The sequence below is a fragment of the Spermophilus citellus genome (assembly GCF_964194105.1).
Source record: "Spermophilus citellus genome assembly, chromosome: 14".
NCBI classification, from domain to species: Eukaryota; Metazoa; Chordata; class Mammalia; order Rodentia; family Sciuridae; genus Spermophilus; species Spermophilus citellus.
The window spans coordinates 95,749,275-96,227,966 of NC_138194.1; the positions used below are offsets into that span (position 1 = coordinate 95,749,275).

At 47.1% G+C, this 478,692-nt stretch overlaps 3 protein-coding genes across 3 annotated transcripts; all 3 read right to left on the bottom strand.

Annotated features, from left to right (window-relative positions):
* Positions 1 to 1,647: 1,647 nt before the first annotated feature.
* OC90 (otoconin 90) lies at positions 1,648 to 31,745 on the bottom strand (the record flags this gene model as incomplete). The annotated part of the gene is made up of 14 exons (XM_081266373.1): positions 1,648 to 1,946; positions 4,038 to 4,144; positions 5,703 to 5,874; positions 6,769 to 6,882; positions 7,922 to 7,975; positions 11,044 to 11,094; positions 12,438 to 12,479; positions 12,585 to 12,713; positions 14,479 to 14,591; positions 21,846 to 22,020; positions 23,726 to 23,782; positions 24,869 to 24,934; positions 31,217 to 31,305; positions 31,660 to 31,745. The coding sequence occupies 14 exons, from the start codon at positions 31,743 to 31,745 to the stop codon at positions 1,648 to 1,650; spliced, it is 1,554 nt and encodes a 517-aa protein (XP_081122499.1).
* Positions 31,746 to 38,637: 6,892 nt separating this feature from the next.
* HHLA1 (HHLA1 neighbor of OC90) lies at positions 38,638 to 76,908 on the bottom strand (the record flags this gene model as incomplete). Its single annotated transcript, XM_081266374.1, has 14 exons — positions 38,638 to 38,765; positions 40,014 to 40,096; positions 44,810 to 44,963; positions 46,703 to 46,777; positions 47,107 to 47,175; positions 54,529 to 54,615; positions 54,715 to 54,771; positions 56,425 to 56,508; positions 69,074 to 69,157; positions 69,245 to 69,328; positions 71,320 to 71,400; positions 72,182 to 72,241; positions 75,947 to 76,036; positions 76,830 to 76,908. 14 exons carry the CDS (start codon positions 76,906 to 76,908, stop codon positions 38,722 to 38,724), a joined length of 1,131 nt encoding a protein of 376 aa, XP_081122500.1. The 3' UTR covers positions 38,638 to 38,721.
* Positions 76,909 to 100,382: 23,474 nt separating this feature from the next.
* Positions 100,383 to 415,933, bottom strand: KCNQ3 (potassium voltage-gated channel subfamily Q member 3; the record flags this gene model as incomplete). Its single annotated transcript, XM_081266634.1, has 15 exons — positions 415,051 to 415,933; positions 142,212 to 142,302; positions 141,267 to 141,393; positions 135,669 to 135,841; positions 131,473 to 131,628; positions 128,720 to 128,830; positions 126,737 to 126,832; positions 125,335 to 125,429; positions 119,755 to 119,781; positions 109,466 to 109,668; positions 108,477 to 108,579; positions 106,356 to 106,487; positions 104,333 to 104,431; positions 102,841 to 102,925; positions 100,383 to 101,117 (listed from the first exon to the last, which is right to left on the bottom strand). Exons 1-15 carry the CDS (start codon positions 415,434 to 415,436, stop codon positions 100,383 to 100,385), a joined length of 2,619 nt encoding a protein of 872 aa, XP_081122760.1. The 5' UTR covers positions 415,437 to 415,933.
* Positions 415,934 to 478,692: the final 62,759 nt, after the last annotated feature.

Consider the following 478,692-nt stretch of genomic DNA (forward strand, 5'->3'; position numbering starts at 1 on the left):
GCAAAAATATTTATGATTGTTATGTCTTGATGTATAATTCCCTTAAGCAGTATGAATTGCCCTTCTGATTAACTTTGGCTTGAAGACTACTTTATCTGATATGAGGATAGAACCCCTGCTTATAAAGTCAAATTTATCTAATGTAAGGATAGAACCTCCTGCTTTTTATAAGATCTGTTAGAATGATATGTTTTTTCTATCCTTTTACCTTCAGTCTGTGGATGTCTTTGTCTATGAGAGGAATCTCTTAGAGAATATTGTTGGGTCTTGTTTTTTAATTCAATTTGCCAGTCTATGTCTTTTGATTGATGAGTTTAGGCCATTTATATTTTATATTATTAAGAAATGATTTTTATTCCCTGTCATTTTCATGTATTTCTGATTTTTAGTTTGAATTAGTTTCTCCTTTGATTGATTTGACTTTTGTAAAGCAATATGGAGATTCCTCAAAAATTTTGAATGGAATCAACATTTGATTAGTTATCCCACTCTCATTATATACCCAAAAGACTTAAAATCAGCATACTACAGTGATTCGGTCACATCAATGCTTATAGTAGCTCAATTCACAGTAGTTAAGCTGTGGAACCAACTGAGGTACCCTTCACCAGATGAATGGATAAAAAAATATGGTATATATACACAATGGAGTATTACTGAGCCATAAAGAAGAATAAAATAGCATTTGCTGGTAAATGGATGGAACTGGAGACCATCATGCTAAGTGAAATAAGCTAGTCCCAAAAAAACAAGGGCTGAATGTTTTCTCTGATACATAGATGCTAACACACAATAAAAGGGCGAGAAGAATAGAAGTTCATTGGACTAGACAAAGAGGAATGAAGGGAAGCAGGGATAGGAATAGGAAAGAGTAGAATGAATTAGATATATATAAATTTCCTCCGTTCATATATGAATACATATATTTCATGCCAGCCCAGTTTACCTGGAGTGACCCTGACTGGTTTAGTCATGTGCTGCAATACCCATCCTGATTTCCAAGACGGGTTTCAGCAGGCACTTTAGGGCACATACCAGAAGAGCTGTCATTGCCTGTCCTTGGCCTACATCACTCGTAGCTTGTTGGTAATTCACAGGTGATTAAATAGACCCACCTGTCTTTTTGTGGTACTGTGGATTGACCTCAGGGCCCATGAATGTTGGACACTCCACCTCTGAGCTATACCCCCAGCCCTCTACTTTTTTTTTTTTTTTTTTTGATAAAAGAAAAAAGTAGCTTTCAGTGATTCCGGAGTTGAGATACTGATGCCTGAGTGGATCGGAAGGTGGGGTGACGGAGACAACGGAGGAAATAATATGGTTTTGGTCATCTTACTTCACACTCCACTCATGCGCCTCTATCTCCAACTAAACAGTCCTTAAAACAAATAAGCAGAACATGGGTTGGCATATTTATTGAACTTCCAAAGTACACTACGGGAAACTCAGAAGTTGTGCCGCTGCCTCCTCCGGCGCACGCTCTTGTGTGAGCTGGCAGATGTGGGGATGCTCGCGGGCCAGGCGCTCTGCCTCTGTCCCCTTTGCATCTCTGCTAAGGCTCCAGTGGATGCAGAGGGGTCTGAGGGCCAAGAAGTTAAGGCAGGCAGGAGCAGAGCTACAGGGCACCCTTGTCCTGCCCACTGGAATCTATCTGCTGTGGCGTGGCCTGGTCCCCAAGGGACCGAGTACCTTCCCCAGAAATCTTCTGGTTCTTTTGAGGCTCTCTGTGCCAGGTGCTGCCTCCTTGCTGTTCTCCTCGGAGCTAGAGCTGACAGAAGAGGTGGAGCACCCTCCGAGCGTGCTGTCCTCACAGGACATCTGCCTGCCCTGGCACTCCTGTCCGCTTGGAGACTTGAGGCTCTGGTTGAAGGAGGCGGAGGCCATGCACTCAGCTGCCGTCTGGTCACAGGCACATAGAAGCTTCTGGCACAGGCTCTGCCCCACACCTAGAGGGCAAAAGCAGAGCAGCAGACATGAGAGATAATGAGACAGCACCCAGGGCCTCCCTGGCCTCCTGGCTGCTCCTTCAGCCTGTCCCCTCCAGTCCCCTCCCAGGCCCCCTCTTGGCTTCTGGTCTTGCTCCAGCTGGTAAGGGACCCTCTGCAGGGGCTGCTCAGCCTTCTACCTGGTGGACTCATGCTTGTCTGTCTGGACTCAGCTTGGCATCCCCTCCTCCAGACAGCCTCCGGGAAGGAAGTCTCTTTCCTGGGGCTCCAGTTGAACCCACCAGATGGTTCTTCCCATCCTAGCAGGCTCTGAGATGATCACATCACTCAGCAATTGTGTATGTTTTCACTCTTCCCTCTTGCTGGACAGCACCGTGAGGACCAATCCATATGTCTGAGCACGTAACTCACTCCTCAATTTGTATTTTCCAAGTAATATTCGCTGGACTCAACTAGCATGTCCTCCCTCCCTGACCAGCATTTCTCCATTTGTCAAATGGAGATTCTTGTCTACCCTATTTTAATAGTAATGGAAAAATACAGGATGACCTCTTAAATTTGAATTTCAGAAAATATGTCTGAAAGTTTGATCACTTAAGACATATATTTAAAAAGTTATCCCTGTATATTTGAAATTTGAATTTTCCTAGGCTTCATGTAGTTTTTCTTGCAGGCTCTGGAAAGCCTACTCTTGCTTCAATGCATAAGTCCCATCCAGGGGGTGGTGTGACTCAGATGAGTTGGCATATCTGAAGGTGCTAGACTTAGATAAGATTTCTGCAAATATTATCTGTGTCATCTGTAGTTTTTAGTGGGCTAAAGTTCTCAGTTTTGTGTGTGTGTGTGTGTGTGTGTGTGTGTGTGTGTGTTTTCCTGTCTAAACTTACTTGAAGCATTAAACTATTTTTTTCCACCCTGTACCACACAAACCTTCTAAACTTCCCGAACTGGCCCCTACATGGGCCACAGACAGCAGCAGGAATCAGGAGGAGAGGGAGGAGCCAGTGCAGAGAGGAGATCACCCAGGCTCTGCTCTGGAGGAGCTCTGACTTTTCACGCTGCACTTAGGATCCAAACAGCCCAGATCAGGCTCCGAGATGCCTTCAATTCCCATGATCCACCATGGAGCACATGGTGCAGGACATGAGCTCATGTGTCACAGAGGGCTGGACTGGAGCTGCACAGGGGTCCCCTGCAGATGCCGCTCTCCTGGACTCTGATCCTGGGAGAGGGAGTGAGCCTCCGGCAGCAGTAGGACATGATATCTACCTAATCCTGCCACTCCAAGGTACAAAACCCACCCCTGGCTCCTGTCCCCTGCAGGAAAAATATGTGTTTGAGTCTTGCTCCTGGCTCCTTCAGGTTCATGATCTGGTGACTATCTAGCTCTCTTCACATTGTGCCACTCAAGGCCCCCACTCCACTTTCTCTTCCAGAATATAGACCCTTGTGTTGTTCTGAAGCCTCAGGGCATTACAGAATACCATGGTTTTTCTCCTTCCCCATGCCTATGCCCAGCATGACAGTATGGGAACCGGAGAGCCTCCTGCCGTCTCCCCTCACCACCCCTTCTGATTCCTTCCAGGCCCCCTGTGCCCACGCCCAGTACCCCTGTTAGCACATGCTGCATGAGATCCTGGTATCTTCCCTGCAGGCTGAGGGACTGGAGGCAAGGATCAGGCAGCTTCACTACTCTGCTGGTTCCTGATGAGGGTTTGTTGGCCAGGTGGATAAAAGAGCAGGTGGGTGAGGGACACGTGAGCACACAGCACCAGGGACCCATGATCCATAAATGACAATGGTCCCACACCACCCAGAGCTCCATGCGCTGTGCTTAGGGAGTGGAGAGGCAGGAGCGGGAAGAAGGCCCAGCCCGTGGCTCCCCTCCTAAGACTGAGGAGGAACAAAACCTTGTCAGGGAGTTCTCAGGGCAGCATTTCCTTTCTGGCTACAAAGCCTGAGAGATGTGCACCTGCTGATGGGCAGGGGGACAGGGCACCAGGAGGACAGAGAAACCTCTTCTGAAGGGGCTGGGAAAGCCTCCGGAAGCGGAGCTGAGCTGAGAACTCACTGTGCAGCAGCAGCACTTACACTTGACTGTGTGGTCCTCGCACACCACCGGTGACGGAGGAAGCCTCTCCAGCACGCAGCCCAGTCGCCTCACGCGCCCCAGGCAGTAGTGGTGGGACACACAGCACCTAAGACCAAGAAAGCCCTTTACTCCTTGGAGCTCCCCACGGACCCAGGACCCTCCTGCCCTGTGCACATGGGGCTGACTCATACACACCCTGTGTGTGGTTGTTCAGGGCACCTGCAGGGCAGCATCAATCACATTATATGTACCCTATTATTTAAAAATTTTATCATATTTTTATTGTGACTCTGTTGATGGCAAATATGGGTGATTTGCATATTTATTATGGTAATTTTCAAAAGATGGAAATAGGAATCTTCAAGAAGGGGTACTTATTTTTAGTTTGCACAAAGGACCCATATAGACTAGCAGTGACCCCCTTCATCAACCCTCTTAATCCTGCATTCTTAGGGCACTCACCCTCAGCTGAAAGAGAGCACAGTGAGTATCTGAAGCATAAAGAGGGCCTAGATCTAGAACAGCGTCCAGTGTACAGCAGGACTTCGTAAACACCTGAGAATAGTGAATCTGTTTCTTGTTTCTGGACCTGCCTTTCTGAGCGGATGTAGCCTTATAATCTCCAGTTTGCCCCTAGTCAGATGGATATCCTAGGACAGCAGTGATGGAAGTAGCCAATAGGGAGCTACAGTTGCTGCCCCAAACCTTCCTTTCCATAACTTCCCTGCCCTTTCATGACTCTGGCTCCCTTTGAAGACCACAGACCAAGCAGGGATAAGTCATAGATTTAGAGATTTTTTTTTTTTTATGGTATCAGGGATTGAACTCAGGGGCACTCAACAACTCACAACTTTTTGACAGGGACAAGCACCCTAGAAAGTAGACGGCTCCACTGGTCATGGGCGGGGTGATTTCCAAATACAATTATCTTTAAACATTATCAGCTCCCCTTTTGGAATGTTGCTGAAACTCAGATGGAGTCTTCCATAATTTCCTGTTGCTTCTATGTTTATGGTATCATGTGGTTTTTTGCTTAATTTTCCATCTCTCACTAGGCAAACTTCTATTGGCCATAAGTGGTATTGCTTTACTGAGCTGCAGTCACTTTTGTATCCCCACCACCCAGCACAGCCTGGCACAGAGCAAAACCTCAAGAAATGTGGGTCAACTGCATACATCAATGAATGAACATCAATCAATGTATGCGTAAAATCAGAATTCTTCCAAAGGTGGTGGGAATAAAATTTAACAGTTAAAAGTTTCGGAGAAGATCATTTCAATGGGACCTTCTGTAGGGCAAACCAAGTGAAGATCCCAATTCTGTATGTTGGCCATTGCATCATAGATAGGTTTAGGGTCTTCTGAAGTGTCTTTGCAGACCAGCCTTCTCATGGTAGCTGAGCAGTACTTGTGGTGTTGCTAGATTCCCAAATCAAAAGATCTGGACTAGTCTGACTTGGCCCTTTCAACTAGGGGAGGAATCGCAGACAAGTCAGCCTTTGCACCCCAGCTGCTCATTAGGAGATTGGCCCACATGCTGCCCAATTGCCTGCAGAAACTCTTTGTGATGCCAAAGGCAAAATGCAGCACAGCCGTGGCCTCTTGGCTCTCGCCGCTGTGGATGGCCTCGGCCTCCCTCGCCTGCCACCCTCTACCTGCCATACCTGTCCAGGGCATCCTTCGGCTCGCCTCTTCCTTCTCGTCCACAGTAACAGCCATAAGATTCAAATTCCTCTGGACACCGGGACGTCAGACAGAAGAGCATCTCTCCAAGTGGCAGCATCACCTGCGTGTTGTCCTTGCTCCCCAGGTGCAGGAAGGTGAGTCTGTCACAGACTGATTGGGAACAGAGACTCTCAGGAGATCAAGGAATGTCAGCAGAGTTGCCAAGAGCAGGGCAGGGTTCCAGGCTGCACGAGGACAGCCCTGGGTGGCACGAGGAAACCTCTGACAGAGTGGGACTGTGGCTTGTCCTCTCTTTGGGATATACTGTGTCACAGATACACTGTCCCCTGGCTTCTAATACTCTACCAGACTCTCCATGAGATCCTAAGGGAAGGGGACTTGCTGGGACCAAGGATGGTCTTTATAACTGGACAGAGCTGAGCATCGTAGACAGTCTTGTCTGTCCTTCTGGACTTCTGGGCCCAGTTAAGCTAGCACACTTGGCAGCCATGTCTTTCTGAGCCCTTGGTTTTCTTTTACTGTGTTTGTTCCTTAGTCTCTACCCTCCTACCCTCTCCTCTGCCTACAACTTTCAAATGCAACTTTCTCCACGTCTGTGCACTGCCCTCCAGACATCAATCAGGCTTCCTCTGGACCCAGCTGACCGTGGTTCCTTGCAGGTACAGGGCCTTTGATAGGACATCAGTGGGAAGAGGGACAAGGGAAGGATGATTAGGACCCAAGCGCTTCATTCTTTACAGTAAACCCTGGTGTGGACCAAGGCAGGCTGTTCCCATCTGGGCCAGCAAAGGCAGAGCTGTGGCAGCAGCAGGCCAAGGGTGGAAAGGCCCTGGCTCCATCCCGGGGTCAGCCTCACAACAGCCAGTGACAACAGACAAGTCACATGCCCTGGAGCCTCACTCTGCTGATCATTACGGGGAGGATACCCCACAACGTCAGAAGCCGGCAATCAGATGAGGTGGCCCCAGGTTCCCTGTCAACAGCCTAACCCCAGGATCTCAGGGTGGGAGGACGGTCATCCTCCAGCTTCCAGCCTCTGCCTACCTTTCCTAGTTGCCTCCTCAGGTCCACTTGCAGAGGATGGCACCGCCAATCCCAAAGATTTAAGGCCCGCAGGGATGAGGGTGACCTCTTTGGCTGTAGCAACCTCCGCAGATCCTAAAATGCACACCTTGAGGGTTAAGGTTCAAAAAGCAGCTCAAGGACAGGTTTGCAGATGGACAAGGCATCTCAGAGCACAAGAGCTTTGGGAGAGTGTGCCTCCACCTGGGTCTGCAGACATGGCAGCAGGTCCTGGGGGTCTTTGAGTTCTATGTGAGGATTTCCAAGTGTTTACAGAGGTCCTAGCATTGATGGGAGCCTACACTCGGCCACAGGGGTGGCAGCTCATGCCCAGAACAGTGGTGGCACCTCAGGCCTCTTGTGGATGGTCAGGACACCCACAGCGAGTGACGAGGCAAAGGGAATGGAGGAAAAGGCCACCTCGTGGTACAAGGATGAAGCCAACCTCCAACTTCCTCGTCCTGTGCAGCACCACAGGCTTCTCCTCATAATTTAGCATCAGATGACCAGCAAGGCTGCCGGCTTCTGCCCTTGGTCCATCTATCCTCCCTCTCCCTATTTACCCAAACAAGTTAATCAGAAGCAGATGGGCATAAAGTATGTATCTACCATTCATAATAACAAATGTTGGAAGTGATTGGTTAAATAAGTCATTTCCATATAAGGAGATATTGTACAGGCGCTACAACTCATGTTACAGAAATGTGATGTCTACTGCCATGTCCAATGACAGGGTGCTGCCCCACACTGCTTCAGACACACCTCGACTACAAAGCAAGGACATCAAGCAGTCGCAAGTTATGCTCATAGATATGCTAGAGGAAGGTTGGGAAAAAAATCTTCAAATATTAAAAGTGTCTTTGTCTTGTCGAATTATGAGTGACTTAGATGGAACTAAAAGTAATTTTCTGTATTTATCTGAATGCATCTTTTTACCAGATATCTCCCATTTCTTCCTAAAGAATCTTTTGATTTTATTTGTGTCCTTTTTGGATGGACAGGAATGTAAAAGTACATTGGCTTCCATGACACCTTCCATTTGGGGTTTGGCCTCAAGCCTCATCTGGAATTCTTTGAATTCATAAATGTTTGGGGATGATTACATATACAGGAAGAAGGAGCCAGGTGTGCTTACCTGGAGGGGGTGTGGCCCTAGTGGCCTCCGTGCCTTCCCGATCTTGGCCTGGCTCTGGAAAAGGAGAGAGAGGAGAAACAGGGTAAGCACTGACCTGGCCTATTCCACCTGGGGGCCAGATGCCTCCCCTGCTCCAGGTGCAGGAGGTCAAGTGCTCTTCCTGCTGCCCTTTCTCTGTCTTCCGTGGTGAGGGTTTGTGGGAGAGCAGAAGAGAGGTCAGAGGACCCCGGCCTCAACATAGGCTCACTGGTCAATTCAGCTGCAGCACGTGGGCTGGAAGCAGGGGAGTTTGTTGCAATACCTGGGAATGTGGCTTCTCCAGAATTTGGAGGACAGAAAGACTAAAAGAAAAATTGCATTTTTGACCAGAGAGCATGCAGTACAGAGACAGCAGGATGCATGGTGGACGGTGCTGGCTGCTGCTCTGTAAAGTGAATGAGTATGGTAGCTATTAAGCACTTACTGCCTCTGACCTGGCAATAGGACTCTCTTACTCTAACTCTGGGACAACCCATGAGCTGGCAGTAGCATGCTCATGCTCCTTTAGAGGGGGACAGGCAGGAGAGTCAGTCACTCTCCAGGCCACCGAGCTAGGAAGGGGCAGGCGCAAGCCAGGCTGCCTGGATGAAGCTGGGTTAGGGTTAGGGTTGTTCAGCTACCACGCCACGTCCTGCTGGACCACAAAGAGCCAGAAATGCCCAGGAAAAATTCTGTGGAAATGAGAAACCGCCTTCCCTCTCACATTCTCACAGAGATGGCAGCACTGTGTGAACACCAGGCTGGAAGTTCTCAGCCAGGGCACTGTGCTCTGGGGAAGAGAAGGCACTGGGCAGACTGATCTTTTCAAAAACAAAATCTACAGACCCAGAGCAAGGACTTGAGCTGAGCCACCTGGGCAACCCTACCACCCTCTGGGCTTCTGCATCTGTAACGTGGGGACAGCAACGGGCTCCTAGGACCAGCCTAGGACCAGCCAGGACTCCCTCAGAGACGGACAGCAGGAAGGGACTCAGAAATACACCAGCACATTGGAGGCACCCGGCAAAGCCACTACCCGGGGTCCATTTGCTTTCTTGTTCATTCTGAGTGACTAGCAGGTCACTATTTTCAGTTCCTTGTACTTTTTAAATAAAGGCTCCTTCGTTTTTAGTCACCACAAGCAAAGCAAATGGCCAGGTTAATTCCACCAAGAAATTTTGGCCTAGATATTTTTAGGTAAGACAGTGTGTTCTGTATCACCATAGAATAATGAAAGAAAATAGTCACACAGCCTCAAGTTGGGCTCAGAGACCAGGCTGCCAGGTCACTTGCTGAGTGACTTAGAACTGTTAGCTCCTTGAGCCTCAGTGTCCTGCATATTCTGTGAAATGATTAAAATAGTCCCTCTGGGCCCTATTAAGAGGTCACTAGTCATTGAGACAGAGCACATGTTTGGTGGCACCTCTCCACCGGACCCTGCCTGCCTCCTTCAGGATCTGTCTGCTTACTTATCCTCAAGAGAGTGACAGTCTGCCACCTCTGGTGTCAGGAACCACTGTGGAAAGAAGCCGCCCAGCTTCAGTTATGGATCCAGGTGTGCCCTGAGCCCAGAGAGGTCACCTGCCAGGGGTGAGAAGTGAAAGCCATGACCACATGTCAGGGCTGTGGCTGCACACGGTGCCTTAGGAGGTTCCAGTCCTGTGGCTCAGGGCCAGGACTTGTTTAGGCAGAAAGACCAGCAGGAAACCTCTTTAGGAGTGAGAGGCCATTACTTCCCCAGGTTGGAGCCATCCTTATGGAAGGCAACTGCAGAAGGAAGCTGGTCTAGGGGTAATGACAGGACCTTCCTCCTGTCCCAGCCCTGCCACTTGGCTATGTGCTGAGGACACTGCATCTGCACCTCAATTTGTTATCTTAAAATGGACATTATGACCATTTTTCCTAGAGTCGTTTGAGCATTAAATGCAATTATACACTACAAGCAGGTCATCCAGGGTTCAGCTTGATTGGTGGAATGTGCTTAGGGACAGGTACAACCTGTCCTTAACAACCTGTCCAACACAGCTGAAAAATGGAGAGGCCAGGATCTGACCCTGAATGTACCCTGAATTAACCCATGGTATGGTGATAGGATGGTGAAGACAGTGACAATCTGTTTCTTTTTTTTCACAAACTCCCCCACCTGCACAGTGTGACATGTTTTCTTGACCCCACAACAGGTGGCCTCTGCCTGGAGGGATGCCTGTCCCCGTGTGTGAGTGCGTGTGCAGGCAGCCACCTCCATCTGGGCCTTAGACACCTCAAGGAACCTCATTTCCTTTCCATCTTTCCCAGAGATAAACCCTGTGCTTCCTTCTTGCCTCAAGGAGAGGACAGTTAAAGCATAAGAACTCAGACTTTGGAGAATGTGCCAGTTGAGGGTTATTTCATGGTGGTCTCATGGGGCCAGGATTACACAGTTCTCAAGTTTGGAGAATTTGCCCTGAAGAGAATGCAAATCGCCCCTGTCAATCATGCTTGGCTGGTTGTTGGGTAGGATATAGAGTGGGGCGTTACTTGGGTGATATTTTCTCTTCTCTCTAAACATGGACCTAAGGGCAGGCTGTCTGGGAGCAATTGGATGAGATGCCCTTGGCCACTTTGGGGATGGCCAGGAGGGAAGAGCAGCATGGCCTCTGCTCCAAGCCTCTTGGCCCAGCGTCAGCAGCTCTGGAGGAGGGAAAGAGCCAACTCTGGGAAGGTGGTGTGCAGAGTGACCTTCTGAGGGGCAGGCTGGCCTGACTTAGAAAGCAAAACTATGGGATGCCCAGCAAACTCTGGATTTCAGATGAACAAGAAATAAGTTTTTGGTGTTGTTTCATGCAATCCCTGAAACACACATATCTCATAAAGGTGCTCCTCTGAAATTGAGCTCTACCAGGGTGGACATGCTGCCCTTTACTTGGTAGTCGTCCAGCAATGGGGACAGGAGAGTGAGGGAGGAGATTTGGGGTCAGGAAGAACCAGGGGCTCTGGAATGCACTTGGTCAGTTCCATAACCGAGCAAGCAGGGTAAATTTTAAGGAAGCAGGTGCCAGCAGGTGGGGGGGGGTGGCTCAATTGAGATGAGGATACTGGGGTCCACACCAGCCCTCTTTGCTCACCTTCTCCTGAGACAGCTGTCAGGCTGGCATCTGTGGGTTCTGCAGGAGCCACTGGGGAAAAAGAGGCCCAGACAGCACTGACCATGCAACACAGTGTCAGGACCAAGCACAGAGTGTAGAAGGAGAATCATCTGGGGACCGAGGGACCATGGAGCTGGGGCGGGGGGAGGGCTGAGCACAGGTTGCCAAGGGGGAGCTGTCCATCCTGCATGAGGGTGTCCTTGATCTCCAACTCCCTCCAAAGCAGGGGCCGCCCAGCTAGTGACAAGGTGATCTTGTCACCAGCTCAGGAGGAACTGCAGAAATGGCGGGGTTCTGATGGGGAAGGTAGGCCCTATCAGACATGGGCAGAAGGGAGTGAGAAGATTGCAAATGCTCAGCACCTCCTACAGTATGTCAACTGTTCAAGAGGCAGCACAGATGGCAGAGGACTCAAGCCCTCTGTGATGGATGTGGACTCAGAAGACACAGAAATATAGCATGCATACAGCCCTGTGTGTACACCCTTAAATACCCAAGCATCTACCCACATACATATCCCCCACACACACCTACACACATACTCATGTGCATGTGCACACACACACACACACACACACACACGTTTGCTCTTTAGCAAACACTGCACAGCTAGTTCTGGAAGAGGCCCCTGCCCCAGGAGAGGAGGGATGCTCTGCCAAAGTGCACCTGGGACCTCCCATCCTCCCATCCCCAGGTGCCCAAAGGTGCCAGGACTGAGAGCTGATGGAGATTTTGGTGAGCTAGGACTGGCAGGCATAAACTTGGCTCCCGTCTTTTCCTAAGATCCACATTTTACAGTAAGAATTATCATTAGCTTGGTTCGGTGGACCGTGATGAAGAATCAAACCTGTCCAGAAAAGACACATGAAAACAGCTTCCCCTTAAAGTGCCTGGGCTGGATCCAGGCTGCCCCTTCTGCCCAGCTCTGGTCAGCACAAGGAAGGAGGGGAAGGAGGACAGGGGAGGCCTGGGTCTGTCCCCAGGAGTCCATGCAGCTGGGAAGGGCCTTGCTCCTCTGAGCACCGGGTCCTGTCCTAGACATGCCTCAAGCCAGGGCTCGGACTGGAGACGGAGAGGGGGAGAGACAGAACTGGGATCTACGTCCTCACTGGGTTAAGCTGACACCTTGGTCCGAATCATAGACAGTCCATTTGGGGAGCCAACCATTAGCAAGGGACAGAGTTTGCTGTGGGCCCATTTGATGTTGGTTATCTGCACAGAAATATCACATCTCCTAGGTGGGGACAAGTCAGATGTCACGGGGTGCTCCAGCTTCTGTGAGGCGGGCTTAGTAAAGGAGGGGTGTCCACCAGCTATCCTCACCCCAGGGCCTGGTATTCCCAGTAAGAGCCAGCTTCCCCGGGTGGCCTCACCTCCAGGCAGCAGAGCCGTGGTGTCTTTCCTGCTGCTCGTCTCTGGAAGGGAAGTGCACAGGAGTGTTTAGGGAGCGGGTAAGACTTGGCTGAAGGTGCTGTGTGTGGACCCCACGCCAGCTCTGACACAGGCCCCGTGCTTCCTACCTGGAGTCTGAGCCAGGCACGAGGAGGTGTCCACAAGGTTCAGGGAGGAGTTGACGCCAGACTGAGCCAGGCACTCAAGGGCAGCCTTGTCACAGGTGCACAGCAGGTGACTGCAAGGGTCTGCAGACTCTGGCCACAGAGCAAGGGCAGGGCAGGTGGAGAGAGCCCAATGGGCCTCAGAGATCACAGGAGTCCCACAGCAGAGCCCCCAATGTGCCCCATGAGGCCACCACCCCTGCCACCTTCCTCCTGTCACTCACATCAATGCCACTGCCTCAGAGGACCCGCCTGGGAGTCACAGCAGCCTCACACTCAGGCATCCACAAGCAGCTCCATGGGCTCCGCCTTCCTTGGACTTAGTCTGGCCCTATCTCCACATCTCCATGCCACCACCCCCACGGAGCCACTGTCATCTCCTGCCTGATGGCATTGGTGGCCTCCCAGCTTGTCCCCATCCCTGCCCACTGTGTCCTCTGTGTGCTCATCAGGAAGACAGAATACACTTCAGAATTCAGTAAGCATGACTCTTCACTCAGAACACTGCAATGACTTCCTGACGTGGCCTAGGGAACGTCGCAGGATTGTCCCCCTCTCCCACACCCCTCCTCACCTGTCTTTCTGTCCCCCTTGTTTCTCAAGTGCTCCAGGCACCTGGAGCCTCCGGCCACCCTAGTGCCCTGCCTGGTTGCCTCTCTCCTGCCCTGGGAGCTGCTGGTTCGGCTCCCGCCTCTCCTTGCCCAGCCACATCTCTCCAGGAGGCTCCTCCTTCCTAACAGAGCCCGGCCCAGCCCTGCCTTTCCCTGACTCTTCGTCCTCCACAGCTCTTGTCACCACCTGACACGTCACTTGTCTTTTGGACTACCAGGGTCTGACAGTTGTGAAGACAGTCTGGCAGGTCAGGAGGTCCCCACACTGAGGTGACTGTCCCTGCTGGTGTAGGCGCTCACCCAGGGCTGGCTGTCAATGGATGGGTCCTGCTCTCTGCTCATGGGTCCCTCGCCCGCTGGTTCACACCCAGCGTCTCCCTCCATCCTCCCTGATGCTCCATGCACCACCCTGTCCTTGTGACCTGGACTTGAGAGTTGGCTGACCCTGGGTCCAGACCCTGTGGTCCTGCCACTCGGCAGCTATGTGACTCTGGGCAGATTATTTAATTTCTCTGGGTTTTCCCTCCTTTGTCTGAAAACTGAACAAAGGTCCCCATCCCATGGGTCTGTCAGGGGGGTCAGAGCAGCTGTGCATAAAGACCGTCCACCAGGCTCTCGTCAAGATGGCCTTAACCTGGTCCAGCAGGCCTTGCCTCTGTGCCCTTGCCTACTCTACTTGCACCAGGATTGCCAAAGACTTGGAATGTGAGTCCTGGACAAGATGGAGAGCTGAGACCCGACCCTGTGTGTGGTGACTCTTACAGACGGCAGCCACCGTGGGCCTCATGCCCTTATCCCCAGTTCCACTTCCAGGGATGTCACTGAGTTAGTGTACACGGTGACTGCAGAGGTCACGTTACCAGCATTGCTTACTTCATAATGCAACCCTGAAGTAGGTTTTCTCCTCCCCGTAGTGAGCTTCAGAGAAGTTTAGTTTGGCCCACCCAATGTTCACAATGCAAAAGCAGCAAACTAATTGCCCCTCACAAGCCCCAGGGTTGATACAATTACAAAATTACAAATCAGATAATCTGCTGATTGACTATGGCTTCAATTTAAAGAAACATTTGTTGCACATCTACTCTGTGCCAGCTACAGATGCCACCGACCCAGGCCTCGGGTATCTAACCATTACCAATGACGTTGCCAATGGCAACAATGATGCAGAGACCCCAGGACCCCTCAGCCACACCCAGGCCTGGGTCTCTGGGTCTCCACCCAGCCCCAGGACACCTGCAGATGCTCACCACATGTGACCTTCTTGCTGATGCAGTCGACATTTGCGCTGAGCCTGGAGGGGTCCTGGTGGCAGTCCTGCTCCGAGGCTTCCTCATAGCACCTGCGGTGCTGGAAGCAGCAGCTGTGGCAGCGGCAGGGTAGGGTGGCGGGGTTAGGACTGGGGAGAGGCAGGCAGCCCAGGGTCACCCTGCGTCTCTGGATGACCTCAGAAGCTGGCTGTTTCAAATACTCTGTGTGTGTATATGCGTACGCGCGCGCGCGCACATACACACACACGCACACACACACACACACACACACATACACACCATCTGCTAACTCTCAAGCATCAGAGGGCAGGTCTGCATTGCCCCTGCCTGGCATTCAGGCTTCCATAACCAGCAGGATGGGCTGGATCTCAGCCTCAGGACTGAGTGTGAAGTGTTTTGGAGAAGGTAAGGATCAGGCAGGTAGCATCCTCACCTAGATGCTAAGCCTCTGAATGTGCTTCAGTCACCACTCCCTGCTACTGTCCACTTCCTTCTGGGAAGCCATCACATCTCATAAACAGCAGCAGTTTGGCTCCAACTCTACCTGGCATCGTGCAGTGGTCAACTGCCCTATCTCCTGCCTGCTTGTGGGTGGTGGCAGATGTAGCCTTATTGGGTGCTTGAACTGACCACTGGAGACAAGGCCAAGGACACAGACCCCAGGAGCTCTGCAGCAATGGGAAGAGGAGTCTTCGCACCATTCTGCATAGAAGTCCCTGCCTGAGATACACAGAGCAGCTTAGTGGGCAGGTGGCTTCTTTATTAAAACCCTCTGTCTCCTCTTGTATCTGCAAAAGGTGTTTGAGATCCCATTAAGAGCAGGAAGATGGAGAGGAAAGAGCAACTTTCATATTCTAGAGGTGAGGTGATTGATTAAATACTAAGACCTGGGCTGGACCCAATGTCTCAGCAGTCAGACACAGAACAGCTCTCTCAGCCAGAAGAGCTTGGGTTGTGCCAGATGGTATTAAAAAATGTAAAGGGCAACGCTTTGCTCTGGATGTGTAGCTTCTCACACCACTGTGTAGACCTGGACTTTGGGACCAAGAGAGGAGAAATGACTTCTCTGAGGACACACTGCAATTTAGTGGTGGAGTCGGGGACAGGCACAGAGCAAGGTGTGGACATAGGATGCTGTCGGGCAACACAGGGCGATCCGCTGCTTAAACATAGAACAACTTAAAAATAAGAACCATATGATCATCTCGATAGATGCAGAAAAGGCATTCGACAAAGTACAGCATCCCTTTATGTTCAAAACTCTAGAAAAATTAGAGATAACAGGATCATACCTCAACATTGTAAAAGCAATCTATGATAAGCCACAGGCCAGCATCATTCTGAATGGAGAAAAATTGAAGGCATTCCCTCTAAGATCTGGTACAAGACAGGGATGCCCTCTCTCACCACTTCTGTTCAACATAGTCCTCAAAACACTGGCCAGAGCAATTAGACAGACGAAAGAAATTAAAGGCATAAAAATAGGAAAAGAAGAACTTAAATTATCACTATTTGCAGACGATATGATTCTATACCTAACAGACCCAAAAGGGTCTACAAAGAAACTATTAGAGTTAATAAATGAATTCAGCAAAGTGGCGGGATATAAAATCAACACGCATAAATCAAATGCATTCCTGTATATCATCGACAAATCCTCTGAAACGGAAATGAGGACAACTACTCCATTCACAATATCCCCCCCAAAAATAAAATACCTGGGAATCAACCTAACAAAAGAGGTGAAAGACCTATACAATGAAAACTACAGAACCCTAAAAAGAGACATAGAAGAAGACCTCAGAAGATGGAAAAATATACCCTGCTCATGGATAGGCAGAACTAACATCATCAAAATGGCGATATTACCAAAAGTTCTCTATAAGTTCAATGCTATCCCAATCAAAATCCCAACAGCATTTCTTGTTGAAATAGATAAAACAATCAGGAAATTCATATGGAATAATAAAAGACCCAGAATAGCAAAAACAATGCTAAGCAGGAAACAGCATGGTACTGGTACCAAAACAGGCGAGTGGACCAATGGTACAGAATAGAAGACACAGTAACCAATCCGCAAAACTACAACTATCTTATATTTGATAAAGGGGCTAAAAGCATGCAATGGAGGAAGGATAGCATCTTCAACAAATGGTGCTGGGAAAACTGGAAATCCATTTGCATCAAAATGAAACTGAATCCCTTTCTCTCGCCATGCACAAAAGTTAACTCAAAATGGATCAAGGAGCTCGATATTAAATCAGAGACACGGCGTCTGATAGAAGAAAAAGTCGGCTATGATCTACATACTGTGGGGTCAGGCCCCAAATTCCTCAATAGGACACCCATAGCGCAAGAGTTAACAACCAGAATCAACAAATGGGACTTACTCAAACTAAAAAGTTTTCTCTCAACAAAAGAAACAATAAGAGAGATAAACAGGGAGCCTACATCCTGGGAACAAATCTTTACCCCACACACTTCAGATAGAGCCCTAATATCCAGAGTATACAAAGAACTCAAAATATTAGATAATAAGATAACAAATAACCCAATCAACAAATGGGCCAAGGACCTGAACAGACACTTCTCAGAGGAGGACATACAATCAATCAATAAGTACATGAAAAAATGCTCACCATCACTAGCAGTCAGAGAAATGCAAATCAAAACCACCCTAAGATACCATCTCACTCCAGTAAGTTTGGCAGCCATTAAGAAGTCCAACAACAACAAGTGCTGGAGAGGATGCGGGGAAATGGGTACACTTGTTCATTGTTGGTGGGACTGCAAAATGGTGCAGCCAATTTGGAAAGCAGTATGGAGATTTCTTGGAAAGCTGGGAATGGAACCACCATTTGACCCAGCTATTCCCCTTCTCGGTCTATTCCCTAAAGACCTAACAAGAGCATGCTAGAGGGACACTGCTACATCGATGTTCATAGCAGCACAATTCACAATAGCAAGATTGTGGAACCAACCTAGAAGCCCTTCAATAGATGAATGGATTAAAAAAATGTGGCATTTATACACAATGGAGTATTACTCTGCAATAAGAAATGACAAAATCATAGAATTTGGAGGGAAATGGATGGCATTAGAGCAGATTATGCTAAGTGAAGCTAGCCAATCCTTAAAAAACAAATGTCAAATGTCTTCTTTGATATAAGGGGAGTAACCAAGGACAGGGTAGAGACGAAGAGCTGGAGAAGAAGAATAACATTAAACAGGGATGATAGGCGGGAGGGAAAGTGAGAGTTAAGGGAAATTGCATGGAATTGGAAGGTGAGCCTCAGAGTTATACACAATTACATATAAGAGGAAAGGAGGAGTAGGAGAAAAATTATATAAGTGGAAGAAACGATTTATAGTAGAGGGGATGGAGAGAGAGAAGGGGAGGGGAGGGGAGGGGAGGGGTGAGGGGAGGGGGAATAGTGGAGAATGGGATAGACAGCAGAATACATCAGTCACTAGAAAGGCAATTTGTAAATCAATGGAAATGTAACTGATGTGACACAGCAATCTGTATGCGGGGTAAAAATGGGAGTTCATAACCCACTTGAATCAATCTGTGAAATATGGTATATTAAGAACTATGTAATGTTTTGAACAACCAACAATAAAATAATAATAAAAAAAAAACATAGAACAAAATCTGATCTAGACAAAACGAGAACCAGGGAAGGCCCCATTCTCTGCCAAACATTGTAAATAGAGAGCTCTGCTGGCTTGAAGAGAGCGTGGGAGGCTCCCAGGTTCCAGAAGACTCTTTTAGAGCTCAGCAGTATCTGAAAACCAGCAAGTGGAAGGGCTGAGGCGGAGGTGATCCATGGCACTCAGATGACACCCCACACTGGGAACCTGTCTCTCCCTCTGGTGCCATGGAGCAGCACTGTTTGGGAGGATGCAGTCCCAGCCCTGCCACCAGCCCTGCCACTCTGGCTCTTGGGACAGGCTGAGTGGGGCTCTGCAGCAGGTCTGAATCTACTTGCACTGATGACCTGTGGTCTGTCTTGGGCAACTTACCCCTTTTTCAAATTTACAGTATTTGCTGGGAGGAAACCGAGTCTCAGAGAGGCTCACTATTTTTTTTTTTTTTGGCAAGTTTTCTTTTTTTTTTATTGTTGGTCGTTCAAAACATTACATAGTTCTTAATATATCATATTTCACAGTTTGATTCAACTGGGTTATGAACTCCCATTTTTACCCCGTATACAGATTGCTGTATCACATCAGTTACACTTCCATTGATTTACATATTGCCATACTAGTGTCTGATGTATTCTGCTGTCTATCCTATTCTATACTATCCCCCCTCCCCTCCCCTCCCCTCCCCTCCCCATTTCTCTCTCTACCCCCTCTACTGTAAATCGGACAGGGTAGGGACGAAGAGCCTGAGAAGAAGATTAACATTAAACAGGGATGAGAGGGGGAGGGAAAGGGAGTGAGAAGGGAAATCGCATGGAAATGGAAGGTGATCCTCAGGGTTTTACAAAATTACATATAAGAGGAAATGAGGGGTAAGAGAAGAATAATACAAGTGGAGGCTCACTATTAACAGTTACCATTTTTGAGCATTCCAGGGACTGCTCTAAGCACTTTACATTTAATGAGCCTGTTGTGAATGAAGAATCTCAGGTTCAGGGCCCAGCAGGACTCCAATCCTGTGCCTGGGGCAGAAGGGTGGGGCTAGAAAAGGATCCTGGGAACTGCATGGCAGAGCAGGGACGGGAATGAAGCTGGCAAAGGAGCTCCTGCAATCAGACACCTCTTCCTCAACAGGAATAAGGACAATGATTACTGCTGCTTGTTACAGCAGCTAACATTTGCTGAGTGCCTACCATGCAGTGGCCCCCTGCTCCTAAAGCTTGACAAGGGTTAATTCATCTATCCCTCAAGTGGATCCCAGGCACCAGCTGTGATTATTACTATGGTCCTTTACATATGTGGGTGCTGAGACACACAAGCTGTGACTTGCCCAAGGTCCAGCTTGTTCACAACACATGCTGATGCTGGAGCTGGGTGGCTCTTGCAGTGTAGACAGATCAGTGAGCATTGTAAGGAAGAAAAATCACATAGACAAATGATGACCTTGGACAACTCACAAGGATTTCTAGGAATCAAGTAAAGATCTATCTAGATCCTATTATGTATCAGCCACTCAATCAATAACAGCAATGATTTTTGGTGTCTAGTAGTAAGTTCAAGATGGAAATAACCTGCACTGTGGAATTTGGAAGTTCCCACCCACCCATTGAACTGTATAAAGCAATTGAAATTGGGTGCAGCCCACTATTCCACTTTGATCTTTCATCTGGGATGGGAGACAGTGATGAATTATTGCTTCATTTCTCCGACTGCTAGGTTTACAAGGTCTTATAACAATTAAATGAAGGGGTAAGGGTGGACCTGAAATGAAAGCGGGTTCCAAGAAATGGCCCTGGCCCATACCCCATGCAGAGCCAACCTCTTCAGGAGTCAGTTTGCTCCTGGTCCTTAAGGTGGGAGACTGCCCCTTTGATCCACTGGAAACCTACACACTCTCGAAGGTTTGGAGGTGGGATGGATTTGTTAATTCCAAAACCATTGTTCTTTGTCATTCAAGTATTGTTATTTATTTATTTGAAGCTTTTACCACTTTTTATTTATTTGTTTAGTTCTTTGAATCTTGGAGAATCAATTGGAGGCTGATTACCTAGACAATAGTTACCTCATTGAGTTGCTACTCCATGCCAGGTATTATTATCAGTGCCAGAAACACAGAGAAAGAACAGGGTGCAGACCCTCTGTAGAGAGTGTGGAGTGGAGCGGGGAGACAGGCCCTGTGCCCACACTCTCACCTGTGTAGGAGCAGGTGTCTGGGGAGCAGAAAGGTTTCCCTGGTGCTTAGGGGTCAAGATATCTGAAGAGGGTGTCCTGGAGGAGAAACAGCAGGCCAGGCAGGAGCTGCCCAGCATATCACCTAGGGGACCCCTTCCCACCTTCTATGAGCTCACATGGGCTCACAGGCTCCACTGCACTGGATTTGGGCACAAGGGTAAAAGCTGCGAGTGAGGGGCATGGTTCATGGAGGGGTTGAGGCCTGGGGACTCCATTTACCATTTCCACATGGCTACTGCTGCCGATGCTGCTGCTACTATGACTACAGCCACTGTTATTATTACCACCACTTCACTAGTGCTATGCTACTGCACGACTGGGACTACCACAGTCCCCACTGCAGCTGCCTGGCTCCTGCTGCTGCTAGAGCTCTTTCCACTGTGGCTACCAGTCACTAGTGCTCTTGGGGTACCTTCTTCATAAGCCAGGCAGAGGCCCGGCCGCCTTAACTTGAATTTGAAGATTTAATACTAAATTATAACCCTATGAAGTAGGTGTTCTTAATAGCGACTTTTAAAGATAAAGGATTGGAGAGCAAACAACTTAACTTGCCTAAGATGGCAAAGTCAGAAAGGACAAGAGGCTTAGAATCATGGGTCATAGGCAACAGGCCTTAAAATTTTAACAGAGAGCACTTCATTCCCATAACTCAAGGGCCCTCCTGCTTCCTGTACCTGTTGGCATATCCCTGCTTTTAGGTTTCAGGTTTCGTTGACAATCTTGGTGTCTCACCTCAGTGGGCGCTTCCCTTGTACATGTGGATGAGTGCATCTTTACTGGACACTTCGATTCTCTTATTTTCCACAGTAGACATTTTCCTCTTTAAAGCAGGGGTGGTTTTCTCTTTTCTTTAGCACATTGCTCATATATCATCATATTTTGGTTTTTATTTGTTAAAAAATGAATAGAAACCTTCATAGTTGTCTCACCTCTGGTGGCCAGAACCGCTCCAAATAATAAACTATTCTTAAATTTCATTATGCAGAAGAGTCAAAGGGAGCTTGTTTAAATGTAGACCTCCACATTCCACCTAAAGATAGCCTGAGTAATAGGTCTGGGATGGATCCCAGGAATCTGCATTTTCTTAAATACTTTCGTTTTTATTTATTTATATGCAGTGCTGAGAATCGAACCCAGTGCCTCACACATGATAAGTCAAACGCTCTACCACTGAGCCACAACCCCAGCCCCAGAATCTGCATTTTTAACAACCACACAGGAGGTTCTGATGCAGGTGACCAAACTCTGAGCAACACCACAATGCAGCTTTGCCATTTGGCCATCACATGGGCTCTTGGTATGTGCCCACCACCTACAGCAGGTCACAGGTCACATGGCAATGTAAAGAGGAGAAAGCATCACCCTGCTGGTAGCTAACAGGATGGAGACCTCTCCCAAGTGAGTGCCTAGTCCAGGGCCCTTCCCATCCATCAGGCCCCCAGGGTCCACCCATGGGTCCTGCTCACCTGTCCGTCTCATCCATGGGGAGTCCATCCATCTCGAACCTGCAGGCGCAGCCATAGTCTTCAAAGTCCCGAGGACAGAGATCAGCGACGCACTTCATTCCATGCACAAATTGGAGCAGCAGAGGGAAGTTGGTGAAGACGGCCTGCAGCCAGGTGAAGCGGGGGCCCAGGCAATCTGTGGAGGAGCAGTGCAGGGGCTGGTGGGCACTGGGAGCCAGGCCCAGGAGGAGCCTGTTCCCTGGACTCCCTATCCCTTGGGCTGCTGGGATCTCGTTAGCATAGTGAGGCCCACTGTGTCCTCATCAGCATAGTGAGCGCCCACTGTGTCCTCGTCACATAGTGAGGGCCCACTGTGTCCTCTACTGCTCTGAACAGCTCAAGGGAAGCAGGCGTATAAGCCATGGTCCTTGCCAGCTGCCACCAACAGCCATCTGTTTCTCCTTCCTTCCTAATGAAATTGACATTTCTTAGAGAAGCCAGCCTTTGCCTCAGTTTCTGAGACTGTTTCATGTCAAGCACGGTGACCCCATGCTTCTGTGCCAGTGATTGATCTAGGGATGAGCTTCCAACCCAGATCTGCCAGAAGCACTTAAGAGGAAGTCTGTGTGAGGCTTCTTCTGGGACTCCTTCTCTCCTGAGAAAGAGTGTGGGCATGTAAGGACATCTTTTGATCTACACCTTTCCCTTGTTCAATGCAGGTGAGGACATGTGGGTTGTGACCACGTTTCAACCATGAGGCCCCAAACCTAAAGCTAATACCCTGCATGCTCGGGGAAGAGGTAGAGTAAGACAGAGTGGGCCTGCAGGGTCTCTGACACCTGCCCTGAGCCAGTTCATCCATTCTGGTGCCTCAGACCTCTGTCGTGTGAGATAATGAAATATCTATATGATTTGTTTCTTTTATGGTTGGTTTGTTGAATGGATCTCACAAATAGCACAGTAAAATCATACAAGTAACACTATAGAATTATAAGCCAGGGTAGCAAGGAAAGGTGTTCTGACACACAGTTTCTGAGCACCTATGTGCCAGACACAGTACCAGGTGCTATTAAAAGTTTAGATCAACAGAGTACATAAGATGTTGGGCAGCATTTATTTCATCTATTAGTCCATAAATTTCATATTAATCTGAAAGGTTAATAATCTTGAGAACTGTTTGCTAATCTTGTTCCCAGAATGTGCTGTCCCCAACTGCCAAACTGCAGAATGTATTCCCTTACCCGGTTGCACGCAAACCGCCCACTTGCCCTGTCCCGTCAATGAACTTCCCTCCCTGCCCTCTCCAAGGAAAGTATATAAGCTCTGCTTAAACTGTTCTCAGGGCTCTTTGCTCTATTCAAGTGAGCTCTGAGCCCCAGCATGCTGGACCCCCAATAAACCCCTTGCTGTTGCATGAGACAGTCTCTTGGTGGTCTCTTCCTCCGACGCTCGCCCGACCTTTACAAATCTTTCTAGGTGTATGTTGTTCTGTTATCACCGTTTCACAGGTTAGGGACACTGATGGTCAGAGCCATGCCCAATACCAACCAAGAATAATGATTTTCTCTGAAGTAGGCAGCAACCAAATAGGTAGGAAAACAGGACTGACTGTTTCTGTCTCTGTAACTCATTGCTGCCCTCCTTGTTCTCTGTCTCTGACTGTGGGGTCACTGGGTGCTAAAGGAGATGACCCACTCTACTGTATGGATCAGCAGGGGGGTGACTCACCTGAACCAAAAAGCCATCACTACCCTCATCAGACCTGGGGGACATTGAAGCTGGCTGGGGAGGCTGTAGACACTCAGAGGCAGACACCAAGGCCCAGGTCATTGCCTCAGATTTCCTAAACACATTTCATGTCTGACACTTGGTGGATAAAAGCAATTTCAGATTTAACTTACCAAACATTTCAGCCACACTTTCCTCATTTTTAAACATTCCATTGATGAATGTGGTATCTAAGTGGAAGAAAGAGAACACAAAGAGTCTCAGTTTCTTCTCCTTTCCCCCTCCCCATCTGGGGAAGGTCAAACTTTTTCTAAGAACAAATTTGACCTTGGGCTAACTTTCTAGTAATGTGGGTTGCCACGGAAACCTGATAAAAATGAAATGTGAACTGGGTTACTAGGCAACATCACTAGATGGCACAAATGACCCTTAAATGGCAGGGGGCATGAGATGAGAAGTCTTTGTCTCAGGGGCTCTTCCAGTGTGTGGCTTTTGTACCTGGGCATGTCCCCACTTGACATCCTAGATATACCTGTGAATGGTCACTAGAGTTACTGATCCTCGGGGAGAATGAAGCTTCTAGGTCAGTGCTGGCTCTGTGGCTGCTCCACCTGAGTCCCACTCCTTTGTACCCAAGCTGATCCTAGGGTCCCCTGGACCACTGTGCAGATTGCCTCGAGAGCTCCTCCTGCTGGAGAGAAATGCCTGCCGGGGCCCTGGCAAGCTGTGCTTCCCAGCCTGACCTTCTAAGTGCCAGCGTGGCCTGGTCTAAATGTCCACTTAGAGACATTTGGAGGACATTGTACTTCCTTCGAGAGTGCTGTCATTGGGAGAGAGGCCACTTGTCATGAAGGTCTGAGTGGACTCAACACTTCGTAAGGGCTCATTCAACCTTCCCCTCTGAAGGCTCACGTCACCAACTGGCTCACTGGATTGATGCTCCAGCTGCTCTGTCCTCACGAGGACCCTCCTAAGAAGTCTTTGTGACCAACCACTGTGACAATTTTCCCTTCCCCAAAGACAAATGTGGATCCTCCTTTCTCATAATCAGAGCACTGCAGTGCACACACGCCCCTCTTTCCCGACTGCGGGACCCTCGGGGACTCTCCGTCTGTTTCATTTGCTGCTCTCCCTTCCCAGCTGCCTTTGTCTTCTGATGAAACTTGAACTTTGTTTCAAACTAGAGACCACTGTCGGTTCAGACACCAGAGGGGTCACCACAGTCACTGGCTCTAGGGCATGTTCAGAGGGACATTCTCTCTGCCAATGTCCTAGCTGGTGTTCTGTCTCCTAGGAAACGTTCAAAGAATCCTTACTGATATGTTTCGAGAGTCCTGGAGGCAACGCCTGGGGAAAGTGTGGGGTGTCCAGAGCATGGGCCCCTGTAAATAAAAGGAAACAGTGTTAGCACAAACTCTGTCCCCACCCCTTGCTGGGCTGAGACTGGGAGGTGACAGCCAGGAAGACAGTGAGGATGCCCCAAACTCAGTTCCCAGCACGCTTTCCAGCACCTGCCTTTGTGCCTGGTCTGTGTGGTGGGTCAGGAGGGGCTGGAGTTGTCCTGGGGTTGGCTTGGACCAAGGTATTCTGGCTGGAGATGAAGAGATTTGGGGACTTACTGGAAGCTCTCTTTGCATATGAAGCCTACAGCTTTATTTAGATTGTGTGCTGGCTTTGGAGTTTCTTAAGATAAAGCAGGGGTGGGAAGAAGTAAAGACATGCAAGAGACCTCAACCCCAAGGAGTTTGTATTGGAGGACAGGGTTTCCTCCAGACTGAGCATCAGAATCACTGGGGTCACGGGCTCAGTAAACATTCTGACTCCACGGTCTCAGGTCTGACCCTGACAGTCTGGAACAGACATTTTAAACAAGTGTCTCTGCTAGTTTTGAAGCTGCTGATTTAGAACTTCACCTTGAACCATGCTGCTTGGAGGTACAGGGACGATGGGTATAGGACCACACCAGTGTTTGAGATAACTCCACCAGCAGCCAGCTCAGCACCCTGGTGGAGCACAGGGTGAAGCCTGGTCATGGGGACAAGCAGACTCTTCCCTAAAGACTCAGGCTCCCATTCCCCCAGTGATGGAAAGCACGTGGTCATCTGAAACAGTAGAAGGACTTTAGTCTTTCTCATCAAGTGGACAGTTCTGTAGCCAGGCCTGTCAGCTTGGAGACCTTCTCCAACTGAAAGCCCAAGAGCCGACCATCGTAGAAACACATGGTGGTTCCATCTGCTCAGGATGATGCCCCAGAGGATGCCTGACCAGGCCCTGCTTGGCTCAGAGCAGTTTTCTCAGCCTGGTGTTTTGGGTAGAAAATGTTCGACTGCAGGAAACTTTCTAGTGCATTAGAGGGTTCTGGGCAACACCTCTGGCCTCTACCCACTAGATGCCAGTAGAACTGCCCTGACCAGTGATGCTGGGTGAGGCTGTGTGTGTGTGTGTGTGTGTGTGTGCGCGCGCGCTCGCACATGTGTGCATGCACACCTCCATGTGTGCACATGTGCTTGTGTATAAATCACCACCAGGTGAGATTCACCAGCTGAAAGACAAGGACCTGGGCAGAGGTGGGATTCTAATGACCAGGGTCAGCAGCCAGCCGGCTGGACTTCACCTCTTGCTATCCCTTGACTAACATTCAGAAGCTACCACTTTCACTGTCTCCTGAGAAAATTCATTCATTTGGAGATTTTCCCGAAGCTTTGCTGAGGAAGTCATCGGCCCTCACCCCCAGCCCGCTGTGTTCTGGGACCTGGGTGGCAGCAGCCTCTCTGACTTTTCACCTGGGAAACAGGAGGGAGAGAGGGCTCAAGAGTCGCCTTGGCCCTTGCAGTCAAAGGACGAGGATTCTCGAGTTCTCTGCCCATTCCCGTGGTGATACCTACTGATACTGGAAGAAGAAGAGCCAAGGTATGGAGTGTGGCTAATGGGGTCCCAAGGGAAGTTTCCCTGCGTTGGCAGAGGGAGTCTGGAGACACTTCAGAACAATAGAGTATTCAGGCAAGAAAAATGGGATGAGATGCAAGCCAGGCCACGGTGGTGCACCTGTATGCTGCATTTGGGGCCAGTGGGTTGGTACTATGGCTCCTCTTTGCTCCAGCCATTCTGGATGGTTCTGTTCTCACCAGGTGCCCTGGGTCTTTGCATGGCCTGTGACTTCTGTGGAAAGCTTTGTCCATGGCTCAGCCCAGCAGCCCCTGCTCACTACATAAGGCTTACTTAGCACAATACCATGTGGAAGTCTTTCTTCACTCCTCCTCTGACCTGGGGGATTCTTGGTTTTTTGCCCATCCTCTGGCCTCCTGTCCCCTGTTTCTAGTGACCTCCACCATGCATACCTTTCATTCTGGTTCCCAGGTCTCCTTACTTACCAGCCTTTTGCATTAGACTGACTCTGGAGAGCAGGAGCCTCCTGGTTGCTGTAGCTCCAGGGCTGATGCCTCACTTAGAAATTTAACCAACGGTCACTGAGTGCACAGAGGAACTGTGAAGACTGGCTGGGGAGGGTGCGATAGGAGCTGGGAACCCAATGTGCTTGGCTGGCTGCACTTGTCCAGGGCAGAGAGAGCGAGGTCCAGGTTAGGACCCAAGACTGCAAATCCACGCCTCTCCAGGGCCAGACAGACGTTATAGTAAGCGGAGCAAGCCCAGTGCTGGGCATCAGCAGGAAACAGTGGGGACATGGAGAAGTAGAGGTCCAGGCCACAGGCAGAGGGACAGCTGGGACTCATCCCCAGGCCTTGGGGAAGGAGAACCACATTTGAGATTTTCACAAATTTGTTGGAAATCTGAATTCTTGGTGACATCTTTCAATTTTAAACTCTTGGCTCCAATGTAAAATAAAATATTTTGCAAACTGAACAACACAGGCGTGTCAGTTACCTTTGGTTTGCAGAGGGAAGAAAGGCTCATGCTGGAGCGCAGGGTGGCTGGGGCCAGTTCTTCACGTGCCAGTGGAGAAGAGGGCTCCTGGCATCAGGTCAGGGCCAGCCTCTCCCCGTGTGCCACAGTGTCCACATGGGGAGGGAATTCCCTCCTTCCTGGGAACTGTGGAGACCTCCTGCCTCAAGCCCTCAGACCAGGACAGACAGACCTGGCACCAGTTCCAACCGAGCCCTAGGCACAGAGCCCCTGGGATTGCCGTGGCATACTTCACACTTGGCATCATTGCCTGGGAAATCATTTCATCAGCCTAACAGCCCACAGCTGAGTACCTGCTGCCCACTTCTGCAGCGATTGCAAGATCTTGCTGCTCCTGGGTAATTACCTCACTCGTATTCCTTAGTGCAACTGATAATTAAATTCCTCTTCTGGAGGGCGGGAGGTGAGCTTGTCACCCCTGCATGTTAATAAGGCATGCTCTCCCCCACACTCTGCTTGCTTGCAGGAGATCCACACCCACACATTTTCATTAGCAACTAGAAAAGTTATCCAGGATTTTAGATTGTTTGTCCCAGAGGACTGGGTTGGTTCATTCCTAAAGTCTAGCCAAGGGTGTGTGTTGGGAGAAGAGAGGACAAACTGGAAGATCACAGGAAGTATGAGGACAAAATTCACCTCAATAAAACTGGTGCCACATCAGTGAACTGTGTCGCTACTGGCGAGAGGATGATAGCTCCATCCTGCTGCAGGGCAGAGCTGGTGCAGGGTTTTTCAGGCATTGCTGTGTCTAAGTCCCCCGGGGAATGCAAGACGCAGGTTACTATTGCCATATTACAGACCACAACCTGAGACCCTGCGGAGCAGCACAGAGTCTTCTGGCCCTGCGTGGCTGGCTTCCTCAGCCCCATGCCTCTGCAGTCACTCCTTCCGGGACCTCATGCCCCGCCACCTTGCAAGGCTCTGGCTTTCCAGACACCAGACTCTTTCCTGCCATCCTGCCTTTGCCTGTGCTGTGCCCGGGGCCTGATGCTCCCCTGGGCTCACTCCCCGAGTCTCCTACCAACATCTTATCACTCCTCTCAAAGTTCAAGAAGCCCCTCCTGGCCCCTAAACTGGGCTGTGTGAGCGACACCCCCCGCCCCCCCCGTGCTAGCATAATGTCACAGATGGGCATCTCTCACTGTACTTGTCCCTCCCATGTTGCAATGATCTATTTTTGTAACTGTGTCCCTACTGCACTAGGGACTGAGTGAGGTAAGCTCTGTGAGGGTGCATATGTGTGTATTCACATCCTGTATAGGAGAGAGGGTGGGGGGAGGGGACAAGTTCTGTTGGCATCATCGGGAGGGTGAATGAACTACACCACTGAAGGGCCAGTGAGTGACTGCTGGTGAACTAGAAGTGGATGTGGAAGATGCCCTCTCTAGGATGAGGGGTGACCAGGTCCACCAGCAGGTTTAAGTGGGAGTTCATGGTGGAGTGTTGCACCCAGCTCAGCAGGGAATGCCCAGCCCACCTTTCTGCCCTGCCCTTCCTCGGGCTTCTGGGAGATGAGCACCCAGAGGACATGGAGCGGGAACCCACACACACTGCGTGGTGTGGGGCTGCCCAGTAAACTCCAGGGCAGAGCTCTTGGATGGAGGGAACATCTGGTCTTGGTGTCACATCTAAGGCACTTCTCTCTTCATGCCAGCTGACTGCCATTCACACTGCCACCCACCCTCGGGAGTGGGAGTGAGGCAGCTTGGAGTGAAGCAGGGTAGGGGACAGCACCTGCCCGCTCTGTGGACAGAGCAGACACAGAGGCTCCTCCTTGTCCTGCTACAGGGCCTGAGCACCAGGACAGACCTTGTCATGACAAAGACCCTCCTGGCCATCAACACGCCCCTACGGTTTTCTTGAAGTCTGACTCAGATCACCACTGGGACAGGTGTTCCCAGGGCTCCAACCATGGAAACTCCCTGGTGAGGGCCCCGCAGCTGAGCTGGGGAGTCCAAAGCAGCCCCTTGGGTGGACTCTGCCTAGAAGTCCTGGCCAGACCGTCCTTAGGCCCAACCGAAGTCTAGGACACGTCCCCCTCCCCCCTTGCTACCTCACTGCAGAATTGCCCGATGGCCCCCGCCTTGCCTGGTGGCTGCAACATTTCTCCTCACAGCTGTTTCCGCAAGCCATGCGCCTCCATCTGGCCTTGGCATCTGTCTTTAGACTCAGAAACAGACTTTCCTCACAGTCTGCACCCAGACTTGGTGAGTGGGTGGGTGGACAGTCCCACGTGGCAATGGGCACACCCTCACCCCTATGGAACTGGGGCTGCAGGTACAGGACACTCAAGTCCCTGCACTTGTCCTTTCTGTGATTGTCCTTGAACCAGGTGTTTGTGTTTTGGAGTAAAACTTCTCTGGGCATACCAAAAAGTGTTCATCAAACACTTTATAACAATTGTTTGAAGATACTATTATCATTTTTACTATCATAATATAGTGGCAAATTAATAAAAGAGGAAAAAGAGAAAAAATAAGAATAGGGAGGAAGATGTTTAATAGTCTCAATTTTATAAAAATCTTTTAAAAATTTAAAAGATGCATGTAAAAGGTGGGGGTGATGTCATCGAAGGAGTTTTGATCAAAGGGAAATGTATTCTTTTGAAAGAGGAAGATGTTAGTTACCAAAGAAAATAAGCAAAAAAAAAAAAAAGTTGGAAAACGAAATTTTGTGGGTAAGATCTCATTTAAGAGAAAAAATAGATAAGAGACTGAAAAACTGTAGAATAGACTGAAAAACTGTAAAATATAGTTTTACACATTTTTGTCACCCCAAATGAGGCAAATTAGGATTGTAGTTTGAATTTGTGACAAATGTCTCAATCAGGAAAGAACACAGTCAGGAAGGAAGTAGGCAACCGAGGCCCAGCAACAGGTGGGTGGTCTGCAGTGCCCAGGAGGGCAGGGCTGGGAAGGGGCTGCAAGAATCTGGGCCTACAGGGAAGACTTTTAGTCTCATGTCAAGTGGGTAGAGTAACTGTCAACCTGCAAACCTCTTGTGCTGTCCACTAACTTGGTCACGAGCAGTGGGTTCCCGTGGCCTCACTCCTCGCTGCCGTGTGCAGGTGGCCCCGGGAAGGGCAGAGTGTACCCGAATACAGGACGGGCAGGAGGAAGCCCCTGATGGATGAGTGGTGCTGACTATGTGGACCCCCCCACCCAGGTGGAGGGAGGAGAGTGTAAGCCCAGGTGTTTGTGAGCCCGACGGAGACACGAATGAGAACACAAGCAGGAGAGCCCCAGACTCCAGCGGGACCCCACGCGGACTTGAAACCGCCACCCCAGCTGCCAAGGAGCTGCTGAGGTGGCCTCAGGCTTGGCTGGTGTGGGCGACTCTGGGATGAGGAGGGAAGGGTGGTCCTCCCACGGCACCTGCCTGGAAGGGGACAGGGAAGTCCCTGCTGCTCCAGGAAATCAGCCACACCAGGGGCAGTCGTATGTGACTGAAGGGTGTGGAGTGGACCCTTGGGGGAAAGGAGGTTTCCAAAGGGTCTCTTTGCATACCATCCACCCTGTTCTCCACTCCATCTCCCACCCCACATCCCATGCACATTCCATTCAACCACTGAACTGAATCTACGGCTCACTGTTGATGTCTGATGTCTGTCACTCACTAGGCAGAGTTCTCCTAAGTACTCAAAAGTACTCCTGAGCAGGTCAGATGATGTTCCACAGTGCTCCAGCGTCAGAGCAAGTGATTACATGCCAACTGGAAACATGGCGTCAAACAGCGTCACTCACCAACACGGGGGACCATCAGCGCAGTCAGCAGGAGCACAATCATAGCAGGAGAGCAGGGGCAGGGCTCAGGCAGGGACTGGAACGGCCTCCTGGGGGAGAGGTCAGCAGAATGTGACGAGGACACCTTCAGCGATCCACAAGAGAACACGGGAGTTTTGTCCTCTTTGTGCCCCAAGGTGTGTGGCCAAAGGACAAAGTCCTGACTGGTTTCTGTCCCAGCTTTGCAACACTGACTGGCATTTTGACAATAAGGAGGCCCCCTTCCCTCTCTGAGCTTCCTTCTGCCATCTGTAAAGTGGAAACAGCCGTGAGCTCCTTGAGGATGCTGCTCGGGTCCCACTTGTTCACTCACTTATTACATAATCATTTATTCCAGGCCGGCCATGAGCCAGGCATCAAGGTTCACAGTCCAGGGACCCCAGTGAGGACAGCACCACTCCCACCTGGTGGTCGCCAGCATTCCAAAGATGCCCTGGGCAGGCTGGCTTTGAACTTGCATACCAATGTCACTCAGCTCATGACCACGCATGGCCACGTGGTGGCGCTGCTGGCTAGCAAACGTTTTCCAGCAGTGTCTCCACCTTCCCTCTCCTCTGGGCTTTACAGCATTTGGAATACCTCTTGCAGTCCTAGGGGCTCTGTATATGTGCCTCCAGGGCTGCTCTGGGGACAGAGGGATGAGGCAGGCAGAATCCAGGAACCCTACTGCACTTCAGCTATAGCTGCCTGTACTCAGATCACCATTTCACTTCAAAGGGCACTCTAAAGCTGGTCAACCATGTATTTAATAAGGATGAAAAAATATAAAGTGAAATAAAACAGAAGGATTTTAAAATACTTTTAGCTTCTTGAGAATATGACACCCTAAAGATTGTAAGAGGTTTGGATGATTTGTGTGTGTTCTGCTTTAGATCTTATATTTTAGGACCAAATATGAGAGATAACACAGCATGATGCATGCTACCCAGGGCTGCCAGATAGGGTTGTACATGGTGAATACTGCACAAAGAGTGCTTGACCTAGGGGTAAACAGGTAAAAAATCCAAGCAGCGCTCAACTCCCAATTGTGTCCTTCTCAAGACTGCATCAACCCACAGGAAGGAAACTTTCTGCAGTGTGTTCTCTCAGGGGCACGGGTTGCCCCATGTCTTAGTGGCCCTGTACATGCAGCTAGGGCCACAGTGAGTCATTCTGCTTATGAGCAGGGCTCAGTATTGGGAAAGGTGTATGAAGGGAGAGGACACGTGGGCTGTAGGATCACTATTGAGATCCCCTCTGGAGGGGGCACAATCACTGCTGGATATACCCAGAAAGCAGCAGTGTGAGTGCCTGGAGTGTCACTTGGTGCAGGCTCTAGCCGTCTGGCTGCTGTCGGGGCACAATGCTCTGCTTTATGAACTTGGGCTACACAAAGTCCTAGGGCCGGTTGATTTTCAAGGTTCAACCTGCTCTCTGGTGGTTCTGAAGAGAAGTAGTTCTGAATGATTCCTTCCCGGGCTAACACCACACTGAAAATGATGGGTGAGACTTGAGAAGTCTTCTGACAGACAGCAGAGTCTGATGGTGAGCGGCAAAAGGTGTTTCAGAGGAGCCCAGAGACCCCTTTGAAGTCATGCCCACGTGACATGACGGGCCGACATGACTTGAGCAATTGAGTCACTACCTGGCACCTGCTGTGTTGGGTCTTCTATTATTCCTATCACACCATGTGAGATAGCTGGGTGTCTGAGCTGGGAAGGGACCTAGGCATTATCTCATCCAAACATTCATTTTCAGAAGGCTGTAAAACTCACAGAGGCTAGGAGGCTGACAATTTATGGCAAAAATGTCCTGCTTCCCAGGACTCCTGACTCCCAGTCCAGTGCTAATACGTAACAGTCCCCACGAAGGCCATCGCAGGGCCTGAATAGGTCAGTCCACAGGAGGCAGAGGAGCACCTGAGGTTCAAGTTGCGCGAGTGCATTAGGAACTGCACCGACAGCATCCAGCCTTCATGAAATGCTCGACACACAGCTGCAGGATGGTAACAGGCTCTCGGCCACCAGCTCATGCCCTGCCTGCACAGGAGTCCCCATCTGGGAATAAAGGAGGGGTTGGTGTAGTGCCAGCAACCTCTGTCCCTCTCTTCTTGTGACACTTACTTCAGGGGTGAGCTCACCCAGGTTGTCCTGCAGCTCAGAAAAGATACGGGGCTTTCCCCACCTTTTTATTCAAATGCAATTGAACAAAGAAACCAGATTATAGATACAACCTCCACCCACTCTAGTTCATTCCTGAAAGTAATTTAAGGGAGGAGGGTAGGGAGTACTGGCTTAATGGGCTCAGAGTTTTGGTTGAGGAAGATCAGAAAGTTCTGGATGTTGGAGACGGCTGCACAGAAATGCTAATGTGCTCCATGCTATTAAACTGCGCACTGAAAGTAGCCAGAATGGTAAATTTTATGCTCCATGTATTTTATTACAATTTTCTAAAAAGGAACTTATCAGCTTTAGGACCTTATTTTTTTAATTTATTGAGTCATTCTTTGTTTCAGGCACCCCACCTAGTATGCTCCTTATACTGTCTGAGAACAACTCTGGGACTCTTTCCATCACATGCCTCACTTTCTAGAAAAGGGGCCGGGAGCTGGGAACTTGTCCACCTGCCTTCACCAAGAGGCAAAACTGCCAGAGGGCGCCCGGCCACTGCTGGGCCCAGGCTTCAACCTGAGTGGTCCGATCTGTCTTGGGCTCTGCCTGGGGTTTGACAGATGGCAACTTGCAGATCACAACTCCCTGATGAGAACCAAGAAAGGGGAGTCCTGAGGCCAGCTAGAAGGTGGCAGTGTGCAGCCAGCCCCGGGCAGAGTGGGGGCACTAATGTCAGAACATGCACCTGGGGAGGGGGTGGGAGCCTGAGGACTGCGGCTTACAGCTGCATCCTTCAGTTGTTGGTCCAGGCAGGTGGGCTGATGTGGTGTCATGGAGGTTTTCCCAGGGAAAGCCACCAGCGGTGGTCACCTGGCCTTGAGTCTCCTCACACAAGGACTCGGGGCGGCTTTGGGTTTCCAGCTACAACCAGGAGTGACGTTGGGGCCTCAGCCCTTGATGCACCCCTCCCTCCCCCTCTCCCTGCATCCCCTTCTCCCTCCACCCTCCTCTCCTCACCTCTTTCCTTCCTCCTTCCCTCCCTCTTTCCCATCCTCCTCTTCCTTTCCCATTATCCTTCCCTTTCTCCCTCCCATCCAGTCTTTCTCCCGCCCTCCTCCTCCTCCTGCCTTCAGCTGCTCACACTATCCAGGGAAGCAGGGGCCTACCGTGCTGCGCCCCTCGAAGGCCAAGCTGTTGGACAAGCGATGTTTGGCTCTGAGCCGATGCAGCAGAGCCCTTTATATCCCAGAAAAGACCCCCGGTCGTGGGCCCCCTCCCCTGCCCACATGCAGAAGACAGGCTTTCATGAGTCTCGGCAGGTGGGCTCCTCCGAGGGGGTCATCTAATACTATGGCTTGGCACAGGCGAAGGCCCGCCCCAGCCTCGAGGAGACCTGGGCTCTAATTAGAGAACAATGGCCTCCCTGTTTCCTGCACCAGCCTCACCTCAAAGGTTGGGTCATCAGGGGAACCCTGGGGCTGAAAGAGATGAAAGCCTCTCCACTCTCCCACAAGGAAAGAGCTGCCTTTGTCTGTTCTCCCTGTTTCTTCAGCAAGAGGATGGGGGGCGACTCTTCTTGCCCTGGCTCTGGGTTCTCTGTGCAAGCTGAGGGCTGAGTGAAATGGGGCTTTCTAAGCAGATACCTTGGGTTGCCGGTCCTGCTTCCGAGTAGTAGCATGGCCTTGAGCTTGCAGCAGCTGAGCCATGGCTTGCTTCCACATTCACTAAATGGATCTTATCCCATCAGAACGGGAGGAGGGACCCTGTGTGGTCTGTCTTGCAACCCCAGCTCCTTCCCCTCCTCCCCAGCCCTTTTGTGAGGGTCCTATTTCCTGATTTTTAACAAGGAGAACAAGCATATTGAGTGTCTAGGATGCACCAGAGCGTTCCACAGGCCTTGGCCCTGTCGCCCTATAGCCCTGCTGCTCTGTGGTCCCTGGAGGGAGAGGCCACTGGCTCCTTTTCACAGACAGGAAACGTGATGTCATCAGCCTGAGGCATTTGTCCACGCTCACATGTGACAGATCGTTCTTGGGGATAGCTTAGCCTGGTCAGGACCTTGTGAGCAGCTCATTCTGCCACTAATGCCTGTAGAAGGTGAAGCCAGGGCTCAGCAGCGCATTTACCAAAGACCACAGAGGGGCTTCTTCAAATAAGTAGCTCTCCTGGCACAGGGGAGCTTCTGTTTCTAGGTCACTACTGGTGTGCAGCCACTCAGGGGCATCGAGGGATGAGACTGCAGTGGCCCTAATCCTCCCTCACTAGCACAGAGGAGTGCCACTCCCGAACTACTAAGTCGATGGGGATACAGGGCTCAGTGTAGCCAAACCCAAGCTTTCTACAATCAAGAGCCCAGCTTCCCACATGATGCTAAAACGCAGTCACAACCTGCTTAGGCTCGCTGTTCTAGACATCTCTCGGGAATTTGAGTTTTCTTCCCATAACCTGTAACAGGTATCTGAGCACTGGGCATTTGGGCAAGATCATTCCTTTCTTCGAGAGCTGTCCTGTGCATTGTGGCGTCATAGGTCACCACCCACTAGATGCCAGTAGCCCTCTCCTCCCTCATCTCCATGAGTTTTGACAACCCAGATGTCTCAGGACGTTGCCAAACACTCCTGAGGTTGAAGGCAAATCACCTGATTGACAGTCACTGGTCTCCAACATCCCTGGAACCGTGACTTGACATTCTGTGTTGATGGAATAGGTCAAGATTAAAATTTTCACAAGAACCCAGGCGTAAGAGTAAAAGCAGAGTTCTAAATGAGAGTTCAAGGTTACAGGTTTCATCATGATGGCAGCTGAGTTTCTCACTCACACGGACCAAACCCACAACCAGCTCACCTGTTTAGACACAGGGACACTCGCTCAAACTCAGGCAGAGCCACAGCCTGCGGCCAAGAGACACAAGTTCTCCCCACCCCCTCTCCTCCTCCTCCCGCCCTTCCTCTCTCCTACCCTTTCCAAATCAGCTTGGGCATGAATGAAGCAGGAACATGAGCCCTTCCACAGCTAGGAAGGGCTCAGTTTGCTGGCATGTGCAATTGGTGCATGGTCCCCTCCACCAGCAGAGGCATGGACCGACATCTCTTTGTCTCACAGTTAAGCTCTGGTGGCCAGAAACGCACAGATTGGATCTGTGGTTCAGTCTCACCCCTGAGACTTCCATGTCACCTGTCCATCACTTAAGCCAGGATGAATTCAGCTCTGGAGTGCTCAAGCCACTCTTAATCTCCAGACCAGTGAACTGTGCCACTGGTTCACTCTTGGGTCCTGTTTCCTCCAGTATCGCCGTTACTGTGGCAGATGGTATGACAGTAGAAACCCTCCACCTTCCCCCTCCGCCTCCCCCCACCTCTCCCTCTCCCCCCACATGGTCCACTGAGCCTCTGTCCTTGATGCTAGGTCAGATTCCTGCACAGGCCTCGGAGGGACTCCATATTCAGGGTTTTTAAAGGTTATGGTCATGCTCAGTCATTTCCAAAGAGTAGGGCAGACAAGTCCACCCCAGCTCTCCCACTAGTGGAGAACACTGTTCCTGGGCTCAGACCATCCATCCATCCTTCATCTCCCTGGTGCTGAGTTACTCTGTGGGGAACTGTGGAGTCCTGACAGACAAAGATCCTTAACTTCAGCTTCATCCATCAGAAAATATCTAATCAAAGTAACCCACACCTGGTGAAAGGGACTGAGTCTTGGTTTACCCAGGTGGGTGTTCCTTTGACCCTTCAAAATTTGTCATGTCCAACATCATCTTTACAAATCATAAGGCCATTTGCAGCCCCCAAAGTCATGACAATAGGTATGTATGAGCTCAACACATGCATCAATATGAGGGTCTCTCAACTGTTCTGGAGATTTAAAAGGAAGATTTCCATGTGATGGTCAGGGACATTTCTGACTGCTTCTCTCCCCACAGTTACAGTTCTACACCCCCAGATATTTTGGTCCACAGGCTGCTAGGCACCCAAGAGTCTTCCATGGGGAAACTGCTTTGTATTTGTATTGTGACGGTGACTTTTGTCACCAGGGAGCACCAAGGGAAGTGTGTATGCAAGTGGGAAGAAGGGGAAGGGAGGAGGGGTGCCGAGCACCCCAGGAGGCACACTGTCCTCAGCCATGAGGGGTGAAGGGTCCCTGCAGAGCCACTGAGAGAGCAAACCTGCTCGGTAATGCCCTGCAGAGTCTGGCATCTATCAGGGAGTTGGATGATGGAAACAATGAAAAGGGACCCGATACAATAAAGGGGCCCTTGGTGTGCGGGTGTGCTGCAGGCTGGCTCAGCAGGTGCAGGGACTCACACCTGTACCTTTCACAGGAAGGCCCAGCCCTTGAACAGATCCTGGGCAATCACTGCTAGACCCTTGGACTATCCTGACACTGTGACTTCACCTGTGGCCACACCAGACAGCTTATGTGAGCATGTGCTATATAGTGGGGGTCTTCTGGAGAGGCCGGAGACAGCATGACAGTCCATGCCCACTGACTGACCTCAGCCAAATCCCTGGATGCCAAGCTCCCGGCCTCCCTGTTGGGCCATCCTCCATGTGGGCCTCCCTTATGGGCAGTCAAGTACTGGCTGCACAGCCTACCTGGGCAGGAGAACCAGAAGCCCGTACCTGGGCTCCCGTGGAACTGGCTTTACCTGCCTTGTACCTTGGCTGATTTTTATCTGAATCCTTTTGCTGTACAAATGGTATGTGTGAATCTAAGGGTTTTTCTGAGTTCCATGGTCTTACTAGTAAACCACTGAGCCTGTGGGTGCTCTTGGGAACTCCCAGATACAGAGGGGCACACAGAGGAGGAATCAGGATAAGATACCAATTAAAACAATGCCCGACAGCGCCTCCTTTTGTAGGTTCTCATCATCTCCTATTTAGGAACGTGGAGATCATGTAGATTCCACAGTACTGCAAGCCTGCTTAGTTATATGTAACTAAATTTTAGTTAACAATTTAGCAGTCTTTCTCAGTTTGGTAATTTCTCAGTTTCAGTCTTTCTCAGTTTGGTAATTTCTCTATCTTCCCAATGTCCTCCATTTAGGTCAGCTCAGGCGTGGTGTCAGCTCAGGCCGGGCCCGTGTGCTCAGACCCTCTCTGTCAGCTTTCCAGCTGTCAGGGTGGTTGAGAGCATCATAGGAGCTTGTGGGGCACAGACATTAAGTCTCCATCCCTTGGAGGCAGGCAGGTGGGTCTGTCATGACAGCATTAGTCACGAAGCCTCCACCTTTACTACCTGACACCAGTTTGCAGGGGAGAAAAAGTGTCACTTCTCCAAAGAACCACATTCAATGCATGGGTGATCTTGCTGGAGCCTGAGAGCTCTGCAGACGTGGCCAGGCTGGGTGAAGGTCTCGGCCTGAAGACAGGCAGGTTCTCACACTGACTCGCAGATACTCTCGAGGCACTTTTGCTTTAAGGCTGAAAGAACAAGAGTGAGGAACTGGGCACCGAGGTGGGAACACTGCAGAGACATGGGGAAACTCTGACAGCCCCGGTGACCATTTGGGATCTTCCAGAGGGCAAGCATGGGACAGTGTGCTACGGGGAGGGGGTCCATGTCAGCATGCAGAGGACCCAGGTGAGACCCCGGCTAGTCAGCAGCCGAGTGGAGGGAGGAGGGGTCTGAGCTGCCCCACATCTGCTCAGGGCTCCTTTCCCAGCACCCAGTTGTTATCTCCCTGGGTTGCCTGACTGTAAACTCATCAATACATTGCTCAGTAAATGTGATATGTTATGTGCATAGACACTTCAATGTGGCAAGGACAAAAGAAGAGCCACTGAACTATGCATTTCTAAGATATGTCTCTTTCAGAACCCCTCCCTTCCAGGGTTTGGCTTCTGCTATGCCACATGAAGGTGGTGGTAGAGGGCTTGTGAGACCAAGAGACACTGCGAGGCCAAAGGAATGAGGACAGTTTCTAAGAAGTGTTGGCATGGGACACTGTTTGATGATGTTATTTAAGGGACACAGGGAAAGTCTGAGAGGCTGAACTCTTTGTTAAAGGTAACCCCTGTTAAGACTGGGCCATGTGAGCACCCAGCTTATACCTGGGTTACATTAAAGAGGGATTTCCCAAAGAGTCTAACACAGCTCCATGATTTTCAGGAAGCCAGAGGCCCTTGACCAGATAGATAGCCTATTAGATGGTGTGATATGACACCAAATCTGTGGTTTGGGAATCGAACCTACCAGACCAGCCACTTTTGTCTGTAGAAGTGGGAGAAAAAAACCCACGTGAGTTCTGTGGGTAATGAGGCTTTGAAGCCATCAGGACAGGGAGAGGAGTTCCACTTTCAGGACGTCATGCAGCCTTCTTTTCCCGTCTTCATTGGTTGGGAATTTCAGTGTTTATCTTTCCTTCCAGTTTTTGTTTGACTTTTGAGCTTACTTACTCAGAGGCTAAGAAACTTGCCTGAGTTCACACACAGGGTAACAGTGCATGTCAGGCTGACTCGGCTTTTGTTTTCTATACTTTATGACAAACATTAAGCTCTTTGTTGGAAAATCAGAAATAGCTTAGACTCTGTTTTCTAGACCTAATGGATACCATGTAAGCTATAGCACACCTTTGGCTCTAGGCGACAAGAAGACCTCTCAGGTTCACAGAAGCCTTCCATAGGGTGCAGTGACTGCAAATGTACAGCCTCCTCAAGCTGGGTACTTACTGTGTGAGGATGACACTCTTTTCACCCTCTGGCAGATAAATGTTGCATTCTTCAGAAACCAGGAGTAATATTCCAGACAGTACCTAAAGATTTAAGTCAGAGTTGGGAGCAATCACTATCCTGCCTGGCTACGAGAAGACAGAATCCAAAGAGCAATTACGTTACCATGAATGTGTGGCCAACTATTCACAGCAAGGAATCCTCCATCCATCTTTAGAGGATATGAAAGGAAAGGAAGGGAATGGGACAGGGTAGGAAAAAGCTCAGACTTATGGGCCAGCCAGACTTACTTTAAGTCCTGACTTTCCGATATATAGATGTAAGGCAATAATGAAACCTACACTCACAGGTTTAAGGATTAGATGAGATAGCATATGTAAGGTTCCCAAGCAGTACCTAGTAGGTGCTCAATAAATGACTATGTTTTCTTGTTTGTTTCTGTGGCAGGTGGAGAGGGCAGAGTGCTGCTATTGCTAACAATGCCGTTGTGTCAGCAGGGGCTGTGGTGAAGAGGCCATTGACTGACATTAGGAAGCAGACCTCCGTGCAGCCTGTGTCCGTAGCTCACCCTAGGACCATGGGGTCTACATCTCCTTCAACCCACATCTGACATCTGATGAGCTCGCCCTAACCGTGCTCTGATTTCTCCTCCGCCGCTCTCATTCTGCAACTCTACCGTACTCTTGGGCGCTCAGCAACTAACTCCCCAAGCAAAGTTCACTGTGAGGATTCCCCAGGTGATACCATCCTCCGTTTACAGGAAATGGTAGAAGTGAGCAAATGGAGGCACACAGAGTTACTGGGTTGCCTAGGGTCACTGCGTTCAAGTGCTAGTGTTGACTCCAGCCTCACAGTCCAATCCAGGACAGAACCCACTGCATTCTCAGGGGACAGCCAATAGGTGAGTCCAGGGGGCAGAATCCAGGTGGCTCTCTAGAGGCCTTTAACACTGGGGACTGGGCATAAAAGGAGTAGAAAGAGCCAACAGGAGAAGGTGAGGCTGCCCCACCTTCCAGGTGTGAAGGGACAGGAGGAAGCATGCAGCTAGAGCAGGAAGGAAGGGTTCTGCGGCAGCTGGGACCACGGAGCTGGGCTGTAGGGAGAGTGCTTCTCCAAAACTGGAACCACGAGGAGACCACGCCATTCTAGAAACACTCCCCAAAGCAGAAAGGGCCCAGGGAGAAATTCCATGGCTTCTCCTCGCTCCTGCCCTCCATCTCCTGCCAGTCTCTTCCATTGCCTTAGCCAACGGGAAGCTGGTGGGCAAGGCATTTTGGAAAATGCAGTCTGCACATGCCGGGACCTTCAGTACAAAGCAGGGCAGAGAAGAGGCAGGGCCGAGCACAGAGGCACATGTCGAACACCACAGGGCTCCCTCTTCTCTGAGCATGGGCTCCACACACTCAAGGTGACATTTCAAAAGCAGAAGAGGCAGGATGTCAAGTCTGATCAACCCCACAGGCATTTGGTTACCACAGCTGCAACATGTCCGAGGCGCCAGAGGCGGGATCAGAGTGGCTGCAGAGCAGGAAGAGCAGTGAACCAACAGCCACGGCCACATCCACGCCAGCTACGTCCAGGGGCTGGGCAGGGACAGCTTGAGCCATCGTTTCATTTCAATCCATTCTCACAGTCCTCGGTCGGTAGGGCAAGAGGGCTGCTGCCCTTCTCCGTGAATGGTGCTCTTGAACTTGTGTGACGTTGTGTGGAACACGGGCAGCTTGGCCCAAACAAGATAAGCCAAGGTTCAGAGGAATTAAGTGACAATTCCAAGGCCACATAACTTAGAAGTGGTAGAAAGTAAATTTAAACCAGGCCTCCTGGCTTCAACCCGACCTTCCACACAGCACATGAAACTGTGTGGAAGCTTCTAGCATGGGGGCATTTCTGTGGCCTCATCTCACTCCCCCTTGGCTTGTGTGACAATGTGCACAGCAGCAAAACCCTCTAGAAAACTCCCTCCACACTGAGGACACCCAATGACCCTGGGGAGCAGCTGCTTTAGAATCGATGCTACTATGTGGACAGCGAGGGGCTGACCGAGGGGGTCCCTGAAGCGTCACACCACGAGGTGGGGACTTCAGTGGTCACAGCTGCAGAGACATGGCCCTCTCTGAGAAGCCCCAAAGCTGCCGTCCAGGCCTTAGTTCACTGTGGCAGAGGAGGCGGCTGGCAAGGAATGGAGGTTTCTTTCCTGGCATTATTTAGACATGACACAGAGCCTTCCTGAGTCCTCAGGGAAAGCATCCCCCAGGTAGCAAACAAGGCAAGGCAACAATGGCTGCTGCTGCATAAAGAATGAGGTCAGCGTGGCCTTCATGACAAGATGAGTGCTCCTCACGGAGGCTAGAGCCGCGTTTCTCCCGTAGAAAAGGCTGGACGTTCTTCCAAGAAAACCCGCTGTGGAGGAGTCCTCTGGTGTCTGTCTCCAGCGGCATTGCCAGGAGCAGAACGAGCTGGGACCATGTTGAAGCCCCTGCTGTGTACACTTCCTCACATCAGACCAGACCCTGGCTCCATGTGGAGGTGGCCGCAGCCTGGAAAGGGCAGGAGCCCCAGAATCCCGCCTGGCACCCCAGGCACCAGAGTTCATAGGCATCAGGAGGGAAAGGAACCGGAGCTTTGTCACCCTCGAAGGGGAACAGTGTGTCCCCAGGAAGGTGCTAGGGACTCTAAATAGGAAACATTTCAAAAGAGGACTAGGAAAGGGAGATGATGTGGGAGGAGGGACGTTTAGGGAACCAGAGCTCAAGGATGGACAGAATGAAGGGCTGGACTTGAACCTTGGCCCAATTTGCGTTGGATGTTCTGTATGTTTGGATGTTCTGTATGTTTGGATGTTCTGTATGTTTGGATGTTCTGTATGTTTGGATGTTCTGTATGTTTGGATGTTCTGTATGTTTGGATGTTCTGTATGTTTGGATGTTCTGTATGTTTCTGAATGGTGTGTGGAGGGGCATCTGGAGCTCTGTGACAGGCAAAGGGAACTTGTTAGTGAAAGGCCATCCAGGTGCCTGCAAGGCAAGGCCACCTGAGTGGAGGCATGTGGGACACAGTGGCTGCCATTGCTGCTGCAGCACTGTCGATCACCCCAGTGCCCCCAGAGGGCACCGCTGCCTTCCACCCCGTCTTCGCACAGCCCACGCATTTTCCTTCTAGTGGCCTCTCCCATTTTTGGCGTGGAAAACTCCTACTCCTCCATTGAATCCTGTCACTTATCTCCTGGGGGCTCCCCAGCATGTGATTCAGGGTCTGCCACGCACTTGTCACTCTGGTGTGGAACTTGTCTCTTTCTACTGCCAACTTCTTCACCAGTTGTGCTGTTTCTTAATCTCAGAGGCTCTTATTGTGCCAACATACTGATTGACACCCCTTGCTCTGGTGATTGACACCCCTCGATCTGCCACATGGTGTTCTTGTCCCACCTTCCACACTCCATGTGGGTCTATGGAACAACTCACACTTCAGGGAAAAGAGGGAAGAGCTCAGGTTAACAGTGGCTTCATGGCTGTGAGTTTAAACTCAAAACTTCTGACTTCCCCACCTGTTCTTTCAGCCAATCTCTGGGTGTTTCCAAGTGCGATGTTTTCCAAGGAGATATGACTGCAGGGTTTTGCTTGGACACATGACTTGGTTCTATACCAACTATCTTGTAATTTGTGTTTATGACCATTTCTTTCTCCTAACCCTGCGATCTTCAGGTTCTGGGCCTATTTCTGACCCACAGCCATAGCCTGGGCTTAGCCCATTGCACGGTGGATACGTTGTAGAGATGCAAAATGCGTTATTGATTTAAAAAGAGCAACTGAGAAGGACCCAATAGAGAGCAGATCCCAGGTGATACAGAATGCTCTGCTTTGTAGTTTCCCTCTTCCTGAGGCTTGGCCTTGGCTGTGGAGAAGTACCCACCTTCGAACACTCCCACCCTTGAGCCTCCGGGTCTTCCTCATTACTTTCTCTGGATGGAGGAAGCAGCCAACCAATGAGGGATCCAAGTTCAAGGCCAGAAAGGGGTGACAGGAAAAGACTAAAAACATGGACTTGGGACTTGGTCCTAGCAGATGATGGAGATCTGAAAACCTGGAGGATCTTGTGAGCAGACTTGGAACATAACATTAAAGATCCGAGAAGCTGGTCCCCAGGCCCCTGGAGCAGGAGTATCCATCTCTGTAACTGGTTCTGAATGTATAGTCAAAAATAAGTCCCAAATGACAGGACAGTAGGTCATTATTGAAGGGCAGGGAAGTGTCCATGCCTGAAGCTACTTAACTTAAAATGTAGTTTGAATTCTAATTTTATTTTTACAAGCTTCTAATTCCACTGGCAGGTGACTGCTAGGGATTTGTGGGAGTGGCTAGATAGACCTGTGCTTTGGTTACTCTCTCCTAGAAAGTTTCCTTAGGCTGAGAACATTGGGTTCAAGGACCACTCAAAATCCTCAGTGGTAATGTTGCTGGGTACACGGCACCTCTCTCAGCTCACCTCAGCCCAGCCCAGCTCATCTCGTCGCAGCTCAATCCCGCTCAGCTCACGTGCACTTACTCTGTCCAATAAGTACAGCCCTGAATCTGTCCAGCCCTGGACCTGGTTCTGGGGACCCAGAAATTAATGAGGTCCCATCATGGCTCCCAAGGAAGTGACAGTCTAGTAGAGGACACATAAAAGATCCCATTCCTGAGGTCCCCTCGTCACCTGTCTTTGGGTTATTTAATGCCTGGCTACCTTGTGGCCTGCAGAGAAGCCACACAGAATAAGCAGCTGATAAATATTAAATATGTAAAGAAGCCACTGGTTACCTCATGGTCTCTGTCCTGGGGTTCCTCTGGCTCACACAGAGGCATTGCTGGAAGAAGCGGCACAATTCCATCAGGCAAGGGTTGAGCTTCTGGGTGGCCAGGGTGAGAGGGGCAGCCGTCATGGCCCCCTGTTTGAGGAGCGGCTGCGGACACCCTAGAAGATGAATCTCAGACCAGTCAAGTCAACAAGAGTTTAGCCAGCACCTTCCCCTGGTGGGGACCTGTGTCAGGAGAACACAATTCTGCCCTGATCTCCTGTGGCTCAGAGACAGGCAGTAACCACGGTACGGATTCACACCACCCAGTAAAGCTACTGTGAAAATATCAAGGTATAGGTAGAGAGAAGGTGGTGACCGACCTCCTGGAGGAGATTAGAGAGGGTTTAGCTGAGGAGCAAATGTTTAAGAGGCATGCATCACAGGGAGGGCATTCCTGGGCAGGGGATGAGGTCCATGATGGTTGAGCAGCCGGTAAGGGGGTGACTTGCTCAGGGGAGATGGAGAGTCCTTTGAGGACGGGGGCTTAGGGTGTGTGTACCTGTGCCTGCCTGTGTGCAAGGAGGATGAAAAGCCAGGCTGAAAGGTGAATGAGGCAACCTGGATCCCCGAGAACAGGGCTCTGGGTCGTGAGTTCTCTTCCTCCAGAGGCTGAAGATTAATTATGTTTAGTGATCCAGATTTTCACTGTTACTTAACATGTGGCTTTTATAAAGAGTCAAATAATAACAGGATAAGAAAATAGATTTTTTTAGATGGATGGCTATAGATAGATGGATAAATGATGGATAGAGTGATATCGATCAGATATATAGCTCAGACATAGAAAATTGCTGAATATAGATAATTCAGAAATTACTGGATACAGATAGATGACTACCGAGGGGCGGGTGGGTGGGTGAGTGGAGGGGTAGATGGGTGGCCACGTAGAGATTGCTATGTGGTTCCACGCACAGACATGGATGTAGAGGCGGCTTGTGTCCTAGAACTTGATCTGATGAGCAGCCCTGTCTGCACCACCAGTGAGCTTCTTTAGAACTCCTGGGGGAAGGGGAGGTCACTTCCTGTGGTGGCAACCACACCTTTGTCTGAAAGGCCCATTCACCGCCCATTGCAGGTAGGAGGGGCTGAGGCAGAGCTGGGGAGATAGGAAACAGAGACCATTCAGGTCCCAAGGATTTAATGGCCTTCTGTTGACATACAAGTGAAGGGTGCCAGAATGCTTGCAGAACTAGGGTAGAAAGGTATCTGGGAGTGAGAGGCGCCTGATCCATCTAGCTTTCAAGGGCTCATTCTATACCAGTTTCTCCCAGAAACCAGCACAACAGAGGAGAGGGAGACATCTAGCAAAAGCTGGACGAATCAACAAAACCACTGAAAATCAGTCTTTGGAATTCTGGAAACTACTTCAGGTCCAGTGAACAGTTCTTTCCTCACCCCATGAGAACCAAGTATGCTGGGGGTGGGGGTGGGGGGTGGGCAGGGTGTCCTTCAGAACAGAGAAGTAAATGGCCACCCAGTGAATGGCACTCCCCTCTCTGTCAACACCACACTTATTATAAGAGCACCTTCCCTTTGCAAGGTACCCAGCTCACTGCTCCACAGATGTTCCCTCAAAGACAGTTAACTAACCTAAGTCACTCAGCACTCTAGGGTTCCAACACACTGTCACACACATTATCTCAATGCAAAATCTTGTAGGAAAGAAAAACCAGACACAATCATTGGAACTTTTTTTATGCTAAATAGTGGAGGAAACTGAATCCTGGAAGTTGAGCTTGGGTTTGAATGCCAGCACTCTAGGTCTAAAGTTATCCAACAAACCTCCTTTTATTATACTTCCCAACTCTGTCTGAAAGAAACACAAGCCTAGCAAGCAGGGGGTGCTGCTACTCACTTGAGACTTGATGGGGTACTGGGATTAGGGCTGGTTCCTCTCCAGGAGCAAATGGCCACTCTGCAGGGACATCACCTGCATGGGGCAAGAATAGTCTTCCAAAAATGAAAACGAAGTTGCCTTGGGTTATACCACAACCAGAGAATCAAAGTGCCTTCAGGATAAAGAGTTCTGGAAACCCACAGAAAATCATAGCCAAGGGGAAGTGATTTATTCAGGATCACCTGGCAACTTAGCAGCACGCAAGACTTACAAATCAGTTCTCCTGCCTCTTTCCTGTGAGAACCAGTGAAGTACCATAACTGGCATCCTCTGAGTACTGGCACCCTATCCCTGGGGTTCTGCCCCATGCAGTTCTTCTCGGCCTTGGTACAGGGTTTCTTTTCCCACCTGTGTGTTCTCACCTGTCTGTGGGTCTTTGGGGGCTGGTGCCTTGGTTGGCCTTGGCGTCTGTGTGCCAGGGGTGACCGTTCCTGGGATGAGAGGAGAGAGGGTGAGCCTGCATCTTTTCAAGGGGACCTGATTTGGAGAAGACGCCCCATGCCACCAGTCCTGCCCTATCCAACCAACACTGGTTATTAAGCCAGGTATACCAAGCAGGATATTGAGGCTGCAGAAGTGAGTCAAGAAATGGAGCCCTCCATGGTGGTGCTCCAGATACTTACAAGGGAACAGGCAAGTGCTGTCAGTAACTGTGGTACCATGTGATGGGGGCCCTTGGGAAAAAGTTAATAGTGGTAAGATCAGGTGACACTGCTTGGGGAATGATGGTGTTGAACAGGAAGTGTGCAAGTGTGGGAGCTCTGGGCAAACAGGAAATGGTATGCTTCTCATTCACCTGCGCCTTGGCGTACTCCATCCGCACCCCAATAAACTGCCTGTCAATCATTGTCATGATGGAGCATGGGCTCAGTTCAACAGTTCTTTTCATCATGTCCTTGGTTTAAGGACTGCTACAGGACCTGGTTCTTGCTGCCTGGAGCTGGCCTCTGGCACAAGAAGCACAGCAGCCTCCTTCTAAGGGAAGAAGAAGATGCAACAGAAAATTTCACTCATGCATGAAGGGGAAGAAGGGGGAGGTTCCAGCACAGTCAGTGGGCCCCCAATTCAGCTGGGGCAGGTGACGTGGACCAAGACCACAGGCACAAGGCTAGTGAGAAGCACAGGCTTCCCGGGTAGAGCAGGGAGCTTGTGCAAAGACCTCGAGGAGTAGGTAGCAAGCAGTTCTCTGTGGCTGATCCAGAGGGAGGAGGTGGAGGGGAGATGAGGCTATGAAGCAGGCAGGCGCAGAGCCCAGCTCTTACCACAGAGTGGCACAGCTGCTGTGCTCTGTCATGCTCCTTGGCAAGGACAGAACACTTCAGGGTGGGATTCCACAGGACTGTGTTCATGCCAGAGATGAGTGCTGTGATCCATTCACACACAGATGATTGCGGGAAGGAGCCCCAACTCTACAGGGCCATCCTGCCAGTTTCTAAGGTGGGTGAGAATCTGCTCCTGATTTTGTGTAGGCATCAGACTGTAACCCCTAACACAGAGGGTGTCCGTTAGCTGCCTGGATGGCTTCTATGTAGTTCTAGATTAGCCTTAGCTATACCACTGCTTGCAGTGTGACTGACTGGTTGCAGAATCGTGGAGAATTGGAGTAAAGTGGACCTGGGGCAGAAGCAAACACAAACGCATGCTCCCCTCTGGAGGGCTAGTGTCTCCTATAGCTGCCCTCAGTGCCCTGCTGCAGGAGGGCTCAGGCAGAGCAGTGGCATCGACTGAGTGCTTCCTAGGTGCCATTCACTGAACTGAACACCCTGCAGACATCACTTAAGTGAACCCACACAAGAGCTCTTACAGCTCCTGTTTCATCAGTGGGGAACAAGGACTCAGATGGTGAAGGAAGGTGCCAGGACACAGTGTGAGTGTGAGGTCCACTCCAGCCCAGGCCGTCTGAAGCTGAGAGCCTTGTGCAGAGCTCCACAGCACCACGTCCAGCTGAGTAGACCAGAGTGTGTCAGCTTCCAACTTCCCCTGAAATAGCACAATGCTTGAATAGACTAAGATGGTGCCCTGGTGTCAGGTGGTCATAAGATTAAAGCCATTGAAAGGGCATCTCTCGACCTGTTAGTGCAATTGTGATTTTGAGCTTGCAGTTGAGATATTGAATCTATATGTCTGTGAAAACTCGTTTCTCCTCTTCCTGCATTCCTTCACAAATTCAGTAGTTTGACAAACTGACTGAGTGGCTGTTGCGCTTCACAGGAGCCTTCACAGCCCCCCAGGAGGCAGAGCCCAGAGGGAGGAAAGTCAAGCTGATGGACCCCAGGATCATAGCCTCCATGTGTGTTATGATCCACTGACTGTGGGAGCCCGGGGGGGGGGGCGGGCTCTCAGCCATGCTGCAAGCAGCAGAGGCAGTTATTTTTAAGGGAATTATTTTTTGTCTGACTATAGGAGTATAAAGTATGGAAAATTCATGAAACTGGAGTGAAGGAAACAAAAATCAGAGGGACTCTACTTCCCAGCTCTAATCTGGGAACACTAAAGTTAGGTTCAAGGTTAACAAGTTGTGAATTTCTTTTTAGTTTTAGCTTTGCTTTCTATTCTCTGTGTCTCCTTATTACACATCTACACTACACTGTCACACTTGACAATGTTTCTCCTGCATTTTAGAGTTCAAATGTTCCTCATTACATGATTATACATTAATGCATACATTTACACGTGCAATTAATAGGCATGTTACATTACATTGCATATACATGATATATAAGTAATTAATGTAATAATGATCATATTATGCCAAAAAGTCAGTTCATCCCTGTCCTGAGTGAACAGTGTCAATTTCTAGTGGTTACTTGTTTAGTAGTGAAACAAGAAAAAAATAGAAAGTGATTTTACATAAATGAGAGAGGAGAGGGGGATCCCCATGAAGAGTGAGAATTCATTCATTCATTCATTCAAAGATGAGAAGGAGAGTGGGGTAAGGCGAAGAAGGAGAAAGAAGAATCGGCCTCATGGTCAAACCAAGTATTGCTCCCCTGGGTTTGACTTTTTCTGTATGTGTTATAGTTCAAAAACTTAAAAAGGTTTTCAAGACAGACAATGCTGAGTGTCACTGGAAAGGGGAGGGGTGGAGTGAGTCTCTCTTACCTGAGGTGGGGCTGGGCTGGGCTGGGCTGCTGGGTGTGGACATTGCCCCAGTAGGACCCGGGAGGCTCTCTGTGTCAGCGGCCCCTGCAGCTTCGGCAGATGTGGGTGTGGAGGAGGGTGTCTCCCAGGGGGGACCCCCAGGTGTTGTCTCATCCTTGGTCTGAGCCCTGGGCGTGGACAGTGTGGGATCCCAAGTCTGTCTGTTGGTTGTCACCCATTGTGTTCCAGCCACTGTCCTGGTAGCTGCACATTCAAAGTGACTGTCACAGGGGATGGATGCATTCGACCTCTTTGATTTATATAAAATTGCAGAGGCGTGGGGTTGCTGTCAGCGGGCAAACACAGGCGTGGGCATAACATGGACATTCTAGGCGTCCCGCACCCTGCGCTGAAGCCCATGGACCAGAGGGAACTTTGTTTGCCCAAGCAGAGAACTCCTCCAGGTCCCCTGGGCACTCAGCCAGCAAGAGTGTGTTTGGGGGTCGGTGGGCTCTGTCTCTAGTTTAAGGAGCTTATTTCTCATCCTGTGACCTGGCGAGAGACTGAAGGACTTGAGGCTAAGGGACCTGGAGGCAAGATTGAGCCCCTGCCTCCTCCAGGCTGTGAATTGGGGTAACTTCCTTAACTCTTTAGCCTTATCTTTATGATGGGGATGAGAAGAATAATAACAATAACAATCGTGGTCATAATTCCTGTCCTCAACATCACAGGATCATCATTAGATTTGTTCAGACAAATCTTCCCTAACCGACCTTTGAAAAAATTGTTAGATGTTCTCACCTGCTCATTCCTATGGTAAAAATTCAAGATTTTTCTTTCCAGTTATGCAAAACTAATCTTATTAAAGAATTTGATATCTATGAGTTAAATTGGGAACAGATGACATCTTTGAAATATTCAGATTTCCACCTGAAATGTGGGACATCCCTCTATGTATTTAAATATCTCTTTATTACTTTCATTAAAGTTTGTAGTTTTTCTTATATAAGGCCAGCATTTTTTCTTTAAGGGTTATGACTTTTCTTGCCTCTAGAAACCACAGTTTTTCATATTATACTGGAAACATTTCTAATTTGGAGTCATTGTCATGATGATGCCAGGTATTGCATGAACCATTTACGGTAAATCTAGACACTATCTAGTTGGTGGGATTGGTTCCTGCTCCTCTCCAATTCCAGTCCTCCCCGTTTCCTTATCTGCCTGCCACCTGTCCATCCCCTCCTCCCTGGGCAGCCTGTGTCTCCTGCTGCGCGGGGTGGTGGCACAGCCTCACTGGCTTGGTGACTGTCATTTCGCTGCCCGAGTCTCCCTCCCTGGCCTGGGTGCTCAGGGAGAAACAGGAACACAGGTGGAGCCTCTGTCAACACCTGGAAGATGCGTGTTTTGATGAGGGAGCGAGTGGATGCTGAGGGCTCGGGGCCATTGGTGGACAGACAACAGTGACTCTTAATGAAAGAGAAGACTCAGCTCAGAATTATTTCCAAATAGGACATGATGGGGAAGCAGGCACTTTGAGTGGCCGGTGACAACACTGCTGACTGTGTGCTCCATAGGTGGGGAGGGCGGGGTCCTGGCGAGCCCCTGGGAGCAGCTTTCCATGCTGCTGTGTGGTCACTAACGTGTTGGGCAGCCAGTGGCCGACTGACCCCCGTGGCATAAGATGCTGACTCGTTTCACTTCCTGTGACTTGCCAGAGACAGCACTAGGTGCTGGGCTGAAGTGATAACGCTGTGCCACAGTGAGCCACGAGCGTGGGAGACATGGCCCTGGGGAGGCTGGGTGAAGGGTGTCAGGAAACTCGTGGACCTTTTTCGCAACTTCCTGTTAGAAGCGTCCATGTTAGCGGTCCACTGGGCCACTGACATGGCTGCCTCTGCTTGTCCTCATGGGCCCTCCACTGGCTCATAGACATCTCTTATTTCAAGGAAGCTGGAGCCTGGTGGCAGGGGGCAGACAGGGACAAAGGTGTGGCTCATTCCTATGAGCCTGGAGGGGCCAGGAGGGAGACTCAGCAAAGCAGAGCACAGGGTGAGATCACATCTTACCTGAGCCTGGGTGGCTGGCAGAGGCCCTGCTGGCTGTGGCCGTGGTCCCTGCAGGAGGCCCAGGAAGCCTGCCTGTGCTCTCTGTTGCCTCTCCCTCTGAAGGAGCAGTTGTCTCCCTGGGCGGGGAGGCGCTCAGGGCAGAAGCTGGGTGTGTGCTGTGGGCCCAGCGCAGGGGGCCTGTCCTTGGCAGGCCTCGCTGGCTTTGGGTGGTGGGCTCTGAAATCCCAGCTGCTTCCCTGGTAGCTGCAGCACCTTTGGGGAGAAGGTCAATGGCAGCTTTGATAACTTTGATCCTTTGGACACAAAGAATTGCTGAATCACTGAAAGATCATCAGACAGCAGATATGTAGAAAGAATAAAGATCTCAAGCTCATTCCCAACAGTACCACGTGAAAGGTCAGTCTCCAAAAAAGCTGCATGATGAATCACTGCAGTGCACATGCCTCAGACCACAAAGGTCTTGACATTTAACCCGTCTCTTGAGCAGACACCAAATCTATTCAGTGTCCTCAGTTACCCCGTGGTTCCAGGACTTGTCCTGGATGAGGGATTGGTCTCCTTGACATGCTCTATGCGTATAACTAGGAACCAGAGGTGGAATTTGGGAAAATCAGGGGCCTTCTGGCAGAAATAGCTGGAAAAATGAGCCCCCCCAAAAGACAGACGTTGATAGAAAAATGAGCCCCCCAAAAGGCAGATTTTGGAGAGAAATTTACTCAGTGCTGCTGTTTGTCCCATGAGGAAAAGGTGAAAGAGCCTCCGGAGTTAATTCCACCTGACCTCCCTAGGAAGGCTTGCTTGTGCAAGTGGGCGTATGGCCTGGGATGGGCATATAGGCCAGTGACTCCCACTGGCCTATAGAGTCACCTGCTCTGGGTGGACAAAGACTGGTGTTGGATTTTGGTCCCCTCTTGTCCCTTTGGCAGGTAGCTGTGTGTAGGGAACAACTGACCCAACAGCAGGAGTTATGCCTGTAGTCTCATGACCTCTCTCTGCTTTGCTCTGGGCCCACAGACACCCCACAGGAAACGCCAGCCTAAACCTTGCTCCATGTTGGACATGGGCTAAGTGCACCCCAGCCAAACTATCACCTGGACAGACCACCAGCCACCAGGCACATCAACCTTAGTGTCCAGTTGTAAGTATGTTCCTTCTTCCTGGGCACATGTCCTTAAAGCAACACCAAAGGGGAGACATCATTGAGATTGGAGGTGGGAAGGTCATGGAAAGACTGAATAAATGAGATTCACTCAGTCCTCTGATCTGTCCTCAGAATTGGATGGGTAAAGCCAACCCACTAAATGCCCATTTTAACTTCTTACCAACAGTCTTGTCCCATTAACAAATGAAGCCCCTCCACAGGATAATCAAGAGATGCCCCACGATAAACACAAGTCACAGTAGCCACTGAAATAGAATTGGGGAACTGAATTGCTGGGTCCTTCATTTGACTCCACGAGACACTGATGAAGGACCTGCTTTGTGCAAGCATCTCTGCGAGGAACAGAAGGGGAAGGCAGACAAAGGAGACTCTCTCTGCCCTGGAGTGTCACCATGGAGGAGGCACACCTGTCAATGGCACTGTGATGCCACCTGGTGTATCAGTCCAGATGATGTGCAGAATGGTGTTCTAGGGCCACGGGATGCAGAAGACTGATTTTGACTGGGGATCCTTGGGCAAGAGGAGGCAAGTGCTAGCAGTTGACAGACACACAGGGTTCTACAGCACGGTGAAATAGGGAGGAGCTGTGACACATCGCAGCATGAGCCAAAGGCACAGAAGGCATGAGCTGCTCGCCGCCTGCAAGAAGGGCAGTGGTTCCAATGTGTGGTAGCAGAGGACTTATGGGAAAGGGAGGAGGAGACGAGGGTGGGCATGAGGGCAGAGGACGCTTCTCCAGGCTAAGGACTTGGACCCTCTGGGGCTGACTGGAGTTCTGACTTCAAGGGGACCTCATCCACATTGTGTTGGAAGACCATTGCCCTTGGCAGGAATGGGTATTTAGAGACACAGGGGATACGACAAGGAGCACTTGTTCAGAGGCTATTCGGTTTGAAGGTAGACGACGACGAGGACTTGAGCCCAGATTCTCATGCAACAGCAGGGAATCTCAGAGGCCGGGGGAGGTTTCAGGAACTTCATTCAGCTAGAAATGCCAGTTACATGGAGGGGAGAGAGAGGAGACTTAAAGGCGGTTCCAAAAGTGCCACCTGGTGACAGGGAATGGACAGGAAGGTGGGCACGTGGGGGTGCAGAGGATGGGTGGCTGGAGGATGTGCATTAGAGAGTGACAATGTCTCTAGATCTGGGCCCCAAACTAAAACATCTTAAAAGCCAAATAGTTGATGTAAGAAAACTTGTGCAAGGCAATAGAGGGCAGAGGGAACTCTGGGAAATGGGAGAACAGTCCCCTCCTAAAGGGGCATGGGTACAGCTGCCACTCAGCTCTGGTTGCTTTTTGCCATGGGAAGAATCCACAGCTGCCAGAACATCTTTTGCAACATATTCCAGAAAAGTATTTTCAGTGGTGAAATCATCTGATTTTTAACACAGGAGCTAAATAAAATGCCCCAGGACTGCATTTGTTCTCCAGTTCGGCGGTGGTCTCCACGGTAGGCATTTGGGGGTGTACTCACCCAGAACTCCAGACAGGCTGCTGGTAAATGTGTAGTTGATCACGGGGGATTTCTCTACCATCTCCCAGAAGTCAGAGAGATTCCGCCCTGCAAAGGTCACACCCATAGGAGGAAATCCTGGGCTGTCCTCTGGAGACCTGTGCTTATTGCCCAGTCCAGAGAGCTGGCAAGGGCACCGCGGCTCACCTGACTCTCCGGCCATCACGCAGATGAAGAGGCAGTCGGATTCATTGGTCTGACTCACTGTAAAATGAACCAGCACAGGACAGGTCAGCAAGGGGTCTGCAGCTGTACGTCTAGTTGAAATAAAATTTGAGCTGGAAGTACCTAGCTCAGGACGAGATAAGGGAGTAAAACTAACTCCTTATAAGGCAGCTCTGATTTTCTGATTTACTTTTGTTTGTTTGCTTGGTGGGGCTGGGGAGGCAGGAGATCGTGCAGTACAATGTAGTGGCGAAGAGCACAGTTGGGTGGCAGGGGTCAGCTTCCAGGGCTACAGTATCAACTCGGCCACTTACTAGCTATGCACTCTACAAATGACTGAACTTCTTGACTTCTCCAGGACTCAGTTCACTCACCTTTACAAGGGAAAAAATTCAAATTCCATAATCTTTTTTTTTTTTTTTTTTGTAATTCCCCAATCCCCAGATCTCGTAAGGTAGAAAGTTTTGTATGACCTTGATGGTAAAACCTGACTTGACAGATGTGAGATTGTATAGTCTTTACCTATTCCACTTGGTGCAAGGGTCAAACATTTTGCTGAATGAACATTGATGTGTTTGATCACCACAGGCTTTCCTGGATAGAGGTATTATGGATCAGTATGGTGTAGTCTCTCCATTAGACCTTCAAAATCTGAAAACTTCTGAATTCCTAAGTATACTTGTTCCTGGGGACGCTGCTTAAGGGACAGAGGACATGTGGTTGCATGCTGCTTAGAGGATTGTTGTGAAGACCCAACGAGGTGATGTGTGAAGTCCTGACTATGGCGCCTGGCAGAGAGAGGAGGCTTGTTCTTAGCCAGGGTGACGACTACAGCTGTGTTGATGTGTTACTAGCATCATGTGCAACGGCATAGTGACCAAAACACAGGCCAAGAGCCAGATTGCCTGGGTAGAATTCTGTCTCCGTAGAGTGATCCTGGGCAAACTGCTCAGCCTCTGTACGCCACAGCACAGTTTCCTTGATAAAGTGGGGTTAAATGCAGTAGCTACCCCATGAGGTTGTAGTGAGGATCCAGTGAGAGGAGGATCTAGAAGGCGCTGGGAGAGCCGCTGGCACCTAATGACATCTACTGAGATTTCCCCTTCCCCCTCCCTCCTGCCTGCACAGCTGCAGCTGCCCTGTAGATCACCATATCATCAGGCTGCTGAGACCAGCTGCTGGGCTGACATCCAGATCTGTGCCTTTCAAAGTGGATTCCAGTGGAGTGTGATTTGCTTGGGGGATTCATGAAGCCACCTCATAAATGAGGCATGTCTTTCTTAATTGCTTTTAAAACATGGACTTAGGCTCCATGTGGATCTAAATCTGAACTCTGGCATCAACATTAAGCAAGATATTCAACCTCCTTGGGTCTCAGCTTTTTCTCATCTTTGAAAGTGGAGGACAGCTGTCAACCAGAAGCTGTTTTCTGGAATCTGCCGAGATTCTCCTAACTTTGAGCCTTGAATTTGTTTTCCAATTTCTGGGCCCCAAGAACAGTTCTGATTGAAGAAGGAGCTGCTGAGTGCTGGTATCAGAAATCAGAATGTGAGGATGATCTCAATGAGGCTCACATGAAGGTTCACAGCAGCCAGACCCATGGCAGGGGAGCACGGGAGACCTGTGAAGCCTGTTTATGCCCCAGGATGGGTGCCAACCTTGTGCTTGCCAGGAACCATCAAATAAACCCACCTGAGAGGATGGAGGTTGACTTAAAGATCTCTGTGAGGTAGCTGGTAGAATTTCCAATGATGTCCACCAGGAGTGCTGTGAAATCTGAAAAATGGGTTTAGGAGGCTTAAATTTAATCATTCAAAGATTTAGGGGAGAGAGGGAAGATGGCGGCGAAGGGAGTGCATCACCCCCGTGTACCGCGTCACTGTTCAGGAGAATGATGAGTTATAACAGCTAAAAACTATCTTGTTAGGAATTTCTAGCAAAACTGGGGTGCTCCAAAACCTAGTGGAAGGATTTTCATCGCACGAGGATCAGCTACAGGGGCTCAAACGCGAGCGATTTGTCCGCACGGAGGGTCACGCTGCTTATTCAGCAAATCACCCCGCGGCTAGAATCTGCGGCTCGCGCTGGGAAGCAAGAGATAGCAACGCAAAGATACAGCGCTGCGGATTCTGTGGGCTCCTGCCAGCTGTGCAATCACTGTACACAGTGCTGAATTCTGGGTTTGAGACGGGGGAAGGAAGCGGTCCAGTGCAGTTCTCCACCGGTCAGACCACAGAGGAAGCCAGCGGCCACCATCTTGGAGAGCTGACGTAATCATCCCTGTTTTCGACTGATCGCAGCTCATTCAACCATAGAACAGGTAATTTCAGGCTGCCATTCACCTGCGTCTCGCAGACAAAGTACTCAGGCTCAGGGCTAAAGAACCCGTGGAAACTGCTTCTTGGGGCCTGCTCCTATCAGAACATACACCGAGCCCAGAGCAGCCGAATTCTGGCTCCGGGAACTGCTCTGGCCCAGGGCTAAAGAACCCGCGGAAACTGCTTCTCAGTCCGGATCCTGCTGAATACTGTGGAAGCCAGAGGGGCAGAGCAGAGACGCCGCCCGCGCCCGGAGCAGCCCCAGCGACCCGCCAGCGTGGTATCACTTCACCCCAACTGCAGTAGGGGCCGAGCAGAGCCGCTGCCCGAGCCCGCAAGGTAGGCAGGCCTGCGACCGACCGGCGGAACAGGCCCAGCGGTCCGCAGGATGGTAGACATGTCACCCCAATTGGAGTAGGGGCACAGCAGAGCTTCGCCCGCGCCCGGAACAGGCCCAGCGGCCCGATGGTGTGGTAGTCACGTCACCCCAATTGGAGTAGGGGCAGAGCAGAGCCGCCACCCATGCCCACAAGGTAGGCAGACCTGCGACCGACCAGCGGATCAGGCCCAGCGGCCTGCTGGCGTGGTAGACACGTCACCCCAATTGGAGTAGGGGCACAGCACAGCCTTCGCCCACGCCCGGAACAGGCCCAGCGGCCTGCCGGCGTGGCAGACACGTCACCCCATTTGGACTAGGGGCAGAGCAGAGCCGCCACCCATGCCCACAAGGTAGGCAGACCTGCGACTGACCAGAGGAACAGGCCCAGTGGCCTACTGGCATGGTAGACACGTCACCCCAATTGGAGTAGGGGCAGAGCAGAGCTGCCACCCGCGCCTGGGACAGGCCCAGAGGCCTGCCGGCGTGGTAGTCACGTCACCCCAATTGGAGTAGGGGGAGAACAGAGCCGTCGCCCACATCCGGAACAGGCCCAGCGACCCACCGGCGTGATAGACACGTCACCACAATTGGAGTAAGGGCAAAGCAGAGCCGCAGCCCGCGCCTGCAAGGTATGCAGACCTGCGACTGACCAGGAGAACAGACCCAGCGGCCCGCCAGCGTGGTAGACATTTCACCCCAATTGGAGGAGGAGCAAAGCCGCTGCCCGCCCTGCAAGGGAGACTTGTCAACTATACAAGAGCAATATAAATATATAGGGGGAAAATTTCAAAAACACAACAGTTTCACCAAGCAGAAAGAAACGTGAGCAGTATGAAACGACAAGGAAAGAAAGGACCACAAGCAATGCAGGTCAACTCAACTTTAGAACAGGTAATAGCTGCAGCAGATGGAATGTCAGATAAAGAATTCAGGATATACATGCTTCAGATGATCTGGAGACTCAAGGAAGACATTAGACAGCAAAATCAGACAATAAAAGATCACTTCGACAATGAATTACATAAACAAATCCAAGAAGCAAAAGATCAACTATACAGGGAGATAGAGGTAATAAAAAACAAACAAACAGAAATCCTAGAAATGCAGGAAGCAATAAACCAACTTAAAAACTCAATTGAGAATACTACCAGCAGAGTAGATCACTTAGAAGATAGAACATCAGACAATGAAGACAAAGTATTTCAACTTGAAAAGAACATAGACAGCTCAGCAAGACTGTTAAGAAACCATGAGCAGAACATCCAAGAAATATGGGATAACATAAAGAGACCAAACTTAAGAGTCATTGGGATATAGGAAGGCACAGAGCTCCAAACCAAAGGAATAAACAATCTATTCAATGAAATAATATGAGAAAACTTCCCAGACTTGAAGAATGAGACAGAATCCCAAATCCTAGAAGCCTACAGGACGCCAAATGTGCAAAATCATAAGAGATCCACACCTAGACACATTATAATGAAGATGCCCAGCATACAGAATAAGGAGAGAATTTTAAAAAGCTACAAGAGAAAGGAAGCAGATCACATTTAGCGGTAAACCAATCAGGATAACAGCTGATCTTTCAACACAGACTTTGAAAGCTAGAAGATCCTGGAATAACATATTTCAAACACTGATAGAAAATGGGTTCCAACCAAGAATCGTGTATCCAGCGAAATTAAGCTCAGGATGGAAGATGAAATTAAAACCTTCCACGATAAACAAAAGTTAAAAGAATTTGCAGCTAGAAAACCATCTCTTCAAAACATCCTTGGCAAAACATTTCAGAAAGAGGAAATGGAAAATAACAATGAAAACCAACAGTGGGAGGTAGGACACTAAAGGGGGGAAAATAATCAAAGAGAAAAACAAACCATGTTTAGTAACATAAATAAACAAATATGGCTGGAAGAACAAACCATATCTCAAAAATAACCCTAAATGTTAATGGCTTAAACTCACCAATTAAGAGACACAGGCTAGTAGAATGGATCACAAAACAAGACCCAACAATATGCTGCCTACAGGAGATGCATTTAATAGGAAAAGATATACATAGACTGAAGGTGAAAGGTTGGGAAAAATCATATCACTCATATGGACTTCGGAAACAAGCAGGAGTGTCCATACTCATATCAAATAAAATAGATTTAAAGCCAAAGTTAATCAAAAGGGATAAAGAGGGACACTACATACTGCTGAAGGGAACCATAAACCAACAAGACATAACAATCATAAATATATATGCCCCAAACAACGGTGCAGCTATGTTCATCAAGCAAACTCTTCTCAAGTTCAAGAGTCTAATAGACCACCATACAATAATCATGGGAGACTTCAACACACCTCTCTCACCACTGGACAGATCTTCCAAACAAAAGCTGAATAAGGAAACTATAGAACTCAATAACACAATTAACAACCTAGACTTAATTGACATATATAGAATATACCACCCAACATCAAGCAGTTACACTTTTTTCTCAGCAGCACATGGATCCTTCTCAAAAATAGATCATATATTATGTCACAGGGCAACTCTTAGACAATATAAAGGAGTAGAGATAATACCATGCATCTTATCTGATCATAATGGAATGAAACTGAAAATCAACGATAAAAGAAGGAAGGAAAAATCATGCATCACTTGGAGAATGAACAATAGGTTACTGAATGATCAATGGGTTATAGAAGACATTAAGAGGAAATTAAAAATTCTTAGAGATAAATGAAAACACAGACACAACATATCGGAATCTATGGGACACATTGAAAGCAGTTCTAAGAGGAAAATTCATTGCTTGGAGTTCATTCCTTAAAAAAAGAAAAAACCAACAAATAAATGATCTCATACTTCATCTCAAAATCCTAGAAAAAGAAGAGCAAAACAACAGCAAAAGAAGTAGAAGGCAAGAAATAATTAAAATCAGAGCTGAATCATGAATTCGAAACAAAAGAAACAATTGAAAAAATTGACAAAACTAAAAGTTGGTTCTTTGAAAAAATAAATAAAATCGACAGACCCTTAGCCATGCTAACAAAGAGAAGAAGAGAGAGAACTCAAATTACTAGCATACGGGATGAAAAAGGCAACATCACAACAGACACTTCAGAAATACAGAAGATAATCAGAAATTATTTTGAATCCTTATATTCCAATAAAATAGAAAATAGTGAAGGCATCGATAAATTTCTTAAGTCATATGATCTGCCCAGATTGAGTCAGGAGGATATAGACAACCTAAACAGACCAATATCAATTGAGGAAATAGAAGAAACCATCAAAAGACTACTAACTAAGAAAAGCCCAGGACTGGATGGGTATACAGCAGAGTTTTACAAAACCTTTAAAGAGGAACTAATACCAATACTTTTCAAGCTATTTCAGGAAATAGAAAAAGAGGGAGAACTTCCAAATTCATTCTATGAGGCCAACATCACCCTGATTCCTAAACCAGACAAAGACACTTCAAAGAAAGAAAACTACAGACCAATATCTCTAATGAACCTAGATGCAAAAATCCTCAATAAAATTCTGGCGAATCAGATTCAAAAACATATCAAAAAAATTGTGCACCATGATCAAGTAGGATTCATCCCTGGGATGCAAGGATGGTTCAATATACGGAAATCAATAAATGTTATCCACCACATCAATAGACTTAAAATTAAGAACCATATGATCATCTCGATAGATGCAGAAAAAGCATTTGACAAAGTACAGCATCCCTTTATGTTCAAAACTCTAGAGAAACTAGGGATAACAGGAACATACCTCAACATTGTAAAAGCCATCTATGCTAAGCCTCAGGGTAGCATCATTCTGAATGGAGGAAAATTGAAGGTATTCCCTCTAAAATCTGGAACAAGACAGGGATGCCCTCTCTCACCACTTCTGTTCAACATAGTTCTTGAAACACTGGCCAGAGCAATTAGACAGACAAAAGAAATTAAAGGCATAAAAATAGGAAAAGAAGAACTTAAATTATCACTATTTGCAGATGATTGTATACCTAGCAGACCCAAAAGGGTCTACAAAGAAACTATTAGAGCTAATAAATGAATTTAGCAAAGTGGCAGGATATAAAATCAACACGCATAAATAAAAGGCATTCCTGTATATCAGCGACAAATCCTCTGAAATGGAAATGAGGAAAAACACTCCATTCACAATATCCTCAAAAAAAAAAATAAAATACTTGGTAATCAACCTAACAAAAGAGGTGAAAGACTTATACAATGAAAACTACAGAACCCTAAAGAGAGAAATAGAAGAAGATCTTAGAAGATGGAAAAATATACCCTGTTCATGGATAGGCAGAACTAACATCATCAAAATGGCGATATTACCAAAAGTTCTCTATAGGTTTAATGCAATGCCAATCAAAATCCCAATAGCATTTCTGGTAGAAATAGAGAAAGCAATCATGAAATTCATATGGAAAATAAAAGACCCAGAATAGCAAAAACAATGCTAAGCAGGAAGTGTGAATCAGGCGGTATAGCAATACCAGACTTCAAACTATACTACAGAGCAATAGTAACAAAAACAGCATGGTACTGGTACCAAAACAGGTGGGTGGATCAATGGTACAGAATAGAGGACACAGAAACCAATCCACAAAACTACAACTATCTTATATTTGATAAAGGGGCTAAAAGCATGCAATGGAGGAAGGATAGCACCTTCAACAAATGGTGCTGGGAAAACTGGAAATCCATATGCAACAAAATGAAACTGAATCCCTTTCTCTCGCCATGCACAAAAGTTAACTCAAAATGGATCAAGGAGCTTGATATCAAATCAGAGACACAGCGTCTGATAGAAGAAAAAGTTGGCTATGATCTACATACTGTGGGGTCGGGCTCCAAATTCCTCAATAGGACACCCATAGCACAAGAGTTAATAACTAGAATCAACAAATGGGACTTACTCAAACTAAAAAGTTTTTTCTCAGCAAAAGAAACAATAAGAGAGGTAAATAGGGAACCTACATCCTGGGAACAAATTTTTACTCCTCACACTTCAGATAGAGCCCTAATATCCAGAGTATACAAAGAACTCAAAAAATTAGACAATAAGATAACAAATAACCCAATCAACAAATGGGCCAAGGACCTGAACAGACACTTCTCAGAGGAGGACATACAATCAATCAACAAGTACATGAAAAAATGCTCACCATCGCTAGCAGTCAGAGAAATGCAAATCAAAACCACCCTAAGATACCATCTCACTCCAGTAAGATTGGCAGCCATTATGAAGTCAAACAACAACAAGTGCTGGAGAGGATGCGGGGAAAAGGGTACACTTGTTCATTGTTGGTGGGACTGCAAATTGGTGCAGCCAATTTGGAAAGCAGTATGGAGATTTCTTGGAAAGCTGGGAATGGAACCACCATTTGACCCAGCTATTCCCCTTCTCAGTCTATTCCCTAAAGACCTAAAAAGAGCATGCTACAGGGACACTGCTACATCGATGTTCATAGCAGCACAATTCACAATAGCAAGACTGTGGAAGCAACCTATATGCCCTTCAATAGATGAATGGATAAAAAAATGTGGCATTTATACACAATGGAGTATTACTCTGCATTAAAAAATGACAAAATCATAGAATTTGGAGGGAAATGGATGGCATTAGAGCAGATTATGCTAAGTGAAGCCAGCCAATCCCTAAAAAACAAATGCCAAATGTCTTCTTTTTTTTTTTTTTTTAATAATATTTTATTGTTGGTTGTTCAAAACATTACATAGTTCTTAATATACCATATTTCACAGATTGATTCAAGTGGGTTATGAACTCCCATTTTTACCCCGTATACAGATTGCCGTGTCACATCAGTTACATTTCCATTGATTTATAAATTGCCTTTCTAGTGACTGATGTATTCTGCTGTCTATCCCATTCTCCACTATCCCCCCTCCCCTCCCCTCCCCTCCCCTCCCCTTCTCTCTCTCCACCCCCTCTACTAAAAATCGTTTCTTCCACTTATATAATTTTTATCCTACTCCTCCTTTCCTCTTATATGTAATTGTGTATAACCCTGAGGCTCACCTTCCAATTCCATGCAATTTCCCTTAACTCTCCCTTTCCCTCCCGCCTATCATCCCTGTTTAATGTTAATCTTCTTCTCCAGCTCTTCCTCTCTACCCTGTCCTTGGTTACTCCCCTTATATCAAAGAAGACATTTGGCATTTGTTTTTTAAATGTCTTCTTTGATATAAAGAGAGTAACCAAGAACAGAGTAGGGACTAAGAGCATGAGAAGAAGATTAACATTAAACAGGGATGAGAGGTGGGAGGGAAAGGGAGAGAGAAGGGAAATTGCATGGAAATGGAAGGAGACCCTCAGGGTTATACAAAATTACATACAAGAGGAAGTGAGGGGAAAAGGAAAAATAATACAAGGGGGAGAAATGAATTACAGTAGAGGGGGTAGAGAGAGAAGAGGGGAGGGGAGGGGACGGGGGATAGTAGAGGATAGGAAAGGCAGCAGAATACAACAGACACTAGTATAGCAATATGTAAATCAATGGAAGTGTAACTGATGTGATTCTGCAATCTGTATACGGGGTAAAAATGGGAGTTCATAACCCACTTGAATCAAAGTCTGAAATATGATATATCAAGAACTATGTAATGTTTTGAACAACCAACAATAAAAATTAAAAAAAAGTTATGCATGGAAATATTGTAGATAAAAGTGTAAACTTATGCACAATTTCTAGAAGAAATTTCAGCAATTTAGATCACCATAAAATTGTTTCCCTGTCAGCCAACAACTCTGTTTCAAGGGCTATCTCCTACAGGGATAATTGGGCAAATAGTCCAGCGAGTTTACCCAGGTGCGTTATGGTATTGCTTAAAATTGTAAAAATATCAGGAATCAGCAGTTTATATTAAGAGGAGATAAATTGAGTAAATTATGTAACTTCTTTCCATGAATACCATGAATTCATACAAGGTGAGGAACACATACATCTTGAAAATGGAGTTGTTTTAAAGAAATCCTCTCCCAAATTCTTTTAGTAAGAGAACATCTAATTTCAGCTGGAGAAATGCTGGGTTAGTGTAATGACTACACTTTCAAACTTGCTTTTCAGGTGGGTATGGTCATGGCACTAAATTCTGGGCAATATAAAGTGAGAGAGAGAATTTAAAATGTGTCTAAGCTATGCACAAATAGTACTGCCTTCCAACATATCTCTCCCCATCCTTTTAACTGGAGGGTGGGGTAGCCACAGCTACCTTGCACTTTGACAAGGACAGTAACATTTGGGAGGCAGAACAACAAGCTAGAAGGACCTGGGCCACAGTGCAGCTCTGGCATGCCCACTCACATGGTCATGCATGAAGGCAATTCTCTATTGCTTCTTTATGCCACCCTATTTGGGGGCCATTTGTTGTAGTAGCCCAGCCTGTATTCTAAATAATGCAGAGAGTGGGTTCCTATATATAGGGTGGAATGGCTTGATAGATGGGTAGGTATTTGGAATGCGTAAACATATTAGATGACTGGTGGAAGGTGGTTAGGCAGATAGATTAGGTAGCCTTAGAAAGAGTCCATCAGAATATTAATAGTGACCACCTATGGATGTTGTGCTCTCAGCTATTCCTGGTTTCTTGGTTATGTTTGTCCATATTGCATGACATCTTGACATCATAGTATGTTGAAAATCTAAACTATTTCATATGGGGGGAAAAAGAGAATATGTGAATCTACCTTCAAAGAGGGCTCTATGTTAGAGTTGAGAATACTAAAAAGAAAATGATCCAATCTGAAGATTATCCAGAGAGACATCCCCCCTAAAGGCTTTGAGCAACGGCACAATGTTGGCCCAGAAGCACAGGTCCTCACGGCAGCTGTCCAAGGGGGAGAAGTGTCGGGCTCCTTGCTCCTTTTCACACCCTGGGGAAATTGCTGTGGCTTACACAGCAACAACACAATATGCTATTTTATCAGTAGACAGCAATCTATAAATCAAATTATTTTCAAATAATTATTTTAAGTTTATGGAAGTATGCTTTGGTTCATGAAGTACAACTAAAACTGTCTCTAGGCAGGTGTGACTTCAAATATTCTTTCCTTCTTTCACACATCAGGGTAAAGATTCACCCAGCACAAACCTTGAATTGCAAGGCTAATGAAATGGTGGGAAAGATATGATTATGAAGAACTCTCTTCCTCTTCAAATGTATTTTGTTAGATCCTAAAGATTCAAAACAACCTTGAACCAAAAGAGCAATGCTAGAGATATCACAATGCCTGATTTCAAATATGCTACAGAGCCATCGTAACAAAAGCAGCATGGCACTGCCCCAGAAACAGACACATTGACCAGTGGAATGGAACAGAAGACACAGGACAAACCCAGGCAGCCACAATCATCTGGATCCTGACGAAGGTGCAAAAAACATACATTGGAAGGAGATAGCCTCTTCAACAAATAGTGTTAGACACTGGTCATCCATGTGGAGGTGACTAAAATTAAATCCTATCTCTCACTGCACAAAAGTCAACTATATATGGACTGAAGACCTAAACATAAGACCCCAAACTAGGAAACTGCTAGAAGAAAACACAGGAGAAGCACTTCAAGAGGTAGGCACAGGCAATGACTTCCAGAGCAGGGCTCCAGTAGCTCAGGAAATGACAGCAAGCACCAACTAATGGGGCGGCATCAGATTTAAAAACTTTGGCACAGCACAACACAGTGAAGACAGAGCCTGCAGAATGGGCTGCAGTTCTTCTTCTGACAGCGGACTCACATCCAAAATACACAAAGATCTCAGAAAGCCTCATACCAAAAAAACAAAACAAAACTAAGCAAAACAAACAACCCAATGAATATCAGTAGGCAAATGAACTAAGCAAACACTTCTCAAAAAAAAAAAAAAAAAAGAACTACAAATGGCCAATAATTATATGAAAAAAAGCTCAACATCTTTAGCCATTGGGTAAATGCATATCAAAATTACATTGAGATGCCATCTCAACTGTCAGAAGAGCTGTCATCAAGATACAATAAACGATGCACATGCTGGCAAGGACATGGGGGAAAGGGACCCTTATACACTGCCGGAGCAAGGTGTAGTTAGTTCAGCTACTACAGAAATCAGTATGGAGGTTCCTCAGAAAACTAAAAATAAAACCATCCTATGATCCAGCTACTCCTCGGCACATACCTGAAGGAATTAAAGTCCCAGACGCTAGATAACTGCATTCCCATAGCCATTGCAACACAATTCACAGCAGCCAAGTTGCAGAAGGAACATGGATGCCCATCAATGGATAAACGGATAAAGAAAATGTGGTGTCTATATACTCAGTGGTGCGTTCTCAGCCATAGAGAAGAAACCAGATCATTTGCAGGAAAATGGATGTAACAGGAGATCATAAGACAACTCAGAGTGGCAAGTGCCACATTTTTCCTAACTGTGGGGTCCAGGAGGGAAGTAAAACATAAGATCTCTGGGAAGACTATCACGGAAGAGGAAGGGTGACAGTACAACAGGGTCCCTTCAGGCTCCGATACACACCTTGCTGCTCCACGAGGCTTATTTTAAAACTCGTGCCAGTTTTTGCTTTCCTTCCCTAACAGGGTGAAAGTAGACTAACACTTGTCCATCCAGGTTCATCTGTCATGTCCCCCACTGCATGGAAGAGTGTCCCTGCCCACAAGAGTAAAGAAGCCCCCATCCCGGGCCCTGGAGCAAGGGCTCCCCCGTGGACACCTGATGGACACTGATTAATTATATCTGCTGATAAGGTGTGGACCCAGGCCCTTGTCTTCCTCTTTTAAAAGCCCCAGGGTGTCCTGACAATTAGAATCACAGCCTCTGGGACAGGAGTGCCCAATGTTTCTCCTTTGTTAGCAAATCACTGAACTTTTTCCTTTTTCCCAAACCTTGTCCTCACTATTGGATCAGCAATGGAGACACGGACTGAGTTTCTGTATCAGGGTAGGGTAGGTGATGGGGGTGGATATCATCAAAGGATGTCATTTGCAGGTACCAATATGCCACAATGAAACCCATTATTCTATGTAGTTTCTTGAAATTTGCAAGGTGAGTTTAATAAGACATATTAAGTACTCTGTGCAGGGTCTGGCACATAGTGCTGATATTATAGTAAATCTTAATAATTATTATCTTTAAAACTTTCAGTGTTGGTTTAGAAATTCCACTTTGGGGAGTCTACGTTCCTAAAATAATCTGAAACAGGGAGAAACTTTATACACAAAGATGTTCAGGGCAGGATGGTTTATATTGGGACCAATCTAAAATCTACCCAAAAGTCCAAACACCGCTAAGGAAATGCACAGATCGCACAGCCAGTGCTAATGCCTGCCAGAGTTTGTCGTTCCATGGAAAGCATTTTATATTCAGTTAAATGGGAAAGGAGAGAAGGTTTTAGCAGCTTTCTGTCCTCGATTCCTTCACCATCTCTTCTTCAGCAGATGGATCCCTTATGGTGCCGTTCCCACCTTGCTGCTTCTCTGTTCAAGACTACAGCTTCCTTTTTATTCAGAGGGAAACTTGGAAATCCTTGAGCAGGCTATAAACTCCCACGTGACCTGCAGCATCCTCTGCACCCCACCCTCGCCTATTGAGTTCATTCCCCATGACTCTTGACCTGGATCACCTGCTCCAGACACACTGGACCTTTGCCCTCCACCACCTGAACATCGGCCCTTGTTTCCTTGGAGATTCTCCTGCTACCCTGCACACAGCAGCAGCTCTGCCCCATGGCTCTCTTGCCCTTCCTCTGCTTCTTTGTCCTCATGGTCAGGCAGTCAGTCCTGTGCATTTCCAAATTATTCACTTACTCTCTGTCCCCGCCTCTTAGCTCTGGAGAGCAGGGATGGGTCTACTTTGGGGTCCTGAACACCTGCAAAAGTGCTTGGGTCATAGTATGTGCTCAATAAAGAATTTGTTGAATGCATGAAGTAGTGGGAATAATTTTACTTCTATTTTTCAAAATTCTGTAAATATAAGGATCATGGATACACTCTTAATGAAAAAAAATCAAGATAAAACAAGTCTCCATTTAATAGCAGTCTCTACTCCAAACTACAGACTCCAGAAATTGCTGAAATGGTGTCCAGATACATACAATGTTTTCATCAATAATGCTGTATTCTATGTGTCACTTTGTAATTTTTTCCCTTTTCTCTTCTTTTTGTTTCTTGCAGTGCCAGGGAGCAAACAGGGCTTCACATAGGCAAGGCAAGTGCCCTACCAGGGAACTACGTTCCCAGCCCCTGTGACCTTCTTTTTCTAACTCAAAGTTTCTGGGACATTTTTCGATGCAGAGGAAACATCTGGCCACACCCACTCATCTGTGGGTTGTCTGTGGCTGTTTTCCAAAGCTTGATCACACATAGCCCATCTTCCTAATGACAGATGGTCACGCTGTTCCCTGATGGTGCTGTGTGAACCTTGTCTTTGCCCCTTTGTGCACACACAGCCATTCCTCTACAGTAAAACCAAGCAAGAAACTTTCTGGGACAATGAATGTGAATATATTTAAACACAAAAGATCTCACTGTATTTTCCAACAAAGGGCGGGGGACATGTTTAAAAGGGCACAAGAGAAACTGGAAATACGGTGAGTCTTGCAGCCGGCTCCACCCACCTGATAAGTCGTTGGTGCGGTTGTTTAAGCAGTAGCAGTACCTTGTGGGGAATCTGGCCGGGTCCACTGTCTTCAGGTTAGAAACTGTGAAGAGAAGCCATCACACAGTGGTCTGACACCGGCTGGCCTTCCCCACTGGGAGCACCACAGGGAAGGGCCAGAGGCACTCACTGTTGTAAATGGCCACTGAAAACTTGTGGAAGGCGAAGGAGCTGTAGGAGGTGATGCTCAGCAAGGAGAAGAACTTCTTGCTATCTGTCCAGAGGTGGAGATGAAAACACAGAACATAATAGTATATAAACACTATACTCGAGCAAATAGACAGTAAAACTAATGCATAATAAGCCAATGATGAAAGTGAACACAAATAATAAAACAACAAAGACCAAACGACCCGCTGCTGCCCGCCTTCCCCTGGCTCTGCTGTCTTTCTGAAGCCATGGTGACTCTTTGAGTAGGAATCCCAAGCATAGTTCCCTGAGGCTGCTGTCACCAATTCCCACAAACTTGGTGGCTTTGAACAGCAGAAATTTGTGCTGCCACAGTTCTGGAAGACTAGGGAGGTGGGTGTGCCCAGGATTCTGAATGTTAACAAGTGCCTGAAGTAAACTTTTATTGGTGACTGTGACCCACCAGGGTAGTGGCGGGGACAGTAAAACTGAGGCCCATTCTGCCTCAGTTCCTGGGCCTGATTCCATACACTAGGTGGGAAGCCCTGACCGTGTTCTGTGAGCTCCTTGGGATATGGGTTCTGCAATAGAGTCTGAATACGCAGGCACTCAGTTCCTCAAGGTTTTCTGATGGTAAGAATTACCAAAGGCATGTGCTAAAAATGTACTTTCAGAGTCACAGCTAAGACTAAATGAACCAGAATCTCCAGGCTAAGGGTCTGGGAGCCACATATTTAATAGATCCTCCAGGTGTTTCTGATCATGCAGCAAGTTTGGAAAACCTTGGGTGAGCTCATGGGCTTGGGTTAAACTGACCTGAATTCCAGTCTGAATGGCAGGAGTGTGCCTGGGTTTCTGTGTCTGTGAAATGGGAGAGGGGGCACCTTCTCGTGGGCTATGCGGGTTAGATTAGGCATTGAAGAGGCTGAGCTCCTGAAGGTGCCAGTCACAGCTTTTGATTCTGCAACATTCTGCAGAGCCTGGTGCAGGGCCTTGCAGGGGACAGGATGGGGTTAACAGGAGCTCCGGAGTGCAGCCTGTCCTGCTGTCTGCTGCTTCAGTCTCTCCAGAGTTGGCACGATGATCCATCACTCCCTGCTATCGTACATGTCCCCAGGCAGCTCTATCGATGGCAGCTCTGATGTGAGCAGCATGAGGGCGGGCCATATCTTTGCGGCTAGAGCTTCATACATTGAGATGGGAATGGAATAAGCCCTCAAATAACGTTGGATAAGTAAATGACTAAGTGGACAGGCATAAAGCCACCGCATACAGTTGTGTAGTGTGTGCACTGCACCATCCTAGGGAATGCCATGAACACAGACCTCAGTATTTGAATGAGGCTCTTCAGCTCTCTGGCCCTGCAGGGCTTCTCATTCTCTGCTTGTCATGGTCGCTGCTTACTTTACCTCTTCACCTCCCGGAATATGAGTCCTTCAGGACAGGGATCTTCGCTGGATTTGTTCACTGTTTTGCCACCGATACTTAGAATAGGGAGCACCTGGTACATGACAGGTGCTTCACAAATATTTATTGAATGAAGTGTAATATAGATAATGAAGTAAAGACTGGGCTTTGCTTTCATGCTTTGCTTCATTTTAGCAGGTCCTACTTCTAATTCTTATAATAGTATAATAGTCCTAATCTACTTCCTAATTCTTATAATAGTAGATTCATATATTCCCATTTATTAAGTATATACTATCTAAAAGAACATAGAAAGGAAGTTGATTGCAATGGTATTATACGCACTCAGTAGGACTCATTATGCTTTAAGGAGAGAAATTCTGGACCATACTAACTTATCTAATGGATAATTTTTGCTATTTCATGGCTATAAGAGTTCTGTTTATGACTCCTGCCCATACAGTGTGTCTGGGGTGTAGTTTGCTTTCAGAATGCTGGCAGACTCCTACCTCTCACTGGTATTTTCAGTCTCCTTGTGGGTTAGACAGCACACTGTATTCTCCCCACCCCTAGCATGGAGAGGCCGAGGCGCAGTAGAGGGGTGTATTTGGCCCAGGTGGCAGACGGGTCCAGAAGAGAGGTGTAGAGGGTGTGGACAGCAGTCCTTACCTTTTAAAGCTCTGCTCAGCATCTCGTTCACGAGCTCCGTCAGGTTCAGCGCCGACAGATCCACAGACCTTGCAGGGACCTCTGGAAGAGGTGAAAAGGCAAGGCTGCCCGCCGGCTGTCCTCCACAGAGGCAGCCTCTCCTTTCTAAAGGGCAGGCAGATGAACTTTCACTCTGGCTGGGGGCTGCACACGTGCCCAGTGCCAGGCACAGGGGGCTTGAAGACAAGGGGAGGTTTATACCAGGAACTAAAGAGGCAGCAGTCAACCACATACATGGTGACCAACATGGTGACCAAATGAAGCCCCCAGACCCTCAGGATTGTTTCACTTCTGCCTTGGAGGGGCTCGGGGTTGGTGGGACACTTGTCACCTGCAACGGGAAGCCCAAAGGATATCACATGAGGTCTAGGTGGCTCTGAATTTGGAAATAAGTGCTCTGTGTGAAAGAGAGGTATAAATCCTGATGGGCCACTGACACCACCGGAGACGATTTGGTTTCAAAGTCCATGATTGTGATGCTTGGACTCCCTTCTCAGAGCTCCAGGTTTCATAGGTCATCAGTATGAAAAAGGAAAACCCCCAGGTATCAATGTGTGCAGCCACATGGACAGACACTGCCAGGGGAAACCCCTCCTCTCCCAAGTGTTGCTTGAAACTGAGTGGACCTGGCAGCCACGGTGCTCCATGCTCCTCTTAATATTGCTGCAAGCTTTGTCTTCAAATTATACTAAATGCTCAAAGGAACAATTAACAATTAACAATTAGAGATGCTGCTACCCCTACTGTGGGGGGGGGGGGTTCAGAGAGGTGGTAGAATTTGCAGCAGCCCATATCTGTGTGAAGTGGTAGTGGGGAGACTCACCGGTGTTAGCAAGAAACGCCACCCCCTTTTCCTTTCTCTCTTCTCTTCTAAGGACAGACACTAGGAAGGAAAAAGTTTTCATGACGGAAATGCAAGTCCCCATTCCCAGCCTCAGGGAGCTGGAGAAGTTGGAGCCCTGCTGTAGCTGCCCTCAGGCTCAGCAGTACAATAAGGTCCCTGGGGGAAACTGAGAAAGGCAGGTCCAGAGTCCTCTTGCAGGCACCCTCACCTCCAAATCTTAATTTCCCAGGGATGGGTGTGGCCTGCAAATCTACATCTTAATAAATATAAAAGATGATTACAATACAGAGAGTCTAATCTACCCAACTCCTTAACTGGGTCAGGAAACTGAGCACAGCAAGAACTTGCCTTCACTGTGCCAACTGAGCAATGGTAACAAAGGGCTTAGAATCGACTTCCTAGAACTGCAGAGAAGAGGTCCCTCCAAAGCATCAGGTTGCTTGTCTACTTGGCAAAGTTTGTGATGTCCAAGAAGATATCAAAGGAAATTTTGAAATGTCAAAAACATTCATTCATTTATTCAACAGATACTCATGGAGGGCCTAGCAAGATGCTAGGTGTTGGGTATAATGAGGTAAACTGGAAATAAACGTCTCTAGCTCCAGGAAGCTTCCTGCCTGTGGCTTGGGCAGCAGGAGATTCACCTGTAATGACAGGTGAGAGATGTCAATACAGGGAACAGAAGGTGCTCTCAGCACTCTTCTGAGCTCACTGAGCTGGGGATGGAGAAGGCCTCCTGAGGAAATGACTGACCTGGAGGATCAGTTAGCTTGCATTAGAGGAGTTACTGCCACACTATATCTGCTACTGTCCTTGCTGCAGCCATAATTAAACGTTAATGCTGGGCTGCAGTTGTGGCTCAGCAGCAGAGCATTCAAGGCCCCAAGTTGGATCCTCAGCACCACATAAAAATAAATAAATAAAGGTAGTGTGTCCAACTACAACTAAAAAATAAAAAGTTGATGCTTATTTTCCACGTACATTTAGATGGAGAGGGTGATTTATGTCCATTTTATAGATGGAAGAACCAAAGGCCCAGAGAGTCTGAGAGAGGTACCCAGTGCTCCAGAGAAGCCAGGGTTAGCCTAGTTACCTGTTGCTCCTGGGAGAGCCCCATCTTTCTCCTTATTAATGCCTCTGTTTCCAGACACTGAAATAAAAATTTTTATCAGGAAAATAGTATCCTGGAAGTGCAGCTTCATGTAATTTATCCATCTGAAGGAGGAGACAATTGAGATGCATAAAAGTTAAGACCACAGCCAGCCAGAGGCTAAGATAAAACCCTCTGCTTGTCCGTGCTGCTTCCACCTGCTTTTTAATTTAAATTTCATTTTAGTGTGATAAGAACAAATAATATGAAGTGTACCCCCAACCACATTTTTCAGGCACAGTATGGTATCGTTAGCCATAGGCACTGTGTTGTACGGCAGAGCTCTAGAACTTCTTCATCTTGTAGATCTGAAACTTTATACGTGTTGAACGACAAACTCTGCGTCCTTCCTCCTCCATTCCCTGTGACCGCCTTTCTCCTCTCTGGGCCCGTGAGCCTCCCTCTTCCAGAGTCCTCTTGTAAGTGCCCTGCTGTGACTGGCTTATTCCATGGAACACTGTGTCCTCAGAATTCATCTGTGTTGTTGCAAAAGGAAGAATTTTCTTCTCTCAAAATTGAATCACATTCCATTCCACAGGCCATAAGTTCTTATCCATCCATCCACCGATGGCTAGGTAGCCTGTGCCCTCCTGCTTTTCAAGTATCCCACTGAAGCTGAGGTCAGGTTAACTTTTGCCTGCTTACACCATTGTGGCTTTTTAACAGTTATCAAAGTTTTTTTGGTTAAATACCAGATATTCTGGGGTTAGAGACACATGGAGGCTATGAATTCCCTTTCTCATAACGTGGCTGCCAGAGATAGAGGGGCTATGTTACAACAAAAGGAACTTTGAGACAAACATAAATTATTAAGCAGGTCAAGTTGTCAAATGACTTGTTCACTGGCTTGGAAGAGTCCAGCTCTGTCTCCTCAGGTGCTCTGAGTAGCACTGTACCTGCACAGTCTGCCCTGGAGCAGCCCCTGAGATCTGGGGGGCCACCCCCAGACCTGCTGGCTACTCACCCAGCAGCAGTAGCCTCTGTGCAGGGTACAGGGCTGCTGAGGGCTGCTGCCTGGCATGATGCCCACACCTTTCTGCCACCATGGTCAGCCTGGTTCAGTCTTTCTGACCATAATTCATTCTCTCTCTCTTTCTCTCTTTCTCTTTTATCATTAGTTTGCTATTTTAAGTAAATAAATCTACTCACATTGTTTTTACTTCCATAAATTTAGGTGTATTCTCACTGATTTGATAGTAATAATTTTAGATTTAATAGAATCTAATAAAGCATACATGATTCCTGCAAAATAATCTCTCAGAAATAAATGGAATGGCTTCAAGGAGTCCATCCCATCTTCTTGAATTCATACTTATGGACTATGCATATGAAAAATAAATATTAAATTAAAATTATGCCATAATTATTATATTTTCTGGCCATAATTCTTGAATAGACTCCTTTTACTTAAGAAAATTATGCCTAGCACTCCTTTTTCTAACTGCAAATCCTTGGGTGGATTTTAGTAACACTATTTGAAGTGTGAACTAAATACCCCTGAAGCATAAATTATGGAATAAGATGTTATACAGAAGCATTTTTCAAATAAATTTCTGGATATATTATATAAATTCATTATTCGATTCTATTTTTGGATAAAAAAGTAACCTTGGGTAATGGGTAGCTCAGTGGTGGAGTGCTTGGTTAGCATGTGGGAGACCTTGGGCTCCATCCCCAGCACCTCCAAAACACAAGCAGACAGTGGTATCTTTACAACGGAAGGTACCTGACACATCTCATGCTTCTTCACACTGAGTATTTTATCACCTCTCATCCTTTATGATTACCTACAGAACAGGAACTGTGTTCTCATTTGAGGAAGAAAAAATTGGAAGTTCAATAGGGTTAACATTCATGAAAAATGATCCTGCTTGTTCACATATTGGTGCCTCTGGCATCCTTAGGGAAAGGGGAGGAGTGGGCTGGGGAAGCGTCTTATCTTTATATACCTTTGTACCTTGTGTAATTGAATTATGTGAGTGTTCTAACTAATTAAAGATAAAAATTTAGAAAATTAAAAGTAACTTTCATGACTCTCCCACAAAAAAAGCATGTAAAATTATTTGCTTATTTATCAAAAATTTAGGTCAGGCTTGGTGGCTCACGCCTGTAACCCCAGTAAGTCTGGATGCTGAGACAGGAGGATCAGAAGTTCAGGGTCAGCCTGTCAACTTAGAGACACTCTGTGTCAAAATAAGAAAAAATAGGAAGAGAGCATTGCTCACTGACTCTGTTCCGTACAGTGCCAGGTATTCGTCATGTCTGCATGGCCAATTTCATACCATCACAAAGAAAAGGCAAAGAGAGATGAAACTATTACGAAGGTGATGATGGCCAATGACAATACTTCCCATTATAAAACCCTCTGTCGCTGGTGGAATGTCGGATTGGTCTTTGTGATTTAATAAGATTGTGAGAGAATCCAAGTATCCAACAAGCCATAAGGTCAGCTGCCGCCCATGGGAATGATGACGGTGACTGTCAGAGGGTTAGCTGCAGACTCAGTCTCCGGCCATGGAGAGAGAAGGGAGGCACAGAGGGTCATAGAATTTGCCCAAGAATGGTGAGCGCAGGAGGAGACCCTGCCCATTTACCTGTTATAGGTAGGAAGGTCATTCCCTTTTCTTTCATAGGTAGGAAGGTCATTCCGTTTTCTTTCTTGGATTCTCCCTTAATGCCAGACACTAAAGTAAAAAATGTTTCATGAGAGAAATTATTACCCAGAGGTAACATCAGAGAGAATTTAAATTGAATTTCCCATTTTATAGATGAGAAAATTGTGATTTGCTTAAAATCCCACATGTAGTCTGCTCATTCATCCAATCATTAGCCATCAAATACTTAGTGACGAACTCTTAGAACACTAGAACTTGATGACACCATCGAGCCCCAGGGTCTGCTCAGTGTTGTGAGTGTGGACTGTGAGTGGGGACAGCAGGAGCCTGATCTCATGTCAGTGACCCGGAGGCCTTCCTGTGTGTGTGTGTGTGTGTGTGTGTGTGTGTGTGTGTGTGTGTTGGGGATGGGGTATTAAGCCTTGACTTGAAGGATGAGTCGTGTTCAGGTAGGATTTAGCTGGCCGAGAGGGCCTTCCATGGGCAGGGTAGCATAGCCAAAGGCCTGCAGTGGGCACATCACTTTGAAGAACTGACAGAAGGCCAAGGTGATGGAGACCGTGGGAAAAAAGAGGCGGGGATTTGTAGGAATGGGTAAAGGTAAGAAAAGAAGGGCCTGTGGAGCACCTGGGGCTCAGGACAGTCCCCTGAAGTAGGGCGTCATTGAGTGATGTTTGGGGAGTGAAGGAGAGAAATGGGCGGAGGAAACAAAACATAAAAACCAAAATGGACTTACAGTGGCCATTTTGATCAGATTCATTTAGGGTTAGGGTTGAAACATTGGCTGCTGAGATTCTCAAAGCACAATGAATACCCAAATTTCCTATATAGAGCAGATACTTATGGAACTGACCAGACCTACCTGTGTTCCCAAGGGACAGGACACAGACAAGTCCCATGCACAGCCTTAGTGGGGGCCCATGCAGCAGGAAGCTTGGCATGTTGTGATCCTCTGGCCACTGGAAGCAGACAAGTTGGCACTTAGAGGGAATAGGGTTGAATATTAAAAACATGGATGCAGAAAGTACTTTGAGATCAGCACATGGGGAGTCATTAGAATAACAATCTGAAAAAGGCTTTGAAGTAGTTAGTATAGGTTGGGTTAAGTTGAGATAACAATATTCACCCCATTATTGTCTCAGCTTAATTCAACAACAAAACTGATTTCTTGTATATAATCCACACTTGACTAAAAACAATTTGATAGTGAGCATGGACTCACTGGGCACAGGCTGGGGTGGGGGGGGCCTAGTTGGTGGTTCTCCCTCTTCGTGGAAAATTGCATTTTGAAAGGTTTTGCTTACATTAGGAATGAAAAATTCCTGTGGAGTTTTCTGGAGATTTCCCAGAAAACATTTTAATTGCTTTTTTATTCTTGGTAGGTGCCTGACTGGTGTTTCTTCTAAGTGCCACTCTAAACAAAGACAGACCTTACAAAGAATCAAAAGGCTGGGGTTTCTTGGAGTTCTTTTTGGAGTTCTCTTATCCCTGCTCCACCCCAACACTGAAGCACCTGGGATCAAGTTCCTCACACACAGATTTCGAGGGTCGTATTGAGAACATCACACCAGGCATCAGGCCCAGGCTGCAACAGAGGGATGGGTTAGTCATGCCTTTCTCCTCAAGCTGTAAGCCACTGGGAGGAAATAGACACATGGCCAGCTCATTCACACTGGAGGCCACCTGTGCTAAGACCTCCAAAGGGAGAGAGAGGGAGAAGGGAAGAGGCTGGGGAGGCCAAGACTCAGCACTCTCCTCAGCAAAGGGCTGTGGCTGTGAAGGCCAGGAAATGTGGAGAACTAGGTGAAGACTCTTCCTAGTGCCTCTGCTGCTGGGGAAGCTTTGCCCACCGGCCTCTCTGAGTGTCACTCACAGAATGGACAGTCACGGCTCTCTCTGTGTTTCCTGAGTGAGATGGTGAAATACAGTGCCCAGTGCAGGCTCTGGGATGTGGTAGCTACGTGGGAATCTGAATTCCTATCTTGTTATCTTTTCTCTTTTTCCTCTTCCTCTTCTGCGTCTGTGCTGGAGCTCAGGATCACAGCAGACACAAACTTACAGTAGAAAGAGTGGCTGTCTAGCAAAATAGCTATATAAATCTACATTTAGATTTCATATAGAGATTGCATATCTAGACGTCATATTTTCTCATAAATATACTATAGATTTACATAATCTATATGATAACTATATTTAGATACAAATTTCTTTTCCTTTTTGACTCATTGCTTGCTTCATTGTTACCTTTTTCTTCCACTTACTAAGCGTGAATATGCTAACATCTATTACTTTAAGACTGAAATTCCTGATGGTTTTGTTCATGTGGAAAGAAAACCCCCTCCCTTCACTTTCGGCTTTCTGTGTGCCCTTGGCCACATCACTATGTGGAACGAGGCTGGTGGATGTAGCAAAGAGAAACAGGGGATACACAGGAAATATAAATATAAATATAAATAAATATATATTTATATATAAATTTGAGATTAAAAAAATATTTTAGTATGTCTTGTTTGGTATTTGAAACGAGCCTGGTTTGGAGATTCAGGGGGTTTTGTTAAGGAACTTCACTGCTTACCCAAGTTGACCAGCTGGGCATCACTCTGTGGTGACAGCGAGATCATTCAGCCTCCCCAGCCTCTCCTGGCAAGCCTGGAGGGACAGGCTGGGGCACCAGGAGGAGCCCGGGCTTAAGGTTGGACAGACTTAATTTGCTTCCTGGGTTGGTCACTGTGATCTGGGCCACGCTGGACCTTGACCCACTCAGAACACGATGGGAGGGCTTGGGGTAGTTGCTGCCACATGGACCCAGGAGTCAGAATGGCTAGGTCTCCTTCCTGACTCAGCCACCCGCTAGCTGTCCAGGTTACTAAGACTCTCTGTGCCTCATTTCCCTCACTCCAGGCTGACACGAGGACGAAGCACTTGTTATGTATAAAATGCACTGGGAAGTGTCTGGCGCAGGGCAGGTGCTGCATAGCTGTTCAACAAATCATCCAAAGTGATGGTGCTCAGTCAAACATGTCAGTACTCCAGTAGGCAAGGTGATGTCCCCGTGGAATGGAATGACAACCCTCAAAGTCATATATTACAAAGACTAGCCAGCTGTCCAAAAAATTGCCCTGAAACAGAGTTATCTTTATTTTCCTGCATTCCTCATGGTTATTATTGGATAATTTTTTGCAAATCATGGCTTCTTCAGGGTCACCTGCAGAGAAGTGAGCCATGTAACCATGGGACAAGAGCAGTGTACTGGAGGGGATCAGAATAAGCCACCCCCAAACAAACTGCTTTAGCACATGGATTATTTGGAGCTGAAGGTCATTGAGAATTGAACATAAAGATGCTTCCCCAAAGCTCTCCCTCTCTGACTATGTGCATAAATTTATAAGAAACACGGACAATTTAAATCCTCTTTCCCAGGAGAGTCTCATAGCCATGAAGAAGATGGGAAATTGGCGCTAAGCAGGCCCTGCACGAGCAGGTCACTAAAATAACCCTTCTCTTCCATTAGTGTCCCCAGCATTTTCCTCCCCACAATCTACCACCTCCAGAGGCTTGAAATGTTTTTTCTTTGACTTGTCTCTTCTCCCCATTTTACTGATCTCTCATTGAAATGGTATATAAGCCTCTGGGTGTTTTTTTTGGGATTTTCATCTGATCTCTGTGAGGCCTGCCCTAAGCACATGAAATAAACCTTTTATTCCTGTTAGTTTATCTTTTTCTCAGTTCAATTTGCAAGGCCCGAGCCACTAAATCTAAAAGAATAGAGAAAATTTTGTTGTTATTGTTGTTTTTTTTTTTTCCTCCCCAATAGTACAATTTATTGAGCCTCCACTCTGGGGACAAGATCTTTATTGTTTTACCCTGCCAAGTATGCTGCGCCAGAGAGATGTCGATTAATCTGTTACACAAGAGAAAGATCTGAGGATCAGAGTGGAGCCCCTCCAGCCAAAGGCCACATGGCTCCAAATGGGAGAACTGGGATTTGAACTTGGTCTCGGATTCTGAAGACAGTGTCACTTTCCAGCTGATTCAGTTCTACTCTCCCACCTGCAAAATATCCTAGAGTGTCGCTAAAGGATCCATTGTTGAAACAAACAAAATTGATTACTTCCAAGCATTGTGGTGGGCAGAGGGTTAGAAACCAGTCACATTCCCAGGTGAAGGGCTAAGAAGTGTCACTGAGACTGAGGATCCAAGAATCTGCCCTTGAGTCTTGTGAAATTAGTCTAGGACATGGACATGTCTGTGTTCTATCAGTAACAGCCCTGTGGCTGGGAATGAGGGTGCTAGGGACAACACCTCTCAAGTCTCAATGGAACATTGAGTTACTTCCAGGTAACAAGGACCACAAGTCAACTACTCTGTTCAGCTGGACCAGCAAATCTGCCTTTCCCAGTGTCTTTACAGCTGAAAGTCACCCAGTTAGATACAGAATAATCACAATGCGCAACATGAACACGGTGAAGCGCATGCTGAAGCACCTCCCGGTGCGGGTGGCCTCCTTGAGTGCTGGAAGGTCTGGATGATACATCCTGAAGGCAGCCATAGCACCCTTCCACGTCAGTATCAGCTCCCTCTCCTTGAGGTGGAACCAGAGGCTTGGGGATTCTAGAGAGTGGCCTGAGATCACTAAGCTGGTTGGACAGTTCTGGGTTTTAATTTCAAGCTGTCACCCAGAGAACACTGAAGAGTGAGTGTCTGCCTTCAAAAAAGATTCAAGGAAGAAAAACAAGGGAGGCATCTAACACTCGTTGACTGTCCATGGGAGTGTCCCAGTGGTGACCCTGTGGTAGCCTCTGGGTCCTTAAGCAACCTACTCAATACCAGCTATCATCTTTAGTTTTTAGTTTGAGGAAACCAAGGCTCAGCTGAGAGTTGGTGGCAGGAAGTGCAGCTAGGAGAGCCAGGCTTGGAACTTGTCTGTTTACCTCCAGGTCCTCGGTGGGCGGACCACTGACTCAGAGAGCAACTTTTTAGCGGCTGCCTTGCTGCCAGCCATGCTTTAGGGGATTCTTTTGTTCTCATTCCAATTCTTTGAATTAAAGATCATGTTTCCTCTATCACAGATGTGAGGACAAGTCCTCCTCCTGGCTGACGACTGCATTAAGATCCTAATCGATAGCTTAAGAAGAAAAATGGAAAACAACCGACAGCCATCAAGGGATGGAGTCTTAGCCCGGTGCAGATAACTGGTTGATGGAAACCGCTCGTATCACTCAGCATCCGGAGCCCAGCTCAGGAATTAGAGCAGATGCATTTCTTAGCTGGCTTTAGCTAAGGAGGCTTAAAATATCTACAGTATAGGACTTACCTGTCTGCTGAGCAGGACGAGTGACTTCAAAGAACTTAAACAGCCTGAAAGATTAACTGCTAGGTCTGTGCCTTGGGATTTATATGAGTTCTTAGTGAAAGATACAGGGGGTGGGGAGAGGCTTGATAACTTTGCTTTAAATCCTTTGCAAAAAAGGGGGGAAAAAGCAGCAATAATCCTACCCAAAACTCTGGGCAGTGAAAGGGGATCAGCTCCATTGGAGAAAAATGCCCATGATAAGCTGAATAGAATCCAGGAAGGGTCTGACAATGCTGTGATTCAGCAAGGGCTGGGAAAGCTTTCCCAACTGTAATGACCACATTGAAGGAGCCACACGGGAGGTAGCAGGTGGTGACTCTCCCTTCCTGTCACGAAGGTCTGTGGGCTCAGCATCACCTGGCACACAGCCAGCGGGAATCTTCTGAAGCAGCTGGGGCTGCTGAGCTGGATTGGGCTGGCAGGAGCCGGGAGCAGGAGCACCATGCCGGCTACCTATGTGAAGAGAACCCTAAGCTCAGGAGAACTTTATAGCTTCAAATGGATGGGAAAAAAGATGAAGAATATTTTGTTGACATGTAAAAATGGCGAGATGAATTTCAGTGTTCTTCGGCAAACTTCCATTGGAACATTGTATGGTCATTCATTGATGCCTCCCTCACTGCAGCCCAGAGCTGAGTTAGCTGTGACAGAGATGGTGACCTGCAATACCTAAAATATTTGCAATCTGGTCCTTTATAGAAAAAGTAACAATCCCTGGCTTAGAGGAAACCACATAGCCAAGTTCATTTTATCTCTAGGATCTGAGCTCAAGATTCATCAAGCTTGTCTGGGCTACAGGAATTGCCTGCTAACCTGCCACTCTTGCTTCCCTGAATCAGTTTCCCTTATGTCAGCCACAGGGATCTATTTTTAAACCAGTTTGGTGAGGCAGAGTTGACATATTATTAAATTCACCCATTTCAAGTGTGAAATCCAACAGTTTTTAGTAAATATACCAAGTCACGCAACCACCACCAAATTCTACTATTTGACCATTTGTGTCACCCCAGTAAGAGTCCACACATTCAGTTACTCCACAGCTCCTGCCAAGCAGTCCCTGGAGACCACTCATCTACTTTTAATCTTTATAGATTTTCTGGATGTCTGAAGTAAAAGGGATCATGCAATATGAAGTTAAGTAAATTGCTTTAAAGCATAACCTGGCTTCAAATCCATCCATGGCTGTCCCCAGCACCTAGAATAAACTCCCAATTCTTTGGCTCATGAGGACTGACACAGGTGCTGTCTTCCAAAGTCTTCAGCCACATTTCAAGATGCTATTTTCCTTGTGCACATTCTTCCAGTGACAGGCTTCCAGTGACAGCCCCAAGACCTTTCCATGACTGTTCCTTCTGGTTGGAGTGTTCAGTGTTTCACATGACTGACTCCTTCATACCCTTCAGTTATCAGTATAAATGTTACCTCCTACGGGATATTCTTATAATGATTGCACATGATTATAACTCTATTGTGTTTGTTAATTGTCTTGCTTAATTATGATCTGTTTTCCTGCCAAAGATAAGAGATCAATGAGAGCAGTGCTCTCATTTGCCATATCCATTCACCATCATATCCCAGGATCTAATGCAATGCCTGACATTTTGAATAAGTGGGTGAATCAATCAGTCATTATTCAACCAGGCTTTAGATAACATTTCCTAATGCTTTCTCCTCTTGAATTCATTCTCTGTACCAGTGACATTCAGTAGAAATACTGTGCAAACTCCATTTGTGTCACCCCAGTAAGGATCTGCAAATTCACAGTTACTCCACAGCTCCTGCCAAGCAGTCTCTGGAGACCATTCACCTAATTTTTACATATTTACATATTTTTACATCTTTACATATTTTCATTTTCTGGATATTTGAGATAAAAGGAATCATGAGTCACAGAAAACAAAATACGGACTTGTCCAAGAAATCAGAAAGGGGTGGGAGCTGAAGATATAGTGTATGATCCTCACAGGGATCATGGAGTCCAGGCGGGGGAAAAAGGAAGAAAGGGCCAGATAAGGTGCTCAGACTTAGGAGCTTTAACTAGAGTCCCAGTGATATTAACAGATTGTCTGTAGATAATCAGTGCTCTCATTTTCCATATCCATTCACCATCATGTCCCAGGATCTAATGCAATGCCTGACATTTTGAATGAGTGGGGTCTTTTAAATTGTTTAAATCTTCTAATAGCCCTATTTAAAAGTAAAAAAGAAAAGCAGCTGAAATTAACTTTAAGAATATATTTTATTTAATATAAGAGATCAAAAATATTATCATTTCAATATGTAACCAATTTCATCATTTCAATATGTAACCAAAATCCTCAATATCAATAGTTTCTTTTTTATTTGTACTATCTTCAAAAGATGGCATGCATTTTGCACAGACAAAACATCTCAGGAGGAGTAGTCGCATTTCAAATGCTCAATAGCTACACAAGGCCAATGGCTGACATATTGGATGACACCATTGTACATGGTCGGTGATTTTCCTTGATTGTAAAACTGACTGCATAAGCAGGCCAAGTTCCCTGCCTTCCAGGCATGTGCCTTTCAGTTTGGGGCGATTATGAGTTACCTCAAAGTCACTTTTCTCATATGTAAAACAGAAACCATGATTGTGGCCCCTGGATAGGTTTGTCATGAGGATATAGTAGTCATCCAGAGCTGGGTTATGATAAACACTTGATAATCACAGCCCATTACCTGTCAAAAAGTCTGTGTTTCTGAACTTTGTTGTTTTCTGTGAAATTTACCTATTGTTCTAGCAATAGTATTTCTGGAAAAGGCAGCAGTAACAAAAGCAATAGTCCTGGTCCTGCTTCGGGGGGGGGGCGGGGGGGCTCTGTGGTTGTGAGGCCTTGAATAAGCTGTTAAATTTCTCTGAATCTCATTTTCCTGATACTTGAAAATGCAAGTAATGGTTCCTCAAAGTAATCAAACTCTCTTGGAACATGAAAATCACTTACAAATGTAAAGTATTAGCATTGTAGCAAACTCTAGTATCTAGAGACAATCTATTGGTTTCACTGGGACTCTAGTCCAAGCTCCTAAATCTGAGCACCCTTCTCTGGTCCTTCCTTCCCTTCTTCCTCATCCTGGACTCCATGGTCCCTGTGAGGATCACACACTATATCCTCAGCTCCCACCTCTTTCTGATTCCTTGTACAAGTCCATATTTTGTTTTCTGTGACTCTAAAACCAGAAAGATCTGAAATGCAGGGCAATTTGATCCTGTTATTTGGTAGTGCAATGTAACCAATATCATCAATGGATATTTTCCTTTTTATTTGTACTGTCTTCAAAAGCTGGAATTCATTTTGCATAGACAAAACATTCTCAGTAGGAGTAGCCACATTACAAATGCTCAATAGCTACACAAGGCCTGCATTTTCAAGTATCAGGAAAATGAGACTCAGAGAAGTTAAACAGCTTATTCAAAGCCACACAGCTCAAATTGCACTGCAAACTACCACCCGAACTGACATTATGCTATTTATTATCTATTGATCCTACTTAGTGTGAGCAATCATAGGTTTTGCTGCAGAAATATTATATTTTGATCGTAAGGAGCAACCCCAGAATGTAATAGGTCTACCATGCAGGATATGCATGCAAACAGATTTTTACAATCTGAAAAATTCTGAATTCAGAAATCTCACTGGCTTGAGGGATTCAGGAAAGACCCTGCCGTTCTTCAGCAGACCCCAGTCCTGCCCAGTTTTGCATCTCTGCCCACTCTTACTGGGGCCCGAGCTGCTGACCTGGCTGAAAAAAGACACAGCATTGTGTGGACTGAGCTCTCCTTAGAATCCTGAGTCTAATGCCCAGGGGCCCTTGGTGCTACTGTGAACACTATTTCCAGGGCCCATTCACCCAGGCATCGCCATGAATCTCAGTCTCTGTGTTTGATGATCTGGCACCTCCTGTGGTGCTGAGCTGGAGGGACTACTCCTCTTAGGCCAATTCCTGTTATTTGCCCTTGAGCATTTCTTTCCTATGCAAGCAAATTCACCCAAAGCCCACTCCCCCAACCAGCTTCTTTATTTGGGTCTTATCCTCAGGGCCACTAGTCTCCTACCTCAATCACCTTAGGGCCAGCACCAGACAAATAAGCACAGCTCCTGCACTACAGAGATTATTCAAAGGAAATTCTAAGCCTGTTTTCTATGCCTTCCCTCTTCCTTCCCAAGAAAACCCTGGTAAAAGCTCTTGACAAATTTCTCCTGTTCCCTCTACCTCTTGACTGGCTCTGGTATTTCTCCTGTGACCTCCTGTGGGTCTTCCCTGTCCTGTTCCCAGGGAACTCTGAGTGCCTTTCTTCCTTCATGACAGTGGTTTCTGTGTCTGCATGTCCTGCCATACCTCATTAACACTGAGCCCAGAGCCCTTGAAACAACCCACCCACTCTCCTGTCTCCAAGACCTCCTCTGCCCAATGTACTCCCCACTAATGACCTGCCTTGAGAAAATACAATTTGGAGGGGTTCCCAGGGCTTCATCCCATGCCCTCCCTCTGCAGAGGGGCCATCTCTGCTGCATTCTTTCCTGTTCCTAAGGATGAGATTACTGGCTCCTAACTCTTTTTTTAATATTTATTTTTTAGTTTTAAGTGGACACAATATCTTTATTTAATATTTATGTGGTGCTGAAAATCGAACCTAGTGCCTCATGCATGCTGGGAGAGCACTCTACTGCTGAGCCACAACCTCAGCCCCTCCTAACTCTTGCCTTCACAATTTCCCTTGCTACAAGCTCATTCTCATTGGCTTACATATAAGCTGTTATTTTCTCCATTAAAGCAAAAGCTAGATCTGCGTGTCCTTATATCCCTGTGGCTCCTTTTCCGTTTCTCTCTCTTCCATTGTACTGAAATTTCTCAGGTGAGTGGTCTCTTTGAAGTGCACCAATTCCTCTCCTTCTCCTCTCTCTCAAGCTCAGTGCAATTGGTTATATCACCAACACCACCAGAACTGCTCTTGTCATGGTCTCCAGGCTTCCATGTGGCTAACCTCTCCCTCACACACCATCTCAGCAGTCCTTGGCGCCTTGAGCCAGTCACTCCCTCCTTGGGACACTCTGAGCTTGGCTCCCCTGACATTCCCCTCTCCAGATTTTCTTCCTGTTCTTTGGCTGCTCTTGCTCAGACTTCTTTGCTGGTTCCTTATCAAGCCCCTGATCTCTTGACCTTGTACGGCTCAGTCCTTGGATATTTTTTTTTTCTCTCAATGCTGGTTCTCTAGGTGATCTCATCCTCTTTCATGGCTTTAGATGTTGTGTTAAAGAGTGTGAATAGACAGATATAGACACAGGGACAGGGACAGGTATATCTTTGGCCCTGAATAGCATCCTTAACTCCATACCCACCTGCCTACTAGACATTTCCACCAACTGTCTCATATGCATTTAAAATTCAACAAGTACAAAACCGGGTTCAAGCTCTTATTGCAGAAACTGTTCCATACCCAATCTACCCTATCTCAATTAATGATATCTTCACCATCCAGGAACTCAAATAAAAGACAATTCACCATTATCCTAGATTCTTCTTCTCTCACACTTCATATCCATGTCAATCACAAATTCTGCCACCTCTGCTCTTGAAATGTACCCAGATTCCAAACATTCCTCACGACTTCCTCTATTATCCCTCTGGGGCAAGCCACTTCCTCATTTGGATCATTGCTAATATGATACTGCTCCTGAAAAAATCTCCCTCTTCTGCTCTTTTACCTTTTAGCATTATATATTTAGCAGCAGAGAAACTATTTTTAATATAAATAAATTGTTGTTGCTTCTCTACTCAAAGCCCTATGGTGAATTTCCTTCTGAATCAGAATAAAAACAAAACTTTTACAATGGCCGGGGAAGCCCTGTGATTGAACCCCTGCATCTTCTCTAACTTCATCTCCTGCTGACTCCTCTGCTAACTCCCTTTGCCTGCCCTGGCCTAAGGCTGACCTCCCCAGAACCAGAAGGTAGTCTTCTGGGAAGGTTTTCATCTGATGTGGGGCTGGAACCAGGACAACTGGACTTCTCAGGAGATACCTTTCACAAACTCAGTCCTTGGTGTAGGCAAGTAACTGAGTTCCTGGTCCACTGGACGCTCATGCTCATTGTTGTAAGCTGACCTTATTAGGAACAATAACTGGTTCCCAGGAGTATCTGAAATGTGAGGTTATGAATGGGCTTTTGCTGCTTTTGTGCAGATGAAGGGATTTTCTCAGGGATATAATTTTTAGGCTCTCTTTCTTTCATGCATTAGACTGAGACTGAGAATGAATACATTTTTGAAAGGGAGGAATATATGGCCACAAGTTTCCTATATCTGCAACATCAGCCAGAGATCTTTGCCACACGGCTATAGCCCTTGCAGCTGGAAGATGCCTTCTAGCAGAAGGGCACTGGCCATCCTGGTTCCAAGAGGCTACAGGGCCTATCTCTGCAGTGAATCATGTCCATGGTCATTGTAACCAGTGTGTCCATCAAGAGCCAATTTTGTTACTTAATTCTCAGAATGAACCATGGCAACCTGGCTGGAGTTTTGCTTACCTTTGTTCATGTAGGATTTTAAAGTGACACCCTAACCCCATATCCCTTCTGCTGGCCTTAGAGTTCACCTGCAGTTGCAGCCAACTGTTCCAGCATGCTGACAGCTCTCCACCTTCATTGGCCACGTCTCTTTGCTTTTTGACCTAAGGGCATGATCATCTTAGAGCTTGCCCAGCTGCTGCAAAAGGAACCCTGCCTGTGTAGGGAATTTGACATCCCAGGGGCAATCCTCAGCCAACCAAGAGCAGAAGCCTGTGTCCAGTTGGGTTATTCTTTGATGTATTTTACATGTTCTCACAGGGATTTCGGTAGAATTGAGCCCATTTGTTCCCAAGGATCAGTTCCTGGGGTTCTGGCTCTGGTGGCCAGCATGTGCTGAAGTCTCTATGCTGTGGCTAGCTCTGGGATATGATACCATCTCAAGCTGACTTACCTAAAGCCTGATCAAATCTTTGAAAGCAATCCCTATGTAGTCTCCTCAACTTCTTTGGTGTGAGAATGGCTTTTTTTTTTTCTGATTTGATCTCTGACTGATATAACGCCACTGTGCAGTTGCTGGAGATGCAGGTGGGCAGGAAGCAGACTCACATTAAGTGTCTGTTGACATATCCATCCCCTGCTTAATAAGTGGGGCATCTTGTTCTAAGTAAAAGGTCCTAATGCATTAGCAGTTATGAATCAAGGCTCTGGAGTCAGACTTCGAGCTTGAATTCTGCTTCAACCACTTACTAGCTATGTGATTTGGGGCAAGTACCAACTTCCCTAAGCCTCAGTGTTCCAGTCTACAAAAATAGGGATCAGGATAGCACCAAACCCAAAGAGATTTACTGCAAAGATTAATGAGACAATTCATGGAATACATTAGTAAAATGTTTCTCATATGTAAGTGTTCAATAAACATAGCTACTTTTCCTATATCTAATAGAATGGAGCTTGGGATTTTATAAAGTCTATTTCAGGGAGGAGGCAAATAACCTTGTTAGCTGGAGGAGGTTTCTGAGTACTAATTTCCCCAGCTCCTAAGACAGTACCAAGTCCATGCGGATGCTGGGAATTTCTTAATTACCTAGTGTGGTCAGGCTCTAAGATGGCACCATTTTTTTCCCCTCCTGGAATCCACACCTTCATGTTATTCCCCTTCTTTTGAAGCAAGATCTATGATATTTTAATGACAAAAATGTGGCAAAGGTGATGGGGTGCCAGTTCCGATCATGCTACGTTAGACGGCAGCCTCTGTCTGTCCTGTGGCTCTCCCGGCTGCCTCCCTATAGCAAGCCTTTGGGCTGCGGGTAGTCATACGGCAAGGAACCAAGGCAGCCTCTGTCCAGCAACTCTCCCAGAACCGAGTCATCACTGAAGTGTACTGGAAGAGCATTCTTCCCCAGTGGAGTTGAGAGAAGACCACAGCTCCATCTGTGCCCTTGATTGTCCCCTAGTGAGAGCCAAAGCAGAGCAGTCAGTGAAGCTGAGCTGGAGTCCTGGTCCTCAGAAGCAGTGAGATAAGTAAGAAATTTGTGTTGTTTTTAGCTTCTAAGTTTGTGGCCATCTTGTTATGCTGAGGTACATAACTAAAACGTCTATGAAGTGGCTCTGTTCACTTGCTTCCTTCTAGCACTGGGTGGCACTCTCTGAGGTCCTGAGGGCAAAGACTCAGTTTCTACCCTCAAGCAAGTAGTGGTGGGGAAAGGCTGGCACTGAAACCACCGAGGATATCACAGAAACACAGAAATTTGGATGTCTGGCTGGGACACGGCCAAAGCCATAAGTAAAGGATGTTCTGGAAGATGGGGGATTCAGGAAAGATGTGACCTTGCTGGTGGATTTTAGCAAGGTCATGGTGCTTCCTTGGCCAAAGGAACGGTGTGACCCAGGAAGAACATTATTAGTTAGTTAACAGCCTGGTGTGTTCAGGGGCAGGGGCAGGTCTTTATGGAGTTGGAGAGCACAGAGTGTGTTGACATAGAAGGCATGCTGGTGGGGACGGGAGGACGGGACCCCTGTGTAGACAGGGGTGGTGGCAGTGGGGTGGGCTAACCATCAAGGATTATGTGTTCGAAAGAAAATTCTAAGAATTTCAACCATATATGATGTAGAAGAGAGACTGGAAGGTTTAAATAGTGAAGCAACATAATTGAATTTCTGTTTCTTAAAGACACTATGTCATTATAAGGGATGAACCAGAAGAGGAGAACCTAGAGTCAAAGGGACCAACTGGGAGACTAGTCAGGAAACAAGTGTGTCTGGAAGATGACCATGGAGAAACAGCAAGGTAGACGCCATGTGTCACCATCACAATGGGGGTGGAGGGTCAAGGTTGACTCTGAGGCATCTAGGACTAGGGTCCTGCATGGGGTTGGGGGGAGGAGCAGGGTTGTACAGGGTAAGAAAGGAGGGTAGTGGGTGGGCGCCTTGGGCCATGACATTGGTTGTTGGAAAGAGACCATAAATCTTTTTGCTGATGAGAGGAACTGGACCAGGGCTGGGAGAATCTCTCCACCCTCTATGGGAAGGGAGCTGCTCCTCTGAAGGGAAAAGCCCAAACAAAGCATCCTAAGGATGGTGCTGGTGTTGGGAGGCAAAGGTCAGAGGAAGCATGAAGTGCATTGATGTAGGAAGAGATTTCCTCCCTGCTACAGGATCTCCTACTCTTAAGGAAAGAAAGTTCCAAGAACTCTAATGCACCTTGAAGCCCCCATCTTCCCGGACCATTCTCTTTCACCTTTTCTTCCCTCTAAGCATACTAGCTTCCTTACAGTCCCAGGGATGCCCCCTGGGGTGTAACTACCATTGAATTATCCTGCCCACCCCCAGTGGATGCCATGACAACTAGAATGTCTGACAGGCCTCTCTTCCTTCTTCACAGTGGCTTTGCAAAATCACACTTAAATATTTCATTCAGTACCCATTTCCTCTAATAAGCCTTCTCTGCTCCCTCTCCTATGAGCTAGGAACTCTCTTTGTGTTTCCATAGTACTCTTGATTGTCTCCACCATCACGCTTCTCAGAGAATTGAAATGATCTCAGGCCAATATATTCCTACCATTAAATTGTGAAAATGGGCACCTCCCAAAGTTGGCACATGGTAGCCATTCAATCAACATTTCTTAAATAAATAACCAATGTTTCTTGAACTGAAATGAATAGTTTTGGTAGGAAAAAGCAAGAATTACAAACAACATCCAAATGTTCAAGGAGACAGAGTTGAAAAAGCGCCTATGAAGGTAATATATTCCCTATGGGTCCAATTCATAATAGAGAAGTGTTTGGATGCATTTGAAGTGTACATCACTAATGGGGAACTAGCTTTTGCCAACAGTTTGAAATTAAATTTATACCACATGTATATTTATTACTCCAATGGCACTCAGGAGAACTTTCTGGCTTCTTGATGCCTACGATTTGCATAGGGCTGGGGGGAATAATGCCTACACTTTGTTACATCTTGCCATCATTTACTACTAACAATGAAAGATATGAGATCAATGGTGACATCCTTGTGGTGAGCAAAGCTATAGGTTTAACCCATTTCCTCATACACTCAGGAAGACTACATTTCCTAGCACTCCTTTCGGGGTTGTCATGGAATGAGTTTGGCCAATGAGAATATGAGTAGAAATGATGAGTCACTGTGATTCCAAGGCAGAAATTGGTATGGATTTTCCATATTCCTCCATCTCTGTGCTTAGAAGTGAAGGACTCCAACATGTCGGATCCCATGGAAGTAACCTACATCTTTGCATCACTCTTTCCCACTGAGACAACCTACACTGGTCTGTGATTTGATCAAGAAATAAATCTTTTTTTGTGTTAGGTCACTGATACTTATAGGTTTTTCTGTTGCAGCAACCAGAGTTGTTTATTATAAATAATACAACCTCACAGAGCTGTTTTAAAGTAAATAACATTCCTCTACATAACCGTTGAAATGTCTATTTATTAATAACTGGTGCAGTGTTTATTTTTAGATAGAACATAAAAAATCAGGTAAGAATTGTTTGCATAATATATATATTTATATGGAAATCAACTTATTAAAGTTGTTCAAATATTGGACAGAGCCAGAATATAAATTACACATACAGTTTAAAAATTACAGGAAATCATATTATAAAGAGCACTAAAGGCCACTTGTGGAATAGTTGTGTTCCCGTGTAAGCCAGAACGTGAAGAGAGCCTATTCGTAGCACGGAGGAGACAAGTCCAGGGAGCAAGGCACCAGAATTCTATGCCAGAAGAAGGGGGTAAAAGAAGATATGACCCAAATCAAATACAATGGGTTTGCATCATTGGAAACCTCAATTGTTCTTCGATGACTGATATTTTTGATCCCTGCTATGTAGAAAAAGGTGGGGGGAAATAATCCTATCCCATCTGAAGCAAAGTAGAGATCATTTTTTCCTTTAAGTCTAGGAAGGGTCACCAAATGTGATGAGGCTCATCTGTCTTTCTTAGGGATTTTCCAGAATAAGGCAGAGCCTACTTTACCTCTCTATCAGCAAATGCCTGAGGCTAGACAGAAAGGCTGTCCCAAATTTTGGAACTTGGCCCACAGCTGGGTTTCCAATCCTCAGGGAAACACTGAAGAGTAAAGCTGATTCTCTCTCCCTTGGAAATGTATTCAGAGGGGTAAAGAAGGGCGCCATTGGCAGATCTGGTTGGCTTCCATGCAGAACCTTGATCTTTTCATATTGAGAAAGAGAGAGTCACAACTGTTCTGAGCTTTTGGCCTCCAAAGAATGTTTTTAAAGATTAGCCTGTTTCTACAGGAATCCAAAGCCCTGAAATAAAGGTGCAGTTTAGAGACAAAAGACCAGCGTTGGAGTCAGCGGAGATTTAGAGACATTTGAACTCCCTTAATTAAAAACAATGACAGAAGATCCTTGGGGACAGAGAACAAAGGGCGCTTGTGGGATTAGCTGCAGCCACCAAACCCCAAGAGCTAATGGATTCCAGCATGAACCAGGTGAATAATTTATGTGGCCTTAGTTTCTGTCATTAACAGCTGGATTGTGAAACCAAAGGACTGAATAGTCCAGGCATCCCTGCTCTCCCCAGGGAGTCTGTGGGTCTGTGATCATTTTTCTGTAAAGCTGACCAGACAGAGGAAGACAAGGCCTCATGGGGGGACACAGGGCCTGAACTGGGAACATTTATATGACACAGGAGACTTGGAATGCAGGTGAGGGCAGAATTTGAGTGGGAGAACCATGGGATTTGGCTACAATCTCAGCTCTTCCTCCTATAATATTTGAATTTGGGCAAGGTCATTTCTGTTTCCCTCCCATTTTCAGTTTCCTCATCTCTGAGACTGAGACAGGAATGTCTCCCTCGTGGGCTTGGGATGAGGATGGCATGGTCCATAGAGAACGTTGTGTTTTCTGATATTCATGAAGAGAACTTAGGTTAAGCTTCTCTCTCCTTCCTTGACCTCAGTCTTATGGGCAGAGAAAGAGAAGGGAACACTGAAATTAAATAAAACATGCTCTCATTTTTCATTACTCTTAGGCTTCACATTTCAGTCTTTTTGACAAGTAAAAGAGCAATTACAAATACATTTCTAAACAGTAGGCCAGGTTTTTGATGGATTGTTAGCCATTCTAAGATTATTCTCATAAAGTCACCATTTTGACTGTTAAAATCTAGTAATTTTTTTCCTGAAACTTATTTTAATCCCAGAACAGTGCTATTGGGAGGAACAAGTCTTGGGTACAATTATAATTTTTCAATTACTCCCATCCAAGAACTTGACCACCTTTCTCCTTGATTCTCTTAGTAGCATTTGGTTCAGCCTGATTCAGGAGAGCCAAACTCCTTCCATGGAGTTTAAGAGTAACTAAACATGGTTACTCTTCATCAAAATGCAGAAAGCCCAGATTCTGGAAGATCTGTCCCAAGTGCAACCCAAGTGGAAACCAATTACAGAGATCTTTATGAGAGTCAATAAAGGCCTGGTGATTTCTTAAAATAATACCTTACTTACACAAACATAAAATGTCTTAAGTTGAATCCCATTTGGTTCTTGTAGCTTTTGATGAAGGCCCTAGAATACCTGGTTAGGACCTGGTGGAATGGGGGTTTTCTGGGACAAGGTTTGAGGAACCAGGCTGTGCTCAGGTGAGACCAGATCCCAGTATAAAGGGACACCTTTGGTAGAACTGGCAATTTGGGGTAATATAGATCCCCAAAGAAATCATATCTCATTGTCTTAAACCAGACCCATAGAAAAATCCATTTGCTTGTCCCATAGAAGGGGATACAAGCTGAGTTGTGACTCTGGGGCTGAAATGAGTTCAAGCTGGGCCAAATGGATGAACCAGTTCAAGTTTGTCAGGATGAAGAGGGACAAAGCAGGAATAGCCAGATAAGTGGCCAAGGGTTGTTCTTTATATTTTCTCAACTGCATCTGGTAGCAGGAGGCCTTTGGAAGATACAAGGAGTTTGGAAGGAGGAACATTTTCATCTTTGAATACATGGGAACATCGATCATGTTTCAGAGACGGGAGGAAGTCTCAGGAAGTATGTCTGGTTTAGGACTTTATTGAGTGGGCCAGGAAATTTTCATTCATTTTCTGGGCTCCACAGTCACACTTCTTTGTCTCCAACATCTGGACCAGGATTCAAGAGACTTGCATTCTAGGTTCACTCTGCTACTCCACCCCTTACTTAATCAGAGACCTGGTGTGATTCCCCACACTCTGAGCCTCTGCTTTCCCATCTAAAAAGAGAGGTAGTTCTTCTGGATGGTCAGGTTTCCCCATGCTCTGAGTATCTCAGAATTTATGAAATTTTGTCTCCATGCATCTGTATAATAAGTCAAAGCCAGTCACGATTTTCCTACAGGGGTGCCAAAGCTGAGGCTGATAAAGTCTGGGACAAAGTCCCCAGGAAGGATTTGACATGCTCTTTCTTCTGCAAGTTTCCCAACTTGCTGCTAGGGTGGGTCTGACAGCCATCACGTCTTGAACCAGGAGTCCTTTCACATTTAATCATTCCTCTTTGACTTTACCTCCTGTAAACCCTCTTTTGAGAGAACAGTGCAGCATCTGGATCTAGGGGAACGTCCCAGCCCCGCCTCTGGGATCAAACTTTTCTCCTCTCTTCATCCTGACATTCCTTCTCTTCTGCATTTTGTTGAAGAGTAACCATGTTTGGTTATAGAGTGGTACTTATATAAAAAGTAATTGTAACAGGGTCTGATTTTGTCATGTAATGATTGGGATTATATCTCTAGCATCATTTTTTTTTCCTGAAAAAAAATTTCTGGTGTAAAATTAGAAGTCATAAGTAACATCGAAGAGTTAGGCAAATAATCTACATGTACTGTTAAAAGGAACCTGAATAACAGTTCCACACATGGGTCTCTCACTGTACTAGGGGTTTTTCATATAGACTGATTGCCTTATTTGCAATTGACAAAATAAGACAAATAATAGTTGATGTCAAATACTTTTGAATGTTCTAAAACACAAACTTTCATCCAGGTCAGCTCTATATCCTTCTTATCTCTTTGAATTACTATTACTAGTTCTCAAAACCTTGAAAACTATGCAGACTGCCTATCTTCTAACCTGTTCTAACCTGAGTGTCTAAGAAGTGCTATCTGCTACTTTGTTTAGAGGGCAATTAGTTCAGTTTTAAATGGTAAAATATCAGTAATACAAGGATGTTGGGTTAATTTAGATGTGAAGAAAAGATACCCTTTTTAAAAGTTCATTCTGAAATGAGTGAATTTTCAAGAATAAGTAAAGGCAAATTCCTAAGAATTTTCAGAAGGAGTTTCCTAACTCCTTTCCTAAGAAGTTTCGGAAAGCAAAGAAAATCTTTGTAATCCCAGGTGCCTTGAAAAACAATTCATGGAGACCAAAGGGCAGCTACATGCATCTACTGGAGAAGCACAGGGTTGGGGAATCAGAGGTGTGTCAGCAGCACTGTTGGAAGTGTAGGCGATTTCCAAAGACCTGGACAAATTTCTTCTCTTGCTCCTAAAGACTTTGACCTGCCGGTTCCCATAGACTAAGTGGCCCCATTATCTTCAAATGGATGGGACCATGACCGTAGCCTCTCTTGGTTAGCATGGTAAAAACCAAGTAGCTCAGCTTCTTGTCTGGCCTCTATCTAGGCAGGGATTTAGAGAGGAGGGAGAAGCTGGCTTCTTCAGATGCCACCTTCTTGTACAGCTTATCTGGAGCCATAAAGTCCCAAACACAAATCCAAACTCCCATTCAGCCCACTCAGGCTTCGCTGGTGTGACAGCTCACACAATCTTGATGCCAGGTTTGTGCTCTCACTTTCTTCCTGGTTGAACTTTCAACCGTTTCCAAGCTGGGAAGCATTCTTCATGCCACAGAGTTGTCTGCAGCAATGAAATCAGATATTTTCCATTCTTCATAAATAGATTGAAGGGACTTCTGACATTCGAGGCCCCCAGATTCCTAACTTTCTCAAGGCAAAAACTGTGGCTTTCTAATCTTTGAATTTTGATTGCACAGTTCCTGGCACAGAGTGATGCTTAATAAATTTTTGTCAAATGAATAAACAAATGAAATTTTCTTTATTACACTCTCATTACAGTAGCATAGAATTATAAAAATAGTTTTGGCAAATCATGAGTGGATTCTGTTATGTTAGGTTTTCTATAGCTAATTACTCTTTCAACTCAAAGTACAAAGTGCCTGAATCGGATAGACATAGATGTGTAACAGTTGACCAATTAGTTTGTGTTGACCTCTACAGTTTGGGGTTTTCCTGTTTTTGTTGTTGTTGTTGTTGTTGTTGTAGTGGTGGTGGTGGTGGTAGTGGTAGTGGTTTGTTTTTAATGAAAACTAGAGCTTAATAATATCAGTGTCATATCTAATAACTCTGAAGTCTCAGTTCTAAGAACGAATACAGTCATTGAAAAGATTTTTCTCAATTTAGTGGTTCTCTCTTTGTCTCCCACTTTAAAAACAATCTTTTGGTGCTTGCTTGTGTGCTAGTGTTTTATAGTCAAACTTACGCTTCATCTCAAGTGTTTTTTCTCACCCCAATAGAATCTCATTTTGTCTAACATTTGTAAAGTTAATTCATTTCATTCATTTTGATCTTCCTAAAATTTGACCTCTTTAAAAATTTGTGTGCATGCGTGGGTGTGTGGTACAGGGGACTGAACCAAGGACCTTGTGAACAGTGCGAATGTGTGCTATCAGTGAACTTAATCCCTGGTTCCAAATTATTTGCTTTCTTGTACTTATTGAATTTACTCTTTTTGTTGTTGTTCTGAAGATTAAGCCTGGGATATCACCTGCTGGGCAAGTGCTTTACACACTTAGTCTCACCTCTTACCTTTTCTATACATCATATTATAACACACAGAGGACAAACAAATAAAATGAGATCATGGTTTTACTTGAGAAGATAATTCCTAGTTTTATGATGTAATTGATTTGTCACTATTTCAAGGGATTTGGCCCAAACCCCTGTGATCCTGGAAAATTGGAAACCCATTGGTGCATATTATAATCTTGGGGCATATTATTAGCCAATTCTTGTGCGTAATTCTTTTGTCCAACAGAAGGACCTTTGTGGAAGCACACACTGTTTCTCCCCATCACTTAAATATTCCATCTTGGTCCTTAAACTCCTGCTTCCTCAATACCAGCTCTGTTGTAATGTTGTCTGTGGGCACACAACTTGAACAGGTTTGGTTTGCTTTCCTAGAATGTATTTTTTGGGGGACAAAAAGGAATATCAAACCAGAATTATTGAAGATCAATTTTCTTCTTCTTTTTTTTTCTTAGGTGGGAAAAACAGTTTTAAGATTCTTATTAATTCATGAAATGCATATTTTTCTGTGTCCACACTGATAGCTAATAAGAAAACTTACTAGATGTTGGTGACATATGGCAATCAACAAAAATTCAGTTCTTGGACTTAGGAGCCCATGCAGAAGCTAGACGCCCACCCTTGGTTTGGGAAATGATACAGGTTCCACTTCTCAGTAGGGTACTAAAAGAACATTAAGAAAGTTTCTCTAACTTTAACTTAGAAAAGACAATTTCTGCATACCCTTTCTAACTTTGAGTCCATGGTAAATATTTCCCACTTAGAGCTAAAAAGATTTCACTCTTTTGACCAAGAACTCTATCAAATTCTTGAAAAACATATCTGCTTATAATATATTGATGTTAATAGATTCTGCAGGAATATTGACATATTAGAAAAATAATTTATGCATATGTGGAGAATTTGATTCATTCTCCATCTTTTTTTTTCTTTCAATAACTCAAATACATAAAGACCAGCAGAGTTACTTGTTAGATGGTAGGCAGCACAGTCAGTTCTGGCAAAAGATTCCAGGAGGATGAGAATGAAGAGCTAAACCCTTAGGAAGGAGCATAAAGTTTCTTGGGTTTGGGCCCCGGTGGCATTACTGAAGCCATGTTGAAGGGAGTGGAAGAAGGGATGAAATGGTCCATACCCTTTGCCTCCCAGAATGCCACGAAGCCCAATGGAAAGCCACAGGGGAGGGCTTCATGTCTGATGCGTGTGATCATTCTTGTGTTCTTCCTGCCTCAATTTCAAGGTCAATACCCATCCATTCATGGGACCCTCCATGTACAACTCCCTTCTACCATTCACAATGTCTGCCTTTGTTCGGGCTTTGGTTTTAAGTGCTTAAAGTCAGGAGCCAAGCTTTAAGCACTGCTATATTTTTAGCCTTTTGTACATGACCCATTGGCATATGTGTTGAAAAGAACCAACCTCTAAGCAATTTCTTTCCAACTCAGGGCAGGGTACCTGGATGAGGTCTTCATGAAACCATCGACCAAATGTCTGCCATAGCAACTATGGCTCCTGTCAAGGAGGAGAACATTGGTAGCAGTTGCATGTAGACATTGGTTTAGGTCATTTCCATCATCTTGGTGGTCCCCATGGCAACTACCCACACAACCAGTGCTTAGATGGGTGAGCAGAGTAAGACAATAGATACTATGGTGTGGCCCTTTAGCTAGTGTAGCCCATGCCTAACAGAAGCCTTTTCTATCAGTCTTTGAGAGAGTTGTAACATCTCTGAAGAGGCCACAGGTGACTTGTGCTGAATATTAAAGCTTTTACAATAGTGCTCTTCAGGCCATACGCTTACCCTCAGTGAGTTATGGCTATGTGCAGTTCTAGTATTTTCACTGAAAAAGTCTGTAGGAGTAAAATTGTATGGTTCTGGAGATTTTGCCTACTTACTTAATAATAGATCAAGCTTGTTTGTATAATTTTTTTCTGAATCCCAAATGCAATGTATTGAGTAAGCATATTTTGCAATAAAAGCAGACAGCCTCTTCCCCTGGATAAACTATGGCAATTGCTTCCCACATGACACAGAGTACTGGTGTCTTGGCATGATTTCTGGGTCCTAATGATAGAGAGGAGGGAAGAGTCCAGGGTAGGGAGGGAGTCCGCAGATGGGGCTTTGAGTCCTGGTTCTCCATGGGACAAGAGAGTGATCCCAGCCATGGGGTCACTATTATACCTGTCATTATACCTGAGCCTAAGATTTCTCATTTCTAAAAAGAATAATTTAGAAAATATAATTAGTGAATCCCCTCTTGATTGTAATTTCTGCTTTGGATATGGAGAAGAATGTGAATTGGAACCTTATTTAGAAGATACTGAACTTAGCTCCTGCCTAGAGGGGCTCTTCACTTCTGGCAAATTTCATTATCTTTGCCTACATAATTTGGGAACTACTTTAGTTTGTGTGCTTGTGTCTGTCGGGTGTGTATGTGCTGTGTCTCTGTGTGTGTGTGTGTGTGTGTGTGTGTGGTGTAATTTCTCCCCTCTGATTCGTAACACATGTGAAATTTTACACTTGGGGTCACCAACACCTTTTTACAGATGAGGAAAGAGGCAGACCAAAGGAGGTCCCTTTGAGAGCTTTGAAATGATTTTGTGGACTTTCCCTTAACAAAATCCTTTCTAAAATTCTTGGTTTGGGAGATTGGATGACTATCTTTCTTTGTGTCTGCTCAGTAGGAAGCCTCTTGGCATGCCATGTGTTTTCGTGGAGAAAATTATTTTCTTGCTTTAGAAAACTGTTAATTACCAGAGTATTTTACACAAAGGGGCAGTGATCCAAAAAAAAAAAAAGAAAAAAAGAAAGAAATTCTATTCTCTGCTTACCAAAACAAAACCCAAACCAGCCAACCAAACCAACAAACAGCACGGCTTATCAATAATTTCTCCCGGTACTGGTCCAGTCATGATTAAAAGGAAGAAGAGCAGATAAATGTGTGTCCTAGAAGAGATTAGCGGTACCATTTATATAGTGTCAAGTCATGCAAACCATGCTGAAAGGAAGCAGCTTCGTTGTGGCGACATGGGAGGAAGAAGGTCGTGAGAAGCCCCTGCTCGTGGGGGGCCACCACGCACGCGCATGCACTTGATGCAGCCATTGGTGTCCCCGCTGGTAAGCGCTGGATGTGAGAGTAAGTGAACTATACAGAGTCTGTCTACATTACAAGGAGGAGTCAGCCAGTGACCCCTTTTAAGAGGGCTTGTTGGAAGGGGTCCATATTGAATCCGAAATCCCGTCCCCTGTGGACGACAGAGGCATGGAGCCACTGGGCGTGAAGGGGTCCGTGTCGGTGTCCGTCTCACCCTCGGCGAGGTACCGCTTCTCCCTCATCCAGCTCGACCCCGCACTGGGGCCAAACATATAATCATCTCTGTCCTGGGAGATGCTGAAGCCACTCGGAGACCGCTCCAGCTCTTCATGATTGACAGACATCAGGGACAGAGGTGTGTCGCTGTCCCGCGTGATGCTACGCCTCTGCCGGGGCGAGATGTGGTCCGAGTAGGGGCCGTGCAGTTCAGCCTGGGAGTGGTAACTCACTCGGGAGTCGAGAAGAGTCAAGATCGGCAGGACGGTGGGCCTCTCTGCATATGTGGACGCCGAGGAAGGCAGAGTGGCCTGAGCCTTTGCGGAACTGGGTCCCCCTCGGGGTGGGTTCACCGGGTCATGTGCAAAAAACCTATAGGGGCCGACTTTGTCGATGGGCACCTGGTGGAAGCTGTTGGGGGGATCAGGGGCACCTGTCTCAGAATAGTTGCAGATGATGGTTTTCAAATCAGAATACCTGTTGTCCTCTTTCTTCTCCCCTTCAGCTGGCGAGGAGGTCCCCTTGGTCGGGTAGTACTCGGTGACATGCACCTGCAGCCGCTCCATATGCTGCATATGCATGTCCACAAGGAAATCCAGCTTCTTCCCCATGTCATGAACCTGGAAAATACAAGGGACTGGGCATGACTGCTCCCTCTGGCGTGGGCATCATGGTTATTGGTTGGGGGGGACATAGCATGAATAAACTTTCCAGAAGGGAAGAGAATTCATGCAAGTCTTAATAATAACAGCAACTAGTCGTTTATTTTGTGCCTCCTAGCAAGCTCTGCATGAGTGTTAATCTGTAAATAGCCTAGGCAGGGCCTTTCTGGGAGGCAGAGGCTGGAAGCAGAGAGATGTTTTGAGGAAAGTGTTATAGGCCTTCATGGTCCCCCAGTGGAAGAGGTGGCCTTGCTCTTTGTTGCTACTCCTAGCAAGGAGTGGGAGTTCATGGTTTGCAAACAGTGTTTACCCAGAATCCTGTGGATTCTTAGAGTGTGTTTCACCACAGGCTGATGTGAACCCTGGAGGTGCAGGGGCAGGTGCAGGACTTTGTGGAGCTGGAGACCCACCCAGAGCCTTAGGGGTACAGTGGAAGCCACCTCTGCTTCTGTCTGCCTAAATGGGAAATGTATTTGAATTTTTGGGAGGGTGTATACACAAGCCACGTGCACATGTATGTGATATTCTCAGTTCCCTGGGAGATGCTGCAGTTGGCATGTGAACAATATCATCCGGGGATATGAAGCACAGTGTAAGCAGAGGGTTGAAATGACATCCAAGCCTTCATGACGTCTGACCCACAGAACAACTGGTGTATGACTCTATTTCACACACTCTGTGACTCAAAGGTCATAGACCTGGTAAATGAAAGAACTGAGAATACACATTAAAGTTTTAAAATAAGAAACAATGTGGGGCTGGGGTTGTGGCTCAGTGGTAGAGCGCTCAGGAAGTACATGCGAGACCTGGGGTTTAATCCTCAGCACCACATAAAAATAAATAAATAAAATAAAGGCATTGTGTCCAATTACAACTAAAAAATAAATATTAAAAAAAACAATGTGTGTGTGGTCCTGGGGATGGAACCCAGGTACATTCTACCACTGAGCTACATCCCCAGCCCTTTCTATTTTTTTTTTTTAAATTTGAGACAGGGTTTCAGTAAGTTGCCAAGGCTGGCCTCAAACTTGCAATCCTCCTGCCTCTGCCTCTGGAAGAAGCAGCGTTCTTGATGGGTCAAAATACAGAATAATTATTCAAATTTTCTCTCATTTCTTCTGCATAGATCCAATGTGGATTATGAACAAAATAAAAGGATGGATATGTGTGTAGAGGAAACCTTAAGTGCAAAATTAGGCAAATGATGCTAGAATATGAGCTGTTTGGCTGTGGACGTTAAGAGGTACGCCACGTGAGTGCTGGGGGTGGGCAGGTTTCTCTTTTCACACCCACAGCCTGCCCTGGCCACTCCACAGGCCAAGCCCTGAGAGGGACTTAGAAAAAAGGAGGGGAGAGGCGGTGAGAGATGGGACAGGGCACATCTCTGAGGGACCACCGTGGAGTGCATGGGGTGGTGGTGAGCTATATCCAGGCAGTTCGCCTGTGTCAGCTCACTCAATCCTCCCAACCACTACATGAGGATTACAATGGGGAAACTGAGGCTCAGAACAATAGATTACCTTGTATGTGGTCAGCCAGACAATAAAGGCCAACCCAGGGATGAGGCTCCACCTCCTTTTCTGAGTGGTAGTCAATATTGCTCAAGTATCATGTGCCCCTATGAAAAGTGCCATTTGGAAGTCAGTCCCCATGTTGGCTTTCTGCTGAGGGAAAGACCTACCTGTCTTTCGACTTTGACAAACTTCCCCATCATACTTTGGTCTTCCATTTCCGATGTGGATGCTCTGGCTACATATGGTTCATTCCTAGGAAAAGGCCAATGATTCTTTAAGATCATTATATACAGTTTTGCTTTGCAAGGTCATTCCTGCTAGGGAGGCCATGGCCCCGGAGATCAGCATTCTCATTCTTCTGCTCACCAAGGCTGGAGAGCTCAAGTCTCCAGACTCATGAGAGAAGCTGGTGTTCTCCAGGCTTCCCCACTGATGGTTTCATGCTTACCTTACTGCAGAAAAACTTGAAGGCACTTTGTATTGAAGTTACTAAAGCACCTGGTAGTGCTGATGTTTCATCCCTTGCCTTTCAGCCTCTGACTGGAGAGAGCGATGTGTGTGTGTGAAGGTGGGGAGGGGTTATCTGATCTCTGAAATTCTATACAGTGGGTCTACATATATTGCATGTGGCCCATTTTACTGAGAATTGAAGCAAAAACTGCTTCTGGAAAATTTTGCAAAACAAAGGATGCTGGTAGAAATGGGACTAAGATGCATGGTGTGTTTGCTGTTAGCTTCAATATTTTTATACTTTATATGGATGAGAGGAGTCTCACTATTGCTCAGAACTGCTCATATGAAGTCCCTTCTTGTTTTTTCTCTCTCCTAAGCTTTTTCCCTTTAAATCTCTGGACTCTCTTTAGCTGAGCAACTGTGAATTAAAGCAGATGTCATAAGTCATGTGCTGCATCTGGCCCCCAGTGTTTTCTTTGTGCTGCCCAGATTTGAAAATACATAAAAATGGGGAATTACTAAAAAAAAATCTGGATATCAGTCTTTCTTTATAAAAAATTTGGACTACTTGGCAGCAGAGGGCTGTCATTTTTAGGATCAGCAGCAACAGAATAGAGTGACAGTCACCTCCTGTAGACAGGGCATACTTTCTGGGTCTATGGTCCCCTCACTCCATCCCCCAGGCTGTGGCTGAGGAGCAGCTGCCTTTGATCACCACCCTGAGCTCTCCTTATAAAAGGAAGGTGCATGATGTCCCTAAGGGGGACTCCTTACTTGACTCAAACACATTTGAGAATAAAGAGATGAAAGACAAGCTGTGGGCCTTCTACAGGACTCTTCCTTGTTTAAACTTTCAAATATTTCAGAGGGAGGACCGCTCTCCAATTGCAGTGTGTCAGGGACCTGATGTGCAATTGCCTTCTCTGCCTTTGTCCTGGGAGAGACAGCAGTCAAGGGTGGAAGATGCAGGAAAAGGAACTGGGCTCCTAACAGGAAGTGTTCTTCCTTCCTGCTTCAACAAACTTATGTGTCTCCTCTTGCTTCATAACAAGGTGGTTATTTTTTTTTTCTCCCAAAACCGTGAAAAGAAGCATCATCTACATGGTCTGGGAAGAGAGGTGGGAAGGACCCAGCTGAAGGATTGGGGGAGGGGATGCTCCACAGGCTTGGGCCACAGGTCCACCAGTCAGTGCACACAAGTCTCACCTGGGAGATTGCTGGGATGGATAGGTGAAAGTTGTCCCTTTCTGAGACTTCTTATGTTTCGGCGTGGATGGAGGTCCAGGGGTGAAAATCATGTCTATTCTGAAAAAGGCAAAAAATAAAGGGGGGGGATATTAAATTACACAAAGCTTTGTTTTGGAAGGAAAGCAAGTCAGAATGACTTGTGGGTTTGGAATATGTAAGAGAAGGGAAAAGAGACAGAGGAGAAGAGAAACAGAAAGAAAAAGAACTTAGCACATAGTACATTACCATCTTTTTCTGTCTGATGGCACTGAGAGCATTTTCCTGTCCCCAGGGAGAGGGAGGGAGGCAGACAAACCACTGAGACAGGGTGAGGACTGCATCTTGTTATTTGTTACAGGAAATGGCATATGTGTGTGGCAAGCCTGTGTATCTCCCAGCTCTTTTATCCCTCCCCAAACCATTTAATTAGGGAGTTTTACAGAGGAGTCCTAGACTCCATCTTTCAGTGTGTAGATGCCTGTTGATCTGCAGACACCTCTGGCTATGACCAGGACGGGACCAATCTTGGCTCTGCACCCCACTTCTACTTGTGAGACACCAGCTTTCTCTGTGAGCTGGGATGAACGAGAGAGAAATGTATCCCTTCATGCTGCAGAGTTGGGGTGGAAGCAGGACCATTAAGACCATGCATCTGGAAGTACCCATCTCTGTCTCCCCATTGGAAACCCAGCGCATCTCTGTGGACAGGCCATATCTCATACTAAATCAGCTTTTCTGTCCATCTAGCCCCCTGCAGTATCAGCATGGCTGGGGAAACACAGGTGGTCATCCAGGTGTTCAAGCTCTGGCCACAACTCCTAGGAGTACACTTTCCTGATGAATATTAAAAACTATGACACTGTCACCATCTAGTCTGTGCTTATTAAAATTGGCTGATATTTGTGGAGTTGGGTCTGTCTTAGCCATCATGCTCCCTTCCTTGGTCTCTAAGAGAGCCACACTTGCATAAAGAATAGAATATCACACTCAGAACTCGCTCACACATCCGTTTGTTCAACAGACACTGAGCTCTGACTGCCTGAAACTGTGTGAGGCAAAGTAAGCTTACCTTCAACTTGATGGCATCATTCACTTCCAACCCCTGCAGAGTGGTCTCTCTGTTAACTCCGCAGGAGCCTCGAGTGGGGAGACATTATTTGGACAAGCCCAGAAAGGACTCACATTCATCTGAGTTGTCTCAATTTCTCTATAGGTCCCCTACAAGGGAGAGTGTGTGCATGTCATGTGTATTTCTCAGTGTGTGTGCATGCGTGTGTGTGTGTGTGTCTGTGTTTGTGATCATGTCATTCATACACAGTATATCAGTTAAGATCATCACAAGATCTAGGCAGATCTTAGATAGACCTTGTGACAATAGCATATGTGATACCTACAGGCCACCATACTCACTGGGTAATTTAGGTAAATCTTTGGCTCTTTCAGCTTTCATTTCCACATCAGAAATATGGCACCTGTTATGCAATAAACACCTTGAAGATTCTAAGGGACTGGGCACATATGCACAGTATCCAGGTGCTGAATTAAGATGGTTGCAATTAATAGTGGGACACTGATGCTATTTGCATATTTTCACTTTTATAAATAACACTTAAAATTTTTAATATGGTCAAAAAATACACATATAGAATTAGCCAGCTGGACTTAATGGGGTTTTGTATTTATTTTTTGCAGCATGCAAAGCAACACAGGGAGAGCCAGTGGAATATATGCCGCCTCCTCTCCATCAGCCATGATTGGGTGCTGACCTCGGCTGGGCCGTGGCAATGACACACAGTATCTTCACAGCCCATTTGGTCTGGTACTTGTTGGCTTTGACATCCACAATACTTGATGAGAGTTTTTGTCCTTAAATTTTCTCTCCTGCGTTTTCCATTACTTCTGAATGTCTTTCATGGTAAGCTCTAAGGTTTCACCTGACTTTTATTCCTGAGTGGCAGGGAGAATGTAGTCCCACCAGTCCATTAGGGGGGGACTCTCTTACCTGGTCTGGAGGTACTTTATCCTGGAAAGCATGTCGAGGTGGCCTGCGGAATACTGCTCAATCACATCCTTCACGTCATAAGGCCTCAACGTCTCCTTGAACTTTTTTTTATAGAGACGGAATTGCAGAATTCTACAAGGCAAAGAAGGGGCATTTGTGCATCATGCTGGGGGTGAAGGGAACTGTAACAGGAGGCTAGCAAAGTCAGGGCAGGGGAGAGAGAGCAGAGAAAACCACCTAGGGACAGTCTCTGGCCTTTTGTTGCAGTTCTATCCCTTTGAACCACTCGTAATTAGGCCGGCTGGCATCTTTCCTGCAGGATTACCTCACTTTGATCATTTGAATAATGAGACAATAGTAGTAAGTACAGAGCTGAGATGCATTGAGCATTCATTACATGCCAGATGCTGAGCATCACACTTATGAACAATCTGCTAATACATCAGTTTAGTATGATTTGACTATGGCTCAGAAAGCTTCTGCACCTGCCCAGGGCTATCTAGCTCATGAGCACAGAGTTGATCCTGTGCACTTATGAGGCCCATGCTCTTAGTCATTGTCACAATGCTTTCTATTTGAGGACAGCTGGTGTATCTTCTCCTCAATAGACTCTTTAATTCTTTTGCTCTGGGCACCTAGAAAAAGTTAATTTCTGGTCTCTGGATTTTCTAAGTCTCCTTGTTACCTAGAGAACCTAGAACAGTAGATGAAGTCAAACCCTCACTCCATCTTCCTGGGAAGCAGTAAGGTCAGGCATGATGGGCTGCTGAGGTCCTTGAGCGTCTCCTCTTGAGGGTAACTCCTGCTGAGCAGTGTCAGTGTACTCTCTAACAGTCGGTGTCAGAGGGCCCAGCCCCTCCCATTCCCTCTCAACTTGTGTTTGCACAGATCTTTGACATGGTGCATTGGAAGTCCTTTCTGTTTGTCGTGACCCATGGCTCCAGCATGAAACCACCATTTATTTCTACCTGTTGATTATAGCATCCCAATTACTTGCCCTCTTTCCCAAATTATTGCCATTTTATAAGCCTGACCTTTTCCTAGTTTCACTTAAGGTGAGAGTCAGAATTCTAAGGCTCACAGGATAAACCTGCCCCCTGCCTGCTTTTGGAAGTAAAGCTATCCTGGAACTCAGCACGACCACTGCTTCTGTACTATGGTGGCAGAGCTGAACACTCGCAACAGAGACCTAGGGACCCTGAAGCCTAAAACACTTACTGTCTGGCACCTTACAGAAGAAGTTTGCCAACCCTTGAACTAAGGCATCGGGGAAAATGCTAAAAATTAGAGGGCACAATCCAGAACATGAAGCAATCCTGCAGAGCCCTCCCTTTAGGTCAACACAGTCATTAACTAGTTTTCTCTGAATAAGATCCTTCGTCTGGTTATGAATCCAGGTACTGTGTTCTCGTCCAGCCTTTTCATTCTGTCCATGATGGTGCCATGAGAAACAAGACCAAGACTTTGCTGAAGTCTACAGCTTATTACACCCTTGTGCTTCCCTGATCTATAGGACCAGGAAACTTGCTGAAAATATCATGACTGGTTCTTGGACAATCAAATGAGTTCCCAGGATTCACCCTTATGAAGCTTGCGTTCTTGTTGATTTTTTTGAAGAATTCTAAAGCAAACCAGAAATCACCAGGGTTGATTATAGAATCCTCTAACACAGAATCCAAAAGATCTCCTCTAACACAGAATCCAAAGGTCTCCAATTTATTATCTTGTTTCAATGTTAATGAAGATGGGAAGAAGAAAAGCCATTCTGAGTAAAATGCTGATAAAGGAAGAAAACCCCCTATCAGTATACCCTCTGTTCTGACACCCTTTTGAATAAATGCTGGTTAAACCCATAGAACAGTGTGGCAGTGGGAAGAACTGTCAGGAGGGCAGTGAGGACACGTTTTTAGCAAGGTGAGCAGGAGTCACCAGACCACTGGCCAAGGAGAGCCACTGTTCCTGAGGCAGGGTCCCCCTCAGAGTTTTAATACCCTTGGTTGTTGGCCAGAAGTGACTGGAAGCTTCTTGCCCCTGCCCAAAGCCCATGGGTACCTTACAAGCCATGTCCTGGGGATCTGAGCTGGGCCAGGGAGGCACAAAGGGGATGGGGGTGGTCATTACCTGACGGCTCGGATGGCGGCCTTGAGGGTGGGGATCATGTCTTCGATGAGGAAGTCATTTCCGTAGCCCCTGTCTTCTGCCATGGGATCACCTGTCCCAGCATCTGGGAGGAAGACACAGGAGTCAATGGCAGGCCTCCACACGTGGGGAGGCTCTGAGACCCTCCCTGGAGTAGGCGCTTCCAGGCCTCAGGCTTTGTCGGGCCACACTGTGGCCTCCAGCTGCCACAGCACCCACCCTTCCTTGCACCCCCCCCTTTTTTGTCCAGAAGTTTGAGTTTAGAGGCCCGAGGACTGGGGAGGGCATGTGAAGTGGGCAAAGTATGTCCCACAGGACCCAAGAGGTCCCATGAGACAGCAGTGGACACCTGTGTGAGCCTCAGAGTCTGACAGATCTGAAGTGGGATTCTTTCTCTGTCGGTCTGTCCTGGAGACCTGGGGAAATCACTATCTGTGCCATTCACACTTCACAGGTCCCAGAGAGTACCCAGCAATATGGTGAGAGTCAAGGACCCATGGCCTCAGACACGGGAGTCACTGCTTTCCTGCTGGCCCTCCCTCTTCATGAGCAGAAGATGCACACGAGGCCATTGTTCCTATGGCTCCTCAACCTGAGAGGGCTTTTCTGACCCCTCTTCCCCCTCCCAGACCTGGGTACTCAGGCGTCTTTCTGCAGATGGCTGTGCAACCGGTCTCTGCCTTCAAGTTGACCCGCACAGCTGTTTGCCCTTCAGGGCCACCTCAGAAACCATGGCAACCTGCCCCCAGCTCCCCGGAGAAGGCCAGGAAAGCAGCTAACTGGGGAGCCTCCTGTCCTATGAGCCCTGATGCCTGGAGGGACATGAATGAGATGAGGGAGAAGGAGGGAAGGGAGAGGCACTTTGGGGACTCAAGAGTTCTTCAAAGGAGAAGGGGGGGAGGGAGGAGGTGGGCTCAGGAGAGCAGAAGTCCGGGAGACAGGCGGAGGACTGGAGGACAGGAGGCCGTTACCTTCGGAGCTCTGCCAGAAAGCGTAGGCTTTCATGCGGAAGGCGGTGCGGAAGCGCTCTTTATTGTTTAAGCCAGCAGGCTTTGGCTCTTTAGAAGGACTTTCTTCTATGGCATCTACATTCAGAGGGGTAAATAGCTTTCCTTTAGTATTGCTACCACGAGGATTAGAAAGGCGAACCCGATCCAAGAGACCCAGCTTTTGGCTACAAAATAAGCAAAAGTGAACAATTTTCCTCCTTAAGTGCAGGCTCTTGTAACTTCCCATCCCTCCATAAAGACTCAACGTCCTCCTCCAAGGCTGATGGGGAGCGGTGCCCAGTGTAGGACAGGGTGGGGCTCACACGCTGGGCACCAGTGCCCAGCCTCACATCTTGGGCGAGCTCCTCAACTCTCTGGACCCAGCTTCCTCCTATGCTAAAGTGGGGCGCACATAAGATACAGTAAGGGCGGAGACCCCCTCCACGGTTTCCCTTTCTGTAGTTTCAGCTATCTGCTGTCTACCACTATCTGAAAATGTAACTAGAGTGCAATGAAGGATTAAGATATTTTGACAGAATGCATGCACATTGCATAGCTTTTATTTTATCCTATTATTATAAATATTTATTATTTGTTCTTGCTGTTTATTTCTTACTGTGTCTAATTTGTAAATTTAATTTCATCTTAGGTGTGGGTGTATATGTAAAAAAAAAAAACAAAAAACAAAAAAACCAAACAAACAAACAAAAAAACACCCAGTGTATGTCAGGCTCTGCACCACCCTGTTTCAGGATCCATAGGGATCTTGGATGCATCCCCTGTGGATGAGAGGGGCTACTGGGAGGTGCCTGTCTCATAGTTCATGCTGCAAAGATTCATTCCTTCTTCATGTCTCTCTCCTCTATATCAATAACTTTCTGTCTTTCCTTTTTACCACATTGTGGTGCAAAATATGACTTACACAGGCAGATCCTTATCAAATGCCCCTTGAACAGAACTAAATAACATAAAGCCATAAAGTGGCACCTTTAACCTGCCATCCAAAGACAGAATCTAGGGGGTACAGAAACTTGGGTGGAAAATGACACCTTTAAGTTTCTAGCCTTTAACTAAAATTTAGCATCTCTTTCAATTAACAAATACAGGTAACAAACTCCACCAATATCCCCAATTCCTATAACTGCCCACAAAAGAAATTATAGATAATTGTATGTCCTATTAGTTCAAGGTATTGTTTATGCTCATGGCAGCTTCAAGGTTATCACACTATTCAACTTGCCACTAGGTCTTGTCCTTTAGTTCAACACAATGGAGCATGTATTTGACAGCTCAAACTTTTAAGTATTTAACTCTATTTAATACTTAACCAGTTTCTTTCATAACTGCATATTATATTTTATTTATGGATTGAAATAAGTATTCTAAGAAAGAGTCCATGGATTTTGCCAGACTGCCACAAAAGTTCTTGGCACAAAAAGTAGTTGATAACAAATATACAGTTGTTCTGGTACAAAATATCAGCTCCTGGTACAAAATAACACCTCCACTTGAGGCCACCCTTCCCATCTGGCTGACATTGGCCAAGCCATGCTGTTCCTGACCCTCAGGAGCCCCATCTGTAAAATAAAGGTAAGCATTCCCTGCTCCACTAGTTTGCAATGAGACGATGTTGGTCAAAGATTTGACAAAGAACTTGATACATGGTAGGTGCTCTTTAAATATGAATTTCTTGTGGTGCACAATTGTAATCCCAGCAGCTTGGGAGGCTGAGGCAGGAGGATCATGAGTTCAAAGCCAGCCTCAGCAAAAGCAAGGTACTAAGCATCTCAGTGAGACCCTGTCTATAAATAAAATACAAAATAAGGATGGGGATATGGCTCAGTGGTGGAGCGCCCCTGAGTTCAATCCCCAATACATCCCTCCCCCAAAATAAATAGATATGAATTTCTTCCCTCTATTTCCCACCCTCTGTGCTGTTGCACTAGTTGGCATGAGAAATAGTGATTTCTGTGTGAAGATTTCTGGAGAGTCATATTGCATGTTTTCCCACATACATAGGCTCCAGTCATTGGCTTCCTCTCCACCACTCCACATGGGGCTTAGCACAAAATGGGCTCTCATGAGAGGCTGAATGCATATGGGGGTCCCATCAGTTCCCTGTGGGCCCAGGACCATTCTGTGTTCTGAGAAGCCAGTCTCACTGACAGCTGTGGGCTTCAGCCTTTGCAGCCTAGGGTTGTGTGGAGGGAGGTCCTGGGGTTGGGGCTGCAGGGCTCAGGTGGGAATGCCACCCCTGCCAAGAACTCCTGAACTCCCTGAGCACCAGGTCCTCATCTGGTACAGGGGCCTGACAACACTGCTTCATAGAGGCTTGGGGACTATTACACATGATGTTATCTGTGACACTTCCTGCCTGCAGCCTGGTATAGAGAAGTCACTAAGGAATATTGTATAAATAAATAAATAAACAGATGACTATGAGAATAAGCAATGGGAACCCCTTATTTCTTGCTCCCTTGGGGGCTATTCTCTCTCATCCCGCACTGCTCACGGCAGTTTGGTTGAAGGACTCCATGAAGAACCAGCCCAGGGTACATTTAGATAAACTCCAATATTCAACCAGCTCCATCTTCCCTGAGCTGAAGTCAAGATTTTTGGAGCTGCCTTCCTGACCAATATTTGGTGAATAGCAGATAGGACAGAGAAGATGTCAATGGTGGATGAGGCAGGAAGTGAACTGAACACATAGAGAAGGTAAACCTCCCACCAAGGAAGAAGAGGCTTTGGCAGGCCATCTTCCTTCTTGGCCCAGGCCTACCTGTCCTGCCAAACCTCCAAGTGGCTCCATCTTTCTATCTGCACCAAGCCCTTTGTCCTTCCCAAAGGGACCTCCCACACACAGGTCCACCTGCCTGCAGTTCCCTTTCTCACCTCCTCAGATAATCTCATTCCTATCTGCAAATCTATGTCCAAGTGTCCCCCCTTGGAAATTAGATACTCCTCATCTGTTCCAAAGTCATGTTGTATTTCTCTTTGTCACATATTAACACACTGTGTGGAGAAACCATTTCCACATCTGCTAGGCAGAGCCTCTGCCTAGTTATTTTGGGCCTAGCACACTCCCCTGCCCAGTACATCGGGATGCTCAGCATGGCACCTCAGATCATGGGCTTTGGGAAGAGACATCCTGGTGAATCATGTGACCCAGGACACATAACTTGTGCTCTTTGGTCTCCAGCTTCCTCACAAGCAGAATAAAGACAGTGAGCCCATGCTTCACACAGCTGACAAAGAGTTAAATGCAGTAATGTTTGTAAAGTGCTTTGCCCACTGTCTGGGATGCAGGAAGCATTCAATAAATGCTGGCTATCATCATTATCTTGGTAAATAATCCTCTTCTCACAGAAGCAGTGGAAAGCTTACCACATTTGTGAAAATAGTGGATATAATTTCCTGGGTCACAAAAAAAGGTTTGTGTGGGTTTTTTAAATTTTATTTTATTCTTTTTCATGAACTGAGCTTTGGGGATTTATATATTATTTTCCAGGGCTTCTTAATGCTAATCTCAAAACACTCAACATTGCACTTTTACCCCTACTGGCAGGAACTAAGTACGGGAGGAGCTTAATTCCAAATGAATTAAGCAAGACAAAATGAATGGCAGCCGCTTTATCCTGATTTGAAATTTCAGCATAATTTTGGAAAGATAATGAGCAGGCCCTCTTGATTCTATCTGTGTTGGGACCTAATTCTTTGTCAGTTAAATGCTTTAGTCCAAACTCTTAGAGTCTGAATTGCTTTGGCCATGTTCACTTAATACTGTGTTGGTCACAGACAATACTCAGACTGTGTTAAGATCCAGATGTGTAGGGCCAAAGTCAGAAATCTTGGCTCTGCATTACTCACAGCCCTTGTGCCTAAGAGGCTTACAGAATTCTTCTTCCAGCAAAGTGTATGATCAGCTTACTTCTTAATTGTGTTGCCTGAAATCCAAGACCCCACAGGATAATCAGATGCAAGCAAAGTTCACCACTGAAACGTGAGGCCCAATACTGCCCTTCTCTGTACAGATTTCCAGTGTACAATCCAGGACTTGTTCACAGGGTACTGCAGGTCTTGCAAGCAAAGCCCTTCTTGGAGCTGACACCAGATTTCCTTGGAAAGCCTGGATCCCATCTCTGTTAGGTACAGACAGTTTCCAAATATGATCTAGATGGACTGGAGACAGAGGATGAAATCTAGGTGGCTCTGTCCTGGCAGTCACAGCCCTTGTCTTGGGCCCTGGCTTGAGGTCTCACCACCCAGGAAACTCCAGCCACATTCAACTCCACAAAGTTCCCTGGCATTCAGCACTAGGTACATGCTGTGACCTCAGCCGGAGAGAACCTTCAGCCTTTCTTTCATCTAAATGACTCTTATTCTTATCTAAAACCTGGCCTGAGTACCAGCCTCAAGTCTCAGTTATCAGCACGTCTAGGTGCTCAGGATAATGAGCAGGATGAGTGAAATCTCATGCATCGTGCCTTGGCACACTTTATGATTTCCCATCCACGGCACTTGGCCGTCATCATCAAACCTTTGACTCACAAGGGACCCTTCCACTAAATCAATGGTTTTTGCCTGGGGGTGGCTTCAATCCCTCAGAGAACCTTTGGCAATGCCTAGAGACGCATTTGTTTGATCCAACTTGGGGAGCTCAACCGGCTTTTAGTGGACGGATGCCAGAGGTGCTGTTAAGCACCCTGAGATGCACAGGATAGACCCCATAACAAAGAATCACCCCTTCTAACTATCCACAGCACTGAGGCTGAGCATCCAAAATAAAAGCTTTGGGGCCCACTGGCTCTTCCAGTCTGTACGTCCATCTAGCGCAGTGGCTGGCACAGGTGAGCACTGAAGGCATTATAATGATGCTGAAGGAAGGAAGAAAACATTTGATATTCTGATTAATAAAATGCATCCCACCTTAACTGAGCAAGGTAGTGCTGTATAGTAGAAATAATGTGGGCTTTGGAGTAAGAGAGATGGATTCATGTCTGTGCTCTGCAGTTATTATTTTAGATTGGGTAAGTCATAAGCTCTTTCTGATTCAGTTTCTTCATCCAAAAATGAAGCTCATATTAATTTACCCAACAGGAGATGTGTTTGACACCTTGTGAGTGCTAGGCTCTGATAGCGACCTGAGTAGATGGTGTAGTTCTCGGCCTCCTGTGAGCTCATGACAAAGTCAGGACAACACGGTCAGCAAATGGATGCATGCACTGCTAGAGAGCTGGTGAGAAGGCAAAGGGAGAGCCATGAGGGAGAGCCAGAGGTAACTGATGCAGGTAGGACGGCCAGGGAAGCCCTCTGGAGTGCACAGGAAATCAACTAGAAAGCCAGTCTCCATTGTCCAGATGAAGGTGATGGTGATACTGAAACTGAGACCTGATGGATAAGAAGGAGCCAGACAGCAAAGAAGCAGGTAAGAGCTCTGGATCCAGGACTGAGTGAGGGTTCAAGGCTGTGAGGACCAGGCTCATGGCCCTGAGGGGAGGATATGAGGCCAGGGTATCCCAGGTGAGGGGCAGAGAGGCCCCACCTGGCCATTCCTATGTGTCACTCAAGTGAGGTCGATTTCCTTGGTAAGTAAAAAGGAGGTAGGGTACTTTCTTTCAACAGATCATTTATACATTTACTTGGCAAGTATTTATAGGTACATCCTGTATCTCAGGCAAAGCATTAGTGCCAAGGAGCTCATGGCCTAGAGAGGAAAAGACAATTATAAAAGGATTTATTCATATATACATATATGTGAACATATAATATATATGTATATAACATGTATATATGTTTGTGTGTATTTATGCTCATATGTGTATACATGTATATGTACACATACACACACGTATGCTTTATCAGGGAAGCTTTGAGTCCGACCCAAGCACATGATGAGTAAGACATCTGAACCAGGTGAGAAGCAGTGGGCATTCTCCACTGTCTGCATTCTCATGAGGACCAAGTAGGACGACATGTGAAGTGTCAGCATCTATCAAAGCCACAGTGAAGGCAGTTCTTTTCCTTATGATTAACCTTAGAATCACTGATCCTAAGAAAGAAGCATAAAATGGTCAGGGCCAACCTCCCTATCATTGTAAGGATTTGGCTGAACTTTTATTCCTCAAGTCCACATAAATCAGAACAGTCAAGGAAGGCAGCCCTCATAAAGTGGCAGCTTGAGTCCCCACCAAGAAGCTGGCGCAGCACCGAGACCTGTTAAATCAGAGAGCATAGCTCTTTCCCTCAGGTTGACAAACAAGTGTGTGGCTACTTATATAAGAAGGAAGCGATAAGATAAAATTAAAACCTGATTGGCAATGTAGATAGTAATAAGGCAAGGTCACAGTGCCCAATGGGGGCAGCAGCCATGTGAAGCAAATGATGGACAGGGAGGATCCATTGCTTGTCTGTGCACATTACTGACCATTTTTGCAGTAACCTTGCACGCTGCCTTCTTGGGTAAAGAAATTGAGTTCTTTGTTGATGATCTCCCTCCTTCCTCCAGATCTCATCCTCCTCCAGGTTGTGTTCCTGCACTCCACCTGGCACCTTACTGGTCAACTGGTCACCCAGCCAGGCACCTGTTCAGATCCTGCATGAGTGGTACTGATTGGCTTATATAACTGATCCTCTGAACAGGAAAAGCTAGCAAACCCCTAACTCTAACCTTGAGAAATCGTGGAATGGCACCTGTAGGCAAGTAGAGGACTTTTGAAGGTGGCATGAGCAAATTGACAGCCAGTTTTCAGAGGACCCTTTCCTATAACTGTAGAAGCCCCCCTAACCCCCGGAAAGCTTCAAAATTCATCTATGTGATCCTTAGCTTAACCAGAAGTGCCAAATCCAATCCACAGTGATGTTTTCCATGTATAATAGTCCTCCTTATCTGTGAGCTTATTTTCTGTGGTTTCAGTTACCTGTAGTCAACCATGGCCTAAAATTATTGAATGGAAAATTACAGAAATACACAATTTGCAGGTTTTAAATCGTGTACTGTTCTGAGTAATGTGATGAAATCTTGTATCTCCTACCCTGTTCTAACTGGTAAGTGGATCATCCCTCTGTCTAGCATATCCATGGTGCATATGCTACTCACCCAGTTGTTAGTAGCCATCTCAGATATCAGACTGACTGGTAAAGTATTACAGTGTTTGTGTTCAAGAAATACTTATTTTATTTCATAATATCTCTATATAGCAGGAGGAGTGATCTTGGCAATTTGGACATGCCCATGGGAAGCTGCAAAGTGCTTCCTCTAAGTGAAAAGGTGAAAAGCAAAGTAGGATTTTTACACACTCACACTCCCCCCACACACACATAGCACATCCATGTAACTTTTATTATAGTGTATTCTATAATATATCCATTTTATTATTAGCTATCATTGCTAACCTCTTACTGTATCTAATTCATAAATTGAACTTTGACCTGGGTATGTAAGTAAAAGAAAAAAAAATCATACTAGTGCTTGGTACTATCTGATGTTACAATTATCTAGCGGGGTCTTGGAATGTGTTCTTTTTCCCATATTTTTTGCTGGTGTGTTATGGTTGTACACATTGGTGGGACTTATTGTTACACATTCATACATATGCACATAATATAATAACATAATTTGGCCAATATTGTTCCCCGGTATTTATCCCTCCCTTCTTTCCTCCTTCCCCCTGGTAACTTTCCTCTGTTCTACTCGTCTCCCTTTGATTTTGATGAGATTCCCTCTTACTGCTCTTTTCTTTTTCCTCTTGAACTTCCATATATGAAAGAAAACATGTGGCCCTTGACCTTCTGAGTTTGGCTTCTTTTGCTTAACTTATATTCCCCAGTGCTATCCATTTTCCTAAAAATGTCATAATTTCATTCTTCTTTGTAGCTGAATAAGATTTCATTGTGTTTATACACCACATTTTCTTAATCTATTCATCACTGATGAACACCTAGGCTAGTTCCGTAGTTTGACTATTGTGTATTGTCTTGCTATAAACATGAGAGTGCATGTATCACTGTGGTGAGATGACTTTAATTCTTTAAGATGAATAGTGAGGAGTGATATAGATGGTCATATGGTGGTTCCCTGCCTAGCCTTTTGAGGATCCTGGATTCTGATTTCCATAATGGTTGTACTAATTTACAGTCCCACCAACAGTGTAAAAAGTGTTCCTTTTTCTTCACATCCTCTCCAGAATTTATTATTTTTTGTACTATTGATGGCTGCCACTCTGACTAGAGTGAGAGGAATTCTCAGAGTAGTTTTGATTTGCATTTCCCTGATTGCCAATGATGTTGAACATTTTTAAAAATATTTTAGCCATTTCCACTTTTTATGAGAAGTATCTATTTAGTTAATTTGCCTATTTATTAATTGAGTCATTTGATTTTTGGCATTAAGTTTTTGGGTTCTTTATACATTCTGAATATTACTCCTCTGTCAGAAGAGTAGCTAACAAAGATTTTATTCCATTCTGTAGGTTCTCTCTTCATATTCCCAATTGTTTCTTTTGCTGTGCAGAAGCCTTTTAATTTGAGGCTATCCCATTTATTACTCAAAGCGTTATTTCCTGAGCTTTAGGGGTCCTATTGGGGAAGTCATTGCTGGAGTGTTGACCCTATGTTTTCTTCTAGGAGTTGCATAGTTTCTGGTCCAATCCCTTGATCCATTTTAAGTGGATTTTGCGCAGTGTGAGAGATGAGGGTCTGGTCTCATTCTTCTATATATGGATAATCAGTTTGGGGAATGTGCTCTTTATGTCTATATGGAAAAGACTCCAAAGGCAGATTAAATAATTTACTAGCATTGTGAACTGATGCATGACTGAAGACCTCATTGGTCTGGAGGGAATGAAAATAAAGAATACGCTGGAGAGAGTCTTGAGACCTGGATCATATAACCTCTGCTGCTCATGGGCTGTGTGATATAAGGTGAGCCTGTCTCCTCGAGGGTTCTCAGTTTGTATAAATCTATCTAGATGAGTACTCTGGTTGTCTTCCCACTCTGCCTCTGTGAGTCATGAGCTGCTGCAGTTTCTCTAGAAAATGTCCTCTGACCTTGTCATCAAAATTCATCTAGCCCTCTTCTACAGTCCACCCCTGATGGCCTCTACAGTCCAAGCTAGGTGCAGGCAAGAAACTCTCCATTCACTATACATACACATTCATGGAAAGCCTGACATGTATTTCTGCAGGGAAATTGATGGTTCTGACTGCAATGGTTTCTTCCAAGCAGGATGATGTATGGGGAGAGCACCATGCAGATCACTCAAGGGGACAAGGTTGTCCAATCACAGGTTCCCAAAGGCCAGTGTTCTCAAATGGTTCCCTGCAAGCAGTCCAGGCTCCTGGCACCTCCTCTGCCCAAATTCTGTCAACTCTAGGAGCATAGCATTGGCTTAAGATACAAGAATATATTTCATGCTTGTATAACTATGTCAAAATGGATTCTACTGTCATACATAGCTAAAACGAACAGTAAAATAACAATTTTCTAAAAGTCTACATGAGGCCTTGTAAGTGGTTTTCCAACAAATAAGAATGTGTGTGTAATTATTTATATTTATAAATACATAAGCAGTTTGCAGTGGTATTTACAAGGTGGCCTTTCTTTACAGTCTGTAGCAGGGTCCACGGTTTCCCTGTCACTGGGGCCTCTTCTGAGAGGGAAAAGGAGGAGGGATAGAGAGATGCTTAGAACCCAGCAGCTCCTGCAGTCTCTGTAGCAGCCTGCAGTGAGGACTGTTTGCTGGGAAGCATCTGCAGGTGTGGGGACAATGAATTATGGTCTTGATTCATTTTCTGAAGTACCATGTGTGAGACCAAGAAGCAAATGAAACTCCATGGAATGGAAATAACTTCTTAATATTCAGACCTGCCAGACTTTGGATTTTAGTCTTGCCACTCATCCACTGTGTAAACCAGGGGGAATGATTCAACCTCTGTGAACCCCACTCCCCTCACCCACCAGGGAGGATATCAAAGCTTATTTTATACTGGGGTTGTATGGACCAAAGGAGGCAACACAGAGAGAATTCCTGGCACAAAACCTGGCCCAGAGGACAGTAAGTGGCTGCTGCTGTGATTCCCATTAAGTTTCCCTGATTATGTCTGCATGAAAATGGAGGAGAATGCCATCAGCAGCAAGAGTGACCCCAGAGACTCTATGTTGTGACAAGCATGGCCACACGGGGGCCACCCACCTACCAAAGCATACTGGGAGAACTGGACCCTCTACCCTGACCCAGTGGTGGGGAGAAGGGAATTTATAATCAGAAACTCACCTGGCGGCTGCCTCCAGCTGTTCTTTCCTGTAAGGAGAAGAGGGAGAAAAGACAAAGTGTGAATTACATGGAACACGCCCCCCCCCCCCAAAGTTTGCTCCACAGATTCCCTTTGAAGGTGCTGGAGCAGAGTGTTGCTCTGGGACAAGATGGAATATGTGGAGGGGAAGCCACGAGGGAGGAGGTCCCAGCTGGACCCCAGGCCCCTGCTGCTGTGTGCTGTCAGGTTCTTCTCAGCCACTCCTATATGCCTTTACTCATCCAGAAAACAGCTGCTGAACACCCTCTCTGGCCCTGTCTGTAGTGGAGCTCAGAGGATTTGTTCAAGAGGAGACAGATCAGGCTGCAGCTGCCACACACCCCACTGTCTGTCACCCCCATCATCATTATAGTCAACACTGGCATCTTTCATGCCTTCTTGGGCATCTTTCATGCCTCTGCTCAGTCATCAGACACTACCATAGGTGCTTTTATACATCAGCTCATTTCATCCTCATTACAACCCTGTAAGGTAAGTACTAGGATCAGTCATTTTCCTGATGAGGTGCAGAGAAGTAAAAAAATATTGCTCAAGGTCACAATTAGGAAGCTGCAAGGTCAGGATCCCAAGTTGGGCCATCTGGCTTCAGAGTCCACGCTGTCCTGAGGGGCACCGCAGGTGCTGTGCAAATAGTCCTGGTCCTGAGCCTTTGCCCAGCCTCTGCATAGATTTCCCTTCCTCTTTTTCTTCTGCCTGGAACCATCTTATTCATCTAACCTATCTGAACCCAGGCCTGACAGGGTGTTCCAGCCCTGGGCACTAACAGTGGCTCCCAGGACTATACCTTGGGAGCCCAGCATCTTCCTATCCCCCTCCATCTCCTCTGTGCCAAAGCATCAGTACTTCTCCCAGCCCAGACTCATCCAGCAGAGACTGAACTCCTGCAGTGGCCCAGGTACTTAGTTTGCTTTCACACATTTTATTCCAGTTGACCCTTACCAAAATAATCTTCAGAAATGGTTATTATCCAAATAACCCTGTCTCATCGTTTACCCAGTTTTCCTCCCTCAATAACTGTGTCTTCACTGAGTTGAATGGAAAGAGCATGGACTTTGGAATAAACACTGGGCTGCAGTCTCTGTTCCACCCCATGTCGGCTGGTTGCACTGGGCAGCTAATTAATCTGACACTCTCGTGTTATGTCTTGGGTCTGGAGTGTCCCCCAGCCTCACACGTGGAAGACTTGGTCCTTAATGCAGCAATGTTCAGAGGTGAGTTCTCAGGAAGTGACTAAACCACGGGGGCTCTGACCTCATCAATGGGTTCACCCATTAACAGAGTCATAGCTGATGGCATTACTGGGAAGTGGTGGAAACTGTAGGAGGCGGCCTACTTATAGGAAGTTGGTGTGCCCTGGAAGGGCATTTACCACCCCAGACCCTTCCTCTCTCTGCCTTTCTCTCTCTCTCTGTTTCACGGTCATTATGAGCTGAGCAACTTTCCTCCATCACGCTCTTTTCCTTCTGCTCTGACGTTCTGCTCTGCCTCAGGCCTGGAGCCATGGAATCAGTTGACCATGGACTGAAACTTGTAAAACCATGAGCCAAGATCAATCTTTCCTCCTGTAAGTTGATTTTCTCAGTTATTTTGGCACAACAGAAAGCTGAATAACACACTCTGATTCTTTATCTATAAAAATCGAGTTACTCCTTCTACTTACCTTTTAGAACATTTTAAATGTAAAATAAGATAGTATGTATAAAGTCAGGTTCAATGTTTGGCCACACTGTCTATGGCTCTCCTTCTCCATTTCTAAGTACTCTGATAGTCTTGACTGGTCACAGAAGGAACAAGTCCGGTTTCCACAGTAAACTAGCTGTTCTTGGTCAAGTAACTTCTACTTCCTGAGCCTGAGTCTCCACATCTCCATTTCAGTTGTTATCTAACAATTTCATGGCCATGCTGGTCACACATGGCTTTTTACATTAAAGTTAAATAAATTAAAAATTGAATTCCTCATTGCACTAAGAATAGTCCAATGCTCAACAGCCACATATGGCCAATGGCTGCCATATTGGGTAGTACTGCTGTAGAACATGTGAAACTCTCTGATGTCCTTTGTAATTCAAAAACAACAAGTTTATAATTATAGGTGGTAATAAAAGAAAACTAAAAATGGAACTCCATTGCCCATCATGGCTGGACCCAAACACATATCTGCAAATTGATAAAGGACTACACTGAGCAGAAAATGGATAGGCTACACAACTTCATTCTTCAAAACCTTTGTCAAGAAAGTAAAATGGTCTAACCACTGTGGAAAACAGTCTGGCAGTTCCATAAGAAGTTAAACATAGAGCTACCATTTCTACTCACAAGTACATACTCAAAGTAATTGAAAAGGTGACCATAAAATGACATGGATCTGAATATTCACAGCTGTGGTCCTCCTATTATCTAAAATCTAGAAACAACACTGAATTCTGTCAAGTGATGAATGGGTAAGCATAATGTGGTGTATGTCACTGGATATTATTCAACTCACAGTAAGGAACAAAGTTCTGATAAGCACTGCAGCATGGATGGAACCTGAAGCCACCATGTTAGTGAAAGAAAACATACACAAAAGGCAATGTATAATATGATTTTGTTACTACATGAAATGTTCAGAATAGGCAGAAGAGAGACAGAAGCAGATTAGTGGTTGCAGTGTTGGGAAGAAAGAAGGAACAAGGAATAACTGATAATGGATATAGAGTTTCTTTCTGGGGTAAGGAAAATTTTCTGGAGTTATATAGTGGTGGTCAGTGCCTAACATCACAAATATACCGAAAGCTACCACATTGTCTACTTTAATAGGATACCTTTTGTGGTAGGTGAAATCCTCTCATGGACTGTGAAATGTATCTCAATAAAATTGTTATTTAAAAAATTAAGCATATGGCAAAAGAATCCTCCAGGAGGTAGGTGAGGACATGTCAGTGTATTGTCAGCTACTCCTCGCCATTAACATGAAGTAGGCTGAAACTCAGGGACATTGTTTCCCCAAGGGACTGCCTTGTTAGTGAATTTCTCTAGTGACTCTATACTTTCGTCCTTGAGAGAAAAAAGAAATGTTCTCTCTTAGTTTAAAAGCCATTCCCATATCACAGTAGCTGTCTGCGGCACAATGTAGTCCTCCAAGTCTCTGACAGCTAGGACAAAGCCTTATTTATAATAAATTAACCCCAAAGAAAAAGACCATTGCCAAGGCCTTGGGATGCATAGAAAATGAAAATCCTCTTGGTTCTGCACCCAATGTGGTTGCACAGGTTCTTGTTTTTGAGTTCAAGGTCACACTTAGGGGGAAGTCAGCCACCTGTCTGTTCTAGGGAGCCTGATTTATGCTACCTAAGCTCTAAATTAAGATTACAGGAATAATAGAATTTCAGAAACAAAAGGAACTGTATAGGTTATATTCTGAGTGACTAAGTCTAAGAACAAGTCAGGGAACCCAGTGAGTAAGCCCAAGTACATCATTATTCCCTGAAGACTCGTACTGAAGGTACCTCTCACCTCCCCAACCCTTCCGCAGGCATTGGTCCCTCTTGCTTATTCTTTTTCAGATCCTTCCTCTCCTCTCCCTTCTTACTGCTTTTACCTTGGGCCCTCATTGCCCTGACCCTGAACCCCACAGTCATTTGCTAGCTGATCTCCTTCGATCTTGAGCCTGTGGAATCACCCTCTGTCTTCTTTCTGAAACAGATCAGATGGTGTCATTCTCTGGCTCCTAGGGCTTCTTGCTGCCTTCAGTATTAAAATTAGATTCACTCGCAAGTCATTGAGGACCCTCCCTGGTCTGGCCCAGTGCTTAGCACATAGCACTCAAATATATTGGTGGATTGGATGCCCTGAGTGGAAAGGTGCTCATGCCCCGGGAATCTCTTGAGGAAGAGAGACATGACAGGATTGCAAGGGAGAAGTTAGCAGGGTCTGGTCTTGCAGGATCTGAAGTTCATGTAAAATTTTCGATTTTCATTTTCATCTTTTTGTCATGTTTACTCACTGAAAGGTTCTATGCAGGGAAATGAGTCAATAGAACCCAAATTCCTTGTCTTTTCTTAAATCTTGACCATGGTCTGGTTTTGAGAGTAGAAAGATAAACTGAAGCAGCCTTCAGAGACTGGCCACTGAGCGAGTCACTCGTCCACTACTGGCTTATACTATGGCCCTAAAATGTCAGACCCATGGGGAAAACATGTTTGAGAGTGTCTTAATGAAGTGGCAAATCCTTCCTAAGATTTTTCTTTTTATCTTTGTTAATAACTGCAACCCGCTTGTTTCTGCTTCTGTAATCATGCTTGCTCAGCAGCTGTGGCCAGAACCAGAGCTGCCTGGAAAGAGGGAAAGGAAATCAAGGCTACTTGCATGAGAAACTCTTGAAATCCAGAAGATTGTACTGTATAAAAGATACCAAAAACAAAGGGCTGTGCTCAGCCTTTGGGAAAGATTTTGCTGAACCTACTCTCCTGCATCTCCAAGTGCCATGTGTCTCTTTCCAGTGCCATAATTTTCTGTATTTTCTATAACAATAAACCCCAGGAACAAGCTCATCTAGGTTTCCTTCCAAGTCAAGGGTTCTAGGAGTCAACTTTCTACTCACAGACTTCAAGGCATGAGCTCAGAACTCCAGTACCTGAAACGTGGGAAGGAGCAGTCTCCTTCAGAAGCCCAGGGAGATAAAAGGCCATGGGCTTCGGAAACCTCTAGATTTTAACATTAGTCAGTGTCTGAAGTTCAGAGCCTCAGCTGGCTTATCTGCAAGTAGATCTTGCTGACACTCAGCCCGTCTCCAGGTGTGCACTATGTGCGTATGCATGTGGCCATGTGTGGATCTCCTAGGCTCCTGTTCCATGTGGTTTTCCCCCAGTCCTCCATCAGTATCACTGAAGCTGGGTCTGCATTTCCAAAATGCTCCTCCACTCTAATACACCTTAACGTTTGAGAACCCCCGACTTATCTCCTAGGGTACCCGTGAGGATTAAGTCAAATAAGCACTTGGAAACCTGGAACACAGTGGACATCAATGCACAGTAATTTCCCTCTTCCTACATGCTGGCCATAGGAAAAGTCTATTTTTTCTTCTTTTCAACCTTGAGAACACAAAACAGCATCATTGAGTTTCCAGAGGACTCTTTTGTCCTCTTTCACCTTCCCTTTTCCACAGTCCAGGGTGGTGTGCATTCTAAGGAGGACACTCAGCATTGCCAAGGCAGCTGTGGGTGCAGGCTTTCACTTTCTCAATCCTGTCCTCTGCTCATACATAGATAGGAACTTTCCCTATCAGCCACTTCACACTGTCCAGCTGCTAACCTCTGGCGGCACACTGGAGTCACCTGGGGAGCTTTTGGAAACATGGATACCCAAGCATAGTCCTGAAGATTCTGATTTTAATACCCTGAGTGTGTCCTGCTCCCAGTTGATGCTAATGTGCAGCCCATGATGGGAAGCCCCTTTGCCCTAGCAGATGTCCTCCAGGAAACTGTAGGGGCCATAACACAAATAGACCACTGGAGGGATAGTCAACCATGGCCTAAGCACTCAGATAAGTGGTCACTTGCCTGAAGAATGGAAAAGAGACGACTGATTCATAAAATCTCCACGTTGCCACAAGGTCAATCCTGTTTGGGTTGGTAGCATAATACCTCCAGGCAGCCTGGGGAGGAGAACAGAGGGGCAGGAATGAAAGTATCACTGAAACTGTCACACACAGTCCCACTACATTATGACACTACAAAGCCCTTAGGTTTGAATTTGCATAGAACTGACTTTCAGAGAAACTGAGGTTCTCAGCTTTCTATAACCCCTCCGGGAAAAAAACTTCCTTGACTTTCTCAGAGTTGTAACTGGTGTCTTGGTGGGTAGGGGTATGGGGAGAGATGAATGGGAATAAAGAGGAACTACACTTTCCAGAAGGTTCCAGGAATCTTCTCAGTCAAATAGATAGGAAAACAAACTGTCTTTTGTGGCCACTTCAGGGTGCAAGGCAGAGAGCCTGGGACATGAGGTTTGCCCCTGGGATGCTCTGATGGCTTGGGGTTTCAGGGATAATGCACCAGACTTGGAAGTTGGGACCCACCTCAGAACTACAGTCTGTAGGATGCCATCATGTACCATGCTGGGTCAGCCCCAGAGACCCACAGAGACAACCACTACAACCTGGCACAAATCCAAAGTGGGCATCCAGGTCCTGAGCACTTAGATGGCCACAGCTGGGACACCCCTTTGTCCTTCTCACTGCACTGCCACGCTCCCCACAGCCCACATCAGCATGAAGCAGGACTCCCCCTGAAGTCTAAGAGGAGGGTTTCTGCCTTTCTAACCTCTGCTAATGTCTCTCTCAAGCCCAGCCTCTGGTGAGGGGATTGCTGGTGACAAGCGGGCAGGGGTCATACACAGGTGCAGTGGCTCAATAGTTTGCACATGTAAGGAATCACTTTCTCTCTTGGCTTATGGGCCCTCTCTCTCTTTGGCAGATGTGAGGGCCCACAGTCCTTGTGGTTCACTGGCTAAGTACTTGACTATAGGCTATTGACTCTTCCTTTTGGGTCCCAAGGTGAAACCTGGAATGAGAAGCAGGCCTAGTGGGCTCAGAGGTCTAAGCCAAATTTTCTACTCCAACATTATCAGTAAAATGGCTGATGGTTTCAAAAGAGTCCCGCATCTACATGGTTCGTTTAGAATTTGGATAGGAGGTACTAGACTGTCACCTTCAGAACAGGTATAGACAGGTCAAATGGATATCCATGGCAATGCCCATAGCCACCCACAGCGAGCATATGCAAGCAGGCCCACTCCTGTGTGTATGTGTGGCTGCATGTCTGTGTGTGCGCTCTCTCTCTCTCTCTCTCTCTCTATCTCACACACATACACACACACACACACACACACACACACACACACACACACACACACAGTGTATGTTCCGGGTCACCATTCCAGTTCATTCTCAGGTAGACAGACCTGGATGAGCTCAGCAGCTGGCTTCCTCCTTTTCTCAAAGTGCTTCTGACGGTGCTGCTCCTGTACCTTGAGGGCCAACCCTGACCCCAGGATGCCCTGCAGAAAGAGTAGGGCCCATAGTCAGGCCCCAAGACTCTCCTGGTATCTCAGGCCTACTGCCAGGGTAGCAGGTATTGTAGGGCTTAATGACTCCACAATAACATCATTGCATGAAGCGGAGGAGGGGGAAAGACACCATTCTTCCCCTTGAGAGAGCTGGGAGCTTGATTAAGGTCAGAGGTTAGGAGGGCCTGGCTTCTATACTCACTGCCGCTGTCCAGCTATGAGACCTGGTCAAGCCTCTTATCCGTCCTGCATCTCAGTTTCTTCCACAGGGTATTTGGGTCATAGTACCCACCTGATGATTGTGTTAAGACAAAAGTGAGATGACATATAGGAACTGTCTAGAAAAGGGTCTGGCACAGATTGGAGACCCAGGAAATGTTAGTGGAATTTTTAAAATATTCTAGCTGCTTGAATTGTCCCTAGAGACATGTACTGTAGCCTTAATTTCTCAGAACTGTGATCTGTTTTGACTTCCAGGTCAGATGTGCATGTGGATTTAGTGGATAGAATCATATACATTTCAAAATAAAAGAGAACTTAGGTGCCATGCACCTAAGTTCCCTGCTCTGTTTTGCCTGATTCACCAAGAAGAAGACTAAGATGCAGGAAGGTCAGATACTCAAGGTCAAACAGCCTAGGAAAAAATAGGCAAAGTGAGAGAAAGAACCAGGTGATGGAGAAGAACTTCACCACCAAAAGAATGGAGGGTGAAGGGGGCCACAGAGAGATTGTTATCTGAGAAAGTTCTTTCCAAGCTTCATGATTAAGAGCTGGGCTTCAGGACTGGCCAGGTTTGGGATTCTTGTCTCCACAACCCAGGAATATTAGTATCCTAATTAAGCCTTACTTTTGTCATCTGGAAATTGGAGATGAATACAGTATCAAACTCCTAGTGTTGTCATGAAGATCAAGTGAGTTGATATAGGTAAAGCATTTGGCATGATTTAGGACACACTGGATGTGGGATTGGAGATGTTATTCTATCACCTACCAAGACTTCCTCTTGAGGGGAATGGATTTTTATATAAGGAAGTGTTATGGCTTGGATATGAGGTAACCCCCAAAGCTCCTGTGTTAATGCAGGAATATCAGATGTGAAATGATCAGATTGTGAAAGCTGTGATGTAATCAGTTCGTCCTAGTTTGGACAGTCTGCCTGGGTGGTAACTAAAGGCAGGTGGGGTGTGGCTGAAGGAGGTGGGTCAGTGGGGTGTGCCCAGGAAGGGTGCATCTTCCCTGTGGTTCCTTCTCCTTTTACTCTCTCTCTCTCTGCTTCTGGAGAGAGCAATGTCCCCACTCCCCAACACACACCCTTCCACCATGATGTTCTGCCCCATCTTGGGCCCAGAGGAATGAAGTTGGCCCACTATGGACTAAACCTCTGAAACCATGAACCAAAATAACCTGTCCCCATTGAAAGTGTCCTTGTCCGGTATTTTGACTACAGCAATGAAAAGCTGTCTAGCATAGGAAGGGAGTTCACATGCATGAAAAACCTCCCCAGTGCGAGGCTCTGGGATACAGGTTTGAAAGACAGAATGTCAGCCCCCAGGCATCACCATCCTCTAGAGAGACAGGTGTGGTAATGTGCAAGCCCAGCATGGAGGTATGCCCTAAGAGGAACCAGCTAGCCCAGCCAAGAAGGCAGCATTGAAACTGGGTCTTGGAAGAGGAGTGGATGTTTGGAGGGATCACTCACTCTTGGCAAAGGGAAGTGGCACGGGCTATGGAAGGGGAGTGGACAACCATGCTTACAGGAGTAGCCAGTGAACCAACAGGGCTTGGAATTTCGGGTGCAAAAGGTTGGGAACTGGGCTGGGATTTGAGCTGGGACCAGACAGTGAGTGGTCCTGCCTATCCCAAGTCCAAGATACTTACCGCTGGAAGGGCAAAGAAGGAGACACCAATTAAGGAAAAGGTGGCAGCAATCAGACGGCCTTCCCACGTTTTGGGAGTTTTGTCTCCATAGCCAATAGTGGCCAGTGTGATCTGAAGAGAGAAGAGTTCAGACATGGACTCCCTAGGAAGGGGAACTCAGTGACATGCGAGCTGAGCTCTGCCCAAGTCCCAGCTCTGCCCACTCCCATTTATAACAAGGTTCCCATGCAAGAAAAGGCACCAGTACTGAGTAACTTATATGAAAGTCTTGAGACCACACCCTGTTTTGAAGGTAGGGCTTTCCTATCAAGCAGTCAGCAGATATTTCAATAATTTCAAACAAGTGTGTCTGTGTGTGTGTGTGTGTGTGTGTGTGTGTATTCTACATATACAGGTGGCCCTCTGTATCCACAATTCCACATCCTTGGATTCAACAACTGTAGATCAATAATGTTTGGAAAATAAAACAATAAAAATAACAATACAGCATAAAATAAGACAAATAAGAAATACTAATAGCTATTTACTCAATACTGACATTGTATGAGATGTTGTAAGTCATCTAGATGTGATTTAAGTACACAGGAAAATGTGTAAAGGTTGTGTGCATATCTATATCACAGTATTAAGCCTCTGTAGATTTTGATATGCTCAAGGGGGTCAGGGAGTTTGGAACCGGTGGATACTGAGGGGCCTACGGATCTGTGAATGTGTGAGTTTATACAAAGCCAGGTAAGTGATCTGTATTTGTGAGTATATTTGTGAGTATATTTGCACTCAGTGTGTATATGTGTGCATGTGTCTGTTCTTCGTGTGTGGTATATTCCAGGTGTGTTTATATGAATGCATGTACATGTATCTGCAGGTGGAGAAGGATACAGAGCAGGCAACACATGGCTGCTGGAGTCCAATGCCTCATATGATTTCAAGTTCAACTCTCTAGTGGCTGAGGGACCTTAAATTTGTCACTTAATCTTTTTATGCTTCAATCTCCCCATTTTTTCAAAAGGAGTTAATAATAGGAGTTCAAGCTTAAAGTTCATTAGTAAATGCAATCTACCTGGAGTGAAAATCTGAAACAGGACTTCGATAAATGCCAGCTCTAATATCTTGGTGGCTTGGGGCTGTGCATCTCCATGCATGTCTTCAGGTCTGGGTGCTCTTGTGTGTATCTGCCATGTGTCTGTTTGCACATGCCTGGCCTGGCTAATACCACCAACCTGACACTCATAAGGTGAGGTCCCAGGTGGCCGTGTGATCAGACTGTCATGCACCCTGGCTTCTTATAGAAATATGACCCATGAAGTTCCCCACGCCAGGCATCTCCCCCAGCTACTCTGAGGAGAAGGGAACTCCAGGCATCCCTAGAGACATGACCCACAGGGTCCCTAAGAAAGGCATCTGCCTGAGGCTCCTCTGAGAAAGGACCTCCAGGTGTCCCTAGAGATGTGACCCAGGAGGGTTCCCAAGCTGGGCTTCTCCCTCAGGTTGCTTTGAGGAAAAGGGAGCTCTGAGTGTCCCCAGAGATGTGACCCAGATGGGTCCTCAAGCTAGGCATCTGCCCCAGGCTGCTCTGAGAAGGGAACTCCAGGCTTCATTAGAGAAACAACCGAGGAGGGTCCCTAAGTGAAACATCGCCCTCGGGTTGCTCTGAGGAGAAGGGAACCCTTCACTGGAGACATGACCCACAAGGGTCCCCAAGCATGGCATCTCCCTCAGGCTGCTCTGCAAAGGGAAACCCCAGCATCCCTAGAGACATGACTCAGGAGATCGTCATGCCAGGGCATCTTCTCCCTCAGGCTGCTCTGAGAAGGGAACCCCAAGTGTCCCTAGAGACGTGACCCAGGAGGGTCCCCACACTGGCATCTCCCCCAGGCCACTCTGAGAAGGGAGCCCTGGGAATCCCTAGAAACATGACCCACGGGGGTCCCCACACCAGGCTTCTCCCCCAGGCCACTGTGAAGAGAAGGGAGCCCCCTGGCATCCCTAGAGACGTGGCTCAGAGGGTCCCCACACCAGGCGTCTCCCTCAGGCTGCTCTAAGGAGGAGCCCCCTGGCATCCCTAGAGACGTGGCTCAGAAGGTCCCCACACCAGGCGTCTCCCTCAGGCCACTCTGAAGAGAAGGGAGCCCCCTGGCATCCCTAGAGACGTGGCTCAGAGGGTCCCCACACCAGGCGTCTCCCTCAGGCTGCTCTAAGGAGGAGCCCCCTGGCATCCCTAGAGACGTGGCTTACTAAAGGCCCTAAGCCAAGAGTCCGCTGAGGCTGCTCTGAGGAGAAGGGAACCCCGGGAGTCCCTAGAGACACAACCCACAAGCGTCCCCACACCAGGCGTCTCCCTCAGGCCACTCTGAGGAGAAGGGAGCCCCGGGCGTCCCTAGAGACGTGAACCAGGAGGGTCCAGACAATGGCGTCTCCCCCAGGCTGCTCTGAGGAGAAGGGAACTCCGGGCCTACTTAGAGACGTGACCCACGAGGGTCCCCAGGCCTGGCATCTCCTTCAGGCTGCTGTAAGGAGGAGTGAGTCCCCCAGTGTCCCTAGAATGTGACCCACGGGGTCTCCACACCACCCTGGCTTCTTATAAATACTGCAGGGAAGTCCTCGGAGTGTGGCGAGAGAGGTGGAGGGGGCCTGGCTCTCACCTCCCACCATAGCGTGTAGCTGCCTAACTGTGGGGGCCAATGCCATGCCCTCGGTCTCTCTGCCTCTACCAGTCAAGCCCCACTGGGCTGGTCTTCAAGGGGGTCACTCACCAGACCCCACCAGAGGGCATCTGCATAGGTCTCAAACTCCTCCTTCATCTCCTCTCCTTGCGCGTCCACTTCTGGCACATCCTTCTCAACCAGGTAGACAAGAAATGAAGACAGGATGAGGGTCAGGAAGCCGATGTACCAGGCGGTGATGAGTTCCTGCAAGAGTCACAACGGACGAGGGAAGTAGCCATTAGAAAGTCCTTGGATGAACATTTGAGCCAGACACACTGGAGTTATGGATTTATCAGCTCCCTGACTGGGAAAACCAGTCATTCACCTGCTCTGACCTTCACTTCCCATCACTGTAGAAGGAGATCAGGAATATGGACATCATTCCCATCATTCATTAATGGAATGGGTGTGTGGTTCCAGTAGGAGAGGACGACTTCTGTTCATAGTCACCTTGATATCATGGCTCATGGGACAGTGAGAGGGCAGGACGGACTGGCCACTCCTTCAGAGAGAAGGCTCAGGACTGAATTCCATGCAGGACTGACAAAACCAGCATAAATCTCAATACTGTGAGGAAATCTGTGGCCAGGAAGAGCTAGTGTGGCACAGTGGACAGCCCTCTGAACAGACCTGCCACCCAGTTACCAGGTGACCCTGGGCAAATATCCCCCACTGCCTAACTTTAGAATTCTCACTTTTAACTTGAAGATACTGGACCATAGGGACCCTGACAGTGACATGTGTACCACTGGTAAATCCAGACAAGTGGATTTTATGTGAAGTAGTTCTGCATTGATTTAGAACATATGAAAAATGAGCATAAATAATATATAAACTCGTGACCCGCGAGGGTCCCCAGGCCTGGCATCACGGTTCTTGTCACATGACAGACCAGGTAAATGGGGAAGGAGACAAGGAGTCAATTGGTTTGAAGGGAAATGTTGAGTGACAGAGAAAACAGCACAGAGAGGTGGAGGAGACCAGCACCGCACTGGAGACCGTCCTGAGTGCTCCTCCAGCTTCAGCCTCCTTTATTTCTCTCATCCCCTCCCAAGGCCAAGGCTTAACATGGGAGGCTGGATGGGAGGAAGGCCAAGGTGACTGGCAAATGCAGTCTGGAGGGAAGCCTACTTCTGCTGAGTCAGGGCAAGTCACCCTCTTGATGTCCTCCCACGTTAGCTGCTTTCTGCTGCCTGACCTCCCCACCCCCACCCCGGAGGTGGGGCCAAATGACAAGCCTCACATCATCTTCAACGCCTGTCACCTCCACCATGAAATGTTCTGGGAGGCTTGCTCCCCCAGCTGGAGCTCCTTCCCCCTCCACTGTACCCTCAGCAGCCTGCATCTCTGATGCGCAGCACGCTCTCTGGAGCATCACTGCTCACTGCACCCCCTGAGCTCAGCCGAGAGCAAGAGGGGATGGGGGTCAGCCCGGCAGTGAACTCCTGATGGGAGTTCTAGAAGGCAAGGGTTAGGTGGACGCTGCCTCCTTGGGAGCTGTCTGAACGTGGCCTCTTGCCTTGTAGAATGCAGTTCTGGTGTTTATGTGTTTTCTTACTCCCTGGCTCCCAAATGCAAGTCAGAAGTTTCATCTGCGCCTGACTAAAGAAACAGCTGTCTGCTCACGGGGGCTCAGATAAGCTGGAGGTGCAGGATATTAAGAGATGGTACAATGGCTGCCAATGAGGAGTGAAATGGGTCCCCATTCTGTGCTTTGCAGCCATTTACAACACTATTTGAGGCAATCCTGACTTGACACAATTTTTGCCAGCAGCTTTGTGGCAGAACCATTCCTTCCACGTGCCGAGGCTCCCCGCAGTCAGGCTGGGAGTAAGGACTGGTGTCCAGCCAATGTGGGGAATTGAAGGGGGCAAGTCCCTTCTTATTATTATTAATTATCTTATTATTATTAATCATTATGCAGAATGCACCAGACCTTTCCCCCCTGCCTCAGTTTCTCAAGGCTTCATTCTCACGATAGATCAGATCTACCCAATGTATGGCAGACACTGAAAAAACAAGATGTAGGTGTCTTTTGCTGGACAACAGTGACCTCAGGACTTATTTGTTCTGGGAACACGTCCTGGCCTATCCTAACTAGTGAGAGCATCACCTTTAAAGGTTTTGACCTGTGGAACATAGTCCTCCCACCTTTCATCTCTGAGTGTCCAGAGGAGTCAAGCCCAGAGCTAACGGATGGATGAGGAAACCAGATTGGCATGTTCTTATCCCCTTAGAAAGAGCTTCCTCTCTGCTCTGACAGCCCAGGCCTTCACCAGTACTCACAACACACACTTTGGGGCATGGGAAGAGCTTGGTAAACCAAGGTCTGTGAGCAGGCAGCTCCACTCCAGAGCCTTTGCCCACCCCGGGAAGGAGATCCTGCTTTAGAGGAGGGGTCTGGCTTCAGGGTGGGCTCACCTTCTTCAGGAATCATATCACAAACATCCAAGGTTGCTGGTAATCACACGGTAAATAGTCAGCAGACGCTGGGCATCTATCCTAGTCTTAAGGAAAGCAGGGCCAGGACCCCAAGCCAGAAATTTTTATCACCAATTTCCACCAGAACTGTCAATCAAATGGGCCCCATGGGTACTAGGTTATGACTGAGCCCAGGAGGGTGGAGTGAACATGTCCTCTGAGAAAGATAAACTGGCAGGTCAGGAGGAAGACAGAAAAATCTGTAAAGAAAACTGTCACCTCACCAACTCTTATGGACAGAGGTGGCACAGACAGGGAATAAAAAACACTTATGGCAAGAAATGGCGTTCTAAGGTGGAGAGTCCCGTGTTTTACATTTTTATTTAACACAGTGCAAACAGTTGTTTGTTGCATAATGATGCTTCATTCAACAAGGGACCCAGTTGTATTTGCTCTAAGCTTGTATTTGGTCTACTATAAGATACCATCTCGTGGGAAACCATGCCCCAGTGTATCTGGGTGCATATCTGAGATGTAGGACCCAGGAGCTGTGTGTTGTGGAGTCTTGAAGTTGGAGGCAGCTTGGTCATGGTGATGTAAGAAAAGCTCTGAGTTCCTTTAGTATTGAATTGCCCAGGTTCACTGCCTCAGGACCAGTTTCCCAGAAACACAACCTAAGACAGGGATTTGGGTTCATGTGATTTATCTGCATGTGATTACTGACTGGGAGACTGTAGGGTCCCTTGGAAAGGGGTGCCCACTATGGTTGGCACAAAAGATTCAGTGAAGGAGGAGGCTTTGAATTTATGTCCTTAAAGAATGCGTGTCCTAGGGTCCCTCCCTCTGCTCTCTCCTGCACTAGCTGAGACAGAGGCTTTCTCTCATTCCCCCAGGGTCAGCTCAGCAGCCAGATTAAAGCAGAGTGGTTCTGGGGCTTGGGTTAACGATAGGAAGAACACCCAGGGATTGCCATGAAGCCAGAGAATTGCTTGGCTTCCAAGCCTGAGCAGCTTGGAAGCCTAGGCACGTGGCACTCTGGAAGGAGACCACACTGAGTCCACCCCGCCCATTTTCTGGCCTCTCAGAGATGTGAGCTCACCAGAGACAGCAGTCAATTCTTGGATATGGCTCAGGAAAGGCACTATCTGGGATTGTGTCCCACTGTGTGATCCTTGAGCAAGTTGCTTCTTTTTTCTGCATCTGCTTCCTCACTGGTGAAATGGGGGAACGAGAGGGCCAGGCTCATGGGGTGGCTAGTCCATGTCCAACACTGTGTTATGGGCACTGTGCTTTGGGCTTTATGTAGTGAGAGAAGCTGCATGACTTCTCTGGCTGGGTATGTTTTAAATGCTCCTCCTGTTGATTCACGTCATCCTCACATCAACCACATGGGGAATTATCATTCCTGCTTTATAAATGCAGGACCCAAGACCTAAAATGGTTACAAAAACATCCCCCAAGTCCCACAGGTAGACTTGGTTTCCAGACCATCCTGTGTGACTTCCGACCTTTCCCTCCCACCACATCTGCCCTGTGTGAGTTCATCTCTCCTTCTCGAACGTCTGGAGCACAAGCATTAGAAATGAGGAAACTGAGGGCCAAAGGGGGGTGAGTCGTGAAGCCAATGGAGGAGCTGAGAGCTAAGCCCAGGTCTCCCTGCTTCTCTGGACCACATCTGCACATATCCCTGGTGCTCCCGGTCATCATCATCCACGGTGGCAGAAGGACCCGACCCTGAGAACACTCTAAGGGAGAGGATGTCGTGGAAAGGCAGAGGTGGGTGAGAAGCCCATGGAATCCTGTGGCTTCTCTCTGGCACTTACTTTGCTGTGGGCGCAGATGGCCGAGCCCAGGAGCTTCCAGGTGCCACCCCTTCGGTCCATCCGCAGCATGCGCAGGATCTGCAGGAAGCGCAGGCTTCGCAGGGAGGTGGCCAGGACATTGCCCTGGTTTCCCACAGCAACCACCGGCACAGAGGCGATCAGCACGAAGATGTCTAGGGAAGAGGACAGCGAGAGTGGCAGAGAACAGGGAAGGAAGGTGGGGTAAAGGCACAGCCATCTCCTGATGCTGCCTGCTGGGGCAGATGCACATGTGCCCCACAGGGCTGGGCTCAGAGCTGCTGCATTCAGTCTGGCCTTCAAGCACACATGGAAAATAGTATTCTGTGATGCATGATCAAGCAGATGCCCCGTGCATGAGCCGGCCCAAGACCACACTGCTAGACTAGTCGAGTCGGGATTGGAAACAGGCCTGCCACACTGTTCTAGATCCCGGAGCGGTGACTTACCAAGGCCTGCAGGGTGGCAGTTGAAACTCACTCTCAGGTGAACTGGGGAGAAGAGGGGATCAGGGACACTCAGGCTACTGAGGTGAAGCCTGAAGCTCAGCCACTGCTCCCCCAAAATATCCCTGAGACAGGAACTTGGGTGCAAGTAATCTGTTGGGAGATGATCCCAGGAAGCCTCAGTGATAGGAGAGGGAGATGGGGGAAGGAGAAATGTACAAGTGGGGGGTACTATCAGGGTCCCTGCTGGGTCCTTGGAGCTGTAGGAAGAGCACCTTGCAACTTCATCCATCTGGACAGTGGGAAGCTGGCACATTAGTCCTTTGACTCTGTCCCTGCTGGTGAAGGGTCAACCCCCGGGGTTTGTCAGCACCTGCACACTTCTGAGCTGCATTAGTCCACTGATCTCCCGGTGTTTCAGGGTATATTGTGGAAATTGAGGCCCACCCAGGGGGCAGATGTTTGTATCATGGAAATGTCCACCACAGGCCTTGCCAGAATTAGAGGTGGGCCAAGGGGACGAAGCACTTGTAAAAAGGCCCCTAGCTCCTGGAATCAGACAGTCCAGCACAAAAGACAGGGGCCTGATCCCTCTCTATTTCCTTCAGGGACACCCAACACTCCCACCAACAATCTCCCCACCATCCTGCAGAGGGTTGGCAAGCTAAGGGGGCCTCATGGTCAAGTACATTTGGGAAAGACTCTTTGGAAGTCAAGTTGTTACTGAAGGATTCTCAGGGTCTTTAGTACGCTAATATGCACTGTGGGATTTTAACTATACAAACGAAGCTCAGCCTTTCCAAAAGGTGCTTTTCCCCAGTAAGCTTGGTGATAAGTTTAATGGGTCTCAAAATTCTGTGACAGATGTTTCGTCAAGTTGTTTCCTCTTACAAGTACTGATGTTAAAAAAACTAATACCTTAAAACTGCCACACATACACAAAACCCCAATCGTCTGCAAATATCCTCCTTTCCTTTGAAAGTTTTGCGTTGTTTTAACCAATCTTCTACTAAGAAGCTTAAATGACCAACTGAGACACACAGTTCTGGGACCTCTGATCAAGCCTGAGGTGCTGCAGATATTCGAACTTCTGAGCTTTCTGGGCAGACTTGGTGACATCGCCACTTCCGGTAGCCTTCTCTGATGCCACTTCAGCAGCTGCCTTGTGACTAGAACAGCAAACATAACTTATAAGAGGATAATCAGAGACACTCTCAACATGCATGAGCTTATTGATGGTGTCATTCTGAGATTTTAAGAATTTAGGACCATCTTCCAGCTTCTTTCCAGAACAGTGACCAACCTTCTCTTTCAGCTCAGCAAACTTGCAAGCAGAGGGTTGTCTGGCAGCCCAGGGCAGGACACAGCCAGTGCTGATGTGTCCTGGATGGCTTGGGATAATCATCTGGGCAGTGAAGACAACTGCTTCCACTGGTGGGTCATCTTTGCTATCACCAGCAACATTGCCGTGACAAATGTGTGACAGACACGTACTTGACGCTGAAGCCCACCCTGGTCCCAGGAGGAGCTTCCCTCAAAGCTTCATGGTCATTCAACACACTTTATTTCAGTTGTGACACTGATAGGAGAAAGGGGACTACCATGCTGGGTTTGAGAACACCAGTCTCTGCCCAGGCCCCTGGGACAGTGCTAATCCCACCAATCTAGTAGACATTCTGGAGGGTGGGGGCAAGGGCTCCTCAGTTGGATGAGTTGCTGCTGGTGGATGTAATCCAGAACTTCCCCCCAGTGGGGTTCCACTAGCTTTGCCACCTTTATGGGTGGCTTTCCATCCGTTCACTGTGCTCCAGGAAGACATCACCATTCCAACCAGAAATGGGCATGAGTGCCACTGTGTGTCAGCTTGTAGCCAGTTTTCTTAAGGTAGGTGTGGCCTCCTTAGCAATTTCCTCACCTCTCTTCTGGCTGCAGGTGGCTATTGGAAACCATTTTGCTAACACCAACAGTTCGTTCTTTCTCACCTGGTGTGCAAGCCAGACGAGCTTGATCGCAGGTCAGCCCACTCTTGGAGATTCGAGCTTCAAATTCACCTACTCCATAAGCAACAACCTGGACAGCACTGTCAGCCCAAGATGTGCTTGCAACCTGGTCTTTGATGGGCTCCGTGTCCTGGGGTATCGATGACAGTTACCTAGCTGCTCTTCAGTTTCCACAGGGAGATGCCAATGGTGGTACCACACTCATGCTCAGCTTTCAGCTTCTCTACAACCCAGGCACACTTGCAGGCGCTCTTTCCCATTCACAGCCTCCTTCCCAGACTTTTCAATGGTTCTACTGAGGATCCTACCCTATTTATAGATGAAATGGCCAGTAGCAGTGGTCTTGCCATACTCCATGCATGAATCCAATAGTGACGGTGTTGAGAGGAGTCATTTCCTTTCTTTTTTTAACTTTGATTTAAGAGTGGTTTTCATGAAACATGATCTGGTAGAAAACTTAGTGCAGGAAGAAAAACTCCCAAAGGATTTTGACTACAGAGCTATTTTTCACAAGAGCATTCAAGGAACACACAGGATTTCAAGGAACACACTCAAAGAAATGCTTGTCCACTGAAGTCTGAGCTCCTTAAGCTGCTGGCTCCTGAGAATCTTCTGGAAGCATGCATGGTTTGCTGAGTACACTGCACTCTTTCATACCTCTACAAGTTTATATGTTCTGGTCTCAGTTTGTGACATGATCAATTCTCAATTCAAATCTGATGCACTTTTTTACTGTATCCAGGGAACCCCTAGACACACCTGTCATCTGGGAAAACTGAGAGGGCAAGCATCTGGGTTCTGATACGTCTGCATAACTGGTTAGGCTTCTCAGTTTACCTGCACAAAAAATCCACTTATAGTATTCAAAGAAAAACAAAATAAGTTATGTTATGTGCATGTACGAATATGGCATTAAGAATCCCACTACATGACCAATGTAATTCTGCAACCTGTATACTCAGAAAAATGAGAAATATATCCCATCTGATTCAAATGTATGATATGTTAAGATCATTGTACTGTCATGTGTAACTAATTAAAATAAATTAAAAAAGAAAGCTCTTTCTGAGAAGAAATGTAAAAAAAAAAAAAAGAATCCCACTACAATGTACAATTATGATGCACCAGTAAAAAACAAATTTAAAAAAAAAGAAAGAAAGAAAAACAAAACCCACACCTGCAGTAAATGCTGCAGTCTGTGATGCTTGGTGAGGAGGGAATATCTGACCCAGAAGGAGTATCTACACCCAAAGTGACCAGCTCTGAGGCTTCCTTGATTATGAAGGCCACCATGTCCCTAGACATAACCACACTCTTGTCAAGCACACAGAGAAAAGCAACATTTGCTACCAGGGCCACATTGTGGAAGTAGCTGAGATGAGTCAGGTGGAAAAGAGGCCAGCAAGGACAATAGTGCTGAGGCCCAGCCGTGTGTCTCCATGGAGATGGAGCGGGCAGGGTGGCCTGGATCCCTGTGTGTGCAGCCCACCTCAAGGCAGTGGAGATAGCTGCATGGGAAGTCACCTGTTCTGGAAGTTTCTGGGTTCCCTGTGCCAGGGTATCTTGAACTTGGCAGGAATTTGAATTTGAGCATGGTCACAAAGCTGCCCACCACACAATGCAGACATGCAGGACTCCAGCCAGCACTGCCAGTCACTGCACAGAGGAGAGTCAGCTAAACTCTGCTGCACTCACAGAAGACGCAGAAGGAAGAAGAGACGGAAGAAGGGAAGGCAAGTGGGAGGAGATATGGAAAGAGGGCAAAGAGGGAGAAGAAAAAAATACAGAAAGCAGAGTAGCTAAAGAGCCTCCAAAACTGTGCTCACACACAGACACACCTACTTATGCTCAAAATTCTGCAAAACAAAACAAAACAAGAAAAAACAACCAAACTTTCCTCAGCAGCAGGTCGGCATAAGGCGAGTGGCTGAGAAGACCCTGCATGCAGCAGGAGAGATCTGGCCCCTAGGGCAAAGGAACAGCCAGCTCTTCTCTGGGCGGCCATGGTGCCTGGGGGTTTGGGTACAGTCCTGAAGTCACTGTTCGAAGAGGAGGTGGGGAAGGAGCCACATGCTCAGAAGATGTCACAGACTATGAGACTGAGAACACCAGTGTCCAGTGCTGCCAGGGTCACTCAGCACACCTGTCCTGGATGGGACAAGACTGAGGGACAGGAGCAGCATAGGAGGCTGGACCCAAATAACTGGACAAAGTCAGAGGAGCTAAGAGGGGGTGAAAGCTCTGATAGGTGAGGAGCACCTTGTCACTGGGATGGGCAAGCAGGGTTTGGGGGACTACTTCAAGGCTGCTGCAGGGGCCTGAGGGCCTCTGGGTGGATTCCTTGGAGTCCCTTCCATTGCTAACCCCCAATGATGCTGTCTCTTTAGCCCCCACCCTACCCCAGGGACAGGAAGCTCTACCACTCCTGGCTTTATACAGGGGGATTTTGCCGTATCATGACGCGGCTCCTAGCAGCATTTTCAGATGAAAACAAAGGTCATTGAGCTGCTCCAATATAAAAATAGTGCACCCAGTAGGAAGGATCCTAGTGACAAGGCCTCTCAGAAGCAGCATTTGGATCCAGACACAAGCAACATGGTGGTGGGGAGGGCAAGCAGATGCTAGAGTCTTCTAGTCTTGTTGAGATGGAATCTGATGCTTACCACCTGTGAGACTGGAACATGCCTGGGATCTGTGAGCCTGTTCCCTCTGTGAGGTGGGGATAAGGTGGTCCTGCACATTCTCAGCCAGCAATGGTGTCCCTCCCCATTCCACCCAGACAGTCCGGAAGGTCCAGGCAATTTTCATTGTCATAGCAGGAGGGCTGCCTGCAGTCTAGGGACCGGGGATGCTCAACACCTGTCAACCTGCTGGCTCCTCCACAACAACAGGAGTCCCCCACTCCAACTCATCACTGCCCTGTCCAGTTGACAGGAGGAGCAGCCCTGGAAGGTGGAACTTCAGCACAGGCAGGTTGATGCTATTCTGGGCATGGAGGCAGGTCAGCGGCTGGGCTGGCCTCCACTGTGCTGCACTCACTCCCAGAATTGTTGCTTAAAATATCCTTGGAGACGTAAAGCACAAAAAAGGGGCCTGAGTCCAGTCAAGCCCTGGACTTGGGGATCAGGGCTTACCCAGCATGCACAGGGGCTTCCTGGCAAACTTCAGTCGTCCCCTCCAGCCTTTGTACCGACAGCAACATCCGGCGGCCCAGATTCTCAAAGCAAACTCGGCTCCAAAGACGAAAATAGCGAATGTTTCCTACATGGAAGAGCATATGGAGAGGGCTGGGTGGCTGGGGATAGGTGTCTGGGCCAGTGTGTTCTGCTCTGCAGATCTGGAGAGCTGGGTTTCTGCCACCCCTGCTGTGCTTTGTGGTGGCAGTGGCTGGGGGTGGGGAAGGAGACAAGGGTTGGTCCCCTCCATCATCTTTGGAGGGTTTCCTTCTTCATTCAGATGTGCTAACTGTCCCTGGCTCGTCCCTGGTTTTTTTCCCCCCATGTTTCTTTTTGCAAAGAATCATTTAAAAAAAAAAAAAGTCCTTTTGAACATATTAAAAACCTTTAAAAAGTGAAGCTGGTTGAAGAAAGCCATCTCAAAGAAACAGTCTACTAATCCTGCCCAGTGTCTGGCCCCTCTTGTTGCTAACTGTGGCCAATGATGGCTAAGCCAGATTTTAAGCCAGGTACCACCCCCAAGTATTTCATATAATTCTCAAATTACATTTTGAGAAACCAAAGCAGAGGCCAGTGTAGGGTGGAGCATGCCTTTCTGTTACCTTTATAGTAATGGGAAGTTGTATTATAGAACTTAGAACATGTAATGGCCTTGGCTTTGACTCATCTGCTCTTATCTCTAATCTGGAATGGCCAATCTTTATCAGGAACACATGTGGGCTCATGGCGGCCTCATTAAGTGAGGAAAGCATGTTTTTGTTCTCAGGCCTGGACATGGCTGAGGACCTGGGAGATACAGCCAGTCAGGCAGACCTGTACCAGGGGCAGCATCCTCCTCATCACTGTGGAAGTCCAACCAGAGGGCTCCACCCCAGAACAAAGTAGGGGTGCTGGCCATCTCACCAGCAGCAGGAGCCAGTCTCCGGAGACAGTTTCGTACTCCTTGAAGGTGGTCAGCACAGCCAGAATCAAGCACCCTAGGACAATCAGGAACCTAGAGGGAGGAAGGAGAGGAAGGAACATTTAGTCGTGGTGTGCTGTGAAGGGAGATGGGGAAAGAAGTCAGCCGGGATGAAGGCACAGCCCCACTGGACAGCGTTCTGTGCTCTCTCCATTATCCCACCTAATCCCCAGAGAAATCTGTGGGACAGATAGGAATTCTTGTCCTAGTTAGAGAAAGCTAGATGAAGTACGGTTCAACAAGGTGCATGTGTTCACTTGACTGCTAGCTAGCAGAATCAGTCACTTAGAAGTCAAACCAGCCCTCCCAGCAGTGGGGGGCTGCAGAATCCCAAAAGACCAAAAATTATCGCTGTTTTTTTTAAATCAACAAGAACATGAATAAGTTAGCACGTCCAGTATATATACGGCTCTGATCTTAAAATATATGGAAATTCTTCCTTGTATGAAGAAAACACTCTTTTCAAAGATAAATTCAGAGAAGACTGTGTCCTCATGTTTGAGTACTATTCCTTTTTACAGTCAATGGCTGTAGAAAACCTCTTTCAATTGGTGAGGGGCAGGGGGTTTTCGACTTGTGTTTGAAATGCTGGAAAGAATAGGAATTAGCACACTGAGGGCTGCTCAAAGCTGGTCCCTTAAAATTCCTACAGAGGTCATCTGGTCCTTGCTCTCACCTCAGACTAAAGCAAACCCCTGAGACAGAGTCAGAGAATGCTTTGTTGCTTCAGCAAATAAAAATGGCCTTTCCTCCTCCAGATGTGGACTAGTCTGGCTCCACAGTCAGTTCCTGGTTCCTGGGGTATCTGACAGAGAATGGACAAGCTAGGACCCTGGGGTGAAGCCTGATGGCGTCTCACATACTCCAAGTGCTCCTACTCCAGACGATCTGCTCTCTGTCCTGTCCATGGCTAGTTCTACCCATGCTTCTCGGTTTGCTCATTTATTCCTTGAATCTGTATATGGCAGAGATTGGGAGCACAGCTGGAATTCGCTGATGAATGAGCTGGATCTGCTTTCAGGAGCTCACAATCCGGAGAAGCAGAAGACTGCCTCATGCTATAAAAGCAAGAAACTTGATAACAGGAAGCATGAAAATACCTGCCCCTGGCTTTGGCTGGGACCCAAATCCTGGCTGGTCCTTGGTGATCCCAGTCACATGTTTCAGTCATTAAACTTGCTAATCTTCAGACCTGAATATTTATGTTTCCAGCTCTTCCTAGGAACCTGAGATTTCCAAACTTCTATGTCTGGCCATTTTACTTGAAATTTGTGACTCTAATCCATCCTGGAATCTGCCTATCCTGAACCCCAAACCTTCTTCTTAGGTGATGGTAGTGATGGTGGTGATGATGGTGATGATGGTGATGATAATGGTGATGATGATAGTGGTGATGATGATGGTGATGGTGGTGATAGTGATGATGGTGATGATGAGGGACAACTCCCATTACTGTCCTTTGGTGAGCACCTTCCACCTGCCATTTTGCATGTATCAGCTCATCACCCTTACAACAACCTCCCAGGGCAGATATGACCATTAACATGCTGAAGGATTTTTCAGAACAAGATTTTCTAAAAGTTTAAGTTCTGGGTCCTGTGATGTAAGCCAGCAACCACTAGGCTTTGTCCTCAGTTGGCACTGAACATGGAGCTGGAGTCCTTGGCTGAGTCAGTGTGTGGGTGAAAGGGACAATTGTGTCCCAAAGTGATCTTGTTTAGCAGAAGTAGGAGCCTTAGCCAGACTCTGAGACTCTTGCCACCCCATGTACTTGATGTGCGTGTCAATATGGGGGAGATTCTACAAGAAGCATGCATGGTGTGCACACTTTCAGCTGATTCCAGGACTTGCGCCTTTGCATAGCCGTCCCTCCCGCTTGGTGCAAGTAGCTCACTCCTGACAACAGCATGGCAATGGCGGAGGAAGTCACTCCTCTACTTGGGTTTTGTTACATGGTGAAAGTGTAGAGATAGTTGCGCCCGTGACTGTTGCACAGGGTACAAGACTGTTTCACAGACAGGAGCCAGGGACTCTCGCTGGCCATGAGGTGCTACATCATGAAGGACCTCTGAGGGCTTGAGAAAAGGAGCTGTGGGGGCTTCTGGGACCCAAGAGCACCCCCAGCTGCTGACCAGCATGAACATGTGACTGTCTGCAACTGCAAGGGCCAGCCATCATGAGAGCCTGGAGGATGGTCACAAGGTCCAGAAAGGATCAGCCCAGACCACATGCTGATTGCTGCGTTGTGGGACCCTGAGCACAGGATGCAGTTAAGTCACAAATGGACTCCTGACACATAGAAGTTCTGAGATAAAGACATGTGTGTTGTTACCAGCCAGCAAGTAGTGGCAATTTGTTAGGCAGTGACAGAAAATGAACACACTGTGGAATGGAAATCTGTGCCAGGGGTATCCAGGTTTATAGAGCATGGTGATTCATGCCATGGCACAGCTGCATTTACTTGCTTGGTCTGGAGAGCAGAGACTGCCGGCTCCTGGAGAGCAGAGACTGCCGGCTCTTCTCCCTAGTCCAGTGACTAGCTCAGAGCTGGCACTTAATTAGAACCAACAAGTGCTTAGGGAAAGGGCTGAAGCAGCAACGGAGGTCAGCAACTGCCCTCTCGTTGGAATTAAGGACAAGGATATAGGGAGGGCCTGGAGAGACAGGCAGAATACTAGAGTTTTTGGGCCAAGTAAAGAGTTTGCATTTTTCTCTGCAAGACATCTTTAATATCTAGCTACCTCTCTGGATAAAGTGTCTATATATAGTAAGTCCCCCCCATCTGAGGTTTTGCTTTGTGTGGTTTCAGTTACTCACGGTCAGCTGTGGTCTGAAAATATTCACTGCAAAATTCCAACAATAAGCAATTTATAAGTTCTAAGTAATTTTTTCACAGTATAGTATTCTAATTGTTCTATTATTAAGTATTGCTTTTAATCTCTTACTGTACCTAATTTAGATCTTAAACTTGACCACAGGTATGGAGTATGCATAGGAAAAAAAAATAGCATATATTGAGTTTGGTACTATTCATCTTTCAGGCACTCACAGAACATCTCTAATGTACCACTTAGAGAAAACAGGAGACTAGAGTGTGTCCACATCTGCATCTACACGTATCTGCAAAAAGTTCTCTGAAGGACTGGTCACAAGGCTGTTGTTGCAGGCTGACCAGAGACGAGGAAGGCTTAGGTGGAGAGATAACAGCAGTCCCACAGAGAAGCCTCCTGATGTTCTCAGTGAGATTTGTGACTAAAGGGATGTGAAGGCCAAACAGGGGGCCATCAGGAAGGCCTCAGGGCTGGGGAAAGTGTGAAGGACCACTGTTCAAAGATGTCAGAGGATGGGCAATGGCCAGCACAGTAGCAAAGACAAGCAACAACCTGTGGACCTGCTGAGTCTGAGATCCAGGTGGAAGTCTCCATCAGGCTGATCAAAATCTAAGTCTAAAGCTCAGAGGAAATTTCAGGGCAGAAGTTGCAACAACACCAAGCTTTAATAACCTGATGCTTGGATAATTCAGACTTCACCAACCACCAAAGAGATTTCAATCATGTACCAGGGAGCTACAGAACAAGACTTCAGCCAGCAGGGGGCAGCAACCACCAGGCAGAGCTCTGCGGGTTCTGCACCTTTCCAGTAACCTCGGGCTCTGCTGAGATGAGAGAACCATCCATTTATAAAGCTCCAGTCACCAAGGAAGCCCCCTATCCCGAGAAGGAGAAAACCTCCTTTGTTTTTGTTTGTTTGTTTGTTTGTTTGTTTTTTGCAAAATTCAATATGTCCTTAAAATAGGAGCTCAATTTCAGATGGAGCACATGTCTGTGTACCAACAGAAGCCAGCTGGGTCTCTGGACACTAAAGAGCCACTAGATGGCTAGCTGTGCCCCCCACTTCTCCTCCAGTCTTGGCGCTCCCTTCTGAGCCTCACCAGCTCTCCTTTTGCCCTCTGTCGCTTTGGTTGCCTCTCTACATCCTTGGCCATTTCTCCACTGCCCTCCGTTGCTCTCCCTCCCCTGACATCCTTTCCTCTCCCACTCCCGCTTTCCTTCCCCCTTCCTCTCTTCCCTTCACTCCCCCTCCTCAGTCTTCTCCCTCACTTCTTCCTGTGACCTGCAGGCCCTGCAGGGTTTGTGGTCCACACTCCCGAGGGGAGCCACTGGCTGCCCTTGTTCCTGGCTGTCTTTGCAACTGATGCCAGTCAGGGTAAGTGGTCTTGGACACACCCTTAAATCAGACACCTCCTGATCCATGCTCTCCTCAAACTCTGCCATCTCCCAACCAGGAAAAGGCAGAGGAGGGCTGGGGGAACTGCTACCAGGAGGCCTTTATTCCTGCACATGGTTCAGAGGTGCAAGGTGCAGGGACTCCTGATGAGACCCTGTGCATCCTGCCCAAGCCCCTCCATGCCAGATCTCTGTCCAGCAGCAGGCAAAGAAGGAAGGTGCAGGCAGCTTCTATAGACATACAGGTGAACAAGGAACCACAGGGGCATCTGGATATTCCCACTGCCCTCTCCTCAGCCATGCCAGTCATCTTCTGCAGGCAACAAAGCAGGGCCTGCTGGGAAGAGACAGTGAACTGTGATGTGCCCCTCACAGGCTGCATTCACACCATGACAAAAACAAGAGCCCAGCATTGAGAGCAGCACTGAGAGGCAGGGCACGGCCACCTTTATATATATATATATATATATATATATATATATATATATATATATATATATATGTTTGTTTATTCTTTCAAGGCGGACACGATACCTTTGTTTTTATGTGGTGCTAAGGATCGAACCCAGTGCCTCACGCAGTAGGTGAGCACTCTACTGACTACTGAAGAGCCACGACCCCAGCCCCACTGCCATCTTTTATTTGCATCACCATTTCAGGCAGCAGGGCAGGGTCACCAAGGGAGAGAAGGTCCCTGTGCTGGGAGTTGGCAACGGGGTGTCCCCAAGTATCTGCATTGGAGGCAGTTTGGTCAGAGTCTGTGTGGGGGCAGCCTGGATACTCCCAGGTCAGCTGGCAGAGGACCGTGGCCTCCCTCCTCTCCTTCCTCTCTGGACTCCCAGGTGAGGGGGAGCTCCATTGGATTCCCAGGAGTTCCCAGATACACCTGATATTCCTGCTCTGGCTGCTGTTGTTTCTGAGTGCTGTCCTGGTACCTGTAGCCCACCTGAGCTCCTACAGACTGAAGGAGTAGGCAACGGCTGCCCTGTGGACCTGCTTCTTAGGCTCCTTGCCTGTCTGCCTTGACATGGGCCCACATGGGACATTCTCCCCAGCCAGGAGAAGGCAGACTGAATTTTCTATCAAAGCAAGTGTTGCTGACATCTTAGGTAGCCACGCCTGTCCTGACCCGAGGCACCACCACTGATCCTGGCCCAGGAGAAGACAGCACAACCCCAACCAGCAGAGAATGACCTAGGAGCACATGAGGATGCTATTGGTCCCCAACCCAAATGCCTCCCAGTGTATCACCCGCTATGTGCCAGGGATTTCTTCCATTGCTTGTTTTTAGTGGCACATGTTTGTGAGATGTTTCACTCAATAGAATGTCTCCCAGGTCTGTCCATGCTGTCATCAAGGCTAGTATTGCATGCTTTTTAGGGTTGAATAGTATTCCATCTGTACCCAAACCAAAAGTAGACAGATGGGATTACATCAAATTGAAAAGCTTCTGCACAGAAAAGGAAACAATTAACAGAGTAAAGAGACAGCCAACAGAATGGGAGAAAATATTTGCAAAATATACATCTGATAAAGAGCAATATTCATAATTCTTTAATATATAAGGAACCCAAAAAAACTCAACAGCAAAAAAAAAATTAAATGGGCTATATTTTTTAATAGACATTTCTCAAAAAAAGCCATACAAATGGCCAACAGGGATTTCTATAAATCACCTCCCCAAAAGAATGTTTGAGTCACTCAGATGAGGGCTGAGAAATCATTTTTATCTTGCAAACCCACTGGTATGGATTAACTAAGGCTCCCAGAATAGAGAGCTGTGTTGAAAAGAATTTAGATCGCTGCCAACTTAGCTGGGGAAGTGCTGTTATCCATTAGCGATGTCTGTTACAGAAGCAGGAAAGGACTGAGGAGTTGCCATCCCCTAGGACTAGGAATGAGCTAAAGTCACTTTTCAATCTTCTTTCCCTGACTTGGCTCATGCCAGGCTCCCCAGGAACATCCATTAACCAAAGCTCCTTGTGAACTTCCATTTACTCGAAATTTTGAGGGACTTTAAGAAAGACTTGTTCTTTTCTCCTTCATCTTTTAAAAAGGAAACTTGTGCTCCGAGGTCTGAGAGATTTGCTAGTGGCCACAAAACGGTTCTTTGCAGAGCTAGAGTGAAACCCTGGTCTCCTGGCTCCCAGCCTGGTACATCTCCACTGTGCTGCTCTCTGCTTTGTCTTTGGGGAAAAGAAAGAATCAGTTATGGACATTACTACCATTGTGTTGTTTCAGCTGCTTGCAATCTGTGCCTTTCTATTGGATCCCACCAACCTCAGGTCCAAATGTGAAAGACAGCACACCAGGGTCATTTAGAGAAAGTAAACAAAATGAGGTATTTGCTTCCTCTTTAGAGAGCTGACCTACATTTTGCTTATTTAACATTTGTCCATGTTCTCTGCCCAGATATGTTGTGTGCCTATTTACCTGAGGTGCATAGCAGCTGTAAACTATGTCATCAGATGCCAGGCTCTGAGAAAAAGTTCATGGAAAATTTTAGAGATCATTCTAATCTCTTAATCCTCTCTTAAAAGTTACAAACTCACAACTTGAGGAACATGGGAGGTAAATAGAGACCGGTTGGTGAGAGGTTGAATTTCAGAGTCAGCAAAGTAACACAGAGTTGAGCTAATCTGTGGCAGGCTCCTGAGTGTCCCAGAGGAGGACCTTTAGAGCCATTTCACCCTTGTGGCTGGAAAGAGGCAAGGAATATGGCAGGTCAACAGAAAAGAGCACAGGAGGAGGCGTTGTCCACTCTACTTCCAGTGGATCAGCGTGGGTCTTTCTGTGTCACTTTTCTGAGCAGAGGTATCTGATTGTGCCAACCCCTGTTTAAACACAGCTGTAGCCTTCTCATGCATGAGAGGAGAATGTCCCAGTAGTTTAGGAAGGCAAACCAGGCTTGCCCAGGTCAGATCACATTGTGGCAGAATGGATGAAAAGTGCGAGCTAACTAGGCTCTGCCTATGAGAGACTTGCTTTAGATCCAAAGACATAAATAGTTTGGTAGCGAATATAGAAAATTCTATTCCATGCAGAGAGTAACTGAAATAGAATTGAGGTGGCTAGAGTAACATCATTCTCTAAAATAGACACAAAGACAAAAATTGCAACCAGAGACAAAGGAATCATTATATATTGATAAACCATCCATTCACTAAGAAGATACAGCAATTATAAACATATGTGCACTCAACCACAGAGCTCCAAATACACTACACTTCATTTCTAGGTTCACCTCTCCATTCTTTCTCCCTCTCGTCACACCAAACGTACAACTTAATCAAAACATGGCAGATCCTCCAAAAATCTCTTCACTCCTCATCACACATTTTCTTTCTCTTATCCAATGAACACATCCTTTCTCCTTTTTAAGATGCAGCTCAATATCACCTCCTCTATTATGACTTCTTCTCCTCCATCTTTCCTTCTTCCTTCCTCCCTCCCTTTCTTCCAATTATATGCCAGGAGGTCAGGGCCAGCAGTTCCTGTCTCCCAAGAGCTAACAGCTCATCTCTTCCTTCCCAAACTAAGTGAGGGAGCACCTTCTGAACATCACCCAGGATTTTTTTTTTCTTATTTTCTCTTAACACTCACCCAGGCTGTGACATGCACTTCCCTCTCTGAGCTCTGGCTTTCAACAATGAACAGAGCTCATTGTGTCTTGCCTTTAGCACTTACCTCTCATAGGATGATCTGATGAGCAAGGATCCCACACTTTTCCTCTTCAGGTCACAGTGCCTAGTCCAGGGGATTAACTCTACCCTTCATATTCCAAGCCCTGCTCTTTACTTGCTTCAGGAGCTTGAAGAAGTTCTTTCCTCTCCCCAGGCCTCAGTGTCTACATCTGGGAGACAAGGAATTGATGGGAATGGTCCCAGAGGGCCTTCTGGGCTGTTATTATAGGTTCAGGCTTTCAGCCAATAACCCTGGTGGGAGGGTCTAGAAAGGTTCTCAAGGAGGAATAGACCTGAGTTTAGATCTCAGCTCTACCACTTACCCGTGGGGGATTATTTCCTCATTTATAACTGGGAATGACAGTAGCACCTAATTCACGGTGAAGAGTGAGACCATGCTCTTGGACTACACAGTGCCATGTGGGACAAGCTCTCAGACCTGATTCGAGTTAGCCACTGCAGGAGTGAGTCTGCGCTGGACTGGGCCAACTCAGTGACTGTCCCAGGTGGATGATGGAATCTCTTGCTTTTCATCAGACCCAGGAATCCTTGTTTAAAATGGGCAAATAGAATTAAAATAAGACTTATAAGACAGCACCTCAGTTCCAACACACACTCCCTGTCCCACCAGTCAGAGTCACATTTGGCTATTTCTAAAGAGTGTCTCGTCAGTATTCTAGATCTGCCTAGACTTCTATAAGCAGGCTGTATTTTTGGAGGGAGAAAGCTTCTGGCTGGAGATGGGTTATCAGCCAAGAGCTCTGCTCCATGCCTCCATTGTCTTCCACTCCACCAATGCCATCAGCTAGAAGACATGGCAGTTCCATCTATGGTCCTGCCCACACCCTCTCCAGTGCCCCTTCTCATTTGATGTTTCCTGACAACAACCATGGGGGTCCAAGCTCTGGCAGGTCACATTGTTCTCCTTGAGGGCTAGAGACAGGAACCATTAGCTAGGTGCTTCCTATTCCGCAGAATCCCTGGGCCAGGTTGAGTGTGCAGGTCCAGTGCGAAGCACAAAGCAAGTGGAGACAGACCATCTCCAGATGTGTCCTCTCTGTTCTCCAACACGGGCCACATCTTTTATGTATCCTGGGATGCTGAGGTCACTTTGCCCCAGTGGTACTCAGCTCTTGGCTTTCAGCATTCCTTCTAAGTATCAGCCTCTGGACTAGAGGCCAGACTAGTAGATGCCACAAACAGACATGAGGCTGTGTTTTAAGTACCTTCTTCAGGGTGCAAGTACATGCCATGTTCCCATGATAACTCAATGGCAGAAGAAAAAAGAATAAAGAAAGGTTCTAGAGTCTAGATGTGGCAAGTCGGCCTTCTGAAGACCCTTAGAGATTCTTGCTTCCCTGGGGTAATTTCTTCTGCTCTCAAGTGGCTGGAGCCTGCAACATGTTCTAGCCAGTAGAATCCAATAAATATGAGTGGAGTCACTTCTGTGATCAGGTTGAAAGATCATGACTTCCTTCTTGCTGTGGGCTCTCTCTTTTTCTTTTTGGCTTGATGAAATGAGTTGCTATGTTGAGGAAGGTCAATGGCACGGGACCAAACATGTCCTTTGGTCAACAGTCAGCAAGGAGCTAACACTCAGCCCAACAGCCATCAAAGGTAGGTTCTTTCAACTGCCACAAGAGGGTCTTAGATAGAAGCTTCCCCAGTAGAGTCTTCTGATGAGACCCAAGCCTAGGCTGGCACTTTAACTATAGCCTCGGAGAAGCTAAGTAGAGTCCCAGAAACCGGCCTGGACTCCTGATTCACAGAAAGTGCCAGATACTAAGACCCTGTGTGCTGAGCCACTGTGTGTTAAGCTCCTGTGTGTTGAGCCCCTGTGTGTTGAGATCAACAGGCTGCTGTATATAACTAATGCTAGTTTGCCCAGATCTGGTTCCTGGCTCCCTACTTAGCAACCACATGAGCTAAAAACCTTGATGTCTTTTCTATAAGACAGGAGTGACAAATCCAGGGATCCTTGCTAGCAAATTATTCTCATCTCTGACTTTGCAGTAGGAAATTGCACAGAGCAGCAAAAATCTTCACAACCAAAAACTGTTTCCCTAAGAGGTCTCCATGCCAACGTCCTTGAGAAGGGAAGAGTAGTCTCCATCTTGGCCACGCTGTGGATTGGCAGGGTCAGCCTCTGCCTCAACAGCAGGGTCAACATCCAACAGCATAATGTGAGCCACTCTCAAAATAGAGAGGTGGAGCTGATGAAGCAGGAAAGATTTCAAGAAGCTGATGGAAATGATGAGGGGGAACTGCTCTGGGTACAACAGAACCATTAGCAAGTGACACTCTTGCAGGAATCATTGAAGACAAAACAACTCAATCTGTATACGGGGTAAAAATGGGAGTTCATAACCTACTTGAATCAAAGTGTGAAATATGATATATCAAGAACTATGTAATGTTTTGAACAACCAACAATAAAAAAAAAGAGAAAAAAAACAGCAAAAAAAAAAAAAAAAGACAAAACAACTGGTACTTTAAAGGCCTGGAACCTTATACAACACTTGCCCCCAAACATAGGGGAATATGAAATGTGAAGTTACATAATTTTGGCATTAAAATATATTCCCAAGTTAGCCCAGGATTCAGTCTTTGCTGGTTCTAAAAGTTAGAATCCAGTTGCAATTACAACTTGAATGTTGTTAATTCTGAGATACAATAAGCACATTTGTATTTTGATTACTTCTTGAGGTAAAGTAATAATCTGACATGTTTGCTATTCCTACCTTGTATGAAGAAGTTGTCTTCATTTTCTATAAATCCCCTTTGAGTGGATTTTCACCAACCGACCATGGAATGAAATTGCCCTTTAAACCTACCTCATGGGAAAGTCAGGTGGATTAAGAGGGATTCATTTTAAAATGTCAACATGTAAAAGTGCCCAGAATTCCAACAAACAGTGTGCCCCTAACTTTTTTCCCTTTCCTTCACATGATGTTCATGGAAAGTCCTCCAAAAGTTGACTTAAAGAGTAAAAAGAAAAGAAAAATTGTCTATACAAACACCCACATTCCTGAAATATGGAAAGAACATCTTATCTACAAATCACCATGAACAAATCTTTATCAATTTCCACATCTGTGCCTACATTTACATCTGTATTGTATCCACACCCACCTATGTTTCCACAGAAGTGTAAGGAATATGCAGGTTCCAACCATTTAAATCAAGAGTTAGAAAACTACAGCCCTCAGGCCAAATCTGGCCCCATGCCTGCTTTGTAAATAAAGTTTTATTACACCACAGCCACACCCATTTGTTAGTGCACATTCCATGGCTGCTCTTTATTTTTATGGGGCAGGAGCAGAACCCAGTAGTTGCAATAGCGACCTTCTGGCCCACAGCACTTAGGCTTGCAGTAATTCCCATCTGGCTCTTTAAGAAAAAGCTTGACAACCCCTGTGTAAACCAAGAGTTCAGGGAAGTTCAATCAGCATCAGGAATTTTCCTTGCCTAATGCTGTACAGGAAAACAATACATAAAACTTCAGTGTCGGAACACTTAAGATGATTAGAGGGATAAAATAGAGACATATCCACATTTCTGGAGTTCTCTCAAGAAAGTATAAATTATGAATACAAATCAGAAGGAGGCCTGCAGTTTAAGCTCCTATAGCTTCATGGTGGACCTGCTTCTGGAAGCATCCATCTGAGTTTGGTGACACGTTACCATGCACTTCTTCTTGAGGTCCTGTCTTCTCACTGATGGTTTTTAAGTAAGCCAACAGCCTCTCTTGGACACTGTTACTGCCCCAGGTGTGTGTTTTGGGGGTGGCACTAACTAGTGTGACTTTAGCCTTTGAAGCAAATTTTTTTCATGACTTGACCAAACATCATGGGCAGCTCCTCTCAGGGAAGGGCTTGGCCCTGAAGCTGGACACATCAATGTCTCAAGTCCAGCCTCTTCATTGGGTTTCTGGCTCCTCATCTGTAGCATGGAGTGAAGTGCCTACCTTGCAAGAGGACCCAGAGAGATAATGGATATAAAATCCTTACTGGCAGCAGTAGGCACTCAGGCGATGGTACTTGCCCTCCAGTTTGCTGACTAAGGCATGCCCACTTACAAATTATTTATAACTGGGAGCATAAATTCAGGAGGCAGAGAGGGAATGAGTTTAAATTTTGATGGCACTATTTATTGTTTTGTGACCTTGGGTAAGTACCTTAACCTCTCTGATCCTCCAATCTCTTGCATTTATTATGGGGACAATTATATAACCTCATAGAGTTGTTGTGAGGCCTAAAGGCACCTCAATTTCTTCAACTATAAAATAGGGATACTGAAAAGTTTAGGCTAGTTCTTGATCAACATTAGCAATCACTATTATTATGAATGTAATTGTTATTTTTTATTGCTACCTGAAACAGTGCCTGGGAATGTGTAAATTCTCGAGAACTGAAATCAACTGTCATTATTACAACCCATTTGGACTTCATCAAGCATATGTCATCTTTGGGGAGCTCTCCCAAGACACTGGGATCGTATTTCATTGTCTTTTACACACCATCAATTGTAAGACACACCATCATTGCACCAATTCCTGAGAAAAGGAATCGGCCAATTAAATTATGACAGCCATGATTGCATTTCACCTCCTCATGTTATACATGTTAAACTGGGGAAAGTATGTGGCTTTGACTCGATGAAACAGAGGTAATAGAGGTGCCTAGAATCAAATCCTTCTGGACTAACCCTTAGAAGAGGACAGGGTGTTACAAGGCGGCTCCAGGCACATCATTCTGGGTGTGGGGTGGGCTGGAAGTGAATCCTGTGTCTTCCAAAACCAAGAAGTCCCATGGACCCAAGTATGGTTCATGGGGCCCATAGATTTCTCCTTATCCCCCCGTTCCCATGCCACAGCTGGGCAGCCTGCCCCACCACAGCTCTATTGATCTGTTATCTAGTTATGTCTATTTTCTTTTGAAATACTGCCTCATGCCTGGTCTACCACTGTCATTTGTGTCATGAATCGTCCATGAGGCCCCAACTGATCTCCAGTGACCCCCCCCCCCCGCACTCTTGCCCCTCCAACCATCTGCCAGGCCCAGATTTCCCAGCCTCCTTCTTGTTACATGGCAGCCTCTGTTCACCTGATGCCTGGCTCACGCTCAACATTGCTTCCCTCATCTCCTTGCCTCCTTGCTCCTCACCCTGCACCCCTATACACCCTAAGTTTCCTGTCACTTGGGGAACTTGGTTTCTTGGAAAGTAGAGGGTCTTGGGAGTCAGACAGATCCAGGATAAAAATCAGGATCAGGTTTCTAGCCATGTGCATATGGCCACATTGTCTTGCCTCTGGGAACCCTAGTCTCCTTATTATTGAACCCGATCAATGAAATACCTGAGTAAAGATGTCCGGAGGGCCTTTATCCCAGAGTGAGGGAAGAGTGAACAGCAATTGGTAACTTTCAGACCCCTTCCCACAGTGCATAAGCCTGGAGAGAAGACCTTGCCCAATTCCTTTGTCACCTTTCAATCACGGTGACATGAGTGTCACCCGATAAAACCTCCACCACGTGCACAGCACAATCCAAGAAAAAACACAGCTTTTCTTCTGTGTCCATCTGGGAAAGCTGATCCTGAAGGCTGAACAAAATCAAAGATGCCTGAGTTCATTTCCACACAGCCTGCTCTGGCCAGGCCTTGTTTATTGGCTTTTCATAATTTCCTCAGGACAGACGTGTTCTGGGACACGGTGTACCAGAGAACTGCAGGGAGTTGTGCGGCCCTCAAGAAGGGAGATCACCAGCAGGTGCTGACTCCTCTTTGTTGAAAGAGTCTGCCTGACATTACAGGGGGGAAAGCAAAGTTCTTTTTAAAAATCCATAAGCAGCAAATCAAAGTCCAATCAACTTGGTAAACAAAGTGTTCTGAGCCTCGCACCCTGGGTGGTGCTTGCTGAGGTCAGAGACCATCCTTCCGTGGATACCCACTTGGCCATCGGAATGGTGCTGAGCCTGGAAAAGTTGTTTGACTTAACGGACAGTGCAGAGCATCTACTATGGACATTAACGAAGAACTGACTGTGTACCAGGTACTGGACTGAAGCAGGTACACTAGCGGAATGAGTATGAATTCCAGAATTAAAGACTGCATCTGATTTGCATCTTTCCTCTTCAAGTTTTGTGACCCAGGCAAAGATAATAATTTCTTAACCTTTGCTTTCTCAGTTGAAAATGGGCAATAGCAACATCCATTGCATGAGACTGTGGGAGAGACTGATGGTAAAGGATGGGAAGTCCCTGGCAGTGGCTGTGGTAAGTGGGGATGTTCAATATGTGGGTTCAGTGGTAACATTGGTGACTGCTGGTTCTGGACATGGCTCTTTGCTTCCAGGAAGGCCAGAGCAGGAAACATCTGGAACAGCTGTATTTGCAGATGTCCCAAGCGAGGAGTCACCACTCTCTCCAGCAAGGGTCCTGCTGTTGCTCTTTCCTGGGTCTGGAAGTAATAGGCTTTGGTTTGTGCAGGTGGAAGGTGAGATGATGGTACAGGGATGGGGAACTGGCTGCCTCTGCTGTCATGAAAATACTTAAAACAGCTTCCAGAAGCAGAGGCGCTGGCTCAGAGTAGATGCCAGCATTTTCTCTCCTGCATTGCCTCAGTCTCTCCCATTTACCCAAGAGGACTTGGGACTTGCTGTCAAGATTCTGGTCCAGAACATCTGCCCTAGGTCATCCCTGTCCTTCCACCCCAGTGCCCTGGGTTTCCAGGGTCTCGAAGCCCTCTGTGTCTCAATAGCTGTTTCTTTGGCATCTCCCTCTGCAGGTCCAAGCTGTTTCCATTGCTGACCATTTCCTGGTCACTCTGGGTGTCTACAGGCAAATACCTTGATCCTATACATTTCCAATTCTCTGGGTTTAAAAGAACTCAATTCACAAGACATTCAATGCACACAATGGAAATGAAAACACAACAACACTCACGTTGACTTCTAAACCCAATAAATCAACTCATTTCATTTCCCTCTGCCCTTTCCAGCCTCAGGACAAAGTCATATGCAATTTCTGAAAATTTGCACTGTCACCATGTTACAGTCTGCATTTTGTCTTATGAAAGAATAAATATTCTTCCACTTAGCTATAAAATATTCAGAACTTTCATGGTTAATGAAAGAGCAGCATTCATCAGTGCCCTAAAATATGTATAACTATTCTCTCATTGCTAGAAATTTAGGGTTAGGTTGCTTCTCATTCTGTTATACACAAGATGGTGGCAAATATTTGTCCACATAGTTATTCTTTGTTTAGGAACGATTTCTTGTAATAAACCCCTGGAACACCTCGACATCTGCACGGATCTTTGAGATATTCCATCCGAATATCTACAGGGTCGTGTCACTTCACGCCATCCCCAAGACCGTAGGAGGACCCCACTTTCATCTAGTCTCACCTATGTTGGCTGTCCTCAGATTTAATAGATATAAAATGACAACTGGAATCTGCACTTCAATGGGAGGAAAAGTCTTGCAGCAAAGGACACAGCACTTCTAAGGGACCATCAACAATGCAACAGAGGCTCTAGAAGGTTCTAGAGGTTCTGGTCTTCCCATCAGCTCTGAAATTACCTCAAGTGGGCGTTTACCTTCTTCCCTTCCAGAGAGGCTACCCAGGTTCCAGCCTTTTCTCCTGCTCAATGAAGACGGGGAAATGCAGCGTGTAATTAGAGGACCACTGGCTGTTCTTACCATGCTCTGGAGACTTTTCTCATTCAGACATAAAAATTGGCCCCCTCAGACTCAAACTGCAAGTTTTCTTATTCCAATAGCACCTTCCTACAAATGGCTGCATTGTCTCCTTTGAGAACCAAACACCTGGACATAAACTGAGATCTGGGTCCCATGCTGTTTTTACCCAGCACGACACAAACAGGGATTATTCTAGATTTTTGTTGTTGCTTTTGCTTTTGGAAATCTCATTAGAATGGAGACAATTAGTGGCTTCAAGTTTCCCAAATGAGAGCAATTAAAAGGAAAAAAAAAAAACAACTGAAACCCAAGAGTGTGCTCCATGTGAGCATTAGCTTGGTGGAGAAGACATCTGTTTGCTCAGCTGTGCTTCTAGAAACAATGTCCATTGGGGTTGATTATTTTAGCAACCCACTCCCCCAAGCTCTGTGCTCGGCTAAGTATACTCCTGGGTTTTAATGCACTCCTCAGTCCTTTACTGTGTGCACATTAACTGAACAAGTACCAAGTCAAAGGACAGAAGTGACCAATCATCACTTCCACCCTCACGATATTTATAGTCCTATAAGGAAATCAACTATTCCAATAGAGAAGGCCCAGGTTACAGTGGGCATGAGTCATGCTACTGGGCCCCACAGAGGATGGTCAACAGCACCCTCCTAAGTTTTTGGTGGTTCCCAGCCATCGGCTGCAATCTCAAACATGAATGGCGTCCTAGACTTTGAGACCCCCTCCCTCTCAACTGTTTCTAAGGCTGGTCACTTAGGGAAAGATGCAATATGGCCACTTGGTAGTCACTGGTGCTAGGGTCACCTCAGCTTGGTTCTTTCTGCACTATTCCTTGGGCCAACGGTGGGCTTATGAAACGAGGCACAAACTTAGTCCATGATGAGGAGTGCCGAGGAACTAAGGACAGATTGCCTTTGCTCTATATGCAAGAAGAGAAAGGTAGGGAGGGAAAGGAGCACTAGGGGCAGGAATATGATTTCAAATCTTTGCCACCAACAACCACGTTGAACTAGGCCATCTGACCCTGAGACTCAAGTTTCCAAAATTAACCAAATGACTGCTTTGAGCAATTGCAGCAGGTCAGAAGGAAAAATCAAGTATGTGCACATAAAATTCTAACACAGCTCTGGCACATAGTAGGACTTCAGCTCAGGATCATGCTGTGCCACTTCCTCCTCTTTGGGTATTTTGGCTTCTAGACACACTGGGAGAATTCTTTCAGACCCTGTCTTCTCTGAGGACAATGGGCAGCCGGGTTTCACATTCATTGGTCTAGGCCCGTCTCTTCCACCAGTGAGTCCTGACCTTTGTAAGGTGCCCACCTCATCCTCTGACTTCCTGCTATCCCTGGGCTTTCCTTTTTTCTGTCTAGTAGCACTTGGATAAGATTGTTGGAGCCATCCAAGCACAAACTAAACAGAAAAAAATGTTTGTATTTCAAAAGAAACTTGTGCCTGGTCTGGGTTGTCAAGTTTAGCCCTGTTCCTTGTCTTTCAGTATTTAGCAATTTTTTTTTTTTTGGTCCGATGTAGGTAATCAGTATGTATGCAAATTCTGTCCTGTACCTACAGGAGGGCATGCAGCTTTTCCAGAAAAATAACCTTTTAATAAGCACCTTCTTTAGGGATATAGTCATGAATTGGATTTTATGAGCATTATACCATATGCTCGAACAGTAGTTTGCAAAAGTCGCTGCAAATCAGAATCACCTGGAGATTAGCAAGTGGGAAGACCAATGGCTGCCTTCGACCTATGTATCTTCTGAGGTATTTGCTCTGAGTGGGGCCAATGCTGGTGTAGTCTTAAAACCTTCCCAAGTGGTAATCAAGTGCAGTTAAGGTTGAGAGTCACCTCTAGAAGGAGCGGGTCACCAACTTACACAGTGGCTCTGACCCAGTGGCTTGAGCCCTGTCTCTCCCTGGCCAGCAGTCTAGGGAGCACATGAGTCTGGAGTAGTGCCTGAGCGAGCAGGGCTGTGGGGAAGGCAGGCTTGGAATCACAGCCCTGACACCTTCTGGGGAAGGACACTGGGCACATGACTCCATAGCCACATCCTGGCTATTTCTACAGATTTCCTATACTGCAGAACAAAGGATCACAAACTTAGCACCTTAAAAACCAGTTATGGTCTGCCAGTGTCTGGGGATCAACAATCCACCCAGCTTACCTTACCTAGGTCTTCTGTTTAAGGTCACAGAGTGTCAGGCAGGGTTGGATTCCCATCAAAACCTCTAATGGGGGGGACCTACTCCTAACTATCCTCAGGCTGTTGGGAGCATTCATCTCCTAGGACTGGGGATTCCCAGCAACTGCTTCTTCAGAGTCAGCAACAAAGAAAAACTCAAGCAAGTTGCTGCTGCCCTTTTATATTGCCTACCCTAGGCACCAGGAGAGAAGAGCATGGTGCCACCTTCAAGTCTGTCCACCACTCTATTCTGGGGAGATTCTATCTAGTTCCTGGGGGTGGTCGTGAAACACAACAATTCATTAAAAACTTCTGGCAGAGAGGGTAGGAAAGATGGTGGAATGAGATGGCTATCATTACCCTCGGTACACGTATGATTGCACGAATGGGGTGACCTTACTTTGGGTACAACCGGAGAAGTGAAAAATTCTGCTCCATTTGTGTACAATAAATTGAAGGCATTCTGCTGTCACCTATGACTGGTGAGGACAAGCAAACAAACAAATAAACAAATAATAAATAATTTTTTAAAAAAGAGCCATTGGCAGAGAAGCAGCGGATGGGGTTGTTGCTGGCACACTCCTGCTCAGAAGCCATGGTCCTGCGGCTCTGGCAGCAAAGGTCCTGGTGTCTTCCTCTGAAGCCCTCAGCACCTCCCACGTGCCCGGCTCCATCAGAGTCTCTGTACAACTATTGAGCCTGCTGGACACTCCCTGAGATCCTCTCCTGTGCCTGGCAGTGGTCATAAGGGTGAGGCATCCATCATTTTTTAAAATCCTCCCAACAAACTATTGATATGCAATTATTGCCATTCTCGGCATGGGCAAAAGAGGCCCCAAAAAGTACAAGAAAAAATATGCTTCGGTCGAAAACTAAGCCTTATTTATATCCTCCGCTTCCAGGTTATCTGACTTCAGTCTTTCATTGTCTTTAAGCCATTTTACAACTCTGTAAATTGCAAATCCCTGAGAGAAATGCAAAACTAACTCTGTCTTTCAACATGTAAATTCTGTCCTGCTAGTTGACTGCTTTCCCCCTCCTTCTGTGAAAACACCAGGGTTGCCCCCCTTTGCCTGTGCATTTCAATATTGCTGATCTTTGAATGTGTCTGCTTTTCAGGTTACCTTTGTGTCCTTTATAACAGCTGTCTGCCTCCCTCATTGATTGATGAGGCCAAGAAAATCGTTAACGTATTTCATTTTATCTCTGTGTGAGTCCTAAGTTTACCTTTTTTTTAAAAAATGATCTTTTAACAAAGGTCACATACATTTCCACATGGCTAATAAGTGATAGGACTGGCATTCAAGTTCGCCTACTTTTATCTGGCCTCAGGGCTTATATTCTTGATGATACAGCCCTTCCTTCAGTATCTGCAGGATCTCCCATGGATGCCCAAATCCAAGCTCCTTATATAAAATAGTGTAATATTTGCATATAACCTACAAGCATTCTTCCGTATACTTTAAGTCATCTCCAAAATACTTATGCTACCTAATGTAATGCAAATAGTATGTAAATATTTGTTTTACTGTATTGTTTAGGAAATAATGACAAGAATAAGATGCACATATTCAATATGGACCCAGCTTTTTTCCTAAATATTTCACCCCTTGGTTGATTGGAACCCTGGTTACAGAACTATAGATGCCAAGGGCTGTGTAGTATAGTCCTGTGCCCAGGAGGGTGCTCAAGGAAGCCTCATTTGCATTTCTTGCCGGCTGACCTTGAACTTCTTTGACTTGTCACCTACAGAGCACAGGCTCACTTGCTCGCTTCCCAGCTCCAGGAGCCACCAATTTCTCTACTTCCTGCAGCTTCAAGTCTGAGGCCCTCTGCAACTGGTCTGTGACCCCAGAATATGCAAGTCCTCCTTAGAGGAGTGGACACTGCTTCCCCTGGATTCCACCCATTGTCCTTGCGTCCCCTCTGGAGTCACCCACAATACCACCTTGCTTCCCTGAAATGGCCCTTCAAGCACCAGGAGCATCCCTTCAAATGTTCTCTTCTGGAATCACGTTCTATAAACCTGGCCTCCTGTGACAGACGGTTAGGTGTCTTTGACTTCCTCTCCCTGTGGACAGATTAAGAGTCCCCCTGTATCCAGTCTGCACTGGAGACCTCCTTGCTCTGTGTGGCTTGGGAGAACCCGGGGAAGATCCTCCATGCTTCACTCTTCCCGCTGCCCGGACCTCCTCTTGCCTCACTTCGCTTTCCTCCAGTGACGCGGCCATCTGTCTCCCTTGGTTGTGCTGTGACTTTGGCTTTTCCCCCATCTAAGCATCACCAACTCAGGGTCACTCCCTCCAGGCCTGAGCCACCCTGGCACTCTGTCCTGAGAGGCCTGGGATTGCTGGCAGGGGAGTGTGCTCCTTCTGGTCCCTCTACAAGCCCACCCAGACAGCCTCTGAGGTTGCTGGAGTTGGGGACAGTCACATAACACTGTTGACTTTGAATGTGAACTTCCGGAGCACCGAAGTCCTGACTGTTTTTTTCCCTTTCTCTACATTTGCTATCATGAAGCCATGGGTCGTTTGTCAGTGGCTGTGTGACTGACTTTTTCCAGGACCTCAGCACAGGCCTTCACATTCACCTTTGTCCAGTTCCACTTTCCAAGACCAGCCCGTCTCTCTAGCTGCTGCAATTGCTGAGACCACAGCCCTAACGGCCCCTCCAGCTCCAGTGTATGAATATTGACAGTGAACAGGTCAAGGTGCCCCTCCTCCCAGAGACCCCTGGGGGTGCCAACCCTTCTTAGGGAAAAGAATTCTGGTTTATTTTCCCCACTCCTCTGCCCCAGAGCCGCAGGACCAGCCTCCTCGCCTTTCCCAATTCTGAATGGCTTCTGATAACATGCAGGGAGCAGGGCCCAAAGAGTCAAGCTAAGCCGGTTACACTCTGTCCACTCTCACACTGAGCTGGGGCCTATGCTTGTCCTTGTCTGTCCCTGCCTTACTCACAGGCCACAAGCTCAGAGGATGTGGAGAGAGAGTGTGTTCCAAGTAGGCCCATCTGAAGGCCAGCAGAGCCCTCGAGGACACTGCCAGCTCTGGTTTGAAAACCATCCTGGCCACAGGAGCGGAGACCCCACATCCATTTATCAAGGTCCCTGTGACCTCACAGGGCTCTAATGGGGACTGAGTAATCAATGCTTCCCAAGGCTGAGTTATGGGTTGCATGCAGAATATGGCCTGAGCGCTGCATTTCAAATCGGATTTTTTTCCCCGTCTTTAGAGATGAGGACACTGAGTTTTCTCCTTGAAATAAGGACAAGGAAAAAAAATCACAGAAAGAAAACATAGAGAATGACTCAGAACTAAGCAGCTAGCTAATGCACTGTGTAAAGACAAAGGGAGGCGGGCGGCTCCTGAGAGGAGCCAGGCTGCAGCAGGACGCGGGGCTCTCCTCCTGTCCATTCCCTGTGACCAGGGACAAGTCTCTTTACCTCCCTGAGAGACTTTCCTCCTGGTGACTAGACAGTCCCCAGAACCTTCCAGCTCTGACACAAGATGAAGACGCAGTGTCAGCACAGCCGTGCCCAGGAGGGCAAGTGGGTGTGTTTTTCTGCCCAAACTAGCGTCCATTTTAAATGAACCCAGCCAACACTTTTTTCTCTTTCTTTCCTTCTTCCCTCCCTCCCTCCCTCTTTCCTTCCCTTCTTTTTTCTTCTTCTTCTAGGAGTTGAATTATTTCTTCAAAAATACTCCAATAAATGACAGGAAAAAGTAGGAGTGGTCTTTTGGGTGATGGGGTGTGGGACCACCCCCCTGCTTCTTCATTCCTCTTACCCCTCCTCCTCACTGCTCCCCTCCCTCCTCCATGTGCACATGGAGCACCCCAGAGCCGGGGACTCCTTATCTGAAGCAGTCCTGTTCTGACGAATGAGCTCCCTGCAAAGGCCAGAGCGAGGCGGTCCCATGGGAGCTGAGGAGGTGTCTCCATCATTCCCTCCCGACCTCTGCAGACCTGCCAGGCTGGGTAGAGTGCCCCATGCACAGTGAGGGGCCTGATGCTCTAGCCTCTGCTTATTCACAGCTGCAGAGATCCCTTTAGCAGGGACATGAGATCACTTCTAAATATCACCTGAGAAAATTGGGATGGTTAGTTGGGTTTCTATAAAGTGCAATGAGCTGTCCCTCCCCTTGTCTGCAGCTGGCAGACCCAGCGACCCTCTCTGACAGCTTGTCACTGAATCGCAATCACCCATGTTTGTGCCCCAATTCAGGAGCTGTGGCTCCCTGGGGAAGTCACTTGAACTTTCTGAACCTCACTATCATCACCTATTTATCTCATTTCATTTTTATGTAGATTCCATGAAATTATGTATATGAAAGAAACATGAGTTAATTTTAAATATAAGGAAGAAAGAAAAATATCAAAACTGAAAATAAACTATAGCCACTCATGCTATGGTTAACAACAACATAAACAGCAGCAATATACCATCTAAGGGCAGCACAATAATTCATATTGGAGAGAGATAAATGTCTAAATTTGTTTTCTTCTCTTTATGGAATAATTAAGGGGAAAAACAAAAAGAGAAAGATGGGTATTCTGAGGACCTGGGCAATTCTATTTAGGTCTGAAAGGTGGTAGCAGGTGCTGTCTACACTGTGCCAGGTTCTCTGATCAAGGATCTTGTACTGTTTTTAGGAATTCTGCATCCAAGGAGCCTGTACTGATGTCTCTCTTCTTTGGAGTAAGTGGTCCATGAGCTGCTGGAACTGCTGTATCTGCGGCCTGGGGCAGGAGCTGGAAGTTCTAGCAGGTGGGATTAGATGGGGTGGAGACCCCAGGCTTCCTTGCCCTGCTCTGGACAAGTCTGAGGTATAATTCACAGGCCTGGGTCCCTGGGGTCAGGCTGACGCTGTGTTTGTGACGTATGGCTGTGCTGAAGTTGTCCTCTGTGTGCGCATAGCCGCCCCCCCACCCAGGTTCCCTCTTGAACTCCTTCCTCTTGGAGTTCAGTTCTGGACAACTCAACATGACAAAGAGGAGGACTCTGGGGCCATGGATCCGGGGATTATCATCACATATGTGGGACCAGGAGTGCACAGAAAAGCAGGACCAGGGCTGGGGTCAGCTCAGTTGGTAGAGCACTTGCCTTGCATGCATAAGGCTCTGGGTCCAATCTCCAGCACCACAAAAGTAAACGTAGGACCAGCCATATTTCCTCTCATAAGACACCAAGAGCTGTGGCATTTCTTGAAACAGGAACAAACAGGAGCCCAGAGAAAAAGAGAATGGGAAGCTTTAAAAAGGAAAAAGGGAAGGCCAATGAGGAGTGTGAGGGGACTGCCACAGCCCGGCCAGCAGCCAGCCACAGCCCTGCAGGAGCCCCCAGCTCGGGAGAGTCCTACGCTGCCCCGTGGGCCGGAGGTTCTGAGGATCAGGGAAAGGTGCTCCCTGGTCTGGAACACAAAGTGTCAAAGAGGAAGCCAGGGATCCCTCAGGGGACACTGCACAAGTTCCACAGCCACACAGAGGCCCACAGGCAATGTGACGTCTTCCCTCCCTGCCCCAGGTCAGCTAGGTGGGAGGGAAGCTGACTCTGCCACAGAGTGTGCGATACTACAGAAGCCTCAAAGGACAGGGGGCTTCTTGGGAACACCACCTGGTGTGTGTGTGTGTGTGTGTGTGTGTGTGTGTTTGTGTGTGTGTGTGTGTAAATGTGTGCACGTGCACAGGAGGGATTGGGACACATATTACTTTTAGCAAATGTAGGAGAAAGTGACAAATGGGGGGCAGGCAGAGTGCTGGGGTCTCTGTGGGGTGAGGTCCTCTCATACCCAAGGCAGAGGCAGCCCCTGAGAGCACTGTTGCTCCCTGGTGGCATCCGCTGAGGGACTCCAACTCCTCAGAGCCATTGACAAATGCTCAGGAGTTTTGCAAGGCCAGTAGTTAAACACAGCTGCTATTAAAGACTAAATTCTATAAACCTGGACTTAAATAAATTGCATTCAAAACAAAGGCAATGAATGATCTACCTTCATCATTCCCTAATTTATACTTCAAGGTTACCTGTGCTCTTGAGGTCTGTTGCATCTGCAAGGTAGAGTGCTACGTGACGGTGGACCTCTCTGCCCAGCTTGAAATTTGTGTGGCATGAGTATTCATACCAGAGAAATTCAGAAACACGAGAAATCAGGGCTCCGCCTTTGCCCTAATCATCAAAGGTTTACAGCACACCACCGGAGACTGAAAAGGTGTTCAGACACAGGTCAGAGGAAAGAACTCCAACTACTTCATTCATTTCTCTGACACATGTTTATTGATCACCTACTATGTGCAATGAGCATTTAGTCACAGTTTCTTCATGGCTGGCCTGTAGCGGGTTTAGCCAAAGCTGCTTCCTCGACTCTCCCCCTAGTTGGGGTAGTGAGAACTACCAGGAGAACACTGAGAGTCTGAACTGTCGAGCATCTTTCCATAACTGCCTCTGGATGACTTTCCAGCTCCTGTGCCACTGGTTCTAACTAATAGCTGCTGACGTGCTGCCAGGGAGGGTCTGGTCAGGACTGCTCCACTAAATAGAGCAGATCATTTTAAGGCAGCCCATTAAGTGCTTGCATGCAAATGGCCCTGTCAGGCGCCTTGACAAATAGTTTGCTCTTCTAAGGAGGTGAAATATTCTCAGTCTTGTTTATGTTATTAATTTGCTTACTCAAGTGTGTGGTTATGGGTGTATTCTTAATAGAGGATGCAAAGACCTTGGAAGCAAGCCTTGGCCCCAAAACCTAAATTGAAGAGGTTTATGAATCCCATCAGAAATGACCAGCATCTGGCCTGGACACCTCGGAGAACAAATGTCACCCCCATTCAGCCTGGCATAAGTGCAGCCCCAAGAAGAGGGCCCCAAACAGAAAAATGAATAGACCCAGGCATGCTGATATCCAGCACCCAGAGCAAGGCCTCGCCCAGGCTTAAATCAGAGCACCCAGAACGGCATGTGGCATAGGGTGGACACACAATAAGATTTTATTGAATAAATAAAAGAGTGAAATCTTACCAGTCCATAATTCTAACCACATTTTTTACCAGAAAGGGTTTTCAAATAATGGTAGGCAGAAACAATCATGGAAAAAAAGGATCAAGAAATGGGAATTTATAAAAAGAAGTAGATTCTTTCATATCATATCTAATTGAACCCTCGTAAGCATCTGGAAGTTCTATTATCCCCATTTTACAGAGGAGAAAAACTGAGGTTTTGCAGACCACCTCGCATAGCACAGATAGGAAGTGCAGTCGGAGGTCAAAATCTGGTCTTCTTGCATCTAACATCTGGGCCCTTTCCTTGAACTATGAAATGGTAGTAAATATTTCTGAAAAAATGTGAAAAGAAATTTTTTTCCATGCTTCCAAAAAGAGTATGTAAATTTCTCTTGCTAGAGGACGTGTATAACCAAAAACAGAAAATTGACGCCAGAAAGAGTTGAAACCCCGCACTCTTCCTCACTTTCTTTCTCCTCCATTCAGAGGAAAGGAGGGATGTGGTCACCCATTTGGCTAGGTTCCATGCTGAATTCCACGCGCAGCGTCTGTCCCACAAGTTTCTGCCAGGTGAGTATCATGACCTCTGAGGTGTGGATGAGACAATCAGAAGGGAAAGCAACTTGGCCAAGGTCAATGCCAAAGAATACCACATCCAGGCATCTGGCTTAGGTCCATCTGTCTCTACAGCATGTGTCCATTAGCTGCTATTTCAAATGAATCACTTGGGGACCCTACTAGGTGCATATTTTGATTCAGCAGCTCTAGGTGGACCCGATGTGCTCCTGTGTGGTACCAAGGCCATGGGTCTCAGAGCAATCTGGACAGACAGGTTCCTACACAGGCTGCCTGGGTCCTGCCCAGCTCCACACTTAGCTCACCCCACTGTGAGAACAGATCTCCGCACAGCTTTTGGTGACACGTCTACGACTGACTACACAGGTGTACAGGAACAGGTATACAGCCGACCCTCCCCATGGTTACCTGGCCAGCTTCCTCCCTGTCTACCTCCTCTCCATCCCTGGGTACCTGCAATCCCCTTGCCTTCCTGCTCTTCTCTGTTAGTCTGGTTCAAAGCAACTGTGTCTATTAATGGCCTCTGAGCTGACAGCCTTTCCCCTTGAACCCATTTTTCATAAAACAGTCATTATGAGCTATTTAAGTGTAAAGCTGATGATGTTGCTCTAGTTTTTAGGCTCCTTCAAGCAAGAGCCAGCCACAAACCCCTTGCTTTGCCTCTCATTTCCTTTACCCAGAGCATCTTTGTTTTGATCTTCTGTAGATAGTGCAGCACAAAATTTAATTAAAAAGAAAAAAGAAGATCCTGCTGCTAAATTAAATTAAGAATTCATCTGACCAACTTAATCGACTTTTATTTTGAAAATGAGAAAAATGAGGCTCAGAGAGGTCAAACCCATTCTTGAGGTTCCCCCAGGACAACTGTGACCAAGCATGCATCCCTAAGACCATGGACATTTCCTTGGATCTCTGGTGCTTTCTCCATTGTAACACATCACTCCTCATAAGCAACACTCTTTCTTTGTCAGATATTTCTTCACAGGGATCCACTAGGTGAATTCATTTATTAGCTAAGAGCAAAATACTCACATCTGCACGCCTCCTCCAAATCTGCCCCCTGCCATTCTGAGCATGGAGCAGAGCAGAGACGTGCAGACACTGGGCTTGTTTTCATAAGCAGCCTGCCACAGGCGAGGTTGGTTGCTTGGACATGAGACCCTGAGCTTGGGGACAGTTAGAGATAGATAAACAACATTGATTGCAGCTGCCACCAGCTTCTCAAAAGTGGAAGAATCTTGAAGACACCATGATTGACATAAGCTGACTCTCAGGACCTGATAGAGTGGATGCCTGGGCTGACCAGCATGAGCACACAGGGCCATGAGCTGGTGGCTTTTTTTCCCCAAAGTATAATATTTTTAAAAATATTGATGACTTAAAACCCATCTCCACTTTGTGACTAGATGAATCCTTCCCTAAATCACAAAGTCCACTTAAAATGTGCCCCTGTTTATCAAGTTCGCACAAGCAAACAATGATACCTAAAATGAGGAGTTTCCACATTGGCCCATTGGTGTCAAAGCCGTCTAGGACAAGTGGCTAGAAAACAGATGTGCAGAGGTGGCTGCACATTCCTTGAGTATGTCGTGGTGTAAACTAATCAATAAAATCAATGAGAGTCTAAGTTATAGATTAGTAAAAACTATAGATTATAGGGCTGGGGATGTGGCTCAAGCGGTAGCGCGCTCGCCTGGCATGGGTGCGGCCCGGGTTCGATCCTCAGCACCACATACAAACAGAGATGTTGTGTCCGCTGAAAACTAAAAATAAATATTAAAAAAATTCTCTATCAAAAAAAATTCTCTATCTCATTAAAAAATATAGATTATAGATATAAAATTTTGATAAATGAAATAAGATAATTATAAAGTAAGAACTGTCATAGACAGGCCTAAGACTCCAATTTGCTATCTTCTATAAAAAAAGAATGGTTATAAGAGTTGTTTCTGAGAAACTGAAATGAAAGCCGTTTTCTTATAATATATTGTTTCCTGTACTTTGTATCCCACAAAATGTATTCATACTCAAAATGTACTCAGGATATGGTGGTCTGGGTGACCCAAGACTTTGAAATGGATTCTCACCCCCACTAACCACCTGTTCAAACTAATGATATGGTTGTCTAGCACCTGCTCAGACCCAAGATGCTGTTAACTGAGTTGCAAGTTAACTTCTTTTTTAGCTTCTGTAGCTTGCTTGCTTGCTAACTGGAAAGTTCCAGTCCTGCTTCAGGCTCATGGATCCTGCTAACTACTGTTTTGGCTTCTGTGATTGACCTTCTTGCATGACATTGAGAAAAGACCCTGAGTTATGGTTTTCATCCTTAAATTCCCAAGACACAGGCCTGGAAATTGCTGTTCTTCCACAAAGTTTCAGTCTCTATGGGTGGTTGACAGTCCCTGGCCAGGTAAATAAAGCTGTCTTTGATTTGGATTTGGACTTAGAGTGTTTTCTGAAGCAGCTCCTCATCTAACAAGAGTATTTATTAAAGAGCAGCCTGTCGCTCCTGGAGAAGACAGCAGATACTTGATGGAGAATTGCTTACACCGTCTAGTCTAGTATATCCCAAGAAGGGAGAGGTCAGAGTGCACTTAGGGAGAGGGAAGGTATTCAAGAGGGCTTTGGGCTGGGTAAGATGATAATATTCCAAGAGGATTCCAAGAGAAGCAAGGCCCATACACAGGGAAAGCTGTCTTTAAGTCTGGGTACAGAGGGCATCCTGTTGGAGGAGAAAGCCTTGCCATAGGTAGAGGAGCTTAAAATCTGAACTGAGCATCAGGGGTGGTGGGAGGCATCCTTCACACAGTGTGGAGGCCACATGTGGGAAGGAAAGAAAGGGACATTTCTAGTCTTTGTCGGTTATATGTTGAATGAGGATTTGAAAAATACAATTGAGTACATTTACACAGCATTGCTTAGGATAGGGCTAGATTTATGTGAGCAAGAGCCAGGGAGTTTACTTAAAGAGGAAAACATACAATCAATACCAGCGTGGATGTGACAGAGGGGATGAAAGTGGAGCAGGAACAATTGGAAATTGACAAACACTTGGCTAAAGCCACGGCATATCAATAACCATTCCTGCTTGTCTCATCAAAGGACAGAGTGTAATTCCCATTTTCTTTCCCTTTCCCTCCCCCTTCATGTCTCTGTTTATTGCTAGTCTTTTCTTCCTGCTCTTCCTCCCTTCTCTAATCTTAATTGCTCTCATTATAAAAAAAAAAAAAAAAAAGGACAGAGTGTGTGTCCCTTAGAAAAAGGGCTTTTCTATTCATTCATGCACACCAAATGTGTAAACTGATACATTCAACAAAACTTACAAAATAAAGATACTACAGATAATGATGACTAAGTGACTTCTCAGCAGGGAGGAAGGGAGGGAGGGAGGGAGGGAAGATGATTTCCTAGGACCTGCTAAGAAGCCATCTGCCAGGTGTAGGAAGGAGGCCCGGCTTCTCCTCCAGGAACTGGCTGTCCCACAGGAGGACAGGGGCAGCTCCTGAAGTGGTGGAATTTGAGGTCAGCATATTTTCCCAATGGGACTATCATTTTGTATTAGTTAAATTAAATTATTAGGAGCTATAGTGCCTTGGTCTCAACCCAAGACAATCACAGGGACAACACAAAGTGAGTACTAGTATCATCCTTCATGATGAATGACAGGGACTGCATGGGCATGACCTGATGTGCAGGCCCTTTGCATTTCAAGATGCACATCTGGGGACTCTTCCCAACAGGCTTTGGTATTCTCGGAGTGCAGTGGCTCTCCTCTGGAACTTTTATAAACTCTGGGAGATTTCAAAGCTGCCAGTGGCTACATACTTAAGAGAGGTCAGGGTCTTGCAAGTTTTTATTTATTTATTTATTTATTTATTTGGTACTGGGGATTGAACAAAGGGGCGCTTAACCTCTTGGTCACATCCTCAACTTTTAAAAAAATTTTTATTTAGAGACTGGGCCACACTGAGTTGCTTAGGGTCTCTCTATGCTGCTGAAGCTGACTTTGAACTCATCATCCTCCTGCCTCAGCCTCCGAAGCCGCTGGAATTTCAGGTGTGTGACACTGCACCCTGTTCTTGTTGACTTTTGATTCTTCAGTAGGGAGCACAATGCCTGGCACCGAGCAGGTGTTGAATAAATGTTTGGTAAGCAGAAAAATGAATTATTAAAATCCAGTAATAAATCTAGGCTCCAGAGTAATATTTTGTTTACAAATGGATCTAATTTATTGATTTAAACTTTACATTTGCATCTTTTCAGAAAGTAATGTAGATGGCCCATAATTAAAATACAGACACAGGATAAATTGCTTTTTAAATTTTAATTTTGATTGATTAACTTGAGCTCAGGCTGATAGACGTTAGGCCTGCCTTTTGGGGTAGAGAGTGAGTGCTTCATGCCCTTGAAGAATATTACCTTGAAGAAGATTCTACCTTGCTTCTGCCTAATTCTGACTGGCCCCCTGTTAATTGGCCTCAATGAATGGGGTCTGATGCACCTTTCCTGGAGGAACAGGAACCTAAGTGTACCCTCAAGAGCCAAGCTCAAGCCATCTCTCCCATTTTGTTATCCTCTCCACCCCTGTATGGTGTGAAAATTAGATTCATTGTAGCTCATTAAGTCAAAGGAAACAGGGTGATTCTTTTTCTACCTGGTTGAAAAATAAGCCTATTCTGTAGTCCACACAACTTGAATACCTGGATTTGGATAGTTTTTGAGCTCTCAAGAATGCTCTAATTTTCATTCTGTCACTGGAATCTGTTGTTCTTGGCATCAGTTACATAATAGCAATTCAGGCAACTGCGTAGAGAGGGAGGAAGGCAGGAAGGGAGGGAAGAAGGCAAGGAGAGAGCGAGGGAGGTTTCTTCTGAAGGTGAATCTCCTTAGCAGACTGGGTCCTTCCCAACTGTGTGCTTACAATTTATAAGAGAAAGCAGTATTAATTGAGCTTTTATGGTTAAGACTGAAGACAGAATGGGACCACTAGTTTGACCCCTTTTGCAAGATAGGGAGAGATTCAGAAACAATTCCCTGCAGGACTTGTTCAATAGGAGAAGAGGAAAAACGGCATTGTATTGGTAGCAATGGGAGAAATGTTGTAACCAAATGAAAAGAACTTTTAAAATATTCTCTCAGTTCTAAGAGGAGTGTGATGAAACCAGTGCCAAAGTAGTTAGTGCTGAGTCCCTGCTCAGAGGTAGAGGACACTGCATGCTTAGAGTTGAAAGAACTCAAGGGGAGTCAGGAAGTTCATCTACTAGAATCACTGGAATAATCTTCAGGCAAGGAGAGGAAGATCATGGCTGGGGAGGTAGAGGAAAGCTCCAGATTCTTCTAAAAAGTCTACAGAAGCAGTGGGAACAGGTGCATGGTAGGATGAGTACATGAAATCGAGGACAGGGCTAGAATAACATGGAAGCCCTTTATCCTGTGTAGCAGTCACCATTTTATTACTATAATGAAACACTTGAGGTGGGCTCCTTGTAAAGAAAAGAGGCTTATTCTGGCCCATGGTTTTGGAAACAGAAATCCAAGCAACAGGGTGTAGGCTCTGGTGAGGATTCCCCAACCACTGGCTACAGCACATCATGGCAGGAGTATCTGTGTATCTCTCTGGGTCTGGTCTCTTTCCCTCTCCTTATAAAGTCACCAGGATTCAATCACAGGAGCTCTACCCTAATGACCTAATCTAATCAGTTCACAGAGGTTCCACCACTTAATGCCACACTAGACCAAGTTTCCATCTTCTTCACACCATTGATGTGAAACTTTGGGAGCAATTGGAATAAATTTTGGGGGACAAACCATGCTTATACCATAACACCCTGCTTACCTGTGGAGGAAACTGGGTGACAATGATGTGCTGGAGCCTGCTTAGATCACCTCTCAAGAGCCTATTGCAAATTCCTCTTCCAAATCCATCACTTCACATTGTAGTTTGAAATCAGCAATAGTGGGAGTATTTGCAAAACAGGAAATGGCAAATGCTTCAAATCAGGACTCTTTGAGAGAAGTTATAACACATCCCCAGCACATCACAGGCAAGAGAGTCCAGGCCAACAGCCTAAAGCAGCTGCCCGCAACCAAGAATCCCAGGTAGCAATGAAGGGATGCACTTCCTGTCACCTGTCAGAAGCCAGGAGAGTCAAGCATCCAGGGCCATGAGACATATTGCCTTGAAGCCTGCTCCCCAGCCAGAACTCTGCATTCCTATGCAAACAATATTTATGGAGGATATTAATACAGTACTGATGAGACCACACACAGGAGAGTGAAACATCACACTGGAGAGTGTTCGCATCCATCGCTGGTGGAAAAGGTCATGTATGATGTGCAAGTCGGGGAGGTTTGAGGAGTCATGGTGCTGGCTATCTTTAAAACAGATGAAGGGACGGAGATGTGGCCAAGCCCCAATATGCAATACTGTCCAAGAAAGACAGCATGGTGTGGTGCTTGAACAGATGTGAGATGAAGCTATTAAACGTCCTACTATTTTGCAGAAAGGTAAAAAGAGGCAGATTGAGGCTCACAGGTGTTCACCCTAGGAAGACAGCAAGGAGTCCAATATGAATGAGTTCCTGGAGCCTCAGTGTGTGACTGGGCAGAGAAAAACAGGTCTCAACATCCCGCCAAGACCAAATCAATGAATAGGAGCCAGAAGGGGGGACATCTTGTGTCCACATTTTGGCAGCTGTCTCTGAGAGATAAAAATAACTAACACTTATAGGAGGATTTGGAAACTTCACATCCATTACCCTATTGAATCACCACAGCATCCTTAGAGAAAAGTAACATGGACTTTATTTTTCAGAATACAAAACTGAATCTCAAGAGGTGTTAAGTCACTTGGCTATGGTCACAGAGAAAGCAGTGGCTCATACAGTCAATATAGAGTCAAGTCCCTAAAACATACCTTGCTCCTACCAGGTCTTTCAGTGTTCCTGATTCCTTCCACTAAGACCCATCTGTGCCCCCTCAGACCTTACAGAACAAAGTCATAGAGGCCCTTTGAACCTGGCCTCAAGGTACTCTGCATCCCCCCGACTCCCCGACCTCTGTATCAGGAGCTCTAGTCCTGCTGGACTCACATTTCTAGAGACGTTCACCTTCTGTGACTTTGCACATGCTCTTTCCTCTCTTCCATGTCTCTTTCCCCACTCTCATTGTCAAAATTAATCAAAGTCCAAATCTTAGTTCAATTCTCACTTCTTCTGTGAATTCTTTCTAGACTTTCCAAGAATGTTTTTCCTTTTTCCCTGTTTCCATTCTACTTCGATCTCATTTCTGCTTTTTGAGATAGAGCTGTTTGGGTGCTATTATGGGTTGTATTCTACCCTTTCCCAAAACTTATCTTGCACCATTAACTAACCTTCAGTACCTTTGAATGTGACTGTGTTTGGAGATAGGCGCTTTGAAAAGTAAGTTAAAGTGCGGGCATTAGGGTGAGTCCTAGTGTAATAAGGCTAGGGTCCTTATAAGGAAAGAAGACAAAAAGAGACTCCAGGAGTTCATGTGCACAGAGGAAAGACCATGTGAGGACACAGCGAGGAGGTGGCCATCTGCAAGCCCGGGAGAGCATCCTCAGGAGAAACCAACCCTGCCAACACCTTGATCTTGGACTTCCAGCCTCCAGAACTGTGAGAAATGAGTTTCTGTTGTCTAAGCCCCCAGCATGTGTTACTTTGTTATCACAGCCTGGTGCCCTGTGGAAACCCGAGCCTGTGGCAGAGCTGACTGCCATCAGTGGACCTGTGTGAGGGCATCTCTACCACAGAGGTCATGAGGACATCAATGGTGCTCTTCTGGGGTTCTAGCCAAGAAGCCACAGTTCACCTAGGCTTCCTTCCTTCCTCACTCCTATATTTGGAGATTTCTCCACATCTTAGATTGCAATGAACCCCAGACCTCAAAACACCACTCACTTGCATGGTCTTGTTAATTTTATTCATTTTTTAAATTTTTTTATTTTATATGCATTTATTGAAGGTTTCCAACATGTTGTTTTGATACTCATATGCATAGTGAAATGACTACCAGGGTTAACCAGATTAACCTATCCATCACTTTTGACAGTTTCCATTTTTGTGTGTATGGTGAGAACATCTGAAATCTCCTCTTAGAAAACATCTGGGATACAGGGCTGTATTGCTGACCCCAGTCCTCGAGCTGTCCATTAGATCTCCAGATGTGTGCATCCTCATGGCAGCAAGTCTGTACCCTTTGACCTACGTCTCCCCATCTCCTCCTCCTGCATTGTCTTCTCTCTTTCTGCTTGTTCATTTTTAATTTGGGGGGATTCCAAGTTCGAATGAAATGATGCAGTATCTTTTCCTGTGTCTGGCTTATTGAACTTAGCCTGTTGTCCTGCAGGTACATTCATGTTGTTCCAAATGGCAGTCTCTCCTTTTTTAAGGACAAACAATATGCCATAGTATCCATTCACTAGTAGATGGACACTTATCAGGGGTTAATATCCAAAATATGAAAGGAACTCACTCACGCAATTCAATAATAGATAAAAACACGAAAGGGCATTTTTCCAAAGAAGACATAAAGTAGCCAACTCATCTTGTACCAGTATCTCTCATCCCAACACATCAACCCTATTAAGAGAGGATGGCCTCCTAACCTTTCAAGTCCCAAGCATTTGCTATTTTTATGTATGTTCAGTATTTTTTTGAGACTATAAAAATAATTTGTTTTTACTGACCTCTCCAGTCAATAAATAAATTTTAAAAAATGAGACAAAATAGCCCCAAATCCTTAGTCCAGTATCTGGCATACAGTAGGTATTCAATAAATGTTTTTGTTCCCAATGGTCACAAGGAGTGGTCCTTAACCTCAGCCTTTTGTGGTGTTAGAAGGAGGCTTCTCATTTCCCCAACTCCATTGTAACTGGTTTTGTGCGAGACTTTAATATTATGTGCACCAGATTATACTAACATTCCTATGCCTCTATTTCTCTACAAGAAGACTGGGAACCCACCCCTATGTCTTGCAATGCCTTCCTTGATCTCTGAATGTCACACTTACCATGTGACTTGTTCTATCCATGAAATGTGAGTGGAGGAAATGGCACTCATGAGTTCCCATGGCCTCAGATGAGACACACAGTGGAAGAATCATGGCTGATGGGAAGAGGTGACTCCTCCATACTGAGTACCTGTCATGTCCTAGACTCCTCTGCACACCTCAGTTCTGCGAAGATGGTGTGACTGTACCAATTTTTCAGATAATGCTTAGGCTCAGAGAAATTAAGAAACATTCAAAGGGCTGACTTTCCAGGGGAAGTGCTATGTGAAATGACATGTCCCACACAGAGGCTACTAAGCACTTTAACCAGGGACAATGGCAGAGGGTAACAATGGCTATGAAGGGTTATAAGGAGAAGGCTTCGGCTTGGGACAAATAAAAGGTGGAACAGACCCCAGTGAATGTGTGTAAATACAGTGTTTCAGTGAAATGACAGGCACAGCAACCTGGAGGGGCGTGGGGCTTGGAATTAGGAGCCTCTGCTGGCCTCAGGGCAGAGAAGAGCCGGCCATGAGCAGCCAGCTCTCTGCTGACAGACTTTGGAGCAGGTAATCTACAGAAGATTTTAGTCCTGTGATAGAAAACTTTCACGTGAAAGGCTGTGGTGTGTGTTTGGTGCTCTAATTTCACGGGTCTAATAGAGCAGACTGCATCAGCATTTCCAGAAGGTCCCTGGCGGGAGAGAGACAAAGGGCATCGCTGTCAGCAGAAGCCAGAAGCCTGGCCAGAGCCACAACTGGCTTCTGCTGCTGCTGCTGCTAAGGATGATGATGATGAGTGTGACAGCTGGAGAAGAAAGAAGAGGAGAAAGGAAGGAGGAGAAAGAGGAAGGATGCTTATATGTCATAACCATGTTCTTAAACTCCCAGCATTTATTGTTTGGTTTTATTTTATATCTTAGTATTAGAACATTCCAGCCTTTTGGTGAAGATTGCTCCTAACTTCTCAGTGAGCTCTCGGGCTGGACAGGGCCAGCACTCATGAAGCAGGGGCAGGTGTCAGAGACCAGCGGGGGTCAGTGTTACCGTAGGTTGCTGAATTGCCCACAGTGGGTAGACATTTTTGATTTGCATAATGTTACGGTTTGGATGTGGGGAGTCCCTCAAAGTCTCATGTTGAGGGCTTGGTTCCCAATGCAACCAAGAGGTGAGGCTGTGGGAAAATGACTAGATATGAGGACTCTAGATGCATCAGTTAATGAATCCATGTGATGGTCTCCTGGGAGCTGGTGGAAATGGTTGGGGCATGGTTGGCGGGAGTGGTTCACTGGGGCATGTCCTTCAGGGATTTTATCTTGTCTCTGGCTTCTCACTTCCTTCCTCCCTCTCTCCCTCTCTCTGTCTCTCTTTCTGCTACCCAACTCTACCGTGGTGTTCTGCCTCAATTCAGGTCCAAAGCAGGGAAGCTAGCTGGCTGACCATGGGCAGCAACCTCTAAAACCATGAGACAAAATGAACTTTCCTCCCCTAAATCGTTCTTCTCAGGTATTTGTCACAACAATGAAAAGCCGACTGACACATACAAATCAAGTGCACACGATTGCTCAACCAACCAGTGGACTTTTTCTTTTCAATAACCCAAAGTAGTCAGCTGTCAAAGTGACTACAGATGAATAATGCCATTGAGCAAAATGATTAGGGGGACAATGACACTGAATAGTTCACTTTCTAATCTGTCTATCTGTTCATTCGTATGTGAAGACTGTGTGGCTGTATAGTTGGAGAGACAGAGACGGAGCCATCACACCTACCTTGCGGTCGCGTTTGGCATGGATGACACATAATGGCAGAAGAAATAGTCCTGGCTTTCCTGCCTCAGAGAGTTGTTGGAGGTGCTTAGAAAAATGACTAGAACAGAGTGAACGCTCAAAGTGTATCTTTTACTTTTGTTATTGTTTTTAGTCCACTATCTTCAAGGTCTACAGAAGGATAACTGGGCAGTTCTAGAAGAAGGCACTTGTCCCATCCTGAGGGAGCTTGGAAGTCTTGCTCCAGAGGTGTCTTCTCTGCTGACGCTCAAAAGGAGTGAATAAGAGGTAGGCAAAGAGGAGGGGAAGGGAGTTCCATAAGATGAAGCCAGGCAGCGGGGGGCCAGGTCCCAGAGTCCCTATCCATTAGGAGTTGAGCACATGTCTTGCAGAGAGAGGCCACTGGAGGGCATTCCACTGGGAGAGCAGGTGCAGCCATGATCACATCTATGCTTCATAAAGGCCTTCCTGATGTGGTAGAGAGTGGCATGAAGGCGTTGTTAGTGAGGTTCTTCCTAGGAGAATGTGGCTGAGTGATTCTGTCAAGATGGTGGCTGTGCAGAGCAGCTGGTGGGGAGGCCCACCTGCAATGCAGAGAGGACCTGAACTCAGCTTGAATTTGTGACTCCAACAGGGAGGAGGGAAAGTCAAAGCTGGCAGGGCTTGGGGTGGCATGGCTGGTGGGTGCCTCTCCCTAAATTTGATGCACCACACTGTCTGCAAGAGAGCTGAATTCAACTCTGAATGTTGTGTCCACAGTGTCCGTGGGTCCCTTTCTCAGTGACAATGTCCAGTCAGCACCCATAGGCCCAGACTCCTAACAGTCTGATCTAGAGCCAGGCAGCCAGTAAAAACAAGAGAATGCATAGATCGGGGCATTCAAAACAAGAAACGGGATGGAGGCACACCCCTAAATCTTTCAAGGGGAGTGTTTTTTCTTTCACTAAATAAGAAAAAGATTAGATACAGTCTCCCTGCAAATGGGGCAAAATACAGCCTGTAGACAGCTGCCCTGGGCAGGGTGGACCAAGCCTCTAATGATAAGCCACAATCTCCTGAAGGAGACTCAAGGAGACGGAGCTGTAGGCACAGCTCATCTAGGTGGTACCTTCCACGGTCCACTTCCAGGGCAGGCCTGCTGCTCTGGGAAGGAAAGGCAGGGTGGGTCCTGGCAGAGCACCTGGGAAGGAAGTCCTGTCAATAGCGTTTCTCTATCTCCGGGCCATTTGGATTTGTTTAGAGGTGACAGAAGCTCCTGTAGCCCCCATTTTCTCCCTCAAGCTGCCTCTCCTAGGCAGATCCAACCACCATCCAAATTGGCCCCTTCCCAGGTCTCCTAGTAGGAGGAATCCCTGGAGGCTGTAAAGTCCTCATCTGCAAACTCACTGTCACTTGTTCTGTTTCCTGTACCAGGATACAAACAGCTCCTTTCCATCCAAGAGGAAGCCTCCCAAGAGAAAGGAGAAGTCACACCCACACCCAGCTCAAATTCATCTTCTGCTTTCTCAGCCTGTCACTGCTGAGAAAGAGACTGCTGCTGCCACCGGCCCAGGCAGTGAGGGGGGGAGAGGGGGGGAGGGGAGGGGGGAGAGGGGGAGAGAGGGAGAGAGAGAGGGAGGGAGAGGGAGAGAGAGGGAGAGAGGGAGGAAGAGAGAGAGGGAGGAAGAGAGAGAGGGAGAGAGAGAGAGGGAGAGGGAGAGAGGGAGGAAGAGAGAGAGGGAGAGAGAGAGAGGGAGAGAGGAAGAGAGTCCTCAACCTCTTGTCATATCAAGTCATAGAAATTTCCTTAAAACATGTCTCCCTGCCACTCAATCAGGACCCTGGAACATTATTTCTCTCTGCAGAGAGCAGGAAGATGAATTTATCCCAATCCACCATCAACTAAGCAATGAGACGACGACATGGTTCTTATAAGACTTGGCCACACGAGTTTTTGGAAAGGAGGCATTGTATTTTGCTGGCTGTTTCCAAACCTGGTTTTGTGTGTTTGATTGTTTGAACATTTTGCTGTGTCCACAGATCCAACATAAGGTTGTTCTCTTAATATCAATCCCCTCTCCATTCCAGAATTCTTTCTACTTCTCACCTTGAGCCCTTGCTTTGTGTTAGGGTTTGAATTGCATCCCCAGCCAAAAAAGATAGGTTCGGAAGCCCCAACTCCCAATACTTCAGTATCTGACCTTGTTTGGAGATAGGATCTTTTTAGAAGTGATCCAGTTAAAATGAGATCATTGGGTGAACCTCATTTCAAGATGATGGTATCTTTACACGAAGGGGGAATTTGGATGGAGGCACGTACACACAGAAGAAAAGCCATAAGAAGACACAGAGAGAAGGCAGCACGAGACCAGGATGACGCAGCTGTGAGCCTCAGGACTGCCCCAAAAGCAGGAGGATCCCCTGAGGTTCTCCCCTGAGCTGTCAGAGAGAGAGTGGTCCTGCCTGCTTCTGGGTTCCACGATCCTGGCTAGTGGAACAGTGAGGGAGTCACACTTACGGGTGCCCTGATGGGCTGATTTCTCACAGCAGCCCTCAGACACTCAGGCGCTGGGATGAGTGGGCACCTTGCTAGGCCTTCCTTTGACTTTAGTGCTCATCTTATTGAGGACCCGATTGTGCCACCACCACCTCCAAGACAAGGCTTCCACATAACCTCCAATGTAGCTGCATCTAGCAATAGGACCTTTAGGGAGATAATTGAGATTAAATCCTGAAGGATTGGCATGATGAAAGCAGGAAGGGACACCAGAGATGGCTTTCACTCCATGCACACACAGAGAAAAGACCATGTGAGAACAGAGAAAAGGTGGCCATCTACAAGCCAGGAAAAGAATCCTTACCAGAAACCAAAGGTGCTGGCACTTGATCATTGATTTCCAGCCTCCAGAACTGTGAGAAAATAAAAGTCTGTTGTTTAAGCCACCCAGCCTGTGGTATTTTGTTATAGCAGGCTGCGCTGACTGATGCATACCCCAATTCTCTGCCAAGTTTCAGGTCCCTTCAGTTTTTGCATGATGCCTTCAAGCGATGATGCTTGTTAGTGTATCCCCAGGATCAGAGGCCCCGAACCCAATAGTTGCATAATGGTGCTAATTTTGGATATTAGTAGAAATTTTCATTGATTGAGCCCCACAACTGAGCAGGCAGTGTGCTCGGCACTTTGGATATATGGCCCCTCACATCCCCTCTATGAGAAGTAGCAACTGCCATGCCAGGAATTTCCAGAAGAGACTAAGTAGGTGGTCAAGGTCACCCAAGTAGGGAATGGAGAGAACTAGATATAAATCATGGACAAATGACCCTTTGGAGTATGCTCATCCCTCTGTGCATAGGAAAGTCTGCCTTTGTTCTTGTCCATGGCTCTCATCTTGTTTCTGCAAATGTGAGCAAGGTATTTCACACGTTGCCGTAACAATGCTGTAACGAGCAAAGCCTCTCCATCTCAACATGCACACAGATCACTGGGGATCTTGTTAATGTCAGATTCCTGTTCAGCAGGTCTGTGGTGGGGCCTGACATGCTTCTAGATGTTTCTAATGCAACCCATCTGTGGACCATTCTTTGTATGGTGTAGATTTACACCTGGGGATTTAATAGTCAATGGTTTTATACTTTCTCTTCTAATTGTCATGTGGAAGAATTCTTTATTAAACTCATTTATGGTCTACTATGCTCCTAGAACTCTACTAGGTAATATGGACTACAAATAATTAAGGGCTTAATTCTAAATTCCTTAGGGGTATTGGTGACCATTTTGACTTCTTTGAACAATCAACCCAGTGGATTCATAATGAACACCTGATCAGCCCATGTTTACTCCCCAACTTCTAAAACAAAACATTCAAAGAACAAATCATGACTGACATTTACCCACGTGTCAGGTGTTCTTAGTCAATTAGGATCGTCTGCTGGCCCTTCCTTCCTTCCTAGTGAAGACCCAATTTCATTAAGAACAAAGCAAAACTCACTTTCCCAGCTTCCCTTGTAGATTGGAGAGGTTGTATGGCACTGTTCTGGCTAATGAAGTGTATGAGGGAGTCTTTGGGGTTTTCCTTATACAGCGTTACTGTGCCTCCTTCTGCCTGGTACATGGATTGGATGTGTGCAGACAGGGAGCTCCGTGAAGATAACACAGCAACCGGAAGGAAAGGCCGGCATGGCTCAGTCACTGAGACACTGGCCCTGCCCTGTTGAACCGCTAGACAGATGTCACTAACTGCCTGCCTCATGTATCTCATATGAGAAAAATGAAATCCTGTCTTTCAGCCAAATTATATATGCATCTCTAAGTGACCCCAACTAACAGTACCCTTTCCCAGACTAGGACGCTCTGCTCATGGCACCAGCTGAGGTGGGACTAGTCTATTTAAATAAAGTTAAAGCAAAACCTCATTTAACAAGAGAAAGTCAAGTTTTCAAAATCAGTCCCGCCAAGCATTACCTGGAAGCATGTTCTATGGCTTGATTTGGATTTTGTTGGAAGCAAATCTTCTCTTCTGTGTTCAGTTTCTTTTGCTTCCTAATCTAGATTCTATTTATCTTTTCACAAAATCATGTAGATTCAGGTGCTGGTGTGGAAAATGCTAAATTCCAGGTTTACCCATTAGTTGACAGCTTGACCTTGATGTTCTGCCAGGGTGTGTGGAAATGCTAGTACACCGAGGATGCATTTGGGGTTATATTTTAGCTGTAGGATCAACATTAGCATCAACCCAAAGCTAATCAATCACCTAGAGAACTGCCCCCAAAGCCCAATGGAAACTTAGTTTCCACCTTGGATTTTTAGTGCCAGTAGGAAGAAAGAGCAGACACCTGTACCCTGCTTTCCTCCATTCATCTCACACACAAATACATCACTCTTTTTCCTGCTTAAAGAGAGTTGCCAACCTAAACAGGTACCTCATCCCCTTTGTTTTAGACACTAGATGTGGAATAAAAGTTTGCTGCTATTAAAATTTTACAGAACACTAATATAGTCAAATAACACAAATTTGATATTTATGCATTCCTAATGGAATCACATCTTATACAGGACTTAGATTCCAACGATGGATATGCAGAAAAAACTTCCTTTAATAATAAAAAGAAAATCGCCCTTGAAGATCTCCAGATTACTCTTAAATGGTCATCATGTGGGTATTGCAGCTGAAACAATAAAGGGAAAGGTTTAATTTGACCTGTGGGGAAAATGAGGCAGTGGATAAATTGAATGATCAACTAATCTATTGTCTAAACCAGATCACTTCTGACAATGAAAGATGGAGCTATTAATAATTATGCTGGGACAGTTAGTGGAGACTAGAGCAGACCTGGACAAATCAAGACACGTGGTTCTCCTAAAATAAAGGCTGTGTCCATTAATTTTCTCCCAAGTGCACACATCTCAGTGCTGATCAGGAACATGTACATAGATGAGTCCACTCCATCTTCATGGATAGAAAATAACACAAATGACTACATTTGTACAGGCCCCATGACTCCTTTGATACCTTGTATTCAGGTCTCACTTAGTCTTCGCTTCCTATGGTGGACACTGATGTCCTCCAAGAATCTGGGAGGGATGTGACCTGCACAAAACCACACAGTGTGGTGGCCAGTGTTGTGAGTTAGACCTGTACTACCCACGTGCCACCAGAAAGAAGAGTTTTCTCCTGGGCAAGATGGAAGGCCAGTCAGATCATCCAAGGACTCTCCAGGTGGGGCTTGGGAAAACCTGAACAGAAGCTGGGTGGCCAACTGCCAGGTGGAGCTGCCTTCCAGAGTGGGCAGAGGCAGGAGGCAGGAAGACAAAAGGATTCAACCCAGAAAATCTCACAATGGAAGAAAAATGACACAGAGGAACACACAATGTATCTAGATATGAGCCTTGTAGCTTATTTGATTTTCACAACCAACAAACAGAGTGGATATTCATATTCATATTCTTTTCAGATTGGGAAGCTGAGGATTGGACCAATTTAACAATTTGTAGGCAGTTAATAAATGGCAGATCCAGAACAAACCGCCCCTCCTCACCCCTTGCGCTCTCAGCACACCAGGTGGCCCTATTTGGAAAACTGGGAGCCTCAGGACCACCCATTTCTTCCCAGGACCACTGTGGTCCCATCCAGCCCCATCCAGTCTCCCTTGGGCCACTGAAGGGGCTTCCTAGCCTCATTTCATCCAGTCTACTCTGCACTGCAATCAGGTTACCGTATTAAAAAGTAAATCAGATCTAGCGGCAATGATCGTACAACCTTGCGAATGTTCTAAAAGCCAAATGAATTGTACAAGTTAAAATGATGAGTTTTTAGAGTATGTGAATTATGTCTCCAAAAAAAAGGATACTGGTCGCCAAGAAACAATAAATTGTAAGACGTTTGAAAATGTAAGTTGGATCCCACCATGTCCCTCTGCAATCCTCTCCAGTGGCTTCACCCTCCACGCTGTACCTGGATCGACACACACTTCATCAAAGCCCTGTGTGACTGGAACCCGCCCAGCTGTCATTCCACGGAGTAACCCGAGTCCAGGACTTCTGCTGGGCTTGACACTGTGCCTGGAACACTCACACGTCTCTGAAGGGCTGGCTCCTCTGCATCATTTAGATCTCAGCCAATATATCAGTTTCTTAGAAAGGAATCCCCTGACCAATCGGAAGAAGTTTGCACCTCTCTAAGCCACGTTCCATGTTATCACCTCGTTCATTTCTTGGTAGCACTTGACTCTGTCTGAGATCATGTAATATATGGGCTTATGTGTCATCTCAGCCTAGCCCACTTGGCATGTGCTTTTGGCATGAGTGGGTTCCACGCTTGGCTTCCTCACACCTCTGTCTCACAACCCAGCAGAAGGCCTGCCAGGGAACAGGGGATAAATGGGCTTCTTCTCTGGCCCTATTCACCAAACAGCCTGATTCCCTCTGCACTGCCGCTCACACCAACATGGTGGGGCTGAGCAAAGCTAGAGGAGTGTAGAGTATCTGTTCAGCTCCTCCAGACTCTGTCACTGCTGGGAAGTGTCTTCTGAGTCCTTTTACAAAAGTCACAATTGCAAAGGGTCGACTGTTTTCATGTGGAAACATTCAAATCTACCAGAGAGTGAACACCTTGAAAACCCTTTCCCAAAGGACATCTGCTTCCCAAATGGTGGCAGCTGAACCGTGACCTCTGACAGACTGTTCTACTCAAACCTACAAAGCAGCCACAAAATCTTTGGAAGCTTAGAGGGATTTGAATGTCTTTTCCCATAAGTGAAGAGAGAGGAAGAGGTGGAAGAGGTGGTAGAGTTGACATGGAGGAGGACAGAAGCCTGGCTGAGAATGACTGAGATTAATGCTAATAATTAGAACAACAAAACAACTGTGAGCATTATTCAATGGTGGGACTAGGCAAAGCTAGTCTACCAGCTGCCTGATACCAGGTCCTCAGTTGGGAGGTTCACTCCTCACAGGCCCATAGTGGCTGCAGCACTCCAAAGTGGTCTCTGAGATCCCTACACTTGCATAATTCCAAAGACTGTGAATATGGTGGATTTCACTCCAGACTGGGTTTCCTTATATGACACAGCTGATTTTGAAATAGAACGTTACCTAAGTGGGCCTGACCTTATCATAGGAGCCCTTTAAATCTCAGTCTAGGGAAAAGAGAGGAGTAAGAGGTTTGAAACATGGGAGAGATTTGATACAAGAGAGATTCTCCATTGCTGGCTCTGAAGATGAAGGGGACACATGGCTGGGAATGTGGGTGGTTTCTAAGAGCTGAGAGAGACCTCTGGCTGACACCCAGGAAGGAAACAGGTGCCTCAGTCCTCAGCCACAGCAACTGAATTCTGCCAAGAATCTGAATGGACCTGAGAGGGTTGCAGGATTCAGGAGAGGATGCAGCCTGGCCAAAGCCTTGAATGCAGCTCATGAAACCCTGTGCACGGGGCCAGCCTGCTATCCCTAGACTACTGACCTGTAGAACTGTGACAAAAGAGTATTTTTAAACTATCAAGTTTGTGGTAACTAATGACAGAAATGGAAAAATACTGTGATCACAATAACCTTACACGGTCAGTTAATTCTTGTGACATATGGAGAGTAATATCGATGATGGTGGTGTTGATGGTCCTGATGGTGGTGCTGATGGTGGTGCTGATGGTGCCAGTGGTGAAAATGATGGTACTGGTGGTGATAGTAATAATGGTTTTGGTGATGGTGGTGGTGATGATGGTGATGGTAGTAGAGGTTTTAGTGATGGTGGTGGTGATGGTGGTGATGGTGGTGCTGGTGGTGGTGGTGATGGTGATGGTGGTGATGGTAATAGTGGTTTTGGTGATGGTGGTGGTGATGGTGCTGGTGGTGATGATGAGAGTGCTGGTGGTAATGGTAATAGTGGTTTTGGTGATGGTGGTGATGGTGATGGTGATGGTGGTGGTGATGGTGATGGTGGTAGTGATGGTGATGGTGATGGTGATGGTGATGGTGATGGTGGTGGTGATGGTGATGGTGATGGTGATGGTGGTGGTGATGGTGATGGTGATGGTGATGGTGGTGGTGATGGTGATGGTGGTAGTGATGGTGATGGTGATGGTGATGGTGATGGTGGTGGTGATGGTGATGGTGATGGTGATGGTGATGGTGATGGTGATGGTGGTGGTGATGGTGATGGTGGTAGTGATGGTAGTGGTGATGGTGATGGTGGTAGTGATGGTGATGGTGATGGTGATGGTGATGGTGGTGGTGATGGTGATGGTGATGGTGGTAGTGATGGTGATGGTGATGGTGATGGTGATGGTGATGGTGATGGTGATGGTGATGGTGGTGGTGATGGTGATGGTGATGGTGATGGTGGTAGTGATGGTGATGGTGGTAGTGATGGTGATGGTGATGGTGGTGGTGATGGTGATGGTGATGGTGATGGTGATGGTGATGGTGGTGGTGATGGTGATGGTGATGGTGATGGTGGTGGTGATGGTGATGGTGGTAGTGATGGTGATGGTGATGGTGATGGTGATGGTGGTGGTGATGGTGATGGTGATGGTGATGGTGATGGTGATGGTGATGGTGGTGGTGATGGTGATGGTGGTAGTGATGGTAGTGATGGTAGTGGTGATGGTGATGGTGGTAATGGTAATAGTGGTGGTGGTGATGATGGCCGTGGTGAGGGTGCTGGCAGTGACACAATGAGATGTACCAAGCACTCCTTATGTATCATTGTGCTCAGTGCTGTGCATACATCATCTCATCTGACCCTCCTACCAAACTTTATAAGACAGGACCTGGATTTTCATCTGTTTTGTAGCCAAGGAAACAGGATCAGACACCTTCATTATTTCATTGGCTTGAGGTTCTGCCATTAGTGAGCACAGCCAGGATGCCAAGTCAGAGTCTGTCTGGCCCCGGTTTCCAGCACTTAATGACAGCTGCATCTCCCATGGACCACAATGGGCAACAGGCAAGACTGCACAGAAGAGCAGGAGCCTTGGCTGACGGCAGCCAGGAAGGCAGTGCAGGTTGGGGGGCAGCAGGAGCACAGGCCCAGAAGCCTAAGACAGGATAAAAGGGTGGGAATTGGAAGCAGGGTGGTTTGTTGGGGGGGGGGGGTCTGTGTTTTAATATTTACGATCTCTTGATTAAAAATAATAGATTAAATTGAAAGATTCCTAAGAAATTAGGGATACTTATTACTAAAATAAAAACAAAGAAAAATCGGGTCATCTCACGGAAAGACCATGCTGAGTCCAAGGTATTACCAGGACCAGGCTCAGTTGCTCCTCTTTCTTGTGCTCCTCCCTATGCCACATGCACATTCACTTCTCCTTCTTTTGCTCTCTACCCCCTATTCCACCCTTTCTTGTCCCTTGGCTTCTTTGGGTAAAATGGTAACCAATACTTTTCCCAAACATGTCCTACTCCAAGTTCCCAGACAGAGAATGACAGATGATGGTATCTCTGGAGTCCAAGACCTAGTTCTTGGGGGAAGATCCTATGGACTCTGTTTGGGTTAGGGGTCAGCCCTCTCCAGCCTAGCCAGCTGTGTCCATGTGCTGGGGTCCTAACCTTGAAGCTCATAATGCAATCACGTGAATGGAGGAGGGGAGAGAAGAATGTGTAATAGAAAGTGCTTTGAAGGCTGCTGCATAGTTGTTCCTACAACAGAGCAGGGCCAAGAAAGGACACGACAGGAATGACCTGGGTAGGGCCAGGAAGTGTCACCCAATGACTGGCAAGCTGATGGACCTAAAATTTTGTCATCTTACAAAGAAGGTAATAGCCCCTTACCTCATGCTATTTAGAGGATCAGACTGTCCTCCATAGCCCCACCCTGTGATGAAGATAGACCTGGGAAATGCCTATGAAACTAGGGCTGCCCATGCTCTGCTCCTGCCCTTCCTCTGGTTTCTCTCAATTCCACAGAAGGGTGCCTCCTGCAAACACACTTCTCTTTGGCAAGTTGCTAAATCCAAGAAGATAGAATCGACCATGTTCTAACACATGGGTAAACAAAAGCCAAGTGAGAGCTTGAGGGAATTTAACATCTCTGTAAGGACCTCTCAGGTCAATGCTTGCAGAATTAAAGTTCATTTCATGAGAGCCACTGGTTGAAGGATGTACAGGCCAGAAAATGAGAGAGACTCAAAGTAATCTCCAGGAGGAAGCTGGAGAGAGGTTGTCAGCCCTCTAGGAAACATTGGATATTATCAGTGAAACTGATGATGGCAGGATCTGGAGGACCCTACCCCGTGCTGTGACTTGCCTATGACATGGCTGCTCCTTGCACTGATGTGCAGGAAAATGTGACATTTAAGACAAGTTCACGTGTATGGTCCAGACCTCACATATGGCCAATTATAGACTGACTGTAGAAGACCCCTCAGCTAAATACAACACAGCAATTACCAAATTTGAGTGTGAGCTCTACCTCCTAATAACTGAGTAATCTTGGACACGGCATTTCAATTCTCTGAGCCTCAGTTTTTCTGTTGGGAAAATAGAACGTGGGTTGTCGTTTATATTTAGAGATGTGACTTAATAACAGGAAGAACAGCCTTTGACACAAAGAAGGTGATGAAATTAATGCCGGCACTCCCCTTTCTCATTTAACTTCCAACCATAGCCTTTTAGACCCTCTGGCCTCAAAATAACATCTTGGCTCTGTTACTGAGTTTATTACTCAGGAAACATTTTAGTTTTTAAAACTAAATTTTGCAGCTTGAGTCCAATGTGCCATTTTCAACTGGAGGAGGAACTACAGGAACGCTGTTTTCCTTCCCAGATCATCTTGCCACTTCATCAATGGAGGATGGAGAGGAAGGGCATGTTCAGAAGCACCTCTGGTGGCCAACTGCCGTGACTTTAAATCCTAGCCCCCTCCATCCTCTAGCATGCCCATCTCCCCATGCACTAATTACAGAAAATAAAGAAGGCTTTCCTCCCAGCAAGCAACTGGCAGCCACCTGAGGCCAGAGATATCACAGGCAGCCCACGCACCTTGCGAGGAAGAGAGAGAGGTCCTGGCACCATCTGCCATGGGGGGTGCAGGTATTTGTCAGTTTTATTCACGGAGGTACCTCCTAAACCTAGCCTCGTTTCTGGCATATAGAAGGTGCTCAATAAATACTTGCCGAACAAACAGAAGACAGAACTAATGAAGTCATTCTTTATCTGTGTTCCTGGCATGGTATGGGAGGTTACATTTGTCATCTTCCTTAGTTGTCACAAAAAAATCAATTTCTTTGAGATAGCGGCAATTGTTCTAATCATTTTGCTGATGAGAGAAAGACTTGGTGATGTGAAATGACTTGCCCAAGGTTGCATAGCTGGAAAACTGCCACTAATACTTCTACCAGTCTGCTTATCTGCTTCTGAGTAATATGTACACTTTATCTTACCTTATAAGGACATGATGCAATAGAAATATTTAAATAATCATTTTTAGTTATGATCACTGGTCACCTCCTTTTGTCCTTTGAAAAATACTGATTGGTAGATGAGGAAAGGGTTGCTATAATTTTTCACAGAAGTAGAAGCTGAGAGGGGAACTGGACTAACTTGTTCAAGATGGTATCATGCGTTAGAGTCAAGGGCATCCAGGCTGATCAAGGAGACTTTAATTTGCTTAGAAATTTATTCCCCTGCACAACCACTTAACAGCAACCAAAATCTCTTCTGAGGCAGGAAATTAACTCAGCTAATTTTTTTTTGCTTGCATTTGTGGGGAAGAAATATCTATTTAAGTCATGTAGAATGGCAGTATTTCATATGTGGTAAGTCAGAGTTGCTGACCTGGGAGGGGGTTAATTCATCTGCTTGCTTCTTTCCAGTAGCTTTTGACTAGTCAATGGACAGACGTGTATTGAACACCTACTGTGCATAGGATACTGAGAAATTATGGGGGTGGGATGCATGGAAGGCATCCACACCCCACCCCGTGTAGGAATGGGGAGGGGTGCTGACACACACCAGCTGGTTCCTTCCTTGCCACATCTTGTCTTCGATCTCAGAAGCTTGGCACCGTCTATACTGAGTAATGTCAAAACACCTGCTCAAGATCATACAGCTTCATAGCTGTGTGACCCTGGGCAAATGGCAGCCTCCTTGAACCCCCATTTCATAGCAAGATGAAAGGTTTGATGCGTACAGTCCGTGCTCAACAATGGCTGATTTCCCCTTAATCTTTCCATTCCCTGATGAACATTAACAGGAGAAAGTCTCAGCGAGTAACCTGGCATCCAGATTCCAAGTTTTAGGAGCTATGACCATCTAGGTGAGGTGTTCAGGCTTTACCAAAACCACCGAGCTGTCAGAGGCCGGGTACTGGAAGGGGAGCTGCAGCCTAGTGGCAAAGGTCGGGGGTGGGGTCTTGGATGTCACCCTGTGGGTTCCTCTATTGACAGGTGACTCACGAGGGACCAAGGCTCCTGGTGCTCTTGTGTCCCTCAGAGTCTCAGAACTGGTCAGGAGTGGAAATACCAGATAGCTGCAGGTCTTCAAACTTTATGGTGCTTTCTCCATCTTTTTTTTTTATCCACCTGAACCAACAGTAAGTTGTCCTTCTTGAGCTTGAAATATATTCTAATATAATAGATATTATTTTTATATTTATTTTTGAAGAAAATGTTATATTACTGCTATAAATAAGAGGAAATTACCAAAAAAATAAATACTGTAATAAGAAAAAGAAACTGTAACTCAATTATAACCACATAATGTTGTCTGCCTGATGTTCTCAGGCCAGGGCTGGTTCTTTTTTTTTTTTAAATTTTTATTTTTTATTTAAGAAAGAAAGGGAATAAAGAAAGGAAAGGAAAGGGAGTTAGAGAGAGAGGCACTAAATACAACCTGTAAATGATATTGAGGTGTTAAAACTTACTATCTTCACAGTATACTTTCTTCCTTTAACCAGAAAGATTAAATAAATAAATAAATAAATAAATAAATAAATAAATAAATAAATAAATGAAATTTTTTTTAAAAAGGTGAAGACTTTGCTACTACGTGGCCCAGTGTGATTTAGAGTCTGGTTTCTCCCTTTATTTTTTGAGAGCATCTCATGCACTAACTCCATATTTGGGACAGCAGGAATGTCCATCCCTCGCTGTGTGCAAGGGAGACGGAGGTCAGGTCTGAGGTCCGTACACTGAGTTCCACTGCATGGAAATGAGCTGACGTCCTCTCTGCTCCCTTCTCAGGGAAGCAGAGGCGGCCGGCAGTGTGGAGCTTCTCTTGTTTCTTTCTGCCTGTGTCATCCGTAATCATTTATTGGCCACTCTGGAGCCTTGGGGTGAAAGTCTTTTCATTTTTTATGGAAGCACAGTTTTTATTATGAAAGTAACACAACCGCAGCAGCCAACTTAGCCACTAAAAGAATAGACAGAAAAGCCACCCATGGTGTCACCACCCTATCATATTGGCATCTTCTCTGACAGGGGTTCTTTTATGAATTTATTTACATAATTGCAATCACAATTGCATACATTTTTTTTTCAGCATGCTCAATGGCCTTGTCCTATCTCCTGAGAGATACAAACTAAAATTCATGCTATTTGCAGAAAAAGCCTCAGGGAAGAACTGAGTTTCCTCTGTGATTACTTTTGTGTGATTGTCTCAGTTTCCTCATTTGCTGAACAGGGGTAATTCTATTGTACTTGCTCATGCAAGGATTCAAGGAGATGATATGTGTTAAACAGGGAGAAGAGGGACTTTCACATAGAAAGAGATACATGTCAGTGTCTTCTGCGATTCTTACTCAGTTTCCAGTTTCTAGGCCTGGAACTTCACAGCTAGTTTCTGAAGGGACCTGACTTCTGAACGTTGGCATGTATTCAGCTCCTCATCTGGGTTCCCTGGATCCTCCAGGATCTTACTTGTGACCACTTTTCTCATGCCTTTTCCCTGCAGTTTGTGCCAACTTGTCTAGTTTTACCGTTCTGGAGAATTCCTGTCCATTCTTCAAAGCCCACTAGGATGCATTCTTACAGGTAGACTTCCCTTTTCTCTGAAACACTCAGTTTCTACAGAATGTCTGCAACCTATATGTGCATCTAATGTTGCATCTAGCAAGTGTGCTTGAAATATACAAAATGATCATTGGTTTAAGAGTTACAGATAAAGTTAGAAACTTCTGCATTTTTGCCACCCTCCCCATGCCCACCAAGAAAATAATTCAGTTACTTTCATGTGTCAACTTCCAAGGTAATCATCTAGGTGACTTTGGCTCAAATACCTCTTATAGAGCTGTCATAAACCCTTGTACTCTTCCTTACTTAGTGTACGCCTTAGACATCAAAGCATATTGGAACATATAGATTGCTTGACTCTTTCTAACTACGGCTCAGTATTCCATGGCAGAAAGTTGTCCTGGTTTATTAGCTGTTCCTTGTCATATAGGGGCTGCATTCTTGAACATGCCTCTTGGGCAGGTAGACGCCTTTGTTTGGGTGTCAGTCCATCAGACTGCGGGCTCTTTTGGAATAGGGCCCAGTCCTTTAACCTTGGAAAATGCCCATTACCTATGAAGTGTCCCATGAGTGCTGAGTGATGAATGTACAAAGATATTAAAGTTTTGAACCCCTTCGGAATGCAGATAGAGAAATGGAAAACTGTTCTTAGCGTTCCCTTCTCAACCCACTGGCCTTGAGAATTCAAAGCCTGGCCAATGTCCTCACACAGGCATGGCCAGGAGCCCTGGGTTATGTCAGGGAAGCCCAGCTGCTCCTGGTAAGCAGACTGCCTGTCTCAGTTTCTAATTCTCGTGCAAATGCCTGGAGCCCTTTGGGCACAATCAAAGGGGATTTGAATAAACCTAGGAAATAAGTAAATAATTGCTTCGAAATAGCCAAATGGGAGATTTCCAATAAACCATTTCCTGACAGGAGAGAAGGAACGTGGTGTGTGTGTGGGGGCGGGGGGATACCCAAACCAGCAAATTTATGAAGAGGCTGCCACAGGAAGAGAAATAGGAGGTTTGCAGCAACCATGCCGGGTGCACGTCCCCTCTCCAGGGCACTGCTGGGGCGTTTGTTTTGGGGGAGGAGGCAGCTGTGAAGCTGGAAAAACAAACAATACCTTAAATCATTATTTAGCAAGAGGGGAGCAATTTCTTTGCTTAGGCAGGCCTGTGGCTGCCGTGGTGATTCGCTTGTTCACTTGCGCTCTCTCTGAGAAGCTGAACATATTGGATGGATGGTTCCAGTCTGCGCATTTCCTGTGGCTCTCTCTTGCCTCCGATGCTTGGTGGAGCATTCCCTTTCAGACCTAAAACAGCACCCTCCCCTGACTGTCCTGCCTTCTACCCCTGCGCTGACCGCTTTGGCCTCAGTCCTTCCTAACTGACTTTACCGACCCCTCAGCTGGCAGTCCAAGCGTCACCTCCCGGGGAAAGTCCTCACTACCTGGGAGAAGGGCACCACAGGGCGGTGAGCACCAGGCTTTGCACGTGTGAGTCACAGCTGTGCAACCCTGTGCAAGTGTTTCACATTCTCTGAGTCTCGTTTCTGTCATTTACAAAATAGGGAGAATATGGACACCAACTCCTGAAGTTCATGTAAAGATAATGAGATGTTTGTAAAGTTCTTGTTAGTAACAAGACTATGACTGAGGAATTATAGTCAAAGTACTAATAATTGTTATTATACCTTTAATCCTCTGATGTTCCCTGCCAAAGCTGATCGAGGGTCTCTCCCCTCTACACCCAGCATCATGTGAAGGCCTCACTTTGACCATTTTACACTTTCCTGTGGTCATCCATTTACCTGGAGTTCCCCCAGCTGTGAGCTTCTGGAAAGTTCCAACAAAATTCTCACCTTTATTAACAATAGGTGTTTTCTCTCCTCCATCTTATTTTATCAGCTCAACAAAGAGATTAAGCTGGAAAACTTTTACTTTTTCTTGGATAGAAGAGAAAATGAAGTTGAAAGAGTCAGAGTGACTTCACCAGGCTCCCCTAGTTGTGACTCAGTCCAAGTACCCTTACTAAGATGCCTTACATCACGACACAATCTTGTCGTCATCTGTTAACTCACATTAAGCATCTTAAGTCTTTGTTTGCTCAAAGGGCAAGGGAAAAATCAAAGGCTGAGAGTGTTCCAGTCAACATGATATCTGGCCACAAGAAGGGAGGAATAAAGATAATGTAGCAAACACTCCTGTACTATTATCAGATGCCAAGTACTGTGCTAAGCACTTCACAAATACAATAGTCCTTCCTCATGTGTGGTTTTACTTTTCATGGTTTCAGTTATCTGTGGTCAGCTGTGATCTGAAAATATTAAATGGAAAATTCCAGAAGTAAACAATTCCTAACTTTAAGCTGAACATTGTTCTGAGTAGCATGAGGAAATCCCATTTCATTCCACTATGTCCTGCCCAGGATGTGAATATCCCTTTGTCCAGCATATCCATCCTGTATATGCTACCCTCCTTAGTCACTCAGCTGTCTCAGTTATCAGATCAACTGTGTCAGTACTGAGGTGTTTGTGTTCAAGTAACTCTTATTTTACTCAATCAGGGCCCCAAAGTGCAAGAGAAAAGATGCAAAAAGGAGGTATGGAGGCATAAAATATGGAAGGACAGATTAACTGATACTATGTGGCAATACTGAGGCATATAGGGGAAAGAATAGCATATATTGAACTCTGTGTTATCATCCACAGTTTTAGACATCCACTGGGAATCTTGGAATTTATCCTGCATGAATGGGGGAGGACTACTGTACTATTTAATCCTAACCAACACCCTAAGGTACTATAATTGGCCCTATGATACAGAGGTGGAAACAGCGATATTAAACACTTTATCGAAGGTCACACAGCTAGTAAATGGCAGAGCTGAGGTTTAAATCCATGCCTCTTGCTCCACAGCCTGTTCTATTAACCACCAAGTAACATTATAGCTTTGTGAAATGTATACATCAAGAATACATATATGCATATGAGATTAGCATTCCTACATCTCTTCTGACTTCCTGGGAATTCTAGAAGCTACTCTATAAAAGAGCATTAAAGAGATTTTAAGCATCATTAGATACTTTCCTATTTTATAAATCTAGAACCTGTGTTTGTGACTCCCAGAAGCTGATCCACAGATCCCTTCTAGTCCATATATAGGAGTTTAAATAAGTTTTTACATATAGCCATAGATAACAGATAAGATGACAGAGTTCTCTTTCCCAAGCACATACATGTATAAATACATGGATGTCTTATCCCATTAACTTTAATTCACCTGCATTGCTTCTCCATTTAAAAGCTAAACAGCAAAATGCAGAGCTCTGAATTCTTCGTATTGACCGCTAGGGGGAGCTCAAGACCCTTTCTGGTCCATGAGAGGTAAATGAAGATTTTCCCATGTCCATAGGATTTGTTGATCCACTTGTTCTAATTGCAGCATCGACTGTACCTTATTTTTCTGCTCCCACACACTCAGTCAAGTGGCTCACCGGGGGTTGCTCCTCCTCTATCCCCACCAAGAGAGGACACAGGCCTCTGACCCAGCCAATCAGCAGATTACCTTTGCTCTCTGACACAGGGACTGTTTGAAGATGGGGACCAGCTACATTCATTTATTAGACACAATGCAGGGACCAACATTTGCTGGGACTATTGGGAAAGAAATAGCTCTCTTCTCCTGGATGGCTGGTGACTAAGCCATAATCTTGTAGCTGCCCTTACAGTCGTCTCCAGGAGGGGAGAATGGAGTGTAGACAGAGAAACACAGAGCCAAGAAACAGACTCCTGACAATGTCATTTGAGCCCCTGGACTCAATCTGGTGGGAGCAGTCATGAGAAATTCTTTAATGACAAGAAATAGAAAGGCTGCCCTCATGGAGTATCTTGTACAAATCAGGTCTGTACTGAAGCCTGAGTAACTACATGGTTAATAGTCTGTGGCTACCATTTCACTCTCTGGGGGCATAATGCATTTTAAATATTTCATAAAATCTTAAGCTCCTCAGGCAGGGTAAAATAAGGTTATACCTACTTAAAATATAGAGTAGAAATTTAGAGACCTCAATGGCCTAGTTGTATATGAACATAAACAGATTATAAAAATAATCTCCAAGGAGAATTGCGACCCACCTGTGGATACTTCTCCCTCTCCAAGACCACCGGATGGGACTCTGTTTAGACCTGACTATCTCACAATAGGGCTGGTCTCTTCCCTGGCTCACTGGCATTCCCACCCGTGGGATAGTTCCCACCTGGCAAAATGCAGCAGCCATGCTCAGGTGCTCAATCCCTACTGGTGATCTACCACCATTTTAAGAAAAGGAAACTTTACTGAGGGAGAATTTTGTGAACTGCAATTCATCAGCTCTCCCAGGTAGTCTAGGGTTGACCCTTGGAACAGAAAAGATCTGCAGAAAGATGTGCATCTGCACTGCACTCCAAAACCCTGCTTTCACAGAGCCGTGTGGGAGTGCACAGCATACACCAAAGGTCTGAATCAGAAAAGGCCACAATGATCCATCCACGGTAAGGATGTGCCCACAAGACACTGTGGAAATGTGTGTAGAGCTTCCCACACAACATCCTTTTAAAAGAGCTCCTGGGGGAAGCCCTGGAAGGTAGTGGTTTTCCTGGGCAATTGCACTGTTTGGTTTTGTGGTCTCCTCTGAACAAGGTGCTCTGTGTTCCGGATCAGCTCTCTGACCTTCTCTGCCAGCTGGAAGGCAGAGAGCCAGCTGCACCACCTATGGAGAGGAGCAGTCTTCTCAGGCTCACTCCTGGCTCTGTTTAAGTGGCCATTCTGGTTTTCCTTTCTGGTTTGCCTCTCATCGCTAATCTCTTATGTATCATCATGGGCTACCTCAATTCCTTTCTGGAACAAAAGCTCATATTAAAATACCGAGTAAGAGAATTCTCAGAGATATGGGTGGAGGGAGACAGTCAGGCCCAAGGGACAGAATGATCCTGCCATAATCAGGTAAACAGGCCTCCCACAGAGTTTTGGGTTAACAGGGGTATTTCCTTCTGGATCTTTGTGTGTTCCATGGTGAGCTGAAGAGTTTTCATCACCATATCTATAGAAGTCAGAGGATGGGCGGACATCTTCTACTCAGAGGTACATGAGTCCTTTCCTGTGTTCTGAATCTTTCTTAGAAAACCCTGTAGAATCCTTGTGTGGGTGTGGGTCTCCAAGCTGGTTTGTCCCTTGTTTCTCTCCTGGTGGGGGCTACAGCTACCACATACGATCCCAGTTGGTATCATCTGTTATTTCTGTCTCGAGGCCCCTGCGGTGCTCTTCAGCAAGTACTGATCTGACAGGTCCTAATGGCCCTCTTGTAATCAGAGAACATGGATTCAGAGAGTGACACTGCTCAGGTGCAACACTGCCCTTCCACTCACTTGGGCTTTTGTCACTGGCTTCTCAGGCAGCCGGCCACCCATTTCACCACCCTCATGAGCAGCACATTTCACCATCTCTGGAAGAGCCCTTTTCTGTTTCTTCAGAGCTGGATTTACAGGTACTTCTCCACCCATTTCCAGAGCTCACCTGCCACTTGGTCTGAGCCTGTGTTTATGGAGAGTTTTTTCTCTGTCGGACATTGTGTCAAGGGGATCAGACCCCTCCTCCACCCCCAAGTTTGAATGTGTGTTTCATTTCTAAGAAGCAGCCATAGCAGGGCTTGGACTCCACTCTCAGCTCTGAGTCTAGCTGCTGACCTTGGACAGGCCACCCTCTCTGGGCTGTAGTGACCTCATCACTACAATGACGACAACTTCACAGAGGTTAGAGAATTAAGTGACATCTGGACAGAAAGAGCCTAACCAAGAACCTATTGGCTAAACAAGAACAGACATTACTAAGCGCCTACTGAGTGCCAAGTACCAGTATGTAGGTACTATGCTATTCCTGTCTTACAAGTGAAGAAGCAGAGGCAAGAGGAAAGTGGCCCAGATTCCTGCCATCAATAGATGTGAACTCTGGGATCTGCATTCAGGCTGTGCGCCTCCAGGAACCACCTCTGTCCTGTAGCACCTGACAGAGCAGCCCTTTAGCAGGAGTGTTCCCATCCCCCTCTGCCTCCTTAGTCTAGGCTTATACTCTTCTCTTCCCTCTGCCTTTCCTAGTGGGCTTAGAGGAAAGGTCTCTAAAATACACCTTGCGTGTTTTGTTACCATTTAGTTTTCTCTTGGCTTCCTCTTGCCAGTACTAATAATTCATGGCGCTCGGAATCCTACCATAGTCCATTTTACAGTGACCTGGAAATTCTCCCATCTATTCCTGGCTTTTGCACAGATCCTTCCTCAAACATAGTATAGAAGATAAACTTCTCCTCCACTCTAAAGACCCTAGAGAAATCCCACAGGCTTCTTCTGTGACCCAGGTACATAAAGAACTCAGTAGAGAGAGAATACCCAGAGGTATTTCCTACCAAAGAGATGTAGGGGCTGGGCTTAGAGAGGCCAAAGATCCTAAATATTCAGGACCTTGCTACTAAGAGGCACAGAGACAAGCATCACCTGGAAAGTTGTTAAAATTACATACCCTTAGGACTCACCCCAGACCAACTGATTTTGAATCTGGATCATGACTAGATTTATGAGCCCACTTTAGAGGGGAGTGCTATTCTAGGAAAAGGTGAGGAGGATGCCCAGAATGAGCTGCAGAAGGAATATCCTCCTCTCAGCCCGGTGAGGGAAATAAATACACTCCACTTCATGCAAATGAGTGATTGATAAGTAGGTAAAACAGGAATTGCAAATTTAAATTTAAGGAACAAAGTGACATTAAAAAAACTTGCATAGATAAATTATGAATAAAAATAACGCAGCAGAAATTGAGGTATACTAACCTATTTCCTGAGAAAACTATCATGATCACAGAACCGTCTTTGGATACATTATCACTGTAAGTATCTTCATTAACACCTTTGCCATATCCTATGTTGATTGCATGACTGTCTCCTCAAGTCTGTGAACTCTCTGAGGGCACAAACTGCATTCTAGTCCTCGTTGCATTCCCAAAAGCTAACAGTGAAAGTGTTAAGAAAGAGTAAATGAAAAAGATTGCTCAGAAATGTTAGTATTAATATCATCTCTTTCATAAGTGCAGAAAAAAATCAAAGTTAACCTTTTCATATCTCTGAAAATTAATGAAAACTTTGAAAAATATGAGAGTGTTTATTTAATAAAATTGGTTGAATTGCTAAGTACAGTGAGCTTTGATATATTCCCCTCCCCAACCTCATGATAGTCTTAGAAATCAATAGTCCTACAAATTACAATGGAAACCAGCAGCCCACTAGCCTCTGAAGGGGACAGTGGAACTGAAATTACTCCAAAGTCCAGTTCCCAAGGAGACTCAGAGTTTGTACAAGAACAGATGTCTCCCTGTTAGAGTTTGTTGAAAACAATCAGTGACAATTGTTAAATGTAGCTACCTGAAGTAGCAATAAGAGTTGTGAATAACAAGTTACCAAAAAAATCTTGAAAATAAAATTGTGCTACAGGGGCTCCTACATATTCTTGGAAATCTAGAAGACAGTGTATAGGGCTGTGCACATGCCTATGGCCATGTGCATGTTGAAGAAAGACCCCAGAAGGCCCTGGGTTCTCTCCTCTTGTTTTAAAGCTCTGTGCATGCAGAAAGTGAAGGCTAAGGTTGGAGTTATAAACTGGCTACTTGAGTATTACAGTCACACAGAGCCCTTCAGCAAAGGCCAGGAGATATATTGGTCCCAGGAATTTAAGGGACTCCATAAGTTGATCACTAAGTTAACTGAAGAGAGACTTAAATAGCTGCACATGATAAAGAATACAGACTGTATATAATTAATTAAGAAAAATTCACTAAATAAACAATAGTTATAAAAAAACAATTTGAGGATGGGAGTCTGATTCTAGAGTTACTACATTTTAGGACTTAAAATGTCCAGTTTCAGAACAAAATCTGATCAAGCAAAGAAATGATAAAGTATTAGTCATACACAAGGAAAAACAACCAATAAAAACTAACCATGGGAAGCCCAGAAGTAAGAATTACTAGATGAAGATTTTAAGTGGCATTTAAACATGTTGAAAAAAGTGAAGAAAATATGTACAGACAGCTAAGGGAAATATGAAAATAATGGTCCAGCAAATAGTGGATATCTATTAAGATATTATATATGTAAGTCAAGTAATTATATATAAAATATATTATGTGAAATTAAAAACTCATAGAAGAATTCAGCATCATGTTTGAACTGGTGAAAGAGACACACCTTGAAGATAGGTCAACTGGGATTTTTCAGTCTGAGTGACAGAAAGAAAAAAAGAGTGAAAAAAAAGGAACTGAGCCCCAAAGACTTGTAGTGCATCATCAAGGGACTAACATGTGCATAATGGAGTCCCAGAAGAACAGAAGTGAGAAAGGGGGAAAGTACTTAAAGACTTATGGCTGGAAATTTCCTAGACTTGATGAAAAATATTAATCTAAATATTGAAAATCTCAATGAAGTCCAAGTAGATAAACTCAGTGAATCACAGCTAGATACTGAACCATAAAACTGTCAGTGATCAAAGAGAGAAAATTTTGAAAACAGTAAGAGAGAAGCAATTCATCATACACAGGGAACCTCAATAAAATTAACAGTTGTTTTTTTATCAGAAACTGTAGAAGCCAGAAAAGAATGGGATGGAATATTTAAAGTGCTGGAAGTCAAGCACTGTCACCCAAATAATTCTATCTATAGCAAAAACATCATCCTTCAAACATGAACAAGAAATTAAGATGTCTCAAGACTAAAAAAAAAGGAATAAACAAAACAAACCAACAACAACAACAACAACAAAAAAAAATCCAGAGGATTTGTTGTTTGGAGAGCTGCCCTGTAAGAAGTGTGACTTAAATCCACACAAAAGACATAATGACATCAGTCAAAATAACTACACAGGTTAAATTGGAAGACATTATAAATGGAGTTTTCTTTGTTGCTCTTCTTTCTCTAATTCTGTTTTAGTCAGTTTTTGTTTTGTTTTGTTTTGTTTTGTTTTCCGCTGCTGTGACTAAATGACCCAAGCAGCACAACTGTAGAGGAGGAAGAGTTTATTGGAGGGCTGATGGTTTCAGAAGTCTTGGTCCACAGATGGTCCATTCCTCGGGGCTTGAGGTGAGGCTGAGCATCATGGTGAGAGAGGGAGGCAGAGGGAAGCAGAGATAATGACCAGGAGGCAGAGAGAGTCTCCACTGGCCAGATACAAATATAGACCCCAAAGCCACACCTCCAAAGACCCACCTCCTCTGGCCACACCCTACCTCTTCAGTTACCACTCAGTTAATCTCTATGGGGGATTAAATCATTACCTGGGTTAAAACTCTTACAGCCCAATCATTTCTCCTCTGAACCTTCTTGCATTGTCTCACACATGAGCTTATGGGGAATACCTCACATCCAAACCATAACAGATTCCAAAGACAACTACATCAAGTAATTATTATAAACCTGTTTCCATAGCCATATAATGCATGAAGCTATAAATTTGTCTGATGAAATTAACAAAGAAGACCTGGTAGGGAATAGAGCTATAGAGGAACACAGTTTTTCTTTTCTATTCTTTGTAAACTATTCCAATTAAACTGGTGTTAATTTGAACTAGAAATATTATTATAAATTAAAAAGTTACAGTTATCATTGTAATCCCCAGGAAAAAATAAATAAAAATAGTTAAAACAAGTAGGGAATTAAAGCAGTATGCCAGAAAGCATCTATCTATTATCAAAAAAATAGCAATGGAATAATAGAATAACTAACAAAACATTAGACATTTAGAAAACATAGCAAAATAGTAGATGTAAGTCCTTACATTAATGATATTGCATTAATAAATGGATTAAACACTCCAATCTCAAAGTGGAAGAATGAAAAAAAAATATTGAACTGTATGCTATTTACAAGAGACATACTTTAGATTTAAACATATCAGTAAGTTTAATATACACTACAGAAAAAAGGTATACCATGCAAAAAATTATCAATAGAGAGCTCGGTGTCTAATGGAGTCCATTGCTAGGAGCCACAAGCAAATAATATGATGCATGGCACCTTTGGTTGTAAAGTGATGCCAGCTAGCCACTGAGATGATATGATTATGTTAAGATTTACATTCATATGGAAATTGGACTCCTGCTGTTCACCTTGGCCTGCTATGGGACTCATGTTACGGGACTCCTGGAGAGTTCCCATTGGTTGGGGAAGGATAGTAGGAGGGAATTCTGGGGGAGGTCCGGGCCCTGGGAGGACCGGGTTTAGCTTGCCGGCGCCTGAAACTTAGAGGTGAGTAAAATTGCTCTCCCCTGAGGGAAGGCGACAGAATGGGTGACCATTTCAAAAAACAATGTGTTCTTGTTTTCATTTATTTTGTTTTTATTTCAAGATCCCTAGCCCTAGAATTTTCTCAGGCGAACTGGGAAAAATGGTTGGCTCAAGGTTTGAAGTTATTCGGCCCTGAGAAAGAGAAAATTGAGATAACCATTCTCTGCTCCGTTTTTGTTTCATTCTGCTTTGGCTTTGTTTTATCCTATCTTATTGGGTTACGTTACCTTTATAGTAGACTAGAATCTAGTAAAAAACAAACCGAAAAACTGTTAAGTAAATTGTTAGAGGTCCAAACGATGGTAGAAAAAACACTAAGTCAAGCAAAAGAGAAGGTCAGACAGAGGAAAATTTAAAGAAAGAAAGCTTAGAGGAAAAACAGCCATCAGGTGGAGAATTACAACAGGAGGTTGCTACTAACTCCGTTCTATCACCAGAGGGCGTAATTCAACCAACAGCTCCATCTACCACTGAGCGGCCCTCAACTCCCGTAGTTGATGGACGGAATTCTGAGGCAGGACCCCAAAGATTAGCATGCCCTGTACTTGAGCAGGCAGGAGGGCAACGAATTCACCGTGCTTTAGATTTCAAAACAGTAAAGCAATTAAAGGAGGCTATAACAACCTATGGGCCACAAGCTCCCTTCACGGTAAGCATGGTCGAATCTGTTACCAACTTGGACATGACACCAGCAGATTGGGCTAACATGTGTCGATCTGTGCTGAATGGAGGACAATATTTGTTATGGAAGGTTGCCAATGAGGAATTTTGCATGGAGACAGCTAAGCAAAATGCAGAAACCGGTTACCCTCAAAGAAATATAGATGTGCTATTGGGAAAGGGACCTTATGAGGGTCAAAGACAGCAAATTGAATATGACCCTGGCGTATACGCACAAATTGCTGTAGATGCAGTTAGGGCATGGAAAACTTTACAGGGGCATGAAGACTTACAAGGTCAATTATCTAAGGTAATACAAGGAACTAATGAACCTTACGCTGAATTTGTAGATAGACTTATTCAGACAGCCTCTAGATTATTTGGAAATACAGAACAGGTAATGCCATTTATAAAACAACTGGCTTATGACCAAGCAAATCGTTGCTGCAGAGAGGTCATTAGACCATGGAGACATGAAGATTTAAACACATATATTAAATTATGTAGAGACATTAATAAACAAGGGCAAGTCTTAGCAGCAGTACAACAGGCTTTAGATGCCAGGCCAAAAACATGCTATAATTGTAATCAAACAGGACATTTTAAAAGGAGTTGCCCCATAAGAGGAGGGTTTAACAAAACTGGGTATCAAAGGAATAGAATACCGGGTATTTGCCCACGATGCCATAGAGGGAAACATTGGGCTAATGAATGCCATTCTCAAACCACCATAGAGGGTATTCCATTATCAAAAAATGGACAAGGACCAAATGTTTACCCACGATATCGTGGAGAAAGGTATCAGGCTCCATTGCCAAAAAACGGACTAGAGGGCCCAATGCTCCGGGGCCCAAGACCACAAATATATGGGGCAATGAGGAACCCAGCAGCACCATCAAGGTAGTGCCCAGGATGCATTATCCATTAAAACCCTCATCAGACAAACTAGAGGGAGCACAGGGTTGGACATCTGCACCTCTGCCAGAGCAGTACTAACTCCAGAGATGGGAGTTCAAATCATTCCCACAGGAATAAAAGGATCTCTTCCCCAGGGAACAGTAGGCTTATTATTGGGACGCAGTTCTTCTACACTAAAAGGACTTATGATAAGTCCTGGGGTAATTGATCCTGATTATGAGGGTGAAGTAAAAATTATAGCTAGTTCTCCCAGAGGTATATCAGTAATTTCACCAGGAGATAGAATAGCACAGTTATTAATAATACCCAGCCTGCATGATAAATTTTCCAGTTGTAATGTAGAAAGAGATTCCAAGGGATTAGGCTCCACAGGTGTAGATTGGGCTATGCTGTCTTTAAATTTAGATTCTCGCCCAATGCTAAAATTAAATATTCAAGGACATGACTTTAATGGGCTGCTGGACACAGGAGCTAACCTCAGCATCATATCTCGTCAAGAATGGCCAAAACATTGGCCATTACAACAAGCCACTCAAACGCTTCAAGGCCTAGGAGTGGCAACAAATCCCCATAGAAGTGCTATGGTATTAGATTGGAGGGATCCTGAAGGATGTGAGGAACTATACAGCCCTATGTATTGGATCATCTTCCCGTAAATTTATGGGGACGAGATGTCCTAGATCAATTAGGATTGACATTAACAAATAACATCAATCCTAACGCGCCCACTACTAGGGCTAAACAAGGCTTTATGAAAGAAAAAAGATTAAGAGAACAAGAACAAGGTATGACAGCACCTATTCAAATAGATCAAGAAATAAATAGACATGGATTGGGTTTTCAGAAAGGGCCACTGAGACAATCAAAATTACTTGGAAATCAGAAAGACCACTGTGGGTTCCTCAGTGGCCCCTGACTAAAGAAAAGATACAAGTAGCCCATGACTTGGTCAGACAACAATTAGCGGAAGGACATATACAACCTTCCATATCCCCCCATAATACTCCCATTTTTGTCATTAAAAAGAAATCTGGTAAATGGAGATTATTACAAGATTTAAGAGCCATTAATAATGAGATGGTTATTATGGGACCTGCTCAATCAGGGATTCCCCAATTGTCTGCTTTACCAAAAACCTGGCATGTTTTAGCTATAGATATTAAAGATTGTTTCTTTTCAATTCCAATTCATCCCGAGGATAGTCCACGTTTTGCATTTACTATCCCTGCACTGAATCATGAAGGTCCTGATCAGAGATATGAATGGAAAGTACTCCCTCAAGGGATGGCTAACAGCCCAACTATGTGTCAAATTTATGTTAATAAAGCAATCCAGCCACTTAGAAATCAAAATCCTGAACTACAAATATTTCACTATATGGATGATGTATTATTGGCACATAAAGATAAAAACACATTGCTAGAATGTTATGCCACACTTACAAACTTATTGAAAAATTATAATCTAGAGATAGCAATAGATAAAGTACAATTAAATCTTCCAATTAATTATTTAGGAGTTCTATTATCCTCAACCATGGTCCGTCCACCAAAAATTCAAATACAAGTAGATCAACTCAAATCACTTAATGACTTTCAAAAGTTATTGGGAGACATAAATTGGATAAGGCCTTATCTAGGCATACCAACAGGAGAGTTAGGACCTTTATTTGATATTCTAAAAGGTCCATGAGATCCAAATTCACCCCGCATGTTAATGCCTGAAGCAAGAAAAGCATTAAAAATCATTGAAACATATATGGAAAATATGCATTTGGATAGAATTGATATAAGTTTGCCTTTATTATTTATTGTACTACCAACAAAAAATATTCCTACAGGAGTACTTTGGCAAGAAGGTCCATTATTGTGGATACATTTATCTTATTCTCCTAACACTATTCTTACTAGATATCCTGAGGCTGTAGGACAATTAATACTCAAAGGAATAAAAGCAGCAAAGGGAGTGTTTGGGATTTCTCCCAATAAAATTATTACTCCATATACTATGGATCAAATTGATGAGTTAGCTAATGAGTTAAATACTTGGGCAATAATCATGTGTAAAACTAGTGTTTAATTTGATAATCACTTACCATCTAATCCTTTGTTGTCTTTTTGGTCTAAGCATCCTGTAATTTTTCCAAAAATGACAAGAAAAACCCCTATCATAAATGCTCCAAATATATTCATTGATGGGTCAAACAATGGTACAGCAGCAGTAGTTACTCCTGATCAAAGTTTTACATTTTTAGTACCCAAACAATCAACTCAAAAGGTAGAGGTTAATGCAGTATTACAAGCTTTTATGATGTTTAAAGATTCTGTATTTAATTTATTTTCTGATAGTCAATATGTACTTAATGCTATAGTATCCCTTGAAGATGCTGGTAGGATTTCACCTTCTTCTACTGTTTTCTCTTTGTTTTCCGCTATACAAAGTCTAATCTGGGACCAAAAAATCCATTCTTTATAGGACATATCAGGGCACATACAGGATTGCCTGGAGCCCTTAGTATGGGCAATGAACTAGCAGATAAATCTACACATGACATACATATTTTCTCCACAATAGAAGAAGCTATAAATTTTCATAAAATGTTCCATGTCAATGCTAATACTTTACAAAAGCATTTTAAAATAACTAAAGAACAAGCCAGACATATAATAAAACAATGTCAAAATTGTGTGACATTTTTACCACAAGTTAATCTTGGAGTCAATCCTAGAGGACTGATACGTAACCATATTTGGCAGATGGATGTCACACACTTGCCAGAATTTGGAAAATTAAAATATTTACATGTTACAGTTGATACTTCTTCCGGATTTTTGATGGGCTCCCTTCATGCTGGAGAAAAAACTAAAGATGTTATAGCTCATTGCTTACAAAATTTTGCCACTGTGGGCGTTCCAAAACAGTTAAAAACGGACAATGGTCCTGGTTATACTTCCACCTCTTTTAAACAATTTTGCTCATCATTTGACATTACTCACATAACAGGAATTCCATACAATCCACAAGGACAAGGCATAGTTGAAAGAGCTCATCAAACTATTAAAATGTACTTATTAAAACAAAAGGAGGGAATTGGAAAGGGGTATGTATCCCCCAAAGATAAACTTAAAATAACCCTTTTTACTCTAAACTTTTTAAATTTGGATTCATCGGGACTTAGTGCTGTGGAAAGACATTTGTATCCAAAAAATGTACATAAGCCTAAGGTACTTTGGAAAGATATTCTAACAGGACAATGGAAAGGCCCAGATCCAGTGATAGTCTGGAATCGGGGCTCTGTCTGTGTTTTTCCACAGGAGGAACAGCAACCAATTTGGATTCCAGAGAGATTAACTAAAACAATTTCTACAGAAAAAGAAGATGATTTGACTCAAATCCATAACAGCTGATATCCAGAGCTCCAGCCTGGCTATTCTTACATCTGTGACAGTGATTAACCAAGGTGTTTTTTTCAATATCTATTTTATTATTGCATTTTTCCCACATCATAAAGTTCTATTTTATTTTTGAGCTCATACAAACCTAAGTTAATGTTTTTCTGATCAGTTTTATTTTTTGACTTGTGTTTTATTTTTTGACTGTGGTATAGCTACAAGGCCTTTATTTACTATTGTCTTAAGTGTTGTATGTTGTGTGCACACTTCTGTTTTGTGTTGTATGTCTGTATGTGTGTATGTCCATATTTCTTATATGAGGAGCGAGCGCTCATGAAAAAATGGATCCGAATTTTTTCTTTATTCATGTGATTTATATGTTTTAATTTAATTTAGGTGAACAGCTGTTAATGATTGTTTTTAAAGATGGTTAACAGATCTGTTTGTTTACTAATTTAAATTAGGTAAACAGCTGTTAAGGATTGTTTTTAAAGGAGTTTAACAGATCTGTTTGTTTACTTTCACCTTTCCTTTTCATTATATTTAATAATTCTGTTCAGGATAATGTCTCTTTAGCATCATTGCCAGAATTTCCATCTCCATCCCAATTCTGGTGAAGACTAAGATAAAACCAAACTACAGCTTCTATAATAGCTATCACAGTAAACTGTATAATCTGATGCATCAATGAATATAACTCAACAAGTAATGCTCAATCAAGGACTTGATTTACTTTGGGAGGAAATGGACATATTGATAGACTCCTCCGATTTGAACTGCCTGCAGAACTTGCCTGGACTATATATCAGTTACATGCATTATGAAATATCGTCTGGTGCAACAAATTGTGGTATTGCTGGCATATCTTTGCTGATGGTGTCACCAGTGATGCAATTTCCTTGCCAGCTCACCCCATGTTAATTGTGGTAATGCTGGCATATCTTTGCTGATGGTGTCACCAGTGACGCAATTTTTCCAAAGGAGCCATCAATTGGCTTGGTGTCGTGGCATTTCTGTATCCTCCTCCCTTCTACTAGTGATGGTCTAAAATTTGGGGGCCAACAGAGGTGAGGCAAAGAACCTCACCCCCCCACTGGCACCAAGGCAAAATTTGGGGGCCAACAGAGGTGAGGCAAGAACCTCACCCCCCCACTGGTGCATAGGCCTATCCACAAGCATGGCTGAATGCTGGACCGGTAGTCAGTGACGGGTTGATCTGATTGCAGTGGATTCAACCTAAGACAGGAAGCTGATGCCTAAAGGTCAGTTCTCCCATGACGGGTAAGAACCATATGTTGAATTGGACAACCTACCAGGCACGGTCCCTAGCCACATTGCCGCCAAGACTGCAGCAGTCCATCACACAAAATAGATTTAAATAAAAATTGTTAGTAAGAACAAGGAAGAAAATTTTATGATAATGAGTGGATCTATCAAAAAACAATTGTTAAGTACAAATGTAGCTAATAACAGACCCCTAAGATATATGAAGCAAAAGGGAAAGAATTGAAGAGAGAAATACACCATTCAACAAGTACTGGAGGTTTCATCTCCATATTTGAGAATGGATGGAACAACTATTTGGGAGGTCAGCGATGAACTAGAAGACTGATGTACCAGTATAAACCAAGACCTAAGAGACCTACTAGACCTCTATAGCATACTCCATCCAACAAGGGCAAGGTGCGCATTCTTCTCAAGTACATGTCAGTGCTTCCTGGAACACACCATGTGTTGGTTGTGAAGCAAATTCCAGAAATTTAAAATGTTTGAATCATGCACAATATATTCCTCAGTCACAGTGCCATAAAATTATTAATCAATAATAGAAAGAAATGCAGCAAGATCATAAATACATAGAAATAAAACAAGACAATCCTAAATAATTAAGTGACTCAAAGATGAAAGCACACGGTTGATTAGAAATAGTTTGAAATGAATAAAATCACGTTGCAAAATTTATGAGCTACTTTGAAACAGGTACTTAAAGAAAAATTTATAGTTGTAAATGCCTATATTAAAATTGAAGAATGAGCTCAAATAAATAACCTAAACTCTCACTTTAAGAAACTTCAAAAAGAGTAGCAAGTAAACTCCAAAGTAAGCAGAAGAAAGAAAACAGTAATTACTAGAGCAGAAATCAATGCAGAAGAGAACAGAAAAATAAAGAAAAATCAACCAAACCCAAAGTTGGTTCTTTGAAAAGATCAACAAAATTGACAACAAACCCTTAGTAAGATTTACCAAAAATAAATAAATAAATAGTAAAAAACAAGACCCAGATTACCAAAATCAGGAATAAAGGAGGAGATATCATTACTGATCTTCAAAAAATAAAAATGGCAAGAAGAAAATGCTAGGAACCACCCCCCCCCCCATGGCAAAAATGAGATCACCTAAATGAGATGGACACATTCCTAGATAGTCACAAACTAAAAAAACAGATTCACAAAGAATCAAAACATTTGAATAGACTTTGACCAATGAAGAGATGACATCCTTCCCCACAAAGCTGCCCTGACTGGCAGGCTTTACTGGTGGTGATTTATACTATTTAGAGAAGAATTGACACCCATACTTTGAAAATTCTTCTACAAAACGGAATGGAAAAGAACAGTTTCGAACTCATTCTATGAGGCCAGTATTACCCTGGTAACAAAGACAGGTAAAGCCATTACATAAACAGAAAAGTACAGACAGTGACTAACAGGAACTCTGATGCCACACACCTTAACTACACACCAGCACACTGAACCCAGTAAGGAGAGAGGCCGTGCTATGAACAGGTGAGGTGTTTCCCATGCAGGGTCGACTTGGTGTGTGAAGACAATCAATGGAGTATAGCAAGGATTCAGAAAAAGCATGGACAAAACCCACTGCTTTTCATGACAAAAATTTAACAAAATAGAAACAGAGGGAACTTGATCAGCCTAATAGAAGTCATCTACAAAAGGTCTACAGCTAAGGCCAAATGACAACATTTCCCCCCAAAATCAAGAGCAAGCAAGACAATACCCTCTACTCCCAGGGCTTCTGCCTGACATTGTACTATGAATAGGGATACCATGGAAGTCATTCAGTTAACAACTAATTGAACACATGTGAGCTGGCAGCAGATAAGAAATAAAAGATACCTGAATTACACTGGAAGGATTAAACTACCTCTATTTGCAATGGATATGATCTTGTATACACATAATCCCAAAGGACCTACTAAAAATCTATTAGAACTAATAAGTAAGTTTAGCAAACTATAGGATACAGGTCAATATTCAAAAATAAATTACATTTTTAAACATTAAGAAGAAACATTCTGAAAATTAAATGAAGAACTCAATTTGATGCACAGTAGCATCAAAAGAAATAAAACAGGAATAAATTTAATAAAAGAAATGACTTATTCACTGAAAATTTCAAGTTATTGAAATTAATTGCTAAAATAAATGTTGAGACATCCTGTGTTCATGAACTAGAAGACTTAACCTTATTAAGATGAAAAAACCTCTTCAAACCGATCTCTAGATTTCATGCAATCCCTCTCAAATTTCCAGCAGCAGAAATTGACCACCTGGCTCCCATTGACTGGTATCCCTAGTTTGCTTTCCCAGTGACCCAGGTGAGTTTCCAATACACTGAGTAGATGGCACAAAACACCTGATGATTTCTTCCGCACATTTTCTTGTCTGTACTGGGCCTGGAGTGTGGTGCCATCCCTTCCCACAGAGAATAAGGCTATCCGTTCACTTGACAATCATTAATCAGAGGTGTGCTCTGTGCTGAACATTATTCTATCGCTTGGGAATATAGGCGTGAATAGAGTAGGAAAAAAATCCCTCCTCTCCAATTGCTTCCTTTCCAGTGGGGGTACAGAAAGTTAAAAAAAAAAAAAAAGGCACGCAGCAGGTCTTGGGATCAGTGCTACAGAGAATACAGAGAAAGGCACAAGTGTCTGAGGAGATGGAGCCCTCGCTTCTAATAATGAGGAGGGATTCTAAACCATGGTATTGTCTTGCTTGATAAAGCAGCGGTACATGTTCTGCTGGGAACCTGCATGGTTGTCAGGGCTCCGTTTCTGCCTTTATGTATACAACAGGACATCCAGCCTCTCGCACCCATCCAGCCACCCAACTCAGCCTATCAGACCTTCAGGCAGTCATGTACCCTCTCATTCATTCATTCATTCCTTCATTCATTCATTGCTGAAATCTAATCCATATGATGAAATCCACTCTTTTATATATAAAACACAGTGGGTTTTATTATGGTCACAAAGTTGGCAAGTGTTACCCGTATCTTCTCCCAGAATATCATCACTCCAAAAAGAAACTCTGCACTAACTTACCATTCCCAGTGGCCTAAAATTTCAGGCTCTACTAAGGATTCATGATGCAGAAGAGGGACTGAGAAGTCATAAGCAATTCAGTTCTGTATCTGGAGTGAGCTGAAGAAATTAGAGGCTGGGGTGGGCTCTCTGGGAATCATCCCCCTATTCGGACACACTGGTTTTCTCCCTGGAGAGGGAGATGCCACCTCTTTTCAGCACCTTTTTTCCTGGAGCAGCCACCTTCACAGGGCCTGCCTCTGCCCCAACCCAGGCTGTCTGCCTTGTGCCCAGCGGGGATCCATGCTGCTAAATGGACCTGCAGGCTCTCTCAGCTGTCCTGTTCTCACTGTGCCTGTGCAGCCAGGCCCTGCAGGGATCCTTTTGTTCCCTGACTGGCCCACTTCCTCATTCTCTTCTCTGCAGGAGGCTTCCCAAATGGTGGAGGATGTTTTGATGCTTGGAAGAGGAAAGCAATACACAGTCTTTCCTCTGCTTACTGCAGCAAGAGGTGGGTGGAAGCTGTATGGGTGGGAAGCATGATGTGGACTGGGCTGGCAGGAGCAAGTGCCACTGGGAGAACAGGGAGGGAAGCAGCAGAGCTGGCCGAGGGGCTTTGACCTTGCTGCACCCATGGGGCAGCTCCTTCTATGGCCTTCACCTGCACAGGCCCTCAGGGCCCATGCCAACCCTTGCTTGAGAATCAGCCTGTTCTGCAGGTTTGTATCTATAAAACTCTTCCTGTATATACAGGATTGAGACAAAGGTAGGTGAGTGAGAGACTCACCTTGGGCACAGTATTTAACGGGGTGCTTGTTCATGGATGGAGGCTCACAGCAGCACAGTCTTAACAGCCCCAAAGAGGGCAAAACCCAAGAGTCCATTGGTAGATGAATGGACCAACAAAATGTGGTACATCCACAGGTGGAATCTCATTTGGCATTAAAAAGGAATTAAGTAGTTGGTGATGGAGCTCAGTGATACCACACTTTCGTGGCATGTGCAATCCCTGGGTTCAATCCCCAGGACTGAAAAAAAAGAATGAAAGGTATGAACATTGAAATTATATGGTAAGTTCAAGAAGCCAGACACAATAGATCAAGTATAGTTGCAACAATGTGTGGTTCCATTTGCAGACATGCTTGTACTAGGCAAATCTGTAGGAGTCTGGAAGTTCATTAGTGGTAGACTTCAGCTGGGGTAAGAAATGTGGGGTGACACCCAGAGGTTATAGAGCTTTTCCTTTAGGTTGATAACATGTAAATTTGGTTTTGCTGATGGTCATTCAACTCTTTTAATATAGTTTTTTTAAAAAAAATCATTGAATTATACATTTAAAATGGGTAAACTGGATAGTATATGAAATATATTACAAAAAACTGTTATAAAAACAAATTTAAGAGGGCACCAAAAATCTTAGCAATAAAGATAAGTAATACTTCATGCAATATTTACTTGATAAACAATATTTAATCAATATATCAATTTACAAAATCATACAAAAATCCGTGATGGACAAGATATCATTGTTAAAAAATGGCAGACTCTGGCTCTAGAGGGTCTCCCTCTTTCTCACTTTACCTTTTAATTGGGGCAAATGCGTCCACACTACAAACTACACTTTTAGAAATGTGTTTCCTACTGCAAAGAGACTGGGCCTGGGGGTGGGTGGGCAGGGACTTCTACTTCACATTCAGAATATTCTCTTTCTCGAGTTGGGTGGAAGTCCATGGATTTCAATGTTTTACTACTCATGTTTTTTGGAACATTAGAAATGATTGTTCATGCATTGAAATTTTAAAATATTTACCCCCAAAGGTATTTACTTAAAGAAAACTAATTTTGGATCACCATTAAGTTAAAGCATAAATAACCAACAAAGCAGCCTCTGCAAATTCTTTTCTGGGGCATCTGGAAGCCAATGACAGTCCAATCTCTCAGGCTGGAGGGTGTCTGTGCCAGGGAAATGCCAAGATGGGAAATGGTGGCCAAGACCTGCCTCCATTCAAACGGCCACTTTCCCTGCATTTACTGAGTAGCTTCCTGTGCCAGGCCCTGGGCTAGGGGCTGTGGATTCACAGGGAAAATCTCCCATGTCCAAGGAGCTCATTATTGCTTTACTGAACAGCCTGGTGAGGAGGTGACCACGAGGTCAGATCACTACAGTGTGGTTTGGGACATGGTAAGTTCTCAATGGGCTGTCAGGGAGGCCTTTCATGAGGAAGTTCCCTCTGAGCTGTTCTGGATGGAGTAGGCATAGCGGGAAGCAGGGACCGTGTATACACAGGCAGAGGGGCAGGGTGAGCAGACTGAGCTGTCTTGTACAGTGGCATGCTCTTGGGGCTGGAGACGTGAGGGTGGAGTCAAACACCAGAAGGCACTAAGTTCCCCTTCAGGCCCGTGTAGCTGCTGTGTCAGCCTTGAGCAGACTGGTGAAGAGGGAGAAAGAATCAATCTCTTCTGTGTCATCTGGGCCTTCTGATTTGTATGTTGGAGCCTTCACCTCACTGAAACCCTTGGCACTCCCCATTTATTGAGTCTTTAAGATGTGACAAAGATCTGCTGAATCCTTTGGATAAATCTACTCACTTCATTCCATCAAGGACACCATGAGACCCCAGTGTCCCCATTTTGGGGACTTGATGCTTTGAGGAATTTGCTGACCCAAGATTCTACTGTTGCCGACAGGGGAATTAAGCTTAAGCCTGATCCACCTGACCCCAAGTGCAAATGACCTGCTGGAGTGAACGTAAGCAGGATGGCACCACCTTCCTGCTAGGCTAATACCACCTCACTGCAGTCTAGATGATGACCTCAGGTCTGCTGCAGAGGACCATTGGCCCCAGCTGCTCTAGCTTTCACAGCTCAGTTCCTGGCCAGGCATCTACCCGGCAACCCATCCACCCCAGGGCAAACATCTCAGTCCCAGTGTGTGCAACCTGGGCCCTGACTACCACCAACAGACCCTGTGCTGCTGACTGACCCATTCCACAGCCCCATCACTGCCCAGTTCCCTGAAGCAGGGTAAGCGCTATCCCAAGGGTACCTGTCCAGCACACTGTTGCTCAAACTGTCCCTGGGTGGGGACTGGTGGTTTCACATTACTGCCCAAGATGGCCAGAAGTAGATGGAGCCAGGGCCACCTGAGACTTTTGAAAAGTTAAGTCCACCATCAGGTTCACAGAAGAACGAGCCAATGAAACCAGGAGAGACAAGTGACTGCAGAGACCAGAATGGAGGGAAAAGCCAGGCCAGAAAGAAGAAAAGAGGGCCCAGGATGTCTGCCATGGGGAAGTAGCCGTGCTCAGATTAGAATGGCAGCCTCTGAGCTCTGCTGCCCTATGGGGACATCTCTGCCCTCATCCTGGGCTTCCAGTGCTGACCCTCACTTTGTCTGTGGCTCAACCCTGGGTCCCTGTGTGCTCCTCCAAGACAGAAGATGTCCAGCTACTGGGTCACCCTTAAGCTGCCTTTTGTCTCACACCAGTTGCCCCAACACCTCTGCTCCACCAAGGGCTTCTCATACAACCTACAAGCTCTCTATGTGCTAGCCCAGCACCTTCGTAGGTGGTACCCAACACAGCCCTCACTCCAACTGGAGGAGGTGGAAGTCATCCCAGCCCAAGACGCGGGCTCTCAGAAGTGGTGAGACTGAAATTCAAGTCGAGGTTTGTCAGTCTCCAAACCCAGGCTCTTGGCCATTCAGCTGACCTTGCCCTTTCTTCTTCAAATCCTTACCCCAGGCCAGCCACCATATGCCACACCTAGTTCCTGCCCACAGGTACTGGTTCCCAGGTGTCCAAATGGCTGGGCTGCAATGATACCAAGTACCTGTCCACTACCGAGCTGTGCAGGAAAGAGTCAGAACCTCTCCCTTGTAGCTCCAAGTTCTTGTGTTGGGGTCATTTCTCCCAAACTTTCCTGCACATTTCTGGTTGTGAAAATAACAGGCTCATCAGGACAGGTGTAAAGTCAGCCTAATGAGCAGGAAGGAGATGGGCCTGCGTGGAGAGCTGACAGGAAGACATGGACTTTCAGACACACAGTGGCCTCTGGTCAGGGCTTCCTTCTTGGACGGTATCAGAATCTCCTGTGGGCTTCATAAAATTCCTACATATGCCGGGAATCCCACCCCAGAAATTCAGCTGCCTTGCCGGTGTGGTTATTTAAGGGATTGGATGCACGGCCCATTGACCTGCGCTGAAATCCATGCTCCACCACCCACTAGCTGGGTGACTGTGGCTAAGTCAGCTCAGTTCTCTATGCTCAGCTTCTTTGTCCATATTTTTTAAGATAATGACTTAAAGAACTTTTAGAATATGGCCTGTCCTTCAAGAAGCCTACAAGACTGGGTTCTTATCATCAGTTGATAACTATAGCTTGAAACAGCTCTGTAGATTAGAGTTAAGAACAAGAGCAAAAAGAAATAGTTGGCATAGTATAAAGAACCCAGGCCTGGGCTCAAACAGACCCATGAACTGTGTGACACTGAACAAGACACTTAGTCTCTCTGAGCCACAATTGTTGCCCTTGTAACCTGGGAATAGCTACATGGTAGGGGTTTTGAAAGGACTGGTAGCTTTACAGGTATAGACCTGGCACAGTGCCCAGCACACAGTAGGTGCTCAACAAATCATTGCTATTGTTCTTAAGGCATTCTAGAATAGCAGAGCTTGTCTCATTTCAGTTGGGTCTAGAGGCCTTAGGAGGTGAGGAGTCACTTAGCCTCTCTGTCTAGGTGCCATAGGTCGTCCACATTTCCAAACAGGAAGTTCGTATTTGCTTGTAACAGCAAAGGCCACCCACTGTCAACCCTTATGCTTAGAACCTCAAGAGGAGAATGTTAATGGCACAGCATTAATTCCTTGTCAGTGACTCCGTCTGTCACTCACTGAGCCTCCCAGCACACTGAATTGCCAGGGAAGGAATAAAAAACACTGCATTTTCCGTAGAACCTACTGCTCCTGTGGGGTTTGCCGCTTCTGCTTCCCCCTCCACCTACGCCTCTCGCTGGCCCTCCTAACTAACCTCCAGACAATGTCTGGGACACGCAGCCAATCACCATGGAGATGGAGACTTTTCCCACAGAGGCAGCCAGCCAGCTCTTGTTCACAGAAGCTGTGTGTCGCACACTTTGCATCACTAAGGCAGAGTTTAGCAGTGAAATACGTAAATGGTTCAAACTGACGTCAAAGCACACCGTGGTCCCTGTGTCGGCACCTCCTAAGGAACTTAGCTCATCTGGCCTTTTAATATAGCGTCCTGTGAACCAGTTTGTCTTAAATGACTTTTCCTTTCCTCTCTAAAAAACAAGGTGAAGAATGAAACGCCCACACCCACCAGTCAGTGGCATTTTCTGGCTCCATCCTCTGTCCTCAGCTAGGCTCTGAGCTCCTTTGGCTTTGGGAATTGTCTTTAATCTCCTCCTGGCTCCAGGGTGTGAAGCCAGGCCAAGGGGAGTTAGGAAGCCTGCCCCAGCCATCACCAACCAACAGGAGACCTGTGCCAGATAATTCCTCTTGCAGAGCTTTGGGTTTCTCTTCTTTTAAAAAGGGAGTTAGACGTAGGGCTTTTTAAAGTGTATCAAGACTGAATGATACCGTTCATGCCAAGTGCCTGTCAGAGAGCGAGGCCACATCCAATGCTGCCTTCAAATCCGGATTTATACCACCAAAGCAGGTGTTGATTGAGTTGATTGGTGGAGACAGACCTCAGAAAGTATTCTTTGCAGGGAACTGCCAAAGCATCATCAATGATGGAAGATCAACTCTTGTCCATCTTGGGAACTCAGGGGTTTATGGGAAGCAAATGAAAATTTACTAAGCATCTCTTCTGAGCCAGAAGCCAAGAATAATACATTTTATCAAGCAATTCTCAGTCACTGTATGAAGGAAGTATCATCACCCCTGTTGACAGGGGAGGAATTGACAAAAAGCAACACTGCAAGCTCAGCATGACCTGTTTTTTTTTTTGTTTTGTTTTGTTTTGTTTTTTACTCTTTGGACACTTGGACTGACAATCCCAGTCTGCCTTGTGGTAGGTGTGGCCAGAGGAATGGGGAGGAAAGTGACCTGCTCCCTGTCCGGACCTGGTGCATTAGAACTGCAGCACACACCTCCACATGCTGGTACTCCTTCAGGTAGAAAGCTGGCCCGGAGCAGCACTTCCCAAACTTAAGCTGCCTTTCAGTACCTAGAGGGCATGTAAGAGTCAGGCTCCTCTCCAGAGTTTCTGATTCAGCTGGTCTAAGGTAGCTGGGGACAATTTGCCTCCTTATGAGCCCCAGCTGCTGCTGGTGTACCAGGACCATACTCAGGGTACCTCTGTTCTAGGGCACCACAGAGTCATAAGATGAAAAGTACCTGGGTTCTCATGTAGTGACACGAGAGTATGGAGTCAAGCTTCTCACTGCAGTTGGTATCTGAAATTCTGTGTTATAAATTTGAGGATGTATGCATTACAGCTGCTAGCACGGCGCCAGACATGAAGGCTAAAAAAATTGAGTTTTCTAAATAAAATGGGTGTTTTTGTTAAAACAAATATTACTGGATGAAAAGTGAGTTTCCCTGGGTTTCATATGCAGACCTCACCACCTCAGATTCTTTATCAAATGCCAACATGATTTTTGCCAATTTCAATCATAATACCAAGAGAATCTCTTCAGATTCTATAACATAAAGAAGTGGCTGCAGTCTACAATCTGGGGAGCAATTAAAAACAGTATTTCCTGCTTAACCAGGGTCCTTGGCTATATGAAACCTCAAACACTGGGATTCAGCTAGAACCTGTCCTCTGGATTCCCACGGCCTTTACCTCCCCTTTGGAGTAAACGCAATGGCTGAGAAGCAGTGCCCGCTCTGCCTGGGCCAGGCAGCCTTCACTTCAGCCCAGTGTGAGGGTTCTGCTCAGAGTCTGCAGATGAATCTTCTCAGAGCTACACTTTGAACTTGTCTCTTCCTCCATCAGAACCTTCAGGGCCTCTTTACAGTCCACAGAGGGGAGTCTGAGCTCCTCAGCAGGACATTTTCTCCAAACCCTCCTGTGGAATTCCTTGCCAATGCTGCACAAAGATTGCAGCCTGCACCAGTGACTTCCAAATGTTAGTTCATGTCTCCTGCGAAGAATGCTGAAGGCAGATTCCCAGGCCCCACACAAAGCTCCATGAAAAGAGCTGGTGATCTCTGGAGCCTGGAAATCTAATGGATTTCATTTTATTTGTCTAATGGACTTAATTTTTTAGAGCAGTTTTAGATCCATCACAACAATAAGAAGATATTGGAGATCCCCCTCTAGATTCTGCTCCATACATGCAGTGCTGTCCCCACTACCACATTCCCCAACAGAGTGGTCCCTTTGTTATAATTGATGAATCTATATTGACACATCATTGTCCCTTAGAGTCCATAGTTTACAGGAGGGCTCACTCTTGGTATTGTGCATTCTATGGGTTTAAACAAATGTACAACGACATAAATTCACCATTATAGTATCACCCAGAGTGGTTTTATGACCTCAAAAATTCTTTGTGCTTGGGGCTGGGATTGTGGCTCAGTAGTAGAGCGCTCATTTAGCAGGGGCGGGACCTGGGTTTGATTCTCAGCACCACATAAAAATAAAGGCATTGTGTTGTGTCCATCTACAAAAAAAGATTCTCTCTCTCTCTTTCTCTCTCTCTCTCTCTCTCTCTCTCTCTCTCTCTCTCTCTCTTTCCTTTAAAAAATGATTTTAAAAATATTCTTTTTGCTTTATCATACAGCCCCCCCCTCCCTACTAACCCCTGATGAGTGCTGATCTTTTGACTGTCTCCATAGTTTTGCCTTCCCAGAATGCCATGTGGAGAGAAGCAAACTTTTACTTAATGATATGCATTTGTTTCTTCTATATCTTTTCCTGATTGATAGCTCATTTCTTTTTGGTGCTGACTGATATTCCATTGTTTGCATCTACCATGGTTTGTGCAATCCACTCATCTACTGAAGGGCATCTTGGTTGCTTCCAAGTTTGGGCAATTATGAATAAAGCTGCTGTCTATGTGCAAAGTTGTGCACATAAGTTTCAAACTCTCCTGGAGTTGAAGTACCAAGCTAAGTGATTACTAGAGCATACCATAAGAGCATATTGAGAACAGGCACAGTGGTACACATCTATAATCCTAGTGACTTGGGAGCCAGCCTCAGCAACTTAGCAAGACCCCACCTCAAAAATAAATAAATGAAAAGGGCTAGAGATATATCTCAGTGGTAAAGTACCCATAGATTCAATACCTAGTACCACAGAATTTTTTTTTAAAATATAGCTTTGTAAGAGACTGCCAAGATGTTTCCAAAGTGGCTGTATCATTTTGCATTCTGCCAGCAATGAATGAGAGTTCCTGTTGTCCCACATCTTCACAGCATTTAGAGTCAATGTTCTGGCTTTTGGCCACCACAGAGGTATATAGTGGTGCCTTATTGTTGTTTTAATTTGCATTTCTTTGATTCCATATATGCACATACATAATGTGTAGCATCTTTCACCTGCTCATTTGCCTTCTTTGGTGTGTTGTCTCTTAAGATCTTTGGCTCATTTTAAAAACAGTTTGCTTGTATTTTTATTGTTGAGTTTTAAGAGGACTTAGTATATTTTGGATAATAGTCCTTTACTGATATGTCTTTTGCACATATTCACTCCCAGGCCCTGGCTTATCTTTTCATTCCCTGGACTGTAACTTGCATAAAAACTCTAACTAAAAAGGCCTTTTTTTTTCTAAAATTACCAAGAATTTTCAAAATCTTTTTGATTTTAATATGGTCTAGTTTATCTGTTCTTTCTTCCATGGATCATGCCTCTGGTGTTGCATCTAAAGACTCATCATCATATACAGGTCCATTAGATTTTTCCCATCACTTAACCTACTGCAATTTTCCAGTTCTGTGTTTTACAGTTAGGTCTACGATCTGCTTTGAGTTGATATTTGTGAGGGGTCTATGACGTGGGCTCAGGTTTGCTTTTTTTTGACATGTGGATGCCCAGTTGTGCCTGCATCATTTGTGGATGAAACTATATTCTTCTCCTTTCTGGAGTGCTTTTATAACAAGCTCTCGGAGATACTGGTGTATTTGGTCTAAAGAACACACTTTGAAAACCATTTTAACACATTTGTTGTTACTCATGAGAACTAAAACAATCAACTCCATATCCCTCTTGCCAGGCGGACTCTATATCATAGAGGAATCACCTCTTAGCCACAGCAGCTAGGATAAGGGATAAATCTGTCTTGCCCAGTGGACTCTGGATCTCTTGAAGACCAGGATCCAGTCTTGGGGACCCAAGTATATTTCTCTTTTTCTGACTCCCATTCTTCATCACAGCTCACAGCCAGGCTTTATTCCAGAGCCAGTGCAGAGAAGAGCTCAATAAACACTTATGGAAATGAAACTCTGTCCTCATGCATTCTGTTGACATGGCGATTGGGTGAATGCCACCTCCTGTCCAGACCACACCTCTCCTAGCAGAATTTGTGCAGTTGGTCATTGTCACTAAAGTGCTTGGTTTTGTTAAGTAGGTTCCAAGTGGTCTATTTCTAAGGGTCTGTTCCCTTCAACCTTCTCACTTTCTTACTGAACACCTATAGCTTCCCTGGATTTCTAAGCTGTATGGTTTTTCTGGAAAAAAAAAAAATCAAGGAAACCTTATTATTCAGTTTTGTTGGAGTAATCAGTAGTTAGAGAAAACTCTAACTAAACGCCTCCATTCTGACTCTGGCGATGGGTGTGGACACTGCCAGATTGGAAACTGGTGGTTGGGAAAAGGCCTTTTTTCTAAAATTACCATGTTAAGAATTCTCCAGCTTCCTACTACATGAAAGAGAATCTCGATATGCGGGGAGTCCTCGTCACAGGCACTTTATTACAGAAATGGGCACATTCTGTTTTCTAAACACACTTCTCTGAGGCTGTCCTTCCAAGTGCTGCTGATAACAGAAGGCAGGCGCCACACCACCTCTTTTTAACTCTTATGTAGACAAGACACTGCGCCTCTTTATGCCTCAGTATCCCCATTTGGAAACTAAGATCTGAACCCAGGGACTGGTAACTTCAGATGTGGGCAAATCCAGTCTTCTTGTTGTTTAAATAGTTTTATTGGGTCACAACCATGTCTGTTCTTTTAAATATTGCCTATAACTACTACTGCCTGGGTGTTACAAAGGTAAACAGCTGCAATAGAGACCCACCAATATATATACACATATATATTTTTAAATATTGTCATGTGTGTATATATATATTTAAGTATTTATAATTTATGTTATATATATATATATATATATATATATATATATATATATATATATATATATATATATTATTTTTAGACAGGAGATTGAATCCAGAGCCTTGCACATACTAGGCAAGCTCTCTTCTCCTGAGCTACATCCCCAGCTCTTCTTAAAATTTTATTTTGAGACAGGATCTTGCTAAGTTGCCCATACTGGCCTCAAACTTGCAATCCTCCTACCTCAGCCTCCCTTGTAGCTGGGATGACAGGCATGTACCATTGCACCTGGAAAGCAAAATTCCTACAAAATATTTTCTTACAGATACTATTTGTCAGCTCCTGCACTGTGTCCTTTCAGTTCTAAAAAGAGAAAGTTCATGTATTCATTTGTTAATTCCTAGTAAATTTGAATATCTGGGATGGGGCCCAAGACTACTCTTTCCAACAAGTCCCCCAAGAGATTTATCTGCAGTCTGCACATTAATTTGGAGAAGGGCTGGTCCTGGCAATCATGCTGCTATAGTTTGTTAACCACTCAGTGACCAAGTAAAGATAAGGGGTGACTGGATTCTGGATTCCAGAGTGTCTTGTGTCCTGATGACAAGCAGGGATGTCTCTTCTAGACACACCTGGTAGAAAAGGGACAACATGGACCCCCTCACTGCTGTCATCAAGTTTGCACTGAATCCATGAACACTTCAGGGGTCTGCACACCCCAAGGAAGTGCTATTGCCCCAAAGGCCTGGGCCATGCTGACTTGGTGTGGGTGAAGGTCTCCTATACCACTGACATTGTCCCTAAACACAGCATGAGGAGTGGCTGGCTAGAGGGCTCAACAGACACGCCCTAAAACGGAAGCTTCCATTTATTATGTTGGTTAAGACAAGAAGAACATGGGCCTCCCTTATGACCTGCTCTTCATTATTTAATTGTGTTGTATCCCTTGGGATCTCTGCAGCTCAGCTAGTTTTCCTGAGTAGCTTTGGCTGCTGGTGTCTCACTTCTAGTAACTTTCCTTGATCTACCCTGTCCACTGCGATCTCCTGCCCTTCACTTTTTTTTTTTTTTTTGTACTCTTGAACTGAATAATGTTGCTTTTGTACTGGCTTGTGGTCATTACAAGTCCATTTAGAAAAGTGAAACATGAAAATGAATATGGTACTTGCACAATGAAAATATTCCATCAATAAAAATATTACCACCATCTCTCTCTCTCCAGAGTTCTCCAGCCTGATTTACCTTCTGCTTTCAGATGGAGACAAAAGGAGGCTCCGTGAGTCAGTGCCCACAGAGTCAAAGATGAAAACAGGCCAACCCAGAATTGTGACTCATGCTGTCAGCAGGAGGGATCGGAAGAGACCTGGGCTTTGCTGTCCTGATCTAAAAGCTGACCTGGTTCGTGTCTCACCAGCCGTAGGAACTACCTTGTGCCTTGAGCCTGATCCAGCTGAGCTTCCAGCTGCAAAGTGGAGAGTCACGGATGCAGGATGCCTGCTAGGACAGAGTAGGCTCCCAGCAGCTGGGACATCCCCAGCCCTTCCTAGTCCTGCCACTGGTGGTGTTGGTCAGCAGTTCACAGGACTCAGAAGGGGTGGCTGTCTGGGTGGTGTGGCTGGAGCTCAGGAGAGGTCAATGGACAGTGGCTGTCCACAGGTCCACATGACTTAAGTCTGCCACCATTTCTGTAGTCACTGTTGAGTCACAGGAAGAGCTGAAATGTCTGGGTACTATTCTGTTCAGGCCAGGAGCTGAGTCTCCTGGCAGGTCTGTCCTCGCTGTGAGACTAACTACTAAGAGGGTTACTGAAGACCAACCAGCCTCCGGCCCTCTCTGAAGAATGAACTGCCCCCTGACTCTTCCTCCACCGTGGATAGAGCCTGTTTCCCTCCTGCTAATGTATGTTCTGTTGAATTCATTCCTCAAAATCTGATTGCCTCTAATGTGCTGCACCCAATGTCAAGCTGGGGACACGCCTGTCTTCAAGGCCCTTGACTTCCAACAGCAAAGAGACGTGTCAACAAATAAATAAGTGCAAATTGTGAAGTGCTCAGTTGGGAACTGACAGGTACAAAGCTATTGAGGTAAGAAGTGACTCTGGGACCTGAAGGCCCAGAGAAGTCTATAGAGGGCAGGGGGAAAGTGACCGTAACTGAAGGGTGTCCCTCAGCAGGAGCCCTGAGGTCCAGATAGAGCACAGAGCAGCTGAAGGAAAGCAAAGATGCCCATTTAGCTGGAGTGAAGGGGGCGGGGGGAGACAGGACGAAGAGGCTGGTGGAGGGCCCAGACCCACACCATGCAGATGGGTATCTGCCGAGGTAAGAGGTGCTGGCTTAATTGGGAGTGGGAATCCTCACTGGGGGATTATAAGTAGAATCAGGACATGGGTCATTTTTATTTTTATGATAATTTTGGAATGACATTTGTTGAGGGCAGGGTAAGTATCTGATCTCTCTTTGCCTCCTTGGGGTGTGCACGATGGCAACACAAGTTGGCCATATGGGGAAATGCTTTCTAAACTACAGAATATTACAAGTGGGAGTGTGTGCTTGCCCTGATTTCACAACTATTGACATGCCCTTTCCAATCAAACAGAAGCAAACTCCTGAGGGTGCCTGCCAGAGGACCCACAGGACCAGCTGAGTCCCCAGGCCACCACCCGAGCCGACAGCTGCAAGAGCCCCAGGAGCCCATGTCCTTGTCTGTGTAGCCGGGGTGGTCCACCCCACAGAGGTGGCTGTCCCTAGGCTGCAAGGCCAAGACATGTGCACAGTGCTCAGAGCAGATCCCAGAGGATCCCATAACCTTCCCTTCTTAGCACTGAATGGCCAGGTCACACCAGTGAGAGACAGCAATGACAACTGAGGAAAAATGCAGTAGAGCTGACTTAAAGGTGGAAAAAGAGAGAATAGAATGAACAATATTTTTAACAAGGAAAGGAAAAAGAATTGAAGCTCACTACACGCCAGGCAAAGTGCTTATCACCGTCGTGTTTTCTTTTTTAAGTCAATTATTAAATGGACATGTCAAATATTTGAAATATTAAATACATTTGTGAAGTATGATATGACAGTTCACAGGTGTACGCAATATGTCTTGACCAAATCGGGGTAATTACCACCTCCACTCTGCAGATCTATAGCAGTTCTTTATGCTGAGAAGCTTTGAGCTCTTGACTTCCAGGTTTTGGGAAACATCCCGTAAATTGTATCACAGCTTGTCACCACCACAACCCTGTCATGCCATCAAGCTCTGGACTTCTTTATCCTTCTCACTGTAGTGTGGTGCCCATGACCCGGCCTCCCTCCATTGCCCTCCCTTCTGCACTCCTGACCTCTAGTGACCACTATTCTGAGATCATTAGCTCCCATATATAAACACCGAGTTTGTGTTTTCTGCTCTAAGTTTGCAACTTATCAGGATGATGTCATCAACCTCATTTCACAGATGAAAAACCTGGGACATCAAACAACTTTTCCCGAATCACACAGCTTTTAAACAAATTCAAACTCAGGACTCTGGTCTCAAATCCAGTCCTCTTTCTACTCCCAATCTTCTTTTCTCCCCAACATCTGGCCAAGTCAAGTTTAATCAGTGTTTGCTCAGCCCTGGAATGAATTTAGATCATGTTGAGCGTTACAAATACAGGAGCAGCTAGGCAGCCAAGTCTGCAAAGGAAATCCTAAAGGGTCTTAGAGAAAGAACCGTGGGGATGCCAAATCAATCGGAGGGAGGGGGCAGAAGAAGAGGAGGGAAGGGAAGACCGGCTGGAGAGACAGATTTTTTGAGCGTCTTTTCACAAAATCTAAAAATTACTAACCTTCTACATGTCAAAAGATAATTTTTGTCAACACATGCAAAAACGCACTGCTGAGCAGGAGCCCAAGGGAGCAGATGGGCAAGCCTCAGACTCGGAGACTGAAGTTGGAGGAGTCCCGCTGACAGTCTCCAAAGGACAGGCCCAGGAAGTCCAGCCACCTCAGCCCCTGCCTGCACTGAGTTCGAGCCCTCCCTGGATTGGCCCTCACTGAAGCCTGCCTTTTGGAAACCAGGGCAGACAAAGTGTTTTTGATTTTTTTAAAATTATTATTCTTATGCTGTTAGCTTTGCCTCTTTACTCTCTTCCTCTCTCTCCTCTGCTTCTCTATTTCTCATCTTATTTCTAGCAGCATCTCACCTCCACCCCTGCAGCACAGGAGGTAAACAGCCCTCTGGGACAGGTAGAACTTAAGGCCCCAGAACAGGATTTAAACAAGTCAGGAGGACACAATTACACCAAATCCATGCGTCCTCAGTGAGACGCACCATAGCATGTTGCTTCTAAGTTTATGGAGAATTTTCTTTCTGTGCTCCAGAAATGTATAGCTGAGTGATGTCACATGGGATAAGAAGACCAAAAAAAATTCTGTTATGCAAAAGTCGAGATACAAATCCCAATAACCATTCCTAATTTGGACTGTAATTTGGTACTGTGCTTACTGTGGCCAAAGCAGAAAGACAGAAAAGCAGGAAGAAAGAAGGAAGAAAGAGACAGACGGGTTGGTTGGGTCTGGGCTGTGGCCTGGGCATCAGGATTTTAAAACCTCCCTGGTGAATCCACTGTGTAGCCAGGGTTGAGAAGCCCCGGGCTGGAGGATCAAAATGAGCCCTTAGCAAGTCGGGTTGTGTCAGTGGCCGCTGTGGGGATGGCTGCTGTGAGTTCAGGGTCCTCTAGATGTGGGCTCCTGCTCCACCCGTTACTCCCCAGATGCTCTGAAAGCTGCAGTGGTGACTGCCCACCACCCGGCCGGAGGGTCCCTGTTCAGCCAGCAGCACAGCACATGGCCCTCAGGAGGCCTCTCCTGAAGCCTGCACATTGCCTCCTTGAGAAATGGACACTCTCGGTGAGGCAGCCCCCACCCAGTGCCTCCCCCAGCCAGTGCGCCTCACTTACTCTCCCTACCAGCCTCAGGGCACAGGAAGGCACCAGCCACACTGGAATTCCACCTGAGAAGGGCTGGTGGCCTGGAGCTTGGGAGACCCCAGGTCCTCTCAGCGGCCTTCAGAGCTCAGTGCAGCCCAAATGTCATCCAGGCCTGCTTCCTCCATAACCACGAGTTCCCAGCATGTCTGTGGGGACCTCACCAGATCCTGCCAGTTCCTGCAGCCCCTTAGACCTAAGCAGTTCAGGAAAAGCCATCACACACTGGGGTGTGGTGGCCCACATAGGGGAAATGTGGAATCCCAAGAACATCGGTCCTTCAAGATTCCCAAATTCTAGTGACAACTCTGGCATTAAGTGGCCATAGGACCTTCAAAAGTCACTCCCTCTTAGACCTTAGAGTGCTTGTGATGATTAATTTTCTGTGTCACCCTGTGAGAGACACAGTGCCAGATGTGTGGTCTAATGTTGTTCTGGATATTTCTCTGAGTGTATATTGGATGAAATTACATTTGAATTAGTAGACTTTGAGCAGAGTAGATTGTCTTCATCGTGTGTGTGGGAGAGGTGGGGGGGGGCACTTCATCCAATCAATTGAAGGTCTGAGTACAATAAAAGACTGACCTCCTAAGCAAGTGAAATCCCACAGCAGAAGGCCTCAAACTTCACCTGTAACATCGCTCTTCCCTAGGACTCCAGCCTGCAGACCCACCTGCTGACTTAGAATTCACCAGCCCCCATAATTGCCTAAGCCAATTATTTAAAATAAATATTTTTAAACACACACATACACACACTCCATTGGTCAGGAGGACAATCATTATAAAATGTGTGTATTTATTAGGAAATATTGGCTTAAATGAGTATTTCCAAAGTATGATTCATGCAACTAAAACAGGAACATCTCAAAAGAAAAAAAAAATCTGTGATCATTGATGGGAGAAAAGATTAGGTTACATAAAGTAAATAAGGTTAAATGAGGGACTTTTCAGTTCCTTCAATTTATGACATGCTCATGTGCACTGTGTCTCTGGATCATATATGCAACATAATCTAAATTTATTTGATTATATATTCTTTTGTTATATGAACAGTCAAGGTTTTTAAAATTTAGGTCCATAGGCCCCTTTCTCCCAAAGAATGTGAGCATAAAATTTCTGCAGCCTAGACCTTGGGCAGCAGAAAATGATTTATTTTCACTGGCCTCCAATTCAGGCACCAGTAAACAACAGCCCAGTGGCCAAATTCATCACTGTTGCCTGTTTTTTTTTTTTTTATTGTTGGTTGTTCAAAACATTACATAGTTCTTGACATATCATATTTCACATTTTGATTCAAGTGGGTTATGAACTCCCATTTTTACCCCGTATACAGATTGCAGAATCACATCAGTTACACTTCCATTGATTTACATATTGCCATACTAGTGTCTGTTGTATTCTGCTGCCTTTCCTATCCTCTACTATCCCCCCTCCCCTCTCCTCCCCTCTTCTCTCTCTACCCCCTCTACTGTAATTCATTTCTCCCCCTTGTATTATTTTTCCCTTTCCCCTTACTTCCTCTTGTATGTAATTTTGTATAACCCTGAGGGTCTCCTTCCATTTCCATGCAATTTCCCTTCTCTCTCGCTTTCCCTCCCACCTCTCATCCCTGTTTAATGTTAATCTTCTTCTCATGGTCTTCGTCCCTACTCTGTTCTTAGTTATTCTCCTTATATCAAAGAAGACATTTGGCATTTGTTTCTTAGGGATTGGCTAGCTTCACTTAGCATAATCTGCTCTAATGCCATCCATTTCCCTCCAAATTCTATGATTTTGTCATTTTTTAATGCAGAGTAATACTCCATTGTATATAGATGTCACATTTTTTTTTATCCATTCATCTATTGAAGGGCATCTAGGTTGGTTCCACAGTCTTGCTATTGTGAATTGTGCTGCTATGAACATCGATGTAGCAGTGTCCCTGTAGCATGCTCTTTTTAGGTCTTTAGGGAATAGACCGAGAAGGGGAATAGCTGGGTCAAATGGTGGTTCCATTCCCAGCTTTCCAAGAAATCTCCATACTGCTTTCCAAATTGGCTGCACCAATTTGCAGGGGTCGGGCCCCAAATTCCTCAATAGGACACCCATAGCACAAGAGTTAATAACTAGAATCAACAAATGGGACTTACTCAAACTAAAAAGTTTTTTCTCAGCAAAAGAAACAATAAGAGAGGTAAATAGGGAGCCTACATCCTGGGAACAAATCTTTACTCCTCACACTTCAGATAGAGCCCTAATATCCAGAGTATACAAAGAACTCAAAAAATTAGACAATAAGATAACAAATAACCCAATCAACAAATGGGCCAAGGACCTGAACAGACACTTCTCAGAGGAGGACATACAATCAATCAACAAGTACATGAAAAAATGCTCACCATCGCTAGCAGTCAGAGAAATGCAAATCAAAACCACCCTAAGATACCATCTCACTCCAGTAAGATTGGCAGCCATTATGAAGTCAAACAACAACAAGTGCTGGTGAGGATGTGGGGAAAAGGGTACACTGTTGCCTGTTTTTATAAGAAAATAGTACCATATTATTGAACCTCAGCCACACTCTTTTGTTTACATATTTCCTATGGCTGTTTCTTGCTATAAGAGCCAGAAATCAAGTAGTTGCAATAAAGACTGTAAATTTAACTCACCTAAAAGGCCAAAAATATTTACTGTCTGGCTATTTACAATTTGATGTTGTGATTTACAATAAGAAATATATAGTTTGTTCTTGGTGCCTGGTCCTTGGCCCGTGGCATAAAATTTAGCTTTTAAAACCCTGGGAATTTCATGATCAATAGGGTGGCTGGGAACATCATTTGTTCTGCTGGGTCTTTGACCAGGTTTGCTGACATGGCTCCTGGTTCCTTGGGGTTTCCATGGAGATGTGAGTGTCTTCTCTTCTAAAGAGGCAACACTTGCTGGGCTCCTGTATGGTGGCTGGTCACCAGAAATCAAGCCATGATTAGAGCATGGAATTTTCAGCCCTGCCCCATCCCCTGGGATGCCTCTGTGATGAAGCCTCTATAGAGTCCCCCAAACTCCAGGACACACAGAGCTCCTGGTATGGTGAACAAGATCAAGCTCTTCCTGGGTTCATGAGTTGCTATAGAAAGTTATGGAACTCACGAAGGGGATCTGGGGGACCTTGGACTTGTAGCCAAGTTGGACTGAGCTGTGGGTAGCCTGGGACCCACTACTTGGGACTGTCATCTGACAGGCAGCTTGTGGAACTGAGCACTCAGCCTATGGGATCTAACACCTGGTTCAGGTAGACAGTGCCAGAATTGAGGAGGCTGTAGGACACCCAACCACTGTCAGGGAATGGTCAACAAGGGAAACACCATATGCCTGTCACAGAAGTGTTGAGTACCCAGAGCTGAGTGAGAGGAATGGGAGTTTGCTTCTCCCTCCATATACGAAAGTATGTTGCTGGACCTGCTCTAGTTGAACTTCACCATTCCTTCAACTGTGAATGTAGGCATATCACAGTAGTATTAATAGCACCTGTGACTTTGTGGAAATCACAGGGTAGCGCGAAATAACATTTACACTCTCCACTACTTTGCAATCACTGCAGCTATTAGGTCTGTTGCTGGATCTTGTTATCTAATGTGTTAATAAAGATGCAATTATCTTACTATTGCACATTAAATTTTTCTAACTACATTTCAGTTTAATCAGCTTCCTTTGTAATCCTATCAATTTTATTTTACACATTTTAAGAATTTTTTTCCTGAGAATTCCATGGGCCATCTGCCAAAAGGCTCAACTGCACAGACAGTGGATACAGATGCTGACCTTCCTGGAGTCCTAGAGTCACATGTGAGAAAGGTGCTGGCCTAGTGTTTCTCCACATCCCCAATCCCTGGGGACAGAGTCCAGAGAGGTGCAGAATCTGGAAGAGGATGCACAATTGGCCATTTCAATTAGGATCAGAAGACCAGCAGCCTTCTCTTTATATCAATGTCAAGGCCATGAGCTCACTGTCCCTCCTAGCAGCCTGGGCAATCAGTCATTAGGAATGTGATTTTACAGATGAGAAATTGGGTCACCCGGTCTCTTCTTGCCCTTGGTCATTTCTGATCTCATGTTCTCTGGCTGTATCTAGGAAGAGGTCAGACTTCAGGTTTGGATTTTGCTGTTAACAAGCAACAGGGCCATTGGCTGATTTTCTCTCTTTATTCTTTTTTAATAACTGAGAGGAACAGAAAAACAACCTCACAGGCCTGGGTAGACATGGGACTCCTCCATCTAAGTCTGAGTCCATAGTTGCAAAGCAGAGATGCCATTATGTGCTCTGTTAATGATGACACACAGAAGCATATACACTGTACCATCTGTACAAGTGTATATGTGTACAAATACATATAGACACACATGTGCATGTGTTTATATATATATATATATATATATATGGTTTAATACATATGCATATACTTTATGTGCATATAAACGCATATATGTTTGATATGATTGTTATGAGGCTCAGGGAAATCATAGAACAGAGATTTGACAAGTTCTTAGGATAAGAATATTGATAGATATCCATTTCTTTATTCAGCACAACTTACTGAGAACCCAAGAGAAGTCAGACCCAGTTTCAAAATGCTATAACTATGTCTCTGGTTCTGTGACACTCACAGTCTTGTAGGGGAACAAGAAGTCACCAACAATAAGCAGATATTCAAATAATTTCAGAGAAAGAAAAATTCTAGGGAGATTTCCAGGGAGATAAACTGAGAAGGGTGGGCTCCTTTAGCTCAGATGGTCAAAGAAGACCTGTTGATAGAGGTGACATTTAGGCTGGAGATGAGGGTCCCAGGAGCCAGCCTAGAGAAGATCTGAAGCGAGTGTGTTTCAGGCAGCAGAAGAGCTGATGAGAAGATGTGAAGGAGGAAGTGAGATGATTATGTTCAAGGAGAAGCCCAAACAGCCTGCATGGTGCGGTTGTGTTCAGAGTTGACAGGAGACAGGGAAGGGATGCGCTCCAAGAGCTCTGCGGGATCATCACCAGGTTTAAGGGTCAGAAAGTTCCAAACAGGGGAGAAGCCATGCAATTCCCTCATTTGCTGGAAAAGCCTGGGTTCCAGGAAGACTATGAGAATGGAGCAGATTGGGGTGGTGTCCAGCTTGTGGGGAAGAGAAACCTGGGGATTGGGGTGCTCACATTCATTAGGAGCCAGATGTATTCATTGGCAGGTGTATGTTGCTTCATTCACCTGAATGGAGTATAAAGAACTCTACAGGACAAATTTGGAATAGAGATTGATGCTTAGCACTTTACTCTGCATTATGCCATGGACACCATGTGCCCTTCATTAGGACAGCAATGTCCCCCAAAAGTGGGAACTTGGAGGCAAGGCTCAGCCCTGTGCCAGCACTGCTCTGGGTGTGTCATCCCAGAGTGCTCTGTCCCCTTGGCTACCTTCCTCCAGGAAGGCAGCACTGAGCTCTGGAGCTACGCCCACCTCGTTCATGCTCTCTCCATCGGCATTGCCATCCTAGTAGAGGTTTGTACTCAGACAACTACTGCAGCCTCTTATCTGGCTCATGCTCACTCTCAACTTAAAGGCAGCTCACTGCAGCAGAGGAGAGCTTCACCAAGGCAGGTCCACGTGGACCTCACAGCCTCACACCCTGCAGGGGCTGCCCAGTACCCACCTGCTCCTTCCAACCCAGGGAGCAACCCTGGCCCACTCACTCCCCTCCGGTTTTACTCCTCATAGGGATGGCCCTGCAACTCTGAAAACCAGAACTTGACTGTGCTTCCCTGGGTCCTCATACATGTTCCAGTCCTGTTCCTCACACTCTCCCTCCTCACTCCGGCTCCGCCCTCCGTGCTGCCTCAGATGTACCTGCATCACGAGGCTGTTGCTCACCACACCAGGTGCTAGGTGCCCCAGAGCACCCTTTACCCAAAGCACACAGGGGATTCATTAGACCCCCACTGTCAGTGCCATGAGGTCAGGAGGTGGTTCTGGCTTCCCAGGCTCCAGAGGAGGTTCAAATACTTCCTGCAGGTTAAAAGAGCGTGACTTTCTTAACAGTGTGACCTGAGAAGCCCCTCTGCAGTCACCTCCAGTGCTGTACCCTATTCTCAAGCATCCTCCTCCTGAAGCTTAACAGACGGAAGATGAGAATCTTCAGCCCACCGCCCTTTGCTCAGGAAGGGTCTCACAGGGGTGGAGCTACTCACTGTCCTCTTCCCAATCCTATTGCCGACTTTTGGGGGGCTGAACACAGTTCTGTTCTTGGCACACATCCCAGCACTTCCCGGGCTCCTTTACCTCCTTTCCCTTCCCACAATGCTTATCCTTCCTCGTTTCCTGCTGCCCCCGGCGACCATCTTTCACTGTTTGCATCTTCCCTCCTGCTTCTCCAAAAACTCATGTTTGCCAGGACTGCTTAGCACAGGGCTGCCTTCTCCAGGAGATGTGTGCCAGACCAGCTCAGGCACTGAGGCCGGCGTCACCAGCCCTCCCTTTGCTTGGCATCAGATGTCAAGAGATCTGCTGGCCTGAAGCTTCCAAACTAGAATCGTGCTGTGACCTCCGCTTAGCACAGCCCCATGTTGGTGGACCCGCTTGCTACATGCCAGCAGCCTGGCCCCCTGTCTGCTGGGATGCATTGAGGCCACAGGGCAGCAGAGGGCAGGCGGGCAGGAGGAATCGCTGGCAGGAAGGAAGCAGAGCTGCGGGGAGGGGAAGGAAGAGCTCCAGGAGGAAGCAGGAGGAGCCTGGAGGAGAGGGCGGAGGGGGCAATGGCCTGGAGGGGCCTGGGGGGCAAGGGAGGGCTGAGGAAGAGAGGGTGGGAGGGCAGCTCTCTGAGATTGTTTCCATTGGTGGAAGACAGCTGCAGAAATTCTCAATGAGAATCTGCTCCTTGCTCCTAAATGTCCACTGAGGGCTTTTCCACAGCAAGACATTGTTAATAATTCCCATTTTCCAGAGAGGCACATGACCAAGCATTCACCTTGGACTCCAGCACACGGTCAGTGTCAGGTGCAAAGCTGACTCTGTGGAGTGATATGTGCATGAGGGGTGAAGCCATTTGTGGACTACACAGTCTGACTCCCAGAACTGTTCTCTTACTACGATATCTTCCTGCATTTCTCTCAATAAGTCAGACACAGGAGAAGGAAAGACCAGTGAACAAGTATTTACTCCTTTCCATATGTTCTGCATTTTGCTGGCCGGGACCCCAGCACTGGGCAGAAGAGTCTCGTCCTGGGCCACTACCTCCCTGATGTCCCTTGTCATTGCTCTCCTATGCTAGGTGGTGAGATGGGAAAACACATCAGCAACACATTGCATGAAATTTGAAAGTGTTCTGAAAACCCAGGGAAAGTGATATGTGGAAGGTAATGGCCGCTGTTGCACACTGGTTCTGTGGACAGGAGCTGGGCGCTCCTCACATCCTTCTTTATAACCTGGCTCCTCGTAAGGCTAGGGAATGGGAGTCACGGGGGAGACTCAGTAAGACCTGGGCTGCAGCCCCATCTTCTGATGGCTAATCATTTCTCAACAACATTGTCAAGCACCCCCTGTTGTGCCAGGCACTATTAGGCATGAGTCATAGAGAGGGGGCATTTATCTCCAGAGTCAGGGTCGAGAAGAAGCATAGTGCACCAGAGAGGGAAGAGAGAATCACGAGTCACTTGCCAAGAAGAGAAGTGGGATGCTATGAGGAGTCTGCTCTGCTGTGAGAAGAGAGCCGGGCAGGGTCTCTTTCAGCAGGGACCCTGGGCCATGAGCAGGCAGAACCCAACGAAGAGGGGTGGGGAAATATTCTTGGCCCAGTGATTTTGAGGTCAACCTCCTTCATATTGAAGTGATACCTCAAAAATTAATTTAAAAAGTAAAGAAAATGCAAGATTTGCTTTGAATCACTAAACACAACTGCTTTTTGATGTCTCTGTGGGCAGTGGGTGTGTAGGGTGGCTCAGCCAGGAAGTGGCCAATGTGGTGTTGAATTCAGATCCGTCTACTTGTGAAGCCCCATAGAAAACTCTTTACATTCTCTTTTGAGATAAGAACACAGTAGAGATGGAGAAAGGGAAGAAAGGGTTGGTCAGCCTGCTTATGGAGAATTTTTTATGAACATTTTCCTATGGAAAGGAAGTTAAGTCATATTGATTAGACTTGAGATCAGACACTGAATGTTTTGATGAAAGAGTTCTTTAGATACAACCACCTGATTTTCTTCTCTGCTTTAAAATTAAAACCTTTCTTCAGGCTATTAAAAATCCCATGGAATGCTCTTCCATGACCATGAAACAGTCCATAGACTGGTGTAAAGGTGATCTATCCTTACAACAGAATGTTAGTCAGCCATAAAATCACATGAAATACCAATACATGCTATGACTTGGACACATCTTAAAAACATTATGCAAAGTGAGAGATGTGTGATTTATATGAATGATCTCATCTATGTGAAACATCCAGAATGCACAAATTCATCAAGATATAAGGCTGATTAGTGGTTGCTAAGATTAGAGGAAGGACAGGGTAAGAAATAACTGCTTAAAAGTGGGCACAGAGTTTCCATTTGGGATGACGAGGTGTTTTGGAGCTAAACAGTGTTACGTAAAGACTGCTCAATGCTGTGCATGTCCCAAACCTCTGAAGCGGATTCATGAAATGGTTAATTTTCCATGAGCACTGGAAGCCGTGACTTAGCCATGTCCTTCTTCTTGGACATCCAAGTCACTCCCTGTTTCTTACCATAGCTGCTGCTGCAGGGAACACCTGTGTCTGCTGGCTCGGATTCCCCCTGGCCCCCGGGGCTTGGTGCCGGCCCTGGTTTCTTGTGTGCACGTCAAAGAGGCCAGCTCCCAAGGCCTTGAAAGATTTGTGGTGTCTGTTTTCATATTCAGCCTATAATGGTCATGTGGGAACGTCCTGACCTGCTTGGGTCTGATAAGGTTCCTGGTTGAAGGCTTAGTATGAGTCGACAAGGACCACCTGCCCCCCTCCGTCCTTGCTTCCGCCTACCAGTAACTTTCCATTCTGTCTGAAAGAAATATATAAGTATGAGCGGAGATAATAAAGGAGACTCTCCCTGGATGAAGAACCTTGGTGTCCTGTGAAATCTTTTAACCCTGACGTCTCCCGCCGGACTCGGTCCATTTCTGCCGGACGCGGCATGTGTCCACGATGCTTTTCCTGATTTTGTGTTATTCTTTTAGGACAGATTCTTGGGCTCAGCACTCTTGGGTTATAGAAGGTGCATTCTCAGCATTATCTATGTGGATTTTGTATGGCTTTAAAAACACGCTATAAAGTCATTCTCTAACAAAATTGGACTAACCCAGCCTCCCACAAAGGCTATCTGAGATCTTTATCAGCTCATCCTGTGAGCATTCATGTTCTCTTCTCTGTTAATTGCCTGTATGCAATGGCACAGGAGACATCTTATGATTCTTTCTTCTGTCTTGCAAAATTGCTATTCAACATCAACTTTCCTTTGAAGTTCTTCTTCGTAAACGTGAGCTGCTTTGGTTTCTGGACTATAGGTTCTTCCCCAATCCAGGGAACTACTTTGGTGCCCTTCGCGTGGCCAAGCCTGTTGCGTCCAAGGCCTTCCTTCCCTCCTCTGCCTGCTAAGCACCTATGGATTCATCAAGGCCAAGGGTGTGCACGCTGCTTCCCAGAATCACCTTGTTTCCACATCTCCACTCACAAAGCCCTTTGTCCCCACCTCTTTCATTGATAGCAAGTTGTACAGGAGCTTTTTTCTGATGTGTCTAGTTTGCTATCTGCATTTTGAGATTCTGCAGTATAGGACTGATGCTTACAAAACTCTAAGATGAACTGAACCTGCAAACGTGTCCTTGACCAACTCCCACGTGATTTTTCTGTCAATAGATGTACCCAGGGCAATGGCAGGGAGGCACACTGAAGAGTCATCCACAATGAAATGAGAGTGTTATTATTTGTAAGGTTGGCTAGCAAGGCCTCGTGCCTGGGACATGCTTACTCTCCTTAAGATGCAAGACAGAAGTTTCAAGTGGCAGAACTGTGCCTGGTGATCAGGCACCTGAAGTGGATTTCCACACGATTCTGAAAGTAAAATTGCCAGTTGAGCTGCAAAGATGTTGGATATAAAAGCTGAGCTAAAAAATAAACCACTAAGATACATTCTCATTTCAAGGTTATATGGGAAATATATGGCAGGGCCCTCATTTAACAAGAACATGCACCAGGAAGGCTGGAGAGAGACACTACGAGAGCATCACTTTATGGAGGGCAATCAAAAATGCTTAGAGTCTCGTGCTGAGCTCTTCTCCGGCATCCTTTATGTGACTCCTAATTTGGGTATGAAGTTTGCTGAGGCTGTTATAACAAACTTGGGGGATATTCAATAGCAATTAATTCTCTCACAGTTCTGGGGTCTGGAAATCTGAAATGAGTATCACTTGGCTAAAAAGAGGTGTCATCAGGGCCACTCTTCCATAGAAAGCTCTAAGGGAGAAATTTTCTTTGCCTTTTCTGGCTCCTTGTGTGATTTGTGGCCACATCACTCTCTTTATGCATTGCTGATGCACTGACTTCTCCTCTTCTATTTGAGCATCAAATCTACACTTCCCTCTAATAAGACATATGTGATTGCATTTAGGAACCACAAGGACAATCTGGGATAATCCTTCCATCTCAAAAATTTTAACTGCAAACCTCCTGCTCTTTACCATACAAGGTAACATGGACAGGTCCCATGGATGTTTAGGTGGAGGGGACCATTATTCAGCCTAGCACAAATACATAAACAGGGACTATTCCCATTTTGCATTAAAGATCTTACAAAGCTTTCCATTTATATCATTTTCTTGTCTCCGTGTTATATTACAGACTTTGAGTCTGTTATCCAGTCTTTGGCTGCATCCTTTATAGCAAGCAGAAAAATCCCAATATCTTGAAGTAGGTCTCAGTACCAGTGACAAGAGTTGACTCTCTCTTTTATAGATCACTCCTTGCTTGTTTAGAAGGAGCTTCAGTTTCCACACATGTAAAAAGATGGCATTGTGTCAAGTAGACTTTAATTCATGCAGCTAACATAGAAGCTGATCCCTAAGCTCATCCGTAGAACTTGGCCCATGCTCTTTCACACCAAATCTGAAATCCTGCTTAGGAGCAGAAAACTCATAATGCATACTCACCCCCTAACACAGAAAACCAGCCCACTACTTTGATCAGTCATTATGTGTAAGAAAGTTAAAGGAATAGGTCGTTTCTTGGCATCCAGAAGTCTAACCAAGGACTACAATCCGTCAGAGAAAGGAGAAAGTGGAGTGGCTGGAAATGAGACAAGAAGAAGGCAGAGGCCACTCCAGGAGGAAATCCTCTAGAGATCTTGGCAAGATGCTGTGCTCTATCCCAAGAACTCTGGAAAGAACTGGTATGTTCTGTTTGGGGGTAGGGGCCAGGACGGGATGAGAGGTGACTGGACCCACATTTTCATGAGTTACTCTGGCTGCAGGGTAGATTTAAATGGATTCACTGAGAATGGCTGGGGAGGCTGCTGTGGTCCAGACTTGAGATTATGCCAGCTAGAACTAAGGGGTGAGTTTGGAGACAGGGAAGTAGGTATTCAGGGGAGATCTGCAGGTAGACCCAAGAAGGTTTGGTGGTCAATTGATGGTGGAGGGTAAAGGAGGAAGAATTATCAGGTATGTTTGTAAGTTTCTGGCAGAGAATGGACAGAGGTGTTACTCACTGAGAGAGAAACACTGGAAGAGGACCAGGTTTGGGAAGAAAGATGAAGTTATTTAAATGACTGTAACAGGTGGCTATTTGGACAGGGAGCAGATACACAACTGTGAGTGATGTATACACGCCAGAGAACCAGGGTTCTTTCTGGAAGAGGATGAGAACTTTAGGGACGGTGTTCTGTCTGAGAGGGACACACACCTCCAGGACAACAGAGAACCTAAAGTTGGGAAGAGAGAAGGAAACCCAGAGCAGAAAGACTCATGGAAACTAAAGGAAGAGGAGATGTCAAGAAGTGCGAATACCACTGCGCGTCAAATACAACAGACTGGAACACGTCCCCTGCATCTCCCGTCAAGGACTAGGGATCTTGGCAAGAACTGTTCTGGTAGATGCCAGTTAAGGAAGCCAGACTGGGAAGGTGGAAGGTGAGCAATGGAAAGAGCAAACTGAGAGAGCGGTTCTGAGGGTCTGTGGAGGCCACGATGCCTCAGACTCTCAGTAATGCTGGCCGCGTGTGGGGGAACCGTCAACGCCACTCCCTTGCCTCCCTCCTCTCCAATTGACTTCCCTTTGGTACTGTAAGAAAGATTAGATTGTTGACCACCAAATTACAAAGGTTTTGGGAAAGTACCAATAAAAATGATTTTCTGTAGCCAAAATAAAGCTGAAACAAAATACACACTGGACCACTGACTCTGTCATCGTTTACTAGGACATTGCTGATGTCAAATCATCTAAATCTATATCACAAAAAAGGTAATTTATCCATTTAAAATTAATTTGATATCTTTGCCAGGGTATTCAGACATGTTTCTCCATCACATTTATCCACACTTAGTTCAGATAGTATTGTCCCCAATGTTTATTGATGGCTGTATGCAAGATTCAGGTTATTTGTTTTACTTATTAAAAATCCACATAAGACTTCACCTGGAGAAAATAAAGGCTTTCACTTCTTGAAGAAAAGGCATAAAAATGCTCTCTATTCCTAATCAAAAGCACAGAAACTACTGAGGCCTGTGAAGGGAGAGGACCCACAGCTAGGACCTCCAAGGTGCCGAGCGGATCCGGTCATTCACAGCATATTTCACTGTCAGAGGCCAGATAAGCTCACTAAGGGAAATATGAAAATGATAAATAAAAACAACCATGAGCCTGTCTTGGAAAATGAAATTTTGAGACATCACTCAGTCTCCATGGGTTACAGACAGAAAACAAAGGAAATGCCATGCAGACAGGGCAGGGCCAGACTGACCCACAGCCAGGCTCTCTGGGGGATTCTAAGACCCCCCCAGAACAGACCCTCCTCACCTGCGACCTGTCTGGACACTGGCATGGTTAATTACGCACACTGTTTAAAGTTCTGAAATCTCTTTTTCACACATTAAATTATAATTTCCTACTGACATGATCGATTGACCTGTTGAGTGATAACTGCTGAAACAGTAGACTGTACAAAAACAGAAAGAGTCCGAGTCTCAGAGTGGGTGGGGGGATTCCTGGCAAAAGTCTGGATCACAGGTGACTTGATTTCCCAAACATCTCTAGCAGATGATTAGAAATGATAGCTGACACTGACCACGTGCTTAAATGTATTTCAGGAAGAGATTTTGAGAGGTTCTATGCATCATTTCATGTATTTCTCACCCACCCCCAGGAATATGAGGGAATGGCATTCATCCCCATGTGTAAGTGAGGAAGAAGATGTCCAGAGAGCTCAAGTCACATGATGCCAACTTACAGAGCTGTAATCCAAAGGCAGACACTCTTCCTCCAGAGATTAGACTGTTGACCACCATCTTACAAAGGTTTGTGGGCAGGTGGGCAGATGCAAGGAAGGAAGGAGGGAGGGGGGACCAAAGGAGAGAACAGGTAGAGTTACAGGTGAATGGGTGCACAGATGAATGAACGATGAGATGGACCCATAGGGAGATGAATTGGAGAACGGAGAGTTGGTTATATGGAAACTCTTTTGTCTTGGGTTCAGTAAACCCCATGAATTTCCAAGAGAACTAGGAGCAATGATCCAACACTGGCTCTTGGGCTATTTAATCTAGTTTCACGTGAGAGAATGATTCATCAGTTACTGGAAAGCTGTATCAATTACCCTGGGTGGTGCCAGACTATAGGAGAGATGGTTTTCCTGACTGGGACGCTGAGATGGGAGGCAAAGCCTTGGGGTGGGGGAGCTTATACTTCTTTAGGTCTTTCAGGGGGTGCTGCAAGAACTGGTGGGGAGCTGCTACGTGTCAAAGGGTTTTAATCAAAAGACTCAGGCAAGGGTCTTGCTTCCTTCAGGTCTTGTGAACTTGGGGCAAAGCCAGGAGTTCTGGAAGGGGTTAGAACTCTCTCCTTCACAAATCATATCACTGAAATTGGGTTCCTTAAAGCTCTGGGATTATTCCTCTTAACAGGCTCCTTTAGCATTATTCAGTAAGAAGATTTTGAAAGATAGAGTTTATTCCAGTGATGTTCAAGTGAGTCAGAAGCAGGGATCTTGGGACACTTGGGTCATTGCTATAAAAAGCAGTGACCCCTGGAGCATACCTTAAGAGAAAAGGAGACTCATGAGAAAAAAGAAAATCAGAAGCGAGAGTTAGGAAGAACAGAATCAAGACTTCCTGACCCTACAGGTCCTCTCCAGTATAAAATTCTCCTTCTGGGGCCAACCAAGCTTTGGAGATTCTGAGATTTGCTTCATTAACCATGAACATATCCTGTAAGCCTTGTGGAACATCTGGCTAGTCGGGTTCTTGGTCTTTCCTACACTGTAGACACCTGCACTGAGGCTGACTGCATCACATCCTGCTGACCATACTAGTTGTCACTGAGCACGTCCTCAGAATGGGGTCTCATGCACCCCTGGTAACTGGTGGTAAATGAAGTAAATAGCATACTGAATAACCCTTCCAGGTGAGGCATTTTGCATATATTTTCTTGCTGAGGGCCATTGCCAAGTAGGAATGACGCATCAAAATTTCCTTGCTAGCGTACCCCATGTTAAATGGATTTCGCTGTTGACATTGCATGTAAGGTGATCCTGCTCAAGGACCAGGGTGGATCCAGGATTAGGGTGTATCCTGCAGGTTTGAGGAAGTATCCCGCTCCTTGGGTTTAGGGCGTTCCCGGTTTAAGACAATATGGGTTTTAGGGAAGTTAGAGGTTGAAGATTATTGCTGCTGGGATTAGGGTGTTCCTGCTGCCTGAGCTCCCGTTGAGTTCTCGTGAGATTCAGAAAGTAGATTGGAAAAAAAGCCTCGTGGAGTAGGTGAATTGGGCGGCAACAGAACTGGGATTTCCCCAGAGCGTGTGTGGAGGCCAGTGTGAGTTCGGGAATAAAGAATTGCTGTTTGAATCTACAAAGCTGTGTGGTGGCTCGTGATTCTGTGCCCAGCCAAGACATTGGCATTTTCTCCACTCCTTTAAGCTATTGGGTGCTTAAGATGTGGCTAGTGTGACTGAAGAACTGAATTTTAAATTTTATCTCTGTAACTTTAATTGGTTTAAATTTAATTCAGCCACATGCAGCCAGTGGGCTCCATATTGGGCAGTGTAGAATGGAACATTTCCCCTGGACAGAGAATTCCATCACCCAGAGCTGCCTGACAGGAGGCCCTGGGAGCCCATGACAGGGGAACCCTGAGGCTGAGAGGCCAAATTACTTGCCAACAAGACAAAATGTGCAGGTAGCACAGCTTGGAATTGGAACTTTGGTCTCTCTGATTTTAAAGTCTCATTTTATTTTATATTCTATGCTATCCACAACTCTGATGTGATGGACCATTTATTGATCAATGATTTTCCTTTTCTAAGAAGGTTTATTGTGGCTTTTTCCAAGGTCTTTCCCACTATAACACATATACAAACTAATCCTATGTCATAACTATACTCTAAACCATTCTTTCTCTCTTATATACACAGATCTCTCCCCTTCTCTTCCAACCCCCTGCACCCCCTATGTGTGTGTGTGTGTGTGTGTGTGTATACATACATACACACACACACACACACACACACACACACATGCCAGTTCCATTCTCAGTCATTGGTCAAAGCATATCAAAACCCACCCCATCACCTCAAAGTGAGAGAAATAGGTGGTAAAATTACCAATGACCCTACAAGCAACTCATTGTCTTGGTATTTTTCTTTTTCTCTTAAAGTGGGTTTTGAGTGATCTGAGCATTTCTGTTGTTCTGAAATGATAAAGTGTATGCTTTATTGAGCATCAGAATGCAGAATCACATACTGGGCTCTGCTAGGAGGCAGCATGAAGCTGAATGGTCTCTGTCCACAGGAATAGGCTGACCAGAAGGACACAAAACACAACTCTCCATCCCAGCTTGCCCAGGACGAGGAGTTTCCCAGGATGTTACGCTATCAGTGTTAAAAGTGGGACAGTTCTGGGCAAACCAAGCCTCTGTTTTTGGAGTGTGGATCCCCACAGAAGCAAATGGGACACTGTAGTTCTATTTGAGGGAACTAGGATGGGCTAGCAAAGGGTGATTTGGAAGCAGACATGGGCCATCTAACCAAAGAAGATAGAGATGGGGCTGTCAATCAGGAGATGGCAATGGGAGGTTCTAGAAGGGAAGTGTGAACCAGAGAGAAGGAACCACACACACAAATGTATGGAAGCCAGAAGAAGGTGGCTCATTTGGAGAACTGCAAATGTGTATTAGGCACAGCTGTGACAGAATTTGATTTGGGGAGCACCATAACACAGTGATGCAGAGTCTGGAAGGAAAGTCTACAGTTCTTTAAAATTCACTTTTACTTTTAATTGTAATTATTTCAAATGGAAATAACACCCACATGACAAAGTCCAAACGGTTACAGAAGCGTGTCCCTTCTGCTCTGCTGTTCAGATAACGGTCCTCTTCCTAGAACTAACCAACGCTTCGGCTTTCTTATGTATTCCTCCAAACATCCTGTGCAGACTTGAGAAAATATGCAAATTCTTCTCCAAAAAAATTGTTTCTCACACAAATATTACCAAACTACACACTCTTCTACATTTGCTCATAACTTAAAAAAAAACCTAACCTGAAGGTGGTTCCCGAGCATTTGTATTCATATAGAAGATGGATTCTCACTGACTCCATGGAATCAGAGTGAAGACCCCAGAGGAAGTGGCTGTTTGGTTTGTGTATCCCCCAGGCCGTGCTGTTCATGGAGCGTTCCAGTAGGATGGACCCAGGAAATGAATGAATCAATAAACAAGGTGAGAGAGGGACGGTGCGTTTCAAAAAGTGGCAAGAATGGGAAAGAGGAAGGAAGGACCGATGAATATTTAATCCCTTGGAGGCATCTTGCCCTGAGACCTGAGAAATGGCCTGTTGCAGTTTGGGAAAATGGAACATAATTGGGGAGCTGCCAGGCCACTTAACCTGCAGGTCCCGTTCCCTCCTCCATAGTGAGATGTGCACTTTTTTCTAAAGCCTTGACCAAGCAGTACCTCCCTGCCTCTCTGAAAAATGAAGCAATTTAAATTCTGTTTATAAGGTCACAGGAGTGAGCCCAAAGCCGGGCGGTGACGGAAGCGCTTCACTTGATGGCAGAGGGGACGGTGGCTTTTGCAGAGGCATGTGACCTTTCCTCTGGTCTCAAAACCCCTGGATGTCAGGGTTTCCATGCCTGCTCCCCAGCTAGAGGAAGCCTTCTGAGGACAGGGATAAAGCCATTCCTCTTTGCCTCCGACACATGCCCGCAACACAGCGGGCAGCCCGAGGCTGCGTCCTGGATCAGGGAGAGTGGGGACGGGAACGACACACAGGAATAGACAACAGTGCCCCGTCACGGAGAGTGACAGCGTTTTTATGTTTTCCCTTCCTGACAGGGAAGGCCCTTTGCTGCCGTCTTGTGTGGCAGAATGTTGGAAGCCTGGCTGCCCAGATGACAGGAGTGCCCTGCACAGAAATAAGACGCTGGTTTGTTTCACGATTTCTATTTTTGCTCTGCAGGAAGGGCTATTTCCGTCTCCACTTTGAGGGACTGCTGGAGCCCGCGGGGCTGCGGCTCTCACGATTGTCAGAGGCTGGCATATTTAAAAACAAGCATCCACTGAGAGGTCCCAGAATACCTCTCAGGGGCTTGGAGTGGCAGCGAGGAGTCCAGAACTCTGGACATCAGCACCGACCCATAACTGCAGCGTCATTGGCATGCATGAGGACTAGCTATGGTTTCCAAAGCCGCCTGGGGCAGCGAGCTCTTCATATGCTCTAAAGCAGAATCTGGGGAACCCCATCGAAGAAACAATGTTTCACATGCACCAATGCCCACATAAAGAGAGCCCTGCGTACCTGACCTCCAGGATGTAAATTCCCCTAGTGGCCTCTTTGGCAGGGAATCTGTATTGCTGACCTCCTAGGCTTGGCAGGCAAATCAGATAGTTGATCATCCATAAAGCACTGACAAGGGCTCATCCACATCAGGATGGGATTGAGATTGTTAATTACAGGATACAAGAAGGCTCATCATGTTCAAAGCAGCATGAGAACCGTGCCAGCTTAGCCATTTGCTCTCCTGCATTAGAGCCTTAGCTGGAGAGAGAAGGCCCACCATCAACAAGTCGGATCAAGAGAAGATCCTTAGCAAGCAATACTAAGCAGGAGGCATCACCATGCCAGGCCTTAAACTATACTACAGAACCACAGTAACAAAAACAACATGGTATTGCCACCAAAACAGACAAGAATACCAATGGAAAAGAATAGAAGATAAACCCACAAAAATACAGTTATCTCATACTAGACAAAAGCACCATAAAATACATTGAAGAAAAGATAGCCTCTTCAATAAATAGTGCTAGGAAAACTGGAAGTCCACAGGCAGTGGAATGAAATTTACCCCATCTCTCACCCTGCAAAAAAATCAACTCTATGTGGATCAAAGACCTCGGAATTAGACCAGAAACATTGCACCTCCTAGAAGAAAAGGTAGCCCCAACACTTCCACATATTGGGCACAGGAACTGACTTCCTGAACAAGACTCATAATGCATAAGAAATAAAATCAAGAATCAATGAATGGGATGGCACTACACTAAAAGGCTTCTTCACAGCAAAAGAAACAATCAAGAACATGAAGAGAGAGCCTACAGAATGGGAGAAAATCTTTGCCACCTGTGCTTCAGTTAGGGTATTACTTTCCACCATATATAAAGAACTTAAAAAACTTCACACCAAAAAACAAAATAATAATAACCCAATCAATGAATGGGCTAAGGAACTGAACAGACCCTTCTCAAAAGAAGAAATAAGAAAGATCAACAACGGTTGTTGATCAGTTATCTCATAATTGTAGGCGTCTTAAGTTGAAGCTGCTGATGGGACCAGTAGCTCCCATTTTGACTTTAGCACTGTGTCTCCTGCACCCACTCCCTTGGTAGACTCTAGTCAGAATGGTACCCTTGGGGTGCAGGTTCTCAGTCCAAACCCAGAGAAGGCTCCTCAGATCCAGAAGAGTTGAGGTAGTGATTCTGGATTTTTTTCTTAGTGTTTGTTTAAGGACCTGCTTGAGAAAGGGATAGGGAGGGACCATGCCGAGGCATGACCAATGAGAAGAAGCCAGAGAAGAGGGACGTTTGTGTTTCTAAGAGCCAGTGCTGCATGCACCCTTCTGTCGTCAGGTCACTGTCTGGGGAGGGTGGCAGGGGCTGTTGTCATTCCAGGGGAATCTGAATGTAACCTGCACGGTGTGATTTAAGAAAAAGAACTCCTCCCTGACCCCAGAGAGGTTGGTTCCAAAAGGTTGGGATCAACCCTGAATTAAGTTTGTGTTATGTTTATTTTCACCAAAAGAAAAATACACACACACACACACCACCACCACCACCACCACCACCACCACACTAAACAAAACCCTCTGGGGTTTCTAGTGACGGTTAGTCCCACATGTGGTCACATAAGCCACCCCTCACACCAATATGGGATAATCTCCTTGGCCTCTAAGGGGCAGGAGTGTATGTTGCTGTGTATCTTAGAGAATCCCTCCTCTGTCTTGTTTGTCTGGATCATGTCCAAGCATGTGCTTCACTGTGTCTGATTTCTGAGTCATGTTCCAGGTTGGCCCTGCCACAGGCACAGTCCTCATTTTAATCATAGCTGTCCTAAATCTTTTTTCCATGTCAGTATGATAGAGGAGTAATGTACAATTAAAAAAAGAATACAGGTCACTATAAATATTAGTGAGGATGTGGGGAAAGGGAACGTCCATACATTGTTGGCGGGATTGAAAACTGAGGCAACCAGTCTGGAAAGCAGTATGAAGATTCCTCAAAAAACTAGGAATAGAGCCACTATTTGACCCAGTTATCCCATTCCTTGGCATATATCCAAAGGATTTAAAATTAGCATACTAGAGTGACACAGCCACATCAATGTTTATAGCAGCACAATTTTTAATAGCTAAGCTATTAAACCAACCTAGATGCTCATCAATGGGTGAATGCATAAAGAAATTGTGGTATATGTACACACTAGAATATTACTCAACCATAAAGAAGAATGACTTTATTACGTCTTCCAATAAATGGATGGATCTGGAGATAATCATACTAAATGAGATAAGCCAATCCCCCAAAGCCAAAGGATGAAAGTTTTTGCTGAAATGTGGAAGCTAACCTACAATAAAGGGGCAGGGAGAAGAGAAGTTAAGTAGATTAGATGAAGGGAGATGAAATGAAGGGAGGAGGATAAGCATAGACAGTAGAATAAATCTAACAGAATTTTCCTGTGTACACATGTGAAAATGCCTAAGTGAATCCCACCATTGTGCCCACCCACAAGAACGGAGTCCTAAGTAGAATAAGATATATCCAATACTTGTATTATTTTGCCAAAATGGATTCTACTGTCATATATAAGTAAGAAGAACCAATTAGAAAACAAAGAGGAGAAGGATGTCTTGGGTCTCTCTTGCTGCATACCTCTGATGTCTTAAGTCTCCCTTCAAACACTGCCTCTGCAAACCATTAACAGCTCATTAGTTAGTGCTCTGTGCATGCATGGAAAACATGGAATTGAAAATGGATGAAATTAATTTTAAGGAGTCACCTTTGAAATTACTGAGAAGCCATGCTTTATAAAATGCTTTGTAAACTCACCTAGGTAGCTAAGTTTTGCTGTTTTTTAAGCAAAACAAACAAACAAAAACAAACAAACAGAAGGAAAAATCCTGCTCCGCCCAGCGCAGACTCTCCTGGCTCCATGTGGCCTGGCTGCCCATTTCCCATGACCCCAAGCCCCTCACCCAGGCTGTGAGCCCCACAGGATGCACTGATCTAACACCCTGTCCCTTTCCCTACTCAAGCACCAGGAAAGTGGCCTTGTTTTCTGATGCATGAACTCTAAGTGTCTTCTCCAGCTTCCCAGCCTTCTACACCCGACTCCGGCTCAGCCGGCCCACCTCCTTCCCCACTGTACACCTATCCCGTCCTCTCCTCTCCTTCAGCCTGGTGGCCCCTTCTTGCTGTAAAGCCCTGCCATTCCAGCCATCTCGGCCACCTGCCCTGTCTCCCAGACCTTCTATGTTGTCAAATCCCCACGTTACAAGGCCGTGCTCCTAGTTATTGGGTTGGGGTACCTCTACTCAAATTTACCTAGGAGACTGCCCACTCAACACTCCTCAGATGGTGGTCCTCAGACCCACAGCTGCCTGGTCTGGGGGACAGCTGGCTGCTCAGCAGAAACTACTAAACGACATCGAAGTCTCCAGGCGCTGCTGACCCATCACCCTGCTGGGGACATGTGCAGGGGACACGGGTCTGAGGGGGGAGAAAGACTCAAGGCCAAAGGGCATCAGCTGTCACGGATCAGCAGGAACAGGTGTGGGGACTGAGAGAGGTGGGATGGCCCAAATTATCTCTCCACAGAATTGAAGCCAATGAAGCAGGTAGATAAGATCAATGTCAACCAGCCCATGCTACCGCGTAACTCCGTCAGTACTTAGGGAACAAATCCACAGAGCTGACAACATTGATGAAATACTCATTTGCCAAACTTCTCTTGTACCTACAACGTGCCTTCCATAGTGATTCATTCCCTGTCCCTAGTGACCTCACAGTCTATTAGGAAATGTACCCAAATAAACAAACACCCGCAATGCAATGGGAGCATCTAGACACCTGCTAAAGTACAAGGCAGCGATGTCTTCAATACTGTGTGTGTGTATGTGTGTGTGTGTGTGTGTTTTGACAATGGAGGCTTCACAGTGGGAGGGAGGATTGCTCGGGATCTTGAAAAGTGGGTAGGAGCTGGCCAAGTGGCCGAGAGGAAGGGTCTCCAAACAGAGGGATCACTTGGGGTATGAGGCTGAGTGTCTCTGAGGCCCATGAGAACTGGGCTCTTGCCCTGGCTCCCCAGATTGCCAGCCCAGTCACCATGGTCATTGTACCCAACCTTGCCAGGATTCAGACTTCTCAGGTCTAAAATGCTAAGAGCACCTCAACAGGGCTTTTTGGAGCAGCATTATCCAAAAACAGTAGACCTAGCCACTTGTAACCATTTACCTGAACGTCAATCAAAAGTAAGCGAAAATTTAGCCAGGCATGGAGGCACATGCCTGTAATCCGAGTGGCTCAGGAGGCTGAAACAGGAGGATCAGGAGTTCAAAGCCAGCTTCAGCAACAGCAAGGTGCTAAGCCACTCAGTGAGACCCTGTCTCTAAATAAAATACAAAATAGCTAGACTGTGGAACCAACCCAGATGCCCTTCAATAGATGAATGGATAAAAAAATGTGGCATTTATACACCATGGAGTATTACGCAGCACTAAAAAATGACAAAATCATGGAATTTGCAGGGAAATGGATGGCACTAGAGCAGATTATGCTTAGTGAAGCTAGCCAATCCCTAAAAAACAAATACCAAATGTCTTCTTTGATATAATGAGAGCAACTAAGAACAGAGCAGGGAGGAAGAGCAGGAAGAAAAGATTAACATTAAACAGAGACATGAGGTGGGAGGGAAAGGGAGAGAAAAGGGAAATTGCATGGAAATGGAGGGAGACCCTCATTGCTATACAAAATTACATATAAGAGGTTGTGAGGGGAATGGGAAAATAAACAAGGAGAGAAATGAATTACAGTAGATGGGGTAGAGAGAGAAGATGGGAGGGGAGGGGAGGGGGGATAGTAGGGGATAGGAAAGGTAGCAGAATACAACAATTACTAATAGGGCATTATGTAAAATTGTGGATGTGTAACCGACGTGATTCTGCAATCTGCATTTGGGGTAAAATTGGGGGTTCATAACCCACTTGAATCTAATGTATGAAATATGATATGTCAAGAGCTTTGTAATGTTGTGAACAACCATTAAAAAAATAGATTACTGCTAAAATAAAAAAAAAAGAAGAAAACAAAACAAAAAAAAATACAAAATAGGGCTGGGGATGTGTCTCAGTGGGCAGTGCCCCTGAGTTCAATCCCCAACACCAAATAAATACATAAATAAGATTTGAAATCCTGTTTCTTATTCACAATAGTGATAATACAAATGATAGCATCCACTATTGCCCCATGGCAGCAGGGTGGTCTGTGCAGATTATAAAATAATCCCATCTCCACAGAAAGTTCTATTAGACCATGATTTAGAGGACAAGACTTCTGGGTATAAAAGGCAGCATAAAAGTGTCCAATTACATAATATGATTCTATTTATATGAACATAACTTGCAAAGGCCTGGGGCAGTAATTCTCAAAATGTGGAATAAATGGAAGAAATACACACAGAAAGGAGGAATGTCATCGGTTGGGAAATAAGGCTACAAGGGAGGGAGCCAGGAGGGAGAGCAGGTGGGCACTGGTTCTCCTGGAGTGGTTCTGCAAGCCCTTCCTCCTGTCCCTGCGCTGCTCCAGCCAGGAAGTCAGCCTCTGAGCTCTCTTGCTGGCTGAGAGTTTGGCTAATGGAAGTAAGAAATGAAACAGAAGCCAATTTTCCAAACGAACTGTGACCTGCAAAAGGCAAAAACGGAACCAGCCATGACATACAGCACAAATCAAGCACAGAATGTTTTAAACACCAGCTCATTCAGTCCCAAATGTTCCAAGATAAGACTACAAATTGGAATAATAGCTCCAGATGAATTCATACATTTCAGCAGTAAGACCCCTGATCGTTCCAGCAAATAGCCTATTTCATAAATTCTGACCAGTCCCCTTCTGGACCACGCTAAATTCTGCCCTGAAACCATTTTCACTGATTCCAGCTCCATGACCTTGCAACGACCCTCCCTAACTCTTTTCTTTTAAGAGGTCCTTTTGCAGGGCTTCTCTTTCTTACTCATGGCATTTAACAACCCATCTTGGTAAGAACACCAGCTTTCCCTGATGGCAGGGGCTAGGAGTGAGGCCAGATTTGGCCTCTTGGTCCCCATCCTCCCTTGGTGCTGCCCACCAACCTCTAACCCCACTCCTGCTGTGCTGCTGCTTAGCACCCCTTTTATGAGCTTTGGTAACATAGTGTTCTCTACTTGTCCCCTCACCCTGGGGACTGGGGCAAGGCTTTTGCAAGTGCTGGCCTCTAGGGGCCTCACTCTCCCTCATTTGTTCCCTCATCTCTCCTCACGTCCTACCCCAAATCCTTTCATGAAAGATCTTTTATTTGGGGGCACGTTGTGTGTGTGGATGACAGATAGTGCAAGTTACTATTTATGGTCAACAATGTTCTTGGCCCACTTGGGTTGTCTTCCCAGACTCCTCCACAGGGGGCGCTCAGCTCCACTTCACAGGGAGGAAAGTGACTCATGAGGTGAAGTGATTGGCCCAAGGCCATGCCAATCAATGAGCAGAGCATAAAGGTGGGTCTTCTTACTGGGATGGCCATGTGCCTTTGAAACACACCTCCCCTTGTTCTGTTGGCTTCTGGGGGTTGCTCTCAGTGTTTATGTTTTGCTTTTTTTCTTTCTCTATCTCCCAATCCCAGTAACATCCTGATTTTCCACTAAGCTTTCACAGCTTCCCCTTAGAAACTGATATGCTTCTTCTCAGAAGCAACCAGCCAAAGAAATCATTTACTCCCCTTGCAGATCTCTGATCATCCATCTCTGGCTTCAGCCTTAGAAGATACCAATGGATTGAAAATCAGTCCCATAGGGACCAGATGTGACTTTTAAGTAGGGGAGGGACCTCCTCCAACAGCCCCAAAGGGATCTTCTTATCCAACTCATGCAACTGTCTCCCATCTGAGTGTGCATAGGTATGACACAGCTAAGTCACACCAATATATGCACATCTGAACACATTCCAAAGAGAAAATATGTTAGGAATCAGGCAAGAGAGCGAGAGTCAGCATGAATTAGTGTCAAGGGATATAAACTCTTCTAGATGGACAGAGCAAGTGACCTTAGAAAGACTAGGGGAGAATCTCATGAGAGATAGTCTTTAGTTGTGTACACACACAGATTGCTTTGGGGAAGAAAATAGTGGAATATTCCCTGCCTTAATAGACCTTTGACAGCTTCGCTTTATATCCTTTTAATGGAAGAACTGCATAAGGAGATTATGGGATTTGTAGAGCGGACAAACCAGGGTGGACAAAAATGGCTCAGAGGCTGAGGGAGTCTTGGTCAGTGACTTTGACTTATATATGCGCCATGGAATTTGTGCCAAAGCCTGGCTCCTGGATTACATGAAGCTGAGGCTGATTCAGCTCCCCAGTCACAGAATTATTCTTTACTAGCTGTGAACATATGGATCTAAAATTAAGGAGGTGGAATCTTGGAGCCCAAGTTTGCGATCCCTTGGAAGCAAGTGTAGGGAATTGGGCCAGCAACCATTCAGGCTGAAGAACAGCCACCAGACAGTGCTGGACCTGTGTTCAACAGTGCCACCATGTGGCAGTGGAATTCACAGCAAAAGTGAGCCGATTGAAGAATGTTCCACTTTTCTTCCCAGTGGCATTAAAAGCAAGACTGCCTCCATTTTGAAGGGCAAAAGCCCCTTGAGATTGTGGCTAATTCAACAGGAAGCTGTCGACCTTCCTGCTGCTGAGTAATAGACTCTAGAGGCAGAAGCGGAATAGGTTTTGGCAATCTCACTGGGAAATCAGGCTCAGTTCTCTAGGCTGTCTCTTGCTGTGTGACTTGGGCTACATCGCTCCATGTCTCTGGGTTTAATCACCTCATCTTTAAAACGTCCTTTTCAGATCCAAACTCCCCCAGGAGCTGCAAACTGCATGACAACAGGGGCAATGTTTTGCTCTCTGCCCTATCCCCAGAGCCCAGGGACAGCACAAAGCGCTTGCTCATGAATGTTTGCTGAATTGCATTGAATTAATGATCCCAAGCATGAGCTGTTCCTCAGTGAGTTAAGCCTTGAGGCAAATGCAAAAGAAAAATCTGCTTTGGGCCAGGATGTTGGGCAGTAAGGGAGTCACAGTCAGGCTGGGTCCATGGGAGAGGGCTATAAATGTTCATCCCTTCTTAGCAGCTCGTCAGAGAGGTCAGGCAACTGGGAAGTCACAGAGCCACCAAGCTTCCCTCAGGTTCTCCTTAGGCTCCCTGTGGACAGAAACATGACTGCCAGCTTCTCTTATCCGTGGGCCAGCTGGCTCCTCCTATGAGGATCTGTCTCCTGCCCTGGCCCCTGAGGGTGGCTACACAGGCCTTCCTCCCAGATGAAAGCTATGAGGCTCCCGGGGCTGGCTGACAGTTTTCAGTGACAGCCCAGCAGGGACCCCTGAGGCAGGAAGGAGAAAGAACCAGGGACGTTCACAGAAGGGGGCGTATCCCGACAAAACAGCCCCAGGATTTTGGTTTTGGCTGGATGAAAGCAAAGCTGGGTGCCAAGGTTCTACTTGCCCTGGGTCTGGGTCCCTGCACTCCTTGGCCTCCTGGGTCCCAGGGCTTTCTTCCCTGCCAGGAGCAATGCTCCCTCCACAAGCAAGTCCAGTGAGGGGGGAGCAGACGAAGGGGCCACTCAAGATGCCCAGCCACTTATATTAGAGAGGAAGGGACAGAGGACTGGGAGCCTCAGAAGGAGGCCACCGCTCCACTGCCAGGGAAGGGCTTGGCAAGGGAGCTGACAACTGACCTGGCTCTAGAGCCAAAAGGAACACTGAGAACCAAGAAGATGTTTCCGAGGAGAAGAAAACTGCTAGGAGGAAAGCCATGTTCCCAAAGCTCCTCATGGAGGCTTCCTTGGGGGGCACAGGTGGGGCAAGTCAGACCCTGCGATTCAGGGACCACACGTATTTGATTTTATAATTATTATTATCAATGACAGCGATGATCACCACAAGAGGGTTTCACTGAGTGCTTGTAATGCAGCACCATGTGATTGAGATGGTTTTCTTATTCATATAATTTTCACGACTGACCTAGTGACATAGGAATGTCATCACTACCACCTTATAAATAATGCTGCTGAGTCTCAGAGAGGTTACATAAATTGCCCAAGATCACACAGTTAATGAATGGCAAAACAAGAATTCTAGAGCAGGTCTGACACCAACGGCTGAACCATTGCTTATTACTCTCTCCTGTTGCTCATTCATTCATTCCACCAATATTTATTTAGCGCCTACTATATGCCAGGTACTATTCTATATTTCCTTATGTCAATTTCTTGACATTTAATTCAGAGACAAATTTCCAGGGGGGAAAGCTATTGCATACTGGAAGAGGGGGTGCTCTAATGAGGGATCCAGCTCCCTTTCAGGGTTGGCACCCCAAACACAGAGGCCTGCACCCACAGAAGTGCTTCAGTTTAAGATGAAACCAGCTTCTGGCCTTGTTTTCAAGGGCAGGGCAACACCAAAGCGAGGACCAGCGCTCTTGGACTCCATAGCAGCACCAGAAGGATGCTCAAACACAAACGGTATTGAAGAGGCTTTGAAAGGCAGGACAAATCCGCAACCTTTTTATCACAAAGTTTTGAACACAGGTCCCCCCATGGCAGCTTGAATCCCAGTTGTCCCTCCAAGAACCTTGAGCTGTGAAATGCTAAACTTGAAAGGGCCCAGAAACCCCAATGGCAGCTGGTCAGATCCCCTCACCCTCTTTGTTTCGACCAGGCTCTATACTTTAATGGCTCTATACTTTCTAACAATGTCTCACTGTAGCACCAGAAAAGGGAACTTTACCCTGCAACAGCTAATAGAGAAGCCAGACCCCCACCCCCCATACACACATACACAAATGGGTTACTGTAAGAATAGAAGTGCTGGCCCCAGAATATTATGAAGTTCAAGATAATTTTAAAATGAAGGCAGTCAGTCTAAGGGTCTTCCCCATTTTGAGCACACTGAGTGACAGAGTGGGAAGTCCTGCCCAGGTCACTGGGGGGCCCCGTCTTGCAGGGATGGGCTGTGCAGGCTCTCTGTCCTCACCCAGGATTCTTCCTCCGGTGGCCCAGGGCTCCCTGCTGCCCACTGCCTCTTGTAGGCTGCTTGTCTCTGAATAACTGCACCCCCCCAGGCCTGCTCTCCATTTCACATGGAAATGCCCCAGCTCCCAGCTCCCGTGCCCAAGCAGGCTTCTGGCAACTCCTCTCACTCGAGGTCCCATGGGCAGTGAGGGGCCTGGGTCCAAGCACCACCTGGGGTCCCCACAATGCAGGCCTAGGCAACCGTGACCCCCATGAGCAGCCGGTAGGATGGGCACCTGCAGACCAGCCCCCGGCCTGGTTTGGACCTCTGCTTCTGGAACTGTCTGATAGGAGACTAAGCAGCAGAGGTTCACTATGAACCAAACGTGTTGGAGTCACTGAACTCTATTTCCAATGGGGCAACTGACCTGGTAGAAGAGTTTTCCTTACTGAGCAAACCTTTATTGAACATCCGTGTTATGGTACTGGTGCCACACAACTGCAAACAGATGCCACCAAGTGATTTGGATATGGAGAAGGAAGAGTGCCCTCTGGCTACTATTTATTTTGGGTGAAAGTAAGCAAACAAAATTGGACCCTAGGTATGCAAATTTCCCTTCAGGAGACAGAAGGGTTAAAACAGTCCCCTCCCAGTAGTTCCTGCCCAGTCTCCTCCTACTTTTCATTAAAATACCAATGAGGACACAGGAAAGAATCAAAATTTCCCTAACTCACAACCACATTGAAATCAAAATTGGAAAGTCGATTGTTGCCAGGGTTAGTTATTTGTTTAATGTCAAAAAAGCTAGACTGAGAAAAAGAATTGATGTCCTCTGCAGATTTTGTCCTATGAAAGAGAGAGAACCACAGGCTGTCAGGAGCTGAGCAGATGTGGTGGACCCAATCATGTCCCCAAGTTCATGCCCATTAGGAACCTCAGCATGTCACCTTATTTAGAAAAAGGATCTTTGAAGATGTAAGTAGTTCAGAAGGGTCATGCTGGCATGGGATGATGAGTTAGCTTTTCATTGCTGACCATTTAGAAGAGGAGAGATTTGTTTTGGCTCATGATTTCAGAGGTTCCAGCCTGTGGCACATGGGCCCAGTGCTCTGTGCCTGAGGTGAGGCAGAACATCATGGCGGAAGGCATGGTGGAGGAAGGCTGCTCACCTCTCGGCGGCCAGGAAGCAGAGAGAGAGAGAGAGAGAGAGAGAGAGAGAGAGAGAAATTAGTGTTGGTTGAGGGAACACCCCCAGTGACCTACTACCTCCCACTATGTCCCACCTCCTAATAGTCCATCCAGCTCTCCATGGATTAATCCATCAGATGCATCAACCACAGTCCAGTCATTGGTTCAAAGTTCCGTCTGAGAACCGTGCTGCATTGGGGACCACGCTTTCACAGGAGGCTTTGGGGGACACTCCATATTCTACCTATAACAGGTGGCCACTAAACCAATGGCAGTATCCTTATAAGGAGAGGAATGGGGACACAGAACACACCAGGGAAGAGTCCACATGAAGACGGAGGCCAAGAGGGGGCTGATGCACCCACAAACCAAGGAAACCACAATTGCCAGAAGCTGGGGAGGCCGAGGAGTGTTCTTCCCGGAGCCTTAGCAGGGAGCCTCTCTACACCTCTAATTCAGACTTTTGGCTGCCAGACCTTTGAGAGGATAGATTTCTGTCATTTTAAGCCACTCCATTTGTGGTGTTTTGCTATAGCAAAAGCTCCTTACAAGGAGCTATCTTTCCCTCCTCTGGCGGAGACCCAGGGTCTGGATTCACAGGTGACGTGGGCCATGTTTCTGCTTTTGAGTGCTGACTTATGAATCAGCTGACACTGTTTTCAGTTACTTCTAATCTTCATCTCCAGGGAAAAGCCAAAGCAGAGAACAGCCATGACACACTGCATCCACAGAGACAGCTCTCCATGGGCCTGGAGACAGGAGGAACTGGGGGCTTCACGTGTGCAGGGTCTTGAGGCCTTTCATGAGCTCCACCACTGCAGACTGATAGAAAACCGGCCTCAATCGGCTTCCCTAGCCCCCATTCACCACTACCACAGCATGGGCCAGGCCCTGTTCCCCACTCCAGCTGTGCATCTGGAAGAAGGCAGTGCTGATCACCAGGCAGCCGTGGGCAAGTCCAAGGGCCATCTGCATAACTTTGCCTGTTGGCAGGCACTGGCCCACAAAGACACACGGTGTTCATAGATAAATTAAGAGAAAATATGTAAAGAACATGGAAACTGTGAAGAGAATATTGTGACTATTGTGATGAGTGAAGAGCATGATCCTGAAACCTAGAAGAAAGACCTTTGAAAATGCCGGGCTGCAGAAGCCTGAAGAATGCTTTAGGAAAACAGGGAAGTTGTGGAACTGGGTGTGAGAGAAACTGGTCTCCATGAAACTGAACCAGAATTACAAGAAAATAATTTGTGATTAAAGAACTGGATACAATAAGGGGCAAATATTTACATGATGAAGAAGGACGCAAAGGTCCTTCACAAAAATGTGTCAACAGGATCGCAGGATATTTTAAAGGACTATCTCAGCATTTCTTAAGTTTTGCAGAAAAACTACAAGGGTTTTGCAGGAAAGCTCCAAGGACTGAAAAAATCAGTAAGTCACTTAATTATTTGTACCAGTAAAATATTTGATCAAACTCATTATTCATTCTTTGGGGGAAAAGAAAACCTAATAAGCTGAAAATGGAAGCTTATTTTGTTGACATAAGAAAATGTTTTGTGAACTACGAGATGAGATCCAACTAATGTTCATGGAGAACAAAAAGGCCCTGCATTATCATTGCAGTAATTTAATATTATCCTCTTAAAATCTATAGTCAGAGGAATTAGAACCAGATTTGAGAGTTGGAGCTTTTGCAAAAGGGGAGATAAATGTGCCTTTGCTCTCAGCACGATGACTGTATCTGCAGTAATGGAGGCAACGCTCACTGAGCCCTCCTGAGGACCAGACCTCCTGGGACTCTGCAGGGAGATCCCAGCTGAGTATCCTCAGCATCCTTCTGGGGCAGGTGCTTGAACATGTAGTCAATGAGCAGAGAAGGGAAGTGAGGAACTGAGAGGTGAAGTGGGCCCAGAGGCCCAACAGTAAGTCTACAGCCCAGTGTGTGCTGGTCTAAGACCACAGTATGATGAGTGATCCCCGCAAACCAGCAGACAGCAGCTCAGCAAAGAGCCACGAGCACAAGCAAGCCACACAGCACAACCAGGAAGCCGGGGCGGCAAAGTGGATGCACATAAAAAATGCACACTCCTGAGACATTTCATTTCCTATATTAATCAGGATTGAATTTAAAAAAATAATTCCACTTAAATTAGGAAAAAAAAAAACACCATCAAGGATAATTGCAGCAACTGTATAATGAAGGAAAGAAAGTCACAACACTAAGTGCTGAGGTCGGCTGGAAGACAGACCAAGGAAAACTATGTCCTGGAAAAGAGACTTTCTGTAAGGCACTGATCATCCCCCAATTAACTTCAGGTTGTTACAATCCCTATCAAAGCCCAGCCACTGTGATGGGGAGTCAGTCAAACTGAGTGATTCTAAAGGACACACTAGGAAAGTAGAAAAATGAGAGAGGCCTTGCCCTAAACAAAAATGGAAGCCATTGTCTTTAATAATAAAAACAGTAAGGTACAAGCACTGCTCTTTGCAGAACAAGAATTTTTGAGGAAAGGCGATAAGGTAGAATATATGGAAAGAGGTTCCAGTATGGAATTTACTCCTAGTGAAGTTGGTATTGAAAATGAGCAGGAGAAAGAGTGGTCTAATATCTGTATTCCAATTTAATTAGCAAAAGTAGAAGTTCTCTCCATTCCAAACATCAGAATAGCAAGAGACCCAACAGAGAGCATGATGTTTTAGAAAAGTCTTAAAATATGAGCAGAACCATGTCAGACCAAGTAAGATAGCCTCCATAAGAGGCAGAGAGGATGCACATGCCCTGCACAGCATGGGTAGATGGTGGGCTGGGGAAGGGCCTGAGAAGCCTGCTCTGGAGTTTAGACTGCACATGGGGAGGAATGTCCTGTCCAGGCCTGAGGATCCTAAACAGCTAAACGACAAGGTCACGTCAGGATTTGGGGATGATCAGTTTGCAGGAACGTGGAAAAGCGACTGAAGAAATGGGAACTCAATCAAGTAAGAGGCTGCTGCCCAAGTCCCTGTGGCATGTGGTGGCCACGTGTGAGAGGGGAGAGGACGTGGGAAGGTGGGAAGGCCAGAGTGGAGACTTAGCCCAAGCTGACCGCAAAAATTGTTCCCTTGGCCCATATTTCTTTGGGGTCTTGGGTTGGGATACAGAGACTTTTCTCTAAGCAGATTTCCTAAGTTTTTCTAAGTTTCATTAAGTTGGAAAATCACGTACCTCCCATGACAGCTCAGTTCCATTTCTTCTTTTCCTTTTTTCTGGCAAGGGTAATCCATGTCCTTTATTTCTCTTATATCTGAAATATTTCTATTCAATTAGCTAATTTCTCCCTGAAGTCGTATCCTTCACTTTAATAAGAGGGAAATGAGGTCACTTTATGTATTATTAAACTTCATTTCAGGCTAAAATTGAATTATAAACTACCAGTAGCTCCTCTCATGGATCACAGCTTATTGGTCTGTGATTTATGCCTCTGAGTGGCATTCAATCTTTTGGAGGCAGTGAGAGAACTATCTTAAAATAGCCTGAATGGAGCTCAATGAATATTTTTGAGGAGTCTGTAATTTTGGAAACTTTTATAGAAACGTTTTTCCTAACAGTGACCCTGAAACAAGGAATCTGCCTCAGGCTTTGAGCAATGAGTTGTTGTTTGTTTCTTTGCTCATTTTCTTTCCTAGATGGAGGGTGGTTCTAAAGGCCACACTTATCCCCAGAGGAGGCATGACGATCAAATAGACCCCTTTGATCCAAACCCCAGGTTCTCCTTGGCACACTCTGGCGCAAGCTCTGGGAGTCTCAGCCATCCTGGAAGATTGCACTTGAGTGCTCAGCCTCCCAGCCTCCCGCAGGGTCTCCTGTCGTCCCCCTCTGAATCGCTGTGACTGTCACAAGCTACTCAGCACCTCACAGAGTGGAGCTTCAGGAAAGAGATAAGACATACTGAGCACTAATAAAGGCTCTGAAGTCCAACAGACCTGGTGAGATCACGGCTCTGCCAATTCCCCAGCTCTGTGCTTCAGGACAAGATGCTGATGTGCCTGAGACTTTGCTTCCTCATTCACAAGGTGAGGAACACAAGGAGTTATTTCCATGTGGACACCCACCATGAGGCTCACTGCATGATCCTAGAGAAGTGCAGTACATCTACCCCAAAATGAATTTTCACATGTTTAGGACATGATTCAGCCTACCTCAGACTAGCTGTTTGGCCTTGGGTAGGCCATCCACCCTCTCTGAATTTAAGTCACCCCCATATCAAATGTCTTCAGTAACTGAACAAATCTGCCAAGTGCCAACTCTACATGAGACACTGTGTTAGGCACAACGGGAACATCAGTGGACTGTGAACCCATTGCCTCCAGGACTCGGGGACCCTTAATCTTTAGGATACCTAGATCCCATGACCTTGGAGAAGTCTCTTAGATTGTCAAGAGATCCAATAAGGTGTGAGTGCAGGAAGGCGCCCAGGGATGGGGAACAAAAAGTGATGAATGCTGAAGACAGAGGGGGAAGGTTCCAGAAGGATTCCCGTAGAGCAGGACAGAACTATGACCTCTACTCCAGACAGATCTACGTGTGGACTACAGGAAGCTGAAGCAGGAAGGATCCTGGCAATCAGAACAGGGGGAAGTAGAGGAGGGATGTGAGTGGGAGGTGGGCGCTGTGAGGGGTGATGGCCTCTCCTCCCTGAGCCCAGGACTGCAGGTACCAGGGACGCCGCAGCCCCCTGAGCGCCCGCCAACTCACACAGATTGCATGTTGCCAGGGAAACTGAGGTGCCCGGAGATTGGGTAGCTCTTTTAAGCTCAAGTGCATACATCTGAGGTGATGAAAACTTCACCCGAGGTCTAATTTTTTTTCTAACACCCTCTTTGGGAGACAAAGTCCTAGGAAACTGAAAATAAAAAAAAAATCACACTTGCCTCCCCTAACTAGGGGACACCAGACACCCAAACGCAGGGTGAGGGGAGGCAGCTCCGTAGTGTTGTTCCAACCCCATGTCATAGACCCCAGCGGCGGCTGCCTGTCGGTGCAGAATCCCTGGAGGTCAGGGCTCCTGTCTCTCACCCCAGTGCCCGGCAGACACAGTGCTGTTGACTGAACTGAAAGGATGAATCAATGCGGGCGCCTCGATCACGTGCCTGGGACCCGAGTGCAGTGCAAGGCAGGTTCCTTTCTCCCCCATCTGAGGCAGGACTCTGGCCTGACCCCGGTCTGATGGCCTGTGGGTAAGAGTCTGTGAGCTGCCACCAGGAAACAGCTGCTCTGCCCAGAGGTGACGAATGGTGGCTCCAATTCCTTCTGGACTCAGCGTGCTCTCACACCCAGCTGTAACCCGCAGGTCACAGCAGCCTGGCGTGATGGGCTTCCCGTTGCTCTGCTAGCCTGGCCTGTCGCGGTGGATTTATCTCCACCCGAGCAGGGACACAGGGTCCGAGGCCAGCTCAGGTCTTTGCAATGAAGGACTGTTAGCAAAACGAAGAGTTCACCTAGGCCACCTCCGCCTTACCTTCCCAGTCCCCAAACATGACATGCCCCCCCACATACACCTCTCCTGCCAGCGCCCGACACACTTGGCTCCCCTCTGGATCTACACGTAAGTGAATGAATGAGATGCAAAATGAATAAATGCTGGCCTTGATTTCCAAAAAGCCCATGGATTGTATTTCTAAGATGGTGTATACAGTTATCAATTTTGAAAATATGATCTTTAAAAAATCACTGTACAGTTAAATTTGTGTAGTTCCTCATCTCCATAGGACTGTCACATATGGTACCTGGAGATCAAGACTGTGGACTTTTCAGAAATCCAAATGCCAAGGTTAGAAACTCAGGTTGTCACTAACCTACTACGTGACCTTAGACAAATTACTCAACTCTCAGATCTCAGTCTGTCCATCCGTTCCATGGGGCTGATACAAGGCATAACCGAGGTGGCACAGGTATCTCACTGCCTTTGTATTGGAAATCGGTCTTTGTATTAGAAGACCGACTTGTGGAAATGGCATTACCTGCTAGAGACAAAGTGACTGAGGCTCAGGGAAGTTACGCGATTTGCCCAAGTTTGCAATATCACCAGAATCAGGGTGATCAAGCTCACCAGTCAGAATTACCTCACATGTGAACTGTACCCAAGTTGTGAGGCGGATAATTCTCCCTGACCTTTCCACCCCACCTTTTCTGAGGGCAACAGCATCTTGCACTGAGTTGCTTGAACTTGATCTTCTGTAATGAAATTTAATTTACACTAATTGCCCTGTTGCTCAATACCCAAGTCCTGGAGTCAGGCAGCACTAAGGGAAGAGGGCAGCCTCAGTGAGTCCACCAGCTTTAACAGAAGAGAAAGAAAACACGTAAACACTGGTACTCAGTGAAGCTCAAAACGTTTGCATTGGGGACGAGGGATATAGCTCAACTGGCAGAGTGCTTGCCTAGCATGCACAAGGTCCAGGGTTCAACCCCCAGCATGACCATAAATAAATAAATACATAAAATAAAATGGAAACCATAATTTTTAAAATATTATATGCATTTGTATGTGCCTCCATCCTCAGCTACCGAAGCCCCTGTCTCTCTGCAGCTGTGAGCACCTCCTCCTAACTCAGGCCCTCACAGCAAGCGGTGCCACTGGAGTCTCCTGGGTATCATTCAAAAGCAGCAGAGGAATGTGAGGTCTCTTTACAGAGAGCTCAGATTATGGGGTCTAATATGGGACCTGTCTGGGTCACTTTTTAAAACTCGTGGATGATTTAAATATACAACCTGGGCTGAGGACCACCACTGAGGGCTCTGGTCATTGAAGGCTGGTTGTTCTGGGATGCAAAGTCACCGCATTTCATAGACTCTCTGTCCAGGAGCCAGTCACAGGAACGCAGGGTGCCCAGTATACAAGGTGACATTTTGAAGCTGGGCACTAGACCAGATCTTGGGCCAGCCTCCCTATTTAACCGCACCTGACCCTTGCCTTCCACAGTAACCAGGTGAAGAGTGCTCTCTTTCATGACCCTGACTCTGGTAATCAACAAGGGGGCCTCAGGGACTTGCCACCTTGCCTCTGTATGTCATGGCTGCACGAGGGCTACCTGGTTGGTGAGAGGAATAGCACAGGAAATGCCAATCTCCATTCAGCAGATCTGCAGAATTGAAAAGCATCTCAGGGCTAGGCAATTAGGATCAGATGTGTGTCATTTGGCCACAAACCTCCACAGTGTGAAGGCACCCACCAGTCTAGGTCACCTACCTCCTGTGTAGACCACCCCTAAAGCAGCCTCTAGGCAAGATGGACTTTGGACCAGGGTCTCCATCTTCTCGTTGAGCCAGAGAAGGGCATCAAGTTCCCTGCCTCAGAGCCTTGTCTGCACTTGCCTAGCTCCTTTTGCAGGGAGCAGCTGGATTTGGATCCAGTGACAACCTCCCAAGCCTGTTCCCCAGCCTCTTCCAGTCCTGCCAGGTTCTCGTCACCCCACCATAGCCTGGCTAGAGCCCTCCACTGGATCCTGCCAAGACCTGGCCATGACATCACCATCTTGAAGAAGCCTCCAGCTTCCCAAGGACTCCACCTTCTCCCGCCATCTGGATAGCCAACATTTTCCTAGAACTCTCCTCCCTCTGCTCCCTTCTTGGTGACACTGGACTCCCTGGCCTGGGCCACTATGGGCTCCTGCTTCTGTCCTCTCTCCCTCCCCACCAGGGCTCAGAAGGGAGCATCTCAGCAGCAGATGGCCCGTGTCACTTCCTGGATGGACTCTGATTCCAATAAGAGACGAGACACAGTTCCCAGCAAGACGCACCATCTCAGCGGGGGCCTTCCCAATTGCCCCTGGCTTCCTCATGTTTACTGTGACTTCTTCACATTATTTATGCCTGAGCCAAACTCATTTACATTCCATTTTCAGAATACATCATCCACCATCACACCTCGGGGCCCAGGCCCAGGCCCAGGATTTTCTCTTCACCAAATCCCCCTCTTCATTGGTATAAGGGGGGAAATACGACTTTTCTTTAAGATCTTTGACATACAGGCCAAGTGCTATGATCCCAGCTATCCTGGAGGCTGAGGCAGGTAGACCAAAGTCCAGCTTCTGAAAATGAGCAAGACCCTGTTTCAAAATTAAATAAAAAGGGCTGGGGATGTATTGCAGTGGTAGAGAGTTTGTCTAGCATGTGTTCAATCCCCAGTCTCTCTCTCTCTCTCTCTCCCTCTCTCTCTCACACACACACACACACACACACACACACACACACACACACACGGAACTAGCGTCATAGGAGTGTGCTGGGCAGGTGGTCCCTTCCTACCTGTGCCAGCCAGGCCCTGGGCTGAATCTCTTGGGGGCATTACTGTTCATAGCCCTCCCTTCAGCCCCATGGGGTAGGTGCTATGATTGTGCCCACATTACAGATGGGAGTGCACTTCCTTGACCATGGTGCAGTGGCCTGAAGGCCGTGTGTGGCAGTGGAGAAGAACTGAGAAGCCAAGAGAGAGAAGAGGCCATGAGACCTCTGTCTCCCCACAGGAGCCCAGGAGGAGGGGCTTGCAGGAGGCTTTGGCTAGTGAGCAGTTCCTGGAGGTCATCAGGTAGCAGAGATGACTACAACCCAGTTTTAATTGCTTGCTATTTAATGAGGGATCTGCTTCCTCCATCTCTGTTAAGACCCCAAATGCAAGGTCAGCTCTACTTACAAATGTCCCAAGTGAGCAATCTGAATAGCAATCAAGATAAGGGCAAGGTAGGACATCACTGCCAGCTCAGAGCAGAGGGATGAGCAGGTGCAGCAGGTGACACAAGGCAGAGAAGCTGAGGTCACTGGAGCTCAGAGCAAGGTGCCAGGGAGAAGTGTTTGCCCTTCCCCCACTCTGCATCCCTTGAGTGGCAGAGAACCAGGGAGACTTAAAAAAAAATCCCATTGCCTCTCCCAGCCTACATGTATATGCAGAACAGAGGTAGGTCGGTAGGTCCCACCTTTTATTGAAATACCCAAGACGGGGTGATCCCAACAGATTCCTGGGAGATGTGCCACAGCACGATTCCCACTTTTCAACTTCAGGCAGAAAAATGTGCCTCTATTTTCCTTGCTTAATGCAAATACATTTGCAAGGGAATCTTGGGACAGAAAACTGTCTTCCACCCTCAGATGACAGCTGTCAACCAACTGCGCAGGCTCCAGAGCCCCCACATAACCAATTAAAAGCAAGTGGGACCTTGGACACCTGTGTCATAACCCATGGAGGGGATGGAGACCCCCAAATAGATATAGTTCTCCAGGCAGCTCACAGACAAGTTCGGACTGTAGATTATTGGGTCGGTGCCGAGTAGGGCACGTGGGCCCTTTGTTTCTGGGAGCATTGATCTTGTTTGCAGCTCAGGCACTACTCCCTGAGGTGCCCCCAAGAGATGGCCTTCCTGCCTGTCACAGAGGGATGAGGCTTCAGCTGCCTGCAGGAAGCAGAGGAGCAGGGCATATTTGTAAGGGACCCCACGTTGGCACACAGGTGCACATGGTGATTGACAGCTCAGACGCCACCTGCATTCTGCACCACAACACGAAGTCCTACCGTGTTCACGTGAAGATGGGAGGAGGGAGGAGGGGTAGCTTGGGATCTCAGGGAAGGGGGACTGGGCTGTGCTCTAGTCTGGGCCTTGACTGCTCCCAAAGGCTCGTATGTTAAGTGCTGGGTCCTGGGTGGTCCAGCTGGGAGGTGGGAAGCCATGATGGAGTGGGGCCTGCTGGGAGGTCCTCAGGTCATTGAACACGGACCACGGAGGGGCTCAGGAGCCCCAGCCTCCAAGTGGCTCTCTCGTCTTTGCTTCTTGGCCACGAGGTGAGTGGTATTGCTCCCTCCTGCTTCTGCCATGATGCGCTGCCTGGCCAGGGACCCAGAAGCAACAAGGCCAACTCACCATGGGCTAAAACCTCCCAAACTGAGCCAAGATAAACCTTTCCTCTTCATAATGTCATTACCTCAGGTACATGTTACAGTAAGAGACGCTGGCTAATACACTAATGCGCTGGGTCCAAGCCAGGGGTCAACAAATTATGGCTGGTGAGCCAAATCCAGCCATGCAGCCTGCCACCTGCTCGTGAAAATAAAGTTTTACTGGCAGATGGATACGCCCATCCATTTATGGACTGTCTCTGGCTGCTTTCATTCTCCAAAGGCACATTTGTGAGAAAGGACGCATGTGGCCCCCAAAGCTGACAGTTTCCTTATTCTCTGACCCCTTATAGAAAATGTGTGTTTGCTGACCTCTGGTCTTCTAAGCCAATGACTGCCAGCCCATTGGCCTTCGACAGTAGGTTCAGTAGTGACATGACACCAACTTCTGATCAAAGATACAGCCATGAAGTAACATAATGCTTATATTACATGCAGCTGAAAATATCCCCAAATAGGTTTTTATGGACACTTCTCATTGAGTTCTCACAATGGCCGATGGTAAGTTACTGTCTCTGTAATACAGTTCAAGTCAAGCAACTTGCCAAAGTCACACAGTAAGAGCTGATGCCAGGATCAAAGCTTAGATCAGCACTGGAGTTACACAGATACCTTCCCTCCAGGCAACCACAGATTTCCTTAGAAAGGAGAAGAGGCTTTCCTAAGTCACACCTGGAAGAGGCCTTTGAGATTATCGTTGGCCAATTCCCCATTTTACAGTGAAGACTCTGGTGCCTGGGAGCCTCATTGGGCGCTCTGTGGGAGCTGCCCTTGGCTTGCTCAGCAGGCTCAGCCCTTCCCAGCTCCTGAGCCAAACCCAATGAGGATAGGAGCAGCCCAGAGCTCCCAGGCCTGCCACACAGAGGCAGTGATGTTGGTCCCCTCCTCCCCGAGTCTGTCTCATCAGCTGTGAAGTCTCCGCCCCCACTCCGGGGATCTCCACGCAGTCCTTCCACTATCCACGCTCTTGCCACGATCCAGCCTGGGGGCACCTGACACCCTCTTGGGCTTGAGTGAAGCTTTTCCCTGGGGTTCTGGGAGTGCCACCTGCCACCATGGCATTCAAGGGCACCAAACTGACGTGGCCCTGAAGCACTGTCATCCTCCCACCCTCCAGAGGGACCTGCGCTGACATCCAGCCCCAAGCCCAGGTGTCTCTGCGTTGCCACACTACGAGGGCCGGGTTCCCCGGGGTTCTCTTCTCTGCCTCTGTCTCCTGAGCAAAGCCTGTCCCTGCCACGCCTTGCTTGGACCATTCCAGAACTCCTGGACTCCATCATCTTCTTCCTCCCTAATCCTCCATCTGGGGAAGGTCCGGACACACGTTCTCTCCACCCTGGATGCTTCATTAACTCCCAAACTTGTTATGTCCCCATGTTGCTCCTCCCCCAAACTTGCTCCGAACCTATTTTAGGGAACAGCAACATCACTGAACTCTGTCAAGCCACTACTTGGGCTTGTTCCTCAAGGGCACCTTATCCACCATTCTGCAGAGGATGCCTGATTTCCAGGATCTGCCCCTTTCCTCATCCCCTGTGTGAATCAAGCTCCATCCCCACAGTCCGCTGAGTCACCACGACAGCCTCATCCCTCAGTCCTGCCTATTTCCAAGCCCACCGCCTGTCCATGGAGAACATCGACTTCTAAAAACCCACCTGACTCCCCTTTCCTCCTTACAACACGCAGTCTGCTCACATCACCTGCCAAGGGAAGCACAAGCTCTTGACCGTGGCCACCAGATTCCAGTCTGATCCGTGGTGATCCCTCCAGCCCCGCCCCACAGCGACTTCCACACCTCACATCACAGTCCAGCAGTCACAGGCTGCCTCGCCTCTCTGACATCCTCACCCTGGTCCAGGGCTCCATGTCTGAGGCCTCAGGCAGTTCCCCGAGTCTGTGATACTTTTCCAGACCTTTTCCACCTGAAACACTCTCCGTCTTCCCATCCCTGCTCAAGAGCCAGCTTGGCCTCAGGACGCCTCCCTTCCTGTCCTGCACGTGCCCAAGGCACAGCCCAAGGCACGGCCAGTTCACTTGTTCTCCGCCTCTCCCCGAACGCACTTTGGTTTTTGTTGCTGATTTCATTAGAGTGTATTCTATTTTCACTTTCTTCTCTGCAAAACTGTATGATTCTTGGGAGCAGAGACCCTATTTACATATCCCAGCTCTAAGCACAACATCTCCATATTTGATAATTGAATTAAGTGAACAAATTCATGAAGGAATAAATGGCTGAAGGCAGACAACCTTTGCCCACCACTTTGCCAACTAAGATAACTTTCCTCAGTCACCATTCCTTACCCCTATGAAGCCTGTCTCTAAGGAATGACTACCCTTGAAGAAAAAGCAGATAAACACAGTGTAAGGACAACTGCGGAACAGAATTTTCCCCTCTAATTAAGCAGCCATTTATGGAGAAATTACTGTCTGCCAAGGTTGGTGCCATGTTATTTACATATATTAGGCAAACATTTATTGATCAGCCACTTAGTGAGCATCTACTGTATTTCAGGGGTTGTGACAAGAACCATTGAGCACAACAATGTGACACCCTTTATGTCAAGTTCTTTATATCTACTATCTCAAGCCATCAGAGGGAGGGTAGAGGCAATGAGTAGACTAGCCCCGTTTTTAAAGGATGGGGCATGATAGCAGCTGCCCATGCTCTCCCAGCTAGTGAGTGGCAGTACAGAAGGTGAGGCCAGCTCCTCTAGCCCTAGAGCCCAGCTGCCGCCGCCCCCAGCTGTTGCTGTCCCAAGGTGCCACTACCCACTCTCTACAACTGAGCTCCACGTGTTATTTCACTGTTGGGGTAAGCAAAGTTAGAGGCTTCCTAGTTGGAAGAAACCAGAAATAATTTCACATCCACTGTCCTAGTTAATTTTTTTTAAGAAAAAAAAATCAGGGCAGAGTGTTCCCTGGCCTCAATCCCTCTGTTTCTCGGGACCACACTCCCCGCAGCTCGGTAGGGACTCTGAGTGGGCTGAGCCAACACCCATGTGATGACATGCTGGCTTTCTTTAGCCTTTTCCTGAGTCCTGGAGGTACAGATGGGGAAGACAGTTACTCCACAGCAAAGGAGGAAAAATTCAGCTGATTGTGGGTGATACAGACGGACATTAGAAAATGGTGGTTGCTGGGGGTGGAGACAGGAGCAGTGTGCGGGGTGGGGGGCGCGGAGAGCAGGGCTCTGCCGAGGCTCCAGCATGGGCTTGGGGTGCTGGGGAAGACCTTTCCCTACTCTGAGATTCGGTGTTCAAACCATCAGCTGGTGCTCTGGTCTGAACCGAGTCCCTCCGATCCCCGTGGTGAAGACCTCACCTCCAGGATGCAGAGTGTGGCTGCATTTGAAGGAGGGTCTTTAAAGAGGTAATCAGTTCAAATGAAGCCATCACAGTGAGCCCCAATCCAACACGACCGCTGTCCTCCTCAGAGGTGATTAGGACATATTCAAGGACACGGGAAGGGCATGCAAAGGCACAGGGAGAAATCACCATCTCCAAGCTGGGGAGCGAGGTCCCCGGGGAAGCCTTCATGGAGGAACTCAGATTTCCAGCTCCAGAACTGTGAGAAAATGAGCTGCTGACGTTTAAGTCCCCAAGGGTGGAAAGCCTTCTGTGGCAGCTTGAGCTAACTAATCCAGGTGGACACAAGGGACATCAGGTCCTTGACATGAGAGTGGAGGCGTCCAGTTCTGGGGTGAGAGAACAGGGTCACAGAGGCCAGGAAAGGTGGCTGACTACGGAACTGGGACCACATGGAGCAGAGAAGACCTAGGAAAGCACCCGTCCTTCTCATGTCCCAGGGGCACTTGGGCCCTGTGGGGACACTGGGCACTGAATGGAAGCAGCAGAGAGAGGAAAGTCACCTCAGCATGGGTCTGGGCATTCCTCAGGGGGGTGAGCCTTCCGCTTCAGAAGCATTCAAGTAAAAACGTAAAGAGGGCGTGCTGGGGGTGGGTGCCAGGAGCCCAGGTGATGTCCTGGGAGAAGAAGGACACGCGATGGAGGCAGAATGTGGCGCAGTGTACCAAACAACCTTGGAAAGATTTCCCTAGAGAAAGTGGGGCTGCCGGATGAAAGCATGGAATTCCTGTGCCCAGGGACCCTCGGGCCGTGTTCCAGGGCCACCTGTGGGCAGGTATAAGTCCCCACTCTCAGCCAAAGTCCACACCAGCAGACCTTTATCCACCCATCAGACAAAATTTCCTAAAGTCCACTGTGTGTGAGACCAGGAGCACGAAGCTCCAGAGTTCAGCCGTCAGCACCCACTCACCCACCCACCAACCCACTCACCCACCTACCCACTGACACACGTGCTCACTCATCCACCTGCTCCAGGGGCCTGCCCTGGCCCGTCTAGGACAGCACCTCCCGCCCTCTTTCCCTGATTTTCCACCCTCGAATCTACAGCTCGAGGCCCCCACTAATACAATGCACCATGGTCAGTGGGCGGTGAGGGTCTCACTCATCAGGGTCCAGAGCCTAAGGAGTTGTGTTTTCTGACTATGTCCAAGGAACTGTGGCAGGTGAATCTCACAGATCTGCTCCTTGTTTTTATGACCCTAGCCCACCACAGGATTCCATGAGTGAGAAAAACACGCTGACCCAAGGGAGTTCAGAAAACAGCAAGGGCTGAGTCAGGCGCTCTGAGATTTTATACGCCTTATTTCTTTGATTTCCCCGAGGGTCTCTAGAAAGTTAAATGCTGTTATTATCCCCACTGTACAGACGAGGAAGCTGGGGCTCAGAAGGATGAACCAACCTGCCCTACGCCATGAACCCAGGTATTTTCCTTGGGCCTGAGCACCAAAGGGCCGGTCCTGGCTCTGGCTCTCAGGGCTCCACTAGACCTTCCTCCAACTGTGCCCTCTCCTGGGAAAAGAAATTGAAGACCGAGGGGCTGTGCCTACCCGAGCCCTGTGCCAGCTCTTGCCCCACATCTAAGCATCAAGGACCATGCATCTGGCCCAGCGTCTCAGACACTGCAGTCTCCGGCTCCTCGTGGCTCTGTGCACCCTAGGGTGGCCAGACCCTGCATGACCACATGGAGGGCCAAGGAATGCTAAGAGGAGGGGCTGCTTGGTGGGGATGGAAGAGGGGTGTGGGGTCCAGAACCAGATGGGGCCAGGCAAGCAGGAAGCCTGGTGTCTAAGGTCTCACTGAGTGACACCATGTTTACCTGCCCCAGAGGAAAGCCACCGAATTTAGATGGCCAGGAGGAGGGGCCTGAGGACCTAAGCAGAAGTCCAGGAGAGGAGAGGTGTCCTTCAGTGGGCCCTGCCTGGGACTCATTCCTCCACCTTCTCCCTCCAGCTTCACTCGGCTCCCTGGCCCAGGGGATGGACAGCCTGGAGTGGAACAGGGGTGACTGGCCTACCTTCAGCAGGCCAGACCACCTGGTAAAGAGAAGGACTCACAGTGAGGTAGCTGGTGTGTGCATCCAGGGGCCTCGTCCCCTGAGTCCACATGCTGACACTGACTCTGGCTGGGGGAATGTGCACAATTTACTTGGTCTTGAGCAAGTGATGTAACACTTTTGAGCCCCCGTTTCCTTATCTGTAAGAAAGAGAACATGATCCTCTCTATCTTCAAGTCTTGTGGTGACAACTAGAAAGTTTATGTGCAAGTTTGCAAGAGAGGGACTAGTGCTTGGAACGGAACAGAGTAGACATTCAAAATATGCCAGTTTTTCAAATGCTCTGCATCTTCCCTTCTGTTCCACTCAAGCACCTGTTGCATCTCTAGGACCTGGAACTTAGTATCTGAGTCTCTGCTCTGTTCCTCTTTCTCATCTTCACCTGCCATAACTTCTCCCTGGCAGTCACCCCTGTGTTAGTCAGGTTTCTGTCACTGTGACAAAAGCCCTGAGGAAATCAGCTTCAAAGAGGAAAGGCTTATTTGGACTATTCTTTAGCTGTTTCCTGGATACTTGGCTCTGTCTCTTTGGGCCTGTGGCAGGGCAGAACATCATGGTAGGGAACAATGCTCCCGCATAGCTCACCTAATGACAGCCAGGAAACAGAGACAGGAAGGGGCTGGGTCCCCATATGCCCTTCAAGGCATGCCCCCAGTGACTCCACTTCCTTCAACGAGGGCCCCATCTCCTGAATGTCCCACCACCTCTCAGTAGCACCACAGCCTGGTGACCAAGCCTTAAATTTATGGGCCATTGGGGGACATTCAAGGTCCCATCATGGGACATTCAAGGTCCCAACATGACATCTTTTTCCCCTGGGTTCCTGCAATGTCACCTGTGGAGTCACACACCTCATATCCAAGCCTCCTCTCCAGAGCCTGCTTGGGCTGAAGTCAGAGAGACCTGCTAAAGGCGGAAACCTGCACCGCCACCTGCCTGCCCATTCCGCCATGAGCTCTTCAGTGTCACACTGAAGAGCCACCAAGTGCCAGGCATTTTCTGGGCACTGGGCAAAGGGTGAGCCTGGGAATCTGGATTCCAACCCTCATGACACCTCTCAGGAAGGGCAGGGGACAATACATAAAGGAGCAAGAAGCTCAGACACTCTCAGGAGCTGCACAGGGCACCGACAGGCAGGGCCCTGTAGCCCTGCGACGCCTCTGGGCAAATGAAGCAAAGGCGCCCCTTCTTCCTGGCAGAGGAAGCCCCGTGCCACCAGCCCCCACTGGCCGCCTCCACAGCCCACGCCCCTGCAGCAGCCCAGGGAACCAGGTGACGCAGCAGAAAACGTTAGAGCTCAGAAGCCTCCGGGGCTGAACTTGCAGCTGTGACCGGGTCCTGGAGGACTTCTAGCTCTGCCTGGAGGCCGACCTTCTGCTGCAGCAGATATTGGATTCTGAGATCCCTGTAAATAACTTTTATAGTCACCAAAACTTTTGTAGTGACCCCCCAGGAATTCAGGGGCCAGGCCTCTCCCTGAACCATTTCCTGCCTCAACCCCAACTCACAGCTGTGTCTGGTGTAGCTCTGTCCTTCTACATCCCCAGGTGGCTCCGACCCCATGCCAAGTCTCTGAGGAACCCTCTTGTGGCTTTCTGTCACCTTCAGCTGGTGTGCCATCCCTTTTAGATGGGCTCCCCAGTACCTCTCCAGTTTTGGAATATTGTTCCCAAAATTCTAGAGGCCACACTCTTTGTACAGTTGTTTAGGATGTGTCCTGTGTAACCAATGCCCCCTGGAGTTGTTCAGTGAACAACTTGGGGAACCATGTGTGGTGGGCGTGAATATGGGGTTGAATGGTGTCTCCCCTGTGGAGTTGTTCAGTGAACAATTTGGGGAACCATGTGTGGTGGACGTGAATATGGGGCTGAATGGTGTCTCCCCAGAAAAGATACGCCCATGTCCTAACTTCTGGAGTCTCTGAGCAAAACCTTATTTGGTAAAAGGGTCTTCGCCGATACATTCAAACCAAGCTTTTTGAGTTGAGGAGATGATCCTGGGTTATCTGGATGGGTTCTAAATCTGAAGACGAGTGTTCTTAAAAGAGACTCCCAGAGTTCAGACTCTCAGAGGGGAAGGCCGTGTGGAGATGGAGGCAGAGGTTGGGGCGGTATGGCCGTAAGCAGAGGCGTGCTGAGGCAGGGATAAGCTGGAAGAAGCAAGGACAGAGGGTCTCCAGAGCCCCAGGAGGAGCACGGCTCTGCAGGACGGGGGTCTCTGACCTTCAGAACTGTGAGAAAACGCTGTCAGGTGTTTCAGGCCACCAGGTCTGTTACTACGGTGTCTCAGATCTGACCCAGCCGACCTGAGGGCTTGGTTTACACCCCAGGGTGGAAGGAGGGCGGGCAGCTGTGGGGCCACGTCCACCCTGGTGGATTCTCTCAGCTGCAGAATGTTCCAGAATCAAGCTCCCTGGAGCTCAGGCAGTTGTCCACACTGATGGACACAAGCTTCCTGCCTGCTATCTTGTCTACTGTTCCTTGGGGTGGCTTCTGATGAGTCACAAACCCGAATGTCCCCACATGCCCCATTTTTCCGGGTGCCTACCTCCTCCCCCAGTTGTGCTCTGGTCACCATGGGAACAGGAGCACAACTCTCCAAATGCTGATGGAGCTCCTCTGAGCACAAGTGCCCCCTGTGCCCTTCACGTGCAGCGACTCGCAGTGCCCTGCACACAGCTGAGGCGGAAGTGGAAAGTCCAGCATTTCCCCGAGTCCCAGAGCTCGTGGGCCACGGAGCCACAAGGTCCCAGGCTCTGGGCTCCTGAAACTCACGATCTCTAGACTCAGCGTCTGAGGCTCCCAGGAGGAGGAGCCCTGAGGCTGGCAGTCTCATCCCAGAGTCCCAGCTGAGACTCACGAGTGTCCCCCTTAGGGCCATGCTCGGGGCCCCTGGCTTGGAAGAAACTGTCCAGGTGTTCACATCTGGCCTCCTGCTCTGGTCAGCAGATCAGGGAAAGGTGCCGCCTGGCCTGCTGTTGCTACTGCCACCTGCTCTTCCCTCTCCCTCCTCCTGAGCACCTGGCACACTCAGGGCCTGCAGAGGAGGCTCAGCACCCTGCTGTGGGACAGAGATGAGCGGAGACACCACAGCATAAAGGCTCTGCTCGTGGCAAGGAGGCTCACCTCATCAGGACCCTCTCTTTCGAAGGCTGCAGAGAACAGCTGTGAACAGCAGGAGCCCTGTCCTCGAAGGGGCAAGCCCCCCAGGCACAGCTGCAGACCCCAGCAGAGTGGAGCTTGCATGTGACCAGGGACGTCCAGTGGGACTTAGAATCCAGCAGGCACTGCCAGCCCTCCGCCAGCCCTCCTGTCCTCCCAGCCCCCCTCCACATCCTCCCCATTTCTCCCCTCCCTCCTCCCTGCTGACATTTCTGTCAGCTTCTGTCTTTCTCTTTCTTTCTCCCTCTTACCATCATCTTGCCCTCCACATAAAACGGAGATGTTTTAAATGTTCGCTTCATCCCTTGAACAAAATTTCACATTCCCTATTTTAATTAAACTCAGGACTCCCACACAGCAGGAAATGCTGGGCAGGTTTGTAAAGTGTCCATAGAAAGAAGCTGGGCAGGAAATCCATCAGAAAATGGTCCTCAGGACGGGGCCACTGCTTTCTAACCAGCTGTCTGCTTGCTTTGGACATCTGTGCTGTGGGAGGGACAGGCCCACCTAGGACTCTCTCCAGCCACTCTAGGACGACGTGATGTTCACCATGGAAGCCCCTCAGGACCCTAGGTGCCTTCTTCTCTGTAGAGAAGTCCCTAATGGAATTAGGCAGCCCATTCCCTTGGTATGGGTCATCGATTGGCTCCAGTGGGTCGTGAAAGAACAGACCTCCCCATCTGGGCCTTAAATAGGCACAGCGGGTAGGAGTTTTCTAATCCTGTAAATGGGAACAAGTTCAATGTCAGTGGGTTTCAAAATCAAAGAGCAAGACAGGTAAGGGTGAGAAAGAGCTTCAAGAGGGGCCATGTGACCAGAGCCCTGGAGGGGGGGTGGAGGGCTGGGGCAGGGACCTCGGGAACCTGTTGGCCATCACTCTACCACTGACCTGAGAGCACCAGGCCAAGGGGTGGGATGACAGCCACCACCTCTGCTTCCCCCCAGGCTGACCCCTCTCCCCTTCATCTCAGTTTACACTGTGCTCCCTCTGGGCAGCTGTTCCCGCCATCCTGGCTGGCAGGGCACCTGGGCAGGGTGGGAAGGAGGGGCCATGCTCTAAAGAGTGACCTGGACACTCTGGGTCCAGGCAGATGGTGCAGCCCAGGCAGAGTTCTGGTGTGGTGAGGAAGGCCAGCTGGAAAACCAGGACGCTCCTGTGCCACCTTCTGTCCTGGCCCAAGCAGCCTGGAGGAGGAGCCACATCTTACCCGCCCCCCTCCTGAGAAGTCCAGAGGTCTCAAGAGACTCCCAAGCCCTCGGGGCCTGAGGTCAGAGGTCAAAGGTAGGCGACCTTGAGGAAGACCAACCCCTGCCCTATGGTGTCTGGTCCCCGTGCACCCCCCTAAGCGCAGTGGTTAGTGGCTTTTCTTTGTGCTCAGGGCACAGCCGATGTGATGGGCTGTCACTTCTGATTTCAGAATATAAGTGACTTGGCCACCCTTCTCAGGGGCCTTCATGCGCTCTCTCTCTCTCACTTTTCCTTGGATCACTTGTCCTGGGAAGCCAGCTGCTGGGTCATGAGGCAGCCTGCGGAGAGGACCATGTGGGAGGAACCAAGACCTGTTAGACCTGTTTAGACCTGCATGGGTGAGGCTGGAAGCAGACCACCCCCCACACCCCAGGCCTCAGATGCTCCTGCAGCCCAGAAACTGCTACATCTGTGACACCTCGAACCAGAGGCACCCAGCTCAGCCGCACCCAGATTTCCGACCCAGAGAAACAGTGTGATGATAAGCATTTCCTGTTTTAAGCTGCATGTGTTAATCAGCTTTCCACACTGTGACAGAATACCTGAGGAAATCAACTTGAAGGAGTTAAGGTTTATTTGGGCTCATGGTTTTAGAGGTTTGAGTTCATGGTCACTTGACTCTGTTATGTCTGGGCTTGTGGCAGGGCGGAGCATCATGGCAGGGAGCACACCGTAGAGCAAAGCTGTCACCTCATGGCAGAAAGAGACAGGAAGGGGATGGGGCCCCGACGTCCCCTTCACCTAAATTTCCCCTGCTAGGCCTTACTTCCCAATAGCACCACAGGCTGGCCACCAAGCCTTCAATACATGGGCACTTGGGGACACTCCAGATCAGAACCTGAGAACTGCTAGTCCTGGATCTGTTGGTTCAGCAGACAGATAACTAAAGCAGAGTGGAAGGGTGTGGACACACCCACTAGTTAGGAGGACACTGTCTCAGACCCACCTTGAGGGAATCACAGACTGTGTGTCCATCACTCTTACCTCCCCCACCCACCTGGTTAATGTCCTGAAATAGTTCTGTCCCCACCAGGAATGGCCAATGTCAGGACAAGGGAAATCAAGTGGAAAGATGGACAAGAAAGTTCTGTCCACCTTCTACTTAGCTCTAAAAGCCAGGCAGTCACTCAACCTTCTGAGCCTCAGTTTCTACATCCACAGGATTTGGAAATGGTGCTAGGTTCCCTCCTAGGATTATTTTCAGGTTCAATGAGATCATGGCCATGAGCATGCTTCATGGTTCACCAAGCTCTGAGAGGCAGGCACTGTGATAGGACCATTTCCTCCTGGATCTCCCAGGCGACCTCCCCAAGGTGACAGCCAGGATGTCAGGCCAGAAGTCCAGCGAAGCAGTCCAGTGTCAGGAGATGGGGTGCACCCACCCTCCAAGGCACTCATTCCATAGCTGGACACTTCTGAGCAGGGAGTATGCCACTTCTCACCCCTCAAATCCCAGTCTGTCTGCTGGGGCCACAAAGAGACAAGGAGCCAATCCCTTTACCAAATGACAGCCCTTCAGGAGTCAGACCTTGGTGCTCTAGCAGTGGGTTCCCTGAGTCCTAGTGTTCTTCCCTCCTGGACAGCTCGTTCTGGAACTTTCTCTATCTTCTACCTTGACCTGTGCGGCATCTCACTCATGTTCCCCTAATGTCAACCCAATTGCACTGTCCCGTTCCTGTCTGTCAAGCCCTCCCTCTCTGGCCTGTCTTGCCATTACTTCTCTAAGGAGGCTTTCCTGGGGCTACTTCCCAGTCTGGTGAGAAACCCCTGCCTGCTGCCGTACCTGTCCCTCCTGCTGGGCTCTCTTATTCACTCATCACTGTGCCATGGCTGTGTGTGTTCCTGTGACTGGTAGTACCTGGAGCACTCGAAAGGAAAGAAGTTCACCTTGGAATCCCCAGCACTTGTTTATAGTGAGAGGATGGATGATGGATGATGGATGATGGATGATGGATGGATGGATGGATGGATGGATGGATGGATGGATGAACTATGGATGAATGATGGATGGATGATGGATGGATGGATGGATGATGGATGATGAATGATGGAGGATGGATGGATGGATGGATGATGGATGGATGGATGATGGATGATGGATGATGGAGGATGGATGGATGGATGGATGGATGGATGACGGATGGATGGATGATGGATGATGGAGGATGGATGGATGGATGGATGGATGGATGATGGATGATGGATGATGGATGATGGATGATGGAGGATGGATGGATGGATGGATGATGGATGATGGATGATGGATGGATGGATGGATGATGGTTGGATGGATGGTGGATGATGGATGATGGATGGGTGGATGAAAGGAGGATGGATGGATGAATGAAAGGATGAATGGATAGTGGATGAATGCTGAATGAATTGATGGATGATAACAAGGAAACAAAGTTCCTGTTTGTTATAAAACAAAGTCCCTGTTTCTTATAAAACAGGGTTTCAACCCCTGTAATCCCCTGTGCCACCCTGCTGGGGTGCTTTCTAAATGGGTGTATGTGACCTTTAAGGTAGGCCTGGGCAGTTCTCATGCCCTAGTGCAGAGCGGGCCTTAACAATCACCTCTCTGAACCCCGCCAGTACAAGTGTCCTTACTTTCCTTGATAAGAAAATTCAGGGGGAAAAGGGGTTAGAGAGGAAAGGAGCCTGGGTTAGAACATTTCCATGCTTCCTGGCCTTATGAATATTTCATGAGTAAGATGCCATCCCATATAACTGCAAACTCAGGAAAAAGGGTCTCAGGAAAGCTGAGAGTCAGCATTTAAAATAAGTTATTTCCTTTTGTGATCATAGTGCCTTCTCAGTATAAATAGCATGGAAGACAGAGATACGTACAAAAAAAATGAGTGGAATCCCACCCCCTAGAACTGCTTTTAGTACTCAATACATTTTCTAGGTGTAGGTTTTGTATATATGACCATGATCAGATGATACTGCAGATCCTGTTTGTGTACCTGAGTTTCTTTTTTTTTTTCCTCCCTAGACGCAGTAACATAAGCTTTCTCCTATGTGACTGTGAACTTGTTCTGAAGCCACATGATACTCAATTCAAGGCAAGTACCACCTTGAAAGCCCTCAAGGTGTCAACCGTCAGTTGTAAAGGCAGAGGTAGTAGATCTAAATCTTATATTATTAGTTGATTCAAACTTTTTTGCTATTAGAAATGATGCATGGGGAATTTAGTTGTCTCAAATTCTTAAGTAAGATTCAAAAGCGGATTAACTTCCTATGGCTCTTTAGACCTACTTCCAACTGATTTCTGAAGGACTGTACCAAGTACTCTCCCTGCAGTGGCACAGATGTCTCCTGAGCTGTCTAAGCTGGGACCATGTGGCAGTGTTTGTGGAAGTGAGGGCCTCAGAAACATCTCGTCAAGGCAGGGCGGTGGGAGGAACCAGCATCACTGGGACATGGAGAGCGCCTCTTGCTGGGAAGTTTCCCCCAAACTTCACTCCAGGCCACAAGCACTTCACTACGTATTGAAGCTCTTTATGGTCCCCTTTAGTCTCACTGCCACTTCCTGACTTCACACCCTACCATCTGTAAACCAGCCTCCACATTTTTGCCTCCATCTGTTCTATTTGCTGTATTCTCCACCTTTCAGCCAATCGGGTCCTTCCAAAATTACAAATCTAGTACCACCTCTTATTAATCACTTTCCAGTGGCTGCCTGCTGCCTTGCACCCAGGGTTTTCCAGGTGGTCCCCAACTTCTCTGCAGTGTCACTGTCTACTCTGTGACTCCACCCCTTACTTCTTAAGGAGTACTGACCACTGTTGGGGACACAGGCAGTGAAACACCCGTCCTACCCTCGGGGGACTCTCAGTCTGATGAGGAATCAGAGAATGCTAGTCCAGCGTCACAGGGTCCAGCCAAGGTGTGAGCAGGACGAGGCCTGATTTCAGAGCTCCTTTCTTTTCATTCACTTTCATTCCTTCCAACTGGAACCAGCAATTCCAAAATAGAGTTAGGTCTAGACCTAACTTTCAAATGCAAAATCAGAGAGACTCTGCAGGACTTCAAGTAGTGGCTTTCTGGGAAGTGTGAGTGGGATGCCAGGTATGTTGCTGGGACAGAAATGTGGAAGGGCTGGTGAGGGGCAGTGCCCACCTCTCCCTGTCCTGTTTCCTGTGTGTGTAAGTCTCCTTCCCTCCAACTGGTGGCTACATTTCATGAAGGATGCCTGCATTCGCCTGTGAAGTTGTGGGAGAAACCCAGAGGTCTTTGTATTGAAACGCTGTCTTGGTCCCCTCTGCAGATTCCCCCTCCAGCCAACTAACATGGGGAGGGGTGCTGGCCTCAGCACAGGGGGATGATGGCAGGACCCCATGTGTCCCACCTGAGCTATCCTCCTCTGCTTCCTTGATTCCCCCACCTGACTGTGCACCCTCTCAGGGCAGGGTCTAGTGCTGGCCCTGGCAGACCTACCTGAACCTCCCTGCCCCAGGGTTTCCAGACTTACCTGTGCTGTCTCTGGGGCCCCTGAAGTTTAGTGGGCAAAGTTCCATGCCCCATCTCCTTACCCTCTTGCCTTTGAGGTCAGAGATCTGCATTCAAATTGTGGGGTTCTATTCCAAGAGACCCTCAGCAGCGACTAGCTCTCTTAGATACTCAGTGTCCTTTTTGGTAGGAAATACCTGCCTGGCTAAGGAGGGGAAGGGCCAGTTGGAGGCTAACACTCCTTGAGCTTCTGATCCAGAGCTGGGGCAGTTCCCAGTGCCTCCTAATCTCGCAAGCACGCTGTGAAGTCAGATTCACTACTTCCCTTCCCAGATAGACCACTGAGGAAAGTCAGAGGTCCACAAGATGCAGAACAGGGATAGGACACCAGGGGGCGCTTCAGGACCCATGAGCCTGCACCATCCACCTCCTCTGTCCAGCCATCCCACCTGCCCCAGAACTGTCACTGTTTCCTCCCAGAAGCAGTTCACAGCGCTTGGTTGCTCGCCCTCCTCCTCATTCTCTGTATTAGGCATTGTTCCTCTAATCACGGGTGCCCATTCTTTTTTAGATGAGAAATGTTCAAACACAACCCCGAGCCTCCTCACTGTAAAATAATCATATGCATAGGCAGCAATTCACAGGGCTTCCTGTGTGCAATTCAGATTGTGCACTGCAAAATGGTACCTGACCTAGGGGTTTCCAGTGAATGCTGACACTCACTCCACACCCATTTAAAAAGCCTTGAGCCCTGGACAGGGAAGCTAAGAGGAAGAGGCTTATTTTGATAACAGGTTTGCCCAGACAGGAGGCCCCTGTGCATTTTTCTCTCTAAAATGTTGAGTGCTACATTTTTCTAATTTGTACAAGGACCACTTATGAGATAGTGCTGGCCATTACACTTACATAAAATTTTAGGGGAATGGAGGCCCTGAAAGTCCATCTCTATAGCAGCCTGGGGCCATATGGGGTACATCAGGTCCAGAACTGTATGGTCAGCCAACCTTACAAATGTTAGGTTGGGGCCAACAGATCATCTGTTCATTAACACATTTCTGCATAGTTTACCAGGTAAAAAGGGCTCTGCAGGGTCCTGGAAGCCTGTTTGCCTTGCTTTTGGGGAATCACAATGCAGGTCCCATTACTACAAGTGAATGCATTCAGATTCAACGTGAGGATAAGAATCAATATGCCTAGGCCCATGCCTGGCACATAATAAATACTTCATTTATACCACCCCGACCTTTTTGGCATAGATTCTGTGCCACAGGCTGAATTTATACTGACAGTGCAGAAATGAGCTTTACAAAACCCCCACTAAGACAGAAACTTCATAAAATACACATCAGATTCTTATCACCCACATATTTTTTCCAAAATAATTAAATGCAGTGAGGATGGAAAACATCCCAACGCTCTGCAAAGATGAGCTGGTCAAGGGGAAGTGTTTAGATAGTCACAGGGCTGAAGAGACATACAGCTTCTGCAATTTCCTTTCTTTTCAGACTTATTGAAGGTCTTTGGGGTTCTGGGCACAAGCAGCATGAGCACATTGTAGACATTAGACATTTTACTTTTTACATTGACCTGTGACAGTGGCATTGCCATGCCTGGGAGGATCTGGGCTTCAAGGCCACACTCCAGTACTAAAAGGTGGAAGAGAAACTGGACACCCAGGTCTGTGGGACAGGCTGGCTGTGTCAGACCCCAGCTCTGCCATCCCTACCTGTGTGAGTATGGACAAACCCCGCACCCTCCCTGAGGTGTAAAATGGGGGTAACATGGTGGTGCTGACCTCAGAGGGTTGCTGGGTGACTGACACACAATGGAACGTACAGAGACGCATATGTGCCGTTTGCTTTGGTGTCACTGCTGTTGCTTTGATCTTGGCTCTTTGATCTTGGTTTATCATTGGCAGGGGGAGGGAAGCAGAGGGTGTGGGAACACTTGAGTACATCAGCCCCAGTGTCCTTGGCCAGCCCAGAATTCCCATCTGTACTCTCAGGAGTGCTCCTGTTGTTTGTCAACAAATGCCCTTTCTGTAGAAGGGATGTTGATACAGAGAAAATTGAGCCGCTCCTGGCAGGAAACAGCTAGGCAGGAAACTGGCTCTAGGCTGAGCAAAGGCTCAGGGCAGAGGACAGATGCTGAGGTCCCAGAGACGTTGGCTGCAGGCCACCTCCACTCTGCTCACTGCGCTCTCCCTTGTTAGGGCTTGTTGAATGTGGGCAGGGAGTGCAGGGAGGCTAGCCTGGGCTCACAGGGACCTCGGGAGAAGCCAGGGTACAGGATGAGGAAGGACCATGGGCAGACCCACTAAAAAACTGCATACCACAAAACTCCCCTTCCTGCATCAGAACAGTGCTCAGAATAAGATGGAAAGAGCCGCAGAATTGGCGGGACCTGGACTCCGGCTGGGTTTACCATGAGTCAGGCAGCCAAGTGGCCTGGGACCAGTCTCCCCGTCTCTGGGCCACAGGTGCCTCTCTAGACAGCAGCATGCTGGACCAAAGCCCAGTCCAGCTCCTCCAGATATGAAACGAATTCTGTACAAGTGTAGCAATCTATGCTGCAGACGGTCTTCCAACTTCTTCCTTTCATTCATCTACTCACTCACTTATCCATTGATTCCCCCAAGTCAAATTAGGAAACGTAGAGGACCCCTGACCTTCACCTTTTCCTTTTCAAATTCCAAATGTCTGATAATGCCATGTGTCCCCTCAATACCTGAGAACTCCCAGGATTTCATGCTGAGTCAGGGTCAGTATTTTTTCTCTGCAACCCCAGATACGATTGTCAGCTCCTCCACTCTTTAAAAAGAAATCCACTCACACTAAATATTTTATCAGTCTGATCCTTAAGATTGGGAATCAGAAAGGAAGCCACGAGAGGTGTGAAGAGGGTGTGTGACTGGCACATGGCCAATCTCTTGGGCCTTCTGTCCCCTCTTCCCCGAGCTTCACCATCACCACAGGGTCCAAACTGCTCTGCCTCTGTTGGAAAGACCAGTATCCCCTTTCCTCAAAGCCTGGGCCTTTGGCTGTTCCTAGACTAGGACTACAGATGGGGTAGATTTTATTGGAGACCTGGAAAATCCAAATCCATGGGGGCACTCAGCAATAGAAAGGGTCTCTCTTCAAAAAAAAGTAAAAACTTTATCTCCTTCATTGCTTCTGTACTGAGCTCAGTTGGGAACTGAGCAGGGTATACAAGGAGCTCCTGATTTGCTGCACTGTCCCTCAGAGCAGCCACCAGCCACAGTTAAATTGAAATGAAACTTGAGTTCCTCGGTCACACTAGTCACATTGCAAATGCTCACTAGTCACATGTGATTAGTGGCTACCATACTGAACGATGCTGATACAGGATACTTCCATCATCAGAGAACGTTCAACTGCATAACTCTGGTCTAGAAGATCAAAAAGAGGAAGGAGAAGTCTGCCAGCCAGAGGGCAAAGCATCCAACACAGAGCAAGAGGTGTCCTTTTCCTGAGGTCTTCACGCAGGCCCACCCACCCTCCAGGCAGGAACCACTGACAGGTGTCAGAGGAAGAGGTCTCTACTGGAGAGTTGGCACGTGTGGTCTTTCTAAACCTTAGAGGGGACAAGGCTGCCATCTCTGCAGCTCGAGGCAAGTCCTCTTCCTCCCAGGAGGGTGACTCCAGTGCTCCTCTTCCCACACGCCTTCTGCCCTTGGCTTCATCTTTTTCACTCCTGCGCCAATAACAGACATTCAACCACGGGTCATGATCACGTACGCACATCTTATGGCCCCTTCCGTCTGTGAGCTCCTTCCTTACTCCTAACATGGCAATTTGATAACCAAATGAAGGAATGAATCAGTGAAAACTGACGCAACAAGCGAGTGTGCAAAGAAATGAAGGGAATCATGCCCAGCAGTCCGTCGCATCCTGGGCTCCATCTGCACCTGCTTCCTGGTTATAAACCTGTCCACTTACTTGGAGCGTTTAGGGTTCTATGTCAGCTGCCTGTTTACCATGTCTCTAATCTTGGGAACCTGTGGAAAAAGAGACACCCAGGGCACATCCACTTCGAATCACCCTGGGAAATAGCTGTACAAATCTCTTACACAACCATGTAGTTCTTAATAGTCCAAAATGATTCTCATGAGTCATGTTTTTTTTCTCATAATCGTGATGATTTTGCATGCACAGAAAAATCCCTCTGCTTCCACACAGCCCCTTTCTCTTTTCTTCCTGTCCTTTCAGACCTGTTGACATGTCCTTTCTGCTTGATGAGGCAATTCTCTCCACGGTATGTGATCCAGACAGTGACCTCATCCTTCCACCAGGTGTTGAGCCACCGGTAATGGCCTCTTCCCTCCCAGTCTCTTGTCCCTGATCCACAAATTCAGATGGAGGACAATGATCCCTCACCATCTTTCTAATTTATGTGACTGCCTCTGGAGCAAACCTCAAGCGTAATCCCCTCTCTCTTTAATTCACCCTCAAGTCTCTTTTGAGAGGTACTGTAACTTCGTCTCCCATTCAGTCTATATCCAACTCTGTCTCCTCCACTGACATTTCTTTTAGGACTGTTACCAACATCTCCAATCTCACGACCCCAACCACCATCTAATTTCCCCAATTTTCTTCTTCTCAAGCAGAATTTGGTTTGGGAGTGATTTGTTTGGTTATCAAGTATTTCAGAAATGAGGAAAGATAATGTAAAGTACAGATTCGCCCCATCTTGTGGCAAACAACATATGGTTACGTGGACTCCTCGTCCCTCCCGGCAGCCGTTAGCAGAAGCACGGTTGCTCCCTTTAGGAAAGCCACCATTTGCCAGCTCCCTGCAAGTCCCGCCACTCCGTGTTCTCTCCCTTGGTGAGATCACTCCTGTATGATGCTCTCCAGGCCCCTGCAGGCCTTTGGATTTGTAACTCCTGGACCACAAAGTTTCAAACTCATCATAACAATGTGCTTCCCCCTGCCTCTGTTCATTTTATAATAAAAGCATTGCAGTAGTTCTGAAAGTACAGTCATAAACCATCTAAATATCACTGAACAAATTGAGCATGAATTATATGTAGCTCCTGCTCATGAGATATGACTTTTCTTCTCCCATGATCTCCAGCCTTATCACTAAATTTTCTGACAATCTCTAGCTTCTTTTTCTCCTTGATCATCTACAGGAGCAGCAAAAAAAAACACAAGTGCACTTTTTCAAGGCCAGTGTGCTGGACCTTTGAGCTTCACCTAGGATCCAAGGCCTCTGCCAAGAGCACAGAGACCACAGCAGTGTGCAGAGCCCCAAGCCAGTCCTGCCCTAACGTTGCATGTGGGAGGGGATGGCTTGGACTGCCGCCTTTGCCTTCTCGAAGCACTGTCCCACCCTCATAATGGGTTATTTTGTTAGATGGATTTGATTGCTCACTCCATTCCATTCATTCATTCGTTCATTTATCTTATCTCTTATGCACTCTTTTAGTCATCAAATTATTTTTTAAAAAATTTAGTTCACCGTGTTCCAACCTCTGTTTAGACTCTTGTGGCATCTACATTACACTGCCTGCATCGTGTTTATCTGTGTTCAGATCTTGGCACCACAGTTGCCCAGACCTACTTTGTCTCTGTCCTTGGCACTGAAATGGGAATTACACCCAGAAAGGTTCCATGTATGCTCAGGAAATTGGGCTGGGCACGTGAACCCAGAGCTGATGAAGGAGAATGAAGATGGAAGCTGTGGAACTCAGGTCAACCCTGATTCTAGGTCTCATCAAGGCCAGGTGGGCTGAGGAGCCAGGGTCAGCTCAGCAAGGGAGAAGCCAGGGTCCCCCTGAGTGCTGCTGGTGGCTTCTTCAGGTGCCTCCCAGAAGGGGCTGGCTTTCTAGCTACTCCTCCCACCCACTAGACACCCCTTCTCTGTCTTCCTAAGCTGGGGGACTTTCCTGTGGGGACACCACCTGCTTTTCTGGATGACCTTGCTCATGGCTCTCCCAGGTGCCACAGGGAGCACTTTTTGTTCCACCCTGGATTAAAAGGCCTATCTGCACCCAATCTGCTCAACAAAAAGGACAGGAAATGAAATGAGATTTGCAGCCAAGATGCTGCTGCTGCTTTCTCCAATTTGTAGAATACAACTGACCAGGGGAAAGATATTCTGAGAAGTCACATATGCTGTCTGTGCTTAAGTCAGGCTTGTTCTCTGGGCAATGATTAGCCTGGGCAGGGAGGTGGTTTTGGCTGGAAATCCAGTCCTCCTTGGGGCCATGATCTGAGTTTGCACACAAGTATATTTTGGAAGATATACAAGAATAAAAAGTGATTTTCCCACAATGCACCATGATCTATCCAATGATATTCAAGTTGAGATAAATTCTTCAGTGTTAACAGAGTAGTATAGGGTTGGATCACATTCTCTAAACATGGAAATTTAAGAGCCCTTAAATTTACTAAACATTTAACAGCCTTCCCAGTAGTTTTATAAATGCATCTTATTGAAAATACTGCCACACTAGGTCTAGGTATACATCGCGTGGAAAGCCGTCTCCCAGGAGACTTCCTTCACCTTTGCCTCCTCCGCAAGCACCGGTTCCCCTGAAGCCTGACCAAAGAGGCAAACTGACTAGTCCATTTTCAATATGCTTATGGCTTTATGGAGAGAAAAAACAGAAGTCCTAAATGGAGGAATGAATTCCTTATTGAGTGTGGTGAGGAAGGCCTGGGCCCTGGGAGGAGACAGATCTGGATTTGAACACAGAGACCAAAATAGCTCCCACACGCCTGTCCTGGGGTTGGACAGGTGTGACACTGTGGAGTGTTGGAGTGACACTGTGGAGAGCACTGGCTGTGACTTCAGAGTCGAAGGAGCCAAGCACTTGCTGGGTGTGATGTAGCTGTCAAGCGCTCACCTGGACACTTCACCTACAGCCATTCACTGACCTGGAGGAAGGCTCATGAGGTGGTGCAGTTACGGTCTGTGTTAGAGACATTGAGGCCCAGAGTTAAGAGACACGCACAGCTCACACACTCATCTGGAGTGGACCCAGAATTTGCATGATCAGAGCCCGGGTGACCAAAACATGGTTGGTCGGCGGTCAGCTCTGTTGATATCCCTGGGAAGGACCCAGACACAAGCCATAGTTAAGGGTGGAGACAACCAATGAACCCTTGTGTAGAGTCAATGGGCAAAGTCAAGGCCAGTGTGGCGGAGGCCAGGGTACTGAGGAAGAACAACCTGATAGGGTCTGGAGTGCACAGGCTGGGTGCTGCGTGGGGCCACACAGCAGCAGTGGCTCTAGGAGGCTCCGGAGGAGAAATATCAGAGGTCAAGAGGCAAAGGATGTGAAGAGGCCAAGGGACTGAGAGAGAGCCAACAGTTTCTCTGAATGTTGCTGGCAACATTCAGCTCACGTGGTCAATGGTGCACTTTTACTGGACCACACTCCCATCTGGTGGGCTGGTCAAGGGGCAGAGGTATGACCCTAGGTCTCTGAAGGACTTTGGGGGAAACCTTCCTTCTCTCTGCTCAGAACACTAACATTTATGACCCTGATGACATTTAGAATACCACTGACTCCGAGGTCAGATATAAGGATGGGGGCTCTGGCTAGATTGCAGAGTAGCTCCATTCATTTACTTTCTTTCTTTTTTTTTTTATTTTATTGTTGGTTGTTCAAAACATTACATAGTTCTTAATATACCATATTTCACAGATTGATTCAAGTGGGTTATGAACTCCCATTTTTACCCCGTATACAGATTGCTGTGTCACATCAGTTACATTTCCATTGATTTACAAATTGCCTTTCTAGTGACTGATGTATTCTGCTGTCTATCCCATTCTCCGCTATCCCCCCTCCCCTCCCCTCCCCTCCCCTCCCCTTCTCTCTCTCCACCCCCTCTACTATAAATCGTTTCTTCCACTTATATAATTTTTCTCCTACCCCTCCTTTCCTCTTATATGTAATTGTGTAAAACCCTGAGGATCACCTTCCAATTCCATGCAATTTCCCTTCTCTCTCCCTTTCCCTCCCGCCTATCATCCCTGTTTAATGTTAATCTTCTTCTCAAGCTCTTCGTCTCTACCCTGTCCTTGGTTACTCCCCTTATATCAAAGAAGACATTTGGCATTTGTTTTTTAAGGATTGGCTAGCTTCACTTAGCATAATCTGCTCTAATGCCATCCATTTCCCTCCAAATTCTATGATTTTGTCATTTCTTATTGCAGAGTAATACTCCATTATGTATAAATGCCACATTTTTTTAATCCATTCATCTATTGAAGGGCTTCTAGGTTGGTTCCACAATCTTGCTATCGTGAATTGTGCTGCTATGAACATCAATGTAGCAGTGTCCCTGTAGCATGCTCTTGTTAGGTCTTTAGGGAATAGACCGAGAAGGGGAATAGCTGGGTCAAATGGTGGTTCCATTCCCAGCTTTCCAAGAAATCTCCATACTGCTTTCCAAATTGGCTGCACCATTTTGCAGTCCCACCAACAATGAACAAGTGTACCCATTTCCCCGCATCCTCACCAGCACTTGTTGTTGTTTGACTTCATAGTGACTGCCAATCTTACTGGAGTGAGATGGTATCTTAGGGTGGTTTTGATTTGCATTTCTCTGACTGCTAGCGATGGTGAGCATTTTTTCATGTACTTGTTGATTGATTGTATGTCCTCCTCTGAGAAGTGTCTGTTCAGGTCCTTGGCCCATTTGTTGATTGGGTTATTTGTTATCTTATTGTCTAATTTTTTGAGTTCTTTGTATACTCTGGATATTAGGGCTCTATCTGAAGTGTGTGGAGTAAAGATTTGTTCCCAGGATGTAGGCTCCCTGTTTATCTCTCTTATTGTTTCTTTTGTTGAGAGAAAACTTTTTAGTTTGAGTAAGTCCCATTTGTTGATTCTTGTTATTAACTCTTGGGCTATGGGTGTCCTATTGAGGAATTTGGAGCCCGACCCCACAGTATGTAGATCATAGCCAACTTTTTCTTCTATCAGACGCCGTGTCTCTGATTTAATATCGAGCTCCTTGATCCATTTTGAGTTAACTTTCATTTACTTTCTCTCCTTCGTTTGGTGGAAACACTCTTACCACCATGTCTCCCCTAGATCCGCTTTAAGGATTAAAAAATACAAAGAAGGAGAATACATTTCTGCTCTCAGAAAGAGTAAATGGAGAGAGCATTGATACCAGTCCACTGGGATCAGGAACACCTGAGACAGGCTGAGGCAAGTGGAAAGGCAAGTTTTATTTAAGAAAGGGACAGAGACAAATTCCTCCTAAGTGGGGCCTCTGAGCAGACAGCCCATGGGAAGGGGTGCATCTTATAAACCCCAGAACCCCTCTCTTTAGTTATTGTCTTCTCATCCCTTCCCATGTACGTGACTGGGAGCAGGGATATACGGAGGTTACTTGTTAGCAACCCAGAGTGCCCAGGAGCACATCGGGGAAGTTAACAACCTTGTTCTCTCTTGGATAACCAGCCCTCATCCCCTCTCCACCCCCGTCATTCATGACCAACACTGACTGCTGGACCTTCGCCCCGCCTCGGCCTGCTGAGGAATGGGCCGTGTCCTGTCTGCTTAGACCAGGCAGGGCTGCAGGCAGATTGCTTTTAGCAAAGAAAGCATGTGGGGTCAGTACAGTGGGCCCACTTTATAGACGTCCCCACCATTGCCATCTATCTGTCCCCTGACAGCGTCATGGCCCATGAATTCTCTCAAGCAACCCGTAGGCACTGAGAGCCAACACGGGCCAGGCCTCCAGGCCCTGGGGTATGGCAACCCCAGGTGGTCCTCACCCTCCAAACTATCCCAGGCCGGGAAGAAGGCACCATGTGGATAATGACTTGAAAGCAGTTGTGACAAACACTGTGGAGGAAAAACCCATGACAGCAAGAGCTCCTGCTTGGGAGGAAGGCTAAATTTGGGTCCTGTCCTGACATTCTCCAGCTAAGGGGTGGATGCCGGTGTACGTCTCCATCACGAATCCCTTGAGTCGCGGTGTCCTCATCTCTGAAATGCAAGGGATTGGAGACTAGTGGGTGCATGAGATCATCAGCACAGACCCTGACACATCAGGAGCTCAGTGAAGGGTTCTTGATGGTGGTGACGATAGAATTAGGAGGCACATGATGATGGTGGTGACGATGACAGTGGTGACTGAGGGCAACCATGGTGACAACGATGGTGACTGAGTGGTGCTCACGCCGGGGCATAACAGCTGGTCCTACTCTCCCCAGCTCAGAGGCCCCCTGGGGCTACGCTGCACTGGAGTCTGGAACTTGAAGCCTCCTGCATCCACGGCTGTGGCTCGCAGGTTCAGAGAAAGGCAGCTGGCATTGCCAACTGGTTTTCTTCAGCTACATTTCTTCTGGCCTCTGTCATGCCAGCATCGCCTCCCTCTAAGGAAATGCCAGCCTCCTAGAGGTGAGCTGGAGCCCAGGGAGGTGGGGGTGGGAGGGAGCATTTCCAAAGGTCAGGATGACTCAGCCAGCCTCTGGTGACAGGGAGGGTGACACTGTGAGTGCAAGGAACAGACCAGAGTTCTGTGCCGCTCTTCGTCCTGGCTAAAAGCTTCCCTTCCATTTACTCCGCCTGTTCTTCAAGGCTCATGGGGAACACGGGTGCTGTCAATATTCAGCGGCAACTCGTGGATCAACTCCCAATCCTCCGAGCAAACTCCTCCCTGTCTCCTCAGACAAATCTCCCTGGAGAGCCAAGCTGGAAGGAAAACTGGTGACCAAAAGCCAAGAGTCTCCACTGGCCAGCCTTGCTTCAGGCCAGAGCTGGGAGGGGAGAACAGGAAGTCCCACCTGGAGCTGCTCACTCCAGCCTGACGCTTCCTGGGGGATGTGCTGAGGGTAGAGCTGTGTCCTGAGGACAGGAAGCAGACACTGGGGAGGGAACCTAACAGATGAGACTGGACTAAAGTGGGCTAACCTGAGCATGTTTTGACATCGTCGACGTGAACCCTTCTGCTGGGGTTCCCCTCTGGGGTTCACTCTGTTGTCTTATGCTGATTCAAACATGCAGGGGGTCTGCCTGCCCTGCTAGACCCCTGATCTGGGCCCCTAGGCTGCATGATTTTAGGGATCTTTCTGCCTCTAGAATCCACGTTCTCCAAAAGATGAGCTGAGTGAAGCCCCTGAGGACTACCAGGTGGACTCTTGCCCTGACTTTGCAAGCAAAGGGAGAGTTTGCCGCAGAGTCTCTGGCCTTCCCTTGGCTCATCAAATATTCCAACACCTCATTCATTTGCTTTGCCTTTTGCCTGTGTGACAGGTAATGCTCCCTTGCTGGGGTGTAGTAGTGAACCCCCTGTCTGTTCTGTATCTGCTGGTGGAAGAGGGAGCAGAGAGAGGTAGAAATAAACTTTGGTCAATACAAAATAGCAGGTGCTGACATGGGCAGTGGATGAAAGCCTAACTCACTTCAATGACTACATCAAAGAAGTTCTGGTTTTAAAGAAGTGATCTTTAAACTGAGACAGGAAAGACTGAGTAAGAGTTATACTTAAAAGAGGAAAAGAAAACTATTCCACGACTCCAGATTAGGGGAACAGCACCAGAGGATGCTCCAAGGCAGGGAAGAAGCACTACATTACAATGCCACACCATAAAGACTGCTCCAGGTTCCTACAAGTTAACTAATTCACCTCCTAGGGGAGGTGAGTTACTATTTGCAGCTCGTAATTGGGAACCGATGCTTCAAGGATCGTAAACCAGGATATGAACTGCCCTAATTTGGTATTAGCACCTTCAGAGGTGGTTACTTAGCACTCAGAATATCTCTGTGTGAATTTGCACCAGAGGGCTTGCCGGTTTGCATAAGGACTGTTAGAATTGACTCTTTATGGGTGAAATGAATAGTGTTGGCATTCGAATCTGGCGTGTTCTACAGTCTAGGGTCTCCTTGCCCAGTGGGAAATCCAGCACTGCATTGCCCAGGAGAACTTTCTGGATGGGGAAACGTTCTCTGTGCTATCAAGTACGATGCCAGTATCTACAGGATGTCGGTGAGCACCTGGAGGTACCGAGAGACAAGTATGGAGAATCTAGATTTCTAGCTGTATTCTATTTGAATAATTTAAATGTAAGTGGCCACAGGTGGCCAAAGGCTACCACATGTCATAGCTCCAGAGCTGATCCTTCTTCCCACCTCTTCCTGGTGGCCCCGCCATTTGATTAGAACATAGCACTGACAAGTGTAACTTCTAAATATTGTCTTGTCTACCTCAGTGTCTTGACTTTCCAGGCACTGGAAATATTCTGTAATACAGTCAATTTGTTTCCTTTACTTTTTATATATGACAGGGAATGTCCACATGTTGGCTGAATTCAGTCCTAAATTTGCTTCCACTGTCACGTCACAAGTTATTGAGATTGTAGAGAGGGGACAAGACTACCTACTCCCAGGTCCCACCTACCTCTAGCAACTAGACGCTATCATAGCAGGGGGTGGCTCAGTGGCAGAGTGTGTGCTTATCATACAAATACTACTACTAATAGTAAAGCTATTAATTTCACCAAAAGAATGCATAAGAGCAAAGCTGAGCGAGGTTCACTACCAAAGGCCTTGGTTTCCTCAAATGCACAAAGCAAGAGTTTGAGTTGGATGGTTCCTGGGCACCCTTCCATTCCCCTGCCCTGGGAGCTTGTCTTGAAATGTGGATTGTCTAGAAGAGGATCAACTGGGCCCCTGACTTTATGATATTCTGATGCCCAGATAAGCGGAGTGCCCTTCCCAGGGTAACACAGCAAGTTGGTGACTCAAGGGACACATGTAGTTGTTGCTCACTTCTATTTCACTTTACTGAAGGAGACCATGAAAACAGCTTCACTTTACATCAGATAAAATCAAATGAGGGGATTCCATGTGGGCAACCTGTCCAGTCACCTGCACCCATGAGACATGGCCTTAGAATTGGGGGATGGGAGAGGAATAGAAAGAGCAGAGAAAAATGTCAACCACCCCTGAGGACTTACTGTGGACAAAGCGGACTTCCCTGTCCCTTAACCTGGGCTTCTCATGTGACTCACTTTGGACAGATAATAGAAGATGTGAGTGCACGTGAGGCAAGCAAGCACATTAGGACACCCACCCCATCCTGAGCTCTGCCCTGCCTGTGGATCTGCCCCAATCTCTCCACTGCCCAGGAGGATGAGGACAACATGGTCCTCATCCCGATCGAGCCCAGCCAACCCGAAGGCTAGCAGTCTGAACGGAGCCACCCTGCAGTGCCCAGGTGCCTCAGCCAACCCATCCTGCCCACAGCCGCATGAACAGATGAAGCCAAGGCCAAGGGCCACACTGGCCAGCCGGCAGGTCCTTGAGAATAAGAGCTTCTTTGGAGCCAGGGAGACTGGGGACAGTTTGTTACACAGCCATTGTGGCAACTGCTGACTAGTGTGCTCAGAGGAGCCGTGACTCGCCCACAGCTGGACTCCTACCTCTGCAGGAAGAAGACCGCACTTCAGCAGTCATCTGAACACAGCCTCTCTTCAGAGAGTAGGGGCACTGGATGTGACTCAGACCTGTGAAATGACCCGGCAGTGTCAGGTGCCTCCACTCCCAGACCCCACAATTAGAGGGGTGTGCATAGCTTCCTTGGTATCTCAATTTGTCTTGCAGCCACCAGAATCCAAAACATGTGATAGCACCACAGATTGACACCCCCCCCCCCCAAGACAGATCCCTCCAACAGGAAGCTGCCAGGATTTGAGAGCCTCTGGTGCAGCGTGGCCAAGGGTGCCAGGCAGGCGCTGCCTCTACTTACCCAACACTCCCGGCTGGTCCCACTACCCAGTGTGTGAGCTCCCCATGTGCTTGTCTTCCCAACAATCCCAGGGACAGAAGGGCCCTCAGATAAGACCCAGCAGCCCAGTGGGGCCACAGCGCCTGTTCCCCTCAGGGCACAAATGAGAAGGCAGAAATCCTGATTCCAAAGCAGGGCCACAGCACCACTCAGCCAGGGACAGGAGGACACCCAGAGACCCTACCCAGCAGCCCACCAGCGGGCAAGTGTGTGCGTCCCTGGGGACCCTGAATGCACCGGAGGGGAAAAGGGACAGTGCCTTCCTGTTCCTCTGACTTGTCCTTCTGGTCCCCAGGGACAGTCCAGGGCAGCTGCTCAGCTTGCTCATGCCCAGGAGTCTTCATTCAGACAGACACTGCTGAGTTCTGGATTAGGTGGCCAAGGCGGGAACATTACCAAACCCTCAGCCACCTGCCCACCTGGTAATTCCAACTCATTCACAAGGAAGAAATTGTCATTCCTAATTAGAAAAAAAGGCCGGATGTTTTCTCTAATATGTGGAAGCTAATTCATAATAAGGCAGGGGTGGAGGCACTAGGGAAGAATAGATTTACCTTAGATTAGGTAGAGGGAAGTAAAGGGAGGGGAGGGGAGGGGATGTGGGGGTAGGAAAGACAGTAGAATGAAACAGACATTATTACTGTATGTGTTTATGCGACTGCATGACCAATATGATTCTGCAACATGTACACTCAGAAAAAGGAGAAATTATATCCCATCAATGTATGCTATGCCAAAGTGCATAAATGCCTTCTACTGTCATTATAACTAATTAAAACAAATTTTTAAAAATTTTAAAAAATAATCTTAGACTTAAAAATTCAAGAGACAGCAATTGTTTTTAACAAAGCCACTGAACTCACTGATGGAGTCTGCAGGGGAGTCCCCAAGCTCCAGCTAGCCAATCTTCTCCCACCCACCACCCTAGCTAGTGACCTCTCACCTCATGAAGGTCTCTTCCCTCTGGTGAGTGTGACTTTAATATGCACTGCACATAATGGAGGTGCAGGAGCAGGCCTGAGCCACTGCCTCCTTGGCCCCAAGGCTGGTGCTGTGCAGTGAGGAGAGGTGAGGTCCCAACTGCAGAGGTTGCGCCAGTGTGGGAGGCCTGTGTGTGTCCCCCAAGGAACATTACCCTTCCTCTCCACGAGTATCCACTAATTGAGACCAAATGAACAAGCAAATTCCATCCCTGAGGGAATGTGGGGAACAGATCCGGCCAGGAGCACCGCACCCCCACCTCTAATTGCCACCACAGCCAGCAGCACTCGGAGACTGACACCCCTCCCTCATTGAGGCCCAAAAAACTCCAGGAGGAGGCCTAATGCCAGAGACACTAAAGTCACTCACACACAGGAGTCATCCCCTCGGGTGGCCACAGGGCTGGAAGCAGTCCTCCTGGAAGGGACAAGAGGTTCATCTGCAGAAGCTCAGGCCACACGGCTCAGGGTGTGGTGAGGGGCCTCACCTTGCCGTGGGTGGCACTGTGATCACCTGAGTTACTGGGGTGGGTGACCGTCTCTGGCAGTAACTGAGTAGTGCCATGGCCTCTGAATCAGGTTTTTGACCCCTGCCTCAGTTTCCTCTTTTCCCCGAGAGGCACTGGCCGTGGAGGGTAAGGAGAGCATTCTGGCTTCAGGGGATGTGGATTTAACTCCCGGATCTGCCAGTTGGCAGCAGCCGTACTTCTTCCACTTTCCACTTTGGCCTGCAGTGGCTGTGAATGTGCGGAGCCAGCGCAGGGTGAGGGGGTGGGGCAGCAGTTTACTGCTCACGTTTATCTGAATAGACCATTTGCCAAGCCACGGTTTCGGTTCACCTTCTGAAGCATCTCATTCAATCCTAATAACAATCCCACGCACCCTGGGGATGGTCCTGTTATTGACCCAGACTTAGACAAAAAGGCTCAGAGACATACACAGCTTACCCACAGTGCAGAGCAAGGAGAGAGCTGATCTGGAAGTCACACCCACTCTGTGCCATACAGTGGTCCTCCCCAGGACCAGGGTGTTGGGAGAGGACGCAAGAGATGATCTTGCCTCCCAAGGGACATTTAGCAATGTGACGGGTGGGGGTTGCTGCAGGTGTGTAGTAGGCGGAGGCCTGGGAGGCTACTGAATATCCTGCTTCCCACGACACAGACTTATGGGTCCCAGAACGTCAACAGTGCTGAGGACGAAAACTCGGGAGAGTGGAGGAGCACAGAGCAAAACTCACTAGGGAAAGTCACTGCCAGGTCTCCTGGGAGAGTCAGGTGCTGTGTGTGGGGACAACCCACCTCATAGTGCTTGGAGGGAGCTAAGCAGCCAACTTAGATCCGTGGGTGACAGATCTCACCACAAGGTGGCGCAAGTAAGTGGCCACAGTGGTTATGCAAAAGCGCTCCTGTTTTTCTTCGATTTTCTTTTTCGTTGGGATGGCGATTATGCTATTTTAACTGTTACAGCAGAAATACTCGGGGACTCATGTGTCATCATTTACATGGGTGAATTTCCGGGTTTTGACAGTTCCATCATGATCCTACAGTTAGGATTATTTTGTCTTTTGGGGAGTATGGGGTCTGTGCTCTCTGCCCGCTGCCCTGAGCCCAGTTACACATCAGCAGGGTGTCCAAAAAAATGCCTGTTTGGGCCCAGGGAAGGGGGGGCATCAAGCTGAGCACAAAAAGTGAGATTCTGACTAGCAGACCTGGGAGGGCGCAGAGGGTGAGAAGAAAGGCTGGGAAAGAGAAAGGAAGGGGAAGCAGAAGAACTCCCTTCCAAATCAGTTGATAGACAATTGCGGGGGGTGGGGGCAGGCAGCCACTGGGCGCACAGAAAGGATCAGAATTGGGGAGCTGGGCAATGTGTGTTCAAGTCCTTGGCTCTTTCCCTGAGGGACTTTGGGCAGACCTGGCAATCACCTAGGGTCTCATCTGCTCATCCATAATGTGACTTAACAGCACTTGCTTTGGGAAACTTAGGAATTTTTGCAGGAGTTAAGATGAGGTTACAGCAAGAGACAACACGGTAGCTCTAGCAGGGCTGCAGGAGGAGGATGCTAGAGACTGGTCCCGAGTGTGTGTCCCTACTTTCTATTCTCCAGGCTCCCTCTGGACTGTGACGAGGTTCTCCTCACGGGTGCATTCCCCGCAGTACAGCTTGAACGGTGTAGGTTCCGTGAGATGCAGGAGCTCCATGACTTCCTTCCTACTGCCCTGTTTATGCAGAGCACTCACCGTAGCTCTGCTCTACAGGTTTGCAGGAAAATTAAGAAGGATATTTGCAGGAGGGCAACTGGCCGCTTTATGCCCTCAGAGGACAGAATTGGCCAGTAGCAAACTGTACATGTTCAAGGTCTTCCTTCCCCATAGGTGGATTCACAGTAACCACACTCAAAAAGAATGATGTATAAGCCAGCATTCCAGCTGATTCCTCTACATTAAAAACAACTGCCAAGGATACCAGGTGTATAATTAGATGTTAGGTGTCCCCCCCAAAAGCTCATGTGTGAGACAATGCAAGAACATTCAGAGGTGACATGATTGGCTTATTGCCAATGAGTGTGTTAATCCCCTGGTAGGGGTTAACTGAGTGGTGATTACAGGCAGGTATGGTGTGGCTGGGCGGGGTGGGTCCCTGGGCGTGTGCTTTTGGGGTATCTATTTTGTATCTGGCCAGTGGAGTCCTCTGCTTCCTGATCATCACGTCAGCCACTTTCCTCTGCTACTCTTCTGCCATGATGTTCTGCCTCACCTCAAGCCCTGAGGAACGGAACCTGCTGTCTATGGGCTGAGACCTCTGAGACCGTGAGTCCCCCAATAAACTTTTCCTCCTCTACAATTGTTTTTGTCAGCTCTTTAGTCACAGCAGAAAAAAAGCTGACTGGCACACCAGGCGATCCTTTCATTGCCAGGCCCTCCCTGCAGACCAGCAGTAACTAGAGGTCTGTTTGGTGAGACCGGAGTACAAACAGGGACATTTATTTGAATATTTCCTGACTTCTGTAGCCTGACATTTCCATGTCCACCAGAATCAGTTGGGTTCTGTTCTTGGTCAGCACCCCGTCTCCTCTGGCCAGTACTCAGGGGTGCTGCTCAGGTTGCTTCTCACGTTCCTCCCAGTTGCTTCCAGTGCCCCAACTCCACTTCTGGTGGGCAAATTTCTTCCTCAGAGATGTCCCTCCCTTCTGGGAGTGACTCCTTGGTCCTGCTCTGGAAGCAGAGCCATTCTGCCTTTCAGGTCCCGGATCTCCTCCTCTGGAGGCTGGATTCTGGCCTTGCTTCTTCATATTTCCTTTGCAGCTTGGCCTATGGGGAGGGTGGGCACCCCCTGTGCGGACTTCCCTTCTCCCAGCCTCCACTTTGGCCATTCTCAGTAAAATGCCATGGGCCAGCAGTGGTCTAGAGTGTGGTTCAAACTCCCTGCAGTTTCCAGGAACATCCCCTTGACATTATCTCTGGGGCTGTCCCAGGGTGTCACCTCACAGGGCAGTCAACAACAGGGAAGATTCTAAAACAGGCCTATGGGCAGTGAACAGCCTCAGTAGACAGAAATTTCCTCCATGCTACCTCCTCTCTAAGTTACTTAAATATGAACTGGTCTATTTATAGGAATGTCACATAGCACCTCTACAAACAGATTGAGGTCAGAATTTAGAATGCTCCCTTCACCTGGCTGCGGGGCATAAATCACGGCTATAAAAAGCTCTCCTGTCTACTTGTTACTCTGCGGCAAGCTCGGTAGAGTCCTATGATGGCAAAGCAGCAGACCACGCCCTCCAAGGCACATGATCCTCAGAGGCCTGACCCAAGTGAAGCCAGCTGCAATCCCCTGGCTCTGCGTCAGTGATTGGTCCAGGGACTGGCACGTGACACACATCTGTCAATCAGAACCCTTCCCAGGGAATTTTCCATAAAAGTTGAGGAGGGAGTGCCTAAAGCAGGATATAGTAGAGTTCTAAGAGTTCCAAGCTGGTAGCAATTGAGTCTCCTGCTAGAGGGAAAGCTGGGCTGAAAGAAGGAAGGTGTAGCAGAGAGAAGCAGGAGCCAGAGGGAATGTGGTCCTGGTTTCCACTGAGCCAGCCCATCCCCTGATCTGGGGCCAGGAGTCCTTGTGCTCAATAGGGAGCAGGTGAGGATTCTGTCACTTGCAACCAAGGGCCCCTGGACCTCCGAGGCATGTTCATGCCCTACATATTAAGTGTCCTAGTCCTGATGTTGCTTTAGAAGACTAGAGATTTCCTGGTTCTCAGGTGATCCTCTTACCCAGGGCAAGTGGGACAATAAGGTAACAGCTTCTTGGTGCCCTGAAGCTGAAGAGCAGGGCTTTGAAGACAGGCTACCTGGGTTTGGAGGGCAGCACCTCTGCAAAGTGGTAACTCGGTTCAGCACCCTCCTGGCTGAGGTTCTGTGTCCTCATCTGTAAAACGAAGACCATCCCAGGATTGGGGTGGATTTCACGAGACCCTCAGCACTGCCGGGCACTGAGCAGAGGCTCCATGAATGTTAGTTCCTTGCCATTCGAAAAGCAGCAAAAGACACACATCTGCCCCCAGGCTGCTCATCTGCAGCTAACACGTTGGCATGTTGGAAAGATGTGTCCATCCAAAGCCAAGTGTCCACCAGCAAAAGACGCAAGCAGAGTGTTGAACTGGGGCATGGGACCTGGTCTAGAACTGACTGGGAGACACAACCTCGCCTCTTGTAAGTTGAGGGGGCTGGGGGGGGGTAGCCCAAAACCCCCAACCCTCAAATGCTGTGAATTTTCAGGGCAACTGGTGAAACAGCTACAATTGTTAAGAGCTGGCGAAAGCCTGGCAAGCTGTGCATTGCCTCATTGAATCTTCACCTCACCCACCAGGAGAGAAGTTTTCCTCCCCATTTTGCACATAAGGAAACTGAGACAAAGAGAAGTGGAGTGGCTTGTCCAAGATTGAGCAGCAAGAGGGTGTTGGAACCAGGATCACGTTCAGTCTGCCTTCAGAACCTGCACCTGCAGCTGGAAAGTGCACACACAGGCTCCTGTGCACGTGCACCCCTACCCTTGAAGAATGCATACAGACATGTGTGCCAGCATGCACGCACACAGTAGGCATTTGTACACTTGAATGTGTATGAGCACATATATACACAGACACACATTCCCTTGTGTGCCCAGCTTGCTTACACAGTATATATATGTACACACATGTACACACTCAGAGTTCCTGTGCACTGTTATGTGCTGCAGCTCATCCAGGGCTCCCCAGAGAAGAAAGACCAAGAGCTGCTTTGACCCCTTCCTTTGACCTCTGCCAAGCCTGGGCTGCCAGACTATGGTGCCTATCCTGACAACATTCCCTGGCACCAGCCTCTCCTTCCAAGTACTGTCAGTCTGGGGCTGAGGAGTCCCCACCAGTGCACACAGGCCCAGTCAGGAACATTTTGCATCAGATGCCCAGGGTTCTGAGCTCCCCTTTGTCCTTGAAGGATTGTCTTCAGGTGGCCTGGTAGCCAGGGAAAGTGCTGGTTTGGGAGGTGGGGCACCTTGATTTTGGTTCCAGCTCCTCTTTGGTACATCGTGCAGCTGTGGGCTCTCATTCTACCTTTCAGGGCCTCTGTTTCCATGCCTGTAAGATGGAGATAGGATATTTGGTTCAACCAGGGTTTTGGAACCTCTGAACCTTTAAAATTTAGGGGAAAAAAATTTTGTCCTTGGAACTTTCCTCTGTGATGCAGGATGTTCACCCTCTACTCTCCAGAGCCCAGTAGCAGCACCCACCACCAAGTTTTAACAATATCTCCAGACCTGTCCAGTACCCCCAAGGCACAGAGTTGTCTCCAGCCAAGAACCACTGGGTGACATGATCTCCAAGGGGTTCTGCAGGAATGGGACAGGGACTACTCTGTACTTGCTTCCTCCAAAAACGGCTGAGATCAAGAGTCAGAGGCATGAGTTTCCCATCCCAAGGGGCAAAGAAACAGGATGACAGCCACATGACAGAAATGCTAGAGAGGCAATTAAAGTTTGAGGTTAGGATTGGATTTGGATATCTCCTAAAATATGTAGTCCTGTGGCTCAGGAGGGACTACAGTGAATTCAAAACCATCTCATCAATGGTGACAATAAAAGGCTCTGGAATTCTGGGAGTTGAGTCACTTTCCCCAAGAGGTCCAGAACGTCCTGAAAATCATCCTTTTTAAAACGAGCCAGAGAATACCATGTTGTCCACCCCGTCAGACCATCTGGCATTTGATTCACTTGACTTAAAACAAAAATAACACCCACCTTCTTTTGTGTCCCTGTCTTAGTTTGGGTTTCTCCAAAAGGAGAGCCTGAGAAAAGGGACTGGGGGTGGGCGGTTCATTTGGGAGGCAACTCTAGAGAGCAGAGTGAGGAGCCAGCTGGCAGTGGGAGGCAGGCACACAGGAGAGGCAGGGGAGATATGCTCGGTTCCCCTGAGATCACCTGAGATGCTTACAGAATCTTCCAGAATGATATGCAGCCAGGGACAGGATCTGCAGCATTTACTTCCATCTCTTCTCTGCCATTGGTTGAGCTGGCCCTGGGGTCATCCACTGCCCTACATTTGTGTACTGGATCTGCATCGCAGAAGTCAGGGAAGTCAGTCTGCCAGTGTGCACCTCCCCAAGCAGCTCCAGCCAACAGGAGATGGTGGTGAGTGGCAGGGACACGGGACACCAAAGGAATCTGCAGCCTCTGACTCATTGCCCCTCATGTCCTCATAGCTCCAGACTCACGGCACTGCGTGCTCTAGGCTGTTGCCTCTGTGGTCATCCTAGGAGAGTGCCCCTTGCTCAAAACGCACATGGCTTCAAGGTGAGTCCATAACCCTGAGTGCTGTATTCGAAGCCTATCAGGATGGGACTGCACCCTGTTGTCATCTCAACCTCAGGCTGCTGCTCCTACTCCTACTAGAGCCCACCTCTCGCCTCCTGTCCTCTCCCAAAGGCCCAGTGTCTTCCCTCTAGAATGAAGAAGGAGTTTGAATAAGTTTGCTGGATGCTTCCTGAAGCATTTTCTGAGAAGCTGCAGGCCTGCGTGTTGCTTCTGAAGAACATACTCTGAAGCCTGATACATCTGAAGACACCCCATCCTTGGACCCCTCTGGAAGTCACCTGTGTTTTTCGGCTCTGCAGAGAACACATACAGCTCAGTTTAAGAAACCCATGTCCGGACTCTACTTCCACGGAAAACTTTCTTCATAATAGCTAATAATATCTGAAGGAAGCGCATGTGTCATGTTACCTAGATTTGGCTTTGGTTCCTTCCAGCTGGAGCATTCTGTGACCACCATCACCTGACGAACCTCAGCATGACGAGCATAGTTATTTAGACTATGCAGTGAGGATTTCCTGTTTTCTATGGGTAGTGTGATTCAGAGCTTTCCACAGAGGAGGAGGCCGTGTGTCCCCCACCATGCCTGGGGGTATTTCAGAATGGATGATCCTCAACAAGCACTGGAGATATTAATGTGGAGGGGGAATATGGAAATTGGAGCAGTCTCAGGGCCCCTGTGTGTGCATGTGGGGAAGATGTGGAGCCCTGATGACATCCTAACTTGTGTGGCTGCACACGCTTCCTCCAATAGAACTCAATGATTTCAACAGGGTCTCAGGGAGGTTGTGAGCCCCCAGAAGCTGAGGACCCCTGGTGTAGGTGGTGGTCCAGACTGGTTGTCCATGAGAAGCACACAGCCAAACCCCATCAGCTCAAGGAGGACAGCACCAAGTCTGGGGTCATCCCTTACCCTTGTCAGAAGAGTCTCATTATAGACTCATCTACACTCACGCAAACTCATTATCTCTTTGACCTTTGCCTCATACTTGACTTGCCCCATTTCCTTATATGTCAACTGAGAACAGCAAAATGTAATTGTGAGGGTCAAAAAAAAATGATAAAGACTCACAAAACATGCTAGTTTAATAGTGGTGAGATAATCAAACTACCCATAGAAAACAGAAAATCCTCACTGCTTAGTCTAAGAGGGAAAAGTGTTTCACCTTTGATTCAGATCAGATGTATCCTGCCAGACAACCTGTGGACTACATTTTATAACTAAGCCTGTTCTTATTTTCAGAACTGCCTCAGGCATGGTGCATGGCTCACTGCCCGTGTGTCTCCGATAGGCTTGTTTGTCATTCTTGGTGCCTCCCAATTTCTCAGTGGGTCCTGCTGGGGTCTCAGGGCAGAGTGTGGTCTCAGGCTGCCCTGGCCCATCTCACAGCCTATCAGAGCTGCGCACGGAGCCTCTAGTAGCAAACCCCAGACACCCATGAGGGCTTTCTTCCAGGTGTTCTTATTTCTTGCACATAACCTAGACACAACCCATCCACCTCCAAGAGTACTTGTAATGCCTCAAATAATATGATGTACATATTATTATATGACATATTTAGAGTATAATGACAAGGAATCTGTACACGTTTGTACAGACACAATTATTTTCCTGAACATTTTCCCTCTGTGGTTGGTTGAATCTGCAGACAGGGAGCCCACAGATACGGAAGACCTGTAAAACCCTCCAAATATATAAGGGATTACTATTGGTTTAGAACCATCAGAGGATTTTTGAGTCACTCATCGATGACCCTGATCAACAGGTTGGTCAAGGAGAAGGAAAACAAGGTGCTTCTGAAACCAGTCCCAGTAAGTTTGTTAACAACTGGAGAGTCCTGACTGCCGCTGGGTGCTTTCTATGCAGCCCTTTAATACTTATCACCAGTCTGTCATCCCACGCTACAGATAAGGAGAAGGACAGCCCTGAGGTTACTGGCCTAAGACACCAGCTAAGGAGCCAGCTGCCACGCAGGGCTCCAGAGCCCAGCCCCTCCTCACCCTCCAACAGCCTCCAGAGCGTCCTCCCCCCACCACGGTTTGACTCTCAACTGTGCAAAAGTGACCCACATCCCATAGAAACCTGACTTTGAATTTTGAACCTTTCCTGGGCTGGAAATACTATATAATAACTATCTTGCGATGCTGGGCAATGGTAGCAAGCTGCTGCTCCCAGTCAGGGGGCAGACACCAGGAGTAACTCTCCAGCACGCAGGTGCGGATCTGTGATACCCGGGAGTTCCCTAGGTTAGGTGGGTGCCTGCATTTTCAGCTCACATCTCACCTTGCATGGGTTTCTTGGGACAATCACCATCTTAAGTGGAGGAGCACCTGGTAAGCACAGCTGACCCAGCAAGCAGCCCACCCACCAGGCACACAGGGCTCCCCTGCTGGGTGCAGCCCCACCCTCCCAGTGTCCTCTACTACATGTCTGCCGGTGCTGGCTCCAAAACAGCAGTCTTTATGTCTCATGTGTTCCTTAATGTACTAATGTTTTTAAAATCAATAGATATCTTTTGTCCTTCAAGTCTCTTGGGGTTGAGGACTTGAAGTTCTTCCCTCTTTTGTTTCTCAGAACAGTGACTCTGCTTCTCAGAACCTGAGACTTCTGCTTGTGGGAAATCTCCCTGACACCAAAATAAGAGGACCTGAGTAGATCACTCACAATAAGGAAAAAACCAAGAAAAACCAAAATATGCATCAAAAATAGTCCATGTGAATTGTAATCAATTGAACAAAAAAGAAGAAAAACCATCTCTCATCTGTAAAATTAGAAAAGTCAAGAGAGCAGGAAAACAGGGTTCTCAAGGATTGGCTAAGGAACAGTGTGCATGCTGGTAATTTATATTTTGGAAAATTAACCCAGTTAAACTGTCTTTGGACCATTCAATTGTCCACTCATATGTGTTAAGCCAAGCTGGGACACACAGAACCCACAAGTTTTCCAGAAATATTTGTAATAATGTAATCAATCGTGGGAAAGAGTAGCCTCCTTACACGCAGCCAGGGAAAGAAGAACCATGCATCCACTGACCTTACTTAAGACATTTATGTTGCAAATATTAAATAATAGCACTGTGAAATACTGATGTCTTATGTACATGAAATAAATGATATTTTCAATCATATGATGAAAATCTCGAACCAAGAGTAAACATTCAGGAAACCCTCTAAAATGTTGATAGTGTTTTATATTTTGTGGGTAGCTTGGGTAATTTGCCTTATCAGTCATTGGTCATCACTTATTTTACAATATTTCAAAGGGAAAAATAACATAATTTTTAAAAAGTCAAAAATGTACTTGCAAACTCTACAAGACCTTTCTACATCTTAGTTCGGGTCTACTAGAAGACTCTAAAGGGTGTCGATTATTTTCTCAGAAGGTCACTTTTCTGCCTAAGGGAAACTTTTTATTCCTGCCACTCTCCAAATGCGAACTGCACCTTAAGGACCTGCCAAATCACTTGCAAACACTTACTGAGCATCAACCAACCTGTTCCAAAGCAGAAGCAGAAAGAAGAAAAAAGCCTGTACTTAAGAGTCCCAGGTCAGCCGGGAAAATCAGAGTCTAACTAAGCAAACAGGAAATGGTGACATGCTGGGACAAGTGCTCTAGTGCCTTCCCTGGGGAGGGGGGTGCTTGTGCTTCATTTCCAGTAAGTCTCAGAAGGCACATCTGGAAGAGCTGAGCTTCCCAAACACCGGAACACCAGAAAGCACAACACGTGAGCCGGGGTGCTTCAGGGACACGGGGCTCCCCAGGGGGAGGGCAGAGCATGAAAGAGAAGAGGCCAAGCCAGTGAGTGAAGGGCCTGCAGGCAGGAGAGCAGGTGTGCTGAGCTGGGGGCTTCTGACCCCCTTAGTGAGACTCGCAGTGAGGACCTGGTATTTCTATGAGGACACAGTGCGAATCAGGGTTTTGAGACTAAGTGGGGGTGGGGCGGTGGGGGGGTTGGCAAACACCTGAGTCTAGAAAATGTCACAGAGGTGCCCCTGACACCCTCTGGAGTCCAGGACCAAGTCAAGCAAAGACAGAGTACAGATTCAGAAGGAGGCCGCTCCTTAAACCCAGCTAGCCACTTGCAAGAGGGCAGCGGATGTGCTGGGCATCTCTGAGTGCCAGGCACAAACCTCTCCAAGTAACACGAGCTCTGAAGTCCATTAGTGGGCAAATGGCAAATGTGTTGGGAAACAGCTAGATTGAAGGAGTCTAGTGCCCCGTGGTCCCCCCTCCTGGGCTTGTCCTCTTTTCTTCCTTCCCTTCCTACTTCCCAGAGCCAACTCTGTGCCTAGGACCAGGGAACTTCAAGGTGGGCTGTCCTGCTTTATTCCCAGATGCCAGTTTGTGTACTGCTCTCAGCTGGCAGCAACATAAATTTACCTCTTCATTGTGACCCTGATATTTGCGGAAAAATATTGTCCCCAAATGCCATTAGTTTCAACTCCTCGATCCATCTTTCCTGACACTTAGTCAATGATTCTCTGGCTCTAATTCATCACATCGGACATAATGCAAAAATTGAATTAAAACATTTCAGGGCAGGTAGAATAGGGATTGTGGCACAGGATGTGGTTGGTGCTGTAAAAGGCAACACCAGGCAGATTAGCTGGAAATGATTCAGGGAGAAATGACTTTTGGCAGGAGAGGGCGACCACCCCAGTCTTGGGATCCCAGTGTTTGCAACACATCTATGCAACACACAGCTTAATGCTCTGGGCTGTGATTTCTCATGATTTCTTTCAATGGATTGCCTAAGCTTTCTCCATCAAATTTGCTTCTTCTCTATGAAAAAGTTTCCTATCATCCCAGGGGGAAGCTAGTCCTGTTTATTATCTGGAAAGTCCCACGAAGTAAAGTGGTGAGGGCCCAGGTTGAGTAACTGTCACTGCTGTTTTCTACAAATGGGGAAGATATAAGTGTGTTTAGCTCACCATCTTAATATTCTGGATATAGGGCAGTTCCTGGAACAGAGTAGGTACTCTTTACTTAATGGTTCATCAGATGGGTGGATGGGTGGATGGATGGATAGGTACATGGGTGGATGGCTGGATGGGTGGGCGGATGGGTGGAGGGGTGGATAGGTGGGTGGGTGAGTGGATGGATGGATGGATGAATAGATGGATAGATGGAAATATGGATAGGTAAATGGATGGATGGATGGATAGATTGTTGGTATGCTAGAGTCAGCATGTGCTCATGGCAATAACTACTATTTCTACTACTAGTATTAACCATATAATAGCAAACATTGATAAATTACCCAAGCATTTTTAAAATATAGATTATTTAATTTAATCATCTCAACAATGCTGTGAAGTATTATAATTTTCACCTTTTACAGAGAAAAAGAACCAAGTGGTAATTTGGTCAATATCATAGAGCTAGGAAGTGGCTGTCTTTTACTCTCTGCCATTATCTAGTGACAGGGAACAACAAAACAGAAGTGATCAAGGCTACTTAAATTCATAGTTCTGATATTCATTTTATTTTTCTTTGTTGATATTTGTTCATTCTATTTCTTCACTTATTCCTATTTATTAATTTTTTATATCTGCAGACAAGTATGGGGACTGGCATACAGTAAGGGCACAATAAACCATATCAAACAAACTAGTTGGCAAATCAAATGGCAGGTACAGTTTCTCTGTACTCGAGTGAGTACAGAGAAGCTTACCTATGTTGGACACCTACTCTGTGCTCGACACTGTGCTAGATACATTACATTGTGAACTACTTTAATTCTTGCAGTAAACCCAGGCATTTCCCCTACATTTTACTTGAAAAATAAATAGCAATGAGTGTGGGTGCCTATGCATGTTTTTCCTAGCACACTAACTTCTTCCTGTTATTCTATAATGTAGACCATAGTCAAAGCAGAGGGAGTCTCTAAAGGTCTCTAGAGGGGATCTCTGTTTTATGCTTTTTTTTTTTGAGGCTGTGAACAATGTTAGTTAAATTACTCCACTTATATGTGTCTCATATTCTTCAGCTATAAAATAGACATGATGATAATATTATTATATGCCTGATGGTCATTGTGGAGCTAAATAAGTGAATTCTGTCAAAGAATGAAAGCAGAATCTGGGACAAAATAAGCATTCAATGTTTGAATCTACTTGGATAGCCTAAAGAGTACCACTATGGGGCTGAGGATATAGCTTAGTCAGTAGAGTGCTTGCGTTACAAGCACAAGGCTCTGGGTTCAATCCCCAGCACACCACACACACACACACACACACACACACACACACACACACACACACACAAGAGTACCACTCTGTTTATATTAAGGTTAGTCTTATAGGTGAACTTACACAGAATTGACATATTTTGGACATCTTGTCTTTTTAATTGAAGAGCCTAGAAGATCCTCCCATTTGTTGAGGGCTTTTGCTGTATACCTTCAGAGTATTTTAAAGTTGTTTATATAGCTTTTGCATGCTTATTGGTAAGTTTATTCTTGGGGACTTTATATTACTAAGGTAAGTAGGTTTATTGTTTCATTATAATTTGTATGTTGCTTACTGCATATTTTTGGCCTTGCCTTTTCACTGAAATTATTACTAGTGTATTTTATTCCATTCAAGATTTTAGGCATTAATCATGTTATCTAAAAAATAATGATAATTTTTCTCTTTTCTAATTTTCATACCTCCAATTCCTTTCTCTTGCACAATCACACTGGCTAGTATCTCTAACACAATGTTACATAATAACAGTGTTGACAGCCCTTTCATTTCTCTTTACTATGAATGCTTCCATTGTTTTCTTAGCAAAAGGGATGCTGAATTTTAAATTAAGGTAAACACTCTTTATCAAGTAAAAAACCATATATTAATGCTAATCTTACTGGGGAAGAAAACAAAAAACTAGATGTTGAATTTTGCTGAATGCTATTTCAGCCTCTATCAAGATGATCATATGTTTGTTCTTTGTAGACCAATTTACTAAGATGAAAAAATGTTATAGATGTCCTATTATGTCCCAGGACAAATTCCATCAGATCATGAAATTTTCTCTTAATGCCTTGCCAAAGTGTTTGTTGATATTTTATTTGGGGTGCTTGTCATTTTCAAAAGTGAGGATGGACTTTAGCTTTCTATTTTGGAGTAAATTTCATTGAGTTTTGGCTTCACAATTATAAAAAGAATCTGGAATGTTTTCCTTATTTTTCTCTCTGATATGCACATCTTAAAGGATGAGCAGGGTTTAACCAGGAAGAAGATGTTTGAGGGATAAAAGATGGAGATGTTACCTTTAAGGCAAAAATATAAGAAACAAATATCAGTTTGTACAGAGACCTCTGAGACTGGAGGCACATCATATAAGGACTACGCCCTTCATCTCTTTCTCCATCCTGATACCTATTCAGAGACAGCTACAAACAATTGTTTTCTCTTGCATATTAATCCACAGCGATTTCCTATATTGGTATAATTTTTTCTTCATCATAATTTATGAGAGCTTCTATTTACTCCAGAGAAGCATTCTGGTGTGTAAGGAGTTGGACCAAGACATCTCACTAATAAATTAAGTCATCCACACATGTACTAAATCCCTCATTTGTCCAACATTAAGCCTATTGGCAAAACCTTGAAAATAAGATATAGGCCCTACTTTCAAGATCTTAGACCCTAGCATCAAAGAACAATTGTAGTCTAGTCCCAATCTTCAGAGCTTAATAGCTACTAGATGAACTCTTTTTTTCCAAAATGTGGAAGAGTTTTCTCCAGATTTTTCTTGAAACTCCACTGCCTGCCAGCAAAAGTTCAAAGATAAAATCAGAAAATAAGAAGCATTACTAGGATAAGTTGGAAGCGACAGCACTTTCTGAGTTTTACATGTACTTTTGATAGGCCCCGGTGTTGTGGGGTCATCTTGTACTTTCTGATAATACCTTTCTCCCAGATCTCTTGTCAGAACAAAATACACTCATGTGTCACTGTGCTCTGTAGGAAATGACACAGCTCCCAGGAGCTCTGTCCCTTCCAGGATCTTTGAGAATCAGAAATTCCAGAGATTTAGAGTGTAGTGCTGGGTAAACAGCAGGTGCTTATTAAAAACTTCACTCAGCAGCTCATAGTTTGACATTTAGCCTCTTGAATCCTGACTGTGCAAAAGATATATGCTGCACCACTTAAAAGGGAGACAATACCTCATCTTTGAAGGCTATCATGAGTCACAGCACCCCCTTTCACAGGAAATTATAGAACTGGGTAACAGAGTAAGAATCGGCACACATGGGACTTGCTCTGTACAATACAGAGTTTAGTATGTAATGCCAGTTTCTTTCATAGCAATCTTATTTTGTAAGCATAATATTACCTAATTTTACTCTATTTTTTTTAGTTTAGAATAATTTTAGATTTGCAGAAAATTCATGAAAATAATGCAAAAGTTCTCAAGTATCCACAATTAGTTCCCCCTACTGTGGGCATCTTCCATTGCTAGGGTTCATTTGTCACAACTAAACTGACATCGGTACTTCATTATTAACCAGAGCTGTTCTTGACCCAGATTTCACAGGTTTCTCCATCACTGTCCTTTTGGTTTCCACCCCTGAATCCCCTTCAGGAGTCCATATTATCTTTAATTGTGATTTTTTTTTTTTATGTTTCTCTACACTAGAACACTTCCTCAGACTGTGCTTTGTTTTGATGACCTCTGCAGTTTAGGGGATAGGTCAGGGAGCCTCTCAGTTTGGGGCTGTGTGATGCTCTCCTTGTGATCAGATGGGGTGATGGGTTTGGGAGGGAAAGTGGCATCCCTATTACATCATACTGGGAAAAATGGTATGCCCATGACTGTCTCTGCTGATGTTGACCTTGAACACCTGACTGAGATTGTACTTCTCAGATTCCCTGTGGTCAAGCTGCTGCTCCTGCTTTTCCTTCTCAACATACTGTCCTAATTGGAAGGAAGTCACTATGCACAGCCCACACCGGATGAGTGCGGAGCGAGGCTCTGCTTCCTCAAGAGGGAGTCTCTACCCAAACTACCTGGAACTCTACCCTGGAGATTTTTTGAGAAGCAATAGCCTCAACAGCCATGAGCACACCTACCATCTGGACTGCGGTTTCTAACACCATTTTCCACTGAAAGAAGTAGCATCCCTTAGAGCAATGGCTGCTTCTAGGACCAAGGCAGGGATTGTAAAGATGAGCCTGGAGCATCACAAGGAAGCAGGCAGGTGCTGAAACACACATGCATGCACACACACACACAGAGCAGTGGGAATATGTCAAAGGTACCCTGGATCCAACTGAAAGAGCACTCAATGGCCCAAAATCTATCATGTAATATTAATTATAACTCAAAGTAAAAATAAATATTCATGAGCCCACACTGACATCAACTAATGATTATATTGCCTTTTTTAAGAATGAGGAACTATGGCTCAGCAAGGCTCAGTAACTTGTACAAAATCATGAGGGTAGAGCCAGAACTTGTCTTCTTTGAAGGTACAATCTTACAGCTACATGCCATGCATATGGTGTTATTCTCCTTGGGATGGTGGTGTGCGGTATTCAGGAAGGTACAGAGGATGATGAGGTGTTGTAAGTATCATTATCAGTGACTCCCCCATGCACAGTAAGCTCCTCACCTGCACTCTCACAGACCACCCACATGCTGCTTGTCCCCTTTCCTGGCAACGTCCCTCCTCTAGTTTCTTTTGCTTGAATCCAAATCATCTTTCAAGGTTTGGCTGATGCCACTACTGATGCCTCACCAGAATGACCCTGTCATTAAGCCTCTCTTAGTGCTTCACCTGGGGGCCCCTCTCTACCTACTCCTGGTCTCCAGTGGCTCAGATCCACAGTTTATGAAGCCCCAGAAGGGCAGGGACAATGGACCTCACAGAGGATGCATGGGAGATATGTCCGTTGCATTCATGCATGAATGAATGGTGAGTGAATGAATGGACAAGTGGCTTTGTGTTTGTGATCCCATTATGCCCAGCACAGTGTTGGAGCAAGACAAGAGCTTAGTGCATGCTTGCTGAATTGACGGATGCAAAGATGAATAAACCTTCTTGCAGAGACCTGACTATCATCTGGTAGTGGTGGCGGGAGGGGCATCTGCTTGTGACCCTCTGGCAGCTGGCTCCCTCTGGCAGCCCCTCTGTTGGAGCCATTAGAGACCAGTGTTTTCTTCTTGGCCACAAATGGCCCCAATCAACTAGGAAGAGGAGAGCAAGGTGCTCAAGGTAAATTTAGCTGCAGAGCAACCAGGGGTCCAATTATACAATTGTTACTCTGGGAACTACCCACTGAAATTGGGCAGACTCTGGGAAGCAGGACCCACTGCCAGGAATGCCCTTCTCACTGGTTCTGCTGGAAATAACAATTCTGCTGTAAACAAGAGGCAGCACTTCCCAAGTGCAGAACAGCACATCGATGCTCTGCACAGTGCTTCTCCTGCCAATCCCGCCTACTCCTCACCACCACACCCCAGGAACTCATGTTCACCTTTTCTTCTTTACAGCTTAGGAAACCGAGGCAGAGAGAGGTAAAGTGAATTGGCCCAGAGCCAGCGCCTTCCTAAGCAGGGACCTGAGCTCCTGAGTCCAAGCCCTTCACCCTCTGCTCTGGGTCTCTCTGCCCTTCCCAGTTTGCAAATCCTGCATAGCACCCCTCATTTGCCAGCTGCCACCCCTCATCATACACAGCCATGTGTGTCACTACAGGGACATCCATGCAGACAGGAATCTTCCCACAGCCTCACCTTATCTAACCCTCCCTCGTCTTCCATGTAACTGTACCCAGGGCAGGACCTGCAGCTTTTTCTCCCCAGTAGGCACCTGATACACCCTGGATGACACTGGTTCTCTTGGAGTCGTTCTTTCTTGTCTTCCTCTGGAGTCTGCCACTGTGGGTGGAATTGCAATGTGATCTACTGAATCAAACAGCAAATGCTTAAAATTTGGGTAAGTGTCTCTCTGAAACCCAATCCTCCCTCTAAGTGGGACTAATGGTCAATCTCCTGACTGTTGAATATATGCCACAATATTGACTGAGTACTGTCTGGGTTCTGAGGTGCCTGCAGCCCAGAGCAAGAGAGAGACACATCATCCAAAGGCTTCAACTGCATATGGTGAGGGGAAAGAACTCAGGCATGGGAAGGACCACAGAACACAGGAGGGGGACCACACTAGCCTGGGTCATCAGGAAGACTTCTTAGTGGAGAAGGTGATGAACCAAGTCATCAAGGATGAGGTGGAGATGACCAGGTGATAACTAAGTCTCACTGGTCTCCATGGAAGTGGGGTTCATCAACACCTGGCCCTCTGAGAGCTTGCTCTGCTACCAGCAGGAGGAAGCATTTCCAGAGGTGTCCCAAGACTTCATACCTTCTGAGGATCCCTATTATAAAATCAACAAAGTCCTCCTTAAAAAAAAGGAAGAAGAAGAAGAGGAGGAGAAGGAAGAGGAGGAGGAGGAAGAAGAAGAAAAAGAAGAGGAAGAAGAAGTAGTAGTCCTGTTCCTTTAAGACTCAGGAAGCAGAGACTGGATCCTCCCAAGAGGTGGCTGAGATGTGAAGCCAGTAATTCCAGTGCAAATATCAGCACAGGAGGTTCCTGATCCTTCCAGGCTCCCTTCTGTGCATGGCAAACATAAGATGCTGGGCCCTCTGGTGCACCCTTCCTTTAGCTCTGACCTGGGATCCTATCCTGAGAGCTACTCCAGAGGGATTTGTAGGCATTTAGGACATTGCTTTGCACGTGGTTGGTACAAAGCCCCATCAAGCCCTGGAAGACAGAGTCCTCCAGGAGCATTTCATCCTAGGCCTCCCACTGCTGCTCGCTCCATTTCCAGCCCCAGGGGCCTGGTGCAGACCCTCCTGCAACACTGTCTCTAGCCTTTGAATGGCTTTGTCCAGGCCCCATCATCCTCATTCCATTTCTTGGATGTTGCATCCTAAAACACAACCTTCCTTTTCTTGCTTACCCCACCCCGTGAGGCAGGGGGCTTTTCTCTCTATGGCTGCAGCTTCACAATGGGCTCTGGACTCTCACCGTCTCCAACACATCTCTTCTCCATACTCATGAGCTAAACGTCTTTGGCAGTTCCCACCCCGTTTCCAAGCCTTCAGCTCTTCATCTGTAAGCCCATGCTCTGCTGGTACCAGTCCTCAGGGCCTCCCTGAGATTGAGTGAGTGAAGACAAACACATCTGGAGCAGAGCTCAGGGGCTGGTTGAGGTCTTAGAGGCAGAAGTGCATGGCCACTGCAGAGCCTGGCTCCTAGAAAGGAGCTCAGCTGTGGTGGGCGAGGCACAGGGGGAAAGAAGGAATGAAATAAAGAAGGCAACATGATTCCCAGTCGCCATGGCCGTGGTCTCTAGTCAGGGTCCCCAAACTCCCTTTGAGGTGGACACCAGGTATTCTTTTATAGTAGGACGACATGCACTAAGAACTTTCAGGTGTCTTAGTGCATGTTGTACTACTGTAAAAGTAGTATAACCACTATCACCTTTCTCACTCCTGGAAACAAGTTCAGCAAGTATCCACTTCACAATGGGCCCAGTGCCCAGGGAGATTCCCTGGATGCAAGCAGTAGAATGAGCTCAGGTCATGCCAACATCCAGGGTCTACAACATCAGGAGTGGATATTGACAAGCCAGCTACCTACAGCTCGAACAGATTGGAGAGGGAGGCCAAACAGGTGACTGCAGACTTACACCTGGGGCAAGGCATTTAACCCCTGAAGCCTCCATTTACTTATTAACATCAGTGGGTAAGTCATGAAATACTTAATACAGAGGCTTTTTGTGAAATTAACTTGGGAAGATGGGCCCTGGGAGGCTGCCACATACTAACAGGACATGCTCACCTTCAGGTGTCTTAGTGCATGTTGTGCTACTATAACAGAATACCACAGATAGGGAAATTTATAAAGAAAAATGTATTTTCCACAGTCTTGGAGGCTGGGAAGGCCAATGTCAAGGTGCTGGTCCTGGTGCAGGCCTTTCTGCTGTGTCATCCCATGGCAGAAGGCAGAAGGGCAAGAGAGTTTTTCAAGAGAGCAATATGGGACCAAACTGGCTCTTCTAACAAACTCACTGTCATGGTAACTATCCTACTTCCAGGATAACAGACCCATTCCTTGGATAATGACACTAATACAGTCATGAGGGCACCTTCATGACCTTGCTACCTCTCGTGAGGCCCATGTACCAACCCACTTGCACTGGGGTTAAGTTTCCATCATGTGAACTTTGGGGGACACCTTCAAACATAATAATACGTTGCATCCCAAAATAAAATTCTTAGAATGACATAGTTCAAGTGCTTTCTCTCTGCCAGGCCAAGAGCTAAATTCTTGTCAAGTATTTATTTGTTTATTTCTCATGCCAGCCCTACATGATGAGAGGGTTGTAGGTCATCTCCATTTTACTCAGAGGAAACTAGGAAACAGAAGGATCAAGTCACATGCCCAAGGTCTCACTTTAAGCAAGTGCCAGAAGGGCGTGAAAGAACTGAGTCTCCAGGAACCAATGTAGATTCTGTCTCAGCTTGCTGACCATGTTTTAAGACATTAAGGGTTGCTAGCTTTCTCTCCCCACTCTTTGCTGTCCCTGCTAGACCAAGCTCAGTGCCTGACACATAGCATGCAGCCAGCTCTGCTAAGAACTGTCGGGAGCCAGCAGCTCACCAGGACTCCCACATTCCCCGCTCCCTGGAGGGTTGCCCCAGAGAGAAGCTCACTGATGGCTGTGCTTTCTCCCAGAGACCCTGAGGGTACTTCACCAGGTGAGCAAACCCCCTTCTCAAGGTGAGCATTGGCACCTGCTACTTGCTATGGTCAATGCATTCTCCATCACTGTCAGAGGCCACCCTACAAGGCAGAAGGGGACAGGGCCTTCTGGGCACAGGGCTTCAAACACCAAACACTTGCTCATCCATAGGCCCAACTTGTCCAGGTAAAGGACTGCATGGGCTCAGGACTCACGTAGAGCCGGGCTGGAATCCTGACCTTGCCCTGACTTGCTTTGGTCCTGAGGGGAAGCCACTTGCTCTGAGTTCGTCTGCTCAACTCTAAAATCCAAACCTACCAACTTGTTTCTCATGATGGAATTGTGAAAACAAGAAAGATAAAGTACACAATGCCAGACCCAGGGCCAAGTACCTTTGGAAACTGTAAGTTGGTAATTTCTAGAACAGAGTGGAGAAACTGTTGAAGGATGTTTGCTTTGGGACTGGTCCTTAGCCTCCTATCCTCCTCCACTCCCATCTGTCCCCTTCTACACAGGGACCACAGGGTCCATGATAATACTGACCTGGCTGACATCCATTGACACACGTCCCTCCCAGAAAACACGTCTTGGCTACGGTGGTTTGCAAAGTCTGAGGTCTCAGGATCAATTCTCACTCTTAACACTGTGTCTCTCCAAGAGCTTTAGGTCCCGTGAACCCTGTCCAGTGCCATTTGCTGTGTTAGAAACTAACACTGCTATATTTTAAGCACAACTCAGTTCATTTAAAAAATAACCATGATAAACTCATCTATGTTAGCATGAGATTTTTTATTTTTGAAAAACTATACTTTCCAAAATAAATAAGAACTACAAAGAAGAATGACACTGTTTTATTCTTTTGGAGATTTCCTGAAGGTCTGGATTACATGGAGACAGCTGGGACTCTTCTCTGCTTCTGTGTTCAGTCTGTCCTGATGGCTCTTGCCATGTGACCTCTGAAACTCTACTGTGCCCCCACTTCAGCCCTCCCTGTGAGAATGCACAGCCACTCCTCCCAATGTGTCCTTGTCTGTGTGAGCCCCTTTCCCAGAGATGTCACCTCAGCCTCTTCCCCTGGTCCACATCTTCCCAGTTCAGGAGGGCCACTCAGGCATTGCATCCTGCAGGATTCTCCCTGACACCTCCCCAGCCCTGCAAGCACTCCCTCGGCACGGGCCCTCCTGGCAGGCAATTATCCAGGATAGGGATCCTTCTCCCATACTGACACGGCCTCTAGGAGTCAGGGGCTGTCTTACTTCCCTTTGTCACTCAGCGGGAGCCCTGGCCCATCTTGTGCCAGATCCTCATGCAAGATCCATGTGGATACCTCCTGGAACTTACCTAGCAATGCTAACTTTATTTCCTCTACTTAACTTCATTTGACCAAATTCCCATTCCCACAGAGATCACCCTGATTCTTCAATTTTGAAAGACACACTTCTTCCCCCCCACATTATATTTCTCAAATAGAATGACTATCTTCAATGGACACATACATTTTATGTTTTTGATCTTTCTCTTCTTGAAAAGTTGTAGCTAAATGTATGACCTCTCTTCGAATCAGAAGTATTTTACTCCACAATGAGTATAATTGCCCTATTACTAATATCAGGCTGGCAATCCACAATTGTGCATTTAATCTAGCGCTTCCCAGAACCCCTCACACTGCTCTCCCAATAACCCACCCAGCCTGGCTACAATATTCAATGGTCTCAGTAACTGGGAGAGTTTTCTGACAAAGAGAAAGGAATGGAAGAATTGCAGGAAGGAAGCCTACGTGCTGAGAACCAAGAGAGAGAGAAGGTGGCCCAGCATCAGGAAGTCCCCCAGCACCAAGCCTCTCGATCTGGAAAACACATTGCTTTTATGCATGTGACACATAAACAGTTGGTCCCAACCCCTTTGCTTTTGAAACTTGAAAATGGGAAATTCCATGCACACATCTCCTGCCATCTGACCAGCTGCTTCCATTCCCCCACTTCCCATCTGGGAATCCCAGCAGGGTTTGTCTCCTTATTTTGCTGGAGAGGAGTTTTCAGCCCAGAGAGGCAAAGGACACTGTCTTAAATAAGAACAGACACCAGAACCCAAATAGCAGAGCCCCAGTCCTGTGCCCATGGTCAGGACTCTACTGTGAAACTGTGACAACCTCACAATGACTAGAAGGAACAAGCCAAGGGAAAGCGTGAGGAAGAAAGTGAGCTACTTAAAAGAAAGGGAGGAAGGAATGGAGACAGGAACAGGAGACTGTGATGGTGAACTCTGGGTGCCAACTTGACTGGGCTAAAGGGGCCTAGATAGCTGGTAACATATTATTTCTGGATGTGTCTGTGAAGGTGTTTCAAAGAGAGGAGCATTTGAATCAGTAAAGGTGGTTGCCCACCAATGCAGGAGAGCTCATGCAACACTGAGGGCCTGAACAGAACAAAGACAAAGGAAGGGAAAGATGCTCTTTCTGCTCTAGCTGGGACATGCACCATCCCCTGCCCTTGGACATCTGTGCTCCTTGTTCCCAGGCCATAACATTTGCACTGTGGTCACGTCATTGGTCTTCCAAGGTCTCTGGTGCCAAGACTGCAGCAGGTAGGACTCCAGCTTCTCGTCTAACAGACTCCTTTGGTTTGTTTGCAGGATGGAAGGTCCATGGGCTTCAAAGGAGATTCCTTCTATTCCCAGAAAGTAGCTCTTGACCCAAGCTGAGGTGAGTCGCACTCATTCCATTCTTCTTGCTGACCGTTGCTTATGGTGGGGGGATTGGCCATCATCACATAAGCTGATTCTGCCTCACATATATTTGAGACTCTGTCTGCTACCAGGAATGAAGGAGAAATAACAGAAGAAACCAAAGAAAGTAAGAGTAAGGAAGGGGCAGAAGTGTGCATCTGTTTGGGGAGGCTCCAGGCCTCCCCACCCCATCTCGGAACTTGTCACTTCAAGGAAATTGCCTGTGTCTAACTCACCCAGCCCATTTGCTGGATTCTACCACTGACAGAGATGATCAAATCATGGGACTGAGATTTGTCTCTTCTGTTCATGACTCTGTCTTCAGAGGTCAGCCTAGGGACAGGCAACTAGTAAGCACTTGATAAATATTAGTTGAATAATCATATATGGTGGACCTTGGAGCCAGAGAAATATTGGGCCTATAAATTAAATCCATTGACTCAGTTTCCTCATTTTTAAAATGGGGAAAACAATTTTCTTTTTTTGTACCAGGAATTGAGCTACATCTCCAGCCCTTTTTAATTTTTTTTTTTAATTTCAAGACAGATTCTTGTTAAGTTGCTTAGAGCCTTGCTAAATTACTAAGGTTGGCTTTGAACTTTCAATTCTCCTGCCTCAGCCTCTTGAGTGGCTAGGATTACAGGCATGCACCACAGCACCCAACAACAAGGTCTTTTAGAGAGGATAGTGTTGAGAAGTACGTAAATCACTCGGTCAAAAGCACCTGGAACTCAGTAAACATTGATATTACTAGACTCTCGTCCAAAACATCCCAATGTCATCTCTGTAAATATGGTTCATCCTAGAAAACAGAGTACATTAGATAGTCTGGGAATAAGGCTCTACTATGACACTTTTTTGTCTATAAATGGAAGAATGTGATTATACCAGTGATATGAACATAGTTTTCAAAAGTCAGATAACAGTAAAAGTATTATGCAGAAAGTATAAAAATATAAGTCATACTTCAATTCTTTGACAATAATTGTGCTGCTGTATAATTATCTATTGGTGTCATGTCATTCTTCCCAGGGAAATTGTCTTCAGTTTGCCTCTAGTGTATGACGTCAGGTACTAATAGACATATTGTTGCCTGCTGACCCCCCAGCCATTCTCCTCCAGCTTCTCATCTAACAGACTCCTTTGGTTTTTTTGCAGAATGGGAGGTCCATGGGCTTCAAAGGAGATTCCTTCCATTCCCAGAAAGTGACTCTTGACCCAAGCTGAGGTGAATTACACTCATTCCATTCTTCTTGCTGACTATTGGCTTGTGGTGGGGGGATTGGCTTGTTGTCAATTTGGGGCAATAAGGCAGAAGGTGGGTAAAGATTTTTCTAGGTTTGCAAAGGAGATCTGAGAGAAGAAACAGACTCTGCTTCCCATTTCTAAATGTAGCAGCACAAGGATGTGATGTTTGGAAGGTAGCAGACATTTCAACCATGAGAGCAGCTCGCAGTTGACTTCAAGAGAATCACTGAGTATCCAACGGGAGCCAGGCAATCACTGAACAGCCAACCTAGCCAAGCCATGATGACTTTTTCTGTGCAATAACAAGAGTTCCTTGTGTACAGGTCCCCTTGGGTTGAGCTATCTGTTATTTGCAGCCCAAACCATCCTATTTATGCAGTTCCTATGCATGACCTGGTATGTTTGCTTTTTAACTTCTCTGTGGGGGTATCTCTACTCATCAATGAATAATAATAATAATTAACATCTATGAAAGACTGACCACTTCCATAAGGAGTATAGTCATCCCTCCGTATCTATGGGAGATTGTTCCACAACCCCCACAAAGACCAAATCATCCAATGTTCAAGCCCCTCATAAATAAATATTTTCATATAATACATATACACACATCCCCCTGTATACTTTAAATCATTTCTAGATTACTTATAATACCTAATTCAACTAACTACTATATTGTTCAGGGAATAATTCCAAGAAAAAGTCATATCTATTCAGAAGAGATGGATTTTTTTCCCAAGTATTTTCTACCTGTAGTTGTTGAATCTGTGCATGCAGAACCCACAGATGCAGGCGACCGCTGCACTTAAAAAAAAAAAAAAAAAAAAAAAAAACACATTACATGGATCTTTCATTTCTAAGTCTCACGACAAATCTATGTGGTCAAAATGATTAGTCCATTTTTTTTTTTATGATGAGAAAGAAACCAAAGCTTGGAAGAAACAAATAAAATGCAAATGAGGGACAGTGAGTGATGCAGGCCACTCAGCTGAGCTGCTTCTGCACAGCCACAGCCCTCAGGATTCACCCCGTCATTGGGAACAGCACCAAACTCTCCCATTTTCTGTGTGTGAACCACCACCCCTCACAGCTGGCCCACATCCAGCAAGGTGAGGTCTCTCTCCCTCCTCCCTCTAAGCCCCTCCAGCGGGCTCTCCAGGTTCGGTATCTCCTAATTATCCTGATTCCTAAAATTGCGAAACAATAATATTCTCCAATTGCTTCCTCCTGCAATTTCATGTAACAGGTCCCCTCAAAAGAATGTCCTTAATTTTAATTGCATATTATGTTCCCTTTCTGAGGGCAGACAGCTATTTATTCATCCAGCTAATTGTTCAAGAGGACAAAGACATGGAACATATCACACCAAATTAAGTATTTGCTAGTTGCTGTTACTGCTGGGCTGCCTTACATTCCCCTGATTTTTCTTCTAGGAGCTCCTAAGGAAATTTTGGCATTGAAAAAAGAAAGAATTATTTTTTGGCTTAGCCTACCTGTGATTATACAAAGACCAACAAATCCTGGAGCTGCATTATTATGGGTGATGATGATAGTAATTAAGACAACATATGGATGTTCAGCCATAGGTTTTACCCAATAAAAGGAGAAAAAGGAGTAGAAATGGTATTTACCAAATACCTACTGTGCGCCAAGCATTGGGCGGGGCACTTGAAGAATCAAGCGGTTCGTTCATCCTTGTTTAGGAACTCCTTCAGAGACCCTGTATTCCCACTTTGGCTGAGGAGCATTGGAGGGTAGAGAAGTGAAAGGAATTCTGTGCACCAGGCAGGTTCTCTGCCGGGCATTGGAGAGTGGGTTTGGAACCCAGGCCAGTGGAAGCCCCAAGTGCAAGCTCTCGGGGGGCTCCAGGAATGGAGGCCCCTCCCAGCCTCACCTCTTGTAGGTGAGAATAAGGACAGATTCTCCATCATTATGTCATAGAAATGGTTAATTTTAGACAGGAAGTGATTCCCCTAACTTTGGTGGCTCAAGCTGAGTGTCAGAGGCTGAAAGGGAGATGCCAGTCCTCTTACAAACAGACCCTGAGACCTAGAAGCTTCCTCACTGGCTCCCCGTGCTGCTCTCTGGGACCTGGGGACACCAGGCCCAGGCCTTCACACTCCCTGAATTGTGCCTGTGCCCACACGCCTCCACACACACCCAGGGCTCCAGGAGCTCATTTCCAGACCTAGGACTAATGGTCGACTTCCTGGGGAGTGATTGCAGCTGAGGAGAGGAGATGCCCAGAGGGGAATCCTAAACTCCCTATCCGGCCTGCTCGGCCTGCCCGGGGCAGGCTCTGTGCAGACAGAGATGAGATAGGCTCTGCAGATCTCCCAGATCATCACGACTCCACCAAGGCGTGGCCATAAGGGAGAGGGGTGAGAACCAGTGCTTCCTCTCTACAGAAGGAGCAACAGAAGCAAAGGACTTGGAAGCAGGAAGAGCACCTGCATCTAGAGAGGTGTGAAGAAGGATGGAGTGAAGGAAGACGGAGTCAGAGCTGCCAGAAGCCTAGGAACCTGCAAGGAGTCATCAGTGCCACCTGTGCCAAGGGTGTCATATGCACATGTCAAATCCTCCAGCATCCCCACAAGTTCAGTCCCTCTTTCCTAACTTTACAGATAGAGCGCCTGAGCCACAGACAGGGTGAGTCACTTGTTCAAGTCTGCACAGCTGAACGGGGCAATGCCAAGATTCAAGCCTCGATTGGCTCAGTCTGACACCAACATTCACTCCCTGTGTCAGACAGCCACCAACACTGGCCCAAATTTGCATTCATGGAAACTTTGCAGCTGAGACGTACTAGTCCCTGATACCTGTGCCTGACACATCCCCACACTCACCAGGCCTTGTGGTTCTAGATTCATTAATGGCACAAGTTTCCACTAAGAGGTGACAGCACTTCCCAAAGATGTGCTGCTCGTAACTGGTGTCATGACCTACAGAAGTGTTAGAGCTCCTAGATTCCAAAAGCCCAAAATGTTGGGAGGGAGTGGGAATGTGATCCTGGAAGAGGGGAGGACTTTCCTGTAGATGGAAAATCTCCAGGTGAAAGATGTCAGAGTCCAAATGGAATCGCTTCTGTCAAGTCCTAACACAAATATGGAATGAAATAAATACAGCCAAGAGGTCATGAAGGGCAGGACCTCATGTACACATGCCAGAACATGCCAGAAGACGGTGCAGGAACCACAGGCCTACACAGAGCCCACTCACACCCACAAAAACACCTCTGCAGGCATCTTTCCAGCCCCTGCCTGTCCAGCCTTGCAGGACGCCACCCTTGGTACTGATGGTTGAACTCCCTTTATCAATTCTTGCAGCTGGGGATTTTTGTTTCAGAGTGACATATGTGATTCTCTTGAATTCCCTTTTAAACTCACACCTTCCCTGCCTCTTTCCAGTAACTCCCATTCTACCTCAGATGTAATTTTGCATTGCATCACTCTGGTTTATTCCCTTCTAAAATAAAATCATTATTTTTCAGAGTCTCTCTGGTTTTTACTCAAATGTTGACACCCTGTGGTGCAAACTCCTGCAGACATGCTACCAGCCTATAGCTAGAGCTCCTTCATTCAACAAGCACTTACTGAGCACCTACTATACACCGGGCACCATGCTAGAAGCTTGGGATAATCAGCAAGCAAAACAAATGTTGGCTTTGGGTGCTGACACTCCAGTGGTGGGCACAGAAGCACCAAAATGCCATCAGTGTCCCTGAGCCCCAAACCATAGCAGTGAAGCTGGCAGCTGAGAGACACCGGGGAGAACTTTCCTCTCCTTGGCTTAGCCTCCTCCATGTGCGGCTGGAGGATAAGAAAGGCCTGTGGGCTTGAGATGAGGTCAGGCTGAGCCAAATGTTGATCCATGATGTGGAGAAACAGGGACAGAACAGCCTGGATGTGTGGGTGGAAGCTCCTGGTGGGCACATCCTCTTTCTTTGCAAGCCTGGAAGCCCACAGTGGGGGTACCCTCCCCACCTGCCTCGGTCCATGGCCTTAGCCAGGCAGAGCATGTCCCCATCATTAAAGAGCAGGGCAGGACCACCTCCTGGGAGAGGAGGACAGGAGGGCAGATTGCCCTCCAGAGTTGGAAAACTTCATGGTATTTTCTTTTTAGAACAGCTTCATTGAGAGCTGACTTACACACTCTAAAACAGTACAGGGGTTGAAGCAGCTCATCATGACGGTTGGCTTTCTGAAGGAGGAAGGGAAACAGGACACAAGCTTCGGTGCAGAGATGCGCCTTGAGCCTCAAGAGAGTCGGGGTGGACTTCGGCCCCGAGCTGCTCATGTGTTGGGACAGGGGACAAGAGGAGGGTAGCAAGGCAGCTAAGCTGCTACTAGGGAAGAGCCAGGGCCAAGGACCCAGAGGGGTCAACACCCAGATCCTGGCTCTGCCTCTTCTCAGCTCTGTCAATTTGGGAAGTGTGAACCTCAGCATTCCCATTTTCCTCCTGGAGAATGGAGCTGGGCAAGCCCCTGCCTCAGAGGGAAGCTGGGAGGAGGCTGAGAGAGTCTACAGCATCAGACCCGGTCCCGGCTTCCAGCAGCATCCGAAGCATCTACTTCTTCCTAAAACTGGCATTTGAAGTAGAAAACAGATACATTGAAACTTCCAGCCACTCCATGCTTTCTTTCCTCAGGATTCTGGCAAGTCTGCTTTGAAGACCAGGTGTGCACCTGCCCAGTGAGGTTGCAGGTGAGGGGGAAGAAGGGCACAGGGACAGAGGGCTTCCTCCACAGCTGCCCAGCAGCCCAGACAGCAGGAGCTGGGAGATCACATACATCTTCTAATAAAAAATGACTTGTCTAATATGAGATAACTGTAATTGTGTGGGTTAGTCTCTGTGTCCTCTATTCTGTACCATTTGTCTACATGTCTACTTTGGTGCCAATACCATGCTGCTTTTGTTACACTTGTTCTGTAGTATAGTTTAAGGTCTGGTATAGTGATGCCACCTGCTTCTCTCTTCTTGCTAAGGATTGCTTTGGCTATTCTGGTCTCTTATTTTTCCAGATGAATTTTATGATTGCTTTATCTATTTCTATGAGGAATGTCATTGGGATTTTGATTGGAATTGCATTAAATCTGTATAGTGCTCTTGGTAGTATGGTCATTTTGACAATATTAATTCTGCCTATCCAAGAACAAGGGAGATATTTCCATCTTCTAAGGTCTTCCTTAATTTCTTTCTTTAGCATTCTGTAGTTTTCATTGTAGAGGTATTTCACTTTTTTGGTTAATTCCCAAGTTGTTTTTGGTTTTGTTTTGTTTTGAGGCTATTATAAATGGGGTAGTTTTCCTTGTTTCCCTTTCAGACGATTTGTCACTGATACACAGAAATGCCTTTGATTTATGGGTGTTGATTTTATATCCTGCTACTTTACTGAATTCATTTATTAGTTACAGACATTTTCTGGTTCAATTTTTTGAGTCTTCTAGGTATAGAATCATATTGTCAGCAAATAGTGCTAATTTAAGTTCTTGTTTTTCTGTCCATATCCCTTTAACTTCTTTCATCTGTCTAATTGCTCTGGCTAGTGTTTCAAGAACTATTTTAAATAGAAATGGTGAAAGAGGACATCTCTGTCTTGTTCCCATTTTTAGAGGGAATGCTTTCAATTTTTCTCTAATGATGCTGTCCTGGGGCTTATCATAGATAGCTTTTAGATATATTCCTGTTATCCCTAGTTTTGGAGAAAAGATAGTCTCTTCAACAAATGGTGCTGGGAAAACTGGAAATCCACATGCAACAAAATGAAACTAAACCCTTATATCTCACTATGCACAAAACTCAACTCAAAGTGGATCAAAGACCTAGGAATTAAACCAGAGACTCTGTTCCTAATAGAATAAAAAGTAGACCCAAATCTCCATCATGTCGGATTAGGCCCTGACTTCCTTAATAAGACTCCTATAGCACAAGAATTAAAATCAAGAATCAATAAATGGGATGGATTCAAACTAAAAAGCTTCTTCTCAGCAAAAGAAATAAACAGTGAGGTGAATAGAGAGCCTACAGAACGAGAGCAAATTTTTACCACACGCACATCAGATAGAGCAATAATCTCTAGGATATATGAAGAACACAAAAATCTTAACACCAAGAAAACAAATAACCCAACCAATAAATAGGCTAAGGAACTGAACAGACACTTCTCAGAAGATGACATACAATCAATCAACAAATATATGAAAAAATGTTCAACGTCTCTAGCTCTTAGAGAAATGCAAATCAAAACTACTCTAAGATTTCCTCTCACTCCAGTCAGAATGGCAGCTATTAAAAATACAAACAGCAATAAGTGTTGGTGAGGATGTGGGGAAAAAGGCACATTCATACATTGCTGGTGGGATTGCAAATTGGTTCAACCAATCTGGAAAGCAGTATGGAGACTCCTTGGAACACATGGAATGGAACCACAATTTGACCCAGCCATCCCACTCCTCAGTTTATACCCAAAGGACTTAAAAACAACATACTACAGGGTCGCAGCCACATCAATGTTTATAGCAGCACAATTCACAATAGCTAAACTGTGAAACCAACCTAGATGCTCTTCAGTAGATGAATGGATAAAGAAAATGTGACATATATACATAATGGAATATTACTCAGCATTAAAAGAGAACAAAATCATAGTATTTGCAAGTAAATGGATGGAGTTGCTAAGTGAAGTAAACCAATCCCAGAAAATCAAAGGCCAAATGTTTACTCTGAGAAGTGGATGCTGATCCATAATGGGTGGGTGGCAAGGGAAGAAGGAAGGAACTTTGGATTTGGCAGAAGGGAGGGGCGGGAGGGTGAGGAGGGGAGGAGGAATGTGGGGGTGGAGAAGATGGTAGAATGATACAGACAATATTACCTCTATGTATGGGTATGATTGCACAAATGGTGTGACTCTACATCATGTATAACCACAGAAATGAAAAGTTGTGCTCCATTTGTGTAAAACAAATAAATTAAAATAATTGAAAAAAATTACTTGTCCAGAGAGTCTTTGCAGATGCAGAATCATGGTGATGAGGCCAGTGTTGGGCGGGAGGTGGAGACACCAGCAGCCTGCAGGAAGCTGGGGCAGGGGAGGTTGTGTGGACAGAGAGTAGAGGCCTCGGGCGGCAAGAGGGGCAATGAGGTGAGGAGAAGGGCCGCTTGTCAGTCTGGTCCACTGACCTGGCACCGAGACAGCGAGCATCCCGCATTCCTATATTCAAAAGCTCTGTCCCCATGTCACACAACGCCACCTAGATCTATGCAACTCCACAAACAGGGAGTGTGCTGTGTTCATCTCTGTGGCCAACAGCACCCAAAGCAGTGCCTGGTACAGAATGCAGCAGGGGAGGCACAAGGAGCCTCATGGACGAGACCCAGGGAGGGGTGAGGCAGGAGGGGCCTCCTGATGAAGTTGGAGTCCAGGCGACTCTTCCCTGTTTCCCAGCATGGGTCAAGGCAGCCTCTGAGCATCAGCAGACAGGGAACCAAGCTATGCCTCTGCCTCTTCCTGGCTGTGTGACTTTGAGCAAGACAAGTAACCTCTCTGGAACTTGGTTTCTCCTCTGAAATCTAAGGGTCAAGTGAGTGAAGAGGGAATGGCATCTTGAGTTTCTGAGTTAAGTCTTGGCCAGGATTAAGTGTAATGGACCTCATCGGGCCTAACTGAGGAGACCAGGAGTCAGTGCAGAGCTTCAGTTTGTCACCTGACCAACTCCTACACTTCCTTCTACCCAAATCAGAGCTCTCCTTCCACAAGGTAGCTTCTCTGCCCCAAGACCTGCTCCCTGACTGTGAGGCTTTGCTAGGTCTGCCTGCCCAGCACACCTACCCACACCTCTGCGTTTTGCTTTCTTGCCTGACTCCTTGTCCCTATGAGCTGCTGTGGGTGACTGCTCCCCAGCTGTGCCCAGTAGGGATGGAGCACCAACACATCTCAAAAGATGAATAAATAAGAAGATGAAGAAATAATTTCCGCTGGAGAAGAACAGACGGAGATCAAGGAAACACCTTTCTGGACAGTGACAGCAGTGTTGCATTTCCAGGATAGAACAAGACAGCAAGTGGGCACCCAGAGGAAAGAGAGGTCGGGGCCCTGGAAGGTAAGAGTTGGCAGAGACTCCTCGGTACAGTGCTCTGACACACAGCGGGTGGCAGGACATCCTCTCCAGAGCACAGCAGGGAGGTGTTGTCACCCAAGAGCTCTATACCTGTCGGCCAATGGTGACCTGTAATTGCAGCAATAGAAAATACCTCATAGTCATTAGAGAAATGCAGAGTCGGTGCCGCAGCCCGGCTGGCTAGGCAAACTAACCGGGGGTGACAAGCAACTTGTGAAGGTTGATACAGCAGGAGCGGGAGGCACTTTATTGTAGGACAGTAGGGGTATATATACATAACTGAATACACAGCTTAACTTAATAACAGAAACTAGATACAGCACTCAACCAATAAGGAATCCTCATCATCTTAATTATACACAACTTAACTTAATTGACATGATCTAGACACAGCAGTCAGTCATTAAGGAATCTCTATCATCTTAATGGCTCGCTGGCGTTACTTCACAAACCACTCCTTCTGGCAAAGAGCCAGGCGCCATCTTGACTTGTTTAGGGGCCCTAACAAGTCGGGTTTTCTTTTTTTTCTTTAGTACTTAGCAGTAAATGCCAGGAAGATGGAGAGCAGGTTCATGCCTTCGGATAGACAGAAGCAGCAGGTTAGAGTCAGCCCCCGGGTTCGAGGGCCGCTCTGCTGCTTGATGCCTAAGCTCAAGCTCGTCATCTCTTGCTGCCTCACTTTGCCATCTGTAAATTTGGAACTTAACAGTATAGGACCTATTTCTCAGGAATCCAGAGAGTCAAATGGGATAATTCATGTGCAGTGCTTTGCCCAGTGACCAGGACATGGTGGCAGGCAGCAGAAACTGCACTGCCAACCAGGTGCCCCTTCAGGAACAAAGGGTCTGCTGCCAAGGGCTGGAGGGCCACCAGAACACCCCGGCAACCAGTCCTAGGGCATGGCCTGGGCCGAAGAGAACCCTCTCCAGAGACGGTCCACAGCAATGACTGACCAGCACAGGGGATACAGGCCCAGTCAGGACTTGAGGCAAGAGTATCCCAGCCTCGGCCATCATGGTGGAGTCAGCTGAGGCCTTTGCAGGAGCTGCCTGTGGCTCAGCTTCTCCCTCTGCTCCTTGCCACTTCCCTCCCTTCCACGGTCTCCTTGTTCAAGAGCATTCCTTGACAAACAGCTGCATGCTAGGACCATCTCAGAGTTTGCTTTCCAGAGAAGCAGACTACCAGCAAAGAGAACACAGTGACCCTGACACAGACCACCTCCTGAGCTGTCACTCAAAACAAGGTGGGAGTGCATTGTACCCTCCCACTGGACAGGTAGTCCTGAGAGTTGACAGGAGAAAATACACATCGTCAGCCTGGAAACCTGTTTTCCCCCTTCAGGACTCTGGCCAGCACCATTTCTGCAGAGCAGCTGAATAGCATTGTATCCCACAAAACATCACATCAACTCCGGGGTCCTCCCTAAAGCAAAAGAGGTGTGGGAATGGGCCCACAGCAAGGAGAGACAATGAAACGTAATCCATAGGGAGCATTACACAGAACAAGGTAGTAACGACAAGAATGATAAAACTTCAGGAGACAATAAGGTAAGAAGTGAAACCATAGCAAACCCAGCTCTCCATGGTAAAAACCTGGACCTAGTTCTCCTCTGAGAGAGGAAAGGCAGAAACTCAAAGATAAAACCACAAAGGAAGACTGACCCAGCAGATTTTGTAGACAAAAATAAGAAACTGTTAAAGAACAGAAAAATGACTCTTGGAGAACAACAACAATTTGGAAAACAGACTTGCAATCTATCTGAGAGTAATAAACTAAAATTCTTACTAAATAAAGACCTCTAAAAAAGATCTTAGCAATTAAAAAGGGAAAGAAAACCACGAAGAGTGATTCAAGTAACATTTTCAAATTCAGTTGAAATAAATAAATTTGGAGCTAAAGTAAAAATATAATGACTTTTTAATCTATCAAATTAGCCCAGATATTTTTAAAATGATGGCACAAAAATTCTGAGAAAGAAGCACTGTCACTGTTTGCTTGGAGAGATCAAAACTGAATCAAAATTTTTGAAAAGCAAATTGGTAATAAACACTTATGCATGCTTTGATCTACCATACTGACTCTACTTCTGGAAACACATTCTGAAGTAATAAGCTTCAGAGCACAGGAAGACTTCAGGACACGGATGTTACACACTATAGTAAAAAAAAAAAGTGTAAAGAGGCTGAGGACATAGCTCAACAGTGACACATTTGCCTACCTAGAGTGTGTACCAGGCCCTGGGTTCCATCCCTGCATTGTGAAAATACATACATACATAGTATCATTTAAAAAGCTGAAAGAATCTAAAAGTTCCACAACTGGATTCTGTTAAAACCATTTATGTATGATAGATTTTCCTGATAAACATTAAAAATCTTCGATTTGAGAAGCAAATTGATACTATTAAAAACCAGGTAAAAGCTATGCTTCAGTGAATAAATCATATTGCCGACAGCATGTGTAGCATGGCCAGAATGTGTATAAATTCACAAAAGGAAAAAATATGAAAGGAGATAGGCAAAAATTTTCATTCATTTTATCCATTTCTTTCTTTCAGAAAACATTGATTACACATCTACTACCTACAAAGCCTGGTTCCAGGCATTGCCAAATAAAAGAGACAAGGTGCCTCCCTTCAGGAAGTAAATTAATGTGGTCGTTTCTAGATATTGGAGTCAAAGTGGGTGTCATGTTCTTCTTTGAGACAAATATATTCCCCCAAATGTTTTACACGAATCATTATTTTAGTCAAGATGCCATGGTGATGATTCCAATGTATAATTTGGAATCTTTCTGGAAACATAAACAAATACCAAAGCATATGCTGAGAAATCAGATTTTTCCAAAAATGTACCTGGAAAAATTTGGTGTCATTTGGTGGTGGAGGGGTGAGAATCATGACTTCCACCTCGTATATACAAAAGTCACTTCCAGGTTGACGATAGATCTCAGTATTAAAGATAAAATATTGAGAAGTCTAGGAACAACAATGAAATATTCAGGACTTTCTCATAAAGAAAATAACTTGTAGTTTATTGATTTCACTTCATTAAAATTAAGAAGATTTGTTTATAAAAGAAAACATTAACAACAACAACGAGAACTGGAAAAGCCATAGAATGATTTATTACTCATATAACTAAGAAAGAGTTTTTGTTCAGAATATGTGAGAAAAAAGTAGGAGAAGTAATGGAAAAGTGATGTCCACCCTGGAGCACCCACTGCACAGAAGAGGCTCCAGTGACTGATAACCAAATGAAAAGCGAGCAAGCTCACAAGCTATCAGAGAAATGCTCATTAAAACCACAACAAGATCCTTCCAGGCACCCAGCAGAAAGCCTCAAGTTAAAACAGCTGGCAATGGAAATGGTTGATGAGATTCCGGGGGGACAGGAGTAGGAACTGGTACAATCACAGGGAAAGCACTGAAGTTCTGGACTGTGTTTGGAGATAAACGCACACTTACCCAGCAATTTTGCTGCTAGATATAAACCTTACAAAAAATATGAACATACACGCACCAAGTAGCACATACCAAAGACTTGCACCAAACCTACCCAAACATCCATCCACGATGATTGACAGTGTGGTCAGATAGTGGAATTCTATACTGCAATGAAAATGAATGAGCTGGATCTATACACAGCATGTGGATCTAGCTCTCAAACACAGGAGGAAATGGAGAGAACTGGACACAAAATAACACCCTTGACAGTGTTTGTGGTGGGCAAGTCTTGCTGAGCAGAAAGGGGCCATGCTGGAGCCCTGAAATGCTGTGGTGCTCCTACTCCTGTGGTGACACTGCTGTGTCCTGTGCAATAACTCAGTTGGATGTTTGTGGTATGAACTTCTCTTTGAGCCTTAATGTATAATGAAAAGGATATTAAAGCAACACAGCAGTCAACCTACCAATGCTCAGGCATCATCCAGGTTTAAAAAAAAATCAGAACCTCCAAGGGGAGGAGGAGGCAGTATTGTTTTTAAGTCACTCTCAAGGTGATTCTGATGCACTAAGGACTGAGAAGTGTGGGAGCCACGTATCAGAGGAAGTGACGGCCTCTGTCTGTGCACCTGACCTTCAGGGCAGCCTCCGCGTTGCCTGACTTCTGTGACCCTGGATCTCGGTTTCTCTGTCGCAGTTTCCTCTCCTCTCCAATGAGATCATGAAAGTACTGACCTGGTGACAGTCTAAGGCTTATAAATGCCAATATCTGTGAAGGGTTTAGAGAGTTTCCTGGCCCACGCATGCCAAATTAGCATTAGGCTGGTGTGTTTATCATGACAAAGAAGCAACATCTCCCTTTTTAAATGACATGACATGAATGAAAGTGATCAACGTATTTCCAAACATTTAGCAGAGAGTTTCAAATGCTCTTACTATTAAATATTTGGCTTTCACGATCTCAGAACAAATTAGGAAACTCCTCAGTGAGGGAAAACTCTATCCTCTGGGATGGGGCAAGGTAGAAACAACTTCTGAAAATAGTCAAATGTCAAGGTAGAAACAACTTCTGAAAATAGTCAAATGTCAAGGTAGAAACAACTTCTGAAAATAGTCAAATGTCCTCGGAATCCCAGCAGCTGTCGGAATCAGTGACAGGGCACTCGGGATCCATCCTCTCATTTTGAGTTTTGTCAATTCCCCAGGAGCAAAGCCCAGGTCCTTCTTTGCCTGATTCTACCAACCTAAGTTCCAACAGGCACATGCTCTTGTGACTGGGGCTTATTTGTTCTGTGGGTCAGGAACCAGCCCTGAGGACTAGGGTATCAGAGGCCCAGGTCCAACTTCACTCCACCCACCACTGGGGGGGAACGGGGCAGGACATGCAACCTCTGCCGGCCTTGGTGTCCACTGCAAAATGGAGAGGAGGACTAAGGCAGGAGGCTCCCTAACTCTAGAGGTCTGGGTGAGGTGGCACCCAGGGAAGGGGTATGGAAGCCCCTGGCACACAGCCTGGCCCAGGAAACAGTGCTTACCACCCCGCCACCAGCAGCGGGCGGGGTAATGGCACTGAGCAATTCTGCAGGCTTATCTGCATTTAAGGAGCCTATGGTGCCAAAGTAAAGCACACCAGCCCACTTTGCCAGGCTGCACTTGGGGAAATCAGTGCAGAAACATCCTTTCCCTTTGCTCCACAGCCATCTGATGACAGAAAACATCTTTCCCTGTCCAGCAGCAGGAGGTTATAAAATAGCTACCCCATTTCTCTTCTTTCTAATTCCCATTCGAGGGATTCTCCTCCAAAAGCCAGCAGCCTTTTGCGCCAGGCTATATGTGCAGAGCAGCTTTCTGGAGCAGCGCACCTCGCAGCCGATTTCAGCTGCTTCCCATACAGATGTGCACAGCACTGGGTAGCTGCTGTCTTCAACTGCCTCCTGACCAGGACGGGTAGGTGTGGACACAGGCTGTTTATTTGACTAAAAGAAGAAGAAGCTCATGATCATGTACTCTGAAGCCTCACCAGAGACATGCTCTGGAGTTGACATAGCACAGCAAGGCATTTGGTCCCCCTCCCACACCTGGGTGTGTGCTCATTTCTGTGTGTGCACATCCTGCTGTCATAAACCACCACAGATTTTAATTACCCAGCAGCACCAAGCCTCAGCCTTTTGATGCTGCCAGCATCCGGCTTCCCCTGGAGAGGCGTATCCAGTTACCATGCAATCTTCTGGCCCACGTGGAGTCACTTCCTTATCCAGGGGGACAGCAGCTCTTTAGCTCTGTGGTCGATTGTATTGAATTTTCTCCAATAGAAGCCCTTCAGAATCATCTTCTGTGCCTGTCTTGGCTTAAAAATTTTCAGAGGATTCACTATTCGTGTTCTGATCTTCAAAATAGGGATGCTATACGGCCTCCAACACCTGTCTACAACATATGACCCTCTGATCTCAACTTCTACCATTCACCCTGTTCCTAACTGCCCTTGCCACTCTCACTTCCTCACCGATCCTCAGAAATGTCAGGCACAGGGCCTTTGCACTGGCTGTCATGTGCAGGTTCTTACCCCATATGCCCATGAGTCTACCTCAACTCTGCATTCAAACATCACCTTCCCAAAGACACCGACACTGAGCCCCCATGAAACTGTAGGCTCTCCCCTACTTTGCCGGCCTTTACCCTATTCTGTTTTACTTTAAATCTTGCGATATTTTTTAAATTATTTTTTCATTGTTAGTGTCTCCCACGTGTTGGAGAATGAAAAGTCAAGCACAGGGACCATTTTCCAGTTTGTCCCACTTTGCAGTCCCCAGCACAGAGCACATGATACATGTCTCATAAATAATTCCTGAATCGTTACCGCGACCCACCCTTCCCGGTTAGAGTCTTCTATGGGTGAAAAGTGAACGGCTTCACAGGCTGATCTCTGCCTCGAGGCCACCTAAAGGAGAGGCCACCCTATCTATTCATCCTCTCTGCCATCCCTCTACCACTCAGTTTTCTTCCTAGAGTTGATTACCTGACTTTATATAACATAAACATGGCAGAGTTTTATCTTTGTAGATATTCATGTCTCAAATCACCTAGAATAAGGGTCAGTAAATTTTTTTTCAATTAAAACAAAAAAGGTAAAGAGAAGATATCTGAGGCCTGCTCTGATGTCTTTGTTTCGACTACTCAATACTTTCCTTGAAGCAAAAAGAGAACAAGTGCAGTTAGCTCCCAAACACACCTTTACAGTGCCGGTTTTGTATTCAGTGGTTCAGCTGCACCCTCCTGTAAACAAGGACCTGGGTGGATCCCCAGCTCTACAACCACAACCACAACCACATCAACAACAACTCTACGAAAACAGATGGGGGGATCAGATGTGGCCTGTAGCCCATACTTTGCCTCTCCTGATCTAGGACAATGACTGGTACATAATAGGTATTCACTAAAAATCTGCCCACTGGATGAGCTGAATCGTTTATCAAGTGCCTACTCGAAGTGAGGCCCCACAGTTAGGCCCCTTTCAAATGTGTCATTTCACCCACAGAACAACTCTTGAACTAGGGACTACTGTCTCCAATTTAGAAATGAAGGAACAGAGGCTGCTGGGGACTTCATGTTTTCTCCTCAGGCCATCTGCTTGAGTGACAGCAAGGACTGAAACTCAGGCCTTCCAGCCCCCTGCTCCTTCCACCTCTGGCCACAGGTCTTCTCTTCTTGTTGCACTTCCAGTGAGGGTGCCAAGCCATGCTGAAGATGACGACGGCCACTGCTCATGGCCCTCTGTCTAGGTTTCCTTGCATTCTCCTGTACAGGGGGTTTCCAGCCCCTGTTGGCAACCTCTGCTCTGCTTGCTGCAGAGTCCACTTCACTCAGACTCAGGCCTGTCTCCAGGACAAAAGGCAAGAAGTGGTGCTCCTCGAGGCCTTCTGCAGCCAGGCTCCGCAGGAGGGTGTAGGCATGGACAGAAACCACCAGGACTGCTGAGGAGAGGCGGTGGCCGTCTACCTGGGCTCAGGGGAGGCTTTAGGAGAAGGCCAGGGTGTTTGGAAAGTGAGACCCGGGACTACGTCCCCTTCCTACCACTGACTACCTAGGGAGACTGGGAAACTTGATTCAGTTCCTCCATATCTCAGAAAACACTGATGAAAATAGTATCACCTTCCATCCTCCAAATCTGTTTTGGAAAATTAAATGGGCTATCAGGTGTAAAGCGATTGCCCGAGCCAGTGTGGGAAGTCAAAATGCAGCCGTAATGATCAGCCAAGTCATCCCTGAAGGGTTCGAGAGAGTGTGATAAGTGCAGGGGGGAAAGGACTCCCCAGATCCTGAGGCTTCTTTTATTGAATAGCCCGAAGGACGAAAGTCCTCAGATTGGACCATTTGTTCATTCGAGTAGCACAGAGCACCAAGGAGGTTCTATCTGCTTTAAGAGCCTCTAGAGTGCCCTGGGCCAGAGTCTGAATGTCCTTGGAAGACCACTGTACCTCTGCCAAGAGATACAAGGGACATCAAGACAGCCATCAGTCCACTAGCACAGGGAATAGAAATGGGGTTGGGCCTGCAGGTAAAGGGCCTGCCTCCTGGCACCCGACTCTAACTCCATTAGTTAACTCAAGCGTCACTCATTCAGAGAACCCAGACGGGGTGTGAAATGTAACAGGTGCTTCTTCGTTGCTGTTCCCTTTCAGACCCTGCTGTTTTTTCGGGAACTCTACCCACACTCTGTCTTAATAGAAGCATCAGGGGGTCTAATGCAACAGCAAAACTGGCTTAGACTCTCATTTCACATAATGCACCTCAAATGAAAGTGATACTCTACCCTATTCAGCACATCTGCTACTCACAATAGCCCTTTATTCTAACTCATAAGCATCTTAGTTCAGGGAGATTCAGGAGCATAAAAACAAACCAAGGGAAGTTTCAAGGACTTTAGTCTCATGATACTAATGCTTAGTGCTGAGCAGCTCCTCCTGAAACTTCCAATTTACCAAGGATTTCCGGGCTTCTGCCATGCATCTTGGGTTTCCTTAGAGGTTCTGTTCTTAACCCTCTTGAAGCGTCCCCAGTAGCCATCAGCCCCGTCCTCACAGTGGCCCTGGGCTGAAGGGATTTACTGGGGCCACACACTGTAGTCAACACACCTCCTTGGGGAACACCACATCCCACCCAAGACCAGGCATGGATAATACTCATGGGGACAAGAACTGGCTCAAGGCATCTAGCAGTGACTCGCTTCAGCGTGTGTGCCTCAGACTGTCATAAGACCAAATGAGGGAGCCCAGGGAGCCCCTCCAGCGTGTGTGCCTCAGACTGTCATGAAGACCAAATGAGGGGGCCCAGGGAGCCCCTGGGCACGGTTATCATCCTGACCCAGGTGGTGAGGTCTGAGTTCTGCAAATTTTGTCTCATTTAATCTTCTAAGTGGCCCACTAGTTGCCCCATTTTATAGAACAGATGTCAAACTTTTGGGTCTCCACGTTCAGTTTCCATGGAAATCAATTCTCTAGCCACCACCTGCACTGTGCAGTGAGAGTCTGCAACCTAGAACCAATCTTTGCAGAAACTGAATTTACGTGGAAGAAACACTTCCACTTGTATTGTAAAGAGAAAGACAATAAAGCAAACCCGGCCTCCATGGACCACATAAATGGTCAAAAACAGAAACTGACAAAGCCGTTGACTTCAGGTTTTTGTCAAGAAGGAGAGTTCCTAATTTTGTCCTTTGAATTTGATCTCAGATTGGTCCAGCCCTGCCCCTTGCTAGTGCAAACATCCAGATACCAAACCTTGGGAAAATACAAAGGAGACGAGGACAGGCGGAATCTAAGGCAGCCCCCAAGACCCTTGCCCTCTGATGTTCGCACACCTCATCAAGTGTGCCAGTCAAATGCCAGTCCAGGGGCTGAATATGCAACTGAGACCCAGATCAGCTGACCATAGAGAGGTCATCAGGATGGGCCTGACCTGATCACATGAGCTGACTGAAAGCAGAGAGAGGTCTCAGAAGACGAAGTGAAAGAGACATGCTTGGCTGGCCAAAGTAGTTCAAAGCCATCAGAGGGATCCTGCCAGAGTACAGATTTGAGAGGTTGGGGAAAAGGTGTGTGTGTGTGTGTGTGTGTGTGTGTGTGTGTGTGTAACTTAAGTGGGTCAGGGAGGGCCTGCTGGAGGCAGTGCCATTTACTTTATTAAAGTGGGTTTATTATTAACATTGTTTTTCATTGAACATACCACTGTCAGAGACATATCAAATTCAGCTGCTCTAGCCTGATGGTGGCTTATGGGACTGAGATCTCACTTTACAGCCTCACTATTCCACCTGAGAGGCTGAGCTGGCTCATTGTGCCCATGGAGTCTTCCTTGCCTGGTGTGACTGTCACCCCAAGGCCCTCCCTCAGCACACCCTCTCAGGACAAGATGGGCTGGGAACTGTGTGCAATAGCAGACCCTGAAGTTGGGCAAGAAGGGGGTTGTGAAAGTATTATTTGAACTTGAGCTTCTTCCTCTATACTGGGTAACCTACACAAGTTGTTCAGCCTCTCTGGGCCTCAGCAGCCTCTTCTGCGACAAGGTAGTCAGAATAAGACTACAAACCCCACATAGGGTGGGGGATGGGAATGACATAAGCTCTCATGTGGGGTAGTAATGGGTACAGAATAGATGCTCAGGAAATGCTCTATCTATGGTCACAATCCTTGAGGGACTGGGATATCAGCTTTGAATTTAAAACAGACTTTCAATAAACTGGCATTACCATGCATAGTGGACTATTTATTATAGTTTATTGGCCATTTAACGCAAAACCTCCATTTCTGTCACTTAAAATAATAATAAAGGGTCAAAAATCAATTTCCAGAGAAAACATGTTCAGGGATGCACAGGAGGACTCACAAGTGTTGTCTGCAGGTTCAAGAATTTATTTTCTTTGGCTCAAAGCCAGCTATCCATCCCTCTGTCTGTCCATGTCTGGGTGTGTCTCACATGTCTCTGCCTGACCACCACTTAACGTCCTAGGATTGCTTTTTAAAGGAAAAGCACGCCAACCATGAAAAAGTACAATGAATAAAATATTTGTTTCCTATGCAAAACCATCCCAAGGCTGTGTGTGTGTGTGTGTGTGTGTGTGTGTGTGTGTGTACGAGAGAGAGAGAGAGAGAGAGAGAGAGAGAGAGAGAGAGAGAGAGAATCACAACTCTGTGAATCACCACATTCCATCAAGTTTCTATAGACATCTTTTCCCCAAAAAAGTAAATACAACTCCCCAAACACAATCCCTCTTCTCTGCAGGCAGCTCCTCCTGACTGAAGGGCAGGAGCCATGGGCTTCAGGCCTCTGGCATTCTCCCACTAGTTGATTAAATTTATTTTCACTTTTGTTTATGTGATGAAGTCCCCCCAAATTTTGCCTTATGATTTTATGCAAATGTTGGAAATGTGTTAGCATCAAACAGAATGGGAAGAAACCAACTTACAGCAGCTTTTATTTTTTATGTGGCATTTTGTAAAATGATTTGCTCATTATTCACATTTTCTAAATTTTCTTTCCTCTGCCAAAAACAAAAAGAGACTCAAATGTCAGAATCCCATTTGGGGTGCCCCAAGAACTCAACATTTCATTAAAGGTTACTTGCATAAGCCATTCTCCTATTAAAATGCTATTTTAATTTTGTTAGAGATGTATAAATAGTGTAAGGCAGCACCTCGCAGGTTAAGTGGCTGGATACAGAGAGGCAGGCAGAGGCTGGAGGACACCAAGGTGCAGAGGGAGGAGGGTGGGAGGGAAGGCGGATGGGGAGAGAGACCTGGGTGGACAGATCCACCAGAAGGGAGCGGGGAGCAAGCATGACCTGGGGCCCAGAGGATGGGCTTTCCTAGAAGCCCAGGTGATGCCAGCCTCTGCCCAAAGGAAATGGGCAGCGAGACTTCAGATTGCACCCCCCGCCTGTAAGTGCAGGTGCCTGAACACACCTAAGAGAAGTCGGCACAGCTGGACATCAGCTGCCCTCAGAGCAGGTCATCTTTGAAGTCTACCAGTGACAATGAAAGGCTCCTCCAGGCCTCCGTCCTCGTAATGGGAGGTGTCTGCAGAGCTCTGGGGTCCATGTTAATGACATAAGTGAGCACAGGATCCGGTCATTTTTTAATGACAGGGCTTTCTGCTTTCCAGAATTTTGTTGAAGTGTGGCAATAAGAACTCTTACTGAGTTACGACTGGGTCTCACCTCCGAGAGCCCACGGGCCAGCCAGAGACTCAGCTCTGGGGGGCATTTGACAGACTTGCAGCTCTCATGGAAAGCAGTGCTGTTAGAAGAGGCCAGCTGCCTGTCCCTTAGGAAGACTCTCTCCCATGCACCCAGCGTTCTCTGGTGTCCTCCTTCTACTCCTTCTATCCCATCTTTTGACACCTGACCATCCGGAGTCATTTCATATCTAAGGCCCACAGAAATAAAAGGAGAAAAATAAGACCCTGCCCCCCAAATACCCATCAAAACCTCAAACCGAAGATCTTGATAATTCCTTACGTTACTCAAATGGCAAGCACCTTGAACTTGCCCGTCTGGTTATGGCAGAACTTCACGGACACCTCTACCAGAGTACTTACCACAAAGTAGGACCACACATGTGATGTGTCCCACTGTGTGGAGAGACACTTCAGGACGGGCAACCCCACCTCCCCCAGGCTCACGGTGCCCACTCTAACTAGTATTTAATAACACTTGGAGCATCAGTTTCCTCTTCTATGAAATGGGACGTTGGACACTTGACCCTCAGAGCACAACTGTGACCAGGCATCAGAGGAGTTAGGCATGGCCTCTGGGCCTACACAGCTACATGAAGGAGCTGCTCCATTGTTGACAGCCACAATGAAGTCAGGATGGCACCTGGCATTTTGCCAGAACGAGTGGTTGAGGGGTAGCGCCAGTGAGCCATTAGGATGATGATGGTTAAGTTAAGCTGTGTATAATTATTGGGATGATGGCTGATTCAGCAATCAACTGGATGATGCTAAATGGAAACAAGCTGTGTATTCAGTTGTGTATATAAATCTCTGCTGTCCGGCAATAAGGCGGCTCCTGCTACCTCGGGTGCCCGCTACTTTTGAGTTCCTGTTGAGTTCCCATTGGTTCTCGCGGAGTTTCCGTGGAGTTCTAGAGAGTTCCCGTTGGATTCGGGCAATAAAGGAGTTCCTGTTTGAACCTACAAGTGGCTCGTGAGCTCCCGGTTATTTGTGCCCAGCCAGACTACGGCACTCCGTGGTCCTGGAATCACATTTCCTGGCTCCCTGCCCTGGTGAGCCGCCTGCCAGGCCCACCGTCCTGACCTTCTGACTGGCCTGTTCTGACTGAGTTGAGGGCTTTTGAAGTCTGCTTTCTGCCCTTTCCTTCTGCAGTCTCTTCTCAACACAGGAGCCAGAGATAGTCTTAGACCTAAGTTAGCTCACCTCACTCCTCAACGCTCTCCAGGAGCTTCTCAAATCCCCCAGAGTCCAGGTCAAGGCCTCACAATGTCTCCAAGGCCCTGGAAATCGTGGCCTCCAACATCTCTGACCTCTACTTCTCCTTCACGCTCTCACCATGAGGCCCATGCTGGTCTCCTGGCTGCTCCAGGAACACTGCAGGACCTTCAGTCCCCCACATGGACCCTCAGAGGGCCTTGGAGTGAGTCCTCGCGGCCACAGCAAATAGAAGCCCCTCTACACAGCGCTCACCTCCTCCGCAGCATTCCACCCTTCAGCTCCCTCTGCCCGGTTGGTTGGTTGGGTCTCCATCTCCTCCAGCCTCAGGACTGAGCCTGAGCACCATGAAGGCCTAGCTCCACCTGCACGGCTGGCTGCTAAATACCAGCGCCCAGGACAGCGCAGCGCTGACCAGGTGCCTGTTGCAGTTTGTGAATGAAACACTGTTTGCAAACAGTGCAGGAGACAAGCAGTACAGAGAACAGGAGCCAGTTCCCTCAGTGTGATAGCAGCGCTGGGCCAGGACAGGCCTCTCGGGTGCTCTCCCCTGCACCCTCTGGGTTCTTCATGAGCTCAGGATGGCTGAGAAAGGACCAGGCCCAATGCCCCTCATGGCAAGGGAGCCTGCTCCTAGTGGAGGCAGGAGCTGCCTGCATTACCTTCTGGATTACCTTCTCAGGAAGAGCCAGTACTCCTCAGGTCCCAGCCCTGGGGAACAGCTTTGCTGGGACAGTGGAGTCTGGGCAGGGCTTGCGATGTGCCCTGAATAGAGAGGTCTGGGTAGGGCTCTGTGGCCACAGCACAGTCCATGCAGACACACTGAGATGGGAGAACAGAGAAGCCTTATTGACGTGCTCAAGCATCACAGACTGACTGCCTGGGTCAGGGGTGGACTATGGATACAAGGTCCATCTGGGAGCAGATGCCAGCTGAGGCTGCAAGGAGGGAGGGAAAACAGGAGGGTCATGGTAGGCCCTGCTGGGCATTGCACTCATCTTACATGGTGGGGGGCCCACGGGGGCATGGAAGGGATAATGGTGTGGCTTAGACAGGAGGTGGGGAGGCCATGACACTGCTACGTCATGCACTGGGGCTGGCAGAGGCTGTAGCAGGGGTAGGAAGTCGGTGCCCAGGCCCCTGAGAAAGGGAACTGGGCCTGAGCTGGGCTGCAGAGGAGTCCGGAAAGGAACTCTGCCCTTCCTTAGGCCTCCCGTCTCCCTGTGCTCCAGTCAGTCCCACGGCCACCCTCCTCTCATCCAACCAGCCTTGCCAGCTTCTCCTCCACACGGCCACCATGAGGATCCCCCAGGGACAGTGGGACAGCCTGACTCTCTCCTGCTTCTCCCCAACACAGCAGTGCATCCTGGGACCCTGCAGACATGGTTCTCTCCCCTGTCAATCAGGAACACCAACAGATCGCAGCCTAACAACCAGCTGGGATGCTGCCTGATGATGGCTACCTGTGCTCAATAGATGGAGCTGAGCTGCGGACCAGATCTCCCCCAGCACGCCTCACTCCTTAGTTAACTCTGCCTGGCCCTCCTCTTTCTTCTCTGGGCAGCTACCCCTGCAGCCCGTCCATCATGTAAATTCATCAAGAACTGCATGTAGGCCAAGTAGCCAGCGATGGGAAGAGCCTGAGGAAGTAACAAGGCTGCTTGAGATCTGCAGGACTGACAGCCCCTGTGGTCAGCTGGCCGAGCGCTCCATAAAGTGCTCTCTCCACCCTCACCTTGCCTCCCGACTGCCAGCTCCCCTCGTGCTGCCAGCAGACCAAGCCGATGCACAGTAGCACCAAAGTCACCCCAGCCCGATCCCCAGAACCTCTCGTCTGGAACTCTAAAGAAACCTGCTCAGCGGTACCCATCCTCCTTCAACTCAAGCTAGACAACCCTCTCTTCACACAGGACTCCTTGCTCACCAACCCAAGATGGAAAACCACCCCCTGGTGGCTTCTTCCTGTTCTTAAAATACAACTCAAGGCCCTGAACCGCCAGCAGTGTTCTCTGACCTCATCCCATATTGCCCTCCTGCTCTGCCACCAATTTGCAGACCTGCTCCTCAGTAAGCTCCTCCCAGCAGAGCCCTTCCTACCCCAGGATCTTTGTGCTTACTTTTTCTTATCTACGAGGGTGACTCACTGTCATAAGATTTGGCCCAAATGTCACCACCTCCAAAAGACCCTCTCAGACCATCCTATCTAAAATATCTACTCATGTCACCAACTATGATTTTACTCTTTTCCATTCCTATTTCTTAAGTTAGGGCGGGTGGTCTCCCTGGCCCCGGCCCCCACCCAGGTTTCAGTAGCACCAGGGCAGAGCATGCTGCATCGGTTCTGGTGCTGAATCTCCAGCTCAGTAAATAGCTTGCTACAGAACAAATGAATGAATCTCCCAGTTCCTGAGATGATGTCAGGGTGGACAGCAGAAGTCAATGCGCCTCCTTGGCTCAAACAGATACTTTAGCCCCTATTTTTTATACTGTTCCTCTTCTTCTCTTAGAGAGTCACCATGGAAACCACAACCAAATCTTGTCTTCCCTTAAGTTCCCTGAAAAAAAAAAGTAAACTACCTTCAGAAGATTTGGTTGCTCAATCCAATTTGGCTTTAACCAACCAGTCACTCACTTTCTCATTCAATCATTTCCTTGGCAAGGTGTTCACTGCCCACACTGTGTGCTGCCCATGTGCAAAGATAGAGCCAGGAGACATGACCCTGGCCCCCAGGCAGGTACACGTTAGTGGGGAGGAGACAAACCATTAACAGGCTCAGAGAGCACAGACGGCACCTGCCACCAAGAAGCCAGAAAACCCATCCTGCCTTGCAGGAAGGGCGTCCTGGAAGCAACGCACCTGCCCGAGACCTGAGCGGGGAGCTGGAATCCATCATGTTTAGGCCAAGAGACAAGTCAAGTGTGCTGTCCTCCGCTCACTCACTCACGTATTCCACCCTTTCTTCGGCAGCAGCCGGCTATGTGCCTCTTCTCTGCTCCTTCATGAAAGAGGGCAGTAAGCTAAGAACTAGCTCCAGCCCCACCCTCCTCGAGTGTCACCCCTCCAGTCCTGATGCAGAGCCAGCTCCGGGCTCATTTCACTCTGGTCTGATTCACAGGCCTGGAGTTGGAGCCCAGGTCTAGCTGTCTGTCCACCTGTGCACTCAGGGGTGCGTCTCAGTAACCTGAATGGAGGTGGTGACGGACCAGCTCGCCATAGGTCACCTGCAGGCTTGTCCAAGGCCCATCAGCAGGAGTGAGTAGCCAGCTGCAGGGCCCTGTGACCCTGGGCACACACCAGCTCTGCCTCCTGCTAAGGAAGTCTGGGAGGATCAGGGAAGCAGCAGAGGGGCCCTCTGAAGTGACCCTCTCTGCAGTGATTTTTTTTTAAGAAAGATAACAGAGAGCCTCATTTGAAGTGGGTCAGGATCTGGAGAAAGAAGCACTATGTTCACACAGGGGCTGGCTGTGTCTGAACACAGGCTGCTCATTCCAATCCTCTCTCCTCTCTTCCCGACATTGTCCTGCCTGCTCTTCCCCGTGACCTTGAAAGGCAGGTGTCTGTTTCAGGTCCAGGCCTCTGATGCTCTCACACCTTGTTCATTCCCTAGGCTGCAGAGGCCACAGCCAGGGTTCAGGATCAGCAAGCTGGAAGCCGTCAACTGGGTTTCACAAACTACAGCAGGAAGGTTGGGGAAGGGGAGCAGGTGACCCAGCCCAACCAGGGGCACATCTGTATCTGATGCCCACCTCAGACTTTGTGCGACCACCCTGAAGGAGAAGCCAGGAACCTGGAGACTGTTCTGAGAAACCCTGCCAGCCGGTGGCTTTCGAGGATATCACAAGGAGAAGACGCAGCTTCAGCCGTGGGACAAGAAAAGCCCTCCACTGCAATGCCCTGTGTCCTTTTCATTCCCAGGAATGTGAAATCCTGGTAATAATGTCAGGATTGGCAGAAAGGAATACTTTTAATTGCAACAAATATATTTGCAATTGAGAAGCAGTGAGAGAACATGGTCTTAGCAAACCACCTGTGTCCACCTGCCCTCAGCACTGGACCAGGGCAGATCCCTGGGAAGGCAGTGTGTACTCATTCTCTCCAGGCAGGCTTCTGCACCCAGGGATGGTAAACAGGCCCTGGAACACCAGCCCTGGTGGTCACTTTCCCTAGAACCACCCCTTGCCCACAGGCTGCGTGCATTTATAAGTGGAGAACAGATCGTCCACACGTGAGAGACCCTCCAAGGATGGAGGGTCCTGCTCTTATTTCTGTCTGCAGTCTGTGTAGTGCCCACTTTTCTGCAGGCTTGCTGAGAATGAGCCCAGCTGGAGAATTGGCCCTCCAAGGCAGGCCACGTTCACACTGTCTCCTGGCAAGCAGCTTGCTTGCTTCCAGTGAGCCGTTAGATGAAGTGTAGTCTTTTAATTCTCTTTCTTATGAAAGACAAACTGTAGCTAAATACAAACCTCCAGCACATGTTAATTCAGAGACGCACGGAAGACTATTATTACAGAGTACAGTCTCTCATGTTTCCCAGCAGAGACCAGAATGACCCTGATAGACAGATTACAAGTGCTTTCCCTGGCATTTCCTTGAAGGCTTTGCCTGCAGCTCCAAGATGATTTCTAACAGGTGTGGCACAGGGATTTGTAGGACAGAGAAGCTATTTTGTATGAATCTTCAATAGTGGATAGGTGACATTATGCATTTGGTCAAACCCATAGAATTAACCCTGCAGCCCAGAGAGTGAGCCATAATGTAAACAGACTTTAGTGGATAACTGTATCACCACTGGTTCATTAATTATAACAAATGTGCCACGCTGAACCAAGATGTTAATAAGAGGGGAGAATGTGTTGTGTGTGTGTGTGTGTGGCGGGGGGGTTCTTGGGAACTCTTCTGCTTAACTTTTCTATAAGCCTAAAACTGAACTCTAAAATAAAATATTAATTATTTTTTTTCAAAACAAACCAAAAAGTCAAAATGAGAATTTTTCTCAAAGAGGGTCATGTCCCTAGACTGTCCTGTAGGTCTCTGGCAGCTCCTCATACCCATAGGTCCAGGACCTGCACTGGGCTGTCCCCCACCCCCACAGCTAGACAATTCCCCTTGGTTTTTCTAGCTCTGACTAGCCTGAGCCATCTTGTTCAGACCCACAGCCCACTCCCACCCACCAGGGAGCAGACTACTCCAAATGCCTTGTCTGGCACATGGAAGCACTAGTGGCTTGGGTTCATTAATTAGCAGTCAGGAGGGTCTAAGCTGCACGTAAGTCTTGCTGCAAGTGTGAATCTTCTCCGTGCCTCACCGCCTTATAAGGTGCATCAATGACCCACCTCAAACTGCGTGAATTTGGAAAGCCTCAGCAAAGAAAGTCTGACAGCTTCCTTTCCACTGGCTGGTCTAGGAGTTCTTCAAAACTCAGTTCCAGAATCCTCTCTGCAGGAAGCCTCCTCTGACCACAGGCCCTGGGCTCCTGAGTTGCTCCTGGGTGCCACAGCTGCCCTCCCAGAGAACACCCTGTCCACGGCTGTCTTTGCTCATCCGCTGCATCCTCAAGAGCTAGGACCTGTTCATTCATTCTTTGGAAATGCCAGAAGACAAAAGTGCTTCAGCCTAGTTCAGGAGCCTGAGGCCTGACCTGGAGCCAGAGCTACCGGGGGGCACAGAACTCTCCCCTCTTCAAGCACGTCTCCCAACTCTCATCTGATGACCAAATGCCACATGATCCTGCACAGATCAGCATCTTAGCTTGACCAACGTGTCTCAGACTTGTCCCATCCCTTCTACTCTTCTACAATCCCAGCAATGGAGAGGCGGGACCAGACGGGTTGGGAGAGTTTGTTCAGGGAAGAAGGAACCCAGGCAAAGGCATGCTCTATGGGTCAGTGGTTCTGGATGGAAAGAAGGCTCACAACTCCGAATCTCCAGGGGAAGGTGGGCTCCTGCTGTCTGAGGAAGTCCCCCTCAGTCCCTCCTTCCCTGGTTGAGACCTGGAATGGCCTTTTATGCACCATCTTGGCCAGGGACAGTCCCCAGGTACTCAACCAAATGTTAAGCTGTTTATTGATGTAGTTGAAGTCCCCATCAGATGATCTCAAGGAACATTATCCTTGACCCTCAGTGGGTCTGAGGCAGTTGAGAGGCCTCAGGGGCAGAGCTAAGCTTCCCTGATAAGGAGGGCATCCTGCTCCCACACAGACAGCCCTCGCCCACCCTTCTGGACAGCCCCTCTTAAGGAATTTGGACCTGCCTAGCCAGCCACCCACAACCACAGAGGCCAATTCCTTGTAGTAAATTCCTTAATAGATATCTCCCGCTGGGACAGCTTCTCTCTTGGCTCTCACAGGAGCCCATGGGTGTCACCAAAGTTCCATCATGGGACACTTGGCTGGATGAGACAACCAAAAGATTTAATACTCATTCGTCCTTTCATGAAGCCCAGGCATTTCCTATATGATAAACACTGTCCTTAATCTTCATAATGACCCCCTGTCCTGACTCTCCAGGGGAGGGGAAGGAAGACTCCCAAGTGACTCACCTGTGCTCTGTGCAGGTATGAGACAAAATGAGGGCTTGAGCACATTGTCTCTGGGAGTATAGAGCTCGAATTTCTTGCCATGTGGGTTCTGGGCTAAACGAGAGGGATGCTGAAAGGGGACAGGGGACATTGTGGGAGCAGATGACACGTGCCCTTGGGTAATTTTCCATTCTTTAAAAGTGTGCCACAAAGCTGCCACTAGGCAAGATTTCAAACCACGTCATGGAGGTGACACTGGCTACTGCTGAACATGCAGGAAGCGATGTCAGAAGGAGACAGGCCATCAGAAGGGGACAGGCCATCAGTCCTCATACTGCAGGACATTGCCAATCCCACCAAGAACTGCTTTCAAATCTCCCCTGTCCTGTGATCCCCCTCACACTCTACTACCCAGGGCCAGAAAGGACACAGCGTGCTTCCCAAAGGCCCGTCTTTTATTTGGCTTCAAGGTGGGGGACTGCTGAGGCTCACTTTCCCAGTATCTGGAAGGTGAACTTCCAGGTGAGCACGCCCCATCCTTCTCCCAGAACTCGGATACGGCTCCTGCCCAGGGTCAGGGGCAGTGCTGGGGCAACAAGATGGGCTGCACAGGTGAACGGGTGGGGTCTGCCTCCAGAAGCTTGCAGCTTAGGGCAGAGACTGGTGAGCCAGAAAACCACTCTGGCTGGGTGGAGGCGAGATGGCCCAACCTTGCTTCATTCCACCAACACCTCTCCATGCAGAAGACTGCCGACTGGTAGGGAAGTGCCTCCACCATGCTCAGGGACGTGACATCCCACCAGGGATGGAAGATGGGACTCCAGAAGGGTGACAGTGGAGGTGGAATGAGCAAGCAGCTCCTGCTCTGAAACAGCTGCTTCCTCAGGAAGCTTCTCTTGCTAACAGCCTATAGGTCAGGATCACAAGCCAACCTCAGCAAGAGAACAAGCCAGGCAGGCAGGACCCACGGGGGTGGCCTCGTGTGGGTGACTTAACTTCTCAATGTGACAGCTTCTTCATTCTCCAACTGGGAGTAATGTCAAATTTTTCATTTTCTCAAGACTATGGTGAAGACTGGATCATTAGGTAAAAGAAAGGGTGCTCTTCCAAACTACTGAACCCCATGGACTACCTGGACACTGTTCATTAGAGCTGAGGGGGTTTTGGAGGGGGGCACTTTCCTTACAGCATCAAGGGGAAACTGAGACAAAGAATGGGATGGAAAAGAGGCAGGGACTAGGGACCACAACGGTTCCCAAAACTCTGCAGAAAAACATTAATGTTTCTTTGACAAGTGATACCCTCAGTCTGTTCCAAAGGTCCCCTCCACTCTATAGAGATAAGAAAAAAAACACCAGTATGTTCTACATGTCCATGGAGACCTGAATCATCTTCACAGCTCCATGCTGAGCCCCACTCGCTCCACACCCATGCACACATACACGCGCTCATGCACACACACACTCACACACACACACTCATGCATGCAAACACGCACACACTCACGCATGCACACACGCACACACTCACGCACACACTTATGTGCACACGCACACTCATGCACACACATATACTAATACACAAGCACACAGACATGCATCAAAAAAAGACACACACACACACACACACACACACACACACACAAATCCCCAGCCTCCCCAGTTCTAGGATGTCACTAAGCCTAAGAAACACTGGCAATTTAAGAATGGGCAAGGGCAGGGGGCTGGGAGGGAGTAGATGCTTCATTAAACACACAATTAATTGACCCTGATTCAAGAGTCACCTCTTTCAGAAATTGGGTCAGTGGTTCTCAACTTTAGTAACTTAAAGTTAAAAGAAAGTGTGTGAAATAAGAGAAAAGGGGCACGGTAATTTGCGGTAGTGGGAGGATAATTTGATGAGAAATTATCTTATGAAGGAGGAACAAAAAACTGAGTGATTTTTCTTTCCCCCTTTGAAAAAGTGACTTTTATTGGGCATATTTAAGGTGCACAGCATGAGGTGGTAAGACACAAATATGGAATAAAGTGGTCACTGCAGGGCACAGATTTCCATGTCCGTCATTTCACAGGTTCCCATTCCTGCCCCCTGTGGCAAGAGCAGCTGTGATCTGCCCAGTTAGCAAGAATCCTGAGCACGACCCACCGTGATTCACTCTCGTCCTCATGGTGCACACTCCATCTTCCCTCCTGGTCCTATGAGCCACCAGGCAGCCCTCTGTGCTCTAGGCTGGGCATCTTCGCTTCCACTCTGGTTATCAAACCAAGCAGAAGGTGCCTGACACTGAGGATTTTATCCAGAAGACAGGCCCCGACAGACAGGGGTGGGAGAGGCCGGGGTGGGGGAGGCCTGTGGGGAGTCCTGCAGGTGATGGGAAGCTCTTCCCTTTCACCCCAGGGGCAGGACTTTCAGTCAGCAGCCAGCAAACAGCCTGCCCAGCTGCCCAGGACCTTGTTCACCTGGCCTCACAGCCTTCCCCCAGCCAAGCCCCCTGAGTTTTTCTCCACTGAGATTAAACTGGATTTACACAGTTAAACTGGATTTGGAACACATCAGTCACGTAGCACTTTTTGGACCTAAGAAGGGGGCACTGCTTCAGTCAGGCCTCCCCTCTACCCCACAATCAAGGCAACATGGTATTTTTAGTTGCTGGCTGTCCCTGTCTGCGTTTCTCTCTCGGGGTCTGCTCCAGAGTGATTCTTTTTCTTCCTGGAACACCAACACCATGTCCCACCTCTATCTCCAACCCAGCAATGAATCCCCCTGACTGAGCTGCTGCTTTCTTGCTGTCTCCACTGTCACCCTTAGGCTGGGGAGTCCCCAGCCTCCACTGTCCATGCTGCATGGACAGCTGTGGGAAGCCAGTCCTCCTGTCCCCTCAGAGCCGAATCAGAACTCCGTTTCCCTGTGCTGCTGGGGTCTGACATTCAAGCATCCCCAGAACACACCCTGAGGAACTCCTGAGTGCAGAGGGAGGGGCTGCGGCAGGTTTAAGGATCCAGTGTCAGCCCCCTCCCAGGATGGGGAGGAGGCGTCCATAAACAGATGTCAGATGATTGGCTGTGGTAAGTTGCTGGGTGGGTAGCTTAAGAAATGAGTGGGTAAATAAATTAAATTAGTAATAATGGACTCATTCACTCACCCACCCACCCACCCTTCCACTTACTTAATAATTAAGCTACATACCAAAGGGCTATAAAAAGTATTGTGCAGACTATAAATGCCAGTTATTTTTTTAATTATCATGGACTAAATCTATTAGCTTACAAGATGTGGAATTATTTTTCCAAAATTCTCCCTGGAAAGCTGTGGCATATGGCTGCATGGAGATACTTTCTAGACCCCAACAGTCTCCAGCCCCTTTGCCATGTGCAGGTCTCTGCCTCTTCCACCTGGGGTGCACTTCCAGGTGCCTTCTGTATGCCACTTCTGGGTTTCTCAGTAGGGTAGGCATTTAGCTGGCTGTCCCCTGTGCCAGCCCAGGGGATTCAGGGATGGATACAATATGGGTCTGGAGGTAGGCAGGCTTATCAGATGGTCCTGCAGGATCCTCATCCCTAGTGTGCACTCCCTGGACAAGTCTCTCCCCTTGCATGGTTGGGACTTGTGAAGAGAGGGGGCTAGACCCTGTGGTTATTTTCCCTGGTGTGGCAAAGGGGGGTTTGCAAATGCAATTAAGGTTCCAGTTGACCTTGAGTTAATCAAAAGGAAAGTTACCTTGGGTGGGCTTTGTCTAATCTGATGAGCTCTTAAAAGAGGTCAGAGAATCAAAGCAAGGGCGGAGGACTGGGGGTGTATCTCAGTGGTACAGTGCTTGCACAGCATGTGTGAGACCCTAGGTTAGATCCCCAGCACCACCAAAAAACAGCAATGGGGAGCTTGTTGTGGTGGAATAGAGCAGGATGGGTAGCAGTAAGTGACCAGGAGCTGGAAAGGACTCTGGTTGGCACGGAGCAGGTGAGCAGGGACTCAGTCCTAGAGTCACCACCACTAGGAACTGGATTCTGCCAACAGCCAGGGAGCAGAGAGGAGGGCCCTGAGCCCCAGATGAGGCACAGCCTTCCTGACACTGCTAAGCTGCAATGATTAGTTATGCAAGAAGTTGAGTATCTTCCCCTAAGGGGCTCACAGGCACCCAGAGGTGAGGAAAACAGGTTGGTAATTACTATGCAATATTGATTTGAAGGCTTTAGCAATCCTTAGCTTGTTCAGTTTTTGAAAGTTGAGGTCAAGTTGTCTTCCAAAAGTTTTTTCCTGCTTATCTATGGTCCATCTGATTCATTGAATCTGCAAATGGTATTGAGCTCCAGTTCTTTGTCTGACACCATGCTAGATAGACCCCGGGGACCCAAAGAGACTCAGATGACAATTCCTGATTCTCTGACCTTGGCCCAAAATGACCCTCCCAATCTTGTGCAGCTCACTGATGCCCATGAAGCTTAGCTCATCTGACGGAGATCCTGGGTGCCCACCAAACAAACACCTCCCCCCTCAGCCCTTCGGCTCGTTGAACAGCTCTGTGCAGCACTGTTTGGTTTCACTGTGCATTTCCACAACACAACTGTGTGTGCGTCTCAGTGAAATGCAAGCTCTTGGGAGGCAGGGATTTCTCAGCCTCATTCTCTACTGTCAGAACCCAGTGTCTGAAAGGTGGTAGAAACTCAGGAAATAGCAGCTGAATAATGAACACCTCATCTAACACATCCTTCCATCTCCCTACCAACTAGTCCTGATTCCGTGTGTTCTAGAAGTCAGCCATATTGAAATAAAAGATACTTTAGGGAAGACCCTGAGACAGCTGGATAGGCCGTCTCTTTATAAGATCAGTCTAGCTTGATGCCCATAATCAACCAGATCACCTGGAATAATTGTCCCTGGCCATTTTTATAGATGTCCCTTACTGATGCAGAAGGTCCATTTCAGAGATTTTATGTGTAAAATAAATTTTTGCTAATCAATCATATTTTTGAAGTGCTAGGGTCACTGATTTACTTAAGGAGTCTTATTTTAAAGTGAGGACTCAGTTGAAAAATCTTCATACCACCACTAACTTGGAAAGATCATAAAGTAGAGAACATGGAAGAGACATTTTAAATTTTTCTCAAAGGGACAGTTTTAATGTTGGGGAAGGAGGAGGAAAGAAAGGCCAAGAGTCTGGAAGAAGATAATCCTAGAGCTTCTTAAAAACCAGGCCAGATGGAGGGCAGTGAACTGGTCCACCAGGAGAAATGACCCACCCTGGGGCCTGCAGGAGAATTCCACGGGAAAACACCCGGCAGAGTGCTTGCCAGGGTGAGGGCCAGGGGTAGCCAGTGAGCAGCAGCACAGGTACTCTTTTCTTTTCATGTCAGTCCTTAAAAAGAGCCCAGAAGATAAAATACACTGCCTTTAACCAGAGCTCTGCAGAAATCGAGTCCTATTTTTCCAACAAGAACTTGGGATACAATGAGTTCCCCAAATGCCAAGGTCATGTCATTCCATGGTAATTCAGGAGAGATATTTTTGGAGACCGCTAAGCTAATTGATAGATAGTGTGACAGATGGCAAAATGGGACTTTTTTGCCTTGGTTTTGAGGTTTCAGCCAGGCCCTCGTATGACAGCTACCACCTGCCCCCACTTTCCACGGGAAGGCAGATCAGAGCATCACTGACTTCACTGGACATGCAAAGTGCCTGGGAATCTTGTTCTGGCAACTTCTGACTCCATGGGTCTGGGATGGGCCTGGGAAGCTGGGTTCCTGTAACATTGCAGGTCACGCTGAGGTTCATGGGGATGGTCCCTTCCAGGAGCATATGATGGGCACAGGTCTGCCCAAAGCTGGCTGCAAAAACCGATTGAGAGATCCAAACCCTCCAGCTACTCTAAACTGGTATGAGGATTTCCTCCTAGAAGGCAACAACGAGAGGAAGTACTTTTTACCAGAAATTTCTTGGCTTTTTGTGAATTCCACGTCCTCTGGTAGAGATGAATAGGGCTTTGCCCACCTTCACCTTGGACCTAAGGAGAACAGACCACATGTAGAGGACACTGGGTCCCCAGACCTTGGGGACACAGGATGAAAAGGGCTCAGGAGAGGGACTGGCCAAAGCTGCAGAGCACTTACAAGGTCATCGTGGTCCCCCAGCAGAGAGGTCCAGCAGGCTGGATTCCCAGAGCAGATCATGGGGACTGGGAAGGCAGGAAAAGCAATTCCAGTGGGGTTTCTGCCACCGGGGAAGGCTCTCTCTGAAAGGACAGGTGAAAGTGGCAGCTGAGAGGTCAGCCCTGGAGAGGCGTTGCTGGGAGTGGAAATGCAGAAGTGGCCAGGCATGGTGAGGACAGCTCCCAGGAACCCAGGAAAAGCCCACGGGGGAAGTCATCAGCTCTAAAGAACTTTTCTTTCCATGTTCCCACCCAGGAGAAAGCCCAGGGTCTGGGCAGGTTTCTGGTATAGGAAGATCATTTAGAGAACTCAAAGCCACTGCAGGACTTTGGATCTTCTAAGTACACACGTGCCGTACACTGCAAGGTGCGTGGAGGGAGGGAGCTGCAGCTCCCCAGGGTGGGTGGGACCTGGCAACTGGGAGATCAAGATGCAGCTGCCACCCGTGCCTCAGGCATCCACCCTGTTCGATGAATAACACCCGCCTCTAAGGGCCAGGACAGGGCAGTTGGCTTCTGTAGGTCTTAGAACTCTGGAGTTTCAACCCCTGCTTCATCCCTAACCAGCTGTGCCCCCCACCCCAAGGTTCTCCAGGGCTGAAGTGAGAACAAAGCTCACGTCTGATGCTCAGCAGGTGCTCAGCCCCTCGCTGATTTCAGACAAGCACTTTGTGCTGTAAAATGTTACTTCCCCAACATGAAATAGCTTCAGAATCACTAAGATGGTGATTAAAAATGCAAACTCAATGGCTTTGCCCCCAGGAAATTCTAATTCAGCAACACTGCACAGGGCTCAGGAACCTGCCTGCTTCCAGATGATTCTGATTCAGGTGATCCATAATGCACAACCACTGTGGAAAGATGCCCAGGAAGGAACTTAAAAAGGGGAGGTCGAGGCTGGACATTTCCACCCCCAAAGGAGTACGAAGCCAGCACAAACAAGGGTTCCATGAAGTTTCTGGAAATATTTAAGGCGGAACAAAAATCCTCTTGCAAATGTCACTAGTCACCTGAGTTGTCTGATAGTAGAAGAAGGGCTCACACTTGTGCATTCCACATTCGAGCCTTTAGCCTAAGCAATGTGGTGCCGATGGATGGAAACCCAGCAAGTTCACATCAGACTCATGAAACAGGGGCCATGGTGATGCCCTACAAGGTTCTGGTACAAAAGAGAGGAGAGCATGGTCACCTCCTCCTCCCCTGCCCCAAGACAGCAGGGAGGGCATGGTCAGTCGCTGTCCACAGCATATCTGGGGCTGCTTACGATATCTAAGGACGGAATCCCACTGCCATACAGGGTCCTGCTGTGATTCCAATCAGACTGACAGCTTAGCTCTGTTGACCTCATTCACAGAGTGATACTGAGCTGACCGCAGCCTTGACTTCCCTGTTCCCATCTTGCAGCACATCAGCTTTGTGGCCTCCCCTCCCGCCTGACTCCTCACAGTACACACTAGGTGCTTAAGAAATGCTTTTTCATAACTAAAAGGACGAAAGGATGAGCAGAGACTGAGTGAATAACTTGTCACTCCATTTCCAAGTTCCCTTTCTTCAACTCATTCTGTCCATGCAGCCAGTGAGCTCTTGCCATAGTATAAATGATACCAAGTCCCCTTCCCACCAACACCCTTGTGTGGCTCCCACTGGATCAGTGCATGGAGCAGGATCACGTGCAAACCTGTCCAGGTGTGCCAGGGCTCTGATGACTCAGCTCTGCCTATACTTCAGATAGCCATCTATGGATAGTTACCTAAAAACAATGTGCTCTCTGTATGTACTCCACAAAGCCCCCCTTTATCTGGGTTTCTCAAGGTCACCTTCCAAACATCACTTTAATTATCACCTCCTCCAGGAAGCCTTGCCTGGCTGCCTCGGCTGGGTTCAACAGCTTTCAGTTAGCAGCTATTTATTATACTCCATGTCGGCAGCCCCTTCCTTTGTGTTTCCAGAACATCCTATGCATGTGTCCATATACCTCTGCTCTCCCTCGCCTCACACAGGCCCTGGAACACAGTAGGAACAAAATGACAGCGGCATGAATTCATGAACTGAGCCTATAATTCCTAGGCAATGAGTGTGCCCCAATGGTTAGAATGTTGTCAGACGTTGCCAAGGATACCACAAGATGGAAAATACCCACTTTCCTCCTGAGCAGAACAAAGCTTTTGCCCCATATGGCGCCTGCAGCAGATTCACCGCCTCCATTTGCAGAAGCTGAGGTTCCCGCCTGACTCCTCCAAGAAGAAGGGCTTCCTCAGCGTCTGTGTCACGCTGTCTGCAGGAGCACGTGACTGGGGAATCCCATCTGCTCTCATGCGCACGCCCACCCATGACAAATGAATTCATCTGCAGTGCCTGCCAGGAGCAGCCTCAGGAGCAAGGAGACCGTGATGAATGATTCATCCCACAGAGCGGCTGGCCCAGTCCCGGGATGGGGGCATCCTCAAGGTGTACCCCCAACTGCAGGGCTTGCAGCCCACTGCACAAAATGATAATTAACAACAGAGAACCTACCACGTGCTCAGTGCCCACCTCATTCCCTGTGCGGGAGTAACCTGGACTGCGCTAGTTCATTTCATTTTCACCAGGGCCTCTTGGGATAGAAGGGACCATCATCCCCATTTACAGATAAGGGATCCGCACTGCAGGAGGGGCAGTCCCCCAGGCTTCTTTGGTCTCCAAAGAGATGTGCTCTCCCCTGCACAGCACCCAGAGAAAGGGAAGTCCAGGAAAGCCCGGGATCCCCTCAGGCAGAGCTGGGCAATGCATGGCACCCGCCCCTGCTGCAGTTAGCATTCAGAGCAGCAGGCAGACCAGCCAGGAGAACTCAAGAGCCTCGCCAGCCCCAGCCCAGCCCCAGCCGTGTCAAATGCAGCTGCTATTTCCAGCAGCTTCTCTACCAGAAAAGCCCTGTCGCATTGGATATGGCTGAATGGGTGATTTTGAAGGCCTTGCAGTTAGATTCTGCTAAGGAGCACAGAGGAGGAGCAGCCCGGAGCTGGAAAGAAAGAGGAAGGAGCGGCTTCCCTAGGGGCAAACCCCTGACACAACTGCTAATGTCAACCAGGGACTGATCCAGGAAGGAGGAAAGGACCACTGCGGCGGGTGTGAAGCCAAAATCTGTCCAAGGAACCGACAGATGCTGCGCTTGTTAGGAATGCGTGGCCCTCATCTTTCCACCAGGATTTGGCATCCCCTACAAGATGGCAAGACAGAAACAGGTAGCGAGGAAACCAGAGGAGTGATAAACAGTGAAGGCTGAACAGAGGATCGGGCAGAAGCAGGGATGGAGAGCAGCCGAGTCACCCTGAGGACATGCTCCAGTCAGCTGTGCTAAAGACACTTGGCCGAGTCAGCATGTCACTCACTCTGCTGTTCTTTGACTGGACCAAGTCACTTCACCAGGGCCAAGGAAATCAAAGGCTACCAAAGCTTGAGTCCCTGCAGAAATCCATGGGAGGGGCCGGTCCCCGGGAGGTGTCCATTCTTAGCTTCCCTCCCTGGACTGCCTGCCTCCCCACCACCACTCCCCCTGCCTTGTCTTTCACCCCTGCCCTGCAGCTGAGCTCCTTCCAGCTCTGCTCCTCAGCCCATGTCTTTAGCACTCGTTTGGGTGTCCCTTCTGCAGGGGCCAGGCTTACCTACTTTGGATTCTCAGGGCTGGTCCTGGCTCTGCACCAAGCAGCAGTGACAGTCAGCCTCGCCTCCTGGGCCTTGGGGCTGGGAGCGGGGCTCAGTGGCTGCCCATCAGGCCTGAGGCCTGGGGTGGGATCCCCGCACAAGAAAGGAAGAAAGAAAAAAGAAGTGGGATAGGAAGGAAGAGAAGAAGACAGGAAAGAGAGAGGGAAGGGAGGAGAGGAGAGGGAGGAGAAAGGAGTGGGGAAAAGATGGTCTCAGCAGTGACAGTGTCGGGGGCCTGGCGCTCTGCAGACTGGGGACTCACCTGGGATTCTGGTTTAGAGCAGGGCAGGCCAGTCCACCAGGCCCTGGTGCTGTCCAAGGTCTGGACAGTTCTGCTGGCCACCCAAGAGGGATGAATCACTGACACCCTGCATTTTTTTTTTTTTTTTGTAGTTGTAGATGGACAGTTGCCTTTATTTTATTCGTTTGTTTTTTTATGTGGTGCTGAGGATCAAACCCAGGGCCTCACACAGGCTAGGCATGTGCTCTGCCATGAGCCCCAGCCCAGCCCCCACCCTGCCTTCTTAATGAGGCAAAAACTGGCACTTGGGGAGCAAACCATGCTTTAGTTAGGAGATGATTTGTGACCCTTCCAGGGGCCACCATACATATCCCTTATACCTGGGATATGACAGAGTCACGAGGAAGGGAACAACCAGTCAAGAAAGGCTCACTGGGGTGACGACCATGAACAGTGGTCTGGACTATGTCCACACACCAGGATCCATCCAGCAGCTCCCTCCCAGCCCTGCTTGGATCTCAGACTGGGGACAGGGACTCAGTGGGGTCACGTGACTCTCCCTGAACACAGTGGTGGAGCTGAAATGGGGTTCGGGCTCAGGTTCTCCTGCAAGACACTTTCCCCCATGGGAAGAGATGTTTATTTGGGGGGGTACTCATGTTTGTTGCTCATTTATTTGTTTTTAATTCAGTATTTCTAAGCAAAAAAGGATTCTTTTGAAAAAATAAGAGCTACAAATCTCAACACTAAGTTGGTATTTCTCTCAACACATTTAACCTCCTCTTTAAATTGCAAACTGGACCTCCTCTTTGGAATTCTAAAATTTGTCTTCTTGGAATTACAAACTTACGAGTGTTAATAATTCATGGATTCACTGAAGCTAGAAACACTGAGTGGCTATGAGGCAGGCATAAGACAGCCCTGCCCTTGGGGGCTTCCCAGTCCAGGCGGAGCCCTGGGCTGGCATGCTGGGGAAAGGTGGTCTCAGAGAGCTGCAAGGTGCAGATGGAGGTCTGGGGGCAGCAGGAGGTTCTGCAAGGAGAGTCACCTCTATGCTGCCACTAAAAAGCAGGGTAGGAGTGCCAGCGTGGAAGGCAGGGAACCTGAGCAGAAGGGCTGACACGTGCCAGGGTGTCTGTGTGAGGGAGCTTGGAGGCAGGGGAGCTAAGAGTCCCCAGAGAGAAGCTTCTGCCTTAGAAACTACCACCATTATTTGGTTCTCCTTCTGCTTGAAGAAACTGAGCTGAAGAAATCCAGTCCTAGTTCAATGTGCCAGGAAACTCGAGGCTGGCCCTGTGTACTCAGCTGCAGAAATTAAGGAATTCAATAGAAGGACTGTTTACAAAGGCGGGGAAGGGTACAGAGACATCAGCAAGGGGAGAGGAAGGCCCCTGGGCTTGGCAGGATAGCCGAGAGCTTTCACACCTATAACCTTACCTGGCTGGGGCGGGAGGGAGCAGATGACAGAAACCTTGACAGCGGCTAACTGCGCAGGAAGGCTCTCGAGAGCTGCTACGGCCAGAGAGCTGAGCCCAGCAGCAGGAGCCACGTTCTCTCTTCCCACTGCCACCGCGCCTCCTCTGCTGTGCCTCCCATGGTCTGCACCCAACCGGAAATCTGAGGCAAGGGAGCCACTAATGAAACATACAGAATTAGTCTCCTGTGGGTACAGCACAGGTGGAGCGAAGATTTGAAGAAATTAGAAAATAGCTAGCACACAAACAGCTAGGAGACATCTTTTTTTTTCTTTAAGTCGGTCTGCACGTGATTATGTCCTAGTGGTCTGGGAGGGCGTTTGACCCCTAAGCAATAAGATGGTCACGTGATTCAGACCTGGACACAGTCTTTCATTCATTCCTTCATTCATTCATTCCAGGGACTCGCAGATTCATCTGTGAAGGAGACAAACTTGCTTCCTAGTGCAGTCCAAGCAATACACATGAGTATTCTAGGAACACAAACGGAGCCAGGCCACTCAGAAACTCAATGTGGAACCTTCGGGGACAAGAAGGATATGTTCTCTTCCTGTCAACCTCACAGCTGAGAAGATGCAGGTCTGCAGATCTATAAGCCAGCCCAAGGGGTGCAGAAGAGGGGCTGGAGGCCCAGCCTGAGCTGTGACCCCACCCCCGTCAAGGGCAGCAGTGCAGAAGCTCTCCTGGTTCGTGGACAAAGAGACTAGCTTTCCACCAGCCTCCTCCTTCCTCCTCCAGAACCTTCCTGAAACCACGAGATCAGGGATAAGACTGAGCGGCTCTGGCCTCCGTGGTTGGGAATAACCAGCGGATGTGGGGCTTTCTCTGGGTCAGCACATTATTGCCCACACAGAGTGACCCACAGGAAAAGGAGGAGGAAACAATTACTTTGAGGCCTGAGGACAAGATAAATATAAGCTCAGATCGTGAGCTTCGGAAGAGGACTGGCATTAGCTGGCAGCCAGAGGAAGGGATCTGTGACAGAGCCCGGGGACCAGCTCCAGCTGCTGCGTGGGTGTAATGAGGCACTCCGGAGAGGTGGGGTTGGGGGCAGAGGAAAGGCAGGGAACCAGGGGCTCTGGCTCTGTGTCTAGTGGGCTTCGGGCCCGGTGGTGGAGGGGGTGGTATGTATTCTCCACTGTTGGTTTCAGCCTTATTTGCTAAACCAAGAAGGTAGATGGCCATAAAGATGGGCAGGGTGGGGCAGGGCAGAGAGAGGGGAGGAGAAGAGATCAGGCCAGTTCACAGCCTAACTGAACCTCTCAGAGCCGTGGACCTTAGGCAAGTTGGTCTCTAAACCTCTGTAAAGGGGGCGCTTTAGTACTGCCACAGAGGATTGGTACACAGAAACGCTGGTCAGGGAGCCCACATCCCTGAGAAGAGGTGGTCTGGCTAACACTCTGGGAGGGAGGGTGCGGCTCCTGGGCAGCAGGGTACCCACAGCCTAAGCATGGCACTGACATCTTCTCAGGTTTAGGCTGAAACCTCAGATTATAGACTGTCTGGGTTTCTTCATTTACAGGTCGGTGGTAGTTGAACAAAGAGCCACTTAGTAAAACTTAATAGATGTGAAATATTCATGTTCATGCACACAGTGCTTTTAAGAGCACTATTTCCCTGTGTCTTACCACTGTGTTTCACTGATGTCCAGCCTCCTGGGTCCTGGGACCAGACAGAGCCTCTCTCAGAGCCAAAATCCTGGGAAAACCAAAATGGGGGCCACACAAAGGTTGCTCCAGTGCCACAGCCCACTCCCCACAGGAGCCCCTGTGCCCTCCAGGAGCGCCCTCTGCAGGTGAGAAAGGTGAGCAGCACCCCCACAGGGCAAGGTGCACACAGTCACTCCAGCTGTTCTGTTGGCTTTATACTAACCAATCTATCCTGGTCAATGCTATTATCCCATCTTAGAGGTCAGAAGAGAGGCTTGGAACCCTTAAGTGCCTTACCAAGGCACACAGGACGCAGCACCTGTGACAGTGGCTGACAGGCCTGTGGGACCTGAGCTCAGGACTATCTGGCTGTTCTTCCAAATATGTCTTTCTCAACTCAAAGAAGCAGAGCTCCCAGCTTGGAACCCATGGGTCTAGCTCTGCCAGTGTAGGCTCTGCTATGATTTGAATGTGTTTCCCAAAGTCCTGTATTGGAAACTTAATTCATATGTTGACAATATTGGAAGGTGGTATCTTTGGGAGGTAATTAGGATTAGGTGAGGTCATGAGGGTGAGGGCCCCCATAAAGGCATTAGTGGCTTTATAAGAAAAAGAGAGACATGAGCAAGCAGGCTTGCTGTCTCACTATGTGATGCTTTCTGCCTTATTATGACGTAAATGCAAGATTCCCATAAGATGCCAGTACATGTGGACTACATAAAGCTCCCAATGTCAGGTATTTTGTTATAGCAACAGAAAGTTGATTAGGACAGCATAAAGTTCCATTGACTGGATAGCTTGTAAATGATGGAAGTGTATTTCTTACAGCTCTGAAGGCTAAAAGTCCAAGATCGGGGTGTCAGCATGGTTGGGTTTTGGTGAGGACCCTCTCCTGAGTTACAGACTGCTATCTTTTCACTTTCCCCCTCACATGGGGGATAGAGAGCTCTCTGGACGCCCTCCTTACAAGAGAGCCAATCCCTTCATGATCTGATCACCTCCCAAGGCCCCACCTCCTACACCCACCATACTAGGGTGAGGATTTCAACAGAGTAGACACAAACATTCAGACCATAACTCGTGCCCATTCAAGGTCATGAACATTTGCCTGGGTTAGTCCTCATGTGTCTCAGAGAACAGCAGTCACCACAGTGTCACCAAGAGAGATGATGGGGGCCTTGCCAGTCCTTTGGGCTGCTGCAGCAGGGGGCCAGGCTGTGACATTGGTGGTGTGTCCCACTCCCTGGAGCCAGAAGCATCGAGCACCAGGACTGGATATCTCCTCGCAGACATGGGCACGTGTGGGTTGTGTTCCTTCTTCAGGAGAGGACAGAGATGAAGCGGAGCCCATAGCACATATGGAGGGTCACTTGGTCAGAACAGGCTCAGGGACAGAAGCTCCTCCGGGAAGCTCCGTGTTTACTTATCCGCTTTCTGCCTGATGAATAGCTAATTGGTTCCAAACCTCGCTGTACTTGAGGTGTGTCAATACAGGATGTCACAGGAGCACTGTGTTTCTGAGTGTTGGGTGCATCTTGTGTCCCTACGAGGACACTGCCTGCTTCTCAGTGGAGGCTTTGTGAGCCCAGAAGCACAGCAGAGAATGCCCCTGTGTTTCAGCAGGACGAGGAACACGTCCGATTTACTCCTGTCTTTCTAGGCCCTGGGCTGGCAGAGTAGATGCTCAAAAGACGTTGGTTGAGCCGACAAGGAACACATTTAAATGTTAATCCTAAAGGTGACTAAGATGTTGGAAAGGCAAATGAGAAGGCAAGGCTGGGATGTCCCAAAGGGAGGCCTGAGGAGGCGAGGGGACACTGGAGTGTCTAAAAGGCTTATCTGGCCAGGGCTGTTCATTTTCTATCCTTCCTGGTTAGATCCGTGTGAATGCATGGATATCTCGCACGGCTGTGTGCTCCGGTGTCTGGAGCTGTGAGTGGTGATGTGGTTGAGATATTTGAGGCTGAATACATTTATGCATGTGAGAGGAGCACGGAGGCTCCCTGTGAAATGGCAGCCTCCCCTGGCCCCAGGATAGCTCTTATGGAAATGAAATCACCACAGTTCAGTCAAAAATTGTCTGTTAAGAAATGTCAGGAAACCAATGCTGGGAAATGGAAAAAAGGTCTGATAACAGAAGGGCAGGTGGTGAAAGGAAAGGAGACATGAGATGCAGAGTTTTGAATCTGCAGGAAAAGCACAAGAGAAACGCAAACCCAGAGGAGCACAGGAGACACCAGGAAAGACCCAGATGGGCTGCCCAACTGGGGGGTGCGGCACACCGACTGGGCAGTGGCCTGCGGCAGAGGACAGACCACAGACGTGAAAGGAGAAAGGGCCCCTTTGCCCTCACTTGGTGAGTCAGTTTCCAGCAAAAGGAACGTCTTACCGGCTGAAGAGTGAGGCACCACATCAGTGGGCAGAACAAGCTGGGAACTGCCCAGATGTGAGACCCTGGCCTGGAACAGACCCTCCACCTAGACTTGACGGCAGGGTCACAACTAGAATTTGTTGTTTAGAAGAAGAAATAGAGGAAGATCCCGGGTCCTGCAGATGGGCACACATGGGCCCCATTTCCCCAGGGGCGTCAGGACGAGCCCAGGCTCAAAGCACCCTGCTGCTTGTCCCTTCTGCCTCTCTGCCTCCTCCAATGGGATCATGAGGCCCAGGGCCTGGGCTGCACCATCAGTGTTAGGAATAGACTCAGCCTCCCACCTCCACTGGAAGCGGCAGCCCTTCCTACCCTCCTGTCTCCTTGGAGCCTCCACCCAATGACAGAGCAGACCGTGAGCAAGGAGGTACACCCACCCACCAGGAGCACCCCTGGGGATGCCTTGCCCAAGAAGCTCTTCCTGGGACTGCCCTTCCCAGGGACATCACCACCCCTCCCACTCAGTGGCTTCCATCAGGGCCCCAGAAGACACCCTTGACTCTCCCCTTTCCCACACCTTCAATCTGAAGGTTCTGACCCCTTCACCGCCACCCCTGGCACCTCCCCTGCCTCCCTCCAGGGGCCTCTCACCTGGTCCCCATCACATCTGTTCTCAGCACAGCAGCCCAAGGAATTGCCCCAAACACAGGCCTTGCATTTCCCTGAACTCTGAACTCCCTGCCCTGCCGCGCTTCCTCACACTCAACACCTGCTGCTCTCCCTACCAGGCACGGCACCAGCTCCTGGGGCTCTTGCAGCATGTGCCCACTGAACACGCACTGGCATTCCAGAACCTCAGCCCACTTCCGTTGAATTGAGACACTTCACAGCAAACTCTCTCCCCTCTGGTCCACACGGCGGGCAGGACTTAATTTCTTTGGCCAAATGGCAATACTTCCGACTGAACTCCCATCAGAAAAGGCACAGAGGGGCAGCCGTCAAGAGCACAGACTCCAGCCCTGCTCCTGGTTTGGCCACTCTGTGGCCATGAGATATAAACCACATATAGTCTCGTAACCTCTTCACAGTACCAGTCCTCATCTGTAACCTGAGGTCAGTAACAGGTCCCACCTCACAGGGCTTTTGTCAGAGTCATAGCAAGCAAACCCCTGGGACAGGAAGGCACATATATCCCCATTTTGCAGCAGGTTTGGGAGTTCAGAGAGGTTAGTAACTTAGCTGAGGTCACCCCAAAGGAAGAGGCACAGCCACAGTCTCATTCCAGAGCCATGTTCCTGATCTCTGAGCCACACAGTCCAACCTGCTAGGGTTTCAGAGAGCTCAGCTCCAGCCACCGTCCTTACAGCTCTGCAGCCAGCAGCTCTGAAGGTGGTTCCTGGGCATGAGCAAAACTAGGTAGAGAGAATTATTTATGAGATTAAGAAAAGCTTGTGTGTCTCCATTATTGGCTGCCACATGCCTTCACCTGAAGGGCTAGTTATTGTTTTTCCTCTTTCTCACCATGTCAAATAGCCTTTCCTGACCAGAATGCACTGGGCACCGCCAGCAGGCCGCACACTCGCGTGGAACATGGCCCCAGGCACTGTGAAGTCAGGCTCCGCTGGGCAGAGGCGCTATCATTCTACCTCAGCAGCATTTCAAGAGAGCAGGAGTGTCCCTAACTCCCACCCCTTACAGGCCCTGACCCCTCTGAATGTGGACACTCCTGATGACAGCCTCAACAGCTCCAAGGATTCTAACCTCTACCTCGGGTCATCTTGCCCTGCTATTTCAAAATCTCCTCCCTTCCAACCTGTTTTCATTTTACAGATGAGAAACTGAGGCCCAGAGAGCAAATGAGATTGTCCCAAGTCCTACAGTCCATGAGCAGCACAGCAGGGCTCTGGGCACTCAGGATGGCCCTCTTCCTGCCCCAGGGCTCACAGGTGTCTTGGAACACCTCTGAGTTAGTTTCCTGGAGTTACCATAACAGGTGGCCACAAACTTGATGTCTTAAAACATTCCTGAGGCCAGAAATGTGGAATCCAGATGTGGGCAGGCCGGGTCCCTCCGAGGGCTCTGGGAGACTCCGTTCTTGCTTCTTCCAGCTTCTGGTGACCTTCAGGAATTCCTTGGCCTGTGGCTTTCTCACTGCAGCCATCTCTGTTTTCACATGGCCTGTCCCCTCCTCCCCAACACAGAGAAACTATCATTGGATTAGAGTCCACCTAGGTGAACCTGTGATAATCTTATCTTAAAATACTGAACTCAATTACATCTGCAAACACACTTTCCAAATAAGTTCACAATCACAAGCTTCTAGAGATTAGAACAATGATATCTATTGGGGGGGATGGGGTGCATCAATCAACCCTCTACACTGAGTTTCTGCTTGGGATTCCAGGTGCTTTTGGAACTTTCCAGGACTTTGTGAGGGCAACTGTATGTAAAGACCATCGGATCCAAGTTACACCTCTACACAAAGTAGAGCTCCTGGACCTGCAGCAGGGCCTGCTCTCCACTGGATGCCAACACATACAGTCATGAGGGACTCTGATAGCAATGTCCACGTCAGGGCATCAGCTACTGTTTATGGAAGGGGAATTGTGTAGCAGGCACACGCTAAACCATATGCACATTGCCTTTCATCCCTACAACCACTCTGTGCAGTAAGTAGTAGGAAAACTCCAATCCATCACTAGCTGGGAGGCCCCAGCAAGGAAATTCTCTGGGCCTCAATTTTCTCATCTTAAAAATGGTAGTAACAAGGAAGTATGGAGATTCCTTATAAAACTTGGAATGGAACCTCCATTTGGCCCAGCTATCTTACTCTTCAGTTTATACCCAAAGGACTTAAAATCAGCATACTACAGTGACACAGCCACATCAATGTTTATAGCAGCTCAACTCACAATAGCTAAACTATGGAACCAACCTCGGTGTCCTTCAACAGATAATGGATAAAGAAAATGTGATATATATATACTGTATATATACACAATGAAATATCACTCAGCCTTAAAGAAGAATGAATCAATGGCATTTGCCGGTAAATGGATGGAGATGGAGAATAGCATGCTAAACAAAATAAGCCAATCCCCCAAATCAAAGGCCAAATGTTTCCTCTGATATGCCGATGCTAATTCCCAATAAGTGGAGGAGGGCTGGGAAGAATAGAGTTACTTTGGATTAGACAGAAGGGAGTGAAGGGAGGGGAGGGGTATGGGTAGGAAAGTCGGTAGAATGAATCTGACAGTATTACCCTCTGCACATATACCACTACACAATTGGTGGATCCTCCATCATGTACAACCAGAAGAATTAGAAATCATACTCCATTTATGTATGATGTGTCGAAGTGCATTCTACTGTCATGTGTAACTAATTATAACAAATTTTTTAAAATGGTAGTAACAGATCAGTAGAAACTCCTCCTCGTGCCCCATTGAACTCTGTACGCTTCGGCCAATGTCTCCTCTCCCCCGTCCAACCCCCTTTCCACCCGTGGTTACCACCACTTCACTGTCCACTTTTTTCCAAAGTTTGACACTTTTGGATTCCCCCTGTGAGATGACGAGGCTTATTTCCAGAATCGTATTCCAGTGTATCAGCAGCACACGACCTTTATCCATCTAACCACTGGGCACTTCCCGTGTTTCCCTGTCTTGGCTGTGAGAACGACTGCTGTAGTCGACACCCGAGTGCAGACGACTCCCTAAGACACTGGCTTCGTTTCCTTTGGATACGACTCCAGAAGTGGGATTGCAGGATCATCTGGGAGCTCTATTTTGAGTTTCTGGAGGAATACCCATGTGTCTTCCCCAGTGCCTGTGCCAACAGTATACCCCGGAGCTTCCTTTTTCTCCACCTCCTCACCAGGACTGGCTACCTTTCCTTTTTCTGATGTCAGCCAATCAAACAGGCATAAGGTGACACCTCATTTTCATTTTAATGATCTATTACATGATATGGTGACTACAATCAATATAGCATACTATATTGTATGCTTCAAAATAGTTAAAATATGGATTTTAAATATTCTCACAAGCCAGGCACAGTGGTGCACACTTGTAATCCCAGTGACTCGGGAGGCTGCAGCAGGAGGATTACAAGTTCAAAGCCAGCCTCAGCAACTTACTGAGGCCCTGTCTGAAAATACAAAAAAAATATAAAGGGTTGGGAATGTGGTTCAGTGATTAAGCACCTTGGGTTCAATCTGCAGTGCCCAAAAAAAAAAAAAAAAAAATTCTCACAACACAGAAAACTGTTTCAGGTAAAGGATGTTAATCATCCTCATTTGATAAATGTACAGAAACATCACATTGTAGCACAAATATATACGATTATTAGTTGATGATTAAAAATAAAACAAACTTTAAAATGATAATAATGATGTCTGCTTTGAGAGGTCATCATAAAGATGACAAATTTTACAGGGAGCACCTAGAACAGCGGCAAGATACCCCCAATACAAACTTCTATCACCAGCATCATCATCGCCATCATCATCATCATCATCATCATCATCAGTACTCCTTGCTTTACGAGAGTTTTTAATAAAAATCAATGCTGTATCTCCTTTCCTAGCAGCAGTGACCCCAAAACCTGCATAGTGTAAACTGTAGTTCTGTGCTTGAGACGTTATTTGAACAGCATGCAGGAAGTCTGCTTTTTAAAGGAATCTCCGGGGCACTCTGGCAGGGTGAATATTCATCTGCGGAGGCAACTGTTGTACTCATTTGCATTCATGGACATGTTCTAATGATTAAGTGGGGCACAACTCCTGTCAGCTCAATGAATCCATGCTTTCCAGCCGTGGTGGTATTCGGGCCCATTGACTAGTTGTCTCCTTTCCTGATTCTTAGACAATGCCTGAATTAATGTAGCCTGTTTTGGTTCTCCCAACCACCGCAATGTGACAACACAAAGAGAAACTGAGCAGGAAATGAATTCTATCATTAAACAATGCCCAGGTGCAAGGAAATACAAACAGACACAGTGCGAGAGTGGCTGACAGACCTCGGCTCACACTGGATTCTACCCCAAGCCCTGCACAGAAGCCTCCAGGGGCATGGGAAGGAGCACCGGCTTCCACTCAGCAGCCCTGGGCTCCAACGTCAGCTCTGCTGTGCCTGCTGTGGTTACAGGCTGCCTAGACATCTGGTGCACCTGGGAGGGCATTCAAGAGCCTAACCGGAAGTCACCCCCACTCTGCTCTGCGGGATAACATCCCCCAGATAAGCAGCCCTACCTGTCAGGCAGACCAGTTCTGGATATCCCTAAATAGTGGTTTCAGTTCCCTGCAGCCCATGGAGGTATGAAAACCAGCTCGTCGCATCTTCTAGAAGTAACCAGCCCACTCTGCCCTCCTGATGCTCCACTGCTAGCCTCCCCCAGCCTCGCTGGCTCACTCTGGTCCTCTGAGCAGTCCCCTCATGAATAGCATAGCATGACAGGTGGTGCCCTCCTCCTGAGCTGTGAGTAAATGTGAGCTGTCAATCTCATCTGTCTGGTGGTATGGGGTGTTGGAAGTTCAGCCATTTCCATGTCCCATAGCCCTGGGCTGAGACTCCCTCTCCTCCCTTTAGGATAATTAAAATACCAACTGTATCCAATCATCTTCCAAGGAGAAACAAAAGCTTCCTTGTCAAGAACCAAAATATGAATTTCTATAGTCTAACAGCAGGTATTCTACCAAAATAAACATAAAGCTAGGAGATAAATAGCTTGAGATCCAATGGTACATTCCCTCCCACTCCCTCACTTCCATGCATAAAAACACTCAGCTTCCTGATTGACCAGATGTCTTCTAACTCCGGCATCATGTGTTATTACTAACCAGTGGAGAGTGGGCACAGGTGAAACCACAAAGAGACTGCACTAGCTGGACAGACAGACAGCAGAGGCTGTTGTGTGGAGCTGGAAGGGCAGAGAGGTTCATCCAGACTCAGAATCTCAATTGTTGGTGTTACTCCGGCCCTGGGTTGAAAGCTTGGCCGAAGGTTCACTGTGCTGGGGACCTGGCTCCCATTCTGGTGATGTTGACAGGTGGTGGGACCTTTAAAGGAGGGGTCTGGAGCAAGGTAATTAAGTCTCAGTCACAGGAATATCATGCTCAGAAAGAATTAATGCTGCTCTCAAGGAATGCATTAGTTCCCACGAGGGGTAACTGTTGTAGAAGAGTAAGCCCAGTACCCGAATTTCTCAGGCTTCCTGTCCCATCATACGACCTCTCCCTCTTGCATGTGGTCCTGCCTTGAAGCCATCTGCCACACTGTGATGTAGCCAGGAGTGCCCTTGCCAGAACACTGGTGTCATGAATCTAAACCTCCAGAACTATGAGCTCAATATACCTCTTTGTCAAGTAATCGGCCTCAGGTACTCTGCTACAGCAACAGAAAACAGACTAATGCAGATGCCCATGACTGACTAGCCATGTGTGCCACAGACAGGGGAGGAGGTGAAGGCAGCAGGCTGTGGCCATAAGCACACTCCAGTAGAAAGCATCGCCAGCTTTACACACAGGGCCCTATCACTCCATCCTCAAGGCCTGGGTATGTCTCTCTCTCTCTCTCTCTCTCTCTCTCTCTCTCTCTCTCTCTCTCTCAAATGAAAGAACTAAGCTCACAAAACCATGGAATCCCATCTCCTCTTTCTTGCCTGATCTTCTCAACCTATTAGTAATAGCACTGCAAGGGCCAGTACAGGACTACAGATCTTTGAAAGGGGACACAAGGGAACTGTCCCCAGAACCTCTTGGCTTCTTGCACTTTCTGCCTTGCTGACCTTAACATCCTAGCAGGTCTGACTCCAAAGGAGGCTTGGAAAGCAAGGAAATCCCTGCAAACTGTGTTGCTCTCTGAAACGGCAATTTGAAATATAATAACAACACCTTGGCTCCAACAGGGCTGGGTCTGAGCAACAAAACCCGGGACTTCAAGGCCTGTGCTCCTGGAACTGCTGGAGCAGAGGGAGAGGGAGGGGCAGATGGGCTCACCCTGTCCCCAAAGAGCAGCTGACGCAGCAGCTGGGCAGAGGGGGGAATCAGCCCAGGTCTCTCCTCAACAAAGAGTCCCAGATCTCTTTTCAATAAAATGGCCTTTAATCGCTTTAAAGATTTTATTTAAAAATCCCCCATGGACCAATTATAGGCAATGCTTCCCAGCCATGATCTATCCAGCAATCACGCCTTCTCTCCCGCCACAGCGGGTGGATGCTCCCCGGCCTGCTGTCTCTCCCAGTGTCTCTGCTCTGTCTCCCAGTGTCCACCCAGCATCTGTCCCTCTGCACCTCCATCTCTCACCCCCTCTGGGGTTCTGCATCTCGGACTCTGAGAGTGCCTCTCTTTCTGTTTGACACTCCCCTTCTCCTTGTCTCCTTCTGCCTCTCTCTGCCGTCGTCCCCCTCTTCCTCCACGTTTTCTTTCAGGATTCTTCCTTCTCTAAATCAGAGTCTTCCTGCTATCCAGCTTCACTTTTCATTCTCTCTGCCTTCAGGGAAGCCTCTTCCAACTGGGAACGACTGCTGTGGCTAGTCGGGAATTCCTTGGAAGCACATCCTCTCTGCTCCTTTTGCATAAGACAACTTATTTACAAAACATTATGGGGCTGGGGATGTGGCTCAAGCGGTAGCGCGCTCGCCTGGCATGCGTGTGGCCAGGGTTCGATCCTCAGCACCACATACAAAGATGTTGTGTCTGCCGAGAACTAAAAAATAAATATTAAAAATTCTCTCTCTCTCTCTCTCTCTCTCTCCTCTCTCACTCTAAAAAAAAAAAAAAAAAACATTATTACAATAATTAACACCAGTGATTTAAAATAGCAATCACAGCCTCTGGTCCCTGGAAACCAGCATGCAGAAATTAGTCAGCATTCTCTCCTTTCTTGTCCCATCCCAGGGGAAAGCACACACACACACACACTCATGCACACACATGCACACACGATAGCTTCCCATTCTATGGTTCACTAAAACTGATTAACCCTTAAAGTGCAACCAGGTTTGTGATTTATTGTATCTCAAAAATGGAGGACAGAGCAAGGCATACTATCTTAAATTGTGTGTATACGTTCTCATTTTGTGAAAATATTTAACACGTGATTCACCGGGAGCATCACTGAGATGATTTCAGAACACCCTTCCCATCAGCACAATATATCATTCCATCCGACAAGCAGGTATTAAGTACCCATTATTTTCAGTGGCGATACATGAATGAAAGACCATCCTTTCCCTACGGGTACTGAAACACTGATGGAAGAAACAGACCTCCACACAGAAAGTTGCTCTATGTAAGATAACAGAGGGGACAGTAACAGAAGGGACACCCAGGGGAGGACCATCTCATGACTTCACGCTTGGTTCTTGCAGGATGGGTTAGCCATTCTGAGCCACCTAATAGGGGAGACATTGGCATTTGGATGAATGCTTTGTATTTTCCAAATGTTGTTTGAAACCTTCCCCAAGGATCCCCCTGTGTTGAGTCTCACAAGCACAGCACCAGGCACACTGTGCCCTTGGGGCTTATTTGTCACTAAGCAATGAAGGAGAGGAGGGCACAAGCACCTACCTCTGGGCTAGTGGGCATCTTGGCAGCCTCAGCATAGAACCCATGCCTGGCTCCTAGCGACACCCCGCATGTGCAGGCTGGGTGAGTATCTGTGGAGGGAAAAGTGGTCTCCACAGCCTCATTTGATAATCCTTGGCTCTGGTTCTCCAGCTCATTAGCCAGCTGCTGGAAACAGGAGCAGCCCTTCGACCATGAGGTTCCATCTACCTAATATCTGCCCTGTTCTCTTAAACACTGATACAGTTTGTTTGTTTGTTCCAAAGCACCACCAGACCCTGCCTCAAACGTTTGTGTCAGTCTCATGCCATGAAACAGAAGCAGAAAGAGTCCTAAGAATTGGAGTTTTCCATCCAACCTGCCAAAGAAGTCCCACCAGAGGCCACTTCCAGAACCAAGTGACTTCATTCACGCGTCCATTCCATGAGCACCTGCTGCTCCAGCACCTCGGCCTGCCAGGCTCTGTCCCTGGGCACAGAGTTAGGGCCTGCCTTGCTCTCAGCAAATGCGTGTGGGTCAGAGCCTGTCTCAACCAGAGCCTTCTTGCTTCTTCCATGAGCTGTTTCTTCCTAGAAATCCTGTTCCATGTGTATTTGAACCTCAGTCCTGGCTACACGTTAGAATCTCCCAAAAGCATCAAAAACAAACACTGATCTCAGTCCTCAGCCCAGATCAAGTAACATATCCCTTCTCCAAAGAAGAGGAGAAGGGATACTGTTTTAGTCAACTTTTTCACTGCTGTGACTAAGAGACCTGACCAGGAGGAAGAGTGTATTCGGCACTCACGGTTTCAGAGGTCTAGTGCCTAGACAGCAGGCTCCATTCCTTGAAGTTTGAGGTGAGGTAGGGCATCATGGCAGAAGAGAGTGGCAGAGGGAAGTGGCTTAGATGATGATCGAGAAGCAGAGAGACTCCATTTGCCAGATACAAATATATACCTCAAAGCCACACCCCCAGTGCCCCAAATCCTCCAGCCACACTCCCACCTGCCTTCTATTGCCACTCAGTCCCATCAGGGGATTAATTCACTGATTGGGTTGAGGCTCTCCCAACAGTCATTCCTTCTCTGAACCTCCTGCACTGCCTCACACATGAGGCTTGGGGGATACCTCACATCCAAACCATCACAGATACAGACAGGGCATCCAGAACTTGTAAAGTGCCCAATTAATTCTAATGAGCAGACAGAAAACCTGCTAGGACCCTCAGAACCAACTGCTCTCAATAAAGTGGCAGGGCAAGGTCGCTGATCAGGAGTTGACAGCCCGGCTCCACCCCGGGCATTCATATGGCCTGCACCAGGACTCTGGGCAATACACTGAACTAGGGGATCCGCTGGGTCCTTCCCTACCATCCTAGCCTGGGAGACTATGGAACTTCTCGCCCACTTACAAGCCTCGCTGTTCCAGAACATGAACTCTGCAGCAGCAAGGGGATTAGTGGAGACATCAGCCATCCTCAGCTCCTCCCCGTGGATTCAAAACAATGAGTCAGTTTTGGAGAGAGAAAGCATTTGCTCATGGCAACATCTCTCCCCACAGGTTATAAAAATGGGAAGTTTTTTTTTTTTTTTTTTTTTTTTCGAACTCTCAAAAGCTCATAATGGATAGCTCTCAGCAGTGGTTCTGTTGGCCTTCTTGTCCTTCCCATCCCAACACGCCTGCCCTGCAGCCATCCCCAGGCTTCTCAGGAGGTGCTCTTCACACATCCATGTGTGCACTCCCCTGCCACCCACCCTGGGATCACTCACCCTTCCACACTCCCCTCAGCCCATGAACACACTGCAACATTGTACTCTGCTGACTGAGACCATGGCTGTGGGTCTGGGAACAACTCATCATCCTCCATCTCTGATAGGACTAGGTTCTAGAACCTTCTCTCCTCAGGCTGCCACTAGGTAGTGCCAAATCCAGCTTGTTCCAGCCTCTCAGAGAAATCTCACATTCCTCAAAACCCCAAATACCAGACATGAGGATATACGCGTCCTGTGAGGACTCATGCGCCCTATATTCCCTGAGAGAATTGTGTCCTAGTCCCTGATGTGGACCATTTCCAGGCACAGCTAGCTCAGCAGAGGCTCCCACACCTTCTGCTAGAATCACATTTTCCCAGGATCTGCAGAGCCAAGTCCAGCAAGGATTGTTCTAGTTCAGGTCTAAGTCCCCCTAATACATTCCTGCAAAACACTGATGTTCGCCAACCTCTATCACTATGACAAAGCACTGGAAATGAGCAGTTTACAAGGAAGAGGGTTTATTTTGTCTCACAACTCCAGAAGTTTCCACTCACGATTAATTGGCCCCTCTGCTCTAGGTCTGTGCTAAGGCCATGCAACATGGCAGAAGGGGGGTTCAGAGTACTTCATGACAGCTGGGAGGTAAGAGAGAAGAAGAGGAAGGGCCAGAGTCTCAATATCTTCTTCCAGGGAATGCAGCCCAGGATATAGCCTCCTTCCACTAGGCTCCACCTCCTAAAGGTTCTACTGCCTCTCAATAGCACCACGGGCTGGGGACCAAGCCTCCAACACCCAGACCTTTACCGAACAGTCAAGATCCAAACCATAGCATGGCACATACAGGGTGTGCCTCCTCAGTTGGTGGACACTCCTGGCCAGCTCTGAACTCCAGGGAGGCCACTGTTTTCCTGCATCTCCTGGCATAGCTCCTGCCTGGCAAAAGCCTGTACGAGGCAGGGCTCTCTCCACGGGGCCTGGCCTCTTCCAGCTCACAGGACAGGTGGAGCCAGGAGTACCTGCCAGGAGCCCCATCTGAGGGCAGATGTGGATTCACTGTGTATTGTGGTTCTTACCAAGTTACTCCACAGCCCCCGGACAAAACAATGCTCTCAGGGTACATCCACGGATGTCTCATTTTCATGGCTCTAGAGAAAATGTCATCATGCCTGCTAGGGCTCAACGAACCAACAGCCTGGGTGTGCTCCTTACACAGAGATCCACGAGGGGCGACACAAGGAGTCCAGCCCTGCATTCTCCGACCAGCCACGCGCAGGGTCCTTAACGTACATGGTCTTTAACTAGGTCCAAGGCCCTGTGTTCATCATTTTCCCATCACTAACTCTACCAGATGGGGCAACTGACTTCCAGGTATCCGTTTTGCTTTCTCTAACACGATTTTCATAACGTTCACCCCATGAAGTTGCTGTGAGCAACCATGGAGAACCAGAAGTAAAACACATAACTGATTTCATTTAACTTAAATCATATCGGAAGCTTCCCTGTTAATTCTCTATTGACTCCAGAAGTCATTTCCCAAGAGCCCACGTCACACTTCCCATTATATCTGCAGCCCCTGAGATGGGAAGGGCACTTGGCAAGCCCTCAGTGCCTGTTTGCTGAGTGAACTGGAATTGAATGAATCAGGGTTAGGGTAAGACTCCATGGCAACTCAAGCTTCCAGTGGTAGAGAGGTGACCAGCTGAGACATCAACGGCCCAAGGCAGAAAATGAATGTGGCAAAAATCAAGACATAACAAAACCATACCTGTCAAAGTGTTGGACATGTTGTTTACAAGTCAAGAGTTTAAATCAATCAAGAATTTATTTAAATACATTAAGGATGAACACTGACAGCATGCATAATCGCCTGCATTCTAATCTTCTTCCAATAAGGTCTTCACTGGCCTCCTCCCTCCTTCAGCATCCTGCCCCTCCATTCCTTTACTGGACACCACAGCTAGAGTATATTGTCAATTCAGCGGGATTCTGGAATACTGGAGAACTAGTACAGCATTAACGGCCAGTTGTATTAAGTACCAGGACACCACCCATTGTCCAAGCCCTGCCTGCATCTTCCACCTCCCATCCTATCTCTGTCCTACACTCCAGGATATTTCCCTTAATCAAACGTTATGACAATTGTTTATTTGAATGCCTGTCTTCTCCACTGGACTAAAAGCACCATGAGAAATAAGGGATAAGCGGCTGGAAACTACTCTGGGGAAGTGGATGAGAGTGTGTTGAATTGATTGGATTGACTGATTGTTGAATTGTTTTATTTTTGTTAGTACAGTCTAAAAATAAGCTAATATTTCCATAGCAGCTTAAGATAAGAAATAAGTTGCTTGTATCCCAGTGGCTCCCATGGTGCCAAGCATGGGTGAAGAGTTCAAGGAGCATTCATTGAACAAATGACCCAGTTCGTGCTAAGAGTAATTGGCCACCACTTGAAAAGACTACACAGACAAGTAGAGCAACGACATACCCCCAATTTGCTAAAATAATAAAATCTTTTCTACGTGGAAAAATGAAGAGTCCTCATCTTGGATTACTGTCCTTGTTGGTCCTTTTAGTGCCCAAAGTACAGTCATCACCACTGAACATTAGGCTCAATGATGGACCATGTGTGTGACAGTGGTCCCAAAAGATTATTTCACCCAGTTGTGTCATAGCTGTCTTAGCTTGTGTAAGCACACTCTCTGATACTCGCTCAATGACAAACGGCCTAATGGCACGTTTCTGAGAACACATCCCCATTATTTAATGACACATGACTGTCACTGGGCACGAAGAATGTTACTGCGTTGAAGGAAAATCCAAGCAGACATCCTGATTGCTCTGCCCATCATCTCAGGCCTTCCTGAGAGTGGACTGTTATCCTAGAAGCCAGCCCCGTTCATCTGGATGATTAGCTCCCACCAGGTACCAATTCAATGACAGCCATCACCAGCCATCTGTCTGTGGGAAACACGGGCTCACTGTTTAACGGGAGGGTCTGCTGGACTCCACAGAGGAGGACAGGGCACAGCAGACACCTCTCCATCTCCTCTCAGTCTGTTTCCTTTCCAGCCCGCAGTGTGTGCTCGCTTCTGACTACGGACACAGGATTGTCACTCCTGGAGATCAGGGGACACATCAAGACGGAACAGCTGGAAACTACTCTGGGGATGTTGACAAGAGTGTGTTGAACTGATTGATTGTTGAATTGTTTGATTTTTGTTAGGACAGTCTAAAAGTAAGCTGATCTTTCCATAGCAGCTTCAAGTTGCTCATCTGTGGTGCATCTTCCCATCACCCTCATCCAGCCCCGTTTTTCTCCACAGTTCTCTTACCCCTGTTAGATACATTAACATTTTCTTAGGTTTGTCACCTGTCTGCCCAACCACAATGTGCATTTCATGAGCACGGGTAATTTTGTCTTTTGCTCACAGATGTAGTCCAAACCCTCACCGACAGAGGATATGTGTTGAATAGCTTTTTGCTGAAAGAATGAACCAGGTGGCCATCATGAACTTATATGGCAGGTAGTTTTGATCCACATTATCTAAAAGAAAAAAAAATGGAGGCTTAAAAGTTAAATTAGTTCTTGAGGGCTGGGGATGTGGCTCAAGCGGTAGCGCGCTTGCCTGGCATGCGTGTGGCCCGGGTTCGATCCTCAGCACCACATACCAACAAAGATGTTGTGTCCGCCGAGAACTAAAAAATAAATATTGAGAAAAAGGTTCTCTCTCTCTTTCTCTCTCTCTCTCTCTCTCTCTCTCTCTCTCTCTCTCTCTCTCTCTCTCCTCTCTCACTCTCTCTTTAAAATAAATAAATTAGTTCTTGAGATTATGCTTCAAATTCAGATGTGGCTTACTCTAAATCAACATAGATTCTTATGCCAAATCAAAGTAGCGTGATTGTAGAAAACTTCTAAGCACTATCTCATTAAAGACCAAGGGGCTGCTGGGAATGTAGCTCAGTGGTAGAGCACTTGCCCAGCATGTTGTGAGGCCCTGGGTTCTATTGCCAGTGCTGTAAAAAATAAAACACGCCAAAAAATAAAAAATAAGGGCTGTCAGGATACTCCTGGAGATACTTAGATACAGACAAACAATTGTTTCTAGTCAGTATCAAATGCTGTCTACTGTCAACAGTGACAGGTAGAGGCAGGGATGACTCCCTACAGATGACAATGGGAATCACCATGCAAAAATAGACAGTCCTCCTATGATTTCTGGGCTTCCCTGTGGTGCAAAAACAATGTGTGTTCAGTAGAAACCATACCTTGAATTTTAAATTTTCATCTGTTCCCCAGGTTAACAGTATGAGGTCTGATATTTCTCCTTGATGCTGGGCAGTGACAGAGAGCTGCAGGCAGTCGTAGGGTGACAAGGGGAGATATCAGACATGTCCCCGTGTGTGCTGTATTGCTAAGCTGTAATGATCAGCAAGGCAGGTAGATCAAGTGCCTTTTAGACTCAGGATGTTTTCAAATTTTCAACTTCTGATAGAGTTCTGGGGTGTAACCTGGTTAGGAGCAGAGGAGCATCTATCCTAGAGCCAGGTGTGAGCCCCACTCTAGCATGTTGGGTGCCCTCACCCCTGCAGGCCACTTTTGGTACACTTCACCTTCACGACAACTTTGGGGGATATTTTTCTATTTCTGCTTGATGGATAAAGGAACTGAGAGTCATTCGTCCCAGAGAAACAGAGGGAGAGCTGGTGCAGACGGCTTTTCCAAGCACCTCTGTACAAAGCCCCTGAGCCTGACTCCTGCCCTCAGCCTCATTCTCAGCGCTGGACTCATGGTCAAGTGGGTCTCTCTGTGTAGCGTCCTGAAAGTCAGGCAGAGTCCAAATGTATTAAGTGGTTTTATTTTAACAATTCATGATTATGACATGTTTAGTTAAAAAAAATTCCCTTTCCCTCATTCCAGCAACAGCTTTTGTTAAGTTCTATCATTAAGACTGTCGTACGTTATGTGCTCTATGGACAAAATGACAAGACAACTTTTCCTGAGTCAGGGCTACAGTTTCGGAGAGAGTTTTTAAGTACCTTAAATTTAGAGATGCTTCACTGCTAAAGCAGTAACCAGGGGATTTGTCAATAGGTTTTAAAGCAATACTTAGGTTTCAATGAGCCCTGATTTTCACATTGCCACCATCAAGCCCCATAAGAGGGTTACATATGATAAACTCCAGTCATAGAAGATATTAAAATATTTTAATTTCATCATATAAATCACTATCACTAATAGTCATTTCCATACTTCTTGAGCAGTACCTGGATTCATACAGAATATCTTAAATTTTCCTTTCAGATTTTAATATTGATATTTATGAAAAAAATTTAAACTTGCAGTTTGTTGGCCAACATTGTTTAAATTTTCTGAAATATATTACATCCTTACTTACATTAAAAGCAAAAATAGCCTCTACAGGTATTAGTTTGTGGGCTATTTGAATTTGTTTAAATTTTCTGAAATATATTACATCCTTACTTACATTAAAAGCAAAAATAGCCTCTACAGGTATTAGTTGTGGGCTATTTGAACATGAATATTGTTGTTTCAATTTCCTTATGGTTTGTTGAAATGTCATTTTTGTTGATTCTCAGATGCAGTTTCTTCATTTCCCTGAACTTTAAAAAGATGCATTTTAATTCTTTTAAAAGTGAAAAAAAAAAAAAAAGAGACAAAGCCAGACTTGGATGTTGTTGTTGTTGTTAAGCTTTTGTTAACCTTCATGGAAATTTGGAGTCCATACTAAGTAACCATTGAAAGTTAATTTCACTCTCTCCTTAATATCTCCTTTTAAGATGTGTCACCAAGTTCCAACCTAAGACCTGACCAACAGCAGCCAGAGGAAAACAGCTGGAGTTCAAGGACAGGACTCAGCCTCCACCATCACTAGGGTCACCAGGGACAGACCACGTGCCCTGTGGCTGCGACCAGGAAGATGAGAAGCTGAGAGTGCCGAGCGCCCAGCTTCACACGGCCAAGGGGGCCAGAAGGCTGGTTCAGGAGGCGGGCGTGATGCCTTCACAGCAGATGGACCCGTCAGGGGAGCTGGGAACAGGAAGGCATGAGGGAAGCCCTGGGGAGTTAGTTCTCTTGGGCTCCCACCCTCAGAACACTGGCTGGGAGACCCTCCTGGGGAGCACAGATTTCCACCCACTTGCTCCAAACAGTGAAGCCAGGCTCCCACTCCTGGTCTGCCATCCTTCAAGCCAAGCTTTCTGTATGAGTTTGCCTTCCCTAAAGCCCAAGAGGAGCCCAGGGGCAAGCACTGGGTGGGATCACGGCCCCGGGGCTGGGTTCTGGTGTCCGCCCTTGGCTAGACTCCGGCCTCAGTTTCCCAACACGCAAAATGGTGACAGCAGTCCCTCTCCTGTCTGCCTTATGGTGGAGCATGGAGCAGGGGATGTGCATGTTCCTTGAAAAGTGAAATGTCGGTTTATAACAATGTATTAATTTAGCTATGCATACAATTTAATATTGTTTATGTGTTGCTTCCGAAATACTTTCCATACTCATTTTGTGAAACAATTTTACTATCAATATCCCTGAAAACACTTTCAATTCTTCCAACTCAGCTTTTCAGGGCAGACCCTCTTCCCTCTGTTGGGCTTATTCTGGAGAGTCATTCTTTGAAGCCATCACAACTGGTCACTGGGAGCTCTGCCTTGGGGTCTCCAAAGCTCCACAGCCCATTCACTCTTTGTGAACCTTTGCCACAGAATCACTTTCACCAGCTAGGCTTCCCTTTCAGGGATCTTTAAAATGATTGTTCATGACAGTTTAACTTGCAATAGTGAGGACAGAACTCCAGGAAAATGATTAAACCCATTGAACAGCTCTGTGGTGGTGGTGGGGAGGGCCTGGGGTGAGGACAATTCCGAGAAGACCTCTACAAGTGTCGAAAATAGCCTAAGCCACCATCATATATAGGCCTGTGTGCCTTCCCCTAATGATAATTTGTTGCCATAAAACAACACCATTGAGACAGTGCCCAATAGTATGAATTTTGTTAAGGAATCAATTTCCTTAGATACACTGAAGTCTCTTCTTGTCACTTGGACCAAGTTGTCTCCATCCTTGGAGACTTGAGCTGCTTCCAAATACAGGAGAAAACAGTGGTGGGATTCAAGGCCCCTACCCACTCCCAGGCTGTCCACTCCTCCTTCCGTCTGAGGAAGTGAGGGACTGCATTGGGCCCTCAGTCACTCTCCTGAGTTCTCTGGGATCTTGCCGACTGAGGAAACCACCAGATCTGCTCAGACGGAGGTGCAACTGGCCACACTCCTGAGCCAGAGGAGAGTTCCCACAACATGCGAGTGAGGTTACTTGGTGATGGACGTCAGCTGGTAGGAGAGTCCTGGGTCAGTGATGGGGGATAGGTCAGTAATGGGGGATTCTTGGTAATGGGAGATGGCACAGTGAGAGAGGATGGTCAGTGAGGGGCCATAAATCCGGGATTGTGGATGGTCAGCGACGGGAGATGATGGGTCAGGGATGGGTATGGAGACCATCTGTGGAACAGTGCTGACTTGGGTGATCTGGTTGTTCTCTGGGAAGCTAATGGAGAAAAGTTAATGCCAGGGGGAAAAGACAGGGAACCGAGTTCAGATTTGTGAAAGGGAACATGGTTCCAACTGGACTTTCTAAAGATACCCAGCCTGTCTTGTTTCCCATCAGTAGGAGGGTTAAAGAGAAACCTAGGCTATCACTTTGGGAGTCTTGAAGACACTCAGGATTTCCCCTGCAGCTCTGGGAGATGAGCTGAGAGCCTTTCCAGCCAGGCATAAGATGCTGCTGAACAATTTTGGGCATGGCTGATAGAGCTGTTTCCAGGGCCGACTTCAATCCCACTATGATAGAGCAGAACGTGGCGTCCCTTTGTACCTTCTTTTGCTTAAAATCCCTGTGACCCTGAGTGTCCCAAATGTCTGCCCTCACCCAGTCCTATATACTATATACCAAGTTTTACAATGTACCTATTTTCCCACCAAGGTCTAGATTGTCCATGTTCCTACCCTTCCTGGTGAAGTCCATATTTATTCATCCTGAGTAACACTACTTCTGGATGAAGGGGCTACAAGCCATCAGGGGCATTTCTCTTCTTTTCCTACGTATCTTTTATTCCTCCTGAATACTTCAGGGTACATGCAGGGTACACATAAGGGTATTCTCCTATAAAACCATAATGACAATACCAAAATCAGAAAATTATCATAGATTCACTACCGACATATAATCCAAGGACTCCATTCCAATTTTCCTAATTGTGCCAATAATGATTTTTAAGCAAAAGATTCACATACTCCATTCAGTAGTCATAGCTCTTTAATCTCTCAAGATCAGGATCATTTCGGTCCACTTTACTGTAGATTTCTGAAGCCTACTGCACAATTACAAGCTGAAGTTTCTGTGCCCATTTTAAAGACTGGGAACTAAAGGAAGATACCCTGAAGAGCTCAAGCTTCCCAGCAGTGAAGCAGTGGGGCCGGGTCGGCCCCCGGGCAGCTCCTGAGGGAGTGGGCTGGCCATCTCTTGGCAAGTTACCCTTGGTGTCCTCACTTGCTTCCTCTCCCGCCACGTGATCTCTTTTGAACATGCCTGTTTGCCTGTTCTGCTTTCTGCCACGATTTGAGGCTGTATGGGGTCCTCGCCAGAAACCCATTCAATGCTGCTGCCATGTTCTTGGGCTTGCAAAACTATGAGCCAAATGAAGCCTCTTTTCCTCATCTATTACCCAGGCTGAGGTATTTTGTTAGAGCAACAGAAAATGGACTAAGAGAGCAGCAAAGGGAGCTAAGGTACAGGTGGCCTGGAAATCAAGAGGTTATCCTGGATTATGCAAGTAGCCCCATGTAATCCCAAAGGTCCTTAAGAGGAACAGGGAGGCAGAAGAGGAAGTCAGAGTCAAAGAGGTGAGAAGATGCTATGTGCTATGTGGCCGGAGGTAAAGAGGGTGGAAGGAGCTCTGAACCGAGAAGGTAGGCAGTCTCTAGACACCAGAAAGAGGAGAAAACAGGTTCTCCCTGGGGCCCCAGAAGGCACACAGACAGTCCTGCCGACACCTCGTTTGGCCAAGAGAGACTTCTGGCCTCCAGACCTGTAAGATCAATCTGTGTTGTCTAAAGCTGCTAAGTGCTGGGCGATTTGTTCCACAGCAAGCGGAAACTGATGCATTCATATGGCTCTGGATCATTCACTCATGTCTCCACTCAAAGTCACCTTAAGAGAGAACCTGCCTGACAAACTGGTGAATGGCCCTAGGCCCCCTGCCTGCGCTGTCTGTTCCTCATTAGGCTCTCAGTCCCTACTTGCTCATTCACTTGTCTGCAGGGCCTGGAACGCAGTCCTGACAAGTGGCCTTTGAGTCCTCCTCACCTCTGTGCCACATGCCAGAGCCTCACCCTGCATAGACCACGGGTATCAACAGTGAGGAGGCGTGGATGTATGCTCCCCCACTGTGGGGTGCAGTTCTCCCCTTGCTCACAGGAGGTTGAGGCTCCTTTCACAGGGAGACAGCAAAGCCTGGTGAAAAAATCCACAGGCTTTGGATGCCTCCGATCTGTATCTGGACCCACCTCAGCCATCTACCACCTGCACAGGTCTGGGGTCTCCTTGCCCAGGCACCAGCCTCCTCCTCTGTCACACAGAGGCTACTGCCCTATGTCATGAGAAGTGGATCCCACCCTATGACCACATGGCCCAGGCCCAGCAAGTCCCAAATCAAAGGTGACTCCAGTAATCAGGGATGGTAAAGGACCTTCTGCTGCAAGGGACCCCACACCCCCAGAAGGAATCAGGAGAGTTCTTGCCTCACATTGAGCTGTGACATCCTCATCCTCACCACAAGTCCTGCAGGGGAGGCCTGCTGAGCCCCACTGCACAGATGTGACCACTGCGGCTCCAGAAAGAGGATTTACTCACCAAAGCCATGACTAGGGCCATCCCAAGGCACCTCTTTGCACCCTCCTTCCCACTCCAGCACCTAAGATATCAAAAGCCCACCAGGTTCTTGATCTGAATTGGGTTCCAACATCCGTGAGGCCCATTTGGAACCATCTTAGGAGGCTTGGACATTTCAAGCATGCAGCACCCGGGGAGTTGATGGTAGGGCTGGTTTTACTCTTATTTTTTGCGATTGGTTGAATAAAGCTGTCTTCTGAACTGGGCAGTGAACTATGCTGGGTCATTGGGTTTAGCTTCTCAGGGGGGGGTCCCCTGGTGCCTAGCTCAGAGCCTGGCACCCAGTTGGCTATGCTATATTCCGGGCACATGTCAGCGGCTACGAACACCAGACTCTGATCTCACCACCCAACTTCTCCAATGCTGGCTTAAACCACAATGGGCTAGATTCTGTCCCCAATCCCCCAACCAGTTACCTCTCAGCCTGGGGACAGCCATGGGCTCCCAAAAGGGCCAGCCAGTCTTCAAGAGAACCATGAAGTCAAAGCTTCCTCCCTTCCAAAGCAACACCCAGGGCCGGAAGCCTACCCCACAGAGCTGAAAGCTTTTCACCTTTAAACATCTTTCTGCTTCTTATTTTATTCATATCCCAGCAACCTGAAGCTTTAGCAGGATACATTTTTTCTCTCTCCTCCAGATTTAAGGAAAAAAAATATTTGAGATATTTTTAACTGAGAACACCCACCCCCTCCCCCATCCAACACCCTCTCCCTCTTGGAATCCTGCTTACACATCTTGTCTCTGCCCCAGAGACAGGCTCCTGTCTTCCTAGGCAGAAGCGGCTCAGGCCATAAATCCTCATCTGGGGCTGGTAATCCACATGGAGAGGAATGACAAATGTCCTATTTAGCTTTTTTCCAAGGAAATTAGAATTACAAATTGGAGCTATTGCTAAGGCCTGCCTGAGCATAACCTTTGGAAATAAAGGTGGGGAGGGAGGGGGAGGCCTGGCTTTGACTGGCCTGGTTCATTGTCAGGGTAGCTTTTGTAGAAATCCGCCCCTACAATGGGAATTGCCCTCCCCCTCCCGCTCCGCCAATTAGAGCCGGTGGCCCGGAGTATTGCTCAGGCTTTGTTCACTGCTAATGGCAACCGCCAAGCCAGGTAAGCAATCGCTTCCAGTGAAGGTACAGAAAATTGCTTCTTTAATTGGGTAGATTCTAGGGCTAAGAATAATTTAATTGCAAACAGCATTGATGAGAATCAAAGGGATTTGAAAAGGGGCCGGGACAGAAATGTCCAAGTGTCAGGGATGAATGAGAACCAGGTTCTCAAAAGGCATGTGGAGAAAAGGTCTTTGTCAAAAATCCGGCATCTCACGACTGGCCACACTTCTCCCCACCCTCCCCAAGCACCTCCCAAACCTGACTGGAATCTTATTTTACAAACCATCACCTCATCTCCAAGTCCCCCAGAACCTGCGAGGACCAGAGAGAGAGATGATTTTTTTCCCCTGAATTTTGCAGGACGCCTCTAGACATGGGCCAACTTTGGCTTGGCATGGGATGGAGTCCAGGAGCCCAGGGCTAGGCTCTGCTCCTGTCCTCCTTGACCCTGGCAAAGTCACCAGCCCTTTGAGACTTTCCCTCGCCTGTTTGCTTTCTCTGTTTACTTAGATACTATTTTCATAGCTGAATGCTAGACTCTGCTCAGCACTTTATAAATATCAGGCAATTGAATCCTCAAACCAAGCCTGGTGAGCTGGCATCATTTGTATTCCCTTGTCTTTAGATCAGAAACCCAGAAGGCACTGAGAGGGTCAGAAATTTCCCAAAGGGCCACAGCAGGTGAGCTCCAGAGCTGGGACAGGAACTCAGGCCACATGACACACACCCTGGGAACAACAAGGATACAACTGGTGCCATCGCTCCTGCGAGCCTCTGCCCCCGTGAGGCCTTGTGAGCTCAGTGGATGTGGGACGCCTGCCATGCCAGCATCCTGCACTGGCCCCCTCCTCTGTCCCCGTGTGCTCCTTCCTGCACCCCTCAGCCAGCTGCCCCCCATAGGTGCTGCTCTAAGCTATTTCCGCACCTCCTACGAGACCACTTGGAGCTGGAGGATGTGTCTTCCGGCCATAACCCAGGTCTTGCCCCTGCAGGAGCATCCCCACTCCATGGAATGACACAGACTCGTGACAACAAGACAGCACTCCATAGGGTATGACAGCAGGGACGCACAGTCCTATGGCTGGGGGAACCTGGGCCGCCATGGGATTTTGCTGAGCCTTCGTCGTAAATAAACACATGACAAAGCCTACTTCATAGAGTTGTGCCAGGTCCCACAGAATGCCACCAAGAAGGTGGTAGTCGGTAATCACAAGGTGCTACCTGGCACCCTGTTGGTGTGGCACAGCTGGTAATGGCTTCGTGCTCTGCAGGAGGGCAGGTGGCACAGGATGTGGACTTGGTGTTGTCAGACATGGATTCCATTAGACGGTGAGACCTTGCTCGCCTCACTCAGAGTCTCTGAGCATATTCCTTTTATGTAGAATGGACAGAATGCCTGCCCACCTCACCTGGCTATAAGGACACAGAGAGACATGGTGAGTGACAGTGCTTTGGGAAATTACAAAGGAACTGAAAATCATTGAGTGTTAGTGGTAGAATGACATTAGCTGGTGAGCCACCAGAAAGGGCCTTGAACTTCAGAGTAACGACATGAGCTTCCAGGTAAGTTGCTCTGAGCCCATCAACACTCTTGGAATTCTCAAACCTACATGCCCATTTGACAAGCAGGAAAACTGAGGCTCAGAAAGGCAAAAGGACAGACTGTGTCATGGGAAGGGGGAGGATTTGGACCCAAGTCCCAAATGCTCTTAATCTTGGTGTCTCACTGTCATCTTCCTATCAGTGTCACTCCACAAGGGAGGGAAGTGTTGTTGGTCATTCAGAAAGGAACGGAGTGGATCCCAGGTCAACAGGATGAAGCAGGCAGTAGCAAAGGCTCACAGGGAATAGCACAGGAAGGCAGGAAGCGCCCCAGGCAGGTGGCACCTTCCTCCTGCCCTGTCATCCACCACAGGATGACCATGGCTTGCTGTCTCCTGTACAGACTCTAGGCTCACCATTGGCAGAGACATGTTACCTTTCTTTGTTATCCCACACACCTATCCCTGGGCCCAGTGTAAACATTTGACTGCATGAGCAAGACAGCTGGTCTGGAGCCCTGGGGTCTCATGGAGAAGAAATGAGAACAAGGTTCCAGTATGTGGCATGCTGCAGTCTGGCTGGGCACAAATCATGAGCCGCCACAAAGCACTTGTATCTACAAACAAGAAACTTTATTGCCTGAACTCCAACAGCACACGCCACACATGCTCCCCGGGAACTCTCCCGAACGCCACGCGGCTCCTCCAGGAACCACCAACCGGAAATCCCTCCTCCGGCACTTCCCCAACCAATGCGAACTCTTCAGGAATCCCCGCAAAAGCTCAACTGGAACTCAACGTGAACTCCATGAGAACTCAAAAGTCATCATCTTAATGGCTTGCTGGTGTCACCTCTCAACCACTGCTTCTGGCAAAAATGCCATGCATCATCCCGACTCGGCTGTGGCCCCCAACAGTGGCAGGCTGCAGGCACCACCCAGCCCTCCAAGACAACCTGACGTCCCCTTCCTTGGGCTCCCTTAGTACCATACCACTGTTATTAGGATTAGCCAACAAATACATAAATAAAATAATTTATATTAATATTGCTTAATGTTGCCAGGAACTTCTGCCTAGAATCCCATTCAAATCTCACAACTATCTTATTTCACACATGAGAAATCAAGACTCCAGGAAATTCTAGAATTGGCCCTAGGTCATTCAGTTACTAAAAGCTTGATTTAATCTCGATTCTCTGTTTCTCAGCTGTTTCTCTGCATTTCTTCTGCCCAAGATATTGCGCGGTTTTCCAGCCAGAAGTCTGTCCGACAGGCCTCAGAACTCTCAACACCTTGCTGGACGCAGGCCACATGTTCCATGGTCACGTACACAGCTGAACTATCTACTCCACTCAAAGGCTGAGGTCCTTCTAGGTGAGGGGCTAGAGGGATAATCCGGGTGACTGCTTCTCTTTCAAAGCAGGGATGCACCAGTTGGCCTGCTGGTGCCTGTTTACTCTTAATGGTGTAAACAGTGGCTTCCACAATACCCTTCTCAGCATCGATCCACCAACCTTAAGCTCCGGTCAAGACAATGCTTCAACTGTGGCCAGCAAGATCAGTGCCCAATTAATAACTAATTTGGGAAGTACTGTGCGGAACAGCTTGGCAAACTGCACCAGGCCATACATTTACCTAACCTAGGGCACCTGCCTGGAAACAGTTGTAAGGCTGAGAAGACAGGTTCCTGAGGCCCCTGGACTCCTTTATGGTTAGTAAGCTATGGGTCCTTAGGCAAACACCTCCCCCCTCTCTGGGGGATCCTTTAAGTTAAAAAACAGAGCTAGATTGTGAAGGTCCCCAATCCCATAGCTCTAGGATGCAATTAAAACCAAGCAAGGCGACCAGGATGAGTCCAAGTGTCGGCAGAAATCCCTGGGGAGCACATAATGACTGGCACTTAACCAACTCATAGTTAACTCCAGGTCATTTCCAGAGGATTTACTGCAACTCTGAAAGCTATTTTACCAGGGAAGCGATGTATATTTAATATCGACAGTACAGGAATTCTCTATCTCCAAGCCCATAAATTATCCCGGGTGTCAGGAGGACAAAACTACTGAAGCCTTGCTACAAGCGAGCTGCCTCCAAGACAGAAATCAGGATTTATAGAAAGCCACAGAAAAGATGTAGGAGGAGATGAAATTGAAGCCTGAAGTATGTGAATGGTGTGCGAGCATGCATGCCTGTGTGTGTGTGTGTGTGTGTGTGTGTGTCTGTGTGTCTCCACGTGACTCAGGAAATCTGTTCCAACTGGGGTGGGTTCTTGTTCACTCATCCGACACTTCCTGAGCCCTGCTGGGCATCAGGCTTTGGCTAGAGGGAAACCAGGAGGAGTCACATGGGAGCTGGCCAAGTTCACTGTGGGGTGCCCACACCCTCCTGAGAGACTGAGTCCACCTGAGAATCCTGACGTCCCTCCTGCTCATCCTCATGAGCAGAATCCAGAAACGTCGTGTCATGGAGTGTGTGTGTGTGTGTGTGTGTGTGCGCGCGCGCGCGCACGTGAGGTCCAAAAGGTGACATGCAAAACGGCAACCAGAAGGAGTATGGCCACCCACCACTCCATCGCGGACCAGGCACCCTGGTCATCACACAGGCAAGGAGAAAAGTTGACTGCAATCTGGGAGGGGACCTGGGGAGTCCCTGAAATACAGAAGAAACCTGGTGACTGGAAGGGAAAGACAGAAAGAAAGCAGAAGAAAGAGGAGTAACTAAGGAGCTAAAAAAACAGGGTGTCATGGGCAAGTTGGGGTACAGGAGAGAGAGAAGAGAGATCATAAACCATATAATAGAGACAAGAAAGAACAGGAAATCAATAGAAATGCCTGCAGTTGATTCATCAAGAGACAACAGCACCAGCACATGATTTAGAGTCCTGGAGAACCACCCGGGGCTCCGAGAAGGAGGGAGAAAGGGGGGGGGGGGAGAGGCTGCTCTGGAGAGGGCTGGCCTCTCACAGGGAGGACAGGGCTGCGGTGTCCACTTTAAACCTGGGGTTTGAATTATATGCATGGATTCCTTGGACGAATATAAAAATGATGTAAAACATTTTTAAGGGATGGAAAGGGAAGCTGGCCCTGAACAAGTTACCCACAGCAACTGGAAACTGTATCTAGTCTGTGTCACCCGGCTGCCCCCCAGGTCTCTGGACCCTCTTCGCACCTCGTGGTGGGCTGGCTGTGAGGACCCAGGGCGGGGCAGGTGCAGTTCCTGGGCAGGGAGGCTCCCTGCAGCTCCGTGGTGGGTTCCACTCCTCCCTTCCTCTGGAGCTTCTTGCCATCACACTCTCATGACCCCTGCCCTCAAGGACAAGGTGGTGAGGGCCCAGCAGAGGGCACCGCAGCCCCAGCTAAGTCCTTGCATTGAGAACCAGAGAGACAAGGCCAGTCCCTACGGACAGAGAAAGCTCAGATACCACAGTAGATCAATGATGGTCCCCACCATGTGGGGACAGTCTACAGGGAGAAGCAGAGATGACAGCTCACATCAGGTCATCTGCCAACCCTGACTGCAGGCACCCTTTTCCCAGGGAAACCCTCACCTCACTCCTGTTCCTTGTCCCCTTTGGGATTCATGAGCCAACAGGTCCCTAGGAACTCAGCTGGTTCAAATGGGGCTTTTGCTACCAACCTCCAAAAAAGTCAAGAGGGTTCAAAAGCCAGGTCCCCCCAGGCATTTCCCTTAGAACAGAGAGCTGAGCACTGTCACGGATGCAGAAAGAGAAAGATGCAGGAAAAACAAAAAAAGACAGCTACGCATCCAGGGGGTTCTGCATTTTCGATGCTGTTATTTTATAGCTAAGGAGAAACTCAGCAAAAAGCAATCTCTGGCCACAGCTAGCAAACTATTCTTTGCATTTCCATCTTTCCAACCCACGATCTGTGCCATTTGGATTTCATGGTCTAAAAATATCTCCCAAACTTCCAAGTCTGTTGGCAGGGGCTGGCGGACTCAAATTTTTAATCCATTTGCAAATGTTTTTACACAGCTCTTCCCCCTTCAAATCCTATTTCTTGCTGAATCACTTCCATCATTCAGTTTGGCATTTATTGTGAGCAGGAAGGAAATCATTTGAACACAAATGTCAGCCTTGGCCCTGAAGGCTCCCAAAGGCTGCAGACAAGAGTGAGAAAAAGAAGGGCCAGCGCTGGTTGGAGAGCAGAGTGTGTTGCCATGGTGCAGGGGCAGACAGGCTCTGAAGTCCACTATTGTGGTGGCTATGTGACTCAGAACTAAATACTGGACCTCTCTGAGCACGTTTCCTCACCTGTGATGTGGGAATAATGAAATGCAGTTCAGCAGAACTTGAGCAGAGATTCCATGGGAAACAGCACCCCACGAACCTCCTCACTAAGGCAGCAGCTTAATTAAACAGCCCCATTCTGAATTTGAGCTGCCATCTTGGAGCACACTGTGTAACACCTCCATCCCTCCTCCAGCTGTGGCAAAGTCATCCTTGCAAAACACAAATCCGATGATGCTCCCTGAGCTTGGGACCAAGTGGCCTTCAGATCAGACTAGAATGTTCCCTGAGGTCTGCAGGGCCCCCCTTCTGTTCCCCACCCTCCCCTCTCTATAGCCTCACCCAGGCCCGCCCCAGCCTCCCTGGGTGCTCTAATCTGCCTCCCACAATTCCCTCAGTGCCAGCCCCCTCCAAGATGCCCCTTTCTCGCCCTCAGTCACCCCCTCTTCCACTTCTCCAGACCCTCCCAGTGCTGGTATCTCCCCTCCATTGGACCCGACTGGGCCACCTGCTCTTTCCTGTGGCCATTACTGGGCAGGGGGATCCACTTCTGCAGTAGGACAGGGGACAAGGATGCCCAAACAATGTGGTTGGGTAGGGAGGGATAAAGTCCCCAGGTGGGAAACAGGGCCACATGTGGGAGGTGAATGTTGACCAGGCAATTCCAAGTCCCACGGGCACCCAGGGCTGGGCAGGAATCACAGAGGCCAGAGCCAGTTCACACCACAGCCAGCTCACACCACAGCCATGGCCAAGAGCCCAGCCTCCAGGAAAATAATGCTCTTCCCTGCATCATGGTGCCCCCACCCCCAGCGACCCCCAGGCAGGATGTCCCCAGGGTTCAATCCACTCCACACTTAGCAGCCCCAGCCACAGGCTGCACAAGAGAAGGCATGAGAAATGGTTTCTGGATAGGAAGCCCGAGGCTGAGGTCACTTGGTCTCCCACAGGCTGCAGCCACCGGAGCCAGGCACAGGCAGGCAAGGCTGAGCCGCAGAGAGGCAGGGGCTCTAGTGACCCTTCTCCTGCTGACCTTCCTGCCCTGGAGGCTCATCCCCTTCCCCTTCTCTCTGCCCCTCCCCAGGCAACTGGAGAAAGGGAGGGGGTGGAAGAAAAGGGTAAGTAGAGGATGGGGGAGGGACTAGGGTAGAAAATTCTTTCCAGAGAGGGATGGAGTGAGATCCTCGGGAGCTATCCGCAGGACGGCTGCCCTTCGCGCTGGGTCTTTCTGAAGAACCCCTCCTCACCCCTCTCGATCCCACTCAAGAAACGCCCCCTGGGAAGACTTCCCTGATGCTCCCCACCCCGGGCAGATGCTCCCCGCCCCTCCTGCGTGTCCTGCAGGCCTGGGACACTGCATCCTATTAGTGTGACTGGCTGCCCAGCTCGCGTCCTCGGAGCAGGGAGTCAGTGGGCACTCTATAAGTGTCCACGAAGGGGCTGTGCAGGAGAAGGGCGAGCGCGGGGAGGGGAAGGCCCGGCCGTGGAGCAAGCAGAGACCCACCCGGGAAGGCAGAAGAAGGGCGGCTTTGCAGAGGACTGCAGCCCTAGAGCCGCTGGGTGGGATTCTGCAGAGTCACTGCAGGTGACCACTGTTCAGAGGTTCAGCTGTGACTTCTCTCCGTTGCCTTGGCGAGAACGGATGTCTCCAGGCCCTGCAGCAGGCCGGTGCCATGGGAACCGCGTGTCTGGGGGCTGCAGAGGCTCAGGCTCCACAGGGGCAGGGAAACGCCACAGCGGAATGCTTCCAAACAGAGCCCAGTAGCCTGCAGCTGGAGGGGACCCTGCAGTCACAGCGTCTGAGTCCCGGCTGCAGCTTGTGCCTCCCACTACAGCACGGGGTGGGTCCTTTGTTATTGTCACAAAATACAAACAACACAAAAGTTACCACTGAAGGACTTTAAGGTGCACAGTTCCCCAGTGTCACCCACAGTCACACTAGGTGCAGCCATCACCGCTGTCCAACTCTATATCTTCATCTCCCCAAAATGAGGTATCCCCAGGAAGCAGCACCTCTGTGTCCCCTCCCTCCACCTCTGCAGTCACCTTCAACTCCCTGCCTCTATGAACACGATGGCTGCATGCGATGGTGGATCTCAGTCCTCATCCTTGTGTCCCTGGCTTATGGCACCTGATGTTCTGTCGACGTGGCTCATCCACAGTGTGGCATGTGTCAGAATCCCTTTCCTTTTTAAGGCTGAATAATATTCCATGCAAGTGTTGATTCACTGCCTCCACTAGAACCTTCTACACATGTGAGGTGCCCCTGCTCTCCAAGAGACTAGCTAACTGTCCACAGGTCCAAGTCCTTGGGTCCACAGCAGGTGCTGCTGCTGTTACTTCTGCCCACTGACTCACACCACTGGAGAAAGGACAGCCCCTCACCCGCAGGGTAGGACTTGGGGTCTCTCAGATGGAGGCTCACCACCTTCCTCACTTCCTCCTTCAAGCCACACAGACTGACTCTATTTAACACGACAAGGATTTTAGGTCATCCTCTGGCTTCCCACTCTCCTCCAGGCACATTCTTGTGAGTCTGAGTTCAGTCAGCCAGTCAACAAACACTGTGGGCTGGCCCCGAGCTGGAAGCTGGGGACACCACAGCAAACTTGACACAGTCTTGGCCCCCCTGGAGTTTAATGAAGGGAGACAAGTAAATAAACACACAACGTACAGCTTCGGACAGTAACAGCTTCTGATGGTGTGTTTGAAGAATACAAACAACTATGGGGTGAGGTTGACCGGAGAGGGCTCCCCAGGAACCCGAAGGAGCCGTCCCATAAGAACTGAAGGAGCAGGCTTCCAGGCGCACAACTGATAGGCACCAGGCCTAAGGAGGCGGGCCTGGGATGCTCTGGGAAGGGCTGCGGGGAGCTGGGTGCAGGGAATGCTGGGAACTCCAGAGGCGGGGGAAGTGGGCAGCGGCCAGGTGGAGGTGTGAGCCTTGCTGGAGAGACAGGCTCTGTCTCCAGGTTGACAGACAGTCGCTGAAGCGGTAGTCACCTGACTCACACTGCAAAGAGACAACCCCGCTGCCAGGTGGAGAAAGAATGGGCAAGAGCGGAAGCCAGAGGGCACTGGAGGCCAGAGACACTGGGCTGCCCAGAATCGTCAGTTTCCCGCAGGCCGCAACCAGAGCACAGCTGCGTCCACGTCTCGGCCTCCTCCCACAACAGGGCCTGGGCCTGGCTCAGGGGCTGCCCTGCCCTGACAAGCTGCTTCACACTGACGGTATCCCCAGCCCCCAGTCTCAGAGCCTCCTGCTCCTTCCTGGCTGCCCTCCAAACCTGCTGACCTCCTCTCTGCGGCAGGAATGGCAATTCCTCTGGGTCTGCTTACTGACGGCCTCCAGCACAGATGTGAGCTTACCTGCAGGCTGGACCAGCATCCACACACACACTCTGGCTACCTCTTGCTACTTGGCAAGGGTGGCTGTGAGATGACGAGGAGCTGGCCCGACCAACGAGAGGACAGAGCTTTCTCTGGCTGCCAGCCCCTGCCAGACCCTGTTTGCACAGTCTACACAGAAGCCAGCTGCACACAGAATTCCCAGAGTGGCTTTCAATCCTGTGTTCAAATCTGGGGTTTTGTTTGGAAGTCAGTTCCTACACCGCGAGGCCAAAAGGATTCGTCAACAGTGTGTGTTCAACATGGACTTCGAGTCCAGCACCATCCGGCACAGCAGATGCATCACAGCAGAACAGAAGACGCATCATGCCTGGCTCCTCCCTGCCAGAGACCCACGGCCTGCTTGGGAGACTCAGGAGAGACCCTTCCAAGACAACCTAATGCACAAGAATGCAGAGCCCTGGTGTGCAGGGAGAAACACCCAGAAGAGGACTGGGAGGGCTTGTCTCCAGGTCCATTTGGTTTTCATCCCAGCTCCACAGCCTGCCAGCTGTGTGTCCCTGGGCAAACCACCCAACCTCTCTGAGTCTCTATTTTCTCATCTCCACACCGGGTCACAATGAGATTCACCCTGTGCACAATGTGCCTGGAGGACTGTATTCTCACCAGCAGCTTCCTGTTTATGGGGCTTAGATGAGTCTGTCCTGCTCCAAGAGCTTTACATAAGTGAGCTCGTTTTATTGTCTCAGCACCTCACTGTCCTGATGAGGTGGGAAACCCAGGATTGAAGGAATCGCCCAGTTACCCACCCGGCAAGCGGTCATCTCAGGGTCTGCTGCTCATAGGGTCCTTCCTCCCCACTGCCCACCGTGGGGCAGCAAATGAAATGGACCTGAGGAGACAAAGCCTCAGGGAGGGCCTGGGACGTGGTTCAACATGCAGATAGACCTTGCAGGCTCTTGTTTGCAGCAGTATTTTTCATGAACATTTAAAGGCAGGTACCTCCCAGGTGACAAGTGATGGATGCTGGGGCTCACACACAGGCTACTACACCTGCAAACAGGGAGGGCATTTTGACGGGGCTCCAACAAGAGTGAACCTTGAGGACAGCAAGCTAACCCAGTCACAAAAGGACAGATCCGTGACTCTACGCCCACGCTGTGCTTAGTCAAGAATCAGAGACAGAAAGTAGATTGCTGTGGGGGCTGGGCGAGGGGTGGAGGCCTTGTAGGGGCAGAGTGCAGCTGGGCAAGAGGAAGAGTTCCAGGGACAGTGGCGCTGGCTGCAGGGCGATGAGCGTGTGCCCCCAGGAGTGGTCCACACTGCACAGTTCACTGTGCACATTTTACTACAATTAGAAAACCAAATGGAGCAAGAGGGCCTGCTTGTGCTTGGGCACCCACCAAGACCTCTGTACCCCTACTTGGACTTATTCATTTCTTGCAGTGGCATTCTTTATAGCTAGAATCCTAGGGGACCTGACGATGACGACAATGATGACGATGACGATGATGATTCATGGCATCTTTGTGGCAGTGCTCTTGTCCATGTTTCGCTTTCTCAACTTCTGCTGTCCTCACGGCCACCCTGTGAGGTGGAGGCGATGAACAAGCCCATTTTGCAGAGGAGTCAATTGAAATCCAGAGAAGAGAGGTAACCCTCCTGTGGCCACACTGCAGGAATCTAGGGACCCTGTCCCACCTGCGCGCGCCTTTTCTTCTGAAGCACAAGCTGCGTTTCCACACCATCCTGGGGGCTGCGCCACGCAGTGCCCAGGTCCAGGTGACCAGGAGTGCCTGGTCCCGCACCTGCGGAGAGGCCGCCCTGCCCAGGGCTGCGCGAAGCTGGGTTCCAGGAAGAGCCCGCGACGCCTCCGCTGTTGCAGGCCAGCATTTCCCACCGATGTTTTTTTTTTCCAGATGGAAGCAACAAGGTCCCCAGCTTAATTTGTTTCAAGCAGTGACACTAATTAATGTTCCCAGCGCCAGAGCTCAGGGGATCCAGGGGTGTGCGCATGTGTGTCGCCCGCGCGCCCTCGCCTGTGGTTCCTCTCGGTAACTTATTTTGTCTAACTTTTGAGATGATGGATGTAGGTATTCCACCTGGGCCAAGCCGCTCTTAGCTCGAAAACCAATTCTGGCTTCTCCCAATCAGAACGCGCCAGCGGGATCTTCACTATCGCTGCTGAGAATGCCAGGAATCTGGGGCCAGAGGCATTACCCAGAGACATGGCCTTTAGGACAAGAAGTGGTACAGACCAGAGGCTAGTGGTTCTCAAAGTAGGGTGCCATCACGCCAGCAGGGACCTCAGGAAAGGCTGCGGTGTTGTGATCACAATCAGGGAGCTCTAGTAGCACTGTTGGGCAGGGGACCAGGATGTAGACATCCTGCAAAGTGGGTGAGTGCTGAGGCCGGGACTTAAGGCCCAATCTGGCTGTCTCCAGTGGCATGCCAGACGTGGTTCATGCTCAACTTCCCCTGACCACTGTCCCACAATAACCAGGCAAAGTGCATTTTCTGTTATTCCCATGTTTGGTGATCAGCAGTGGGGTCACTGGGTGGCTACCCCTGGAGCCTGTCCATCAGGTTGATGTCAGGAGCTGCATGTGAGCAAATTAACCCATGACAAGCACAGCCCCGGAAATGATGGCCTTTGACAAAAATAACCACTGTTTTCCTGACCTGCAGAACTCAAATAACCTCGGGGGGGGCATCATCTGGACACACCTTCCACCTGTGAGAAGGTACCCACTGGCCTATGGTCACCCACCTCTTACACAAACCACTCCTAAATCAGCTTCCTGGCAAGATGAGTCTTAGGATGAGAGTCCACCATCTTGTGATCAGTTGGCTCCTTGCTTAATAAAGTTCTTTCCCCACAGTGCCCTGCCTGGCCACTGACTGGCCTCCACCATGCAAGCCGGCCAAGCATTTGTGCAGTAACAATCCCTGCCCCAAAGAGGAACGGTCCTATCCATGGTACTAATAGCTTTCCCCAATTTGTCCACAGGGAAGAAGTCAAGGCACAGAGACACTGGAGTACCTTGTCCAAGGTCACACAGCAACTCCAGTTATGAAAAGTTATGTGGCCATCCACAGCTCCATTCTCTCACAAATGAGCTACTCCACCTGCCACACGCCCACACAAACAGCCCCCAGCTGCTGTCCTGGGAAAGACCCTCACTTCAGCCACTTGCCCCATGTTCTCGTCTCCCAGGTCTGCCCGTCACTCCTGTGCCTTCATCTCTCACAGGGCCCCTGGGGTCCATGTCATCCACTCAGTCCTGCATCAAAGGCTGTGTCTTCCAGGAAGCCTGCCAGAGCCGTCTCGGAACACCCACAGCAGTCCATCTGCATTTTCACTAGCAGCCTGCGTGCCAATCTGTCCTTGTGTAAGAGTTCCTACCACTCCCATCACAGTGCCCTCCCAGCTGCTGTGCAGCCAGCGTGCCATCCTGCGCTCCCACAGGCTAGGGTAGCAGCCACGGGATCCCCTTTACCCACAAAGAACCCAAGGCCCAGGAGGGTGAGGCTGCTGGCTGGAGGAAGCATGGGGGACAAAAGGAGGAGGCACCCCCATCCCTGAGGGCAGAGCCTGCACGGTGGCTGGGAGGCCACTCTGTCCCCCAGGTGGTTGCACCTCCACCTGTGTGGATGGCGAGGTCTCTGAAGCAGGACAGCGTCACTTTCACCCATACCTGCAAACATCAAGCCCTCCATTGATTATCTGAGTCAGGCACCCTGCCTGCTGGTCCCAGGTCCTTCCAGATGCCCCCTGGCACAAGACACCTCCCTCAAGGTGCAGGGTGAGTGAGCCCCATGGTGAGAAGTCCCCAAAGGTTCCCGACCTCTCACTCACCTGCCAACAACCAACTACAGTAGCATCAGTCAGACAAACCAGTGACTTCCACTCATTTCTTTCTAGCTCATCTGCTGCTTTGGGCAAGGCCACAATGCTGTCTAGGGTTCTGGAACCTTCTCTCACACCCTCAGTAATTCAGGGTAGGAAGGTAGTGAAGGGGCAACTCCAAAGCCCTCTCTGCAAAAGCCAGGTCCAGCAGCCATCAGTCAGGGCCTGAAGATGGACAATGATGGTGCCTGTTTATTGATCCAGCCTGACATGGGATCCTGGTGACCACAACATGGCAAGTGCACAGGCTGCTCACCCAGAGCCCCTCCTTCATCTTTCTCATTTAACAGAACCCATTCTCTCTGGCTGACAGTAGTGCCCAGGTCAGCCAGTTCTAAGTCCATAACTGTGGTCCTCCTGGCTTTACCTCACTGTCCAAAGAAGAAGCCACAGAGCTTTGGTCAGTGGAACATAAGGGAAAGCCTACCGTCTCCTCCTGCCATGGTCACAAGAAGTGTGGTGCTAGTGGCACCAGCTGATGGAGCATCGGGTAACCTGGACTCCAACCAGGAAACCCTCCATCGTGGGCATCACTTAATCAAATGAGGCAGAGGAAAGGGTAAGAGAGAAAACAGGAAACAGAGAAAGCTGGACTAGCTTTGCAACCTGGTGGCTTGGGTTCAAATCTCAGATACGTCACTCAGTAACTGTGGGACACAGGGTACGTGTGTTCACCTGTCTGAGGCTGAGCTCCCACATCTACAATCGTTCTGAGGCTGGACATCTGCACCATTAACAAACCCACCAATTAACTGTTTTTTATTTTTAATTAAGCTTCAGTTTTAGGGCAATTGTTGATTTACAGAAATACTGCAGAGTTCCCACATAACCGACATCCAGTTTTCTCTATGATTAACATCTTACAAAAGTTTGGTATGTTGGTTATATGGTTATAATTAATAAATCAAAGCTGATGTGTACAATTAACTAAAGTTCATACTTTAGTCCAATTTCCTTAGTTCTGACCGAATACCCCTTCTTCCTCCTGGGATCCTACCCAGGTCACCATATTTCATTTAGTTGTCACATTTCTGTAGGCATCTCTGGCCTGTGACAGTTTCTCCATCTTTCCTTGTCTTGGATGATCTGGATGGTTTTGAAGAACACAGGGCAGGTATTTTGAAGCAAGCTCCTCTGTTGGAACTTGAATGATGCCTCTCCGTGATCAAACTGGAGTGTTGGGCTTCAGGGAAGAAACCATAGCAAAGTGCCGGATCGTCACATCACGTCAAGGACACCTAATCACTGTCGCTGCTGTCTTGGGCCAGCTGGTGAGAGGTGGTGTTTGTCAAGGTCCTCGCTAGTCATTCTTTTCTGCACTCTCTTTTCTATACCTCCTCTTTGGAAGGAAGTCACTACCTGCCATCCGGATTACGCTCTGCCTCCATAAGCGTAAGAAACCTGCATAAATTCCTTGGAATCCTTCACAGGAGATTGACTTTTCTCCCATTTATTCACTTCATCATTTATTCTTGTCAGCATGGGCTCAGGGGTATATATTTTATACAACTTGATATTTTTTTCTCAAATTGTTCCAGCTTTGGCCCTTGAGAGCCCTTCCACTTGGCTCCTATGTCCCCTTGGAACATTCTCTACTATGTGGGAGTCTTGAAAGTACTTCCTCATTTTCTAGGACCAAGAGAGACAGTAGGCTCCTCTTGTGTACTTCCTGCCCTGTCTTAGGATCAGCCTTTCCTTCAAGGATACCTGTTTCCTGCACAATGGGACAAGAAATGTTATTAGAAATCAAGATCTAGGTGAAGGTGTTCTAGTTGTTCCCAGGAGCTGGACCTTGGTTTCAGCTGACAGCACAAGGAAATGGATGTGTGTATCCCATGCCATGCAGACCCACATATTCATAAGGATTTTTATGCATAACCATCTGTATGTCTATTAAGCTTAACAAATGAGTTCATATGTATATCTCCAACTCTGATCCATCACTACATGGATAATCTAGAATCCCTCTTGCTTTTCTGTAAATGTTCACTTCAACAGTGAGATAGCTCACCCCCACCATACCTGTTTTTTGCTTAATCATTCAATTTTGGCAAGCACATATGATAGTCACAGAGCCTCTTACCCTTCCCCCCACCAAGGGAAACGACTTTATCCACATCAGTACAGTGCTTATGTGTGGTTCCTTTTTGCCTTTAGTCTTATAGACGCCACTTACTGCCAAGTTACTTGAGTAAGCACCCTTTTCCTCCATTACCTTCAATGAGGTTGTTCCAGACAGTCTCCTGTCACCATCTATATCACTTCCTGGGAACCTGAACCATGTGTCTTTTGGACATACAACATTATGAGATTTCTTCAACGCATTTCCTAACTGACCTTATTTTTTTTTTTAATTCACTAACATAACACTCACTCTTTGTGCTACATAGTTTTATGGATTTAGACAAATGCACTGAATCATATGTTCTTATGGTTTGGATCTAAGAATTTCTCCCAATGAGCTCATGTGTTAGGCAATGTAGCAATGTTCAGAGGTGAAAAGACTGCACTGTAAGAGCTGTGACAGCTTCAGTGGATTTGGTGGATTAATAATTTGAATGGATTACTGGTGGTAACTGTAGATGTGCCTGGAGGTCCCTGGAGATGTGGTCCCTTCCTCCTTCTCTCCCTTCCCCCCGCCCCTCTCTCTCTCTCTCTCTCTCTCTCTCTCTCTCTCTCTCTCTCTCTCTCTCTCTGGCTGCCATGAGCTGGGCAGCTCTCCTCCACCATACCCTTCTGTCCTAATGTTCTGCCTCACCTCCAGCACAGGGCAATGGAGTCAGCCAACCATAGACTGAACCTCTGAAATCAGGAGCCTCCTCTCAGTTGTTCTTCTCAGGTATTTTGGTCACAGCAGGAAAAAGCTGACTAATACATATATGTACCACCATTACAGCACCACACAGGACCATTTCACTACCCTAAAATATCACCTGTGCTTCCTCATCCAAGCCCTCCATCCATCCCCTGCACTCATTCACAATTCTGTTTCTACAGTTTTGCTTTTCCCACCAGGTCATATGATTGAAATCATACAGCATGTCTTCTTCTGGTCTGGGGTTTGTCAGTCTGAGGACAGCACAGGGACGTCAGGTTCATTCATGTCTTCCACAGCTCGATAGCTTGTTTCTTTTCATCATATGGACATACAGCAGTTTATCCATTCACCACTAAAGGAAATCCTGGCCACATCATTTTGGTGATTACAAATAGAGTTACTATAAACATTTGCATGAAGGTTTTGATGCAAATGCAAGACTTCCAATAGGTTGAGTAAATAATGAGGCACATGATTACTGCACATTATGGTAATACCATATTCAGCTTTGGAAGAAACTGACTTTCACAGGGCTCTGCTACTCCGTTCCCCCAGCAGGGAGTTAGAGTTCTGGATGCTCCGCGTCTTTGTCAACATTTGCCATTATCTTTGTTTTGGATTTTCACCACACCCATTCTAATCTCTCATTCTTGTTTTAATTTGTAATTCCCTAATGAAATGACATTGAGCATCACTTCATATGCCTAATTGCCATCTGCATGTATTCTTTGCAGAGACCTCTGTTCAGATATTTTGTTATATTTTTAATGAAGTTTTTTCTTGAGGAATTTTAAGAGTTCTTTGCATGTTTGATATAAATCCTAGATCAGATATGCGTTTTGCAATACTTCTTCCAGCCATTGACTTTCTTTTAATTTTCTTAACAGTGTCTTCTACGTATTAAATTTCACAAATGCTCTTTCTCATGGATGGGAAAAATGGAGGAGCCCCAAAACTGTGTTTAATAGCATCACTCGAATCCTGGCACAATCTTGTAAATTACTAAAACTCAGTGAACTGTACACTTTTAAATGGCAAATTTTGTGGCACATAATTTTATTTCCTTACAAAACAACTGGCAAAATAGAGAATCAGCGGCTGGCAACTGACAGCTGCACTGTGGAATGAGGGCCAGCCATGCCACACTGCTGCGGTCCAACAGCCACTTCCCAGCCTCCCGTCTGTAAAACCTGAGGCTGGGGGCACTTCAGAACCTCAGTGTCCCCACTGACCAAACAGGCCAGCTTTATACCCATGCTGTCACAGGTATAAAAGTGTTACAGGGTCTTTATTGAGTAACCTGGTTTCCTAGACAGAGCAATCAATAAAAATAGAAGGAATTATTTTATTATTATTATTATTATTATTACTGTTGTTAACATCTGAAAATTGAAGAATATTCTCTTAACTTCCCCCCAACACACACACATATAGAAGCTGTGCTCAATAAACATACACACCAAACTTTTGCATTCAGGGAAGACACAAAACATAACCACCTTTAACTCTTGTCAGATTTTTACTAAATGGAATACCTGTGGTTTGGAAGACTCACAATTTGGTCCACGACAGTCACATCTATGAAATGACCCAGAATAACCTAGTGGGATTCAAAAACCTACTCTGCGTGGCTTCCCTCAGCAAATTTCCTGGCAGTGTCTCCTGCGCTCCTCTGATGTGCCAGCTCTGAGCCTCTTCCTGCGAAGGGGCGGTGACAACACTGGGGAAATACATAAAATACAATGACGGGTAGGAAAGGAAAAGGATGAAATGACATAAAGCATTTGGAATGAGACTTGGAGTCTAAGAACGCATGAGGACAGGAACACTCAGACACAGAAGGAACCTGCAGTGGAGTCTCCAGTCCACGCTCCAGAGGAGCCTGACTCTGACACACAGTCGCCGCAGCCAGAGCAGAGACCCGGGAGCCTTCTCCAGCACACATCTCCCATAAGATGAAAACGGCAATCTGCTCAGGAATCCATGGGCTAGCGACTTGCCCAAGTGCAGCCCAAACTTTAGAGAGCCCTCTTCCCCTTCTCTGTGGGTAACAGTGTGTGCAGTGCGTTCAGAAGTCTAACATGACGGCAAGAACCCAATCCTGGGCCGTCTGGAGGGCACGTGGCCTGGGCAAGTGATTCCCTAGCCTCTCTGCTTCCCTAGAAAACTAGAAAACCCTAGAAAACCAGGGAGTTGAATCTTTTCTTTCCATACCGCCTTTTTTCTCTCAGTGTAAACTCCCTCCTTTCACCAAAATAGCACATCAGAACCTGCACATTCAGACAGCACTCCATCATGTTCAGAACCACGCAACATCAGGGTAGAAATCCCAATGTGGACTTCAATATTCCTATTGTTCACTGAAATCCTTCTGGTCTTACCAGAATTACAAAAGAATGAAGTACTGGCCATTTACCCAACACCTACCCTCAGCCCAAACCAGGCTCTGGACTGTAATGGTGCTGTTCAATTTTGTCCTCACTGTGTGGACAGGTGTGCGCCATGCTGCAGATGAGGAATCACAACTGGGCTGGTGAAGTGGTTGACTCAACGTTCCTGGGCTAAAACATGCTTCAGCCAGGACCAAAGCCAGCACTGAATCTACACCCACATTTGCTCCTGCCCCTGAAGCCACACAGTCCTGAGGGCTGGTGTCATGTCCATTTAGGTGACAGGCTGGGTGCCATGCGCTGCACCAGGCTCTGGACTGTGGGGAGCACAGGCCGGCATGTGGGAAACAGAGCGGAAAAGCAAGTCTCTAGCCTCTCCAGGCAGCTCAACCCAGCCCACCCTGCTCCAGGTGGGTGATGCCACTTCTCCTCCACAAGTCCAGCTCCTTTCCTTCAGTCAGGACAAATCAGACCTTTGATTCTAAGTGCCTGACACAGTCATGGTCCCACATGGAAGGAGGAGAGATCCAGCACTACACCCACGATGAAATCTATTTTTTTTTTTTTTTGGTACTGGGGATTAAACTCAGGGGCACTCGGCCACTGAGCCACTTCCCCAGCCCTATTTTGTATTTTATTTAGACACAGGGTGTCACTGAGTTACTCAGAACCCCATTAAATTGCTGAGGTTGGCTTTGAACTCCCAATCCTCCTGTCTCAGCCTCCTGAGCTGCTGGGATTACAGGTGTGCACCACTGCGCTGGGCAGTGAAATCTATTTCTTGCTGAAGGAAACCTTCCCTGTGTCAACAACTTCAGCTGACCTCCCTGCAGGCTCAGTGTCTGCAAACACTACTGCACGGCCATGCAGTCACCGACCTTCTCCACAGGACTCCTCAAGGACAGAACTGCTGTGCTCACCTCTAGATTCCCTACTGCTAGCAAGGCCTGCTTATCTACGAGGCCTGAAATCAGAGCCAGGTGGTCAGTCAGCATATCTTGAGTCTGGCCAGCAGATACCTGAGGGAGTGTACAGCAAAAGGATTTACAGAAACTACGGAGCAAACCAGCAGACAGCCTGGGTTTCCTGGTGCCCAGGCCACCCCACCTTAGGGGAATCATCTAGAATGCTTACCCAGAACTAAGGTGAAGGGCAGAAGTCACAGCATCACAGTTCGCAACCAGGGTGCTGCCATCTTCCCAAGAAAAGATGTGCAAGAACAACCAGACTATCTATTTCAATCTTGTTTTGAAATGCTAACGCTTCTCAAGTTATAAATTAGTAAGAGGCTTCGCTCATTGAATGTGTCGGAAAGCCATGCAGAGTGACAGTGGCAGCGGAGCTGGAGTTGCCAGGTTCATTTGAAAGGTCCCTCCAGTGTCTTCTGGTGAGAATTTGTGCTACGCAAACACCATAACCTCAGCAGGGACACCTTCTTACCCCAAAAGGTAGGGCAGGTGGTGGCCAGGTTTCGGGGTGCTGCTGAGAACTCTGCAACCCTGGCACCCAGCGAGAGCTTAGGAAGGGCAGCTGTCCTGGGGAAAGAGGCTTCGGATCCACAATTGGCAAATACTTTTAATTTGGATTTTTTTCCCCTGAATGATGATCCTAATTAATGAGGAACCACCAGGATGTGTTTTATCCCTGGACCTCCTCCAAGAACCGCCGTGGGACACAGTCATGCTTGTAACCTTGCGTCATGAGGCTTTCTTCACATAAGAACCAGGACGGCTGCTGTGGGTCCCCAGCCCTACTCAGAGCTCACTTGCAGCACCTGCCACAGGTTTCCTGCAGACACCTTTGGCACTTGTCCTGTGAGTTCTTCTGAGGGATTTCTCTGCCCCTGGGAGCACTGATGGACAGACAGAGCTCAAGGCTCAGACAAGCTGTTGGGCGCCTCACCGCAGGGTTCTGTAGGTTTCCGCAGGGTTCCACAGGCGCCCTGACCCTAAGCACCCCTCCCGGCTGCCTGTTTCACGATGCAGACTTTCAGCCTACTTCCTCCACTTTCCTCAATTTTACTTATTTCACCATTTTTCCCCCTTGGGACCACCTCCTAAATCACACCTTCTCAACAGGGCTTGTCCTGTCTCAGGTGGAGCAAGGTCAGCTCTCGGGAGAGGAGATGGGGTGGGAAAAGTCTAATTCTCTTTGCATCTCAAGCCCAGAAACACATGGTTCATAAAGGGACGCAGGGCACCTGTGGCATTTAAGGTTCACAGGCGGGGTGACTTGGGGAGAAGGTCTGCACAGATTCCCAGAAGGAGATAATGGAAACAAAACACAGGGGCCTGCACCGAGCTCTGCCTGGGGTGGGCTTCTGGGGGGCCTGAACTAAGGTGCAGGTCAGCACTGGGCCACTCCACTTTGGAACCCAGTCATCACCTCAGGGAACCCTTTCAAGACCTGGAAGCCAAGGGTACTAGGTCATTTTTCAGATGAGGAAACAGAGGCTCTTACTGTAAAGCAAATCAGTAGAGAACTCAAGGTGAGAACTTGGGTTTCCTGGTCTCAGGCCAGTGTTCCCTGGGCCCTCCGCCACACCTTAGGAGAATCATCTAGAATCACCTGAGGGCACCCAGCAATCACCCCAGAGATGTCAGGGACTGTTACTAATGAAAATAGTAACTTTGTAACCAGCAATGAGTGCCTAAAACTTAAAAGTTTTGAGTGCTCAGACTCAGTTGAACTCAGTGAAGACCAGAGACTACGGAAGAGGATTCTTGGTACAGGACTGAATTGGAGGAGGAAGAGAGAAAAGGGGATCTCAGCCCTAGGATTTCCTAGGAGCAGGAAGAGAAAGCCCCCTTGGCCAAAGGTCAAGTACCAAAGGAGCCAAGTACGATGCCTGAGCAGACTGCACTGCTCCTACTCTTTCTTCTGTTCATTCAAAAACAACCCAAAAAAGTGTGGCCCTGAGCAATAACCTTCTTGCCTGTAAAAGAAAATATTCTGAACGAATAGCCCTTTGGAGACAAAGTGAAAAATGTCTTCAAGTAAAATTGTACTTTGGATGGGATTTGATTGATCCTAAGACAGCTGCAAACCCAAAGGAATGTGGCCTTAGATAAGATTGATCCCTCGGGGCTGGGGATGTGGCTCAAGCGGTAGAGCGCTCGCCGCCTGGCATGCGTGTGGCCCAGATTCCATCCTCAGCACCACATATAAACAAATTGCGTCCGCCGAAAACTGAAAAATAAATATTAAAAAATTCTCTCTCTCTCCCTCTCCCCCTCCCTCTCTCTCTCTCTCTCTCTTTAAAAAATAAATAAAATGCTATTTGCAAAAAAAAAAAAAAAAAAGATTGATCCCTCATGCACAGCTGCTGCAGGACCACCAGGAGAGGCCAGCCTTGGAAGGAGACCTGGTCTATGTCCTTCCCTGGACAGCGGCATGACCTTAGGCCAATTTCCTGCTTTCTGCAGGCCCTTCCACCTCTGACAGCCTCTGTATTTTGCAATCCACCACTCAGTCCTTTCTCTATGCCAAGCCTATAAATTCCAAAGTAACTGTGCCTGATGAGTTTGATCAAACTTGCTGATTATGAAGGTCTGCGAGTTTTCTTGGACTAGCATCACCAGGGAGAAGCATCAGAACCAATATATGTGAGGCTCAACAAAACGGAAGCCGGATTTTAGGAAAGAGCAGGAGCAGGAGCAGAGAGATAAATAGCTTGATAGCACTAAGTGATTTTCCATTTAGGACAGATGGCCACACTGGATGAGCACATCCTCTTAGCTCAGTATTTTCAAGTCTTGTCAGATAAGATTTCGCCCCAGACCCCAGGAAGACATAAAGGCAGAAATGAACTTAACCCCCTGGGGCAAGCTGGCCAAGAACCTCGGGGACCAAAGGCCAAGCAGCTCAAAGACACCAGTTTCAGAGAGTCAGAGGTCAGAGGTGGTCAACTGCAGAAAGGCACTTGCTGGAACCATGATGGTCACTAAATCTATAAGGCAGGTGGCCATGACATGAATCAGCTGGCTGCTCAGGTGTGACATCATTAACTAAAAATGAAGACCTATTTATTATTAATACGCTGGTTATTTTAACACCCTGTTCTACTCTCTGAATTGAGATGATTTCACATGACTCTAGAATAAAGCAGGGGGAGACGGGGAGGAAAGGGGAAACCAGCCCTGATACCTTCCAAGGCAAAAGCCAGCCGGAGCCTGTGTAGGGGATGCCCCACCAGCCAGTGGCATTCAGACTTCCTTGTTATCCATAAATGACACGCAAAAAACAATCTCGTTCCCGAGTCAGAACGCCACTTGTTCTCTGAAGAAATCTGTTCAAACTCCTCTATTCCTTTTGTGGCAAGGTGAAAAGTCCCTCCCAACAAGTTCTACACCGTGCTTGGATCTGACCTGCATCCTGTGATGCAGGCACATGGGTTTGAATGTGTCCTCGATGAATCCTGGTGTTGAAACCAAATGGCCATGTGATGGCACTAAGAGGTGGGACCTGTAAGTGTTGCTCCTGGCATAATGGCGCCTCCCCTAGTGAAAAGAACCCTCTCTTTTACCTGAGAGGCTGCACGTGCTCCTCCTTTCACCTTCTTTCAAGAAGGCACAGCATTCCTCCCCTCGGGAACACACAGCCTACCTGGCGCCATCGTGGAAGCAGGGACCAGGACTTCACAAAGAAGGACCATGCCAGAACCTTGATCTTGAAATTCTCTGCCTCCAGAACAGTGAGAAATAAGTTTCTGTTCTTCATAAATTGCCCATCTGTGGTGTTTGGTAAGCAAGTACCAACAGACTGAGGTATATGACATCTGCAAGACCAGAGGTGGCCTGAAAGGGACATACTGACCTCTACTGTGTATCTCCAAACCTTCATTCTCAAAAGGTGATCACCTTGGAAAGTGGACCCCTGTAGACAAAGGTGCTTAAGTTACCTGGTTAATAGGCTCCTCATAAATATAAGTGATGGTGCACTCAGACCATGGCAAGTCCCTGCGTGGCAGAAGCAGAAGCCCAGCAGAGATGAGGCCCCAACATGGAGCCCACCTGGTCTTCTCAGCTTTAGGAGGATGCCCTCTGGGCATGGCCTCTCTGCAGCTTCAATGCTCTCTCACACCCTGTCTCATGGGATTCACCACAGGGCCCTTCACAGACTGTGGGTAAGTGAGTGTCCAAGTCACACAGCAAGCATGATGCTCCCAAAGGCTCGTCAGTCACTTCTAACACACCGGAGCTGCTTGGGCCACCCTGAACCAGGTCCCCAGAGCACTGGGCTGAAAGCATCTTCACTCAGGCCACACTTGAAGGCTGACTTTGAAGCAAGACTTCCCTTGCTTCTCTTGACCCTGTCTCAGTTGTTAAAAGATTAAACAGATCCTGATCACATCCTGCAAAACCTCAAGACCCAGACAAGAAAGAAGAAGAGGGCAGGACCTTGACTATCGGGAAAACCAGAAGATCATACTTGACTTATAAAACCCTGAAACATTTATGGAATTTTTAAAATGAGAGACTATAGGTGTAGCTCAGTGGTAGAGTGTTTGCCTGGAGTGCATAAGGCCCTGGGTCTGATCTCCAGCGTTGCAATCAATAAACAAGCAAATATGAAGTAGGGGTCTTTCAAATAATGCAAGTGATAATTTAGTGTTGAATTAAACTGAATTTAGCATTCAGTTCTCTGTGTAGAAGAAAACTACCCTTAATTGCCTAAAGAATAGATACCTTCATTTCTTCCCTTGCTGCTTAAAGCTCCCTTGAAGGAGTTTCCATTGATACAACACAGGAGGTGAATAAGGCCTTCTGCATTAGTCTCCTTTCCATCACTGTCACAAATACCTGATAAAATGAACTTACAAAAAAAAATAGGGGGGGGGGGGTATTTTGGCTCACAGTTTTGGAGGTCCCCATCCTGGATCAATTGGCCTTGTTGCTTTAAGCCTATGACCAGGCATCATGGAGGAACTGTGAGGTGGACAAAGGCTGGTATGGTATCGCATGGCCAGGGAGTGGAAAAGAGGGAAAGAGAGGAAGAGAGATCACGATTCTCCATGGTCCACTTCAAGGGCATGCCCTCAGTGACCTCAGACTTCCTGGCAGACCCCACCTCTTAAAAGTCCCACCATCTCCAACGGCTGCACTTCAGGGAACGGGGCTTCCACACATGAGCCTTTCCGACATTTACGATTCACACTACGGTGACTTCGTTCCCCTGGGTCCCTCCTTTGCCTTCTACTGTGGCTCCTGCCAGACTTTTTAAGCCTCGTTGTTTCAAGTCTCTCTCTAGAGAGAAGAGCACAGTTCACTCTCTCAGCAGCCAGGCTCAAGCCCTGCACGCCTTGGCCTGTGCAGCCTTGAACAGCAAGCAGGGCACACCAGGCTGCACCTCCAGGCCATGGGCTTGTGATTACCTGGGCAGCGTCCCAGGCTGAGAGGGGCTTGGTGACATGGCCCACATATAGGACCAAAAATCTAAAAGAAAGCCCATTCCCTCCGCTGACAGTTCTCAGCCTGGCTTCGTCCCGGACCCACCTGAGAACACCACCTGCAGTCATCGGTATTCATGAGTGTGCTTTGTGTGTTGGGTGTGTAAATGTCCGCTTTTAAAAAAAAAATGTATTTTAACCATTTTTAAATTTAGAGAGTGATAATCTATTCTCTTCACCTGGATTCACCATCATTAATATTTCTGTCACTTTTTAAAACATTTTATTTTAATTATTTAAATACTTCTGCTTCTTCCCCTGCTCCTCTGGGTGTGCACCTTCTACATACACATGCACACACATTTACAGTTTCCAAACCCTGTGAAAGTTGCCGACACCGAGACGCCTCACCATAACCACTACACCGTGCATCTCTTTGAAAAGTAGAACAAAAAGAGAATTTAAAAGAAGAACATCTACCTACATCACCACAATATGATTATCAAACTCAAGAAATTAAATTTTGATACAATGATGCTATCTAATGTGGAACAAATGTTCACATTTCTTAACAAATCCTAAAATAATGTCCTTTTTTTATTATTTTTCTGATCCAGGAGTGAATCAAGGATTGACTGTCCTGTCTCTTTAACTGAGACAGCTTCTCCTCTTCTTCTGCTGGTCAGCTGGCTGATGACACAGACCCTTTGGAAGAGAGCAGGTCAGATGTCTAGCTAGACACCCCCACCTTTTGCATTTGTCCATCATTGTTTGGGGCACTGCTGCAGGCATGTTTACATATCCACTGAACCGGGTTAAGGAGAGGGCAGGGTTAGTTCATCTCATTATACACAAGTTTGGTAACTTCAGTTCAAGTGGTGTTTGCCCCATGCCTGTCCCAAGGTCCCTTCTGCCTCGGTGGTTCCCACACATGGCAGAGTTGGAGAAGCCTTGCTGTCCAGAGCGGTCTGCAGAGCAGCGGCAGCTGTCTCTCCTGGGAACTTGTCAGCAATGCAGCTAGGAAGCCCCTGACCCAGGAGAGCCCAGCCCTCTCTGTTCCCTTCCACTGTGTGGCTGACATGGTGAAGGGACGCCATGCAGGGACGAGGACTCCTGCTGGGCTCCGACCTCCGCCACTTCAGCAGGCTCCAGGACCCTGGGAAACCACATACCTTCTCAGAAACCTCAGATTCCTTGTTGAAAAAGAAGCAGCCTCGGCCCCATCAGCCCTGGCCACCAGTGAGAGCCCATTTCACAGACAGTGAGCGAGCGTGGACATGTGGTCCGTCTCAGAATGGGGCTTCACTACTGCCTGGAGATCTGATGGCAGAGGGCTGGGATATCAGCCCCTCACCTGGCTGCTTCACCACTTCCGAGGGGCTTGAAAGTGTCCCCCAGGAGACAGCCAGGGGGAAGGCCAGAAGTTCACCAAATGAAGAGAAAAATAAAATGAGACTCGTACAAAGGGGACTGTGCATGGATGCAGGAAGATGGAAGATTAAATACGATTCAAAGGGAAAGTGAGACAGAGGAAGTATTTACTGAAAGCCTACAAAGACGTGCCTGGGTGCTCTACGTCCACCTTCTACCCTTGATTACCCTCTATTAAATCCCCATGCTGAGGCCATCAGCCAGGCCGTCTGGATTCCAGGACAGCTTCTTGTCCTGTGTCTCACCACCTAGTCTTACCTGCCAGCCCATCTCAGAAAACAATCAGTGGCTACGTCTTGTGATCATTTCCCTTGGTTTGTCAATAGGTGAGTACTCACTCGTGATCACACCCAGCTGGCTGCAAAGAGGTGGTCAGGGCAGCCGGGTGCCTGTGCAGAGCCTAGCCAGTGACAAGCCAAGATGCAGCCAGTGTCTCTCCATTAACCAGCTAGAAAGGGGCGGTCCCCAAATAGCCCCCAGGACCCACACAGTCTAGATGACTTTCAAGAGAACCCTATTCAGAATCAACCAATGAATGCCGAGTGCCTGGTGCTGTGCTAATGACACCGACATACAATTTTTCTTTAAAAACCTTTCTAGTAACCTCTCCCTAATGCTAGGCAGTGTTATCACCCCCAGCTTCTAGGTCATCCTAGCGAGGTTCCTGCAAGTCACAGAGATTGAAAGTCCAGATATGAGCTCCAAGCACAGGCATTTCCCTAACATCAGCATCTCTTTCAGCCGTAGATGGGAAAGCAGGACTGTGAGTGGCCTCACTGGTTAAAGCTCAGGCTCCCACAGCGCAAGACTCCCAAGGATTGCTCTCCTGATTAAAATCCTGTAATGCTGATTCTGGCTACTTGTTGCTGTTGTGATCATGGCAAAACTGTGCCGGCAAAGTCTTGATTAGCCAGGATCTTAAGAGAATTCCTCCATGCAGCCATGCAGCAAATGCTTACTTAGTACGTACCATGGGCTCCACTGCCTCCCGGGAATTGAGGATGCTAAAAAGAACAGCACAGCCCCCACTCTGCAGGCACTCCCAGCTCAGTGGGGCAGACAAGCAAACGCATCAATCCAATGTGTATTGTGCAAAAGTCTACAGCTATCGGGGGAAGCCAAGCCTAGCCCAGCCTGTGGAATCAGGGAAAGGCTTCCTGGAGGTGGTGGTGCTAGAGCTGCCAAGGTGAAGGCACATAGCCAGGGCATTTAAGGCAAAGAGAGCAGGGTGGGAGTCTGACTGACTTCCATGTTTTCTGTACTCTATTTTTGGGAAAGAAAAAAAAAAAAAAAACAATCTCCTCAAGTGAATCTAGTTCACTTAAAAAAAAAAAAAAGTATGTACTAGACTATGAGCCCATGTTCAGCCCAATTTCCTGGCCTCCTCCTGCCATTAGCCACAGCCCAGAACAGAACAATGGATGCTTCCAGTACAAATTCCAATGCCTTGCAAAATCCTATATCATCAATGAAAGGTTCAGTTATGTCCACTTGACTGGACTTTGTCTGAAGGTGGAGGAAAGATATAGGATGTACCACTTACCAAGCATGCCTCAACAGCAGGGAATCAAAGGCGACCCTACCTGAGTTTTCTTGTAAAACCCACAATTTAGCAGAATCCACAATTCCAGCAACCACCCATCATATCCCATGCCACCCCCCACGTCCCCACCATGTGGTTCCCTGGCTTCTCACCAGTCCTCCTTTGATTAGGAACTCCCATTTCCCACCATTTGCATCTTGGTGCTAAGAAGAGGAGGCAGAGCATGGCTAAGGTCCCCATGTTAACAGTAACATCTAGCAAAATACCCCAAGTCTCCCCACTGTTTGCAGATGGTCAGAACTAGAATGGGGGCCAGCCAGAGCTGACTCACTGCATTCCAGCGAGAGCTCCAGGAACATGAGCTGTGTGATCTTAGGTGATTTTATCTCTTGAAGTTTTCCTGTCTCCATCTATAAGATGGAAATGATAATTACTACCTCATAGAATTATGTGAGCATAAGGGAAAATAAGTGCATTTTCCTAAATGAATGTGCTGGGCTAAGCATGGTCTTAAATCTTAAATCTTGAGTCCTCTCTGGGAAACTTGAGATTGGGCACTTTTAAATGTGCATCTTGAAACACTAATTCTAAGGGAGGATAAGATTGAGGCTGTAACACTAACTGGCCTTAGCCATCCTTTCTGAAGACTGAGCCAGATATGGTCAGGGGACCCTGGCTACAAAAGGTGGGAAAAGAAAGATGGAGACCAGAAGCTTCGATGGGACCCCAAGATTGGAAGCTAGCCAATATGTACTGCACACTATGTGTAGAAGGATGAGGGGATCTGCTATACTTGTGTGTACTCTAATAATTTGTTTTTCTTTTTTACACTATCACACATTTCAGCATTTGCTTCACTTAAATTTAGCTAAAATGTTCCAGAGACAGGTGAATGCATTTTTTAATCCTTTTTTTACCACCTAAAATGAGCAAATGAAAGAGCAATAATTGCTGAGCCTCTCTCCTGCCAGACTGCTACAAACACCTGCAAATACATGTACACAGACATCAAAAGCTTGACTTCTCCAAACCCACAGGATCCCCCACTCTCTCTCCACTGGTTCCTCAGTTTCCAGGGAGGCACCCACCCTGGCTTTGATAACCTCTCTGCAGAAACCTGTTGCTAGGTCTGAGGTCCTGTGTGGATGCCCCACCTGGTGGTCAAATCAGGAAAAGCACTGCAACTAAAGAATATTGACAGAGTAACTAACTCCAACCTTCCCCGAGCCCACACCCTGTAAGGCATGGGTCAACTGAAAGAGACCAGAGAGGAAAGTCCACTGTTTAAGGCACAAGGGGGTGATGGTGTCAAGGTCATGGCCAATTAGCTGCCAAACCCTGGTTGCCATACAGCTTCCTAAAAAGCTAAGCTAAGTCCATACAGCTTCCTAAAAAGCTCAGTTCATAGCTAGAAATGCCCTGGCAGCCCTGGAGAGCGCGCTGCCAGTCAGGATTGCCAGTCCTAGATGAAGAACCTCCAATGTCAACCTCTCCCCCTCCCCAAATACAGGCGGATTTTCCATGCTAAGTGCCTGGTGAAGAGGGTTCCATCTTCCTTCTGTCCATGTATTCGCATTTACCTCCTGACAGGAAGGGAAATTCTTTCCAGGGGGAGAGAGAGAGAGAGAGAGAGAGAGAGAGAGAGACAGACAGAGAGAGAGAGTGTGTGTGTGTTTTGGGGGAGCCAAAACCTCCTGACCAGATCTCGGACAACCCCAGTGTCTGGGGACACCCAAAGCAGGAGAGGGGGCAGCAGTTGAGGCTTAGGGGATATCAGAATCCAAATCATGGAGATGTTCCAGCCAAAATAATCCCCAGCCCCAACCCCCTCCATTATGCCACAACACCTGCCCATACACACACACACACACACACACACACACACACACACCCCTCATATTTCCATAAAAGAAACCGAAAGACATGCATTTGGTCCAGTCCAAGTTCCAAAGAGAGCAACACCAGGTTATTTCCTATACCAGAATGGATCCCTAAGAAGGGCAGCACACACATCCAACACACACTTGTGTGCAATACATGCACACACGCGTATATATACGCGCACACACATACAAACACACACACACCACTGTGGGCAGTGTGCACCACTCCCATCCTCAACTCCAGGACCTGTCGTCTAAACTCTGGCGTTCCTAAAAAGAGGGATCCACCCCAAGCAGGAACAGAGCTAATGGGAGGACTGATTTTACCCTGTTCAACCCCTGGTTAATTAGGGGGGGAAAAAGCACATAATTCCTTTAAGCTTCCATACCAACAGCACAGAAGGTGCTATGCATTGGGCATTGGCGCACACACACGCCAGTCCTCTATCTCCAAATTGGCTGGGGAACCACGCTTGGTTCCTCGGAGCCCTGGTGTCCAACACCAGGAAAGCGGCTCACAGACACACAGACAGGCACAACAAACACGCACCCAGGGCAGGCAGGCCCTCATTCAGCGGGACAGCACCTCTAGGTGTTAAAGCCCCAGAGACTTCCTCAGTTCCAGGCCCACCCGAACCCCAACATGCGCCGCCGCCGAGGGGCGCCCGAGCGGCCGGGTACTCACACCAGCGCGTGGTAGAGCAGCGCCCAGCCCCGCGGTCTCTCGAGGGCGTCGTAGATCAAAGTTTGGATGCGCCGGTACTTGGCGTTGTTCCTCTTGACCGGGCGGCTCAGCGGGGTCTTGGCCAGGAGCCCGATGCCCTGCGGGGTCCTCCGCAGCCCCTCGTCGCGGCCACCGCCCTCTAGTAGCAGGGTCCCGTCTTTGTCAGCTCCGGCTCCAAGCGCCAAGGTGACTTGCTCCACGTCTCCGGGCACCAGCCCCACTTTCCGCTCCTCGTCGCCGGCCGCCGCCGCGTCCCCTCCGGCTGGGTTAGCGGCCCCGCCGCCTCCGCCGCCCCCGTCGCCGCCGCCGCCAGCCGCCCCCGCCGCCCTGCGCGCCTTGAGCCCCATCTGCCTCGCCCCCGCCGGCCGCTTCGCCTTCTCCGCTGCTGCTTGGGGAAGAAGGGGCGCTCGGGTTGCGTGGACCAGGCGGCGGCGGCAGCTGCAAGCCCAGGAACTCCAATGCCATGATCCGCGCGCCCCTCCCCAACCACCCCCCCAAAAGCAGGCAAAGGGAGGCCCCCCGGGGGGCACGGGAGGCCGGGTGGGGGGTCAGAAGGTCACATCCCGAGCGGGTCAGTAGCGGGACCCCAAGGGGCGCGGGCCGGGTGCTGCGGGGAGCCGGCGAAGGCGCGCGATGCGGTCGCGGAGGCGCTAGGGCGCGCGGCAGCGGGAGCCTGGCACCGGCGCTCCGGGGCGGCGGCGGCGGCGGCGGCACCCGAGCCGGCGAGCCCGAGACAGCATCGCAGTTTATTTACAAGCCCGGTGCCAGCCGCCCGCCCTCCCGCCCGCCTGCCACACGCGCCGCCGCCACCGCCTCCTCCCTCCTCCGCGCTCCCACCCGCGCCCCTCCCCGCCTGCTCCAGCCCAGCCCCGCAGCAGCAGCAGCAGCAGCGGCAGAGAGCGCGCCGCGGGCCAAGCGCACGCCGCCGGCCTCCTTCCCTGCCTCGCTCCCGCCTCCCTCCCTCGCCGGGGTGGGGCCCCATTGTCCCGCCCCGTCGCGGCAGGAGCCCCGGCGACGCCCCGCCCTCGCCACCGCCCCCCACCACTGAGCGCCTTGGGGACCCGGGATCTCCTGGGCCCTTGCTCTGGATGATGACAGGCCGTGCGCTCTGCGGCCGCGGCGCCCGGCTCCTTGCGCTCCCGTGGGCGTTGGGGCTTCCCCCGGGCAGGGCGTGTAGAGAGAAAAGGGGAAAAAGAGCAGGAACTGGGAAGGGGTCTCCCTCTCTGCGTTTGCCTGGAGGCTGTAGCTTTACGTTTACTCCCACCTTCCACTCTTTCTTCTTATCTTTGGAGGTAAAATTCAAGTTGCTGAGTTGGCCAAGGCCTAGAGCACAAGTGTTAACCCACCTGCTCTATGGGGGCTTCCTATTCCCCGGTGGCTCAGGGTTCATGGCGGACACTGCTCTAATCTCCTCTCCCAGTCTTTAAATAGCACCCTCCCTGGTGGATGGGCTGAGGTCTGAAGAAATAGAACACCCACCGGGAATTGGAACCCTCGTTTCTTCCGTTGCCACTAACTTGTGCTGCAGGTGAATCAGTCCCTCTGCCAGAATTTCAGCTCATTCAATGAATCACTAAACCCACATGAATGAATTTGTCTGGCAAAAGGGCACTGCTCCCTGTCCAGGATTAGGAGGTCCCTGCTTTTAGTTTCAGGTCTAGGGACAGTTAGAAGACCTTAATGTAAAATGTAACATGAACAGAATATTCCCCAGTACCAGTTAATTCTATGCAAAAAAAAAAAAAAAAAATGGAGTTCATACTAGAATGATTAGGAAACCTGCTTCAGGTTGGCTGATCCTTAGCCTCATTGAAGAGGCCACATTTTGAGGTGAGACCCAAATAGCAAAGGCAGGGGCAAAGGTGTGGGGCACAGGGGATGCACTCTGGGGCTTGTGGAGCTCAGAGGGGGCCAAGGACAATCAGCAGCTGCAGAGCTCTCATCAGCCCTTGGCAGGGGTCAAGGAGCACCTGAACTTTTCACATCATCCCAAGGGTAGAGAAACCCTCCATTCCTGCTGACCAAGGGGCTCCTTGGTTACCTCTTTTACTCCTCCCTCATAGCTGCTGGCTGGAGGAGAAGGGAGGGCTGCGAGCAAGGCCAAGGTCTTAGCCCTTGTTCCAAGAAAAGAACAATCAGAAGGTCTTCCTGGAGGAGCTGGCCAAAGAGCAAAGAGAAGAGTAGGGGAGGGTGAGGAGTGTAGGGAAAGGGGACACAGGACCACCACCTGTACAGGACTGCCAAAAGACGAACCTCAGAAGTCTCCAAGAAGAAAAGAATTTCCAAAAGATGTTAAGCCATAAAACTGAGATCATTAAGACAGTAGTATTGGCACAAAAATACACTGCTTGTTGCAACAGAATAATATTTGCCCAGAAACTGACTTAATAGAAGAATCTAATATAAAGTAGGAACATGACTGTCCTCCAACGGAGAAAGATTATTCGTCGATTCCTGGGCTGCAGTATGGGTTTTGTGAGGATTCAAGGAAGAGCACATGGAAATGTGACCAGCCCTGTGTTCTGTGCACAGTAGGCCCTGCATACCTGTTTGTGAATAGATTAATGATCCACAGTAATAAGTAGCCAGTGGGCGCAAATTGGAAAGGAGGAAGAGCCCAGGGAGAGGGAATTTCCTGGGTTAGAAAACCTTGAAATGCCAGCTGAGCAGCCCCAAGCTTGCTCCGGCCCACATGTTGATCCTGGCACCTACAACACACCAAACACACCCAAGGGGTCATCGGTAGAAATTCTATCCCACTGTAGTATTAAGGCTGGGCACTTAATTCAACTATGCTGTTTACAGGTGCAGCTTTGGGAGGAGAGTGAGATTACATAGGTCATCCAGGCAGGACCCCTGATTGAATATTGGTGGCCTTAGAAGAAGAAGAAGAGGAACCAGAATACACACACGCTCCCTGTGCTCTCAGTAGTTATTTACAGCTGTGTTAGTCAGCTTTCTGTCCCTGTGACAAAGTACCTGAGATAATCAACTTAAAAGGAGGAAAGACTTATTCAGACTCATAGTTTCAGAAGTTTCAATTCATGATCCCTTGGCTCTTTTGCAGGGGCCTGTGTGAAGCAGAACATCATGGCAGCGTGGTGGAGCAAAGCCCTCACTTATTGGCAGCTGGAATGTGATGCGGGGGCAGAGAGAGAAAGAAAAGAGGGGCTGAGGTCCCCATGTCCCCTTCCAGGGAACCCCCAATGACCTAACTTCCTTCCGCTAGGACCCACATCCTGAAGACTCCGCCAAATCCCAACAGTGCTGCAGGCTGGTTACCACCCTTTAGCATGGGGACTTTGGGGGGACATTGAGAGCCACGCCTTCACAGCAGCAGAGGCAAAAGGGGAGCCAGTGGAGAGAGCCAAGCCCCCAGCACAGTGTCCCACACACGAGATGACGTGCTCAATGTGTGTTTGTAGATGAAATTTCATTTTGCTTTGTTTACTATGGTGAAAGTCTTTATTCTTAGCAGGTCTCAGGACCTCTTGCAACTTCTTGTAATAAGAACGTTTTGATGATACTCCAGAAAACCTCAGTGTATAAACAGACACATGACTCTAGGATCATATGGAAAAAAGACATGAAAATTTATTAGTGTGCGATTAATCAAAAGTCCAGACTGCTGAAGTGACAGTTTGGATTGTTTTGATGGGAGCCACAGACCGTCACATATTAATGTTCTAGGATAAAGTACAGGGCTGGCTTCATGCTTCTGAAGGATGAGGTAACCTCAATATCAATTCAAAACTCTGATCTAATTAAATCCAATAATAGGGAAACTGCCAGGTACTTTGGTCTGGGAAATTGATTTATTCCAGTGATTTTATAATCCAATGGAGAGCATTGTTCAGGTTTCTAAAAGAGGATCTTGAAATGGCATGAAAGACAGAGTATATATACATTGAGTATCATTTGAGGGACTATGTAATCACAACACTCCAGAGTATAAATTCCAGCTAAAGGAAACCCAATAACCTGTATCCTATTGGAGGGAATCTTCTCTGAACCTAAAATCCCTGAGAGCCAGCTGGACCTAGTACCAAGAACAGAGTAGATGACAGTATCAGCAAGGACCAGGCTGGGGACTAGAGTTCAAACAGCAGGGCATCTCTTCTGGTTTTGAGTCCCAGGTTAATATGTGACATCAAAAACTCAGCCACTTGCTTCCTCTCTTCCATTCCTTTATTTTTGTATCAGTCTGTTTTTAGTTGCTATAACAAAACAGGTTGGGGATATATAAAGAAAATAAATTTATTTAGCTCACATTCTTGGAGACTAAAAGTCCAAGATAGACTCATCTATTCAGTTTCTGGAGAGGGACCTCACATTATGGTAGATGTCATCACAAGGGAAGACTACATGACAAGACAGGAAGCCAGAGAGTGAGGAGGGGCCAGATTTGCTCTTTTAAGAAAACCCTCTAGAGAGAGTCAAGCTGGGTCCCATGAGAGTAACCTTGATCCCTCCCGAGGACAGTGCCCCAGTGACACTGAGCCTCAGTTTCTGCCTCTGTAAGTCCTGTCTTCCAAGTGCAAGCTTCTCTGATGAGACAATGCTCTGGCGATGGTCATTATGACTACAGTCCAGGGAGCAGGGCCGAGTCTCCCGCTCATGGACATACAGAATGATGACCCTGCTGGCCCTCTCATCCCATTCCCAGACTACATTAAATCATTGTTGCAGACTGTTTTAAATTTTACTTGCATTATTTGTTGCATAAGAAATGCAAAGCTGTGGAGGAATGATGGGATACAAACCTTCAACAAGGCAATGTGATAATTTATCATCCTGTTGTTCAGGAATACCCAGTGCGGTGGCTGCTGGTGACACCACAGATATGACCTGCAAATGACAGAGACAATGCTGAGCCCTGGGAAGGCTCCTTGCCTGGAGGACAGCAGCCACCTGTGGCAGGTTGGTGACACTGGACCTTCCAGTCATGGGTGGGACTAGAGGACAGACACATGTCCTCCCTACAGAATTATTCCCCCTGCCTATGACCCTCTGCCAACACCATCACCCATGCACTTAGGAGCACCTTTTCACCAGCAAAGGATTCCACATAAAACTACGACTGACCAACTATCTTCTCTCCAGAATGTTTGCTCTGTACCTAGGTATTAGTCCCCCTCCAGGAGGAACCAGCCACACAAATCCTTCTTTGTAACCTCACTGGGGAGAGCACCCCCTGCTGGTTTGAAAGCAATCTCTAATTTGGAGTCTAATAAGAACCCAGGATAAGAGAAACTATCTGGAAAGGATCCCAAGCCTCCCAGGCAGGTACTTTTTTATTCTGAAAAACTCACTTCATCAGGTTTTCAAATGACTGTCCCCTCACTTCCTGCAGCCTAGCTCTGTCCCCCTTTCCCTGGAGTGTATAATCATTCCCTGTTAGGGCAGAGGAACACATGCTCCCTGCCAGGCGAGAAGCTCCCTGGGAGTGAAGAAGAAGAGGCAACAGGACATCCTTCTTGGTCACTCAGCAGAGCAGGGCTATGTAAAGTGTCATACTTAGATAGTCCCAGCTCTGTGAACCTGGACAAGTCACTGGATTAGTCTCCTAGCTTCGTCTCCTCATCTGTATGATGGGACAAGTTCCCTTCCCTGGCTGCCTCATGTAGATCTGAGCATCCGTGCTAGGTCCATGTCGAGGAGCCTTGCAGCGCAGCGTGTGATGCACTGTGCCTGTTTAGCATGTTCTCCAAGACATCTGGGCTCAGCATTGCCGAAGGCAGCTGGAATCAGCCGCCATGGGGAAGGAAGACGCTCTGAGCCCACGGACCTCGCCTTTGCTCCAGAGAACAGCCTCTAAAGAACTCCATGCAGATTATTGTCAAGCAGGAAAAGTGTTCTTTCCCCTGCCTTCAATTGCAGATTTTTACTCTAACCCTTCATTTTGTATGTTTTTAATGTCACTTTTGTCTTTTGTTTTTTCCTTTAAATACTTGTTAGGTAAACTATCAGATCCATCCATTGAGTGAATTCATGCTTTCATCCTGCTACTGAGCATTTACTGATTGCCTGTTTTCATTCATTGCTCTCCATCTATGGGCAACAGAAGGAGAAAATTAATTCCATATTTAGTTGCAAAGATGAGGTGAACAAATGCAAAACAATTTAGTCTTCTGTGTCATCCTTGCTTTCCAATGACCCAGCTCACAATAGATGCTGATCATCGTCATCTTCATTATCATCCTAACATTAAGTGCTTACTGTATATACATGGGTCTGGGCCAAGTATTTTATAGATCTCTTATTTAATCATTGTGAAAAAAGTTAGGAGATAAGCATTATGGTTCTGAGCTTTACCTTAACCATGATGGAAATGATACTTGTGAGGTTAAGTACCCCACCCAAGGTTACACAGCTAAGACAAGACAGTCCCAGGATTGGGTTCAGGTTGTCTACCTGCAGTCTATGCTTTTAACCGTAGATTACTTCTTGAGGATTCCAGGCCAAGTGGAAGTTTCAGCTCAGGCAAAAGCTTGGGTGAAGACAGTGTGGGGTTTGCAGAGCAAGTGGCCAAGGAGGTTGGAGGTGATCATGATGCAGGCAGAAGCCTCTCAGGGCAGGTGTGCTCTTGTGCCGGGCTGTGAGCTTGGGGACCAGGAGCTGCTTAAACACAGACTGATGTGATCCTGGGTGATTGTAGAAAGGGCTTTGCGATGGCAGAGGACAGGTTGGAGTGGGGGAAACTAAGTCAGTGTGAGCAATTCCAAGGCAGAGTCCATCTGAGAGTCACCGAGGGCCTGAGGAAAGGGGTAGGATCCTGGAGAGAGAGGAGGGTTCTGCAGGAGGTATTCAGGGAGGCTGTCAGCAAACATTGGTACCTGAACAAAGGCAGGGCTGGGTTAAGGGTCACTTGGCATTTTAGAAGCAGAAGCAAACCCACCCAGGGTCTCAGCCTCCCTGCTTCCCACCTGTGGGCTCATGCTAAGCTGAACTTTTCTCCTCTGGCTCCAGTAATTGGCTCCCTGGGCAGTCTGTTCCCTTCTTTTTACCAAATTAAGCTTCTCCTCCTCAGTCTTGATTGTTAAAACACCCTGTTTGCCCATGCCATTTACATATTCCAATTACCCACTGCCAGTCCCCACTAATGAACGCAGGAACCTGTGCTCATGAGTGTCTGGCTCAGTCTGTTTGTGCAAGAGGGACGAACAGCACCGGCAAAGACTCTCCACGGCATCTGCTCACCAGGAGCATCAGGCGCCTTTTTCTCACCGCCCTCTGTGCCTGCAGGGCTGTCTCTCCAGACACCAGACCACTGTGCCTCATTACCTGGCCCCACAGATGCCACACTGCTCCCTTACCTTGGTGACAAGAAGAAAAGCACCAGGCCCCCTGAAGCACCCCGGTTCTCACCTTCTCTCACCACTGTGCCCTTAGCCAAGCACGTGTGCAGATCCTATTGAATTCAAGGCCCTTACACCCTCTCAGAATTCTTTGCAGAGGGGAAGCTGGTGCTTAGGTGCTGGGGAGCTGGGAGGGGACTGTGGATAGCTACACAATGACACTGAACAGAGACAAAGAACTGAGGCTTTGGAGACAACCTGCTCTGGGTAGGAACTCTGTCCCTGAAAAATGCCAAGCATTTGGCCCTTGTCAGGCTAAATAACCAGACTCAGCCTTACCTGTAGAGTAGGTCCAATACCTTGAAGGGATGTGTCAGGATGAGGGAGTCAACATCTATCAAACTTGAACAAATGAAGACTCTTAATACATATTAAATAATGTGAATATTACCATACTAATTATCATGATTACATCCAATTTAGAAGAGAATTTTGTCCGATATTGATCCACCTTTTATGACAGTGGCCCCTATTTCATATCAAAACCCAGTCTGTATAATACAATATACATTTAACTGAAATGACATTTTCTATCCCATATTTTATAAAATGCTCATTCTAAACTAACTTGATTGGTTTGCTAGGTCTGCCATAACAAACTTCCACAGATGGGCTTAGACAGCACAAATGATCTTCTCACTGTTCCGGAGGCTGGAGGTCTAAGACCACTCGGCAGGGCTGGCTCCTCCTGAGGCCTCTCTCCTGGGCTTGCAGATGGCCGCCTTCTCCTCGCATGCTCACATGCTCCTGCCTCTGTGTGTGTGCCCCTGGTGTTTCTATATGTGTCCATATCTCCTCCTCTTGTGAGGACACCAGTCAGACTGGATTAGGGCAGACTTAGGCTCATTTTGACTCATTTGGCCCTCTCTACAAATACAGAAAAATTCTGAGGTCCTGGGCTTCACAGTTTTACGTATGGATCAGGAGGTTCACAGACCAGCCCATAGCAGGAGCTCACTGCAGTGATTTCCGACTCTACAGAGGGGTCTGAAGCCAGCCTGCAAGACATTAACCTAGTTCCATCTACAGCCACGTCCTCTGGTTTTTGCTTGAAGAGCTCCTGCAGTGGGAGCTCCAAGACTGGGGTTGCCTCCCCCAGTATCCCATTGTCAAATAACCAGTACACTCACCACTTACTCTGGCCAGGCCTGTGCTAAGCAGCTTTCCTCCTCCACCTCATTTAGTCATCACAACTGTCCAGTGAAGCAGGAGTTACACCACTGTACTTACGGGAAGGTATGTGGTTTGCCCAGAACCCAAGAACAATGGCTGAGCAGTGGTTCAAAGCCAGATTCTCCTCCAATTCCCAGAAGATGATGTATTAACTATTGGAAAATTCTCCATGCTGAGATCAACATTTTCCCCAGGTAACATGAAAATCTCAAAAGATGCTAAAATTCAGTTGTTTCCTGGGAGGCCAGCAAGAGCATAGGTTTTTAGTGTTCAAGGACTTAGGTTGTAACCCCAGTTTTGGAACTTTCTAAGTGGCTCAGGGAGGCTGTGTCCACTCCCACCCACAGTTTCCAGGTCTGCAAAATGAAGGTGAGTGCACCATTCTCCTACAGGGTTTGACGAAGTTCACAGCTGTTTATAGAGACCTGAGTTCTTATTTCTACATCATAACTGAGTCCTCGGCCACTTCTTGGGGACTGACCCATGATTGATCTCTGAATTTCATTGTCCATCATCATTATCTTTGTAATACATGTTATCTCCATAATAATAACTTCTTTAGAAGATTATTGAAAGACAAGATAATTTAACACATATATGATATTGAATTATTCAGAATTGAGTTGTCTTGACTTTTCTTTTGATGCTACAAATTGATGAAGAAAAAGAAAGATCTTTCTTTCCTCAAGTGAAGAGCAGCAAAGATCCTTTGATCTTTAGTCAGGGCTACCTTTTAAACAGGTGATAATTTTTAAATTATCTGAGGCCACCCATATAGGCTTCATGAGTGAAAGAAAATCCCTGGGCTGGTGTTTTCAAACCTGGTATTTCGGGGGACCAGGGAGGTAACCCACAGGTCAATTTATTCAGAGTGCTATTCACAGCACCCACCACAAGAGGGAGCAGTTCATAAATGGTAGTGGCAGGGATGATGAAGAAAGAGGAAGAGGAAGAACTCACTGGGCCCCCACATTCTGAGAAGCAGTGTTCCCCTAGTCTGTTCCTCTCACCCAGGCCTCAGTCAGCCCTGCTGACTGAGCACCTCAACACAGTCCCGCTCTACGAGAACCTCTGTGCCATGGGTGGTGCTCCCTACCCTGGTCCCAAGCTTCCTGTGGGTGATACCCCAAGTGGTTATTAGCACGTACCAGACCCTCTCCTTCTTCCTCTTTGGTTGTTAACCACAGTGTGTTTTTCCTGTTGATTATTTGTGGAAAAAATAAAAATAAAACAACAAATTTAAATAATCCCTTAAAATATTCCAAGTGTGGTCTGCATAAGAACTGCTATCATGGTTATTTTAATTTAAAACTTTTCTCAAATCCTCCTAGTAGAGTCAATGCCCAGGGTGAGCATAATGTCACTCTATCCTCAAACATAATTCTGCAAACCCAGAGGTCAAGGTGTGCTCTGTTTAAGAAACATTTTTTAACTGACATTTAATGGCCAGCACCCATTGTACACTCCAGGTGAGAGTAAAGAAGCCCCATGAAAGTGCCCCCACGCTGGAAGACTCCAGCCTGAAACAAAGCACCAGAGTATGTTCATCACAAACGCAACCTTGGCTGGCCAACCATATTGGGGTATGTTGTCACAACAGGGTCTCTGCATCAAGATACTCGATTTCAAGAGTCTTGTTCCTCTAGGTTTGCATAGTGATTTTCTGTCTGATTTTTTGCATCTTTAGCACAACCTGACATAAATGGAAAATCAGGAGTATAATGCCTGATCAGCAAATATTCAGTCCCCTTTGATCCTCAGGGGACTGACTTTACTTTCCTCTAATATCGGGTTTGTTCTCATGACTTGCTTGGGTCAGTGGAACAAGGGCAGAAGTGAAGATTGGCATCCAGGCCTCAGCAGGGAGAGGATCACACGTTTGTGTTTGCTTTTCTGGGAGCCCAGACACTCACTAGGAGAAGAGCATGGTCCAGCAGAGAATTGTGGAGCAGAGCTGCCCCTGCCCTACACACCGTGAGCAGAAGAAATGTTTAGGATGGAAAACGATTGAAATTTTTGCCATTTTCCAAGAAAATACTGGAAGTTGGCGGAGACATTATTTGGAGTTCTTTCAGTGGAGTACCAAAATCCTTCCAGGAACCCTCTGATTCTACAGGTGTATCTGCACCTCCAGCTGACTTCCTAGTGAGGATGCTACTTTAAGACTCTGCGTGGATAAAAGTTAACTCGTGGAAAACTGATAGCTGTGCAAGTGAATTTTGTCCAGGAGAGATATGATTGGTTCAAAGAAGATAATGCCAAATATTACATTTTATGGCCTGTCTGCGTCTTTTAGATAATTTACGTAAGCACTCCTGCTTGCTTGCTTTCTGATCTACAAAATCTCCTTTGAATTGGTCTTAACACGTTACTGATTCCCTCATTTCTTGGTGACTTGGGGGAAAAAATCCTTGACATATCTTCACTTATGTCTATGACAGCTGGGTTTTAACCTTTAAAATGAGCTTTAGCATTTACTATGAAGCAGAGGCTCACACATGGGATTCTGGTTCACACTTGGACCTCATTGACTGGGCAACTTGGCACAACTGTAGGTTCACACAGGTTTCAGAGTCTTTGAGTTGGGGGGAGATACATAGTTTCTGTAGTTAGTTCTGAAGTTGGTCTTCCCAATGTCCTGTGGGTCAGGGAAGCAGAGTGTCATAAACCCATTTTACAGAAGGAGGTGGAGAGTTGAAGATGTGTGCACAGATTTCCTCAAATCCACAGGCTGCCTCTAAATTAGTTTGCCTGCACCAGGCTGCACTCTACAGCGATCCCTGGCTGCATGGATGAGAACCTCTCAGGAGCTAAAGCTGAGGCTCTCGCTTGAAGAGCACAGTGCATGGAGTCTCACAAAGCGAACTTGAATCCTGGCTTCATGAATCACTGTTTAACCCTGGAGGAATTGCTCCACATCCATTAGCCTCAAGTTCTTGATACATGCTATGGGGATAAAAATATTATTATAAAATAAAAATATTATAACATGCCTATAAAGTGACTGGAAATGCACAGCACCCTGGGCAGTATCTGGCACATAGTAGTAGCTCTGTAAACACCACTTTGTCCTCCATCCCTTTCAGCAATATCAGAAGAATATTTTCTTTAGAGTCTAACCAGTCCAAGTTCAAATCCCAGCTCGGTTCCCTTCAGACTGTGACTCTGAGCAGGTCAGAAGGCACTGTGCCTTTGTTCTATCATGTATGACATGGGGTGTTGGGAAGGAGGCTATTGCACCTCCCGGTGCTGTTCTGAAGATGACAGGACCATGGTGCAGGTGCTAAAGCCGTACTTCTCCCCAGGAGGGGACAATGAGGCAGAATGAAGGTCAGAGAGGGGACCTACAGGACCTCAGTGTGGAATGGTGATGAGGGCCTGCCTTAAAAGCTGGAACAACGACAACAGGGATTTCCACCAAAGACTTTCCATTTGGGGGAGACACATTATCAGTAGAAAGAAGCAGAATTGTGTAATAAAAGAGTTCCTGCTTAATCAAGGAATTATGTGAACCCTAATTTCTAAAAATGTTAATGGGAAGTGTTATGTATTCATATGCAATTCTGAAAGATTTATGCCCGTCTTAATGAGTGGAGATGCCCTTCAAATTTTCCATCTGCCCTGGAATAGGTCTAATGTGATAATAAACAGGAAATTGACTGGGCCCAGGGACATGCAGTTCTGTTTGGTACCATAAAATATAGGAGGCTGCTGACATTGCATATTAATTAGCTGATCCTTTCCTTTCCAAATCAAGAGCTCTGTGTTGTGTTATTTGCACGGATGTAAAGCTTGGCTCTTTTTTGGAATACATAAGATTCCATTCACTAAAATACTTCTAGAGTACTGATAATTTCTAGGACCTTCTAGGTTTGGCAAGGAGTAGATAAGACCTAAACTATACCACGGAAAATCTCTCCCCATGGAGGAAGATGATGGGGGAGCAGAAGGATAAAGATGGTTGCAAGAAATTGTTCCAGAAACATCCAGGATTTCCCAATGCATACCCCATGATGGTGTCCTGCAGCCACTCACTGGGAGGCCTGTGGGTGTCATGCTTCCTCTTGGCTTTGGCCAGAAGAGCTGGTTTTACCTGTTTCTTTATTCCCGTGTATGTGTTTAGAAATGCACTTATTTTTTTCATTTAATAATAGTTATTGAACAAATACTATATGCTAGGTACTTTTCTAAATGCCAGAATACAGTTATCAGCAAAACAGGCAAAAATTCCTACATTCAGAAACCTCACATTCTCTAAGGGAGATCAGTGGTAAACACAACAAAGCAGTAAATATGAATTAAGATTTTACTTGCTGTCATCTGTTGCCACGGAACCAACCAGGCCAACCCAGTTCTGCAAAGCAACAGTGCTTTTATAATTGGCAGGGAACCTATGGGTCAGGAATTCCCATGGGGCACCAAGGGAATGTCCTGTTCCTCTCTCTGATGTTTGGGCCTCAGGTGGGAAGACTCAGATGTCTGCCAGTGACTCCCACAGGTGGGGCAGGCCCAGCTGGGGCAGGTGGAGGTACCTCTAGCACGGCTTCTGCTGGAAATGGTTGGAAGCTGGGCTTGGCTGGGACTGGCGGACTGCCTACACAAGGCCTCCCCAGCAGGGGCTTGGCAGCACGGGGACTTGTTACAGGACTGCCGCGTATCTGATGGACGACCTGGCCTCAGAAGACACCCAGCATCATGACAGTGTGCACGGCTCGTGGAAAGAGGCCAAGCTTGCTGAGGGTCCGGAAGACAGGCACAGGTTCAGTGGGAAGCCAGCACGCTGCTTTAGGGTAATCTCTTATTACCCTCAATTATCAAAGTGAAGGACTTTGGATTTAGAGTCCATTCGACCTGGAGGGAACAGTGGCACAGGCAGGTATTCCTTTATTTAGCGAATCAGGTGCCTCTGGGGGTTGGTGGCAGTGGTGGGTGCTGGGGCCTCCAGTTGAACAGCCCGCAGCTGCTCCTCTCAGGGTCCCCAGGTGAGCGGGAAAGAAAATGGTCATGACATCATTGGTGAGTGCCACAACAGGACATGCAGAGGGCTATGGAACTGCATCGCAGAGGAACTCTGAGTGAACTTGGGCAAATGGTGTAGAATTCCTCTATGCTCCGTGTGGGAGTAAAGCTGGTGTGACCTGCCTGTAAGCCTGGTCCAAGGACGAGAGGAGATAAGCAAACCCAAGGTGACCAGGCCAGTCTCTCTGCACCTTCCTGTTGGGGCATGAGACCCTCTGCTCCCTGTCTGACTTCTTCCTGCTTCACCCGTTCACTTGTGTATTGTCTGAACTCCCCAAACCAGGATGTCAGACTCACGGCATGTTATTCTGGCTGGTGTAGAGAAGATGAGCTGTTCTCTCTCTAGGAAACCCTTCCTGCCAGTACCTGTGTAGCTCACGCCTTCACCTTGCACAACACAGCTGAGGCCTTGCCTCTGGCTTCTGGCTTCCATTTACCACTGCGTCCTACACCCCCAGAACCGGGGCCCTCTCCATCCGGGCTTCCTTTCTGCAGCACTCCCCAGCTGGGCTCACTGCAAGTTTCTCGCTGTCTCAGGCTGCCAGGATGGAGACCCACAACTAGGCCCTGCTGAACACCTGAGTCCCAGAGAGGGCAGGGGCGGGGCAGGGGCTGGGCAGGGCCCCAGAGAGCTGGTGAGGAGCGGGCCCTTCCCCAAGCACTGAGATGGGCAGCCTGGGACACTGAGCAGGAGTGTGAGGCGCTCTGACCTGCGCCCTCATCTTAGTTGGTGGCCATACAGAGAAAGGAGGATGAGGATCAGGGCTGGACAGAGGAGGGGAGCTGGGGCCACCTCAGGAGTCAGGGAGTCCCGGGTGGCCGTTCTGGAGCCCGGGAGACCTGGGCACTCTAGGATTCCCATTGAGGGCAGAACTGGCAGGACAGGCCGACAGGGCTGAACAGGAGGGCAGAGGGGACCCAAGGCGACCAGCAGCTTTGAGTTTGAGCGGCCAGGTGGGATGTGAGGACATTGAATGATGGGAGTAACACGGAGGAGAAGCAGAAAGGCCGTGGGGTGCGTGTGTGTGTGTGTGTGTGTGTGTGCACGCACTTGTGCCTGCAGAGTGGCATAGGGAATTAGGGAACCAAGCTCCCACCTCAGCCTTGCTGGTGTGGGGTCCCTGGGCAGGTTGGGGGGACCCCTCCTTTGGAACCTGTGCTAAAGGAACATAGAGAAGCGCCCCCTCTTCCTGAAAGAGGTTCTTGGGCACCTCTTGGGACTGGAGGTGGGAAGCTGGAGAGAGGCCTGTGGTTTGAAGGGCGGGCAGCCCTTAGGGTGCTGCCAGGAGATGGTGACAAGCCCTGAGAGCTCTCCTGGCATTAACAGACACACGTTCATGGCACGGCGGGCGTGAATGCATCACTCAGGAAATACCCACAAATCACACATGGGAAGCCCACAGACCACAGAAATCCAGACCATAAGAAATCTCAGGGTCCTCATTTCAAACACACGCTCTTCTTGGGAGAAGGACAAGCTGGTGAAGCCTGCAGGGCTGGAGAGGGGCGTGGGCCGGGGTGTGAACTTTGATCCTGTTCCTGGGTGGATTTGAACTGAAAGGGACCTGTATCCCAGCCCTGGGCTTAGTGCTGCTCCTGGACTGGGGGAACCTGGTGCACCACGGAATGTCTCCTGGCTTGGCTTTTGTGCAGGTAAATAGGACAGCTGGTAGTCCCCCATCCCTCACTTCCCCAGGTGTCCAGGTTGGGAGGCTGCGGACTCCTCTTCAGATGGTGCAGAGCTCCAGTGCAAGGAACCTTGGAGCCTCCCTTCCAGCTCCTGTGCAGAAGGCAGCAGACCTTCCCAAGGGCACCCGTGCTTCTCTCCATTTCACCCTTCGACTTCAGCAGAAGATGCAGAAGCAAACAGAGGAGGGGAAAGTGGCCACCAAAAGAAAAAGTAAAGCTAGCAGGAAAAGAAAATCCATCAGCCATTGCCTTTAAAAAGTCAACAGCAACTTTAATTGATTTCAAATAAAGAGGTTGCTAGCTGTATTTATGACATACATTCGATAATGCAAAGTCATGTCTTCATCAAACTTCAGTGTCTGTGAAGCAAAACTAGCCTTCTGCAAAAGCTTGGCCTCCTCCTTCTCATCTTGCCTACACTCTTCTGTCTGCGCAAAGCAATTTTCCAACAGTGAAAACCTAATCACAGCTTGTGTGCCTGAAGCCTGTGTGCTTGGAACTGTGCAGGGGGCTCCATTTCCCTCCCCATGAAGACTCAAGTCCCAGGCCTGGCCCTACCTGCTCCTGCTTCTTCCCATGCTACTCTCCCCCGCCCTCCTGCCAATGCCCGTCCTACCCAGATCCGTCCTTCATCTCTGCTCATGTTCTCCTTTCATCCTCGAGTGACTTCCTCCACCTGGCACACCAAGAACTCCTCTACTCGTCTTTCCGGACTCAGCTGAGCCTTGGTTTCGTAGGACACCTTTTCTAACCTCTCCCAGGCTAGTTGGACTTGCTGTTTTTTTCCTTTGTAAATTATTACACAGACTGCCACCTCCACTGACATAACACTCCACTGAATGCGTTTCTTTGCCTCTCAGTCCCCCAACATAGACAAAACTTCTTGAAAACAGATTTTCTCTCACCTTGGTATCCCCGACACCTTATAAGATGTAATCAATCACTCACTTGATAAAAAGTGTTTAAATCCTTCTAAGTTTCCTACAAGAAGGCACAGAGGATTCAAAAAATTAGCAGAGACTGCCTAAATCTCTTTCTTTCATAGTAGTATTTTTTTAATTAGGTACATGGGCACCCAATTAAAAATTATATTTGCCAGCTATCTTTGGAGTTATATAGTCATATGAACAAGTTCAAGCAATGGAGTGTGAATAGAAGTGATATGTGTACCTCCTGGGATATCGTTTTAAAGAGGAGGGAAACTTTTCCTTTTCTTTTTCCTCTTCCTGCTGGTTTGAATATACACATGATGGCAGGAGCTAGAGTAGCCATTTTGGATCATGAGATAGAAGTTTGAGGTTGAGGACGGCAGACCAAGAAGGTGGGAATAGGCTAATTTCTCTCCACTGTCAAGCCTTCATACCATTTCCTAATGGTCTCTTAACTTCCCTGAGAAAGAGAAATTAATTTTCAGCTCATCGAACTCCAATTCATTTGGCGTTCTCTTTGTTGTAGCAGCCTACACTATACCTTGCTCATATCAGTGTTGACTAAAGTAGATATCTCTTTACTGAATGAAGTTGTTGTTTAACATAGACACGTGGCTCAATAAATGAGTAAATGAATAGTCAAGTCTAATAAAGAGCACCCTGAACTAACAAAGAAGAAATAATTTAGCCAGTTGCCATGACAGGTCGAAATAGCATCTTAGCTTGTGAGGCTGGAATTGTTTGCAGCCTGCGCTCCAGACAGTGGGGCTGGACCTTCCAGCTTCCCTGCTCCATTTGCTTTTCCCCTCACAAAGCTACTGTGGGATCGTGGCTCCCCGTCTACCCATTGTCGGTGCCTGTTCCCTTCCAGGTGTTCCCCAAACCACAGCTCTCCTTTAGATCTTCGTTACCTGTTACCTGAGCCAGGAGCCTGGTGCGCCAGCTGGCCTCTCCACCTCCCGGCTCCCCCAGAGACGTTGCCATGGCAATCTTCCCCAGGCACCGAGCTGATCAAAACTTCCAGGGCTCCCCATTGCCTGCAGCTAAAAGGCCAGGCTCTTTAAATTAGCTGCGCGCTTTGACCGGCTGCCTCTCCTGCCTCCTCTCCTCTTTCTTTGCTCCATGCCTACTTCCAAGCTGTTTCTTTCCCTCTAATAACTTCTTCAACTAGCCTCCACTCTTACTCCTGCCTATTAAAATCCTACCCTTTCCTACAAGTTCTTTGTGAGACCTTTTGGTTTTAGACTCAAAAGGAGTCTATCTTTCTGAGGACATTCCCAACTTTCTGATTTCCCAGTATAGACCCTACTTTGATTAGGATCAGATGCACAGCAGAGCAGGAAGGTTATATTAGTGCTGATATTAACAACATCTAGCCACTCGCTGAGGGCTGGCTAGGTGGGTGCCAGGCCCTGTCCTGAGGGTTTTAACGACATTAAAGCATGCCTGGCCCACAGCAACTCCAGGGGTCAGCTCCACCTGAGCACTCAAGACGTCATTGGCACAGAGAAGTTAAGCCATCTGCCCAGGGTCACCTGCTGGATCCTAACCTTGACCATTCACTAAGCACGTGACCCAGGCAAGACACTTCATCTTGCTGAGTAGTAAGTGTCCTCATCTCCTGAGAGATGTACTGAGACCAAGGTAAGATGTGATATGCAGGATGTGTCCTGGCCACTTGCATGTATACAGTAGGTGCTCGACACATGCTACCCACTTGCTACACATGCTCCTAGGTCTTACATTTCCTTGGACAGGATGGGAGCTTCCCAAGGTTCGCGGGAAGATGTGGCTGGTGTTAGATGCACAAGTCCTCACTATGCTGTGGACTGCTTCTCAAGGCGAGGCTTGGTGCCTGTAGCCTCGGCACTGGCACTGGGTGTTGTGCATGCTGTTCGTCAGCTTTTCACCGCTGCCACCAAAACGCCTTGTAGTGACAACTTCAAGGAGGAAATGCTCATTCTGAAGAAATAGCTTCAGAGGTTTTGGTCCTGGGGGGCTGACCCCATGGCTTCAGGCCTGTGGTGAGGCAGCATCGTGGAGGAAGAGCTGGGCAGAGGAAAGCTGCGCAGTTCATGGCCACCAGCAAGCAGAGAGGGAGAGGGAGAGACTGAGTTCCAGTGACCAGTTCCCAAGGGCGAGCCCCAAAGAGACCTCCTTCTTTCAACCATGCCCCTTCTGCCTGCAGGGTCCACACCTCCCATGGGTCAATCCACTGATGATGCCACAGCGTCACTCATATCCCCAAAGCTCCAGCTCTGCTGCACTGGGGACCAAGCCTTCCACCTGAGTCTTTAGGGCTCTGGGAGCTCTTCACCTCCCAGCCCTGCCTTCCTTTGCTGTGATACACTTTAATGCATTTGCATGCTTCTCCTGCCACTAGACATGACCACGTCCTCGGTTCTGTCCATTGCATGTGAGCGGAAGAGAGGGGACACTGTGTCCTCCCTCCCCTTATCCCCTCCTGTCACCCAGGATGAGGCTGTGAAGGTGAATCCTCGTGGACCCTGCAGGGAGAGCCACACCCTAACGAGAAGATTAAGGTGACTGGTCCCTGAAAGTCAATATGAAGAGCAATAAATGACAGAAAAGTAGACTTTCGGTTTGTTTAAATCATATGTCTGAACCTGTTACAGCAACCAAGCTGTGCCCTAACTACTGTTGCCATGTGATCCCAGGTGAGCTTCCTGCCCTTCTTGGTAGCCAAGTGACCTTGAGAGGTTCACCAACCCAGCCTGCCCATCTCTGAGGGAAGAAAGCCATGGTGCCCATGCCACAGGGCGGTCGTGAAGATAAACGGGGAAACATGCATACTAAGCGCTCAGTATGTTCCTGTACAATCCTTGTAACCTACTACGTGCTCAGTAGGTTTTAGTGATTGTTTTTATCGAAATCCAGTTGAAACTGCAGCTTTCCAGGTACCTGTCCCTGTATCCAGCTGGTGTTCTGCTTCTGAAATAGCCGAGCTATGATCTCATCCTCCCCTGTTTACAGAAATCACTGCACAAGTGCGTTCCCCTCCAGGGCCTCCTACTGATGTCATCCTCGTCCTCCCTCCTCGGGGGCCCTATGCTGAGTGTGGCATGGCCCCTCCTGTTCCAGAAGGAAGCATGGGGATCGAAGGCACTGTCACCACCACACCCCTCTCCCAGGGCTGCTGGCTCTGCAGGTGCCACAGCTCTGCTCACAGCGGGCAGGAAACCCACCCACTCTACTGAGCTTCCCTGGGCCAGGACTCTCTCAGGTACTGGGGCGACCTTCAGTGGGTGGGCAGGGGTAATGACAGGTCTCCTCTGTGGTCTTTGATACCATCACACAGAGGCCAACACGGAGGGTGAGAAATGCTCCCAGGTCACACCGCCTGGCACTGTAGGGCTGGAGAGCAAGGGTCAGGGACGTCTGGTCACACAGACTGGCTCGCCATCTGGGATGCGGGAACACCCGTGAGCAGTGGGCCCCGGGGGTCCCTTACTGAAACACACTATATCTCCACGTTGCCTGTCTGCACTGAAGCCCCACGGGTTCCGCTTCCCTGGGACCCACCTCGAGGCTCCGCAGGTAAAGGGGCCACAGGGTCGTGACTGTTACCCAGGGCACGGCTGAGTGTCTCCAGAGGTGTCAGTCTCTGGAAGGCTGACTCTGCTGCTCGGGGCCTGAGGTGAGGCAGACTCTCCTTACCTCCTTACCTCTCGGGACTCTGTCTCCCTGTTTGCAAAATGGAAAAACCAAGTCTCAATCTCGAGGATTGTTCGGAAAGTTGAGAAAACAGTTGTTGGTTATCAATGTCCCACTGATTCCTTCATTAATGAATGAGCTGAACAAAAAACTTTTACACATCACCAACTTACTCTGAATAGGAATCAAGTCTTTAACTTTGGAAAATCATGATTTATATATAAAATTAATGATTACACAGGAATATAAAAGCCCACGCTACACACACTGTGGGTGAATCTCAAAGCCATTAGGTTGTTTAAAGTCACTAAATATCAAAGAGCACCTACTGTGTGATTCCATCTATGTGAATAACAAGAATGGGCCAAACTGATGTATGGATTTGGAGGTCAGAGCAGGGGTGACCTGCAGTGGGTGGGCAGGGGTGATGACTGGGACGGTGAGATAATGGACATATTTCATCCTATGACGATATTGCTGATGGTTACATGGGGACAGACCTCTGTTAAAAAAAAAATCAAGATGTACATTTAAGCTGTGTTCACTTTTCTCTATGAAAGTTATACCTCAATTAAAAAAAACACTTTTTAAAATAGTAAAGGGTGATCTGTTATCCTCCCAGCAATGGCCTGAACACTACAAGGTCCCCAGGGCTTGCACCCCAGAGCTGGGTGCAGGGAGGTGAGGGAAACGGACACCCCCGAGGCTGGTACCTCAGGGCAGGTGCTGAAGGGGCTCCCTGGCCATAGTCTCCAGGGCCGTGGTGGATACCACACTTTGTCACTGTAACAATGTCATCAAAGTGGCTGAGGGCAAAAATAACCCTGTGTCCAGACAGCTGGGAGCAGATGGAAGCTTCTCATTTTAAAGCGCAGCAAAATGTGTTTTAAAGAAGCCCTGAAGAGCTGTACAAGGGAAGTCTGTCAAAAGTCATCGCGGGCATCCGTCTCTGAAATGGCCCTATCAGCAACATCTTTTGTACAAAATCAAATCAAAACAGAATCATCTTAGGAGTCCTTCACGTTGGCAGGCATCCACCCTCGACTGCCCTGGAACATCTGAACTGTGGGTATCCAGCCTCTTTTCCCAACAACAAAGCTCCTCGTCTCTCAATATTTACAAGGATGCTTTCTTAGACAATGGACCACACATATGATGGAGGGGGGGCACAAAATTATCATATGGGCTTAGTGATGTTGTAGTTGTCCTGGTTTGTGTAGGTCTGCTATGATGCTTGAATGAGGTGGAAATCCTCTTCACTGAACATTTCTTGGAATGTATCTCCACCTTTAAGCAATGCATGACTCTAACTGGAATTTACTGGTCTTCCTCCTCACAGCCACCCAGTGAGGGAGCACTCTTACTGCCCCATTTCACAGATGAGGAGGCTGAGGCTTAGAACTCACAGCTGGTGAGGGGAAAGCCAGCCTTCCAATTCAGTTAAGCTTCTGCGAGACCACGGAGAGGCAACCCCACCCTGGACAGTTCCAATACTTAGGAACATTGTCCTCACAATGAGGATGTCTGCCTTTTATATCCCACCTCTGCCAACTTGTTCTGCTTTGACTCCTTGGAACCACACAGAGCATTTATTTTTCTCTTACATGTAAGAACCTTCCAGCTATTTGAAAGAGCTCTCCACATCCCTCTGATTCTTACCTTTTACATAGAAAACATGGATAGCTTTTCAAGTGACCAACTGTCGAGATTTGCCAGGGACTGAGGGATTTTCTGAAGGGCTTCTAGTGCTAAAAAAGGGGACAGTCCCAGAAAACTGGATGAGCTAGCCACCCTCCTTTTCATTGTGTGCTAGTGATGTTACTTGGTGTGTAGATTTTTCTCTTCTTATGAGACTTGCTCTGCTCAATGGCCATATGAGTCAAAACTTATTTTGCAAGTGTAGAAACTACCTCAACTGGCTTAAGATAAAGGGGAATTTGCTGGGTGCACTGGTGCACGCCTGTAAATCCAGTGGCTCAGGAGGCTGAGACAGGAAGATGGAGAGTTCAAAGCCAGCCTCAGCAATGGCAAGGCACTAAGCACTCAGAGAGACCCTGTCTCTAAATAAAACACAAAATAGGGCTGGGGATGGGGCTCAGTGGTCGAGTGCCCCTGAGTTCAGTCCCCAGTAGATACATACACACAGACAGACAGACACACACACACACACAAACACACACACACAGAGAGAGAGAGAGAGAGAGAGAGAGAAAGGAAGAGAAGAAAAAGGGAGTTCAAAGGCTCATGGAATAAAGCATCCGAGAGTGCCCTCACATGGCATGCCATGTCTCACCATCCGTCTTTGTTTATGCCACCCCTCCAATATGCTTGGAGGAAACCTCCCAGTTTTCAAAGGCCACTCCCTGCAAAAGACATATCCACCAAACCCCAGGCTGACAGTGCTTCTCTTCATGTCACTCATCGCCATGATACAGACTCTCATGAGGACAGCAGGTTCTCCAACAGTCACTCGTTACATAACCATCTCGCCATCAGACTCGGAGTCTCTGAGAAGTGGGGTTCCCATCTCTTGTAATCTTCTTTTCCTTCTCCTTTCGTCTCATCCCTCGCAGAGTTCTTGGCGTTTGTGGAATGAACAGCAGTTTTCTTATTTTCTCATTGCCACCCAATCCCCTCCACTCCTCTTTTTCTCAGCGACAGAAGTTCAATTTTATTCAGCGTGGCAGCACACCCAGCTAGAAAGCAACATCCCCTGGCTTCTCGTACAGTTGTGTAAAGCCAGAGACTAACTCTTGGCAGAGGAGATGGAAGGAGAGGTGTCATGGGGAACTTCTTGGAAAGTTGTTTCAAGGAGCTGAGGCAGGAGGGAGGAAGAGCAGATCCCCTGCTGCCTGCTAGGAAGGGGACTTGGTATTGGACCTCCACACCCTTCCTGAATTATGACTCATCCTGAGGATGGAAACCTTTCCATGGAGACAGCGGTTCAGCTAGACAAGGAGTTGGCACCTTGAAGGAAGTGTGGGTTGTATGTTTTTCTGTTGGGTGCACTACACACAGCTGATTCAGTTGAAGCTTCCTGGTTCACCTGCTGTAACTACAGCTCATTCAGGTTCCTATTGAGTAATGAAGGATTAATACATCTTTAAAATCTAAAAGACAAACCACAAGTGGGTGTCTATAATACGTCTTCTAATTTAAAGAGTATTAGAAAACTGAGAGAGAAATGGGTGTCGGTTCCAGGGAAGGTCAATGGCAGCTCCGACTCATCATAACCCAAGGGAAGACCTGTGCTTCTTCAGTGGGAGGCCTCTGGTCTCTGGTACTTCTTGGCTAGGGATGAAGTTAAAAATGGACCCTAGTCACAGTCTGAAGGCAGTGAAAAGGAGACATCCCGAGGAAAGCTTGTGACCTCTTCAGAGGCCCCTTCTCAGGGGAGGTCCTCGTACTAGCTCCATGTAGAAGGGGAAAGAGACTTCTCTGTCACTCAGAAGAAGAGTACATAGGGAAATCGGAGAGCTCAAAATTCTCAAGTTCACCCACCCAAATGCCCCCATCCCAGGTCTCTGAACCACTCTCTTTACCTGTCCTTAGCCCAGACTTCAATGGGAGAAACCTGTCAAGATTACACATAGTTTCCTTTGAAACTCTGTTTTTTTAAATAATCAGATTCTAGGTCTGATACCCAGCAGTCTTCCCCATGACTGTAGTCGATCATATTCTCCTTTAAAACTGCCCTGGAGACAGTCTGGTTTAATAGCAGCATTACATTGGCAATTACCATCTTCTCTTTCTCATCGCTAAAGCCTTATATGTCATCAGAAGTGGCTACTTCATACCGTAGTCCTCACAATTATCACCACTTCCACACTCGTGAGGTGTGGCTGCCAGGCCTTGCATTCACCTGTTCCACGTTACGGTTAAACGGAGGTGAGGTTTTAGCAATAGTAGTTCCATTTTGTCTGTGTGTAGAGTATAACAATGGTATTTAGAGTAATGAGTAGAGTTTGCCTTGCCTCTAGACTTCCAAGAAACTCAACTCAAAACCTTAACTTGAGGTTCCATTTTCTTGAATTACTTCTCAAACCAATTGTTTTAGCCTGGGTTTCCTAGAAACTAGGTAGACACCAGCAGGAGATCAGATTGAGGGAAAGACTGAGGCTAAGTTTAATTGGATGTACATTATCCCAGGAAAGGAAGAGAGGCAGGGAAGAAAATAAAGTGAATACAAGCTAGCTATATCTTCTCAAGAACACTCGGTTGGTGGCTTGGTCATGAGGGAGATCTTTGGAAAGGTTATATGGAATTGCTGCATGAGGGGAGAAAGAACAAGGAATTTTTTTTTTTTTTTTGCAGACTTCTCATCTCATGTCTCCAAATCCAACCCACACTGGACCTAACTCATTTTGCTATCCACTCTTAGGTATCCACTAGGGAAGGGAGAGTCGAGTGGTGTGCTTGGCTTGGGGTTGGTTGGTAGAGGAGTTTCAGCTTATTCGAGGAGAGATCTGATTGCATGAGAGAAGACTGAGATAATGACAATGTGAAGACATGACACTGTGACCTCAGGGGCCTTAAACCATAGAAATGGCATGAGCTGGGAGCATCTTGGAAAGAGTCCCAGGGACCCTCGAGTAGTGCATAAACGAGGCCGGTGTGCCCGTGTGTTCATCGTTCTCCATTGGCCTCTGCACACACCACACACACATTTGCCTTTTTTCTTCCCCTCTGTGCCTGAGAGGCTGTCCCCAGGACTCTGTTAACTTGGGTCTTTCCTGTTGTTTCTGGTTGGATTCAGCTAGTGAGGACACCTGCAGGAGATCAGAAAATGGAGAAAGAGTCACCAGAAGATTTCTTCTCTCACTCCCTTCCTGGCTGCACTGTGACTCCAGCATGGGCCACATCTTTCTGTGCCTACTGGACGGCACTTCTTCCAGATCCCACTCACACCGGCTCTCCTTCCTACCTGTACAGACCGAGGCTGGCCATGGCTTCCTCCTGTCACAGTACTTGGACATACCTTGATGGTACCGTGTCCCAGAACAGACCTCTGTAAATAGGCCCTTCATTGCATACCCTCAGAGTCCCAGCTGGGTGCCCTCTTGTTTTCCTACCAAGGCTACATTTTCCTTGTTCATTTTTAAAATTTTTAAAACATTTTTAAAATTTTTTTCATTTGTTTTAATTAGTTACACATGACAGTACAATGACCTTGGCACTTCATACATTTGAATCACATGGGATACAATATCTCACTTTTCTGAGTGCACAGGTTGCAGAATCACATTGGTCATGCATTCACATATATACACACAGTAATAATACCGTCTGTTTCATTCTACTGTCCTTGTTCATTTCATTCTGTTGTTTTATCAATTCTTTTTTGAGTACTTTAAGAAGCATTCTTATTAAGCTATGACATTTCCTTCTCTTCTGTAACTAATTCTTTTTAGCAGAGTAGGATCTTTGACTCCTGTGTGCTGTGAACTTCACAACTGCAATTTTTTGTGTCCTGTCTGCTTAGTCACAGCATCATGTCTTCCCATCTGGCCCCGGCCCAAGCTGCTCTCTGCAGATGTTCTAATTTCTCCTGCCACCAAGGGGCTGCTTTATTGATTCTGTACTCATGGCATTGGAATCCAGTTAAGTTTCCTCTTAAGGTAACTGTAAAAGAATGTACGTTTGGTCATGTGTCCATTTTTCAAAAGCAGAAAGAATGTCCGCGATGCATACATATCCATGTATACATGCACACGCACAACCCTCCACACACCAAACACACACACACACAGGCACATACACACACACACACAGGCACATACACAAACACACTGTAGAGGGTGTCATAATTGCTGGTTGGCTGTCATTGAACCTGAGGTTTTCTGTCTTTGATATTTTGTTGTTGCTCCACCTGTTTAGGGCACACATTCTAAGGCTTTGAAGAGGTACTCTTGGATTTCAAAGTTCTCTCCAAATCACAAATGTGGAAGCATTTACAAATTATTCAACTTATGTTCTTGCAAGGACCCTTGCAGCTATGCTTGCTTGCTTGCTTATTTATTTATTTATGGCAGGAGTATTAGTTTTTGATTGCTGCTATAACAAAATACTACAAATGTTGTGGCTTAAAACAACAGAAATTTATCATCTTGCCATTCTGGGAATCTAAAAATATAGGGCTACATTTCTCTGGAAGCTCTGGAAGACTGAAAAAATTCAAATAGCATCCCCTCTCCCAAATTATTTTCCATCCAGAACTTCAAAATATGGCCTTATTTGGAAATAGGGAATTGAAGATATGCTTAGTTAAAAGTTGAACTGAGATGAAGTCATACTGGGTTGGCCTTAGAAGATACAGATACATAAACAGAAAGAGAAGATACTTATGTGAAGTTGAAGGCAGAAATTGGAATGATGCAGCTGCAGAATGAGGAAGGCCAAGGATTGCTGGCAACAGAGGAACCCAGGAAAAGGCCAGGGAAGATTATCCTCTAGATCCCTTAGAGGGAGCATGGCCCCAGTGACACCCTTGACTTTAGACTTCTAGGCCCCAAATTGTGAGAAAATAAATTTCTGTGTGAAACTGCCTGCTTCCTGGTACTTTGTTGGGGTATCCATAGTAAATAAATAGAGGGGCGAGCCATTTCCTTACCCTTTCCAGCTTCTGGAGGCTGCCCACTCTCCTGGGCTTGTGGCCTCACATTACTCCAGTCTCTACCCCGTTGTCACATCTCTGATCGCGACTGGTCTGATGACCTTTCATAAGGACCTTTGTGATTATGTTGGGTCCACCCAGATGATCTTGCTGACACCAGATCTTCAATTTCATCACATCTGTCCTTTTTATATAAGGCATCATACTCACAGGTTTCGAGATTAGGACATGGACATTTGGTGGGAGGGGGGAGATGAGAGGGAATTATTCTGCCTACCAAAGCTGGTTGGTTCCTTGAAGCTTGAGCTATGCCAACAGCCTCTAGTACATCAACAGCAAATTTTTAAAAAATCCCTGGCCTTACAATAAGGAAAGTATCAGAGGCTCACAGAAATGGGGGTGTTAACTGCATAAGCCTTGAGAACCTACCACTGACCAGGTGTCCTGAAGGGGTTCAGAGGACACCTTCTTCATGAAGGAAGCAGGGACAAGGCATCTCCATAGTAGCTGCTCCTCTGCAGGGAAAGGTTGACAGCTGGAGATGCCATCACAGACCTGGGTTTGCTAACATCGACGGGGATGATGAGTTCCCTGAAGCAGTGACCACGCGGCAGCACTTAACCTTTGCAGGGAAGATGAACTTAATTGCTTATTTACTCTAGTGGCAGGGCGGGTGATCAGAGAGCCTTGACCCACAATATTTGTTGTCCCTGGCTAAGAGAGGATGGTGGTTTTATGGGCAAGAGATATATATTGCTTGCTATGTATAATAATAAATAGCACACCAGAAATATCACTTACTATTTATAATAATAAATAATTGAGAGCTGGAAAGCAGAAGGCTGAGGTCAGCCACCTTGATGGAAACCTGAGGTCCCTATTATGTTTCTAAACTTAGTTACAGATAGAGCCTAATTGATCAAAGAGGAAACCAGGCTCCTTTGAGGGAGGACCCTGAAAAGTCAACGTAAATATATAGTATAAATATGCTCCCAATACTTCCTCAGAGGATTGTGTACTGGGGTAAGGAGAATGCCCAGATCATTGGGAGTTTGCTGCATACAAAGTCTAAGCAGATCCTGATAATTCGAGGCTCCTGCATCACTACAATTAAAATGTCACTCTGGCCCACCCACTGTCAGGGTGGGTGTGGATGGAAGATAGGTTGTAAGCAGATCCTGGATTAGATCCATTTCACCATGGGCCCAGTGGATCTTACCATGGTAATGCGACCAGTGCTTGAGGTCCCAGCAGTTACGAATATTCTTGGAAATGAGAAGACACGTAGCTTTCTCAACCTATGAGAAAGAGAAAAAGAAAGAATCATGGTAGAAATGACCAAGAAACTTGGGGTGTTTCCTTCCTGTGTAACAACCATGCAAATTCACACTCTCTCATCTGTTTATCTCATCCCTTGCAAATCTCTCTATTCTCTCCACGTGTTCTGAGAGTTTGCTAATAGTAATTGTTTGGATAGATAGAGATTAGCAGATACTGAAGATGCTCTCATTTCAACAGCCATTTCAATTCCCTGTCTCTTGTCTTATACTGCTCTAGATTCTGGGAAAAGCTCACACTCAGAGAGGACTTGCCTTATGATCCAGCTCTGACCAGGGACAAGAAGACAGAAGGCCCTGGGTAGAACCTGCGTCTCCTAGAGAAGCTCTTATGTCCTTGTCTCCCTTCTTCCTGCCTGAAACCAAGACACGGTACTAGAGATACAGCAGTCACTGTGAGCCCATGAAAAGGAGAGCCACAAATTAAAGAAGGCAGAACAGTCACGAAGAAGGAACCTGGTACCTGGATGGCATTTTTGAGCCCTTGTACCTATTCTTGGACTTTCCAGAAGGTGAGTTGCATATAGGACTAGCCATTATCACAGCTGAACACAATCCTAACAGCAACTGGGATTGTCTGTGACTGCTCCAAATTCTTCCCTTTCAAGCCTCAGGGGTCTCTTTTCTTTTCTACTGAGTAGGGAAAAGTTTAATGAGCAAATCCATATTCTGTCCTACAAAGCACAACCATGTCCAAGATATTAAAAAAATGTTACTCCTTCCTTAACTCCGTTTTTAACTTTTCTCTAGATATGGAGAAAAACTGAGGGCTTATATATTTAAGGGGAAAGAATAAAAACTTAGTAGTTGCTTTTCTCAGAGTACATGATTAACTCAGCAGCAGAGTTAGCTCATCAACATGTATTGGTGGAAACATTTTATATACTAGCCTAGTTGTTCAATTTTTTTATTTTTGCAGTAGTGGGGATGGAACCCCAGCCCACTAGCCACCTAATCTGGAATACACCATATAATCCTCTGGTTCCCAGTTTCATCTCCTGTAATTTAGGAAGCAAACATGGATGAGCAATTTGCCAGGTGGGTAGGAGGACTAAATTGAAAGAGTAAACCCTCAGGAAAGGGCCCTAGCATCCGTAAGTCTCCTGAGGAAGAGCCCTGTGGTCTCACTTCTTCCAGATCTATTTCCTCTAGGTTAGGGACCTAGTCTCAGTCTGGCTCCTCCCCAGTGTCACCTTGACCAGCATAGGATCCAGGCCAGAGCAATTTTGGGGCTTGATGACTGGATGATCAAAAGGATCACCAAATAAACTGGCAGAAAGAAAGACCACAAGACTACAGGTGACTTGCCACAAGTGAACATATTCCACGTTGGTCCCTGGCCCCAAGGAAAAGGCTTTCATGCCTTAGAAGCCTCAGACTCCCCTTTCTCAGAATCACTTTTCTTTAAACATGGCTGCTAGGGAAATGCACAGGAAACCAGGAACTTAACATCAAAAGGGCTATAGGCAGGACTCAGGCCTCACAGCCTCTCTCCACCAAGACCTGCAGGGAGGCTATTTTATAGCAGATCATGGAGCACAGGGAGAGCAATGGGCCCAGGCTTACTGGCACTTCACCTCGGCCTTCAGACCTTTGAAGATAAATGAAGAGAACGGGATGTCTCAGAACAGGATGTCAGCAGAAAGCAGAAGCCCTCTCAGCCTGGGACCAGGTGTGAGCATGGTGTGGTGCATACCTGTGTCTATGCGCACGTTGGGCTCCTGTGCATGCTGGGTACAGCGCAGTGTGCCAGCATCTCATGTGCATTGAGAGCTAGGGAAGTATCCTTCTGGTGGTCCTTTTCTGAGCCTTGCTTTGTGACTGGCTTCCTGCATCACCTCAGTAACCTCTTCAATTGGATGCAGGGGTTTAATCACCTTTTTTGTTTACAGGCAAACTGAGGAGGCCCGAGGATCCCAGGTTTCCAGAGGCTGGACATAGAGTTGCAAACCAGCCATTCAAGCTCAGCCCCCAGCCAGGAGAAGGGACTGCAGGCAGGAAGGCGGTATCCTCGCCAAGGCCCGACTCCCATTTGTTGGGTGCAGGTTGTAAGGAGCCCTTGCATCAGTGGTCCTCCTTCGTGGTCTCCTCCTTAGAGCACTCTGGTTGGACCAGGATCATCATCCTACTTTAGATTCCGGAAATCATAGTTCGGAGATGCCCCATATCCCATCCCAAGTCCACAGACAGAATTGAGCCCAGGCCAGTTTGATGACTGTGTTCTTCCCCTCAGTTGGGGTGCCAGGCATAGGTTCCACATGGGACCCCACCTGTGAGGAGCCATCTCTTCAGTATCAGAAGTAACTTACACCCTCCCCCAACCCTTAGGAGCGCTAAGAAGACCTAATTGGATCCCGAGAGGGAAACTAGGATAAAACCAAGCCATCAGTCCCTCGATGAAATGGATCCATCACTCCAGGACCAATGCCAAGGCCACTGCGGGTCCTGACTTCACACCCCAGGGCCAAGAAAGAGCTGCATACTAAGCCCCAGGTGTGCCCATGTTACGACAGGGTGAATTTTCCCTGCCATGGGCTTGAATAAGCAGATGGAGCCTGTGTTTTGGAACAGGGCTCTTATTCCACCAGGGACTTGAAGAGGTGACTCAGCAGTAAACTGCTGGGGAAGGCAAAGTCAGGGCAGATGAGGAGACAGGGCAGCTGTGCCTCTGAGTTTGGGGTGCTGTGCTCTCTGAAACAAGTCCCTGCCCCTCTCTGGACCTCAGTACCTCCTCATCTACCCCAGAAATGTCTGAGCTGCTTCAGCTGGGACAATCTAGGACTGCCAGGAATAGACTAGCATCTGGCCATGGGGAACAAATCAGTGTAAAGGGAAACCCAGTTGTGCAGCAATAGTGTAAAAGAACGCACAGTGTTCTCAGATGTGGAGAGAGTCAACCCGCCCAAATTGTTATAGTATGGGTCTGAGCCTTGAGCACCACCTAGATTTCGCCTCCATCATGGTCTGAATTATTTCCAGAATCCCCTTGCAGAACAGTGTTGAACATGGCTGTGTGCATTACTAGACACGGAACTGGAGTGGCTTCAGATAGACCATGTCCTTGCTGGCATGTACAGACAGGTCTGTGCCCTCCTTTGTCTTGGCTCTGGATGACAATTGGGCATTTGAGTGTGGTCTCCAGGTCAGACTCTCAATTTCTCTTGCAGAACGCTGACCAACGCCTGCGCTCCCTCCTGTCCCTCCTGGCCAGGCAGGCAAGCCCAGGGGAGGCTGTAATTTGTGGGCTGCCCTTTCATTGCAGCAGGAGCCACAGGGACGCCTGCGTCCTCCCTGGCCCTGGCGGCTACGCCCAGCAGCTGGGCTGCCCGGCCCCCCAGGCCAGCGGAGCGAGCGGGATCCTCTCCCATGCATTATTCACGCCGGTGCTTCCCTTTCTATTTTTAATGTTCAGCGCGCAGCGGTTCCCTCCGCCTGCTATTTTTAGCATCATTGCTGCCAGCTGACAGCAGAGACAAAGGCTCAGAGGCACCTTGAGAATGACAAATGGCGATTTCAACGACGAAAATAGAAAGGCTATTTTTCTTTTTGGAATGAAAGGGAAGAAAATGTCTATAGTTGCAAAGTTGCTGGGGCTAGAACAGAATTTATAATTTAGAACACACAGACTGCCACACACATGCAGGATTTCCTTACACTTACACACACACACACATACACACACACACACACACACACACACACCCTTTATGGCAATCAAACGTGCTCTCCTTTGTGACATTTTCTCTGATGCTCCCCCTCCCCCTGATGAGCCCTCCTCTGTCTGGATTTAGCAGCTTCATTATCTATTCTCACATGGCACTGTAAATGCGTGCTGCCCTTCAGTCTGTGAACTCCAGAGCACAAGGACCTATTGTTAGATCTCCATTCAGAAGCAAGCAGCCCGGGATCCTGGGTGCTCACAGCTGGGTGGCATCATTCTCCTGTCAGACCTGGGCAGTCCCCCAGAACGTGAATCTCAGAGAAAGCTGCTGTGGGTCCAGGAGAAAGTGATAAGGAAAGTTCACTCTGATTATTTGTATAAGGAAAAAATAAAAGATTTCCGTGAATCCCACAAATGATCAAATACCCTCCTTTTCTGGCTAGAATGACAGACAGGGACGTCTGAACCAATCACAGAGAACTGACTGGTAGAGAAACCCATGGAACTAAAGGGTCCAGATGTGAGCGAAGAATAAGATGAAAAGCCAATGGCATGAGTAAGGCACCCCGATGTGAGGCAAAGGCTTGGCCACCTCACTCGATGCACCCGACTGCCAGCCCTGGGGGCAGCTGACTAGAGCAAATCTCTGCGTGGTCCCTGAATTGGATATCTAGCTCCATCTTGCAGGAGTCTGTGAGGTCGGTGGTATTATTTCCATAAATTTTTGAGAAGTTAAGTAATACCCCAGATCACCCAGGTCTTGAGGGGTAGAGAAGGAACTGCCCCAGGTCTGGCTGTGTTCCATACTGCATGTATGTTGTGTGTGTGTGTGTGCGTGTGTGTGTGTGTGCGTGTGTATGTGAGTGCATGTGCGCACGTGTGGAAAATGGGTGCGTAAATTTACACTCTAAAGTAGTCTTTAAACTCCTCTTAGAAATTTGAATTTCAGGACTCGACCTGACTGAAAGGTGCCAAGAAGAATTCTGCCATGTAAAACTGTATGTAACGCAGTCACTGCTGGTGGCCCTGTATCAGACCATTCCAGCTATTTGTATGTGTCCTCCCTACCAGTGCCTCATTCAGGAACAAATACTTGACCTGATTCTAGGAACAGAGACATGGGACGGAAGCCTTTTGTGGGGCCTCTGGGACACGGTTTCCTCTCCCCCACCCCTGGAAGAGCTGCTCTTCCTCCTCTCCGTGTCACCTTGATGAGAAGTGACCAATGTTGTTGAAGCCCTAGGATGAGGGTGGCCCTGAGCATGGCAGAACCCACTTCCTGTTACAGGAGACAAGGCTTCTGCGCCGACTAGGCCAGTGGAGACGGGAGCTCCCCTCCTTGCCTGTAACTCACGCTTCTCTTACTCATGCCCCTGCTGCTTTGAGGCTTCCTCAGACAATCTTAGCTAAAAACAGCATCCACACTGTTTCCTTTCTTCTGATTCTGTAATATTCCACATGGCACTATTCATAACCTGAAATTGCATTACTCATTGAATTACTTAGATTTCATTTGTTTCCATCACAGAAAGGGTTTAGTCAATTTTTTGTCACCATGACCAAAATACCTGGCATGAACCAGTTGGAAGAGGGAAGGTTTATTTGGGATCATGGTTTCTCAGTTTTCACCCACAGTCAGCCAGCTCCATTGCTCTGGACCTAAGATGAGGCCGAACAACTTGGTGGAAGGGTGTGGAGGAGGAAAACTGTTCTTCTCGTGGCATTTAGGAAGCAGAGAGAGAGGGGGAAGGGCTAGGGAGAGGACAAATCTTTCCAGGGTGAGCCTTCAGGGACGTACTTCCCCAAAGAGGCTCTACCTCCCCATAGTCCACTCAGCCACTAGTGGATTAGTCCACCAAAGAGGTCAGAGCGGTCATCATCCAATCCCTACCCCCAAAGCCCACCTCTGAACACATGAGACTTTGGAGAACATTCTGGATATGAACCATCATAGAAGGAAGGCTTCATCAGGTCAGGGAAAATCTGCCTGGTTCATCAGGCCATCATCACCATCCTGAACAGGGCCTGGCACAGAGAAGACCCTTGAAAGAACATTTGTGGGATAGTTGAATATATATAAGGGTGTTTGAACAGGAGAAAGCCAGAGGAGTCTACTCACAAGCCTCCACCAAAATTCAGCCTCTACAGTCTCTGTTCTTCAGGTGCATATTTGTGGGTGTGGAGAGATGGGATGAACTTTGTAGTCATCCCAGGTGTCAAGGTCAAGTAGTTCTGAATCCAAGGTCCTTGGTCTTAGCTAGTGGGGTGAACTTCCTGCGTGGGATGGGTTGGCCCCTGAGAAGTGTGTGGTTTGTGTCCTGTACCTGAGCTACTACAATGATGGGGAGACACTGATGGATGGTCCCATATGCCCTGCATGGTCCCCAGCAAACGTGGATTCATGGGGGACTGGGTTTAGTTTGATCAAGGGGAATGGGTTTAGTTAGAATAGAGAAGAAGAAGACAGGTCTGAAAACTTCCCAGGAACTAGTGAATGGGGAGTCTGGGGGCTCAGAGGAAGAGTAGAGGAAGGAAGGGTATTTCCAGGGCAGGATGTGTTCCCTTTGATTTTCCACTCACAGCTACAGGAGTCACAAGCCAGACACTAGGCATGTGCAATTTTATACAAATGGAATCATCTGAGTGAGCACAGGAAGAGCTGAAGACTGCGTGAGAGGCCCCCTATGGCAGATTTCTTCCAGGTCTGGGGGTTTCTTTGTCATTACTTTCTCCAGCCACACTGAGATGTTAGTTCCAAGGGTTTACTGGCATCTGCCTTGGCCCTGGGTAATGCATTCTGCACTGTCACCATCTCATAGACCTTGGGGTTCCTGGGACCTGATCAGCTCTGGGGTTGCCATCTCTGCTCCTCAATGTCTTGGGCTCCTGACTTGTTCCTCCACCCCCCACCCCCTATGGTGATGACTGGATCTTCCAGAGATGGATTCAGAGCAAAACCCTTTTGAGCCCCTGGGGTGTTATGCTCCCACATTTCCCTCACTGCAGCCCCTCCGGCACCTGCTTTAGCCTGGCCCTCAGTGGGGCTGGACTATATGAATGTCACCTTGTGGGGGACTGTCAGATGAAAGAGGGTTTTGATTATCCTCAAGGGGATCCTGGGGTGGAAACTTAGAGATTTCAGAGAGCTGGATTCCAGCTCAATATTAGGAACAAACTTGCATTCAGGAAGAGCAGCTCAAAGCACAGTGGGCTGCTGTGTGGAGCAGTGAGCCGCCCGACACGGGGAATATACAAGCAGAAACCAGAACCACTCAGCAGCTGTCAGCCGGAAGCAAGGGTTGTTAAAGAAATTGCCATCTTCAAACCTGGCAGGCTCCGCCCTCCCCCACCTCTCTCACAGAACATATTGTCAAATGTACATAAATGCTGTTGTGATTCATAAGACAGAAGATTAGTCAAAAAGATTGAAAACTAATGTTACTACAAATTTGCAATCAATGGATACTAAAAATACAACTAACGTTATATGGGGATTTGTAAAAGTTTGTGAACTAAAATGGATCTCTCATTCTTGAAAAAACTGAGAGCTGTAGTTTTTACAATTTACAAAAGTAAGCCTTCCCGTCATAATCTGAAAATTTGCACCTCCACCTCCAATTCAGTGAGTGAAACTTACCCCTCGAGGTGATTGAGGTCATGAGGGCAGAGACCCCAAGAGTGAGGTGAGTGCCCTTACAAAAGAGGCCCCAGAGGGCCATCTTGACACAGTGAGAAGGTGTCACCCATAGCTCAGAAAATGAAATGGGCCCTTGGCAGGCATTGCATTCAGGGGTTCCTGGATCTTAGACTTCCCAGTCTCCAGAACCATGAGAAATAAATGTCTATGGTTTACAAACCACCCCAGTTTCTGGAATTTTGTTATTGCAGCTCAAATAGACTAAGACTTTTCTGGAACCATTCTTGATTAGTTTATCTGAAATATAACATTGTTCCACAAAAGAGAAAAGGGAAATAAATAAGCTACTAATTACAATGAGATTTGTGTGTGCAATTCATCACTAAGAAATAGGTTGTTAAAAATATGTAAAAAACATGGTCCCTGAAAAGAAGGAAATTGTGTCTAGCAGGTCCATTGTCACATATCTGTCCCTGACATTAAGACTTTCTTTTTCAATCCCTTTGGACAGGCCACTCCACTCGAGAGTCACTTGTCGTGTCCTGAACTTTAGACGTCGGCTATAGTGAAGCACGTCCCGTGGCCGAGCAGCCTGCAGGAGGAGAAAACATGAAAACAGCAACTCAGCCCTTCAACTCCTCTGAAGAGCCGGAAGGAGCAGGCAGCAGCTCAGACCTGCAGCAGAAGTTCTAGAATCATGTTGGAGACATGGACAGCAATGGCATGTGGGAAGAGAGCACACTAATGTCACAGGGCTTTTAATCATATTTTTAAGGGTGAAATTATATCACTTGCCTCTTAAGGTGGCAGAAGGATCCTTGGGCTGCAAATGCAGGTGACCTGTACTGTGACTCCATTTGTCTACATCAGAGACCGAGTCCTGGCCTCAAGTCCCCGGTGCACTGTTTTAACCATCTAACCTGGGGTGAGGTATGGTGAGGCCAGGTGCAGCTCAAGAGAGAAAAACAGAAAAGAATACCACAGTATTTTTAAAAATACTCAGTTCTTGGGAGAATGCATCCTGCTCTGCAGGGCCGCATGGGGAAGCGTGTGGGGTGGGTGTGAGGCAGAGAGGAGGAGAGAGAAACTGGGCGAGAGCCCAAGCCTGGTTTCCTAGGCAAGGAGCAGGCGAGGCAGGGCGGGCAGGCTCCAGGCTCGGGATTGGCAAGTTCAGATAATGCCTGCAGGCCCTGGGGCATCAGGGCTCCCCTGGCTCTCCAGCACCTGGCCCTGGGGTGACAGGGACCGTCATCACAGCTCCAAGTGGGAGAGGCTGTAAAGAAGATGGCTGGGGATATGGACTCAATGGGCCCCTAGTAAGGGGTTTGACTGGCCTTTAGTAGTGGCCTCGAGACTGGTCAAGACTGCATTTATAAACTGTCACTCAAACCTGAACTCTCGCAGGCCTCAGCCTCCTGGTGTCTTCCATGGGAGGATGAATGAGAAGGGCCTCACATTACCTTCAGTTCTGAAGTCACTCACTTTCTGAGGTGATTTGCAGCATTTCCAACACACATACTGCTTTCCAGCCGGGCACGCTGGACTCTCATTTAATGGTAATAGCAATTTTCGAAATATTGCCAGCATGGTCTTGGATGCAGACACACCGTGGAACAGACGGGCAGTGCGAATTTCACTCCACGCTGTAGTTGAAGCCCTGGTGGGCTCAGCTTCCATGTCCACACTGTTCCCCCATAAAGTGCAGATTATAGCTCCAAAAACAGTGCCTCGGGCTCCCCTGGACCCTTCTCCCTTCAGCTCAGCCATGCTCCCTCCTCTGTGGAATGCACCGTAATCTTCCAGGTGGGGAATCCCATGGTACAGTCATCCGCCCCTTCAGTTCACCTCCCACCCTTCAGCCGACGTCGCCTGACTTGGAACTTTAGTTTACCAGGCACCAGGGAAGCCCTGAGATATGAAATCGAGAAGCCACTGCCTGCGCCCTGGGGGAATTCTTCTTCAGGTCAGGGAGCTACTTGTTCCATCAGACGCGTTATGGAAAATGAGAGAGGAAGAGAAACTCAAATACATCATTATCACAATTGTCAACATGGCCTATAAGAATGACACACAGATTGCCCTGAAAATAAAAATTGGTCAGAAAGGTTTGGCCTACTCTTAAAGCCCTGTGAAGGCCGTGATGTGTGGCTCTTTTTGAGCCTGGTCCTTTCTTCAGGCTGCTGCAGCCCATGAGATCATGCTGCTTAGACGTGCCTTTCCCAGGAAGGTCTCTGCTCTGAACTGCCTGCATTTCCTCCTGCCACCGATATTTTACCAAACCCATATTCATCAGCAAAGTCATGTTGGGGGAACAACAACTTAATTAAATTAAATTCTCAGACCTTAATCTTCACCCTAGTCTTCATTACTCCAGTCTTCTTTTTAAAGTTCTTAAATTACAAAGTGTGTGTGTGTATACACTTGTTGCAATAATCGAAATAATAGATCACAAGGATTTACAAAGGCAAAGGTAATCATCTTTCCTGTCTCCCATCCCCAACCTTTCTCTTGTGGTACCAATGTTATTAGCACATCTTTCTCATAATTCACACAAATATATAAAAATGTAGAAGGCTTGTCTTTTATTTTTTAGAAAATTGGAATCTATCATACCTATTGCTCTACAATTTACTTTTTTCACTTTAAAATGTGTCATGAAAATCTCTGCACACCCTTGGAAGGAACTTATCTACTTATCATCTTTATACATGTGCACATACAAAACACACATTGACACCCACCACACACACACACACACACACACACACATACACACTACACATTCATTATCTATCTAGGGTTGCATTTGGCTGCACATAGTGAGCAGGATACTTGTATAAGCAAGACTAAAGTTCATTAACTTTCACTTAAATGAGTTCCAAAGGTGGGCTGCTCAGTGGTGGGCTGTCCAGGGCTTGTGGGGCAAATCCATGATTACCTGAGAACTAAGTTCCTTTTGTCCTGCTGCCTGCCATTATTGTTATGCTGCCCCATGGTTCGTGGTGGCTGCCCAAGCACTACCGTATGTCCATTTTCTAACAGAAGAGAGGCAAAGGAAGCACATTCCCTTTCTTTAGTGCTCATTCTTCAGTGTTCTATATGGCATTTCTGGTTATGTCTCATAGACCAACATGTAGTCATCTAGTGAAGGACAAGTCCTGGTATCTTTCTATTCCCCCAAAACAGTCATGTGCCAGGTAAAAATTATTGGGAACCAAACCTGAGCACATGTGTCTGTCAGTTGCTGTGTCAGCAATTTAATATAAGCAGGTTCCTAGGAGCATGGACACTGACAAGAGCACCTTAGGACTGCATGTGGAATCCTCGGTAATGGGTTCTTTTGGAGTCTGGTGATTTTCACATCAGTGTTTTTTCACCACATTGAAATGTGATGAACTCGAGGGTCTCTCAGACCCACCTTTAGCCACACTTGACCACTCAGTTAAGACAACGCCTCATCAGAGCCCTGTTGAGTGAGCTTTGATTCCTGGGCCCCACTCAGCTCTGGGATCTCCCTCTGCCATGGCATGGTGGGCACTGGCCTGAGTCAGGACCCTTGAGTCTTGGCTCAGCCTTGAGCCGGCTGCATGGGCTTGGAGAAGCCTGTCCCTGCTCCCATGGTTGGCATTCCCCACTCCAGGGTTTAGCTGACGTTTCCCGACTCATGTGACAAAGTACAGCTAGGAGAAGGACCAGCTGCCATGTGGTGCCTGCTGAGCAGAGTGCCTGCCACTCTCTGGACGCTCGCTGCTGGTTCTCATCCTCCTGAAGCCTTTATGAATGCTTTAGCTTCCTAAACAGCTCTTGCTGTCCCTGTCTGGACACTCAGTGACAATAGTGCCAGCAACACTAAGAACAAGAGTTGTTATTAGTGAAGCGCTATTTGGTAACGCTGATCTCAAGAGCTGACTTATTCTAGAATTAATAATTAGGATTGAAATACACTACGTCAATGTATTCCAGGGATTAGGAATAGGCTGCTAATGTCCCATGGGCAGAGAAAGGGGGGAGAGGTCCTGCAGTCACAAGAGTGACAGGCTGCCATTGATGCCTGGTAAACATTAGTTCTCATTCCCAGGAGGAGACTCGGAGTTGGCCCCTGTGGAGTGGAGGGTCCTCTTGAGACTGAGTGCCATGCTGTCTTGGCTGGCAGGACCTGTCCTCCTGTTAACACAGTGAGCCACAAGGAAGGTGACCTCCAGAAAGCAGAGGCAGAGGAATGTGAGGCTTAGTGGACTCCAGGGGAGACCTCTGGGATGGGCTTCTCTTGCAGACAAAGCAGGACAAGGAGGATGGGCTAAGGTGGTCTCTAAGGTGAATTGTGCTTGGGAAGCTCCAGTGTCCTTATCTCAGGACAGTCCACCTCCGTCTGAGGTCTGAGTCACATCCACAAGCACACCATTTGTGGAGCACTGTCACTTCTCCCACCTGGCCCTTCTCCCACCTGGTGCCTTGCAAGAAGCCCAGAGTTGTCGGCTGGGTAAGCAGTGACGTTCGCCAGGCACATCCTGTGTGCAGAGCCTGGTGCCGAGCAACCCCGGAGATGGCCTCACTGATCATCACTGCAGCCCTGGGAGGTAAGCACTATGGTTTTGGAGATGTGCAAGACGAGACTCAGAGGAGAAAATTATGAGCTATGCAGACACACCAGTGAAAAGGCTGGGATTCAAGAGAATACATTGGTGCAACGGGAGGAAGCTATTCTGAAGGAATGGATCTCCACTGTCCAAAGGGGTCAGAAGTCACAGGAAAGAATGCACTTGGGCGATTCGGGGTTTGGTTTGGTTTCTGGCTGGTTTTTCTTTTCCTGTGCTGCTGCCTCTGTGTTTCCCTTCCCTTGGGCTTTCTGATTTCCTACTTTAACAGTTTTGTAGCCCAGATACATACACTTAGCAGCTGAGCTTCACACACGGTGTCTGAGCCTGGAGCTTCCCTCTCCATGTCACCTTGGCAAGGATTCCCACCTGGCTGTCCCCAAGCATAGCATGATCACACCCGAGCTCATCTTTGTCCCACCCCCTCCCCTTGCTTCTGGGTTCACCTGTGCACTGTCTCCCAGGCCCTGAGTGCAGGGCCATCCTCAGCCTCCCTTCCCTGCCCCCTCCCCATCCCCTGCACAGTTAGTCACCCAGTTCTGTGGGTTCTGTGAGTATTTCTGTGCCCTCCCTCCTCCTCTGCAACCTTCCAGCACTGCTCTGCTCAAGTCCCCACCTGCCACCACCTGGACCTCTAAAGTCACATCCTCTGGCCTCCCTCTAAGCACTAGGAGGCCACTTAGTGAGAAAAACCTTTCTCACTGGACAAGCTCAGCTTGGAAGCAGGTACTGAAACAGACCTTTGAGTTCCTGTTCCAGGGGAACCTGGTAAGGGAGCAAAGGAAGCAGACAGGGAAGGAACCAGGCAGACTGCAGTTCCAGGCTGTCTCAAGCCCCGTCCTGCAGGAAACTCTGGATATAAAGGAAGTCCTGGAGAGTTTGCCCCACCTCAGCTGAGGAAGCTGAGTTTTCAAACTCCTGCATCTGTGCTTGCCTAAGACCCACCTGGGGACACCGACCAGCCCCCTGCTTCCTGCTGTTCCGCTCCAGCTACCCAAGAGCAGAGGGCTGCACATGCCTGTCAATAAGAGCAAAAGCACAAAGCACCTGAAATCAGAGGGGGGCTCCTAGAAATAGGACTGTGGGCCCTAGGGGGTCTGGGTGAGCATCAGAAGATCTGCTCTAGAATTTTTCCAGGTTAAAAGATTTCTATCTTCTTCTGAGAACTGATACTTTTTGGAGCACCCTCTATATTCACAACCACTCTGCCAGTGGGTGTTATTGTCCTTGTATTATTGGAGTGGGACAAAAATAGTGTCAACTTAGAATTTCTCAGATAGGAGGAATATTCTTTAATTAGGTAATATACTAAGCACTTAGCTCTCCAAAGAACAAAAAGAGGTTATTTAAGTCACTATGGAAAATAAGCCAAATGTGCTTATTTATTCATGAGAGGGGGAACAGAAACACAGGAAGAATGGAGAGGGAATCCAGGCCACGGGGAAGGTGCCAGTGCACAGTCCCCAGAGATGGGACAACCCAGAGACTTGACCCGGAAAAGTCAGCCCTGCTAATGATCACACAAGAAGGGACCTGGCAAAGCAGGGGAAACAGGGATGGAGCCAACAGAAATCCAGGTTTCCCTAAGGTCAGCTGCAGCTCAGAATCACTGGTGACCCTTCCTTTTGAGGGACTGCTACATTGTGACAATGACTTTTCCAGCACTTTCCTTCTCACTCCTGAACAGAGGTGATGCGATGCCTGGGTGCTCAACTCTCCTGCTCCCCCAATCCATCGCCAATCCCTGATTTTCTCTGTCCCCCTTGCAATTTCTCAGCACAAGCCAAACCCTATGCAAAGCAACCCACCTCTCCCCCAGGAGGTGCCCATAGCTGCCCTGATGTGGGGTCTCCCTCGTCACAGTGAATAAACTTTGTTTAACTTTGGGTTCGCTTCTGACAGCCTGTGTCTAAGGGTCTCCTTAGACTTCCCACAGCAGCACAGTCAGGGGCTCACAGTGTCACACATACAGTGACCAAACCTCTGTTGTGAAGTGTCCTCCCTCCCTCCTAGCCACTTCCTGTCTTTGTGTCAGTGGGGTTTGTGGAGGGAGGAGTCTCACCCCACAACCTGCATGACATGGTAGAACTCATGACAGAGTGAGGATCCCAGAGATCATGGTGACGAGGGACAGAAGCTGCTCTGGGAAACCCCGTGCTTCTAGTGTGGATTTGCACTTCCACGGAACGCATGGCTGTGAACGGGGTGGGAGTCCACCGATCTTACTGCAGAGACCCTGCTACTTGTCTCCCAATGTTCATATCTTCATCCTCTTTCGGCCCCCTCCCTAGGTTTTATTGGATCCACGGCCAATTGGTACGTTCTCAGTCTTCCTTGTGCCTGAGGAGGGTCCTGCTTGATCCTGGGAGCAGGTGCTGTCATTCCCTGTGGAAGGTGTCAAAGTGGAGTCTCAGAGAGATTGTAAGGAAACCTGGGCGCAGGAGGATTAGATAATTCCCTAGGGCCCCCCTGGGTAGGTGGCCATCTGACTCAGGAGGCCACGTTTCTGCCCCCAGCGCACACGCTGAAGCCACTGGCTTCACTGATGTCTGCCTCCGAGTGCCACATCTTCTTCGTTCTCCTTCATGGGCAGCTGTCACTGCCCCGTTGGACCCTGAGGACATGGGCAGCAGAGCCGCCTGGCAGGTGCTCTCCCAGCTACCAATGTCAAATAGAGACTGCAGCCCTGCCCTTCCCCAAGCACTCCTCTGTCATGATCACATTGGTTGAAGCACAAAGATGCAGGTACTGGTGTCCCCAACTAGCAGAGGAGCTCGGGATACAGAGAGGCCAAGTGATTTTCCAGAGGTCCCAGAGCCAGATGGTGGTAAAGGCACGATGCCACCCCAAACTTCTGACTGCATCCTCAGACATGGTCATGGCCCAACGGACAACGCTGTGGGCAACAAAATCCCATAGTGATAAAGGTTGGGGATGGGCGTCTCCCTTCATGGTTGCCATGAAACACCTTCTGGATCAAGGAAGTGTCTCTGGCTAAGGAAGTACTAATTCTCAGGAGTGGGAATGGGCTGCCATTGTGTATGTGTGCATGTGTGTGGAGAGGGGTGTGCCTTTGAGAGACAAGGGGCATGTAGAGTAGGGGAGGGCAGAGACATGTAGAGGAGAGAGATGACAGAGATGACCAGCCTGTCAACATGGGCTCAGGGCAGAGCTGGAGGCATCCACCTCACGGGCTGCAGCATATGTATATGTATGTGTGTGTGTGTGTGTGTGTGTGTGTGTGTGTGTGTGCACGCATATGTGTGTATGTCTGTGAGTGCGGTTTGGGGCCAGAAGGAGTAGAGGGGAGTTTATGCTCAAGTCTCATTAGACTTCTAGGCACTGGAGTGAAATGCATTCATGCCTGAGAACCACGATGTGTTTCCTTGTTTCATTGACCCTGGCCAGAGATGGCGCTGTGTGAATGCAGCCTGTGCATCAACCTTTGGGCATTTACTCTCCCAGACACATTCACATTTAAGGAAAGGAAAATCTGAAAGATGTACTAATTTCAAGAACAGCTTCGAATAATATCAATCTTTTTGCATCTGAAAACAAACCTACAGCTGGATCAATCATGGAGAAAATTTGTTTAAATATATGTAATAAAACTGAGAGCTGGGGCTGGGGTTGAGGCTCAGGGGCAGAGTGCTTGCCTAGCATGTGTGAAGCACTGGGCTCGATTCTCAGCACCGCATATCAATAAATAAAATAAAGGGACTTGTCATGTCCCAAGCTGAGTGCTTACGGGACATGACAAGTAGGTCTCTGGATGGGCAAAGGAGGAAGGAAGCCTATCCTGAGGACAGAGGAGGAGACCTCTGCCCTGAACCATGGTGTTCTTCTGCCTGAAGGGTTCCAACAGCCCACATTTGGTCTCCACAGGTTTGACCCAAGCCACCTTGAACACAGCTTCCACTCCCCTTGGACCAAAGGTCTATGTGTGGAAGAGTAGAAATCAGTGCTCCTTCCTCCTCCCGGGCATCCCACCTGTGAGAAAACCCATGGGCAGCCCATCACGTCCAACTCCTCTGTGTCCATCACCGGCCCAACTTCTCCTGCAGCCTCATTCCATGCTAATTCCTCTCACATGAACCTCTGCTCTTTTGTAAGTCAGCTATCCACATGGCATCAGGGCTTGCGAAGACTGGGATGTGAAACGAGAACACCAGGCCCATCACCCAGCCCCGTCACCCAGCCCCAGCGCTATGTGTATTCCATGAGAAACACGGTGTGGGTGTCGCCTGAGAGTACAAGGTAATTTTTAAATCTCTATATTCACAGACCTGGGTACTTAGTCTCACCTCTGAAATTAGCTGCTAAGTGTGATAGAAGCTAGCTAGCTAGTTTTGCAGCATAAGGGCTGAGATCTTACCTTATTATGTCAATCATTAGGTAATTTTAGTAGATACATTAACAACAGTTAAACAGAAATTTGGGGTAATTAATGGATAAATGAGAAATAACCTATGAGAAAAAAAGTTTCCATTTTCGGAGCTTTCTTTTCCTAAACACCTTCAGTTCTCTTTATCAACTAATATTCAGAGTTTCCTCTAGCCCCCCCCCACAGACATTTATGCTGATTTACTATTTATATTCAATAAAATATATCCCCTCGAAAACTTGGCAAATAAAATGGCACCATCCTCCTTTTATTCATTCCCTCACTCCATTCATCAACAGATGCTTATTGAACACCTAATATGTCCAGGGTTCTGTGCTGGGTCTTTGGGGAAGTGCAGAAGTAATGATCCTACTTTCATAAAGCTTAAAATTTGGAGAAGGACAGAAATTAAGACCTGCACACAAATAGCAACAATCTAAAATTAAAGGTGACCCAGAGAGATACCGAAAAGGAATATGATAATTCAGAAGAGGGAGCAATTTCTTCCATGTGAGTCATCCAATTACGTTTAATCTCCTTTGGATTTCTCTGCACTTAACCCACTCTGGGCCACAGCTGTGTTTGGTTCTGTGGATCCATAAGGAAAAAAGCCAAGGATAAGGGAGAGGAGGACTCTGGCTGCCCCCGCTGCCTGCTCTTGCTTAGAGCGGCACCTCCTACTAGCCCCACCCCAGAGCCTGGTCCACTGCTCAGCTGGTGGCCACTGGGACATGACTGGCTGCCTTCTCCATGAAGCTGTCTTTGCGGGTTTCTCCTGGTTCAATCTGCACGGCTTTCTGAGTTGCATGGGTTTTAACTTTGCTGGAGTCAGACCTCCAGGAAGGGGAAAGCTTCCTTGCCTCTCAGAAGAAACAGCTCTCCAAGATTCACAAAATACCGCTTCATCCATGGCGCCTCTCATTTCCTTAGTTTGTAATACACTAAATATAGTCAAATGAGCCTGGGAGAACCCATGAGGTATGGATGGCTCCTTTATAATGAAAACACGTGATCTAGACCTAGCCATGATTTCCCCTCTGCTGCTGGGAGTAGCCATCCGAGTGGACTCCAAGGATGCTTGATCAGGGGACAGAACCCGAAGCAGGGCCATTTATTGACTCACGTGCACTTTCTTGAGATAACAGATTTTAACATCTTGCCAAGACCCCAGGAGATGGAGTGAACTTGTGATCCGAGAAGCACAGATCAAACGATGCTTCACGCAGGGCAAAGCTGAAATGCTGGCATGGCCAGGCTGAGTGGAGGAGGGAGGAGGGGGAGGCCTCAGCGAGTGGGCATGGTGGAATCCATGTGCCACATTCTCTGTAGGTCAGGACGGACATAGGAGAGGTCCTTAAAAACTCTGCAGAGAGCAGTGGGGATGATAGGATCCTTCAACGATAGAGATCTAGAGGCTGCACGGAGCCCCCAGAAACAGGGTTGCTACTGTCAGGCCAGAGGACCTGGCATACTGGGGCTGTGGGATGGCTAATGGAGTCTAATATCCTTAAGGCAAAGCAAATGGGCCAGAGGTAGGGGGAATACTCGGCTTACCTGAGCAGAAGAAATCTAGGTTGAGGGACCACAAGGTAGAAGCTGAAAATGACTCCTTTATCTGACCAACTTCCCTGTCCTAGTTTCCCCATCAGAAAAGAAGCCCAGCAGAGCCCTGGGGATTGAGCATCCTCAGGTGCATAGACAGGTAGGTCCATGCAGGGCGGGCTGTTGACACACTGCCCAGATCCTATTCCCAGGAGGAACTTGCGGTCAAGGGCAGGGAGTGTGGTCAGCATAGAGCCTTCAGTCTTTAGTTGTTTGCCTCTTTGGGGTGTGACAGAGCTGTCTGACCCAAGACCACATGTATTCTGGGGCAGTGGGTGACGGCGTGAGGTGGTGATGACCCAGCACACTTGTCCTGTGGCTCCCCGTAGCTTTCCCACATCTTTATCCTTCTTGCTAACTAACCCTTCATCATCCTTATTTGAGAGGTCTTTGACTCCTATTGATATGATAATGACCAAGACCAGACCCCTGTCAGGACACCTGTACCTAGATGATGTGGGGAGGCCCATTTCAAGGTTCTGTTTTATGTAGCAGTAAAGGACAAAAGCCCCATAAAACCCAGGTGACAAATATAAACACAGGCTTGTTATCTGTACTCTGCTCTGAGTTTCCTGGAACATTTTCCCTGTAATCTCATCAGCTCCTACATGGGCATTTTTATTCTCCTCCCAAGCGTTCGGCTGCCCGTCTTTGATGTCACCCACTGAATATGGCACTGACTGGCCACCATCAATCATCCTGGAGTGGATCTCTTTTCAACACTGTGGATCTTGCCAGTCTCAAGAGAGCATTTGTTCTCTGGGGGCTTCCAAAAATATTGACAGTTCTTGGATGAGATTCAACACTAATTTGGGGGACTTTCTCTTTTTCTTTTCCATGGTGACAGCTTTCCTGACAGCATGAGGCTGAGCATTTCTGCTGTTTAAATGGTGATTTTCTTTTCCTTTTTTTTTTTTTTTAAGAGGACGATGATCTCATCTCTGAAGCACTGTCTGGGTGGCACGAGAGTCATAGGCAGCTCACATGCCATGCTGCATAATGAGCTCTCCAGAGGACGATGGCCCTCAGATTGCTAGCACGACGGTGGTCTTGGGGTCAGACTCCTTGGCCAGCCACAGCATCTGCATTCTTGCACGTGGGGCACCTTTGATTCTAAAAACGGCACTTCTGGCATTTTCTTTGCCAGCTGGCCTTCAGAAGCTCCTCTCCACGGAGATTATGTTCATGGCAGATGCATGCTTCTCGAGGTCCATTAAACATGCCACTCCTCAGATGTGCCCTCCACTGCGCTGTCTTGACCTCTGCTGTTCCCTCCTCCTGGAACGCCTGCTCCCCATTGCACATGTTCACTTTCTGCTTATCTTACCACTGCCATCGTCCCCATGAAGTCTTTCCTTAGTCTCTCATGCTGGAGTTACTGTTTCCCCTACCTGAACATCCATAACATTGTGCTTCTATGATAACTCAGAAACAATACTTGTGTGGCATTTCACGGCTTTCAAAGCACTTTGCACACACATTATTTAATCCTTAAAACTTATGATATTACCCTCCTAGTTCGTTGCAAGGATCAGCTGCTGTGCATCACTGGTAATACCCACTCAACATTCCCAATTCTCTTGGCACATGATAGTGTCACATTTCCTTGCCCCTGTAGATATGGGTGCAGCTATGTGACTGATATATCATTTTCAGGTTAAAGCTCTAAGAGCCAGTGTGCAGCTGGCCTCTGATTTTCTTCCATAAGGACCGATTACAGGATTGTGGCTGCTTTGGCAACTAGGATCCTTGCTAGGTGGTGGGTAAGAGCTGCTCTTGCCTGGAGGTATTTGCAGGCTACTGCAGGATTGCTAGTACCTGGGCCAGTGCATTACTAGTACTAGGTACACTACTGGGATGAAATGAAACAATTACTGCATTGGAAATATTTTCAAAATAATGTAGGTATGTGGGGAAAAGACCATGGATTTGCCTGGAAAGTCTCATGGAAGTATTTACCTTGGAATGGATAGATGAAGGATGAATATGTGTTGGCCAGGCCAAGAAGGTAGGGCTGGGTTGTTTAGAGAGAGGGAAGGCCATGTGAAAGGTCTTCCCAGAGTTAGAGTGTGAGATGACGAGATAGTGCCAATGAATGACCTCCCAGAGGGACCCAATGAAGGATGACACTGCTATCATTGTAAGTTTGTCTTTATTATCCTATGGCACAGAGTGGATTCTGAGAAAATGATTGCTTAATCCTTCCTCCAACATGGAGCTCTGTATGGTTTTAGAGGAAAAGGATGAAGACCATTTAGCACTCTCCATAAATATTGTACAAGAAGACTTGGCCTTCTTTCTCCTCTTCTCTTAAAAGTGGTGGTATCCCAATCCTTAAATAATAGCCTGAGTTAATAATGTCCGTGGTTCCTTGCTACTTGAGGAGGAAGTTCAAGCTCCCACAGAGACCTTCAAGATCATTCACCATCTGTCCCCAGGTTGACTTCCAACATTAGGGCTGTACTGTGTTCATACAGAACCACTTGTCCCATGCTTTCAGTCCTCAAATCCTCTGCCTATCATTTTCTCTACTTTGAAGCCTTTTGTTTCCCTTTGGTACCAAGAAAATTCAGATCCATAGTTCAGGACTAATTATCTCCTAGGGGAGGTCAAATCTTCCCCAACTCCCCACCCTTTCTTTCAAAAAGCAGACCCTGCTTTATTGTTTTCTATATTTGTATTAAAGTTCGGTTTTCTCCCTTTGGTTTTTGGTAGTTTTAATATATGTGCTTAACTATAATTTTTTTCTCAATTATCCTGCCTGAGAGTGTGGAGATTCTCAAATCCTTAATATTTTTTCTTAGACATAAAGAATTCCCAAACATTATCTCTTTTAATATCATTTCTGCCCCATTCTTGACCTCCTAATCTTGTGAGGTTTCACTAGCCTCTCTTCTGTGTTTACCTGCATTTTTTTCTCCTCTTGCCTTGTTCTTGATATCTTTAAATTCACAAATTCCTCTTTCAGCTTGGCTTATTTCACTGTTAAAAAAAATCCATTGTGTTTTTAAATTTAGTTACCGTATTTTTCAGTTCTAAAATTCAACTCTTCAATGGTTTCTGATTCACTGACAAAATTCTGAATCCTTTATCTTTCAGAATATATTGTTCATATTTATTTTAAAATCTGAAATTAGCAACTCTTTTTCATATTTTCCATGTTTTGGTTTCAGTTGCCTGTTTTGCTTTCCATTTATATCAACTCATCTTTTCGTATGTCTGTATTACAGTTTAGACATGACATGTTCCCCAAAGGCTCATGTGGGAGACAAAGCAAGAAAGTTTAAAGGTAAAATGATTGGTAATTAAAACCTGAACCTAATGAGTGCATTCATCTGGTTGAATGGATTAGCTGGGTGGTAACTGTTGGCAAGTACTTTGTGGCTGGAGGAGGTAGGTCATTGGGGGCATGTCTTTTGGGTTTATATTTTGTCTGGGGCGTCTCTCTCTCTCTCTCTCTCTCTCTCTCTCTCTCTCTCTCTCTCTCTCTCTCTTTCTCTTTTTCCTGGTGCCATGTCCTGACTTACTTTTCTCCATCAGCCCCTTCTGCCATGATGTCCTTCCTTGTCTCCGGCCCTGCGGAATGCAGTTTTCACCTGTGGTTTGAGAACTCTGAAACAATGAGCCTCAAATAAACTTTTCCCCTTCTAATTGTTCTTGTCAGGTCCTTTGGTCACAGCCTCAGAAAAGCTGATTAAAACAGAAATTTGTACCAGGAATTGGGGTCCTTGCTGTGACTAACCTGAGCAGGTAGTTCAGAAGCTTTTGGAGCTTTTTCGAGTTTGTGGGAAGGATTTTGGAAAGGTTAGCAAGGCAAGCCGAAAAAGCTTCAGATTTTTGTAAATGGATCTTAATGGGCAATTCTGGTGGGAGCTCAGAGGACCAGAATGCCATTAGGACTGAGAAGAGTGAACACTGGAGTCATGAAGAGTAAGAGGAGGAGGAGGACTGTATTGGAAACTGGACTAGAGGCCATTCACGTTATGTTCTAAGAAGTTGTTTACATTTTTCCCAGGTCATAAGACTTTCTGTAAGGCTGAATTTAAAGTTGATGAACTTCTTAATCTGCCAGAAGAAATTTCTAGGCAGCATAGTATTCAGGAAGTGCCATGGATATTGCTGGCAGCTTTTAGCCAAGTTTATTGTGATAATCAGGAGCAGAAAGCAGAGCTAAAATATTTGAAAACCTCCAAGCTTGTTTGGAAATCTGAGCATGACTTGGGCTAAGGAAGGTGTGGTTATTGAAAATACTTCAGCTACTAAGGATATGCTAAAGACTTTGCCTAGAAACAAAAAGAAAAATGGCTTGAGGGCATCTCAGGAATTGGCAAGACCATACCCATCTCTGGCTTAAAGGAGAAAAAGTAAGAATTCCTTTGAGGAGAGACGGGTGGGGTACCCTGCTTGTACAGGGCAGCCTAGGAAGGTTTTTTTTTTTTTTTTTTTTTTTGCCATGCTCAGCTGCCCAGGCACTCAGAGGATGTTGCCATCAAGGTCTCTGGAGACTTGGCTACTGTTCAAGATGATGGCAAGCCTTGGCAGCAACCATGTGGTGCTGGCTCTGCAGGAATGCAGGATGCTGGAGATAGGTGGTCATGGAGGCTTCCACGGAGATCTCAAAAGAAGGCCAGGGAGGCCAGGGAAGAGTACCTACTGGCTGTTCCTGATTCATAGGGCAAATGTGAGGAGGAAGGTAAAACTGTACTATAGATCCTCGGGATGAAGAAATGCCAATAATGTGTGATATCTGCTGAGAGAGGCCAGGTGGCTTGAAAACAGCAAGCCCATAGGAGTGGAGCCACACAAGCCCTTTGGAGAGTTGTCACAGTGCCATGTGCTCCAGATGCCAAACAGGTCACTATGGGACTTGTTTGCCCAGCTGGATGTCAGCATTACTTTGTCCCCATCCCTTATTTCTATGCCCCTATATTTTCCCTTTGGAATGGAAATATTTACTCTGTGCCTTTATATATGGGTTACTTGTAAACTGCTCTTGACTTTAACAGGAGCTCACACTGAGAATTTGCCTTGAGTCTCAGAAGAGACTTTGGACTTGGACTTTTGGGCAATGCCTGTACTGTTGAGGCAATGGGGACTCTTAGAAAAGAACTAAATTCATTTTGCTTAGTGAGGTGGACATGAGCTACTTTTAGGGGCAGGGGTGGAATGTTATGGTTTTAGACCTGAGGTGTCCCCCAAAGGCTCATGTTCTGGCACACAGGCAAGAGAGCAGTTTCTACAGGGAACACTCACCTGCCCTTATTGCCACGTAGATGAGACAGAGAGAGCCAGAAAGCTTAGAGGTGAAATGATGGTGATTAAAAGTTCAATCAGTGCATTAATCCCCCAGTAGGGGTTAACTGGTGGTGACTATAGGCAGGTAGGTGTGGCTGGAGGAGGTGGGTCACTGGAGGGTTGATTTGGGGTTATATTTTGTCCATGGTGAGGGCAGCCCTGTCTGTTTCCTGGTGCCCTGTTCTGACCAGCTTTCCTCTGCCATACTCTTTTGCCTTGCTATCCTTCCTTACCTCAGACTCAGAGAAATGGAGTCATCCACTTATGGACTGATACCTCTGATACCGTGATCCCCCAAATAAGCTTTTTGTGCTCCAATTTTTCTTTTCAGGTGTTTTGGTCACATCAGAGTAAATGCTGACTAAAACAGCCGGGTTATTTGATGTTGAGTTCCGTACACTGTATGAAAAGCAGGCAGAGTGGACAATAGGAATTGCATAACCATGATCCCTGAGAGAGAAGAAACACGGGATAAGCCTCATGATTGTTCCAGTTTTCTGCCTAAAGGATATTTTTAAAAACTTGTTGAGAGAGAAGAAGTCCAAACAGAGCAAAGTTCTGGTGAGTTGATGAGAGCCAGAGGTCAAAGGTAGGAGCTGCTGGAGGCTGAAGTGTGTGAGGCTGGATACAAGAGAGAAGGGAGTGCGCTACAGAGTCAGGAGCTGCTCAGATATGCATGGGGCACTGTTTGAATCAGCATTTTTTGTTGCTGTGACCAAGAATTATTAGAGGAGAAAAAAGTTTATTTGGGGCTCATGGTTTCAGAGTTCTCAGTCCATAGAGAGCTGGTTCCATTCCTCGGGCTTTGAGGTGAGGTGAACATCATGGCTGATGAGTGTGGTGAAGGGAAACAGCTTAAGACATTACACCAGGAAGCAAGAGAGAAGTCTGCTCAACAAAGGCAAAATACATACCCGTGCCCTATCTGCCTACAGTTACCATTTAGTTAATCTCCATCAGAGGATGAATTCACTGATCAAGTTAAAGATCATAGCCCATCATTTCACCTCTGAACCTTCTTGCCTTGTCTCAAACATGAGCTTTTGGGAATTCATATCTAAGCCATAACAGGTACTCTTAAATATTTGAGGAAATATTAATATGAGCATGCAAAGAAAGAGCATCTACTAAGCCCAGCAGATACTAACTACAGAGGAGCTGTGACCTAGGGAGATTCTGGAGGCTGCTCAGTTCTGGGGACATAGGAGTTCCAACACGCTGGTGGAACTTTGAGGAACCACTGCATTACTCATCTGACACCCCAAGGCCCTTTTGGAATCGAACTCTCTACTGTGATTATTTCATGCTTATGTCACCTTTGCCGGTTGGGGTTGAGGAAAAGTTAACCGTATCTTTGGCTCTGGGGTCTTCATCTTGGGAAGGAGGCAAGACAGTAAAACATCATGTCCTAAGACACTCCCTTTCTATTTCCAAGAACCTTACCATGTTATCTTGAAGGACACTATCTTGACGGACACCGACTCTCTCTGTCTCACCTACATGGCAACAGGGGCAGGCGAGTGTTACCTGTAGAAACTGCTCTCTTGCCTGTGTGCCAGAACCACCACCCTTTGAAATGCTCATCACCCAGGGAACAAAGCAAACTAATGAAGTTGCTGGGTCTATAACCTAATTTATAAAACCTCTCCCTGAGGTCACTGGTGTGGAAGTGAATGCACTATGGAGAGAATAATTGCTGCTCATCCAGCTAGATGCCAGTGGACAGGTATCATGAGGGACAGAGGTGCTAGAACTTGGAGGGACGAAGGTGCTATATGTGTAGCCAATGTCACTGGCCTTTCTGGAGTAGCACCATGAAGGGTGGAGGACTATGTGGTGAAAGACCAAGGGATAGAAATGTTATCTGTCCAGCCTAGTGCCACTGGACCATGTCTATAAGCACTTTTCAACAAGATTTATGTATTGCATGTGGTCTCTGGATATTTTCTTTAGTCTTGAAGCAACCTATACCACTGCCCGAGCACACCTGCACCGTGGTCCTGGTATATGATCAAGGATCCCATTGAGCCTTATCTGCAGCACCAGAGCTAGTTCAGATGACAAGGATCTGAACTCCAAGCTGAGGTTGTCACACTGTGGGATTTGGGGGACTTGGGAAAGGATGGCCATATTTCGCATGTGAAGAGATAATTTATAAGAAGATGATGAGCTCTGGCGAAGGTGACCACACATTCTTTGATATTCCTCCCATTGAACAGTGGCACGAACCCCCTCCCCTTGACAACTGAGCTCAGCTCTCAGGCAAGTGGGCACATGCAGGCTGTAGCCTATATCTGTCTTGGGAATCTCCAGTTCACAAGGCCCTTTCTGAGCTTGGCATTTTTCTACCATGCAGTTTATCGTGGCCCACTCTCTCTTCTCCAGTGGTCTAAGGACAGCCAACACATACAGTGGCCTACAGAATCCCACTGAGGGGTAGGTTTCTCCTTCTTGCTGACTGGCACAAGTTTTTATGAGCAATTCTTCTGTTCCTCCTTTCCTTGGGCTTCAAGGGGGAGAAAATTCTGTACATCCTCCATTCTGTGGCTGATGGATGTGGATGGGAATGGAGGAACAGATCTTCTGTGCTTCTTTCCTGTATTTCCAGAGACAGTGTTAGCCTGCTGTCTTATGTGGGTTGGAGAGTGCTGCTGGACATGGGGCACAGGGGTGGTAGTAGAAGGAACAGTTTTACTGAAATGACAGCTTAACTCAGAAAGTCCATGGAAGTGGTAAGTTAGAACGAATGGCCACCTCCTACCATCTTCTGTATTCAATTGTCCTCTTAGTTTTCCATTCTAGAAAAAAAAGAGGAGGTCCCATCTAATCCCTAACAGCACCCTTTTACTTATATAACATTTTCTCAGTATGCTATTAGTTACTAATTTTCTGTTGTTGATTAGTGCATTATAATTGCTTTAGAACAGTTTTAGAGAAGGAAAAGTTTATTTTGGGCTCATGGTTTCAGAGGTTTCAGTTCGTATATGGCTGACTCCATTCCCCAGGGCCTGAGGTGAGGCACAACACCATGGTAGAAGAGTGTGGTGGAGGGAAGCAACGGGGCTCATGGTACCAGGAAGCAGACAGAGAAACCAGACTCAGATCATAAATCATTCACCCCAGAGGCACCCCCACCAAAGAGCCACCTCCTTCAGTCATAGCCTGCTGGCTGACAGTCACCACTCAGTTAATTAAGTTATTAATTGTCATACGTGAGCTTTTGGGGGACACCTCACAGCAAACTGTAACAATGATTATAAGCTATAGTGGGGTTCATTGTAACATATTTGTGTACACACATAACAATTTGGTCCAAAATTGATTCCCCAGTTCTTCTCCTTTCCCTCCCCTCCTCCTTTCTCTGCTTTAGGGACATAATGCATTTCAATGTTTACAGCAGCACAATTCACAATAGCCAAGTTGTGGAACCAGCCCAGGTGCCCATCAACAGGTGAATGGATAAAGATAATGAGATATATATACACAATGGAGTTCTACTAAGCCACAAAGAAGAATTAAATGATGTCATTTGCTGGTAAATGGATGGAACTGAAGAGCATCATGTGAAGTTAGGTAACCCAAACTCAGAAAGTCAAGGGTTGAATGTTTTCTCTCATATTTGGAAGCTAGAGAGAAAAAAAAATGAAAATAAAACAAGATGTGGAGGGATCTCATGCAAATATAAAGCAGATCAGTAAGGTTGGGAATCAAGAGGGAGGGAAGAATAGGGGAATAACATCAACCGAATTATGTTGTATGTATACATGAATATACCACAATGAATTCCACTTTTATGTATATTATAATGCACCAATAAATATATATATGTAAATAAACAGAAGGAAGACCAACATATTTTTTTTTAAATCACTGCAAGGTAATGACTATACAAAAATACAATGTTGCATCCTGACTTTGAAGTCTAACATTTTAACAGAACTCTTTTATGTAACATTAAATGTTTCTAAAAGTAATTCTTGATGTCTATAATTTACTTAATCATTCCTCCACTGGATATTAGATGATTAAGAAGATTTCAGTATTATAAATAGGACACATAAGACATTTTTATGTGATTATTTACTAAGGTTAGAACTTAGAATTTTGAGATCATAGCACATAAACAAACTCAATATTCTCCCTGCAGCTTTAAAAATACTCTTTCCAAAAATGTTGCCTCAGTTCAGACTTCAGCCAGCAACAGGTATGAAGAGCCCAGAGAAGATGGATTTTGAAGGGGAAATCAAAGGCACATGGGGCTTTCCCTGTCCTCAGAGAATGACATCATTTCTTGATGTCCCTGCCAAAAACAAGTCTCTGTTGGGTGGACTGTGAAGCGTGACTGCTTTTTAAGCCAAGGAAAGGCTGTCTGAAAATGGGATTTTACATTTTTTTTCAAGTGAGTGGGAGGCCAGCTGGCTCCAGATCTGAGCTCAGAGAAAAATTTGAACTGAGCTACAATTTTATTTTTTAAAATGGGAGATTCACATGAGGATTTTCTTTTTACATCTAAAACCTTCAGCAGTAGAATTGGAATGCATTTAAGCACTCGAAGACAGTTTCCAAACTGGGAATAGATCTTGACTCATTAGCTGGGTGATCCTGAAAGTTGCACTTAACCTCTGTAATTGAGTTTCCTTCACGCACAAGGAGGTTAATAACACCCTCCTCTGAGTGTGGGGAAGGATTTGAAATCGTATTTCTCACCCAGTCCTGAATTCCAGGCTCCACCTGCAAACACTTCTCCTTGGAGATCCCAGAAGCATTTGAAACACATCTGAGACCAAACTCCTCACCTTCCACTCCCCACCCACCTCCAAGACCTCCAAACTTGCTCTTCTGGCTTCTCAACACTTCAATCCACTCTTGATTTCTCTCTCTCTCTCTCTCTCTCTCTCTCTCTCTCTCTCTCTCTCTCTCTCTCACACACACACACACACACACACACTGCATCTGCAAATCCTGAGTGTCTCTCCTCAAAGTACATCCCAAATCCAGTCCCTTCTCCTGTCTTTGCCACATCCTGCCCCTCTCCACACCCCCAGGCCAAGCCAGCATTATTTCTGCTTTGCTACCACAACTTCTGGCCTTTCCTTTGCTGATGGAGAAGCTCAAAATCACCTTATATATGCCTTCCAACCCTTCCATCCTCCAGGGTCCTCCCCTTTAGCCCCTGTTCCATTTGGGATGAAGGCAAAGAGCTGGCAATTCTCCACAAGTGCCACAGTCTGGCCCAGTAGCCCTCTCTCTAGCCACTGCTCACCTTCCAAGAAACTGAGTTCACTCTCACTACAGGCCCTTGGCAATTATTCCTCAATCTACGATCTACTTGGAACCCTCATCCCTGAGAAACCCATTCTCTGCATAAATGCCACCTTCTAAGGGCAGGATCCACAGCCACAGGGTTTAATGTTGCCCCATGTTTTAGTCAGCTTTTCCACTGCTGTGACTAAAGGTCTCAACCAGAACAATTCTAAAGAAGAAAACTTGAATTGAGGGCTCGAAGTTTTGGAGGTCTTAGTCCTTAGAAGGCCGGTTCTGTTCTTTGGGGTTCGAGGTGAGGCAGAACAACATGGTGGAAGAGTGTGCAGAGGGAAGCACCTCACATGGTGATCAGGAAGCAGAGAGAGAAATACTCCACTCTCCAGATACAAAATATATACCCCAGAGCCATGCCCCCAATGAACCGCCTCCTCCAGCCACATCCCACCTGCCTCCAGTTACCACTCAGTTAATCCCACCAGAAATTACTTCACAGGTTAGGTTAAGGCTATAACCAAATTATTTCTCCTCTAAACCTTCTTAAATTGTATCACATGTGATCTTTTGGGGGATGCCTCACATCCAAACCCCATTATTCTATTGTACTCTCTTTCTCATTGTAACTTAGACCTCATACATCATATGGTTGGTTTGTTTATCTGGTTCTTTGTTCATTTATTTTCTGTCTCATTAGAATGCAAACTCCCTAAGAACAGGGATTTTTGCCCTTTTTGTTTATTGCTCTGTCCTCACCCTCCAATGCAGTGAGTGCTCAATCAGTATTTGCTTGAGCAAAAGGAGGAAACACAATAAGTGCTTAATAAATGCTGGTATTATCAGTTCTGCAGTATTAGGTTGGCCTCTCGTGACCAGATGTGGCATGGAAGGATGTGCTGGTGAGCTTTAGTTTTCTAGTTTGTTGTGAATTGTCACTGACGATGAAATAATACTTTTTAAATTATATTTTTAATAATAAATCTCAAAAAGGAGATGAAAGTGACTTGTCTTTTTTTACTTAACACCATCAGCTCACACGATGGCCTGCATCGGGGTAACTAATGAAGTGAGGTGTTCTGTAGGCCCTGGCCAGCAGCACCTCCTGGACCTTCTCTCTGGAACTCCTAGAAAGTCATATGGAGGATGGAGCCAGGCCAGCCCCGCTCATCAGCTTCTGAGAAGCCTAACCTCCATTAGGTGTGGGCAGAACCTGGGCATCTTCATGGCTGCATTGCAACTCTGAGGGTCTCTCTACCTGTCCTCTTGAATGGCCTGGACACTGTGGAGGTTCACATTTTGCTCCATTCACTGGGTGATCACGGACCAATGATATAACTCTGCAATTTGTTCATCTATAAAATGGGGACTGCAGTGGCTGGTGGACAGCTCTGCAGGTTAAAAATGAGGTCTGAGTGCTGCTGGCCCAATGCTGAGTGCCCAGCTGGCCTTCAAGAGACACAAGTCACCTTTCCCCTGCAGAGGTGGTCACAGACACCTGGTCCAGGTGAATGCTATGTTCATCCTCTGTGCTGACAGATTCTGACCAATGGAGCTGTGCACAAAGATCACCTGCCACCTGCATCTGAGGAAGAAGAATGAACTGCAGATATTTCTGCACATCTCTGCAAATCCTCTGCCTCCAGAGCAGGCTATCTGGGAACAGACAGTGTCCTGAATCTAGACTCTGGGATGAGGAATTTGGTGGAGACTGGAGGGATACAAGTGTTTTGCAGCACAGATCTGGAAGCTATCCACTCCTGGATGTGGGAAAGTGCAGGCTGCCTTGTGGACCCAGCCTGGGACAGAGAGAAGATGGGTTTCCTGCAAGTGCATCCTACACTTTGCCCAGGGGCTCCCCACATGAGAACAAGAACAGATTTCACTGGATGGAGGGCGGGAAATAAAAGAGAAATTAGCTGCCCTTATTCATGCTTTTAAAGCATCCTTATCTTGTTAACTACTAATTGTGCCTCAAGGGTGGCCTGCTCAGTGAGTGGGAGTAACCTCTTGGGAATGAGGTGGCTCTGTTCTAGGAGGCTTTCTGTGTTGCCTTTTACATTTAGTTCTAGGAGCCACATTTTGGGTGTGGATTTTTGTGCATGGTAGGAGTCAAGTTTCATTTTTCTCTATTCAGAGATGCACTTGACCAGCAGCATTTATGGAAGCATACACTTGCACATGCAAACACACATGCATGCACACATGTGCATGCACACACACGCACACACAGAGGCTCGCTCCTCCCCTGTTGCTTTCTAGTCCTTCCTTTGTAATAGATGGAGTGCTCTATTGGGTGTCCCTGCTTCTGGACTCCATTCACCACGCTATTTAAATAAGCAAATGGCTGCTGGAGTCTCTGGGGCAGGTCCAGGAGGGCCAGGTCTCCCAAGACTTTGCATTCCATCGTGGTGCCTCCCTCAGCCATAGCCTCCCTTCAAATCTGAGTACCCCCTTCCCCGCCATCTTTGGTCCAGAGAAGGCTATTTCCAAGTCATGAGAATGTGAGATCCTGGCTTGAGTTTGCTCCATGTTGTAAATAGCTGGATGAATAAATTTCATGTCAGATGGGATTTTTATACCCATGTGAAACAGGTGAAGACCAGACACTGGCTGCTTTGGGCATCACTGAGGTTAATGCTGGGAAGTGATCCACAGCACAGACCAGGTCAGCGCAGCTGGGCTGTAGGAAGCCCTACTTGGAACAAGCACCCGCAGGAGGCTCCTTCTGTACTCCCCTTTACCTGCCACCAGCTCCTCTGCTGCCAGAGGAGCTCCTGAAGATTGTACCCAGTGCTGCAGGCAGGTGGTGTTTCCATGGGGCCAGGAACTCGCTCAGGTCATGTCCTGTTAGCTCACCCCCCAGTCAATTTGCCTCCTTACCTAACATGTCATGGATTCTATATAAAGGGCAGCCAGAGATAGAAAAGTCCAACCTAGAATGCAAGCCTGGGAGCCCTGGGCTCTGGGACCTGGGGGCTGAGCTGCAGAGGGCAGTACCACCGGGGAAGCAGAGAATGGGAAGGACACTGTTGGGCAGCGAGGGCTTGGCCTTCTCTGACCCTAGGATTTGCTGAAGCCTGCAGCAGACCCACTGGCATTTCTGCTGAGTGTCCACTCGTGTCTGCAGTCAGCAGCTGAGGGTGCTAACTGCACCCTGCTAACACTCCAGGAGGTAATTGCACACCCTGCCTCAGTGCTGATGAGGCACTATTAATTTGGGGACACTTTAATACCACTTCACTGTGCCAGCTTAGCAACCTGGCTAATTAATGGGGAAAAAATAGTAAAGAGTTTATTTAAAGAGACATTGCAATAAAAAATAAAAGTCACTGCAATGTTTTGATACAAGGAGGGAGTGTAGATTTTATATATGTCCATGGAGGTAAGGCTATGATCTTGTCTCTGAAAATAGATGGAATTTTGTGTTTTTCTTATAAACCTGTATGCTGAGTATGTATAAAAGAAACACATTGGGTTATTTGTTATTTTGGTGTTTAGCTTTTTGAGTTCTTTATATACCTTAGAGATTAGTGCTCTATCTGATGTGCAAGTGGCAAAAATTTGCTTCCAAGCTGTAGGCTCTCTATTCACCTCACAGATTGTTTCTTTTGCTGAGAAGCTTTTTAGTTTGAAATCATCCAATTTATTAATTCTTGATTTTAATTCTTGTGCTATAGGAGACTTATTACGGAAGTAGGGGTATAATCTGTTATGATGGAGATTGGGGGGCCTACTTTTTCTTCTATTAGATGCAGGGTCTCTGGTTTAATTCCTAGGTCTTTGATCCACTTTGAGTTGAGTTTTGTGCATGGTGAGAGATAGGGGTTTAATTTCATTTTGTTGCATATGGATTTCCAGTTTTCCCAGCTCCATTTATTAAAGAGGCTATCTTTTCTCCAATGCATTTTTTAACACCTCTATCTAATACAATTGTAATTATGTGGGTTAGTCTCTGTGTCCTCTATTCTGTAACATTGGTCTACCAGTCTATTTTGGTGCCAATACCATGCTTTTTTTTGTTCCTATTGCTCTGTAGTATAGTTTAAGGTCTGGTATAGTGATGTCTCCTGCTTCTCTCTTCTTGATAAGGATTGCTTTGGCTATTCTAGGTCTCTTATTTTTCTGGATGAATTTCATGACTGCTTTTTCTATTTCTATGAGGAATGTCATTGAAATTTTGACTGGAATTGCATTAAATCTGTATAGTGCTTTTAGGTAGTATGGTCATTTTGACAACATTAATTCTGCCAATCTAAGAACAAGAGAGATCTTTCCATCTTCTAAGGTCTTCTTTAATTTCTTTATTTAGTGTTCTATAGTTTTTGTTGTAGAGGTTTTTCACCACTTTTGTTAGGTTGATTCCCAAGGTTTTTGTTTTGTTTTGTTTTGTTTTTGTAAATGGGGTAGTTTTCTTTTTTTCCCTTTCAGAGAGTTTGTCACTGATGTACAGAAATGTCTTTGATTTATGGGTATTGATTTTATATCCTGCTACTTTGATGAATTTATTTACTAGTTCTAGAAGTTTTCTGGTGGCCAAGGAACTGAATAGACCCTTCTAAGAAGGTGATATACAATCAATCAACAAATATATGAAAAAATGTTCAACATCTCTAGCTCTTAGAGAAATGTAAATGTAGAGAAATGTAAATCAAAACTACTTTAAGATTTCATCTGTCAGAATGACAGCTATTAAGAATACAAACAGCAATAAGTGTTGGCAATGTTGTGGAGGAAAAGTCACACTCACACATTCCTGGTGGGACTGCAAAATGGTGCAGCCAATATGGAAAGCAGTATGGAGATTCCTTGAAAAACTTGGGAGGGAACCACCATTTGACCCAGCTATCCACTCCTCCATCTATACCCAAAGAACTTAAAAACACCATACTACAGGGACACAATAAACACATCAATGTTTATTGCAGCATAATTCACAACAGCTAAACTGTGGAACCAACCTAGATACCTGTCAGTAGATGAATGGATAGGGAAACTTTGGTATATATACACAATGGAACATTACTCAGCATTAAAAAAGAATAAAATCATGGCATTTGTAGGTAAATGGATGGAGTTGGAGAATATAATGCTAATATGATGCCAATCCCCCCAAAAGCAAATGCCAAATGTTTTCTCTGATGTAAGGAGGCTGATTCAGGGTGGGGTTGGGGGTGAGGAAGCATGTGAAGATTAGATGAACTCTAGACAGGGCAAAGAAGAGGGAGGGGGCAAAGGGTGTAAAAAAGATGGTGGAATGAGATGGACATCATTTCCCTAAGTACAAGTATGAAGACAAAAATGGTGTAAATATACTTTGTATACAACCAGAGATATGAAAAAATGTGCTCTATATGTGTAATATGATTATAATGCATTCTGCTGTCAAACATAACAAATTAGAATAAAAAAATTAAAAAAGAAACATTTTAGTGAGAAGCTCATGGTTTTGAATAAGTATTAGACCTGAGTTTGAATCTAGACTGTTTTTATTTAAATCAATTTGGAGAAATCATTCAATCTCAATGAACCCTAAGTTTCCCATCTATAAAATAAATGAGGCCATATTCCCAGCATTGCAGGTTACCTTGAGATTGGAGATTCTATGTGTGATGCGCTTGGCATTATGTTGGCCACCAGTACACATGTCATAAATGAGAGTCAAGTATGAGAATTTTCCTGACTAGAAAAGGGATGATTGAGATGGAGTCTATGAATCTATAATTGTTTGGTCATCAAAGTCTTGATACATTCCTGTGCAGGGAATTGGCTGACCTCCAGTCCAAGGACCTGCTGGGTGAGGGCTGTGTCTGGTGCAGGCCCAGCTGGCCATGTTGGACATAGAGCAACATCAGCAAAGCCATGCAGTTAGAGCCTCTGGAGGTCCAGGCACCTTGCAGGACTCCTGCAGTGGTGGCTAATGGGACACAGCATTGGCCACTGCGGGGGGCCTGGTGTGCTGTCAGTAAGCCACCTCGGCTGTTTGTGCTTTCCTGACTTGTCCTGCTGTCTGGAATCCCCACATGATGCCTGAAGGACCAGCAGCCATTTCCTTACAGTGAAGTTAGAGGTGGGTGCTGAAGATGAGAGGCTAGGAGGATGGAAAGATCCAGGGTTCTCATCACCAGTCCAGCCCTGGCCTGCCTGACCGAGGCCCCATAAACCTCTCCCTCACTGAACTGTGGTTTGCTGAGTTTTCAGTCACTTGGAGCCACATTACTCCCAATTGGTAGAGTCTTGAAATTTCAGATTACACTAAAGGCTGGCATAGACTTTTACTGTCTTGCTCTCAGGGCATGATGAAGAAGAGGTGATATGCCCTGAAAGACACAAGGCCACCAGGGGTGGCGCTGGGTGACCCAGTGCTTCACCTGGAGAGGACAGTGGCAGAAACGAATTTCAAAATCACAGATTGTTACAAATGTCTAACGAATGATCTGATGAGAAAACAGAATATTGGAAACACCCTGGGATCCGAGAGGACGAAGCCTGTGAGGACGGTCATGCCCTTGAGGGATGCAGCGTGGATGAGGTGGTGGGGAGCCAGGAGAACCCCAGCACAGATCCCAGCCTGCCGCTCGCTTCTGTGCACACCAGTGAGCTGTGCAACTGCTCGAGGACTCGGTTTCCTTCTCTGTAGAATGGAGCCATGAATCTACCTGGGGGGAAAGCCCACGTCCTGGTGCAGGACAACTCAACTGCTGGACCTGGGGCAGCCACTTCTGTTCAACCAGACGCGGCAGCCCTGCCTGAGAACGTGGCTGAGCTGGAGTGGCTCTTTGCTATGGGTACTGACTTGTTGGACCCTCACAACCCCTGTGTGAACAGCAAGGTTACACTCATCTGATAAAGGAGGAAACCAGAGAAGTCAGTGACTGACCCGAGGTCACACACTGGAACAAGACAGCAGAGAAATCTCGGGCGTGATCCACCGTGGTTCCACGTGCGCTCGAGTGGTCTGCCGGGTGTGGTGGAGATGGCCAGCCTTGGCTTTGTGGCTTGGTTTTAGCTGGGCTGATTGCCATGCAGAACAGACTCCAACTCCATGCCCCCGTCTGTCCTGGAATTCAGAGCTGCTGTGTAGCTAAGTTTCAGCCAATTAGCAGAGAAGGAAGTCAAAGTGTGAGGAATCCAAGCAGGCTCCTGGAAGACAGCCAATAGGAAATTATGAATATGCACTTTTTTCCTTTGTCTAAATTGACCGTGACTGTGATGGTTGGCATTCCAGCAGCTCTATCAGGCCCTGAGTTAACGCTAAACAGAGAAATCATTTATAGGAGCAGAAAATTAGAAGGCTGTTCCCTAATGACACCATGGAATCTCCATAAGAGCCCTGGATTCCCCACTTCCGGATTCTGGTTCTATGAGGGAAAAATAGAT